This window comes from Lithobates pipiens, unplaced genomic scaffold (assembly GCF_037356315.1).
Source record: "Lithobates pipiens isolate NorthernLeopardFrog02 unplaced genomic scaffold, aLitPip1_a1.2 Scaffold_41, whole genome shotgun sequence".
NCBI lineage: Eukaryota > Metazoa > Chordata > Amphibia > Anura > Ranidae > Lithobates > Lithobates pipiens.
Genome location: NW_027507861.1, coordinates 1,696,911 through 2,273,626, shown reverse-complemented (window position 1 = coordinate 2,273,626; position 576,716 = coordinate 1,696,911). Strand labels below are relative to the sequence as shown.

The 576,716-nt window shown below is 45.0% G+C and overlaps 4 protein-coding genes and 1 pseudogene across 4 annotated transcripts; 4 read left to right on the top strand and 1 right to left on the bottom strand.

Moving 5' to 3' along the window:
* Positions 1-127,700: 127,700 nt before the first annotated feature.
* LOC143956757 (uncharacterized) lies at positions 127,701-508,880 on the bottom strand (annotated as a pseudogene).
* Positions 157,619-163,522, top strand: LOC143956746 (uncharacterized). Its single transcript, XM_077466935.1, has 5 exons — positions 157,619-157,663; positions 158,125-158,355; positions 158,474-158,615; positions 160,228-160,473; positions 163,476-163,522. The coding sequence occupies exons 1-5, from the start codon at positions 157,619-157,621 to the stop codon at positions 163,520-163,522; spliced, it is 711 nt and encodes a 236-aa protein (XP_077323061.1).
* LOC143956745 (uncharacterized) lies at positions 265,936-267,935 on the top strand. Its single transcript, XM_077466934.1, has one exon. The coding sequence runs from the start codon at positions 266,280-266,282 to the stop codon at positions 267,933-267,935; it is 1,656 nt and encodes a 551-aa protein (XP_077323060.1). The 5' UTR covers positions 265,936-266,279.
* LOC143956744 (uncharacterized) lies at positions 331,507-376,941 on the top strand. The gene is given in 6 exon segments (XM_077466933.1): positions 331,507-332,093; positions 335,656-335,886; positions 336,005-336,146; positions 338,303-339,278; positions 375,806-376,634; positions 376,636-376,941. Coding segments are annotated over 6 exon segments (2,289 nt in total). The 5' UTR covers positions 331,507-332,084; the 3' UTR covers positions 376,738-376,941.
* Positions 508,881-519,577: 10,697 nt separating the features above from the next.
* LOC143956756 (uncharacterized) lies at positions 519,578-524,889 on the top strand. The gene is made up of 4 exons (XM_077466942.1): positions 519,578-519,583; positions 520,806-521,036; positions 521,155-521,296; positions 523,347-524,889. Exons 1-4 carry the CDS (start codon positions 519,578-519,580, stop codon positions 524,591-524,593), a joined length of 1,626 nt encoding a protein of 541 aa, XP_077323068.1. The 3' UTR covers positions 524,594-524,889.
* Positions 524,890-576,716: the final 51,827 nt, after the last annotated feature.

Below are 576,716 nucleotides of genomic sequence, written 5' to 3'. Positions count from 1 at the left end.
AAAAAGAGTTAGGATTCTGGTTAGGGTTCATATTCCAGTTAGGGTTAGGGTTCCCATTCCTATTAGGTTTAGGGTTACCATTCCAGTTAGGGTTAGAGTTCACATTCCAGTTAGTTAGGGTTAGGGTTCCCATTCCTATTAGGTTTAGGGTTAGCATTCCAGTTAGGGTTAGGGATCCCATTCCAGCTAGGGTTAGGGTTACCATTCCTGTTAGGTTTAGGGTTAGCATTCCAATTAGGGTTAGGATTGTGGTTAGGGTTCACATTCCAGTTAGGGTTAGGGTTCCCATTTCTATTAGGTTTAGGGTTAGCATTTAAGTTAGGGTTAGAATTTCAGTGAGGGTTAGGGTTCCCATTCCAGTTAGGGTTAGGTTTCTGGTTAGGGTTAGCATTCCAGTTAGGGTTAGGGTTCCCATTCCAGCTAGGATTAGGGTTCCCATTCCAGTTAGGGTTAGGGTTAGCATTCCAATTAGGGGTAGGATTATGGTTAGGGTTCCCATTCCAGTTAGGGTTAGAGTTCCTATTCCTATTAGGTTTAGGGTTAGCATTCCAATTAGGGTTAGGATTCTGTTAGGGTTCATATTCCAGTTAGGGTTAGGGTTCCCATTCCTATTAGGTTTAGGGTTAGCATTCCAGTTAGGGTTAGGGTTCCCATTCCAGTTAGGATTAGGGTTCCCATTCCTATTTGGTTTAGGGTTAGCATTTCAGTTAGGGTTAGGGTTCCCATTCCAGTTAGGGTTAGGATTCTGGTTAGGGTTAGCATTCCAGTTAGGGTTAGGGTTCCCATTCCAGTTAGGGTTCCCATTCCAGTTAGGGTTAGGGTTCCCATTCCAGTTAGGGTTCCCATTCCAGTTAGGGTTAGGGTTCCCATTCCTGTTAGGGTTAGCATTCCAATTAGGGTTAGGTTTCTGGTTAAGGTTCTTATTCCAGTTAGGGTTAGGTTTAGGGTTCCCATTCCAGTTAGGTTTAGAGTTAGCATTCCAATTAGGGGTAGGATTATGGTTAGGGTTAGGGTTCCCATTCCAGTTAGGGTTAGAGTTCCTATTCCAGATAGGGTTAGGGCTCCCATTCCAGTTGAGGTTAGAGTTAGCATTCCAATTAGGTTTAGGGTTAGCATTCCAGTTATGGTTAGGATTATGGTTAGGGTTCAAATTCTAGTGATGGTTAGGGTTCCCATTCCTGCTAGGGTTAGCATGCAAATTAGGGTTAGGATTATGGTAAGGTTTAGGGCTCCCATTCCAGGTTGGGTTAGGGTTCCCATTCCTGTTAGGGATCAGATTCCTGTTAGGGGTAGCATTAGCATTCCAATTAGGATTATGGTTAGGGTTAGGGTTCACATTGCAGTTAGGATTAGGGTTCCCATTCCTATTAGGTTTAGGGTTAGCATTCCAGTTAGAGTTAGGGTTCCTATTTCAGTTAGGGTTAGGGTTCCCATTCCAGTTAGGGTTCCCATTCCTGTTAGGGATGGGTTAGCATTCCAATTTAGGTTAGGTTTCTGGTTAGCGTTAGGGTTCCCATTCCAGTTCGTGTTAAAGTTCCCATTCCTATTAGGTTTGGGGTTAGCATTCCAGTTCGTGTTAGGGTTCCCATTCCAGTTAGGGTTAGGGTTCCCATTCCTATCAGGTTTAGGGTTAGCATTCCAATTAGGGTTAAGATTCTGGTTAGGGTTAGCATTCCAGAAATTGTTAGGGTTCGCTTTCAAGTTAGGGTTCCCATTCCAGTTAGGGTTAGGGTTCCTATTCCTGTTAGGGTTAGGGTTCCCATTCCTGTTAGGGTTAGCATTCCAATTAGGGTTAGGATTCCAGTCAGGGTTCTCATTCCAGTTAGGGTTAGGGTTCCCATTCAAGTTAGGGTTAGGGTTCCCATTCCTATTAGGTTTAGGGTTAGCATTCCAATTAGGGTTAGGATTATGGTTAGGGTACACATTCCAGATAGGGTTCCCATTCCTATTAGGTTTAGGGTTAGCATTTTGGTTAGGGTTAGGGTTCCCATTCCAGTTAGGGTTAGGATTCTGGTTAGGGTTAGCATTCCAGTTAGGGTTGGGGTTCCCTTTCCAGTTAGGGTTTCACATTCCAGTTAGGGTTAGGGTTCCTATTCCTGTTAGGGTTAGGGTTCCCATTCCTGTTAGGGTTAGCATTCAAATTAGGGTTAGGATTCTGGTTAGGGTTCCCATTCTAGTTAGGGTTAGGATTCTGGTTAGGGTTCCCATTCTAGTTAGGGTTAGGGTTCCCATTCCAGTTAGGGTTCCCATTCCTATCAGGTTTAGGGTTAGCATTCCAAATAGGGTTAAGATTCTGGTTAGGGTTAGCATTCCAGAAATTGTTAGGGTTTGCTTTCAAGTTAGGGTTCCCATTCCAGTTAGGGTTAGGGTTCCTATTCCTGTTAGGGTTAGGGTTCCCATTCCTGTTAGGGTTAGCATTCCAATTAGGGTTAGGATTCCAGTCAGGGTTCTCATTCCAGTTAGGGTTAGGGTTCCCATTCAAGTTAGGGTTAGGGTTCCCATTCCTATTAGGTTTAGGGTTAGCATTCCAATTAGGGTTAGGATTATGGTTAGGGTACACATTCCAGATAGGGTTCCCATTCCTATTAGGTTTAGGGTTAGCATTTTGGTTAGGGTTAGGGTTCCCATTCCAGTTAGGGTTAGGATTCTGGTTAGGGTTAGCATTCCAGTTAGGGTTGGGGTTCCCTTTCCAGTTAGGGTTTCACATTCCAGTTAGGGTTAGGGTTCCTATTCCTGTTAGGGTTAGGGTTCCCATTCCTGTTAGGGTTAGCATTCAAATTAGGGTTAGGATTCTGGTTAGGGTTCCCATTCTAGTTAGGGTTAGGGTTCCCATTCCAGTTAGGGTTAGAGTTAGCATTTCAATTAGGGGTAGGATTATGGTTAGGGTTAGGGTTCCCATTCCAGTTAGGGTTAGAGTTCCTATTCCAGTTAGGGTTAGGGTTCCCATTCCAGTTAGGGTTAGAGTTAGCATTCCAATTATGTTTAGGATTATGGTTAGGGTTAGGGTTCACATTCCAGTTAGGGTTAGGGTTCCCATTTCAATTAGGTTTAGGGTTAGCATTCCAGTTAGGTATAGGGTTCCCATTCCAGTTAGGATTAGGGTTCCCATTCCTGTTAGGGATGGGTTAGCATTACAATTTAGGTTAGGTTTCTGGTTAGCGTTAGGGTTCCCATTCCAGTTCGTGTTAAAGTTCCCATTCCTATTAGGTTTGGGGTTAGCATTCCAATTATGGTTAAGATTCTGGTTAGGGTTAGCATTCCAGAAATTGTTAGGGTTCGCTTTCAAGTTAGGGTTCTCATTCCAGTTAGGGTTAGGGTTCCTATTCCTGTTAGGGTTAGGGTTCCCATTCCTGTTAGGGTTAGCATTCCAATTAGGGTTAGGATTCCAGTCAGGGTTCTCATTCCAGTTAGGGTTAGGGTTCCCATTCAAGTTAGGGTTAGTGTTCCCATTCCTGTTAGGTTTAGGGTTAGCATTCCAATTAGGGTTAGGATTATGGTTAGGGTACACATTCCAGATAGGGTTCCCATTCCTATTAGGTTTAGGGTTAGCATTTTGGTTAGGGTTAGGGTTCCCATTCCAGTTAGGGTTAGGATTCTGGTTAGGGTTAGCATTCCAGTTAGGGTTGGGGTTCCCTTTCCAGTTAGGGTTTCACATTCCAGTTAGGGTTAGGGTTCCTATTCCTGTTAGGGTTAGGGTTCCCATTCCTGTTAGGGTTAGCATTCAAATTAGGGTTAGGATTCTGGTTAGGGTTCCCATTCTAGTTAGGGTTAGGGTTCCCATTCCAGTTAGGGTTAGAGTTAGCATTTCAATTAGGGGTAGGATTATGGTTAGGGTTAGGGTTCCCATTCCAGTTAGGGTTAGAGTTCCTATTCCAGTTAGGGTTAGGGTTCCCATTCCAGTTAGGGTTAGAGTTAGCATTCCAATTATGTTTAGGATTATGGTTAGGGTTAGGGTTCCCATTTCAATTAGGTTTAGGGTTAGCATTCCAGTTAGGTATAGGGTTCCCATTCCAGTTTGGATTAGGGTTCCCATTCCTATTATGGTTAGGGTTCCCATTCCTGTTAGGGTTCATATTCCTGTTAGGGTTAGGGTTAGCATTCCAATTAGGGTTAGGTTTAGGGTTAGCATTCCAATTAGAGTTAGGATTCTGGTTAGGATTCATATTCCAGTTAGGGTTAGGGTTCCCATTCCTATTAGGTTTAGGGTTACCATTCCAGTTAGGGTTAGAGTTCACATTCCAGTTAGTTAGGGTTAGGGTTCCCATTCCTATTAGGTTTAGGGTTAACATTCAAGTTAGGGTTAGGGTTTATATTCCAGTTAGGGTTCCCATTCCTATTAGGTTTAGGGTTAGCATTCCAGTTAGGGTTAGGGATCCCATTCCAGCTAGGGTTAGGGTTACCATTCCTGTTAGGTTTAGGGTTAGCATTCCAATTAGGGTTAGGATTGTGGTTAGGGTTCACATTCCAGTTAGGGTTAGGGTTCCCATTTCTATTAGGTTTAGGGTTAGCATTTAAGTTAGGGTTAGGGTTAGAATTTCAGTGAGGGTTAGGGTTCCCATTCCAGTTAGGGTTAGGTTTCTGGTTAGGGTTAGCATTCCAGTTAGGGTTAGGGTTCCCATTTCAGTTAGGGTTCCCATTCCAGTTAGGGTTAGGGTTCCCATTCCAGTTAGGATTAGGGTTCCCATTCCAGTTAGGGTTAGGGTTAGCATTCCAATTAGGGGTAGGATTATGGTTAGGGTTCCCATTCCAGTTAGGGTTAGAGTTCCTATTCCTATTAGGTTTAGGGTTAGCATTCCAATTAGGGTTAGGATTCTGTTAGGGTTCATATTCCAGTTAGGGTTAGGGTTCCCATTCCTATTAGGTTTAGGGTTAGCATTCCAGTTAGGGTTAGGGTTCCCATTCCAGTTAGGATTAGGGTTCCCATTCCTATTTGGTTTAGGGTTAGCATTTCAGTTAGGGTTAGGGTTCCCATTCCAGTTAGGGTTAGGATTCTGGTTAGGGTTAGCATTCCAGTTAGGGTTAGGGTTCCCATTCCAGTTAGGGTTCCCATTCCAGTTAGGGTTAGGTTTCCCATTCCTGTTAGGGTTAGCATTCCAATTAGGGTTAGGTTTCTGGTTAAGGTTCTTATTCCAGTTAGGGTTAGGTTTAGGGTTCCCATTCCAGTTAGGGTTAGAGTTCCTATTCCAGATAGGGTTAGGGCTCCCATTCCAGTTGAGGTTAGAGTTAGCATTCCAATTATGGTTAGGATTATGGTTAGGGTTCACATTCCAGTTAGGGTTAGGGTTCCCATTTCAATTAGGTTTAGGGTTAGCATTCCAGTTAACGGTAGGGTTCAAATTCTAGTGATGGTTAGGGTTCCCATTCCTGCTAGGGTTAGCATGCAAATTAGGGTTAGGATTATGGTAAGGTTTAGGGCTCCCATTCCAGGTTGGGTTAGGGTTCCCATTCCTGTTAGGGATCAGATTCCTGTTAGGGGTAGCATTAGCATTCCAATTAGGATTATGGTTAGGGTTAGGGTTCACATTGCAGTTAGGATTAGGGTTCCCATTCCTATTAGGTTTAGGGTTAGCATTCCAGTTAGAGTTAGGGTTCCTATTTCAGTTAGGGTTAGGGTTCCCATTTCAGTTAGGGTTCCCATTCCTGTTAGGGATGGGTTAGCATTCCAATTTAGGTTAGGTTTCTGGTTAGCGTTAGGGTTCCCATTCCAGTTCGTGTTAAAGTTCCCATTCCTATTAGGTTTGGGGTTAGCATTCCAGTTCGTGTTAGGGTTCCCATTCCAGTTAGGGTTAGGGTTCCCATTCCTATCAGGTTTAGGGTTAGCATTCCAATTAGGGTTAAGATTCTGGTTAGGGTTAGCATTCCAGAAATTGTTAGGGTTCGCTTTCAAGTTAGGGTTCCCATTCCAGTTAGGGTTAGGGTTCCTATTCCTGTTAGGGTTAGGGTTCCCATTCCTGTTAGGGTTAGCATTCCAATTAGGGTTAGGATTCCAGTCAGGGTTCTCATTCCAGTTAGGGTTAGGGTTCCCATTCAAGTTAGGGTTAGGGTTCCCATTCCTATTAGGTTTAGGGTTAGCATTCCAATTAGGGTTAGGATTATGGTTAGGGTTCACATTCCAGATAGGGTTCCCATTCCTATTAGGTTTAGGGTTAGCATTTTGGTTAGGGTTAGGGTTCCCATTCCAGTTAGGGTTAGGATTCTGGTTAGGGTTAGCATTCCAGTTAGGGTTGGGGTTCCCTTTCCAGTTAGGGTTTCACATTCCAGTTAGGGTTAGGGTTCCTATTCCTGTTAGGGTTAGGGTTCCCATTCCTGTTAGGGTTAGCATTCAAATTAGGGTTAGGATTCTGGTTAGGGTTCCCATTCTAGTTAGGGTTAGGATTCTGGTTAGGGTTCCCATTCTAGTTAGGGTTAGGGTTCCCATTCCAGTTAGGGTTCCCATTCCTATCAGGTTTAGGGTTAGCATTCCAATTAGGGTTAAGATTCTGGTTAGGGTTAGCATTCCAGAAATTGTTAGGGTTTGCTTTCAAGTTAGGGTTCCCATTCCAGTTAGGGTTAGGGTTCCTATTCCTGTTAGGGTTAGGGTTCCCATTCCTGTTAGGGTTAGCATTCCAATTAGGGTTAGGATTCCAGTCAGGGTTCTCATTCCAGTTAGGGTTAGGGTTCCCATTCAAGTTAGGGTTAGGGTTCCCATTCCTGTTAGGTTTAGGGTTAGCATTCCAATTAGGGTTAGGATTCTGGTTAGGGTTCCCATTCTAGTTAGGGTTAGGATTCTGGTTAGGGTTCCCATTCTAGTTAGGGTTAGGGTTCCCATTCCAGTTAGGGTTCCCATTCCTATCAGGTTTAGGGTTAGCATTCCAATTAGGGTTAAGATTCTGGTTAGGGTTAGCATTCCAGAAATTGTTAGGGTTTGCTTTCAAGTTAGGGTTCCCATTCCAGTTAGGGTTAGGGTTCCTATTCCTGTTAGGGTTAGGGTTCCCATTCCTGTTAGGGTTAGCATTCCAATTAGGGTTAGGATTCCAGTCAGGGTTCTCATTCCAGTTAGGGTTAGGGTTCCCATTCAAGTTAGGGTTCCCATTCCTGTTAGGTTTAGGGTTAGCATTCCAATTAGGGTTAGGATTATGGTTAGGGTTCACATTCCAGATAGGGTTCCCATTCCTATTAGGTTTAGGGTTAGCATTTTGGTTAGGGTTAGGGTTCCCATTCCAGTTAGGGTTAGGATTATGGTTAGGGTTAGCATTCCAGTTAGGGTTGGGGTTCCCTTTCCAGTTAGGGTTTCACATTCCAGTTAGGGTTAGGGTTCCTATTCCTGTTAGGGTTAGCATTCAAATTAGGGTTAGGATTCTGGTTAGGGTTCCCATTCTAGTTAGGGTTAGGATTCTGGTTAGGGTTCCCATTCTAGGGTTAGGGTTAGGGTTAGGGTTAGGGTTAGGATTATGGTTAGGGTTAGGGTTCCCATTCCAGTTAGGGTTAGAGTTCCTATTCCAGATAGGGTTAGGGTTCCCATTCCAGTTAGGGTTAGAGTTAGCATTCCAATTATGTTTAGGATTATGGTTAGGGTTAGGGTTCACATTCCAGTTAGGGTTAGGGTTCCCATTTCAATTAGGTTTAGGGTTAGCATTCCAGTTAGGGTTAGGGTTCCCATTCTAGTGAGGGTTAGGGTTCCCATTCCTGATAGGGTTAGCATTCAAATTAGGGTTAGGATTATGGTAAGGTTTAGGGCTCCCATTCCAGTTAGGTATAGGGTTCCCATTCCAGTTTGGATTAGGGTTCCCATTCCTATTATGGTTAGGGTTCCCATTCCTGTTAGGGTTCATATTCCTGTTAGGGTTAGGGTTAGCATTCCAATTAGGGTTAGGTTTAGGGTTAGCATTCCAATTAGAGTTAGGATTCTGGTTAGGGTTCATATTCCAGTTAGGGTTAGGGTTCCCATTCCTATTAGGTTTAGGGTTACCATTCCAGTTAGGGTTAGAGTTCACATTCCAGTTAGTTAGGGTTAGGGTTCCCATTCCTATTAGGTTTAGGGTTAACATTCAAGTTAGGGTTAGGGTTTATATTCCAGTTAGGGTTCCCATTCCTATTAGGTTTAGGGTTAGCATTCCAATTAGGGTTAGGATTGTGGTTAGGGTTCACATTCCAGTTAGGGTTAGGGTTCCCATTTCTATTAGGTTTAGGGTTAGCATTTAAGTTAGGGTTAGGGTTAGAATTTCAGTGAGGGTTAGGGTTCCCATTCCAGTTAGGGTTAGGTTTCTGGTTAGGGTTAGCATTCCAGTTAGGGTTAGGGTTCCCATTCCAGTTAGGATTAGGGTTCCCATTCCTGTTAGGGATGGGTTAGCATTACAATTTAGGTTAGGTTTCTGGTTAGCGTTAGGGTTCCCATTCCAGTTCGTGTTAAAGTTCCCATTCCTATTAGGTTTGGGGTTAGCATTCCAGTTCGTGTTAGGGTTCCCATTCCAGTTAGGGTTAGGGTTCCCATTCCTATCAGGTTTAGGGTTAGCATTCCAATCATGGTTAAGATTCTGGTTAGGGTTAGCATTCCAGAAATTGTTAGGGTTCGCTTTCAAGTTAGGGTTCTCATTCCAGTTAGGGTTAGGGTTCCTATTCCTGTTAGGGTTAGGGTTCCCATTCCTGTTAGGGTTAGCATTCCAATTAGGGTTAGGATTCCAGTCAGGGTTCTCATTCCAGTTAGGGTTAGGGTTCCCATTCAAGTTAGGGTTAGTGTTCCCATTCCTGTTAGGTTTAGGGTTAGCATTCCAATTAGGGTTAGGATTATGGTTAGGGTACACATTCCAGATAGGGTTCCCATTCCTATTAGGTTTAGGGTTAGCATTTTGGTTAGGGTTAGGGTTCCCATTCCAGTTAGGGTTAGGATTCTGGTTAGGGTTAGCATTCCAGTTAGGGTTGGGGTTCCCTTTCCAGTTAGGGTTTCACATTCCAGTTAGGGTTAGGGTTCCTATTCCTGTTAGGGTTAGGGTTCCCATTCCTGTTAGGGTTAGCATTCAAATTAGGGTTAGGATTCTGGTTAGGGTTCCCATTCTAGTTAGGGTTAGGGTTCCCATTCCAGTTAGGGTTAGAGTTAGCATTTCAATTAGGGGTAGGATTATGGTTAGGGTTAGGGTTCCCATTCCAGTTAGGGTTAGAGTTCCTATTCCAGTTAGGGTTAGGGTTCCCATTCCAGTTAGGGTTAGAGTTAGCATTCCAATTATGTTTAGGATTATGGTTAGGGTTAGGGTTCACATTCCAGTTAGGGTTAGGGTTCCCATTTCAATTAGGTTTAGGGTTAGCATTCCAGTTAGGTATAGGGTTCCCATTCCAGTTAGGATTAGGGTTCCCATTCCTGTTAGGGATGGGTTAGCATTACAATTTAGGTTAGGTTTCTGGTTAGCGTTAGGGTTCCCATTCCAGTTCGTGTTAAAGTTCCCATTCCTTTTAGGTTTGGGGTTAGCATTCCAATTATGGTTAAGATTCTGGTTAGGGTTAGCATTCCAGAAATTGTTAGGGTTCGCTTTCAAGTTAGGGTTCTCATTCCAGTTAGGGTTAGGGTTCCTATTCCTGTTAGGGTTAGGGTTCCCATTCCTGTTAGGGTTAGCATTCCAATTAGGGTTAGGATTCCAGTCAGGGTTCTCATTCCAGTTAGGGTTAGGGTTCCCATTCAAGTTAGGGTTAGTGTTCCCATTCCTGTTAGGTTTAGGGTTAGCATTCCAATTAGGGTTAGGATTATGGTTAGGGTACACATTCCAGATAGGGTTCCCATTCCTATTAGGTTTAGGGTTAGCATTTTGGTTAGGGTTAGGGTTCCCATTCCAGTTAGGGTTAGGATTCTGGTTAGGGTTAGCATTCCAGTTAGGGTTGGGGTTCCCTTTCCAGTTAGGGTTTCACATTCCAGTTAGGGTTAGGGTTCCTATTCCTGTTAGGGTTAGGGTTCCCATTCCTGTTAGGGTTAGCATTCAAATTAGGGTTAGGATTCTGGTTAGGGTTCCCATTCTAGTTAGGGTTAGGGTTCCCATTCCAGTTAGGGTTAGAGTTAGCATTTCAATTAGGGGTAGGATTATGGTTAGGGTTAGGGTTCCCATTCCAGTTAGGGTTAGAGTTCCTATTCCAGTTAGGGTTAGGGTTCCCATTCCAGTTAGGGTTAGAGTTAGCATTCCAATTATGTTTAGGATTATGGTTAGGGTTAGGGTTCACATTCCAGTTAGGGTTAGGGTTCCCATTTCAATTAGGTTTAGGGTTAGCATTCCAGTTAGGTATAGGGTTCCCATTCCAGTTTGGATTAGGGTTCCCATTCCTATTATGGTTAGGGTTCCCATTCCTGTTAGGGTTCATATTCCTGTTAGGGTTAGGGTTAGCATTCCAATTAGGGTTAGGTTTAGGGTTAGCATTCCAATTAGAGTTAGGATTCTGGTTAGGGTTCATATTCCAGTTAGAGTTAGGGTTCCCATTCCTATTAGGTTTAGGGTTACCATTCCAGTTAGGGTTAGAGTTCACATTCCAGTTAGTTAGGGTTAGGGTTCCCATTCCTATTAGGTTTAGGGTTAACATTCAAGTTAGGGTTAGGGTTTATATTCCAGTTAGGGTTCCCATTCCTATTAGGTTTAGGGTTAGCATTCCAGTTAGGGTTAGGGATCCCATTCCAGCTAGGGTTAGGGTTACCATTCCTGTTAGGTTTAGGGTTAGCATTCCAATTAGGGTTAGGATTGTGGTTAGGGTTCACATTCCAGTTAGGGTTAGGGTTCCCATTTCTATTAGGTTTAGGGTTAGCATTTAAGTTAGGGTTAGGGTTAGAATTTCAGTGAGGGTTAGGGTTCCCATTCCAGTTAGGGTTAGGTTTATGGTTAGGGTTAGCATTCCAGTTAGGGTTAGGGTTCCCATTTCAGTTAGGGTTCCCATTCCAGTTAGGGTTAGGGTTCCCATTCCAGTTAGGATTAGGGTTCCCATTCCAGTTAGGGTTAGGGTTAGCATTCCAATTAGGGGTAGGATTATGGTTAGGGTTCCCATTCCAGTTAGGGTTAGAGTTCCTATTCCTATTAGGTTTAGGGTTAGTATTCCAATTAGGGTTAGGATTCTGTTAGGGTTCATATTCCAGTTAGGGTTAGGGTTCCCATTCCTATTAGGTTTAGGGTTAGCATTCCAGTTAGGGTTAGGGTTCCCATTCCAGTTAGGATTAGGGTTCCCATTCCTATTTGGTTTAGGGTTAGCATTTCAGTTAGGGTTCCCATTCCAGTTAGGGTTAGGATTCTGGTTAGGGTTAGCATTCCAGTTAGGGTTAGGGTTCCCATTCCAGTTAGGGTTCCTATTCCAGTTAGGGTTAGGTTTCCCATTCCTGTTAGGGTTAGCATTCCAATTAGGGTTAGGTTTCTGGTTATGGTTCTTATTCCAGTTAGGGTTAGGTTTAGGGTTCCCATTCCAGTTAGGGTTAGAGTTCCTATTCCAGATAGGGTTAGGGCTCCCATTCCAGTTGAGGTTAGAGTTAGCATTCCAATTATGGTTAGGATTATGGTTAGGGTTCACATTCCAGTTAGGGTTAGGGTTCCCATTTCAATTAGGTTTAGGGTTAGCATTCCAGTTAACGGTAGGGTTCAAATTCTAGTGATGGTTAGGGTTCCCATTCCTGCTAGGGTTAGCATGCAAATTAGGGTTAGGATTATGGTAAGGTTTAGGGCTCCCATTCCAGGTTGGGTTAGGGTTCCCATTCCTGTTAGGGATCAGATTCCTGTTAGGGGTAGCATTAGCATTCCAATTAGGATTATGGTTAGGGTTAGGGTTCACATTGCAGTTAGGATTAGGGTTCCCATTCCTATTAGGTTTAGGGTTAGCATTCCAGTTAGAGTTAGGGTTCCTATTTCAGTTAGGGTTAGGGTTCCCATTCCAGTTAGGGTTCCCATTCCTGTTAGGGATGGGTTAGCATTCCAATTTAGGTTAGGTTTCTGGTTAGCGTTAGGGTTCCCATTCCAGTTCGTGTTAAAGTTCCCATTCCTATTAGGTTTGGGGTTAGCATTCCAGTTCGTGTTAGGGTTCCCATTCCAGTTAGGGTTAGGGTTCCCATTCCTATCAGGTTTAGGGTTAGCATTCCAATTAGGGTTAAGATTCTGGTTAGGGTTAGCATTCCAGAAATTGTTAGGGTTCGCTTTCAAGTTAGGGTTCCCATTCCAGTTAGGGTTAGGGTTCCTATTCCTGTTAGGGTTAGGGTTCCCATTCCTGTTAGGGTTAGCATTCCAATTAGGGTTAGGATTCCAGTCAGGGTTCTCATTCCAGTTAGGGTTAGGGTTCCCATTCAAGTTAGGGTTAGGGTTCCCATTCCTATTAGGTTTAGGGTTAGCATTCCAATTAGGGTTAGGATTATGGTTAGGGTTCACATTCCAGATAGGGTTCCCATTCCTATTAGGTTTAGGGTTAGCATTTTGGTTAGGGTTAGGGTTCCCATTCCAGTTAGGGTTAGGATTCTGGTTAGGGTTAGCATTCCAGTTAGGGTTGGGGTTCCCTTTCCAGTTAGGGTTTCACATTCCAGTTAGGGTTAGGGTTCCTATTCCTGTTAGGGTTAGGGTTCCCATTCCTGTTAGGGTTAGCATTCAAATTAGGGTTAGGATTCTGGTTAGGGTTCCCATTCTAGTTAGGGTTAGGATTCTGGTTAGGGTTCCCATTCTAGTTAGGGTTAGGGTTCCCATTCCAGTTAGGGTTAGAGTTAGCATTTCAATTAGGGGTAGGATTATGGTTAGGGTTAGGGTTCCCATTCCAGTTAGGGTTAGAGTTCCTATTCCAGATAGGCTTAGGGTTCCCATTCCAGTTAGGGTTAGAGTTAGCATTCCAATTATGTTTAGGATTATGGTTAGGGTTAGGGTTCACATTCCAGTTAGGGTTAGGGTTCCCATTTCAATTAGGTTTAGGGTTAGCATTCCAGTTAGGGTTCCCATTCTAGTGAGGGTTAGGGTTCCCATTCCTGATAGGGTTAGCATTCAAATTAGGGTTAGGATTATGGTAAGGTTTAGAGCTCCCATTCCAGTTAGGTATAGGGTTCCCATTCCAGTTTGGATTAGAGTTCCCATTCCTATTATGGTTAGGGTTCCCATTCCTATTAGGGTTAGCATTCCAATTAGGGTTAGGATTCTGGTTAGGGTTCAAATTCCAGTTAGGGTTAGGGTTCCCATTCCTATTAGGTTTGGGTTAGCTTTCCAGTTAGGGTTAGGGTTCACATTCCAGTTAGGGTTAAGGTTCCAATTCCAGTTAGGGTTCTCATTTCTGTTAGGGTTAGGGTTAGCATTCTAATTTAGGTTATGATTCTGGTTAGGGTTAGGGTTCCCATTCCAGTTAGGGTTAGAGTTCCCATTCCTATTAGGTTTAGGTTTAGCATTCCAGTTAGGGTTAGGGTTCCCATTCCAGCTAGGGTTAGTGTTCCAGTTAGGGTTAGGATTCTGGTTAGAGTAACCATTCCAGTTAGGGTTAGAGTTAGCATTCCAATTAGGGGTAGGATTATGGTTAGGGTTAGGGATCCCATTCCAGTTAGGGTTAGGGTTCCCATTCCTATTAGGTTTAGGGTTAGCATTGCAGTTAGGGTAAGATTTCAGATTCGAGTTAGGGTTCAGATTCCAGTTAGGGTTCCCATTCCAGTAAGGGTTAGAGATAGCATATCTATTAGGTTTAGGGTTAGCATTCCAGTTAGGGTTAGGGTTCAGATTCCAGTTAGGGTTAGGGTTCCCATTCCAGTTAGGGTTAGAGTTAGCATTCCAATTAAGGGTAGGATTATGGTTAGGGTTAGTGTTCCCATTCCAGTTAGGGTTAGAGTTCAGATTCCAGTTAGGGTTCCCATTCCAGTTAGGGTTAGGGTTCCTATTCCTATTAGGGTTCCCCTTCCTGTTAAGGTTAGCCTTCCATTTAGGGTTAGGATTCCAGTTCGGGTTCCCATTCCAGTTAGGGTTAGGGTTCATATTCCAGCTAGGATTAGGGTTCCCATTCCAGTTAGGGTTAGCATTCCAATTAGGGGTAGGATTATGGTTGGGTTCCCATTTCAGTTAGGGTTAGAGTTCCTATTCCTATTAGGTTTAGGGTTAGCATTTCGGTTAGGGTTCCCATTCCAGTTAGGGTTAGGATTCTGGTTAGGGTTAGCATTCCAGTTAGGTTTAGAGTTAGCATTCCAATTATGGTTAGGATTATGGTTAGAGTTAGGGTTTACATTCCAGTTAGGGTTAGCATTCCCATTCTAGTGAAGGTTAGGGTTCCCATTACTGATAGGGTTAGCATTCAAATTAGGGTTAGGATTATGGTAAGGTTTAGGGCTCCCATTCTAGTTAGGTTTAGGGTTCCCATTCCAGTGTTAGTTAGTGTTCCCATTCCTGTTAGGGTTAGGGTTCCCATTCCTGTTAGGGTTCACATTCCTGTTAGGGTTAGGGTTAGCATTCCAATTAGAGTTAGGATTCTGGTTAGGGTTCCCATTCCAGTTAGGGTTAGGGTTCCTATTCCAGTTAGGGTTAGTATTCTGGTTAGGGTTCCCATTGCAGTTAGAGTTAGGGTTCCCACTCCAGTTAGGGTTAGAGTTAGCATTCCAATTAGGGGTAGGATTATGGTTAGGGTTAGGGTTCCCATTCCAGTTAGGGTTAGAGTTCTGATTCCAGTTAGGGTTAGGGTTCCCATTCCTGTTAGGGATCAGATTCCTGTTAGGGGTAGCATTAGCATTCCAATTAGAGTTAGGATTATGGTTAGGGTTAGGGTTCACATTGCAGTTAGGATTAGGGTTCCCATTCCTATTAGGTTTAGGGTTAGCATTCCAGTTAGAGTTATGCCGCGTACACACGAGCGGACTTTTCAACATCCAAAGTCCGAAGGACTGAGTCCGTCAGACTATCCGATCGTGTGTGGGCTGCAACGGACTTTTGACTCGCCAAAGTCCGAAGGACTTTAGAATATGGAACATGCTTCAAATTTTTCCGACGGAACTCCGCCGGACCCGGTCCCCTTCGAAAAATCCTCTCGTGTGTATGCTACTCCGACGGACTAAAACCGACGCTAGGGCAGCTATTGGCTACTGGCTATGAACTTCCTTATTTGAATCCAGTCGTACGTCATCACGTTCGAATCCGTCGGAGTTTAGTGTGATTGTGTGTGGCCAGGTACGCTCCGCCGAAAAGTCCATCAGAACTCCGTCGGAACTCCGACGGAACTCTTTTGGAAGTCTGTCGGACATAAGTCCTCTCGTGTGTACGGGGCTTTAGGGTTCCTATTTCAGTTAGGGTTAGGGTTCCCTTTCCAGTTAGGGTTCCTATTCCTGTTAGGGTTAGCATTCCAATTTAGGTTAGGATTCTTGTTAGGGTTCCCATTCCAATTAGGGTTAGAGTTACCATTCCTAGTAGGTTTAGGGTTAGGATTCCAATTAGGGTTAGGATTCTGGTTAGGGTTCATTTTCCACTTAGGTTTAGGGTTCCCATTCCTATTAGGTTTAGGGTTAGCATTCCAGTTAGGGTTCCCATTTCTATTAGATTTAGGGTTAGCATTGCAGTTAGGGTTAGGGTTCCCATTCCTATTAGGTTTAGGGTTACCATTTCAGTTAGGGTTAGGGTTCCCATTCCATTTAGGGTTCCCATTCCAGTTAGGGTTAGGGTTTCTATTTCTGTTAGGGTTAGGGTTCCCATTCCTGTTAGGGTTAGCATTCCAATTAGCGTTAGGATCATGGTTAGGGTTAGGCCGCGTACACACGGGCTGATTGTCTGCCCAACTAAGTTCATCAGACAATCCGACAGACAGTCCGTCCAAACTTTCGAATGAAAGGACTTGCCCACACACAGCACTTTTTGAGCAGACTAATACAGCGCACTAAGTCCGCCATACTATCCGCCCTACTTTTGAAATGAACGGACTCGCCCACACACGCGGAGGAAAATCCGCTCATTTCGAGCGCGTCTCCAGGTAGGCGGGGCCCGCGAAGGAGACGTCACTGACCCCGCCGCCTGGTATGGACATAAAGGGGAACCCCAACGCCCAAAAAAATCGGCATGGGGGTCCCCCCAAGTCCACAACAGACCCTTGTCCGAGCACGCTACCCGGCCAGCCAGGAAAGGGGGGCGAGCGAGCGCCCCCCCTCCTGAGCCGTACCAGGCCGTGTGCCCTCAACATGGGGGGGTGCCCCAAAGCACCTTGTCCCCATGTTGATGAGGACAAGGGCCTCTTCCCGACAACCCTGGCCGTTGGTTGTCGAGGTCTGCGGGCGGGGGGCTTATCAGAATCCGGGAGCCCCCTTTAATAAGGGAGCCCCCGGATACCGGCCCCCACCCTATGTGAATGAGTATGGGGTACAATGTACCCCTACCCATTCACCTGTAAAATAAAAGTACAAAAAAAACACAACACATGAGATAAAATACTTTATTGCACAGCTCCGGGGGTCTTCCGTCTTCGGGGGTCTTCTCGCCGGACTCCTCCGCTATCTTCTTGTAGCTCTTTTGCTAGCGGAGGAGTCCAGCTTTCTTCCTCGCCGCCGGCCTCTTCTCCCGACTTCGGGGGTCTTGTACCCCTCTTTGGTTCTTCTGCCGGGCCACCGCGCCTACTTATAGCTCTTTACAGGCGGTGGCCCGGTCTTCTGTCGCCGCCGTCGCCACCGCCTTCCGTTCTTCTTCTTCTTCTTCTTCTGTTAGGGTTAGGGTTCCGATTCCTGTTAGGGTAAGGGTTAGCATTACAATTAGGGTTAGGATTCTGGTTAGGGTTCCCATTCCAGTTAGGGTTAGGGTTCCTATTCCAGTTAGGGTTAGGATTAGGGTTAGGGTTATGGTTAGAGTTCCTATTTCAGCTAGGGTTAGGGTCCCCATTCCTGTTAGGGTTCAAATTCCTGTTAGGGTTAGCGTTAGCATTCCAATTATGGTTAGGATTATGGTTAGGGTTAGGGTTCACATTCCAGTTAGGGTTCCCATTCCTATTAGGTTTAGGGTTTCCATTCCAGTTAGGGTTAGGGTTCCGTTGCAGTTTTTGGTTAGGGTTCCCATTCCTGTTAGGTTTAGGGTTAGCATTTAAATTAGGGTTAGGATTCTGGTTAGGGTTCACATTCCAGTTAGGGTTAGGGCTCCCATTCCTGGTAGGTTTAGGGTTAGCATTTCAGTTAGGGTTAGGATTCTGGTTAGGGTTAAGGTTAGCATTCCAGTTAGGGTTAGGGTTGCCATTCCAGTTAGGGTTCCCATTTCAGTTAGGGTTAGGGTTCCTATTCATGTTAGGGTTAGAGTTCCCATTCCTGTTAGGGTTAGGGTTAGCATTCCAATTAGGGTTAGGATTCTGGTTAGGGTTCATTTTCCAGGTAGGGTTAGGGTTCCCATTCCAGTTAGTGTTAGGGTTCCCATTCTAGTTAGGGTTAGGGTTAGCATTCCAATTAGGGTTAGGATTATTGTTATGGTTAGGTTTCCCATTCCAGTTAGGGTTCACATTCCTGTTAGGTTTAGGTTTAGCATTCCAATTAGTGTTTGGATTATGGTTAGGGTCAGGGTTCACATTCCAGTTAGGGTTAGGATTCCCATTCTTATTAGGTTTAGGATTAGCATTCCAGTTAGGGTTAGGGTTCCCATTCCAGTTAGGGTTAGGGTTCCCATTCCAGTTAGGGTTAGGTTTCCCATTCCTGTTAGTGTTAGCATTCCAATTAGGGTTATGATTATGGTTAGGGATCCCATTCCAGTTAGGTTTAGGGTTCCCATTCCAGTTAGGGTTAAGGTTAGCATTCCTATGAGGGTTGGATTCTGGTTAGAGTTAGGGTTCCCATTCCAGTTAGGGTTAGAGTTCCCATTCCTATTAGGTTTAGGGTTAGCATTCCTGTTAGGGTTCCCATATCTTTAAGGGTTAGGGTTAGCATTCCAATTAGGGTTAGGATTCTGGTTAGGGTTCACATTCCAGTTAGGGTTAGGGCTCCCATTCCTGGTAGGTTTAGGGTTAGCATTTCAGTTAGGGTTAGGTTTCTCATTCCAGTTAGGGTTAGGATTCTGGTTAGGGTTAAGGTTTAGCATTCCAGTTAGGGTTAGGGTTGCCATTCCAGTTAGGGTTAGGGTTCCCATTCCAGTTAGTGTTAGGGTTCCCATTCTAGTTAGGGTTAGGGTTAGCATTCCTGTTAGGGTTAGGATTATAGTTATGGTTAGGGTTCCCATTCCAGTTATGGTTCCTATTCCAGTTAGGGTTAGGGTTACCATTCCTGTTAGGGTTCACATTCCAGTTAGGGTTAGGATTCCCATTCTTATTAGGTTTAGGGTTAGCATTTCAGTTAGGGTTAGGGATCCCATTCCAGTTAGGTTTAGGGTTCCCATTCCAGTTAGGGTTAAGGTTAGCATTCCTATGAGGGTTGGATTCTGGTTAGAGTTAGGGTTCCCATTCCAGTTAGGGTTAGAGTTCCCATTCCTATTAGTTTTAGGGTTAGCATTCCAGTTAGGGTTCCCATATCTTTAAGGGTTAGGGTTAGCATTCCAATTAGGGTTAGGATTATGATTAGGGTTAGGGTTCCAATTCCAGTTAGGGTTAGGGTTCCCATTCCTGTTAGGGTTAGCATTCCAATTAGGGTTAGAATTATGGTTAGGGTTAGTGTTCCCATTCCAGTTAGGGTTAGCATTCCTAACCATAATCTGAACCATAATCTGAACCATAACCCTAATCTGAACCCTAACCCTAATCTGAACCTTAATCTGAACCCTTTTCCTAATCTGAACCCTAATATGAACCCTTATCTGAACCCTAACCCTAATCTGAACCCTAATATGAACCCAAACTCTAATTTGAACCCTAATCTGAACACCTAATCTGAACCATAATCTGAATCTGAATCCTAATCTGAATCTTAATCTGAACCCTAACCCTAATATGAACCCTAATCTGAACCCTAATCATAATCTGAACTTTAATCTGAACCTTAATCTGAACCCTAATCATAATCTGAACCCTAATCTGAACCCTAATATGAACCCTAACCCTAATCTTAACTTTAATATGAACCCTAATCTGAACCCTAATCTTAATCTGAACCCTAATCTGAACCCTAATCTTAATTTGAACCCTAAACCTAATCTGAACCCTAATCTAAACCCTAACCATAATCTTAACCCTAATCTGATCCCTAACCCTAATCTTAACCCTAATCTAAACCCTAACCATAATCTTAACCCTAATCTGAACCTTAATCCTAATCTGAACCCTAAACCTAATCTGAACCGTAATCTGAACCCTAATCTTAATTTGAACCCTAAACCTAATCTGAACCCTAACCCTAATCTGATCCCTAACCCTAATCTGAACCCTAATCTAAACCCTAACCATAATCTTAACCCTAATCTGAACATTAATCCTAATCTGAACCCTAAACCTAATCTGAACTCTAACCCTAATCTGAAACATAATCTGTACACTGACCCTGAACCTAATTAGAATCAAGCGAAGCCCAAAGTGCATTGGGGCAGTTATACTTACGCAGGTCTTTCTGGACATTAGGTGTCATGCTGTCCCATTCTGGAAACAGGATCTTGACAATCTCCTGCCATCCTGAGTTTTCTTCCCAGTGTCTTTGTGACGTGGGTCCCGGCTGTTCCAGAGGTACTGCCTTTGTTGGACCAGCCTGATGAGATCCTCATTTTCTATGCCAGTCTTTATGCGCCTGCTGGCCATTTTAGTAGGAGTCAGTCACTGATCACCACAGCAGATGGAGAGAAACAGGAAGTGGCTTGGTGAGGGGAAGGGTGGGGCTGTGAGGGAAAATGGATGGGAGGAGCTGGTGGGGGAAGCTAGAAAACATATCACAGTGCTGTGAATGACCTATTGCATTTGTATTGCGAATTCAATTGAGGGAGCTATGTGGCTGAATTCACATCACATCGCACACACATAAAACTCGCACAGGACCTTTTTTTCACTCAGGTTAAATTCGCAACGCAGTGATGTGCACAGGACTGATAGAATACAATATTATTAGAGTGAATTGCAAATTTGACAGATTGCAACGGCTCAAATTCGCAAGGGACATCGCAGCAGTGTGAACCCACCCTACTTACAAACAGAGGGAGACAGCAGAAAGTGAGAGGAAATCTACCCCTAGGAAGGGAATTCTCTCCTCTATGAGTTAATATGGTAAAAGGTGTCTCCACTGACATTTTATCACCAATCCTCGTTTCCCTAATAACCCAAAATTTTCCGAAACCAATTGTCATTGGGACATAAAGTGAGGTGAAATCTGAACAGGGGCACAGGCAGCAAAAGAAAGATTTGGGTGTGGGGTTCCCGTTAATATCCATACAAGACCCAAAGAGCTTGGTAATGGGCTGGGGGAGGGCCTGGTAATGGGCTGGGGGGACCATGCCACTTTTCTCAATAATTTTCATTCATATTGCCAGGACCCGACATTACATTACAGCCGCAAGCAGTTTTAAATGACTTTTATTCCTTTAGAAATGTAATTTTGCTCTCAAACTGTTCTAATCACTGGAAACATGTGCCACTTTACAGGCATACTATACACACACCCAGGTATGATATTTAAAGGAATATTTCACTTTTATTTTTTCACTTTAAGCATCATTAAAATCACTGCTCCCAAAAAAACGGCTGTTTTTAAAACTCTCTTTTGCATTGATACATGTCCCCTGGGGCAGGACCCGGGCCCCCAAACACTATTTAGGACAATAACTTGTATATTAGCCTTTAAAATTTACATTTTTGATTTCTCACATTCGAGTCTCATAGACTTTAATGATGTTTGAATGTTCACGCAAACTTTGGGTCCGTTCGCATGTTCTGGATACAAAATGAACCGGGGGGTGTTCGGCTCATCCCTACTGGGTGATAGAGGATGAGTAGGCTGAGGACGGCTTAGTTATCCACTCTACCAACTCTTCTGCATGTTGTGGATAAACATGGCCAGTTGAAGAAAAAAAGGACAAGCGTGCCCCCCGGCCACGTGCTGAGAATGCACCATATCCATGACCAGCACTGTTGGCTTTAGACACAGAGCCGGCTTGCCCCCTTTTAGTGGCCTATGAGTGTCTACCTTTACTTGGTGGCCTTCCAGACATGCTGTAAAATGTAATTAGCAAAACACCACCTGAATTTTACTAGAACAATAATTCCAGCAATGGCCTGCAGTCAGATATAGGCTTGGCTAGAATAGAATGCAGTGGATATATATGTAGGAGACTGTATATATATATATATATATATATCTTTATGCAATGCAGATCACTGAATCACCTGCCTGCCTCAAAGTGTATTTGAGAACGAAAACCATCAATGGCCTGCAGTCAGATATAGGCTTGGCTAGACTGGAATGCAGTGGATATATATACATGTTGGAGACTGTATATATATATATATATATATATATATATATATATATATATATATATTTAATGCATTGCGGATCACTGAATAACCTGCCCGGCCTGCCTGCTGGCCTGAAAGTGTATTTGAATATGGACACCAGGAATGGCCTGCAGTCAGATCTAGCTTCACAGCATACAGTATATATATATATATATATATATATATATATATATATATATATACTAAATATATATATACTAAATACATTGCAGGTAACTGAATCAACTGCTTGCTCAAAAGTAAATTAAATGACACAATCTTTCACTCTCTCTCCACCAGCAACATACTAAACAAGGCTGACGTGCAGGTGGCCTTATATAATGTGGGACGTGGACTTAACACCCTCGCCAAATAATAAAAAAAATGGAAACCTGAATTACATCAGAGGGGGGCGGGGTCACCTGCATGTCACTGGGGAAGCCCGGCTTTCCCCTTACATCAGAGGGGGGTGGGGTCAGGTGACGGGTGGCCCTGTCCTCCTCAGCTAAGATGCGCCAGCCTGCTTGGATTCGGGCAGTGTCTCCAGTGGAGACAGGATGCACTACGCTGGACCATTGGGAGAGATCACCATCGCTGGACCCCGGAGAAGAGATCACCCATCGCTGTATAGCAAGAGTGGATTACCACCACTGGAATCTTTTATTTATTTTTTTATTTTTAATAAAGGACTTTTCCCAATGGTGTGTGTGTGTTTTTTAACTTTTTTTACACTTTCTTTATGAAATGGTAGGGGTAGTTTTGTACCCCCTTACCATTTCAAACAGGGAGGGCTGGGATCTGGGGGTCCCCTTGTTAAAGGGAGCTTCCAGATTCTGATAAACTTACTGCCCGCAGACCCCCACAACCACCAGCCAGGGTAGTGGGGATGAGGCCCTTGTTCCCATCAACATGGGGACATGGTGCTTTGAGGGGTCACAGACCCCCAAAACATCCTCCCAATGTTGAGGGCATGTGACCTGGTACGGTTCAGGAGGGGAGTCGCTCTCTTGCCCCCCCTCTTTTTCTGCGGCCTGCCAGGTTGCGTACTTGGATAAAGGGTCTGGTATGGATATTTGGGGGGAACCCCACGTAATTTTTTTTATATTTGACGCAGGGTTCCCCTTAATATCCATACCAGACCTGAAGGGCCTGGTAATTGAATTTTGGGGAACCTCACACTTTTTTTATCAATGACTGTTCTCTGTATTACGGGGAGCCGACAATTCATTATAGCCGGGAGTGATTTTAAATGACTTTTTTTCCTGCAGAAATGACACTTTGTGACACTTTGTGCAGGGACAGTTCCAAGCACGGGAAACATGCGCCCATTCACAGGTAAACTATACACACCCCCCTGGTACAAAATTTAAAGGAATATTACACTTTTATTGTTTCACTTTAAGCATTATTAAAATCACTGCTCCCAAAAAAATGGCTGATTTTAAATCTTTTTTTGCATTGATACATGTCCCCTGGGGCAGGGCCCAGGTCCCCAAACACTTTTTATGACAATAACTTGCATATAAACCTTTAAAATTAGCACTTTAGATTTCTCCCATAGACTTGTACAGGGTGTTCCCCGGCTTTTCGAATTTGCCGCGAACACCCCAAATTGTTCATTGTTTGGCGAACAGACAACGTTCGAGTCGAACATGAGTTTGAATCAAACTCGAAGCTCATCCCTAGTGGCAAGATTTAGCCAGTGGTTGGATGTGGGGCCAAAAAGAGAAGCCAGAGTCTAGGATTACACCCAGCACCCTGGCATGTGTGGAGGGACCTATGGTTTTGCTGTTGATCCTAATGACATTCGTACTGATTTGTCGCTCAGTAAATTTATTATACGTGAGGAGATCACGGTGGTGAGCTGGGGAGTATAAAAATAGATTTGGGTTTCGTTGGTGTAGAGGTGGAATTGGAAGCTGTGGGAGACTTCAGGGAAGAGGATTAGATGTAGAATAGGAGGCCCATCAACTGGCCCAGGGAAGAGTATTTGATGTAGAATAGGAGGGGTCCATTGACAGAGCCTGGTACCCCAACAGAAAGAGCAGTGAAGGAGATAGAGTTGTAGGTGACTATGAAGGTACGCTGAGATAGATAGAAGGAGAACCAGGAAAGAGCAGAGTCGTGGAGGTTAAGCAAGTAGAGTTTATTGAGTGGGTGGTTGACTGTGTCAAAGGCAGCAGAAAGGTCTAAGGGTATGAGTATGGAGTAACATCCGTTGGTTTTAGCAGTTAGTAGGTATTTCATGAGTTTTAGTAGAGCGGTTTCAGTGGAATGTTGTGGATGGAAGCCAGACTGTAGGGTGTCGAGAAGGTAGTTGTCATTGAGGCAGCAACTTATTTGGCTGTGGACAAGGCATTCAAGAAGCTTGGAGGCCCCAGGAGCAGAGAGGGGGGTCTTAAGTTATTCAAACAGGTGGGGTCCAGTGAGGGTTTTCCAAAGTATGAGGGTTACCATTGCACGTTTGAGCGAGGTAAGAAAGGGGGAGAGCTTGAAGATGTGAGTTACAAAGAGTGGGATAGAACAGGAAAGGGGATGTCGTAGTTGTGAGGGGAGAGACTCCAGGAGACAAGAGAGAGATGAGCCTCAGAGAGGAGTTTGGTAACTTCCTCCGGGTAAGAGGAGTGAAGGAGGAAAGTATTGAATGTGTTGAACCTGTTATGTTGGATGGAGGAGACACTAATCAATACTGATCAATGTGGTCTGAAGGCAGGGAAGGTTTCCCCTCATAAAACACAATAGCACAGCGGGACTGGTTCCCTCCCCCTCCCCCCACTCCTCAAATCTGCATTATGTACTGCACCTTATAGGGGCAAAAGACACAAAAGCAGCAATATAGGAGCACAATGTACACATTGAACATCAATTCACAATTATTTGCAGAATTCTAGTTATGAAAAATATTATTATTATTAATATTTATAGTATTATTATTATTATTATTATTATTATTATTATTATTATTATTATTATTATTATTAGTAGTAGTAGTAGTATTATGATTATTATTATCGGTGTTAATATTATTATTATTATTATTATTATTATTATTATTATTATTATTATTATTATTAGTATTATGATTATTATTATCAGTGTTAATATTATTATTATTATTATTATTATTGTTGTTATTATTAATAATGTTAATATTATTATCATTATTATTATTATTATTATTATTATTATTATTATTATTATTATTATTTATAATGTTAATATAATTATTGTTAGTTTTTTTTATTTTATTTGTATCTAATTCCTATTCACATAAACTAGGTGGTGAATGAATAGGTGAAGTGAAGGAGACATAGTAAGACTTGTATGATGGGAGTTTGTATTGGAATAGTGAGGAGTAAATTCGGCGTCTGTTTCCTGGGGAATCCGGCAGAAACTTTCATCCAGTAAAATATCACATTTTGTTCTTTGGTGACTTAGTTCTTGTTTTGTTGTATTGTGAATGGAGCGGTCCCACCACTGTAATCATGTGCCAGTCTTGTGGGGTCTCTAGGGGGCGCTCAGCTCAGGCGTCGGTAGTCCTGGGAGAACGGCACACAGAAGGTTTACAATCGCTCTAATAATGGAGATCGATGTCTCCGGATTTACTATTCTCTGCAATGTTAGAAATATCAGCAGCATATGGTGACCGGCCTCCGGAATATCACCTATCAGGGGAATCCGACACAACACCGAGAATAAAGATATTACTGTATAAGACACAAGAAATACAATAATATAATAATCATTTACTAAAGAAACGCTTTCCAGTATCAGCAATGCCCAGAGAAATAATCAATATAAAGTTTTTTTATATATATATATATTCTGAATATATTGTAGATACAAAAATTACAAAATAATATAATTGTTATTAGTATGTAAAATATTAAGAAACTATATATGATAATCAAAGATAAAATGTTCTGTTCAATAAAATAATAATACAAATACCAATGATAATAATAATAATAATAATGATAATAATAATAATAATGATAATAATAATAATAATAATAAATATAATAATAATAATAAATGTAATACATAAAGTAAATAACGGACTTCTGATGTGTGAAATGTGATGTAATATATATGGAAGTTTTGTTGCTATTATCTTCTTATCCTCTGCAGTCCCCCCCTGTACACCTCCTATGGCCCCGAGCAATGCTCACATTTCTCTATCAACCTTCTCATTCACCAATAACTTTGTAATAAAAGTAATACAAATACTTGTTTGGAGGACAAAAAAAAAAAAAAAAACTTTTTTGTTAATATTGCCTTGCAAAATGATTTTATTTTATTGCAATTCATTAAAAAAAAATAGCCAAACTTAAAGCCCAACTCCAGCATAAATTTACAGAGGCAGTAGAAATATCACTTCTATATACACCTATATTACCAAAAGTATTGGGACACCGGCCTTTAATGACATCCCAGTCTTAGTCCGGAGGGTTCAATATTGAGTTGGTCCCGCCCTTTGCAGCTATAACAGCTTCAACTACATGCGGGTAGATTAATTGGTTTCTGTCCAAAATTGGCCCCTAGTATATGAATGGGGACCTTGGATTGTGGGCTCCTTGAGGGTAGGGACTGGTGTGAGTGTGCAATGTACGGGGATAGGGACAATTGTAGACACTCACTCAGGTTGAATTGGATGGACTGGTGTCTTTATTCAACCTTACTAACTATCTAACTCTTCTGGGAAGGCCGTCCACAAGGTATGGAGGGCGTCTATGGGAGTGTTTGACCATTCTTCCAGAAGCGCATTTGTGAGGTCAGGCCTGGCTCGCAGTCTCCACTCTAATTCATCCCAAAAGTGTTCTATGGGGTTGAGGTCAGGACTCAGTTCAGGCCAGTCAAGTTCTTCCACTCCAAACTCGCTCATCCATGTCTTTATGGACCTTGATTTGTGCACTGGTCCAAATCATTTGGAGGAGGGGGGATTATGGTGTGGGGGTTGTTCTTCAGAGGTTGGGCTTCGCCCCTTAGTTCCAGTGAAGGGAACACTTAAGGTGTCGGCATACAAGACATTTTGGACAATTTCATACTCCCAACTTTGTGGGAACAGTTTGGGGACGGCCCCTTCCTGTTCCAACATGACTGCACACCAGTGCACAAAGCAAGACATGGATGAGTTTGGGGTGGAGGAACTTGATTGGCCTACACAGAGTCTGGATCTCACCCCGATAGAACACCTTTGGGATGAATTAGAGTGTAGACTGCAAGCCAGGCCTTCTCATCCAACATCAGTGCCTGACCTCACAAATGTGCTTCTGGGAAGAATGGTCAAACATTCCCATAGACACACTCCTAAACCTTGTGGATGGCCTTCCTGGAAGAGCTGAAGCTGTTATAGTTGCAAAGGGCGGGGCCAATTCAATATTGAACCCTACGGTCCAGGGGCGGACTGACAACTCATGGGGGCCCCCAGGCAATAGAAGGTAATAGGGCCCCCAGGCAGCCATCTTTTTTATGCAACATAAATGTTGGCATACCCAATGTGAAGGGGAGGGGCACCAAACTCGGCGACATGCAGAGTGGCAGGAGACTTAGAGCTGGTGACCCAGTAAAGGCACCAGGAGCCTCTCATGGGCAGTGCCACCTTAACAGCATCATGGGCACCTGGGCAAAATACTGCACTGGGACCACTACCAGGGAGATGATGACCTGCGTCATACATAGTGCACCATGGAGGACAATGGACATGGCCAGTGGGAGAGTCTTAACCACTTCAGCCCCGGAAAGATTTACCCCCTTCTTGATCTGGCCATTTTTAGTGATACGTCGCTTTAACTGACAATTTGGCGGTCGTGCGACGTTGTACCCAAACAAAATTGATGTCCTTTTTTTTCCACAAATAGAGATTTCTTTTGGTGGTATTTGATCACCTCTGCATTTCTTATTTTTTGCACTATAAACGAAAAAAGAGCGTACATTTAAAAAAAAAAATGTTTTTTTCTTTTTTCTATAATAAATATTCAAATTTAAAAAAGAAAAACAAATTTTTCCCTCAGTTTAGGCCGATACATATTCTTCTATATGTTTTTAGTAAAAAAAAATTGCAATAAACATATATTGATTGGTTTTTCGCAAAAGTTATAGCGTCTACAAAATAGGTTATTGATTTATGGCTTTTTAATTTTTTTTTTACTAGTAATGGCGGTGAGCTCCGATCTTTTAACGTAACTGCGACATTGCAGCCATTGCAGATCGGACACTTTTGACACTTTTTTGAAACCATTGACAATTGGTGCAGCTACGGCGATTTGCTCAGGGGAGCCATTCTGACGACGGAAGAAGACCCCCGGAGCAGCCTAATAAATGACTTTAACCACTTAAGGACCGCCGTATTGCCATTCTACGTCATCAGAATGGCACAGGCAGGCACAATAATGTAGATCTACGTGCCTGCCTTCCAGCAGGTGGGGGGTAGCGTCTACAAAATAGGTTATTGATTTATGGCTTTTTAATTTTTTTTTTACTAGTAATGGCGGTGAGCTCCGATCTTTTAACGTAACTGCGACATTGCAGCCATTGCAGATCGGACACTTTTGACACTTTTTTGAAACCATTGACAATTATACAGCGATCAGAGCTATAAATAGTCACTGATTACTGTATAAATGTCCCTGGCAGGCAAGGAGTTAACAGTAGGGGGGCGATCAAGGGGTTAAATGTGTTCCCTCACTGTGTGTTCTAACTGTGGGGGGAGGGGACTGACTGGGGGAGGAGACCAATCGGTGTTCCTATATACTAGGAACACATGATCTGTCTCCTCTCCCCTGACAGGACGTGGATCTATGTGTTTACACACACAGAGCTTTGTTCCTGCTCTGTCACGAGAGTATGCCGGGCACACGCATCGGCACCTCAGTGACCCAGCGGGCGTGCCCTATACCTCTTAAACCGCACGCCGTGTAGCTACGGCGATTTGCTCAGGGGAGCCATTCTGACGACGGAAGAAGACCCCCGGAGCAGCCTAATAAATGACTTTAACCACTTAAGGACCGCCGTATTGCCATTCTACGTCATCAGAATGGCACAGGCAGGCACAATCACGTAGATCTACGTGCCTGCCTTCCAGCGGGTGGGGGGTCCGATCGGACCCCCTACCGCTGGATACGGCGGTCCGTTTCCCTCCAGCAGCCATCCGTGATGAGGGGATGGCCGTTGGTTTTCGGCCACCCCCTCTGGATCGCTACTGGCCAATGACGAACTTCCTCCCACTGTGTATTGTTTACACAGGAAGGAGGAAGTGATGTCATTCTCCTCGGGGGGCGGTCTTTTTGACCGGACTATGAGGAGAAGACTAATAGTAAGTGTGCACCAACACTACACTGACATGTAGGTACACACAGGCACACAAACCCCCCCCCCCCGATCCCCCCCCCGATCGCCCCCCGATCCCCCCCGCCCCCCCTACCCCCCCCAGTCACAGTCTCACTGATTGCATTGATCATTTCTTTACTGATCAATGCATTCAGTGTCAGTTGTAAAAGTAAAAACTGTCAGGGCAGTTAGTGTTAGGTCCAGGGTAGCACCCTATCACCCCCAATAAAGATTTAACCCCCTGATTGCCCCTAGAGTTAACCCTTTCACCCCCTTTTGCCAGTGTCACTAGGCGATCATTTTTCTGATCGCTGCATCAGTGTCGCTACTGTCGCTAGGTAGCTAGTTATTTTTTTAGGTTCACCGCCAGGTTTTTATAGCGCTAGGTACCCCGATATACTACCCAATAATGGTTTTAACATCCTGATTGCCCCTAGTTAACCCTTTCACCCCCTTTTGCCAGTGTCACTAAGCGATCATTTTTCTGATCGCTGCATCAGTGTCGCTACTGTCGCTAGGTAGCTAGTTATTTTTTTAGGTTCACCGCCAGGTTTTTATAGCGCTAGGTACCCCGATATACTACCCAATAATGGTTTTAACATCCTGATTGCCCCTAGAGTTAACCCTTTCACCCCCTCTTGCCAGTGTCACTAAGCGATAATTTTTCTGATCGCTGCAGTAGTGTCGCTAGTGTCGCTAGGTAGCTAGTTATTTTTTTTAGGTTCACCGCCAGGATTTTATATCGCTAGGTACCCCGATATACTACCCAATAATGGTTTTAACATCCTGATTGCCCCTAGTTAACCCTTTCACCCCCTTTTGCCAGTGTCACTAAGCGATAATTTTTCTGATCGCTGCATCAGTGTCGCTACTGTCGCTAGGTAGCTAGTTATTTTTTTAGGTTCACCGCCAGGTTTTTATAGCGCTAGGTACCCCGATATACTACCCAATAATGGTTTTAACCCCCTGATTGCCCCTAGTTAACCCTTTCACCAGCGATCACAGTATAAGTTTCACTGGTGACGCTGGTTAGCCAGTTAGTTATTTAGGTTCCCCGTCAGGTTTTTATATAGCGCCAGGGACCCCCAAATGCTACCTAATAAAAATTTGAACCCCCTGATTGCCCCTAGTTAACCCTTTCACCACTGATCACCGTATAAGTGTTACGGGTGACTCTGGTTAGTTTGCTTTTTATAGCATCAGGGCACCCACCATTTATTACCCAATAAAGGTTTAACCCCCTGATCACCCGGCGGGTGATATCAATTAGGTTTTAGGGTCAGGGTCTGCGTCGCCCCAGGCAGCGCTAGGTTAGTGCCAGTACCGCTAACACCCACACGCAAAGCATAAACCTCCCGCAGTGGTATAGAATCTGAACAGATCAATATCTGATGTGGTTCCAAAAAAACGCATTGTTAGCGGGATCAGCCCAGATACCTGCTAGCACCTGCGTTTTGCCCCTCTGCCCAGCCCACCCAAGTGCAGTATCGATCGATCACTGTCACTTACAAAACACTAAACACATAACTGCAGCGATCGCAGAGTCAGGCCTGATCCCTGCCATCGCTAACAGTTTTTTTGGTAGCATTTTATATTTAAATCCGGAAGGCAGTGCTTGGATTTCGGGGTCCCGTACGTGGCTAGGCTCCCAAAAAGTCCCCCACATGTGGTATCCCCGTACTCGGGAGAAGCAGCAGAATTTATTTTGGGGTGTAATTTGACTTCTGCCCATAGCATGTGTTAGCAATATATCATTTAGTGACAACTTTGTGCAAAAAAAAAAAGTTTGTAATATTCCCGTAACTTTTGGCAAAATATAAAATATTCCATGGACTCAACATGCCTCTCAGTAAATAGCTTGGGGTGTCTACTTTCCAAAATGGGGTCATTTTGGGGGGTTTTGTGCCATCTTGGCATTTTATGGCCTTCGAAACTGTGATAGGTAGTGAGGAGTTACAGTGGTGTGAAAAAGTGTTTGCCCCCTTCCTCATTTCCTGTTCCTTTGCATGTTTGTCACACTTAAGTGTTTCGGAACATCAAACCAATTTAAACAATAGTCAAGGACAACACAAGTAAACACAAAATGCAATTTGTAAATGAAGGTGTTTATTATTAAAGGTGAAAAAAAATCCAAACCATCATGGCCCTGTGTGAAAAAGTGATTGCCCCCTAAACCTAATAACTGGTTGGGCCACCCTTAGCAGCAACAACTGCAACCAAGCGTTTGCGATAACGTGCAATGAGGCTTTTACAGCGTCCTGGAGGAATTTTGGCCCACTCAGATTTGCAGAATTGTCCTAATTCAGTTACATTAGAGGGTTTTCGAGCATGAACGGCCTTTTTAAGGTCATACCACAACATCTCAATAGGATTCAGGTCAGGACTTTGGCTAGGCCATTCCAAAGTCTTCATTTTGTTTTTCTTCAGCCATTCAGTGGTGGACTTGCTGGTGTGTTTAGGATCATTGTCCTGCTGCAGAACCCAAGTTCGTTTCAGCTTGAGTACATGAACAGATGGTCGGACATTCTCCTTCAGGATCTCTTGGTAGACAGCAGAATTCATAGTTCCTTTTATCACGGCAAGTCTTCCAAGTCCTGAAGCAGCAAAACAGCCCCAGACCATCACACTACCACCACCATATTTTACTGTTGGTATAATGTTCTTTTTCTGAAATGCAGTGTTCCTTCTACGCCAGATATACTTGGACACACACCTTCCAAAGAGTTCCACTTTTGTCTCATCGGTCCACAGAATGTTGTCCCAAAAGTCTTGGGGATCATCAAGATGTGTTGTGGAGAAATTGAGACGAGCTTTGATGTTCTTTTTGCTCAGCAGTGGTTTTCTCCTTGGAACTCTGCCATGCAGGCCATTTTTGCCCAGTCTTTTCCTGATGGTGGAGGCATGAACGCTGACCTTAACTGAGGCAAGTGAGGCCTGCAGTTCCTTGGACGTTGTTGTGGGGTCTTTTGTGACCTCTTGGATGAGTCGTCGCTGCGCTCTTGGGGTAATTTTGGGCGGCCGGCCACTCCTGGGAAGGTTCACCACTGTTCCATGTCTTCGCCATTTGTGGATAATGGCTCTCACTGTGGTTCGCTGGATTCCCAAAGCTTTGGAAATGGCTTTATAACCCTTTTTCAGACTGATAGATCTCAATTACTTTCTTTCTCAATTGTTCCTGAATTTCTTTGGGTCTCGGCATGATGTGTAGCTTTTAAGGATCTTCTGGTGGACCTTACTGTGTCAAGCAGCTCCTATTTAAGTGATGCCTTGATTGTGAACAGGTGTGGCAATAATCAGGCCTGGGTGTGGCTAGAGAAATTGAACTCAGGTGTGGACAACCACAGTTATAGTATGTTTTAACAAGGGGGGCAATCACTTTTTCACACAGGGCCATGATGGTTTGGATTTTTTTTCACCTTTAATAATAAACACCTTCATTTACAAATTGCATTTTGTGTTTACTTGTGTTGTCCTTGACTATTGTTTAAATTGGTTTGATGTTCCGAAACACTTAAGTGTGACAAACATGCAAAGGAACAGGAAATGAGGAAGGGGGCAAACACTTTTTCACACCACTGTAAATCAAAAATTTGCACCCTTAGAAATCCTGAAGGCAGTGATTGGTTTTCGGGGTGCCGTGCGCGACTAGACTCCCAAAAAGTCCCACACATGTGGTATCCCCATACTCGGGAGAAGTAGCGGAATATATTTTGGGGTGCAATTCCACATATAACCATGGCATGTGTGAGCAATATATCATTTAGTGACAACTTTTTGTAAACAAAATTTTTTTTTTTTTTTTGTCATTATTCAATCCCTTGGGACAAAAAATAAATATTCAATGGTCTCAACATGGCCCTCAGCAAATAGCTTGGGGTGTCTACTTTCCAAAATGGGGTCATTTGGGGGGTTTTGTGCTATCTTGGCATTTTATGGCCTTCAAAACTGTGATAGGTAGTGATAGGTAGTGAGGAGTAAAATAAAAAATGTATGCCCTTAGAAATCCTGAAGGCGGTGCTTGGATTTCGGGGTCCCGTACGTGGCTAGGCTCCCAAAAAGTCCCACACATGTGGTATCCCCGTACTCAGGAGAAGCAACAGAATGTATTTTGGGGTGTCATTTCACATATGCCCATAGCATGTGTGAGCAATATATAATTTAGTGACAACTTTGTGCAAAAAAAAAAAGTTTGTAATATTCCCGCAACTTGTGGCAAAATATAAAATATTCCATGGACTCAACATGCCTCTCAGTAAATAGCATGGGGTGTCTTCTTTCCAAAATGGGGTCATTTTGGGGGGTTTTGTGCTATTTTAGCATTTTATGGCCTTCGAAACTGTGATAGGTAGTGAGGAGTTAAATCAAAAATTTGCACCCTAAAGCCCCGTACACACGAGCGGACTTTTCGACATCCAAAGTCTGAGGGACTGAGTCCGTCAGACTATTCGATCGTGTGTGGGCTGCAACGGACTCTAGCTTCGCTAAAGTCTGACGGACTTTAGAAATGAAGCATGCTTCAAATTTTCCCGACGGAACTCCGCCGGACCCCGGTCCCTTCGAAAAATTCGCTCGTGTGTGTGCTACTCCGACGGACTAAAACCGACGCTAGGGCAGCTATTGGCTACTGTCTATGAACTTCCTACGTCGAATCCAGTCGTACGTCATCACGTTCGACTCCATCGGAGTTTGGTGTGATTGTGTGTGTCCAAGTCCGTTCGGTCGAAAAGTCCGCCAGAACTCCGTCGGAACTCCGTCGGAACTCCGGCGGAACTCCTTTGGAGGTCTGTCAGACTTAATCCCTCTCGTGTGTACGGGGCATTAGAAATCCTGAAGGTGGTGATTGGTTTTCGGGTGCCGTGCGCGACTAGACTCCCAAAAAGTCCCACACATGTGGTATCCCCATACTCGGGAGAAGTAGCGGAATATATTTTGGGGTGCAATTCCACATATAACCATGGCATGTGTGAGCAATATATCATTTAGTGATTCAGTTTTTTGTTTTTTTTTTTGTCATTATTCAATCCATTAGGACAAAAAAAAAAAATATTCAATGGGCTCAACATACCCATCAGCAATTTCCTTGGGGTGTCTACTTTCCAAAATGGGGTCATTTGGGGGGGGGGTTTGTACTCTCCTCCCATTTTAGCACCTCAAAAAATGAGATAGGCAGTCATAAATTAAAAGCTGTGTAAATTCCAGAAAATGTACTCTAGTTTGTAGACGCTATAACTTTTGCGCAAACCAAAAAATATACGCTTATTGACATTTTTTTTACTAAAGACATGTGGCTGAATAAATTTTGCCCTCAATGTATGACTAAAATGTAGTTTATTCGATTTTTCTTATAACAAAAAGAAGAAAATATCTTTTTTTTTCAAAATTTTCGCTCTTTTTCCATTTATATCGCAAAAAAAAAAAACGCAGAGGCAATCAAATACCATCAAAAGATAGCTCTATTTGTGGGAAGAAAAGGACGCAAATTTCGTTTGGGTGCAATATTGCATGACCGCGCAATTACCAGTTAAAGCAGCGCAGTGCGAAATTGGAAAAAGACCTCTGGTCCTTAAGGTGTTTATTGGTCCAGAGCTGAAGTGGTTAAAAACCTATGTAGTGTGTTTTTTTATTGACACTTTTTCCCTCAGGTGAATGGGTAGGGGTACGATGTACCCCACACTTATTCACATAGGGTGGGGGGGCGGGGATCTGAGGGCCCCCCTGCCCGCAGACCTCGAAACCAACGGCCAGGGTTGTCGGGAAGAGGCCCTTGTCCTCATCAAAATGCTTTGGGGTGGGGGGTGCCCCCTTCACCAAAGCACCCACCCCCCATGTTGAGGGCATGTGGCCTGGTACGGCTCGGGGGGCGCTCGCTTGTCCCCACCCCCTTTCCTGACTGCGTGCTCGGATAAGGGTCTGGTATGGACCTTGGGGGGACCCCCACATCGTTTTTCAGTGTATGGGGGTTCCCCTTAAAATCCATACCAGACCTAAGGGCCTGGAATGCCCTTGGAGATCATTCCCTCTCACACTCTCTGCGATAATAAAATGTGTTTTTCCTATTGCAGCCAGGGCCAGATGTCCAGTACCCTGTCCATAGGATCGCACTGGAAACATTCTCGTGGGCAGGTGCTGTAGCTGCCCTTGCGTCATATTTGGTCCGAGGGACCAGCATACAGAAGAACGGGTTTCCCGCTGGGAACTGGGTCCGGCGGAGTTCTGGTGGGAAAATGTTAAACATGTTCTATTTCTAAAGTCCGTCGGGCTTTTGGCAAGCAAAGGTCTGATGGAGCCCACACACCATCGAATTGCCCGACGGATTCGTTCCGTCAGACCTTTGCTGTCAAAAAGTCCGGTCGTGTGTACGCGGCATAACACATCTATTCACTAACACTGTTAATTGTGTTGCACGTTTTCATATATATATATATTGTTGTGGTTGTTTTTTGGCGCAATCTCCTTTTGTGTATATAACAAGACTCGTGGACACTCATTAAAATTAGAAGAAAAGAGGTTTAACCTTAAACTACATAGAGAGTTCTTTACTGTAAGAGCGGCAAGGATGTGGAATTCCCTTCCACAGGTGGTGGTCTCAGCGGGGGCATCGATTGTTTCAAAAAACGATTAGATAATCACCTGAATGACCACAACATACAGAGATATACAATGTAATACTGACATATAATCACACACATGGGTTGGACTTGATGGACTTGTGTCTTTTTTCACCCTCACCTACTATGTAACTATGTCTACATCCTGTCCACCGTCCACAATGACACCCGGAAGACACGGTCCCATTCAAAAGCCTGTATACATCCAAGATTATAATCTTTACATAGGAGGGGGGGAGGGGGGTTTCAATGATCAAATGCTACAGCCCTATATGGCTGGTAGAAAAACTTACAATTTATCTTATTAATTTCGGCATTTATAATGTCACCTTCACCAAATCCACAGAAAGACCCCCCGCCTTACCCAAATTCATAGAAGAACCCGTCACATCCCTCATCTTCCGGCAAAACCTTCACTCTGATGCTGTTATCAGACTTCTTGAGCGCCATTCCACCCACAGAAGCAGCCGAAAGACAACGTGTCCCCAGTGTCCCCCCTAACACGGCCTAAAAGACTGCGTCACACCGACACCACATGACATCATGACGGCTTCCTTCTGTGCCTCCTCCATCTATCCCGAGACTCTGGAAACCACCGTCACCACCGGGAGTGATGACACCATGCTTCCCAGCTGCAGTCACCGATCTCTGCACCCAATATGGCTGCTAACCATTGATGTGCCTATACTTATCCACCACCCAGTGAGTGTATTACCTTCAATAAAAGACAATTGTATCATTGCTACACTTAGATTGGCACTGATCCTCTCTCCACATATACAGAGTCTCTTCTACTCTCCAGCGGGCTGCCTAAGTGTGCGACAAGGGGTTTGTCCCCCCTGTTGGTATTACCCAGAACTAATGGACCACTCCATCCTGTAAGGACTATCCCCTGTCAGGGCCATCTTAATAACATCATGGGCCCCTGGGCAAAGTAATGCTATGGGGCCCCTACAAGCCTGCCTAATTTACACACCTCACACTTGTACGCTCTCAGCCCCCTTCACATGTGTATATATGACACACACACAGGTACACACGTACACATGTACACAGACACACACACATGTACACAGGCGTACATATGTACATAGACACACACACATATACGCACACACACACATGTACACAGACACACACAAATGTACATTGTACACAGGCACGCACACACACATGTACACAGGCATACAGATGTACATAGACACACACATGTACACAGACACACACACAGGCACACACACATGTACACATGTACACAGGTGTACAGATGTACATAGACACACACATGTACACAGACACACACAGGCACACACACATGTGCACACACATACACACACGTACACAGGCGCACATATGTACATAGGCACACACAGATATACACAGACACACACACACATTTACACAGACACACACACACATGTACACAGACACACACATACATGTACACAGACAGACATGTGTACACAGGCACGCATACACACACATGTACACAGGCGTACAGATGAACATAAACACACACATGTACACAGGCGTACAGATGTACATAGACGCACACACATATACGCACACACACATGTACACAGACACACACAAATGTACACTGTACACAGGCACGCACACACATGTGTACAGAGGCATACAAATGTACATAGACACACACATGTACACAGACACACACACAGGCACACACACATGTACACGCACATACACACACGTACACAGGTGCACAGATGTACATACACACACAGATATACACAGACACACACACGTACACAGACACACACACACATGTATACAGGCACGCACACACACATGTACACAGACACACACACACATGTACACAGACAGACACATGTACACAGGCACGCATACACACACATGTACACAGGCGTACAAATGAACATAAACACACACATGTACACAGACACACACACATGTACACAGGCGTACAGATGAACATAGACACACACATGTACACAGACACACACACACAGGCACACACACACATGTACACAAACACACAACCCCCTTACTTGTAGAACAGCCCTAATGCCGCATACATACGGTTGGATTTTCCGATGGGAAATGTTGGATGTGAGCTTGTTGTCGGAAAGTCCGACCATGTGCACGCTCCATCGAACATTTGCTGTCAGGCTTTCTGCCAACAAATGTTGGCTAGCAGGTTCTCAAATTTTCCGTCAACAGAACTTTGTTGTCATAAAGTCCGATCGTGTGTACACAAGTTCGTCGCAAAAAAGTTAATGCACGCTCAGAATCAAGCAGAAGGAGCTGCACCGGCTATTGAACTTCCTTTTTTCTCGGCTAGTGGTCCGTCTTGTACGTCACCACGTTCCCATGTTCGGAATTGTTGGCCAACATTTGTGTGACCGTGTGTATGCAAGACAAGTTTGAGCCAACATCCTTCAGAAAAAAATCCACGGTTTTGTTGTCGGAAAGTCCGATCGTGTGTATGGTGCATTACTTGTTAGGTGGTGTTCCTTGTCCCAGCTCTTGTGCAGGACACACGAGGGGTGCACATGCCAAAATTTACCAGAGGGGGCAGCAAAGAACCCGATGTCAGCTCAATGACACTCACACACAGTCCAAAATCCAGCACAGCCACAGAGATCTCCTGCACCCGCCCCTGCCTTCTCCCATCCCGCCAGAGAGCCGGGCCCTTCTAGATGCTCAAGCCCTTAGTGTATGGGCTTAACCCCCCGATGGCTGCCCCGCTCACCAGACTGCCTGTGCCCACGAAGCCTGACTCCCTTGCCCCACTGTTTCTTCTATTTGTCTGGCTCTGATGGGGCCCCAGGTGAACCTAGGGCCCATGGGCAGTGCCCAGGGGTGCCCGCTCAGTAAGACGGTCCTGGCCCCTGTCCCTCACCTATTGGTTCATTGCTTTTAATTTACCCACTTTTGTATCCCCTGCTAGAGCTGCTCCTGCCCCAGCTACAGAGTTCCCAGTGCTTCAATCATCCTCCCGACTGTTTATCCACCACATTTCTTTCATGTGAACTGACCTCAGCCTGTTAATAAAATGTGTTTTTTGCCTGCCGCTTGGACTGATCTTTTGCTCTGCTACTGTAGTAGCGGGATTCATAATAACACTTGGGTCTTACATATGTGAGGGGCTCCAGAATAGTTTTTTCTGGATAGAAAAAAACATTTTTTGGGGTTTTCTCAGAGTTTTGTAATTCCCAGATTAGGGTCTGGAGACCAGAGATTTGGGTGGAAGAAGTCTCTACACCTGTGCCCAGGTCTTACCTGACCGAGGCCCTAAACTTTATATTTCTGCCTGCTGCCGACTTACTGCCATCATACCTCTGCCTGTCGCATGAACTGACCACAACTGGACCATGTTTCTGCCTACTATAAGGGCCAATATTTTGGCTGTGCCGGCCATGTCTCTGCTTGGACAATTCCTTTGGCTGTTGCTGACCACATCACTGTCTTCTGCCTGGACCAATGATTTGGCTGTGCTGACAGTATCTCTGCCTGCTGCCTGTACTGACTGTGGGCAATAGCTCTGCCTGCTGCCTATACTGACTATGGACAATAGTTCTGCCTGCTGCCTATACTGACTATGGACAATAGCTCTGCCTGCTGCCTATACTGACTACGGACAATAGTTCTGCCTGCTGCCTATACTGACTATGGACAATAGTTCTGCCTGCTGCCTATACTGACTACGGACAATAGTTCTGCCTGCTGCCTATACTGACTACGGACAATAGTTCTGCCTGCTGCCTATACTGACTATGGACAATAGCTCTGCCTGCTGCCTGTACTGACTATGGACAGTATCTCTGCCTGCTGCCTATACTGAATATGGACAATAGCTCTGCCTGCTGCCTATACTGACTATGGACAATAGTTCTGCCTGCTGCCTATACTGACTATGGACAATAGCTCTGCCTGCTGCCTATACTGACTATGGACAATAGCTCTGCCTGCTGCCTATAATGACTATGGACAATAGCTCTGCCTGCTGCCTGTACTGACTATGGACAGTATCTCTGCCTGCTGCCTATACTGAATATGGACAATAGCTCTGCCTGCTGCCTATACTGACTATGGACAATAGCTCTGCCTGCTGCCTATACTGACTATGGACAATAGCTCTGCCTGCTGCCTAGATGATACCTTTTGCTGTCACTGACCACGTCCCTGCCTGCTGCTGAGACCAATTCTCTCCTCTGTGGACAACTGCACTACTAAAACTATAGGTAATATTTTGTTTACCCTTTGCTCAGCGGAAAGCACAGCCCAAGGCAAAAAAAATAAAAAAGAAGCACAGGGCTGCATGAATAGGTGCACAGGGGAAAAGGGCTAGTGGGGGTAAAAAGTTTATGCAGGAAGCTAGAGGCTATGGGGAGCAAGGAAGGGGGGGTACTACAAGCTGAGCGAGTGAGGTCAGGGGTGACCGAACATCCGGCCAGCACACACAAGGAGGAGAAACGTTGTGAAGTGTTGTGTCTTCCTCTGCGCTCCTGATGGCTGATTCCCAGTGCCTGGTGGAACAACTCAGATCTATGTCAGAGCTGATGGGGACCGATTGGCTACAGAGCCAGATCTCATCCGTTCAAGGGACGATCGATACAGCTCTGACCAGCACACAGGTAAGACGTGCTCGGTGGGCATGCCCTGGAGTGCTTCAGCCCCTCACACTCCCCCCAAGACCAGCGCCATGCAGGGAGCCTGGCCTCAGACCCTCCAGCCCAGCTGGCTCAGCCTCCCCTAGCTAGAGCAGGCACGGGTGCTGGGCGGAATCCCCATCGGGGCGGAGCTTGGAGGGATGGGGTCACAGCCCTACCCATCCCCCGGTCCTGGGGAGAAGGGAGACCCATGTGGGTGCGGCCCTATTCCTGGTGGGAATAGCACTGGGAATGGTGGCTCAGCAGGGGAGGAGTCACATTATGGGTCACGGCCAGTCGAGTGGAGCGGCTGGAGATCCCATCACACACGGATCCTGTTGAGGTCTGAGGGCAACCACTATGGGTCAGAATAGCAGGGCTCCTCCCACCAGCAGGGGGGGTAAAGAGATGCCATACAGTCACGGTCGGGCATGCCCGGAGGCGCAGAAGAGACTGCGAGCAGCCGGTGCCTTACATGGGCGGCATATCTTCGCCAGTCCATTCTCTGGAGGGACGCCAGGATTCCTCCTGATCTGTGGGTGAGCTGTCCAGTGGAGATTAAGGATGGGCCGAACATCCCCTGTTCGGTTTGAAGCAGAACATGCGAACAGGCAAAAAAAATTTGTTCTAGCGTGCGAACACTGTTAAAGTCTATGGGACGCGAACACGAATAATCAAAAGTGATCATTTTAAAGGGTTATATGCATGGTATTGTCATTGAAAGTGTTTGGGGAAGGGGAAGCTCACGCCAATTTATTCATGTTTTTAAATGGCATGGGTTCCCCCTAAAAATCCATACCAGGCCCTTATCCGAGCACACAACCTGGCAGGCCATAGTAAAAGAGGGGGGACAAGAGAGTAACCCCCCTCCTGAACCGTACCAGGCCTCATGCCCTCAACATGGGGAGGATGTCCCCATGTTGATGGGGACAAGGGCCACATTCCCACTACCCTTGCCCAGTGGCTGTGGGGGTATGTGGGCAGGGGGCTTATCAGAATCTGGAAGCCCCCTTTAACAAGGGGGCCCCCAGATCCCACCCCCATGTGAATTGGTAATGGGGTACAAATGTACCCCTACCATTTCACAAAAAAAGTGTCAAAAATGAGAGATGGTTTTTGACAATTTCTTTATTAATGTCTTCTTCTTTCCCCACTTCTTCTTCCATCTGCTTCTGGTTCAAATTTGGGTTTTCTTCCTCCATCTTGTTCTTCCGCCCCTTCTTCCTTTGCTTCTTCCTCCGATCCTCTGCTTTCTTCCTTCAGTCTTCTCGTCCGCATCTTCCTCCGGCTTCTTCTTTCCAGCTTTGTTCTCCGGATGATCCGCATCCATGGGAGGTTCCCGATGTGTGACGTTCTGTTCCGATGACCCCGCCCCCTCTGACGCACGGGGACTTCACGGAGCCTTCCTTATGGCTTTCCACATGATGTCAGAGGGGGGCAGGGTCTGGTATGGATTTTGAGGAGGATCCCCACGCCATTTAAAAAAAAAAAAAATTGGCGCAGGGTTCCCCTTAATATCCATACCAGACCTGAAGGGCCTGGTATGGAATTTGGGGGGACCCATACGCCATTTTTTTTTTATTTTAGTCTGGGTTCCCCCTTAATATTCATACCAGACCCAAAGGGCCTGGTAATGCACTGTGGGGGAATTCCAGGCAGTTATTTTCAATGACTTTTATGTGTATTGTAGAGACCCGACAATTCATTAATAGCCGGCTCTAGCACTAGTACATTTAAATGACTTTTTTTTCCTTTAGAAATGTCATTTTGCTCTCGGACTGTTATAAACATGGGAAACATGCGCCATTTTACAGGCATACCAAAGACACCCCCCAGGTACGATATTTAAAGGAATATTACACTTTTATTGTTTCACTTCAAGCATTATTAAAATCACTGCTCCTGAAAAAATTTGCATTGATACATGTCCCCTGAGGTGGGACCCGGGTCCCCAAACACTTTTTATGACAATAACTTGCATATTAACCTTTAAAATTAGCACTATTGATTTCTCCTATAGACTTTTAAAGGGTGTTCCGCATCTTTCGAATTTGCCGCGAACACCCCAAATGTTCGCTATTTGGCGAACAGCCAATGTTCGAGTCAAACTCATGTTTGACCCGAACAGACAGCCCATCCCTAGTGGAGATGAGGATGTTACTCTATGGAGGTCGTTAACAATGGATTTCGGAATGGCAGCTGAGGGATCTCATCCTGGTCCGTTCGGTAAGTGTTTGTCTAATGCACATTCCTTGCAGCTTTTTATGTCCACTGTTTTGTGTTCTAAGGGTGGGTAGGCCCCAAAGGGGGCTCCTGGGGGTCACTTCGGCCATAGCTCCTCCTTCCCTTCCCTCATCTAGGGTGGCAGGCCCAGGGCTGGGTGTGACGGGTGAAGCTTTGAAGGGTGACCTTTTAGTTGGACTGCATTCTAATGTTAAACATTTTGATGCAGGTGTGGCTGCGAGCTCCACACCGGTGTCGGCGTGGGTTTCAGACTTCCTGGGGGCAGGGTGCGCAGTGACCCAGGTTGCAGCGACTCCAGTGCTGGGGCCTGTTCAGGGGTCGGTGAGGTCAAAACAGTGTTTGTTTTGAGGGTCCTTTGGGAGCTCACCTCAAATCAGAGATAAGGCAAAAGATATGGCGGGGAGAGTATGCGGGGATCTTCACGTTACTCCCCCTGGAAAAGTTTAACCTGGATAGGGTCAAACCGGAAGAGTCCAAGAAAGAAGATGAGGAGAAGCGTAGTTATCGGTTGATTTCACGTACGTTTAGCAATTGGCTCCAGGCATTCGCCATTTTGCCCGAATCATCGGGAAAAAACCCCTGAGAATTGTTCCCCACTTTTTTGCTATCTGCATTCCATTGGCAAGGCCCAGAGGGTTTATGGGGGCGTGGCTTAGCTGCAGTATGACAAGCAATTTCGTCAACGCAAGGCGATATGTCCCTCGCTGCGCTGGGATCATAAGGACATCAGTTTTTGGATGAAACTTATGTCCTCCCCTCAAGCTTCTACTTTTTTTTTTCCAGTAGGGGCCGGGAGTCCGAACACCCCTGGAAAACCATCCGCAAAAAGGTTGGGTCAGTGTTAGCAGTTTAACAGGTGTTCTTGCAGGTTCAGCACCAACTGCCGCTACAAACACGAATGCTCTCACTGTGAGGAGGCTTACCCTCTGTCACGTTGCTTTAAAGACAACAAGGCTTGTCTCACCGATGCTGCAGGAAAAACGGTGGACTCTGGTGAGAATAGACAGGATGTCCCCCTTCCCAAATAGATATGCGGATCGGCCGTCAGCTCGGCTGTTACAGGCGGGTTTCACAGAGGGTTTTTCAATCTCTTGCTCCCTTCCTCGGATAAGACCGAAGGCCCCATGGAAGTTATCAAGTAACTGGGTATAGAGATTGATTCTCGGGCAATGGAGTGTCGTCTGCCAGACAACAAATGATATGCTCTGAAAGAGGAGATCCGTCTGACTTCTAGTAAACACAATATTCAGCTCAGAGTGCTACAGTTGCTCCTTGGAAAGCTTCATTTTGCTTGCTTTATCATGCCAATGAGTCTTTTGTCGATGGCCGTCTGCTGCCACTGCTGGGATCACTTCACCTAGGCATTTCATTTGGCTGAATAGGGAACACAAAGCCGACCTGAGGGTTTGGCATACATTTTTGGCAATTTCAATGGTCAGTCCATCCTGATAGAGGGGCCGGTCAGCAACTATGATCTTGAGCTGTTCACAGATGCATCGAGATGCATCGGGATCCACGGGTTATGGTGCATTCCTGGGATGTCGGTAGAGTGCGGAATGCTAGCACGCAGAATGGAGGGAGGCTGAAAAATGCTGATGGAACTTTTTCCGGTGGTGGTGGCCATGTCACTCTGGGGTGAACTACTTAACAACAAAAAGGTTTGCCTTCACTTGCGACAACTTGGGGGTGTTGCAGATCATCAACTCTCTGTCTGGATCCTCATCTCTGATGGTACATCTGTTGCAATATTTGGTTTTGTGTTGTCTTCAACAAAATGTTTATCTTCGCATATTCCCGGAGTGGAGAACACAGTGGCTGACGCTCTCTCCCGCTTTCAGTTGGACAGGTTCCAGGAGTTGGCACCTGGCGTGGAGCATCACAGAACCCCTTGTCCTATTTGGCTGTGGCAGATTGCATTGGTATTGCCTCCGATTTGATCCAAAGCTCGAGATGGTCTTTCAACAATAAAGTCTGGTGGGAATGGGGGGGGTCTGCTTCAACGGGCAGGGGTTGACAGGTATAGTTCTGAAGTCAGCCATCTGGTGATTTATTTGGTTTGTCTCTGTTTTTCAGCTGGCATATTGATTTCTGCCATGAACCAGAATTTAGCCGCCTTGGCCTTCTGGTTTAAATTGTGGGGCATGCCCAATTTCACCAAAAACATTTTGGTGAGACAAGCCTTGAGGGGTAATCAAAGGGAGACTCGGCAGCCGGATGGCCGCCAGCCTATCACTGTCTCCTGCAATGGTGTTTCTGTCCAGCTGTTCATCCATCGATCCAAGATGGATCAGGCCAGAAAAGGGTTGTACGTTGCGTTGCTGCAGATTCCTGGTTCACTTATATGCCCGGTGGCCACAGTTGGGGAATACTTAAGGCTTTACCCTGTACTTTTCTTGTCCATTCAAATGGTTTGGCTAGTAATTGTCATCATATCAGTGAGCCAAACAGGAATGATTGTGGGACTAGTAGTCTTTTGGATTAGCTATTCACATGTTGTGATATTACCCTTGGACTACACATCCCAGAGATCCTTCTGCAACATGAACAGACCACAGGGAGGGACTATAAAAGGCCTGACAGATCCGCCCCACGCTTTCTCTTCCCAGCTATCCAATCTGCCTGAAGCCTTGTATAATGATGGGAAAAGTGAGTGCCACCACCCCAGTGATGGGGGACAACTTAATCCAGAGGGGAAAATGGGAGAAAGACCACTGTCCATGTGAGAAGAGAGGATCAAAGCTCAGCTAGATTGATGGGACAAGATTTTCTCCAAAGATTACTTCAATGTGGGTTGCTCCAAGAGTGCCCAACATCAAAGTTGCCTGAGTGAAGACAAGCCTTTCAGAGAAAGAGCTAGATGAATTCCTCTGTATGACCTGAAAGACCTTCAGGAACAGTTGGCTGAATTGAAGAAGTCAGGGGTTATTAGAAAATCCAGGAGCCCTTATGCATTCCCTATTGTGGTAGTGCAAAAGAAAAATGGATTCCTCTGGATGTGTATTGTCTACAGAAGCTTGAATCGGATGACTATCCCAGATCAGTATCCAACTTCTCGAATAGAAGAGGCCCTGCAATGCCTATCAGGAGATAAATGGTTCAGTGTTCTGGATCTGAAGAGTGGATACTATCAGATACCCATGCATCCAGATGACCGAGAGAAGACAGCCTTTTGTCAGTCCTTTAGGATTCTTTGAATTTGACCACATGCGACAGGGGTTAACAGGGGCTCCTGCAACCTTTCAGAGATTGATGGAGAACACATTGGGTGACATGAATTTGATAGCGGGGCTTGTAAACTTGGATGACATCATTGTTTTTGGCAAGACATTGAAGGAGCATGAAGCTCAATTGGAGAAAGTCTTTCAATGATTACACACTGAAGGGCTCAAGTTGTCGTTAGAGAAGTGTCAATTCTATCAGCCTTCAGTCGCCTATCTTGGACATGTAGTCTGAGCTGAGGGAGTAGCCATGAACCCTCAGAAGTTGGAAGCTGTTATCTCCTGGCCTGGACCAAGCACTGTCACTGAATTGAGGTCATACTTGCGGTTCTGCTCCTACTATAGAAGGTTTGGAAATAATTTTCCACAGATTGTAAAACCTCTAAATGAGTTATTGCAAAATCAGACAGATGAGGACTTGCAGAAGACCCATGCCAGGGGTTCAAGGAAGCTTTGTGAGTCTATTTGAGAGCAATGGACAATGAAGTGTGAAAAGGCTTTTGAACGCTTGAAGGGGGGCCTTATTGATGCGCCCATTTTGGCCAATGCTGATCTCTCCAAATCTTACAAAATACATGTGGATGCTAGCAGAATTGGCCTAGGGGGAATGTTATATCAGGAATCAGCAGGAAAGTTTCGCCCAGTGGCCTATGTGAGTCTCAGCTTCACTTCCCTCAGAATTATCCGGTGAACAAGTTGGAGCTCCTGGCTCTTAAGTGGGCCGTGGTACACAAGCTACGAGGCTACCTATATGGAGCCACATTCATGGTGAAAATTGATAATAATCCTCTGACTTAATTGCTGTCTATTGCCAAACTGCTGTTGCCACTGGACATCGATGGTTGGCCACCTTGTCTGAGTTTCGATTCAGTTTAAAAAATACTGGCCAGGGGTGGGTGTCAGAAACCATGAACCAGACTGAGACAGAAGTACAATTAAATCACACTTGTTTATTAATAAAAAATAAAAAGGTAAATAGAGTAAGCGTAATCAAAGCATAGCCAGAGTCCAGTAACCGGATCGAGTAGTCAGCCAGCCCAGAGTTCAATAACCAGATCGGGTAATCAACCAGGCCAGAAGTCAGGGATCCAAGTGGAGCAACAGCAAGCAGGATAAGGAGCCAGAAGGGATGTCAGCAAGCCAGTCTTTAAGCAGAACCACAGGAGATGGTTTCTTGTGATATGACCAAGGCGAAGGCAGAGATGAAGTGAACTGGACAGCTTTAAGTATTCAGGTCAGACAAGCAGGATCAGGAACAGCTGGGTAACTGTGGAGAGAGATCAGAGCTGGCAATTAGCCGACAGCTGAGCAGCCAGGCCAGAGAAGGAAGGGCTAAGCCAGCCCTGATAGTGGGTAATTGAGAGGCTGATGGCCTTTCCCGAAGACCTTACGCCACTGATACTGGCTGTATTCTTTTCCCTCTAGAGGGAATACTCTCTGTATGCCAAGGAGTAGAGAATAGGCAATAGGCATAAGAGGGCAACTGGAGCCGAAGCAGTTGGGGTCACTCACACTGGAGTACCAAGATACTACTGTCATTTTACACAAGTGCATAGTCAAGAACTGCCTCAAATGACTAGAGATGAAGTGAAAAGAGATTAACGTGAAGAACCAATGGGCAACCTTATAAAAAAGTCTTTGTCAGTTCGGGATCCTCAGATGCTGTTAAATAGTTCCATTGAGGGAGCTAAATTAGTACATAAAGAATGGGAACAAATGCGGTTGGAAGACAGAGTAATATACCGAAAAGGCCCATCTGAGGAACCAGAGGGTGTTCGCCGACTAGTCCTACCTGAGAAATACTGACTAGTAGTGTTGGCTGCTCTCCATGATGACCATGGCCATTTAGGTCCAGATAGAACCCTCAAGCTGGTTAGGGACTGCTTTTATTGGCTGTCCATGAGGACCGAAGTAGAAAGCTTCTGTTACTCTTGCATCCGGTGCATTCAAATAAAGACTTTACAAGGCAGGATAGCCCCAATGGGCCATCTACAGAGTCAGGGACCAGTAGAATTGATGAACATTGATTTCTTTTGTTTGGAACCTGACCTGATCATAGTAATGTCTTGGTTGTGACAGATCATTTTACTTGTTATGCTAAGGCTTTCCCAAACAGGGACCAGCAAGCTAGTACTGTAGCAAAGACCCTAGTGGAGAATTTCTTCATCCCTTATGGGCTGCCTCAGCTTCTACATTCCGATCAAGGTCGGGACTTTGAGAACAAGCTAATCCAAAGATTGTGTGAATATTTGAATTTAAAAAAAATCAAGAACCACACTTTACTATCCCCAAAGGGCCCCACAACCTGAGCATTTTATCCGTACTCTGTTAAACATGCTAGGAACCCTTCTTTTTGGAGAAAAAACAGCATTGCTACATCACTGCAGTGGTTCATGTTTACAATAGCACAGTGAATGACTCTACTGTACTGAGCACTCCCCTTACTGGTTGATGTTTGGAAGGGAAGCTCTCTTGCTGGTGGATCTGGCTTTTGGAACACATCTCTTACAGACTTTGAAAAAACTAAAAGACTGCTTATGAGAAATCAAAGGAAGCATCTACTGCCAGGGAACAGAGAAACAAGAAAAACTTTGATCTTAAAGTAAGGGTTCAAGACCTGCAACCTGGAGATCAGGTACTGTTGCACAACCTAGGGGTGGTGGCAAAGCATACGCTGGCTGATCAATAGCGCTCACAGCCCTATATTATTTGCAAATGCTTACTTGGGCTTCTTGTGTTTCAGATCTAACCTGAAGGAAAGATTGGACTCCTAAAAACGTGGCTTCATAACCATTTTTTGCCTATAGCTGAAGCTATCCAAGTGCTCCCACCTCCTTGCTCAGAAACTAGAAACCAATAATCAGTCTCCTACTCTAAGATCAAGGATTCGTTGGGGTAGTGAACCCATACCTCAAGAGGAGGAGAGTGATGAGGAAGAACTAACCCTTGATTGGCTATAGGTTCCTGCATCTGAGGACAACCCTACTGGAAGAGCCAGAACCTGAGCCAAAATCCGGATGTAGTTTTGGGGGAACAAATCGTGAGCCGGAGCCATTGGAAAGTATCTATTCTAAGTTGAGACAGAAGATCCGCCCTCCTAAAAGACTTAATTATGATACCTTTGGGGAAAATTCTGATGAACTTATTACTACCGCTCAATGTTCAATCAAGCACTTGCCCCCTTTATTGAACCTTTGATAGAGAATGACCTTGATCCGCCTCCTACTGGCCTGCCACCAAAATGATATTACCCTGCCTGATAATGTATATAGTTTATTGTTAGAAAACCCTTTTCTTGTTCAATATTTTATTGAAAATTTTTCATCAATATAACAAAACAATGGAGAAACAAATATCCCAAACCGGGAGCCAACATAGCCCTTCAGTAGGGTTTATCAAAAACAATATTTAGGAAGATAACAGCGATGTTAATGTAACAACATATTTATAACATATCAATGCTAATTAATGCCCTGAAGGGTTGTAATAAACCATTGATCAGAGCAAATTAGTGACAATAAATTCTTTATTTGCTATAGAATAATGAGATTGAGCAGGGGTCGGCAGAGTATCAAAATTTGACTTTGTTCCAGAGGGATCAAGGGAGACACGCAAGCCACCCCAACTGGGATCTAGCTGTGAACTGTACGTGTCCCCCTGCTCCCCCCGGAAAATTCTGTTCTGCCCACCGCCCCCTCCCTGCCCCTCCCAATTAATTAATTAAATAAATGTAATAACTGCCTAGGTGCATTACTCCAAGTGATGTAATTAATAATAGATGACTATTGATCAAATGGCATGCAAAATAATGTTTTTATGATAAGTAAAAAGAGAAGAGAGTAATAGAAAAGGAAAGAAAGAAGAGAGAGAATAAGTGCATCTGTGATGTGATTATCAAAAAGGAGCAGAGGAGGAAACCAATTATTTGAATCGATCATTGAGAGAAATTAAGGTAAGTGGCCCGGATATAGGGGAGCCTTGACATAGCGAGCCCAAGGATCCCAAGTCGCTTCAAACTTGGGCACCCTGTCTAATAATTTTGCAGTGATTTGTTCTTGGGTCATGATCCAAGTGATTTTCCGCTTGGTGACTATCAAAGAAACCTTGTTTGTTTTCCACGCTTTTGCAATAGTAAGTTTTGCTCCTAGGAGCATAAAAAAAATAAGATTATTGGTGTGTTTGGGAGCACCTTCTATTCCGAGGTTCAGTAGTCCAATAGTAGGAGTTTGTGGAATTCCAATGCCTGTAACTTTCCGTGCCATGTGGAAAAATCTGTTCCAGAAGCCTCTAATACGTGGGCAAGTCCACCAAATATGGTGCATAGTACCCACCTGCTTACAATCCCGAAAACATAGAGGTGAGGTATCAGGAAAAATCTTAGCAAGCCTGGAGGGGACATAATACCAACGTGTGAAAACTTTAATATTTGCCTCTATTAGGTTTATGTTGAGTATTCCCTTGTAAGATTTCTGGAAGAGATTGTTCCATTTATTCAGCTCCCAAGACAAACTCAGATCAGTCTCCCATGCCTGAGCATATGGAGGCAAGCTGTGTTTACTCGCCAATAAGGCATAGATCAGCGAGATACCACCCCTCTGATCCGCGAGTGTACCACACCACTGTTCATAAGCTGTTGGTTTTGGGGGAATGGATTTATCTGTCCATAAAGTGTTTAAAAATGTCTTAATTTGGAGAGTGCGCATGCACGGGCGGCCGGAGCGGATGCAAAGCTAGACTGCTCCGCACTCTCCCGGCACTTTCGGCAACAATACGCTGCCCACCGGCCCCGCTCGTCCCCATATACCTACGGGACAGCGGGCACTGTACGCGAGGATCGTCTCCCCATGCCTACTAGGTCGTCGGGGAAGGCGCACGGCGGCACTTTCCATCAGCCTCGTGGATCTGGCCGAAAATCCAAGATGGCGGCCGGCAAATACACATGGCCCGGACCGGAGCTACAGCCACAACTACAGCGGGACAGGAGACGTTTAGCTGGCTGCAAGTCCTTTGATGAAGGCTCCCTTACAGCTTCTCCACCTTCAGGTGAGCGGATGGATCATCCCTGTCCAGCATCCAGCCCTGTTAGATTTCTCTCTCAGGCCTCTGCTCCATCCCCGGGCCCTGCTTCTCAGGACTCCTCTGCCCTGGAAAAGGACCTATCATATATATTTCTTAGCCAGACCAGCAGCCATGATATGGATCCTGATAGTCCTGAGGGGTCTCCTGACCCTTTGCCTGCACCATTACCTTATTCCCCTGATACTGTTTTGCTTGCTCGTTTTGCGGACATGCTGAGGAAGGAGCTAGAGAAAGCTACATCTAAATTAACCTCTGATTTGCGGCAAGATTTCCAGAATTTGGGTTGTCGGTTGGATAGTATTGAATCTAAAGTTGATGAGACTGTCCATAGAGTGTCACAGAATTCTGACATGATTACCGAACTCCATGATCGTTTAGAGGAAGCCTATAATAGAATTGACGACCTGGAAAACCGTGCCAGACGTTATAATTTCCGTATTCGCGGTTTACCGGAACCGGTTAAAGATCTCACCTCCTTTACTTCTTCTTTGATGCATTTAGCGGTCCCAGAGATTGATGACATTCATATGGAAATTGATCGCATTCATAGAGCTTTGGTTCCCCTCAAGCCTGATGGACCACCCCGTGATGTGATTGTAAAGCCCCATTTCTTTGGGATTAAAGAAGCCATTATGCGGTATGCCAGGGATCGCCCTGATTTGGAGGTTGAAGGTCATCATATTCAAATTTTCGCGGATATATCAAGCTACCATCCAGAAGAGGAGGGCATTTAAACCGCTGCTATCCCCTTTGATTCAGCGCAATATTCGCTATCGCTGGAACTATCCTTTCCGACTACAATTTACTTATGACAATCGATCCTATGCCTTTTCTACATTTGCAGATGGGGAAAAAATCTTGCTGAAACTGGGGTTCATTTCCCAGGCCCCAGTTTCTTCTGGTCCGCCCACAGCTACTGATCCCCCCCCCGCTTTTGTCGCTCTGGTCTTCCCCGACTTCGAAGAAATCCGCAACATCACGTCAAGTTACCTGAGAGACTCTATTTTTTCTTTTTTTGTTTTTTTTTGATCCTACTGGTACTCCGGACTCTGGGGGGAGGGGATAATATAAAGAGTTGTAGATTTATGTTTTATGTTGTTTTTTCCCCTTCTTCCTGGGGCCTGGGGGTGTTTTTTGTGCGGTAGCTTCTCTGTGGTCCTTATATAGGACATTAGCTACCGCTTGCATAATTTTTGTCGCTTGATCGGATTATTGTATATCTTTTTTTTATATTACTTAGAGTTTTCAGGTATGGATCTATGGGCATAACATTTGCTATCTTATATTGTGCCGGGAGGTGGCTATGTGCTCTCCCTGTTGGTAGGACTCTCCCCATTGATTTTCTTTGGTGGAGACTCCCACATTTCCAGACTTAGATTCTGGTCTACGTTGTTATATTATGTTTAATTATTGTTGCTTAATGTTTTTTATTTCCGTTGATACTGGGTGTTGTTGCACCCACGTATCGTTTTTTTTTCTCTTCTTCTTTCTCTCTTTGCTTTCCTTCCAGTCTTCACTATTAATTATTTTTTTTTCCTTGAGGGTCAGCCAGCGGCATTCTGGTTCATCAAAGAGGTCCATGTGTTGCCATTGTTAGGTGAGTCTGTCTATCATGCACATTTATGCTTTTTACCATGTCCCGGTTAACTGACTCAGCTGGAACCATTCGACTGCTATCCCATAATGTTCAAGGATTGGGCTCCCCATCTAAGCGAATCCAGGTATTTAATTATTATAAATCTCTGCATGTAGATATTGTAGCTCTTCAGGAAACCCATTTTCCCTCTTCCTTTACCCCCCGCTATATCCATAGAGATTACCCTGTGTGTTACTTTGCTAATGCCACAGAGAAAAGCGTGGGGTTGCACTTTGTTTGTCACGGCGACTTTCATTTACAGAGATTAAAGTACGGCGGGATCCAGAGGGGAGGTTTCTACTGGTTAAAGGTCATTTGGGGAGCAATTTGGTGACAATTCTGGTCTATTATGCCCCCAACACGAATCAAGTAGCATTTTTTAAAGCCTTGCTCCGGTCATTAGCATCGGAATTTGAGGGTGATGTGATCCTAGCCGGAGACTCTAATTTAGCATTAGATCATGTCCTGGATAAATCACATTTATCTTGTCTTAGATCTCCTCCCAAATGTAGCCGAATTTTTGCTCAGTTACTACATCGCTATGACTTAGTCGATGCTTGGAGGGAGGCCAACCCTACTGCCCGCGATTATTCTCATTTTTCTAGGGCCCACAACCGCTATTCGCGTATTGACCATGTGTTTCTTGCCTCGGGACTGTTGCCTAAACTGACTGCAGCTAAAATTGTATCTACACCTTGGTCAGATCACGACCCAGTAGTATTACTGTTTTCGAATCTAACGTTTAAATTGGCGAAGTCCCACTGGAGGTTGAATGAGTCTATCCTCGGCAATGAATCTCACTGTACAGAGATTATAGTCCACCTAAAGGCGTATTTTGCGGTTAACAAAGCAGAGGATACCAACCCTGCTATTAATTGGGCGGCTCATAAAGCCTCCATTCGGGGCTCTCTAATTCAATTGACGTCCAGACTTAATAAGGCTAATAACACCTTGATCTTGACCAAAACTAAGGAATATGACACCCTAGCTGCCCAACATAAACGACTCCCTCATCCGGACTTATTGCTTAGGCTTGAACAGGCCTGCACCGAACTTAATATATGCCTTACTACAAGGGCCGAAAAATGTCTTCGTTGGACCAATCATAGGTTCTTTACATGGCGTGATCGTCCAGGTTCATTGCTGGCGCACAAACTTACCCCTAAACACACGCATACAGCTTTCCCTAAGATTAGACTTTCAGGAGGTAATCTTTCTCAAAATCCTCAGAGTGTCCTTAACGAATTTCAGAATTTTTATACTACACTTTATGCCCCAACTCACGACAATACGTCTGTTTCTATCAACAATTTCTTAAACACTTTATCGCTACCGTCTCTTACGGAACCTCATAGAGAAATTATGGACCAACCTATCACTTGTGAAGAGTTACACCACACCATTAAATTATTATCTCTGCATAAATCGCCTGGTCCTGATGGACTCCCTAATAGCTATTATAAAAAAATTTCAGAATACCTAGTCCCCCATATGGCTCTCTATTTTAATTCCTTACGAGACGGTGGCGAAGTACCTTTAGATGAAAACAGGGCCCACATTAGTGTTATACCTAAACCAAACAAAGATACTACTGATATTCTTAATTATCGCCCTATATCATTGATTAATTGTGATCTCAAAATCCTTACGAAATTATTAGCATTACGACTGGGTGCCTTTTTACCACAATATATACATAAAGACCAATCAGGTTTTATACATCAACGCCAAACTTTAGACCAAATTCGCCGATCCATAGCTTTGATTTCTGCGGTTCGCTCCCAATGGGATGCTCCTGGATCTCGGGAACTGCTATTGCTCTCATTGGACCTTCATAAGGCCTTTGATAGCCTTAATTGGGACTATTTATTTACTACTCTTGGGGCCTTTGGTTTTGGTCCTGTTTTTATTTCATTATTACGAAAACTTTATAGCAAACCGTCGGCCCAGTTTGCTATCCGGGGTTATAGATCATCCTCATTTCTCATTGGCCGTGGCACGAGGCAGGGCTGTCCACTTTTTCCATTACTTTTTGCGTTGGCAATAGAGCCTTTAGCGGTAGCGATTCGATCTCATCCCCGAATTCATGGAATATGTTGTGGACAGCAGGAACATAAATGTTCCCTGTTTGCCGATGATGTTCTTATGTATATTACCAACCCCACAATTACCCTACCTAACTTGTTGTCCCTATTTCGTCAATTTTCCCAACTTTCAGGACTTACTTTAAACACTCAAAAAACAATGGTCCTTAATGTCTCTCTGCCCCCTTTAATAGAACAACAGTTGCGACGCGCTTTTCATTTCCAATGGACCTCAACCTCTATTCCCTATTTAGGTATTCAATTGACATCCTCAATTAGCACTTTATACAAAGCCAATTATCCCCCACTTTTTCGCCGCTTACGTGAGGATCTTCGGTGTTGGGCAGATTATTCCTTATCTTGGTTTGGTAGGATTAATTCCGTCAAAATGACGTTTCTCCCCAGACTACTCTATTACTTTAGGACCTTACCCATGGCAGTCCCGAGGAAAGAATTGCAACAGTTACAAGGAGATGTACTCCGTTTTGTTTGGGGTAATGGGAAACCCCGTATGAATAAATCAACGTTATATACTTCGAAATTGCGCGGTGGGCTTGGCCTCCCTAATTTGCAAGCTTATTATCAGGCGGCTCAAATAACACAGCTTTCCTATACCACGGCCAGGGGGCCTCAGCCCCTTTGGGTATCTATTGAAGCCCTTTCATGCCATCCTCTTGCTATTGGCTCCTTGATGTGGCTGCCAAGTCGCCTTCGCCCTCCTATCTTATGTCCCACCCTGTCTCACTCCCTTGAGGTTTGGGACAGGGTGCGCCATCGTAAACCATTGGTGTCTTCACATACTCCCTTGGCTCCGGTGTTTTGTAACCCAGAGTTTCCACCTGGCTTGACCCCACAGGTATTTCAGTGGTGGCTCAATAAAGGCCTCCTACGGATAGGTGACTATTTAACTGGAGGCCGACCTCACTCCTTGCAGTACTTTGTAGAGACAATACAGATGCCCCCTAGTGAGCTGTTTCGGTATAATCAGATTGTATCCTTTATATGCTCAAAACTTGGTCTGCTAGATAGACCGTTTACTCTTACGAATTTTGAATTATCTTGCCAATCACAGGACCAAATACGGGGACGTATATCTACCATTTATGCTACTATTACGGATGCACTTACTAAACTCCCCTATATGACCCATTGGGAACGGGACTTGAATCTTACCTTTGACCTGTCTGATTGGCAAGATATAGCTTATGCTTTATCTAAAGTATCTGTTAATACTGCACTGATTGAGGCAAACTACAAAACTCTACTAGGATGGTATTTAGTGCCAACCAGGATAGCTAAGATGCACCCATCTGCATCACCCATGTGCTTTAGACGGTGTGGTCAGATGGGTACAATGTGCCACATTTGGTGGCAGTGCCCGATAATGGTCAGATTTTGGATTCGTATATTTAACCTTATATATACGGTTACTGGGGTTAATATTCGTAGAGCCCCGGAGGTAGCGCTTTTTCAAAAGCTCCCTGATGGGGTTCCCAAGAAATCTTTCAAACTGATCACATATATAATTCTAGCTGCTAGGATAACTATAGCTAGATATTGGAAGCAGTCGGTGGTTCCTCTTGATTCTGTGAAACTTAAGCTTAACTGGATTATGGTCAATGATAGACTCACCTGGACCCTTCGTAATAACTCCAAGAAATTTAACGTGATTTGGGATCCGTGGATCAAATATGTTTCTCCACTGTGACTTGCCACTGGTTGACCCTCCCTCTTTCCCTCTCTTCTTCTTTCTGTTCCTCTTCTTTTCTTCTCTCTTTCTTTCTTCTCTATATTTACTGTCTAACAAGATATTTTTATAATTTGAAAAAAGGTCAGGCACAACTCTGTGCGGTCATTCCTAGTGGAAGGGGGGTGTAGGGGAGTTCTCCCCCCCCTCCTTGTTTTTCTTTTTTTCTTTTTCTTTTCCCCCCTCTGCTCTGCTCCGTTTTCTGTTATTATTCTTGACAATATGGATATCAAAGGTTCTCTGGACAAGATCCAAATGGGTCTAACAGAGGGTGGGACATGTTTGTAAATTTGATTGGTGGAGCTCCATACTTTTTTGAGCTACTATGTAATGCGTAGTCTACCATTATACTGATTACGTTTAGCCTATTTGACTTATGGTTTTACACTCTTATGTTTTACTGTTGATTGACCCGGCTGCTGTGTGGGGTAAGGGTCATATTTTTCAGATTTTACTTGTTCATTGACCGTATTACTTGTGATATTTTCTTACTGTCTCACCTTGCATTATAAATAAAAACATATTGAAAGTAAAAATGTCTTAATTTGGTTAAATCTAGAATTCACAGAATTTGGCATTTCCAATTTGTTAATACATTCATTCAGCGTGAGCGGGCCTGATGCTGTTAAGAAATGTCCTATTCTAAACATGCCCTTATTTAACCACCACTGGAAAGCTGTTGTGTTCAATCCTGGAACAAAGTCTTGATTATGAAAGATATGGGCCAATGGTCTCAGGGAAGAAACCAACGAATTCTGTTTATGGAGTGTGTCACAAAGTACCATCGAGTGAGAAAGTGTCGGGGCCATTATTGGGGGTCTCTGTTTCCGGGGGCACCATATCAGAAAATCTATTGTGTGGAGTGGTACCGCCTGACTCTCCATGGATATCCAGTCCGGTTTTGGTCCCTTAGAGTATATAGAGGAAATTTGTGCTAATTGAGCTGGCTGACCTAATCCTCCTTGCGTTTTGGGACGAAAAAGGACCTCCCTTGATAAACGGTGTCCCTTCTTTCCCCAGACAAAATGGATAATGCGTGATTGGAATTTGTTCAGGAAATGTTTGGGTATAGGGATGGGCAGTGAACGGAAAAGTATAAAATACGAGGCATCAGAGTCATTTTAATCGCATTGACCCTACCCAGCCAGGACAGACCACACTTAGACCAAGCCCCTAGGTCCTCCACCAGTTTTTTGAAAATTTGGGGGTAGTTTGCAGTAAAGAGTTTGTCTACCCTACTTGGAAGTGTGATACCCAAGTAAGGTATAGAATCCGTGGCCCAAGTGAAGGGAAAATGTTGTTTGAGTTGATCTAGCCGGTGTTCTGGGACTGAAATGTTGAGAGCCATAGATTTAGATAGATTGACCTTGAGACCTGAGAGGGCACCAAAGTTCTTGAGCATACTTAATAAATTAGGTGTGGATATTAATGGGGATGTAACAAAGAGGAGCATGTCATCTGCAAACAGAGCACACTTATGTTCCTGGGATCCACATAGAACTCCTTTAATATTTGGATTTGATCTAATGGCTATAGCCAGTGATTCAATAGCAATCGCGAATAAGAGCAGAGACAGTGGGCAACCCTGTCTTGTACCTCTATGTATACTAAATCCTTCAGAGTAGTGTCCCATGAGGCGTATTTGTGCGCTCGGGGAGGAATAAAGAGATTGTATAATGCCTAAAAAGTTGGGGCCAAAACCCCATTTACCTAAAACATCAAATAGATAAGACCAAGATACCGTGTCGAAAGCTTTCTGAAGGTCTATAGATGCCAGGAAACCTTCTTGGGGGGTCCCTCCATCCCAATTGGAGTACAGTAGTGAGATGATATTTATGGCCCTTCTGACCTGGTCCGGACCTTGTCTCCCTGGAATAAAACCTGCTTGATCCTTATGTATATATTTTGCTATAAACTCTAACATTCTATTCGCTAAAATTTTAGTCATGATCTTGATATCATTATTGATGAGAGAGATGGGGCGGTAATTGCCCACATCACTTCCATCTTTCCCGGGTTTAGGGATGACTGAGATAAAGGCTTTATTCAAGTCTCCATCTATCGGGTTACCTCCCTTCAGAGAGTTAAAAAAACGTGTGAGGTAGGGGGCCAATGTGGTCCCAAATTTTTTATAATAGCCGCTGGAGAAGCCATCTGGGCCCGGTGTCGAACCAAGTTTCAAAGATTTTATTACACCTAGAACTTCATCCGTGGTGAACGGACCATCCATGATGTCCCTATGTTCATCTGATAATTTGGGGAGTATTAGATCATGAAGAAAGGAATTTTGTTCGTTAGCTAATGGTGATTTATGGTTCCGATAGAGTTTGGAATAATATGCTTGGAAAGTATCCATAATACGGTTCGGGTTTTGCGTCAGGTCCGCCGTGGTAGTCTTAATTTTAGGAAGAGCCAGGGTTCGGGGCCTGGGGCTTAGTTTTGCTGCTAGTCTGGAACCAATTTTGTTGGACTGGTAGTAAAATTTTGCCCCTGACCAGCGGTGAAATTTCTCTGCATCTGTGGTGAGGATCAGATTAAGTTGAATTTTAACTGCCTCAAGGGTTTGTAAAGAGCTAGGTGTAGGGTTGCGTTTATGTGCTTTGCTCAACTCTTTAAATTCCCTATTCAGTCGAACTATTTCCGCTTTACGTTCTCTTTTTAATCGAGATGATAATTGGATAAGTGTGCCCCTCATAACAGATTTGTGTGCTGCTCAGAGTGTGGACGGTGAGATATTGTCAGTATCGTTATCCATAAAATAGTCAAGTAGCGATTTTTCGAGCATGGAGCAGTGAGCGGGATTGTTGAGGATGGATTCGTTGAGACGCCACTTAAAGGGTCTTTCGGGATCCCCTGCATATTGCATGGATAGAGACATCATGGAGTGGTCCGAAAGTGGGGTGTCTTTGATCTTAGAAGAGGTCGTTAAGGGGATTGAAGAGGCCTTTACAAAGATGTGATCTATCCTGGCATAGGTCTGGTGTGGAGCTGAAAAATGGGTGAAATCTTTTATACGAGGATTCAGTTCCCTCCATATGTCAATCAATTGATGGTTATTCAATAATTGAGCGACTTTCAAGCTCTGTTTTGGGGGGCGTTTAGTAGAAGCTGAGTTCCCTCTGGATTTATCCATAACTAGATCAAAAGGTAAATTGGTGTCTCCCCCCATGATGATAGTCCCTTGTAAGTGTGGTTCAAGCTTGGATAACATATTATTGAAAAACATTCCCTGGCCTTTATTGGGTGCATAATATGATACAAAGGTATATGTTCTTCCATTAATAGTCCCTTCAAATAGGAGAAATCTCCCTTCTGGGTCTCTAATTATCTTTGTCAAGGTAAAGCCAAGGTTACGCGAGAAACATATAGCTACCCCTTTAGTCTTATTTTCAGCGTTAGCCAGGTAAAATTGTGTGAACCGGTGATGGAGGAAGGTGGGAGTATATGACGCGGGAAAGTGTGTTTCCTGAAGGAGGATAATATCCGCCCTCATGGAGTGGTACTCTTGAAATAATTTTCTCCGTTTAACCGGGGAGTTCAACCCTTGTACATTATGGGAAATTATAGAAAGGGACGAGTTTTGTAGTGGTGGGTCAATCACGGATCAGAGGGGTGGAAAAGCGCTATGGTGGAAAACATCTTACCCCAGCCAGGAGTGTGTCCTGGCAATTTATTACATGGTAGTGGATCCCTGACGTTTGGACCCTCTCCTCTATGAAATTCGGGTACCTCCATCCGCTCAAGAAGGACAGTATTCAGATGCTTAGAGAATAGAGTAGAGGAAAAAAGAAAAGAAAGAAGAAATAACATAAAAAAAATGGTCATTACATAACAATGAATAATTAGTGAACCAAAGAGTTGAGTGGGGACCAATCTTGTCCCCCCTCCCCTCGTGTCTAGGAGAGAAAAAAATTTCCTCTTCCCAGATATAACCGGTAGTCGCTGCAAGGAGAATTTCATCCTTACAGTGACTATGAGAGGCACATTGTAACCGTTCCGGCCAATCAGCCATAAATGCGTATTAAGTGTAGGGCAACACAGAGCCCCATAGGTAAACCTTATATTTGAGACAAAAAATAAAAAATAAATAATTAAATAAAAAATAAATAAAATAAAGGGAGATATTCTTTCCCCAAGGAATGCGTGGTTACAAAGGGGGGTCTCTGGAACATAGAAACCCCCATCTTGTAAGCTCTCACCTCCCTGAAGTCCAAGCAGGGAATATCTGCATAAGTCCCTCAGTGTTTTTTCCTGAGGAACTCTATGAGAGGAGAGAAATAATAAATAAAGAAAAAAAAAGGGGGGAAATGAATTTTAAAAAATATCTCAGTTACTGTGTGGGTTCAAGTTTCCTGTGAGTCTGGACTTCAAAATTTGAGAAAGGAATGTTCCAATGCATTTTCAAAAGTGTATGAAGAAAGTGGAAATAATAAACATGTCATATATATTCCTAAAGGGGAAAAATAAAAAAGGGGGGGATAAAAAATATCAATGGGAACATGTCCCACTCCTCTACAGGATAGAAAGTAATAAGGGGGACAAAGCTATTAAGTCAGGCTAGACTACCCGCATTGGGGTATGCGTTGCAGACCTGGGGAGTCACGAAAGTGAGTAGTGAGTACTAGGATTCAATCGGTGGTATCATTATACAAAATAAATTGTAGCAGGAGGAGACTTTTCATCTTGGTGACCAGGAACCTTTTGATCGTTTGGACTGTTGTTTTTGCCAGATCGGGAGCGTTGGACTGGATGGTGAGGGGCGTTTCGTAGGCGAGGTTCTTCTGGTATCCGCAGGTTGAGTGAACTCCTGTGTGATACCCAGGCGAGTCAGCAGATGTTCTCCTTCATCAAACGTAGAGAAGCCATAGTATTTATTCTGGAAAGAGAAGGTTAGGCATAGAGGAAATGCCCATTTGTACCTGATATTTCTTTGAATAAGAGCCTGGAGCAGAGGTTTTAGTGCCCGCCGTTTCTGAATTGTGTAAGGTGACAGGTCAGCAAAAATTTGAATTGGTTGGCCCTGCAATAGAATTTGTTCTGCTGCCCTGGAAGCTTTCACGACTCCCTCCTTTACCGCATAAAAATGGGGCTTCACAATGATATCTCTGGGCAGACCATCTTTGCGGAGCGGTTGTAGGGCCCTGTGAGCTCTGTCAAGTTCCATCCTGTGTTCCGAAATATCAGGTAACAGATCTTTAAGTAGAGACCTGACTGCTGCAGGGACATCTGTAACTGTTTCTGGGAGACCTCGGATTCTAAAATTAGACCTTCTGGACCTATTCTCGAGGTCGTCAATTTTTATATAGTGCTGATTCCAATTGATCCTGGAGGTCCTGAATTCTGGTGGTGTTCTGTTTAATACTGCCAATTGCCTGGTCTGACTTTTTTTCAATTACCTCAATCCTTGCTCCCAACTGTTGTAGATCAGCTTGTATGGATGAGGTAATTTGGGTTGCTGTCTGGGCTAAGCCTGTGGAGAGCATAGCAGAAAAGGCAGACATCAGGGCTGGTAAATCTACTGCAGTATGAGGATAAAATTGTGACATTATAGAGCCTGTGTCAGGGGATGGTAATAGTGAGTCTCTCATAGGTGTCCTGTGTAAGTCACTCAGGGCTCTTTCTGTATATGACTCTGTGGGAGACTGGTTAATTGAGACCAGGAGCTTATTACTCACTGTTCCTGGTTCTGGTCTTTGCTCCTTTAATGGTCCTGGTTCTGTGTTCTGGTCAGCAATTGAATCCTCTTCTTCCCCCTGTGCAGAATGAGAAGATAGCGCGGTAGCCATCATGAGGCAACTGAGGTGGCTGTGTGACAGCTCCCAGCTGACTGAAAAAAAAAAAAGTTTCTCCTCACTGTTTCCCCGCTGACTGAAAAAATTTCTCCTGACTGAAATAGTGTCTATTATTATATATCAAAATGTTCCTCTTTAGGTCCCAGACCAGTGGGTGTCATTACCGGTCCATTCGGGGTACTCTGTCGGCTGTGGCTGACGTTTAACGGCCAGAACGGCACGGAGCTCTCGGGCTATGCAGCCATCCTAGAGAGCCTCGCGCATGCGCCTCCAGAAAACCCTTTTCTAGGTCAATTGTTGACTGTTACAGCTTTTGGTTTGTAAAATAACTGTTTACTTTCTTGTGGTACAATAAAGTGATTTCACAGGTTGTGTTCTATCTTCAGGGACCAAAGACTTTTAAATGGGAGGAGGATGTAACAACAGTTGATTACTGTTACTTTACTATGGAGACAACCTCCTGTATTCTCCATCTATTCCAGTGTTCCTAGTAATTGTCATCATATCAGTGAGTCAAACGGGAAGGATTGTGGGATTAGTAGTCTTTTGGATTAGCTATTTGCATGTTGTGATATTACCCTTGGACTACATATCCCATAGATCATACTGCAACATGAACAAGCCTCTGGGATTACAAAAAGCCTGGCAGATTCACCCATGCTCTCTCTTCCCTGGGTCTGATTGTGTGAGCACTTCTCTGCTGCTGAGAGAGAGGACTGCGGCCTACCATGCAGTGATCAAGTGACTCCAGACTGGCCCCGGAGGGCTCAACTCAGGGTAGGAAGGGGGTAAAAGTGCCAAGTATGCAAGTGGGTAATCTAGGAATCTGACAGTTAGGTAAAAAGATAAAGTTATAGCAACAGTAAGGAGATTGAATGCCCAGTAAAAAAGCCCTCCTGCAACAGAATACATCTATGAGACACAACAGTAAGAGAATTAGAGGCCGAGGAAGTATAAGAAACTTGACTTCATCAAATAATTCATTAAAATCATCAAAAAATAAAAGAAGGGTTAGCAATATAGCAGAAAACTTGTGGCCCAGAGTTAGACAAACCTAACTGTTCTCAGATTCCTCCTGTATTTGGGAGTCTTAAGAGTCCTTTCTTGGTGACCGGTGGACTGTAGAAGCAATAGGACTTTGACCCTGGTATACTCTGTGTGGATCTGGGGGTGGTGAGCTGGGGTGAGAAGACCTACAGCATTGTTGTTTGGGGAATTGCACATCCACCTGGTCATCAAGACGAAGAGATCTTGTGAATGGGACCGAGTAGTATTCACTGTACCTATTGAACCTGGTTTAGAGGAATGTCAAGGCATTTGCAGAAATGTGAAAGGTCCTCCAGGACTCTCAAGAGGGCCGTGCAGCCTGCTAAAGAGGCAGAAAGGCCAAAGGGTAATTTCCATGTGTAATGGATTCTTCAAATCTGTAGAATATCCAGCAGGGGCCAGAGATCATATTGGTGTTGCAAAGTAATGGGGGACAAATCCAGGTAGATCTTGATGTCAGCAGTCTCATAAGAGAGTTGGATCTGATTACGTGCCTTCCTGAGGATATCTTCTTTTAAGTGAAAGCTGGTCAAGCAGCACAGTCTGTCAAAAGTTTACTGAAGAAGACCAAGATAGCTTGCTGCAGTTGATCTTGTTCCACTGTTTCTAGGAGGACTTGCAGATTGTTGCAATGCCCACGGTTATCCAGGTCTTCTAGATGTCTATGAAGATCCCGCAGTTGCAGGGTATGAGCATCCTGGACAGTAAAGAGATTATGTATGTGAGCTTTCTGGTGTATGGTCATCATAAAAACTTCATGTACCCTATCTGCTATGGCTTGTACATCATAGCCGAGGTCCACAATAGTTGCTGAGATAGGGTGTTCTTTATGTCAGCCGCCACGCTCTGCAGGTCGCTCAGGCTAGGAGAGTGCTTGGAGGCAGGGAACAATGGAGGAGGTGAGCTTCTAGCTGGCACAGCTGTATGCTAGCTCTGTGCACAGTCTGCATATGTGGAAGTTACTGAGGATGCCACCATGTTAGAGGGCTGGGTGGGGAAGATCTCTGGATTCTGGTGGCTAAGCTTCATGCCCTGGTCCCCCCAGCTGCTGCGGAATGATTTCTACATATGTATGCCTGGCTGAGTCTCGGCTGGAGTAGAAGACAATCCCTCTGTTGGCCGGAGCTCCCGGTCTAAGTGGCCATTTGGGTCTTCGGTCAGGCCACACTCTGAAAAATATATATTTTTTAGAAAGTATATTTTGGAAATGAAGAAATATAATTCTGAACGACTAAAAGTGTGCTGAATATGAAATAAAAGAATAAACCATCTTTATTAGCTCAGTTACACTTTATAATATATATTTTATATTTTCAGATGGAAGTTACTATTATAATATTCCCTTCTTTGTTCTGTAGTGTAAATCAGTCGCAGTCGGTGTGTATAAAGCTCCGGTGATTGCGTCTCTTTCTGAGCAGAGCTGCCGGTGACTGAGAAGATCTGCTGTGTGACATGAAATGTTCTCCGGTGTTCTGTGTCTGTTACCTGCTGATAATCCTCTTTCCCATCACCTACTATGGAGTAGTACTGACCCGGAGCTCAGTGCCTGGTTGTAGAATGAATATAATAAGGCCATTACTTGAGTATAAATATTACCAGGAGGGAGATTTCATTATCGGAGGATTAATTTCTGCTCACTTGAGGAGCTGGTATGAGAAAGATTTGAGCACAGCCGTTTTTGATGAGTCTGGCTCATATATAATTTGTTCTTATTGTGATGAGTAAGTTTTATTTTATCATATTTGCTCTCTCTGTATAACCCAACAAAGAGAAAATATAACGGTTTATCTTCATTTTTACTGTAATATTTTATGAAAGTTTGCAAATGTTTCTACTGTTGTTTTATATTTCTCATTATCAGACTCAAGTCTTTATGCCACCAATATACAAATACTACTAAACAAAGAAAATAATCTGCGCTGTGTGTTGTGATGTAAAATCAGTGATGAATGATTAATAAACAGCTGCACTCACTGCATTGTACATCCCGATACTAAAACATAACCATCAAAAAATAAAATGGTGTTGCCTGTGAATATACTCAAACAGGCATATACAGGTACTCCTCACTTAACGACCAGGTTCTGTTCTAACGACCAATTAGATGTTAAATGAATTGGTTGTTAAACGAGGAATCATTAGTATTCTTAACTACTGTACTGTATTGTATTGTGAAAAAAGGTCTAAAGATAAAACTGAAGCTCAATGACGTTGTTTTAATTTTCATAAGTACAGAACAAACAGGAAAATTCTGTGCTGTACAATACAATGATGTATATATGTGATGTTAGAGTGGGGAGAGCTGGTCGTTAGTCCCAATGGTCGTTAAATGACGAGTATCTGTATTCAAATAATCAGAATCATATAGTGCTCATACACTGATGAGAAAAAAGTGCTATAAGTTCAGAAAAGGAAACTCATCCATATATACATGTAAAGGTGTAAACATGTGCATTCATCCATAATAATATTCAATAAAGTGCCAGGTGAGGTATACAGATTGAATATTTTCAATTAACCACTTCTGGACCAAGCATATATTTGAACTTTGTTGTTTACAAGTTAAAATCATTTTTTTTGTTTACTAGAAAATTACTTAGAACCCCCAAACATTATGTATCTTTTTTTGCAAAGATCCTAGAGAATAACATGGCGGTCGTTGCAATATTTTTTGTCACACGGTATTTCATGTCTTTCAAACCCCTTTTGTTTGGAAAGAAATTCACTTCACTCAGTTAAAATATAAGAAAATAGTAACGTTAGCCTAATTATTTTTTTGCATATTGTGAAAGATGATGTTACGCAGAGTAAATAGATACCCAACATGTTACACTTTTAAATTGAGCCCGCTCGTGGAATGGCGACAAACGGCGGTACGTAAAAATCTCTACAGGTGCCATTTAAAAAGTTTTAAAGTGGTTGTAAACCCTTACAACACACTTTGACCTACAGGTAAGCCTAGATTAAGGTTTACCTGTAGGTTCAAGAAATATCTCCTAAACCTACATGGTTTAGGAGATATTTACCGAAAGACAGGCACGCCGTCTAGACAGCGGCGCACAGGTGCACTGAGCGCGGCATTGTCAAGGGCAAATATGCTGCGTGTGGCGGCTCCTGTGCACATGTGGGACGGGACAGAGGCGGAGCAACGAAGACCCACCAAGAAGATGGATGCGCCGGACTACAGGGGACAGCGGTGACATCGCTGGCTCCTGTGTCAGGTAAGTGACACATAATGGACTACTATGCGATGCAATGCGATGCATAGTAGTCCTTTATGCTTTGCCTTTGCAGGGAATGAAATAGGAAGTGAACTCATCAGGGTTTACTTCCTCTTTAATGGTTACCCGTTTAGAGTTACAGAGGAGGTCTTTTATGAGAATTATTTCTCTCACTCTAACGATCGCAGCGATACCTCACATGTGTGATTTGAAGACCGCTAACATTTATATATGCATTTTCTTTGGTGTCTGAGAACACGGGAATGGGGCGCTTTACATTTTTTTTATTCTTATTTATTTTATTTAATGTTGTCCCTTTAAAAAAATAAAATAATCTCATCACTTTTATTGCTGTCACAAGGAATGTAAACATCCCATGTGACAGTTGTAGCCCTAACCCCCGAAGGTGCTGCTGGTTAGATTTTGGGCTTACCGTCACCTTCTGCTTTCCTCGTTGCACGTCTAGGGGCTCCCGTGGTAAATGGCCCAGTAACTTGAGAAACCGACAACAGATCCACTTGAATGGATTTTATTTGCAAAACGTAGACAATGAACAGTCTCTTAAATTGGGATCAGAGGGTTGGAAAGGAAATTCAAAGTACTCTTAGTGTCAAAGTCAAAAATGTTGAAGAACTTTCTTACTTTGACTGAATCCAGAGAATAGTCATTCCCAACTGGATGATCACTCAGGGTGGACAGTCCCTCTCTCACAAGGCCTAGCAGACAACAAGGTGCTTCCTCAGGAACAAGTCTCTGCCACAGATGTTGTTGTAGAACGTACAAGATAATGTCTCTGCCACAGACGTTGTTGTAGAACATGTAGGGAAACTTTAGCTTGAAAACACTTGTACAATATCTGGATCTTTCAGCCAGCTTGGCGATATCCACAAGACCGGATTCTCTCGGTTACTTCAGCCCTTCCAGGCTCTTACTAAGAAACCAACCCGTATGTGGTCTTCTTCTGAAGAGTCCTCCCCTGGAATGCTTGAAGTACACTGGGTCTCTCCCGAACCGGAGACGGCACCCAACCACCTCAGAATCCTTCTTTTTGTTTCCTTGCCTTGGGATAGCCAGCCCCGAGATGTCATAGTCCAGTGGATCCGCACCCCAGGCCATGGGGGCTGGTCAGGAGGACCAGGACCATGAAGTCCGTACATCATTCATGTCCGTATCTTAAGTACCATCTCCCAGAAAGCACAGCGAGAGCGCCCCTCCCACTGGGCGGGCTCAGAGAGAGAGTAACTTAAGCACCTAACCAGACCATAGATCCATGCCTGCCAGAAGAGACCCGGGCAGAGCGGTGGAAGGAGGCGGTCCCTTTCCGCGCCTTGCAATAACGGCCGAGCGTTATGTTATCAATAGATAGCCGACCGCTCGCTTTAAAAAATGGTACCGGGGTGAAGAGCCTGCATCTGCATATCCTCCCGGTACAACCACTTCAACAAAATGATGTGCAGGTACGTGACTTTGCGTGAAGTGATTAAAGTGCCAATTATTCTGTGCAAAGCAAAAAAAAACTCAAATAATGTTCAAAGTGCCAAATCTTCAAATGTAGCATAAAATTCGTGAATGATATAGACAGAGGAATCCCAAATCCAAATACTGGTGGTGACACAGGTGCTCCACACCGGCTTAATTACCGTCCAAAAGTTCTGCAAGTGATTCCTTGTCTGTGCTCCACCATTTATAATAATGAATGGAGGCTTACCAGATGAGCGAGGTCTAGCCACACATTAGTGGGCAACAACCCCCCCCCACACTGTAGGTATGCAGGTAACCCTTCCTTCACAACCCTGGTTTGGAGGATATAGCAGTGATGCCAGCGTGCCCACCGGGAAGCCGGGTGATCATTTCTGAATGCATGATGTATTCATTTTATTTGTGAATGACTATAACTAAGAAGCCGCATTATCGGTGATCTTTGGATGACACATCTATAATACGGGTCCTGTGAAGGGAGTGCTACCTACATACCCACAGTGGGGGGTGTTGCCCACTAATGCGTGGCTAGACCTCGTTTGGGTTCTCTTCATCTGGTAAGCATCCATTCATCATTATCTATGGTGGAGCACGGTCAAGGGATTACTTGGAGCACTTCTATATATGATATGATTTATCAATTTTATGCTACATTTGAAGATTTGGTATTTTGAATGAACATTATTTGAATATTTTTATGCTTTTCACAGAATAACTGGCACTTTCATTGAAAATATTTAATCTGTATATCTCACCTGGCACTTTATATTATTATAGAATATTATTATTGATGAATGCACATGTTTACACCTTTACATGTATATATGGATTTTCCCTTCACTGGAACTAAGGCCAAGCCCAACCCCTGAAAAACCCCCACCACCATAATCCCCACCCCCCACCAAATGATTTGGACCAGTGCACAAAACAAGGTCCATAAAGTCATGGATGAGCGAGTTTGGGGCGGAGTAACTTGACTGGCCTGGAGAGAGTCCTGACCTCAACCTGATAGAACACCTTCGGGATGAATTTGAGAGGAGAGGCCTTCTCCTCCAACATCAGTGCCTGACCTCACAAATGTGCTCAAACATTCCCATAGACACACTCCTAAACCTTGTGGACAGCCTTCCCAGAAGAGTTGAAGCTGTTATCGCTAAATAAATAATGTAACGTCCTGTGAGCCACCACTAACTATGAGACCAATAAGATCTCTAAAACCGGTACTTCTCTTTTGAATCAGCTGCTAGCGTTGCACATGTCTCATAAATCATGCAGAGGTAATCAAATCAAATATATAGTACACTGTGCTATCAAAATAAAAATGTAAATAATAGAATATAATATGCTATAAATCAACAGAAATAAAGTGGTATTCCTGCAGTACATAAACATACATGCAATATTGCATGTAGCGCTGGTATCCTTGCCTATTAAATTATATTATCATGTATAATGAAAGTGTATGGACATTTCTATGGCTTAGTGTTTGGCGCCATCTAGTGGCCAAACACTGATAGTGAACTTGAATGATATTTGCTTTCACAAAAGCACTGAGCTGATTACAGGGAGTGAATGTTATTTACCTTGGAGAGTTGACCTTATTACCCATGGACACCCTCTCTGACAGTGCATGCTGGGTAGGACATAAAAGGAGCCCCCGAGTGGCTATCTTAGGTTTCTTGGCAACGCATGGCCTGGTGTGAGGATTTGTGAGGAGGCCTCCTGGAGGAAGCGGCCTACAGCCCATGTGGAGATTGTGTGAGTGACCTGACGGTACCAGAGACACACGGTGATTGGATTGGGAAGATCCAGAGACACTCATTTGAGCATCGGAAGACTGGGTCCATCCATCGGAACGGAGTGATGGAGCTGACTGACCTAAAAGCAAGCTGCAAACACTGGACCAGAGCCACAATACAGAGCTTCTGATCCAGTTGGTGAGCGTGTTGCAGCCCACAGTTTACTAACTTTTGCACCTAGTCAGACTTATATACAGGCCTTGCTGGGATCCATAGTCCTACGGAGGAGGAGTATAGCAACTGACACTAGACAGGCATAAGGCTTATCTGCTATTGCATCTCAAGCCTTGTATCATAGTTATGGAAGCAACACCAGGATCATCTTTAACTCAACTTTAATTACTAGTGATGGCCGAACAGTTCGCCTGGCGGTCGTTTCGCGGCAAATTTTGGCTGTTCGCGGTCCGCCAGTTCGGCGGACTATTGGCGCCGTTCGCCCGACGGACTTCCGTGTTTTTACTGTGTAAAGGAACTTTGACCTGATGACACATCCATCATGGGGTACAGGACAGCCAATTGAGACATGACAGCACATGGACACTTTGACATTCCCCCTAACTTATAAATACACCCGATCCGGCGGCCATTTTACATTCTTTCTTCTGCCACTATAGGGAAAGGTTGCTGTTTGGAGCAGGGACAGATAAACCACTAGCTATTTGGTACACAAAAGTTCTTTTCAGGACTGGTATAGGTGTTAGGTGTATATAGGTTTGATGTGCTACTGATTGTTGCAGCAGCCTGAATGTCTTTTGTCAGTTTAGATAAAGGGACAGAGCGCTGTGTGCTGCTATTTTAGGGACAGCCAGATTAGTCATCATCATCATCATTAGCTGTTACTATCAGGTCCACAAAAGTGCTATTCGAGTAACCAGTAATTGTTCCAGTCTCCTCTGTTTTGCCAGTTTGTATAGGGACAGGAAGGAAGCAGTGTGTCAGGCAGTGAGGGTCAGTTTAAACAGTTGCTGTTACTATTAGTTCCACAAAGGTTCTTTTCAGGACTGGTATCAGTGGTACGGTAATAGGCTTGTACACGTATAATATTCTTTCTTCCAAATATAGAAAGAATATTATACTTGACTGCTGCCCTTCTGCTGCAGTCTGCTAATCATTCACAACTCACTTGTTCCACAAAGCTCTTTATCAGGACTGGTAACTTGGTCTGTCTAGGGTGCTACAGTACATAGGGTTGAGTGAGGTACATTCTGCCATTCTGTAAGGACCCGTATTGGTCCACAATAGATAGGGTTGAGGTGCACCACTGCTGACCGCTGCCCTATACTGCAGCAGTCCTTCATTGGTATAGGGACTGACGTACAGTCTGCTAATCAGTCACACACAACCTACTTGGTCCACAAAGGTCCTTATAAGGACTGCTAACTTGGTGAAGGGTGCTACAGTACATAGGGTTGAGTGAGGTACAGTCTGCCGTTCTGTAAGGACCGCTATCGGTCCACAATAGATAGGGTTGACGTGCACCACTGCTGACCGCTGCCTTATACTGCAGCAGTCCTTCATTGGTATAGGGACTGACGTACAGTCTGCTAATCAGTCACACACAACCTACTTGGTCCACAAAGGTCCTTATAAGGACTGGTAACTTGGTGAAGGGTGCTACAGTACATAGAGTTGAGTGAGGTACAGTCTGCCATTCTGTAAGGACTGGTATCGGTCCACAATAGATAGGGTTGACGTGCACCACTGCTGACCGCTGCCCTATACTGCAGCAGTCCTTCATTGGTATAGGGACTGACGTACAGTCTGCTAATCAGTCACACACAACCTACTTGGTCCACAAAGGTCCTTATAAGGACTGGTAACTTGGTGAAGGGTGCTACAGTACATAGGGTTGAGTGAGGTACAGTCTGCCGTTCTGTAAGGACTGGTATCGGTCCACAATAGATAGGGTTGAGGTGCACCACTGATGACCGCTGCCCTATACTGCAGCAGTCCTTCATCGGTATAGGGACTAAGAGTTTTGTCACAGGGTCATTTAAAAAATGACAGGCAGAGGAAGAGGCAGGCCCTTCCGCAGGGGTGGTAGGGGTAGGGCAGGAGCAACAGCCTTGAGCCAAAGTGGGAAGTTGCAGAAGGTGCGTTCAATTACTTTAAAGGACGCTCCAGACTTGGTTGAGTGGCTCACTCAGCCTTACTCTTCTGCACCCTCCTCATCCTCTCGATCTGCACCCTCTTCTTAACTCTCTGCTATGTGCACCCCCAAAGACACTACCACCAACAACACCACCACCACCACCACATACCTTCCGCTTGAGTCACAGGAATTATTTTCCGATCCATATCAAGAGGACATTTCTGATGCGCAGCCACTCTTGGTATTGGATCAGGAAGAGGAGGTAGCAACAAGCGCTACTCAGCAGTCTGACGACAGTACCCAGATCAGCCCAAGGAGGAGGTTGGTCCCCGGTGTTGCTGCCTACTCCGAGATCTCTACTTATAGCGGTGGGGAAGGTGATGTTGATGATGACGTGTCTAGTGATGTTACGTGGGTGCCCACAAGAGAGGAAGAGGAGGGGACTTCAGAGGGAGATATGGACAAGCAGATAGGGAGGAGAAGCAGGAATAACTTACATTGCACAGGAGGGACAAAGCAGACTGCAAATGTATCAGGAGCGAGTCATCGACCATGTACGGTCACATCTGGCGCTCCCAGGACACCGGCACATGGCTCCGCAGTGTGGGGTTTTTTTAACGTGTCCGCTGCTGACAATAGCGTTGCCATCTGCAATCTTTGCAGTCAACGCATTAGTCGCGGTAAGCCCAACACTCACCTAGGGACGACCGCCTTAAGAAGGCACATGGGCAGCCATCACCGAGCCGAGTGGGAGCAACGGAACACACAAAGCCACACTCCAGGCTCTCACCATCCAGCCTCGTCTTCTACTTCTCCTTCTCCTCTCTCCTCACAATTGTCCTCCACTCCACCTTCCATCACGCCAAGCTCACATTTTTCTGCAAAAAGGCAGGCTTCCGTGGGCCTAATGTTCAAGCGTAAAAAAATGATTGCCCTCTTGCCCAACGATTGACGGCTGGCTTGTCAGAACTCATAGCCCGCCAACTACTGCCATATAAACTGGTGGACTCGGAGGCCTTTCGCAAATTTGTGGCCATTGGAACTCCACAATGGAAGGTCCCAGGAAGGAAGTATTTCTCAGAGAAGGGCATCCCAGAGCTATATGGCCATGTTCAGCGGCAAGTGAACGTATCTCTGGCACACGGTGTCGGTGCCAAGATACATCTGACCACAGACACGTGGTCTAGCAAACACGGGCAGGGAAGGTATATCACTTTTACTGCCCACTGGGTGAACCTTCTGATGGCCATCAAGCATGTAACCCGTGGCACCCGCCTAGATTTGGTTTTATTGCCACGGATTGCATGCAGGCCTGACTCTTCTTCTCCTCCTCCTCCTACTCCATCCTCCTCCCTCTCCTCCTCAGCTGACTCCTCCTTTTCCGCTGCTAGCGTCTCTTCCGCTGCACCGCCCAAGCTCCCCAGAACCTATTCCACATGCCAGGTGAGACATTGCCATGCCGTGCTGCGTCTGTTGTGCCTGGAAGCCAAGAGCCACACTGGACCAGCACTCCTTTCAGCTTTGCGTTCACAGGCAGATCAGTGGCTAACACCGCTCAATTTGACAGTTGGTAAAGTGGTGTGTGACAAAGGTGCCAATCTGCTTAGCGCATTGAAACAGGGCAAAATCACGCACGTGCCATGCATGGCACACATCTTAAACTTGGTCGTGCAGCGATTCCTTGTCAAATACCCTGGGGTCCAGGAAATCTCGGCCCATTTCAGAAGATCTTACACGGCCATGGCTCGCCTTGCTGACATTCAGCGGCGACACCATCTGCCGGTCAGACGTCTTATTTGCGATTGCCCGACGCGATGGAACTCAACCTTCTATATGCTTGATAGGCTGCTCCAGCAGAAACGTGCAGTTAACATCTACCTGTATGAACTCTGGGAAAGAAACGGTTCTGGGGAGCTGGGTTTTTTTTCACCGCGCAAGTGGCTGCTCATGCGCGACGCATGCAGACTTCTGCGGCCATTTGAGGAGATCACCAAACTGGTCAGTCGCAGCCATGGCACCATCAGTGACATGGTACCTTATGCCTTCTTTATGGAGCGTGCATTGCGTCGTGTCATTGATCAGGCTGTGGAGGAGCAGGAGCGGGAAGATGAGGAAGTCGCAATGCTGGATGAATTCCCAGGGGGGGCTACTCTATCTGAGACAAGTCAACAACAGGAGTCTGATGAGGAGTCCGAGGAGGATGATGCCGGGGTGGATGAGGAGAAGCAAGAAGAGCATGCTTTAAACCTTTCTGGGATCCCTGTTGTGCGTGGATGGGGAGAGGAGAATGAAGAGGACGACATTATCCTGGATGATGAGCAGGAGCCAGGCCACCACACCGCTTCCACTTTAGTGCAAATGGGGGCCTTCATGCTCCAGTGTTTTAATAGGGACCCCCGTATAAAAAGCATAAGGGTCAAGGACCAGTACTGGGTGGCAACGTACTTAGACCCCCGGTACAAACACAAAATGGCGGAAATGTTACCGCCGTCACAGAGGGCTGTCAGAATGCAGCACTTCCAGGCCTTGCTTCGAGAAATGCTGCATTCTGCTTTTGCGAGCGCTGGCAGAGGAGCAATTCCCACTCACAGAGAAGGAGTTGCGGGTACCAATCCAACAGCGCCTGCAAGAAGAGGCCGGTTTGAAGATGTGTTGGTGACTTCGGATATGAGGTCATTCTTTGAGCCGACCCATCGACAGGTGTCATCCGGATCCAGCATCAGGGAACGCCTAGACCGTCAGGTGTCCGACTACATCGGGTTAACAGCCGATGTGGACGCTCTGAGGAGTGATGAACCCCTGGACTACTGGGTGGGCAGGCTTGACCTCTGACCAGAGCTTGCCCAATTTGCAATCGAACTGTTGGCTTGCCCCTCATCCAGTGTCCTGTCTGAAAGGACGTTCAGCGCAGCAGGGGTATCGTGACCGATAAGTGTACTCGCCTAGCTCACGACAGTGTTAACTACCTCACATTTCTAAAAATGAATGAGGCATGGATCTCGGAGGAATTCAACACATGTGACCAGTAGACCATGTATATGTCTATAAACAATTTTTTTAATCAAGCACACAGACCTTCTTTCTTCATTTGGCTCACTTCCTTGTCCCAAAAAAGCACACCGTACTATATGCCCCTACCCTCCTCTTTGAAGAGGTTGAGCGGTGTCATATTTCTACTGGGGCTGCTTATGAGGGGATCACGCCATCCCTGTGCTGTGCTAACTTTCTCCTGGGGGTTCTTATTATGAGGGGATCACACAATCCCTGTGCTGTGCTGACTTCCTCCTGGGGGTTCTTATTATAAGGGGATCACACCATCCCTGTCCTGTGCTGATTTACTCCTGGGCCTGCTTATTATGAGGGGATCACACCATCCCTGTCCTGTGCTGACTTACTCCTGGGGGTTCTTATTATGAAGGGATCACACCATCCCTGTGCTGTGCTAACTTTCTCCTGGGGGTTCTTATTATGAGGGGGTCACACCATCCCTGTGCTGTGCTGACTTCCTCCTGGGGGTTCTTATTATGAGGGGATCACACCATCCCTGTCCTGTGCTAATTTACTCCTGGGCCTGCTTATTATGAGGGGATCACACCATCCCTGTCCTGTGCTGACTTACTCCTGGGGGTTCTTATTATGAGGGGATCACACCATCCCTGTGCTGTGCTGACTTTCTCCTGGGGGTTCTTATTATGAGGGGATCACACCATCCCTGTGCTGTGCTGACTTCCTCCTGGGGGTTCTTATTATGAGGGGATCACACCATCCCTGTGCTGTGCTGACTTCCTCCTGGGGGTTCTTATTATGAGGGGATCACACCATCCCTGTCCTGTGCTGATTTACTCCTGGGCCTGCTTATTATGAGGGGATCCCACCATCCCTGTGCTGTGCTGACTTCCTCCTGGGGCTGCTTACGGTGCTGTATATCACGGTGCTGGTGTGAGTGCTTAATGTCACGCTGCTGCTGTCAGTGCTGTATATCACGCTTCTGATATCAGTGCTCTCTATCATGGTGCTGCTGTCAGTGCTGTATATGACGGTGCTGATGTCAGTGCTTAATGTCACGCTTCTGATGTCAGTGCTCTCTATCACGGTGCTGCTGTCAGTGCTGTATATGACGGTGCTGATGTCAGTGCTTAATGTCACGCTTCTGATGTCAGTGCTCTCTATCACGGTGCTGCTGTCAGTGCTGTATATCACGGTGCTGATGTCAGTGCTTAATGTCACGCTTCTGATGTCAGTGCTCTCTATCACGGTGCTGCTGTCAGTGCTGTATATCACGGTGCTGGTGTGAGTGCTTAATGTCACGCTGCTGCTGTCAGTGCTGTATATCACGGTGCTGCTGTCAGTGCTGTATATCACGGTGCTGATGTCAGTGCTTTCTATCACGGTGCTGCTGTCAGGTGACTCTATCACGGTGCAGGTGTCATTGCTGTATGTCACGCTGCTGGTGATCATCTCCTGCACCCTCTTCTTTGCCTACCCTGGTCCCTGACCTTCCGTCTCCTCCATTGCCTTCATGCGCTCCACAGTCCTGAATTGTCAGAACAATTTCCCATATAAAAAAAGAATGCTTGTAGTTATCGATCCCAAATTCACCTCATACATGTATTATGTCATTGGCCATGTGGTGGGACTATGTTTGCCCAGCTAATAATTATTTTGTGGCTGCAAATTTGACCTAAAGGTTTGCAAAGTTCACCTCCCATCGAAGTTAACGGGGCCCGCCGCAAACTTTCCGTTTCGCAAACTATCGGCCGTGTTCGCGGTCCGCATTTGCGATTCGTCCCGTTGGAAGTTCGTCCATCACTATTAATTACTTTACTTCTTGGATTACAAATTGTAAGAAATTATTATAGCTAGCAGAAGACAAGAAGACTAAAAACTGGGTACTTTTGATGAGATCTCACAAATAGCTATAAAAGTAGGGGGAGCTCCCTTGTATTTATATTGTTCATAATTGTTTATCAAAATTCATTGTTCTGTTGTTCTATTTTGGGATGACAGCACAATTATTGTAATTACCTGTTTGCTAATATATACAGTAAAATATACTTTGGTTAAGTACCCCGTTGTGTGGAGCATTGTTTTCTCCCAGCAGGTGGAGCCAGTGGATCCTGAGGTGACAATACAGGTATATTGTGTTATATTATATTGTACTGTATTGTATTGCACCACAGCTGTGTCAAGGGGACTGAGTCAAGATAGTGGGGTTTAATAGCAGAGTATAGGCGCAAATCAAACCAGCAGCTCCTTCGGGGGTCAGTACTACATGCAAATAAAGTGACAATGTGCATTTACATGAGAAATTCTGTAAATATAACATCCATAAGATGGATAAAAAAAAAAAAAATCAAAATCCTTAAGAAAAAAATTTATATATATATATATATATATATATATATATATATATATAACACGGCTCCCATCTCACTAACTGCAAAGCTCTTCCCACAATGCTCCCCAGTGCACCCCTCTACCAACACTGCCTGCCCCTTCCCCCTCTGCACCCCTCTTCGAGCACTGTTCACCTTTTGCACCTCCAGGGCACTGTGCAATAAAACTTTCGATGTTACGATGATTACCGGATGCCATTAGCAGTTTACTCTTTGTAATTGATTTTGTGTACAATTGCCTTATTGCTTTCAGTAAAAAAGAGAGGCCCAAGGGGCGCATGCATGGCTTTCCAAGATGGCGGATGCGTGACTAGCTGGCTCCGGTCCCGTTACGTGATCCGTGGCCCCTGACAATCTTCAATAGCCACTGATCGATCCAGGGGTAAGCCTCCACAACTCCTCCACCCTCCCTGCCAATTCATGGGCAAAATTGGGGACCAGCAATCCTTCTATCATGCCTCACAACCTCCATGGCCCTCCTCCACCATGGACCGCTTTCTAACTAGGCCTCAATCCCTGGCCTCAATTACACAGGGGGATCCAGAGGACTACGTCAGCACCCTGATGGCAGAGGATCCTTCCCAGCAGGTTCCCCCTCTACACATATCCCCCTCTCTTCAGCCAACATTAACACCTGAGCTGATGGATCTCAAACTTCAGGCCATGGCCCAACAAGTTACCAGGGACATTGCTCAGGAGATGGAGAGGATATCTAGAGAACTCAGAGGGGAAATAGACGCCCTTGGTGAGCACACAGCAATCCTGGAAACAGAATTTGACAAGACTTTGCAATATGTCCTTGAAGAGGAGAATGCTCTCCTAAAAAAATCCTATTTCTTTCTCGTACATCACAGGACACAGAGACTCAGTAATTACTGATGGGTTATAGGGTATCACTAGGTGATTGGACACTGGCACACCCTAGACAGGAAGTTTAATCCCCCATATAACCCCTCCCCCTACTGGAGGTACCTCAGTTTTTTCACCAGTGTCTTAGGTGTTGGTCACAAGTAAAGATGTGCTGTGCTGAGCTCCGCTGGAATATCCTTACTGGGGCCAGCTATGCAACTATTCAAAGTGTCTTTTCCAGCCCGAATTGGATGGTACCCAGGCCTTGTGTCGGAAGAAACAAGGTTTTACCTGTAACACTTCTCTTTTTAGAGAGCTGGACCCTGGGACCCAGTATTCATTTTTTTCAGCAATATTCCTGGCAGGGTGCTTTACAGGCCCAGAACTGTGGATCCCCCTATTCAAGGGGGCACCAGCCTCTGAAGGTTTTGTCCTAACGGAGCCCACCATGAGAGGTGAAGATTGGGTCTGTTATTCAGAACCTGCAGCTGGATTAGGTAAGGGAGACTCCTCAAGAATTTTTCTAATTCTAGTAGGCTTTCTCCTTTTAAGTAAATTTATGCTATGCCTATAGTCACCACCAGGGGCTGCCAAGAGCACATACCTTTCATGCCTGATCTGTCTGCTTGGTGTCCACGCTCTATGCTCCTCCAGACATGCTCCAGGAAGGATGAAGGTAAGGGGGTTTTGTCCTTCTGGGTTTCTCCCTCCATGGATTAGGGGACTGACACAGGCCTAAGCAGAGAGCGGTAACATACCACACCATCCACCGCCGTTCTCTGCCGCCATTACAGCGGCTTCACATCCACCGGCCCTTCCCTCTCCTCTGCCCCAGCCTCCCCTCCATGCTTCCCAGCAGGGTTAGAGCCTCTGCTTGCACCGAAAATGTTAGTTTTTAAAAACGAGCGGGGGCGGAAGTGATCGGAGGAGGGGGGCGGAGGGGGAGCACTAGGCTACACAGGCTTTAAAGTGCACTCTTTTTCAGATGCACCCAGCCTATGGAGGGACACAGAGTTGACAGGCGCATGTGAGTGTCAAATACACAGGAATTCCCAGGCAGCATTTACCGATTTACTGAGACTGAGTCTTAGTAGCAGCAGCAGTTGCTGAACTACATTGCTCAGCAGTCAGTGCATTTTTTTGTGGTACCTTTACCTTTTGTTGCTTTGCACTATGGGTAGAAGAAATACAAGTACCCCAAAGAATAGGGGCTCTAAGGGGCCCCCTTCAAACTTGAGGACCCCCCTCTGCAGCACCTTCCCCCCCTGCAGGACCCGGGGAGGCTGGCCAGGGAGAGCCGTCGGGGTCAGGGGCTGCAGCTGCTTCTGGCACTTCAGCCCCTGTGTACATTACACAGGAGGTTTTTTCCTCAACCATAAATGGTTTAGAGGAAAGATTAGTGGCCTTAATCACATCTTCACTCAGTGGAAGAAAACGCACTAGGCCCCCCTCTGTCACCCAGGACCCTCAGAGTGAGGAACTCTGGGATAAAGGAGATTCCTCAGAGGATCGGGAGGAGACTGATGATTCCACTTCTGAGGAATCTAGTGGAGAAGGATCCTCTTCAGCTTCTCAGGATGAGAAGATGTTGGTGCAAATTCTTGCTGGATTGGTCCGTTCCACATTTAAGTTACCCGTACCTGAGTCAGTTAAAGAACCCACTTCTTCTCTGGGTTCACTGAAACCTCCTCAAACTGCACATGCTTTTCCTGTTCATGGTTTGCTGGAAAGGCTTATCTATTCTGAGTGGGATCACCCAGATAAACATTTTTTTCCTCCTAAAAAGTTTTCTACACTTTATCCTATGGAGGAAAAATTTACTAAGATGTGGGGTATACCGGCAGTTGGCGCCGCCATTTCCTCCATAACCAAAAGGCTGACTTGTCCTGTTGACACCGTTCAGATGCTTAGGGATCCAACTGATACGAAAATTGAATTCTTATTAAAACATGTTTTCTCCTTGGGAGGTTCTGTAGCTCAACCTGCATTTGCAGCAATTGGAGTCTGTCAATGTTTGAGAGACCATGTTAAACAGGTGCTTAAAGCCTTACCTGAACAGCAAGCCTGGGGGTTAGCTAACCTACCAGTGACTGTGTTTTGCTGTTGATGCTATCAGAGATTCTATCCTTCAGGCCTCTCGCCTTACGCTTGGATTGGTACACATGCGTAGAATCTTGTGGCTGAAAAATTGGTCAGCCGAATCGCCATGTAAGAAACTCCTGGCGGGATTTTCCTTTCGTGGTGCAAAACTGTTTGGAGAGGATTTGGACAATTATATCCAAAGTATCTCTGGTGGGAAAAGCACCCTTTTACCAGTCAAGAAAAGGAGTAAACGTCCCTCCTTTAACCGGTTCTCGACCAGTGCACGATGATGTACGCCGACAGAATGGCACGGGCAGGCATATTGGCGTACAGGTACATCCAATCTTCAATGCCGCCCTGCCATCGGGAGCATGCCGCCGGCGGCACGCTCCCACGCTGGTTGGGACCCCCGTGAGTCTGGTCGTGGGACCCACGGACTCGATCGCCGCGAGCATACCCGCAATCGTCTCATGGGACGGCTGAATGGAGGAAATGCCGTGTAAACAGCATTTCTCCATTCTGCCTAGCAACTAGTGACGCTGATCTCTGCTCCATGTGATTGGAGCAGAGATCAGTGTTCACAAAACGAAAGCCCAACCCCCCCACAGTTAGTAACACACTCCTAGGAACACTTAACCCCCTACACTGCCACCCACTGGTTAACCCCTTCACTGCCAGTGTCATTTACACAGGAATCACTGCATTTATATAGCAGTGATTACTGTATAAATGACAATGGTCCCAAAAATGTGTCAAAAATGTCCAATGTGTCCGCCATAATGTCGCAGTCACAATAAAAATCGCTGATCGCCGCCATTACTAGTAAAAAATAATAATAAAAAATTATTAATAAAAATGCTATAAAACTATCCCTATTTTGTAAATGCTATAACTTTTGCGCAAACCAATCAATAATCGCTTATTGTGATTTTTTTTACCAAAAATATGTAGAAGAATACGTATCGGCCTAAACTTTTTTTTTTATATTTTTGGGGGATATTTATTATAACAAAAAGTAAAAAATAATGCGTTTTTTTCAAAATTGTCGCTCTATTTTTGTTTATAGCGCAAAAAATAAAAAAATGCAGGGGTGATCAAATACCACCAAAAGAAAGCTCTATTTGTGGGAAAAAAAGGACGTCAATTTTGTTTGGGAGCCACGTCGCACGACCGCGCAATTGTCAGTTAAAGTGACGCAGTGCCGAATCGCAAAAAGTGGTTTTAACCACTTTAACCAGCAAAATGGTCCGGTCTGAAAGTGGTTAAACGGGCTCTTTCTCCAGTGCCAAGGTCATCAGCCTCCAGGCAGTCACGATGGCCTCCTCTGCCAGGCTCTAAGGTTAAAACTCAGTCAACCCCAGGGACAAAAGAAGTCCTGGGGGAGAAGGTCTTCAAGACAAAACGCTAAGACCTCCTCGAGTGGGGGGAAGACTACTAAAGTTCCCAGGGCTCTGGCAGGAGGAATTTCAGGACAAATAGATGGTCTCCACAATAACTCTAGGTTACAAACTAGAATTCCGAGAATTCACTTTTCCTCGTTTCCTCAGATCAAATGTACCCAGAGACCCAGAGAAAAAGAAGTCTCTCCTTCTAGAGTTGGAGCGACTATAGTCACAAAAAATTATCATGGTAGTTCCCATGCAAGAGCAGGGAATGGGGTTTTATTCAAACCTTTTCACGGTACCAAAGCCAAACGGAGATGTCAGACCCATTCTAGATCTCAAAGATCTAAACCAATTTCTAGAGATACGGTCCTCTTGCATGCAATCGATCCAATCGGTAGTCTTCATCCTACAAGGAGGAGAACTTGGGGAAGATGGTGGCTTCATTCTAAGCAGTTCCCTACGCTCAGTCTCATTCAAGGCTACTGCAAAACAGTATCTTATCGGCCTGGAACAAGAAGGTTCAGGCGTGAGATTTTATGATGCATCTGTCCCCTACAACGCATCGGAGCCTCAGCTGGTGGTTGATACCCGAAAATCTGCGGAAAGGAAAATCCTTTTTAACAGATACCTGGACAGTGGTAACAACAGAGGCCAGTCTTTCGGGTTGGGGGGCAGTCCTGGAACAGTCGACTGTCCAAAGGAGATGGTCCAAGACCGAGAGGGCCTTACCCATCAACATTCTGGAGATCTGTGTGGCGTTTCTAGCCCTAAAAGCCTTGACACTCAGGTTTTAGGGTTGCCCTGTCAGGATCCAGTCCGACAATGCCAAAACAGTGGCTTATATCAATCACCAAGGGGGCACCAAGAGTCGTGCAGCTCAGGAAGAAGTAAACCAAATCTTAATCTGGGCAGAAAGACGTGCCATGCATATCGTCAGTCTTCATTCCGGGGGTAGAGAACTGGCAGGCAGACTACTTGAGCCACCAGCAGTTAGTCCCAGGGGAATGGTCTCTTCACCCTGATGTCTTCTTGGCCATATGCCAGAGATGGGGGGTTTCCGGATGTAGATCTCTTTGCATCCAGGTTCAACAACAAGGTCGACAACTTTGTGTCAAGAATGAGGGATCCTCTTGCATGCCGGAAAGATGCGTTGGTTACTCCATGGCATCAGTTCTCTCTGATTTATGCATTCCCTCCTATTCTGCTACTGCCAAGCCTTCTTTACAGGATCAGGCAGGAAAAGAAGTCAGTGCTTCTGGTGGCTCCAGCGTGGCCCAAAAGAGCTTGGTATGCAGAAATAGTGAAGATGGCAGTAAGCTCTCCTTGGACCCTACCATCCCATCCAGACCTGCTATCCCAGGGACCGGTATTCCATCCTACCTTACAAACACTAAATTTAAAGGTTTAGCTATTGAAACCCACATTCTGAAGAATCGTGGGCTATCGGGCCCTGTGATATCTACCTTGATTAGTGCAAGAAAGCCAGCTTCTAGAATGATTTATCATAGAGTCTGGAAAGCATATATCTCCTGGTGTGAATCCAGGGTTGGCACCCCAGAAAATATGTCATAATCAGACATGTGCAGAGTAAAATATTTCGTTTCGGAATTTCATTTTCGTCTGAAAAATTAATTTATTTAGTTACTCCCGAAATTCGTTTTTATTTATTTCGTTTTTCGTTCAAAAATTGCATTAGTCTGAAAATCCACATGAATTATGGTCGAATCTGTCTTTGAAGGCTTATGGTGTCTGTTGAATGTATAAAGAAGATTTGACGGAGCTAGTATATAGCATACTTCGTGTGAACGTTAGAACCCTATTAAAGTCTATGGGACTCCAACATTCAAAATCTAAAGTGCTAATTTTAAAGGTTAATATGCAAGTTATTGTCATAAAAAGTGTTTGGGGACCCGGGTCCTGCCCCAGGGGACATGGATCAATGCAAAAAAAAGTTTTAAAAACGACCGTTTTTTCGGGAGTGATTTTAATAATGATTAAAGTGAAACAATAAAAGTGTAATATTCCTTTAAATTTCGTACGGGGAGGGGGGGGCATCTATAGTATGCCTGTGAAGGGGCACATGTTTCTGGTGCTTAGAACTGTCCCTGCACAAAGTGTCATTTATGCAGGAAAAAAAGTCCTTTAAAATCACTCGTAGCTATTATGAATTGTCGGCTCCGTAATACAGAGAACACTCATTGAAAGTCATTGATAAAAAAAATAAATAAATAAAAAAGCGTGGGGTCCCCCAAATTCAATTACCAGGCCCTTCAGGTCTGGTATGGATATTAAGGGGAACCCCGCGTCAAATTGTAAAGAAAATTGACGTGGGGGTCCCCCTAAAAATCCATACCAGACCTTTTATCCGAGCACGCAACCTGGCAGGCCGCAGGAAAAGAGGGGGGGACGAGAGGGCAGCCCCCCTCCCTCCTGAACCGTACCAGGCCACATGCCCTCAACATTGGGAGGATGCTTTGGGGGTCTGTGACCCCTCAAAGCACCTTGTCCCCATGTTGATATGAAGAAGGGCCTCATCCCCACAACCCTGGCCGGTGGTTGTGGGGGTCTGCGGGCGGGGGGCTTATCAGAATCTGGAAGCTCCTTGTAACAAGGGGACCCCCAGATCCCCCCCCTGTTTGAAATGGTAAGGGGGTACAAAAGTACCCCTACCATTTCACAAAGAAAGTGTAAAAAATAGTTAAATAAGACAAACACACTTTTGAAAAATTCCTTTATTAAAAATAAAAAAATGAAAAAAAAAATTCCAGCGGTGGTAATCCACTCTTGCTATCCAGCAATGGATGATCATCTCTCCGGGGTCCAGCGATGGCTGATCTGAGTCAGCGCAGCGAATCCATCCATCTTCTGTCTCCACGGAGGAGACACTGCGGGGATTCCAGTGGCCTGGCGTTTGTTATATGCGGAGGGCGGGGGCCACCCGTCACCTGACCCCGCCCCCCTCTGACTCAAGGGGAAACCTGGGCTTCCCCGTGACGTATGGGTGACCCCACCCCCCTCTGATGTAACGGAAACCTGCCTGTGTTACATCAGAGGGGTGCGGGGTCACCCATACGTCACGGGGAAGCCCGGGTTTCCCCTTGAGTCAGAGGGGGGTGGGGTCTGGTGACGGGTGGCCCCACCCTCTGCATATAACAAACGTCAGGCCGCCGGAATCCCCGCGGTGTCTCCTCCGTGGAGACAGAAGATGGATGGATTTGCTGTGCTGATTCAGATCAGCCATTGCTGGACCTCGGAGAGATGATTGTCCGTCGCTGGATAGCAAGAGTGGATTACCACCGCTGGAATTTTTTTAAATTTTTTTTATTTTTAATAAAGGAATTTTTCAAAAGTGTGTTTGTCTTATTTAACTATTTTTTACACTTTCTTTGTGAAGTGGTAGGGGTACTTTTGTACCCCCTTACCATTTCAAACAGGGGGGGTGGGATCTGGGTGTCCCCTTGTTAAAGGGGGCTTCCAGATTCTGATAAGCCCCCCGCCCGCAGACCCCCACAACCACCGGCCAGGGTTGTGGGGATGAGGCCCTTCTCCACATCAACATGGGGACAAGGTGCTTTGAGGGGTCACAGATAGTGATGGACAAACTTCCGACGGGACGTTTCGCGGGCGCGAAACGCGAACGGACCCAAACGTTCGCGAAACCGAACGTTTGCCGCGGGCCCCATTGACTTCAATGGGAGGCGAACTTCGCATATCTTTAGGTCAAATTTGCAGCCACGTGGTAATTATTAGGAGGGAAAACGTAGTCCCACCACCTGGCCAATGACATAATACATGTATGAGGTGAATTTGGGATTGATAACTACAAGCATTCTTTTTTTATTTGGGAAATTGTTCTGACAATTCAGGACTGTGGAGCGCATGAAGGCAATGGAGGAGAGGGAAGGTCAGGGACCAGGGTAGGCAAAGAAGAGGGTGCAGGAGATGATCACCAGCAGCGTGACATACAGCAATGACACCTGCACCGTGATAGAGTCATCTGACAGCAGCACCGTGATAGAGAGTACTGACATCAGAAGCGTGACATAAAGCATTAACACCAGCACCGTGACATACAGCATTGGCAGCAACACCGTGATAGAGAGTACTGACATCAGAAGCGTGACATTAAGCACTGACATCAGCACCGTGATATACAGCACTGACAGCAGCACCGTGACATACAGCACTGACAGCAGCACTGTGACATACAGCACTGACATCAGAAGCGTGACATACAGCACTGACATCAGCACCGTGATATACAGCACTGACATCAGCACCGTGATAGAGGGCACTGACATCAGAAGTGTGACATTAAGCACTGACATCAGCACCGTGATATACAGCACTGACAGCAGCACCGTGACATACAGCACTGACAGCAGCACCGTGACATACAGCACTGACAGCAGCACCGTGACATACAGCACTGACATCAGAAGCGTGACATACAGCACTGACATCAGCACCGTGATATACAGCACTGACATCAGCACCGTGATAGAGGGCACTGACATCAGAAGTGTGACATTAAGCACTGACATCAGCACCGTGATATACAGCACTGACAGCAGCACCGTAAGCAGCCCCAGTAGGAAGTCAGCACAGCACAGGGATGGTGTGATCCCCTCATAATAAGAACCCCCAGGAGGAAGTCAGCACAGCACAGGGATATCATAAGCAGCCCCAGTAGAAATATGACACCGCTCAACCTCTTCAAACAGGAGGGTAGGGGCATATAGTACGGTGTGCTTTTTTGGGACAAGGAAGTGAGCCAAATGAATTCAGAAGGTCTGTGTGCTTGATTAAAAAAATTGTTTATAGACATATACATGGTCTACTGGTCACATGTGTTGAATTCCTCCGAGATCCATGCCTCATTCATTTTTAGAAATGTGAGGTAGTTAACACTGTCGTGAGCTAGTTGAGTACGCTTATCGGTCACGATGCCCCCTGCTGCGCTGAACGTCCTTTCGGACAGGACACTGGATGAGGGGCAAGCCAACAGTTCCATTGCAAATTGGGCAAGCTCTGGCCAGAGGTCAAGCCTGCCCACCCAGTAGTCCAGGGGTTCATCACTCCTCAGAGCGTCCACATCGGCCGTTAACCCAATGTAGTCGGACACCTGACGGTCTAGGCGTTCCCTGATGCTGGATCCGGATGACAACTGTCGATGGGTCGGCTGAAAGAATGACCTCATATCCGAAGTCACCAACACATCTTCAAACCGGCCTCTTCTTGCAGGCGCTGTTGGATTGGTACCCGCAAATCCTTCTCTGGGAGTGGGAATTGCTCCTCTGCCAGCGCACGCAAAAGCATAATGCAGCATTTCTCGAAGCAAGGCCTGGAAGTGCTGCATTCTGACAGCCCTCTGCGACGGCGGTAACATTTCCGCCATTTTGTGTTTGTACCGGGGATCTAAGTACGTTGCCACCCTTATGCTTTTTATACGGGGGTCCCTATTAAAACACTGGAGCATGAAGGCCCCCATTTGCACTAAAGTGGAAGCGGTGTGGTGGCCTGGCTCATGCTCATCATCCAGGATAATGTCGTCCTCTTCATTCTCCTCTCCCCATCCACGCACAACAGGGATCCCAGAAAGGTTTAAAGCATGCTCTTCTTGCTCCTGCTCATCTGCCCCGGCACCATCCTCCTGTGACTCCTCATCAGACTCCTGTTGCTGACTTGTCTCAGATAGAGTAGCCCCCCCTGGGAATTCATCCAGCATTGCGACTTCCTCATTTTCCAGCTCCTGCTCCTCCACAGCCTGATCAATGACACGACGCAATGCACGCTCCATAAAGAAGGCATAAGGTACCATGTCACTGATGGCGCCATGGCTGCGACTGACCAGTTTGGTGATCTCCTCAAATGGCCGCAGAAGTCTGCATGCGTCGCGCATGAGCAGCCACTGGCGCGGTGAAAAAAAACCCAGCTCCCCAGAACCGTTTCTTTCGCAGAGTTCATACAGGTAGACGTTAACTGCACGTTTCTGCTGGAGCAGCCTATCAAGCATATAGAAGGTTGAGTTCCATCGCGTCGGGCAATCGCAAATAAGACGTCTGACCGGCAGATTGTGTCGCCGCTGAATGTCAGCAAGGCGAGCCATGGCCGTGTAAGATCTTCTGAAATGGGCCGAGATTTTCCTTGCCTGCCGCAAGATGTCCTGGACCCCAGGGTATTTGACAAGGAATCGCTGCACGACCAAGTTTAAGACGTGTGCCATGCACGGCACGTGCGTGATTTTGCCCTGTTTCAATGCGCTAAGCAGATTGGCACCGTTGTCACACACCACTTTACCAACTGTCAAATTGAGCGGTGTTAGCCACTGATCTGCCTGTGAACGCAAAGCTGAAAGGAGTGCCGGGCCAGTGTGGCTCTTGGCTTCCAGGCACAACAGACGCAGCACGGCATGGCAATGTCTCACCTGGCATGTGGAATAGGTTCTGGGGAGCTTGGGCGGTGCAGCGGAAGAGACTCTAGCAACGGAAAAGGAGGAGGCAGCTGAGGAGGAGAGGGAGGAGGATGGAGTAGGAGGAGGAGGAGAAGAAGAGTCAGGCCTGCATGCAATCCGTGGCGGTAAAACCAAATCTACACGGGTGCCACGGGTTACATGCTTGACGGCCGTCAGAAGGTTCACCCAGTGGGCAGTAAAAGTGATATACCTTCCCTGCCCGTGTTTGCTAGACCACATGTCTGTGGTCAGATGTATCTTGGCACCAACACTGTGTACCAGAGATACATTCACTTGCCGCTGAACATGGCCATATAGCTCTGGGATGCCCTTCTCTGAGAAATACTTCCTTCCTGGGACCTTCCATTGTGGTGTTCCAATGGCCACAAATTTGCGAAAGGCCTCCGAATCCACCAGTTTATATGGCAGTAGTTGGCGGGCTATGAGTTCTGACAAGCCAGCCGTCAACCATTGGGCAAGAGGGTTATCCGGCGTCATCATTTTTTTACACTTGAACATTGGGCCCACGAAAGCCTGCCTTTTTGCAGAAAAACGTGAGCTTGGCGTGATGGAAGGTGGAGTGGAGGACAATTGTGAGGAGAGAGGAGAAGGAGAAGTAGAAGACGAGGTTGGACGGTGAGAGCCTGCAGTGTGGCTTTGTGTGTTCCGTTGCTCCCACTCGGCTCGGTGATGGCTGCCCATGTGCCTTCTTAAGGCGGTCGTCCCTAGGTGAGTGTTGGGCTTACCGCGACTAATGTGTTGACTGCAAAGATTGCAGATGGCAACGCTATTGTCAGCAGCGGACACGTTAAAAAAAGCCCACACTGCGGAGCCATGTGCCGGTGTCCTGGGAGCGCCAGATGTGACCGTACATGGTCAATGACTCGCTCCTGATACATTTGCAGTCTGCTTTGTCCCTCCTGTGCAATGTAAGTTATTCCTGCTTCTCCTCACTATCTGCTGGTCCATATCTCCCTCTGAACTCCCCTCCTCTTCCTCTCTTGTGGGCACCCACGTGACATCACTAGACATGTCATCATCAACGTCACCTTCCCCACCGCTATAATTAGAGATCTCGGAGTAGGCAGCAACACCGGGGACCAACCTCCTCCTTGGGCTGATCTGGGTACTGTCATCAGACTGCTGAATAGCGGTTGTTGCTACCTCCTCTTCCTGATCCAATACCAAGAGTGGCTGCGCATCAGAAATGTCCTCTTGATATGGATCGGAAAATAATTCCTGTGACTCAAGCGGAAGGTATGTGGTGGTGGTGGTGGTGTTGTTGGTGGTAGTGTCTTTGGGGGTGCACATAGCAGAGAGTGAAGAAGAGGGTGCAGATCGAGAGGATGAGGAGGGTGCAGAAGAGTAAGGCCGAGTGAGCCACTCAACCAAGTCTGGTGCGTCCTTTAAAGTAATTGAACGCACCTTCTGCAACTTCCCACTTTGGCTCAAGGCTGTTGCTCCTGCCCTACCCCTACCACCCCAGCGGAAGGGCCTGCCTCTTCCTCTGCCTGTCATTTTTTAAATGACCCTGTGACAAAACTCTCAGTCCCTATACCGATGAAGGACTGCTGCAGTATAGGGCAGCGGTCAGCAGTAGTGCACCTCAACCCTATGTACTGTAGCACCCTACACCAAGTTACCAGTCCTGATAAGGACCTTTGTGGACCAAGTAGGTTGTGTGTGACTGATTAGCAGACTGTACGTCAGTCCCTATACTGCTGAAGGACTGCTGCAGTATAGGGCAGCGGTCAGCGGTAGTGCACCTCAACCCTATGTATTGTGGACCGATACCAGTCCTTATAGAACAGCAGACTGTACCTCACTCAACCCTATGTACTGTAGCACCTTACACCAAGTTACCAGTCCTGATAAGGACCTTTGTGGACCAAGTAGGTTGTGTGTGACTGATTAGCAGACTGTACGTCAGTCCCTATACTGCTGAAGGACTGCTGCAGTATAGGGCAGCGGTCAGCAGTGGTGCACCTCAACCCTATGTATTGTGGACCGATACCAGTCCTTATAGAACAGCAGACTGTACCTTACTCAACCCTATGTACTGTAGCACCCTACATCAAGTTACCAGTCCTGATAAGGACCTTTGTGGACCAAGTAGGTTGTGTGTGACTGATTAGCAGACTGTACGTCAGTCCCTATACTGCTGAAGGACTGCTGCAGCATAGGGCAGCGGTCAGCAGTAGTGCACCTCAACCCTATGTATTGTGGACCGATACCAGTCCTTATAGAACAGCAGACTGTACCTCACTCAACCCTATGTACTGTAGCACCCTACACCAAGTTACCAGTCCTGGTAAAGACCTTTGTGGACCAAGTAGGTTGTGTGTGACTGATTAGCAGACTGTACGTCAGTCCCTATACTGCTGAAGGACTGCTGCAGTATAGGGCAGCGGTCAGCAGTGGTGCACCTCAACCCTATCTATTGTGGACCGATACCAGTCCTTACAGAATAGCAGACTGTACCTCACTCAACCCTATGTACTGTAGCACCCTAGGCAGACCAAGTTACCAGTCCTGATAAAGAGCTTTGTGGAACAAGTGGGTTGTGACTGATTAGCAGACTGCAGCAGAAGGGCAGCAGTCAAGTATAATATTCTTTCTATATTTGGAAGAAAGAATATTATACATGTACAAGCCTATTACCGTACCACTGATACCAGTCCTGAAAAGAACCTTTGTGGACCTAATAGTAACAGCTACTGATTAAACTGACCCTCACTGCCTGACACACTGCTTCCTGCCTGTCCCTATATAAAATGGCAAAACAGAGGCTGCTGGAACAATTACTGGTCACTGGGATAGCACTTTTGTGGACCTGATAGTAACAGCTAATGATGATGATGATGATGACTAATCTGGCTGTCCCTACAATAGCAGCAGACACAGCGCTCTGTCCCTTTCTCTAAACTGACAAAAGACACTCAGGCTGCTGCAACAATCAGTAGCACAGCAAACCTATATACACCTAACACCTATACCAGTCCTGAAAAGAACTTTTGTGTACCAAATAGCTAGCGTTTTATCTCTCCCTACTCCACACAGCAACCTTTCCCTATAGTGACAGAAGAAAGAATGTAAAATGGCCGCCGGATCGGGTGTATTTATAAGTTAGGGGGAATGTCCAAGTGTCCATGTGCTGTAATGTCTCAATTGGCTGTCCTGTACCCCATGATGGATGTGTCATCAGGTCAAAGTTCCTTTACACAGTAAAAACACGGAAGTCCGCCGGGCGAACGGCGCCAATAGTCCGTCGAATTGGCGGACCGCGAACAGCCGAAATTCGCCGCAAAACGACCGCCGGGCGAACTGTTCGGCCATCACTAAATTCTGCCACCAGGGTATGTAAACTTATGAGCACAACTGTATATCCCGTAGTTTGTAGACAATATAAACTTTCACACAAACCAATTGATATACACTTATTGGGATTTTTTTTTTCTTACCAGACGTGTAGCACAATACATTTTGTCCTCAATTTATGAAGATTTTATTTTTGTTTAATAAAACAAAGAAGTAGAAAATATTGTTTTATTTTTAAATGCTTAATTTATATAATAATAAAAAAAAAAAAGGAAGCAGTGGTGATCAAATACCACCAAAAGAAGTCTCTATTTAGGTACAGACAGGAAGTGGTGTAAGGTACAGACAGGAAGTGATGTAAGGTACAGACAGGAAGTGATGTAAGGTACAGAAAGGAAGTGATGTAAGGTACAGACAGGAAGTGTAGCACAATACATTTTGTCCTCAATTTCTGAAGAATTTATTTTTTTAATAAAACAAAGAAGTAGAAAATATTTTTTTTATTTTTAAATGCTTAATTTATATAATAATATAAAAAAAGAAGAAGTGGTGATCAAATACCACCAAAAGAAATCTCTATTTGTATAGAAAACCAAAAAAATTATGCCAATGTTATTTGAGTACATTGTTGCACGACCGGGCAATTACTAGTTAAAGTAGGGCAGCGCTGAATAGCAGAAAACGCCTGGATCACGAAAGGGGGGGTAAAACCTCCCAGAGCTGAAGTGGTTAAATAGTCTCTGATCATGTTCCTCCAGGGCGGAGACAAGAACAACGATGTCATCTAGAGAGACAATACATCCAGGCTGCCCATAGATGGATGATAACGGTTCATCTATGGCCATTCCTGATAGACAGAAGTTGATCTAATGATGGGAAACCTTTGTCAAATCGAGCAGCTGCTGTGAATCGGCTGCAGTCACTGATCAGTATTATTCTGGCAGTGGAGGAGCCCCGATATCATAATACAATGGCACAGCAGGGAGGATTCCTCCATTCGCCTTGCTTGTGTAGATGGGAAAATCTGCTTTTTTTTTCTTTGTTCTTCTTTGATAAGCCCAATTGTAGACTTTGACAAACTGCAGGCAGCGGGGGCTGGGCACTGTACCTGTGCCTACCAGGTGTATTATAACGCCAGCATTGCACACACAGGGGCTGGACCCCCCATGTACAAGGGACATAAGACATACAATCTGCTTGTCACCCATTCCACCAGACTCCTAGGACTGGAAGATTACATTTTTGGGGTGATGTGTTGTAGAAGAACCCAGACCATGGTATTGTGCGGTGAAAATATCATCCAACTTTATTAATCATATATTATGTGACACTTCAACAACAGAAGAAAAGAGAGAGATTGTTTACATTTCTAGGATATATTTATACCATTTATATCATCTATGCTAAGAAACTGATTACCATATGACACGCCCCTCGTTAATACCAGCCCCGCCCACTTATGGAACCCTCTAAACATCCCAAATCCCTGTAAATTCCCAGAAGACACTTTAATCTTTTATCCATAACAAGCTGATTGGGTAGAAGATAATCCAGAGCCCCTCCTGCTCATTCCCACCCAACAAGTCCATGTCACCATCTACAAGGTTAGAGGACCTGAAGGAGAACAAGACCATGACCACCAGGACCATCTCCTGACTGAAGCCATGCTCACATTTCTTTCTAATCCTGCTTTTATGGTCTCCTCAGATACAGGTTTGTCAGATCTACATCAGTGGAACCCTTTCACTCCGGCCAATGGAAGGTTTACATCAGCAACAGCTTATAGCTATAGTACCAGGGGGATTGTCTACATATGTGTTACGCGATCTGTCGGCTTTCTGGTGGAAGTGATTGTAGAAGTACCCCCCCCCCACCATGTATACCGACCCTCATCAAAGCCAAAGACAGACATGGTGGGTGCCAGCGGTGAGAGGAGAAGGAGATCAGCAAACATCCGATCTCTGATCTCCTCTTCAGTGTATGAACATGGAAGGTGTGAGATTAAACCTTTCATGACTAAGCCTATTTTTGGCATTTGGTGTTTACAAGTTAAAATCCATTTTTTTTTGCTAGAAAATTACTTGGAACCCCCAAACATTATATATATTTTTTTAGCAGACACTCTAGAGAATAAAACAGCGTTTGTTGCAATATTTTATGTCACGCGGTATTTGCGCAGCGGTGTTTTAAACGCAACTTTTTGGGAAAAGGGACACTTTCATGAATAAAAAAAAAACGAAACAGTAAAATTAGCCCAATTTTTTTGCATAATGTGAAAGATGATGTTACGCCGAGTAAATAGATACCAAACATGTCACACTTTGTAATGGTGCGCACTCGTGGATTAACAACAAAGTACGGTACCTAAAAATCTCAATAGGCGACACTTTAATTTTTTTTTTACGGTTACCAGGTTAGTGTTACAGAGGAGGTCTAGTGCTAGAATTATTTCTCTCGCTCTGACGATCGCGGCGATACCTCACATGTGTGGTTTGAACACCGTTTACATACGCGGGCGTGACTTCCGTATGCGTTTTCTTTGCTTCGCGAGCTCGCGGGGACGGCGGGCGCTTTAAAATGTTTTTTTTATTTATTTATTTTATTTATTTTAAAATTAATAAATCTTTTTTTTTTTTAAATAAAAAAAATTGATCACTTTTATTGCTGTCACAAGGAATGTAAACATCCCTTGTGACAGTAATAGGTGGTGACAGGTCCTCTTTATGAAGGGATCGGGGGTCTAAAAGACTCCCCACCCCTCCTTTACACTTCAATGTATTCAGATCGCCGAAAACGGGCAATTCTGAATACTGTATATTTTGTTTTAAAACCGGCGCCATTGGCAGCCGAGTAAATGGGAAGTGACGTCATGGCGTCGCTTCCGTGTTTACTATGAGGAGACTGGAACGACGCCGATTACGGCTTCATTTCAGTTCCTCCCCAGCAGCCGGAGGCGTCCAATCATGAATCGGTGTTCCAGATTGAGCGGGAGCACCGGTAAAAGCGGCGGGAGGCGGCAGGAGGGGGGGACGTCCCCTCCCGCTCCTCCGGCATAACAGCCGAGCGGCTTTTAGCCGCTTCGGTTGTTATGGCTGGATAGCCAATCGCCCGCTGTAAAAAAAACGGTACCGGGATGATGCCTGCACCTGCATAACCCCCGGAAGTCGAGTATGCGCATCTGCGTACGCTCGGCGGGAAGGGTTCAAGTAATTTCCGGGTTTCAGTGCCATCATTCCCCGGTTGCTATGGCTGGGGAAGGGGCTGATCAAGAATGATCTGGGTTTGAATATCTTTTTTTTTTTTTGGACTACAGAAGTTCTATTAGGGGTGTAATAGACCTCTAATATCTCTTAAGAAGACCTGTGACCAGCGATATGCTATCGTATGGGGGGGGGGGGGCTATTAATCCCCTGATAGAAATAAAGTTAAGTTAAAAAAAGTTTAAAAAAGTAACACGCTGTAAACAAATAAACACACTAAAACATTTTAAGCCCCCAGTTCCCACATACACATACAATACCCAAGTGTTGGGTGCGGTTATGTAGGAAAACTACGATCACACTACACACGTTACATAGCTCTGCACACACCAGAGTGAGAGGAATATCTCCAGGGACATCATTCATGGAGAATTTTATAGACGGATGACCTGGAAAGGATTTTAAAGCGCCACCTATGGGCAATTTCTGGTACTGAAGTTTGTCACCATTTCACAAGTCCAAGCCCCTGTACACACGGTCGGACATTCTGCCAACCAAATCCGTCCGTCGGATTGTGTCCGAAACTGTTGCATACACACGGTCAGACTAAGTTGTTGAAAAATCCGATCATTCAGAACGTGATGACGTTATTTCGTTACGATGGCACTACATTCAGGCTAGTAGCCAATAGCTTTGATGTAGGAATTTGATCTGAGCATGCGTGGCACTTGGTCCGATCAAAATTCTCTACACATGATCGGAGTATGTCCGATTGGCCCAGTTGGTCGGAAAATATTTCCAACATGTTGGAAAATTGGGTCCGACGGATATTCCGACAGAATCAGTCCGATGCAGACCACACACAGTCGGATTATCCGACAACACGGTCCGATAGGACACATTCCAACGGATTCTCCGACCGTGTGTACAAGGGCTAAGACAAGCGTGACATGTTTGGTATCACTATCTATATACAGGACACACACCTCATATTTTATGTTTCACCAAAGAAATTGGGTAATATATTGTGTTTGTGTGACCAACAATTATCTTTAGCGTTTTTTTTTTTTTACAGAAAATATGCATTTGATAAACAGTTGATCTAATATCCTGTGACATGAAAAATAACAACTACCAACATTTTATTCTCTAGGGTCTCTGCTTTCAGAAAAAAATAAAAATAAATGCTTGGGGCTTATAAATAATCATCTGGCCTAAAATGTGAATTTATCCATGTGCATAAAAAAAAAGCAAAAGCAACTCCGTCAGTGAAAGAAACAACAACAGCAATGTATAAAATTATTATGAAAACTATAGTAACAACTACAAAAAAAGATTTAAGAGGGCCAAAAAAAAAAAAAAAAAAGGCTGGGGAGTAGGGATGAGCTTCGTGTTCGAGTCGAACGCATGTTCGACTCGAACATTGGTCGTTCGTGCGTTCGCCGAATTCCGAACGTTTGGGCCGTTCGTGGCAAAATTCGTGTGGCCCACAATGCACTGCGATGGCGCAATGCATTGCTGTCTCACGATTGGCCAAGCATGCACTGTGACCCCGCATGCTTGGCCAATCGCAGCGCCAGTAGCGGGAAGAGCAATGGTTGGCCACAGGCATCCTGCCTGTGGCCAATCATAGCTCAGACAGTGTAGTGCACGCCCCACACTATATAAAGCTGCCTTTCAGGCGGCCTCGTGTAGTGTTTGTTAGCATCTGAAGCAGTGGGTGTTCTGTGTACCTTCAACACAGTTACACACCAATCGTTTTTGGCTGATTTACTATTTTGCTCTTGTGTAGTGGTTACTGTCTGTGCCCTGACCGCAGTATACACCACTATATTCACCTCACCTATATAGCTAGTGATCTAGCTTTAATAATAGAGCTTGCAGTCAGTAGTGTTAGTGCGTGCTGTCTGCGTGCTCTGTACCCAGTACATACCACTATATACACCTACATAGCTGTTCTCTATTTGAGCCCGATTGTCATTTGCTGGAGTTATTGGAAGTTGTCTGTGCCTCCAGCACAGCACAGTATACATCTGTATATACCCCTTTAACTCTGCTGTTTTCTTGTTATTGTCTGCGTGCCCTGACCGCAGTATACACCGTGATATTCACCTCACCTATATAGCTAGTGGTCCATCTTTAACAATAGAGCTTGCAGTCAGCAGTGTCACTCAGGAGATAGTGCGTGCTGTGTGCCTGCTCTGTACCCAGTACATACCGCTATTATCCACCTACATAGCTGTTCTCTATTTGGGCCCGATTGGCATCTGCTGGAGTTATTGGAAGTTGTGTGTGCCTCCAGCACAGCACAGTATACATCTGTATATACCCCTTTAACTCTGCTGTTTTCTTGTTATTGTCTGCGTGCCCTGACCGCAGTATACACCGTGATATTCACCTCACCTATATAGCTAGTGGTCCATCTTTAACAATAGAGCTTGCAGTCAGCAGTGTCACTCAGGAGATAGTGCGTGCTGTGTGCCTGCTCTGTACCCAGTACATACCGCTATTATCCACCTACATAGCTGTTCTGTATTTGGGCCCGATTGACATCTGCTGGAGTTATTGGAAGTTGTGTGTGCTTCCAGCACAGCACAGTATACATCTGTATATACCCCTTTAACTCTGCTGTTCTATAAAAAAGGCATCTGCAGGAGTTAGTGGGTGTTGTGTGCCTCCAGCACAATATAAACTACCCAACTACTGTTTTACCCAACTCCCTTCAGGCCATTACCATGTCTGGAAGGCCAGCAAGGAGAGGCAGACAGGCGCGAGCCGATAAAAGAGGGCAAGCAGGCTCTGTGTCTAGAGACAACAGTGCTGGTCGGGGACGCGGTGCATTGTCATCAGCACGTGGCCATGGGACATGCTTGTCCTTCTTTTCTGCAGCTGGACATGTTGAACCGCAACATGCCAACGACTTGGTAGAGTGGATGACCAAGCCCTCTTCATCCTCCTCATCCTCTCTCACCCAGTCTCAGGGTAGTAGAAAAGCAGCTGCCAACACATCGTCGTCCCTCCTCTCAATGTCATCATCAGTGACTCCTTCCCTAGACCCACCACGTCCTCCTGAGGAGTCTCCTGAACTCTTTGAGCACAGTGTTGGGTACATGCTCCAGGAGGATGCCCAGTGTTTGGTGGGCTCTGATGATGACACTCAGCTAGAGGAAGGCAGTAGCGTGAGCACAGAAAGAGGGGATGCTCAAGAAGGACAGCAATCTGGCAGTAATGTTCCACAAGCTGCAGCATACTGCCAGGTTTGCTACAGCGATGAAGAGGGAGGGGATGATGAGGGCACTGACTCCACGTGGGTGCCTGGAAGGAGGGAGGAGGAGGAGGAGGAGGAGGAGGAGGAGGCACATGTCCAACGAGGCAGGATGCCCTCCGGGGGCAGGCTTAGGGGCAGCACACCGACTGAATCACACCGCAGAGCTCCGCCTGCGCAGAGCGCTTCCTCTGCGCAGAGCGCTTCCTCTGCGCGTTATTCTAAAAGTTCTTTGGTGTGGGCCTTTTTTGAGACGAGTGCATCAGATCGCACCGCTGCTATTTGCAACATATGTCTCAAGCGTATCTCACGTGGCCAAAACATCAGCCGCTTGGGCACCACATGCTTGACCAGACATATGTTGACCTGCCATGCAGCTCGTTGGCAAGCATACCTCAAAGACCCACACCAAAGAACAAAGCGGACCTCTTCTTGCTCCTCATCAGCTGGCATCTCCAACCCCACTAGACCTTCAGTCCTCTCTGAAACCTGCTCTGAGAGGAATGAAGGTGTAGAATTAGGTGTGTCACAGCCAAGTGCTTCCGGGAACTCTGCTAGTGGTACATCCACGTCCGATTATAGCAGACAAATGTCCCTGCCCCAGCTGCTGGACCGGCGGAAGAAATTTACTCCCAGCCATCCACATGCCCAGCGGTTGAATGCTAGCTTGGCTAAATTGCTAGCACTTCAACTGCTGCCTTTTCAGTTGGTAGATTTGGCCCCCTTCCGTGAGTTTGTACAATGTGCGGTTCCTCAGTGGCAGGTCCCCAAACGCCACTTTTTCTCACGGAAGGCAATTCCGGCTCTCTACCGGCATGTGGAAGGCAATGTCCTTGCCTCGCTGGACAGGGCGGTCAGCGGTAAGGTGCATATTACCGCTGACTCATGGTCCAGCAGGCATGGACAGGGACGTTACCTGTCTTTCACGGCCCATTGGGTCACTCTTCTGGCTGCTGGGAAGGATGCAGGACAAGGTGCAGTAGTATTGGAGGTTGTTCCGCCACCACGCCTCCAAAATGCTACTATTGGTTGTGACACACCTCTCTCCTCCACCCCCTCCTCTTCTTCTTCCTCCACAGCCTCTTCCAGTGCTCTGTCCTCAGAACCAGCGGTGCTCCGTAGGCGTTGCAGGGGCTACGCAAGTACGCAGGCAAAACGATGCCATGCCGTGCTTGCGCTGGTTTGTTTGGGGGACAGGAGCCACACTGGGGCGGATGTTTTATCAGCTCTGCAGGGGCAGGCCGAGAGGTGGTTGACGCCACGCCAGCTTAAGCCAGGAATGGTGGTTTGCGACAATGGCACCAACCTCCTCTCCGCCCTCCGACAGGGACAACTGACCCATGTGCCCTGTGTAGCTCACGTCCTTAACCTGGTAGTGCAGCGGTTCTTGGGCAGGTACCCTGGCTTACAGGATGTCCTGAAACAGGCCAGGAGAGTCTGTGTGCATTTCCGCCGATCATTTAATGCCTGTGCTCGGCTGGCTGAGCTCCAAAAGGAGTTGAACCTGCCCAAGAACCGCCTTATATGTGACATGCCCACCAGATGGAACTCAACATTGGCCATGCTGCAGCGGCTGCACACGCAGCAGAGGGCCACCAATGAGTACCTGTGCGACTACGGCACCAGGACAGGGTCAGGAGAGCTTGGTTTTTTCTCACCACGCCAGTGGGGCATGATCAGGGATGCATGCACTGTCCTGTCACCGTTTGAGGAGGCCACAAGGATGGTGAGCAGTGACAGTGCATGCATCAGTGACACTATACCTCTTGTCCACCTCTTGGAGCATACGCTGCGTGGAATAATGGACAGGGCACTTGAGGCAGAACAGAGGCAGGAAGAGGAGGACTTCCTTGCCTCTCAAGGCCCCCTTTATCCAGACAGTGTTCCTGCTGTGCCACCCATCACACAGGAAGAGGGTGAGGAGGAGGAAGAGGAGGAGGAGGATGATTGTGTCAGCATGGAGGTGGAGGCTGGCACTCAGCATCAGCAGCAGCAGTCTTATAGGGATGATTTACAGTCCCAAGAAACACGTGGACTTGTACGTGGCTGGGAGGAGGTAGCTGCGGATCATGTTGTCCTTAGTGACCCAGAGGACTCCGGACCGAATGCCTCAGCTAACCTACGCTGCATGGCCTCCCTGATCCTGCAAAGCCTGCGGAAGGATCCTCGTATTCTTCGGATCAAGGAGAGGGACCATTACTGGCTGGCCACTCTCCTTGATCCACGGTACAAGGGTAAGGTTGCCGACCTTATCTTGCCATCGCAGAGGGAGCAGAGGATGAGACATCTCCGGGAGGCCTTGCAGAAAGCTCTGTGCAACGCGTTCCCAGAGACTGGGAGATCACAAACTCCTGGTCCTGGACAACGTGTTGCTGAGGCATCAGTCAGAAGGAGCGGTGGAGAAGGTGGCCGTCTGACTGATGCGTTCAGACAATTTTTTAGTCCGCAGCCCCAAGGTATGATTGGTTCCAGCACCCATCGCCAGCGTCTAATTTACATGGTGCAGGAATACCTAGGGGCAAGGTCAGACTTGGACACCTTTCCCACTGAAAATCCTCTGGCTTACTGGGTCTTGAGGATGGATCACTGGCCAGAGCTTGCACAGTATGCAATTGAGCTACTGGCCTGTCCTGCATCCAGCGTTCTTTCGGAACGCACCTTCAGTGCTGCTGGTGGCTTCGTTACCGATCACAGGGTGCGCCTGTCCACCGAATCAGTTGATCGACTGACCTTCATCAAGATGAATCAGTCTTGGATCACCCACAGCTACCAAGCACCTGAAGCTGATGTAACCGAATAATTTTTTTTGAAATACCACATCCCTTCAAGACTGCCTATGCTGATGCTGAGTGACTGTCCTGTTATGTTGATTGTCTATCCTCTTCCTCCTCCGCTGATATGTTGGAAGAACATTTTTGGTTCTGGGTGATGCCAGCAGCCCAATTTTTCTGCCCCTGTTTAACAGGGGCGTTTAAGTACAATTTTTGATGCAATGCTTTGCAGCAGGGCTAATTCCTGCAAAAAAACTAGAGTGTATGGCAGAGGTTGCAGTGTGATGGCACCAGTGCCTAAGGCCCAATTTTTCTGCCCCTGTTCAACAGGGGCGTTTAAGTACAATTTTTGATGCAATGCTTTGCAGCAGGGCTAATTCCTGCAATAAAACTAGAGTGTATGGCAGAGGTTGCAGTGTGATGGCACCAGTGCCTAAGGCCCAATTTTTCTGCCCCTGTTTAACAGGGGCGTTTAAGTACAATTTTTGATGCAATGCTTTGCAGCAGGGCTAATTCCTGCAAAAAAACTAGAGTGTATGGCAGAGGTTGCAGTGTGATGGCACCAGTGCCTAAGGCCCAATTTTTCTGCCCCTGTTTAACAGGGACATGTAATTACAATTCTTGATATAATATTTCACAGGAGGGCCCCTTCCTGTGCCCACCCAGAGTAACTGTGAGGACTTATAGTGTTGTGGCACCAGCACCACAACCACCAAAGGTCAATTTTTCTACCACTGTTCAACAATGGCATGTAATTACAATTCTTGATATAATCGTTCACAGCAGGGCGCTCCAGCGGCCACCAAGAGTCACTTTGAAGGCTTACAATGTTGTTGCAAAACCAACACCTTGTTCCGCCATTTCTGCAGAGCATATAGGGCAGGCCCCTACTTTCAAACATCCAATTTACAAACATCTCCTACTTGCAAACGGAAGGAGACAACAGCAAGTGAGATGAAAAAAGATGGACGACAAAACAAATTATACAGGGGTGATAATCCTTCCCTATGTTTTCCAAAAAGCTTAAAAATAGTTTTTTTGACTGGAGCTACACTTTAAAAATGTACCAGTTGAAAATTACAAACAGATTCAACTTAACACAACAAACCTACACAGTCCCTGTCTTGTTTGCACCGCCTGTATACTGCTGTTCTGAGTATATAGGGCCTGGGGGCCACACGCATTTCCTTTTTTTAATATGGGTACAGGGTTCCCCTTAATATGCGTACAAGACCCAAATAGGCTGGTAATGGGCAGGGAGGGCTACCCATGCCATTTTTCTGAATGATTTTCAACCATATTGCAGGAACCAGATATAACATTAAAACCGCAAGCAGTTTTAAATGGTGTTATTTCCGTTTAATGTCATTTTGTGCAGGGACTGTTCTAAACACGGGAAACACGTGGCACTTCACAGGCATACTATAGACACCCCCCAGGCACCATATTTAAAGGAATATTTCACTTTTTTTTTTCACTTTAATCGTCATTAAAATCAGTGCTCCCGCCAAAACGGTAGTTTTTAAAACTTTTTTTTGCAGTGACCCATGTCCCCTGAGGCAGGAGGCAGATCGCCAAACCCTTTTTAGCACACTATCTTGCATATTAGCCGTTAAAATTAGCACTTTCCAATTCGAACGTTCGAGTCCCATAGACTTCAATGGGGTTCTAACGTTTCGAACCGAACCGGGGGGTGTTCGGCTCATCCCTACTGGGGAGTACCAACCCCCGGGACTTTTACCGGTATCAAATCAAGAAAGTCAGCAATTCGATATCAATTTCTAAAAATAAAACAATTCTATTTTATATATCTTACATAAATAATGAACAAGACATCACTATATAACCATTAAAATGATCATACAAGGTACAGCGTGGAAAACCACAAAGAGTTACCCCAAATTTGTACATTTTTATTATTATTAAATTAATTATTTATTAATTATTTATTTAATTATTTATTTATTATTAATTATTATTATTATTATTATTATTATTATTATTATTATTATTATTATTATTATTATTATTATTAGTAGTATTGTTATTATTATTATTATTATTATTATTATTATTATTATTATTATTATTAATAGTTTAATTATTATTTATTTATTTATTTATTTATTTATTTATTTATATATTTATTTATTTATTTATCATTTAATTATTTATTTATTTATTTATTTATTATTTAATTAATTATTATTATTATTTAATTATTGTACAAAAGCAAAGTTGGGGGGGGGGGGGGGGTGATATCTCCTCCCAGAGGAAGTCACAAGGTGTGATGAAACCGGTAGGAGGAGTCTGGCTGACTGATGCACAAGGAACTAGGAAGAGCTGTGGAGAAAATAGGACAAGGGAAACGCCGTACGCCGGGACTGCAGACCAGAATACAGGAAACACCTGCCCGCCGATCATCATATGAAAAAGGAGCGCCATCTGGGTACCAACTACACAGCAAGGAGGTGGAAGTATTCGATACAGGGTGTACACAAGGGGGGAGATACTAGATGCCCGTAACCCCTTAGCCCCTGTACACACGGTCGGAGATTTCCACAACCAAATCCATCGGATTTTGCCCGTCGGATTTTGCCCGTCGGATCTTGTCCGAAACTGTTGCATACACACGGGTCGGACAAAGTTGGCGAAAAATCCGATCTTTTAGAACGTGATGACGTAATTTCGTTACGATGGGACTACGTTCAGGCTAGTAGCCAATAGCTTTGATGTAGAAATTTGATCTGAGCATGCGTGGCACTTGGTCCGATCAAAATTCTCTACACATGATCGGAGTATGTCCGATCGGCCCAGTTGGTCGGGAAATATTTCCAACATGTTGGAAAATTGGGTCCGACGGAGATTCGGACGGAATCAGTCCGATGCATACCACACACAGTCGGATTATCCGACAACACGGTCCGATAGGACACATTCCGACAGATTCTCCGACCGTGTGTACAAGGCTTTAGAGGGAGAGGAATCTGGTGAGTGGGGACCCAAACGGGGCACGAGCACAGAAGTCACTGGATTTATGTGAACACAAAAGTCACCTTTGCTCCCCTTGTTTTTTGAGGCATCCGGAACTTCATGAGACATTTATTGAACTTTATATATATACAGCTTTCACTGAGCACTTTTTGGGACATTACTGTTGTATATTTTAGCAAACTTTATAATCTTTGCACTTGATTATTGTAGATTGCTGTTTAGTATAGACAACCTAATACGGTTGTCTGTACGGTCTAAAATATTGTTGCAATTATGGTTTTTTTCCTGCACTGTAGCTTTTATATATTTTTTTGCATGGGTCTAGTTTATATTTTTTCTGATGTTTTTTTTGCTGCATCAAGTTTTTTTTTGCACGTATTGCACTTTAGCACTATTTGCACCTTGAGGACACTTTATTAGTTTATAATATTTTCTAATGGCGTTGGATTCTATAGTATCTGTGAGATAAGGATCTGGAGTTTGTACTACATCAGATACAATAGAACGTTTGTGTGGACATTACCTAGATCCTTCCTGTAAGCCCCTGTACACACGGTCGGAGATTCTGCCAACCAAATCCGTCGGATTTTGTCCGTCAGATTTAGTCTGACGGATTGTGTCCGAAACTGTTGCATACACACGGGTCGGACTAAGTTGTCGAAAAATCCGATCTTTCAGAACGTGATGACGTAATTTCGTTACGATGAGACTACATTCAGGCTAGTAGCCAATAGCTTTGATGTAGGAATTTGATCTGAGCATGCGTGGCACTTTGTCCGATCGGAATTCGCTACACATGATCGGAGTATGTCCGATCGAACCAGTTGGTTGGGAAATATTTCCAACATGTTGGAAAATTGAGTCGGACGGATATTCCGACGGAATCAGTCCGATGCATACCACACACAGTCGGATTATCCGACGACACATTCCGACGGATTCTCCGACCGTGTGTACAAGGGCTAACAAGGGCTGGGGGCTTAGAGGGTGGCAGCAACCTAAAAATATTCTGCTTCCTAAGTGCGGCTATTATATATATTTTTTCTGAGGAAAAAATTAGCTTTTAAAAAAAATTGGGGCTATTTATGTCATGAGTCGGGTGTGACCAGAACTGCGTGAACAGTAACAGAGGAAACCAAAACGCATGTAAAGTGGAAATATTGTGATTTATTAAGATAAGTGAAAATATAAAATACAAAACAACTCCAATATAACACAGTGTGCAACAAACCAACTACCAGAGACCCACAAATAACAACAGTCAGACAGCTATATACAATAAATGGGGAATACCAGAATCATAAACGTAGCCAGGCCAGGGTCATCAACCGGGGGATCAGCAGATGGGGACAAGGAGCAAACAGGACAGGGAGAGGATGGATGGATCAGGCTGCAGGGCAAGGTAAAGGTAACAGGGACACGGGAGGGACAGGTTCAGGTACAGGGCACAGGTACCAGGTTCAGAGTCAGGGTCAGAGCTTACAGGTTCAGGTCAGGGTGCAAGGAAGATACCAAGGCCAGTGTGTGTGTGTGTGTGTGTTGGCCGGGTATTATTACACATCTTCTGCAATCAGGCTCAGGTGACGCCTGATTGCAAGAGATGATGTCGGCTCCACACTGCTGGGAAACACCCGCTGGTGGATGCCATTACTGCGGCCCAAAAATCAGATAGTGCCACCAGCAGGTGAAAACTTTCCTGACAGTTCCAGACTGCCAAGAAACACCCGCTGGTGGACGCCATTACTGCGGCCCAAAAATCAGATAGTGCCACCAGCAGGTGAAACCTTTCCTGACAGTTCCAGACTGCCAAGGGACACCCGCTGGTGGACATCAGTACTGCAAGCCAAAATGTCTGACAGCGCCACCAGCAGGTGGAACCTATCCTGACAATTTATTACAAAAAGTACTAAATATTGTGGTTTTTTTTTCAAAATCGTCACTCTTTTTTTTTTGTTTATAGCAAAAAAATAAAAAAATTCAGAGATGATCAAATACCACCAGAAAAAGCTAAATTTGTGGGGCAAAAAGGGACTTCAATTTTTGTCCCGTGCCCGCACAATTGTCAGTTAAAGCAACGCAGTGCCGTATCGCAAAAAGTGGCCTGGTCATTGAGCAGCCAATTCTTCCGGGGCTGAAGTGGTTAAACATCTTTTTCAGGGGGGGTCCAGAGATTACATTAAGGATCTAACAAACTTCTGATGTCTCTTTAAAGGGGACACGTGTCAAGAAATATTCTATCGCAGAGAGCCTATCAACCCCCCCTATACTGTATGATGGAAGTAAAATTAAGCAAAACAAAGTTTAAAAAAATGAAAGTAATACACTGTAAATAAAAAAACACACAAAACACATTTTAAAACCCCCACTTCCTGCATGCAAATGCCCTCTTCAGGTGCGGTTATGTAGGAAAACAATCACACTAGACAATTTACATATCTCTGCACACACCAGAGTGAGGGGGATACCTCTACGGACATCCTTCATTGAGAACTTATAAATCATCATCTGGCCTAAAATGTGAATTTATCCATATGTGCATAAAAAGACAAAATCAACTCTGTCAGTGAAAGAAATAACCACTAGACACGTGCAATTAGTTTCATTTCCGAATTTGTTTAACCACTTCAGCCCCAGAAGGATTTACCCCCCCTTCCTGACTGGAGCATTTTTTGCGATTCGGCACTGTGTTGTTTTAACTGACAATTGCACGGTTGTGCGACGCTGCGCCCAAACAAAATTGATGTATTTTTTTCCCCACAAATAGAGTTTTCTTTTGGTGGTATTTCATCACCTCTGTTTTTTTTTATTTATTTTTTTTATGTGCTATAAACAAAAAAAAAAGAGCGAACATTTAAAAAAAAAAAAAAAGCAATATTTTTTTTACTTTTTGCTACAATAAATATCCCCCAAAAAAATTAAATTTCTTCCTCAATTTAGGCCATTATGTATTTTTCTACATATTTTTGGTAAAAAATAAATAAAAACAATCACAATAAGCGTATATTTTTTCGGTTTGCGCAAAAGTTATATTGTCTACAAAATAGGGGATAGATTTATGGAATTTTTATTATAAATTTTTAGTAATAGCAGTGATCTGCGATTTTTTTTATTGTGACCGCGACATTGCGGCAGATAGATCGGAAACTTTTGACACTATTTTGGGACCGTTGACATTTATACAGCGATCAGTGCTATACAAATGCACTGATTACTGTGTAAACTTCACTGGCAGGGAAGGGATTAAACACTAGAACACTACATGTTCAAGGGGTTAAGTGTGTTCCCTGGATGTGTTCTAACTGTAGGGGGGGTGGGCTCACTAGAACATGACAGAGATCACTGGGAGCATTAGATCCCTATCATGTTGCTAGGCAGAACAGGGAAATGCCTTGTTTACATAGGTATTTCTCCATTCTGCCATCTTTCACGATCGTGGTCCACTGGCGGACATCAAGCATGCTAGCCCACAATTTAAAGGGGACGTACAGGTACGCCATTTTGCGCAGCCGAACCATTGTGCTGGCGTATATCGTTGTGCGCTGGACGGAAAGTGGTTAACAAATTTTGACAAATTTTTTAATTTGGCATTATATGAATTAAGAAAAACCCATTTAACAATTTTTTACAAATATTCAGAAATTTGAATATTCCAAAATTCTAAAATTTGGAAATAACTAATCTAAGCAAATGCAACATAAGAGATTAATAATAACAATATCAATAAAATATTTTATTATTATTATTATTATTATTATTATTTGTATTTATTATTAATTCATTCCGTTCCATTTGCTTAGATAGTTATTTCCAAATTTTAGAATTTTGGAATATTCAAACAAATGGAACGTAAGGAATTAATAATAACAATAAAATATTTTATTATTATTATTATTTGTATTTATTATTCATTCTGTTCCATTTGTTTAGATGCGGAATTCGTTATTTCGGTTAATTCGTAACTTTAGATGAATTTGTATTTGTTACATTTACCAACAGCCAAAATTTGAAAGGAAATTCCAATACCTATAATTTAATAGTTAATAATTATTAGTGAGCTAGTTAATATTTAGAATTTTCGGATTTTCAGATTTTTGAATTTACGAATTTCTGAATTTTTGAATTTACAAATTTATGAATTTCTATTATTATGAAGGACCTGTAATGTGTAATAACTACAGCAATGTATACATTTATTATAAAAACTATAGTAGCAACTAATGGCTTGAGAATCAAATCCACCATATTACTCAACCAAGTTCCCTCTAAACCCATCCAAGAAAATGGACCCCACTTCTTCCCACCCAGGTGCCTGTTGGACCTCCTTTGCCTTGTGTAAATATCATCTTTGGAGATCCTCATGATATAAAATAAATGTACAACACTCTCTATGTGACTCCAGTTTGTAGACTCCACCTTGAGTTTCCGAGAGATAGTCAGCAGCCATGCAGTTCTGTGACACCACCTTAGGTGATGGAGACACTTCTGCTGTCAGCTCTCCTATAACATCAATGGTCTCATTGGTTATCTGATCCATGACTCCAGTACACGGGTTCATCTTACTTATCTTAGATGACTTAGACTCCCCATCCCATCTATGAAAGGCTCACTGCATAAAACATATCCACTCCAGAGAAAATGTTTCTTCTCACTGGAACGCCAGGGGAGTATTGGGAGAAATTGAGGCTTTCCCTTACAGATATGGGGGGGGGGCAACATCACCTAAAGTACAGCTATGGGTGGGATTGAAGGGAAGACATTTTAGGGGGCTCCTTCTACACAAGAAGGAAATGTTATCTGGAAGGACCAGGAATCCATTGGACCAATAGGGATTAAACATTCTGCAATTACATTGAGGAACTATGAAATGTTACTGGCCTGTGATTGGCTCTCCTATTGTTAGTGAAGTAAGTGAGACTCCCCTTGTCGGTGTCATTGATGGAATTTAAGAAACCATGTGAAATGTTTCCCCCAAATCCAAAAAGGTGACCCCCTTGGGTAGGTACCCCTTCTAATATGAGTTTGTAGTCCCCGCTACTACAGGAAACATGTGTAGAAACAGAACGAAACTCTGGATAGCCGCACTCCGGATTGTGTAAAAATTAGATGCCTTTATTTCTTCAAAATGCAAGTGCAAAACTTCATTGAACAAAACGTCACAGCAAAAAGGGAACAAAAAAGGATTTTTGAATAAAATAGCTAACGCGTTTCACGCTACAAACAGCGCTTACTCATAGCTAGCTACTACAGGAAACATGTGGGCAATAATTTACATCTATTACAGCAGGACAGTAAATATCAGAAGACAATTCAAACATAAGACCAACAGCAGGAAGTCTTCTAACCTAGTGTGTAATGTAATCTGTCATTAGAATTCCCAGAGTTCCCTCCGCAACATCATTTTATCACCTTTTATCCTGTCTGTAGATCTGTTATTTTCCCACCTTCTGTAATAGAATGACAACCCTCATCATTCTGCAGTAACATTACACAGCAGTGTTATCACCCTGTACAGGGAAGTCTTAGCCTTTGACGGATTTTGTCAGACGGATTTTGTCCGAAACTGTTGCATACACACGGTCGGACAAAGTTGTCGGAAAATCCGATCGTTCAGAACGTGATGACGTTATTTCGTTACGATGGGACTACGTTCACGCTAGTAGCCAATAGCTTTGATGTAGGAATTTGATCTGAGCATGCGTGGCACTTTGTCCGATCGGAATTCTCTACACATGATCGGACAAAGTCCGATCGGATCATGTCGGAAAATTTTATAGCCCTGCTCTAAAACTTTGTTGGTTGGATACTCCGACGGAAACAGTCCAATGGAGCCCACACACAGTCGGATTATCCGACAACGCGGTCCGATCGGACATTTTCCATTGGAATGTCCGACCGTGTGTACAAGGGCTAAGATAGATTATAAGTAAGACACACAACAAGTAAAGTCCAACTTCAGATAACACTTCTAAAGCAGTTATAGCAACAGGTTTTTTTTTAAAGCGGAGGTCCACCTTCCACTCATTGGAATCCCCCCCCCTCCGGCGCCACAATTGGCACCTTTCAGGGGGGAGGGGGGTGCAGGTACCTGTACAGTACAGGTATCTGCACCCACTTCCGGGATAGCTCTCTGCGGAAAGGGGCGTAGATTTACGCCCCTTTCCGAAAGTCCCCGCTGCCTGCTGGGAAACACACAGATCCCAGAGGCAGCGGGTCCATCCTTATTGCGCAGCGCGACTCGTGCATGCGCAGTAGGGAACCGGGAAATGAAGCCGAAATGCTCCACTTCCTGATTCCCATACCCAAGATGGCGGCGGCAGCACCCGAGAGACGATCAAGAGAGATCGGCTTCGGGTGCCGACATCGCGGGCACGCTGGGCGGGTAAGTGTCCTTATTTTAAAAGTCAGCAGCTGCTGTATTTGTAGCTGCTGGCTTTTAAAAAAAAAAAAAAAACGGCGGAACTCCCGGCAGACTCCCGCTTTAAGGTTTACAATACCAAATGAATGAAAACTGACAGTTGGAAGCAACAACCAACTGCCATTTTTGCAAAATAGCTTGACCTTCAATAGGAAGTAGGAAAAAAACCCAGATCTATTGGGAAGGTCAACAGGTAATAAAAATGTTACATGGGGAAACTCGGGAAAACAAAAACATCTAATGACAGATTGCACCATTTGTGTAATTATTGATTTTGCCGATGGTAGCGCCAATGTCCTAATGTTTCCAGAGACAAGAACTGATCTTTGTAAACTTTACCCCAAAAAAAAAGAGATCTTTCCATTCAGAGTTAATAAAATGATCATCCTATTGGATGAATTTCAGTCCCCCAGAGGTGGTAGGAATATGACCACACACTTAACACTTGGTAAGCTCAGATCTTTTGCAGTGGTGCTGTGTGATTAGTCTATAGAGATGAATAATAGCTGGACAGAGGAAGAAGATAACGAGGACATCCAATCTTCACCTGATGGAATCGCTGAGACTTTCATCAGAACCAAATGCAACACAAGTAGCCAGCTGAACTGGTATTGTCAAATGCACCCCACAAACAGCAGCAACTCAGTCTTGGAAGGCCTAAGCCAGCTTAGAACATTGCTTTCTCACCAAACAGAGTCTTCCCCCCCCCGGCTGGTGTCCCAGCTACAGACCTGAATGCAAAGCTTTCATCCATGAGAGGCGATGAACCATGGGAAGGAAGCATCGATCAGGGGAGGATTGGAGAAGGTGGGCTTAGCTGAAGCCGTGATGCTTGGCTTATGGTGTATCAACAGTCAGAAGAATCTGGAATGGAGGTTTCAGTACTGAGGCAGTGTTGGCCATGTGTTTGCTTAGGATCTGGCAATGAAGAAAACACTTGGGAACACGGCTCAGGTAGTGAATAATAAAAAAGCGTCACAAAAAAGGATAACAATAAGCTCTTGTACACACGTTTAGAGATTCCGACAACCAAATCCGTCGGATTTTGTCCGACAGATCTTGTCCGAAACTGTTGTATACACACGGTCGGACAAAGTTGTCGGAAAATCCGATCTTTCAGAACGTGATGACGTAATTTCGTTACGACGGGACTACGTTCAGGCTAGTAGCCAATAGCTTTGGTGTAGGAATTTGATCTGAGCATGCGTGGCACTTTATCCGATCGGAATTCTCTACAAATGATCGGAGTATGTCCTATGGGACCAGTTTGTCGGAAAATATTTCCAGCAAGTTGGAAAATTTGGTCCGATGGATATTCCGACGGAAACAGTCCGATGCAGACCACACACAGTCGGAATATCCGACAACACGGTCCGATAGGACACATTCCGACGGAATCTCCGACCGTGTGTACAAGGGCTAAGAATCATGAGGAAAACAGTTCAGTCATTGATGCGTATCTGAAAGAAAATATGTCTACTAGATGTGTTTCCAATGGATATAAACACTAAACTTAAAGCATCTATCCATTACATTCCAGTTTGTTCACAGATTTTAGTTTTGTTTTTTTTAGTAGCATTTTATCTTCCCTTCTTCTCCTAGCTTGTGGGATGATTTCGGGGCTGTGAATCTAATGGGACACCCGCAATTCCTTTAATATCCCCCTGGATATTCTTCTGGAGTTTCCTCCCTGCAACTGGAGCTTGTGAATCATCTGGTGATAGATTAGCCCGGCATTAAAGGGGTTGTAAAGGTAAATGTTTTTTCACCTTAATGCATTCTATGCATTAAGGTGGAAAAACATCTGACACTGCCTGCGCCCCCAGCCCCCCCCCCCCCCCGTTTTACTTACCTCACCCCCCCCCGAAAGTCCCACGCTCGTCCCCCGACATCCTTTCCACCGTTCAGCCTGGCCGCTGATTGGCTGGAGTGGATGGATGGAAAGCAGCGCAGACATTGGCTCGCGCTGCTGTCAATCACATCCACTGATGTGGGGGGGCGGGGCTGTGTGATACAGCCAGCGGCTATAGCCGCTGGCTGTATCACGGGAGCGCGCCCGCAGATGCTTCTCACCATGCAAGGGAGCTCGCATGAACGTGAGAAGCACCTGCGGGAGGAAGCCGAGACAGCTGCCCAGGGACCCCAGAAGAGCAGGTTCGGGGCCACTCTGTGCAAAACGAGCTGCACAGTGGAGGTAAGTATAACATGTTTGTTATTTTAAAAAAATAAAAAAATTCACTTTACAATCCCTTTAACTGTAAGCCCCTGTACACACGGTCGGAGATTTCGACAACCAAATCCGTCGGGTTTTGTCCGTCGGACCTTGTCCAAAACTGTTGCATACACACGGTCAGACTAAGTTGTCGAAAAATCCGATCATTCAGAACGTGATGACGTAATTTCGTTACGATGGGACTACGTTCAGGCTAGTAGCCAATAGCTTTGATGTAGGAATTTGATCTGAGCATGCGTGGCACTTGGTCCGATCAAAATTCTCTACACATGATCGGAGTATGTCCGATCAAACCGGTTGGTCGGAAAATATTTCCAACAAGTTGAAAAATTGGGTCCGACGGATATTCCGACGGAATCAGTCCGATGCATACCACACACAGTCGGATTATCCGACAACACGGTCCGATAGGACACATTCCGACGGATTCTCCGACCGTGTGTACAAGGGCTAGCAGCTTTGTGACATTCAGAGCATTCAAATGTTTTTTTCTCCAATGTGAATCCTCTGATGTTTGCTAAGGTTTGACTTCTGTGTAAAAACTTTGCCACATTCAGAACACCGAAATGGCTTGTCTCCAGTGTGAACCATCTGGTGTCTGGTAAGATCTGACTTTACCGTAAAAGCTTTATCACATTCAGAACACTGATATGGCTTCTCTCCAGTGTGGACCCTCTGGTGTGTGTTAAGATTTGACTTCCGGGTAAAAGCTTTGTCACATTCAGAACACTGATGCGGTTTCTCTCCAGTGTGAACTACCTGGTGTCTGATAAGAACTACCTTCTCTCTAAAAGCACTGTCACATTCAGAACACTGATATGGCTTCTCTCCAGTGTGAATCATCTGGTGTGTGATAAAACCTGACTTATGCCTGAAAGCTCTGTCACATTCTGAACACTGATAGGGCTTCTCTCCAGTGTGGACCATCTCGTGTCTGATAAGGTTTTCCCTCCGTGTAAACGTTTTGTCACATTCTGAGCACTGAAATGGTCTCTCTCCAATGTGAACCTTCTGGGGTGTGATACGTTTTGCCTCCATTGTAAAATCTTTATCACCTTCCAAGCAAGAAGTAGCCTCTGAAATGACTCCTCTTATATATATGGGTTGGACTTTACTGCAAAAGCCGTTCTCTCTTCCAGAACACTGAAATGACTTCTCTCCGGTTGTCCTCTGAGGCTGGATCGATGTTATAGAGCATCCAAATAATTTAAAAAATTTAGAAAACCAATATGACTTTTGTCCTGTGTAAATCCTCTAGTGAATTGTGATAATGACTTTCAGTCACTTAGGACATCTATACGGCTCATTTCCCGTGTGACTTAGTTGTATTGATGAAGACCAACATGACCGAAAACTTCATAAATCCACCTGTACAAAAATAAAAGAAGTCAGAATTTTATAAAAAGGCTGAATAAAATAGCTTTTTAACATTCATTCATATCTAATATATTTAAACAATATGTACAATATATTATATATATATATATATATATATATATATATATATATATATATATATACACACACACATACACACAAATATAAATATATGTAAATATTTATAATTTTTTTTTATTTTATTTTTTTTCATAAACATTTTATTGAAATTAAGGAGACATACACAAAAGGAGCAGACACAGCCAATGATTTTTCCATATGAACAAATAGGCAGTTATGCTAGATCGTGCCTAAGACTCATGTATACATCAACATAAGTAAAACACATACAATATGTCTAAAGGGAAGGATATAGCGAATTCAGTTTCAAATACTTGAGCCTCAGGCCCGAGAACCTCTAGCGATCCAATCCAAGTCAGATGCAGAGGTAAACACTAACCACTTCATGAACTGGGGTAGTTAAAGAGAAAGAAGAAGACATAGAAAAAAGAGGGGGGTGGGGGGGAAGGGTGTATTATGATGCGTAAAGAGACACGGGTGAAATGACATCCGGGATGAGATTTGCAGAGAAGGGATGAAGGAAAACAGAGGGGGGAGGGGGTGAGAACTTCACCAGCTGCCCTCCCCTAGGCTCACAGTTGACAACAGTTCCACAGTACAACGGTAAACTGGGGATCACTTTCATCCAGCAAGGCTCCTTACGGGGTCAACCTACTGCTGGAGGTGGACAATTCCATGGTATTTTGATACATCTGAGAGGCCTTAAAGGATAACCAATCGCCCCAAATTGCAGCATACAAGGCAGTCTTATCAAGTGAAGTATGAATCAGCTCCTCCATTTCCGCCACTCTGTTGATGCGATGAAACCATTCAGTTAAGGTCGGCACAGAAGCCGCTCGCCAATGTATCGGTATACACATTCTAGCCGCATTGATCATATGTAGCGCAAGCGATCTATGATATTTTTTTCGGGGAATCTCAGACAGGTGTAGAAGATATTGCGCGGGAGAAAAATTTAAAGGAAAGGTAGATACTCTCGTCACCACCTCATGAACGCCCTGCCAGAATGGGATAGTGGGATAGAAGATCTCACCGTGTTTATAAGGTGAATGAGAAGAGATTTTTTTTATAGTAGGTCTCAGAAAGGAGAGTCACATATAGAAGAAATCCAAAACGGTAGTGTTATACCACTCATAGCCCCCGTACACACGGTCGGAGAATCTGTCAGAATGTGTCCTATTGGACCGTGTTGTCGGATAATCCGACTGTGTGTGGTCTGCATCGGACTGTTTCCGTCGGAAGATCCGTCGGACCAAATTTTCCAACTTGTTGGAAATATTTTCCGACAAACTGGTCCGATAGGACATACTCCGATCATGTGTAGAGAATTCCGATCGGACAAAGTGCCACGCATGCTCAGATCAAATTCCTACATCAAAGCTATTGGCTACTAGCCTGAACGTAGTCCCGTCGTAACGAAATTACGTCATCACGTTCTGAAAGATCGGATTTTTCGACAACTTTGTCCGACCGTGTGTATGCAACAGTTTCGGACAAGATCCGACGGACAAAATCCGACGGATTTGGTTGGCAGAATGTCCGACCGTGTGTACGGGGGCTAAGTGTGCTATATGTGAATATTAACTATAGAACAGCATTGATTAATCCAAGTGACATAATCAAGGAAAACACGAGTATACAAAAAATAATCGCCCTAATTATAAAATATAAAGTGCAGTGCATAAATTCATTCAAAAGGCAAAAAGCCACGAAGGTACATATGAATATAAATAAGTCCTTATGATGGAAACATATAAAATGATTTGTATATAAGAAAGTCCATATAGAAAAACATCGGAGCGGGTAATCCACCACCAAGTACTCGTGCAGGACCTCTAGTGACACTCCACACCCAGTGAGCAGGGACACTTATCATAAGGTAAGGACCACCTATTGCTAGGATGGTCAAACAGGCAGGCAGAAAAAACCTCTACGGGGTATATAGGATGGGAAATCCTCTGGGACACTCCAATATAAGGCCAGATCTTCTTTTTTTTTTTTTTTTTTTTTTTTTTTTATTTCAAATACTTTATTGTTTTAAACAAAATGTGATCAGACAGGAAAAACAGATAATAATTGACATGTAGCATCAACAGAATACACAGCTCCGAATAACAATACATTTCCAGTAAACATAATACAAGTAGGTAACCAAGACCCCCGAAGGGGAGCAGAATTTTCATGAGATACCAATCGCTGGTCTCAAGTCTTATCCAGAAGGGAGCTGGTTATACTAAGTAAACGTTAGTGGCAAAAGTTGAAAACTAATCAGCCTCAGAGAAATTGGTTACCAATGCACCAGGGATGGCTTGTGGAAAAGCAGGAAATACAAGTCATAGAGGGAAAGTTGCATAGGGGTAGTACTAAAGTCACATCAAGGCTCTCATTGGGGGTCAGGGGGTGAGAAAGGGAGAGGGGGGGGGGGTGGTTAAGGGGGTAGGAAAAAGGGTGAGGGGGAGGGGGGGAGGGAGGAAGGATGAGGCGGGAAAAGACAGGAATGGAAAGGAGAGATGTAGGTATAGAATAGAATAAGGGTGAGAATAAGAATAGGATGAAGAGTGAAAAAAGAGGGGTAGAGGGAAAGGGAAGGATAAGGAGAGGAGATGGGCAAAGTGAGGGGGGGATCTCTGGCCACTCCCCGCTGCCAGGGAAGGGTGTATTAAAACTTAATCCAGGAATTCGGGTAGAAGAATTCGAAGAAAAAAAAAAAAGAAAAGGCTCCCATTAGGAGGCCGTAAGGGACAAATATTCTTGTGTAGTCTGGAAATGTAACCAGCAGGCCCACTTCACACTAAATTTAGACGGGGTATCGTGAGAAACGGCAATGAGCTTCTCCATGTCGGCTACTTTTTGGATTCTGGTAAACCAATCTTTAATGGTAGGAACTCGGGAGGATTGCCAGTGAATGGGTATGCATTGTTTTGCCGCGTTTATCAAATGCATTCCAAGAGATTTATGATAGGTGGAATGTGGCAGACTGGAATGGTGTAGAAGGAACAAAGCAGGATGAAATTCAAATGAGTAAGAAGAGATTTGTTCGGTAAGACGGTGTACTTCCTTCCAAAAGGTATGGATTAGAGGGCAGGACCACCATATGTGTAAGAGAGTTCCCTTCTCTTGGGAACATCTCCAGCAGGACTCGGGGACAATGGGTTTATATCTATGTATAATCTCTGGAGTGTGGTACCATCTAGATTGAATCTTGAAGCCATTTTCTTGGGTATTTACATTAGAGGACCCTTTGTGGATGTTAGCAAATATTCGTTCCCACTGATCTTCCGATAGTGAGATAGACAGGTCTCTTTCCCATTTAGTGCACGCGGGGGTATCATTCGCTTTAAGTTCCGCAAAAAGTAAAGTGTGTATATATGAGATAAGACGTGATTGGGGGGAAGTTTGGATACATAATTGTTCAAACGGGGAAAGTGGGCGGGAACAACAGTGGTCTCTATCTATGCTCTGTAGGTATGAGGCCGACATAAAATACTGCCATGGGGGAATGGGAGCCTCTCCGTTCCCAATCACGAGCTGAGCTCTGGTTAGGAGTTTGCCATTGTGAAAGAATTGCTGTGCTCTGATTTGGTTCGTGGGCCAGCAGTCTACTAGAAAATCAGTTCTCCCTCCCGGAGGGAAATCAGGGTTGAATTTCAAAGGGGTTAGGGGGCCTGGAGCAGAGGAGATATTCAATTTTTTACAAGTGTGGTGAAAGCATCTCAGAGTCGGGCCTATAAGAGGGTGTTGCAGCAAGCTGTGAGGGACACGGTTAAGGGGAATCCACGGTATTGGGGCAAGAGGCACATCTGAGAAAGAAGCTTCCAGCGAAACCCAATCCTTGTTAGCTATGTGTACATTCCAATCCACTATCCTCGTCAAGTGAGTTGCAAGATAGTATCTGTGTAGGTTCGGAAGGCCTATACCCCCTAAATTTTTTGGGCGCGAAAGTAATGCATAACTGAGTCTGTGCTTACGCTTGCTCCAAAGAAATTGTGAGCAAAGTCGCCTGTATTTATCAAAAAAGGACATAGGAATGTGGATGGGAATCGTCTGCAATAGGTAGAGCATACGTGGAAGAGCGTTCATTTTTAAGATTGCTGCTCTGCCAAACCAGGTAAACGTTGGTTTATCCCAGGCCTTGAGGTCTTTAGTCAATTGATTTAAAAGGGGAAGAAAATTAGTAGCGAATAGATCCGACAAAACTAGAGGAATCCGAATACCCAAGTATGTAATCGAATCTTTCTTCCAGACAAAGGGGAAATTCTCTTTACATTGGTCTACTACCGTTTGGGGCAATGAGATGTTGAGGGCAAAAGATTTTGCCAAATTGATTTTAAGGTTTGATAAAATTTGAAACTGTTTAAACTCTGAGAGCACTACTGGTAAGGTAATCAACGGATTGGAAAGAAAAAGCAGAATATCATCCGCGAAAGCCGCATACTTATATTCTTTCAATGGGGACTTAATGCCCTGAATGTCAGGGTTGGCAGAGATTTTACGGAGTAAGGGCTCAAGGGTCAGAACAAATAGAATGGGTGACAGGGGACAGCCCTGTCTCGTCCCATTACGGATGGGAAAGGCGTCCGACAGAGTGTAATTGGCTCTAACTTTAGCGACCGGGTTACCATACAATGCCATAATTAAACCTATTAAATGGGGTCCCAGGCCAATCGCTTGCAACACCGCTTTCATATATTTCCAAGACACTCTGTCGAACGCCTTTTCCGCATCCAAGGAGAGAAAAAAGCCTTTCTGGTTGGAGCTCGTAATGAGATGGTGGAGGTTTACGGCTTTAATAGTGTTGTCCCTGGCTTCCCTTCCAGGGACAAAACCTGATTGATCTTGTGAAACTAAAGAGGGGAGAAAAGGGAGCAACCTATTGGCTATAATTTTAGAGAAAATTTTGATATCCGAATTTAGAAGGGAGATGGGCCTGTAATTACTAGGCTGGGATGGGTCTTTACCTTCCTTTGGTATGACAGCTATGTGTGCCTCCAGCATTCCTTGGGAAAGAGGGGAGGATGGGGAAAGGGAGTTGAAAGCTGCGAGAAAGGGCTTCCTCAACGAGTCAGAGAATGTTCTATAGTAGACTGCTGGCAGGCCATCTGGGCCTGGGCTTTTCCCGGGTTTCAAGCTCTTAATAGCAAGGTTCCACTCTGCTGAGGAAAGCGGAGACTCCAGGCTTTGCGAAGCTTCAGAAGAAAGCTTGTCGGGGGCAAACTGGGAAAGGAAAGAGGAGATCGCTTCGTCCTGAAGTGACAAACTTTCTGAAGTTGAACTCGGGTTCTGAAGGTTATAGAGGGATGAGTAATAGTTTTCGAACTCCTTAGCAATGTCCCTGTTATGGGTAATCAAGTCTCCCGCAGGGGAACGCAGATGGTGTATGACATTGTTATTGCGTCTCTTACGTAGTGCTTGGGCAAGGAAGCGACCACACTTATTCCCGTGTTCATAAAACAGCTTTTGAGATAAAATAAAATTTTTCTTAACGGTAAGGTTCAGGGTTTCGTTTATCAGAGCCCTCGTGTTTGTTAATTCATCTAGGGTATGTTGGGCTAGTGTTCGTTTATGACTGGCTTCAAGATTCCTCAGTTTGGAGAACAGAGCAAGGAGTTCGGCCTTGCGTGCTTTCCTAAAGGATGCTGAGATTGCAATCATTTTACCTCTAATGACACATTTATGGGCCTCCCATTGAGTCAATTTAGATATGTCCGGTGTGTCGTTGTCCTTGAAATAGTCTGTAAGACATTTCCTCAAATCTTCCTCAACAGATTTATCTGTTAAGAGAGTCGGGTCAAGTTTCCAAATGAAAGTCCGGTCATTTGTCTCAGGTAAAGTAAGTGTCAAGGAAATAGGATGATGATCAGAGATTGTCATTGGTTCGATCGTCGTAGCCGTGAGTAGCGATAAGTCCTGCTGCGATAGAAAGAGGTAATCTATGCGAGAATATTTATTATGGGGGGCAGAAAAATAGGTAAAGTCTTTGGCCTTGGGATGCATAATGTGCCAGGTGTCGTGTACATTAAGATCATGAAGGCAGAGCTTGATTTGTTTAAGTGCTCTATACGTAAGGTGTGACTTTCCCGAGGAGGTGTCCAGCAATGGGTCTAGGGGCAGGTTGATGTCTCCCCCCATTATCAGAATTCCCTCTTGGAAGGATAGCAACCGTCTAACTATAGCTCTTAAGAAGGGGACTTGATGCGAGTTGGGACAGTATATATTCGCCAGGGTGACAGGTCTGTTCTTGTGTGTCCCTTTCAAAAAGACAAACCTCCCTTGTTCATCCAATAGGGAATCAGTAATTGAGATTGACGAATTCTTGGAGAGTAAAATAGATACCCCCTTAGACTTAGTTAAGGGAGAGGTGGCATGGAAGCCCACAGGGAAGTATGGGTTAGATAATTTTGGTACATGTTTTGAACAAAAATGGGTCTCCTGGAGAAAGATTACTTCAGCTTTGGTTTGTCTCGCATAGGAAAGTACTCGGGAGCGTTTCTCGGGAATGTTCAGACCCCGGGCATTCAAGGATAAAATTTTTAGCGTAAGGGGGGCCGACTTGGATTGGGGGCGTGACATAGTAGCCGATTAGTGAGTCTTACCGTGAACGTGGAACAGACAGCGGGAGAGGGCCAGAGACCCTGGGAGAAAAAGGGGAAGGGGGGAAAGAGAGGAAGAAAGGGCACAGAAACTTAAAGGGGAGAGGCAAGGAAGGGAGGGGGGGAGAGGCAAGGAAGGGTGGGGGGGAGAGGTAAGGAAGGGTGGGGGGGAGGGATACTCCACAAGAAATTGCAGAGACTGCACCGGTTGACGGGTATGACCCGCACACCTTCGTCAGACAACAGATGTAACCGGGCAAGATCGGGAGAACTACTTGAGTTACCCGCTTGGGAGACAGAAGTCCGGACACGGATCGAGAGGGGAGTCATAGGTCCTACCGAGGCTTCTGTAGCAGAAGGGAGGTAGGGGAAGGGTAGCAAGGGCTAGGCCCAGGAAGGTATAAGAAGCCCACCCGGGTCAGCCCATCATGTATTCTAAATTACCCATGGTGAGGTGAACAAATCGTTCAAAAGGTATGCTAGTGTAGCCTCAGGACAGTCATGATAAAAAGATGAATAGTCATTATCTAAATAACCAGGATTAAATAGATAATATTTAGAGACATAACTACCGTGAATACAGTGAATAACAGAAGGTGTGGGGTTATTCCCAAATGGTATCTGGGAACATGCAATGAGGAAGAGAGGAAGAGAGCCGAGCGATGAAGCAATGGGGGTAAGGAAAAAAGAAAAAAAATATTATATAGTAAAACCGTATAATAAATGTGGGAAGCCAAGAACAGAGATTAATGAACATAAAACAGTCGTTGGGAGCTTTTACTGCAAAAAACATAGTACCTGACACCACTGTGGAAAGCTACATCCCATCCGAACAACCTGAGTAGGAATCAACACAATAAAATAAACATTTCTTACAAAACCAAAATGATCACACTAGCTGCAAAAACAGAAGACATTGCAAGAAGTAAGGTGAAGGGGGAGAATCCCCTACCGGGGGGATAGGGTGAGGACAAATAGGTTTTAACTTTAAAACGACTACAATTCCCCCTTACATTGACCCACACACAAAGAGGTATCTTTGGAACTGGAGAGGCCACACTCGAGTCCATGACCTACGGAGTTGCAAGAGGTCCATATGCATATCCATCCTTTTAGGGAAGAATGGTGGTGCCATGAATGCAGGGAGCGTGAGAGAAATTGCTGGCTCCAGCATGCGGAGCAGGCGCTCACAGAGTATGAGATGTGAGAAAAGGCTGTCACCCGAGTGTGGCATCTCCCGGGCCAGTCATGTCACTAAAAACCCAAAGATAGCGGAATAACTGTCCTGAGAGCAGGGAAATGGTAGTCATTGGGAGCGTTTGAGCCCCAAAAAGAGACTAAAATTTCCCTGATCTAAAGGTTCAGCATCTCCCAGTATGACAGCACTTAACACATTGGTAGTAGAAAGCAAGAAGAGAGAGAAAAGGGCTAAAAGAAAAGTGAATGAGAAAGACGAGGGGGGAGGAGGGGTAGAGAGGTGAGCAGGAAAGTAGAGGGAAGAGGCTATAGAATAGTAAAGTGGAGTATTGTGGTTGGAAAGCAATTTAGGACAGCATGTTCAACCAAAAGGAATAATGTACCAAATTCACTCTGTATCTAGAAAATACCAATAAGGGGCAGTCCCAGGAGTCAAGGGTGGCCCTAATGCAGTACTTCAATATCTTAGGGAATCCAAGTTTGTCGTCCTGAAATGTTCCTGGTGTCTCTGCATACAAAGTCCAGTGTAAAAGTGATAACGGTGAAATAGTAGAGTCCTTCACATGAGGTGGTAGTGAGCTCATGACTTTAAAAATATAAAGGGCAGAAGGGCAGTGGGGGGAGGAGGAGAACAGGCAGAATACGGGAATCATAGTGCTTGAGATTTAAAATGAGGGGGTTAGGGCAAGGGGCGAAATGGGGGCAAAAAAAAAGGGTCCAGGGTTATATCCAGAAATAAAAGTAAGAACCAAAAACAATGGAGTAGAGACGAAGGGCAGAAAAACAAAAAGCCATAAACAGTACCTTAACTTCGGATGGGAGCAGTATGCAAAAGAGAAATGTAGATACTAATGGATTCTGGCCCTGCGGTGCGCAGGAGAGGCTGAGGGACTTCCATTTCTTGGCGCTCCGGCATCACGTGCAGGTGAACGAGGAGGAAGGGGGTGAGGACGGCGGCGGCCTAGGTTGAAATTTCCCGCTTCTGCTATACCATCCATGGAGAACGATCGGGTAAGTGTGGAGAGGCGAAAGTCACTGTACCAATCTGGCAGATCCACGGGTGGTATATCCAGGGTAAAGAAGAAATGGTCCAGGTCCTCTGGTACTCTAAGCAACGCTGTTTTGCCATGATGGGATGCCGTCAGACCAAATGGAAACTTCCACCTGTATATTATAGACCTGGCCCTCAAGGCTTCCAGGAGGGGGCGGAGTTCCCTTCTCCTTTGCAGAGTGATACCGGACAAGTCCTGGTAAATTTTTATGGTAGCTCCTTGTACCATGACTCGATCATGTGTCCTGGCAGCATGGAGGATTTGCTCTTTGAGGTGAAACTCCATGAGGCAGCACACCACGTCCCGGGGGGGTCTGTCTCTCTCCCTCTTGGGCGCAAAGCTCTGTGGATGCGTTCAAAGTTGATCTGGGTGTCAGGAGGGCGGTCTAAAATTTCATTAAACAGCATGGCAACAGTCTGGGACAGTTGAGAGGGCTCGATGGTCTCAGGTATACCTCTCACTCTGAGATTCCGGCGTCTTCCACGGTTATCTAAGTCCTCTAAATGCCTGTTAATATCCCGGAGATGAACAGCGTGGGACTCTGTTATCTGTTGCACATGGCATAGAGCGTTGTCCTGCTTCACTTGATTCGCCTCTACTTCCTCAACCCTCAGTGTCATGGCGTGGATATCTGACCGCATGTCCGAAATCGCCGCCATGAGTGTGTTTTTAATATCCGCTGCCACGCTGCGGAGGTCGTCAATGCTCACCGCCGCAGCCTGGTTCGGAGGTCGGTCTGTCCTGGGGCTAGCGGCGAGCTGTGCCTCTGGTCTATTAGGGCTGGCGCTTGGAGATCTACCGTCACGCGCCTCTGCCTGAGAGGCTTGCATCCTGCCTGAGGGCCTCGCACGGAATATGTCCGGAATTGGCCGGGCGGAGAGGTCGTCGGATCCCCTGGGAGATCTGGACCGGGTAGCGGAGGTATCTCTGGGTGTCCTCACCATGTCAGGAGTATGGAAGAGGGCTATAAAGCTGAAGTTGCTGGCCTCGAGGACGGAGCTCCAGGTCTAAGCGTCCATCTCGGATCGAATCCAGGCCACGCCCCCAAGGCCAGATCTTCTATGGTAATCCTCAAAAGTGCAACCCTCACAGATGTGATCTGGACCCTCATATGACTTGACCCAGACGGTCCTTCTTGCCGAACTGAGAAGGGCCGCTGACTTAGCCGTGGTTTTGAGGTTTCCACTACCGCATTTTCCAAGTATGCCATCTCCTTACTAATAATCTCCAGTCTGTGTCCTCTTTGGACCTGGTCTCCTTAGAGACATAATCAGTTAGTCTATGAAGCCATGCATCAACTTTTCATGCTACACAAGCTGAGGCTAACGCTGGCGCCATGGCTGCAGCATTTGCATCCCAGACCTTTTGTAGTAGTGTCTCAGACCTACAGCCCATCTGGTCCTTGATGTTGCCTGAGTCCTCAAAGGACAAGTCAGAATTTTTTTAAACCCACAGCAGGGCTGCATTAAGTTTGGGGGTTTTGAAGAATTTCTCCTCCTCCTATTACCCAAATGAATACCTGTTTGTCCATGTCTTAAGCTTTAAGACATTTCTTTCCGGATATTTCCACTCCTTTAGGATGACCTCCTTAAGGGTCTGATGAACCAGCAGGACCTTGGACTGAGGTCTCACAAGCCCCCTGTACATTTTGTCTCAGGCCAACACCTGTGTTTGGGGTTCTGGAATGTCCTCAGAGGTGTAAATCACCCTGAGCAGCCCCTCTAAATCCTCCACAGCAAAAAGGTTCCTGCTCTGCCTGGAATCCTCACTGTCTTGGCTGTCTGACTCCGAATTTTGCCCCTCTTCTAGGGAACTACAGTTTGAATCACCTTGCTCCTCTAATTTCTCTAAGCCTGAATTGAGGGAGGAAGGATGTCTCTGGGTGCCCCTCAGTCTCCGGGCAGATATACCCTCCTGCTATCACTGTCTTCAAGGACTGGAGAGTGGCTATGATCTCTGACTGTACCGAGAGGAAATCCTTCATAATGGCTGAGGTTTTCTTGCCCAACAGTTTGTGAATGCATCTGTAGCAAAAGGGCTTGGTGTGCTCTAGCGGTAATTTCTCATTACAGCAACCACATCTTTTTTCACTAGAGAAGGGGGGGGGGGCTTTGGCTTTGGTCTATCCCTTGGACAGATCCACTGAGTTCTGGGGAGATGAGAAAAAAACAGTATCTACTGTCAACCATATCTTTTTCTGTGCCCCCCTACAGGGGTGTAAGTTAGGCTTCCACCACCACCTGTCAGCAGAGGCAGACTCACCACCCATGGCTACAGCAACTGCTGGTTCCCATATAGCAAAGATAACTTGCCACAAATTTGTGGCAGTGTTGAATTGTAAGTCTGTTAACTTTTCACTGGTAAGTTGTACATTTGCAGAGCACTTTAAGCACAAGTTCTAGTTGACACTATTACAACTTGTAGCAAATTTGTGTGGCAAGTCTCTACCAAGAGCAAAGTTGCAGTGGTGAGTCTACAGGAATAGCTCTGCAAGTCAGTCAACCCCCCCCCCCCGGTTTGGTTCACACCAGAACTTGCAAACAGACAACAAATTTGTGCGAACACCATTAAAGTCTATGGGACACAAACATGAAAAATCAAAAGTGCTCATTTTAAAGTGGATGTAAACCTACAAACAAAACACAAAACAACCCACAAGATAAAGGCATAATGAGCTAGTACGCATAGCATGCTAGCTCATTATGTATTACTTACCTTAACAGTCCTCGTTCACAGCTCCAGCCAGCAACATCACTCTCAGAGTTACTTCCGGGTATCGCGAGCTCTGGCGCTGCGATTGGCTGGAGGCGCGAAGACTTCACTTCCGAACTTGCGCACGGGAGCCTCTAGTAACGGCACAGTCTAACTGAAGCAATGTGCTGTTGCTTCAGTGCGCATGTGCTGATGACATCGGCCACATGCAGATAGCGGGGACATCTCCTAAACCGTGCAGGTTTAGGAGATATCCAGGGTAGCTACAGGTAAGTCTTATTATAGGCTTACCTGTAGCAAAAAGCGGATGCAAAGGGTTTACAATCACTTTAAAGACTTATATGCAAGTTATTGCCATAAAAAGTGTTTGGGGACCCGGATCCTGCCCCAGGGGACATGTATCAATGCAAAAAAAAGTTTAAAAATGGCAGTTTTTTGGGGAGCAGTTATTTTAATAATGCTTAAAGTGAAACAATAAAAATGAAATATTCCTTTAAATATCGTGCCTGGGGGGTGTCCTTAGTCTGCCTGTAAAGTAATGCATCTTTCCCGTGTTTAGAACAGTGCAAGAAAAAAAAAGACATTTCTAAAAGGAAAAAATGTCATTTAAAACTACTTGAATTGTCGGGTCTCGGCAATATAGATAAAAATCGTAAAAAAAAAAAAGGCATGGGTTCCCCCACCAGTCTATTGCCAGGCTCTGGGTCTGGTATGAATATTAAGGGGAACCCCTTAAAAAATGAGTGACAAGCAGTCAGGATTGTCAATAGATATGTTACCTGTCACAGACCAGGCAATTTCAGAAAGTACAATGAAAATCATGCTTCTCTCCCTCAGGAGTTACCCTATTTAATGATTTTTCAGACATGTTTGCACCCTTACATGAGACTGTCCAAACTCATGCTGACAAAATCCACCACCTAGAAACTAAAATGGGCGGATCTTTACTCTGCATATAATGATCTGGTTGATGCCTATGCTGACCAAGAATCTGAAAGGCAATGCAATGGAGGATTTCGAAGACTGCTCGAGGCGCAATAACATCAAGTTTAGAGGCGTCCCTGAATCTATACCACCGAACGAATTGACCAAATTTGTACAAAACCTCATGAAGGTTCTGATACCTGCTCTAAATGATATCGAGCTATGTGTGGATAGAGCCCACCACATGCCCAAACCCAAATTCCTACCTGACACTGCACCCAGGGACACCCTGGCACGCATTCACTACTACCATGTCAAAGAATGAGTCATGCCGGCAGCTAATATACAGAACCCTGTGGTAACAGACAAATTTAAGGGCATCTCATTTTACACCGACATACCGCAACAAACGACAATGAACAGAAAGAAGCTCAATCCGCTCACGAAGGTATTCTGCAATAACAGCATCATTTACAGGTGGGGTTTTCCCACAAAGCTGCTTTTCACCTGGAATGGCAAGACATATCCCATATACAGCATGGAGAAAGGCATTCAATTCTTTAAAAATTGGCAACTGCTCCCGGCAGATACACAACCTCCTGCTTCCTCCTCACCGAAACACATGCAAATGGAATGATGGTCCTGATTTAATTTTCTTCATTGCAACATGACCTCCCCCTTCACAATATCCTTTGTACTAGGATGAGGCTGGGAGCTTCTATGTTCAGTTTGCTCTTCTGTTTTTCTTCTTACGATTGTTTATTGGCTTAGTGCGTAGCACTGGCAAACTGAATTACCCCCCAGTACACCACAGCAGATTTGGCTGCCCATTGAGCCTGCATTTTGACAGGCATTTCTACCATATGTTGTTTTTGGTTTTCCTATGTTTGTCTTTTTCTCCTTATTATTCCTACTTCCTACCCAGTCACCTCCTATGGAAGGCTTACCATACATGTACATGGTCTACCGAACATGTTCCTTCCGATGTCCACCACTCCTAGAGAACCTCCAATCTACAAGACTGCTGAATTAGCATGAATCACCAGTCACAGATAACTAGAGATGGCCTTGTGGTTCATCCGGCGGTGGGTTCGCGGCAAACTTTGCTAGTTCGCGAGTCGCCAAACCGACGGACTTCTGGCGCTGTTCGTGGTGGCCATATTCGTTTACATTGTGAAGAACTTTGATCCATGACACATCCATCATGGGTACAGGACAGCCAATTAAGACATTTCAGCACATGGACATACCCCCTACCTTATAAATAGACCTGATCTGGCGGCCATTTTAAATTCTGTCTTTTGTCAGTGTAGGGAAAGGACGCTGTGTGGAGCAGGGACAGTCAGTTTAATCACTAGCTATTACTATTAGGTCCACAAAAGTCCTTTTAAGGACTGGTATAGGTTTACAGTGTATAGGGTTGTAATACACTTATAATATACTTTCTTTCAAATATAGAAAGTATATTATGGTGCACTGCTGTGCAGCTGAGTGCTGACCGATTCTGAAGCTGTCTTTTATCAGTGTAGAGACTGAGGGACAGTCTGCAAATCACTAGCTACTAGGTCCACAAAGGTCCTTTTAAGGACTGGTATAGGTGTACAGTATATAGGGTTGTACAAGTATAATATACTTTCTTTCAAATATAGAAAGCATATTATAGTGCACTGTAGTGCTGCTGACCGATTATGCAGCTGTCGTTGTTCAGTGTAAGGAGGGACAGTTTGGAGTTTGGAGCAGGGACAGTCTGCAATTCACTAGCTACTAGCTAGCTACTACTAGGTCCACGTGATGACGTTATTTCATTACGATGGGACTACATTCAGGCTAGTAGCCAATAGCTTTGATGTAGGAATTTGATCTGAGCATGCGTGGCACTTGGTCCGATCAAAATTCTCTACACATGATCGGAGTATGTCCGATCAGACCAGTTGGTCGGAAAATATTTCCAACAAGTTGAAAAATTGGGTCCGACGGATATTCCGACGGAATCAGTCCGATGCATACCACACACAGTCTGATTATCCGACAACACGGTCCGATAGGATACATTCCGACGGATTCTCCGACCGTGTGTACAAGGGCTAACAGCTTTGTGACATTCAGAGCATTCAAATGTTTTTTTCTCCAATGTGAATCCTCTGATGTTTGCTAAGGTTTGACTTCTGTGTAAAAACTTTGCCACATTCAGAACACCGAAATGGCTTGTCTCCAGTGTGAACCATCTGGTGTCTGGTAAGATCTGACTTTACCGTAAAAGCTTTATCACATTCAGAACACTGATATGGCTTCTCTCCAGTGTGACCCATCTGGTGTCTGATAAGCTCTGACTTTACTATAAAAGCTTTGTCACATTCAGAACACGGATATGGCTTCTCTCCAGTGTGAATCCTCTGGTGTATGATAAGATTTGACTTCTCTGTAAAAGCTTTGTCACATTCTGAACATGGATATGGCTTCTCCCCAGTGTGACCTATCTGGTGTAAGAAAAGGGTTTTCTTATGTATAAAAAATTTGCCACATTCAGAACATTGATATAGATTCTTTCCAGTGTGGACCCTCTGGTGTGTTTTAAGATTTGACTTCCGGGTAAAAGCTTTGTCACATTCAGAACACTGATGCGGTTTCTCTCCAGTGTGAACTACCTGGTGTCTGATAAGAACTACCTTCTCTTTAAAAGCGCTGTCACATTCAGAACACTGATATGGCTTCTCTCCAGTGTGAATCCTCTGGTGTGTGATAAAACCTGACTTCTGCCTAAAAGCTTTGTCACATTCTGAACACTGATATGGCTTCTCTCCAGTGTGGACCATCTCATGTCTGATAAGGTTTTCCCTTTGTGTAAACGTTTAAAAAATGACAGGCAGGGGGGACGTGGCTTGGCGGAGCTCGATGGCGGACGTGTAATCTGTGAGCTCCGGCACCTCAGGACACGAAGCATTGCATTGGCAGGTATTATTGCTCCCCCACCGACCCCAGAGATGGGCACAGCCTCCTGCACATCCTCGGCATCCCGTTCCCGCTCCCCGAGGGAACATTCAGCCGGACAAACGCAGGGAAACATCCCGGAGATGTTTCGCTCTCAGCGAGGGAACATGGCGCCTTCCCGCCATAGCGCATCGCAGGCCTCAGACATGAGATCCTCACCACATACCGACATCATACTGACGGAAACCGTCACAGTCAGTAACCCCATGGGCAATGGTAGTAGCGACTACCGTGCACAGAGTGCACTGCCTTCCCAGCAAAACATCAGTTTGCTGGATCTCAGAACGATCGCCACTGACATTAAAGACACCTTGTCAGCAGCCATTGCTGAGCTCCAGGTAGAAATTAGAGCCCTGACTGACTGGGTGCACACGGTTGAGAAAACTACTGCACAGCATGATATATACATTCGTAAGACTACCTGGAAACTTGATGGTCACACATTACAACTCAGGGACATGCAGAGGCACATGGAAGACTTGGACAACAGGGGCAGACGACACAACCTGAGAATCAGAGGCTTCCCGGAATCCGATGATGGTGAACATGTCCCCTCAGCGATTACATCCATCTTCAATACTGTGTTGGACAGACCCCCACAAACTGCGGTAGATTTTGAGAGGATCCATCGCGCTCTGTGTCCTAAAGGCCGCGATACAGATCAGCTGAGGGATGTCGTCTGCTGCCTGGTCAACTACCGTCTCAAGGAGGACATTTTGAAAGCAGCCAGATCCCGGCCCCAGTTATCCTATGAGTCTGCACCCATACAGATTTTTCAGGACCTCTCGGGCATCACCCTTCAACACCGCAGAGATCTACGCCCCTTGCTGGAGGCGCTGAAAATCCATGGTATCCTGTATAAATGGAAATTTCTCTTCTGCCTCACTGCCTCTCATCAAGGTCGCACACACTACCTCAAAGTTCCCGAAGATCTTCCGAATTTCTGCACTACATTGAATGTGCCCCTGATGGAAGTCCCAAACTGGTACGCCAACTTCCGCCCCATGGCCTACAAATCAATCTCATGCCACATGGAACCCATGGACACTCATGAGGTCCACTATCGCAGACGGAGATCCCCATCCGGATATAGAGGACAACGCCCGCCGGACACCATCCGCAGGGACCACAGCCCGTCATCTTCTCCTCGCTCACGGAGGGCTCAGATCCCCAGTATCCAAATGATCGATAAGGTCAGTTTACCTGCTCGATGCTCGCTTTTACATCTGAGTATGCCTCTGTTGTCATCTATTCACATGTTCTACAATGTTTCCTTGTGCGGAACGGCTCCGCAATATGTTACATTTACCACAGAGTTTTTGTTGGTGACTTTCCGTTTGGTTAACCTTTGATTGATCGCTCATACTTGACCTGTTGTCGAGTCATCCGTCCCGCCAGGACTCTACATCATTCCTGCTGATCGGGAAGCAATTGCTTTATAGCTCAGACTTATCCTCCCCTGCCTTAAGACTCACCATTTTGTTCTAATCTCTGCTGACATCCACCTCTGGCAGATGGCCTTTAAAACCAAATCACTGCAACACCGTTTCACTAGTTCCAGCACTGCCTGATGACCATGAAATACAGGACATCATCCAGCTGTCCAGAAGCACACAGCTGCACCTATTTGGCTTTCTGCGTCTATTCAATACAGCCGACACCTCTGACCTTGACATGGTTTTTGCAGAGACTTCTTCCAGCTTACGTAACCTACAGAAGACCTTTGCCCCTCTCAGCTTACAGTAGAGGACCCCATCCCACTTACACGTGCAGACGATGCTTTTCTGATGAAATTACTCTAGCGCATTGCCTTGCCCATACGATGCCTGTTCTCCTGGAATCTTAATGGGTAACAAGCTTCTAATTGGATTGCATCGAGTCTGATACCGTCTCACACATATGTACTCTTCGTTCCGGTGGATAAGTATGATACATAGGGCGATTGCCATATATTGCCTCACTTGTTTGAGATGCTGCCGTTATCTATATCCTGCACTGTCTAGTATGCTAACTAATATTATATCTCTTAGATTACTTATCTTTCAATCTGTGTCTGCATAACATGATGCAGCCATGTTTATATAGTGGATAGAAAGCTGCCACCCTTACTGTGATATTGATGCGGCTATATTGTTATTGCTTAGTTTGGGAGCCCTGTGCTTCATAGTTTTTTCGTTATGTGTTAAGACTGTTTGCCTTTTACGTTTAACTGCTAGGATTGCCACTGTTCACATTCTTTTTCATGCTAGTAATGTCTTGTTTAAGCTTACCCCTTTCGGATTACTGGCACGTAAACATTGTCCTGGGGGGCCGCACACTCACCATCACTTAGGTACTCTTTCTCGCCAAACCTCACGCCCTCATCGGGCTTCACCCTTGTCAACCCCAAAGAGGGGTGGTGTTTATCCACTCCACATCTCACGAATTTTCACACCACTAGAGAACATGGTAAACACCCCTTCTCCCCTTCTCCCATTAGTCCCGTTTACTGGGAGACTCCTATTGTTTTTGCTCAATTGTAACCCTCCTTTTTCCCTGTTCCCTAACCCACCCTTGGTCACCTCCATTTCCCCCACTGCCGATCATGGCTCCTTCTACCCCCCCTACACCTCGTCCCCGACCCCATGTTGATTTGATTAATACTACAAAATTTTACTCCATCAACGCTCGTGGCCTGAATACACCCGAAAAAAGATCCCAATTACTACATACTATACACCAATCGAGAGCACATATTGCCATGATACAGGAAACCCACTTCCGGACGGATACCGTCCCGAAACTACATAACTCCCATTACCCCATTGCATACCATGCAACAAATGATGAGGCAAAATCTAAAGGGGTCTCTATCCTCATATCAAGGCATTGCCCCATCAATATCTCTGAGGTCCAAAAAGACCGAAAGGTCGTTTTCTCTTTCTTAAGGGCCATGTCCACAACCGACCGATCACAATTGCCAACCTATATGCCCCGAACGCCCAACAAGTACCTTTCTTCCGTGAAACTATTTCCAAACTGATAGCCTTCCACCAGGGACTTCTGGTCCTTGGAGGAGATTTTAATGTCCCTCTGTCACCCTCAATTGACACGTCCAACGGTTCATCTAGCCTTACGTACAGGGCACTCAAAGACATTAAATCACAATTATGTCTGCTAGCTCTCCATGACACCTGGCGTACATTACACCCGACTGATCGGGATTACACATACTACTCCCCTCCCCATAAGAAATATTCGAGATTGGACCACTTTTTTCTCTCACAGGATGATTTCCACAGCCTACAAAAGGCCACAATTGAGCCTGCATTGATATCCGATCACAGCCCGATTACTATGGTCCTCCATTTGCTGCAAACACCCTCCCGATCTCCTGTTTGGAGATTAGACGATTCATTGTTAACTGATATCGCGAACAAAGCTTCTGTCACAGAATGTCTTATTTTAAAGACAATGGGTCTGCCGAAATTTCTAAGGGATCCATATGGGCAGCTCACAAATGTGTCATTTGGGGGTTGTTTATCTCCCTGAAAGCGAACCGCAAAAAATTATGCAAAGCTCATATGGACTCCTTATACAAACGTATTCACTTTCTGGAGCAAGCTCACAAACGCACACTAGCAGAAACCCACCTGCCTGAGCTTATACAAACTAGACAGGAGCTGTTGGAAGAATTGCAGAAAACCATTAAGCACAAATTTATTCTGACGCAAAAGCTTTTTTATGAATATGGCAATAAAGCTGGCAAAATGCTCGTGAGAGCCCTCTAGAAAAGGAAAATGCAACGCACCATTCATAAAATTTCCACGCCCACCGGAGACTCCATTATTGATTCGGACATGATAGCACAACATTTTGCCGACTATTTTCAAGCATTTTACAATTTGCCTCCACACTCCCCGACAGCTGCCGACCCCAATAGACAATCACTTATACAGAATTTCCTTGCTACATACTCTCCACCCCCCTTAGACCCCGAGGACCGATCTTTACTAGATGCCCCAATTACATCCACTGAAACCCTACTAGCCCTTAAACAACTCAAGGCAGGTAAAAGCCCTGGCCCTGATGGCTTATCAGCTGCTTATTACAAGGCCTTTTCGGACGTACTCATGCCCCACTTCTTGGAAACCTTTAATGATCTCCCCACATCTAACAGGTCTAATATAGATATTCTGGAAGCTCATGTCACTCTTATACCAAAGCCCGGCAAAGACGCCTCTCAAATCCCCAATTACCGCCCCATCTCATTATTGAACGTGGACCTCAAATTATATGCCAAAATTATAGCAAATCGCGTATCTCCCCTGCTCACGACTTTAATTTCCACTGACCAAGTAGACTTTGTACCTGGCCGTGAAGCCAGAGATAACACCATAAAAGCGTTAAACATCCATCATTGGCTAACCTCTACAAAAACGACAGGATTCTTTCTCTCATTGGACGCGGAGAAGGCGTTCGACAGAGTGGCGTGGGATTATATGGTTGCTGTCCTGACCCACTTGGGATTCCCACCACGTTTGCTTCAAATGATTATGCTTTTGTATTCCACCCCCACAGCCAAAATAAGAGTAAACGGCTGCCTGTCGAACGCCTTCTCCATCGCTAATGGTACCCGTCAAGGTTGCCCCCTCTCCCCAATTATTTTTATCTTGACGCTAGAACCCCTCCTCCGAATGTTACGAGGTAACACGGACATTAAAGGGATTGAGATCAAAGACAGAACCTATAAACTGGCCGCTTACGCGGATGACATATTACTTTTTCTATCAGACCCCGTTACAACTATCCCTAATTTGCTTAGCGACTTGACCTTCTTTCACACTATTTCCAATCTGAAAATTAACTTTGAAAAATCCAGGGCCTTAAACATAACTACACCCGAACCAGTTATATCCCAATGCAAACTCAACTTCCCTTTTCAATGGGAACGTAACGCCCTGTTATACCTGGGCATCCGTATCCCCACTGATCTATCAACTTTATACGACCACAACTTTAGCCCAACACTCCTGAAAATAAAGGATGACTTACTAAATTGGCATAAGAATTCCTTTTCTTGGTTCGGAAGAATAGCCATTGTCAAAATGACCATACTCCCTAAATTGTTATACTTATTCCAAGCTATTCCCATCACCCTCCCGAAAATCTTTTTCCAGACTTACAAAAAAATGTGTAGAGACTTCATATGGTCCCACAGGTCCCCAAGATTAAGCTGTGCTAAACTTGTTCTCCCCAAGCCTAGAGGGGGCCTAGGTTTGCCCGACCTCCACACATATAACCATGCCACGTTGCTTACCAGAAACGTTGACTGGCATGTCCACCATAAAGAAAAGGCCTGGATCCAATTAGAACAAGATATGACCCACTTATCCTTGATGAACCTCCCGTGGATATCCACACAAGCTATTCCTGACTCATGCAAGAATCATCCCCTAATAAACTCTTCTCTACAAGCACTACGATGGACATATCGCTCACTTAACCTCACACCGCCGCACGGTCCCATGACCCCAATTTCGAACAATCCAGATTTCCCCCCCGACCTTACCAGATGTGATCTCCAAAAACCACTCACTCAATACCGTGCTCATCAATTTTTTGAACAAGGAAACCTATTATCACATTCAGCTATGATTATCAAATTTCCCGAACTCCGAATACCCTTCTTCAAATTTTTGCAACTCCGGCACTTTTTCAACTCGTGCAACCCACCCTCCAGGTGGTTTAAACAACTTACCCCATTCGAAACCTTATGTATCAGTGACACGCCGCAAAAACATCTGATAGCCAACATAGTACCCCTTTTAAACTTAGACGCAGCCACACGCTCACCGACTCTACTGAGATGGGATACTGATCTCCTGACCACTTTGACTGAAGGAGATTGGTCTCAGATTTATGCTCACATGCATAAAGGCACTGTTAATGTTTCGGTACAAGAAAACAGATATAAACTTTGCTCACGTTGGTATCGCACCCTAGATAAAGTACATAAATTGTTCCCTGATGTCCCACCCACATGCTGGAGATGTGGTGCCGATTTCGGATCCTTTCTACACATCTGGTGGGATTGTCCCCTACTCCAACCGTTCTGGAAAGAGATCCACGACAAAATAGTACAGATAACGACGTACCCGCTGGTCTTCTCTCCAGCTCAATATTTGTTGCATCACACACCTATAGCGCAACGCACTTATCACAAATCACTTCCCTTACACCTGATAAACTCAGCCACGTTATGCATTCCCAGACATTGGAAATCTTCCACGCCTCCCACTTTAGAAGAATGGTACCACCAAGTCGACAGGACAGCAGAAATGGAGAGGCTTATTCACCAAGCCCAAGACAGACACACCAAATCCTCGGCTATTTGGGCATGTTGGCTTCATTTCCGCTCCTCCACACGGTCTACTACTCCTTCGCCCCACCTTCCCTGATATACCATGGTACACTTAAGCCTCTAAGATAAAGACACTATGCCTCCCTATACACGACTTAGGCCCATTGTCACCCTTAAGCTCCTCCAATCAGCTGGTTAACTCTTTACCCCCATACATCACCTGGTGGTGACCCTTCCCTGAAAGCTTCTCTACCCCCAGTTAAGTCTCTCGATTTTTACCACCTTACTGTTCCACCCATGATCTCCTTCTTATGGAACAGCTCTCTGCCCCGGAGCGGCTAAAATTACACATCACGGTTTCTACTCATAATCCTTTCTTGCCATACAGGCTTTGGACAGGCCGCTACTAATCAAACGACCGCCACCAGTACCCTTCCCTACCCCCGTTGATTGCTTTTCTCAACTTTGGGTTCACTGGTTGCTCCCCCCCACTCACAGATTGCTCCCCAAAGGGGTGAGTGGTTGGGGAACAACCTCCCTAAAAGAAAAACAAATCCTGCATAAGAGACATGCTCTTGAGTTGCTATTTATATACCTCCCCTTATATGATTGAACTTTGACCTGCTTATGTCTACCTAGCTATAAGCTATTGTGCATGTTTTTTCTGTTGTTCTTTCATATTTTGGATGACTACTAGACCATTGCACTTTTTATTTCTACCACCTTACTGTTGGACTGTGCTGTATTCTGTATTTGGTTATATGCATATCTGCATTATCTCAATAAAAATATTTGAAACAAAAATGACAGGCAGAGGAAGAGGCAGGCCCTTCTGCAGAGGTGGTAGGGGTAGGGGTAGGGCAGGAGCAACAGGCTTGAGGCAAAGTGGCAAATTGCAGAAGGTGTGTTCGATTACGTCAAAGGATGACGTAATTGAGTCGTATTCTGCCATAGCCGCACTATTCAAGATCCCCAAGTCAATACATTATGCTCATCTGCAAACGAAATCAAGTAGTCTTTACACTAGTTAACCTTTTATTTCCCCCGAATATTAAACAAAGAAAATTCCTTACTCCGCTGTTTGCCAAAGTTATGGAAGTGATGCAAGACACCTTTATTATTGGCGGAGACTTTAATACAATCCTGCACCCAAATATGGACTCCACTGCTACCACCAGAAGACCTGCTCAATCCATTGCTCCTTTACTACATAAATATGAATTATATGATGTATGGCGCTCCACGGATCCGAGAAGGACTTCACCTTTTTGTCTGCAGCACACTCTTCCTACTCACACATAGACCATTTCTTCATGATAAAAGGGTCTCTGCAAAATGTTCTGCGTGTGGACATTTTCTTGGTCAGATCACGCTCCAATCACGCTAGAACTTGACGTTAAACTTCGTAACTCCCCCCCTCCTTGTGGAGACTGAACACCTCACTTTTGGAGGACAAGAAATTATACCAAAAGATTGTGCAGGAACATCACAACTTTTTTGTGTATAAAAAACACTCCTGAAATCAACAGATTTACCCTGCGGAATGCCTATAAAGCATATATGAGGGGGGGTATTACTCAAAATGGCTTCATCTGTGAGGAGACAGAGGAGGCGACAGATCGAAGACATGCTGCACTCTATCACCCTAAAAAGAAAAAGAGAATAAATCCAATCCAAACCCTTGCCTCACACAAGATATCATTCGAGATAGGCAACAATTAAGAGCTCTGCTCCTTTACAAACACAAAACCCATCCCAAATACCTTAAAGCCAAGTATTATGGCCTCCACAATAAAGCAGGAGCCTGGCTGGCTAAAAGAGTAAAAGCGAAACAGCTTAAGCAAAAAATGAATTCTATTACTCACCCTAGGTCTAATGCCGCGTAGACACGACTGGACTTTGACGGACTTTCGGCTGAGTTCCGACAGACTTTCCGAAAAGAATGGACTTGGCCGCACACAAGCACACCAAAGTCCAATGGATTTGAACGTGATGACATACAACCTGACTAGAATAAGGAAGTTCATAGCCAATAGCTGCCCTAGCGTTGGTTTTCGTCCATTGGACTAGAATACAGACAAACTGATTTTTCGACCGGACTCGAGTCCGTCCGAAAGATTTGAAACATGTTTTATTTCTAGGTCCATGGGACTTTTGGGAAAAAAAAGTCCACTGGAGTCCATACATGATCGTAATATCTGACGGATTCATTCCATCGAAAAGTCCGGTCTTGTGTACGCGGCATAGGAATATCCTATTTAACCCACAGGACATAGCCAACGCCTTTGCAGACTATTACCAGTCCCTTTATGACCTCCATAGCGATGACTCTTATTGCAACCCTCCCCTGAGCTCATTAGCACCCTTTTGAATAGAATCAAACTTCCCAACCTCAATGGATGACCAACTTCAGTCCATCTCCCAACCTTTCATAACTCAAGAAATCTGCTCAGTCATCAAAACAAAAAACTACCCAATCACAAATCCCTGGGAGGGGATGGCTTCTTAAACGAATACTATAAATATCTCTCCACTGAAACTGCCCCATATCTGTGGTCCATCTTTAATATCTCCTCCTCCTCTGATTTATTCCTACCGGAAACCATAAGAGATATACTTGTAACTATACCAAAACCCAACAATGACCCCACCTTCCTTGCAAACTACAGGCCCATATCTCTTCTGAACACAGATGTTTAGATATTTGCCAAACTTTTAGCACTCAGACTACAAAAAAAAATCTTACCATGTCTTGTTCCCCCCTGATCAAGTTGGATTTGTCCCAAGCCGTCAGGCACCAGACGGGACTGTAGTGATATATTATCGTGGGTAGATAATTAATTAGTAGTTATTAGAATGATGATGTAAGTACTCTTCCGCAGCAACCAGGCATGTACTGGCCATTGGAACTACAGGGAGTTTCCCGGTGGGCCGATGGCTCAGTGGGCCACTCTGATGCAAGGGGGCTGGTGATGGGACACTCTGATGTAAGGGGGCTGCTAATGAGACACTCTGATGTAAGGGGGCTGCTAATGAGACACTCTGATGTAAGGGGGCTGGTGATGGGACACTCTGATGTAAGGGGGCTGCTAATGAGACACTCTGATGTAAGGGGGTGCTGATGGGACACTCTGATGTAAGGGAGCGCTGATGGGACACTCTGATGTAAGGGGGCGCTGATGGGACACTCTGATGTAAGGGAGCTCTGATGGGACACTCTGATGTAAGGGGGCGCTGATGGGACACTCTGATGTAAGGGCGCTGATGGGACACTCTGATATAAGGGAGCTGATGGGACACTCTGATGTAAGGGGGCACTGATGAGACAATCTGATGTAAGGGGGCGCTGATGAGACACTCTGATGTAAGGGGTGCTGATGGGACACTCTGATGTAAGGGGGCGCTGATGAGACACTCTGATGTAAGGGGGTGCTGATGGGACACTCTGATGTAAGGGAGCGCTGATGGAACACTCTGATCTAAGGGAGTGCTGATGGGACACTCTGATGTAAGGGGGCTGGTGATGGGAAACTCTGATGTAAGGGGACGCTGATGGGACACTCTGATGTAAGGGGGCGCTGATGGGACACTCTGATGTAAGGGCGCTGATGGGACACTCTGATGTAAGGGCGCTGATGGGACACTCTGATGTAAGGGAGCGCTGATGGGACACTCTGATGTAAGGGGGCGCTGATGGGACACTCTGATGTAAGGGCGCTGATGGGACACTCTGATGTAAGGGCGCTGATGGGACACTCTGATGTAAGGGGGCACTGATGAGACAATCTGATGTAAGGGGGCGCTGATGAGACACTCTGATGTAAGGGGTGCTGATGGGACACTCTGATGTAAGGGGGTGCTGATGGGACACTCTGATGTAAGGGAGCGCTGATGGGACACTCTGATCTAAGGGAGTGCTGATGGGACACTCTGATGTAAGGGGGCTGGTGATGGGACACTCTGATGTAAGGGGGCGCTGATGGGACACTCTGATGTAAGGGGGCGCTGATGGGACACTCTGATGTAAGGGGGCGCTGATGGGACACTCTGATGTAAGGGCGCTGATGGGACACTCTGATGTAAGGGCGCTGATGGGACACTCTGATGTAAGGGCGCTGATGGGACACTCTGATGTAAGGGGGCGCTGATGAGACACTCTGATGTAAGGGGGCGCTGATGAGACACTCTGATGTAAGGGGTGCTGATGGGACACTCTGATGTAAGGGGGCGCTGATGAGACACTCTGATGTAAGGGGTGCTGATGGGACATTCTGATGTAAGGGGGCTGCTCAGGGGACACTCTGATGTAAGGGGGTGCCAATGAGACACTCTGATGTAAGGGGACGCTGATGAGACACTCTGATGTAAGGGGACGCTGATGAGACACTCTGATGTAAGGGGCTGCTGATGGGACACTCAAAATGTAAGTGGGCTGGTCTGGATGAAGTCCAGGGCCAAATTTCTTTCCCAGTCCAGCCCTGGCAGCAACCGGATTCTTCCATAGAGATGCACTTTATTGACTTCCAACACAGAACAAAGTCTTGCAACAGATGACAAAATCCAACAGAGTAAATATGACAAGGAATACTAACCTTCAGAGTCCCATGTTTTCTAGACCTGTGTCTTCATAATCACACAGACTGAACGCGAGGTTATATTCATCTGCGGTCACAAACTGCCCTAATTTGCATTCTTGCATATTAACATTGACATAGCCCAGAGTCACTATCTGTCCCCTTTGATATGTGTAATTAGATTAACAGATATCACCTTAACACCCTTTTGTTGTGTAGAATGGACTTGGGCTGGAATGCCTATATCCCTAATTAGTGATGGACGAACGTTTCGCCCGGCGGTCGTTTCGCGGCGAATTTCCGACTTTCGCCGTCCGCGGGTTCGAACGCCTTTTTCCGTCGTTCGCCCCAGCGGACTTACGTGTTTAATGTATACAAGAACTTTAACCTTTCGTGACACGTTTATCATGTGTTACAGGACAACCAATTGAGACATGACAGCTCATGGACACTTGGACATTCCCCCTAACCTATAAATACACCCGATCCGGTGGCCATTTTACATTCTTTCTTCTGTCACTGTAGGGAAAGGATCCTGTGTGGAGTAGGGACAGAGAAAACGCTAGCTATTTGGTACACAAAAGTTCTTTTCAGGACTGGTATAGGTGTTAGGTCAGCAGCCTGAGTTTCTTTTGTCAGTTTAGATAAAGGGACAGAGCGCTGTATGCTGCTATTTTAGGGACAGCTCAGCCAGATTAGTCTTTCTTCATCATCATCATCATCATCATCATTAGCTGTTACTATCAGGTCCACAAAAGAGCTATTCCAGCTAATCGTTCCAGCCTACTCTTTTTTGCCAATTTGTATAGGGACAGGCAGGAAGCAGTGTGTCAGGCAGTGAGGATAATTTTAAAGACTTGCTGTTACTATTAGTTCCACAAAGGTTCTTTTCAGGACTGGTATCAGTGGTACGGTAATAGGCTTGTACACGTATAATATTCTTTCTTCCAAATATAGAAAGAATATTATACTTGACTGCTGCCCTTCTGCTGCAGTCTGCTAATCATTCACAACTCACTTGTTCCACAAAGCTCTTTATCAGGACTGGTAACTTGGTCTGTCTAGGGTGCTACGGTACATAGGCTTGGGTGCGGTACAGTCTGCTGTTCTGTAAGGACCGCTATCGGTCCACAATACATAGGGTTGCCGTGCACTACTGCTGACCGCTGCCCTATACTGCAGCAGTCCTTCAGCGGTATAGGGACTGACGCACAGTCTGCTAAACACTAATACACAACCTGCTTGGTCCACAAAAGTTCTTATAAGGACTGGTAACTTGGTATAGGGTGCTACGGTACATAGGCCTGAGTGCAGTACAGTCTGCTGTTCTGTAAGGACTGCTATCGGTCCACAATACATAGGGTTGCCGTGCACTACTGCTGACCGCTGCCCTATACTGCAGCAGTCCTTCAGCGGTATAGGGACTGACGCACAGTCTGCTAAACACTAACACACAACCTGCTTGGTCCACAAAAGTTTTTATAAGGACTGGTAACTTGGTATAGGGTGCTACGGTACATAGGCCTGAGTGCAGTACAGTCTGCTGTTCTGTAAGGACTGCTATCGGTCCACAATACATAGGGTTGCCGTGCACTACTGCTGACCGCTGCCCTATACTGCAGCAGTCCTTCAGCGGTATAGGGACTGACGCACAGTCTGCTAAACACTAATACACAACCTGCTTGGTCCACAAAAGTTCTTATAAGGACTGGTAACTTGGTATAGGGTGCTACGGTACATAGGCCTGAGTGCGTTACAGTCTGCTGTTCTGTAAGGACCGCTATCGGTCCACAATACATAGGGTTGACGTGCACTACTGCTGACCGCTGCCCTATACTGCAGCAGTCCTTCAGCGGTATAGGGACTGACGCACAGTCTGCTAAACACTAACACACAACCTGCTTGGTCCACAAAAGTTTTTATAAGGACTGGTAACTTGGTATAGGGTGCTACGGTACATAGGCCTGAGTGCAGTACAGTCTGCTGTTCTGTAAGGACTGCTATCGGTCCACAATACATAGGGTTGACGTGCACTACTGCTGACCGCTGCCCTATACTGCAGCAGTCCTTCAGCGGTATAGGGACTGACGCACAGTCTGCTAAACACTAACACACAACCTGCTTGGTCCACAAAAGTTTTTATAAGGACTGGTAACTTGGTATAGGGTGCTACGGTACATAGGCCTGAGTGCAGTACAGTCTGCTGTTCTGTAAGGACCGCTATCGGTCCACAATACATAGGGTTGACGTGCACTACTGCTGACCGCTGCCCTATACTGCAGCAGTCCTTCAGCGGTATAGGGACTAAGAGTTTTGTCACAGGGTGATTTAAAAAATGACAGGCAGAGGAAGAGGCAGGCCCTTCCGCAGGGGTGGTAGGGGTAGGGCAGGAGCAACAGCCTTGAGCCAAAGTGGGAAGTTGCAGAAGGTGCGTTCAATTACTTTAAAGGACGCACCAGACTTGGTTGAGTGGCTCACTCAGCCTTATTCTTCTGCACCCTCCTCATCCTCTCGATCTGCACCCTCTTCTTCACTCTCTGCTATGTGCACCCCCAAAGACACTACCACCAACAACACCACCACCACCACATACCTTCCGCTTGAGTGCAAATGGGGGCCTTCATGCTCCAGTGTTTTAATAGGGACCCCCGTATAAAAAGCATGAGGGTCAAGGACCAGTACTGGGTGGCAACGTACTTAGATCCCCGGTACAAACACAAAATGGCGGAAATGTTACCGCCGTCGCAGAGGGCTGTCAGAATGCAGCACTTCCAGGCCTTGCTTCGAGAAATGCTGCATTCTGCTTTTGCGTGCGCTGGCAGAGGAGCAATTCCCACTCCCAGAGAAGGATTTGCGGGTACCAATCCAACAGCGCCTGCAAGAAGAGGCCGGTTTGAAGATGTGTTGGTGACTTCGGATATGAGGTCATTCTTTCAGCCGACCCATCGACAGGTGTCATCCGGATCCAGCATCAGGGAACGCCTAGACCGTCAGGTGTCCGACTACATTGGGTTAACGGCCGATGTGGACGCTCTGAGGAGTGATGAACCCCTAGACTACTGGGTGGGCAGGCTTGACCTCTGGCCAGAGCTTGCCCAATTTGCAATCGAACTGTTGGCTTGCCCCTCATCCAGTGTCCTGTCCGAAAGGACGTTCAGCGCAGCAGGGGGGATTGTGACCGATAAGCGTACTCGCCTAGCTCACGACAGTGTTAACTACCTCACATTTCTAAAAATGAATGAGGCATGGATCTCGGAGGAATTCAACACATGTGATCAGTAGACCATGTATATGTCTATAAACAATTTTTGGAATCAAGCACACAGACCTTCTTAATTCATTTGGCTCACTTCCCTGACCCAAAAAAGCACACCGTACTATATGCCCCTACCCTCCTCTTTGAAGAGGTTGAGCGGTGTCATATTTCTACTGGGGCTGCTTATTATGAGGGGTTCCCACCATCCCTGTGCTGTGCTGACTTCCTCCTGGGGGTTCTTATTATGAGGGGCTCCCACCATCCCTGTGCTGTGCTGACTTCCTCCTGGGGGTTCTTATTATGAGGGGATCACACCATCCCTGTGCTGTGCTGACTTCCTCCTGGGGCTGCTTACGGTGCTGCTGTCAGCGCTGTATGTCACGGAGCTGCTGTCAGCGCTGTATGTCACGGAGCTGCTGTCAGCGCTGTATGTCACGGAGCTGCTGTCAGCGCTGTATGTCACGGAGCTGCTGTCAGCGCTGTATGTCACGGAGCTGCTGTCAGCGCTGTATGTCACGGAGCTGCTGTCAGCGCTGTATGTCACGGAGCTGCTGTCAGCGCTGTATGTCACGGAGCTGCTGTCAGCGCTGTATGTCACGGTGCTGCTGTCAGCGCTGTATGTCACGGAGCTGCTGTCAGCGCTGTATGTCACGGAGCTGCTGTCAGTGCTGTATGTCACGGAGCTGCTGTCAGCGCTGTATGTCACGGAGCTGCTGTCAGCGCTGTATGTCACGGAGCTGCTGTCAGCGCTGTATGTCACGGAGCTGCTGTCAGCGCTGTATGTCACGGAGCTGCTGTCAGCGCTGTATGTCACGGAGCTGCTGTCAGCGCTGTATGTCACGGAGCTGCTGTCAGCGCTGTATGTCACGGTGCTGCTGTCAGCGCTGTATGTCACGGAGCTGCTGTCAGCGCTGTATGTCACGGAGCTGCTGTCAGCGCTGTATGTCACGGAGCTGCTGTCAGCGCTGTATGTCACGGAGCTGCTGTCAGCGCTGTATGTCACGGAGCTGCTGTCAGCGCTGTATGTCACGGTGCTGATGTCAGTGCTCTGTATTACGGTGCTGCTGTCAGTGCTCTGTATCTCCTGCACCCTCTTGTTTGCCTACCCTGGTCCCTGACCTTCCCTCTCCTCCATTGCCTTCATTAGCTCCATAGTCCTGAATTGTCAGAACAATTTCCCAAATAAAAAAAAAATGCTTGTAGTTATCGATCCCAAATTCACCTCATACATGTATTATGCTATTGTCCAGGTGGTGGGACTACGTGCTACCCCCTAATAATTACCCCGTGGCCGCAAATTCGACCTAAAGGTTTGCGAAATTCGCCTCCCATTGAAGTCAATGGAGCCCGCGGCGAACGGTCGTTTTCGCGAACGTTTGTGTCCGTTCGCGTTTCGCGTTCGCGAAACGTCCCGTCGGAAGTTCGTCCATCACTATCCCTAATCTGTATTCTTGCATATTAACATCAAGTCCCCTTTGATATGTTAAAATTGAGTTGGCTTCAGTTGACAAGTCAACCATTGTCAACTGAAATCTGACCTGGTCAATCTTGTACTGTATGTGTATGTATTATAATAATAATAATAATAATAATATAAAATCCCACATAAATCGACCAACATATTACAACAGGGACCAGATGTCTCATTAATTTAATCTCTCAGGCTGGGACCTCTGACACCTTCTCTGCTCCTCTCCTTGGATGCGGGGTAGGTGTTCGATAGGGTCCACTGGGGATACCTCAAGATAGTGCTTAGCTCACTTGGAATTACAGGATGGATACAAAAGGCCATACTATCCCTCTAATCCACTCCCTCAGCCACTGTTCTCATCTCTTGGAATCACTTCCAAACCCATACACATAACAAACGGAAAGAGGCAAGGATGCCCCCTATCGCCTATTATTTTCACACTGCTTAAAGAACCACTAGCGGAGAGCTTCTGAGCCCACCCCAACATCACAGGCCTCACAATAGCTGGCACCGAACACAAAATAAGCCTCTTTGTGGATGATGTCACGCTAATGCTTTCTGACCCCGAGACATCGCTACCTGAGATGCAAAAACTACTAGTAGAATTTAGTGCCATGTCCTACTATAAATTAAATTCCACCAAATCCCAAATCTTAGGAGTAAACATCCCAACTTCCTTGCAAGCTCTTTTAACAAAGTGGTTTCCCTTTGTTTGGTCCCCTCACTCCTTGACATTTTTAGGAATTCATCTGACTCCACATACCTCACAGCTCTATAGACATAACTTCAGGCCCTTCCTGGAATCTCTACTCCAACAACTTTCCCACCTGAAGACACACAAACTATCAACAGCAGGCAGCATAGCAACCTTGAAAATGTGGATCTTCCCTAAACTCCTTTAGCTGTTCCATACCCTAATAATATCATTACCGCAGACTCTCTTTTCCTCCGCCCAAAAACTTTTCAATCAATACATATGGAACTGCAAACCCCCAGATGCTCCCTTAACATTATGATGAGATATAGAAGCAATGGAGGGATGGGGATGCCAAACATTATGGCCTATTATAAAGCACGTGTCTTAGATCAAATGTGATACTGGTGGAACCTCTCCAAACATAAAACGTGGGCCTCCATAGAATTCACTGCAGTCCCACATAAAGAACTCATTGCTATTAAATTGGGAGCTCCACTCCCAAACTCTGACATCCCAACGGTGCAGATCACCTTCAAGTTGTGGTTGTAGTCCCCCCTTACCCCTTATAGCCTCACCTAAAGGTCCATTCTCAAAAATTCCTACCCCGCTATCCAACACTTTATACCCTGCATTGGCATCCACATATGGCAGACTAGAGGTCTTACTCTCCTGAGAGACCTATATCAAGGTGCATCTCTTCAAACCTTTGAATATATATTCACTTGGTTTAACCTCCCATGGTCAGCACAATTTAACTACCCATGAAGCCGCTCTTTCCTTCATAAACACCCATTACCTCTATGTCTGGAAACCCCAGTGTCAATACATACCTTATTGCACTAATCTACACCCCTACTAAGGGGCATCTCCTTATTTTACAACATGCCCAAGACTCCTTCTCCAAGACCACTACCATTACCAAATGGGAAGAAAAATTGGGGAACACTTTCCCAGATACCTGTTGGATGAAAGCTCTCTCCACCACTTACACCTCATCCAGATGTGTAACCCACTGGGAACACTTCCAAAAAGTAGTACATTCTTCGTACCTAACCCCATTCAAACTTTCCAAGTTCTACCCATCCCAAACGGCCCAGTGCTGTAGAAATTGCAGAGAATCCGGTACCCTATACCATATACTATGGTCTTGTATATCGATTAAGTCATTCTGGAATAAGATCTTTTCCATATTATTAGATATATGTGGCCAACACATAGCTCCTAACCCAGAATTAGTTATCCTACACCTGAATATTCATACATTCCACCCTAAACTCTGAGTAGTGAACATACAACTTTTATTTGTGAGCAAAAATCACAATTACAAGACATTGGAACTTTTCCACTCCACCTTTCCTAGTGATCCCATTCTCACTCTAAATCATCAGTGTGAGATGGAAAAATTACTGGTGATCACAACCCTGACTAGCACAACATTTAGAGATAAATGGGGATCTCTGGTTATCAAACCCCCAAATGTACAGTTAAAGTTTGAATATGTTTATACTGTGGTGGATGATGACTGGCTTGTCTTGTCTTGTCTTATCCTTACCATACACACCCATACTCCCCCTCCCCCTCCCTTCCTCGGCAGGCTTATCTTGCCGACTCACGCCAAGCAACAGATTAACTTACCCCCTGTATATGTACACTGTTGTTACATATTGCGGATTACACCCTTTTATGAATGTGTACCTATTGAGGTAGCACCATCTGAGATGTTCCATAAGACGCAACCCTAAACCTGGGTTGGCTATGTTGCTAACCCCCCCCCATGACACAGTTTTGCTCCCAAGGGGGTGTCCGTATGACTAATAATGTTGTTAATTCCTACTAAATTCTGGTTAATTTGACTCTTCTTTGGCATGGCACCCATACTAGTAATCCTTCAATGATAGTTCTACTGTATGCAGAGTGTACTAATGCAATTATCTCTTTGTATCCTTCTGTATGAAAACTCAATAAAAATTATTAAAATTAAAACTGCTTCTCCTCCAATCTCAATGCATGGCCCCGTGTCCCCTTATGCCCCGTACACGCGATCGGAAATTCGGCCAGCAAAAGACTCATGAGAGCTTTTGGTTGGAAAATGAGACCGAGAGTACACTCCATTGGACTTTTGCTGGTGGAATTCCAGCCAGCAAAAGTTAGAGAGCTTTTTTTCTCAATTTTTCGGTCGGAAAAAGTTCAGAGTGGAAATTTCGATCGTCTGTAGCAATTCCAACACGCAAAATTCCTACCCATGCTCGGAAATAATTTGACGCATGCTCGGAAGCATTGAACTTCATTTTCTCAGCTCGTCGTAGTGTTGTACGCCACCATGTTCATAACGGTCGAAAGTTCAGTGAACTTTTATGTGACCCGCGTGTATGCAAGGCAAGCTTGAGCGGAATTACGCTCATGTGTACGCGACATTACACTCCTTGAGACTGAATAGTTTTTTTTTCCTGTGCTGGCATCCCCATTGAGGTATTTGTAAATCGCTATCATAATTATCCTCTCAAGCGTCGTTTCTCCAGCGAGAAGAAATTTTGTGTTTGCGGTCGTTGCTCGTAATTGAGGTCCTCCAGTCCCCTTATTAGTTGTGTTGCCCTTCTTTGGAATCTCTCCAGTTCCAGCTCATCCCTACAGAGGACTGGTGACCAGAACTGGACAGAATACTCCAGATGTGAAAATTGATGTGAAAATGGACTAAATTTCATTACTTCACCCCTAAATCACATATCTGTGGCTGCCTGTGTCCTAGAACCCAGTGAGCATGTGCAGTGAAGTGTTATTGGTTGCTCGGATGCAGGCACTTGCGCCACTTACATTCCAGCAACCGATGCAGAGCATAATTGGTTGCTAGGACAGTGGTGGCTGCCAGCATCCTAGTCACCAAACTGGAAGCTGTCATTTACCCGCAGTAGAGATATCACCACTAAATGAATGAGTTCTGGCTGCAGCAGAGGCTTCATGGGTGGGAGATCAGAATGGACAAACTGGTCAATACATCAACCTTCTAAAAACGTAGAGGATGTAAAAGGAAGAGCAGACCTCCCAGATCTGAGCCATAGAAACCTGATGATGAAAAGTCCAGGAAGTGATCACTACTCTAGTGGTGTGGGCTGTGATGGGAGGAGGAGGAACTTTATCACACAACTCATAGACCTGATATAAATACAAAATAATTACTGCTCTAAGGTAATGACTTAAACAGCTGTCTCCACAATCCCACACGGTGCCGGCTCTGTTTGCAACAGGAACTGAAGTAGAAAAGATGTAGCTGGATAGCCGCACTCCAAATTATTCAACTTTATTTCAAAAATGTAATTAAAATCACAGCATCTAGGCTGATAAACAGACTAACTGCACAGCCGCTGACATGTTTCACACCGAACACGGTGCTTAGTCATGACTAAGCACCGTGTTCGATGTGAAACATGTCAGCGGCTGTGTAGTTAGTCTGTTTATCAGCCTAGATGCTGTGATTTTAATTACATTTTTGAAATAAAGTTGAATAATTCGGAGTGCGGCTATCCAGCTACATCTTTTCTAACTCATAGACCTGAAAAAATTATCTGTTGAATCCACTTAGGAATAGTGGATATAAGAGATCTACTCGGGGTGAACTAGTGCCAGACACAGGGGGGAGGGGGGAGGGGAATGCAATCTCTTCATTAAGGTGAAAATCAGAGACCAGTTTGGGTAAAAAAGGAGATCCTTGGTCTGAAAATAACAACCTTGTGACCTTATAATCAAAGTGATGTCCACAACTAAGATCACCTTATGGGATAACAACGTCATGAATATGACCCAAGTAGGTGCAGAATGTGAGTCTTTGTAACTCCAACAATACTAACTCTGAAAAAATAAAACAGATTACGGGCCGAGAGCTGAAACCTTGTCTGAGCCGACCTTAAAGAAGACTTTCATTAATGAGAAACGACCTCAACTGTGGGGGCAATAAACACTCTGGTCAGGACTATGTCATGTACAACGGTCAGCACTATTGTAATGCACAGCACAATATATAGAGTAGAGCGGTCAGCATTATTGTAATATACAACACAATATATAGAGTAGAAGGGTCAGCACTATTGTAATGTACAACACAATATATAGAGTAGAGCGGTCAGCACTATTGTAATGTACAACACAATATATAGAGTAGAGCGGTCAGCACTATTGTAATGTACAACACAATATTTAGAGTAGAGGTGTCAGCACAATATTATAGTCATAGTGCCCCTTATACTGCTGGTCAGGGGGGGGGGGGCAAATGATTTGGGTCTGTGGTCAGCGGGATGAAAACAATGTTCAGCCATAGTGGTCAGTGGGAGGAGAAATGTCCTCTCTCTGTTGTTACAGACTATGGTATCGGGGTACAGGGATGTGGGGGGTCAGACAGCACATGGGGTATCACCTTCTGTTGTAAATCTACAGAAATCAGATTGTCAGGAGAACCCCAAGTTCCCAGCCCAGACAGGGGAACAGCCAGATACATATGGGCTGTTTGTCAGGAGAAAAAACGGGCAACATTCAGCCCGTGTGTATGTCGGTCTGGCCAGCTTCTGCCGGACTAGCAAAACATAAAAACCAGCTTTTGACCAAATCCAGATCAGAGCTCTCCACTAATAGCTGAGAGTGCTGATCGGAGTGTTCTGGTGGGGGTGGTGGGGGGGGGGGTCCCCAGAACACAACATCTCAATGGGGAAGATCTCTGTATTAATCTCACATGGTTAGTACAGCGGCTCCGACCGGAGCTGACCATTTTTTTCCCCTTCAACTTTCCTTCAGATTGACCAAAACCACATAATATGAGGTCATACTCAAACACTTCCAGTGTGTATGCTGTCAGACTGGCCCTTACACTACGCAGGTAAAGGTTATCTAAAGGACATTGAACAAGAAAGTTGTATAATGTGTGGCCAGCTTAATGGTTGGGGATCAGTCTAGTAATCAGCACAGACTTCTGGGGTTCCTCAGACTCCCCTACAAGATAGAATCCTTGTGTTACTCCCTCTTCCCACTATCCATGTACACCCCACACATTATACGGGGGCAGGGAGGGGACAGGGTCGAAGTTGGGTAATTGGGATAGAATGAGAACAAGGGGGCATTGAAGGGACAGAGAGGTGGACAAAGGAAGCTGTGGAGGAACAGAGGGGTTAAAAAAGGGGCAGTGGGGGATATAGGGGTGGACAAGGGGCAGAGGGGGACTAAGGGGTGGATAGGGGGGCAGTGGGAGACAGAGGGATGGACAGGTGAGCAGTGGGGGGACAGAGGGGTGGACATGGTCAGTGGGAAGACAGGGGGGCAGAGGGGTGGACAGGGGAGCAGTAAGATGAATTGGGAGAGGAATACCTGGCTGATGGTGTCCTGGTCTGGAGGTTGATGTGAAGCTCCTCTGATGAGTCTTCTATGGTTGGGGTCCTCTCGGATGGTCCCTCTTGGCTCCTCTGATGAGTCTTCTATGGTTGGGGTCCTCTCGGATGGTCCCTCTTGGCTCCTCTGATGAGTCTTCTATGGTTGGGGTCCTCTCGGATGGTCCCTCTTGGCTCCTCTGATGAGTCTTCTATGGTTGGGGTCCTCTCGGATGGTCCCTCTTGGCTCCTCTGATGAGTCTTCTATGGTTGGGGTCCTCTCGGATGGTCCCTCTTGGCTCCTCTGATGAGTCTTCTATGGTTGGGGTCCTCTCGGATGGTCCCTCTTGGCTCCTCTGATGAGTCTTCTATGGTTGGGGTCCTCTCGGATGGTCCCTCTTGGCTCCTCTGATGAGTCTTCTATGGTTGGGGTTCTCTCGGATGGTCCCTCTTGGCTCCTCTGATGAGTCTTCTATGGTTGGGGTCCTCTCGGATGGTCCCTCTTGGCTCCTCTGATGAGTCTTCTATGGTTGGGGTCCTCTCGGATGGTCCCTCTTGGCTCCTCTGATGAGTCTTCTATGGTCAGATGATGTCTGACTCTTCCCAGCACGGTGACTGGGTATGAAGGTGAAAATCTCTCCCAACTCTTGGCTTCCTCCTGCTCACAAGTCTCCACAATCAGGGGAAAGTTCTCCTCTGTGTCCCCGATGGAAGATGGAGGCTTCTTGTCTTGGCTGAGAGGTGTGAGGGACGTTCTTTGTCTGCACTACGGATGTGGGAAGACTCCAATCACATTGTGAGCCAGCTTCCTCACAGGGAGCCCCTCCCCCACAGATGCCCTCGGGGACTCACTGAATACAAAGACAGGGCGGGGGAGGGGGTTTCACAAAGAGGACCCCTCCCTCCATTCTCTGGGATGACACAATAGAATCTCATTCCAGATTGGTCATATGAAGAAGGTTTGTTGGATGTTCTTCTGGTTAGTGGAGGGATTATTGAGTGCAGTGAGGAGAAGATTGGGAGGAGCAGGATGGGGAATTTTTCTCCAAGGAATGAATTTCTAGCAGTGAATGTGGTTTCCATTCAGTAAATTCCATTCATTCCAAAATGAGATGATAAAAGGAAATGAAATGTTGAACTCCTTCTGAGCGCCATTCATCAATCCATGGAATGTAGTGAGAAGATTTCTCCAAATTCTCCTTCAATAATCTCCTAGTGTATGAGGAGCTTTGCCTTTCTTGTGTCCTCTTCCTTCCTCCGCTGATCACACTGGTGTCTTCAGAGAGATCCGGAGCTGAGCTCTCACATCTCTCAGGACTCTCATATTGCACCCACCGGGGGATCACCTCATACACTTCATCTTCTACATGTGCTGGACGCCATGACACTCATTTCTTGGGGAAAACTTTCTCCCGGAGATCTTGGAGGAGAGGAAAGGAATGTTGTACGACGCATGTGTGAGACGAGGAACATGACATCACACGCTCCATCTTCTGCATGCGCGGTATAACATACATTTACATAATGGTGGTGTGGGGGAGGGGACACAGGCTGCCCAGAGGTACAATAAGTGATTCGGAAGAGATTGGATGGATTTTGATCCATGTATTGGCTTGCTGGTTGTACACAGGTCAGTCTATTGATTGATTTGTGTACAACCAGTCTGTCAGGTTTTACCTGAATGATCAACACCACCGGCTATAGGTGGCAGCACCAGTCATTGTATTCTGATGGTGGGGGAGGGTCTCCACTGTCAGAACACAATAGCACAGTGGGAGGATTCCCCCATCCCCCTCCAATGTGTGGGAAATGTACATTCTACCCGCTGTTTGAATTAAACAAAAATACTCCTCTATGTCCAGGATAAGGACGTCCATATACATTCCAATCTGATTGTACAATCTCTGTTCTATGAGCCTTGTCCCTCCCCTTGTCATATCAATAATGATAACTGAAACAATAATGATTCAAAATTAGGAGGACACCCCTCCCCCTCCAATGAGGACACCCTCTCCCTTCCTGCACTGATGACTTCCCCTCCCCCTCCCCACCACTAAGGGCATCCCCTTCCCATTCTTCACAGAGAACACCCCCTCTTTTTCTTCATTGAGAACACCCCCTCCCCCACTGAAAACACCCCTCCCCCTCTGTCACTAAGGGGTGGAGATGAACCATGGGGGGTAATGTGATGTCACTAAGAGGGGAGGAGAGAGGACCATGGCCTAGGTAATTTTGGGCCTCATGGGAAGAATGGTCAATGTGAGCGGAGGGGAGGATAGAAGAGGAGACCATAGGGGGCAGTGTAGTGTCACAATGTGGGGTCATCATAATGGAGGGAGGAACTATGGAGGACAATGTGGGGTCACTTCTGGAAAAAGAAAGAGGAACCAATGGGAACAATTTGGGGTCACTATTTTGAGGGGGATCATGGGGAACAATGTCCAGTCACTATGGGGGAGGGGCAGTGCAGGGAACATAGGAGGGGGTGACAAGGTACATATTGGGGGATTCTGGAACAGAAATCTATTTCTTTTAACGTTTCCAAAACAATGTAATAGGAGGAAACACCCAAACCTTCCATTCAGTGTGTATGGGATCGGGCAGATCCTTTTACTATGTAGATGATGGAAAGGAGATTGTACAATCAGATTGTATAGTGTATGGTCACCTTTAGGGTTCATTCACACCAACAATTAATCTGGCCATACACGAGGAGATTTTCAAATGAACGTCCGTACAAACTTCCATATGACAATTCTCATCAGTACATTCAATGACTCCCATGGTGAATGTCCTTTGTGCTTGGAATGTCCCGTGTGTTTGGAATGATGGACTTTCCGGAATGAAATCTCATTCACTGCTAGAAATTTCTTCATTCCAGAAACATTTTCCATCCGACTCCTTCCAATTTCCTCATCACCGCCATCACACACTTCCATTTCCCTCCACTAACCAGAAGAGAATGGAGGGAAGGATCTTCCAATGAAAAGATTGGAAGGAGATTGTACGAGTGTATGGGCAGCTGAACAAGGCGATGTTCCCGATGTTCTATGGCTTCCGTCACCATCACAGAAAACAATGTGAGGTTGTATTGTTTGTGCCGAGCGTTCCCACACCTTGTATAATATTACAAAGAGCCCATAGAATTCTATAGAGGAGAGCCTAACACCTCATTACACCGCACAACAGCGCCCCCACACTGCACACCAGAGAACACGCATTATACACACAATAACATGGGCTGTGTGCTGTGACTGAGCCCCAATGTTACGTCCCCTCCCCTCCCCCTCTACTGGAATTGTCCAATCCTGTCCTCTAATATTAGAGAGAGTGTCTGTACTTCTCATTACATGTAACCGCCCCTCCCCCATACACAGTCCTCCCCTCCCCCATACACAGCCCTCCCCCATACATATCCCTCCCCTCCCCCATACACAGCCCACCTCCCACATACACTCCCTATAGATCACCTCCCCCTCCCCCACACAAATGATCAATTTATCCAACTGTCCATCCAGAGCCTCTGGTTTATAGACCGGATACATCCTAAATATAGAACCATTTATCCAACTATAAAATCAAAAAAAGCTGCGCTATAAAAATAAAAATTTAAAATGAAATGAAATAAAAATATTCCATATACTGTGCCAAACCAATTGTATCCAAAATCGTAGTCACAGGTATATAAAGATGTATTAAAGTCTCTGATTAATGAAGAGCGCAGTGCACATGCATGAAATCCAAAAGTGTGTCTTGTTTCTCTCTATATTTATCCAACTATAGTGTCATCCCAGAGAATGGAGGGAGGGGTCCTCTTTGTGAAACCCCCTCCCCCGCACTGTGATTGTAGTCAGTGTGGCTCCAGGGCATCTGTGGGGGAGGGGCTCCCTGTGAGGAAGCTGGCTCACAATGTGATTGGAGTCTTCCCAGATGTGTAGTGCAGACAAAGAACGTCCCTCACACCTCTCAGCCAAGACAAGAAGCCTCCATCTTCCATCGGGGACACGGTGGAGAGACAGAGAAGATCCTCACATTGCAGGCCTAGGACCCCCACAAGGTGGAAAGACACTTTAAGGAGAACTTTCCCTTGATTTTGGACAACTTTTGAGCAGGAGGAAGAGGAGCCGAGAGTTGGGAGAGATTTCCCCCTTCATCTCCAGTCAGAAGTCGCCCGACCATAGAAGACTCATCAGAGGAACCAAGAGGGACCATCCGAGAGGACCCCAACTATAGAAGACTCATCAAACGAACCAAGAGGGACCATCCGAGAGGACCCCAACCATAGAAGACTCATCAGAGGAGCCAAGAGGGACCATCCGAGAGGACCCCAACCATAGAAGACTCATCAGAGGAGCCAAGAGGGACCATCCGAGAGGACCCCAACTATAGAAGACTCATCAGAGGAGCTTCAAATCAACCTCCAGACCAGGACACCATGAGCCAGGTATTCATCTCCCACTGAGCACCACTACCTTCCCATCCCCCACTGCTTTATTGTTAAGCTCCTTGTTTCTCCACTGCCTCCCAATTTACCCCCCTGTCCCCTATCCAACCCCTGTCCCTCACTTTCTCCTGTGCAGCCCTCTGTCCTCCCAACTCCCCCTTACCCACTTCATCGCCCCTCTGTCCCTTTATTGTCCCTTTTCCACACTTCTGCCCCCCGTTACCATCCTACCCCCCACTTCCCCCTGTCCAACCACTGAGCAGCAGTGCCTACTGTCTCTCTATTGAGAACCTCTTACCTCCTTGCTCCTTCCCCCTTTTTCCTACTAATCACTAATACCCATCATTCCCCCCGGTGAACACAATTTTTTTTAATCAACTGATATTAATAGCGGGCATCTGCCCCACACACACACACACACTGCCAACAAATAACAGGAATTTATCCCTCTTTTTCCCTATCTAGTTCCCTCTCCCCCCATTTCCTTGTCTACTTCTCTCCCCTCCACTTTCCCATCTACTTTCCTCTCCCCCACCACCCCATCTACTTCCCTCTCCCCTCTCTTTCCCATCTACTTCCCTCCCCCCTCATTTCCCATCTACTTCCCTCTCCCACCACTTTTCCATCTACTTCCCTCCCCCCTCATTTCCCATCTACTTCCCTCTCCCACCACTTTTCCATCTACTTCCCTCCCCTTCACTTCCCCGTCTACTTTCCCCCACCTGCAGACCCCCACAACCACCGGCCAAGGGTTTTGGGGATGAGGCCCAATATGGGGACAAGATGTTTTGGGGGTGACCCCAAGAAACCCTCTCCATGTTGAGGGCATGTGGTCTGGTACGGTTCTGGAGGGGGGGCACTCTCTCTCGTCCCTCCCATTTTTCCTGCAGCCTGCCAGGTTGCGTGCTCGGATAAGGGTCTGGTATGGATTTTGGGGGGACACTCACACCATTTTATTTTTATTTTGGGGCAGGGTTCCCCTTAAAATCCATACCAGACCTTAAGGGCCTGGTAATGGACTGCCGAGGGGGGACCCACACCATTTTTTTTCAATGATTTTTATGGATATTGCCGATAATACATTACAGCCACAAGCAATTTTAAATTAAAATTTTTCCTTTATAAACATGGGAAAGATGCCCTACTTTATAGGCAGACTAAGGGGACCCCCGACACGATATTTAAAGGAATATTTCAGTTTTATTGTTTCACTTTAAGCATTATTTAAATCACTTCCCCCGAAAAAAAACTGACATTTTTAAAACTTTTTTGCAGGGCAGGACCCGGGTCCCCAAACACTTTTTATGACAATAGCTTGAATATAAGCCTTTAAAATTAGCACTTTCAATTTCTCATGTTCGTGTCCCATAGACTTTTGCCTGTTCTCAAGTTTTGGTGCGAACCAAACCGGGGGGGGGGGGGGTGTTCGGCTCATCCCTAATGATAACTATTCATGCTCTTTATTGTTGTATATATTAGATAGATGGTTAGGATATAAGGCTGATATTTATATTTCCCTCAATTGTTTGGGTGGTATACCACACATAAATTGTACATAATGTCTGATATTTATCTGCCTTGTGTGAATTACCATTCACTTATGTATATGTTACATATGTTTATTTCATGTGGCACCCCCCTTGTATTACTGTTATTATTATTCCTTTTCTTGTTTCCCCACCCATCCCAGCTTTTGCCAGGACATTCACTCTCAGGCTTGAGGGCTCAAATTATTATTTTTTTCTGCAAAACTACGAGATGTAGTTTCCTAGGCAGGGGGAGGATGTAGCACCCTGATGTTTAGGCAGGGTTGTTCCTAAATGTATTTGCCGAGTAATAGTTGCCATGGCCAATTGTTAAGGGCATAGGCGTGCACACAGGGTGTGTCGGGTGTGTCTGGGCACACCCTAATCACTCCATGTTCATTAGCTTTATCCAGGAACAGCACCATGTGGGTGGTTGAGGGTGCCAGTGGCCAGTGTAAATGCCCCCATTATATTAAAGTCTAGGTTCAACCTTAGGAACACATTACATACGTATTTAGGGTGTACCGTAATATGCTCTCAATCAACTGTCTCCCACCGTCAGAGCACCCTTCCTGTGACAGCATGTGGCGTTCATGTGTGTTTGAACTTTGGAGTGCACACCCTAATGCAATAGGCTGCACACACCTATGGTTAGGGGTCAATTGATCTCACCCTAATTCTGGAATTGCTGCACCTCTCTCTTCTGGAACTAGGTGGCCGGGTATCTGGTGGCATTAGATAAGACAAGGGCATTCCAAGGAAAGATTAGGAATAGATATGATGTCTCAAACAATGGGCAGGAATTTTCTTGAATCCTTTGGTCTGCTGGGAGAGCCTATTTATTTGGGTGAGGTCAGGTGATCGGTGTTCTGTGCCACCTGGATGGCTGTCTGGGTGGATGTGTGTTGTGCTGCCCCGGTCTGCTAGGCCAGAGCCTGAGGCCTATCCCGGGGACATCTGGCTGCTAGGCTGTCTGAGGGCCTATCCAGAAATAAGAGAGCAGCATAGGGTTGGGATGGCGGCTTGCAGTCCAACCAGAAGTGATGATTCTGACAGCTGGAGAACCAGTCATGGACGGAGGTAGAGGGGAAGCTTTTGTTACTAAGGGACCATCCACCTTATTACCAGGGACCAATGTGAGTAGCTGAAGCAAGTACCAGAGCAGCATTCTCACCAACCGGGGACAGTGAAGAATTGGGAAACTTCACCAGGTTTCAAGCCAGGGACCCAACCAGCGGAGGTGATGCTTGCAGAGAAGCCTTGTGTGTCAAGTCAGGGACCGAGCCAGCCAGCGAGGAGACACTTGAGGGGTATCTGTGAGTGCCAAGCTAGGGACCCAGCAGGGAGGCGGGGGTGACGCTTGATGAAGATACTGAGTGAGAAGGATGGAAGAGCTCAGGGGTTTCAGTGGCGGTGGATCAACAAGTCCAGTGAGAGAGACTGGGAGATCAGTGGAGTGAAGATCTACAAAAGGAGATTGTAGAGGAAGTAAAGAAGTTTGTTACAACTTGTGTTAGAAACTATTATAAGACTGTTGCCATAGGAGATGGCTTCCTTACTCGTGCAGATGTGGTGTCTTGCTGGATGCCTTTCCCTGCATGGCTGTCTACCTATAGAAGTCTCAGAGTCTGCCAATTTACATTGCAACTACTAAGGGTGTCCTGGCCCCAACCCTCTCTCCCACAGTTCTGTTCAAGAAACAATAAATCTCTTGGCATTCAAGAAGTGTCTGGTGCCCATAAATCTACTTTATTTTGCACCCACCATGTCTCATAACCCACTCTGCATAGAAGGATGTCAGCTGTGCCTAACTCTGGAGGGTCTCATTAGACCAAAGGGGGCCCAGGACCTTACTACATTATAATTGATGTCATTTTTATTATATATTCAGAGTGGAAACCTCAGTGATTCTGAAGTGGATGTTAAAGAAGAGATAAAAGAAGAGGATGATGTGGAGGATGGGGTGATGGAGGAGTCAAAGTTCCTAAAAGAACACAAAGATCTGTACCAGGACACCATGGTGGAGACATCCAGCTACATGAACCCCCCAGAGAGATGTCACCATCCTCTGTATTCCCGGGATTCCACACAGGAAGATCTCACCATCCCTCATTATTACAAGGTTGGTGGGATGGAGCATCTAGAACATGGATGGAGATGTGTGGATTTTATATCTGTGATGTCACAGTAATAAATCTTCTATCTTACAGATGATATTTTCTCTCATTTTCCTGATTTAGAGTGGAGATCCAATCGATATAGAATTTGAGGTGAAATCAGAAGAAGAAGAGAGGTATGTGAGGGATGATCAGCAGTCTATGGAGGAGGATGGAATAACGGGGACATTTATAGAGGAGGACACTCCTACAGAGATCAGCACAGGTGGGTCATTAACACGAAATCCATTCCTCCACCCATACTGCTCACTGATTGGTCCAGAGTAGGGCGGGGGCTGGGTGATATCAGCCTGTAATCCCCTGGTCACTTTCCTGAGCTGTGTTCCCCGTCCTGTATTCCTGGATTTCTCTCGGATAATCTTCCTTCTCTGTGCTGCAGACACAGTTCATGTATCTAGGATGGATTTATGGAGATTCGGGGGGTTCAGCTGGCAGCAAAATGTTGATTTTCTCTATAGGTGTTGCTTGTCTTAGACATCTGGGGATTGTGTCTTCGGTCTTCTGTCCCATACCCGGATCTAGCGAGATCTCTGACAGAGGAATTCTCCCGGGGTTACTAGTTCTGTGGTTTGCTGGCAGTGCCGGGTGGAGGGATATGTCTGTATAGCAGAGGTAGGTAACCTTAACGAGGTGGAGATCTACCTGAACAACATGGATGAGTCAAAGATCACCAGGCACAGTATTGCCCAGTGTCACCTCCTCAAACCTGAGTTAACCCTCTAATTGCCGTACTACTGTGTCACAATAGTGTGCATTGCACCGCAATCATGGGTGTAAATCAGGTGGTGAGGAGGCAACATATCACCTCCTCACCACCTGTCAACACACACTTGGATCGCTTTTCAGAGGAGCAGCAGTGTACTGCCTGCCAATTTTAACCCATTTAAGTAAATAAGGGCATTATGGAGGAGCCCCACAACTTCATGCTTCTGTAAGGTCCAAGGGGTTAAAGCAGGTGGTGAGAAAGCAACAATGCTGCCTGCTTTAACCCCTTATTTTCTGTACTGCACAAGGTTGCAGGGCACTTGCAGAGTGGCCTCATTCACTTGAATGGGTTATGCTTGGTAGGTGCGACACCCACATACTATGACACCCACCAACCATCAACCATGACACCCACCAACTATGACACCCACCAACCATGTCACCCACCAACTATGACACCCACCAACTATGACACCCACCAACCACCAACCATGACAATGCATATAACTCCTGTTGCAGCTATGACATGTGTACACCTCTGGCCACTGCAGCTAAAGGGGATGTGGTTGGGGCAGGGGTGATAAAAACACATTTTTACTATGGGGTTTTACCACCCCCAATAATAATGTGATAACATCCTCCAACTTTGGACCCTTAAACAGAAAGTGATAATGAGGGAGGAGTCAATAACCCAATGATGGGGGTCTTCAGGATCAGTCCAGTCTTCATCATGGTTGTTCTCCCCCCATCCTCACTCTCTGACCTCTGGTGGGGCTCAGCCCCGCTGTTATTCATGACTAAATCAGGGAGTTCAGGACTTCTTGTGTTGGGAAGATGACAATGAGTGATAGAGGGGGAGGGGACACTCATCCTATAATCCCCTCATCACTGTCACTCCTATAATAGACAGTTCTCATTGTGTCCTCACTCTCTGACTAAGGTCCATGAATAAAGAAATGATCTGGTAGGAGATCAGAGGACCCATTTACTAGTTACCTTGAGGGGGGAATTGTAAGATCCTCAGAGACAAAGCTGCCTGATGTGGGCGGAGTCCTGGTTTAGGGGAACCAATCAGCTCATGTCTAGTAATAATCTTTGTATTTCTATTTTAGTAGATGGACGGGAGATGAGGAAAACCTCAGAGGATTGTCTCACTTTGTCTCCAGACTGTGAAGTAGAAGATGAGGACATCACACAGTATAGTCCAGGAGAAAACCCGACTACCTCAAATGTCCATCTGGCACCACACAGTGTAGATGGACCATCGTCTTCCTCTGATCCTGAGGAACCTCAGACTGTGCGGGACGGTGCCGTCCTTCCAACAGAGAAGAGGTTTTCCTGTACTGAGTGTGGGAAGTGTTTCTATTATAAATGTCATCTTAATGTGCATAAAACATCTCATACAGGGGAGAAGCCCTATTCCTGTCCTGAGTGCGGGAAATGTTTTTCACAGAAGTCCTATCTTTCCACACATCAGAGATCTCACACAGGGGAGAAGCCGTATTCCTGTCCTGAGTGTGGGAAATGTTTTTCACAGAAGTCCCATCTTTCCACACATCAGAGATCTCATACAGGGGAGAAGCCGTTTTCCTGTCCTGAGTGTGGGAAATGTTTTTCACAGAAGTCCAGTCTTTCCACACATCAGAGATCTCATACAGGTGAGAAGCCGTATTCCTGTTCTGAATGTTGGAAATGTTTTTTAAGGAAGTCCCATCTTTCCACACATCAGAGATCTCACACAGGAGAGAAGCCGTATTCCTGTCCTGAGTGTAGGAAATGTTTTTCAGACAAGTCCAGTCTTTACAAACATCAGAGATCTCACACAGGGGAGAAGCCGTATTCCTGTCCTGAGTGCAGGAAATGTTTTTCAAGGAAATCCCATCTTTCCACACATCAGAGATCTCACATGGGAGAGAAGCCATATTCCTGTCCTGAGTGTGGGAAATGTTTTTCAAGGAAGTCCAGTCTTTCCACACATCAGAGATCTCACACGGGGAGAAGCCATATTCCTGTCCTGAGTGAGGGAAATGGGAAATGGTCCTCACTGAAGTCCTGTCTTCCTGTACATCAGGGATCCCACACAACCCTTGAGGTGTATTAGTGCCTTGAGTGGGGGAAATGTCTTCTATATGAATGTTGTTGGACATCACAGGTCTCATGTGGGGAAGAAGCACACCCTGATATATACCTCAGATATACTCCATGGCTGATCTCATCATATAAGAAGCAGGGGGATATATTTGTGGGGAGTGTGTGAAGGGGGTGTGAGTCCCTGGATGTCCTTTATTATTGGCACGTGCACAGGGAGGACTTGTCTCACAAATATCCCACTTATATTGTGTTTTATCACTCCATGTCAATGTGATATGTCTATATAAACAAGGAGGGACAATGTCACTTGTCATTTGTAACACTTTGTATTTTGTAACTGATTGTTCAATAAGAGAACTTCCAATAAAAATGATTAAAATATAAAAATGGAGTCATTGCCTTTCATTGATATGTGATGTAAGCTTTGCAAACACTCAGTGTTATCATTTTTTTTTTTGTTTCAATAGTTTATTGAAAGTTTTGTAGTACAACAAATAAAATGTACAGATAGTAAAATACAGCAATAAATGATCTTATAAACACCAAATTTCTATTGCGGTTGGGAGGTAAAACAGAGGTGTAGAAGGTTTATCTATGTTTGAGCATTAGATAGGTTGTAACCGTAGAGTAAAACATCAATGTAAACGTTAATAAGGATAAGAAAGACCCCCTAGGGCTCACATCCTATTCTGCTGTGATATACTCTTCACAGGGGTGTTACATTTCTAGGTAGAGGATTTATGTTGATGAAAACCCCAGTCACAGGGAATGTCAGAAACCAGTTGGGATCCAAGGTTTATTTAACGTAAAACAATCCGTTTTGCATCAAGTCTCTTTCATATCCATCCACCCCTAATGGGGGATAACTGTGGACGGAGGAGAACTGCCGGTGAAGGAACCGAGGGGTTTATGAGGAGACTTGACGAGTTCTATTATAACCATATGGAATATCTATTGTTATTGAACATTAGTCTGTGTATCGATGATAACATTAAATGATTACATTGTGCAACATGGAGGGGAGGAGAGAGAGATATGGGGAGGGGGAGGGCGATTGTCGACAGAAACGGAGGTATATAAATGGTGTATGAGGATATAGAGAGGGGGTAAGAGGGAAGGCTACCTGTAAGCTTTCTGTAAGGTAAAGGAGAGAATAAGGATGGGGAAAGGAGGAATGGGGGAGACGGCCCCTAGACAAAGCAGCACAGCTATTTATCTCATTATCAGATCAGGTTGAGGGTAGCAAGTGAGTAGTGGTATGTTTTGTGGAGGATCTAAATTGTATCCAGCATGCCCTGGTGTGAGTGAATTTGAAGTGTTTGTCATGAGCTTGATGTATAAGCCCTTGTACACACGATCGGAGATCCCGTCGGAATGTGTCCGATCGGAGCGTTTTGTCGGATATTACGACTGTGTGTGGTCTGCATCCGACTGTTTCCGTCGGAATATCCATCGGACCAAATTTTCAAACTTGCCGGAAATATTTTCTGACAAAATCCTCTGATCGGACATACTCCGATCATGTGTAGAGAATTCCAATCGGACAAAGTGCCACACATGCTCAGATCATATTCCTACATCAAAGCTATTGGCTACTAGCCTGAACGTAGTCCCGTCGTAACGAAATAGCGTCACCACGTTCTGAACGATCGGATTTTCCGACAACTTCGTCTGACCGTTTGCATACAACACTTTCGGCCAAAATCCGTCGGACAAAATCCGTCGGACAAAATCCGACGGATTTGGTTGTCGGAATCTCCAACCGTGTGTACAAGGACTAAGTCTTTCCATTTCTTCAGTGTTATCAATCTGTCGGTATCATTCACTCACAGTTGGTGTTTTTGTGGTTCTCCGATGTCTGGGGATGCATTGTGTAGCGGCATTAATCATATCTAAGGTGAGTGATTTCCTATAGCAGCGTTGTGGAATCGGGCTGGAGAGTATTCCAGGATGTAAGTCGTGATCTTTGCAATATTGTCGTGGACTTCTTTCCAAAATGGCTGAATTAGTGGGCAATCCCACCAAACATGCAAGAATGAACCCACATTCGCGTTGCATCTCCAGCAAGTGGGCGGAACGTCAGGAAATAGTCGGTGTACTTTCTCTGGGGTGTGGTACCATCTAGAGTAGATCTCATATCTGCTTTCTTGTGCCGATACATTTAGAGATCCTTTATGTGTGTGTTCGTATATCCTTGTCCAATCATCAGTGTTCATGGAGGTTGACATTTCGGTATCCCATAACAGTTTTGTGTGTGCATGTGCCTTAGCATCTGAATTCAGCATTGTGACTATGGTTGAGATCAAATGTTTTTGAGGGTCTGGACTGTTGCACAGTGTTTCAAAGGGAGTAAGCTCTCTGTGCCAATGGGAAAGTGGTTTAGAATTAAGAAAATGTCTGATTTGGAGAAACTTGAAAAAAGGTAAGTGAAGTTCTGGGAATCTATTAACCATATTTGGATATGACAGTAAAGCCCCTTGTTCAATGAACTGGTGTGCTCTGTATGTGGATCTCGGTCGGTTAATTCCCTGTCCTACGACGTTGGGGGGGGAGTCTGGATTCGAAAATAAGGGGGTCATAGGACCCTGTGACCCGTCAAGGTGAAGAGTTTGACTTGTACAATGAAGAGCGTGTATAGTTGGGCCTATAATGGGGTGATTCCGACACATTGTGGGGATTGCTTGTTTAGAGATCCAGGGAAGATTGATCAGTGGAAGTGGAATCATATCCTGTTCTAGTTGAATCCATGATTTATTTTTGTGCTGTACATACCAATCAACTATTCTGGTAAGCAGACTGGCATGATAGTATGTGTAAATATCTGGTATACCCAGACCGCCATCATTTTTGGGTAAAATACGTTTTTGGCCCAACTCAGCCTCGGGGGCGGTGGGCCCATAGGAATTTCCTGAAAATATTTTTGTATGTTCGAAAAAATGATATAGGGACTGCTATGGGGATAGTTTGTAATAGGTAGAGCAGTTGGGGAAGGATATTCATTTTTAGGATTGCTATTCTGCCAAACCACGAAAATGGGCCTTTATGCCAATTCAGAAGGTCTTCTTGAATTTTAAGGAGCGTTGGGCTGAAATTGTGATCATATAATTTGCACAAATCGGTGGGAATGTTTATGCCTAGATACGTTAAAGCAAGGCGTTCCCAACAAAAGGGAAAATTATGCTAGCAATGGGTTACTTCTTGGTTTGATAGGGTGATGTTTAATGCTTTTGATTTTTCAAAATTTATTTTTAAATTAGAGATGGTTTGAAAGGTGTCCAGGTCTTTTAGTAAGTTTGGAATTGTGACTACCGGGTCTGATAGAAAAAGCATTATATCGTCCGCATATGCGGCAATTTTATAGGATTTACCCTTGACATCTACCCCTTTTATGTTGGGGTTTTCTCTCAGCATGCGGAGAAGGTGTTCAAGTGCGAACACATAGATGATTGGGGAGAGAGGGCAGCCCTGACGGGTTCCATTAGAGGTGGAGAAGGCACTCAACAGTCGTCCGTTAACTCATATTCTTGCTGTGGGGGTAGAATATAGAAGCCTGATCATTTGTAGCAATCGTGGAGGGATTCCAAGATGTGATAGCACAGGAACCATATAATCCCAGGCTACCTTGTCGAATGCCTTCCCCGCATCCAACGACAGGAAGAAGCCCTTCGCTTTTGTGGTAGTCAACCAGTGATGGATGTTCAGAGCTTTTATGGTATTGTCCCTGGCTTCTCTACCAGGGACAAAACCCACTTGGTCAGTAGATATCACGTTGGAGAGTAAAGCCGCGTACACACGTAGCAGTCTGTCCGACGTACTTAGTCTGGCGGACTTCCCGCCAGACTGTCCGTCGGACTTTCCGAACGGGCTACTTGCCCACACACGGCACTTTTTGAGCGGACTAATACGGCGTACTAAGTCCGCCGTACTATCCGCCCTACTTTTGAAATGAACAGACTCGCCCACACACGCGGAGGAAAGTCCGCTCATTTCGAGCGCGTCTCCAGGTAGGCGGGGCCTGTGAAGGAGACGTCGCTGGCCCCGCCGCCTGGTATGGACTTAAAGGGAAACCCCAACGCCGAAAAAAATCGGCGTGGGGGGTCCCCCCCAAGTCCACAACAGACCCTTGTCCGAGCACGCTACCCGGCCGGCCAGGAAAGGGGGGGGGCGAGCGAGCGCCCCCCCCCCCTCCTGAGCCGTACCAGGCCGCGTGCCCTCAATATGGGGGGTGCCTTGGGGAAGGGGGGGCCGCGCGGCCCCCCCACCCCAAAGCACCTTGTCCCCATGTTGATGAGGACAAGGGCCTCTTTCCAACAACCCTGGCCGTTGGTTGTCGGGGTCTGCGGGCGGGGGGCTTATCGGAATCCGGGAGCCCCCTTTAATAAGGAGGCCCCCGGATACCGGCCCCACCCTATGTGAATGAGTATGGGGTACAATGTACCCCTACCCATTCACCTGTAAAATAAAAGTACAAAAAAAACACAACACACGAGATAAAATACTTTATTGCACAGCTCCGGGGGTCTTCCGTCTTCGGGGGTCTTCTCGCCGGACTCCTCCGCTATCTTCTTGTAGCTCTTTTGCTAGCGGAGGAGCCCGGTTTTCTTCCTCGCCGCCGGCCTCTTCTTCCGACTTCGGGGGTCTTGTCCCCCTCTTCGGTTCTTCTGCCGGGCCACCGCGCATTCTTATAGCTCTTTTACAGGCGGTGGCCCGGTCTTCTGTCGCCGCAGGCGCCGCCTGCCGTTCTTCTTCTTCTTCTTCTCCAGGAGATGTTGACTCGACGATCTCTCCGGCCGCAATGCCAGGGATGCGCTGCGCTGCCACTTATATAGGGACAAGGGGCGGTGTCACATGGGTTTATGTCATATGGGTTGGTCACATGGGTTGATGTCACATGGCGACAGTCTCAGCATCCTCCGGGACTGTGACATCGTAAGGGGGCGGGGTCACCATGTGACACCAACCCATGTGACATAAACCCATGTGACACCGCCCCTTGTCCCTATATAAGTGGCAGTGCAGCCCGCAGACCCCGACAACCAACGGCCAGGGTTGTCGGGAAGAGGCCCTTGTCCTCATCAACATGGGGACAATGTGCTTTGGGGTGGGGGGGCCGCGCGGCCCCCCCTTCCCCAAGGCACCCCCCATGTTGAGGGCACGCAGCCTGGTACGGCTCAGGAGGGGGGGGGACCCCCACGCCAATTTTTTTCGGCGTTGGGGTTCCCCTTTAAGTCCATACCAGGCGGCGGGGCCAGCGACGTCTCCTTCGCGGGCCCTGCCTACCTGGAGACCCGCTCGAAATTAGCGGACTTTTCTCCGGGCGGGAAAAGTCCGCTCATTTCAAAAGTACGGCGGACTGGCATACATACGGCCGGATTGTCCGCCGAAATGCGAGTCCGGCGGGAAGATTGGAGTGCAACACGGCATTCTAAGTCCGCCGTACTTTCGGGTCAAAAAAGTATGCCGGAGGCTACACACGGGGGGATTGTTTGGCGGACTTGAGTTTGCCGGACTTTTCCACCGGATTGTTTGATCGTGTGTACGCGGCATTAGGGTGATATTCTATTTGCTAGTATCTTGGCATACAATTTGATGTCCACATTAAGTAACGAGATTGGGCAGTGATTGGGGATCAATGTGGTGTCTTTACCTGGTTTGGGAATTAGCGTGATGTGTGCTTCAAGGAGATCAGTGTTAGGTCGGGTGGACGTAAAAAGGCTATTAAATGTGTCAAGAAATTGTGGAAGTAATATGTCGGAAAAAGATTTACAATAGGCTGCCGGGAGGCCATCCGAAGGCGGCCGAAAGCTGACGAGAACGAGAGAAGGCGGCCGAAAGCCGCCGAGAACAGCCAAAGGCGGCCGAGAACTACCGGGCACTGCCAAGATACACAGGACATCTTGGCAGCGCATTTTTAAAAATAAAATCTGAAATTAACACTGACAAGGGGACAACGATGCACAAGGCTGCATTACAAGGCTGCAATGATGGACAGGCTGCATGACAAGGCTGCAAATTACACTGATAAGGCTACATTGATGGGCATTTAAATGTAAGTTTTTTTTTCCTTAATTTTACCTTCTAAAAGTTTTTTTCCTTAAAATTCCCTCCTAAACTTGGGGTGCGTGTTTTACGCCGGCGCGTGTTATACCCCGATAAATACGGTAATTAATGTTTCTCTGCTTACTCTGGGGGTTTTATGAGAACAGATAAAGCTTCCCATCGCTTTTCTTAAGTCCCTCATAAGTTTTTTTGATGGTAATATAGGTATCGTTTGAAAAATATATAACAATATTGGCAGTATTTCCATCTTTACTATATTTATTTTTCCTAACCATGAATAGGTTATTTTATCATATTTTTGCAGTATTTTCTTTATCTTATGAACTGTTGTGTTATAGTTCAGTTCTTGTCTTTTTTTTTCTTTTTGGGATATATATTCCCAAATATTTAATCACATCTTGTTTTCATTTGAATGGAAAATGCTTTTGGAGTAATATTTGTGTTTTTTTCTTCAAGCGTAATGTTCATCAGCTCAGATTTGTCATATTTTACCTTAAAGTTACTCAGTTCCCCAAATCTATCAAATTCTTTTATTAAAGTTGGAATTGTTGGAATAGGTCATCTGCATACGCAGCCATTTTATATTCCTTACCCTTAATCTTTATCCCTTTGATGCCCTGATTTTCTCTTATGGCTTTCATGAGATGCTCCATCACTATTATATATAACAATGGGGATAAAAGACATCCCTGTTGGATTCCATTTGAAATTTTTATATACTCTGATAGTATTCCATTTGTTTCTAACTTTAGCTCTTGAATTAGTATATAACGCAACAATCCTTCCTAACATTTTTGGCCCCATTCCTATCTGTTCTAATGCTTCTTCCAAGAACTGCCATCCCACCCTATCAAATGCCTTCTCAGCATCTCTAGTTAGAAGGAATGCTGGGATAGCAGCTCTCTGAGCATATTCCATCAATGTACAGGTTTTAATAATGTTGTCCCTTGTTTCTCTCCCTTTTGTAAATCCTGTCTGCTCCAAACTTATACACTCTGGTAGAATAGATGTTAGTCTTTTAGATATGATCTTTGAATATATTCTTATATCTATATTTGTCAGAGATATAGGTCTATAGTTCTTGCATAGTGTATGGTCTTTCTCTGGCTTTGGTATTAATATAATATGAGCTTCTGTACTTTGTGGTAGGAATGTTTGTGTTTTGGATATAGAATTATATGTCTTTTTAAGGATAGGTATGATTACATTTTGAAAAAACCTTAAAAAATCTAGCAGTGTATCCGTCTGGACCTGGGCTTTTCCCTAAAGCCAGCTCTGTAATAGCTTGTTGAATCTCTTCAATTGAAATTTCTTCCTCCAAATCTTCTACTATTTCTTTAGGGAAATTAGAGCCGTTTCTCTTACATATTTACGTATCTCTTCTATCTTTCCATTTTTTTACTTATAATCTTGTTGTTCTTCTATGTTATATAATTTGGAGTAATAAATATGAAAAGTTTTAGATATTTCTACTGGATCATAAGTCATATCCCCGTTTGATTTCAAGATTTTTGCTATAGAACTCAAGGGTTGCTGTTCTTTTAATGATCTAGCCAATATTTTCCCAGATTTATTTCCGTATTGATACCACTGTATTCTATTTTTATCTCTAATCCGAAGGGACTCTTCGTCAAGCACCAATTGTAACTCCATTTGCTTATCCTTTAATCTTATTTGATCAGCTGAGTCCAAGCTCTGCTTATGTATCCTTTCCAGATCTTCAATCTCTAACAAAAGTTGAGATTTTCTTTGTTCTTTTTCTTTTTTTATTCTTGATCCGTGCTTGACAAATATCCCCCTCAATACACACTTTAACGTTTCCCATTGAGTTGGGAGTGCGGTCTCATCTTTCTTATGAATTATTAAAAACTCTTTTATTGCTTGCTGAATATCTATGTAAAACAAAGATACACTCACTCTTTCCCCATCTACTGTGTATCACCACCGCGCTGAACAAAAACTTTAAACTAAGCCTTCACTTTATAAAAACAAAATGTGTACAATAATCCTTATCTAAACGATAGAATAAGCAGCGCTGAATATAATATAAATACACACCAGTGAATTAAAAAATATTAAATACTATAGATCCACTCCAGTGAACATGAATTACTAAATGTTACTTCACTGTGCAAACCCTGCCTTGTGCATACAGAAATAGAAAAAAATAAAAAATAAATAACTTGTATCAAAATCAATTAACACAAATTATTATATAGTGCATATCACCAGATGAATAGTGATGGCAAATACATACAATCTATTGAAACAAATCACCCTGTGACTAAATATTGTTTAGCACTGAAAATAAATAAACAGAGAACGAGAATCAAATGAATTGTTTCAAGTTCTATCAGACAGTGTCCACTTCCTAAAAAAATTGTTACAATCACCACTGCGAAACTTCCTGAGAACATAATATAATGTAACCCAGTGAAGTCATAGCCCATACGTTGAATCTTTGGATCATAATCCAAATAATGAAATAGTGAAAAAAAAACATTAACCAGTGTCTCTTGAATAAAAAGCAGATTACATCTCCACTCCTCCACCACCCCGCTCTAGATGTGACTCCTCTCCTCTTATGTGGTTACACTCACCCGCTGTATACGCCTCGCACTTTTGTGTTTGGCTGGATACGCTTTTCCCCTTTACAGGGTTTAAATGGGATATCCAAATTTGCAATGTGGAATACAGTGCTGTAGTGATATATTTTATATATAGTGGGTAGATGATTAGTAGTTATTATAAGTACTCTTCCGCAGCAACCCAATTCTTCCAGAGAGATGCACTTTATTGACTTCCAACACAGAACAAAGTCCTGTAACAGATGTCAAAATCCAACAGAGTAAATCTGACAATGAATATTTTTCCTAGACCTGTGTCTTCATAATCACACACCCAGACAAGCCTGAACGCCATGTTATATAGCCAACACATTGAATGGCTGAGCAATTTGATTGGCCTTTTCCATTAAATGCTTTGATCTTTGAGCTGTGAACAGCTGTAGTCATAAACTGCCCTAATTTGCATTCTTGCATATTAACATGAACAAGTTTCCTGCAATATGCGCAATTAGAATAACAGATACCACTTTAAAAACCTTTTGGTCAACAAGTCCCCTTTGATATGTGTAATTGAGTTGGCTTGGACAAGTCAGTCAACTGAAATCTGGCCTGGTCAATCTTGTAATGTATGTGTCCATATAACACCATATATAAAATACATGGACATACATATATATATATATTACAACATATACCCCCCACTTGGGTCGGTTCTAACTACTAGAACTGACCCATAAATCAAACCACAAAAAAATATCATCATGATTCAAGGTAATGAATGCTTTACAATGGCTCATATAAAATATGAAGATGAAACTGGTTACATCTCTCTTCACCAGCCTCTAAAATATCCCCATGAAACAGTTATTAGATAATATAACTTTAGGCCATGACTGGAAAGGATTCGGTAAACATCAGTGGCCCATATAGCTGTAAGGCCTTATATGTCACAGTCCATTCTTCAGTCTGACTTCATCACATCTTTGACCATATCACTGAAAGTAAACTTGGTATGCTCTGGGAGCTCCAATCCACATAAGTCCAGGATTCTCTCATCTCCAGGCTCAAGCTTTTCATTGTTAAAGGTTCTTTTACACAAATATTCTACTTTCATCTTCATAATAAGAAGAACCATCAATGTACCAGCACTCAATTTCAAGGTCAAAAGGTTTATATATGGCAGTAAAAACTCTATGCTGCAAACTATTTACTTGTACTTGACATTCATGAGTCCATCTGAGCATTTTACAATTCACATCTGCTTCTTTCCATTTCCTATTTGAGCAACGATGACCTGTCAACCTGACCTGTCAAGTACCTGAATTTGTTGATTGCCAGCCACAATTTACTTTTGTAAGTTGCCGTAGGCCGACCCCTCATAGCTTTCAATAGAGCAGTTGCTTGGATCATTCAGTCCATAATTCCACCTGAATGATATACCCTCACACGATGGTTCAGATAGAATCAGCGTGACATCAGTGTTTATTAGATCTTCTATCCAGACAAAGCGGCAGTGGAAATTATTGCCAGTATCCTCACCATGAAAGGTAGAAAGGTATTTTTCATCCATATATGTCATAGCCTTTAGTATATTATAAACAACTGATTCAACAAAGTTTCAAATCATGACTGGAGTGATGAATTTCACTCACCCCTCTTATAAATTTAGGAAAACCACCGAACATGCCATAACTTATGCTATACCAAGCCATTGTGCATCATCTCACCTTAGATGTCAAATATATTGATCAATATGCAATATGTAATATGTACGGATGTTATGAAAATTATTTTAGGTTTAAATGCTTCGCTCTGGTTTTAACATAAAGTTCAAGAAATAAAACATAGTGAAATATAAAAAAAAATTAAAAGCAAAATATATCTGGGAAAGGGGGGAAAATAAAAATAAAAAATAGGGCGTTGCGGAAGAAAAGTCCATTGAAAATAAAAGAAAAAAATAAATTTGAATGTTCAAAAAAAGGTCCATTGCTTGATGAATATTGAGAGAGTCCATGAATTCAGCGTTTCTCCCCCACTAGCCAGCAATTTCAGATACTTCTGGTGCTTCTGATATTCACATGCAAACGAGCATCACCGGCAACATCTGAAAGACAAAAAACTCTCCAACAAAAACTCATTAGCGAGGTCCTTAAACGTTGTTTGAAGTTAAAACAAAGCGCTATTTACACGTTTACAGTTTGAAGCGAATTCACCCCCCACTGCTAGAGAAGTGTCATTTGCATTCAAAAACAGATCTGGAGAATGTGCATCTTCATTTATCACACCCGGGAATCTGTTCAACTTTTCCAATAATGTGTAATGTTCTATTTTCAGCTTATCGTACTCAATCTTCAGGTGGTCAGATTTCTGTTTTAACTGAGAAAATGGTATCCAGGTCTTGGACCTCTTCTTATTATTATTTTGGTCAGCTCTGTTTTTCAAATTAAGATCACCTATGTTTGACCCGGAGTCTCCTCCCCGGGTGTTATCAGAAGATATTATCTTTTGATCTTTATGTTCAGTATTTGTCCTCAACAATTTGGTTAAATCCATTTTGACAGCCTGCTCACATGACTTTCTCCATAAATGGTCTGCTCTCAACAATACGTCTTTTAAATCACGAGGATTTGGCGTAACTAATAAAATATTTTGTTTGATATCTTCATGCAAAGCATCTAGAAACATATTCATATGTATCAAGCCACCATGCTCAAATGCAAGATTACTGACCAATAATTCCATAATAGTAGATATCCTGTGTGACAATTCATAGGGAGATTCATTTTGCATTTGTTGGATCTTCCCATGAATAGTAACATCAGAATGTACACCATACAAAACACATAATAATTCCAGTAATATGTCCCTTGTCCTCACAGGCTGAATACAGATCTGTTTAATTCTCATCCAAAGTCCACTTCCTATAGAATGTTGCAAAACTCTTTCTAAGTCAGATGGGTTTAGACTGTACACATCTCCGACATTCTGCAAGTCACAAAACCATTTTAAAAATCTGTTTAAATCATAGCAGGGAATCATTCCTAATTCTTTAAGAAAAAAACAACAACACAACACCCCTCCCACCCCTCCGTAACACAACACCCCTCCCACCCCTCCCTAACACAACACCCCTCCCACCCCTCCGTAACACAACACCCCTCCCACCCCTCCGTAACACAACACCCCTCCCACCCCTCCCTAACACACAATCCTTCAATCTATCCCACACTTTAAACCCAACCCTTACCCCCTCTTTCTATTTCTTCCACACTCAATTCACGCTACTCTCTCTTTTCCACACCACTTATCCTCTATCCAGGGGCGTAACTATAGGGGGTGCAGCAGTCACAACCGCAACTGGGCCCTGTGCTGCAGGGGGCCCATGCATCCCCCTCTACATATGGCCAGCAGCAGCATAGGCAGCTAGGGGTACCAGTGCACCATGCACACGGGTGGCTGGAGGTGGAGGGTGACTAGCAGAGCTCCATGCTCGACTATTGCACTGGCTGCTCTTTAGTTGTGCATTCCCTGCATGACCTGTGTCCTCAGCCGGCTCCTCAGAGTACCCCTCTCCTGCTCCATGCATTGCCGCTCAGTCCGATGTCTGTTCTCCCCAGCCAGATGGGGCACCTAAAAATAAAAAATAAAAATAATAAAAAAAAAACTGCTGATGCCAGTGGTGGAACTACAGGGCTCACAAAGGTCACACCTGTGACTCCGCCCTGGAGTTCCACCGCCGGACTCAGAGGGAAGGGCCCTGGCTGGGGTTCAGGGGGGCCCTTCATGGTTTCTTGCATCAGGGCCCTGAAGGTTCTAGTTACGCCACTGCCTCTATTTATTGACTTTAATAAGTCTAACTTACTAAAAGTAAGATCCCTATTGAGGGGGATTTGAAGCTGTTGATCCAGATTTGCTACCTCTCTGCTTTTCTCATGCTACTTTGTCCATTTCATTGTTTATCTTCTCTCTTTCCCTTCCTTCCTTCTCTTTTCCCTTTTTCTTATTTACCTCTATACTAATACCGGAATACCCCATCCTTTCTATCAACCATAAAAAAAAAAAGGGGAGGAGGGGAAACTCCAAAAAAAAGTGTTATAGTGAATGAATGAAATACTTGTATAGCGCACAATGCAAACTGAATCGCATCTGTGCGATAGTGACAAAAAAAATCAAACCTTCCCTTATATTCATCCATACCCATGCCTTTATACCCAATCTCCCTCCCATTAACCTCCCCACTTTTTTGTTTCCTACCCCATTTTTTATCTAAGTGCCTTTATATATTCATTTAAATTTAGTTAACTGTTAAACTTATATATAAAATGTGTGTATCTAGTGCTATACCATTCAAATTACCTTTTATATTACCTGCAATACCATCCCCCTATCAACCACATAATTTTATGTGGATTTTACCATCAATATCTCTCCGTGTTAAGTGATTACCATCCCACGTATCTTACATAAAGTGTTACATTCCTATGTGATTATTACATCATATATTTTAAAGTTACTATAATTTTCCCTCTTCCCCCTCATATTCCCTCCCACCCCCCCCTCCCTTCCCCTCCCCCTAGTCCCTTCATAGTTTCTTATGTTTTTTTAAAAGTTCTCTTGAATTCTTTAGGCCAATCCGGTAATTTAACTTCTGGGAGTTGAAGGGTCTTCGGGAACTCCGCTGGATCCTCAAGGTCCCTATATCTTACTATTCGACCTTCATATTGGACTTGCATTTGAAAAGGAAATTTCCATCTGTAATGCAGATTCTTCTTTATTAACTCTTCCAAGAGGGACTTTAATGCTCTTCTCCTGTCCAACGTAAATTTAGACAGATCTTGAAAAAATAGTAATTTTGTCCCTTCGTATTGTATGTGACTATTTTTCCGTACAGCTGTCATGATTTTATCCTTAGTTTGAGCGTAGTGCAATTTACATATTACATCTCTTGGCTTACTGGGGTCTGCTTTTTTTTGATCCCATAGCTCTGTGTGCTCTGTCAATTATTATTTCTGTTTTAGATGGATCCTGTATTATTTCTTGAAATATCCTTTGTAATAATGATAATAGCTCATTTGTGCTCACACTCTCTTTTAATCCCCTTATTCTTATATTATTCCTTCTGCTCCTATTTTCCTGCTCATCAATAGCTTTTATTGCTTGTTTTAGTTCTTTATCTTTTTCCATATTTATCATTCTTATTTCCATATTTTCTACCTTCTCTTTTGTTTCTATGGTAGCTGTTTTTATTTCTTGAATTTCTGTTTTATATGATTTTTCCAGTCTTTGAATATAATGATCCATATCTGCCCTAGTGGGTAGGGAGGATATATACGTTCTCATGTCCCATTTATCTTTATCCATCTCCTTTTTTTTTTCTATTAATATTTCCATAGTATCTGTTGGGGAGCTATTTCTAGGATGGCTTTCTGATTCCTCCCCTGATATCCCAGATGTTAGAGATGACTCCACTAAATTTGATCCCTCTCGAGATAGCTGTAGTGTCTGTAATGTCTGAGGTGATTGTGGTTGCGAGTATGGTCGCAATTGCTGAAAGAATTATTTTATATCAGTTGTTTGCGTCGCTTGAACCCCAGTGGTGCTTTTATTTATACCCTCCTTTTTTTCTTTTTTACTCCCACCGGTATGCAGCGTCTTGTTCCCCTTCTTTGGTGCCATATCTAGCTTCTATTATATTTATGGTTTTTATTTACTTTTTTTTTACCACATTCCATAGATTTTATCATTTTTAAAAACCTCAGGTCCTTCCACACCCAGTCACAGATTTCATTTAATATCATCTTTAACCATTGCCTTTCTGACCAGAAAATATGCGATATATAGAAGTTCATAGAATAAAATCTGATGCCATTAACACAGTTGTAGCTAATAATTAATACAGGTTTTTTTTTCCCTCTTTATTTTTTGTCCATAGTTTTTTATCCTTAAATCCTTATATCCTTATACTGTATCCTGCATCTCCAGCTTATAATTTCCTTATTACCATCTTCAATATTGTTTTTGGCTTTCAGTAATTTTCCATTCATACAGTTCCCTCACCCCCTCCACTGTCCACCGGGAGATTCCCGTTCAGATCATCAGGCTCCAATGCTGTCCAGCTCAGGGGTGAATCTGTTACACTTACTTTCTCCGCTGCCGGACTTGCGCACCTCCCAGGCTACGAGCAATCCCGCCGGTGCTGGTGTCTATAGCCACACTCGGTATACAATCTTTCACAGATCTCTGCTCATCTCAGACAATCTCAGAGTTTGCCCCAAGGTTTCCCGATCACCGCCGATTACTTTCCGAGGGCTTCCGATCGAATGATCGCATGGTTACCGGTCCCATCCCAACCTTAACGGTACAGTACGACGAGACGCTCGCCCCGGTCAATTCCCACTCCTCCTCCTTGGCCAGACAATCTCGGTCCTTGACACCATGGCACCCCACGGGCTTTCCTCTTCACAACCTCGGCCTCGGGATAATAGGTAGGTAGCGGAGATTCGACTTGCCAAGACCAGTTATGTATCACTTCTGTTTGTGTGCAGTTGCAGTTGCGGATTCAGATCAGGTATATCTAATATATCATCTCACCCACGTCTGCCACCTTACTTAGGACCTAGAGGGTCTCACGAAAGTCTTATGGCCATGCCTAGCGAGCCAAGCCAAGCAAAGCAAAGCTCCATATATCCTCGGCTCAAAGGAAAGAGAAACGCCAGATATAGCAGCATGCTTGCCTCACTGGGCCATCTTAGTCAGCAACTCCCCCCCCCCCTCCATCTCTCTGATGCATGCAGGAAATCCCTGTATGAGATAAAATATGGACAACATTCATCACAGCTGGGTAAATTCTTCTCATATTCATTCAACAATTAAAAAAAAAAATGATAACACTGAGTGTTTGCAAAGCTTACATCACATATCAATGAAAGGCAATAACTCCATTTTTATATTTTAATCATTTTTATTGGAAGTTCTCATATTGAACAATCAGTTACAAATTACAAAGTGTTACAAATGACAAGTGACATTGTCCATCCTTGTTTAGATAGACATATCACATTGACATGGAGGGATAAAACACAATATAAGTGGGATATTTGTGAGACAAGTCCTCCCTGTGCACGTGCCAATAATAAAGGACATCCAGGGACTCACACCCCCTTCACACACTCCCCACACATATATCCCCCTGCTTCTTATATGATGAGATCAGCCGTGGAGTATATCTGAGGTGTATATCAGGGTGTGCTTCTTCCCCACATGAGACCTGTGATGTCCAACAACATTCATATAGAAGACATTTCCCGCACTCAAGGCACTAATACACCTCAAGGGTTGTGTGGGATCCCTGATGTACAGGAAGACAGGAATTCAGTGAGGAACATTTCCCTCACTCAGGACAGGAATATGGCTTCTCCCCCGTGTGAGATCTCTGATGTGTGGAAAGACTGGACTTGTGTGAAAAACATTTCCCACATTCAGGACAGGAATACGGCTTCTCCCCTGTATGAGATCTCTGATGTGTGGAAAGATTGGACTTCCTTGAAAAACATTTCCCACAGTCAGAACAGGAATATGGCTTCTCCCCCGTGTGAGATTTCTGATGTCTAGAAAGATCAGACTTCCCTGAAAAACATTTCCCACACTCAGGACAGGAATACGCCTTCTCACCTGTGTGAGATCTCTGATGTTTGGAAAGATTGGACTTCTCTGAAAAACATTTCCCGCACTCAGGACAGGAATATGGCTTCTCCCCCGTGTGATATCTTTGATGTGTAGAAAGATAGAACTTCCTTGAAAAACATTTCCCACACTCAGGACAGGAATGTGGCTTCTCAACCATGTGAGATTTCTGATGTCTAGAAAGATCATACTTCCCTGAAAAACATTTCCCGCACTCAGGACAGGAATATGGCTTCTCCCCCGTGTGAGATCTCTGATGTGTGGAAAGACGGGACTTCTGTGAAAAACATTTCCCGCACTCAGTGCAGGAATACGGCTTCTCCCCTGTGTGAGATCTCTGATGTATGGATAGTTGGGACTTACTTAAAAAACATTTCCCGCACGCAGGACAGGAATACGGCTTCTCCCCTGTGTGAGATCTCTGATGTGTGGAAAGACTGTATCTATATGAAAAACATTTCCCGCACTCAGGACAGGAATACGGCTTCTCTCCTGTGTGAGATCTTATATGCACATTAAGTTGACATTTATAATGGAAACACTTCCCGCACTCAGGACAGGAAAACCTCTTCTCTGTTGGAAGGACGGCCCCGTCCCGCACAGTCTGAGGTTCCTCAGGATCAGAGGAAGACGATGGTCCATCTACACTGTGTGGTGCCGGATGGACATTTGAGGTGGTCAGGTTTTCTCCTGGACTATACTGTGTGATGTCCTCATCTTCTACTTCACAGTCTGGAGACAAAGTGAGACAATCCTCTGAGGTTTTCCTCATCTCCCGTCCATCTACTAAAATAGAAATACAAAGATTCTTACTAGACCTGAGCTGATTGGTTCCCCTAAACCAGGACTCCGCCCACATCAGGCAGCTTTGTCTCTGAGGATCTTACAATTCCCCCCTCAAGGTAACTAGTAAATGGGACCTCTGATCTCCTACCAGATCATTTCTTTATTCATGGACCTTAGTCAGAGAGTGAGGACACAACGAGAACTGTCTATTATAGGAGTGACAGTGATGAGGGGATTATAGGACGAGTGTCCCCTCCCCCTCTATCACTCATTGCCATCTTCCCAACACAAGAAGTCCTGAACTCCCTGATTTAGTCATGAATAACAGCGGGGCTGAGCCCCACCAGAGGTCAGAGAGTGAGGATGGGGGGAGAACAACCAAGATGAAGACTGGACTGATCCTGAAGACCCTCATCATTGGGTTATTGACTCCTCCCCCATTATCACTTTCTATTTAAGGGTCCAAAGTTGGAGGATGTTATCACATTATTATCAATATGTAGAAGTCTGTCCTCCAATCACATCATCAGATATAAAATCAAACCACTATAATCTGATTCCACCCTGAAATGAAATAAGTAATCAGGAAGCTGCTCACATAATACCCAGATATGAGGTATAACAGAATTCCTCCAGAATATGCAGCGCTGGCCCTTTAAATCTTATACAAAAAATGCACCACAGATGAGGTCATCAGGGGCTTGATCACGGATCCAATCCCTGATGTGATGTCAGCACATTGGGCGGAGCATAACAATCTAACGTCATCACGCCCATTGCGGCTGGACCGAGTGCTGAGGAGATACACTGTGCATGTCTACCGATGTGTGTGACAGATATTTCTATGTAATAAAGTGAGAGATGTTATAGATCTATACTATGTGGAGAGTTCTTCTTGTCTCGGGGCTGAGACTATACAGCGGGGGTCAGCAACCTGTAGATCACGACCACGTGACTGGTAGATCTCGGTCTGGGCTTGCTGACCCTCCGATGTCTCCTCTGTAGTGCCACCTCCAGTGCCATGCGGAGTGACACCAACTGCACTCCACCTCTAATCCCGGCTAGTGGTCTCCAGAGTGGTGCCAGCAGCAGAAGAAAGAGATCTTCAGGTCAGTGTGAAGCAATATACCGAGCATATTAGTATAAGGCTGCTTTCACAGTGATGTGCTGCGGTTTACCCACACCGCGGGTGCAGTGCAGTGTACTTGCAGCTTTCCTGTGGGTTTGCTGCACTTTTCCATAGACTTCTATTATATCCTGCAGGTTTGTTGCACTTTCTGAATGCAGGAGTTTTAATACGCTTTCAGAAAATGCCCCACAACTGCAGGATAATATAATCTATGGCAAAGTGCAGCTAACCCAGTAAAGTTGCAGATGCACTGCGTTGCACAGGTGGTGCAGGTAAACTGCAGCACCTTATAGGGGACTCAGAACAGTCAGGGTTCATTTACATTTGTAGTTTGGGGGGTGGGGAAACCCCATAGTAAAGATGTGTTTTAATCACCCCTGCCCCAACCACATCCATTTTAGCTGAAGTAGCTGGGGGTTTCCACAGGTCGTAGCCGCAACAGGAGTTATATGCATTGTCATGGTTGGTGGGTGTCATAGTTCATGGGTGTCATGGTTATTGGGTGTCATGGTTGGTGGGTGTCATGGTTGGTGGGAGTCATGATTGGTGGTTGGTGGGTGTCATGGTTGGTGGTTGGTGGGTGACATGGTTGGTGGTTGGTGGGTGACATGGTTGGTGGGTGACATGGTTGGTGGGTGTCATGGTTGATGGTTGGTGGGTTTCATAGTATGTGGGTGTCGCACCTACCAAGCATAACCCATTCAAGTGGATGAGGCCACTCTGCAAGTGCCCTGCAACCTTGTGCAGTACAGAAAATAAGGGGTTAAAGCAGGCAGCATTGTTGCTTTCTCACCACCTGCTTTAACCCCTTGGACCTTACAGAAGCATGAAGTTGTGGGGCTCCTCCATAATACCTTATTTACTTAAATGGGTGAAAATTGGCAGGTAGTACACTGCTGCTCCTCTGAAAAGTGATCCAAGTGTGTGTTGACAGGTGGTGAGGAGGTGATATGTTGCCTCCTCACCACCTGATTTACACCCATGATTGCGGTGCAATGCACACTATTGTGACACAGTAGTATGGCAATTAGAGGGATAACTCAGGTTTGAGGAGGTGACACTGGGCAATACTGTGCCTGGTGATCTTTGACTCATCCATGTTGTTCAGGTAGATCTCCACCTCGTTAAGGTTACCTACCTCTGCTATACAGACATATCCCTCCACCCGGCACTGCCAGCAAACAACAGAACTAGTAACCCCGGGAGAATTCCTCTGTCAGAGATCTCGCTAGATCCGGGTATGGGACAGAAGACCGAAGACACAATCCCCAGATGTCTAAGACAAGCAACACCTATAGAGAAAATCAACATTTTGCTGCCAGCTGAACCCCCCGAATCTCCATAAATCCATCCTAGATACATGAACTGTGTCTGCAGCACAGAGAAGGAAGATTATCCGAGAGAAATCCAGGAATACAGGACGGGGAACACAGCTCAGGAAAGTGACCAGGGGATTACAGGCTGATATCACCCCGCCCCCGCCCTACTCTGGACCAATCAGTGAGCAGTATGGGTGGAGGAATGGATTTGGTGTTAATGACCCACCTGTGCTGATCTCTGTAGGAGTGTCCTCCTCTATAAGTGTCCCCGTTATTCCATCCTCCTCCATAGACTGCTGATCATCCCTCACATACCTCTCTTCTTCTTCTGATTTCACCTCAAATTCTATATCCATTGGATCTCCACTCTAAATCAGGAAAATGAGAGAAAATATCATCTGTAAGATAGAAGATTTATTACTGTGACATCACAGATATAAAATCCACACATCTCCATCCATGTTCTAGATGCTCCATCCCACCAACCTTGTAATAATGGGGGATGGTGAGATCTTCCTGTGTGGAATCCCGGGAATACAGAGGATGGTGACATCTCTCTGGGGGGTTCATGTAGCTGGATGTCTCCACCATGGTGTCCTGGTACAGATCTTTGTGTTCTTTTAGGAACTTTGACTCCTCCATCACCCCATCCTCCACATCATCCTCTTCTTTTATCTCTTCTTTAACATCAACTTCAGAATCACTGAGGTTTCCACTCTGAATATACAATAAAAATGACATCAATTATAATGTAGTAAGGTCCCGGGCCCCCTTTGGTCTAATGAGACCCTCCAGAGTTAGGCACAGCTGACATCCTTCTATGCAGAGTGGGTTATGAGACATGGTGGGTGCAAGATAAAGTAGATTTATGGGCACCAGACACTTCTTGAATGCCAAGAGATTTATTGTTTCTTGAACAGAACTGTGGGAGAGAGGGTTGGGGCCAGGACACCCTTAGTAGTTGCAATGTAAATTGTCAGACTCTGAGACTTCTATAGGTAGACAGTCGTGCAGGGAAAGGCATCCAGCAAGACACCACATCTGCACGAGTAAGGAAGCCATCTCCTATGGCAACAGTCTTATAATAGTTTCTAACACAAGTTGTAACAAAATTCTTTACTTCCTCTACAATCTCCTTTTGTAGATCTTCACTCCACTGATCTCCCAGTCTCTCTCACTGGACTTGTTGATCCACCGCCACTGAAACCCCTGAGCTCTTCCAACCTTCTCACTCAGTATCTTCCTCAATCATCTCCCCCTCCTCCCTGCTGGGTCCCTAGCTTGGCACTCACAGATACTCCTCAAGTGTCACCTCACTGGCTGGCTCGGTCCCTGACTTGACACACAAGGCTTCTCTGCAAGCATCACCTCCGCTGGTTGGGTCCCTGGCTGGAAACCTGGTGAAGTTTCCCAATTCTTCACTGTCCCCGGTTGGTGAGAATGCTGCTCTGGTACTTGCTTCAGCTACTCACATTGGTCCCTGGTAATAAGGTGGATGGTCCCTTAGTGGCGAAAGCTTCCCCTCTACCTCCGTCCATGACTGGTTCTCCAGCTGTCAGAATCATCACTTCTGGTTGGACTGCAAGCCGCCATCCCAACCCTATGCTGCTCTATTGTTTCTGGATAGGCCCTCAGACAGACTAGCAGCCAGATGTCCCCGGGATAGGCCTCAGGCTCTGGCCTAGCAGACCGGGGAAGAACAACACACATCCACCCAGACAGTCATCCAGGTGGCACAGAACACCGATCACCTGACCTCACCAAATAAATAGGCTCTCCCAGCAGGCCAAGGGATTCAAGTAAATTCCTGCCCATTGGTTGAGACACCATATCTATTCCTAATCTTTCCTTGCAATGCCCTTGTCTTATCTAATGCCATCAGGTACCCGGCCACCTAGTTCCAGAAGAGAGAGGTGCAGCAATTCCAGAATTAGGGTGAGATCAATTGACCCCTAACCATAGGTGTGTGCAGCCTATTGCATTAGGGTGTGCACTCCAAAGTTCAAACACACATGAACGCCACATGCTGTCACAGGAAGGGTGCTCTGATGGTGGGAGACAGTTGATTGAGAGCATATTACGACACACCCTAAATACGGATGTAATGTGTTCCTAAGGTTGAACCTAGACTTTAATATAATGGGAACATTAACACTGGCCACTGGCACCCTCAACCACCCACATGGTGCTGTTCCTGGATAATGCTAATGCACATGAGGTGATTAGGATGTGCCCAGACACACCCGACACACCCTGTGTGCACACCTATGCCCCTAACAATTGGCCATGGCATCTATCACTTGGCAAATAAATTTAAGAGCAACCCTGCCTAAACATCAGGGTGCTACATCCTCCCCTGCCTAGGAAACTACATCTTGTAGTTTCACTGAAAAAAATAATAATTTGAGCCTTCAAGCCTGAGAGTGAATGTCCTGGCAAAAGCTGGGATGGGTGGGGAAACAAGGAAAGGAATAATAATAAAAGTAATACAAGGGGGGTGCCACATGAAATAAACATATGTAACATATACATAAGTGAATGGTAGTTCACACAAGGCAGATAAATATCAGACATTATGTACAATTTATGTGTGGTATACCACCCAAACAATTGAGGGAAATATAAACATCAGCCTTATATCCTAACCATCTATCTAATATATACAACAATAAAGAGCATGAATAGTTATCATTAGGGATGAGCCAAACACCCCCCCCGGTTCGGTTCGCACCAGAACTTGCGAACCGGCAAAAATGGGACACAAACATGAAAAATTGAAAGTGCTCATTTTAAAGGCTTATATTCAAGCTATTGTCATAAAAAGTGTTTGGGGATCCGGGTCCTGTCCTGCAAAAAAGTTTTAAAAATGTCAGGTTTTTTTCGGGGGAAGTGATTTAAATAATGCTTAAAGTGAAACAATAAAACTGAAATATTCCTTTAAATATCGTGCCTGGGGGTCCCCTTAGTCTGCCTGTAAAGTAGGGCATCTTTCCAGTGTTTATAAAGGAAAAATTTTAATTTAAAATTGCTTGTGGCTGTAATGTATTATCGGCAATATCCATAAAAATCATTGAAAAAAAAAATGGTGTGGGTCCCCCCTCGGCAGTCCATTACCAGGCCCTTAAGGTCTGGTATGGATTTTAAGGGGAACCCCGCCCCAAAATAAAAATAAAATGGTGTGAGTGTCCCCCCAAAATCCATACCAGACCCTTATCCAAGCACGCAACCTGGCAGGCTGCAGGAAAAATGGGAGGGACGAGAGAGAGTGCCCCCCCTCCAGAACCGTACCAGACCACATGCCCTCAACATGGAGAGGGTTTCTTGGGGTCACCCCCAAAACATCTAGTCCCCATATTGGGCCTCATCCCCAAAACCCTTGGCCGGTGGTTGTGGGGGTCTGCAGGTGGGGGAAAGTAGACGGGGAAGTGAAGGGGAGGGAAGTAGATGGAAAAGTGGTGGGAGAGGGAAGTAGATGGGAAATGAGGGGGGAGGGAAGTAGATGGGAAAGAGGGGGGAGAGGGAAGTATATGGGGTGGTGGGGGAGAGGAAAGTAGATGGGAAAGTGGAGGGGAGAGAAGTAGACAAGGAAATGGGGGGAGAGGGAACTAGATAGGGAAAAAGAGGGATCAATTCCTGTTATTTGTTGGCAGTGTGTGTGTGTGTGGGGGGAGATGCCCGCTATTAATATCAGTTGATTAAAAAAAATTGTGTTCACCGGGGGGAATGATGGGTATTAGTGATTAGTAGGAAAAAGGGGGAAGGAGCAAGGGGGTAAGAGGTTCTCAATAGAGAGACAGTAGGCACTGCTGCTCAGTGGTTGGACAGGGGGAAGTGGGGGGTAGGATGGTAACGGGGGGCAGAAGTGTGGAAAAGGGACAATAAAGGGACAGAGGGGCGGTGAAGTGGGTAAGGGGGAGTTGGGAGGACAGAGGGCTGCACAGGAGAAAGTGAGGAACAGGGGTTGGATAGGGGACAGGGGGGTAAATTGGGAGGCAGTGGAGAAACAAGGAGCTTAACAGGAAAACAGTGGGGGATGGGAAGGTAGTGGTGCTCAGTGGGAGATGAATACCTGGCTCATGGTGTCCTGGTCTGGAGGTTGATTTGAAGCTCCTCTGATGAGTCTTCTATAGTTGGGGTCCTCTCGGATGGTCCCTCTTGGCTCCTCTGATGAGTCTTCTATGGTTGGGGTCCTCTCGGATGGTCCCTCTTGGCTCCTTTGATGAGTCTTCTATGGTTGGGGTCCTCTCGGATGGTCCCTCTTGGTTCCTCTGATGAGTCTTCTATGGTTGGGGTCCTCTCGGATGGTCCCTCTTGGTTCCTCTGATGAGTCTTCTATGGTCGGGCGACTTCTGACTGGAGATGAAGGGGGAAATCTCTCCCAACTCTTGGCTCCTCTTCCTCCTGCTCAAAAGTTGTCCACAATCAGGGGAAAGTTCTCCTTAAAGTGTCTTTCCACCTTGTGGGGGTCCTAGGCCTGCAATGTGAGGATCTTCTCTGTCTCTCCTCCGTGTCCCCGATGGAAGATGGAGGATTCTTGTCTTGGATGAGAGGTGTGAGGGACGTTCTTTGTCTGCACTACAGATCTGGGAAGACTCCAATCACATTGTGAGCCAGCTTCCTCACAGGGAGCCCCTCCCCCACAGACGCCCTGGGGCCATGCTGACTACAATCACAGTGCGGGGGAGGGGGTTTCACAAAGAGGACCCCTCCCTCCATTCTCTGGGATGACACTATAGTTGGATAAATATAGAGAGAAACAAGACACACTTTTGGATTTCATGCATGTGCACTGCGCTCTTCATTAATCAGAGACTTTAATACATCTTTATATACCTGTGACTACGATTTTGGATACAATTGGTTTGGCACAGTATATGGACTATTTTTATTTCAATTCATTTTTTATTTTTATAGTGCAGCTTTTTTTAATTTTATAGTTGGATAAATGGCTCTATATTTAGGATGTATCCGGTCTATAAACCAGAGGCTCTGGGTGGACAGTTGGATAAATTGATCATTTGTGTGGGGGAGGGGGAGGTGATCTATAGGGAGTGTATGAGGGAGGGAAGTGACATGTGAGGTTATTTGTTGGAATCTGTTTGTGCAGAGAAAGCAGACAAGTTGTTATAAGTTTTTGTTAAATGGAGGGCTGTGTATGGGGGAGGGGTGAGAAGTCGGGGAGGGCTGTGTATGGGGGAGGGGTGCGAAGGTGGGGAGGGCTGTGTATGGGGGAGGGGAGGGCAGTGTATGGGGTTGTGCTGTGTATGGGGAAGGGGGGGGCTGTGTATGGGGGAGGGTGAAAAGTCAGGGAGGGCGGTGTATGGGGTTGTGCTGTGTATGGGGGAGGGGTGAGAAGTCAGGGAGGGCTGTGTATGTGGTTGGGCTGTGTATGGGGGAGGGGTGAGAAGTTGGGGAGGGATGTGTATGGGGGAGGAGTGAGAAGTCAGGGAGGGCTGTGTATGGGGGAGGGGAGGGCGGTGTATGGGGTTGGGCTGTGTATGGGGGAGGGGTGGTTACATGTAATGAGAAGTACAGACACTCTCTCTAATATTAGAGGACAGGATTGGACAATTCCAGTAGAGGGGGAGGGGAGGTAACATTGGGGCTCAGTCACAGCACACAGCCCATGTTATTGTGTGTATAATGCGTGTTCTCTGGTGTGCAGTGTGGGGGCGCTGTTGTGCGGTGTAATGAGGTGTTAGGCTCTCCTCTATAGGAATCTATGGGCTCTTTGTAATATTATACAAGGTGTGGGAACGCTCGGCACAAACAATACAACCTCACATTGTTTTCTGTGATGGTGACGGAAGCCATAGAACATCAGGAACATCGCCTTGTTCAGCTGCCCATACACTCGTACAATCTCCTTCCAATCTTTTCATTGGAAGATCCTTCCCTCCATTCTCTTCTGGTTAGTGGAGGGAAATGGAAGTGTGTGATGGCGGTGATGAGGAAATTGGAAGGAGTCGGATGGAAAATGTTTCTGGAATGAAGAAATTTCTAGCAGTGAATGAGATTTCATTCCGGAAAGTCCATCATTCCAAACACACGGGACATTCCAAGCACAAAGGACATTCACCATGGGAGTCATTGAATGTACTGATGAGAATTGTCATATGGAAGTTTGTACGGACGTTCATTTGAAAATCTCCTCGTGTATGGCCAGATTCATTGTTGGTGTGAATGAGCCCTAAAGGTGACCATACACTATACAATCTGATTGTACAATCTCCTTTCCATCATCTACATAGTACAAGGATCTGCCCGATCCCATACACACTGAATGGAAGGTTTGGGTGTTTCCTCCTATTACATTGTTTTGGAAACGTTAAAAGAAATAGATTTCTGTTCCAGAATCCCCCAATATGTACCTTGTCACCCCCTCCTATGTTCCCTGCACTGCCCCTCCCCCATAGTGACTGGACATTGTTCCCCATGATCCCCCTCAAAATAGTGACCCCAAATTGTTCCCGTTGGTTCCTCTTTCTTTTTCCAGAAGTGACCCCACATTGTCCTCCATAGTTCCTCCCTCCATTATGATGACCCCACATTGTGACACTACACTGCCCCCTATGGTCTCCTCTTCTATCCTCCCCTCCGCTCACATTGACCATTCTTCCCATGAGGCCCAAAATTACCTAGGCCATGGTCCTCTCTCCTCCCCTCTTAGTGACATCACATTACCCCCCATGGTCCCTCCTCCCCTCTTAGTGACAGAGGGGAAGGGTGTTTTCAGTGGGGGAGATGCAGAAACAATGCAGAAAAAAGAGGGGGTGTTCTCTGTGAAGAATGGGAAGGGGATGCCCTCAGTAGTGGGGAGGGGGAGGGGAAGTCATCGTTGCAGGAAGGGAGAGGGTGTCCTCATTGGAGGGGGAGGGGTGTCCTCCTAGTTTTGAATCATTATTGGTTCAGTTATCATTATTGATATGACAAGGGGAGGGACAAGGCTCACAGAACAGAGATTGTACAATCAGATTGGAATGTATATGGACGTCCTTATCCTGGACATAGAGGAGTATTTATTTTTTTTATTCAAACAGCGTGTAGAATGTACATTTCCCACACATTGGAGGGGGATGGGGGAATCCCTCCCGCTGTGCTATTGTGTTCTGACAGGGGAGACCCTCCCCCACCATCAGAATACAATGATCGGTGTTGCCGCCTATAGCCGGTGGTGTTGATCATTCAGGTAAAACCTGACAGACTGGTTGTACACAAATCGATCAATAGACTGACCTGTGTACAACCAGCAAGCCAATACATGGATCAAAATCCATCCAATCCCTTCCGAATCACTTATTGTACCTCTGTGCAGCCTGTGTCCCCTCCCCCACACCACCATTATGAAAATGTACATTATACCGCGCATGCAGAAGATGGAGCGTGTGATGTCATGTGCCTCGTCTCACACATGCATCGTACAATATTCCTTTCATCTCCTCCAAGATCTCCGGGAGAAAGTTTTCCCCAAGAAATGAGTGTCATGGCGTCCAGCACATGTAGAAGATGAAGTGTATGAGGTGATCCCCCGGTGGGTGCAATATGAGAGTCCTGAGAGATGTGAGAGCTCAGCTCCGGATCTCTCTGAAGACACCAGTGTGATCAGCGGAGGAAGGAAGAGGACACAAGAAAGGCAAAGCTCCTCATACACTAGGAGATTATTGAAGGAGAATTTGGAGAAATCTTCTCACTACATTCCATGGATTGATGAATGGCGCTCAGAAGAAGTTCAACATTTCATTTCCTTTTATCATCTCATTTTGGAATGAATGGAATTTACTGAATGAAAACCACATTCACTGCTAGAAATTCATTCACTGGAGAAAAATTCCCCATCCTGCTCCTCCCAATCTTCTCCTCACTGCACTCAATAATCAACATTGATTTCCCTCCACTAACCAGAAGAACATCCAACAAACCTTCTTCATATGACCAATCTGGAATGAGATTCTATTGTGTCACCCCAGAGAATGGAGGGAGGGGTCCTCTTTGTGAATCCCCCTCCCCCGCCCTGAGTTTGTAGTCAGGGTGGCCCCAGGGCATCTGTGGCGGAGGGGCCCCCTGTGAGGAAGCTGGCTCACAATGAGATTGGAGGAATCTTTCTAGATCTGTAGTGCAGACACAGAACGGCCCTCACACCTCTCAGCCAGGACAAGAATTTTCCATCTACCATCGGGAACACGGAGAACTTTCCCCTGATTGTGGAGACTTGTGAGCAGGAGGATGCCGAGAGTTGGGAGAGATTTCCCCCTTTCATGTCCAGTCACCGTGCTGGGAAGAGTCAGAAGTCACCCGACCATAGAAGACTCATCAGAGGAGCCAAGAGGAACCATCCAAGAGGACCCCAACCATAGAAGACTCATCAGAGGAGCCAAGAGGGACCATCCGAGAGGACCCCAACCATAGAAGACTCATCAGAGGAACCAAGAGGGACCATCCGAGACGACCCCAACCATAGAAGACTCATCAGAGGAGCCAACGGGGACCATCCGAGAGGACCCCAACCATAGAAGACTCATCAGAGGAACCAAGAGGGACCATCCGAGAGGACCCAAACCATAGAGGACTCATCAGAGGAGCCAAGAGGGACCATCCGAGAGAACCCCAACCATAGAAGACTCATCAGAGGAGCCAACGGGGACCATCCGAGAGGACCCCAACCATAGAAGACTCATCAGAGGAGCCAAGGGGACCATCCGAGAGGACCCCAACCATAGAAGACTCATCAGAGGAGCTCCACATCAACCCCTTGAACAGGACATCATCAGCCAGATATTCATTTCCCAATTCAACCCACTGCACCCCATCCAGTCATCTGTCCCCCTACTGCCCCCTGTCCACCCCCTGTCCCCCAACTACCCCTGTGTCCCCCAACTGCCCCCTGTCAAGCCCTTTTGTCTCCCCCCACTGCCCCTATATACCCTTCTGTAACCCTGCCTACATCCTTGTCTCTCTACTGCCCCTTGTCCTCATATGTGTCCCCTTACTGCCCCCTTGTCCTCCCATGTGTCTCCCTACTGCCCCCTTGTCCTCCCACGTGTCTCCCTACTGCCCCCTTGTCCTCACATGTGTCCCCTACTGCCCCCTATCCTCCCATATGTCCCCCTACTGCCCCCTGTCCTCCCATGTGTCCACCTACTGCCCCCTGTCCTCCCATGTGTCCTCCTACTGCCCCCTTTCCTCCCATGTGTCCTCCTACTGCCCCCTGTCCTCCCATGTGTCCACCTACTGCCCCCTGTCCTCCCATGTGTCCTCCTACTGCCCCTTTTCCTCCCATGTGTCCTCCTACTGCCCCCTGTCCTTCCATGTGCCCCCCTACTGCCCCCTGTCCACCCCTCTGTCTCCCTGCTGCTCCCCTCTCCACCCCTCTGTACCCTCACTGCCCACCATCCCACTATTGAGCACCAGTCCAATACCACTTATTTCTTCACTGAGCACCTCTGTCTTCCCTTGCTCCTCACTAAGTTCCCCTTTTTTACATTATGCACCAATGCCCAACATTTCCTCTCAGTGATCATCTTTTTTTAAAAATCAACTGATAACAATAGAAGGAACCCCCCACACAATGACCATGGGCAGTGGGCATTTTTTCTTACCACCTACCTCTCACTGTTCACCTCCCCCCACTTCTCTATTCCCCAAATGCCTCCCTGTTCACCCCACTTTCCTCACTGCCCCCCATATTGTGTCTGGTGTAGGGGTATACATAGATAGTGGGAAGAGTAAGTAACACAATGATTCTAGCTTGTAGGGGAGTCTGAGGAACCCCAGAAGTGTGTGCTGATTACTAGACTGCTCTAGTCTGTGTAGTCAGCCAGTTAGATATGGGCAGAGTCTCCCTCTAGTGGTGGGCAGAGGTATTGCAAGCTTTGCCAAGTCTATCACAGCTGGTATTACTGGTTAACAATGATCTCCTTCTCCTTCCCTCCTCCACCATACAAGGTCCTCTCTTGGTTTTCTAGTTCCCGTGGCTTCCATCCTTGTCATGTGTGTGGCAGTGGTGGGATAATAGTGTGTGTGTGCTGTTATACAGTTGTTACCCCTGTCTAGGCTGGGAACTTGGGGTTCTCCTGAAATCTGCCAGTGTGCTGGGTGATTTCTGTGTATATACAACAGAAGGTGATACCCCATGTGTTGTCTGACCCCCCACATCCCCATACCCCAATACCATAATCTGTTTTTTTCCTTCTAGTGACCACTATGGTTTTATGCCTCTTATGCCACGTACACACGATCAGACTATCCGGCGGACTTAATCCGAAGGATTAATCGCCGGACTTTGCAGCTGAGGTCTGCCAGACTTACCAAACGAGCAGACCTGCCCACACACGACCGGACTTTTGAAATGAATGGACTTGCCCACACACGGAGAAAAGTCTGTTCATTTTGAATGTGGCTCCAGGTAGCCAGGACTAGCGAAGGAAGTCAATGTTTGACACCTCGCTGGCCCTGTCACCTGGTATGGATTTAAAGGGTAACCCCTACACTGAAAAAAAGGCATGGAGTCCCCTCAAAGTCCATAGCAGACCCTTATCCGAGCACGCAGCCCAGCTGGTCAGGAAAGGGGGTGAGGACGAGCAAGCGCTCCCCTTCCTGAGCAATACCAGGCCGCGTGCCCTCAACATGGGGTGCTTTGGGAAAGGGGGGCCCTGCGGCCCCCACCCCAAAAGCACCTTGTCCCCATGTTTGTGAGGACAAGGGCCTCTTCCTGACAACCCTGGCTGTTGGTTCTTGAGGTCTGCAGGCGGGGGGCTTATAGGAATCCCCTTTAATAAGGGGACCCCCAGATACCGGACCCCCACCCTATGTGAATGAGTTTTTAAAAGAATTTATTAGACAGCTCCAATGGTCTTTCTATCTTCTGCTCTTTTACTAGCTCTTTTACTAGCGGAGGAGCCCGGCTTTCTTCTTCATAGCCGTTGCCACTGTCCGGGGTCTACTTCTGACTTCAGGGTCTTCTCCCACTCTTCTGGGGTCTTGTCCCGCTCTTCTGGGGTCTTGTTCCACTCTTCAGTTCTTCTGCTGGGCCTCCGCTATCTTCTTATAGCTCTTTTACTAGTGTTGGCCCGGTCTTCTTTCTCTGCCGACAGGGTTGTCAGGAAGAGGCCCTTGTCCTCATCAACATGGGGACAAGGTGCTTTGGGTTGGGGGTCCGCAGGGATAAGGGTATGCTATGGACTTTGGGAGACCCCCACGCTGTTTTTTCGGTGTAGAGGTTCCCCTTTAAATCCATACCAGGTGACGGGGCCAGCGAGGTGTCAATTTCGCCAATGGAGGCGGCGACACTGACTTCCTTCGCTAGTCCCAGCTACCTGGAGACGCGTTCGAAATGAATGGGTTTTATTCCATGTGTGGGCAAGTCGGTTCATTTTAAAAGTCCAGCGGACTAGCACACAGACGGGCGGATTGTCCCCCGGACTCGGCTTTGAGTCAAAACTTCTTTCTAAGTCCGCCGGACTTTTGGAAAGAAAAAGTCTGCTGGAGCCCACACACGGGTGGATAGTCCGATCGTGTGTACGCGGCATTAGAAGTTCTTATAGTTTCTCTGTAATAGAAGTAATATTTCCTTGTCTGTAGCAAAGCTGTTGCGGTTATTTCTTTGTACATTTATAATCTTTTTTTTTTTTTTCACCTGCAGTGTGTTTTTTGTTTCATTGCTGACTTACCCCTAAAAGAACAGTGAGAAGTAGAAGTCGTTTCATAATATTAATCTTATTTATTAATAATGTCAGTATTATTATTTGTGTAATCATCCCTAATTTCTATATTTCTGTAGCGCCACCCAGCGGTGGTTATGCATTTTATTTCAGCCAGGAAAAAACAGATAATGGCCCCTAGGTGGCGCTGATCATATAGGAATTACATATCAGAGAAAATACAACAATTTTCATTCTAAATGTGAGGATAATTGTCACAATGAAGATATTATACACAGACCTCTATAAGGAGGAGATAGATAAACAAATTCATCAAACCTCGTTTACATGAACATTGCCTTCTTGGCTGTGTTTCTCTCCTTATTATGATAAATCTTCTTATAAATTAAAATTAATTTGTACAATAGATTAACAATATGCCATTTTAACAACATCCAGCCCGGCCTATAGAAAAATCACGGCCGTGTGGTGGCTCATCCGTTCTGATTGGATGTCATATGACGTCTGGCAGAACAAGCCATCTGTGCGGTTTGATCAGTAGTGCAGGGTGTCGCTCAAACACACGGCATCTCCAATCACAGTAAAGAGCCTATGACATAGGCTCTATACCTTGTGATCACAGCTGACCACAGCATTACTAGGAAGTGCCTATTGTCTGCTTTCCTCTATTCACACTGACAGGGCATGAGTAGAGGAGAGATAATAAGCAGCGCTGCTGATGGGGGGATCTGCACTGATAATTAGTGCAGCCCCTTTAGCGATGCCCACCAGTGCCCACCTGTGATGCCAATCAGTGCCTATTAGGGATGCCAATCAGTGTTCATCAGGGATGTCAATCAATGCTGACTGTCAGTGCCTCCTCCACAGTGTTGCCCATTAGTGCCACCTATCGATGCCCATCAGTGCCACCTATTAGTGTCCAACAGTGCCAGCTATCAATGCCTATAAGTGCCACTTAATAGTGCCCATCAGTCCTGTATATTAGTGCCTCCTCATCAGTTCCCATCACTGAAGAAGAAAACATATTTACAAAATTCTACAAAACAAAGAAAAACGCTTTATTACATTTTTTTGTTATCATCATAAATCTCTATTTGTGGGGGAAAAATTATAAAAAATGTCATATGTGTACAGAGTTACATGACTATGTAATTGTCATTCAAAGTGTGACATCGCTGGAAGCTTGGCCTGGGCAGGAGGGGGTGTGCCCGCTATTGAAGGGTTAAAATGGAAGCCTAGCCTCTCACCCCTGCAGCTGTAGGTCCCATGTCCCAAGAGAGTGAACCCCTTCCCTGACCATTCTATTTATCTGCTCACCCAGAATTATTTTTCTCTCCAGATAGCTGGAACTTGTAGTTTGCAGCAGCATTGGGTCCATTGAAATCCCAGCTTTCTAGACTACATGTCCCACAATCCCCTGCTTTCAAGATAGAATAGGATGTATAGGATTCTCTCCCTCTGCAGTCAGGAATTGATGCAATAGTACCCATGTTGAGTACTAGGGTAAAGAAACTCAATGTAATCTTTGGTAAGGAATGTCCCACAGGGGCAGAAGCAATAATATTCCAAAGTCCTGGGATGAGGAGTGTGGTATGAGGAGCCTGGAATGAGAAGTGTGGTATGAGGAGCCTGGAATGAGGAGTGCGGTATGAGGAGCCTGGGATGAGGAGTGTGGTATGAGGAGCCTGGAATGAGGAGTGTGGTATGAGGAGCCTGGAATGAGGAGTGTGGTATGAGGAGCCTGGAATGAGGAGTGTGGTATGAGGAGCCTGGAATGAGGAGTGTGGTATGAGGAGCCTGGAATGAGGACTGTGGTATGAGGAGCCTGGAATGAGGAGTGTGGTATGAGGAGCCTGGAATGAGGAGTGTGGTATGAGGAGCCGGGAATGAGGAGTGTGGTATGAGGAGCCTGGAATGAGGAGTGTGGTATGAGGAGCCTGGAATGAGGAGTGTGGTATGAGGAGCCTGGAATGAGGAGTGTGGTATGAGGAGCCTGGAATTAGGAGTGTGGTATGAGGAGCCTGGAATGAGGAGTGTGGTATGAGGAGCCTGGAATGAGGACTGTGGTATGAGGAGCCTGGAATGAGGACTGTGGTATGAGGAGCCTGGAATTAGGAGTGTGGTATGAGGAGCCTGGAATGAGGAGTGTGGTATGAGGAGCCTGGAATGAGGAGTGTGGTATGAGGAGCCTGGAATGAGGAGTGTGGTATGAGGAGCCTGGAATGAGGAGTGTGGTATGAGGAGCCTGGAATGAGGAGTGTGGTATGAGGAGCCTGGAATGAGGAGTGTGGTATGAGGAGCCTGGAATGAGGAGTGTGTCTCTCCTTTTCTCACCACTATTCCAAAGTCCAAAAAGTTTAACTATTGCTACATCTAAGGAGCCTTGGGTGAGAACTTGATGCACACTGTAGACTTACTATTTATTATGTTGATAACCTTACCTTCTTTTGTTACCACTATTTAGAAGTCCAAGACATTTACTACAAGTTTGCTACATTTATATTTAAACTTCAAAATTAAAATCATCTGATGACTCCACAAAATTATTAAATTCACTGGCAGGTCTGATCCAAAAGGGAAAAATATCATCTATGTACCTGTGCCAAAAAAGTACCTGGCAGTTACATAGACATACTGTATGTGTATCCTCATCATGTGGCATTTTCACCTTCATTGTCTTATTTTTTTTCAATAATCCAACTAGGAATTCTTCTAGTAGGTCATAGGGGGCGCTCTCCTCATCCAGTGCAGGAAGCCTATGTGATAAAAACAAACAGCAGCTTCACCAGATCCCTATAGTTCCCATATCACAGGTCTGAAAACCACAACATTTTACTGGGGAGAGAAATAATAATCCCACTAGTCCCAAATCCCTAACCCTACCTCTAAGACCACTCCTACTGTTCCCAAACCCCTAACCCTAATACCACTCCCACTAGTCCCAAATCCCTAACCCTAACCCTAGTCCCACTACCACTAGTCCCAAATCCCTAACCCTAACCATAATCCCACTCCCACTGTTCCCACAACCCTAACCCTAACCCTCGTCCCACTCCCACTAGTTACAAATCCCTAACCCTAATCCCATTGTTCCCAAACCACTAACCCTAACCTTAGTCCCACTCCCACTAGTCAGAAATCACTAACTCTATCCATAATCCCACTTCCACTAGTCCCAAATCCCTAACACCACACCCACTAGTCCAAAACCCCTAACCCTAACCCTAGTCCCACTCCCACTAGTCCCAAACCCCTAACCCTAATCCCACTCCCACTAAAACCAAATCCCTAAACCTATCCCTAATTGCACTCGTCGAAAAACCCTAACCCTACCCCTAATCCCACTCCCACTGTTCCCAAAAACCTAACCCTAATCCCACTCCCACTAGTCGCAAAACCCTAACCCTAACCCCACTTCCACTAGTCCCAAACCCCTAACCTTAATCCCACTCTCACTAGTCCCAAATCCATAACCCTAACCCTAATCCCACTCCCACTAGTCCCAAATCCCTAACCCTACCCCTAATCCCACTCCCACTGTTTCCAAACCCCTAACCCTAATCCCACTCCCACTAGTCCCAAATCCCTAAACCTAATCCCTCTCCCACTAGTCTCAAACCCCTAACCCTAATCCCACTCCCACTAGTCCCAAACACCTAACCCTAATCCTACTCTCACTAGTCTCAAACCCCTAGCCCTAACCCTAATCCCACTCCCACTAGTCCCAAACACCTAACCCTAACCATCATCCCACTCCCACTAGTCCCAAATCCCTAACCCTAATCCCACTCCCACTAGTCCCAAATCCCTAACCCTAATCCCACTCCCACTAGTCCCAAATCCCTAACCCTACCCCTAATCCCACCCCCACTGTTCCAAAACCCCCAACCCTAACCCTAATCACACTTCCACTGTTCCCAAACCCCAATCCCACTCCCACTAGTCCCAAATCCCTAACCCTAATCCCACTTCCACTAGTCCCAAACCCCTAACCCTAATCCCACTAGTCCCAATCCCCTAACCTTAATCCCACTCTCACTAGTCTCAAATCCATAACCCTAACTCTAATCCCACTCCCACTAGTCCCATATCCCTAACCCTACCCCTAATCCCACTCCCACTGTTCCCAAACCCCTAACCCCAATCCCACTTCCACTAGTCCCAAACCCCTAACCTTATTCCCACTCTCACTAGTCCCAAATCCATAACCCTAACCCTAATCCCACTCCCACTAGTCCCATACCCCTAACCCTACCCCTAATCCCACTCCCACTGTTCCCAAACCCCTAACCCTAACCCTAATCCCACTCCCACTAGTCCCAAATCCCTAACCCTAATCCCACTCCCACTAGTCCCAAATCCCTAACCCTACCCCTAATCCCACCCCCACTGTTCCAAAACCCCCAACCCTAACCCTAATCACACTTCCACTGTTCCCAAACCCCAATCCCACTCCCACTAGTCCCAAATCCCTAACCCTAATCCCACTTCCACTAGTCCCAAACCCCTAACCCTAATCCCACTAGTCCCAATCCCCTAACCTTAATCCCACTCTCACTAGTCTCAAATCCATAACCCTAACTCTAATCCCACTCCCACTAGTCCCATATCCCTAACCCTACCCCTAATCCCACTCCCACTGTTCCCAAACCCCTAACCCCAATCCCACTTCCACTAGTCCCAAATCCCTAACCCTAGTCCCAGTCCCACTAGTTCCAAATCCCTAACCCTAACCCGTATCCCACTCCCACTAGTCTCAAACCCCTAACCATAGCCCTAATCCCACTCCCACTAGTCCCAAACCCCTAACCCTACCACTAATCCCACTCCCACTGTTTCCAAACCCCTAACCCTAATCCCACTCCCACTAGTTCCTAACCCATAACCCTAACCTTAATCCCACTCCCACTAGTCCCAAATCCCTAACCCTAATCCCACTCTCGCTAGTCTCAAACCCCTAACCCTAACCCTAATTCCACTCCCACTAGTCCCAAACACCTATCCCTAACCATAATCCCACTCCCACTAGTCCCAAATCCCTAAACCTAATCCCACTCCCACTAGTCCCAAATCCCTAACCCTAACCCTAATTCCACTCCCACTAGTCCCAAATCCCTAACCCTATACCTAATCCCACTTCCACTGTTCCCAAACCCCTAAATCAAACCCTAATTCCACTCATACTAGTCGCAAATCCCTAACCCTAACCATAATCCCACTCCCACTAGTCCCAAATCCCTAACCCTAACCCCACACCCACTAGTCCCAAATCCCTAACCCTTCCTCTAAGCCCGCTCCCACTAGTTCCAAACCCCTAACCCTAATCCCACTCTCACTAGTCCCAAACTCCCAAACCCTACCCCTAATCCCACTCCCACTGTTCCAAAACCCCCAACCCTAACCCTAATCACACTTCCACTGTTCCCAAACCCCTAACCCCAATCCCACTCCCACTAGTCCCAAATCCCTAACCCTAATCCCACTTCCACTAGTCCCAAACCCCTAACCCTAATCCCACTAGTCCCAATCCTCTAACCTTAATCCCACTCTCACTAGTCTCAAATCCATAACCCTAACTCTAATCCCACTCCCACTAGTCCCATATCCCTAACCCTACCCCTAATCCCACTCCCACTATTCCCAAACCCCTAACCCTAACCCTAATCCCACTCCCACGAGTTGCAAATGCCCTAACCCCAACATAATCCCACTCCCGCTAGTCCCAAATCCCTAACCCTATTCCAAGTCCCACTAGTCCCAAATCCCTAACCCTAACCCTTATTCCACTCCCACTAGTCCCAAACCCCTAACCCTAACCCTAATCCCACTCCCACTTGTCTCAAATCCCTTACCCTACCACTAATCCCACTCCCACTGTTCTAAAACCCCTAAATCAAACCCTAATCACACTCCCACTAGTTGCAAATTCCTAACCCTAGCCATAATACCACTCCCACTAGTCCCAAATCCCTAACCCTAATCCCACTCCCACTAGTCCCATATCCCTAACCCTACCCTTAATCCCACTCCCACTGTTCCCAAACCCCTAACCCTAATCCCACTACCACTAGTTGCAAATGCCCTCAACCTAACCATAATCCCACTCCCACTAGTCCCAAATCCCTAACCCTACTCCCAGTCCCACTAGTCCAAATCCCTAACCATTACCCTTATCCCACTCCCACTAGTCTCAAACCACTAACCTAAACCCTAATTCCACTCCCACTAGTCCCAAACCCCTAAACCTAACCCTAATCCCACTCCCACTAGTCCCAAATCCCTAACCCTACCACTAATCCCACTCCCACTGTTCTGAAACCCCTAAATCAAACCATAATCCCACTCCCACTAGTTGCAAATCCCTAACCCTAACACTAATCCCACTCCCACTAGTCCCAAATCCCTAACTCTACCCCTAATCCCACTCCCACTGTTTCCAAACCCCTAACCCTAATCCCACTCCCACTAGTTCCAAACCCATAACCCTAACCCTAATCCCACTCCCACTAGTACCAAATCCCTAATCCCACTCTTGCTAGTCTCAAACCCCTAACCCTAATCCCACTCCCACTAGTCCCAAACACCTAACCCTAACCATAATCTCACTCCCACTAGTCTCAAATCCCTAAACCTAATCCCACTCCAACTAGTCCCAAATCCTTAACCCTAACCCTAATTCCACTTCCACTAGTCCCAAATCCCTAACCCTATACCTAATCCCACTCCCACTGTTCCCAAACCCCTAAATCAAACCCTAATCCCACTCTTACTAGTTGCAAATCCCTAACCCTAACCATAATCCCACACCCAATAGTCCCAAATCCCTACCCCTTCCTCTAAGCCCACTCCCACTAATCCCAAACCCCTAACCCTAACCCCACTCTCACTAGTCCCAAATCCCTAGCCCTACCCCTAATCCCACTCCCACTGTTACAAAACCCCCAACCCTAACCCTAATCACACTTCCACTGTTCCCAAACCTCTAACCCCAATCCCACTCCCACTAGTCCTAAACCCCTAACCCTAATCCCACTAGTCCCAATCCCCTAACCTTAATCCCACTCTCACTAGTCCCAAATCCATAACCCTCACTCTAATCCCACTCCCACTAGTCCCATATCCCTAACCCTACCCCTAATCCCACTCCCACTGTTCCCAAACCCCTAACCCTAATCCCACTCAGACAAGTTGCAAATGCCCTAACCCCACCATAATCCCACTCCCACTAGTCCCAAATCCCTAACCCTATTCCCAGTCCAACTAATCCAAATCCCTAACCCTAACCCTTATCCCACTCCCACTAGTCTCAAACCCCTAACCCTAATCCCACTCCCACTAGTCCCAAACCCCTAACCCTAATCCCACTCCCACTAGTCCCAAATCCCTTACCCTACAACTAATACCACTCCCACTGTTCTAAAACCCCTAAATCAAACCCTAATCCCACTCCCACTAGTTGCTAATCCCTAACCCTAACCATAATACCACTCCCACTAGTCCCAAATCCCTAACACTAGTCCCATATCCTTAACTCTACCCCTAATCCCACTCCCACTGTTCCCAAGCCCCTAACCCTAACCCTAATCCTACTACCACTAGTTGCAAATGCCATCACCCTAACCATAATCCCACTCCCACTAGTCCCAAATTGCAAACCCTACTCCCAGTCCCACTAGTCCCAAATCCCTAACTCTTACCCTTATCCCACTCCCACTAGTCTCAAACCCCTAACCCTAATTCCACTACCACTAGTTGCAAATGCCATCACCCTAACCATAATCCCACTCCCACTAGTCCCAAATCGCAAACCCTACTCCCAGTCCCACTAGTCCCAAATCCCTAACTCTTACCCTTATCCCACTCCTACTAGTCTCAAACCCCTAACCCTAACCCTAATTCCACTCCCACTAGTCCCAAACCCCTAACCCTAACCCTAATCCCACTCCCACTAGTCCCAAATCCCTAACCCTACCACTAATCCCACTCCCACTGTTCTGAAACCCCTAAATCAAACCATAATCCCACTCCCACTAGTTGCAAATCCCTAACCCTAACCCTAATCCCTCTCCCACTAGTCCCAAATCCCTAACTCTACCCCTAATCCCACTCCCACTGTTTCCAAACCCCTAACCCTAATCCCACTCCCACTAGTTCCAAACCCATAACCCTAACCCTAATCCCACTCCCACTAGTACCAAATCCCTAATCCCACTCTTGCTAGTCTCAAACCCCTAACCCTAACCCTAATCCCACTCCCACTAGTCCCAAATCCCTAAACCTAATCCCTCTCCCACTAGTCTCAAACCCCTAACCCTAATCCCACTCCCACTAGTCCCAAACACCTAACCCTAATCCTACTCTCACTAGTCTCAAACCCCTAGCCTTAACCCTAATCCCACTCCCACTAGTCCCAAACACCTAACCCTAACCATAATCCCACTCCCACTAGTCCCAAATCCCTAACCCTACTCCCACTAGTCCCAAACACCTAACCCTAACCCTAATCCCACTCCCACTAGTCCCAAATCCCTAAACCTAATCCCACTCTCACTAGTCTCAAACCCCTAACCCTAACCCTAATCCCACTCCCACTAGTCCCAAACACCTAACCCTAACCATCATCCCACTCCCACTAGTCCCAAATCCCTAACCCTAATCCCACTCCCACTAGTCCCAAATCCCTAACCCTAATCCCACTCCCACTAGTCCCAAATCCCTAACCCTACCCCTAATCCCACCCCCACTGTTCCAAAACCCCCAACCCTAACCCTAATCACACTTCCACTGTTCCCAAACCCCAATCCCACTCCCACTAGTCCCAAATCCCTAACCCTAATCCCACTTCCACTAGTCCCAAACCCCTAACCCTAATCCCACTAGTCCCAATCCCCTAACCTTAATCCCACTCTCACTAGTCTCAAATCCATAACCCTAACTCTAATCCCACTCCCACTAGTCCCATATCCCTAACCCTACCCCTAATCCCACTCCCACTGTTCCCAAACCCCTAACCCCAATCCCACTTCCACTAGTCCCAAACCCCTAACCTTATTCCCACTCCCACTAGTCCCATACCCCTAACCCTACCCCTAATCCCACTCCCACTGTTCCCAAACCACTAACCCTAACCCTAATCCCACTGCCACTAGTTGCAAATGTCCTAACCCCAACCATAATACCACTCCCACTAGTCCCAAATCCCTAACCCTAGTCCCAGTCCCACTAGTTCCAAATCCCTAACCCTAACCCGTATCCCACTCCCACTAGTCTCAAACCCCTAACCATAGCCCTAATCCCACTCCCACTAGTCCCAAACCCCTAACCCTACCACTAATCCCACTCCCACTGTTTCCAAACCCCTAACCCTAATCCCACTCCCACTAGTTCCTAACCCATAACCCTAACCTTAATCCCACTCCCACTAGTCCCAAATCCCTAACCCTAATCCCACTCTCGCTAGTCTCAAACCCCTAACCCTAACCCTAATCCCACTCTCACTAGTTACAAACCCCTAACCCCAATCCCACTCCCACTAGTCCCAAATCCCTAACCCTAATCCCACTGTTCCCAAACCACTAACCCAAATCCCACTCCCACTAGTCCCAAATCCCTAATCCTAACCATAATCTCACTCCCACTGTTCCCAAACCCCTAACCCTAGTCCCACTCCCACTAGTCAAAAATCCCTAACCCTATCCAAAATCCCACTCCCACTAGTCCCAAATCCCTAACACCACACCCACTAGTCCCAAATCCCTAACTCTAACCCTAATCCCACTCCCACTAGTCGCAAATGCCCTAACCTTAACCATAATCCCACGCTTACTTGTCTGAAATCCCTAACTCTACCCCTAATCCCACTTCCACTGTTCCCAAACCCCTAACCCTAATCCCACTCCCACTAATCCCAAATCCCTAAACCCACATCCACTAGTACCAAATCCCTAACCCTACCTCTAAACCCACTCCTACTCTTCCCAAACTCCTAACCCTAACCCTAATCTCACTCCCACTAGTTACAAATCCCTACCCTACCTCTAAGCCCACTCCTACTGTTCCCAAACCCCTAACCCTAACCCTAATCTCACTCCCACTAGTTACAAACCCCTAACCCTAATCCCACTCCCACTAGTCCCAAATCCCTAACCCTAATCCCACTGTTCCCAAACCATTAACCCAAATCTCACTCCCACTAGTCACAAATCCCTAACCCTATCCATAATTCCACTCCCACTAGTCCCAAATCCCTAACAACACACCCACTAGTCCCAAATCCCTAACTCTAACCCTAATCCCACTCCCACTAGTCACAAATGCCCTAACCCTAACCATAATCCCACGCCCACTAGTCCCAGATCCCTAACCATAATCCCACTCCAACTAGTCCCAAATCCCTAACTCTACCCCTAATCACACTTCCACTGTTCCCAAACCCCTAACCCTAATTCCAATCCCACTAGTCCCAAATCCCTAAACCTACCTCTAAACCCACTCCTACTGTTCCCAAACCCCTAACCCTAACCCTAATCTCACTCCCACTAGTTACAAACCCCTAAACCTAACCCTAATCCCACTCCCATTGTTCCCAATCCCCTAACCGTAACTCTAGTCCCACTCCCACTAGTCCCAAATCCCTAACCCTACCTCTAAGCCCACTTCTACTGTTCCCAAACCCCTAACCCTAATCTCACTCCCACTAGTTACAAACCCCTAACGCTAATCCCACTCCCACTAGTCCCAAATCCCTAACCCAAATCCCACTCCCACTAGTCCCAAATCCCTAACCCTAACCATAATCGCACTCCCACTGTTCCCAAACCCCTAACCCTAACCCTAGTCCCACTCCCACTAGTCACAAATCCCCAACCCTAACCCTAATCCCACTCCCACTGTTCCCAAACCCCTAACCCTAATCCCACTCCCATTAGTCGCAAATGCCCTAACCCTAACCATAATCCCACTCCCACTAGTACCAAATTCCTAACCCCACTCCCACTAGTCCCAAATCCCTAAACCTAACCCCACTCCGAGTCCCAAATCCCTAACCCTAATCCCACTCCCACTAGTCCCAAATCCCCAACCCTACGCCTAATCCCACTCCCACTGTTCCCAAACCCCTAAATCAAACCTTAATCCCACTCCCACTAGTCGCAAATCCCAAAGCCTAACCATAATCCCACTCCCACTAGTCCCAAATTCCTAACCCTAACCCCACACCCACTAGTCCCAAATCCCTAACCCTAACCCTAATCTCACTCCCACTAGTTACAAACCCCTAACCCTAACCCTAATCCCACTCCCACTGTTCCCAATACCCTAACCCTAACCCTAGTCCCACTTCCACTAGTCCCAAATCCCTAACCCTACCTCTAAGCCCACTCCTACTGTTCCCAAACCCCTAACCCTAACCCTAATCTCACTCCCACTAGTTACAAACCCCTAACCCTAATCCCACTCCCACTAGTCCCAAATCCCTAACCCTAATCCCACTGTTCCCAAACCATTAACCCAAATCCCACTCCCACTAGTCACAAATCCCTAACCCTATCCATATTTCCACACCCACTAGTCCCAAATCCCTAACAACACACCCACTAGTCCCAAATCCCTAACTCTAACCCTAATCCCACTCCCACTAGTCACAAATGCCCTAACCCTAACCATAATCCCACGCCCACTAGTCCCAGATCCCTAACCATAATCCCACTCCCACTAGTCCCAAATCCCTAACTCTACCCCTAATCACACTTCCACTGTTCCCAAACCCCTAACCCTAATTCAACTCCCACTAGTCCCAAATCCCTAAACCTACCTCTAAACCCACTCCTACTGATCCCAAACCCCTAACCCTAACCCTAATCTCACTCCCACTAGTTACAAACCCATAAACCTAACCCTAATCCCACTCCCATTGTTCCCAATCCCCTAACCGTAACTCTAGTCCCACTCCCACTAGTCCCAAATCCCTAACCCTACCTCTAAACCCACTCCTACTGTTCCCAAACCCCTAACCCTAACCCTAATCTCACTCCCACTAGTTACAAACCCCTAACCCTAATCCCACTCCCACTAGTCACAAATCCGTAAACCTATCCATAATCCTACTCCCACTAGTCCCAAATCCCTAACACCACACCCACTAGTCCCAAATCCCTAACTCTAACCCTAATCCCACTCCCACTAGTCGCAAATGCCCTAACCCTATCCATAATCCCACTCCCACTAGTCCAAAATCCCTAACTCTACCCCTAATCCCACTTCCACTGTTCCCAAACCCCTAACCCTAATCCCACTCCCACTAGTCCCAAATCCCTAAACCCACACCCACTAGTCCCAAATCCCTAACCCAACCTCTAAGCCCACTCCTACTGTTCCCAAACTCCTAACCCTAAAACTAATCTCCCTCCCACTAGTTAAAAACCCCTAACCCTAATCCCACTAGTCCCAAATCCCTAACCCTAACCATAATCCCACTCCCACTGTTCCCAAACCCCTAACCCTAACCCTAGTCCCACTCCCACTAGTCACAAATCCCCAACCCTAACCCTAATCCCACTCCCACTGTTCCCAAACCCCTAACCCTAATCCCACTCCCATTAGTCGCAAATGCCCTAACCCTAACCATAATCCCACTCCCACTAGTCCCAAATTCCAAACCCCACTCCCACTAGTCCCAAATCCCTAAACCTAACCCCACTCCGAGTCCCAAATCCCTAACCCTAATCCCACTCCCACTAGTCCCAAATCCCCAACCCTACCCCTAATCCCACTCCCACTGTTCCCAAACCCATAAATCAAACCTTAATCCCACTCCCACTAGTCGCAAATCCCAAAGCCTAACCATAATCCCACTCCCACTAGTCCCAAATTCCTAACCCTAACCCCACACCCACTAGTCCCAAATCCCTAACCCTAACCCTAATCTCACTCCCACTAGTTACAAACCCCTAACCCTAACCCTAATCCCACTCCCACTAGTCCCAAATCCCTAACCCTACCTCTAAGCCCACTCCTACTGTTCCCAAACCCCTAACCCTAACCCTAATCTCACTCCCACTAGTTACAAACCCCTAACCCTAATCCCACTCCCACTAGTCCCAAATCCCTAACCCTAATCCCACTGTTCCCAAACCACTAACCCAAATCCCACTCCCACTAGTCCCAAATCCCTAACCCTAACCATAATCCCACTCCCACTGTTCCCAAACCCCTAACCCTAACCCTAGTCCAACTCCCACTAGTCACAAATCCCTAACCCTAACCCTAATCCCACTCCCACTGTTCCCAAACCCCTAACCCTAATCCCACTCCCATTAGTCGCAAATGCCCTAACCCTAACCATAATCCCACTCCCACTAGTCCCAAATTCCTAACCCCACTCCCACTAGTCCCAAATCCCTAACCCTAACCCCACTCCCACGAGTCCCAAATCCCTAAACCTAATCCCACTCTCACTAGTCCCAAATCCCTAACCCTACCCCTAATCCCACTCCCACTGTTCCCAAACCCCTAAATCAAACCCTAATCCCACTCCCACTAGTTCCAAACCCCTAACCCTATGCCTAATTCCACTCCCACTAGTCCCAAATCCCTAACCCTAATCCCGCTCTCACTAGTCTCAAACTCCTAACCCTACCCCTAATCCCACTGTTCCCAAACCCTTAACCCTAGCCCTAATCCCACTCCCACTAGTCGCAAATCCCTAACCCTAACCCTAATCCCACTCCCACTAGTCCCAAAACTGTAACCCTAACCATAATCCCACTCCCACTCCCACTAGTCCCAAATCCCTAACCCTAATCCCACTCCCACTAGTCCCAAACCCCTAACCCTAACCCTAATCCCTCTCTGACTAGTCCCTAACCCCTAACCCTAACACCACTACCTCTAGTCCCAAATTTCTAACCCTAACCCCACTACCTCTAGTCCCAAATCTCTAACCCTAATCCCACTCCCACTAGTCATAAATCTCAAATCTCTAACCCTAATCCCGCTCCCACTGGTCCCAAACCCCTAACCCTAATCCCACTCACACTGTTCCCAAATCCCAATCTCCAATGAAGCTCATAGTTGACTATAAAATACAAAAATACAATACAATACAAGTTTCAGCAATGAATATAAAAGATGAATTAAAAATATGTTGGGTCTTGTCACAGGAGTGTTGTTAGGCGTTTGGGTCCAAGTTATGGTTGACCTAGTGGCTCGACATGTTCCGCGCTTTAAATTGCACGTCTTCAGGAGCAAATCACACGTAGGGTTATAAGCAGCAGAAAAATAGATAATATATATGTGTAAATAATTGTCAGCTTGCTTGTAAGCAAGTAATTAGCACTACATTAGTATCAACAAGGGAGGGCCAATTGCATTTTCCATTTTGCAGTGATGTTTTTAAGTTATTTGTTACACATATAAAAGGAAACAAAAATTAATTGTATTATGTTTATTACATGACACAAATAATCAAACAATATGTAATCTTATCAACATACTATATCATACAAGAAAGAGACACAAAGTTTAGTATTTGAGAAATTGTGGTTATACAGAATAAAAAATCGTTCTAAGCTAATGAAAAATTAACAGTTACAATAAATACCGTATATACTCAAGTATAAACCGTTAAATAGAATATTGTTTATTGAATTTTTAATGACATATAAACTTGCCCATGTAGAGACCAAACATTACACACGCAGGAGAAGATCCTCCAGTTTGGCCGAGGACCACACCGGGGCACAACTTATATATAACATCTATCTATGAATAGGAGACATGTTTTTGTTCAATCGGGGATTGCAAAAAGGATTAAATCATATCTCCCTGCCAGCTAAATTCACCAGCAGGGCTCATGAAATAATCAGCCAATTTATCCCTGACTGTGAATCCAACAGTTGGACCTCGAACATGGACAAAGTCAGCCGGTTCCAAATTGTGTGACAAAGTGTCCTCAAAATTGACACCATCTCTCTCTCGTACCTGGCTGTGTAAAACACATGCTGCTTTTATGACTTTCATTGAATATTCAATTTTCAAATTAATTGGCTTGTGGAAAATTTGCCATTTGTTGGCAAGAATTCCAAAAGCACATTCTACTAGCCTGCGCCCACGGCAGAGACGGTAATTGAACACTCTCTTCCATGGGTCGAGATTCCTCTGTGAGTAGGGCTTCATTAGGTGTTCATTAATAGCGAATGCCTCATCATCCACAAACACAAAAGGCATATCAGGATTTTCAGTCTCAGGTCGTGGTTTGTTCTCTGGTAAATCTAATTTGTTTGTCACTCCTTCCGAACTTAGAATTTTGAAAAACAGTTGAATCTGCACAACTTCCATATGATCCGATATCTACATATAGGAATTTGTAGTCTGCATCAACAACAGCCATAAGAACAATCGAAAAATACTTCCTGTAATTAAAATATCTGCTTCCACTGTGACAGGGTTTAATAACCCTAATGTGTTTTCCATCGATAGCTCCCAGGCAGTTAGGAAATTTTGTTTTACTCCAGAAGCGATCGGCAACATCTTTCCATTTGCCTTTATTCGGTAATGGCATGAATTCTGTCTTTAGATTCCATATAGCAGCACACGTTACCTTCACTATCTCACTAATTGTGGATATGCCTATGTGATATTCATATTGCAGTGATGTATAGCTATTACCAGTGGAAAGATATCTGTAAATAAAAACATGATATAATTTAATATCTTTCAGTTGAACAACTTAAAAAAGATGGAAAACATTGAAAGACAATTATAGGAGGGAGCCCAAGAAACAATTACAAATAAGAAGCGGATCATGTGCCAAAAAAACAAGAGTGTTCTGTCATTTTATGGAACTTCAGTTTCTCAAACCTGTCATGGATATGAGAGAGTAAGTATATATTTTTGAGTTACGTATATATATATATATATATATATATATATATATATATATATATATATATATATATATATTGATTGATTATTTTTTTCTTTATTTCTTTTCTTTTATAAGAAATATATTTCTTATATTTCTTTTCAGAACCAAATGCAATGTTGACTCGGCAACAGAAGACGAGCAAGATACTGAGCAGCAGGAGGATGTGGCTGGTCCTCCAATGTCGAATTGTCCTTCATTTGACAAAAATGAGCCAGGCAGTCCGATGGCTAACGAACCGGAGCCAGCACGATAAAGAAACACTAAACAACAGCAATGTGAGGACTTTGTGAAGGTGGTGAAGCAGATGTTAGCTGCACATCATAAAGACATGGGGGATTAGTGCTGCCTTTACCCGCAGTTTAATACCACTTATTGATTCAGTGGACAAAAAATGGCAGTGTGCCATGAGAAGTGACATTCTTCGTGTCATTGAAACATATCAAAACAGAAGTTGTTCAACCTCCAGACCAGATTTCCAAATAATGATACGTATACAAATTATGATTATAGAAATATACAATATCCTGGCCCTTCCAACCTACATTACCCTGCTCCAGCTTCTATCCAGTACCCCGGACCAACAATGTATCCCATCCCACCTACTCCCACCTATGACACTGCCCGTTTCCCCATGTATAGGGCACAGCATAACCAATCTCACCCCCCTCGAGAGCAGTCCCACCCCTCCCTTATATCACGACCTGTAATATATTGTTTTTTGTTAGATTATTGTTGTTTTCTTTAATATAACTTTCAAACTGTTAATATTGGTTATATTTACAAAAATAATAATTCAGTTGTTTAACTGGTGTATACTAGTTTATTGCAATATATTCAATTTTCTACAGTTTACAAATAAATATTTGTTTTTAAAATTATGTTTTCTTTATTAAATTCATGATATACTTTATTAATTTGTCTTCTTATATATACCATTATGAACTTACCTTAGTGTTATAAGCAAACGTTCACATGGAGGTATTGCCTCTATGTAGTGGGTATCATGTCTCAGTAGGGCAGGCAACAACATATCCAGAAGAAAGTCAAATTTGGGACAGAAACTAGGTAATATGTTTAGGCTATTGTGGGTTTTTGATTTTTGGACTAGTGGGAGTGGGATTAGGGTTACAGGGTTAGGGGTTTGGGACCCGTGGGAGTGGAATTAGGGTTAGGGATTTGGGACTGATGGGAGTGGGATTGGGGTTAGGGTAAGGAGTTTGGGACCAGTTGGAGTGGGATTAGGGTTAGTGATCTGGGACTAGTGGGAGTGGGATTAGGGTTAGGGGTATGGGACCAGTGGGAGTGGGATTAGAGTTTGAGATTTGGGATTTGGGACTAGTGGGAGCGGGATTAGGGTTAGATATTTGAGATTTGGGACTAGTGGGAGTGGAATTAGGCTTAGAGGTTTGGGACTAATGGGAGTGGGATTAGGGTTAGGGTTAGGAGTTTGCGACTAGTGGGAGTGGGATTAGGGTTAGGGGTATGGGACCAGTGGGAGTGGGAATAGAGTTTGAGATTTGGGATTTGGGACTAGTGGGAGCGGGATTAGGGTTAGATATTTGAGATTTGGGACTAGTGGGAGTGGAATAAGGGTTAGGGGTTTGGGACCAATGGGAGTGGGATTAGGGTTAGGGTTAGGGGTTTGGGACCAGTGGGAGTGGGATTAGGGTTAAGGTTAGGGGTTTGGGACCAGTGGGAGTGGGAATGGGGTTGGAGATTTGGGACCAGTGGGAGTGGGAATAGGGTTGGAGATTTGGGGTTTGGGACCAATGGGAGTGGGATTAGGGTTATTGTTAGGGGTATGGGACCAGTGGGAGTGGGATTAGGGTTAGGGATAGAGATTTGGGACTAGTAGGAGCAGGATTAGGGTTAGGGATTTGGGACAAGTGGAAGCGGGATTAGGGTTAGGGTAAGGGATTTGGGACTACTGGGAGTGGGATTGGGGTTAGGGTAAGGGGTTTGGAACCAGTTGGAGTGTTATTAGGGTTAGGATTAGGGATTTGGGACTAGTGGGAGTGGGATTAGGGTTAGGGTTAGGGGTATGGGACCAGTGGGAGTGGGATTGGGGTTAGGGTTAGGGGTATGGGACCAGTTGGAGTGGGATTAGGGTTAGGGATTTGGGACTAGTGGGAGTGGGATTAGGGTTAGGGTTAGGGGTATGAGACCAGTGGGAGTGGGGTTGGGGTTAGGGGTATTGAACCAGTGGGAGTGGGATTAGGGTTAGGAGTGTGGGACCAGTGGGAGATGGATTAAGGTTAGGGGTATTGGACCAGTGGGAGTGGGATTAGTGTTAGGGATTATGGGACTAGTGGGAGCGGTTTTAGGGTTAGGGATTTGGGTCCAGTGGGAGAGGGATTAGGGTTAGGGATTTGGGACTAGTGTGGGTGGGGTTAGGGTTAGGGGTATGGGACCAGTTGGAGTAGGATTAGAGTTAGGGATTTGGGACTAGTGGGATTGGGATTAGGGTTAGGGTTAGGGGTATGAGACCAGTGGGAGTGGGATTGGGGTTAGGGTAAGGGGTTTGGGACCAGTTGGAGTGGGATTAGGGTTAGGGATTTGGGACCAGTGAGAGTGGGGTTAGGGGTATGGGACCAGTCGGAGTGAGATTAGAGTTGGAGATTTGGGACTAATGGGAGCGGGATTAGGTTTAGAGATTTGGGACTAGTGGGAGTGGGATTAGGGTTATGGGTTTGGTACCAGTGGGATTAAGGTTAGGGTTAGGGGTATTGGACCAGTGGGAGTGGGATTAGTGTTAGGGATTATGGGACTAGTGGGAGCGGGTTTAGGGTTAGGGATTTTGGTCCAGTGGGAGAGGGATTAGGGTTAGGGATTTGGGACTAGTGGGAGTGGGGTTAGGGTTAGGGGTATGGGACCAGTTGGAGTGGGATTAGGGTTAGGGATTTGGGACTAGTGGGATTGCAATTAGGGTTAGGGTTAGGGGTATGAGACCAGTGGGAGTGGGATTGGGGTTAGGATAAGGGGTTTGGGACCAGTTGGAGTGGGATTAGGGTTAGGGATTTGGGAACAGTGAGAGTAGGGTTAGGGTTAGGGGTATGGGACCAGTCGGAAATGAGATTAGAGTTGGAGATTTGGGACTAGTGGGAGCGGGATTAGGTTTAGAGATTTGGGACTAGTGGGAGTGGGATTGGGGTTATGGGTTTGGTACCAGTGGGATTAAGGTTAGGGTTAGGGGTTTAGGACCAGTGGGAGTGGGATTAGGGTTAGGGTTAGGGGTTTGGGACCAGTGGATGTGGGATTAGGGTTAGGGGTATGGGATCAGTGGGAGTGGGATTAGGGTTGGAGATTTGGGACCAGTGGGAGTGGGATTAGTGTTAGGGATTATGGGTCTAGCGGGAGTGGGATTAGGATATTTATACTTACATTCCAATACTCATTCGAGTGTAGTTTCTGAATTTGTCTGGGTGTACTCTTAGGTGCTCATATAGCAACACAAATTGCCCAATAGAGCTGTGTGTTTGGAGGATGGGATGAACCCAATACCGACGTTGCTGCCTCTGTTGGTGGATATTTTCCCAATACAGTAGCACAAACATCAAGAGAAGCTCCATGAACTTCATCTTCTTTCTGTATCCTCCCTCACCTCACAAGTACCAGGAAGTAAACAGGAAGTGATGTAGGGAGGTGGGGTGGTTCTTTGATGCCCATGCTTCAATAGTGCTTGTAAAACACCATTAAAACGCCCGCTAGCACCCCAAAAACATGGTAAAATGCAGTCGTAACGTTGTAAAAATAGCGCAGTTTTACCGCCGACACTATGGCTGTTGTGGTGTGAAAGTGCCCTAACTCCAAATGTTCTCTCATGTGTAACTGAATCCGTAACTCCAAAACTCATTCTCCTTTTAAGTTTATTTTGCAATAAATCATCTCCTTTCCTAATTTCACTTCTAATTCGATAATATAATTTTTTCATTCTAAACATCAAACATAACTGGAATATAAGAAATAACATAATAATAATAAAAAGAATAACAATAGGATGTGATAAAATATTTCCTGCTGCTGAAGTTATCAAAGTTTTTCCCCAAATTGATACACTATTACTAATTTTTTCCACCAATTACTTCCTGAAAATTCTGACCATTGATGTGATATTTCTTGCAAATTTCCTTGTTCATGTTTAAACAATACTTCTGCATTCTGCAATTCCTTAGCCAAAGCTATTAATAAACCTTTATCCTTTTGAATTATATTTGCCCATTTTTCCCATGGAAATTCATCTATTTGGGAAATATTGTACTGTGTAGGAAGAGCGCTAATATTTTTCATAAACATATTTATTAAATTTGTTCTCAACCCATTAACACTTATTGCAACAATGTCTCCTTCTATACAAGTGTGAAACAAAAAATTTAATGCTAAAAAGTTAAGCACCAAAAAACTCAAAACAGTTGTAGAGTGAATATAAACCACCTGTGCTGAAAGAAAAAAGGTCTCATGCTTACTGTGAGATAAACGTGAACACCATTGTGTACAATGTGCAATGCCCAGTGCACTATGAATACAATTGTAAATGTGTAATGTAGTAACAATGGGATTACATAGCGTGAATTCTGGAAAATAAATCATTGTCAGTTCATCAGTCTATAGAGGAGTCCTCTTATTATAACAAGCAAGAGTGGCCAATCTTCTGATATAGAACATGGGCCAGAGTGGCTACAAGACCAGCGGGAACAATCTGTTTGTCTGTAGTAGTATCTGACGACACGACACTCGATAAATGTAAAGTAGGTACTCTTACCAGAAATGTTGGACCCGCATGTCCTACAACAGTGGGTCTAAAGCGCTTGTAATCCCGGAGGATTGTATTCCAGCTTTTGATGGGATAGGTCGTAGTCTGTAGTCCTCTTATAGGCGTCCTCGGTCCCGGGTGGGGGTAGATATTCCCGGTAGTTGCCAACCGATATTTTCCCACTCAAGGGCAATCCACTCCACTTTCAAACAAGGGCTCATGCGGATGGTATATAAAACAGAAAAAGAACAAAAAAAGGGGGGCTCCGGATAGTGTAGGTCAAAAAAACCCGATAGGTTTTATTAAAAAGTATACATATTGTACAAATATAAAAAGTGATCACAAAAAAAAGAGAATTGATAAGAAAAAAGCAATGTGGGGTGCAAGTAATGCTGTCCGACGCGTTTTGACACAATCGGTCATCAACATGGGCATACACCGGCATCAGTTTGGCTGGGCTGTACTGGAGTTCTGCCTGGTCATAGGTGCAGTGAGGCACCTGTGACAGGCCGAGAACCAAGCCTGGTTGGACATGTTAGGTACCAATCTTTCTCAGAGCCAATCAGTGGGCGCCTCTGGCCCCGCTGTGTAGTCTGGGAAGGGGTATTTAAGATGTTGAAGTCACGTGTTCAGGGTCCGGCTTGCTGTTTGATTTCTGGTTCCGGTCCGGACCAACCCCCATGAGGGGTCCCAGACCCAGGAGTGTCTGCTGCCCCCCGTAAGCATGGTCACCCTGACCAGCCCCAGAGGCACTGGCACTGGCTAGTTTGAGGCCCAGTAACTGAAGGAGGATTCTGAGGTGTCCCGGTGTCCTCTCAGGATTGGAGAGGCACGTCAACTCATACAAGCAACCAGGAGACTCTTCGGAGGAGGGCCAAGAAGCTGGCTGCTCGGGAAGAGCCTGGGAGCTGAAGTTGTATGGACACTAGTGAATCCGCATTTCTTATGGTATTGCCGAAGCGGCTGAAAGATCCAGGTACCATCAGGGCCGTCTTTACTATTGATTGGGCCCTGGGCAAAAAAAAAATCTTGCCCCCCCATGCACATTGTCTCTCCACCCCAACATTCGAAAAAAAACACACCCATAAACTTATGTATTGCATTGTTAAAAAATGAAGGGAAGCCAACCAAACAAGATGATACCACATCCCAAAATTCAAATTTGAAAAGAGAAACAGAGGGGGAGGTAACTAACCTCAACGGGACTTTTACCGGTATCAAACAATTCATATATTAACCAAAAGGTCAAGTAGCAATCACTCAAAGAGTTTTTTTAAGAGAGAAAAAATGTTTTTTTCAAAAAGAATTTTTTTATTATACAAAAAATATCAAATTTTTGTTAAAACAACACAATAAATACATAATTATATCCATACAATACATTCGGATCAGGAAAGATCACTAGTAAACTCAGTCAATGTAGTAAGATGCTCGACATGTTTCACTCATAAAGCGAGTTTCTTCAGGAGCTTTGGGTATTATTGACAAGGGTAAAACTGCATGGATAAACACATACACAAAGTGATGGTTAAATAATACATGTGCCATTATTTACAATAAACTAATAGAAAAAGACAAACAATTTAAACTGATTGCTACGATAAATATAGATATATATGTGGATGAAATATAGAAGGGGGGGACAATATATTTGGGTTGTTCAATAATCTAGGAGACTGAGGGATCATACACTCACCTACTGTGTGTTCGCACACCTCAAAAAGATCACGTATTGCAATAGAGTATGAAGATCCTCAATAAAAATAGGAAAAATAGGAAAAAAGGGACATCCAGGCTGTGGAAGCTTGCAAGGAGGTGCTTCAAATAATAGTTTACATATATGCTAATAAAAGAAAAGAGAAAGATTTCCAATAAGGGTTAGGAAATCTTACATATATGCTACAAAAAGTCGCTCTAATTTTGCAACTTCAAAAAGAAGCTGCATGGGTTAAAATTAGTTTTAAATAATATATTGAAAATCAATTACCTGATAAGATCCACACTAGAGAGCCTGAACCAATATTTAGGGATCAGGAGCTACCACAGATAAATCACGATATCCAGGATAAACAGGGGAGATATCCTCCTAGCCACTTTCATACCAAGTAGGAATGGGCTTAATATTCCCATAGGGCTATCGAATCTGGTGTGCATACAAGAAAGAAACAGACCAGCAGACAATACCAAGAATTAGTTACAATGTATTGCTGAGTAAAGGTTCAGTGTCCAGAATAAGGATTGAGCTAAATATCACAGAGAATCCATCAACATACCTGATAACACAAACAAACTTGCAAGTATCCAGTCCTCCACTGAATGAGAAAAAGGCAGACAGCTGCTGCCTTATGAAGCCCTCCTCCCAACTCGGCAGCGTCTGGAAACGCCCCCGGTGGGCGGGCGAAAATATTTCCACACTAAGTTTCGGAAAGAGCCGAGGGGTGTGCCGCGCATGCGCGGGGTGACGTAAACCGTCGTCACCCGTGCACGGCGGCCATTTTGGAAAATCCAAATCGCCACCCACAGTACTGGCAAAACGGAAACTTCCCAAAATGCACCTACCTGCATCTGTGTGAAACCATAAACACAGAATATGCCAAATACGCTGGGGGAATCTATGAGAAACTGTGCATAGATTAGAATGGAAGGGCAGTGGGGGGAAAAAACCGGTAATGAGAGTGTAACATCACTAGGCTCTGATACTAACATCAGTGGAAAGGAACAGTGCCGGTGTTCAACCAATCTGCTCATTGATATGTCACAGCGAAGGATGTAAATCAACCTTCATTGAGGAGCAGGCATAGCTGCTTCTATATGGAGGGGAGATAATCCTATAATATAAGGCATATGTTAGCCAACAGAGTGCTGGAACGAAAGGGGACTTACATAAATACAGCCGCGTTCCAAAGGATCAAATTAGTGCGAGACTGTAATAAGGCCCAGAGCGCCCGTACAAGCTTCAGTCCTAAGGTGTCTCATCCTACTGCTCCTAAAGTTATAATTTAGAGGTTTTCTTCAAAGATAGAATATACAGCTGAACAAATTAGAGCTGAAATAAAATAGAATAGGAAGAATTTATATATTGAGTTTATTCTCATTTTTAAATAACAGGGTTGTAGCGAGGTGAGTATATATGGATACCGCAGTCTCCTGACTAATCGACCACTAAAGCATATGAATCAACACATAAGTGCGCAAATTCGCATCTATTCAATAGAAAAAGGAAAAAAGAAAAAGAACAAAAGAATAATGAAATGTTGAAAAAGAAAAAGAAAAAGAAAAAGAGAAAAAAATAATGGAGTAGTCCTTAAAGAAAAGGTTTATAGCTCAATGAGTCATTCAAACCAGGGGCACAAGTATATATATATATAAAACCATCTTCTGAAATTCAAATTTAGTATATAATGATTTCGATTTAAATAGAAAAGATTTTAATAGAATATAAAAGAATAGACTAGAAAAACAATAGAACAGAACAGCATAAAGTATAATATATTCTATTCTGTTCTGTTCTATTTTTTCTAGTCTTTTTTATATTTTATTATAATCTTTTCTATCCAAATTTAAAATTTATTAATTAAACAATTTGAATTCAAACTATTCGAAATTCAAATTTATTCTATTTGAAATTCAAATTTCAGAAGATGGTTTTATATTCTTTCTGTTTTATTCTATTAAATTATATATATATTGTTTTCTATTCTGTTCTAATCTTTTCTATTTGAATTAGAAATTTTGGAAGATGGTTAGTTACTTGTATACATCTATCACATCAACTTCTCATTTTGGGGCCCCATACCTTGAGGTCACTTGGTGCTAGAAACCCCAAATTTGGAGATGTTGTAGTTCTAGTTCTACTGTGTTTGCATACCAAATTTTGGGTTTCTAGCTATAAGTGGCCCCGAGATACGTGGCCCCAAATTTGGGTCGCAAAATGTCATTCTCTGCTGCAGAAAAGTACTTGGCATATTGCCCATATCTCGGGGTCACTTAGTGCTAGGAACCCCACAACTTGTGGCAGGTGACATGGCAAGTGGACAATCCACAACTCGTGGAAGGTCACGTGGCACTTGTGGCCGGTCATGTGGCACTCGTGGCTGGTCACGTGGCACTCATGGCAGGTCACGTGGCACTCGTGGCCGGTCACGTGGCACTCGTAGCCGGTCACGTGGCACTCGTGGCAGGTGTCTTGGCAAGTGGACAATACACAACTTGTGGCAGGTGATGTGGCAAGTGGACAATACACAACTTGTGGCAGGTGACGTGGCAAGTGGACAATACACAACTTGTGGCAGGTGACCTGGCAAGTGGACAATCCACAACTTGGTCACGTGGCAGGTTACATGGCACTTGTGGCTGGTCACGTGGCACTGGCGACCATGTCACGTGGCACTTGTGGCAGGTGTTGTGGCAAGTGGACAACCCACAACTTGGGGTTCGGGTTAGGCTTAGGGTCAGGGTTTCCCCTTGAAGAATAAGGCTTGGACTCAGTGATTGGAATAAATAAAATAATATTTTTTACTATTCTGTTCAATTGTTTTTCTATTCTATTCTTTTCTATTCTAATTCATTCTATAGGAAATTCGAATTTCGAAAGATGGTTATATATATATATATATATAAATATGTATAACCATCTTCTGAAATTCTAATTTAGTATAAATTGGGCGGCACAGTGGTGTAGTGGATAGTACTGTCACCTAGCAGTAAAAATCCCAACCATGACACTACCTGCCTGGAGTTTGCATGTTCTCCCTGTGCCTGCGTGGGTTTCCTCCGGGTACTCCGGTTTCCTCCCACACTCCAAAGACATGCTGGTAGGTTAATTGGATCCTGTCTAAATTGTCCCTAGTATGTATGAATGTGAGTTAGGGACCTTAGATTGTAAGCTCCTTGAGGGTAGGGACTGATGTGAATGTACAATGTATATGTAAAGCACTGCGTAAATTGACGGCGCTATATAAGTACCTGAAATAAATAGTATAAAAATTTGGATCAAATTTAAATAGAAAATATTAGAATAGAAAATAATAGACTAAGAATAGACTATAATAAAATATAATATATATTATTTTAGTTTCCATTGTGTTGAGTTATTTTAAAATCTATTCTTGCATTTGAATTTATACTATTCAAAATTATAATTTCAGAAGGTCATATTTTTCTATTGTATTTTATTACATTCTATTAAATTCTATTCTGTTCTTTACTATCTTTGATTCTCATTGTATTGTGTTATTATTTTATATTCTATTTTACTGTATTCTTTTTTAGAAATCGATTTATATATTTTTTCAGTTTTTATTCAAATTCAATTCAAATTGTTTTCTAGTTAGAATGGACTAGAATTGTTTTCGAATTTGATTCAAATTGTTTTCATATTCAAATTCTTTTTTTCGAATTCGATTCAAATTTTGTCCGAATTCGGGTTGAATTCGTTAGCATTGTAATTCGGTAATTCAGATGCATCTGAATGTCCGAATAATGAAAATTCCTCCGAATTTTGAATTCAGAATGAAACGAAATGCACATGTCTATAATGGACACCTGGAGGAACTTTTATCAGGACATGGAACATAACCCCACCCCTACTGAGGTTCCCATTCCTCTATCCTCAATGTGTAGATATATTGACGACCTTACACTAACGTCCTGGGAACAAAAAGAAATCACATTATTCACAGACTTGATGGAGCGGGGCAGAGTCATCTCTTTTAAAGTATTAGCTCAAAAATACTCCCTTCCCATGTCAGATCAGTTCATATATATAAGAATCACATCTTCTTTAAGGTTGCACCCTTTAACACCTATCAAAATCCCACATCAGGGTTGGGAATTCTGGACTGATACGACAAAACTTACCAGAGGCATTTCTCTCATTTACAACCTGCTACAGCAAAAGAACCAATTTACTAAAGTAGCACCACTTCCAAAATGGGAAAGGGACCTATCCGTATCCTTTACAGGGGATCAGTGGAAAAAAGCCATTAAATCTAACTACTGCTATATGAGATCCATAACTCATTGGGAATCAGCTCAGAAACGACCTCTTAGGTGGTATTACACTCCTTATATTACTGCAAAATTTTCCACAGATAGTCCTAAGGAATGTTGGTGTGGTTGCGGCAAAATAGGAACTTTATTACACATGATATGGGAATGCCCCAATCTCAGGAGCTTCTGGGGAAATGTATTTACGCTACATTACGCTACATTTTCAACCAACACCCCATGACACCACTCATATTCTACTGTGCTACAGACCACCGGGACCAAAGTCCAATCTTCTTTCACCCCTCACGGAATCCTTTGCAATGCACACCCTAAAATTCAAAAATTTCCTGGCACTCGGAGATTTCAACCTTTGGGCAAACGAGCCTAAAGACCCCATCGCGACTGCCTGCATCAATCAACTAGAAGAACTGGGTCTACAGCAACTGATAAAGACTCCCACGCATGGGTCAGGACACACCCTGGACCTCATTTTCAAACAGAACATCGACGTCAACATATGCGACAACATAACTCTGCCATGGACGGATCACCACGCCATCAAATTCAAAATCACTACCAACATCACCAACGCAAAACGGAAACCTGTAACAACGCACTGGACCAGATCGCATAAAAAACTGTACTCCGAAGCCTTCAAAACCACTCTGTCCAAAAAAATATCTACAATAACCTTAAACCACTCTACGGAGGAAACACTCAACTCCCTGAACAAGGCATTACTGCAATCAGCAGACTCGGTAGCACCAAAACGCAGGGCTCTCATCAGGAAGAAAAATGCTGGATGGTTTAATAGCTCCCTCTCCGTACTAAAGCAAGAACGCAGAAGAGCGGAAAGAACATGGAGAAGAAATCCCACCGAGGAAAACCTATTTAACTACAAAGGTCTGACAGAGAATTATCGGAAAGCAATCTTCAAAGCCAAAAAGGACCACTTCTCATATACAATCGCAACGGCCGCAAACCAACCACGGGAACTGTTTAAACTGGTTAATCAATCAATGAATCCGGTGTGCCTAGAACCCCCAGAAAGCGAATCCCAGGATTACTGTGACAAACTGTCAGATTTTTTCATCGATAAAGTCAAAACCATCAGGGAAACAATTTGTCAGAAGAAAACATCCAACCTCAGCCAGCAAATACATAAAGAGGATGTCCGCACCAACATACCGCAACCGCCAAAATTTTCACTATCCCCAATTACCGTAGACACCGCAAAAAACATCATTAATAAACTGCGTGACAGTACCTCACCTATTGACATCATCCCCACAAAACTACTGAAAGAATGCTCCGACATCGTGGCTCCAACCATAACCCACCTCATAAACCGATCATTCCACGAAGGGATTGTTCCCAGCATCCTCAAACAAGGCATCGTCAAACCTCTACTCAAGAAACCAAACCTGGACCCTCAGGATCCAAACAACCGTAGGCCAATTACAAGCCTCAACACCATTTCTAAGATCATGGAGAAAGCTGTAGTACATCAGCTACAACTTCACCTGGATACTCACAAACTCCTGGACCCGCTGCAATCAGGCTTCCGCCCGGGTCATGGAACAGAAACAGCTCTCCACAAGATTTGGGATGACGCCCTCGAAGCAGCAGATGACGGAGAGCCGTGTCTCCTCGTACTGCTAGACCTAAGTGCAGCGTTTGATACAGTAGATCACAATACTCTACTCGTCCGCCTCACAGAAGTAGCCGGAGTCCAAGACATAGATCTCCATTGGTTCGCGTCCTTCCTAGAAAATCGGTCACAGACAGTGAAACTAGGAAAATTCCTCTCCGAAACTCGGGCAGTCACCTGCGGAGTCCCTCAAGGCTCTCCGTTGTCACCCGTTCTCTTCAACATTTACATTCGCCCACTCCTTCAAATCATCAGATGCTCAGATCTCTGCTTCCACTCTTACGCTGACGACACGCAACTTTATTTCCGGATCAATGGAAAAAAAGATCACCAACAACAACTTGAAAACTGCCTCAAATCAATAGAGGACTGGATGACCACCAACTCCCTCCAGCTGAACCAATCAAAGACAGAGCTTCTTATCTTACACCCAAATCATAAGCCCGCAACCAAAACCTCCTGGTCTCCACCAACCGTCTTTGGGCAGACTATCTCCCCAAAGACCAAAGCGAAGAGTCTCGGGGTTATTTTAGACGCACAAATGTCAATGGATGCGCAAATAGGAGCAGTAGTCAGTCGATCTCACCATCTGCTGCGCATGCTTCGCAGACTCATCCCTTTTATCCCAAAGAATGACAAAGCAGTGGTAGTTGGAACAATCATTAATTCACGACTGGACTACGCAAACTCGCTTTACATAGGATTACCACAATATCAACTTGCGCGATTACAACTGATCCAAAACACGGCGGCAAGGCTGATAACAGGAAAAAAACCCTGGGACTCCATTTCTCCTTCACTGAGGAGCTTACATTGGCTAACCGTAAAAAATCGGATCACGTTCAAGACCCTTTGCCTCACCCACAAATGCGTGCATAGAGAAGCTCCGCAATACCTAATGGAGAAAATAAATCATTACACACCAAACCGCAGTCTTCGATCAGCCAACAAAAACCTCCTCCTCGTGCCCAAAGCCCGGTATAAATTCAAGGGGGATCGGAGATTCGCTGTCCAAGGGCCTCGGCTATGGAATGCTCTACCAATAAACATCCGCCTGGAAGAAAATCACCTGGCTTTTAGGAAAAAACTCAAGACCTTCCTCTTTTAGCAGATGATCAAAGCTCGCCACAGCGCCTAGAGGTGATTCAGTTCGCATTTGTGCGCTATATAAGTATTTCATTCATTCATTCATTCATTCATTTAACCACTTTCAGCCCCGGACCATTTTGCTGGCTTAAGACCAGAGCACTTTTTGCGATTCAGCACTGCGTCGCTTTAACTAACAATTGCGCAGTCTTGCGACGTGCCTCCCAAACATAATTGACGTCCTTTTTTCCCCACAAATAGAGCTTTCTTTTGGTGGTATTTGATCACCTCTGCGGTTTTTATTGTTTGCGCTAAAAAACAAAAATAGAGTGACAATTTAAAAAAAAACGCATTCATTTTAGTTTTTGTTATAATAAATATCCCCCAAAAATATATAAAAAAAAAAAATTTTCGCTGAGTTTAGGCCGATACGTATTCTTCTACATATTTTTGGTTAAAAAAATTGCAATAAGCGATTATTGATTGGTTTGCGCAAAAGTTATAGTGTTAACAAAATAGGGGATAGTTTTATGGCATTTTTATTAATAATTTTTCTAGTAATGGCGGCGATCAGTGATTTTTATTGTGACATTATGGCGGACACATTGGAAATTTTTCACACATTTTTGGGACCATTGTCATTTATACAGCAATCAGTGCTATATAAATGCAGTGATTCCTGTGTAAATGACACTGGCAGTGAAGGGGTTAACCAGGGAGTGGCAGTGTAGGGGTTACATTTTCCTAAGGGCGTGTTAATAACTGTGGGGGGCTGGGCTTTGTTTTAGTGAACACTGATCTCTGCTCCAATCACAGGGAGCAGATATCAGCGTCACTTGTTGCTAGGCAGAACGGGGAGATGCTGTTTACAACGGCATCTCCCCATTCAGCCGCCCCGTGAGACGATTGTGGGTATCCCCGCGGCGATCGAGTCCAGGGGACCCGCGTCCGGACTCACGGGGGTCCCGACCGGAACGTAAGCGTGCCGCTGGTGGCACACACACAATGGCAGGGCGGCATATAAAAATGGACGTACCTGTATGCCAATATGCCTGCCCGTGCCATTCTGCCGACGTACATCGGCATGCACCGGTCCGGAACTGGTTAAACTGATATGTAAAACCACTGGCATCATAAAAAAGGGTAACCCAGGAATGGCCATACTAAGCATTCATGTAGACCAATACCCGCCTTCTCTCAGAGCAATGGTAATTCAGATCCTGATGGCAGCAAGACTGACGATTGCTAATAAATGGAAATCCTCCAATTCCCCAAACATCAGTGAGGTTGTTAAAAAAAAGTAGATGAAACTTTCAAATATGAGCAGATTACGGCCACGACAGAAGGAAAGTCTCCACGTTTTTACGCCCAGTGGGCACCTTGGATCAACATTAGACAAATTATGTCACACCCCTTGTTATCTGGAATTTTGGTTTTCCGGTTACTAAGATACAATATAAAGTTAGATGTTGTTCTGATCCATAATGTAAGTTGCATAAAACTCCGCTGTCATAAACAATGACGCACACTACCATGTTACCAAATAGATGCTGGATAATGTCCCACTATGTTCTCCTTCAATGTACCACTGATTAAAAAGCTGCTGAATATTGTACAAAAGTATATCTAGAATTGTATTTGACAAATCTTTCAATAAAAAATATATATAAAAAAAAGAAGCTACAACTTTCACACAAACCAATTAATATACATTTATTGGGATTTTTTGTTATTATCAAAGACAAGTAGCCAAAATTTATGACGAAATTAGATTTTTTTTAAATAATAATAATAATAATAATAATAATAATAGTAACAATAAAATATTTGATTATATATATATATATATATATATATATATTGTAAAAAAGTTTTGCATAACCACGCAATTTCCAATGCTATTTAGCACGGCGTTAAATTCAAATAAAAATGGCCTGGTCATGAAAGGGGAAAACCTTCCAGAGCTGAAGTGGTTAACAAAGTGATTTCCTATGACGGTCAGCTCCATCTAGTGGCCATAATGAAGTATTTTTCATAAAAGGCTTCCATTAGTAAAAACACAACAATACCGCACTATGACCACTAGAGGGAGCCAATGGTCATAGGAAATCACTGTATGAAAAAATATGGACAACATTCATCACAGCTGGGTGAATTCTTCTCATATTCATTCAACAATTAAATAAATGAGAACACTGAGTGTTTGCAAAGCTTACATCACATATCAATGAAAGGCAATGACTCCATTTTTATATTTTAATCATTTTTATTGGAAGTTCTCATATTGAACAATCAGTTACAAAATACAAAGTGTTACACATGACAAGTGACATTGTCCATCCTTGTTTAGATAGACATATCACATTGACATGGAGTGATAAAACACAATATAAGTGGGATATTTGTGAGACAAGTCCTCCCTGTGCACGTGCCAATAATAAAGGACATCCAGGGACTCACACCCCCTTCACACACTCCCCACACATATATCCCCCTGCTTCTTATATGATGAGATCAGCCATGGAGTATATCTGAGGTGTATATCAGGGTGTGCTTCTTCCCCACATGAGACCTGTGATGTCCAACAACATTCATATAGAAGACATTTCCCGCACTCAAGGCACTAATACACCTCAAGGGTTGTGTGGGATCCCTGATGTACAGGAAGACAGGACTTCAGTGAGGAACATTTCCCTCACTCAGAACAGGAATACGGTTTCTCCCCTGTGTGAGATCTCTGATGTGTGGAAAGATTGGACTTGTCTGAAAAACATTTCCCACACTCAGGACAGGAATACGGCTTCTCCCCTGTGTGAGATCTCTGATGTGTGGAAAGATTGGACTTGTCTGAAAAACATTTCCCGCACTCAGGACAGGAATACGGCTTCTCCCCTGTGTGAGATCTCTGATGTGTGGAAAGATGGGACTTATATGAAAAACATTTCCCGCACTCAGGACAGGAATACGGCTTCTCTCCTGTATGAGATCTTATATGCACAATAAGATGGGATTTATAATGGAAACACTTCCCGCACTCAGTACAGGAAAACCTCTTCTCTGTTGGAAGGACGGCCCCGTCCCGCACAGTCTGAGGTTCCTCAGGATCAGAGGAAGACAATGGTCCATCTACACTGTGTGGTGCCGGATGGACATTTGAGGTGGTCGGGTTTTCTCCTGGACTATACTGTGTGATGTCCTCATCTTCTACTTCACAGTCTGGAGACAAAGTGAGACAATCCTCTGAGGTTTTCCTCATCTCCCGTCCATCTACTAAAATAGAAATACAAAGATTATTACTAGACATCAGCTGATTGGTTCCCCTAAACCAGGACTCCGCCCACATCAGGCAGCTTTGTCTCTGAGGATCTTACAATTCCCCCCTGAAGGTAACTAGTAAATGGGTCCTCTGATCTCCTACCAGATCATTTCTTTATTCATGGACCTTAGTCAGAGAGTGAGGACACAACGAGAACTGTCTATTATAGGAGTGACAGTGATGAGGGGATTATAGGACGAGTGTCCCCTCCCCCTCTATCACTCATTGCCATCTTCCCAACACAAGAAGTCCTGAACTCCCTGATTTAGTCATGAATAACAGCGGGGCTGAGCCCCACCAGAGGTCAGAGAGTGAGGATGGGGGAGAACAACCAAGATGAAGACTGGACTGATCCTGAAGACCCCCATCATTGGGTTATTGGCTCCTCCCCCATTATCACTTTCTGTTTAAGGGTCCAAAGTTTGAGGATGTTATCACATTATTATTGGGGGGGGGTAAAACCCCATAGTAAAAATGTGTTTTTATCACCCCTGCCCCAACCACATCCCCTTTAGCTGCAGTGGCCGGGGGTGTACACATGTCGTAGCTGCAACAGGAGTTATATGCATTGTCATGGTTGGTGGGTGTCAGGGTTGGTGGGTGTCATGGTTGATGGATGTCAGGGTTGGTGGGTGTCATGGTTGATGGGAGTCATGGTTGGTGGTTGATGGGTGTCATGGTTGGTGGGTGTCATGGTTGGTGGGTGTCATAGATGGTGGGTGTTATAGTTGGTGGGTGTCATGGTTGGTGGGTGTTATAGTTGGTGGTTGGTGGGTGTCATGGTTGGTGAGTGTCATGGTTGGTAGTTGGTGGGTGTCATGGTTGGTGGGTGTCATGGTTGGTGGTTGGTGGGTGTCATAGATGGTGGGTGTCATGGTTGTTGGGTGTCATAGTTGGTGGGTGTCATAGTTGGTGGGTGTCATAGTTGGTGGGTGTCATGGTTGGTGGGTGTCATGGTTGGTGGGTGTCATGGTTGGTGGTTGGTGGGTGACATGGTTGGTGGGTGTCATGGTTGGTGGGTGTCGTGATTGGTGGGTGTCGTGATTGGTGGGTGTCATGGTTGGTGGGTGACATGGTTGGTGGGTGACATGGTTGGTGGGTGTCATGGTTGGTGGTTGGTGGGTGACATGGTTGGTGGGTGTCATGATTGGTGGGTGTCGTGGTTGGTGGGTGTCGTGGTTGGTGGGTGTCGTGGTTGGTGGGTGACATGGTTGGTGGGTGTCATGGTTGGTGGTTGGTGGGTGTCATGGTTGGTGGTTGGTGGGTGACATGGTTGGTGGGTGTCATGGTTGGTGGTTGGTGGGTGTCATGATTGGTGGGTGTCGTGGTTGGTGGGTGTCGTGGTTGGTGGGTGTCATGGTTGGTGGGTGTCATGGTTGGTGGGTGTCATAGTTGGTGGGTGACATGGTTGGTGGATGTCGTGGTTGATGATTGGTGGGTGTCATAGTTTGTGGGTGTCGCACCTACCAAGCATAACCCATTCAAGTGGATGAGGCCACTCTGCAAGTGCTCTGCAACCTTGTGCAGTACAGAAAATAAGGGGTTAAAGCAGGCAGCATTGTTGCTTTCTTACCACCTGCTTTAACCCCTTGGACCTTACAGAAGCATGAAGTTGTGGGGCTCCTCCATAATGCCCTTATTTACTTAAATGGGTTATAATTGGCAGGCAGTACACTGCTGCTCCTCTGAAAAGTGATCCAAGTGTGTGTTGACAGGTGGTGAGGAGGTGATATGTTGCCTCCTCACCACCTGATTTACACCCATGATTGCGGTGCAATGCACACTATTGTGACACAGTAGTATGGCAATTAGAGGAATAACTCAGGTTTGAGGAGGTGACACTGGGCAATACTGTGCCTGGTGATCTTTGACTCATCCATGTTGTTCAGGTAGATCTCCACCTCGTTAAGGTTACCTACCTCTGCTATACAGACATATCCCTCCACCCGGCACTGCCAGCAAACAACAGAACTAGTAACCCCGGGAGAATTCCTCTGTCAGAGATCTCGCTAGATCCGGAGATGGGACAGAAGACCGAAGACACAATCCCCAGATGTCTAAGACAAGCAACACCTATAGAGAAAATCAACATTTTGCTGCCAGCTGAACCCCCCGAATCTCCATAAATCCATCCTAGATACATGAACTGTGTCTGCAGCACAGAGAAGGAAGATTATCCGAGAGAAATCCAGGAATACAGGACGGGGAACACAGCTCAGGAAAGTGACCAGGGGATTACAGGCTGATATCACCCAGCCCCCGCCCTACTCTGGACCAATCAGTGAGCAGTATGGGTGGAGGAATGGATTTGGTGTTAATGACCCACCTGTGCTGATCTCTGTAGGAGTGTCCTCCTCTATAAATGTCCCCGTTATTCCATCCTCCTCCATAGACTGCTGATCATCCCTCACATACCTCTCTTCTTCTTCTGATTTCACCTCAAATTCTATATCGATTGGATCTCCACTCTAAATCAGGAAAATGAGAGAAAATATCATCTGTAAGATAGAAGATTTATTACTGTGACATCACAGATATAAAATCCACACATCTCCATCCATGTTCTAGATGCTCCATCCCACCAACCTTGTAATAATGAGGGATGGTGAGATCTTCCTGTGTGGAATCCCGGGAATACAGAGGATGGTGACATCTCTCTGGGGGGTTCATGTAGCTGGATGTCTCCACCATGGTGTCCTGGTACAGATCTTTGTGTTCTTTTAGGAACTTTGACTCCTCCATCACCCCATCCTCCACATCATCCTCTTCTTTTATCTCTTCTTTAACATCAACTTCAGAATTACTGAGGTTTCCACTCTGAAAATATAATAAAAATGACATCAATTATAATGTAGTAAGGTTCCGGGCCCCCTTTGGTCTAATGAGACCCTCCAGAGTTAGGCACAGCTGACATCCTTCTATGCAGAGTGGGTTATGAGACATGGTGGGTGCAAAATAAAGTAGATTAATGGGCACCAGACACTTCTTGAATGCCAAGAGATTTATGGTCTCTTGAACAGAACTATGGGAGAGAGGGTTGGGGCCAGGACACCCTTAGTAGTTGCAATGTTATTTGGCAGACTCTGAGACTTCTATAGGTAGACAGCCATGCAGGGAAAGGCATCCAGCAAGACACCACATCTGCACGAGTAAGGAAGCCATCTCCTATGGCAACAGTCTTATAACAGTTTCTAACACAAGTTGTAACAAACTTCTTTACTTCCTCTACAATCTCCTTTTGTAGATCTTCACTCCACTGATCTCCCAGTCTCTCTCACTGGACTTGTTGATCCACCGCCACTGAAACCCCTGAGCTCTTCCAACCTTCTCACTCAGTATCTTCATCAAGAGTCACCCCCGCCTCCCTGCTGGGTCCCTAGCTTGGCACTCACAGATACCCCTCAACTGTCACCTCGCTGGCTGGCTCGGTCCCTGACTTGGCACACAAGGCTTCTCTGCAAGCATCACCTCTGCTGGTTGGGTCCCTGGCTTGAAACCTACTGAAGTTTCCCAATTCTTCACTGTCCCCGGTTGGTGAGAATGCTGCTCTGGTACTTGCTTCAGCTACAGGCACAGAACACCGATCACCTGACCTCACCCAAATAAATAGGCTCTCCCAGCAGGCCAAGGGATTCAAGAAAATTCCTGCCCATTGTTTGAGACACCATATCTATTCCTAATCTTTCTTTGCAATGCCCTTGTCTTATCTAATGCCACCAGATACCCGGCCACCTAGTTCCAGAAGAGAGAGGTGCAGCAATTCCAGAATTAGGGTGAGATCAATTGATCCCTAACCATAGGTGTGCGCAGCCTATTGCATTAGGGTGTGCACTCCAAAGTTCAAACACACATGAACACCACATGCTGTCACAGGAAGGGTGCTCTGATGGTGGGAGACAGTTGATTGAGAGCATATTACGGCACACCCTAAATATGGATGTAATGTGTTCCTAAGGTTGAACTTAGACTTTAATATAATGGGGGCATTTACACTGACCACTGGCACCCTCAACCACCCACATGGTGCTGTTCCTGGATAATGCTAATGCACATGGGGTAATTAGGGTGTGCCCAGACACATCCGGCACACCCTGTGTGCATGCCTATGCCCCTAACAATTGGCCATGGCATATATCACTCGGCAAATACATTTAGGAGCAACCCTGCCTAAACATCAGGGTGCTACATCCTCCCCCTGCCTAGAAAACTACATCTCATAGTTTTGCAGAAAAATAATAATAATTTGAGCCCTCAAGCCTGAGAACGAATGTCCTGGCAAAAGCTGGGATGGGTGGGGAAACAAGGAAAGGAATAATAATCACAGTAATACAAGGGGCGTACCACATGAAATAAACATATGTAACATATACATAAGTGAATGGTAGTTCACACAAGGCAGATAAATATCAGACATTATGTACAATTTATGTGTGGTATACCACCCAAACAATTGAGGGAAATATAAACATCAGCCTTATATCCTAACTATCTATCTAATATATACAATAATAAAGAGCATGAATAGTTATCATTAGGGATGAGCCAAACACCCCCCCCCCCACCCCCGGTTCGGTTCGCACAAGAACTTGCGAACAGGCAAAAGTCTATGGGACACGAACATGAGAAATTGAAAGTGCTAATTTTAAAGGCTTATATTCAAGCTATTGTCATAAAAAGTGTTTGGGGACCCGGGTCCTGCCCTGCAAAACAAGTTTTAAAAATGTCTGTTTTTTTCGGGGGCAGTGATTTTAATAATGCTTAAAGTGAAACAATAAAACTGAAATATTCCTTTAAATATCATGCCGGGGGGTCCCCTTAGTCTGCCTGTAAGGTAGGGCATCTGTCCCGTGTTTATAAAAGAAAAAATTGAATTTAAAATTGCTTGCGGCTGTAATGTATTATCACCCCCCCCTGGAAGTCCATTACCAGGCCCTTAAGGTCTGCTATGGATTTTAAGGGGAAACCCACCCCAAAATAAAAATAAAATGGCGTGGGTGTCCCCCCAAAATCAATACCAGACACTTATCTGAGCATGCAACCTGGCAGGCTGTAGGAAAAAAGGGGAGGGACGAAAGAGCGCCCCCCTCCAGAACCATACCAGGACACATGCCCTCGACATGGAGAGGGTTTCTTGGGGTCCCCCCCAAAACACCTTGTCCCCATATTGGGCCTCATCCCCAAAACCCTTGCTGGGTGGTTGTGGGGGTCTGTGGGTGGGGGGAAGTAGACGGGGAAGTAAGGGGGAGGGGAGTTGATGGGGAAGTGGGGGGAGAGGGGAGTTGATGGGGAAGTGGGGGGAGAGGGGAGTTGATGGGGAAGTGGGGGGGAGTTGATGGGGAAGTGAGGGAGGAGGGAAGTAGACGAGGAAGTGGGGGGAGAGGGAAGTAGATAGGGAAAAAGATGGATACATTCCTGTTATTTGTGGACAGTGTGTGTGTGTGGGGGGGGGAATGCCCGCTATTAATATCAGTTGATTAAAAAAAATTGTGGTTTATTTCAAATCCTTGGCCATGCATATGGTGAATACAGCAAGACTATGCATCCCTATCCGCTGGCGTTCCCCGAGCCCACCTACCATTAAGGACTGGTTTTCTCATATTCATGCCATAATGACAATGGAGGACCTTATACATCAGGCAAATGATACACAAACGAAATTCACTTCCACTTGGTCATGCTGGATTTACTTCATGACCACAGATACTTACAAGAGGTACATGCAGACCTGAAACAACGCATTAGATAGGGCAATTATACTACTCTATGTTAACACCTGAGGCCTAAATGAGGATTTGCCACTCCAACTCTCTTTTCTTACATCCCAGCTTATCCGCTAGAATTGTATCCCCGGGGAATATGACATATTCGCCCACAATCTCCCCTTAACTAGCAAAGGAAGTGAGTATGTATCTTCTCCTTTCACCAGATACTCCCCCTCTCCCCACATTTCCAAGGTTTGATTTATTCTGCCCCATTTTGTTTAAAACTCAAAACTTCTTAGGCCATAACGTAGCAGAATATTAGATATACTTTTATCCTTTACAGAACCAAAGATTCCCATCGAATTTCTACATATTTAGAAGTAATCCCTTATTGAGAAATTAGTAGGATTCAATGTACGGATTATTTTGACTATGCTTATTGCACCGCTTGATAGTTATGTTAATGTAGATGCATTTGTGGCTGCGCCCGCACTTCATTTTTCCTGTTCTATGTGACTGGACATAAGACTGTATTTGTAATGGCTTTACGATAAACGAAATAAAATTGTTGTAAAAAAAAAAATTGTGTTCACTTGGGGGAAATTATGGGCATTAGTGATTAGTAGGAAAAAGGGGGAAGGAGCAAGGGGGGTAAGAGGTTCTCAATAGAGAGACAGTAGGCACTGCTGCTCAGTGGCTGGACAGGGGGAAGTGGGGGGTAGGACGGTAACTGGGGGGGCAGAAGTGTGGAAAAGGGACAATAAAGGGACAGAGGGGCAGTGAAGTGGGGAAGGGGGAGTCGGGAGGACAGAGGGCTGGACAGGAGAAAGTGAGGGACAGGGGTTGGATAGGGGGCAGAGGGGTAAACTGGGAGGAAGTGGAGAAACAAGGAGCTTAACAGGAAGGCAGTGGGGGATGGGAAGGTAGTGGTGCTCAGTGGGAGATGAATACCTGGCTCATGGTGTCCTGGTCTGGAGGTTGATGTGAAGCTCCTCTGATGAGTCTTCTATGGTTGGGGTCCTCTCGGATGGTCCCTCTTGGTTCCTCTGATGAGTCTTCTATGGTTGGTGCCCTCTCGGATGGTCCCTCTTGGTTCCTCTGATGAGTCTTCTATGGTTGGTGCCCTCTCGGATGGTCCCTCTTGGTTCCTCTGATGAGTCTTCTATAGTTGGGGTCCTCTCGGATGGTCCCTCTTGGCTCCTCTGATGAGTCTTCTATAGTTGGGGTCCTCTCAGATGGTCCCTCTTGGTTCCTCTGATGAGTCTTCTATGGTTGGGGTCCTCTCGGATGGTCCCTCTTGGTTCCTCTGATGAGTCTTCTATGGTCGGGTGACTTCTAACTGGAGATGAAGGAGGAAATCTCTCCCAACTCTCGGCTCCTCTTCCTCCTGCTCAAAAGTTGTCCACAATCAGGGGAAAGTTCTCCTTAAAGTGTCTTTCCACCTTGTGGGGGTCCTAGGCCTGCAATGTGCAGACTGTAGACATGAAGCTGATTCTGCTCTGACCTGTGTGAGGATCTTCTCTGTCTCTCCTCCGTGTCCCCGATGGAAGATGGAGACTTCTTGTCCTGGCTGAGAGGTGTGAGGGACGTTCTTTGTCTGCACTACAGATCTGGGAAGACTCCAATCACATTGTGAGCCAGCTTCCTCACATAGAGCCCCTCCCCCATAGACGCCCTGGAGCCATGCTGACTACAATCACAGTGCGGGGGAGGGGGTTTCACAAAGAGGACCCCTCCCTCCATTCTCTGGGATGACACTATAGTTGGATAAATATAGAGAGAAACAAGACACACTTTTGGATTTCATGCATGTGCACTGCGCTCTTCATTAATCAGAGACTTTAATACATCTTTATATACCTGTGACTATGATTTTGGATACAATTGGTTTGGCACAGTATATGGAATATTTTTATTTCATTTTATTTTACATTTTTATTTTTTATAGCGCAGCTTTTCTTGATTTTATAGTTGGATAAATGGTTCTATATTTAGGATGTATCCGGTCTATAAACCAGAGGCTCTGGGTGGACAGTTGGATAAATTGATCATTTGTGTGGGGGAGGGGGAGGTGATCTATAGGGAGTGTATGAGGGAGGGAAGTGACATGTGAGGTTATTTGTTGGAAAACAGACAAGATGTTATAAGATTTTGTTAAATGGAGGGCTGTGTATGGGGGAGGGGTGAGAAGTCTGGGAGGGATGTGTATGTGGGAGGGGTGAGAAGGTGGGGAGGGCTGTGTATGGGGGGAGGGGTGAGAAGTTGGGGAGGGCTGTGTATGGGGGAGGGGTGAGAAGTCGGGGAGGGCTGTGTATGGGGGGAGGGGTGAGAAGTTGGGGAGGGCTGTGTATGGGGGAGGGGTGAGAAGTTGGGGAGGGCTGTGTATGGGGGAGGGGTGAGAAGTTGGGGAGGGCTGTGTATGGGGGGAGGGGTGAGAAGTTGGGGAGGGCTGTGTATGGGGGAGGGGTGAGAAGTTGGGGAGGGCTGTGTATGGGGGAGGGTGAGAAGTTGTGGAGGGCTGTGTATGGAGGAGGGATATGTATGGGGGGCAGTGTATGGGGTTGTGCTGTGTATGGGGGAGGGGAGGGCGGTGTATGGGGTTAGGCTGTATATGGGGGAGGGGCGGTAACATGTAATGAGAAGTAGAGACACTCTACTTCTTAGAGGACAGGATTGGACAATTCCAGTAGAGGGGGAGGGGAGGGGAGGTAACATTGGGGCTCAGTCACAGCACACAGCCCATGTTATTGTGTATATAATGCGTGTTCTCTGGTGTGCAGTGTGGGGCGCTGTTGTGCAGTGTAATGAGGTGTTAGGCTCTCTTCTATAGAATTCTATGGGCTCTTTGTAATATTATACAAGGTGTGGGAATGCTCGGCACAAACAATACAACCTCACATTGTTTTCTGTGATGGTGACGGAAGCCATAGAACATCGGGAACATCGCCTTGTTCAGCTGCCCATACACTCGTACAATCTCCTTCCAATCTTTTCATTGGAAGATCCTTCCCTCCATTCTCTTCTGGTTAGTGGAGGGAAATGGAAGTGTGTGATGGCGGTGATGAGGAAATTGGAAGGAGTCGGATGGAAAATGTTTCTGGAATGAAGAAATTTCTAGCAGTGAATGAGATTTCATTCCAGAAAGTCCATCATTCCAAACACATGGGACATTCCAAGCACAAAGGACATTCACCATGGGAGTCATTGAATGTACTGATGAGAATTGTCATATGGAAGTTTGTACGGACGTTCATTTGAAAATCTCCTCGTGTATGGCCAGATTAATTGTTGGTGTGAATGAGACCTAAAGGTGACCATACACTATACAATCTGATTGTACAATCTCCTTTCCATCATCTACATAGTACAAGGATCTGCCCGATCCCATACACACTGAATGGAAGGTTTGGGTGTTTCCTCCTATTACATTGTTTTGGAAATGTTAAAAGAAATAGAATTCTGTTCCAGAATCCCCCAATATATACCTTGTCACCCCCTCCTATGTTCCCTGCACTGCCCCTCCCCCATAGTGACTGGACATTGTTCCCCATGATCCCCCTCAAAATAGTGACCCCAAATTGTTCCCATTGGTTCCTCTTTCTTTTTCCAGAAGTGACCCCACATTGTCCTCCATAGTTCCTCCCTCCATTATGATGACCCCACATTGTGACACTACACTGCCCCCTATGCAGGGATTGGTTCTTGTATGTGGCCACCTAAAATCTGAAGACATGTCAGTGACTGCTGTACAAATACTTAAAACATTACTGTACATTGCGGAATCTATTAACATAGATTTGGGCCTAGATTAATCTTTTCCATATAGTTGAATTATTTAACCACATGCCGACCAAGCCATAGCCAAAAGACGGCTATAGCATGGTTGGCTTATTCTTATTATGGATGTCCTCACAAAATATTGCTCCTGCGTGCCCCCTGGGGCGTGCAACCAGGAACATCCGTGACCGCCGGGTCCGCCATCACAAATCACGGTAAACAGCAGCTGATAGCGGCCGTTTGCCACGTGATTGCTCCGTCAAATGACGGAGCATTCACTTGTAAACAAACCGGTGTCCTGTTATGACACTGATTCCTCCCTCTCCTCTCTGTACTGATCGGTACAGTGTGAGGGGAGAGGGGGGAGATGACAGCAGAGCTGTGGGCTGGATGTGTAGTGGCCACAGTGCTGCTCGGTGACAATACTCTTCCCATACTCTGCAACACTGTGCAATACTCTGCCAATACAGTGCAATACTGCAATAATCTGCCAATACTCTGCCGATACTCACCAATACTCTGCAATAAATTTTAACAGAAACAAAGATTTTTTTTTTACCAAATTTTCAGTCTTTTTTTGATTTATAGTGCAAAAAATAAAAAAAATAAACTGTGGTGATTAAATACCACCAAAAAAGCTCTATTTGTTTGAAAAAAAGGACAAACATTTCATATTGGTACAGTGTTGAATGACTGAGTAATTGTCATTCAAAGTGTGAGAACACCGAAAGCTGAAAATTGGTGCCACGGGTTACATGCTTGACGGCCGTCAGAAGGTTCACCCAGTGGGCAGTAAAAGTGATATACCTTCCCTGCCCGTGTTTGCTAGACCACATGTCTGTGGTCAGATGTATCGTGGCACCGACACTGTGTGCCAGAGATACATTCACTTGCCGCTGAACATGGCCATATAGCTCTGGGATGCCCTTCTCTGAGAAATTCTTCCTTCCTGGGACCTTCCATTGTGGTGTTCCAATGGCCACAAATTTGCGAAAGGCCTCCGAGTCCACCAGTTTATATGGCAGTAGTTGGCGGGCTATGAGTTCTGACAAGCCAGCCGTCAACCGTTGGGCAAGAGGGTTATCCGGTGTCATCATTTTTTTACGCTCGAACATTAGGCCCACGGAAGCCTGCCTTTTTGCAGAAAAATTTGAGTTTGGCGTGATGGAAGGTGGAGTGGAGGACAATTGTGAGGAGAGAGGAGAAGGAGAAGTAGAAGACGAGGTTGGACAGTGAGAGCCTGCAGTGTGGCTTTGTGTGTTCCATTGCTCCCACTGGGCTCGGTGATGGCTGCTCATGTGCCTTCTTAAGGCGGTCGTCTCTAGGTGAGTGTTGGGCTTACCGCGACTAATGCGTTGACTGCAAAGATTGCAGATGGCAACGCTATTGTCAGCAGCGGACACATTAAAAAAAGCCCACACTGCGGAGCCATGTGCCGGTGTCCTGGGAGCGCCAGATGTGACCGTACATGGTCGATGACTCGCTCCTGATACATTTGCAGTCTGCTTTGTCCCTCCTGTGCAATGTAAGTCATTCCTGCTTCTCCTCCCTATCTGCTGGTCCATATCTCCCTCTCAACTCCCTTCCTCTTCCTCTCTTGTGGGCACCCACGTGACATCACTAGACACGTCATCATCAACGTCACCTTCCCCACCGCTATAAGTAGAGATCTCGGAGTAGGCAGCAACACCGGGGACCAACCTCCTCCTTGGGCTGATCTGGGTACTGTAGTCAGACTGCTGAGTAGCGGTTGTTGCTACCTCCTCTTCCTGATCCAATACCAAGAGTGGCTGCGCATCAGAAATGTCCTCTTGATATGGATGGGAAAATAATTCCTGTGACTCAAGCGGAAGGTATGTGGTGGTGGTGGTGGTGTTGCTGGTGGTAGTGTCTTTGGGGGTGCACATAGCAGAGAGTGAAGAAGAGGGTGCAGATCGAGAGGATGAGGAGGGTGCAGAAGAGTAAGGCTGAGTGAGCCACTCAACCAAGTCTGGAGCGTCCTTTAAAGTAATTGAACGCACCTTCTGCAACTTCCCACTTTGGCTCAAGCCTGTTGCACCTGCCCTACCCCTGCCACCCCTGCGGAAGGGCCTGCCTCTTCCTCTGCCTGTCATTTTTTAAATGACCCTGTGACAAAACTCTCAGTCCCTATACCGATGAAGGACTGCTGCAGTATAGGGCAGCGGTCAGCAGTAGTGCACCTCAACCCTATGTATTGTGGACAGATACCAGTCCTTATAGAATGGCAGACTGTACCTCACTAAACCCTAAGTACTGTAGTACCCTATACCTTACCAGTCCTTATAAGGACTTTTGTGGACCAAGTAGGTTGTGTGTGAGTGATTAGCAGACTGTACGTCAGTCCCTATACCGAGGAAGGACTGCTGCAGTATAGGGCAGCGGTCAGCAGTAGTGCACCTCAACCCTATGTATTGTGGACCGATACCAGTCCTTATAGAATGGCAGACTGTACCTCACTCAACCCTATATACTGTAGCACCCTAGACAAACCAAGTTAACAGTCCTTATAAGGAGCTTTGTGGAACAAGTGGGTTGTGAATGATTAGCAGACTGCAGCAGAAGGGCAGCAGTCAAGTATAATATTCTTTCTATATTTGGAAGAAAGAATATTATATGTGTACAAGCCTATTACCATACCACTGATACCAGTCCTGAAAAGAACCTTTGTGGAACTAATAGTAACAGCTACTGATTAAACTGACCCTCACTGCCTGACACATCGCTTCCTGCCTGTCCCTATATAAACTGACAAAACAGAGGCTGCTGGAACAATAACTGGTTACTGGAATAGCACTTTTGTGGACCTGATAGTAACAGCTAATGATTAAACTGACTGTCCCTGCAGCACACACCGTCCTGTCCCTTTCTCTAAACTGACAAAAGACACTCAGGCTGCTGCAACAATCAGTAGCACAGCACTGCCTATCCTGAACTACACCTAACACCTATACCAGTCCTGAAAAGAACTTTTGTGTACCAAATAGCTAGCGATTTGGGTCACTGTAATCTCTCCCTGCTCCACACAGCAACCTCTCCCTATAGTGACAGAAGAAAGAATGTAAAATGGTCGCCGGATCGGGTGTATTTATAAGTTAGGGGGAATGTCCAAGTGTCCATGTGCTGTAATGTCTCAATTGGCTGTCCTGTACTCCATGAAGGATGTGTCACCATAGGTCAAAGTTCTTTTACACAGTAAACGCGGAAGTCCACCGGGCGAACGGCGCAAATAGTCTGTCGAACTGGCGGACCGAAAACACCCGAAATTCACCGCGAAACGACCGCTGGGCGAACCGTTTGGCCATTACTATTGGCCAGGACTCAGAATCTTTTTTCCTAAATCCTGATGGTGATGGAAGTAATCCATCTCTTTCATTTTCACCATTGTTTGTCATATTGATTGAACTGTCATTAACAGTCAATGTGCTGATCTGTTTGACTTCTGAGGCATAAGGCAAATCAATCAAACTATTGTTTAAAGAAGAAAGAACAAATTGCTCAGAAATATGTTCTGTATTTTCTACTTTCAAAGTTTTCCTTTGTGTACTATGTATGGAAATAACATTTCCTGTCTGCTCTGAAATTTTAGTTCCGCCTGTGACGTGTATCTCATCATCTCTGGGTGTGGCATTACACGTGGAAAATCTTTGAACGCCATTTTGCTTTCGTCTGTCTAGACTTGTGCTAACAGCATCTTCATCAGGGTCTTGGCCTATAGACCGCTTAACTGGTACAAAAGATCATTTTGGTTTAAACAAACCTTTCCGTTCTTGGTCAGCAATCTCGATAAACCGCATATCTTGTACAAAAGACTTCTGCATAGAGTCTGCATTACTATTGTTCTCAGACAACGGAATATCTTTTATTTGAGTTGCTCTCTGCAAATCATCTATCTGTTTAGTCAAAATTTGACCCCAAACATTATATATATTTTTTTAGCAGAGAGTCTGGAGAATAAAACGGCAATTGTTGCAACATTTTATGCCACACGGTATTTGAGCAGCGGTGTTTTAAACACAACTTTTTGGGAAAAGGGACACTTTCATGATTTAAAAAAAAATAGTAAAATTAACCCAATTTTTTTTGCATAATGTTAAAAGATAACGTTACGCCGAGTAAATAGATACCAAACATGTCACACTTTATAATCGCACACACTTGTGGATTGACGACAAAGTACGGTACCTAAAAATCTCAATAGGCGACGCTTTAATTTTTTTTTACAGTTACCAGGTTAGCGTTACAGAGGAGATCTAGTGCTAGAATTATTGCTCTCGATCTGAAGATCGCGGCGATACCTCACATGTGGGATTTGAACACCGTTTACATACGCGGGCACGACTTCCATATGCATTTTCTTTGCTTGGCAAGCTCGCGGGGACGGCGGGCGCTTTAATTTTTATTTTTATTTTTTTATTTTATTTATTTTAAAATGACTAAATTGTTTTTAAAAATAAATAAATAAATGTGATCACTTTTATTGCTGTCACAAGGAATGTAAACATCCCTTGTGACAGTAATAGGTGGTGACAGGTACTCTTTATGGAGGGATCAGGGGTCTAAAAGACCCCCCACCCCTCCTTTACACTTCAATGTATTCAGATCGCCGAAAATAGAGATTGTGAATACCGTATATATTTTTAAAACCAGTGCCATTGGCAGCCGAGCAAACGGGAAGTGACGTCATGACGTCGCTTCCGTGTTTACTATGAGGAGACTGGAACGAAGCCGATTATGGCTTAATTTCAGTTCCTCAACAGTGGCCGGAGGCATTGCACACGGAATCGGTGCTCCCGTTCGATCGTAACAGCGGCGGGAGGCGGCGGGAGGGGGGACGTCCCCTCCCGCTTCTCCGGCATAACAGCCGAGCGGCTTTTGGCCGCATCGGTTGTTATGGCTGGAAAGCCAATTGCCTGCTGAAGAAAAAAGTACCAGGATGATGCCTGCAGGTGCGGGCATCATCCCGGTATACCCCCCGGAAGCCGAGTACGCAGATCTGCGTACGCTCGACGGGAAGGGATTAAACCAGCCTTTTTAGGAAGGTGGGGCAGTGTTCATGGGCTGATTTTAGGAAAAAACATTATATTCTACATTTTGACATTATTTTTATAATATTTTGCTATTTTTATTATTAAATCAGTTTTGGAGTTTTTACACGAGAACGGATTTTATTGGAACTTTCCTCATCATTATGAATTATTGAAATATAGTTATTAATACAGTAATAACTCAAATTATTACAGTGGAGAGCCTTTGCCAGTTTCCTTTTGTCCAAATATCAAACTTTTTTCAATGATTTCTCCTTCTGCTTGCCGAGAGGGAATACAAGCACAAACATTGACTATTGAGTCAAACTTCAGAAGAAATGGAAAGAGCATATTTTTGGCATCATTGAATTGAACTTGGAAGAAAAAGAATTATCAGAATTGGTGAGACGTTTGCGCACACGCAAGAAAATTCTGTTTCAAAGTTTGTTAAAGATGATGAATTATGGTGTTACATGATAAATGAATGTTTACCGGCTAATATCAAAATACAAAAGCCACAATATACTTTTAAGAAATTCAGCAAACAGGTTAGGAATTTGATTAAGTTAATTTAAAGTTTTTGATACAAATCAGGAGATCCTGAAAGCAATGTAGTTGGTACAAAAGGGAAAATTAAGGACGATAGTTTATGTACTAATTGTCAAATTTTGACTAAACAGATAGATGATTTGCAGAGTGCAACTCAAATAAAAGATATTCAGCTGTCTGAGAACAATAGTAATGCAGACTCTATGTAGAAGTCTTTTGTACAAGATATGCGGTTTATTGAGATTGCTGACCAAGAACGGAAAGGTTTGTTTAAACCAAAATGATCTTTTGTACCAGTTAAGCGGTCTATAGGCCAAGACCCTGATGAAGATGCTGTTAGCACAAGTCTAGACAGACGAAAGCAAAATGGCGTTCAAAGAGTTGCCACGTGTAATGCCACACCCAGAGATGATGAGATACACGTCACAGGCGGAACTAAAATTTCAGAGTAGACAGGAAATGTTATTTCCATACATAGTACACAAAGGAAAACTTTGAAAGTAGAAAATACAGAACATATTTCTGAGCAATTTGTTCTTTCTTCTTTAAACAATAGTTTGATTGATTCGCCTTATGCCTCAGAAGTCAAACAGATCAGCACATTGACTGTTAATGACAGTTCAATCAATATGACAAACAATGGTGAAAATGAAAGAGATGGATTACTTCCATCACCATCAGGATTTAGGAAAAAAGATTCGGAGTCCTGGCCAACATTAAAATATGTGACATCACTTATAATAGATGAAGGGGGAAGGCCGTGGTTACATGGTTTATTAAATGGTAAGAATACTAAATGGTTAAAAGATTTAGGATCTGAACTCAGTTTAACTAAAAACAAATTACATGTGGATATTGATTCTCCAAAATGTAATTTAACCCTTTCATGACTAAGCCTATTTTTGACATTTGGTGTTTACAAGTTAAAATCCGTATTTTTTATAGAAAATTACTTATAAACCCCAAACATTATATATATATTTTAGCAGAAAATATAGAGAATAAAATGGCGATTGTTGCAATTTTTTATGTCACGCGGTATTTGTGCCGCGGTGTTTTAAACACAACTTTTTGGGAAAATGGACACTTTCATGAATTTCATAAATCATTTTTATATAATGTAAAAGATGATGTTATGCTGAGTAAATAGATACCAAACATGTCACGCTTTATAATTGCACACACTCGTGGAATGACGACAAACTACAGTACCTAAAAATCTCCATATGTTTAAATGTTTTTTCTGGTTACCAGATTAGAGTTACAGAGGAAGTCTAGTGCTGGAATTATTTCTCTCACTCTGACGATCGCGGTGATACCTCACATATGTGATGTGAACACCATTTACATATGCGGACGCGACTTCCGTATGCGTTTTCTTTGCTGCGGGAGCTCACGGAGATGGGGGCGCGTTTATTTAATTTTTTTCCTTTTTTTTCTTATTTATTTTAAAATTAATAGTTTTAAAAAAAAAATGTTTTGATCACTTTTATTGCTGTCATAAGGAATGTACACATCCCTTGTGACAGTAATAGGTGGTGACAGCTACTCTTTTTGAAGGGATCGGGGACCCCCGATCCCTCTTTTGCACTTAAAAGTATTCAGATGGCCATTTTTGGTGATTCTAAATACTGTATATTTTTTTTTAAATTAGCACCATTGCAGCCGAGTAAACGGGAAGTGACGTCATTACGTCACTTCCGTGTTTACAATTAGGAGGCTGGAATGAAGCCGCTTACAGCTTCATTCCAGTCTGTCCCTAGCCACCAGAAGTGCCGTATTGTTGATCGGGACTCCAGATGGAACGGGAGCCCCGGTAAGAGGGGAGGGAGGCGGCAGCAGTTTAACAGCCGAGCGTGGATGTGATTAGTAAATTAGATTGTATTATTGATTTAACCACTTGACGACTGGGCACTTAAACCCCCTTCCTAACCAGACCAATTTTCAGCTTTCAGTGCTCTCACACTTTGAATGACAATTACTCAGTCATGCAACACTGTACCAATATGAAATGTTTGTCCTTTTTTTCACACAAATAGAGATTTTTTGGTGGTATTTAATCACCGCTGTTTTTTTTTTTGTTGCACTATAAATCAAAAAAGACTGAAAATTTGGTAAAAAAAATTCTTTGTTTCTGTTAAAATTTATTGCAGAGTATTGGCGGTATTGGCAGAGTATTGGCGGTATTGGCAGAGTATTGGCGGTATTGGCAGAGTATTGGCAGATTATTGCAGTATTGCACTGTATTGTCAGAGTATTGCACAGTGTTGCAGAGTATGGGAAGAGTATTGTCACCGAGCAGCGCTGTGGGTACTACACATCCAGCCCACAGCTCTGCTGTCATCTCCCCCCTCTCCCCTCACACTGTACCGATCAGTACAGAGAGGAGAGGGAGGAATCAGTGTCATGACAGGACACTGGTTTGTTTACAAGAGAACGCTCCGTCATTTGACGGAGTGATCACGTGGCAAACGGCTGCTATCAGTGGCCGTTTACCGTGATTCGTGATGGCGGACCCGGCGGTCATGGATGTTCCTGGGTGCACGCCCCAGGGGGCGCGCAGGAGCAATATTTTGTGAGGACGTCCATAATAAGAATAAGCCAACCATGCTATAGCCGTCTTTTGGCTATGGCTTGGTCGGCATGTGGTTAAATAATTCTACTATATGGAAAAGATTAATCTAGGCCCAAATCTATGTTAATAGATTCCTCAATGTACAGTAATGTTTTAAGTATTTGTACAGCAGTCGCTGACATGTCTTCAGATTTTAAGTGGCCACATACAGGAACCAATCACGAATTGGAACAACTGGTTAAAGCACATAAAAGTCTTTGGAGTCAAACCAAAATGGATACAGGTTTGTTTAAAGTTATTGAAATAGAAATTGAGGGAAAAGACCCAATCCCGCCCCAAATTCAAAATGTGTTGCCACAAGAATCAATAGGTCCAGTTTCTGACATTGTACAATCATTTTTACAACACGGAATATTAAATAAGGCACAATCAATGGTAAATAATTGTATCTGGCCTATCACGAATGCTGATGATTCGTATTCTTTATCTGTTGGTTTAAGATCACTGAATAAATGCATTACAAATAACAAACCTATTGTTCCTAATTTAAATTTAATGTCACAAATGGATGCCAAGGCCAAAGTATTTTCAGTACTGGAAATCGCCAATAGTCATTTTTCAGTACCGTTAACGAACAGCTGTCATTATAAACTTGCCTTCAGTTTTAATAAAGAAACGTATGCCTTCACTAGAATAATTCCAGAGCTGGAAATTAGTGACAGTTTAGTGCGCCAGTGCTTGAGAATGTTTTATCTAAATTTTCTAGACCAAAATGTATTTTCCAGCATGTGGACAAAATGTTGCTGTCTACACAAAATACAGAGGAACATGTCACTCTGTTAACGGAGTTATTTACTCTGTTACAAAAAGCAGGGCTGAAACTGACCACAGAGTCAGTTCAGTTAATGAAAGATGACGTTACAAATCTCTATGACGAGATATGTGTATCATATCAAGATGAGATATTTTTTACACATCAATTTTTATAAACACATGTAGAGTACTTTCAGAGTTGAAAGGGTTAAACATTCTTACAATAGAGTCATTCTAGTTAGAGGGAACATCTGGTGTTAATTAAGACAGAGTACATTTTTCTTAAAAGTACATAAACAAGATAGGAGTAAACTTTACATTGTAATATGTAATTATTTTTAAATTCATCTCACATATATGAATAAATTGAAGTTAAGAACATATTTTATGTTTCATTTTGACAAGATTATTTGAAAGGTTTTATGGATTATAGATTTATGCTAAACATCATTTGGAGGGAAAATGTGAAACTAATTTCTGAAGTGATATCTATATTTCAAAGTATTGTACAACAATGTTACATTTATGGATTATGAAATTAAGGGGATTGATTTATTTGGTAAAATAAAAATAAAATAATAAGGTTAAAAAAATAATTTTATGGAATATGAATTCACTTGTTCTTATATAGAACCAAATTGAAATGTATTCAAGTCAATTATCTTACGATCTTTGAGTATGTCTGATGGAGACTCTTTACCACGTGATCAGCCGTGTCCAATCACGGCTGATCACAGTGTAAATAGGAAGAGCTGGTGATCGGCTTTTCCTCACTCGTGTCTGTCAGACACAAGTAGAGGAGAGCCAATCGGCTGCTCCTCTGACAGGGGAGGTCTGTGCTGATCGATTATCAGCACAACCTACCAAGGATGCCCCCCAGGGATGCCGCCAGACCACCAGGGATTGGCATGCATTATTGTTTGGCACTGATTAGCATCCATCCCTACAATACTTTACACTACAATGCCACCTATCCATGCCACCTATCAGTGCCCATTCACGCCGTCTATAAGTGCCCATCCATGCCGTCTTACAGTGCCCATCCTAGCCGCCTATCAGTGCCCATCCATGCCCATCCGTGCCGCCTATCCATGCTCAGGCATGCCACCCATCCATGCCCATCTGTGCTACCTATCCATGACCATTTGTGCCACCTATCCATGCCACCCATCCATGCCAATCCATGCCACCTATCCATGACAATCTGTGACACCTATCCATGACAATCCGTGCCACCTATCAGTGTCTATCTGTGTCGCATATCCGTGCCATCTATCAGTGTTTATGTCTAAAAAAATTGGCTTTAATATGTGTATGTCAATGTTGTATGTGCTTGTAAGCGTGTCAGGACCTAATGGGGTAAAGGACCACGCAAAAGCCGCAGATCGATTCTGGTGGCAAGAAAGCACCCTGAGGCGATTCAGTTCGCATAGGTAGTGCTATACAAGTCACTCACTCAAAGTGAGGGGGAGGAAAGTAGACAGGAAAGGGGGAGGCAGTTGGGGGAATAGAGAAGTGGGGGGGAGGTGGACAGTGAGAGGTAGGTGGTAAGAAAAAATGCCTACTGTCCATGGTCATTGTGTGTGGGGGGATACCTTCTATTGTTATCAGTTGATTTTAAAAAAGATGATCACTGAGAGGAAATGTTGGGCATTGGTGCTTAGTGTGAAGAAGGGGGACTTAGTGAGGAGCAAGGGAAGACAGAGGTGCTCAGTGAAGAAATAAGTGGTATTGGACTGGTGGGCAGTGAGGGTGGAGAGGGGAGCAGCAGGGAGACAGAGGGGTGGACAGGAGGCAGTAGGGGGACATATGGAAGGACAAGGGGCAGTAGGAGGACACATGGGAGGACAGGGGGCAGTAGGGGGACACATGGGAAGACAAGGGGGCACTAGGGAGACACGTGGGAAGACAAGGGGGCACTAGGGAGACACGTGGGAGGACAAGGGGGCAGTAAGGGGACACATGGGAGGACAAGGGGCAGTAGAGAGACAAGGATGTAGGCAAGGGTACAGAGGGGTAGATAGGGGCAGTGGGGGAGACAAAAGGGCTTGACAGGGGCAGTGGGGGGACACAGGGGTAGTTGGGGGACAGGGGGCAGTAGGGGGACAGAGGTGTGGGCAAGGGGCAGTGGGGGAACAGATGAGTGGATGGGATGCAGTGGGGTGAATTGGGAAATTAATACCTGGCTGATTATGTCCTGTTCAAGGGGTTGATGTGGAGCTCCTCTGATGAGTATTCTATGGTTGGGGTCCTCACAGGAGGTCCTTCCCCCACAGATGCCCTGGGGCCACCCTGACTACAAACTCAGGGAGGGGGAGGGGGATTCACAAAGAGGACCCCTCCCTCCATTCTCTGGGATGACACAATAGAATCTCATTACAGGTAATTTGAAGAAGGTTTGTTGGATGTTCTTCTGGTTAGTGGAGGGAAATTAATGTTGATTATTGAGTGCAGTGAGGAGAAGATTGGGAGGAGCAGGATGGGGAATTTTTCTCCAAGGAATGAATTTCTAGCAGTGAATGTGGTTTTCATTCAGTAAATTCCATTCATTCCAAAATGAGATGATAAAATGAAATGAAATGTTGAACTCCTTCTGAGCGCCATTCATCAATCCATGGAATGTAGTGAGTAGGGATGGCCGAACTGTTCGCCCGACGGTCGGTTCACGGCAAATTTTGTGTGTTCGCGATTTGCCCGATCGGCGGACTATTGCCGCTGTTCGCCTGGCGGACATATGTGTTTACAGTGTGAAAGAACTTTGACCCATGATGACACATCCATCATGGGGTACAGTACAGCCAATTGAGACATTTCAGCACATGGAAAATTGGACATTCCCCCTACCTCATAAATAGACCTAAAATGGCGGCCATTTTACATTCTGTCCTATGTAAGTTTAGGGACAGGGCATTGTGTGGAGCAGGGAGAGACTGTAGTGCCACAAATCGCTAGCTATTAGGTCCACAAAAGTCCTTTTAAGGACTGGTATAGGTGTAGTACAGTATATAGGGTTCAGTGCACTTCTGTGCTGGTGATTGCAGCAGCCTGTCTTTTGTCAGTGTAGGGACAGGACGCTGTGTGCAGCAGGGACAGTCAGTTTAATCACTAGCTATTATTATTAGGGCCACACAGGTCCTTTTAAGGACTGGTATGGGTGTACAATATATAGGGTTGTACACGTATAATATACTTTCTTCCAAATATAGAAAGAATATTATACTTGACTGCTGCCCTATTCTGCAGCAGTCCTTTATCAGTGTAGGGACTGAGGTACAGTCTGCAAATCACTAGCTACTAGGTCCACAAAGGTGCTTGTAAGGACTGGTATAGGTGTACAATATATAGGGTGCTGGTTCAGGGCTGTATAGTCAGTGCTCTATATCACGGTGCTGGTGTCAGTGCACTCTATCACGGTGCTGGTGTCAGTGATCTATATCACGGTGCTGGTGTCAGTGCTCTATATCACGGTGCTGGTATCAGTGCTCTATATCACGGTGCTGGTGTCAGTGCACTCTATCACGGTGCTGGTGTCACCGCACTCTATCACGGTGCTGGTGTCAGTGCACTCTATCATGGTGCTGGTGTCAGTGCTCTTTATCACGGTGCTGGTGTCAGTGCTCTATATCACGGTGCTGGTGTCAGCACACTCTATCACGGTGCTGGTGTCAGCGCACTCTATCACGGTCCTGGTGTCAGCGCACTCTATCACGGTGCTGGTGTCAGTGCACTCTATCACGGAGCTGGTGTCAGCGCACTCTATCACGATGCTGGTGTCAGTGCACTCTATCACGGAGCTGGTGTCAGCGCACTCTATCACGATGCTGGTGTCATTGCTCTATATCACGGGGCTGGTGTCATTGCTCTATATCACAGTGCTGGTGTCAGTGCTCTATATCACGGTGCTGGTGTCAGCGCACTCTATCACAGTGCTGGTGTCAGCGCACTCTATCACGGTGCTGGTGTCAGTGCACTCTATCACGGAGCTGGTGTCAGCGCACTCTATCACGATGCTGGTGTCAGTGCACTCTATCACGGAGCTGGTGTCAGCGCACTCTATCACGATGCTGGTGTCAGTGCTCTATATTACGGTGCTGGTGTCATTGCTCTATATCACGGTGTTGGTGACAGTGCTCTCTATCACGGTGCTGGTGTTAGTGCTCTATATTACGGTGCAGGTGTCATTGCTCTATATCACGGTGCTGGTGTCAGTGCACTCTATCACAGTGCTGGTGTCATTGCTCTATATCACAGTGCTGGTGATCATCTCCTGCACCCTCTTCATAGCCTACCCTGACCTTTCCTCTCCTCCATTGCCTTCATGCGCTCCTGAGTCCTGAATTGTCATAATTTCACAGATAAAAAAGAATGCTTGTCGTTGTCGATCCCAGATTCACCTCATACATGTGTTATGTCAGTGGCCATGTGGTGGGACTATGTTTGCACAGCTATTATTTTGTGGCTGCAAATTTGACCTGGAGGTTTTTAAAGTTCGCCTACCATTGAAGTCAATGGGTCCCGTCGCAAACGTTACGGTTCGCAAACTTTCGGCCGCGTTTGCGAAACGTCCCGTCGGAGGTTCGTCCATCTCTAGTAGTGAGAAGATTTCTCCAAATTCTCCTTCAATAATCTCCTAGTGTATGAGGAGCTTTGCCTTTCTTGTGTCCTCTTCCTTCCTCCGCTGATCACACTGGTGTCTTCAGAGAGATCCGGAGCTGAGCTCTCACATCTCTCAGGACTCTCATATTGCACACACCGGGGGATCACCTCATACACTTCATCTTCTACATGTGCTGGACGCCATGACACTCATTTCTTGGGGAAAACTTTCTCCCGGAGATCTTGGAGGAGAGGAAAGGAATGTTGTACGAGGCATGTGTGAGACGAGGCACATGACATCACACGCTCCATCTTCTGCATGCGCGGTATAACATACATTTACATAATGATGGTGTGGGGGAGGGGACACAGACTGCACAGAGGTACAATAAGTGATTCGGAAGGGATTGGATGGGTTTTGATCCATGTATTGGCTTGCTGGTTGTACACAGGTCAGTCTATTGATCGATTTGTGTACAATCAGTCTGTCAGCTTTTACCTGAATGATCAACACCACCGGCTATAGGCGGCAACACCGATCATTGTATTCTGATGGTGGGGGAGGGTCTCCACTGTTCCAACACAATAGCTTAGCAGGAGAGATTCCTCCATCCCCTCCAATGTGTGGGAAATGTACATTCTACCCGCTGTTTGAATTAAAAATAAAAATACTCCTCTATGTCCAGGATAAGGACGTCCATATACATTCCAATCTGATTGTACAATCTCTGTTCTGTGAGCCTTGTCCCTCCCCCTGTCATATCAATAATGATAACTGAACCAATAATGATTCAAAATTAGGAGGACACCCCTCCCCCTCCAATGAGGACACCCTCTCCCTTCCTGCACTGATGACTTCCCCTCCCCCTCCCCACCACTGAGGGCATCCCCTTCCCATTCTTCACAGAGAACGCCCCCTCTTTTTCTGCATTGAGGACACCCCCTCCCCCACTGAAAACACCCCTCCCCCTCTGTCACTAAGAAGGGGGAGAGGAACCATGGGGGTAATGTGATGTCACTAAGAGGGGAGGAGGGAGGACCATGGCCTAGGTAATTATGGGCCACATGGGAAGAATGGTCAATGTGAGCGGAGGGGAGGATAGAAGAGGAGACCATAGGGGGCAGTGTAGTGTCACAATGTGGGGTCATCATAATGGAGGGAGGAACTATGGAGGACAATGTGGGGTCACTTCTGTAAAAAGAAAGAGGAACCAATGGGAACAATTTGGGGTCACTATTTTGAGGGGGATCATGGGGAACAATGTCCAGTCACTATGGGGGAGGGGCAGTGCAGGGAACATAGGAGGGGTGACAAGGTACATATTGGGGGATTCTGGAACAGAAATCTATTTCTTTTAATGTTTCCAAAACAATGTAATAGGAGGAAACACCCAAACCTTCCATTCAGTGTGTATGGGATCGGGCCGATCCTTGTACTATGTAGATGATGGAAAGGAGATTGTATAATCAGATTGTATAGTGTATGGTCACCTTTAGGGCTCATTCACACCAACAATTAATCTGGCCATACACGAGGAGATTTTCAAATGAACGTCCGTACAAACTTCCATATGACAATTCTCATCAGTACATTCAATGACTCCCATGGTGAATGTCCTTTGTGCTTGGAATGTCCCGTGTGTTTGGAATGATGGACTTTCCGGAATTAAATCTCATTCACTGCTAGAAATTTCTTCATTCCAGAAACATTTTCCATCCGACTCCTTCCAATTTCCTCATCACCGCCATCACACACTTCCATTTCCCTCCACTAACCAGAAGAGAATGGAGGGAAGGATCTTCCAATGAAAAGATTGGAAGGAGATTGTACGAGTGTATGGGCAGCTGAACAAGGCGATGTTCCCGATGTTCTATGGCTTCCGTTACCATCACAGAAAACAATGTGAGGTTGTATTGTTTGTGCCGAGCGTTCCCACACCTTGTATAATATTACAAAGAGCCCATAGAATACTATAGAAGAGAGCCTAACACTTCATTACACCGCACAACAGCGCCCCCACACTGCACACCGGAGAACACGCATTATACACACAATAACATGGGCTGTGTGCTGTGACTGAGCCACAATGTTACCTCCCCTCCCCCTCTACTGGAATTGTCCAATTCTGTCCTCTAATATTAGAGAGAGTGTCTGTACTTCTCATTACATGTAACCGCCCCTCCCCCATACACAGCCCAACCCCATACATATCCCTCCCCCATACACAGCCCTCCCTGACTTCTCACCTCTCCCCCAAACACAGTCCTCCATTTAACAAAGACTTATAACAACTTGTCTGCTTTCCCTGCGCAAACAGATTCCAACAAATAACCTCACATGTCACTTCCCTCCCTCATACACTCCCTATAGATCACCTCCCCCTCCCCCACACAAATGATCAATTTATCCAACTGTCCACCCAGAGCCTCTGGTTTATAGACCGGATACATCCTAAATATAGAACCATTTATCCAACTATAAATAGGCTTGTGCAATTTGTTTCGTAACGAATAGAAATTCGGCCAAATTTTGCATCTTTCGGACATTCGGATGCATCCGAATGTCTGAATAAAAGAATAACAAATTACAACGAATACTAAAGGAATATAACGAATGAATTCAAATGAATTAGACATGATTCGACATTATTTCAACCGCATTCGAAAATATTTTGTGACCTGATTTTAGGGCCATGTATCTCGGGGTCACTTGGTGCTAGAAACTCCAATTTTGGATATGTTGTAGTGCTAGTAGTATTGTGTTTGCATACCAATTGGGGTTTCTAGCTATAAGAGACCCCGAGATATGTGGCCACCAAATACGGTCGCAAAATGTTATTAGAGCAGAGAATGACATATTGTGACCCGATTTTGGGGCCACATATCTTGGGGTCACTTATAGCTAGAAACCTCAAATTTAGTATGCGAACAAAATAGTACTAGCACTACAACATATCCAAATTTGTAAAAATATTTTTGAATGTGGTTGAAATAATGTCGAATCATGTTTAAATCAATTCGAATCCGGTACAAATATTTTCGAATTTGGTTGAAATATTTTCAAATGGGGCCGATTTTTCGAATTCGGTAGAAAACTAAACGAAATCCAAAAACGAATTTAAAGAAGTTAACGAATATAACTAAACAAAATTAATGAATTAACTAATTAAAACGAAACAAAACTAAACAAATTTTTTCCTTTTGCACATGTCTAACTATAAAATCAAAAAAGCTGCGCTATAAAATAAAAATAAAAAATTCAATAAAATAAAAATATTCTATATACTGTGCCAAACCAATTGTATCCAAAATCGTAGTCACAGGTATATAAAGATGTATTAAAGTCTCTGATTAATGAAGAGCGCAGTGCACATGCATGAAATCCAAAAGTGTGCCGATCACCATAGAAGTAGATTGTGATTACCACACTGGACGTCACCACGCCATCCGAATAGGAGGACGGGCTCCGTGTGTATGCCGGCCGCCATTTTCACTGAAAGCGCATTTTACCGATCGGCTTTTGTAAGTGCAAATTTTAAGAATAAATGTAGAAAATATTTGGAAGGTGTTACGCTATGGTAGTCCCTCTCTCTTTCCGGAGCCATTTATGACGGCGTATGGACCTTGTTTGGTGGACGCAGCTCTTAGGTGTATGTGGCCCTGATCCGAGGTGTGGACATCTGCAAGCTTAGAGGCCCTAGGCTGGGTTTAGCCAATCGCTTTTAAATGCTTGTTATTTGGTGATCACAATCTACTTCTATGGTGATGGGCACACTTTTGGATTTCATGCATGTGCACTGCGCTCTTCATTAATCAGAGACTTTAATACATCTTTATATACCTGTGACTACGATTTTGGATACAATTGGTTTGGCACAGTATATGGACTATTTTTATTTCATTTCATTTTTTTATTTTAATTTTTATAGCGCAGCTTTTTTTGATTTTATGGGTATTTTCTGTGTTATCGCACTGTATTGCTGCTGCTCTCCATAGCTTCTTTCCTTTTTTGCCAGCGCAGTTACATTCTTGTTTCTCTCTATATTTATCCAACTATTGTGTCATCCCAGAGAATGGAGGGAGGGGTCCTCTTTGTGAAACCCCCTCCCCCGCACTGTGATTGTAGTCAGCATGGCCCCAGGGCATCTGTGGAGGAGGGGCTCCCTGTGAGGAAGCTGGCTCACAATGTGATTGGAGTCTTCCCAGATCTGTAGTGCAGACAAAGAACGTCCCTCACACCTCTCAGCCAGGACAAGAAGCCTCCATCTTCCATCGGGGACACGGAGGAGAGACAGAGAAGATCCTCACAAAGGTCAGAGCAGAATCAGCTTCATGTCTACAGTCTGCACATTGCAGGCCTAGGACCCCCACAAGGTGGAAAGACACTTTAAGGAGAACTTTCCCCTGATTGTGGACAACTTTTTAGCAGGAGGAAGAGGAGCCGAGAGTTGGGAGAGATTTCCCCCTTCATCTCCAGTCAGAAGTCACCCGACCATAGAAGACTCATCAGAGGCACCAAGAGGGACCATCCGAGAGGACCCCAACCATAGAAGACTCATCAGAGGAACCAAGAGGGACCATCCGAGAGGACCCCAACTATAGAAGACTCATCAGAGGAACCAAGAGGGACCATCCGAGAGGACCCCAACTATAGAAGACTCATCAGAGGAACCAAGAGGGACCATCCGAGAGGACCCCAACTATAGAAGACTCATCAGAGGAACCAAGAGGGACCATCCGAGAGGACCCCAACTATAGAAGACTCATCAGAGGAGCTTCAAATCAACCTCCAGACCAGGACACCATGAGCCAGGTATTCATCTCCCACTGAGCATCACTACCTTCCCATCCCCCACTGCCTTCCTGTTAAGCTCCTTGTTTCTCCACTGCCTCCCTGTTTACCCCTCTGCCCCCTATCCAACCCCTGTCCCTCACTTTCTCCTGTCCAGCCCTCTGTCCTCCTGAATGCCCCTTCCCCACTTCACCGCCCCTCTATCCGTTTATTGTCCCTTTTCCACACTTCTGCCCCCCCAGTTACTGTCCTACCCCCCACTTCCCCCTGTCCAGCCACTGAGCAGCAGTGCCTACTGTCTCTCTGTTGAGAACCTCTTACCCCCCTTGCTCCTTCCCCTTTTTCCCTACTAATCACTAATGCCCATCATTTCCCCCAGTGAACACAATTTTGTTTAAATCAACTTATATTAATAGTGGGCACCCCCCCACACACACACACTGTCCACAAATAACAGGAATTTATCCCTCTTTTTCCCTATCTAGTTCCCTCTCTCCCCATTTCCTCGTCTACTCCCCCCACCTCCCCATCTAAATCCCTCTCCCCCACCTCCCCATCTACATCCCTCTCCCCAACTACTTCCCTCTCCCACCACCTCCCCATCTAAATCCCTCTCCCCCCACTTCCTCATCTACTTCCCTCTCCCCCCACTTTCCCATCTACTTCCCTCCCCCCTCACTTCCCCATCAACTTCCTTCTCAACCCACTTCCCTGTCTACTTCCCTCCCCCTCAATTCCCCGTCTACTTTCCCCCACCACAGACCCCCACAACCACCGGCCAAGGGTTTTGGGGATGAGGCCCAATATGGGAACAAGGTGTTTTGGGGGGACCCCAAGAAACCCTCTCCATGTTGAGGGCATGTGTTCTGGTACGGTTCTGGAGGGGGCACTCTCTCGACCCTCCAATTTTTCCTGCAGCCTGCCAGGTTGCGTGCTCGGATAAGGGTCTGGTATGGATTTTGGGGGGACCCGCACGCCATTTTATTTTTATTTTGGGGCGGGGTTCCCCTTAAAATCCATACCAGACCTTAAGGGCCTGGTAATGGACTGCCGGGGGGGACGGGACCCACACCATTTTTTTAAATGATTTTTATGGATATTTCCGATAATACATTACAGCCACAAGCAATTTTAAATTCAAATTTTTCCTTTATAAACACGGGAAATATGCCCTACTTTACAGGCAGACTAAGGGGACCCCCAGGCACAATATTTAAAGGAATATTTCAGTTTTATTGTTTCACTTTAAGCATTATTAAAATCACTGCCCCCGAAAAAAACTAACATTTTTAAAACTTGTTTTTGCAGGACAGGACCCGGGTCCCCAAACACTTTTTATGACAATAGCTTGAATATAAGCCTTTAAAATGAGCACTTTCAATTTCTCATGTTCGTGTCCCATAGACTTTTGCCTGTTCGCAAGTTCTGGTGCGAACCGAACCGGGGGGAGTGTTCGACTCACCCCTAATGATAACTATTCATGCTCTTTATTATTGTATATATTAGATAGATAGTTAGGATATAAGGCTGATGTTTATATTTTCCCTCAATTGTTTGGGTGGTATACCACACATAAATTGTACATAATGTCTGATATTTATCTGCCTTGTGTGAACTACCATTCACTTATGTATATGTTACATATATTTATTTCATGTGGTACACCCCTTGTATTACTTTTATTATTATTCCTTTCCTTGTTTCCCCACCCATCCCAGCTTTTGCCAGGACATTCACTCTCAGGCTTGAGGGCTCAAATTATTATATTTTTATGCAAACTACGAGATGTAGTTTCCTAGGCAGGGGGAGGATGTAGCACCCTGATGTTTATACAGGGTTGCTGCTAAATGTATTTGCCGAGTGATAGTTGCCATGGCCAATTGTTAGGGGCATAGGCGTGCACACAGTGTGTGTCGGGTGTGTCTGGGCACACCCTAATCACCCCATGTGCATTAGCATTATCCAGGAGCAGCACCATGTGGGTGGTTGAGGGTGCCAGTGGCCAGTGTAAATGCCCCCATTATATTAAAGTCTAAGTTCAACCTTAGGAACATAATTACATCCGTATTTAGGGTGTGCCGTAATATGCTCTCAATAAATTGTCTCCCACCATCAGAGCACCCTTCCTGTGACAGCATGTGGTGTTCATGTGTGTTTGAACTTTGGAGTGCACACCCTAATGCAATAGGCTGCGCACACCTATGGTTAGGGGTCAATTGATCTCACCTTAATTCTGCAATTGCTGCACCTCTCTCTTCTGGCACTAGGTGGCCGGGTACTTGGTGGCATTAGATAAGACAAGGGCATTGCAAGGAAAGATTAGGAATAGATATGGTGTCTCAACCAATGGGCAGGGATTTACTTGAATCCCTTGGCCTGCTGGGAGAGCCTATTTATTTGGGTGAGGTCAGGTGATCGGTGTTCTGTGCCACCTGGACGGCTGTCTGGGTGGATGTGTGTTGTGCTGCCCCGGTCTGCTAGGCCAGAGCCTGAGGCCTATCCCGGGGACATCTGGCTGCTAGGCTGTCTGAGGGCCTATCCAGAAACAAGAGAGCAGCATAGGGTTGGGATGGCGGCTTGCAGTCCAACCAGAAGTGACGGTTCTGACAGCTGGAGAACCAGTCATGGACGGAGGTAGAGGAGAAGCTTTTGCCACTAAGGGACCATCCACCTTATTACCAGGGACCAATGTGAGTAGCTGAAGCAAGTACCAGAGCAGCATTCTCACCAACCGGGGACAGTGAAGAATTGGGAAACTTCACCAGGTTTCAAGCCAGGGACCCAACCAGCGGAGGTGATGCTTGCAGAGAAGCCTTGTGTGTCAAGTCAGAGACCGAGCCAGCCAGCGAGGTGACACTTGAGGGGTATCTGTGAGTGCCAAGCTAGGGACCCAGCAGGGAGGCGGGGGTGACTCTTGAGGAAGATACTGAGTGAGAAGGTTGGAAGGGCTCAGGGGTTTCAGTGGCGGTGGATCAACAAGTCCAGTGAGAGAGACTGGGAGATCAGTGGAGTGAAGATCTACAAAAGGAGATTGTAGAGGAAATAAAGAAGTTTTTTACAACTTGTGTTAGAAACTGTTATAAGACTGTTGCCATAGGAGATGGCTTCCTTACTCGTGCAGATGTGGTGTCTTGCTGGATGCCTTTCCCTGCACGGCTGTCTACCTATAGAAGTCTCAGAGTCTACCAATTTACATTGCAACTACTAAGGGTGTCCTGGCCCCAACCCTCTCTCCCACAGCTCTGTTCAAGAAACAATAAATCTCTTGGCATTCAAGAAGTGTCTGGTGCCCATTAATCTACTTTATCTTGCACCCACCGTGTCTCATAACCCACTCTGCATAGAAGGATGTCAGCTGTGCCTAACTCTGGAGGGTCTCATTAGACCAAAGGGGGCCCGGGACCTTACTACATTATAATTGATGTCATTTTTATTATATATTCAGAGTGGAAACCTCAGTAATTCTGAAGTTGATGTTAAAGAAGAGATAAAAGAAGAGGATGATGAGGAGGATGGGGTGATGGAGGAGTCAAAGTTCCTAAAAGAACACAAAGATCTGTACCAGGACACCATGGTGGAGACATCCAGCTACATGAACCCCCCAGAGAGATGTCACCATCCTCTGTATTCCCGGGATTCCACACAGGAAGATCTCACCATCCCTCATTATTACAAGGTTGGTGGGATGGAGCATCTAGAACATGGATGGGGATGTGTGGATTTTATATCTGTGATGTCACAGTAATAAATCTTCTATCTTACAGATGATATTTTCTCTCATTTTCCTGATTTAGAGTGGAGATCCAATCGATATAGAATTTGAGGTGAAATCAGAAGAAGAAGAGAGGTATGTGAGGGATGATCAGCAGTCTATGGAGGAGGATGGAATAACGGGGACACTTATAGAGGAGGACACTCCTACAGAGATCAGGACAGGTGGGTCATTAACACCAAATACCTCCCTCCACCCATACTGCTCACTGATTGGTCCAGAGTAGGGCGGGGGCTGGGTGATATCAGCCTGTAATCCCCTGGTCACTTTCCTGAGCTGTGTTCCCGTCCTGTATTCCTGGATTTCTCTCGGATAATCTTCCTTCTCTGTGCTGCAGACACAGTTCATGTATCTAGGATGGATTTATGGAGATTCGGGGGGTTCAGCTGGCAGCAAAATGTTGATTTTCTCTATAGGTGTTGCTTGTCTTAGACATCTGGGGATTGTGTCTTCGGTCTTCTGTCCCATCCCCGGATCTAGCGAGATCTCTGACAGAGGAATTCTCCCGGGGTTACTAGTTCTGTTGTTTGCTGGCAGTGCCGGGTGGAGGGATATGTCTGTATAGCAGAGGTAGGTAACCTTAACGAGGTGGAGATCTACCTGAACAACATGGATGAGTCAAAGATCACCAGGCACAGTATTGCCCAGTGTCACCTCCTCAAACCTGAGTTAACCCTCTAATTGCCATACTACTGTGTCACAATAGTGTGCATTGCACCGCAATCATGGGTGCAAATCATGTGGTGAGGAGGCAACATATCACCTCCTCACCACCTGTCAACACACACTTGGATCACTTTTCAGAGGAGCAGCAGTGTACTACCTGCCAATTTTAACCCATTTAAGTAAATAAGGGCATTATGGAGGAGCCCCACAACGTCATGCTTCTGTAAGGTCCAAGGGGTTAAAGCAGGTGGTGAGAAAGCAACAATGCTGCCTGTTTTAACCCCTTATTTTCTGTACTGCACAAGGTTGCAGGGCACTTGCAGAGTGGCCTCATCCACTTGAATGGGTTATGCTTGGTAGGTGCGACACCCGCATACTATGACACCCACCAGCCACCAACCCTGTCACCCACCAACCATGTCACCCACCAACCATGTCACCCACCAACCATGTCACCCACCAACCATGTCACCCACCAACCATGACACCCACCAACCACCAACCATGACTCCCACCAACCATGACACCCACCAACCATGACACCCAATAACCATGACACCCATGAACTATGATACCCACCAACCATGACAATGCATATAACTCCTGTTGCGGCTACGACATGTGGACACCCCCGGCCACTTCAGGTAAAATGGATGTGGTTGGGGCAGGGGTGATAAAAACACATCTTTACTATGGGGTTTTCCCACCCCCCAAACTACAAATGTAAATGAACCCTTACTGTTCTGAGTCCCCTATAAGGTGCTGCAGTTTACCTGCACCACCTGTGCAACGCAGTGCATCTGCAACTTTCCTGGGTTAGCTGCACTTTGCCATAGATTATTTTATCCTGCAGTTGTGGGGCATTTTCTGAAAGCGTATCAAAACTCCTGCATTCAGAAAGTGCAACAAACCCCCAGGATATAATAGAAGTCTATGGAAAAGTGCAGCAAACCCCCAGGAAAGCTGCAAGTACACTGCCCTGCACCCGCGGTGTGGGTAAACCGCAGCACATCACTGTGAAAGCAGCCTTATACTAATATGCTCGGTGTATTGCTTCACACTGACCTGAAGATCTCTTCCTTCTGCTGCTGGCACCACTCTGGAGACCACTAGCCGGGATTAGAGGTGGAGTGCAGTTGGTGTCACTCCGCATGGCACTGGAGGTGGCACTACAGAGGAGACATTGGAGGGTCAGCAAGCCCAGACCGAGATCTACCAGTCACGTGGTCGTGATCTACAGGTTGCTGACTAGTGATGGCCGAACGGTTCGCCCGGCGGTCGTTTCGCGGCGAATTTCCGACATTCGCGGTCCGCACGTTCGAACGCCTTTTTCCGTCGTTCGCCGCGGCGGACTTACGTGTTTAATGTATACAAGAGCTTTAACCTTTGGTGACACGTTTATCATGTGATACAGGACAGCCAATTGAGACATGACAGCACATGGACACTTGTACATTCCCCCTAACCTATAAATACACCCGATCCGGTGGCCATTTTACATTCTTTCTTCTGTTAAGATAGGGACAGGTTCCTGTGTGGAGTAGGGAGAGATAAACCACTAGCTATTTGGTACACAAAAGTTCTTTTCAGGACTGGTATAGGTGTTAGGTGTTGATAGGTTTGCTGTGCTGCTGATTCTTGCAGCAGCCTGAGTGTCTTTTGTTAGTTTAGAGAAAGGGAAAGGACGGTGTATGCTACAGGGACAGCCAGATTAGTCTTTCATCATCATCATCATCATCATCATCATTAGCTGTTACTATCAAGGTCCACAAAAGAGCTGTTCCAGTAACCACTAATCGTTCTCTTTTTTTGCCAATTTGTATAGGGACAGGAAGGAAGCAGTGTTGTCAGGCAGTGAGGGTAATTTTAAAGACTTGCTGTTATTATTAGTTCCACAAAGGTTCTTTTCAGGACTGGTATCAGTGGTACAGTAATAGGCTTGTACATGTATAATATTCTTTCTTCCAAATATAGAAAGGATATTATACTTGACTGCTGCCCTTCTGCTGCAGTCTGCTAAACATTCACAACTCACTTGTTCCACAAAAGTTCTTATAAGGACTGGTAACTTGGTATAGGGTGCTACGGTACATAGGCTTGAGTGCGGTACAGTCTGCTGTTCTGTAAGGACCGCTATCGGTCCACAATAGATAGGGTTGACGTGCACCACTGCTGACCGCTGCCCTATACTGCAGCAGTCCTTCAGCGGTATAGGGACTGACGTACAGTCTGCTAATCACTAACACACAACCTGCTTGTTCCACAAAAGTTCTTATAAGGACTGGTAACTTGGTATAGGGTGCTACGGTACATAGGCTTGAGTGCGGTACAGTCTGCTGTTCTGTAAGGACCGCTATCGGTCCACAATAGATAGGGTTGACGTGCACCACTGCTGACCGCTGCCCTATACTGCAGCAGTCCTTCAGCGGTATAGGGACTGACGTACAGTCTGCTAAACACTAATACACAACCTGCTTGGTCCACAAAAGTTCTTATAAGGACTGGTAACTTGGTATAGGGTGCTACGGTACATAGGCTTGAGTGCGGTACAGTCTGCTGTTCTGTAAGGACCGCTATCGGTCCACAATAGATAGGGTTGACGTGCACCACTGCTGACCGCTGCCCTATACTGCAGCAGTCCTTCAGCGGTATAGGGACTGACGTACAGTCTGCTAAACACTAATACACAACCTGCTTGGTCCACAAAAGTTCTTATAAGGACTAGTAACTTGGTATAGGGTGCTACGGTACATAGGCTTGAGTGCGGTACAGTCTGCTGTTCTGTAAGGACCGCTATCGGTCCACAATAGATAGGGTTGACGTGCACCACTGCTGACCGCTCACCTATACTGCAGCAGTCCTTCAGCGGTATAGGGACTGACGTACAGTCTGCTAATCACTAACACACAACCTGCTTGTTCCACAAAAGTTCTTATAAGGACTGGTAACTTGGTATAGGGTGCTACGGTACATAGGCTTGAGTGCGGTACAGTCTGCTGTTCTGTAAGGACCGCTATCGGTCCACAATAGATAGGGTTGACGTGCACCACTGCTGACCGCTGCCCTATACTGCAGCAGTCCTTCAGCGGTATAGGGACTGACGTACAGTCTGCTAAACACTAATACACAACCTGCTTGGTCCACAAAAGTTCTTATAAGGACTGGTAACTTGGTATAGGGTGCTACGGTACATAGGCTTGAGTGCGGTACAGTCTGCTGTTCTGTAAGGACCGCTATCGGTCCACAATAGATAGGGTTGACGTGCACCACTGCTGACCGCTGCCCTATACTGCAGCAGTCCTTCAGCGGTATAGGGACTGACGTACAGTCTGCTAAACACTAATACACAACCTGCTTGGTCCACAAAAGTTCTTATAAGGACTGGTAACTTGGTATAGGGTGCTACGGTACATAGGCTTGAGTGCGATACAGTCTGCTGTTCTGTAAGGACCGCTATCGGTCCACAATAGATAGGGTTGACGTGCACCACTGCTGACCGCTCACCTATACTGCAGCAGTCCTTCAGCGGTATAGGGACTGACGTACAGTCTGCTAAACACTAATACACAACCTGCTTGGTCCACAAAAGTTCTTATAAGGACTGGTAACTTGGTATAGGGTGCTACGGTACATAGGCTTGAGTGCGGTACAGTCTGCTGTTCTGTAAGGACCGCTATAGGTCCACAATAGATAGGGTTGACGTGCACCACTGCTGACCGCTCACCTATACTGCAGCAGTCCTTCAGCGGTATAGGGACTAAGAGTTTTGTCACAGGGTCATTTAAAAAATGACATGCAGAGGAAGAGGCAGGCCCTTCCGCAGGGGTGGTAGGGGTAGGGCAGGAGCAACAGGCTTGAGCCAAAGTGGGAAGTTGCAGAAGGTGCGTTCAATTACTTTAAAGGATGCACCAGACTTGGTTGAGTGGCTCGCTCAGCCTTACTCTTCTGCACCCTCCTCATCCTCTCGATCTGCACCCTCTTCTTCACTCTCTGCTATGTGCACCCCCAAAGACACTACCACCAACAACACGACCACCACCACCACCACCACATACCTTCCGCTTGAGTCACTGGAATTATATTCCGATCCATATCAAGAGGACATTTCTGATGCGCAGCCACTCTTGGTATTGGATCAGGAAGAGGAGGTAGCAACAAGCGCTACTCAGCAGTCTGACGCCAGTACCCAGATCAGCCCAAGGAGGAGGTTGGTCCCCGGTGTTGCTGCCTACTCCGAGATCTCTACTTATAGCGGTGGGGAAGGTGACGTTGATGATGACGTGTCTAGTGATGTCACGTGGGTGCCCACAAGAGAGGAAGAGGAGGGGAGTTCAGAGGGAGATATGGACCAGCAGATAGGGAGGAGAAGCAGCAATGACTTACATTGCACAGCAGGGACAAAGCAGACTGCAAATGTATCAGGAGCGAGTCATCGACCATGTACGGTCACATCTGGCGCTCCCAGGACACCGGCACATGGCTCCGCAGTGTGGGCTTTTTTTAACGTGTCCGCTGCTGACAATAGCGTTGCCATCTGCAATCTTTGCAGTCAACGCGTTAGTCGCGGTAAGCCCAATACTCACCTAGGGACGACCGCCTTAAGAAGGCACATGAGCAGCCATCACCGAGCCCAGTGGGAGCAACGGAACACACAAAGCCACACTGCAGGCTCTCACCGTCCAGCCTCGTCTTCTACTTCTCCTTCTCCTCTCTCCTCACAATTGTCCTCCACTCCACCTTCCATCACGCCAAGCTCACATTTTTCTGCAAAAAGGCAGGCTTCCGTGGGCCTAATGTTTGAGCGTAAAAAAATGATGATGCCGGATAACCCTCTTGCCCAACGGTTGGCGGCTGGCTTGTCAGAACTCATAGCCCGCCAACTACTGCCATATAAACTGGTGGACTCGGAGGCCTTTCGCAAATTTGTGGCCATTGGAACACCACAATGGAAGGTCCCAGGAAGGAAGTATTTCTCAGAGAAGGGCATCCCAGAGCTATATGGCCATGTTCAGCGGCAAGTGAATGTATCTCTGGCACACAGTGTCGGTGCCAAGATACATCTGACCACAGACACGTGGTCTAGCAAACACGGGCAGGGAAGGTATATCAGTTTTACTGCCCACTGGGTGAACCTTCTGACGGCCGTCAAGCATGTAACCCGTGGCACCCGTGTAGATTTGGTTTTACCGCCACGGATTGCATGCAGGCCTGACTCTTCTTCTCCTCCTCCTACTCCATCCTCCTCCCTCTCCTCCTCAGCTGCCTCCTCCTTTTCCGCTGCTAGCGTCTCTTCCACTGCACCGCCCAAGCTCCCCAGAACCTATTCCACATGCCAGGTGAGACGTTGCCATGCCGTGCTGCGTCTGTTGTGCCTGGAAGCAAAGAGCCACACTGGCCCGGCACTCCTTTCAGCTTTGCGTTCACAGGCAGATGAGTGGCTAACACCGCTCAATTTGACAGTTGGTAAAGTGGTGTGTGACAACGGTGCCAATCTGCTTAGCGCATTGAAACAGGGCAAAATCACGCACGTGCCGTGCATGGCACACGTCTTAAACTTGGTCGTGCAGCGATTCCTTGTCAAATACCCTGGGGTCCAGGACATCTTGCGGCAGGCAAGGAAAATCTCGGCCCATTTCAGAAGATCTTACACGGCCATGGCTCGCCTTGCTGACATTCAGCGGCGACACCATCTGCCGGTCAGACGTCTTATTTGCGATTGCCCGACGCGATGGAACTCAACCTTCTATATGCTTGATAGGCTGCTCCAGCAGAAACGTGCAGTTAACGTCTACCTGTATGAACTCTGCGAAAGAAACGGTTCTGGGGAGCTGGGTTTTTTTTCACCGCGCCAGTGGCTGCTCATGCGCGACACATGCAGACTTCTGCGGCCATTTGAGGAGATCACCAAACTGGTCAGTCGCAGCCATGGCGCCATCAGTGACATGGTACCTTATGCCTTCTTTCTGGAGCGTGCATTGCGTCGTGTCATTGATCAGGCTGTGGAGGAGCAGGAGCGGGAAGATGAGGAAGTCGCAATGCTGGATGAATTCCCAGGGGGGGCTACTCTATCTGAGACAAGTCAACAACAGGAGTCTGATGAGGAGTCAGAGGAGGATGGTGCCGGGGCGGATGAGCAGGAGCAAGAAGAGCATGCTTTAAACCTTTCTGGGATCCCTGTTGTGCGAGGATGGGGAGAGGAGAATGAAGAGGACGACATTATCCTGGATGATGAGCAGGAGCCAGGCCACCACACCGCTTCCACTTTAGTGCAAATGGGGGCCTTCATGCTCCAGTGTTTTAATAGGGACCCCCGTATAAAAAGCATGAGGGTCAAGGACCAGTACTGGGTGGCAACGTACTTAGACCCCCGGTGCAAACACAAAATGGCGGAAATGTTACCGCCGTCGCAGAGGGCTGTCAGAATGCAGCACTTCCAGGCCTTGCTTCGAGAAATGCTGCATTCTGCTTTTGCGTGCGCTGGCAGAGGAGCAATTCCCACTCCCAGAGAAGGATTTGCGGGTACCAATCCAACAGCGCCTGCAAGAAGAGGCCGGTTTGAAGATGTGTTGGTGACTTCGGATATGAGGTCATTCTTTCAGCCGACCCATCGACAGGTGTCATCCGGATCCAGCATCAGGGAACGCCTAGACCGTCAGGTGTCCGACTACATTGGGTTAACGGCCGATGTGGACGCTCTGAGGAGTGATGAACCCCTAGACTACTGGGTGGGCAGGCTTGACCTCTGGCCAGAGCTTGCCCAATTTGCAATCGAACTGTTGGCTTGCCCCTCATCCAGTGTCCTGTCCGAAAGGACGTTCAGCGCAGCAGGGGGGATTGTGACCGATAAGCGTACTCGCCTAGCTCACCACAGTGTTAACTACCTCACATTTCTAAAAATGAATGAGGCATGGATCTCGGAGGAATTCAACACATGTGACCAGTAGACCATGTATATGTCTATAAACTATTTTTTTAATCAAGCACACAGACCTTCTTAATTCATTTGGCTCACTTCCTTGACCCAAAAAAGCACACCGTACTATATGCCCCTACCCTCCTCTTTGAAGAGGTTGAGCGGTGTCATATTTCTACTGGGGCTGCTTATGATATCCCTGTGCTGTGCTGACTTCCTCCTGGGGGTTCTTATTATGAAGGGATCACACTATCCCTGTGCTGTGCTGACTTCCTCCTGGGGGTTCTTATTATGAGGGGATCACACCATCCCTGTGCTGTGCTGACTTCCTCCTGGGGCTGCTTACGGTGCTGCTGTCAGTGCTGTATGTCACGGTGCTGCTGTCAGCGCTGTATGTCACGGTGCTGCTGTCAGCGCTGTATGTCACGGTGCTGCTGTCAGCGCTGTATGTCACGGTGCTGCTGTCAGCGCTGTATGTCACGGTGCTGCTGTCAGCGCTGTATGTCACGGTGCTGCTGTCAGCGCTGTATGTCACGGTGCTGCTGTCAGCGCTGTATGTCACGGTGCTGCTGTCAGCGCTGTATGTCACGGTGCTGCTGTCAGCGCTGTATGTCACGGTGCTGCTGTCAGCGCTGTATGTCACGGTGCTGCTGTCAGTGCTCTGTATTACGGTGCTGCTGTCAGATGCCTCTATCACGGTGCATGTGTCATTCCGGTATGTCACGCTGCTGGTGATCATCTCCTGCACCCTCTTCTTTGCCTACCCTGGTCCCTGACCTTCCCTCTCCTCCATTGCCTTCATTAACTCCATAGTCCTGAATTGTTAGAACAATTTCCCAAATAAAATAAAAATGCTTGTAGTTATCGATCCCAAATTCACCTCATACATGTATTATGTCATTGTCCAGATGGTGGGACTACGTTTTACCCCCTAATAATTACCACGTGGCCGCAAATTCGACATGAAGGTTTGCAAAGTTCGCCTCCCATTGAAGTCAATGGGGCCCGCGGCGAACGGTCGGTTTCGCGAACGTTTGGGTCCGTTCGCATTTCGCGTTCGCGAAACGTCCCGTCGGAAGTTCGTCCATCACTATTGCTGACCCCCGCTGTATAGTCTCAGCCCCGAGACAAGAAGAACTCTCCACATAGTATAGATCTATAACATCTCTCACTTTATTACATAGAAATATCTGTCACACACATCGGTAGACATGCACAGTGTATCTCCTCAGCGCTCGGTCCAGCCGCAATGGGCGTGATGACGTTAGATTGTTATGCTCCGCCCAATGTGCTGACATCACATCAGGGATTGGATCTGTGATCAAGCCCCTGATGACCTCATCTGTGGTGCATTTTTTGTATAAGATTTAAAGGGCCAGTGCTGCATATTTTGGAGGAATTCTGTTATACCTCATATCTGGGTATTATGTGAGCAGCTTCCTGATTACTTATTTCATTTCAGGGTGGAATCAGATTATAGTGGTTTGATTTTATATCTGATGATGTGATTGGAGGACAGACTTTTACATATTGATAATAATGTGATAACATCCTCCAACTTTGGACCCTTAAACAGAAAGTGATAATGGGGGAGGAGCCAATAACCCAATGATGGGGGTCTTCAGGATCAGTCCAGTCTTCATCTTGGTTGTTCTCCCCCCATCCTCACTCTCTGACCTCTGGTGGGGCTCAGCCCCGCTGTTATTCATGACTAAATCAGGGAGTTCAGGACTTCTTGTGTTGGGAAGATGGCAATGAGTGATAGAGGGGGAGGGGACACTCGTCCTATAATCCCCTCATCACTGTCACTCCTATAATAGACAGTTCTCGTTGTGTCCTCACTCTCTGACTAAGGTCCATGAATAAAGAAATGATCTGGTAGGAGATCAGAGGACCCATTTACTAGTTACCTTGAGGGGGGAATTGTAAGATCCTCAGAGACAAAGCTGCCTGATGTGGGCGGAGTCCTGGTTTAGGGGAACCAATCAGCTCATGACTAGTAATAATCTTTGTATTTCTATTTTAGTAGATGGACGGGAGATGAGGAAAACCTCAGAGGATTGTCTCACTTTGTCTCCAGACTGTGAAGTAGAAGATGAGGACATCACACAGTATAGTCCAGGAGAAAACCCGACCACCTCAAATGTCCATCCGGCACCACACAGTGTAGATGGACCATCGTCTTCCTCTGATCCTGAGGAACCTCAGACTGTGCGGGACGGGGCCGTCCTTCCAACAGAGAAGAGGTTTTCCTGTACTGAGTGTGGGAAGTGTTTCCCTTCTAAATCCCATCTTATTGTGCATATAAGATCTCACACAGGAGAGAAGCCGTATTCCTGTCCTGAGTGCGGGAAATGTTTTTCAAGGAAGTCCCATCTTTCCACACATCAGAGATCTCACACAGGAGAGAAGCCGTATTCCTGTCCTGAGTGCGGGAAATGTTTTTCAAGGAAGACCCATCTTTCCACACATCAGAGATCTCACACAGGGGAGAAGCCGTATTCCTGTCCTGAGTGCGGGAAATGTTTTTCAAGGAAGACCCATCTTTCCACACATCAGAGATCTCACACGGGGGAGAAGCCATATTCCTGTTCTGAGTGTGGGAAATGTTTTCCACAGAAGCAAGGTCTTTTCACACATCAGAGATCTCACACAGGGGAGAAGCCGTATTCCTGTTCTGAGTGTGGGAAATGTTTTTTAGTAAAGTCCCATCTTTCCACACATCAGAGATCTCACACGGGGGAGAAGCCGTATTCCTGTTCTGAGTGCGGGAAATGTTTTTCACAGAAGCAAGATCTTTCCACACATCAGAGATCTCACACAGGAGAGAAGCCATATTCCTGTTCTGAGTGTGGGAAATGTTTTTTAGTGAAGTCCCATCTTTCCACACATCAGAGATCTCACACAGGGGAGAAGCCGTATTCCTGTCCTGAGTGCGGGAAATGTTTTTCACATAAGTCCCATCTTTCCACACATCAGAGATCTCACACAGGTGAGAGGCCGTATTCCTGTTCTGAGTGCGGGAAATGTTTTTCAGAGAAGTCCAGTCTTTCCAAACATCAGAGATCTCACACAGGTGAGAAGCCGTATTCCTGTCCTGAGTGCGGTAAATGTTTTTCAGGGAAGTTTGATCTTTCTAGACATCAGAAATCTCACACAGGGGAGAAGCCGTATTCCTGTTCTGACTGTGGGAAATGTTTTTCAAGCAAGTCCTATCTTTCCACACATCAGAGATCTCACACAGGTGAGAAGCCGTATTCCTGTCCTGAGTGCGGTAAATGTTTTTCAGGGAAGTCTGATCTTTCTAGACATCAGAGATCTCACACAGGGGAGAAGCCGTATTCCTGTCCTGAGTGCGGGAAATGTTTTTCAAGGAAGTCCAGTCTTTCCATACATCAGAGTTCTCACATGGGGGAGAAGCCATATTCTTGTTCTGAGTGCGGGAAATGTTTTTCGCAGAAGTCTCATCTTTCCACACATCAGAGATCTCACACGGGGGAAAAGCTGTATTCCTGTCCTGAGTGCAGGAAATGTTTTTCACACAAGTCCAATCTTTCCACACATCAGAGATCTCACACGGGGGAGAAGCCGTATTCCTATCCTGAGTGAGGGAAATGTTCCTCACCGAAGTCCTGTCTTCCTACACATCAGGGATCCCACACAACCCTTGAGGTGTATTAGTGCCTTGAGAGCGGGAAATGTCTTCTATATGAATGTTGTTGGACATCACAGGTCTCATGTGGGGAAGAAGCACACCCTGATATACACCTCAGATATACTCCATGGCTGATCTCATCATATAAGAAGCAGGGGGATATATGTGTGGGGAGTGTGTGAAGGGGGTGTGAGTCCCTGGATGTCCTTTATTATTGGCACGTGCACAGGGAGGACTTGTCTCACAAATATCCCACTTATATTGTGTTTTATCCCTCCATGTCAATGTGATATGTCTATCTAAACAAGGATGGACAATGTCACTTGTCATTTGTAACACTTTGTATTTTGTAACTGATTGTTCAATATGAGAACTTCCAATAAAAAATGATTAAAATATAAAAATGGAGTCATTGCCTTTCATTGATATGTGATGTAAGCTTTGCAAACACTCAGTGTTCTCATTTTTTTAATTGTTGAATGAATATGAGAAGAATTCATCCAGCTGTGATGAATGTTGTCCATATTTTATCTCATACAGTGATTTCCTATGACCATTGGCTCCCTCTAGTGGTCATAGTGCGGTATTGTTGTGTTTTTACTAATGGAAGCCTTTTATGAAAAATACTTCATTATGGCCACTAGATGGAGCTGACCGTCATAGGAAATCACTTTGTTAACCACTTCAGCTCTGGAAGGTTTTCCCCTTTCATGACCAGGCCATTTTTATTTGAACTTAACGCCGTTCTAAATAGCATTGGAAATTGCGTGGTTATGCAAAACTTTTTTAAGTTTTTTTTACTATATATATATATATATATATATATATATATATATATATATATATATATATATATATAATCATATATTTTATTGTTACTATTATTATTATTATTATTATTATTATTTTAAAAAATATATAATTTCGTCATAAATTTTGGCTACTTGTCTTTGATAATAACAAAAAATCCCAATAAATGTATATTAATTGGTTTGTGTGAAAGTTGTAGCTTCTTATTTTTAATTATTTTTATTGAAAGATTTGTCAAATACAATTCTAGATATACTTTTGTACAATATTCAGAAGCTTTTTAATCAGTGGTACATTGAAGGAGAACATAGTGGGACATTATCCAGCATCTATTTGGTAACATGGTAGTGTGCGTCATTGTTTATGACAGCGGAGTTTTATACAACTTACATTATGGATCAGAACAGCATCTAACTTTATATTGTATCTTAGTAACCAGAAAACCAAAATTCCAGATAACAAGGGGTGTGACGTAATTTGTCTAATGTTGATCCAAGGTGCCCACTGGGCATAAAAACGTGGAGACTTTCCTTCTATCGTGGCCGTAATCTGCTCATATTTGGAAGTTTCATCTACTTTTTTTTAACAACCTCACTGATGTTTGGGGAATTGGAGGATTTCCATTTATTAGCAATCGTCAGTCTTGCTGCCATCAGGATCTGAATTACCATTGCTCTGAGAGAAGGCGGGTATTGGTCTACAGGAATGCTTAGTATGGCCATTCCTGGGTTACCCTTTTTTATGATGCCAGTGGTTTTAGATATCAGTTTAACCAATTCCGGACCGGTGCACGCCGATGTACGTCGGCAGAATAGCACGGGTAGGCGTATTGGCGTACAGGTATGTCCATTTTTATATGCCGCCCTGCCATTGTGTGTGCACCACCGGCGGCATGCTCACGTGACGGTCGGGACACCCGTGAGTCCAGTCACGGATCCCGTGAACTCAATTGCCGCGGGGATACCCACGATCGTCTCACGGGGCGGCTGAGCGGGGAGATGCCATTGTAAACAGCATCTCCCCGTTCTGCCTAGAAACAAGTGACGCTGATCTCTGCTCCGTGTGATTGGAGCAGAGATCAGTGTTCACTAACACAAAGCCCAGCCCCCCACAGTTAGTAACACGCCCTTAGGAAAATGTAATCCCTACACTGCCACTCCCTGGTTAACCCCTTCACTGCCAGTGTCATTTACACAGGAATCACTGCATTTGTATAGCACTGATTGCTGTATAAATGACAATGGTCCCAAAAATATGTCAAAAATGTCCAATGTGTCCGCAATAATGTCACAATAAAAATCACTGATCGCCGCCATTACTTGAAAAATTATTCATAAAAATGCCATAAAACTATCCCTATTTTGTAAACACTATAACTTTTGCGCAAACCAATCAATAATCGCTTATTGCAATTTTTTTACCAAACATATGTAGAAGAATCCGTATCGACCTAAACTCAGGGAAATTTTTTTTTATATATTTTTGGGGGATATTTATTATAACAAAAAGTAAAAATAATGCGTTTTTTTCAAAATTGTCGCTCTATTTTTGTTTATAGCGCAAACAATAAAAACCGCAGAGGTGATCAAATACCACCAAAAGAAAGCTCTATTTGTGGGGAAAAAAGGACGTCAATTATGTTTGGGAGGCACGTCGCACAACCGCGCAATTGTCAGTTAAAGCGACGCAGTGCTGAATCGCAAAAAGTGCTCTGGTCTTAAGCAAGCAAAATGGTCCGGGGCTGAAAGTGGTTAAATACATTTCCCCAGAAGCTCCTGAGATTGGGGCATTCCCATATCATGTGTAATAAAGTTCCTATTTTGCCGCAACCACACCAACATTCATTAGGGCTATCTGTGGAAAATTTTGCAGTAATATAAGGAGTGTAATACCACCTAAGAGGTCGTTTCTGAGCTGATTCCCAATGAGTTATGGATCTAATATAGCAGTAGTTAGATTTAATGGCTTTTTCCACTGATCCTCTGTAAAGGATACGGATTTGGTAGTGGTGGTAGTTTAGTAAATTGGTTCTTTTGCTGTAGCAGGTTGTAAATAAGAGAAATGCCTCTGATAAGTTTTGTCGTATCAGTCCAGAATTCCCAAGCCTGATGTGGGATTTTGATAGGTGTTAAAGGGTGCAACCTTAAAGAAGATGTGATTCTTTGCTTTCAAAAGATTTTATTTTACGATAAAGGCACTTACATACATATATCAGTATATAAACAAACTGCAGCAGGGAGGGCCCGCTGACACAATGTAAGTAATGAAAACAGGAGACATTAGTGAAAGACAGACAATATCAAAAGAGTACAGTCGGCCTGCCCCTCCTCAGCGAGGGGCTAAATAAAAATAGGGGTAAACACAGGGTGACCCCCCAGGGAGAGCCCACCCAATAGAACCGTTAGGGGTAGCACCCAGGAGCCCCCATCCCGACACCCCTAATAGGGAACTTGCAGTGCCAGGATGGGGGGGTATCCTCCCAGCCCCCCCCTCTCAGAGGGATAAAGAAGTTAATGGACCGTCCGCAGTGGGCACCGCAGCATTAAATTGGACTGTACGGTGAACCTGTCAATTACAGCTCTGTTGAGCAAACCAAAAACTTAGAACGTCTAGAAGGACAGAGAAAAGAAGAGAGGAGGAGAAGAGGAGGACAGAGGGGTAAGGGGATGTAAGCTATGTCCTGAAAGGGTGGAAGGTTATAGCGGGAGAATGTTTAGCATTCAATGTAAGAGGGGGCGCTTTAGGGGTGAGGTCTGGTCACTAGAGGAGAGCCTGGGGGTACCCCAGGCAGCAGAGAGATTCCCATGTAACGGGCCCAAGGGTCCCACACCTTTCGGAATTTAGGTGTGGTATCTGACAGAATACCTGACAGTTTTTCTTGGGACATTATCCACGATATCTTCCTCTTAACTGCGGGGAAGGAGGGTCTGGGTTGCTTCCATGCGGAGGCAATCGCAATTTTGGCTCCTAATAGGATAAAATAAGTTAGTTTCTGAGTGTTACCAGACAGCAAAGGGACAGGGGCATTGAGTAACGCAACCTCTGGAGTTCTCGGAACCCGGCAGCCTGTGACTAAGTAAATCAAATTGAAGATTTTAGTCCAGAACGATCGAAGCCTAGGGCATTCCCACCAGATGTGGATCATGGAGCCACGAAGTTGGCACCCCCTAAAACATAAGGGGTTAGCCGTGGGGTATATTTTGGCTAGCCTGACTGGAGTGAGGTACCACCTGGTTATCAATTTGATGCTAGCCTCCATTAGTGAGGTGTTTTGGATCCCACGAAAGGATCTGGCTAGGGCCAGCTGCCAGGTTTCAAGACTGCCAGAGGTCTGGAGATCAGATTCCCATGCCGTCATATAGGGGGATTTGCCCGTTGGGGAAGTGAGAGCCGCATAGATCACTGAAATACCACCCCTCTGCTCCCCGATCCTACCACACCAGGCTTCATATTCAGTAAAGGGAGGAGGAAGAGGTTTGTTTTTCCAAAGTGAGTTCAAGAAGTGAGATATTTGTTGGAAGCGGAACCTCTCTGAGTCTGGTAGCTCTAAGTGTTCAATACAATAAGCCAGGGAAATCGGACCCCTTGAATTGAAAAAGTGACCTATCTGGTATAGTCCCTTGTCCAACCACCATCTGAAGGCCTCAATGTCCAGACCAGGGGGGAAGCCATGATTATGGAACATGTGAGCAAGGGGTCTTAAAGTGGAGACTAGGGAAGGCTCTTTGCGAAGACCATCCCATAGGGCGCAGGAGTGAGATAGGGATGGGGACATGATGGGCGGCCTGGCTTTGGGCGGGCACCACAATAGAAAATCTAGTGTAAAAGAGGGTACGGAACAGCGTTCTATGGACTGCCAATCCGGTTTCTCGTATTTGGAGTAGATCGAGGAGAGTTGGGCTAGGCGAGCTGCAAGGTAGTATTTGTGAAGGTTAGGTAAGCCCAGCCCCCCCTACGTCTGTGCAGGAAGAGCGTGTTTTGCGGTAGACGGTATCCCTTATTACCCCAGATATATTTCAGTATTTTGCTTTGCAGAGAGCAAAGGTGGTCCTTCCGAACTGGTATTGGAAGGGCTCGAAAATAGTAGAGGATTTTGGGGAGAAGGGTCATTTTTATGGAGTTAATCCGGCCAAGCCAGGATAGTTCGTGTTTAGACCATGAGGAGAGATCAGTTTCCAGCTGTCTGTATAATTTGGGATAATTGTGGGCATACATCATCTCTATTTTAGGTGTAAGGGAGATACCCAAGTATTGGATGGCAGTGTCACTCCATTGGAACGGAAAGGATTGTTTGAGTGAGAGGACTTGGTGGGTGGGGAGAGAAATATTCAAAGCCACAGACTTGGAGTAATTAACCCGCAAGCCTGAGACCTTGGCAAAGTCGTCCAGTACCCGGGATAAATTGGGCAGGGTTGTGAGGGGGGAAGTAAGGAATAACAGTATGTCGTCCGCGAAGAGTCCGCATTTGTGCGTTTGACTACCGCATTGGACACCTCCAATGTCTATGTTGTGGCGGACTGCGATCGCCAGTGTTTCAATGGCTATTGCAAATATGAGGGGGGATAGGGGGCACCCCTGTCTGGTCCCCCTGGTGATGGGAATTGGAGCGGAGAGGTATCCCTGCATTCGAATTTGGGCCCTCGGCTGGGAGTATAAGGCCCGTAATAAGCCCAGGAAACGGGCCACAAATCCCCACCTGTCAAGAGCTGGAAGGTGTACTGCCATGAGACCGAGTCGAAAGCCTTCTGAATATCTAAGGAAAGGAGGAAGCCAGATTGTTTGGGTCCCCCTTCCCAATTAGACTGCAGAATGGAGATAATATCGATCGCCCTCCGAATTTGATCAGGTCCCTGACTGCCGGGGATAAAACCAACTTGGTCCTTGTGGACGTAGCGTCCGATGAAGGAGGCTAGCCTATTGGCCATAACTTTTGTGAGAATTTTGAGATCATTATTAATGAGGGAAATCGGTCTGTAGTTGCTGACATCTTCCAAGTTCTTGCCAGGTTTGGGGATGACCGTGATATACGCCGTGTTAAGGTGGGGATCCAGGGGGCCTCCATTAGCTTTATGATTACCGAGATTGGGCAGGTGAGGGGCTAGCGTGTTGGCAAAGGCTTTATAGTAAGGGATCGAAAGACCGTCGGGTCCAGGGGCGGAGCTTTTTTTAAGATCCTTTATGACTCCCAGTATCTCCTCTACCTGGAAGGGGCCTTCCATGACTTGTTTGTGAACGTCCGATAAGGCAGGGATGGGTAGTCCCTCCAAAAACTTTGAAAGGAGGTTGTCTTTGGGAGATGGGGGGCTACTGTAGAGAGAGGTGTAAAAGTTCTGAAAGGCATTCAGAACTGTGACCGGATTAGACGTGGGCGGGTGTCCTGCACTTCTGATCCGAGGGAGGGTGCTTAGCTTGGTTCTAGGGGAGAGTCTATTAGCCAGGAGTGTGCCTATTTTGTCCGCCTGTGAGTAAAACTTGTGGCCAGACCACCTAACCGATTTTTCTGCTTTCGTGGTGAGGGCGAGATTGAGTTCTAAGCGAGTCTTGTCTAGTAGGGAGGTGGGGGTGCGGAGGGGGTCCTTTTTGTGAAGAGCTCTGAGTTTAGAGTATTCCTCTTCTAGCTTCAGGATGGTTGATTGCCTTTCCCGTTTTATTTGAGAACCTAATTGCATGAGTTTTCCCCTAATAAACGCTTTGTGCGCCGCCCACAGGGTTTCGGGGGAGACATCAGGAGTCGCATTAATAGAGAAATATTCCTGCAGTGCTTTGTCGAGATCCATAACTCGTGATGGCTCTGAAAGGAGAGATTCATTTAACCTCCAATGCCTGGGGTGTCCCCCACTCGAACCTCCTATGGCCGTCACAATTACCAGCGAGTGATCCGAGATCACTGTGTCAGTGATGGAGGCTTTGAGCATCCTGGGAAGGAGCGAGGAGGGGACAAGTATGTGGTCTATCCGTGCATATGATTGGTGTGGCGCTGAGTAGTGAGTGTAGTCTCTCTTTGTGGGGTTTAATTCCCGCCAGACATCGGATAACCCATGAGCGTGAAGCAATTTGGCGATCCGTAGGCTTGCCTTTGTGGGCCTGGTTAAGCGGGAATGTGAGGGGGAGGATTTATCAAGTCCCTGATCAAAGGCGACGTTAGAGTCCCCTCCGACAATAACCGTTCCCTCCAAAAGAGGCGTTAAGGTGCGCAGCAGGGATTCAAAGAATTTGGCCTGACCCGTGTTCGGGGCATAGTAGGAGACCAAGGAGTAAAGTTGGTCCCCCACAGTGCCCTTTACAAGTAAAAACCTGCCCTCCGGATCCGCTTTTTCAAAACTTTTATTGAATTTGCATGTTTTGGCAATCAAAATGGCCACCCCCCTGGTCTTGGATTCCGCGTTGGCTAAGTAGAACTGAGGGAAGTGGGCATGTAGGAACTTGGGACTATACCGGACAGGAAGGTGCGTTTCCTGAAGCAGAATTATATCTAGTTTCAGGGATTTGTAGTAATCAAGGGCTTTTCTCCGTTTGATGGGGGAATTAAGACCCTGAATGTTATGGGTGGCTATCTTAAGCCTAGCAGCCTGTGGATCAGCCATGGAGCAGAGGGGGAGCCCAGCTTCTGAAAGCGACCTCACTTACCAAATCCATAGCGGGGTTCTCGGCAAGAGCATTGGGATCGGTGGCTCGTGGTTGTCTCCCAGGATACAATGCCGACTGGGTTCGCTCAGCCAGACCTGGGGAGAAAAAAAGTAGTGTCATGTAAACATTCAACAGGGGTAGCTTACCATCAAGGGGGGAGAGAGGAGGGGAAAGGGCAAGGAAAGAAAGCGTTCCTGAGAAGAGAAAGAGGAGATCAGGGCAGGAGACACCCCCCGAAATCCCGAGAAAGAACAATGTAGACAACCGACCCATAAGGTCAGAAGTCCCGACCCTCAGGTGCCCGGGAAAGGCCGAGGGAGGGAGAGTTACACATGTGGTCCCTCGCGGAACTGGGGACCCCTAGTCGGGTAACTACCCGAACTGTTAAATTAACATTAAATAACAATAGAAGATAAGCAGCAATAAGAAAAATACTTAAGGCACGGCTAAACATAATGATTAGAAGACACTGGGGCTAAACAATGAATGCTGGTCATTAGGCAAAAGGTAGGATGGTATATCCAGGGAGGGTGCTGGGGAATGCAGCCCCCTGAGGAGTCCTCAAAGCAGCCCTAGGGCCCATTTCGAGGGGGCGCAAATAATATGAGGGGTTACTGGCAGTCCAGTAGGTGGACGAATTACTGCATAGCGTCCCGGGATATTGAAGGCAATGGGGAAAAGGGTAGCACAAGTCCTAGGCAAGGGGAGGGCAAAAAAGGGTGGAGGGCCAAACTTTCAATGTTTGGGCAGCAGTCCTCCGGCCCTCTCCAGGACCTCGGACGGTCGTTCACAGAATGGAGAGTCCGAAATGGGGTCTGAATGTTGCTCAGGTGGGTGCATTATCCTTGACCTTCTTGGCTCTTCCGGAGGTCCACAACGGGGATTGTGGGCTGTTAGGAGTGGGCCGTTTGTTGGAGCTTTGGCTAGGGTTAGAAGTGTCCATATCAGCTTCTTGAGAAATGATTTTCAGCCTGGTGAGGAGCTTTTCCCCCTCGGGGAAAGTGGAGAAAGCAAAAGACTTCCCTTTGTCCGTGAACCTGACCGCAAATGGGAATGCCCATTTGTATTTTATGTCTTTTTGCGACATTGCAAGCAAGAGGGGTTTCAGAGCTCTCCGTCTCTGTATCGTGGAGGGGGAGAGGTCCGCAAAAATCTGAACCTGGTGGCCCTGGTATGTGACGTGTTGCAGGGATCTGGCTCTCTTCATAACTTCTTCTTTCACCGAAAAGTGATGTGGCTTGGCCAGAACATCGCGCGGAGTGCCATCCTTCCTAGGGGGGCCGAGGGTTCTATGGACCCGGTCAAGTTCAAGCTTAGTAGCTGGGATGTCAGGGATTAGCTGTGTAATGAGGTCTTGCACCGCCCTGGACACATCAGTTATTGATTCTGGAAGCCCGCGAATTCTGATGTTATATCTGCGTGACCTATTTTCGAGGTCATCGATACGGGCCATGGCTAGGTCTAATTGCTCCTGTACTGAATAGATGTGCCTGGAGTTTTGGATGGATCTGGCTATGGTATCCTCCATTTTATGTTTGATCGTCTCGATCCGGGAGCCTAGGTTAATAAAGTCAGCTTTCAATTCCCCCGTGATTTGCAAGGCAGTTTGGGAGAGGCCCCTTTCTAATAGTTCAGAGAATTTGCCAAACAGGGCATCCATGTGGGAGACTGGGTCTGCATGAGCAGCCTCATGGGAGGCCATGGCGGCCTGGGTAGCCCTGTAAGTCCCCACTGGGGAGGGGGCGAACTCCTGGATGGTGCGTTCCAGCAGAGAGACCGTGGAGGCCGGGGACGGTGTGGCTTCCTTGGGAGGACCCCTGGGGTTGCCTGGGGTGGCGTGGAGAGGAGGAAAGTCTGTATCTGACCTGAAATCCACTGTGCCTGCGGATCTGTGATCCTGAGATAGGAGCTGTGCTGCGGTGGCCATCTTGGATTTCTCCCACACGTCCAATGAAGCGAACAGCGGGCCCAGATTGCGTTTAGCCAGTCCACCGGTCATTCGGTAATGTGCCCCAACTCTTCGGGAGTCCGTCCCTATAGCTCGGGAAGCGGAAGGTTAGCCGTGTTGTGCGGTAGGGGTTCCGTCGTTCCGCGAGGCAGCGGAGCTTTAGATGATCGCTGCCATCTTGGAAGCCTCGCGCATGCGCACCCGAAGATGTGATTCTTATATATATATGAATTAATCTGACATGGGAAGGGAGTATTTTTGAGCTAATGCTTTAAAAGAGATGACTCTGCCCCGCTCCATCAAGTCTGTGACTAATATGATTCCTTTTTGTTCCCAGGACGTTAGTGTAACGTTGTCAATATATCTACACCTTGAGGATAGAGGAATGGGAACCTCAGTAGGGGTGGGGTTATGTTCCATGTCCTGATAAAAGTTCCTCCAGGTGTCCATTATAGACATGTGCATTTAGTTTCGTTCCGAATTCGAAATTCGGACGAATTTTCATTATTCGGACATTCGGATGTATCCGAATTACCGAATTACAATGCTTACGCATTCAATCCGAATTCGGACAAAATTTGAATTGAATTTGAAAAAAAGAAAATTTAAATTTGAAAACAATTTGAATCAAATTCTAAAACAATTCTAGTCGATTCTAACTAGAAAACAATTTGAATCGAATTTGAATAAAAACTGAAAAAATATATAAATCGATTTCTAAAAAAGAATACAGTAAAATAGAATATAAAATAATAACACAATAGAATGAGAATCAAAGACTAGTAAAGAACAGAATAGAATTTAATAGAATGTAATAAAATACAATAGAAGAATATGACCTTCTGAAATTATAATTTTGAATAGTATAAATTCAAATTCAAGAATAGATTTTAAAATAACTCAACACAATGGAAACTAAAATAATATATATTATATTTTATTATAGTCTATTCTTAGTCTATTATTTTCTATTCTAATATTTTCTATTTAAATTTGATCCAAATTTTTATACTATTTATTTCAGGTACTTATATAGCGCCGTCAATTTACGCAGTGCTTTACATATACATTGTACATTCACATCAGTCCCTACCCTCAAGGAGCTTACAATCTAAGGTCCCTAACTCACATTCATACATACTAGGGACAATTTAGACAGGATCCAATTAACCTACCAGCATGTCTTTGGAGTGTGAGAGGAAACCGGAGTACCTGGAGGAAACCCACGCAGGCACAGGGAGAACATGCAGACTCCAGGCAGGTAGTGTCATGGCTGGGATTCTTACTGCTAGGTGACAGTACTATCCACTACACCACTGTGCCGCCCAATTTATACTAAATTAGAATTTCAGAAGATGGTTATACATATTTATATATATATATATATATAACCATCTTTCGAAATTCGAATTTCCTATAGAATGAATTAGAATAGAAAAGAATAGAATAGAAAAACAATTGAACAGAATAGTAAAAAATATTATTTTATTTATTCCAATCACTGAGTCCAAGCCTTATTCTTCAAGGGGAAACCCTGACCCTAAGCCTAACCCGAACCCCAAGTTGTGGGTTGTCCACTTGCCACAACACCTGCCACAAGTGCCACGTGACATGGTCGCCAGTGCCACGTGACCGGCCACAAGTGCCATGTAACCTGCCACGTGACCAAGTTGTGGATTGTCCACTTGCCAGGTCACCTGCCACAAGTTGTGTATTGTCCACTTGCCACGTCACCTGCCACAAGTTGTGTATTGTCCACTTGCCACATCACCTGCCACAAGTTGTGTATTGTCCACTTGCCAAGACACCTGCCACGAGTGCCACGTGACCGGCTACGAGTGCCACGTGACCGGCCATGAGTGCCACGTGACCTGCCACGAGTGCCACGTGACCAGCCACGAGTGCCACATGACCGGCCACAAGTGCCACGTGACCTTCCACGAGTTGTGGATTTTCCACTTGCCATGTCACCTGCCACAAGTTGTGGGGTTCCTAGCACTAAGTGACCCCGAGATATGGGCAATATGCCAAGTACTTTTCTGCAGCAGAGAATGACATTTTGCGACCCAAATTTGGGGCCACGTATCTCGGGGCCACTTATAGCTAGAAACCCAAAATTTGGTATGCAAACACAGTAGAACTAGAACTACAACATCTCCAAATTTGGGGTTTCTAGCACCAAGTGACCTCAAGGTACGGGGCCCCAAAATGAGAAGTTGATGTGATAGATGTATACAAGTAACTAACCATCTTCCAAAATTTCTAATTCAAATAGAAAAGATTAGAACAGAATAGAAAAAAAAATATATAATTTAATAGAATAAAACAGAAAGAATATAAAACCATCTTCTGAAATTTGAATTTCGAATAGAATAAATTTGAATTTCGAATAGTTTGAATTCAAATTGTTTAATTAATACATTTTAAATTTGGATAGAAAAGTCTATAATAAAATATAAAAAAGACTAGAAAAAAAAAATAGAACAGAACAGAATAGAATATATTATACTTTATTCTGTTCTGTTCTATTGTTTTTCTAGTCTATTCTTTTATATTCTATTAAAATCTTTTCTATTTAAATCGAAATCATTATATACTAAATTTGAATTTCAGAAGATGGTTTATATATATATATATATATATATATATATATATATATATATATATATATATATATATATATATATATATATATATATATATATATATATATATATATATATATATATATATATATATATATATATACACACACAGATACATTTATACAATCATTATTTCAAAATTAAGAAACTTATTGATGCTATTTTTATATTCTACATTTTGACATAATTTTTGTAATATTTTGCTATTTTTATTATTAATTCCGTTTTTGAGTTTTTACACGAGAACTGAACAGACTTTCTTGGAACTTTCCTCATCAATATGAATTATTGAAATATATTTATTAATACAGTAATAACTCAAATTATTACAGTGGCAAGCCTTTGCCAGTTTCATTTTGTCCGAATATCGAACTTTTTTCAATGTTTTCTCCTTCTGCTTGCCGAGAGGGAATACAAGCACAAACATTGACTATTGAGTCAAACTTCTAAAGAAATGGAAAGAGCATATTTTTGGCATCATTGAATTGAACTTGGAAGAAAAAGAATTATCAGAATTGGTGAGACGTTTGCGCACACGCAAGAAAATTCTGTTTCTTGATGACGTATTTTCCCGCCAAGAGAGGGAACGTGTGTTAGATGAAAGAAATCGTTCTACATTGGTAAGTTATGGATTTTATTGATGAATTGTTGAATGAGAGTAAATTAGAATTTTAAAATCTGTCAAAGTTTGTTAAAGATGATGAATTATGGTGTTACATGTTAAATGAATGTTTACCGGCTAATATCAAAATACAAAAGCCACAATTTACTTTACTTTAATTTGATTAAGTTAATTTAAAGTTTTCGATAGAAATCAGGAGATCCTGAAAGCAATGTAGTTGGTACAAAAGGGAAAATTAAGGACAATAGTTTATGTACTAATTGTCAAATTTTGACTAAACAGATAGATGATTTGCAGAGTGCAATTCAAATAAAAGATATTCAGTTGTCTTAGAAAAATAGTAATGCAGACTCTATGCAGAAGTCTTTTGTACAAGATATGCGGTTTATCGAGATTGCTGACCAAGAACGGAAAGGTTTTTTTAAACCAAAAATATCTTTTGTACCAGTTAAGCAGTCTATAGGCCAGGACCATGATGAAGATGCTGATAGCACAAGTCTAGACAGACGAAAGCAAAATGGCATTCAAAGAGTTGCCACGTGTAATGCCACACCCAGAGATGATGAGATACATGTCACAGGCGGAACTAAAATTTCAGAGCAGACAGGAAATGTTATTTCCATACATAGTACACAAAGGAAAACTTTGAAAGTAGAAAATACAGAACATATTTCTGAGCAATGTGTTATTTCTTCTTTAAACAATAGTTTGATTGATTTGCCTTATGCCTCAGAAGTCAAACAGATCAGCACATTGACTGTTAATGACAGTTCAATCAATATGACAAACAATGGTGAAAATGAAAGAGATGGATTACTTCCATCACCATCAGGATTTAGGAAAAAAGATTCGGAGTCCTGGCCAACATTAAAATATGTGACATCACTTATAATAGATGAAGGTGGAAGGCCGTGGTTACATGGTTTATTAAATGGTAAGAATACTAAATGGTTAATAGATTTAGGATCTGAACTCAGTTTAACTAAAAACAAATTACCTGTGAATATTGATTCTCCAAAATGTTATTTTAACCCTTTCATGACTAAGCCTATTTTTGACATTTTGGTGTTTACAAGTTAAAAAACGTATTTTTTGCTAGAAAATTACTTATAACCTCCAAACATATATATATATATATATATATATATATATATATATATATATATATATGTATATAGATAGATAGATATAATTAGCAGAGAATATAGAGAATAAAATGGCGATTGTTGCAATATTTTATGTCACACAGTATTTGTGCGGCGGTGTTTTAAACGCAACTTTTTGGGAAAAGGGACACTTTCATGAATTTTAAAAAACAAAACAGTAAAGTTTGCCCAAATTTTTTGTATAATGTGAAATATGATGTTACGCTGAGTAAATAGATATCAAACATGTCTCGCTTTATATTTGCACGCATTCGTGGAATGGCAACAAACTACAGTACCTAAAAATCTCGATAGGTAACATTTTAATTTTTTTCCAGTTACCAGATTAGAGTTACAGAGGAGGTCTAGTGCTAGAAATATTTCTCTCACTCTGACGATCGTGGAGATACCTCACATGTGGGATTTGTGGACGCGAGTTCTGTATGCGTTTTCTTTGTTGCGGGAGCTCGCGGCGATGGGGGCGCTTTAATTTTTTTTATTGTTTTTCTTATTTATTTTAAAATTAATAAATTGTTTTAAAAAAAAAATGTTTTGATCACTTTTATTGCTGTCACAAGGAATGTAAACATCCCTTGTGACAGTAATATGTGGTGACATGTACTCTTTATGGAGGGATCTGGGGGTCTAAAAGACCTCCAATCCCTCTTTTGCACTTCAAAGTATTCAGATGGTCATTTTTGGTGATTCTGAATAATGTATGTTTTTTTTAAAACTGGCGCCATTGGCAGCCGAGTAAACGGGAAGAGACGTCATGATGGTGCTTCCGTGTTTACAATTAGGAGGCTAAATTAGATTGGATTATTGATTTAACCACTTGACGACTGGGCATTTAAACCCCTTTCCTAACCAGACCAATTTTCAGCTTTCGGTGCTCTCACACTTTGAATGACAATTACTCAGTCATGCAACACTGTACCAATATGAAATGTTTGTCCTTTTTTCACACAAATAGAGCTTTTTTTGAGGTATTTAATCACCACTGGGTTTTTTATTTTTTTGCGCTATAAATCAAAAAAGCCTGAAAACTTTGTAAAAAAAATTCTCTGTTTCTGTTAAAATATATTGCAGAGTATTGGCGAGTATCGGCAGAGTATTGGCAAAATGTTGCACTGTATTGGCAGAGTATTGGCAGAGAATTGCACAGTGTTGCAGAGTATTGCACAGTATTGGCAGAGTATTGTACAGTGTTGCCGAGTATGGGAAGAGTATTGTCACCGAGCAGCACTGTGGGCACTACACATCCAGCCCACAGCATTGCTGCCATCTCTCCCCCCTCTCCCCTCACACTGTACCGATCGGTACAGAAAGGAGAGGGAGGAACCGGTGTCATGAGGGGACACTGGTTTGTTTACAAGTGAACGCTCCATAATTTGACGGAGCAATCACGTGGTAAATGGCCGCTATCAGCAGCCATTTACCATGATCATGGATGTTCCTGGGTGCATGCCCCAGGGGTGCACAGAAGCAAGATTTTGTGAGGACGTCCATAATAAGAATAAGCCAACCATGCTATAGCCGTCTTTTGGCTATGGTCTGGTCGGCATGTGGTTAAATAATTCTACTATATGGAAAATTCATCTAGGTCCAAATCTAGGTTAATAGATTCCTCAATGTACAGTAATGTTGGAAGTATTTGTACAGCAGTCGCTGACATATCTTCAGATTGTAAGTGGCCACATACAGGAACCAATTGGAACAATCGGTTAAAGCACATAAAAGTCTTTGGAGTCAGACCAAAATGGATACAGGTTTGTTTAAAGTTATTGAAATAGAAATTGAGGGAAAAGACCCAATCCCGCCCCAAATTCAAAATAAGTTGCCACAAGAATCAATAGGTCCAGTTTCAGTTTCATTTTTACAACAAGGAATATTAAATAAGGCACAATCAATGGTAAATAATTGTATTTGGCCTATCACGAATGCTGATGATTGGTATTCTTTATCCGTTGATTTAAGATCACTGAATAAATGCATTACAAATAACAAATCTATTGTTCCTAATTTAAATTTAATGTCACAAATGGATGCCAAGGCCAAAGTATTTTCAGTACTGGAAATCTCCAATAGTCATTTTTCAGTACCGTTAACGAACAGCTGTCATTATAAACTTGCCTTCAGTTTTATTAAAAAAACGTATGCCTTCACTAGAATAATTCCAGAGCTGGAAATTAGTGACGGTTTAGTGCGCCAGTGCTTGAGAACGTTTTATCAAAATGTATTTTCCAGCATGTGGACAAAATGTTGCTGTCTACACAAAATACAGAGGAACTTGTCACTCTGTTAACAGAGTTATTTACTCTGTTACAGCCGGGCTGAAACTGAACACAAAGTCAGTTCAGTTAATGAAAGATAACGTTACATATGCAAATTAGTCATGGACAGAGAAAGTTATCACAGGAAAAAGTTAGAAACATTTCTGCTATTCCAATTCCAACATCTTACAAGGCATTATATCAATTAAAAGTAAATTGTTCCAAAGAGTTTTTGCAGCAATATGAAGATAAAGTTAACCCGTTAACATTATTTTTTTAGGATCTGACTTGTAAGTCACCAAAAGAAAGACCTTTTATATTTCTAGACCTTCCAGATGAAAACAAAACCTTGAAGTTTAAGAATATCAGTTCTGGGAGAAGAATTGACAGAAGAGATTCATTCATTATAATTATTGTTGTTGTTTTAATGTTCAATAAAGTTTTTCCAACTTTACAGAGTGTAGGAAGATGAAGAAGAAAAACTCTCAAGAGAACCTCTGATAAGAGAGGAAATTCTAAAAACAATGGACATTTGATTTTTGACTACTGATAAAATAATTTATCCATCAGATATTGCTTTTTTTATAAATAAAGTTTTTTCATGTGACGAGATATGTGTATCATATCAAGATGAGATCATTTTTACACATCAATTTTTATAAACACATGTAGAGTACTTTCAGAGTTGAAAGGGTTAAACATTCTTACAATAGAGTCATTCTAGTTAGAGGGAACATCTGGTGTTAATTAAGACAGAGTACATTTTTCTTAAAAGTACATAAACAAGATAGGAGTAAACTTTACATTGTAATATGTAATTATTTTTAAATTCATCTCACATATATGAACAAATTGAAGTTAAGAACATATTTTATGTTTAATTTTGACAAGGTTATTTGAAAGGTTTTATGGATTATAGATTTATGCTAAACATAATTTGGAGGGAAAATATGAAACTAATTTCTGAAGTGATATCTATATTTCAAAGTATTGTACAACAATGTTACATTTATGGATTATGAAATTAAGGGGATTGATTTATTTGGTAAAATAAAAATAAAATGATAAGGTTAAAAAAATAATTTTATGGAATATGAATTTACTTGTCCTTATATAGAATCAAATTGAAATGTATTCAAGTTTATTATCTTACGATTTTGAGTATGTGTCAATACAAATGTGATGCATTTGAGGTATAAATGGATTTAGATAAGAAATTTAAAATGATTACTCAATCATCTTGAGAGGGAAATGTTAGAACATTCATCTATTAACAAATATTAGCAAATGAATGAATGGATTGGGTCTTTGAGAATAATTGACTTGCATATATATATATATATATATATATATATATATATATATATATTCTATGTATGAAAAGAGGTGAAATTATATAAGGTTGTTATACTCGTAAAAGTTTATGCTGTTATAAGCTTTATAAGCAGTTCTATGTAGAACTCCCATATTGCAGTAATTAAGAGTAAGTTGACCTCTCACCTCCCCCACCTCATGAGATGAAAAGTCTCATATTTATTTAGTTGTTAAAGTTTTCAGTTTTAGTTAAAAGATCATAATTTATTCATATTACAGTATTTATTGATTAGGATTATTAAGTGCATTACGTTTTAAATATATATAATCTATTTACTGATATATGAAATATTCGGTTTAGAAGATAGGAAACTTGTATAATGTATTAGTCAAAGGGTTTTGTTTTTCAATATCCTTAGAATGCGTGACACCCTCCTTTTTAGAAAGGTGGGGGGTATTGCTCATTGAAAGCCTGCGGTTTCTATAGAACAAATGTAGCCCAGAGGAACCTTAATCCAGCGTTTTTTTTATGAAGGTGGGGCTGTTTTCATGGGCTGATTTTAGAAAAATGCTTGTAACATAGTTTTGGGCAGACTTTCACTCCAGCAGACACGATGAGACATTGAAGGACACATCTTCTTACACACACACACAAAGATACATTTATACAATCTTCATTTCAAGAATAAGAAACATATTGATGCTATTTTTATATTCTACATTCTGACATTGTTTTTATAATAATTTTCTATTTTTATTATTAAATCAATTTTGGAGTTTTTACACATGAACTGAACGGATTTTCTTGGAACTTTCCTCATCAATATGAATTATTGAAATATAGTTATTAATACAGTAATAACTCAAATTATTACATGATGGTAACAAGAAATATACAGGCTTGGATAGCATCAGGGATTGGAGGACAGCAGTTGTTGTCTCCCTTTCAACCTTGGGGGTGGTGTTGCGGTGGTGGCGTTGATGGGATCTCCATACCTCCCTATTTTAGGTAGCGTTTGTACAATGGGATTTATCAGTCAATGTTTACCTATTGTTTTATCGGTAGTCGTTCACATGCGATTGGCATTTTTATGAGCGAACGGTGGTGTTGCTGGCTGGCACTTAAATATTTGGATATTTGGTGACTATCATGGCACCGGCAGTTTTTGTGAGCCAATGCTGTTGGCATTAACCACTTGCCGACCGCCGCACGCCGATGTACGTCATCAGAATGGCACGGGCAGGCATAAGCACATACATGTACGTCCTTTGCCTCCCGCGGGTCGGGGGCCCGATCGGGCCCCCGCCCGGTGCCTGCGGCGGTCGGTTTTCGTTCGGGAGCGATCCCGGACGAGGGGACGGCCATTCATTCATGGCCACCCCCTCGCGATCGCTCCCGACGAATGGAAATCCCCGGTGACATCACTTCCTCTCCTGTAATGTAAACACAGGAGAGGAAGTGATGTATTCTCTCCTCCGTGTCGGTATTTTTCGTTCCGACACGGAGGAGAGCGGATCAGTGAGTTGCACCAACACATCCCACACACAGTAGAACATGCCAGGCACACTCACACCCCCCCTTTACCCCCCGATCACCCCCCCAATTACCCCTGCCCCCCAGTCACAGTGACACCAATGTCATTTTTATTTTTTTTTTTTTTTTTTTTGCATTGGTGTCATTTGTGACTGTAATAACTGTTAGGGCAGTTAGGGTTAGCCCCCTTTAGTTCTAATGTACCCCCCTAACCCCCCCAATAAAGGTTTAACCCCGTGATCACCCCCCGTCGCCAGTGTCACTAAGGCTGGGTTCACATTGCAGCGGTTTATGAGAACGAATGTGATTCGCACCGCACTGCAGTGCAAATCACATCCGATCTCTGTGCGATTCGAGTTCAGCCATTCGCCGCACCCGCCGCACCCGCCACACCCGCCGCACCCGCCGCAAATTCGCACGGGACCCTTTTTTTGGCCCGCAGCAGAATCGGATCGCATGGGTGTTCACACCATGCGATCCGAGTTTGCAGATCGCACTGCGATATGCGAACTGATCTGGGGGTGTCAGTAACATTTCACTGACACTCCCAGCAGTTCGCATAGGGCAGTGTGAACTGCCGCCGGGAGGCATGCGATGCGGGAACCCGCCGCGGATTTGCGGCGTTTCCGCATCGCTCCAGTGTGAACCCAGCCTAATAAGCGATCATTTTTCTGATCGCCGTATTAGTGTCACAGGTGACGCTAGTTAGGCAGGTAGGTATTTAGGTTCGCCGCAGCTTTTTATAGCGCTAGGGACCCCCATATACTACCGCATAAAGCCCCCTGATTGCCCCCTAGTTAACCCTTTCACCAGTGATCACCATATAACTGTTACAGGTGACGCTGGTTGGTTAGTTATTTTTTTATAGTTTCAGGGCACCCGCCATTTATTACCTAATAAAGGTTTAACCCCCTGATCACCCGGCAGGTGTCATTTGTGACTAATAACTGTTAGGGCAGTTAGGGTTAGCCCCCTTTAGTTCTAAGGTACCCCCCTAACCCCCCCAATAAAGGTTTAACCCCGTGATCACCCCCCGTCGCCAGTGTCACTAAGGCTGGGTTCACATTGCAGCGGTTTATGAGAACGGATGTGATTCGCACCGCACTGCAGTGCAAATCACATCCGATCTCTGTGCGATTCGAGTTCAGCTATACAGATAGTATGGCTGAATTCGTGTCGCACCCGCCGCAAACTCGCACGGGACCCTTTTTTTGGTCCGCAGCAGAATCGGATCGCATGGGTGTTCACACCATGCGATCCAAGTTTGCAGATCGCACTGCGATATGCGAACTGATCTGGGGGTGTCATTAACATTTCACTGACACTCCCAGCAGTTCGCATAGGGCAGTGTGAACTGCCGCCGGGAGGCATGCGATGCGGGAACCCGCCGCGCATTCGTGGCGTTCCCGCATCGCTCCAGTGTGAACCCAGCCTAATAAGCGATCGTTTTTCTGATCGCTGTATTAGTGTCACAGGTGACGCTAGTTAGGCAGGTAGGTATTTAGGTTCGCCGCAGCTTTTTATAGCGCCAGGGACCCCCATATACTACCGCATAAAGCCCCCTGATTGCCCCCTAGTTAACCCTTTCACCAGTGATCACCATATAACTGTTACAGGTGACACTGGTTGGTTAGTTATTTTTTTATAGTTTCAGGGCACCCGCCATTTATTACCTAGTCTCACTAGTGTACCCCTAAATTTAGGGGTGTCTACTTTCTAAAATGGGGTCATTTGGGGGGGGGGGTTTGTGCCATCTTGGCATTTTATGGCCTTCAAAACTGTAACGCCCTTAGAAAGCCTGAAGGCGGTGCTTGGTTTTTGGGGCCCCGTACGCGGCTAGGCTCCCAAAAAGTCCCACATATGTGGTATCCCCGTACTCAGGAGAAGCAGCAGAATTTATTTTGGGGTGTCATTTCACATATGCCCATGGCATGCGTGAGCAATATATCATTTAGTGACAACTTTGTGAAAAAAAAAAAAAGTTTGTAATTTTCCCGCAACTTGTGGCAAAATATAAAATATTCCATGGACTCAACATGCCTCTCAGCAAATAGCTTGGGGTGTCTACTTTCTAAAATGGGGTCATTTGTGGGGGTTTTGTGCCATCTTGGCATTTTATGGCCTTCAAAACTGTAATAGGTAGTGAGAAGTGAACTCAAAAAATTACGCCCTTAGAAAGCCTGAAGGCGGTGCTTGGTTTTCGGGGCCCCGTACGCGGCTAGGCTCCCAAAAAGTCCCACATATGTGGTATCCCCGTACTCAGGAGAAGCAGCAGAATTTATTTTGGGGTGTCATTTCACATATGCCCATGGCATGCATGAGCAATATATCATTTAGTGACAACTTTGTGAAAAAAAAAAAAAAAAAAAAAAAAGTTTGTAATTTTCCCGCAACTTGTGACAAAATATAAAATATTCCATGGACTCAACATGCCTCTCAGCAAATAGCTTGGGGTGTCTACTTTCTAAAATGGGGTCATTTGTGGGGGTTTTGTGCCATCTTGGCATTTTATGGCCTTCAAAACTGTAATAGGTAGTGAGGCGTGAAATCAAAAATTGACGCCCTTAGAAAGCCTGAAGGCGGTGCTTGGTTTTCGGGGCCCTGTACGCGGCTAGGCTCCCAAAAAGTCCCACATATGTGGTATCCCCGTACTCAGGAGAAGCAGCAAAATTTATTTTGGGGTGTCATTTCACATACGCCCATAGCATGTGTGAGCAATATATCATTTAGTGACAACTTTGTGTAAAAAAAAAAAAAAAATTTTTTTTTTGTCATTATTCAATCGCTTGAGGCAAAAAAATAAAATATTCAATGGGCTCAACATGCCTCTTATCAATTTCCTTAGGGGGTCTACTTTCCAAAATGGGGTCATTTGGGGGGGTTTTGTACTGCCCTGTCATTTTAGCACCTCAAGAAATGAGATAGGCAGTCGTAAACTAAAAGCTGCGTAAATTCCAGAAAACGTACCTTAGTTTGTAGATGTGACAACTTTTGCGCAAACCAATAAATATACAATTATTGACTTTTTTTTTACCAAAGACATGTGGCTGAATACATTTTGGCCTAAATGTATGACTAAAATTGAGTTTATTGGATTTTTCTAATAACAAAAAGTAGAAAATATCATTTTTTTTCAAAATTTGCGGTCTTTTTACGTTTATATCGCAAAAAATAAAAATCGCAGAGGCAATCAAATACCATCAAAAGAAAGCTCTATTTGTGGGAAGAAAAGGACGCAAATTTTGTTTGGGTACAACATTGCATGACCGCGCAATTACCAGTTAAAGCAGCGCAGTGCCAAAGTGTAAAAAGACCTCTGGTCATTTACCAGCAAAATGGTCCGGTCTGAAAGTGGTTAATATGTTGGGGTCTGTTTTGGGCTCGATTGGTGTTTTTGGAAAGGTGATTATCATCATTGGTATTGCTGTTGGCATGTGGATGACATTGTTGCTGCGTTGGGCACATGAGCAGATGTGGGTTGTTGTTTGGTGCTTGCACGGTTCCCGCCATGGCGTTGGTGCACATGTTGATGTGTCTCTTATGCGTGAGGATACAGTGGTTGTGTGTTGCCGACTGCTGTTATTGGATTTGCAGTTTATGTGTGGCTGTGCATCTCTGTTGCGTTTGGCGCATGCGGCATTATGTAGTACTATTTGGCGGGGCGTTGATTTTCGCCACTCAATTGGCACAGATATTGAGGTGTCTCTTGTGCTCCGTGACGCACTAAGTATGTGCCGTTGTTTCGGTAAAGACGGATGTAATGACCCATTATTTGTGCGTGAGGATGCACTCTTTATGTGCCAATGCACATGGCTGCTATCTATGTGCAAGGACGCATTATTTAGGTGCCATACGCACAGATGTGCACATAGCGGTCACTATAGTGTTAATTCTGTATCACCTGTTGACAATTGTTCCAATGCACACGTCTGGCGGGCTTTTATAAACAGCAGATATGGGGCCAGACCTTGTGGGTTATGTACTCATTTGATAGATGGTTGCTTTGAAGGTAGGGAGCTTGTGATTGTTTGCTCTGCATGGTGTCTTTGCATTGGGTATTCTAAGCTTTGTTAGGGTTGTCTTTCTGGACATTGGGTATGAATAAATATTTTTTTTTTGTTTAGTCACCGTGGTGTATATTTCTTTAGGAGAACATTGAACCTCTACTAGTCTGGACTTGATCTATGGGCTGAGTGTGTGGGAATACTAGCTGCTGGTGATCTTACGGTTTTATTTGAAGAGAGGCCCTCTAGTTGCCAATATTAGGTATTTTTTTGTATATTATATTTGGCTGTCTTATAGGTGGACATGGGAGTATTTGATATAGCTCCCATGCCCTGTTGGAAGTGTACTATTTATAATGTTTTATATTATTACTAATTTGGTGCTTTTTCCGGAACTTCCAGGTTGCTGCCTGAGCCTTCTCTTCTTATGCGTATTTATATTTAACTTGAGGGTACATCTTGGTCTGGCGGCTGTAAGTATCTCTAGCCTATGATGTTTGGGGGGTTTGATTATTGTTTAGGAGATTGAATACCATAACGGATATTTTAATTAGATCGTTATTTTGACAGATATATCTTGTTGAATGCTACTCCCGGATTTTGGAGCTGTACAGGCACCATCCACTTTCCCCCTAAATTCTATCTAAGGGTGATACACCTCCTCCAGAGTACGGGCCTCCTTTCTAGGCTGGCCTGACTTAGGCTATACATATGTGAGTCTGATTCTTAGTAAAATTATGATGGAATATTTATTGATAATGTACATATAGTGTAATATTTAGAATCTATACTTGAAGGATTTGACTTATATACCTCTGCTCTGCCATTTTTGGTCCTTCTAGGTTCTTTAGTCATATTTACCTGGTTCTGAGGAAGCCATCGGTGAAACACGTCAACCAGTATCTATGATTTTGACTACGAAAAGTATATTAGAACATATTTTTTTTCCAGATTTTTTTATTGGTAAAATCAAACAGAGTGACATGTTACATGGTATGCTGTACAATTTGCCACAACTTTACATGACTATGAACAACAACTGAGCTTTCTTTTGCAAGTCCAGCCAGGTCTTGAATGAACAGTCTTCTCTCAATCCGAACCACGTAAGGGAGAGTCTCTTGAAATGTGGAGGAGCGTATCCTGCTCGAACTATCCTGGATTATATGTCTAGGGCAGGCTTTCTGGTGCATGGTGAGTCAGGCCCTGCTGCGGCCTGGCTAGCCGCTGTATGTAATCGCCAGGTGTAGGGTACCTTTAGTTGGTACGCCATGTCCAGCCGTGACTCTCATACTGGGAAAGCATGACATTATCTCATGATAGTCTAAGTGTAGGAAATTGCAGGAGCTTCTGTCGAGAGATAGGGGTTATATGTCAACAGTCGTTTGATGATACCTGGGGCGTTATGATTAAGGTGAAGAAGAAGAAAAAAAGGGGGAGGGAGATATGGTTAGGCTAGGGGGATGATCGTGGAAAAAAGAACAGGGAGGGGTAGAGGAATGCAGAGGGGTATGGGGGTCAACTGGGGATGTAGCAAGTGGAGATGGGAGGATGATGGTGTGTATCTGTGCTGATGGTTTAGCCGACCTTTGCTTCCCTCCCTCCCCAAGGGTAGCGTTTATGTATTTATTTGGATGAAAGGATCATTCATGTGGTTTTCGAGCTTCGTTACAGGGTAGTGTCTCCTGGGATATGTTAACGGATGCTACATATAAAGTTTCTAGGTGTGAAGTATGTAAATCTTGGGTCAGTTTCTAGACCAATCTCATGGTTATCTGTCTAACGTTTGGGAGGATAACTGAGTGCATTCAGGGGTTGTGCAAAAGTGAGACCAGCAGGCCCACTTTGAATCAAATTTTCCCGGGGTGTCTCTCACACCTTGGATAAGTTCCTCAATCTCAGCTGCTCTTGCAATTCTACCAAGCCATTCCTTGTTCGTTGGGCAGGTCTGAGTTTTACAGTGTACAGGTAGGCACTGTTTGGCGACATTGATCATATGCATCGCCAATGATTTATGGTACAGTGCATGAGGTAAGTGGGTGTGATGTAGTAGGAACTGGGTCGGGGTTAGAGTTAGGTTGAGGGTCGTGACTTGTGTTGTGATACAATGGACCTCTTTCCAGTAATCTTGAATATGTGGGCATGTCCACCAGATGTGTAAAAGAGTGCCTCTGTCCTCTAAGCATCTCCAGCATGTATCTGGAATTGTGGATTTAAATTTATGTAGTTTTGAAGGCGTGCGATACCAGAGTGATTGGATTTTGTACCTGTTTTCCTGTGTTGACACGTTAATGGTGCCTTTGTGTATGTTTGCATATATTTTTCCCATTCTTCTGAGAATAACTGGGTTGTTAAGTCTTTTTCCCATGCCTTCCAGTGCCCTGTCTGGTTGGGTCAGTGTTCTGAGAAGAGAAGGGAGTGCCTTACCGAGATGAGGTGGGTTTGGGGGGTTGTTTGTGTACATATCTTTTCAAAGGGGGTCATGGCTCTTGAGCACGTGTTGTTTTTGTCTAGGGATTTAAGAAAATGTGTGATTTGCAGGTACGTCCTTGCCGGGAGCGGGGGCTTGCCCAGTTCTGTGGCCAATTGTGTGTTAGACCATTGTTAACCATGTTTGAAAAATTGATGTGCTAGCATTTGGGGGTGTGGCCAGAAGTTTTGGAGGAAGCCCTTAGCCATGCCTTGGGGAAAGTCTGGGTTATACCTTATTGGGGTCAAGGGGCCTGGTGTGGTTGATAGTGGAACCCTTTTGCAGATCCTATGGAAGCAGGGGATTGTGGATTTAATAAGCGGGTGTGGCCCTATTGCTGAGGTGGCGTTTCCTTGCTGAATACAGGAGATGGATCTAAGAGGCATTGGTGTGAAGGAAGCCTCAAGATTTACCCAGTTTTTCACGGTTGCGTGTATATTCCAGTCGATGATGCGTGTCAGGTGGACGGCATTGTAATAGTTCTGGACGTCCGGGAGGCCAATGCCCCCAGGTGTTTGGGAAGAGAGAGGTGTGTGAAGTTGATTCTGGGCCTGTGTCCATCCCAAAGGAATTTGGAGCAAAGTTGTCTATATGTTTTAAAGAATGCTGGTGGAACATGAATTGGAATCGTCTGTAGTATGTACAACAGTCTTGGTAACACAGTCATCTTCAGTATTGCTGCTCTACCGAACCATGAAAAGGATGTTTTTTTTTCCACTGGTTTAGGTCCAGCGCTACTTTATTGAGGAGTGGAATGTAATTCTTTGTGTACAGGTCTTGTAATTTGGTTGGGAGCTGAATGCCTAGGTACGTTATTGCATCCAACTTCCATTGAAAGGGGAAGTTTTGTGTACATTGTTCTACTACTGTCGGGGGAGAAGAGATGTTAAGGCCAAACGATTTGGAAAAGTTGATTTTAAGGTTAGAGAACAGATTAAAGTGCCGGAATTCTGCTAGAAGTACTGGGATTGTGGTGTGTGGATTTGTGAGGAAAAGCACAATATCATCTGCAAATGCAGCGAGTTTCTATTCTTTTTGTGCCGTGAGTACACCTCGGATATTGGGGTTTGTCCTAATATTATTCAGTAGGGGTTCTAGTGTCAGCACAAAAGGTATTGGGGACAGGGGACATCCTTGACGCGTTCCGTTGTGGATGGGGAAGGCACTCGACAGGGTGTTGTTCACTCTTATCCTAGCAGAGAGGTTGCCGTAGAGGGACAGCATGAGGTCCAGCATCCGTGGTCCCATGCCCATAGCTTGCAGAAATGCTCTCATGTAGTCTCATGCCACCCTGTTGAATGCCTTCTCCGCATCCAGGGAGAGAAAAAAAGCCTTTTTGGCGTGAGGACATTATTAGATGGTGTAAATTAATAGCCTTTATGGTATTGTCCCTGACCTTCCTACCAGGAACAAAACCCACTTGATCTTGAGAGACAAGCAAGGGGAGAAGAGGGAGAATTCTATTGGCCAATATTTTGGCAAGTATTTTTATATCTGTGTTGAGTAGTGAAATTGGCCTGTAACTCGCCGGATGCGTCGGGTCCTTATTATCTTTGGGGAGCACTACTATATGGGCTTCTAGCATCTCTCTTGGGAGTGGATTCGTGGGTGAGATGGAGTTGAAGGTTTCCTGAAAGGGGCACTTAGTACGTCCATGAACGTTTTTTAGTAGGCTGCTGTTAGCCCATAGAACATATTTTTAATGGTTTTTTATATATGTATAGTGTGGACTTTGTATCAATAAAATTAAAAATGTATTACAAATTGTTTGAAATATCTTGTTCAGGTACCGGTATAGTCCATTATCTCCTTCTTCCCCCTTTTTTTTCTTAACCACTTGCCGCCCGCCATATAGCAAAATGACGGTGGCAAAGTGGTTTTAATATCCTGACCGGATGTCATATGGCGTGATCAGGATATTAAGCCGCTGTGCGCCCCTGGGGCACGCATCACAGCGATTGTTGTTGGGGTGTGTCAGTCTGACACACTGCAACTATGATCTCAGTAAAGAGTCTTTGACGGAGACTCTTTACCACATGATCAGCTGTGTCCAATCACGGCTGATCACAGTGTAAATAGGAAGAGCCAGTGATCGGCTTTTCCTCACTCGTGTCTGTCAGACGCGAGTAGAGGAGAGTCGATCGGCTGCTCCTCTGACAGGATGCCCACACTGGACCGCCAGGGATGCCACCAGACCACCAGGGATCACCAGCACCAGGTATGCCCCCCTAGACCATCAGGGATGCCAGTCAGTGCCCATAATGAATACCAATCAGTGCCCATAATGGATTCCAATCAGTGCCCACAATGGGCATCACTGATTGGCATGCATTATTGTTTGGCACTGATTGGCATCCATTCCTACAATACTTTACACTACAATGCTGCCTATCCGTGCCGCCTATCAGTGCCCATCCATGCCGCCTATCAGTGACCATCCATGCCGCCTATCAGTGCCCATCCTAGCCGCCTATCAGTGCCCATCCATGCCCATCCGTGCTGCCTGTCCATGCCCATGGGTGCCGCCTATCCATACCCATCCGTGCTGCCTATCCATGCCCATTTATGCCACCTATACATGCCGCCCATCCATGCCAATCCATGCCACCTATCCATGACAATCCGAGCCACCTATCAGTGCCACCTGTCAGTGTCTGTGTCTCATATCAGTGCCACCTATCAGTGCTGCCTATCAGTGCCACTTCATTGGTGCCACCTCATCGGTGCCCATCAGTGCCGCCTTATCAGTGCCCGTCACTGCAGCCCCGTCAGTGCCATCAGTAAAGGAGAAAACTTACTTATTTACAAAGTTTTGTAACTGAAACAAAAAACATGTTTTTTTTTTTCAAGATTTTTGGTCTTTTTTTATTTGTTTAGCAGAAAATAAAAATCCCAGAGGTGATCAAATACCATCAAAAGAAAGCTCTATTTGTGGGAACAAAATAATAAAAATTTAGTTTGGGTACAATGTAGTATGACCGTGTAATTGTCATTCAAAGTGCGACAGCGCTGAAAGCTCAAAATTGGTCTGGGCAGGAAGGTGTATAAGTGTCCTTTATTGAAGTGGTTAAAAAATATACAGCTACATTTAAAAACATGATTATTTTTTACTATTTTGGGCCAATTTTCCTTTGATATATAAAAAACCAGGAGAAATCCATAACCATTTACCACCAAATGGAAGCCCAATTTGTCCAGAAAAAAAAACAAGGTATAATCCACCTGGATTAGAGAATGATGATAATGTAATATATGTTCAGTCAAAGCTCCATAAACAAGAGAAAGATGAGAATCATGGAGAAAACACAATTCAGTGATTGGTTGTCCAAAAATTATCTCAAAAGATAAAATGTTCTAAGGCTTTCTAGGTGTGTGTCTGATGGACATAAGAGCTAAACGCAATACATCTGTTCATTGCATTCCTATTTTCTCACAGATTTTATCATTATATATTTTTAATTTCATACCAACTTGTGTGATGATGTGAGGGATAAAACTGATGAGCTTTTTCATTGCAACTTAGCTGCTACCTGTTAACATCCCCCTTATACTGAAGCTGAAGGCTGTGAATCTTCTGGTGGTTGATAAACTCTGACTTTGATATAAAAGCTTTTCCACATTCATAACACTGATATGGCTTCTCTCCAGTGTGAACCTTCTGGTGGCTGATAAGATGATTTTTTGTTGTGAAAGTTTTGTCACATTCAGAACATTGATACGGTTTCCCTTTAGTGTGAATCATCTGGTGTTTGATAAGTTTTAACTTCCATGGGAAAACTTTGTTGCATTCAGAGCATTGATATGACTTCTCACCTTTGTGGAATTGTTGGGGGTCTGATAAGATTTTGCTCTCCTGTAAAAGTTCTTTTGCAATAAGAACATGAAAATGGCTTCTCTCCGGTGACAACCATCCTGTATATGATATTATCTGACTTTATTCTAAAGGCTTTGTCTCCTCTGGAACAGTGAAGAAACCCTAACCCTAATCCCACTCCCACTGGTCCCAAATCTCCAACCCTAATCCCACTCCCACTGGTCCCATACCCCTAACCATAATCTCACACCCACTGGTCCCAAACCCCTAACCCTAACCCTAATCCCACTCCCACTGGTCCCAAACCCCTAAAGCCAACCTTAATCCCACTGGTACCAAACCCATAACCGTAATCCCACTCCCACTAGTCCTAAATCTCTAAGCCTAATCCCGCTCCCACTAGTCCCAAATCTCCAACTCTAATCTCACTCCGACTGGTCCTGTACCCCTAACCCTAACCCCACTCTCACTGGTCCCAAATCCCTAACCCTAATCCCACTCCAACTGGTCCCAAACCCCTTACCCTAACCCCAATCCCACTCCCACTGGTCTCATACCCCTAACCCTAATCACACTCCCACTAGTCCCACATCTCTAACCCTAATCCCACTCCAACTGGTCCCATACCCCTAACCCTAACCCCACTCCCACTATTCCAAAATCCCTAACCCTAATCCCTCTCCCACTGGACCCAAATCCCTAACCCAAAACCCGGTCCCACTAGTCCCATAATCCCTAACACTAATCCCACTCCCACTGGTCCAATACCCCTAACCCTAATCCATCTCCCACTGGTCCCACACCCCTAACCCTAATCCCACTCCCACTGGTCAATTACCCCTAACCCCAATCCCACTCCCACTGGTCTCATACCCCTAACCCTAATCCCACTCCCACTAGTCCCAAATCCCTAACCCTAATCCCACTCCAACTGGTCCCATACCCCTAACCCTAACCCCACTCCCACTAGTCCCAAATGCCTAACCCTAATCCCACTCTAACTGGTCCCAAACCCCTTACCCTAACCCCAATCCCACTCCCAGTAGTCCCAAATCCCTTACCCTAATCCGGCTCCCACTTGTCCCAAATCCCTAACCCTAATCCTTCTCCTACTAGTCCCAAATCTCTAACCCTAACCCTAATCCCACTCCCACTGGTCCCATACCCCTCACCCTAATCCATCTCCCACTGGTCCCACACCCCTAACCCTAACCTTTATCCCACTCCCACTGGTCCAATACCCCTAACCCTAATCCAACTCCCACTGGTCCCACACCCCTAACCCTAACCCTAATCCCACTCCCACTGTTCCCAAATCCCAAATATCCAACCCTAATCCCACTCCCACTGGTCCCATACCCCTAACCCTAATCCCACACCCACTGGTCCCAAACCCCTAACCCTAACCCTAACCCTAACCCCACTCCCACTGGTCCCAAACCCCTAAAGCCAACCTTAATCCCACTGGTACCAAACCCATAACCGTAATCCCACTCCCACTAGTCCTAAATCTCGAAACCTAATCCCGGTCCCACTAGTCCCAAATCTCCAACTCTAATCTCACTCCGACTGGTCCCGTACCCCAAACCCTAACCCCACTCTCACTGGTCCCAAATCCCTAACCCTAATCCCACTCCAACTGGTCCCAAACCCCTTACCCTAACCCCAATCCCACTCCCACTGGTCTCATACCCCTAACCCTAATCACACTCCCACTAGTCCCACATCTCTAACCCTAATCCCACTCCAACTGGTCCCATACCCCTAACCCTAACCCCACTCCCACTATTCCAAAATCCCTAACCCTAATCCCTCTCCCACTGGACCCAATTCCCTAACCCAAAACCCGCTCCCACTAGTCCCATAATCCCTAACACTAATCCCACTCCCACTGGTCCAATACCCCTAACCCTAATCCATCTCCCACTGGTCCCACACCCCTAACCCTAATCCCACTCCCACTGGTCAATTACCCCTAACCCCAATCCCACTCCCACTGGTCTCATACCCCTAACCCTAATCCCACTCCCACTAGTCCCAAATCCCTAACCCTAATCCCACTCCAACTGGTCCCATACCCCTAACCCCACTCCCACTAGTCCCAAATGCCTAACCCTAATCCAACTCTAACTGGTCCCAAACCCCTTACCCTAACCCCAATCCCACTCCCACTGGTCCCATACCCCTAACCCTAACTCTAATGCCACTCCCACTAGTCCCAAATCCCTAACCCTAATCCCACTCCAACTGGTCCCAAACCCCTTACCCTAACCCCAATCCCACTCCCAGTAGTCCCAAATCCCTTACCCTAACCCTAATCCCGCTCCCACTTGTCCCAAATCCCTAACCCTAATCCTTCTCCTACTAGTCCCAAATCTCTAACCCTAACCCTAATCCCACTCCCACTGGTCCCATACCCCTAACCATAACCCTAATCCCACTCCCATTGGTCCCAAATCCCAAATCTCCAACCCTATTCCCACTGCCACTGGTCCCAAATCCCAAATCTCCAACCCTACTCCCACTCCCACTGGTCCCAAACCCCTAACCCTAACCCTAATCCCACTCCCATTGATCCCAAACCCCTAACCCTAATTCCACTCCCACTAGTCCCATATCTCAAATATCTAACCCTAATCCCGCTCCCACTACTCCCAAATCCCAAATCTCAAACTCTAATCCCACTCCCTCTGGTCCCATACCCCTAACCCTAACCCCACTTCCACTAGTCCCAAACCCCTAACCCTAACCCTAATCCCACTCCCATTGGTCCCAAACCCCTAACCCTAATTCCACTCCCACTAGTCCCAAATCTCAAATATCTAACCCTAATCCCACTCCCACTAGTCCCAAATCCCAAATCTCAAACTCTAATCCCACTCCCACTGGTCCCATACCCCTAACCCTAATCCATCTCCCACTGGTCCCACACCCCTAACCCTAACCTTTATCCCACTCCCACTGGTCCAATACCCCTAACCCTAATCCAACTCCCACTGGTCCCACACCCCTAACCCTAATTCCACTCCCACTGGTCCCAAATCCCAAATATCCAACCCTAATCCCACTCCCACTGGTCCCATACCCCTAACCCTAATCCCACACCCACTGGTCCCAAACCCCTAACCCTAACCCTAATCCCACTTCCACTGGTCCCAAACCCCTAAAGCCAACCTTAATCCCACTGGTACCAAACCCATAACCGTAATCCCACTCCCACTAGTCCTAAATCTCTAAACCTAATCCCGCTCCCACTAGTCCCAAATCTCCAACTCTAATCTCACTCCGACTGGTCCCATACCCCTAACCCTAACCCCACTCTCACTGGTCCCAAATCCCTAACCCTAATCCCACTCCAACTGGTCCCAAACCCCTTACCCTAACCCCAATCCCACTCCCACTGGTCTCATACCCCTAACCCTAATCACACTCCCACTAGTCCCACATCTCTAACCCTAATCCCACTCCAACTGGTCCCATACCCCTAACCCTAACCCCACTCCCACTATTCCAAAATCCCTAACCCTAATTCCTCTCCCACTGGACCCAAATCCCTAACCCAAAACCCGCTCCCACTAGTCCCATAATCCCTAACACTAATCCCACTCCCACTGGTCCAATACCCCTAACCCTAATCCATATCCCACTGGTCCCACACCCCTAACCCTAATCCCACTCCCACTGGTCAATTACCCCTAACCCCAATCCCACTCCCACTGGTCTCATACCCCTAACCCTAATCCCACTCCCACTAGTCCCAAATCCCTAACCCTAATCCCACTCCAACTGGTCCCATACCCCTAACCCCACTCCCACTAGTCCCAAATGCCTAACCCTAATCCAACTCTAACTGGTCCCAAACCCCTTACCCTAACCCCAATCCCACTCCCACTGGTCCCATACCCCTAATCCTAACTCTAATGCCACTCCCACTAGTCCCAAATCCCTAACCCTAATCCCACTCCAACTGGTCCCAAACCCCTTACCCTAACCCCAATCCCACTCCCAGTAGTCCCAAATCCCTTACCCTAACCCTAATCCGGCTCCCACTTGTCCCAAATCCCTAACCCTAATCCTTCTCCTACTAGTCCCAAATCTCTAACCCTAACCCTAATCCCACTCCCACTGGTCCCATACCCCTAACCATAACCCTAATCCCACTCCCATTGGTCCCAAATCCCAAATCTCCAACCCTATTCCCACTGCCACTGGTCCCAAATCCCAAATCTCCAACCCTACTCCCACTCCCACTGGTCCCAAACCCCTAACCCTAAAACTAACCCTAATCCCACTCCCATTGGTCCCAAACCCCTAACCCTAATTCCACTCCACTAGTCCCAAATCTCAAATATCTAACCCTAATCCCGCTCCCACTACTCCCAAATCCCAAATCTCAAACTCTAATCCCACTCCCACTGGTCCCATACCCCTAACCCTAACCCCACTTCCACTAGTCCCAAACCCCTAACCCTAATCCCACTCCCATTGGTCCCAAACCCCTAACCCTAATCCCACTCCCACTAGTCCCAAATCCCAAATCTCAAACTCTAATCCCACTCCCACTGGTCCCATACCCCTAACCCTAATCCCACTCCCACTAGTCCCAGATCACTAACCCTAATCCCACTCCATCTGGTCCCAAACTCCTTACCCTAACCCCAATCCCACTCCCATCAGTCCCAAATCCCTAACCCTAATTCCACTCCCACTGGTCCCAAACCCCTAACCCTGTAACCCTAATCCCACTCCCACTAGTCCAAAAATCAAAAAACCCACAATAGCCTAAACATATTACCTATTTTCTGTCCAAATTTTACTTTCTTCTGGATATGTTGTTGCCTGCCCTACTGAGACATGATACCCACTACACAGAGGCAATACCTCCATGTGAACGTTCGCTTATAACACTAAGGTAAGTTCATAATGGTATATATAAGAAGACAAATTAACAAAGTATATCATGAATTTAATAAAGAAAACATAATTTTAAAAACAAATATTTATTTGTAAACTGTAGAAAATTGAATATATTGCAATAAACTAGCATACACCAGATAAACAACTGAATTATTATTTTTGTAAATATAACCAATATTAATAATTTGAAAGTTATATTAAAGAAAACAACAATAATCTAACAAAAACAATATATTACAGGTCGTGATATAAGGGAGGGGGGTATGGGACTCCTCTCGAGGGGGGTGAGATTGATTATGCTGTGCCCTATACATGGGGAAACGGGCAGTGTCATAGGTGGGAGTAGGTGGGATGGGATACATTGTTGGTCCGGGGTACTGGATAGAAGCTGGAGCAGGGTAATGTAGGTTAGAAGGACCAGGATATTGTATATTTCTACAATCATAATTCGTATACATATCATTATTTGGAAATCTGGTCTGGAGGTTGAACAACTTCTGTTTTGATATGTTTCAATGACACGAAGAATGTCACTTCTCATGGCACACTGCCATTTTTTGTCCACAGAATCAATAAGTGGTATTAAACTGCGGGTAAAGGCAGCACCATCCCCCATGTCTTTACAATGTGCAGCTAACATCTGCTTCACCACCTCCACAAAGTCCTCACATTGCTGTTGTTTAGTTTTTCTTTATCGTGCTGGCTCCGGTTCGTTAGCCATCGGACTGCCTGGCTCATTTTTTCTCAAATGAAGGACAATTCGACATTGGAGGACCAGCCACATCCTCCTGCTGCTCAGTTTCTTGCTCGTCTTCTGTTGCCGAATCAACATTGCATTCGGTTCTGAAAAGAAACATAAGAAATATATTTCTTATAAAAGAAAAGAAATATAGAAAAAAACAATCAATCTATATATATATATAAATACACATAACTCAAAAATATATACTTACTCTCTCATATCCATCACAGGTTTGAGAAACTGAAGTTACATAAAATGACAGTACACTCTTGTTTTTTTGGCACATGATCCGCTTCTTATTTGTAATTGTTTCTTGGGCTCCCTCCTATAATTGTCTTTCAATGTTTTCCATCTTTTTTAAGTTGTTCAACGGAAAGATATTAAATGATATCATGTTTTTATTAACAGATATCTTGCCATTGGTAATAGCTATACATCATTGCGATATGAATACCACATAGGCATATTCACAATTAGTGAGATAGTGAAGGTAACGTGTGATGCTATATGGAATCTAAAGACAGAATTCATGCCATTACCGAATAAAGATAAATGGAAAGATGTTGCCGATCACTTCTGGAGTAAAACAAACTTTTCTAACTGCCTGGGAGCTATCGATGGAAAACACATTAGGGTTATAAAACCCTGTCACAGTGGAAGCAGATATTTTAATTACAAGATGTATTTTTTCGATTGTTCTTATGGCTGTTGTTGATGCAGACTACAAATTCCTATTTGTAGATATCGGATCATATGGAAGTTGTGCAGATTCAACTGTTTTTCAAAATTCTAAGTTCGGAAGGAGTGACAAACAAACTAGATTTACTGGAGAACAAACCACGACCTGGGACTGAAAATCCAGATATGCCTTTTGTGTTTGTGGCTGATGAGGCATTCGCTATTAATGAACACCTAATGAAGCCCTACTCACAGAGGAATCTCGACCCATGGAAGAGAGTGTTCAATTACCGTCTCTGCCGTGGGCGCAGGCTAGAAGAATGCGCTTTTGGAATTCTTGCCAACAAATGGCAAATTTTCCACAAGCCAATTAATTTGAAAATTGAATATTCAATGAAAGTCATAAAAGCAGCATGTGTTTTACAAAACCTTGTACGAGAGAGAGATGGTGTCAATTTTGAGGACACTTTGTCACACAATTTGGAATCGGCTGACTTTGTCCATGTTTGAGGTCCAACTGTTGGATTCACAGTCAGGGATAAATTGGCTGATTATTTCATGAGCCCTGCTGGTGAATTTAGCTGGCAGGGAGATATGATTTAATCCTTTTTGCAATCCCCGAATGAACAAAAACATGTCTCCTATTCATAGATAGATGTTATATATAAGTTGTGCCCCGGTGTGGTCCTCGGCTGAACTGGAGGATCTTCTCCCGCGTGTGTAATGTTTGGTCTCTACATGGGCAAGTTTATATGTCATTAAAAATTCAATAAATAATATTCTATTTAACGGTTTATATTGAGTATATACGATATTTATTGTAACACTGTTCATTTTTCATTAGCTTAGAACGATTTTTTATTCTGTATAACCACAATTTCTCAAATACTAAACTTTGTGTCTCTTTTTTGTATGATATAGTATGTTGATAAGATTACATATTGTTTGATTATTTGTGTCATGTAATAAACATAATACAATTCATTTTTGTTTCCTTTTATATGTGTAACAAATAACTTACAAACATCACTGCAAAGTGGAAAATGCAATTGAACCTCCCTTGTTGATACTAATTTAGTGCTAATTACTTGCTTACCAGCAAGCTGACAATTATTTACACATATATATTATCTCTTTTTCTGCTTCTTATAACCCTACGTGTGATTTGCTCCTGAAGATGTGCTATTTTAAGCACGGAACATGTCGAGCCACTAGGTCAACCATAACTTGGACCCAAACACATAACACCACTACTGTGACAAGATCCAACATATTTTAATACATCTTTTATATTCATTGCTGAAACTTGTATCGTATTGTATTTTTGTATGTTATAGTCAACTATGAACTTTATTGGAGATAAAGTGGTATTAGGGTTAGGGGTTTGGGAACAGTGGGAGTGGGATTAGGAGTAGGGTTAGGGATATAGGACTAATGGGAGTGTGATTAGAGTTAGGGTTATGGATTTGGGACTAGTAAGAGTGGGATTAAGGTTAGGGGTTTGGGACTAGTGGGATTAGGGTTAGGGGTTTGGGACTAGTGGAAGTGGGATTAGGGTTAGGGATTTGGGACTAGTGGGAGTGGGATTGGGGTTAGGGGTTTGGGAACAGTGGAAGTGTGATTAGGGTTAGGGTTGGGGGTTTTGGAACAGTGGGAGTGGGATTAAGGGTAGGGTTAGGGATTTGGGACTAGTGGGAGTGGGATTAGGGTTAGGGTTAGGGATTTGGGACTAGTGACAGTGGGGTTAGGGTTTGGGGTTTGGGACTAGTGGGAGTGGGCTTAGAGGAAGGGTTAGGGATTTGGGACTAGTGGGTGTGGGGTTAGGGTTAGGGATTTGGGACTAGTGGGAGTGGGATTATGGTTAGGGTTAGGGATTTGCGACTAGTAGGAGTGGGATTAGGGTTTGATTTAGGGGTTTGGGAACAGTGGGAGTGGAATTAGGTATAGGGTTAGGGATTTGGGACTAGTGGGAGTGGAATTAGGGTTAGGGTTAGGTATTTGGGACTAGTGGGAGTGGGATTAGGTTTAGGGATTTGTGACTAGTGTGAGTGGGATTATGGTTAGGGTTAGGTGTTTGGGACAAGTGGGAGTGGGATTAGGGTTAGGGGTTTGAGACTAGTGAGAGTGGGATTAGGGTTAGGGATTTGGGACTAGTGGGAGTGGGATTAGGGTTAAGGTTATTGGTTTGAAACTAGTGGGAGTGGGATTAGGGTTAGGGGTTTGGAAACAGTGGGAGTGGGATTAGGGGTAGAGTTAGGGATTTGGGACTAGTGGGAGTGGGATTAGTGTTAGGGTGAGGGATTTGCAACTAGTGGGAGTGGGATTATGGTTTGATTTAGGGGTTTCAGAACAGTGGGAGTGGGATTAGTGGTAGAGTTTAGGATTTGGGACTAGTGGGAGTGGGATTAGGGTTTGATTTAGGGGTTTGGGAACAGTGGGAGTGTGGTTAGGGGTAGGGTTAGGGATTTGGGACTAGTGGGAGTGGGATTAGTGTTAGGGTTAGTGATTTGGGACTAGTAGGAGTGGGGTTAGGGTTAGGGGTTTGGGACTAGTGAGAGTGGGATTTGGGTTAGGGATTTGGGACTAGTGGGAGTGGGATTATGGTTAGGGATAGGGGTTTGGGAATAGTGGGAGTAGGGTTAGGGTTAGGGATTTGGGACAAGTGGCAGTGGGATTATAGTTAGGGTTAGGAATTTGGGAGTAGTGGGAGTGGGATTAGGGTTAGGGTTAGGGGTTTGGGAACAATGGGATTAGGGGTAGGGTTAGGGATTTGAGACTAGCGAGAGTGGGATTAGGGTTAGGGATTTGGAACTAGTCGGAGTGGGATTAGGGTTAGGGTTATGGGTTTGGAACTAGTGGGAGTGGGATTAGGGTTAGGGGTTTGGGAACAGTGGGAGTGGGCTTAGAGGTAGGGGTAGGGATTTGGGACAAGTGGGTGTGGGGTTAGGGTTAGAGATTTGGGAATAGTGGGAGTGGTATTATGGTTAGGGTTAGGGATTTGCGACTAGTGGGAGTGGGATTAGGGTTTGATTTAGGGGTTTCGGAACAGTGGGAGTGGGATTAGGGGTAGGGTTAGGGATTTGGGACTAGTGGGAGTGGGATTAGGGTTAGGGTTAGGGGTTTGAGACTAGTGGGAGTGGGATAAGGGTTAGGGTTAGGGATTTGGGACTAGTGGGACTGGGAATAGGGTTAGGGATTTGGGACTAGTGGGAGTGGGATTATGGTTGGGGTTAGGGCATTTGCAACTAGTGGCAGTGGGATTAGGGTTAGGGTTAGGTGTTTGGGAACAGTGGGAGTGGAATTAGGGGTAGGGTTGGGGATATGGGACTAGTGGGAGTGGGATTAGGGTTAGTGTTAGGGATTTGGTTTTAGTGGGAGTGGGATTGGGGTTAGGGGTTTGGGAACAGTGGAAGTGTGATTAGGGTTAGAGTTGGGGGTTTTGGAACAGTGGGAGTGGGATTAGGGGTAGGGTTAGGGATTTGGGACCAGTGGGAGTGGGATTAGGGTTAGGGTTAGGGATTTGGGACTAGTGAGAATGGGGTTAGGGTTAGGGGTTTGGGACTAGTGGGAGTAGGCTTAGAGGAAGGGTTAGGGATTTGGGACTAGTGGATGTGGGGTTAGGGTTAGGGATTTGGGACTAGTGGGAGTGGGATTATGGTTAGTCTTAGGGATTTGGGACTAGTGTGAGTGGGATTAGGGTTTGATTTAGAGGTTTGGGAACAGTGGGAGTGGGATTAGGGGTAGGGTTAGGGATTTGGGACTAGTGGGAGTGGGATTAGGGTTAGAGTTAGGGATTTGGGACTAGTGGGAGTGAGGTTAGGGTTAGGGATTTGGGACTAGTGGGAGTGGAGTTATAGTTAGGGATTTGGGACTAGTGGGAGTGGGATTAGGGTTTGATTTAGGGGTTTGGGAACAGTGGGAGTGGGATTATTGATTTTGGACTAGTGGGAGTGGTTTTAGGGTTAGGGTTAGGGATTTGGGACTAGTGGGAGTGGGATTAGGGTTAGGGATTTGGGACTAGTGGGAGTGGGATTATGGTTAGGGTTAGGTGTTTGGGACTAGTGGGAGTGGGATTAGGCTTAGGGTTAGGGGTTTGAGACTAGTGGGAGTGGGATTAGGGTTTGAGACTAGTGAGAGTGGGATTAGGGTTAGGGATTTGGGACTAGTGGGAGTGGGATTAGGGTTAGGGTTATGGGTTTGGAACTAGTGGGAGTGGGATTAGGGTTAGGGGTTTGAGAACAGTGGGAGTGGGATTAGGGGTAGGGTTAGGGATTTGGGACTAGTGGGAGTGGGATTAGGGTTAGGGTTATGGATTTGGTACTAGTGAGAGTGGGATTAAGGTTAGGGGTTTGGGACTAGTGGAAGTGGGGTTAGGGTTAAAGATTTGGGACTAGTGGGAGTGGGATTAGGGTTAGGGATTTGGGACCAGTGGGAGCTGGATTAGGGTTAGGGATTTGGAACTAGTGGGAGTGGTCTTATGCTTAGGGTTAGGGTTTTGCGACTGGTGGGAGTGGGATTAGGGTTAGGTTTTTGGGAACAGTGGGAGTGGCATTAGGGGTAGGGTTGAGGATTTGCGACGAGTGGGATTAGGGATAGGTTTAGGGATTTGGTTTTAGTGGGAGTGGGATTAGGGTTAGGGGTTTGGGAACAGTGGGAGTGGGATTATGGTTAGGGATTTGGGACTAGTGGGAGTGGGATTTCGGTTAGTGGTTTGGGAACAGTGGGATTAGGGTTAGGGATTTGGGACTAGGGGGAGTGGGATTAGGGTTAGGGTTAGGGATTTGGGACTAGTGGGAGTGGGATTATGGTTAGGTGTTTGGGACTAGTGGGAGTGGGATTAGGGGTAGGTGTTTGGGACTAGTGGGAGTGGGATTAGGGTTAGGGGTTTGAGAATAGTGAGAGTGGGATTAGGGTTAGGTGTTTGGGACTAGTGGGATTAGGGTTAGGGGTTTGAGACTAGTGAGAGTGGGATTAGGGTTAGGGATTTGGGACTAGTGGGAGTGGGATTAGGGTTAGGGTTATGGGTTTTGAACTAATGGGAGTGGGATTAGGGTTAGGGGTTTGAGAACAGTGGGAGTGGGATTAGGGGTAGGGTTAGGGATTTGGGACTAGTATGAGTGGGATTAGGGTTAGGGTTATGGATTTGGTACTAGTGAGAGTGGGATTAAAGTTAGGGGTTTGGGACTAGTGGTAGTGGAAGTGGGGTTAGGGTTAGGGGTTTGGGACTAGTGGGAGTGGGATTAGGGTTAGGGATTTGGGACCAGTGGGAGCTGGATTAGGGTTAGGGATTTGTTACTAGTGGGAGTGGTCTTATGCTTAGGGTTAGGGTTTTGCGACTGGTGGGAGTGGGATTAGGGTTAGGTTTTTGGGAACAGTGGGAGTGGGATTAGGGGTAGGGTTAGGGATTTGCAACAAGTGGGATTAGGGATAGGTTTAGGGATTTGGTTTTAGTGGGAGTGGGATTAGGGTTAGGGGTTTGGGAACAGTGGGAGTGGGATTATGGTTAGGGATTTGGGACTAGTGGGAGTGGGATTTGGGTTAGTGGTTTGGGAACAGTGGGATTAGGGTTAGGGATTTGGGACTAGTGGGAGTGGGATTAGGGTTAGGGGTTTGTAACTAGTGGGAGTGAGATTAGGGTTAGGGTTAGGGATTTGGGACTAGTGGGAGTGGGATTAGGGTTTGATTTAGGGGTTTGGGAACAGTGGGAGTGGGATTATTGATTTGGGACTAGTGGGAGTGGATTTAGGGTTAGGGTTAGGGATTTGGGACTAGTGGGAGTGGGATTATGGTTTTTTTTTTTTTTCCAAAAAATTTGTATTAAGTTTCCATAAAACAAAATACAGATACTAGACACCTCATATCAGATACACATTACCAATAAAAAATAAACGGTGTAAGTGAACAAACAGTTTAAACAGTATCAAATAGTCTAAAGTACAATCTCTCAGTGGAAACATAGATCTAAATTACACAGGTTCATCCGTTCACTATGAAAGAGGTGTTGGAGAAGTTGTTAAATACCCTCAAAAAATAGCATTGTTTGCGTGTGTGGAGTGTATTGAGAGAGTCTGGAATTTGCTCATTGTAATAGTACCATATCAGACTGAACAGGGGAAACAGGAAAAAATTAGGGGAAGGTAGGGAGGGATGGGGGGGAAATTATCGTTCAGCATGCTAAGTGTGTATAAGATTCTGGAGAAGGGGGGGGAAGGGAAGAGAATAAAGGGGGATGGGGGGGAAAGAATAGTAGGGAAGACCTAAGGTGAAGATGAGCTTCTTGGGTAGACAGCTGGGTGAGGTATGCCCCTAAGAAGGACTATAATAGTTCCGCCACTCGCCGCTCACAAGTTCTGGGTTAAGAAAATATTCTTTTGAAAAGTCAAATGGTAGCAGGCATACGATAATGGATGTGAGTAGACAGTAATCAGGGGAAAGGTTCCAGAGAGTGCAGAGCCATATGGAAATGTAGTAATAAGTATTCAATTTAGAGTGGGTGTTGGGATAGGTTACGAAAGGTTTCAGTGGTTCGGAAGTGTTGCCAAGGAGCCCACTTCGAACCAAATTTGGTCGGGGTGTCATTGTTAATGTGGATGAGTTCCTCCAATTGTGCTATCTTATCCACTCTCCATAGCCATGTATTAGCGGAGGGGGTAGTAGAAGACTTCCAGTGGAGTGGGATGCATTGTTTGGCCGCACTGAGTAAATGGAGTGTAAGGGATTTACGATAAGATGGTTTAAAGGGGACTTTGTGGTGCAGAAGAAATAGGGCTGGGTTGAAGGGCAGGTCTGTGCCTGTAATTTCGATAATCAATGAATGTATTTTTTGCCAGAAAGGTTGGATGGCCGAGCAGAGCCACCATAAGTGTAGAAGAGTGCCACGGTGGTTTTGGCATCTCCAGCAGGTGTCCGAAACCTGAGAATCCCAGGAATGGATCTGAGCAGGGGTTCTGTACCATCGGCATTGAAGCTTGAAGCCGTTTTCTTGAGTGGAAACATTGAGGGTGCCTTTGTGAATATTAAGAAAGATATTTTCCCAATCCTCACTAGAAAGGGATAAATCGAGGTCTTTCTCCCAAGCCTTGCAAGCCAAAGAATCTCCAGGAGTATATCTTTGATATAAAAGGGAATGTGTTAGGGAGATGAGATGAGTCAGAGGCGTTTTAGAGGAGCAAAGGTTCTCAAAGGGGGTCAGAGGTCTGGTACAATCCGTTTTTTTGTTAGTGTGAAGTAAGTAATGTCGAATCTGCTGATATGTCCACATGGGAATAGGAGGTGTCTTCAGGTCAGTGGCCAATTGCTGTGCTGTAAGTAGTCGACCTCTTCTGTAGAAAGAAGATATCAATAGCGGGGCTTGTGTCCAATGCTTGATAAGAAAGGATTTGTGCATACCCGGGGGGAAGTCTGGGTTCATTCTAAGTGGGGTCAGTGGTCCGGGTGTAGATGAAATACCGTCTTGTATGCAGACGGTGCGGAAGCACGCTAGTGTCGGGGCAATAAGTGGATGGGATTTGACCGTGGGGAAGGCGTGAGCACGCTGTATCCAAGGTAGAGAGTGAAGTGGAGAGTCTACAAATGATGCTTCCAGGTCAACCCAGTCTTTATACGGAGAGTGAATGTTCCAGTCAATTATTCGCGTCAAGTGGGTAGCTTTATAATAATTGGCAATGTCTGGAAGGCCTATGCCTCCTTTACTTTTAGGTAGAGAGAGTTGAGAGTAGCTGATTCTGGGTCTATGCAGACCCCACAGAAAATTGGAGCAGGTTTGTCTGTATGATTTGAAAAAGGCAGGTGGGAGTTTGATTGGCACAGCTTGTAGGAGGTATAAGACGCGAGGAAGGATGTTCATTTTTAAAATGGAGGCTCTGCCAAACCAGGAAAAAATTGGTTTGTTCCACTGTTTTAGGTCTGTTATGATCTTGTGTAAAATAGGTACATAGTTTTTAGAATAGAGATCATTCATCTTTTTTGTGATATGTATGCCCAAGTACTTGATGGCTTCATCAGTCCATTGGAATGGAAAGTTAAGCTTACACTGTTGAGTAATGGTGTTATCTAGGGATATGTTGAGAGCGTATGACTTATTAAAGTTGATTTTAAGATTAGATAGAATGTTGAATAGTTTAAATGCTTTTAGAAGGGATGGGATCGTAATCAAGGGATTGGTCAGGAATAGTAGGATATCGTCCGCGTAGGCGGCAATTTTATAGTCTTTGGATTTGGAACGAATCCCTGAGATATCTTGATTTTGTCTCAGACTGTTTAAGAAAGGTTCCAATGTGAGTATATATAGGATAGGGGATAAAGGGCATCCTTGTCTGGTCCCGTTTTGTATGGAGAAGGCATTCGATAGGGTGTTGTTAACTCTTATTTTAGCTCTCGGTGAAGTATATAAGGCGTTAATGAAGCATAGCAATTGGGGTCCCAAACCAATGGTTTGGAGGACACAGTGCATGTAGTCCCAAGCAACCCTATCGAATGCCTTCTCCGCGTCTAGTGAAAGAAAGAAACCTTTTTGTCCGGTGCTATTAATTAGATGGTGCAAGTTGATAGCTTTTATCGTGTTGTCCCGTGCCTCCCGGCCCGGGACAAATCCAACTTGGTCAGGGGAAATCAATGTGGGGATGAGCGGGAGGAGTCTGTTAGCGATAATTTTGGAAAACAATTTCAGGTCAACGTTGAGTAGTGATATTGGTCGATAATTTCCAGTCTTGGTCGGGTCTTTGTCCCCCTTCGGAATGACTACAATTTGGGCCTCCAGTATGTCTTGGTGAAGGGGTGTGGTGTCAGAAATGGAATTAAAGGCTCTCTTAAAGGGGTCTTGGAGAATGTCTGAAAAGGTCTTGTAATAAACCGCGGGGAGCCCATCTGGGCCTGGGCTTTTGCCTTTTTTCATCTGTTTAAGGGCTTTTGTCCATTCCAATGAAGTGATGGGACCATCTAAGTCAGATATTATGTTTGGGTTTTGAATGGTCGGGCAGAATTTATTCAGGAATTGTTCCATCGTCTGTCGTCTGGTAAGAGCGGCAGCGGGGGATGAGACAGGTTGTTTGATGTTATAGAGATCAGAGTAAAATTTTTCGAATTCACTAGCTATGTCCGTGTTGGATGTAAGTTTTGTACCAGAAGATGTATACAAAGAGTGCACTGTGTTCTTAGATTGTTTGGCTTTCAAGGCTCGGGCCAAAAAGTGGCCGCTTTTATTGCCGAACTCGTAGAAAAGCTTCTGGGAAAGCCAGTATTTTTTCTTAACGGATTTTCCCAGCTCTTCTTGAATGGAGGTACGAACTTGCTGTAATTCCTGGAGGGTCTGCTCGGCCAACGTACGTTTATGTGCAGTTTCAAGTGTTTTAAGTGATGAGTAAAGGTCGGATAGGCGACGTTTTCGTTCCCTATTAAATTGGGCTGAGATGGATATCAGTTTCCCACGTATCACACTTTTGTGGGCGGCCCATTGGGTGATAAAGGACGTGTCCTGCGTATTATTTTCTATGAAATAATCAGTGAGACATTGCTGGATTTGCAACACTCGGGCAGTGTCAGTCAAAATATTTGGATCTAGTTTCCAGACACGCGATCGTTCTTGAATATCCGGGAAGAGTAGAGTGATCGAAGTGGGGTGATGGTCTGAGAGAACCATGGGTTCAATTGTCGCTTGTGTGAGATATGGAAGATCGGTCTGTGTCAGGAATATATAATCTATTCTTGAGTACCTGTCATGGGGGTTAGAATAAAATGTGAAGTCCTTCTCCGTCGGGTGGAGAGTCCTCCATGTATCGTGTAGAAGAAGAGTTTGGAGAGACAGCTTGATTTGCCTAAGTGCCCTAAAGGGGAGGTGGGAGGATCCTGTGGAAGTATCCATGTGAGGATCTAGGGAGACATTAAAATCGCCCCCTAGTATCAATATGCCAGATTGAAACGTCGTCAGATGGTTTATAATCGTCCTAAAGAACGGAACCTGAGCCGTGTTAGGGCTATATATATTAGCTAGAGTAATAGGTTTGTAGTGTAGGGATCCTTTAATGAACACAAATCTACCTTGGTCGTCTATCATTGAGTCAGTGATTTGAAGGGGGGTGTTTTTAGATACTAGAATGGAGACACCTTTGGTTTTAGAATTGGGGGTGGTTGAATGGTAACCGGTCGGGAAATGGTAGTTGGCAAATTTAGGGACAGATTGCGAACTAAAGTGTGTCTCTTGGATAAAAATAACATCTGCTTTCATAGATTTCATTTGAATTAAAAGTTGGGAGCGCTTCTCTGGGGTGTTCAAACCTTTTGCGTTTAGGGATACTACCTTGAGAGAGGTAGAGCCTGTTGCTCGTAGGGATTTCGGCGGATACATGACGATTGAGAGGGTATTGAATTTATAGAGAAGAGGGCAGCGAGTGGCGGATCTGCAGAAATATTAGTGTAAGAAGGAAAGGGTAAGGGAAGGGGGTGATTTACAAAAAGAGAAAGAGAGGAGAGAGGGGGTGAGGGAACGAGGTCACGTGGAGGATACAAGTATAAGCAGGTAAGTGGGGGGGGGACAGGGGAAAACAATTACTGGGGTCAGGAGGTCTAAGTAGAACCTTCCTGACTAGAAACAATACCAGTACGGGTCAGGGAAGTCTCACGGAGATCCCTGTGGTGGAGGGTGGAAGGTGGTCGAGCAAAGATGAGTGTATACTCTATATCCCTTGTATCCCTTGAGGTCAGAAGGGAGTGGGGAGGATACCAATATTGAACAAGACTGAGGACTGTAAAATGGGGAGGGAGCGAGTAGAAAGCAGCACGAGACTGTGGGGGCAGGCTTGTATGTATGTGTATATCTGGGGAATGAGCATCTTAACCGTCAGCAGCTTAGGGGGGCTGGGCTGACAGCTTGAGCTTGGATGGGAGCCTGATGACGTGAAAAAGGAGACCCAGGGTTTCAAATGTAATAGAAATACAAGGTGCTATCCCCTTCCGTAAAGTAGTAGGAATGATATACATCCAGGGACAGAAAGAAATATCAAGCATGTAAAATAAACAAGTACCCTAGAATAAGAGAAACAAGATATTTTACATATGCTGCAGTAACAAGGAAATCACATACCATAAACATAGCAATGAATAAATTTTGCAGTAAAAATATAACACTATATAAGACCAGCTACCCTTCTAATAATGAATGCAAGGGGATCTTGCTAACAGTACCAACTTGGAATCGGTAAATAAAGAACATCCGACAACTGGTATGAGGCCCGGCAGCAGGGTTAAGCAAAGTTAGAATAGTGGGAAAAGAGGCAATCTGGAGTATCGAGACAGTACCTGTACTCTTGATAAACGACTAGCTGATCCATCGGGCATAATAGATGATAATGAGTGGGATCGTGCTATTCCAGTCCTCGGAGGTTAGCTGAAGGGTTAGGAAAAAATCCAAAAATAGAATGCTAGAATGTGGACCAATGTATGAGTCAGTGAAGAAGTTTGTCATATATCTTAGCATTGGTCAAACGATAAGTGCAATGTCTGTGAAAAATTGTGGCAGGGAAGGAGTAGGGAGGGTGTGCAGCAGCCACGGGGGAAAAAGAAAAAAGCAAAATGGCTGACGGGTTAACAGCAAAACATGAACAACTGTGAGATCCTTCTCTTACCAATAGAGTCTGGAAAGGTAGCGGTGGACGGAAAGACTTGTAACAACAACACAACTGAGTAAGAGAAAAACCGAGCATGCCTCATGTGGTGAAGATAACTTGGTATGAAGTGTACCGAACTGTGATCCAATGCGTCTTGATGAAATGGAAAGGATCTTTATGATCTCCTTGGTTTCCTATGATCAGGAGAGGCAGTGGGGCTGAGGTTACGTATGTTGCCATGGGCCCTTGGAGAAGAGGCAGGTGGGTGAGCTCTTCTGCGCCTGCCTATGTTAAAATTACCTGCCTCAGCTATGCCTTCCATGGAGTCCACTCTGCGAAGCAAAGGAAGACGGAAGTCACTGTACCAATCGGGAACCTCCATAGGTGGCAAATTAAGGGTGCTGCAGATGTGTTCCAAATCTTCAGGGACCCTGAGATTGACAGTGTGGCCATTATAGGTGACAGAAAGACAGAGAGGGAATTTCCATCTATAAGGGATTGCACGCGCCCTTAGCAGGTCTAAAATGGGTTTTAGCTCCCTTCTTCTCTGTAAAGTGATTGCTGACAGATCCTGAAATAATTTAATCTCAGCTCCTTGGTGATGTAGTCGACCCCCATTTCTGGCTTTTCTCATAATTTCCTCTTTTAGGAGGTAATCAGCTACACAACAAATAACGTCCCTAGGGGGGTCAGTCTCTCTCCCTCTGGGTCTCAGGGCCCTGTGAATGCGCTCCAAGACAATAGGAGTGTCAGGGGGCCTTTCTAGGAGGCCATTAAAGATGGATGTGACTGCGTGTGTAAGCTGTGTGGGCTCTATGGATTCTGGAAGGCCTCTTACCCGCACATTGTGTCTTCTTCCGCGATTATCGAGGTCTTCCAGATGGCGGTTGATGTCTCTGAGGTGGATAGCGTGGGATTCGGAGACTTGTTGGACGTGGCAAAGGGAGGCGTCATGGCGGGCTTGCGTCTCTTCAATGTCCTCAACCCTCAGGGCCATCGACTGGAAGTCGGCGCGCAGTTCCGCAACTGCAGCTGCAAGGGCTCCTTTGATGTCCGCCGTCATGGCCCGTAGATCCGCGAGGCTAAGTGCCTGCGAAGGTGGTGGGTCAGGAGAGTGCACTTGCGGGCTCCGGCTCCTGAATCTGGGAGCTCCCCTGCCATGCGGAGATGATTCGCGTAGTGCAGCAAGTGGATCGGGCGCCGGGCCTCTAGGCCACGCCCGAAAGATCTCCGGTATTTGTTGGCCGGCGAGGACGTCTTGGCCCCTGGAAGAGCGGGTGGGTAGTCCCGAGGAGTTTTGTGGCGTACTCCCCATGTTTTCTGTGGGTTAGGTAGCCGCTAGAATGATCGCTGGACCTCCGGGAGAGAGAGCTTCAGCAGCGTGCGTCCATCTTCCTCGGACACCAAGCCACGCCCCTCCGGGATTATGGTTAGGTGTTTGGGACTAGTGGGAGTGGGATTAGGGTTAGGGATTTGGGACTAGTGGGAGTGGGATTATGGTTTGGGTTAGGTGTTTGGGACTAGTGGGAGTGGGATTAGGGTTAGGGATAGGGGTTTGAGAATAGTGAGAGTGGGAATAGGGTTAGGTGTTTGGGACTAGTGGGAGTGGGATTAGGGTTAGGGGTTTGAGACTAGTGAGAGTGGGATTAGGGTTAGGGATTTGGGACTAGTGGGAGTGGGATTAGGGTTAGGGATTTGGGACCAGTGGGAGCTGGATTAGGGTTAGGGATTTGTTACTAGTGGGAGTGGTCTTATGCTTAGGGTTAGAGTTTTGCGACTGGTGGGAGTGGGATTAGGGTTAGGTTTTTGGGAACAGTGGGAGTGGGATTAGGGGTAGGGTTAGGGATTTGCAACGAGTGAGATTAGGGATAGGTTTAGGGATTTGGTTTTAGTGGGAGTGGGATTAGGATTAGGGGTTTGGGAACAGTGGGAGTGGGATTATGGTTAGGGATTTGGGGCTAGTGGGAGTGGGATTAGGGTTAGGGTTATGGATTTGGTACTAGTGAGAGTGGGATTAAGGTTAGGGGTTTGGGACTAGTGGAAGTGGGGTTAGGGTTAGAGATTTGGGACTAGTGGGAGTGGGATTAGGGTTAGGGATTTGGGACCAGTGGGAGCTGGATTAGGGTTAGGGATTTGTTACTAGTGGGGGTGGTCTTATGCTTAGGGTTAGGGTTTTGCGACTGGTGGGAGTGGGATTAGGGTTAGGTTTTTGGGAACAGTGGGAGTGGGATTAGGGGTAGGGTTAGGGATTTGCAATGAGTGGGATTAGGGATAGGTTTAGGGATTTGGTTTTAGTGGGAGTGGGATTAGGGTTAGGGGTTTGGGAACAGTGGGAGTGGGATTATGGTTAGGGATTTGGGACTAGTGGGAGTGGGATTTGGGTTAGTGGTTTGGGAACAGTGGGATTAGGGTTAGGGATTTGGGACTAGTGGAAGTGGGATTAGGGATAGGGTTAGGGGTTTGTAACTAGTGGGAGTTAGATTAGGGTTAGGGTTAGGGGTTTGGGAACAGTAGGAGTGGTCTTAGAGGTAGGGTTAGGGTTTTGGGACTAGTGGGTATGGGTTTAAGGATTTGGGACTAGTGGGAGTGGGAATAGGGTTAGGGATTTGGGAACAGTGGAAGTGGGATTAGGGGTAGAGTTAGGGATTTGGGACTAGTGGGAGTGGGATTATGGTTAGGGATTTGGGACTAGTGGGAGTGGGGTTAGGGTTAGGGATTTGGGACTAGTGGGAGTGGGATTAGGATTAGGGGTTTGGGAACAGTGGGAGTGGGATTATGGTTAGGGATTTGGGGCTAGTGGGAGTGGGATTAGGGTTAGGGTTATGGATTTGGTACTAGTGAGAGTGGGATTAAGGTTAGGGGTTTGGGACTAGTGGAAGTGGGGTTAGGGTTAGAGATTTGGGACTAGTGGGAGTGGGATTAGGGTTAGGGATTTGGGACCAGTGGGAGCTGGATTAGGGTTAGGGATTTGTTACTAGTGGGGGTGGTCTTATGCTTAGGGTTAGGGTTTTGCGACTGGTGGGAGTGGGATTAGGGTTAGGTTTTTGGGAACAGTGGGAGTGGGATTAGGGGTAGGGTTAGGGATTTGCAATGAGTGGGATTAGGGATAGGTTTAGGGATTTGGTTTTAGTGGGAGTGGGATTAGGGTTAGGGGTTTGGGAACAGTGGGAGTGGGATTATGGTTAGGGATTTGGGACTAGTGGGAGTGGGATTTGGGTTAGTGGTTTGGGAACAGTGGGATTAGGGTTAGGGATTTGGGACTAGTGGAAGTGGGATTAGGGATAGGGTTAGGGGTTTGTAACTAGTGGGAGTTAGATTAGGGTTAGGGTTAGGGGTTTGGGAACAGTAGGAGTGGTCTTAGAGGTAGGGTTAGGGTTTTGGGACTAGTGGGTATGGGTTTAAGGATTTGGGACTAGTGGGAGTGGGAATAGGGTTAGGGATTTGGGAACAGTGGAAGTGGGATTAGGGGTAGAGTTAGGGATTTGGGACTAGTGGGAGTGGGATTATGGTTAGGGATTTGGGACTAGTGGGAGTGGGGTTAGGGTTAGGGATTTGGGACTAGTGGGAGTGGGATTATGGTTAGTCTTAGGGATTTGGGACTAGTGTGAGTGGGATTAGGGTTTGATTTAGAGGTTTGGGAACAGTGGGAGTGGGATTAGGGGTAGGGTTAGGGATTTGGGACTAGTGGGAGTGGGATTAGGGTTAGAGTTAGGGATTTGGGACTAGTGGGAGTGAGGTTAGGGTTAGGGATTTGGGACTAGTGGAGTGGGGTTATGGTTAGGGATTTGGGACTAGTGGGAGTGGGATTAGGGTTTGATTTAGGGGTTTGGGAACAGTGGGAGTGGGATTATTGATTTTGGACTAGTGGGAGTGGTTTTAGGGTTAGGGTTAGGGATTTGGGACTAGTGGGAGTGGGATTAGGGTTAGGGATTTGGGACTAGTGGGAGTGGGATTATGGTTAGGGTTAGGTGTTTGGGACTAGTGGGAGTGGGATTAGGCTTAGGGTTAGGGGTTTGAGACTAGTGGGAGTGGGATTAGGGTTTGAGACTAGTGAGAGTGGGATTAGGGTTAGGGATTTGGGACTAGTGGGAGTGGGATTAGGGTTAGGGTTATGGGTTTGGAACTAGTGGGAGTGGGATTAGGGTTAGGGGTTTGAGAACAGTGGGAGTGGGATTAGGGGTAGGGTTAGGGATTTGGGACTAGTGGGAGTGGGATTAGGGGTAGGGTTATGGATTTGGGACTAGTGGGAGTGGGATTAGGGTTAGGGTTATGGATTTGGTACTAGTGAGAGTGGGATTAAGGTTAGGGGTTTGGGACTAGTGGAAGTGGGGTTAGGGTTAGAGATTTGGGACTAGTGGGAGTGGGATTAGGGTTAGGGATTTGGGACCAGTGGGAGCTGGATTAGGGTTAGGGATTTGGAACTAGTGGGAGTGGTCTTATGCTTAGGGTTAGGGTTTTGCGACTGGTGGGAGTGGGATTAGGGTTAGGTTTTTGGGAACAGTGGGAGTGGGATTAGGGGTAGGGTTAGGGATTTGCGACGAGTGGGATTAGGGATAGGTTTAGGGATTTGGTTTTAGTGGGAGTGGGATTAGGGTTAGGGGTTTGGGAACAGTGGGAGTGGGATTATGGTTAGGGATTTGGGACTAGTGGGAGTGGGATTTCGGTTAGTGGTTTGGGAACAGTGGGATTAGGGTTAGGGATTTGGGACTAGTGGGAGTGGGATTAGGGTTAGGGTTAGGGGTTTGTAACTAGTGGGAGTGAGATTAGGGTTAGGGTTAGGGATTTGGGACTAGTGGGAGTGGGATTATGGTTAGGGTTAGCGATTTGTGACTAGTGGGAGTGGGATTAGGGTTTGAATTAGGGGTTTGGGAACAGTGGGAGTGGGATTATTGATTTGGGACTAGTGGGAGTGGATTTGGGGTTAGGGTTAGGGATTTGGGACTAGTGGGAGTGGGATTATGGTTAGGTGTTTTGGACTAGTGGGAGTGGGATTAGGGGTAGGTGTTTGGGACTAGTGGGAGTGGGATTAGGGTTAGGGTTAGGGGTTTGAGAATAGTGAGAGTGGGATTAGGGTTAGGTGTTTGGGACTAGTGGGAGTGGGATTAGGGTTAGGGGTTTGAGACTAGTGAGAGTGGGATTAGGGTTAGGGATTTGGGACTAGTGGGAGTGGGATTAGGGTTAGGGTTATGGGTTTTGAACTAATGGGAGTGGGATTAGGGTTAGGGGTTTGGGACTAGTGGGAGTGGGATTAGGGTTAGGGATTTGGGACCAGTGGGAGCTGGATTAGGGTTAGGGATTTGTTACTAGTGGGAGTGGTCTTATGCTTAGGGTTAGGGTTTTGCGACTGGTGGGAGTGGGATTAGGGTTAGGTTTTTGGGAACAGTGGGAGTGGGATTAGGGGTAGGGTTAGGGATTTGCAACGAGTGGGATTAGGGATAGGTTTAGGGATTTGGTTTTAGTGGGAGTGGGATTAGGGTTAGGGGTTTGGGAACAGTGGGAGTGGGATTATGGTTAGGGATTTGGGACTAGTGGGAGTGGGATTTGGGTTAGTGGTTTGGGAACAGTGGGATTAGGGTTAGGGGTTTGTAACTAGTGGGAGTGAGATTAGGGTTAGGGTTAGGGATTTGGGACTAGTGGGAGTGGGATTAGGGTTTGATTTAGGGGTTTGGGAACAGTGGTAGTGGGATTATTGATTTGGGACTAGTGGGAGTGGATTTAGGGTTAGGGTTAGGGATTTGGGACTAGTGGGAGTGGGATTATGGTTAGGTGTTTGGGACTAGTGGGAGTGGGATTAGGGTTAGGGATTTGGGACTAGTGGGAGTGGGATTATGGTTTGGGTTAGGTGTTTGGGACTAGTGGGAGTGGGATTAGGGTTAGGGATAGGGGTTTGAGAATAGTGAGAGTGGGATTAGGGTTAGGTGTTTGGGACTAGTGGGAGTGGGATTAGGGTTAGGGGTTTGAGACTAGTGAGAGTGGGATTAGGGTTAGGGATTTGGGACTAGTGGGAGTGGGATTAGGGTTAGGGATTTGGGACCAGTGGGAGCTGGATTAGGGTTAGGGATTTGTTACTAGTGGGAGTGGTCTTATGCTTAGGGTTAGAGTTTTACGACTGGTGGGAGTGGGATTAGGGTTAGGTTTTTGGGAACAGTGGGAGTGGGATTAGGGGTAGGGTTAGGGATTTGCAACAAGTGGGATTAGGGATAGGTTTAGGGATTTGGTTTTAGTGGGAGTGGGATTAGGCTTAGGGGTTTGGGAACAGTGGGAGTGGGATTATGGTTAGGGATTTGGGACTAGTGGGAGTGGGATTTGGGTTAGTGGTTTGGGAACAGTGGGATTAGGGTTAGGGATTTGGGACTAGTGGGAGTGGGATTAGGGATAGGGTTAGGGGTTTGTAACTAGTGGGAGTTAGATTAGGGTTAGGGTTAGGGGTTTGGGAACAGTAGGAGTGGTCTTAGAGGTAGGGTTAGGGTTTTGGGACTAGTGGGTATGGGTTTAAGGATTTGGGACTAGTGGGAGTGGGAATAGGGTTAGGGATTTGGGAACAGTGGAAGAGGGATTAGGGGTAGAGTTAGGGATTTGGGACTAGTGGGAGTGGGATTATGGTTAGGGATTTGGGACTAGTGGGAGTGGGACTAGGGTTAGGGGTTTGGGACTAGTGGGTGTGGTGTTAGGGATTTGGGACTAGTGGGAGTGGGACTAGGGTTAGGGTTAGGGGTTTGGGAACAGTGGGAGTGGGATTATGGTTAGGGTTAGGGATTTGGGACTAGTGGGAGTGGTATTAGGGTTAGGGGTTTGGGAATAGTAGGAGTGGGCTTAGAGGTAGGGTTAGGGATTTGGGACTAGTGGGATTATTATTTCTCTCCCCAGTAAAATGTTGTGGTTTTTCAGACCTGTGATATGGGAACTATAGGGATCTGGTGAAGCTGCTGTTTGTTTTTATCACATAGGCTTCCTGCACTGGATGAGGAGAGCGCCCCGTATGACCTACTAGAAGAATTCCTAGTTGGATTATTGAAAAAAAATGAGACAATGAAGGTGAAAATGCCACATGATGAGGATACACGTACAGTATGTCTATGTAACTGCCAGGTACTTTTTTTTGGCACAGGTATATAGATGATATTTTTCCCTTTTGGATCAGACCTGCCAGTGAATTTAATAATTTTGTGGAGTCATCAGATGATTTTAATTTTGAAGATTAAATATAAATGTAGCAAACTTGTAGTAAATGTCTTGGACTTCTAAATAGTGGTAACAAAAGAAGGTAAGGTTATCAACATAATAAATAGTAAGTCTACAGTGTTCATCGAGTTCTCATCCAAGGCTCCTTAGATGTAGCAATAGTTAAACTTTTTGGACTTTGGAATAGTGGTAAGAAAAGGAGAGACACAGTCCTCATTCCAGGCTCCTCATACCACACTCCTCATTCCAGGCTCCTCATACCACACTCCTCATTCCAGGCTCCTCATACCACACTCCTCATTCCAGGCTCCTCATACCACACTCCTCATTCCAGGCTCCTCATACCACACTCCTCATTCCAGGCTCCTCATACCACACTCCTCATTCCAGGCTCCTCATACCACACTCCTCATTCCAGGCTCCTCATACCACACTCCTCATCCCAGGACTTCGGAATATTGTTGCTTCTGCCACTGTGGGACATTCCTTACCAAAGATTGCATTGAGTTTCTTTACCCTAGTACTCAACATAGGTACTATTGCATCACTTCCTGACTGCAGAGGGAGAGAATCCTATACATCCTATCCTATCCTGAAAGCAGGAGATTGTGGGACATGTAGTCTAGAAAGCTGGGATTTCAATGGACCTAATGCTGCTGCAAACTACAAGTTCCAGCTGACTGGAGAGAAAAATAATTCTGGGTGAGCAGATAAATAGAACGGTCGGGGGAAGGGATTCACTCTCTTGGGACATGGGGCCTACAGCTGCAGGGGTGAGAGGCTAGGCTTCCACTTTATCACTTCAATAGCGGGCACACCCCCCTCCTGCCCAGGACAAGCTTCCAGCGATGTCACACTTTGAATGACAATTATGCGGTCATGTAACTCTGTACACATATGACATTTTTATCATTTTTCCCCACAAATAGAGCTTTATGATGATATCTGATCACCAATGGGTTTTTATTTTTTGCTAAACAAATAAGTAAATAAACAAAAAAATAAAATAAAAAAGTTTGTCTTTGTTTCTGTCATAGAATTTTGTAAATTTATTTTCTCCTTCACTGATGGGAACTGATGAGGAGCCACTAATATACAGGACTGGTGGGCACTATTAGGTGGCACTGATGTGCATCGATAGGTGGCACTAATAGGCAACACTGTGGAGGAGGCACTAACAGCATTGATTGGCATCCCTGATGAACACTGATTGGCATCCCTAATAGGCACTGATTGCCATCACAGGTGGGCACTGGTGGGCATCACTAAAGTGGCTGCACTGATTATCAGTGCAGATCCCCCATCAGGAGAGCTGCTTATTATCTCTCCTCTACTCATGCCCTGTCAGTGTGAATAGAGGAAAGCAGACAATAGGCACTTCCTAGTAATGCTGTGGTCAGCTGTGATCACAAGGTATAGAGCCTATGTCATAGGCTCTTTACTGTGATTGGAGATGCGGTGTGTTTGAGCGACAACCCACACTACTGATCGAACTGCACAAATGTCTAGTTCTGCCAGACGTCATATGACATCCAATCAGAAAGGATGAGCCACCACACGGCCGTGATTTTTCTATAGGCCGGGCTGGATGTTGTTAAAATGGCATATTGTTAATCTATTGTACAAATTAATTTTATCTTATAAGAAGATTTATCATAATAAGGAGAGAAACACAGCCAAGAAGGCAATGTTCATGTGAAAGATGTTTGATGAATTTGTTTCTCTATCTCCACCTTATAGAGGTCTGTGTATAAAATCTTCATTGTGACAATTATCCTCACATTTAGAATGGAAATTGCTGTATTTTCTCTGATATGTAGTTCCTATATGATCAGCGCCACCTAGGGGCCATTATGTGTTTTTTCCTGGCTGAAATAAAATGCATAACCACCGCTGGGTGGCGATACAGAAATATAGAAATTAGGGATGATTACACAAATAATAATACAGACATTATTAATAAATAATATTAATATTATGAAACAACTTCTACTTCTCAATGTTCTTTTAGGGGTAAGTCAGCAATGAAACAAAAAACACACTGCAGGTGAAAAAAAAAAGATTATAAATGTACAAAGAAATAACCGCAACAGCTTTGCTACAGACAAGGAAATATTACTTCTATTACAGAGAAACTATAAGAACTTCTAATACCACGTACCCACGATCGGACTATCCACCTGTGTGTGGGATCCAGCAGACTTTTTCTTTCCAAAAGTCCGGCGGACTTAGAAAGAAGTTTTGACTCAAAGCCGAGTCCGGGGGACAATCCGCCCGTCTGTGTGCTAATCCGCTGGACTTTTAAAATGAACCGACTTGCCCACACATGGAATAAAACCCATTCATTTTGAACGCAGCTCCAGGTAGCCGGGACTAGCAAAGGAAGTCAATGTCGCTGTCTCCATTGGCGAGATTGACACCTCGCTGGCCCCATCACCTGGTATGGATTTAAAGGGGAACCCCTACACCAAAAAAACGGCGTTGGTGTCCCCCCCAAAGTCCATAGCATACCCTTATCCGAGCATGCAGCCCGGCTGGTCAGGAAAGAGGGTGGGGATGAGTGAGAGCCCCCCTCCTTAGCCGTACCAGCCCACGTGCCCTCAACATGGGGGTGCTTAGGGGAAGGGGGGCCCTGCGGCCCCCCAACCCAAAGCACCTTGTCCCCATGTTGATGAGGACAAGGGTCTCTTCCCGACAGCCCTGGCTGTTGGTTGTTGGGGTCTGTGAGCGTGGGGCTTATCGGAATACAGGAGCCCCATTTAATAAGGGGGCCCCCAGATACCAGCCCCCCACCCTATGTGAATGAGTATGGGGTACAATGTACCCCTACCCATTCACCTGGTGAAAAAAGTGTAAATAAAAAACAACACAAGTTTTTAAATAATTTATTAGACAGCTCCACTGGTCTTCTCTTCTTCTGTCTTGGGGGTCTTCTTGCCAGACTCCTCTGCTATCTTCTGCTCTTTTACTAGATCTTTTACTAGCGGAGGAGCCCGGCTTTCTTCTTCATCACCGCCTCTGTCCGGGGGTCTTCTTCCGACTTCAGAGTCTTGTCCCACTCTTCTGGGGTCTTGTCCCTCTCTTTTGGGGTCTTGTCCCACTCTTCGGTTCTTCTGCTGGGCCTCAGCTATCTTCTTATAGCTCTTTTACTAGCATTGGCCCGGTCTTCTGTCGCCACTGCCTTCTTCTTCCTTGCGATGTTGACACAACACTCTCTCTGGCTGCAATGGCAGGGACGCATTGTGTGGCGATTTATATAGGGACAAAGGGCGGGGTCACTGGGTGATGTCACATGGTGACCCAGCCCCTTATGATGTCACAGTCCCAGAGGATGATGGGACTGTAACATCATAAGGGGGCAGGGTCACCATGTGACATCACCCGGTGACCCCAACCCCTTGTCCATATATATGTCGCTGCACAACACATCCCTGCCATTGCGGCCAGAGAGAGCATTGTGTCAATATCATAAGGAAGAAGAGAAGAAGAGAAGAAGGTGGCAGAGACAGAAGACCGGGCCAACACTAGTAAAAGAACTATAAGAAGATAGCGGAGGCCCGGCAGAAGAACTGAAGAGTGGGACAAGACCCCAGAAGAGCGGGACAAGACCCCAGAAGATTGGGACAAGACGCTGAAGTCTGCAGTAGATGCCCAGATGGCGGCAACGGCTATGAAGAAAAAAGCCGGGCTCCTCCGCTAGTAAAAGAGCTAGTAAAAGAGCAGAAGATAGAAAGACCATTGGAGTTGTCTAATACATTATTTTAAAAACTTGTGTTGTTTTTTGTTTACACTTTTTTCACCAGGTGAATGGGTAGGGGTACATCGTACCCCATACTCATTCACATAGGGTGGAGGTCCGGTATCTGGGGGCCCCCTTATTAAAGGGGGCTCCCGAGTTCCGATAAGCCCCCCACTCGCAGACCCCAACAACCAACAGCCAGGGTTGTCGGGAAGAGTCCCTTGTCCTCAACAACATGGGGACAAGGTGCTTTTGAGGTGGGGGCCACAGGGCCCCCCTTCCCCAAAGCACCCCCATGTTGAGGGTACGTGGCCTGGTATGGCTCAGGAGGGGGAGCACTCGCTCGTCCTCACCCCTTTCTTTTTCTTCGTGTGTGGGCAAGTCCGTTCATTTCAAAAGTCCGGTCGTGTGTGGGCAGGTCCGCTCATTCGGTAAGTCCAGCAGACCTCAGCTGCAAAGTCTGGCAATTTATCTGCCGGATTAAGTCTGCCAGATAGTCTAATCGTGTGTAAGTGGCATAAGAGGCATAAAACCATAGTGGTCACTAGAAGGAAAAAACACCATCTGTTGTTACAGACTATGGTATCGGGGTACAGTGATGTGGGGGGTCAGACAACACATGAGGAATCATCTGCTGTTGTATATGCACAGAAATCACCCAGCACACTGGCAGATTTCAGGAGAACCCCAAGTTCCCAGCCTAGACAGGAGTAACAGCTGTATGACAGCACACACACACTATTCTCCCATCACTGCCACACACATGACAAGGATGGAAGTCACGGGAACTAGAAAACCAGGAGAGGACCTTGTATGGTGGAGGAGGGAAGGAGAGGGAGATCATTGTTAGCCAGTAATACCAGCTGTGATAGACTTGGCAAAGCCTGCAATACCTCTGCCCACCACTAGAGGGAGACTCCGCCCATATCTAACTGGCTGACCACACAGACAAGAGCAGTCTAGTAATCAGCACACACTTCTGGGGTTCCTCAGACTCCCCTACAAGATAGAATCCTTGTGTTACTTACTCTTCCCACTATCTATGTACACCCCTACACCAAACACAACATGGGGGGCAGTGAGAGAAGTGGGGTGAACAGGGAGGCAGCTGGGGGAGAGGGAAGTAGATGGGAAAGTGGGGGGGAGAGGGAAGTAAATGGTAAAGTGAGGGGGGGGGAAGTAGACCGGAAACGGGGAGGCAATTGGGGGAATAGAGAAGTGGGGGGGAAGGTGGACAGTGAGAGGTAGGTGTTAAGAAATAATGACCACTGTCCATGGTCATTGTTTGGGGGATACCTTCTTTTGTTATCAGTTGATTTAAAAAAAAGATGATCACTGAGAGGAAATGTTGGGCATTGGTGCTTAATGTAAAAAAGGGGGACTTAGTGAGGAGCAAGGGAAGACAGAGGTGCTCAGTGAAGAAATAAGTGGTATTGGACTGGTGCTCAATGATGGGATGGTGGGCAGTGAGGGTACAGATGGGTGGAGAGGGGAGCAGCAGGGAGACAGAGGGGTGGACAGGGGGCAGTAGGGGGCACATGGAAGGACAAGGGGCAGTAGGGGGACACATTAGAGGAAAGGGGGCAGTAGGAGGACACATGTGAGGACAGGGGGCAGTAGGTGGACACATGGGAGGACAGGGGGGCAGTAGGGGGACACATGGGAGGACAGGGGGCAGTAGGGGGACACATGGGAGGACAGGGGGCAGTAGGGAGACACATGGGAGGACAAGGGGGCTGTAGGGAGACACATGGGAGGACAAAAGGGCAGTAAGGGGACACATGGGAGGACAAGGGGCAATAGAGAGACAAAGATGTAGGCAGGGGTACAGAGGGGTAGATGGGGCAGTGGGTGAGACAAAAGGGCTTGGTAGAGGGCAGTGGGGGGCACAGGGGTAGTTAGGGGACAGAGGTGTGGGCAAGGGGCAGTGGGAGAACAGATGAGTGGATGGGGTGCAGTGGGGTGAATTGGGAAAAAATAATACCTGGCTGATGATGTCCTGTTCAAGGGGTTGATGTGGAGCTCCTCTGATGAGTCTTCTATGGTTGGGGGTCCTCTCGGATGGTCCCTCTTGGCTCCTCTGATGAGTCTTCTATGGTTGGGGTCCTCTCGGATGGTCCCTCTTGGCTCCTCTGATGAATTTTCTATGGTTGGGGTCCTCTTGGATGGTCCCTCTTGGCTCCTCTGATGAGTCTTCCATGGTTGGGGTCCTCTCGGATGGTTCCTCTTGGCACTTCGGATGAGTCTTCTATGGTCGGGTGACTTTTGACTCTTCCCAGCACAGTGACTGGACATGAAGGGGGAAATCTCTCCCAAATCTCGGCTTCCTTCTGCTCACAAATCTCCACAATCAGGGGAAAGCTCTGTGTCTCCGATGGAAGATGGAGGATTCTTGTCCTGGCTCAGAGGTGTGAAGGCCGTTCTGTGTCTGCACTACGGATCTAGAAAGATTCCTCCAATCTCATTGTGAGCCAGCTTCCTCACAGGGGGCCCCTCCCCCACAGAAGCCCTGGGGCCACCCTGACTACAATCTCACGGCGGGGGAGGGGGATTCACAAACAGGACCCCTCCCTCTATTCTCTGGGATGACACAATAGAATCTCATTCCAGATTGGTCATATGAAGAAGGTTTGTTGGATGTTCTTCTGGTTAGTGGAGGGAAATCAATGTTGATTATTGAGTGCAGTGAGGAGAAGATTGGGAGGAGCAGGATGGGGAATGTTTCTCCAAGGAATGAATTTCTAGCAGTGAATGTGGTTTTCATTCAGTAAATTCCATTCATTCCAAAATGAGATGATCAAAGGAAATGAAATGTTGAACTCCTTCTGAGCGCCATTCATCAATCCATGGAATGTAGTGAGAAGATTTCTCCAAATTCTCCTTCAATAATCTCCTAGTGTATGAGGAGCTTTGCCTTTCTTGTGTCCTCTTCCTTCCTCCGCTGATCACACTGGTGTCTTCAGAGAGATCCGGAGCTGAGCTCTCACATCTCTCAGGACTCTCATATTGCACCCACCGGGGGATCACCTCATACACTTCATCTTCTACATGTGCTGGACGCCATGACACTCATTTCTTGGGGAAAACTTTCTCCCGGAGATCTTGGAGGAGATGAAAGGAATGTTGTACGATGCATGTGTGAGACGAGGCACATGACATCACACGCTCCATCTTCTGCATGCGCGGTATAATGTACATTTACATAATGGTGGTGTGGGGGAGGGGACACAGGCTGCACAGAGGTACAATAAGTGATTCGGAAGGGATTGGATGGGTTTTGATCCATGTATTGGCTTGCTGGTTGTACACAGGTCAGTCTATTGATCGATTTGTGTACAATCAGTCAGTCAGGTTTTACCTGAATGATCAACACCACCGGCTATAGGCAACACACCAGTCATTGTATTCTGATGGAGGGGGAGGGTCTCCACTGTCAGAACACAATAGCACAGCGGGAGGGATTCCCCCATCCCCCTCCAATGTGTGGGAAATGTACATTCTACACGCTGTTTGAATTAAACAAAAATACTCCTCTATGTCCAGGATAAGGATGTCCATATACATTCCAATCTGATTGTACAATCTCTGTTCTGTGAGCCTTGTCCCTCCCCTTGTCATATCAATAATGATAACTGAACCAATAATGATTCAATGAGAGCGGAGGGGAGGATAGAAGAGGAGACCATAGGGGGCAGTGTAGTGTCACAATGTGGGGTCATCATAATGGAGGGAGGAACTATGGAGGACAATGTGGGGTCACTTCTGGAAAAAGAAAGAGGAACCAATGGGAACAATTTGGGGTCACTATTTTGAGGGGGATCATGGGGAACAATGTCCAGTCACTATGGGGGAGGGGCAGTGCAGGGAACATAGGAGGGGGTGACAAGGTACATATTGGGGGATTCTGGAACAGAAATCTATTTCTTTTAATGTTTCCAAAACAATGTAATAGGAGGAAACACCCAAACCTTCCATTCAGTGTGTATGGGATCGGGCAGATCCTTGTACTATGTAGATGATGGAAAGGAGATTGTACAATCAGATTGTATAGTGTATGGTCACCTTTAGGGCTCATTCACACCAACAATTAATCTGGCCATACACGAGGAGATTTTCAAATAAACGTCCGTACAAACTTCCATATGACAATTCTCATCAGTACATTCAATGACTCCCATGGTGAATGTCCTTTGTGCTTGGAATGTCCCGTGTGTTTGGAATGATGGACTTTCCGGAATGAAATCTCATTCACTGCTAGAAATTTCTTCATTCCAGAAACATTTTCCATCCGACTCCTTCCAATTTCCTCATCACCGCCATCACACACTTCCATTTCCCTCCACTAACCAGAAGAGAATGGAGGGAAGGATCTTCCAATGAAAAGATTGGAAGGAGATTGTACGAGTGTATGGGCAGCTGAACAAGGCGATGTTCCCGATGTTCTATGGCTTCCGTCACCATCACAGAAAACAATGTGAGGTTGTATTGTTTGTGCCGAGCGTTCCCACACCTTGTATAATATTCCAAAGAGCCCATAGAATTCTATAGAAGAGAGCCTAACACTTCATTACACCGCACCACAGCGCCCCCACACTGCACACCAGAGAACACGCATTATACACACAATAACATGGGCTGTGTGCTGTGACTGAGCCCCAATGTTACCTCCCCTCCCCCTCTACTGGAATTGTCCAATTCTGTCCTCTAATATTAGAGAGAGTGTCTGCTGTACTTCTCGTAACATGTAACTGCCCCTCCCCCATACACAGCCCTCCCCTCCCCCATACACAGCCCTCCCCCATACACAGCCTCCCCCTCCCCCTCCCCCATACACAGCCCTCCCAGACTTCTCACCCCTCCCCCATACACATCCCTCCATTTAACAAAAACGTATAACAACTTGTCTGCTTTCTCTGCGCAAACAGATTCCAACAAATAACCTCACATGTCACTTCCCTCTCTCATACACTCCCTATAGATCACCTCCCCCTCCCCCACACAAATGATCAATTTATCCAACTGTCCATCCAGAGCCTCTGGTTTATAGACCGGATACATCCTAAATATAGAACCATTTATCCAACTATAAAATAAAAAAAGCTGCGCTATAAAAATAAAAAAATAAAAAATAAAATGAAATAAAAATAGCCCATATACTGCGCCAAACCAATTGTATCCAAAATCGTAGTCACAGGTATATAAAGATGTATTAAAGTCTCTGATTAATGAAGAGCGCAGTGCACATGCATGAAATCCAAAAGTGTGTCTTGTTTCTCTCTATATTTATCCAACTATAGTGTCATCCCAGAGAATGGAGGGAGGGGTCCTCTTTGTGAAACCCCCTCCCCCGCACTGTGATTGTAGTCAGCATGGCCCCAGGGCATCTGTGGGGGAGGGGCTCCCTGTGAGGAAGCTGGCTCACAATGTGATTGGAGTCTTCCCAGATCTGTAGTGCAGACAAAGAACGTCCCTCACACCTCTCAGCCAAGACAAGAAGCCTCCATCTTCCATCGGGGACACGGAGGAGAGACAGAGAAGATCCTCACACAGGTCAGAGCAGAATCAGCTTCATGTCTACAGTCTGCACATTGCAGGCCTAGGACCCCCACAAGGTGGAAAGACACTTTAAGGAGAACTTTCCTCTGATTGTGGGCAACTTTTGAGCAGGAGGAAGAGGAGCCAAGAGTTGGAAGAGATTTCCCCCTTCATCTCCAGTCAGAAGTCACCCGACCATAGAAGACTCATCAGAGGAACCAAGAGGGACCAGCCGAGAGGTCCCCAACCATAGAAGACTCATCAGAGGAGCCAAGAGGGACCATCCGAGAGTACCCCAACTATAGAAGACTCATCAGAGGAACCAAGAGGGACCATCCGAGAGGACCCCAACCATAGAAGACTCATCAGAGGAACCAAGAGGTACCATCCGAGAGGATCCCAACCATAGAAGACTCATCAGAGGAACCAAGAGGGACCATCCGAGAGGACCCTAAACATAGAAGACTCATCAGAGGAGCTTCACATCAACCTCCAGACCAGGACGCCATGAGCCAGGTATTCATCTCCCACTGAGCACCACTACCTTTCCATCCACCACTGCCTTCCTGTTAAGCTCCTTGTTTCTCCACTGCATCCCTGTTTACCCCTCTGCCCCCTATCCAACCCCTGTCCCTCACTTTCTCCTATCCAGCCCTCTGTCCTCCCGACTCCCCCTTCCCAACTTCACCACCCCTCTGTCCCTTTATTGTCCCTTTTCCACACTTCTGCCCCCCCATTTACCGTCCTACCCCCCCCCCACTTTCCCCTGTCCAGCCACTGAGCAGCAGTGCCTACTGTCTCTCTATTGAGAACTTCTTACACCCTTGCTCCTTCCCCCTTTTTCCTACTAATCACTAATGCCCATCATTCCCCCCAGTGAACACAATTTTTTTTAATCAACTGATATTAATAGTGGGCATTCCCCCCCCCCACACACACACACACACACTGTCCACAAAAAACAGGCATTTATCCCTCTTTTTCCCTCTCCCCCCACTTCCTCGTCTACTTCCCTCTCCCCCCACTTTCCCATCTACTTCCCTCTCCCCCACCTCCCCATCTACTTCCCTCTCCCCCACCTCCCCATCTACTTCCCTCTCCCCCCACTTCCTCGTCTACTTCCCTCTCCCCCACTTTCCCATCTACTTCCCTCTCCCCCACTTTCCGATCTACTTCCCTCTCCCCCATTTTCCCATGTACTTCCCTCTCCCCCACCTCCCCATCTACTTCCCTCTCCCCCCACTTCCTCATCTTCTTCCCTCCCCCCTCACTTCCCCATCAACTTCCCTCTCACCCCACTTCCCTGTCTACTTCCCTCTCCCCCCACTTTTCCATCTACTAACCTCACCCTCACTTCCCTGTCTACTTTCCCCCACCTGCAGACCCCCACAACCACCGGCCAAGGGTTTTGGGATGAGGCCCAATTTGGGGACAAGATGTTTTGGGGGGACCCCAAGAAACCCTCTCAATGTTGAGGGCATGTATCCTGGTACGGTTCAGGAGGATGGGCGCTCTCTTGTCCCTCCCCTTTTTCCTGCAGCCTGCCAGGTTGCGTGCTCGGATAAGGGTCTGGTATGGATTTTGTTGGGACCCCACGCCATTTTATTTTTATTTTGGGGCGGGGTTCCCCTTAAAATCCATACCAGACCTTAAGGGCCTGGTAATGGACTGCCGGGGGGGACCCACACCATTTTTTTTTTCAATGATTTTTATGGATATCTCCGGTAATACATTACAGCCACAAGCAATTTTAAATTCAAATTTTTCCTTTATAAACACGGGAAAGATGCCCTACTTTACAGGCAGACTAAGGGGACCCCCCAGGCACGATATTTAAAGGAATATTTCAGTTTTATTGTTTCACTTTAAGCATTATTAAAATCACTGCCCCGAAACAAAACTGAAATTTTTAAAACTTTTTTGAGGGGCAGGACCCGGGTCCCCAAACACTTTTTATGACAATAGCTTGAATATAAGCCTTTAAAATTAGCACTTTCAATTTCTCATGTTCGTGTCCCATAGACTTTTGCCTGTTCACAAGTTCTGGTGTAAACCGAACCGGGAGGGGGGGGGGGGTGGGGGGTGTCCGGCTCATCCCTAATGATAACTATTCATGCTCTTTATTATTGTATATATTAGATAGATGGTTAGGATATAAGGCTGATGTTTATATTTCCCTCAATTGTTTGGGTGGTATACCACACATAAATTGTACATAATGTCTGATATTTATCTGCCTTGTGTGAACTACCATTCACTTATGTATATGTTACATATATTTATTTCATGTGGTACACCCCTTGTATTACTGTGATTATTATTCCTTTCTTTGTTTCCCCTCCCATCCCAGCTTTTGCCAGGACATTCACTCTCAGACTTGAGGGCTCAAGTTATTATTTTTTTCTGCAAAACTACAAGATGTAGTTTCCTAGGCAGGGGGAGGATGTAGCACCTTGATGTTTAGGCAGAGCTGCTCCTAAATTTATTTGCCGAGTGATAGATGCCATGACCAATTGTTAGGGGCATAGGTGTGCACACAGGGTGTGTCGGGTGTGTCTGGGCACATCCTAATCACCCCATGTGCATTAGCATTATCCAGGAGCAGCACCATGTGGGTGGTTGAGGGTGCCAGTGGCCAGTGTAAATGCCCCCATTATATTAAAGTCTAGGTTCAACCTTAGGAACACATTACATCTGTATTTAGGGTGTACCGTAATATGCTCTCAATCAACTGTCTCCCACCATCAGAGCACCCTTCCTGTGACAGCATGTGGTGTTCATGTGTGTTTGAACTTTGGAGTGCACACCCTAATGCAATAGGCTGCGCACACCTATGGTTAGGGGTCAATTGATCTCACCCTAATTCTGGAATTGCTGCACCTCTCTCTCCTGGAACTAGGTGGCCGGGTATCTGGTGGCATTAGATAAGTCAAGGGCATTGCAAGGAAAAATTAGGAATAGATATGGTGTCTCAACCAATGGGCAGGAATTTTCTTGAATCCCTTGGCCTGCTGGGAGAGCCTATTTATTTGGGTGAGGTCAGGTGATCGGTGTTCTGTGCCACCTGGACAGCTGTCTGGGTGGATGTGTGTTGTGCTGCCCCGGGCTGCTTGGCCAGAGCCTGAGGCCTATCCCAGGGACATCTGGCTGCTAGGCTGTCTGAGGGCCTATCCATAAAGAAGAGAGCAGCATAGGGTTGGGATGGCGGCTTGCAGTCCAACCAGAAGTGACGGTTCTGATGGCTGGAGAACCAGTCATGGACGGAGGTAGAGGGGAAGCTGTCACCACTAAGGGACCATCCACCTTATTACCAGGGACCAATGTGAGTAGCTGAAGCAAGTACCAGAGCAGCATTCTCACCAACCGGGGACAGTGAAGAATTGGGAAACTTCACCAGGTTTCAAGCCAGGGACCCAACCAGCGGAGGTGATGCTTGCAGAGAAGCCTTGTGTGTCAAGCCAGGGACCGAGCCAGCCAGCGAGGTGACACTTGAGGGGTATCTGTGAGTGCCAAGCTAGGGACCCAGCAGGGAGGCGGGGGTGACTCTTGAGGAAGATACTGAGTGAGAAGGTTGGAAGAGCTCAGGGGTTTCAGTGGCGTTGGATCAACAAGTCCAGTGAGAGAGACTGGGAGATCAGTGGAGTGAAGATCTACAAAAGGAGATTGTAGAGGAAATAAAGAAGTTTGTTACAACTTGTGTTAGAAACTATTATAAGACTGTTGCCATAGGAGATGACTTCCTTACTCGTGCAGATGTGGTGTCTTGCTGGATGCCTTTCCCTGCACGGTTGTCTACCTATAGAAGTCTCAGAGTCTGCCAATTAACATTGCAACTACTAAGGGTGTCCTGGCCCTAACCCTCTCTCCCACAGTTCTGTTAAAAAAAACAATAAATCTCTTGGCATTCAAGAAGTGTCTGGTGCCCATTAATCTACTTTATTTTGCACCCACCATGTCTCGTAACCCACTCTGCATAGAAGGATGTCAGCTGTGCCTAACTCTGGAGGGTCTCATTAGACCAAAGGGGGCCCGGGACCTTACTACATTATAATTGATGTCATTTTTATTATATATTCAGAGTGGAAACCTCAGTGATTCTGAAGTTGATGTTAAAGAAGAGATAAAAGAAGAGGATGATGTGGAGGATGGGGTGATGGAGGAGTCAAAGTTCCTAAAAGAACACAAAGATCTGTACCAGGACACCATGGTGGAGACATCCAGCTACATGAACCCCCCAGAGAGATGTCACCATCCTCTGTATTCCCGGGATTCCACACAGGAAGATCTCACCATCCCTCATTATTACAAGGTTGGTGGGATGGAGCATCTAGAACATGGATGGAGATGTGTGGATTTTATATCTGTGATGTCACAGTAATAAATCTTCTATCTTACAGATGATATTTTCTCTCATTTTCCTGATTTAGAGTGGAGATCCAATCGATATAGAATTTGAGGTGAAATCAGAAGAAGAAGAGAGGTATGTGAGGGATGATCAGCAGTCGATGGAGGAGGATGGAATAACGGGGACACTTATAGAGGAGGACACTCCTACAGAGATCAGCACAGGTGGGTCATTAACACGAAATCCATTCCTCCACCCATACTGCTCACTGATTGGTCCAGAGTAGGGCGGGGGCTGGGTGATATCAGCCTGTAATCCCCTGGTCACTTTCCTGAGCTGTGTTCCCCATCCTGTATTCCTGGATTTCTCTCGGATAATCTTCCTTCTCTGTGCTGCAGACACAGTTCATGTATCTAGGATGGATTTATGGAGATTCGGGGGGTTCAGCTGGCAGCAAAATGTTGATTTTCTCTATAGGTGTTGCTTGTCTTAGACATCTGGGGATTGTGTCTTCGGTCTTCTGTCCCATCCCCGGATCTAGCGAGATCTCTGACAGAGGAATTCTCCCGGGGTTACTAGTTATGTTGTTTGCTGGCAGTGCCGGGTGGAGGGATATGTCTGTATAGCAGAGGTAGGTAACCTTAACGAGGTGGAGATCTACCTGAACAACATGGATGAGTCAAAGATCACCAGGCACAGTATTGCCCAGTGTCACCTCCTCAAACCTGAGTTATCCCTCTAATTGCCATACTACTGTGTCACAATAGTGTGCATTGCACCGCAATCATGGGTGTAAATCAGGTGGTGAGGAGGCAACATATCACCTCCTCACCACCTGTCAACACACAGTTGGATCGCTTTTCAGAGGAGCAGCAGTGTACTACCTGCCAATTTTACCAATTTAAGTAAATAAGGGCATTATGGAGGAGCCCCACAACTTCATGCTTCTGTAAGGTCCAAGGGGTTAAAGCAGGTGGTGAGAAAGCAACAATTCTGCCTGCTTTAACCCCTTTTCTTCTGTACTGCACATGGTTGCAGGGCACTTGCATAGTGGCCTCATCCACATGAATGGGTTATGCTTGGTAGGTGCGACACCCACATACTATGAGACCCACCAACCACCAACCCTGTCACCCACCAACCATATCACCCACCAACCATGACACCCACCAACTACCAATCATGACTCCCACCAACCATGACACCCACCAACCATGACACCCACCAACCACCAACCATGACACCCACCAACCACGACACCCACCATCTATGACACCCACCAACCATGACACCCACCAACCACCAACCATGACACCCACCAACCACCAACCATGACACCCACCAACCACGACACCCACCATCTATGACACCCACCAACCATGACAATGCATGTGGTCAGCAAGCCCAGACCGAGATCTACCAGTCACGTGGGCGTGATCTACAGGTTGCTGACCCCCGCTGTATAGTCTCAGCCCCGAGACAAGAAGAACTCTCCACATAGTATAGATCTATAACATCTCTCACTTTATTACATAGAAATATCTGTCACACACATCGGTAGACATGCACAGTGTATCTCCTCAGCGCTCGGTCCAGCCGCAATGGGCGTGATGACGTTAGAGTGTTATGCTCCGCCCAAGGTGTAGACATCACATTAGGGATTGAATCCGTGATCAAGCCCCTGATGACCTCATCTGTGGTGCGTTTTATTTGTATATGATTTAAAGGGCCAGCACTGCATATTTTGGAGGAATTCTGTTATACCTCATATCTGGGTATTATGTGAGCAGCTTCCTGATTACTTATTTCATTTCAGGGTGGAATCAGATTATAGTGGTTTGATTTTATATCTGATGATGTGATTGGAGGACAGACTTCTACATATTGATAATAATGAGATAACATCCTCCAACTTTGGACCCTTAAACAGAAAGTGATAATGAGGGAGGAGTCAATAAGCCAATGATGGGGGTCTTCAGGATCAGTCCAGTCCTCATCTTGGTTGTTCTCCCCCCATCCTCACTCTCTGACCTCTGGTGGGGCTCAGCCCCGCTGTTATTCATGACTAAATCAGGGAGTTCAGGACTTCTTGTGTTGGGAAGATGGCAATGAGTGATAGAGGGGGAGGGGACACTCGTCCTATAATCCCCTCATCACTGTCACTCCTATAATAGACAGTTCTCGTTGTGTCCTCACTCTCTGACTAAGGTCCATGAATAAAGAAATGATCTGGTAGGAGATCAGAGGACCCATTTACTAGTTACCTTGAGGGGGGAATTGTAAGATCCTCAGAGACAAAGCTGCCTGATGTGGGCGGAGTCCTGGTTTAGGGGAACCAATCAGCTCATGTCTAGTAATAATCTTTGTATTTCTATTTTAGTAGATGGACGGGAGATGAGGAAAACCTCAGAGGATTGTCTCACTTTGTCTCCAGACTGTGAAGTAGAAGATGAGGACATCACACAGTATAGTCCAGGAAAAAACCCGACCACCTCAAATGTCCATCCGGCACCACACAGTGTAGATGGACCATCGTCTTCCTCTGATCCTGAGGAACCTCAGACTGTGCGGGACGGGGCCGTCCTTCCAACAGAGAAGAGGTTTTCCTGTACTGAGTGCGGGAAGTGTTTCCATCATAAATGTCATCTTTATGTGCATAAAAGATCTCACACAGGAGAGAAACCGTATTCCTGTACTGAGTGCGGGAAATGTTTTTCAAGGAAGTCCAATCTTTCCACACATCAGAGATCTCATACGGGGGAGAAGCCGTATTCCTGTTCTGAGTGCGGGAAATGTTTTTCACAGAAGCAAGGTCTTTTCACACATCAGAGATCTCCCACAGGAGAGAAGCCGTATTCCTGTCCTGAGTGTGGGAAATGTTTTTCAAGGAAGTTCTATCTTTCCACACATCAGAGATCTCACACGGGGGAGAAGCCGTATTCCTGTCCTGAGTGTGGGAAATGTTTTTCAAGGAAGTCCCATCTTTCCACACATCAGAGATCTCACACGGGTGAGAAGCCGTATTCCTGTCCTGAGTGCGGGAAATGTTTTTCAGTGAAGTCTGATCTTTACAATCATCAGAGATCTCACACGGGTGAGAAGCCGTATTCCTGTCCTGAGTGCGGGAAATGTTTTTCAATGAAGTCCAGTCTTTCCACACATCAGAGATCTCACACGGGGGAGAAGCCATATTCCTGTCCTGAGTGTGGGAAATGTTTTTCACAGAAGGCTAATCTTTCCACACATCAGAGATCTCACACGGGTGAGAAGCCGTATTCCTGTCCTGAGTGCGGGAAATGTTTTTCAGTGAAGTCCAGTCTTTCCACACATCAGAGATCTCACACAGGGGAGAAGCCGTATTCCTGTCCTGAGTAAGTGAAATGTTCCTCACTGAAGTCCTGTCTTCCTGAACATCAGGGATCCCACACAACCCTTGAGGTGTATTAGTGCCTTGAGTGCGGGAAATGTCTTCTATATGAATGTTGTTGGACATCACAGGTCTCATGTGGGGAAGAAGCACACCCTGATATACACCTCAGATATACTCCATGGCTGATCTCATCATATAAGAAGCAGGGGGATATATGTGTGGGGAGTGTGTGAAGGGGGTGTGAGTCCCTGGATGTCCTTTATTATTGGCACGTGCACAGGGAGGACTTGTCTCACAAATATCCCACTTATATTGTGTTTTATCACTCCATGTCAATGTGATATGTCTATCTAAACAAGGATGGACAATGTCACTTGTCATTTGTAACACTTTGTATTTTGTAACTGATTGTTCAATATGAGAACTTCCAATAAAAATGATTAAAATATAAAAATGGAGTCATTACCTTTCATTGATATGTGATGTAAGCTTTGCAAACACTCAGTGTTCTCATTTTTTTAATTGTTGAATGAATATGAGAAGAATTCACCCAGCTGTGAATGTTGTCCATATTTTTCTTATATAGTGATTTCCTATGACCATTGGCTCCCTCTAGTGGTCATAGTGCGGTATTGTTGTGTTTTTACTAATGGAAGCCTTTTATTAAAAATACTTCATTATGGTCACTAGATGGAGCTGACCGTCATAGGAAATCACTTTGTTAACCACTTCAGCTCTGGAAGGTTTTCCCCTTTCATGACCAGGCCATTTTTATTTGAACTTAACTCCGTTCTAAATAGCATTGGAAATTGCGTGGTTATGCAAAACTTTTCTACATTTTTTTTTACAATATATATATATAAAATCAAATATTTTATTGTTACTATTATTATTATTTTAAAAAAATATATAATTTCGTCATAAATTTTGGCTACTTGTCTTTGATAATAACAAAAAATCCCAATAAATGTATATTAATTGGTTTGTGTGAAAGTTGTAGCTTCTTTTTTTTTATATAATTTTTATTGAAAGATTTGTCAAATACAATTCTAGATATACATTTGTACAATATTCAGAAGCTTTTTAATCAGTGGTACATTGAAGGAGAACATAGTGGAACATTATCCAGCATCTATTTGGTAACATGGTAGTGTGCGTCATTGTTTATGACAGCGGAGTTTTATGCAACTTACATTATGGATCAGAACAGCATCTAACTTTATATTGTATCTTAGTAACCAGAAAACCAAAATTCCAGATAACAAGGGGTGTGACGTAATTTGTCTAATGTTGATCCAAGGTGCCCACTGGGCGTAAAACCCTGGAGACTTTCCTTCTATCGTGGCCGTAATCTGCTCATATTTGAAAGTTTCATCTACTTTTTTAACAACCTCACTGATGTTTGGGGAATTGGAGGATTTCCATTTATTAGCAATCGTCAGTCTTGCTGCCATCAGGATCTGAATTACCATTGCTCTGAGAGAAGGCGGGTATTGGTCTACATGAATGCTTAGTATGGCCATTCCTGGGTTACCCTTTTTTATGATGCCAGTGGTTTTAGATATCAGTTTAACCAGTTCCGGACCGACGCACGCCGATGTACGTCGGCAGAATGGCACGGGCAGGCATATTGGCATACAGGTACGTCCATTTTTATATGCCGCCCTGCCATTGTGTGTGTGCCACCAGCGGCACGCTTGCATTCCGGTCGGGACCCCCGTGAGTCCGGACGCGGGTCCCCTGGACTCGATCGCCGTGGGGATACCCACAATCGTCTCACGGGGCGGCTGAACGGGGAGATGCCGTTGTAAACAGCATCTCCCCGTTCTGCCTAGCAACAAGGGACGCTGATCTCTGCTCCGTGTGATTGGAGCAGAGATCAGTGTTCACTAACACAAAGCCCAGCCCCCCACAGTTATTAACACGCCGCTAGGAAAATGTAACCCCTACACTGCCACTCCCTGGTTAACCCCTTCACTGCCAGTGTCAATTACACAGGAATCACTGCATTTATATAGCACTGATTGCTGTATAAATGACAATGGTCCCAAAAATGTGTGAAAAATTTCCAATGTGTCCGCCATAATGTCACAATAAAGATCACTGATCGCCGCCATTACTAGAAAAATTATTAATAAAAATGCCATAAAACTATCCCCTATTTTGTTATCGCTATAAGTTTTGCCCAAACCAATCAATAATCGCTTATTGCAATTTTTTTAACCAAAAATATGTAGAAGAATACGTATCAGCCTAATTTTTATTTTTTTTAAATATTTTTGGGGGATATTTATTATAACAAAAACTAAAAAATAATGCGTTTTTTTAAACTGTCACTCTATTTTTGTTTATAGCACAAAAAATAAAAACCGCAGAGGTGATCAAATACCACCAAAAGAAAGCTCTATTTGTGGGGAAAAAAGGACGTCAATTATGTTTGGGAGGCACATCGCACGACCGCGCAATTGTCAGTTAAAGCGACGCAGTGCTGAATCGCAAAAAGTGCTCTGGTCTTAAGCCAGCAAAATGGTCCGGGGCTGAAAGTGGTTAAATATATTTCCCCAGAAGCTCCTGAGATTGGGACATTCCCATATCATGTGTAATAAAGTTCCTATTTTGCCGCAACCACACCAACATTCGTTAGGGCTATCTGTGGAAAATGTTGCAGTAATATAAGGAGTGTAATACCACCTAAGAGGTCGTTTCTGAGCTGATTCCCAATGAGTTATGGATCTAATATAGCAGTAGTTAGATTTAATGGCTTTTTCCCACTGATCCTCTGTAAAGGATACGGATAGGTCCCTTTCCCATTTTGGAAGTGGTAGTACTTTAGTAAATTGGTTCTTTTGCTGTAGCAGGTTGTAAATAAGAGAAATGCCTCTGGTAAGTTTTGTCGTATCAGTCCAGAATTCCCAAGCCTGATGTGGGATTTTGATAGGTGTTAAAGGGTGCAACCTTAAAGAAGATGTGATTCTTATATATATGAATTGATCTGACATGGAAAAGGAGTATTTTTGAGCTAATACTTTAAAGGAGATGACTCTGCCCCGCTCCATCAAGTCTGTGACTAATGTGATTCCTTTTTGTTACCAGGACGTTAGTGTAACGTTGTCATCAATATATCTACACATTGAGGATAGAGGAATGGGAACCTCAGTAGGGGTGGGGTTATGTTCCATGTCCCGATAAAAGTTCCTCCAGGTGTCCATTATAGACATGTGCATTTCGTTTTGTTCCGAATTTGAAATTGGGACGAATTTTCATTATTCGGACATTCGGATGCATCCGAATTACCGAATTACAATGCTAACAAATTCAACCCGAATTCGGACAAAATTTTAATCGAATTTGAAAAAAAAAATTTGAATTTGAAAACAATTTGAATCAAATTCGAAAACAATTCTAGTCGATTCTAACTTGAAAACAATTCGAATCGAATTTGAATAAAAACTGAAAAAAATATATAAATCGATTTCTAAAAAAGAATACAGAAAAATAGAATATAAAATAATAACACAATAGAATGACAATAAAAGAATAGTAAAGAACAGAATAGTATTTAATAGAATGTAATAAAATACAATAGAAGAATATGACCTTCTTCTGAATATAATTATAATTTTGAATAGTATAAATTCGAATTCGAGAATAGATTTGAAAATAACTCAAAACAATGGAAACTAAAATAATATATATTATGCTTTATTATAGTCTATTCTTAGTCAATTCTTTTCTATTATTTTATATTCTAATATTTTCTATTCAAATTTGATCCAAATTTTTATACTATTTATTTCAGGTACTTATATAGCACCGTCAATTTATGCAGTGCTTTACATATACATTGTACATTCACATCAGTCCCTACCCTCAAGGAGCTTACAATCTAAGGTCCCTAACTCACATTCATACATACTAGGAACAATTTAGACAGGATCCAATTAACCTACCAGCATGTCTTTGGAGTGTGGGAGGAAACCGGAGTACCCGGAGGAAACCCACGCAGGCACAGGGAGAACATGCAGACTCCAGGCAGGTAGTGTCATGGTTGGGATTCTTACTGCTAGGTGACAGTACTATCCACTACATCACTGTGCCGCCCAATTTATACTAAATTAGAATTTCAGAAGATGGTTTTATATATATATATATATATATATATATATATATATATATATATATATATATATATATATATATATATATAACCATCTTCTGAAATTCGAATTTCCCATATAAATATATTAGAATAGAAAAGATTTGAATAGAAAAGAACAGAATAGAAAAACAATTGAACAGAATAGTATAAAATATTATTTTATTCTATTCCAGTCACTGAGTCCAAGCCTTATTCTTCAAGGGGAAACCCCAACCCTAAACCTAAGCCTAACCCAAACCTCAAGTTGTCCACTTGCCACAACACCTGCCACAAGTACCACGACACCTGCCACGAGTGCCACTTGACCGGCCACAAGTGCCACGTAACCTGCCACGTGACCAAGTTGTGGATTGTCCACTTGCCACTACACCTGCCACGAGTGCCACGTGACCGGCCACGAGTGCCACTTGACCGGCCACAAGTGTCACGTGAACTTCCACGAGTTGTGGATTGTCCACTTGCCACGTCACCTGCCACAAATTGTGGGGTTCCTAGCACTAAGTGACCCCGAAATATGGGCAATATGCCAAGTACTTTTCTGCAGCAGAGAATGACATTTTGCGACCCAAACTTGGGGTCACAAATCTCGGGGCCACTTATAGCTATGAACCCAAAATTTGGTATGCAAACACAGTAGAACTAGCACTACAACATCAGCAAATTGGGGTTTCTAGCACTAAGTGACCCCGAGATACGTGGCCCCAAAGTCGGGTCGCAAAATGTAATTCTCTGCTGCAGAAAAGGGCTTAACATTTTGCGACCTGAATTTGGGACCCCGTACCTTGGGGTCACTTGGTGCTAGAATCCCAAAATATAGAGATGTTGTAGTGCTAGTTCTGCTGTGTTTGCATACCAAATTTGGAAATTCTAGCTATAAGTGGCCCCAAGATACGTGGCCCCAAATTCAAGTCGCAAAATGTCATTCTTTGCTGCAGAAAAGTACTTGGCATATTGCCCATATCTGGGGGTCATTTGGTGCTAGACATGTGCAAAAGGAAAAAAAAATGTTTAGTTTCATTTAGTTTTAATTTGTTAATTAATTAATTTAGTTTAGTTATATTTGTTAAATTTGTTAAATTTGTTTTCTGATTTTGTTTTGTTTTCTACCGAATTCGAAAAAACGGTCGCATTCGAAAATATTTCAACCAAATTCGAAAATATTTTGTGACCCGAATTTAGGGCCATGTATCTCGGGGTCACTTGGTGCTAGAAACCCCAAATTTGGAGATGTTGTAGTGCTGGGTCTACTGAGTTGCATACCCAATTTAGAGTTTCTAGCTATAAGTGTCCCCGAGATATGTGGCCCCAAATTTGCATCGCGAAATGTCATTCTCTGCTGCAGAAAAGTACTTGGCATTTTGCCCATATCTGCGGTCACTTGGTGGCAGGTGACATGGCAAGTGGACAATCCACAACGTGGTCACGAGGCACTCATGGCCGGTCACATGGCACTTGTGTCAGGTCACGTGGCACTCGTGGCTGGTCACGTGGCACTCGTGGCAAGTGTCGTGGCAAGTGGACAATACACAACTTGTGGCAGGTGATGTGGCAAGTGGACAACTTAATTTATACCATAAATATAAATGAAATAAGATGTGTGTGTTTTTTGCACTGTACACTGCAAGTATGAAAAGTTGATGTGACAGATTTATATAAGTAACTAACCATCTTCCAAAATTTCTAATTCAAATAGAAAAAATTAGAACAGAATAGAAAAAAATATTTATAATTTAATAGAATAAAATAGAAAGAATATACAACCATCTTCTGAAATTCAAATTTGAATAGAATAAATTTGAATTTCGAATAGTATGAATTCAAATTTTTAAATTAATTAATTTTAAATTTAGATAGAAAAGATTATAATAAAATAGAAAATAGGCTAGAAAAACAATAGAACAGAACAGAATAGAATATATTATATTTTATCTGTTCTGTTCTATTGTTTTTCTAGTCTATTCTTTTATATTCTATTAAAATGTTTTCTATTAAAATCAAAATCATTATATACTAAATTCGAATTTTGGAAGATGGTTTTATATATATATATTTTTCTAACGGACATTCAAATTTTGTATAGAAAAGATTAGAATAGAAATAGAGAATAGACTACAACTATAGAACAGAATAGAATATAGATACTATCTATTTCATTTTTTATTTTTTTTGCAGATTATCATTTGTTTTAATAAGATCTCCTGCTGACTATTAGCATCTATTTCATTTTTTACAGATCTCCTGCAGACTATTAGTATCTATTTAGTTTTTTCACCATATCTCCTGCAGACTATTAGCGTCTATTTCATTTTTTTGCAGATCTCCTGCAGTCTATTAGTATCTATTTTGTTTTCTCACCAGATCTCCTGCAGACTATTAGCATCTATTTTTTTTTTAGCAGATCTCCTGTAGACTATTAACAGCCATTTCACTTCTTTTTTGCAGATCTCCTGCAGACTGTTAGAATCAATTTAATTTTTCTTTTTTTGCAGAATACTATTTATTTCCATCAGATCTCCTGCAGTATATCAACATCTATTTTTTTTTTTCATTTTGCATTAGAACTGCCATTTCCTTTAGATATAGATGCTAATAGTCTGCAGGAGATCTGCAAAAAAATGAAATAGATGTTAATATACTGCAGGAGATCCAAGGGAAATAAATAGTAATCTGCAAAAAAGAAAAATTAAATTGATTCTAACAGTCTGCAGGAGATCTGCAAAAAAATAAGTGAAATGGCTGTTAATAGTCTACAGGAAATCTGCTAAAAAAAGAAATAGATGCTAATAGTCTGCAGGAGATCTGGTGAGAAAACTAAATAGATACTAATAGTCTGCAGGAGATCTGCAAAAAAAATGAAATAGATGCTAATGGTCTGCAGGAGATCTTATGGAAACAAATAATAATCTGCAAAAGAAATGAAAAATGAAATAGATAGTATCTATATTCTATTCTGTTCTAATGTTTTTCTAGTCTATTCTCTATTTACATTGTAATCATTTCTATTCAAATTCGAATTCATTCTATAGAAATCCGAATGTCAGAAAGAAATATATATATATATATATTATAAAACCACCATCTTCCGGAATTTGAATTTAGTATATAATGATTTTGATTTTAATAGAAAAGATTTTAATTGAATATAAAAGAATAAACTAGAAGAACAATAGAACAGAACAGAATCAAATATAATATAATCTATTCTGTTCTGTTCTATCGTTTTTCTAGTCTATTTTGTATTTTATTATAATCTTTTCTATCCAAATTTAAAATTAATTAAAAATTTGAATTCATACTATTCAAAATTATAATTTATTCTATTTGAAATTTGAATTTCAGAAGATGGTTGTATATTCTTTCTATTTTATTCTATTCAATTATATTTTTTTCTAATCTTTTCTATTTGAATTAGAAATTTTGGACGATGGTTAGTTACTTATATTAATCTGTCACATCAACTTCTCATACTTGCAGTGTACAGTGCAAACAACACACACATCTTATTTCATTTATATTTATCACATCAATAAAGTTGTCAGCATGCCTGATGGAAGAAGTCACAGATGTCGATCGCAAGGCAAGTACATATGCTGTATGTCATTGTCCACTTGCCACATCACCTGCCACGAATGCCACATGACCAAGTTGTGGATTATCTACTTGCCACGTCACCTGCCACAAGTTGCTTCCTAGCACCAAGTGACCCCGAGATATGGACAATATGTCAAGTACTTTTCTGCAGAAGAGAATGACATTTTGCAACCCAAATTTGGGGCCACGTATCTCAGGGCCACTTGTAGCTAGGAACCCCTAGTTTTTTGGTATGCAAAAACAGTAGAACTAGCTCTACAATATCACCAAATTTGGGGTTTATAGCACCAAGTGACCCAGAGATAGGTGGCCCCAAATTCGGGTCGCAAAATTTCATTCTCTGCTGCAGAAAATTGCTTGACATTTGGCGACCAGAATTTGGGGCCCCGTAACTCGGAGTCACTTAGAGCTAGAATGAGGCTTAACACTGTGTTAAGCCTTGACCGGCGTTTCTGTTTCTATTCAAAATCAATGGTTCCCTATGGGAGCCCATTGATTTGAATAGAGGTCGCACCAGAAGTCGCATCAAGAGGATCCAACTTGCGGTGTGACTTGTGTGCTGTGAATCTTGAGGAGGGAACTCGGGGCATGATGGGACTGTGAGGTCTCCCCATATATAGACCTATATAGGTCTTTCACACCGCACACACAGCATTACAACGGGAGAGAATGCTGAGTCAACATCGGAAGAAGAGAAGAGGGAAGAAGAAAACGTAGAAGACCGGGCAAACGCTAGCAAAAGAGCGGGCAAAAGAGCAGAAGATAGCAGAGGAGCCCGGCAAAAGACACTAGAGAGCGTGGAGAAGTCGGAAGAGACCCCTGAAGCCGGAAGAGAGCCCCGGTGCTGCCTAATAACATACTTTAAAAACCAGTGTAGTGTTTTTTTATTGACACCTTTTTCCCCAGGTGAATGAGTAGGGGTACCCCATACTCATTCACATAGGGTGTGGAGTGGGGGCCCCCTTATTAAAGCCCCCACCCGCAGACCCCGACAACCAATGGCCAGGGTTGTCGGGAAGAGGTCCTTGTCCTCATCAACACAGGGACAAGGTCCCCCCAAGACAATACCAGACCCTTCGTTCTGGTATGGATCTTTGGGGGGACCCCAACACCATTTTTTTGGTGTGGGGGTTTCCCTTAAGATCCATACCAGAACGAAGGGTCTGGTATTGTCTTGGGGGGACTTCACACATTTTTTTGGGTTACCCCCCTCAAGATTCTCAGCACACAAGTTGTTCCGCAAGTCGGATCCTCTTGTTCTGACTTTTGGCGCGACCTCTATTCAAATCAATGGGCTCTTATAGGGAACCATTGATTTTGAATAGAGACAGAGAAACATGGCTGAAAGACAACACAGAGTTATGTGCATTAAATTCAATGCAAAACGCAGATAAAATCGCGTTTTTATTGCCGATTTTTTCCTGCCGTCTGTACTGGCTTTACAGCCTTTTTTTAAAACATCCATGGGCATGTAGCCTAATTGTTTTCCACAATCTTACCAGAAGCATCGTGGCATCACAGTGTAGAAGTCTGGTGTAAGGTAAGTCTGGTGTAAGGTGTAAGACCTGCCAGCAGGGGGTTTTACACACACTCCTAGTGACTGCAGACTCTGGGATTGTGTGTATCTGATAAGCCAAACTGATGTCTTTTAAATGGAAGTGGTCCAATGGCTTTCAAACCCCCAGTAATGGTGCCCCCTCGCCATGTATCCTGGGCTTTGTTTGCCCATCTGTGGGCCCGGGACCAGAATGGCGGGTGCTGCTGGGTAGAGGGGAGGAAGATGGATGTCCCAATAAAGAGAACCTGCCACCAAAAAAATCATCACGTAAGGAACTTTTGTCCCACCCAAGCACATAAAATCCCCCTCTCCAAAATTTTAAGGACACCCCACCTCCACATAAATACAAGTACTCACTTAAACTCATGTGTCAGGGGCACCTATGTGCTAGAACACTGATTGCAATACATGTTACATAGCACTGCACATGCCAGGGCAATAGTTCTAGCACCAGAGCTCCTCCTGCACTATGGAAAATAGAGAGTACTGGAGTGTGTCACCATTTCACAGACGCACGCTATTTTAAGGTTTAACATGTTGGGTATCTATTTACCTAGAGCAGCCCCTTATTTTATATTTTACCAAATGGGTAATTTATTGCATTTGTGCCCCCTAAAGTTAATTTTTTTGTATTTTTTATGGCTCTAATATTGTGTAACATAAAAAAAAATTGGAACTACCGCTATTTTATTCTCTTTGTTGTCTGCTTTCAGAAAATATATGATCTTTGGAGGGTTTTATGCAATCTTCAGAGATAAAATAATTATTTTTAACGCCTTCCTGCGGACATAAACACAAATATGTGGCCCCACTGTCCTGGGATTTTTTTCCATGAGGGCTGCATTTTTACATATCTGCCTTTATGTTGGAAATGCGCCACACAGTGCGTTCCCAGCACAAGGACTGAGAGAACTTCCAATTCTGGGTCACCTGATCACTGTGGTAGCCTCTGATTGGCACTCCCACTGAGTGATCAGTCACTGTGAAGCCAGCCCCTATGTCTCTCTCTCTCTCTCTCTGTGAATGGAGAGGAAAGATACAATGAATATTTGTCTTTTCTTGCATAGAGAGAAAAAAAGTGTGTGTAAAATTAATAAAAAAGAAAAAATATCAATAAAAAGGTCAAAGGTCATTATATTTTGGCTAGGATTTATTTTACATACAATAAATAACATACATATATGTGGTATCGGTGCGATCGTCAGGAGCAGGAAAATTAATTTTGGTTTATTCTTTGGTGGTAGGTTATAGTGTGTTAGAACATTCATCTATTAACAAATATTAGCAAATGAATGAATGGATTGGGTCTTTGAGAATAACACACACACACACACACACAAAGATACATTCATACAATCATTATTTCAAGAATAAGAAACTTATTGATGCTATTTTGATATTCTACATTTTGACATAATTTTTGTAATATTTTGCTATTTTTATTATTAAATCAGTTTTTGAGTTTTTACACGAGAACTCAACAGACTTTCTTGGAACTTTCCTCATCAATATGAATTATTGAAATATATTTATTAATACAGTAATAACTCAAATTATTACAGTGGAGAGCCTTTGCTAGTTTCCTTTTGTCCAAATATCAAACTTTTTTCAATGATTTCTCCTTCTGCTTGCCGAGAGGGAATACAAGCACAAACATTGACTATTGATTCAAACTTCTGAAGAAATGGAAAGAGCATATTTTTGGCATCATTGAATTGAACTCGGAAGAAAAATAATTATCAGAATTGGTGAGACGTTTGCGCACACGCAAGAAAATTCTATTTCTTGATGACGTATTTTCCCGCCATGAGAGGGAACGCATGTTAGATGAAAGAAATCATTCTACATTGGTAAGTTATGGATTTTATTGATAAATTGTCGAATGAGAGTAAATTAGAATTTAAAAATCTGTCAAAGTTTGTTAAAGATGATGAATTATGTTGTTACATGTTAAATGAATGTTTACCGGCTAATATCAAAATACAAAAGCCACAATTTACTTTTAAGAAATTCAAGCAAACAGGTTAGGAATTTGATTAAGTTAATTAAAGTTTTTGATACAAATCAGGAGTTCCTGAAAGCAATGTAGTTGGTACAAAAGGGAAAATTAAGGACAATAGTTTATGTACTAATTGTCAAATTTTGACTAAACAGATAGATGATTTGCAGAGTGCAATTCAAATAAAAGATATTCAGTTGTCTGAGAGCAATAGTAATGCAGACTCTATGCAGAAGTCTTTTGTACAAGATATGCAGTTTATCGAGATTGCTGACCAAGAACGGAAAGGTTTGTTTAACCACTTGAGATCCGCGCTATTGCCAAATGACGGCATTAGCGCGGACCTACATTTCCAGGACTACGTCTATTGACGTCGTCCTGGTTACGAGCGGCCTGCGCGCCCCCTGAGGGGCGCGCGCGGCGCGCTCTGTGATCGGCGAGTCCATGAGACTCGCCTGATCACCGATCCGTGTAAGGGGTCGATCCCGACCCCTTATCACGTGATCAGCTGTCAGCCAATGACAGCTGATCATGTGACAGAACGGAGCCGGTAATCGGCTATTATTCCTCCTCGCGCTGACAGCGCGAGGAGAGAAAAAAAAAGCCGATCACCGGCGGCCGTGATCGGGACATCAGTCCCGATCACGGCCAGCAATACAGCTGACCACCTGCCCCCTGCCAGTGCCCACCTGCCCACCGCAGTGCCATCCTGAATGAAAGTAAGTGCCCCCCATCAGTGCCACCCAGCAGTGCCCATAGTGCCCCCAGCGCCACCCACAGTGCCACCCACAATGCCACCCACAGTGCCATCCAGCAGTGCCACCAACAGTGCCACCCACAGTGCCCACAATCTGCCGCAAAGGTGCTGCACCCCAGTGCCGCCCATCAGTGCCCAGCAGTGCCGCCCATCAGTGCCCAGCAGTGCCGCCCATCAGTGCCCAGCAGTGCCACCTATCAGAGCCACCTATCAGTGCCACCTATCAGTGCCCATCAGTCCCATCTATCAGTGGTACCTATCAGTGCCCATCCGTGCCACTTATCCGTGCCACCCATCCATGCCATCTTATCTGTGCCCATCTTTGCCCATCAGTGCCGCCTTATCTGTGCCGATCGGTGCCGCCTTATCTGTGCCTATTAGTGCCGCCTTAACTATGCCTATCAGTGCCCACCAGTGCAGCCCATCAGTGCCCACCAATGCAGCCTATCAGTGCCCACCAATGCAGCCCATCAGTGCCCACCAATGCAGCCCATCAGTGCCCACCAATGCAGCCATCAGTGCCGCCTAATCAGCGCACTTCAATGAAGGAGAAAAATGACCCGTTTGCAAAATTGTATAACAAACTATTAAAACATGATTTTTTATTTTTATATTTTTGCATCTTTTTTTGTTTGTTTAGCAAAAAATAAAACTCCGAGCTGTAACTAAATACCACCAAAAGAAAGCTCTATTTGTGGGAAAAAAATGATAAAAATTTCATTTGGGTACAGTGTTGTATGACCGCGCAATTGTCATTCAAAGTGCATCAGCGCTGAAAGCTGAAAATTGGTCTGGGACTGAGGGGGGTTTAAGTGCCCAGTAAGCAAGTGGTTAAACCAAAATGATCTTTTGTACCAGTTAAGCGGTCTATAGGCCAGGACCATGATGAAGATGCTGATAGCACAAGTCTACACAGACGAAAGCAAAATGGCGTTCAAAGAGTTGCCACGTGTAATGCCACACCCAGAGATGATGAGATACACGTCACAGGCGGAACTAAAATTTCAGAGCAGATAGGAAATGTTATTTCCATACATAGTACACAAAGGAAAACTTTGAAAGTAGAAAATACAGAACATATTTCTGAGCAATTTGTTCTTTCTTCTTTAAACAATAGTTTGATTGATTTGCCTTATGCCTCAGAAGTCAAACAGATCAGCACATTGACTGTTAATGACAGTTCAATCAATATGACAAACAATGGTGAAAATGAAAGAGATGGATTACTTCCATCACCATCAGGATTTAAGAAAAACGATTCTGAGTCATGTCCGACATTAAAATATGGGACATCACTTATAATAGATGAATGTGGAAGGCCGTGGTTACGTGGTTTATTAAATGGTAAGAATACTAAATGGTTAATAGAATTAGGATCTGAACTCAGTTTAACTAAAAACAAATTACCTGTGAATATTGATTCTCCAAAATGTTATTTATCCTTTCATGGCTAAGCCTATTTTTGACATTTGGTGTTTACAAGTTAAAATCTGTATTTTTTTATAGAAAATTACTTATAAACCCCAAACATTATATATATATTTTAGCAGAAAATATAGAGAATAAAATGGCGATTGTTGCAATATTTTATGTCACGCGGTATTTGTGCCGCAGTGTTTTAAACACAACTTTTTGGGAAAATGGACACTTTCATGAATTTCATAAAAACAAAACAGTAAAGTTTGCCCAATTTTTTTATATAATGTAAAAGATGATGTTACGCTGACTAAATAGATACCAAACATGTCACGCTTTATAATTGCACACACTCATGGAATGACGACAAACTACAGTACCTAAAAATCTCCATATGTTTAAATGTTTTTTCTGGTTACCAGGTTAGAGTTACAGAGGAAGTCTAGTGCTGGAATTATTTGTCTCACTCTTACGATCATGGTGATACCTCACATGTGTGATTAGAACACCGTTTACATATGCGGACACGACTTCCGTATGCGTTTTCTTTGCTGCAGGAGCTCACGGCGACGGGGGCGCGTTTAAATTTTTTTCTTTTTTTTCTTATTTATTTTAAAATTAATAAATAGTTTAAAAAAATAATAATAATGTTTTGATCACTTTTATTGCTTGTCATAAGGAATGTACACATCCCTTGTGACAGTAATAGGTGGTGACAGCTACTCTTTTTGAAGGGATCGGGGTAGACCCCCCGATCCCTCTTTTGCACGTCAAAGTATTCAGATGGCCATTTTTGGCGATTCTAAATACTGTATATTTTTTTTAAATTAGCGCCATTGGCAGCCGAGTAAACGGGTAGTGACGTCATTACGTCACTTCCGTGTTTACAATTAGGAGGCTGGAATGAAGCCGCTTACAGCTTCATTCCAGTCTTTCCCTAGCCACCAGAAGCACGGGATTGTTGATCGGGACTCCAGATGGAACGGGAGCCCCGGTAAGAGGGGAGGGAGGCGGTAGCAGTGTAACAGCCGAGCGTGGATGTGATTAGTAAATTAGATTGTATTATTGATTTAACCACTTGACGACTGGGCACTTAAACCCCCTTCCTAACCAGACCAATTTTCAGCTTTCGGTGCTCTCACACTTTGAATGACAATTACTCAGTCATTCAACACTGTACCAATATGAAATGTTTTTCCTTTTTTTCACACAAATAGAGCTTTTTTGGTGGTATTTAAACACCACAGTTTTTTTTTTTTGCACTATAAATCAAAAAAGACTGAAAATTTGGTAAAAAAAAAATCTTTGTTTCTGTTAAAATTTATTGCAGAGTATTGGCGGTATTGGCAGAGTATTGGCGAGTATCGGCAGAGTATTGACAGATTATTGCAGTATTGCACAGTATTGGCAGAGTATTGCACAGTGTTACAGAGTATGGGAAGAGTATTGTCACCGAACAGCGCTGTGGCCACTACACATCCAGCCCACAGCTCTGCTGTCATCTCCCCCCTCTCCCCTCACACTGTACCGATCAGTACAGAGAGGAGAGGGAGGAATCAGTGTCATGACAGGACACCGGTTTGTTTACAAGTGAACGCTCCATCATTTGACGGAGCAATCACGTGGCAAACGGCCGCTATCAGCTACCGTTTACCGTGATTTGTGATGGCGGACCCGGCGGTCATGGATGTTCCTGGGTGCACGCCCCAGGGGGCACGCAGGAGCAATATTTTGTGAGGACATCCATAATAAGAATAAGCCAACCATGCTATAGTCGTCTTTTGGCTATGGCTTGGTCGGCATGTGGTTAAATAATTCAACTATATGGAAAAGATTAATCTAGGCCCAAATCTATGTTAATAGATTCCGCAATGTACAGTAATGTTTTAAGTATTTGTACAGCAGTCGCTGACATTTCTTTCGATTTTAAGTGGCCACATACAGGAACCAATCTCAAATTCTAACAATTGGTTAAAGCACATAAAAGTCTTTGGAGTCAGACCAAAATGGATACAGGTTTGTTTAAAGTTATTGAAATAGAAATTGAGGGAAAAGACCCATTCCCGCCCCAAATTCATAATAAGTTTCCACAAGAATCAATAGGTCCAGTTTCTGACATTGTACAATCCTTTTTACAACACGGAATATTAAATAAGGCACAATCAATGGTAAATAATTGTATTTGGCCTATCACGAATGCTGATGATTCGTATTCTTTATCTGTTGATTTAAGATGAATAAATAAACTGAATAAATGCATTACAAATAACAAACCTATTGTTCCTAATTTAAATTTAATTTCACAAATGGATGCCAAGGCCAAAGTATTTTCAGTACTGGAAATCTCCAATAGTCATTTTTCAGTACCGTTAACAAACAGCTGTCATTATAAACTTGCCTTCAGTTTTAATAAAGAAACGTATGCCTTCACTAGAATAATTCCAGAGTTGGAAATTAGTGACGGTTTAGTGCGCCAGTGCTTGAGAAAGTTTTATCAAAATTTTCTAGACCAAAATGTATTTTTCAGCATGTGGACAAAATGTTGCTGTCTACACAAAATACAGAGGAACATGTCACTCTGTTAACTGAGTTATTTACTCTGTTACAAAAAGCAGGGCTGAAACTGACCACAGAGTCAGATCAGTTAATGAAAGATAACGTTACAAATCTCTATGTGCAAATTAGTCATGGACAGAGAAAGTTATCACAGGAAAAAGTTAGAAACATTTCTGCTATTCCAATTCCAACACCTTACAAGGCATTATATCAATTAAAAGTAAATTGTTGCAAAGAGTTTTTGCAGGAATATGATGATAAAGTTAAATCGTTATTTGATTTCTTGAAACAAAAAGGTGTTGTGTTTGATCAATGGAATCAAACCCAGACAAATGCTTTTTAAATGTTGAAAATGGAGTTACAGAAAGCGTCCTCATTGCATACAATCGAAATTGGAATATCTACGCCTGTTTTATTGGCTACTGATGTATCTGAGAATTCCTTTTCAATGATTTTATCTCAGGTAAAAGAAGGTGAACCAGAAATAATAGTTTTTTTCTCCAGAGGTTTGACAACTATGGAAAAAGAATTTTAACACAAATATGAAGCAATAGTTAAGTGTTTATTTTGCAGTCAAAGTAACAGAAAATATTGTGAGATCTAGTAGGATCATATTACAGAGGCCTTATCTGTCATTAAATTTCTTTTAAAGAGAATTCATTCAGGAGAATTATAGGACAAATATTGCCCAATTTTTTTAAACTTTACAATCTAAACCCATACAAGTAAATTTGATAACATACCATTCTCAGTTAAATGTATTCAGAAAGCTTGTAAATGGTATTGTTAGAACAAGTGCTGAAAGAGCATTTGAGCCAGTGTTTGTTAATGCTATTAAGAATTGTTCAACAGGTATGTGTTACCCAAAGAATGGTTACACTATTCAGCAAAAAATCTACAGAAAATGCTGAATTGAAAAATGCTAGAAGTACAGTACAGCACACATTACTCTGAAATAGTAAAGAGGAGAAGTGAATGAATACAGTTTTACAGTCTTATGGGGTTGAATTGGAATCTTTCTTTGTTTGTGAAAACAAGGTTTTATATGATGACAAAAAAAGAGAAATTGCATCCTGTCATTTAAATACACAGAATAATAAATTAAGAAAAAATAGAGCAAAGTAAGGTAATTAGAAATGGTATTATTAAAATATGTTTTTTATGTCATAATAAAATATTTGAATTTTGGTATGTAAAATGAATAAGTAAATGAAGGCATATTTTGCATTTATTTAAATTCTCAATAATGATACGGCATTATTTTTTAGGATCTGACTTGTAAGTCACCAAAAGAAAGACATTTTATATTTCTAGACCTACCAGATGAAAACAAAATCTTGAAGTTTAAGAATATCAGTTCTGGGAGAAGAATTGACAGAAGAGATTCATTCATTATAATTATTGTTGTTGTTTTAATGTTCAATAAAGTTTTTCCAACTTTACAGAGTGTAGGAAGATGAAGAAGAAAAACTCTCAAGAGAACCTCTGATAAGAGAGGAAATTCTAAAAACAATGGATATTTGATTTTTTGACTACTGATAAAATAATTTATCCATCAGATATTGCAGTTTTTATATATAAACTGTTTTTTATGTGACGAGATATGTGTATCATATCAAGATGAGATATTTTTTACACATCAATTTTTATAAACACATGTAGAGTACTTTCAGAGTTGAAAGGGTTAAACATTCTTAGGATAGAGTTATTCTAGTTAGAGGGAACATCTGGTGTTAATTAAGACAGAGTACATTTTTCTTAAAAGTACATAAACAAGATAGGAGTAAACTTTACATTGTAATATGTAATTATTTTTAAATTCATCTCACATATATGAACACATTGAAGTTAAGAACATATTTTATGTTTAATTTTGACAAGGTTATTTGAAAGATTTTATGGATTATAGATTTATGCTAAATATAATTTGGAGGGAAAATATGAAACTAATTTCTGAAGTGATATCTATATTTCAAAGTATTGTACAACAATGTTACATTTATGGATTATGAAATTAAGGGGGTTGATTTATTTGGTAAAATAAAAATAAAATAATAAGTTTTAAAAAATAATTTTATGGAATATGAATTCACTTGTCCTTATATAGAATCAAATTGAAATTTATTCAAGTCAATTATCTTACGATCTTAGAGTATGTGTCAATACAAATGTGATGCATTTGAGGTATAAATGGATTTAGATAAGAAATTTAAAATGATAAGATTGTTTAATCAATCATCTTGAGAGGGAAATGTTAGAACATTCATCTATTAACAAATATTAGCAAATGAATGAATGGATTGGGTCTTTGAGAATAATTGACTTGCATATATATATATATATATATATATATATATATATATATATATGTATATATATATATATATATATATATATATATATATATATATATATATATATATATATATATATATATATATATATTCTATGTATGAAAAGAGGTGAAATTATATAAGGTTTTTATACTCGTAAAAGTTTATGCTGTTATAAGCTTTATAAGCAGTTCTATGTAGAACTCCCATATTGCAGTAATTAAGAGTAAGTTGACCTCTCACCTCCCCCATCTCATGAGATGAAAATTCTCATATTTATTTAGTTGTTAAAGTTTCAAAGTTTTAGTTAAAAGATCATAATTTATTTATATTACAGTATTTCTTGATTAGGATTATTAAGTGCTTTACGTTTTAAATATATATAATCTATTTACTGATATATGTAATATTCGGTTTAGAAGATAGGAAACTTGTATATTGTATTAGTCAAAAGGTTTTGTATTTCAATATCCTTAAAATGAGTGACACCCACCTTTTTAGAAAGGTGGGAGGGAATACTGCTCATTGAAAGCCTGCAGTTTCTGTGGAACAAATGTAGCCCAGAGGAACCTTAAGCCAGTGCTTTTTTATGAAGGTGGGGCTCTTTTTATGGGCTGATTTGAGAGACTTTCACTCCAGCAGACACGATGAGACATTGAAGGACAAATCTTCTTATGCCGTGTACATACGTAGGAGACTATCCAGCGGATTTAGTCTGGCGGACTTTCCGCCGGACTGTCCGCCGGACTTTCCGAATGAGCTACTTGCCCACATACGGAACTTTTGCAGAAGACTAGTAAGGCGTACTAAGTCCGCCGGACTATCCGCCGTACTTTTGAAATGAACGCCCACACACGCGGAGGAAAGTCCTCTCATTTTGAGCACGTCTCCAGGTAGCCGGGGCAAACGAAGGAGGCGTTGCTGGCCCGTCACCTGGTATGGACTTAAAGGGGAACCCCTACGCTGAAAAATCGGCGTGGGGATCCCCCTAGGTTCATATCAGACCCTTATCCAAGCATGCTACCCGGCCGGCCAGGAAAGGGGGTGGGGGCGAGCGAGCGCCCCCCCTCCTGAGCCGTACCAGGCTGCATGCCTTAAACATGGGGGTGCCTTGGGGAAGGGGGGCGCGCGGCCCCCCACCCCAAAGCACCTTGTCCCCATGTTGATGAGGACAAGGGCCTCTTCCCGACAACCCTGGCCGTCAAAATGACGGTGGCAAAGTGGTTTTAATATCCTGACCGGATGTCATATGAGGTGATCAGGATATTAAGCCACTGAGCGCCCCCAGGGGTGCGCACCGTGGTGATAGTTGTTGGGGTGTGTCAGTCTGAGACACCGCAACTACAATCTCAGTAAAGAGTCTCCAATGGAGACTCTTTACCACGTGATCAGCCGTGTCCAATCACGGCTGATCACAGTGTAAATAGGAAGAGCCGGTAATCAGCTTTTCCTCACTTGTGTCTGTCAGACACAAGAAGAGGAGAGCCGATCGGCTGCTCCTCTGACAGGGGAGGTCTGTGCTGATCGATTATCAGCACAGCCCCCCAAGGATGCCCCCCAGGGATGCCACCAGACCGCCAGGGATTCTCAGCACCAGTTATGCCCCCCAGACCACCAGGGATGCCAGTCAGTGCCCATAATGAATGCCAATCAGTGCCCATAATGGATGCCAATCAGTGCCCACAATGGGCATCACTGATTGGCATGCATTATTGTTTGGCACTGATTGGCATCCATCCCTACAGTACTTTACACTACAATGCCACCTATCCATGCCACATATCAGTGCCCATCCATGCCGTCTATCAGTTCCCATCCTAGCCATCTATCAGTGCCCATCCATGCCCATCCGTGCCACCTATCCATGACCATTTGTGCCACCTATTCATGCCGCCCATCCATGCCAATCCATGCCACCTATCCATGACAATCTGTGCTACCTATCCATGACAATCCGTGTGTCTATCTGTGTCGCATATCAGTGCCACCTATCAGTGTTTATTATTATATTGGTCTTCTTGGTGTACTCATGATTACCCTCATGCAAATTACCATTGATTTTCCAATAAATTTAAATGTTTTACACCTGCCTGCTTCATTTAAAGTCCCAACCCCCATTCATCCTGATTGATTTATTCAAATAGGGATGGAGGAAACTGACCTTACCCGGTCACCGCCTCTTTTAAAGTCCCAACGTTCTCTTTTTCTTCTAAATAAATTAGGGATGGAAGCGCGCTTGATTATATCACTTTAGGTCTGATTAATACCCAATTATACCATGCAATGATTAGATCATCTAATATAGGAATCCCCCCTTCCACCGGGCTAATCGCCATGGTATGGGGCCCCGTTTTACCTCCCACCCCCATTTTAAATAGGCTAATATCCCTGGCAGTTGCATATGTCACATGTTTTAGATAGGAGCAGTCGCTCCATCACCTTGGGAGCTGCGAGGCATAGCGCGGGCCTTCCTCCTCCCCTCTCTATAGGGTGGGTGGACCGCCCTGCACTACACATCGACGTCACACTTTATGTGCTGGAACCGCTGCGCCATGTCTTTGGCGCCGCCACCTTCCATTACTTTTTACATCTAGCAGCCAGGTGGAGGAATAATTTGGCACTGTTCTGCTTGGGGGCGGTTCCGCCTGGCTGCAGCTGCCTATCCTCCTTAGTGCTTGCTCCCACGTGACGTTGGTGGGTGTGGAAGACTAGCCCTTATAAGTCTCCCGGGGCAGATTGACTCACATGGTGGTTCCAGCCCTCTATCTGCACACTTTGTGGATCACTCAACACTGAAGTGTCTATTAGGTAAAATGATCTTCACTTTTTCACTATTTGATTTATGCTGCACTTATATTTTATTTCACCTAATCTCTTTGGTTGATATGGTTTCTTAAAATATTTTATGTATTTCACTTTTCCAATCATTCCAACTTTCTACTCTCACTAAGTTAACCTTACCTATACACTCATTAGCATCTCATCATCCTATCCTTTACCAAGTTTAGGACAGATGACCTATTGTACCGCATAATATGATCTTCCAACCTATTTTACAATCTTTCTTTTATTTTTAGCATATATGGTCACTGCTGACCATTATTCATTTTTGGAATTTCCTTTTTTGGAAACCACCTTTGTCCAGTCCTGGTCTGCCTTAACCACCTCAGCTCCCACCAGTGATACCCATATGGGGTTATTCTGATTCATTTTGGCACATTGCTACTGCATAGATACAGATAATGTAAGTACTTTTGAGAGTGGTTTTGGGGGGTTTATCCTAGCCAATATTACTTCTAATTACTTTATTTTAATCTCTGCTTTCCGTGACAGGGTCAGACCTTACAGATATTTTTATTATTATACTACAGCATTCAGTTTTCCACGTGCATGCTCCTGAAGAGTGGATGAATCCACGAAATGCATAGAGCTACTATATGCCATGTTTTATGCCAACTATATGTTTTACTTGCTTAATGATCCCTTGTAATATGAGATTTGTATTTTTAGTGGTCAATTGTTATTGCTGCATGTTTATCCATTGAATGGAATATATTGGTCTTCTTGGTGTACTCATGATTACCCTCATGCAACTTACCATTGATTTCCCAATACATTTAAATGTTTTACACCTGCCTGCTTCATTTAAAGTCCCAACCCCCAGTCATCCTAATTGATCTATCAGTGTTTATGTCTAAAAAAATTTGCCTTAATATGTGTATGTCAATGTTGTATGTGTTTGTAAGCTTGTCAGGACCTTACGGGGTTAAGGACCTCGCAAAAGCCGCAGATGGATTCTGGTGGCAAGAAAGCGCCCTGAGGCGATTCAGTTCGCATAGGTAATTCTATACAAGTCACTCACTGAAAGTGAGGGGGAGGGAAGTAGACGGGAAAGGGGGAGGCAGTTGGGGGAATAGAGAAGTGGGGGGAGGTGGACAGTGAGAGGTAGGTGGTAAGAAAAAATGCCTACTGTCCATGGTCATTGTGTGTGGGGGGGATACCTTCTATTGTTATCAGTTGATTTTAAAAAAGATGATCACTGAGAGGAACTGTTGGGCATTGGTGCTTAGTGTGAAAAAGGTGAGGACTTAGTGAGGAGCAAGGGAAGACAGGGGTGCTCAGTGAAGAAATAAGTGGTATTGGACTGGTGGGCAGTGAGGGTGGAGAGGGGAGCAGCAGGGAGACAGAGGGTGGACAGGAGGCAGTAGGGGGGTAAATGGAAGGACAAGGGGCAGTAGGGGGACACATGGGAGGACAGGGGGCAGTATGACACATGGGAGGAACAGGGGGCAGTAGGAGGACACATGGGAGGATGGAGGGCAGTAGGGGGACACATGAGAGGACAAGGGGGCACTAGGGAGACACGTGGGAAGACAAGGGGCACTAGGGAGACACATGGGAGGACAAGGGGGCAGTAAGGGGATACATGGGAGGACAATGGGCAGTAGAGAGACAAGGATGTAGGCAGGGGTACAGAGGGGTAGATAGGGGCAGTGGGGGAGACAAAAGGGCTTGACAGGGGGCAGTGGGGGGACACAGGAGTAGTTGGGGGACAGGGGGCCATAGGGGGACAGAGGTGTGGGCAAGGGGCAGTGGGGGAACAGATGAGTGGATGGGGTGCAGTGGGGTGAATTGGAAAATTAATACCTGGCTGATGATGTCCTGTTCGAGGGGTTGATGTGGAGCTCCTCTGATGAGTATTCTATGATTGGGGTCCTCACAGGGGGTCCCTCCCCCACAGATGCCCTGGGGCCACCCTGACTACAAACTCAGGGAGGGAGGGGGATTCACAAAGAGGACCCCTCCCTCCATTCTCTGGGATGACACAATAGAATCTCATTCCAGATTGGTCATATGAAGAAGGTTTGTTGGATGTTCTTCTGGTTAGTGGATGGAAATTAATGTTGATTATTGAGTGCAGTGAGGAGAAAATTGGGAGGAGCAGGATGGGGAATTTTTCTCCAAGGAATGAATTTCTAGCAGTGAATGTGGTTTTCATTCAGTAAATTCCATTCATTCCAAAATGAGATGATAAAAGGAAATGAAATGTTGAACTCCTTCTGAGCACCATTCATCAATCCATGGAATGTAGTGAGTAGGGATGGCCAAACTGTTCGCCAGGTGGTCGGTTCACGGCGAACTTTGTGTGTTTGCGATTTGCCGATCGGCGTACTATTGCCGTTGTTCGCCCGGCGGACATATGTGTTTACAGTGTGAAAGAACTTTGACCCATGATGACACATCCATCATGGGGTACAGGACAGCCAATGGAGACATTTCAGCACATGGACAATTGGACATTCCCCCTACCTCATGAATAGACCTGATCTGGCGGCCATTTTACATTCTGTTCTATGTCAGTTTAGGGACAGGACGCTGTGTGCAGCAGGGAGAGACTGTAGTGACACAAATCGCTAGCTATTAGGTCCACAAAAGTCCTTTTAAGGACTGGTATAGGTGTAGTACAGTATATAGGGTTCAGTGCACTTCTGTGCTGGTGATTACAGCAGCCTGTCTTTTGTCAGTGTAGGGAGGGACAGGACGCTGTGTGCAGCAGGGACAGTCAGTTTAATCACTAGCTATTATTATTAGGTCCACAAAGGTCCTTTTAAAGACTGGTATGGTTGTACAATATATAGAGTTGTACACGTATAATATACTTTCTTCCAAATATAGAAAGAATATTATACTTGACTGCTGCCCTATTATGCAGCAGTCCTTTATCAGTGTAGGGACTGAGGGACAGTCTGCAAATCACTAGCTACTAGGTCCACAAAGGTCCTTGTAAGGACTGGTATAAGTGTACAATATATACGGTTGTGGTGCACTGCTGATGACTGATGCCCTATTCTGCAGCAGTCCTTTATCAGTGTAGTGACTGAGGGACAGTCTGCAAATCACTAGCTACTAGGTCCACAAAGGTGCTTGAAAGGACTGGTATAGGTGTACAATTTATAGGGTGCTGGTGCAGGGCTGTATAGTCAGTGCTCTATATCACGGTGCTGGTGTTAGTGCACTCTATTATGGTGCTGGTGTCAGTGCACTCTATCATGGTGCTGGTGTCAGTGCTCTATATTACGGTGCTGGTGTCAGTGCTCTATATCACGGTGCTGGTGTCAGTGCATTCTATCATGGTGCTGGTGTCAGTGCTCTATATCACAGTGCTGGTGTCAGCGCACTCTATCACGGTGCTGGTGTCAGTGCTCTATATTACGGTGCTGGTGTCAATGCTCTATATTATGGTGCTGGTGTCAGTGCACTCTATCACAGTGCTGGTGTCATTGCTCTATATCACGGTGCTGGTGTCAGTGCACTCTATCACGGTGCTGGTGTCAGTGCTCTATATCACGGTGCTGGTGTCAGCGCACTCTATCACGGTGCTGGTGTCAGTGCTCTATATTACGGTGCTGGTGTCAATGCTCTATATTACGGTGCTGGTGTCAGTGCTCTCTATCACAGTGCTGGTGTCATTGCTCTATATCACAGTGCTGGTGATCATCTCCTGCACCCTCTTCATAGCCTACCCTGACTTTTCCTCTCCTCCATGGCCTTCATGCGCTCCTGAGTCCTGAATTGTCAAAATTTCACAGATAAAAAAGAATGCTTGTCGTTGTCGATCCCAGATTCACCTCATACATGTGTTATGTCAGTGGCCATGTGGTGGGACTATGTGTGCACAGCTAGTAATTATTTTGTGGCTGAAAATATGACCTGTAGGTTTTTAAAGTTCGCCTGCCATTGAAGTCAATGGGGCCTGCCGCAAACTTTGCGGTTCGCAAACTTTCGGCCGCGTTCGCGAAACGTCCCGTCGGAGGTTCGTCCATCTCTAGTAGTGAGAAGATTTCTCCAAATTCTCCTTCAATAATCTCCTAGTGTATGAGGAGCTTTGCCTTTCTTGTGTCCTCTTCCTTCCTCCGCTGATCACACTGGTGTCTTCAGAGAGATTCGGAGCTGAGCTCTCACATCTCTCAGGACTCTCATATTGCACACACCGGGGGATCACCTCATACACTTCATCTTCTACATGTGCTGGATGCCATGACACTCATTTCTAGGGGAAAACGTTCTCACAGAGATCTTGCAGGAGATGAAAGGAATGTTGTACGACGCATGTGTGAGATGAGGCACATGACATCACACGCTCCATATTCTGCATGCGCGGTATAACATACATTTTCATAATGATGGTGTGGGGGAGGGGACACAGGCTGCACAGAGGTACAATAAGTGATTGGATGTATTTTGATCCATGTATTGGCTTTCTGGTTGTTCACAGGTCAGTCTATTGATCAATTTGTGTACAACCAGTCTGTCAGGTTTTACCTGAATGATCAACACCACCGGCTATAGGCAGCAACACCGATCATTGTATTCTGATGGCGGGGGAGGGTCTCCACTGTCAGAACACAATAGCACAGTGGGATGATTCCCCCATCCCCCTCCAATGTGTGGGAAATGTACATTCTACCCGCTGTTTGAATTAAAAAAAAAAAATATTCCTCTATGTCCAGGATAAGGACGTCCATATACATTCCAATCTGATTGTACAATCTCTGTTCTGTGAGCCTTGTCCCTCCCCTTGTCATATCAATAATGATAACTGAACCAATTATGATTCAAAATTAGGAGGACACCCCTCCCCCTCCAATGAGGACACCCTCTCCCTTCCTGCACCGATGACTTCCCCTCCCCCTCCCCACCACTGAGGGCACCCCCTTCCCATTCTTCACAGAGAACACCCCCTCTTTTTCTGCATTGAGGACACCCCCTCCCCCACTGAAAACACCCTTCCCCTCTGTCAGTAAGAGGGGGGAGAGGAACCATCGGGGGGGGGGGAATGTGATGTCACTAAGAGGGGAGGAGGGACCATGGGGGTAATGTGATGTCACTACGAGGGGAGGAGAGAGGACCATGGCCTAGGTAATTTTGGGCCTCATGGGAAGAATGGTCAATGTGAGCGGAGGGGAGGATAGAAGAGGAGACCATAGGGGGCAGTGTAGTGTCACAATGTGGGGTCATCATAATGGAGGGAGGAACTATGGAGGACAATGTGGGGTCACTTCTGGAAAAAGAAAGAAGAACCAATGGGAACAATTTGGGGTCACTATTTTGAGGGGGGTCATGGGGAACAATGTCCAGTCATTATGGGGGAGGGGCAGTGCAGGGGACATAGGAGGGGGTGACAAGGTACATATTGGGGGATTCTGGAACAGAAATCTATTTCTTTTAACGTTTCCAAAACAATGTAATAGGAGGAAACACCCAAACCTTCCATTCAGTGTGTATGGGATCGGGCAGATCCTTGTACTATGTAGATGATGGAAAGGAGATTGTACAATCAGATTGTATAGTGTATGGTCACCTTTAGGGCTCATTCACACCAACAATTAATCTGGCCATACACGAGGAGATTTTCAAATGAACGTCCGTACAAACTTCCATATGACAATTCTCATCAGTACATTCAATGACTCCCATGGTGAATGTCCTTTGTGCTTGGAATGTCCCGTGTGTTTGGAATGATGGACTTTCCGGAATGAAATCTCATTCACTGCTAGAAATGTCTTCATTCCAGAAACATTTTCCATCCGACTCCTTCCAATTTCCTCATCACCGTCATCACACACTTCCATTTCCCTCCACTAACCAGAAGAGAATGGAGGGAAGGATCTTCCAATGAAAAGATTGGAAGGAGATTGTACGAGTGTATGGGCAGCTGAACAAGGCGATGTTCCCGATGTTCTATGGCTTCCGTCACCATCACAGAAAACAATGTGAGGTTGTATTGTTTGTGCCGAGCGTTCCCACACCTTGTATAATATTACAAAGAGCCCATAGAATTCTATAGAGGAGAGCCTAACACCTCATTACACCGCACAACAGCGCCCCCACACTGCACACCAGAGAACACGCATTATACACACAATAACAAGGGCTGTGTGCTGTGACTGAGCCTCAATGTTACCTCCCCCTCCCCTCCCCCTCTACTGGAATTGTCCAAACCTGTTCTCTAATATTAGAGAGAGTGTCTGTACTTCTCATTACATGTAACTGCCCCTCCCCCATACACAGCCCTTCCCTCCCCCATACACAGCCCTCCCCTCCCCCATACACAGCCCTCCAAGACTTCTCACCCCTCCCCCATACACAGCCCTCCCCTCCCCCATACACAGCCCTCCAAGACTTCTCACCCCTCCCCTATACACACCCCCCCCCATACATATCCCTCCTCCATACACAACCCTGCCCCATACACAGCCCTCTCCAACTTTTCACCCCTCCCCATACACAAACCTCCTTGCCTTCTCACCCCTCCCACATACACATCCCTCCCCGACTTCTCACCCCTCCCCCATACACAGCCCTCCCCGACTTCTCACTCCTCCCCCATACACAGCCCTCCCCCATACACAGCCCTCCTCATCCCTCCCCCATACACATCCCTCCCCGATTTCTCACCCCTCCCCCATACACATCCCTCCCGACTTCTCACCCCTCCCCATACACATCCCTCCCCATACACATCCCTCCACGACTGCTCACCCCTCCCCATACACATCCCTCCTCGACTTTTCACCCCTCCCCCATACACAGCTATCCCCAACTTCTCACCCCTCCCCCATACACATCCCTCCCCATCTTCTCACCCCTCCCCCATACACATCCCTCCCTGACTTCTCACCCCTCCCCCATACACATCCTTCCTCACCCCTCCCCCATACACATCCCTCCATTTAACAAAAACTTATAACAACTTGTCTGCTTTCTCTGCGCAAACAGATTCCAACAAATAACCTCACATGTCACTTCCCTCCCTCATACACTCCCTATAGATCACCTCCCCCTCCCCCACACAAATGATCAATTTATCCAACTGTCCATCCAGAGCCTCTGGTTTATAGACCGGATACATCCTAAATATAGAACCATTTATCCAACTGTAAAATCAAAAAATGCTGCTCTATAAAAATAAAAAACTAAATGAAATAAAAATAGTCCATATACTGCGCCAAACCAATTGTATCCAAAATCATAGTCACAGGTATATAAAGATGTATTAAAGTCTCTGATTAATGAAGAGCGCAGTGCACATGCATGAAATCCAAAAGTGTGTCTTGTTTCTCTCTATATTTATCCAACTATAGTGTCATCCCAGAGAATGGAGGGAGGGGTCCTCTTTGTGAAACCCCCTCCCCCGCACTGTGATTGTAGTCAGCATAGCCCCAGGACGTCTGTGGGGGAGGGGCTCCCTGGGAGGAAGCTGGCTCACAATGTGATTGGAGTCTTCCCAGATCTGTAGTGCAGACAAAGAACGTCCCTCACACCTCTCAGCCAGGAAAAGAAGCCTCCATCTTCCATCGGGGACACGGAGGAGAGACAGAGAAGATCCTCACACAGGTCAGAGCAGAATCAGCTTCATGTCTACAGTCTGCACATTGCAGGCCTAGGACCCCCACAAGGTGGAAAGACACTTTAAGGAGAACTTTCCCCTGATTGTGGACAACTTTTGAGCAGGAGGAAGAGGAGCCAAGAGTTTGGAGAGATTTCCCCCTTTATCTCCAGTCAGAAGTCACCCGACCACAGAAGAGGAACCAAGAGGGACCAGCCGAGAGGACCCCAACCATAGAAGACTCATCAGAGCAACCAAGAGGGACCATCCGAGAGGACCCCAACCATAGAAGGCTCATCAAAGGAACAAAGAGGGACAATCCGAGAGGACCCCAACCATAGAAGACTCATCAAAGGAACCAAGAGGGACAATCCGAGAGGACCCCAACCATAGAAGACTCATCAAAGGAACCAAGAGGGACCATCCGAGAGGACCCCAACCATAGAAGACTCATCAAAGGAACCAAGAGGGACCATCCGAGAGGACCCCAACCATAGAAGACTCATCAAAGGAACCAAGAGGGACCATCCGAGAGGACCCCAACCATAGAAGACTCATCAAAGGAACCAAGAGGGACCGTCCGAGAGGACCCCAACCATAGAAGACTCATCAAAGGAACCAAGAAGGACCATCCGAGAGGACCCCAACTATAGAAGACTCATCAGAGGAGCAAAGAGGGACCATCCGAGAGGACCCCAACCATAGAAGACTCATCAGAGGAGCCAAGAGGGACCATCCGAGAGGATCCCAACCATAGAAGACTCATCAAAGGAACCAAGAGGGACCATCCGAGAGGACCCCAACCATAGAAGACTCATCAAAGGAACCAAGAAGGACCATCCGAGAGGACCCCAACTATAGAAGACTCATCAGAGGAGCAAAGAGGGACCATCCGAGAGGACCCCAACCATAGAAGACTCATCAGAGGAGCCAAGAGGGACCATCCGAGAGGACCCCAACTATAGAAGACTCATCAGAGGAGCTTCAAATCAACCTCCAGACCAGGACACCATGAGCCAGGTATTCATCTCCCACTGAGCATCACTACCTTCCCATCCCCCACTGCTTTCCTGTTAAGCTCCTTGTTTCTCCACTGCCTCCCAATTTACCCCCCTGCCCCCTATCCAACCCCTGTCCCTCACTTTCTCCTGTGCAGCCCTCTATCCTCCCGACTCCCCCTTACCCACTTCACCGCCCCTCTGTCCCTTTATTGTCCCTTTTCCACACTTCTGCCCCCCGTTACCGTCCTACCCCCCACTTCCCCCTGTCCAACCACTGAGCAGCAGTGCCTACTGTCTCTCTATTGAGAACCTCTTACCTCCTTACTCCTTCCCCCTTTTTCCTACTAATCACTAATACCCATCATTCCCCCCGGTGAACACAATTTTTTTAATCAACTGATATTAATAGCAGGCATCTCCCCCCACACACACACACACACTGTCCACAAATAACAGGAATTTATCCCTCTTTTTCCCTATCTAGTCCCCCCCCCCCCCATTTCCTTGTCTACTTCTCTCCCCTCCACTTTCCCATCTACTTCCCTCCCCCCTCATTTCCCATCTACTTCCCTTTCCCACCACTTTTCCATCTACTTCCCTCCCCTTCACTTCCCCGTCTACTTTCCCCCACCTGCAGACCCCCACAACCACCGGCCAAGGGTTTTGGGGATGAGGCCCAATATGGGAACAAGGTGTTTTGGGGGGACCCCAAGAAACCCTCTGCATGTTGAGGGCATGTGCTCTGGTACAGTTCTGGAGGGGGAGCACTCTCTCTCGTCCCTCCCATTTTTCCTGCAGCCTGCCAGGTTGCGTGCTCGGATAAGGGTCTGGTATGGATTTTGGGGGGACACTCACACCATTTTATTTTTATTTTGGGGCGGGGTTCACCTTAAAATCCATACCAGACCTTAAGGGCCTGGTAATGGACTGCCGAGGGGGGGACCCACACCATTTTTTTTTTCAATGATTTTTATGGATATTGCTGATAATACATTACAGCCGCAAGCAATTTTAAATAAAAATTTTTCCTTTATAAACATGGGAAAGATGCCCTACTTTATAGGCAGACTAAGGGGACCCCCAGGCACGATATTTAAAGGAATATTTCAGTTTTATTGTTTCACTTTAAGCATTATTTAAATCACTTCCCCCGAAAAAAAACTGACATTTTTAAAACTTTTTTGCAGGGCAGGACCCGGGTCCCCAAACACTTTTTATGACAATAGCTTGAATATAAGCCTTTAAAATTAGCACTTTCAATTTCTCATGTTCGTGTCCCATAGACTTTTGCTTGTTCACAAGTTCTGGTGCAAACCGAACCGGGGGGGTGTTTGGCTCATCCCTAATGATAACTATTCATGCTCTTTATTATTGTATATATTAGATAGATGGTTAGGATATAAGGCTGATGTTTATATTTTCCCTCAATTGTTTGGTTGGTATACCACACATAAATTGTACATAATGTCTGATATTTATCTGCCTTGTGTGAACTACCATTCACTTATGTATATGTTACATATGTTTATTTCATGTGGTACACCCCTTGTATTACTTTTATTATCACTCCTTTCCTTGTTTCCCCTCCCATCCTTTTGCCAGGACATTCACTCTCAGGCTTGAAGGCTCAAATTATTATTTTTTTTCTGCGAAACTACAAGATGTAGTTTCCTAGGCAGGGGAGGATGTAGCACCCTGATGTTTAGGCAGGGTTGCTCTTAAATTTATTTGCCAAGTGATAGATGCCATGGCCAATTGTTAGGGGCATAGGTGTGCACACAGGGTGTGTCGGGTGTGTCTGGGCACATCCTAATCACCTCATGTGCATTAGCATTATTCAGGAGCAGCACCATGTGGGTGGTTGAGGGTGCCAGTGGCCAGTGTTAATGTTCCCATTATATTAAAGTCTAGGTTCAACCTTAGGAACACATTACATCCATATTTAGGGTGTACTGTAATATGCTCTCAATCAACTGTCTCCCACCATCAGAGCACCCTTCCTGTGACAGAATGTGGTGTTCATGTGTGTTTGAACTTTGGAGTGCACACCCCTAATGCAATAGGCTGCACACACCTATGGTTAGGGGTCAATTGATCTCACCCTAATTCTGGAATTGCTGCACCTCTCTCTTCTGGCACTAGGTGGCCGGGTATCTGGTGGCATTAGATAAGACAAGGGCATTGCAAGGAAAAATTAGGAATAGATATGGTGTCTCAACCAATGGGCAGGAATTTTCTTGAATCCTTTGGTCTGCTGGGAGAGCCTATTTATTTGGGTGAGGTCAGGTGATCGGTGTTCTGTGCCACCTGGATGGCTGTCTGGGTGGATGTGTGTTGTGCTGCCCTGGGCTGCTAGGCCAGAGCCTGAGGCCTATCCCGGGGACATCTGGCTGCTAGGCTGTCTGAGGGCCTATCCATAAACAAGAGAGCAGCATAGGGTTGGGATGGCGGCTTGCAGTCCAACCAGAAGTGATGATTCTGACAGCTGGAGAACCAGTCATGGACGGAGGTAGAGGGGAAGCTGTCACTACTAAGGGACCGTCCACCTTATTACCAGGGACCAATGTGAGTAGCTGAAGCAAGTACCAGAGCAGCATTCTCACCAACCGGGGATGGTGAAGAATTGGGAAACTTCAGCAGGTTTCCAGCCAGGGACCCAACCAGCGGAGGTGATGCTTGCAGAGAAGCCTTGTGTGTCAAGTCAGGGACCGAGCCAGCCAGCGAGGAGACACTTGAGGGGTATCTGTGAGTGCCAAGCTAGGGACCCAGCAGGGAAGCGGGGGTGACTCTTGATGAAGATACTGAGTGAGAAGGATGGAAGAGCTCAGGGGTTTCAGTGGCGGTGGATCAGCAAGTCCAGTGAGAGAGACTGGGAGATCAGTGGAGTGAAGATCTACAAAAGGAGATTGTAGAGGAAGTAAAGAAGTTTGTTACAACTTGTGTTAGAAACTGTTATAAGTCTGTTGCCATAGGAGATGGCTTCCTTACTCGTGCAGATGTGGTGTCTTGCTGGATGGCTTTCCCTGCACGGCTGTCTACCTATAGAAGTCTCAGAGTCTGCCAATTAACATTGCAACTACTAAGGGTGTCCTGGCCCTAACCCTCTCTCCCACAGTTCTGTTCAAAAAAACAATAAATCTCTTGGCATTCAAGAAGTGTCTGGTGCCCATTAATCTACTTTATTTTGCACCCACCATGTCTCATAACCCACTCTGCATAGAAGGATGTCAGCTGTGCCTAACTCTGGAGGGTCTCATTAGACCAAAGGGGGCCCGGGACCTTACTACATTATAATTGATGTCATTTTTATTATATTTTCAGAGTGGAAACCTCAGTGATTCTGAAGTTGATGTTAAAGAAGAGATAAAAGAGGAGAATGATGAGGAGGATGGGGTGATGGAGGAGTCAAAGTTCCTAAAAGAACACAAAGATCTGTACCAGGACACCATGGTGGAGACATCCAGCTACATGAACCCCCCAGAGAGATGTCACCATCCTCTGTATTCCCGGGATTCCACACAGGAAGATCTCACCATCCCTCATTATTACAAGGTTGGTGGGATGGAGCATCTAGAACATGGATGGAGATGTGTGGATTTTATATCTGTGATGTCACAGTAATAAATCTTCTATCTTACAGATGATATTTTCTCTCATTTTCCTGATTTAGAGTGGAGATCCAATCGATATAGAATTTGAGGTGAAATCAGAAGAAGAAGAGAGGTATGTGAGGGATGATCAGCAGTCTATGGAGGAGGATGGAATAACGGGGACACTTATAGAGGAGGACACTCCTACAGAGATCAGCCCAGGTGGGTCATTAACACCAAATCCATTCCTCCACCCATACTGCTCACTGATTGGTCCAGAGTAGGGCAGGGGCAGGGTGATATCAGCCTGTAATCCCCTGGTCACTTTCCTGAGCTGTGTTCCCCGTCCTGTATTCCTGGATTTCTCTCGGATAATCTTCCTTCTCTGTGCTGCAGACACAGTTCATGTATCTAGGATGGATTTATGGAGATTCGGGGGGTTCAGCTGGCAGCAAAATGTTGATTTTCTCTATAGGTGTTGCTTGTCTTAGACATCTGGGGATTGTGTCTTCGGTCTTCTGTTCCATCCCCGGATCTAGCGAGATCTCTGACAGAGGAATTCTCCCGGGGTTACTAGTTCTGTTGTTTGCTGGCAGTGCCGGGTGGAGGGATATGTCTGTATAGCAGAGGTAGGTAACCTTAACGAGGTGGAGATCTACCTGAACAACATGGATGAGTCAAAGATCACCAGGCACAGTATTGCCCAGTGTCACCTCCTCAAACCTGAGTTATCCCTCTAATTGCCATACTACTGTGTCACAATAGTGTGCATTGCACCGCAATCATGGGTGTAAATCAGGTGGTGAGGAGGCAACATATCACCTCCTCACCACCTGTCAACACACACTTGGATCACTTTTCAGAGGAGCAGCAGTGTACTACCTGCCAATTTTCACCCATTTAAGTAAATAAGGGCATCATGGAGGAGCCCCACAACTTCATGCTTCTGTAAGGTCCAAGGGGTTAAAGCAGGTGGTGAGAAAGCAACAATGCTGCCTGCTTTAACCCCTTATTTTCTGTACTGCACAAGGTTGCAGAGCACTTGCAGAGTGGCCTCATTCACTTGAATGGGTTATGCTTGGTAGGTGCGACACCCACATACTATGAAACCCACCAACCACCAACCCTGTCACCCACCAACCATGTCACCCACCAACCACCAACCATGTCACCCACCAACCATGTCACCCACCAACCACCAACCATGACATCCACCAACCACCAACCATGTCACCCACCAACCACCAACCATGACACCCACCAACCACCAATCATGACTCCCACCAACCATGACACCCACCAACCATGACACCCAATAACCATGACACCCATGAACTATGACACCCACCAACCATGACAATGCATATAACTCCTGTTGCGGCTACGACCTGTGGACACCCCCAGCTACTTCAGCTAAAATGGATGTGGTTGGGGCAGGGGTGATTAAAACACATTTTTACTATGGGGTTTCCCCACCCCCCAAACTACAAATGTAAATGAACCCTGACTGTTCTGAGTCCCCTATAAGGTGCTGCAGTTTACCTGCACCACCTGTGCAACGCAGTGCATCTGCAACTTTACTGGGTTAGCTGCACTTTGCCATAGATTATATTATCCTGCAGTTGTGGGGCATTTTCTGAAAGCGTATTAAAACTCCTGCATTCAGAAAGTGCAACAAACCCCCAGGATATAATAGAAGTCTATGGAAAAGTGCAGCAAACCCACAGGAAAGCTGCAAGTACACTGCACTGCACCCGCGGTGTGGGTAAACCGCAGCACATCACTGTGAAAGCAGCCTTATACTAATATGCTCGGTGTATTGCTTCACACTGACCTGAAGATCTCTTCCTTCTGCTGCTGGCACCACTCTGGAGACCACTAGCCGGGATTAGAGGTGGAGTGCAGTTGGTGTCACTCCGCATGGCACTGGAGGTGGCACTACAGAGGAGACATCGGAGGGTCAGCAAGCCCAGACCGAGATCTACCAGTCACGTGGTCGTGATCTACAGGTTGCTGACCCCCGCTGTATAGTCTCAGCCCCAAGACGAGAAGAACTCTCCACATAGTATAGATCTATAACATCTCTCACTGTATTACATAGAAATATCTGTCACACACATCGGTAGACATGCACAGTGTATCTCCTCAGCACTCGGTCCAGCCGCAATGGGCGTGATGACGTTAGATTGTTATGCTCCGCCCAATGTGCTGACATCACATCAGGGATTGGATCCGTGATCAAGCCCCTGATGACCTCATCTGTGGTGCATTTTTTGTATAAGATTTAAAGGGCCAGCGCTGCATATTTTGGAGGAATTCTGTTATACCTCATATCTGGGTATTATGTGAGCAGCTTCCTGATTACTTATTTCATTTCAGGGTGGAATCAGATTATAGTGGTTTGATTTTATATCCGATGATGTGATTGGAGGACAGACTTCTACATATTGATAATAATGTGATAACATCCTCCAACTTTGGACCCTTAAACAGAAAGTGATAATGGGGGAGGAGTCAATAACCCAATGATGGGGGTCTTCAGGATCAGTCCAGTCTTCATCTTGGTTGTTCTCCCCCCATCCTCACTCTCTGACCTCTGGTGGGGCTCAGCCCCGCTGTTATTCATGACTAAATCAGGGAGTTCAGGACTTCTTGTGTTGGGAAGATGGCAATGAGTGATAGAGGGGGAGGGGGCACTCATCCTATAATCCCCTCATCACTGTCACTCCTATAATAGACAGTTCTCGTTGTGTCCTCACTCTCTGACTAAGGTCCATGAATAAAGAAATGATCTGGTAGGAGATCAGAGGACCCATTTACTAGTTACCTTGAGGGGGGAATTGTAAGATCCTCAGAGACAAAGCTGCCTGATGTGGGCGGAGTCCTGGTTTAGGGGAACCAATCAGCTCAGGTCTAGTAAGAATCTTTGTATTTCTATTTTAGTAGATGGACGGGAGATGAGGAAAACCTCAGAGGATTGTCTCACTTTGTCTCCAGACTGTGAAGTAGAAGATGAGGACATCACACAGTATAGTCCAGGAGAAAACCCGACTACCTCAAATGTCCATCCGGCACCACACAGTGTAGATGGACCATCGTCTTCCTCTGATCCTGAGGAACCTCAGACTGTGCGGGACGGGGCCGTCCTTCCAACAGAGAAGAGGTTTTCCTGTCCTGAGTGCGGGAAGTGTTTCCATTATAAATGTCAACTTAATGTGCATATAAGATCTCACACAGGGGAGAAGCCGTATTCCTGTCCTGAGTGCGGGAAATGTTTTTCATATAGATACAGTCTTTCCACACATCAGAGATCTCACACAGGGGAGAAGCCGTATTCCTGTCCTGCGTGCGGGAAATGTTTTTTAAGTAAGTCCCAACTATCCATACATCAGAGATCTCACACAGGGGAGAAGCCGTATTCCTGCACTGAGTGCGGGAAATGTTTTTCACAGAAGTCCCGTCTTTCCACACATCAGAGATCTCACACGGGGGAGAAGCCATATTCCTGTCCTGAGTGTGGGAAATGTTTTTCAGGGAAGTATGATCTTTCTAGACATCAGAAATCTCACATGGTTGAGAAGCCACATTCCTGTCCTGAGTGTGGGAAATGTTTTTCAAGGAAGTTCTATCTTTCTACACATCAAAGATATCACACGGGGGAGAAGCCATATTCCTGTCCTGAGTGCGGGAAATGTTTTTCAGAGAAGTCCAATCTTTCCAAACATCAGAGATCTCACACAGGTGAGAAGGCGTATTCCTGTCCTGAGTGTGGGAAATGTTTTTCAGGGAAGTCTGATCTTTCTAGACATCAGAAATCTCACACGGGGGAGAAGCCATATTCCTGTTCTGACTGTGGGAAATGTTTTTCAAGGAAGTCCAATCTTTCCACACATCAGAGATCTCATACAGGGGAGAAGCCACATTCCTGTCCTGAATGTGGGAAATGTTTTTCACACAAGTCCAGTCTTTCCACACATCAGAGATCTCACACGGGGGGAGAAGCCATATTCCTGTCCTGAGTGTGGGAAATGTTCCTCACTGAAGTCCTGTCTTCCTGCACATCGGGGATCCCACACAACCCTTGAGGTGTATTAGTGCCTTGAGTGCGGGAAATGTCTTCTATATGAATGTTGTTGGACATCACAGGTCTCATGTGGGGAAGAAGCACACCCTGATATACACCTCAGATATACTCCACGGCTGATCTCATCATATAAGAAGCAGGGGGATATATGTGTGGGGAGTGTGTGAAGGGGGTGTGAGTCCCTGGATGTCCTTTATTATTGGCACGTGCACAGGGAGGACTTGTCTCACAAATATCCCACTTATATTGTATTTTATCACTCCATGTCAATGTGATATGTCTATCTAAACAAGGATGGACAATGTCACTTGTCATTTGTAACACTTTGTATTTTGTAACTGATTGTTCAATATGAGAACTTCCAATAAAAATGATTAAAATATAAAAATGGAGTCATTGCCTTTCATTGATATGTGATGTAAGCTTTGCAAACACTCAGTGTTATCATTTTTTTTTTAATTGTTGAATGAATATGAGAAGAATTTACCCAGCTGTGATGAATGTTGTCCATATTTTATCTCATACAGGGATTTCCTGCATGCATCAGAGAGATGGAGGGGGGGGGGAGTTGCTGACTAAGATGGCTCGGCAAGGCAAGATGCTGCTATATCTGGCGTTTCTCTTTCCTTTGAGCCGAGGATATATGGAGCTTTGCTTTGCTTGGCTTGACTCTCTAGGCATGGCCATAAGACTTTCGTGAGACCCTCTAGGTCCTAAGTAAGGTGGCAGACGTGGGTGAGTTGATATATTAGATATACCTGATCTGAATCTGCAACTGCAACTGCACACAAACAGAAGTGATACATAACTGGTCTTGGCAAGTCGAATCTCCGCTACCTACCTATTATCCCGAGGCCGAGGTTGTGAAGAGGAAAGCCCGTGGGGTGCCATGGTGTCAAGGACCGAGATTGTCTGGCCAAGGAGGAGGAGTGGGAATTGACCGGGGCGAGCGTCTCGTCGTACTGTACCGTTAAGGTTGGGATGGGACCGGTAACCATGCGATCATTCGATCGGAAGCCCTCGGAAAGTAATCGGCGGTGATCTGGAAACCTTGGGGCAAACTCTGAGATTGTCTGAGATGAGCAGAGATCTGTGAAAGATTGTATACCGAGTGTGGCTATAGGCACCAGCACCGGCGGGATTGCTCATAGCCTGGGAGGTGTGCAAGTCCGGCAGTGGAGAAAGTAAGTGTAACAGATTCACTCCTGAGCTGGACAGCAATTGGAGCCCGATGATCTGAACGGGAATCTCCCGGTGGACAGTGGAGGGGGTGAGTGAACTGTATGAATGGAAAATTACTGAAAGCCAAAAACAATATTGAAGATGGTAATAAGGAAATTATAAGCTGGAGATGCAGGATACAGTATAAGGATATAAGGATTTAAGGATAAAAAACTATGGACAAAAAATAAAGAGGGAAAAAAAAACCTGTATTAATTATTAGCTACAACTGTGTTAATGGTATCAGATTTTATTCTATGAACTTCTATATATCGCATATTTTCTGGTCGGAAAGGCAATCGTTAAAGATGATGATATACAGTATATTGAATGAAATCTGTGACTGGGTGTGGAAGGACCTGAGGTTGTTAAAAATGATAAGATCTATGGAATGTGGTGTATGAAATTGTAAAGGACTGAGATTGATACTAATATAAGAAAGAAAATGTAAATAAAAAACATAAATATAATAGAAGCTAGATATGGCACCAAAGAAGGGGAACAAGATGCCGCATACCGGTGGGAGTAAAAAAGAAAAAAAGCAGGGTATAAATAAAAGCACCACTGGGGTTCAAGCAACGCAAACAACTGATATAAAATAATTCTTTCAGCAATTGCAACCATACTCGCAACCACAATCACCTCAGACATTACAGACGCTACAGCTATCGAGAGAGAGATTAAATTTAGTGGAGTCATCTCTAACATCTGGGATATCAGGGGAGGAATCAGCAAGCCATCCTAGAAATAGCTCCCCAACAGATACTATGGAAATATTAATAGAAAAAAAAAAAGGAGAAGGATAAAGATAAATGGGACATGAGAACGTATATATATATCCTCCCTACCCACTAGGGCAGATATGGATCATTATATTCAAAGACTGGAAAAATCATATAAAACAGAAATTCAAGAAATAAAAACAGCTACCATAGAAACACAAGAGAAGGTAGAAAATATGGAAATAAGAATGATAAATATGGAAAAAGAGCTGAAGCAGGTAAAGGAGAAAGTACAAGAGCAAGATAAAGAACTAAAACAAGCAATAAAAGCTATTGATGAGCAGGAAAATAGGAGCAGAAGGAATAATATAAGAATAAGGGGATTAAAAGAGAGTGTGAGCACAGATGAGCTATTATCATTATTACAAAGGATATTTCAAGAAATAATACAGGATCCATCTAAAACAGAAATAATAATTGACAGAGCACACAGAGCTATGGGATCAAAAAAAGCAGACCCCAGTAAGCCAAGAGATGTAATATGTAAATTGCACTACGCTCAAACTAAGGATAAAATCATGACAGCTGTATGGAAAAATAGTCACATACAATACGAAGGGACACAATTACTATTTTTTCAAGATCTGTCTAAATTTGCGTTGGACAGGAGAAGAGCATTAAAGTCCCTCTTGGAAGAGTTAATAAAGAAGAATCTGCCTTACAGATGGAAATTTCCTTTTCAAATGCAAGTCCAATATGAAGGTCGAATAGTAAGATATAGGGACCTTGAGGATCCAGCGGAGTTCCCGAAGACCCTTCAACTCCCAGAAGTTAAATTACCGGATTGGCCTAAAGAATTCAAGAGAACTTTTAAAAAAATATAAGGAACTATGAAGGGACTAGGGGGAGGGGAGGGAGAGGGGGGGGTGGGAGGGAATATGGGGAGAAGAGGGAAAATTATAGTAACTTTAAAATATATGATGTAATAATCACATAGGAATGTAACATTTTATGTAAGATACGTGGGATGGTAATCACTTAACATGGAGAGATATTGATGGTAAAATCCACATAAAATGATGTGGTTGATAGGGGGATGGTAGTGCAGGTAATATAAAAGGTAATTTGAATGGTATAGCACTAGATACACAAATTTTATATATAAGTTTAACAGTTAACTAAATTTAAATGAATATATAAAGGCACTTAGATAAAAAATGGGGTAGGAAAAAAAAGTGGGGAGGTTAATGGGAGGGAGATTGGGTATAAAGGCGTGGGTATGGATGAACATAAGGGAAGGTTTGATTTTTTTGTCACTATCGCAATTCAATTCACATTGTGCGCTATACAAGTATTTCATTCATTCACTATAACACTTTTTTTTGGAGTTTCCCCTCCTCCCCTTTTTTTTTATGGTTGATAGAAAGGATGGGGTAATCCGGTATTAGTATAGAGGTAAATAAGAAAAAGGGAAAAGAGAAGGAAGGAAGGGAAAGAGAGAAGATAAACAATGAAATGGACAAAGTAGCATGAGAAAAGCAGAGAGGTAGCAAATCTGGATCAACAGCTTCAAATCCCCCTCAATAGGGATCTTACTTTTAGTAAGTTAGACTTATTAAAGTCAATAAATAGAGGCAGTGGCGTAACTAGAACCTTCAGGGCCCCGATGCAAGAAACCATGAAGGGCCCCCCTGAACCCCAGCCAGGGCCCTTCCCTCTGAGTCCGGCGGTGGAACTCCAGGGCGTAGTCACAGGTGTGACCTTTGTGAGCCCTGTAGTTCCACCACTGGCACCAGCAGTTTTTTTTTAATTATTTTTATTTTTTATTTTTAGGTGCCCCATCTGGCTGGGGAGAACAGACATCGGACTGAGCGGCAATGCATGGAGCAGGAGAGGGGTACTCTGAGGAGCCGGCTGAGGACACAGGTCATGCAGGGAATGCACAACTAAAGAGCAGCCAGTGCGATAGTCGAGCATGGAGCTCTGCTAGTCACCCTCCACCTCCAGCCACCCGTGTGCATGGTGCATTGGTACCCCTAGCTGCCTATGCTGCTGCCGGCCATATGTAGAGGAGGCTGCATGGGCCCCCTGCAGCACAGGGCCCAGTTGCGGTTGTGACTGCTGCACCCCCTATAGTTACGCCCCTGGATAGAGGATAAGTGGTGTGGAAAAGAAAGAGTAGCGTGAGTTGAGTGTGGAAGAAATAGAAAGAGGAGGTAAGGGTTGGGTTTAAAGTGTGGGATAGATTGAGGGATTGTGTGTTAGGGAGGGGTGGGAGGGGTGTTGTGTTATGGAGGGGTGGGAGGGGTGTTGTGTTACGGAGGGGTGGCAGGGGTGTTGTGTTAGGGAGGGATGGGAGGGGTGTTGTGTTAGGGAGGGATGGGAGGGGTGTTGTGTTAGGGAGGGGTGGGAGGGATTGTGTGTTACGGAGGGGTGGGAGGGGTGTTGTGTTACGGAGGGGTGGGAGGGGTGTTGTGTTAGGGAGGGGTGGGAGGGGTGTTGTGTTAGGGAGGGGTGGGAGGGGTGTTGTGTTACAGAGGGGTGGGAGGGGTGTTGTGTTACGGAGAGGTGGGAGGGGTGTTGTGTTAGGGACGGGTGGGAGGGGTGTTGTGTTACAGAGGGGTGGGAGGGGTGTTGTGTTGTTGTTTTTTCTTAAAGAATTAGGAATGATTCCCTGCCATGATTTAAACAGATTTTTAAAATGGTTTTGTGACTTGTAGAATGTCAGAGATGTGTACAGTCTAAACCCATCTGACTTAGAAAGAGTTTTGCACCATTCTATAGGAAGTGGACTTTGGATGAGAATTAAACAGATCTGTATTCAGCCTGTGAGGACAAGGGACATATAACTGGAATTATTACGTGTTTTGTATGGTGTACATTCTGATGTTACTATTCATGGGAAGATCCAACAAATGCAAAATGAATCTCCCTATGAATTGTCACACAGGATATCTACTATTATGGAATTATTGGTCAGTAATCTTGCATTTCAGCATGGTGGCTTGATACATATGAATATGTTTCTGGATGCTTTGCATGAAGATATCAAACAAAATATTTTATTAGTTACGTCAAATCCTCGTGATTTAAAAGACGTCTTGTTGAGAGCAGACCATTTATGGAGAAAGTCAAGTGAGCAGGCTGTCAAAATTGATTTAACCAAATTGTTGAGGACAAATACTGAACATAAAGATGAAAAGATAATATCTTCTGATAACACCCGGGGAGGAGACTCCGGGTCAAACATAAGCGATCTTAATTTGAAAAACAGAGCTGACCAAAATAATAATAAGAAAAGGTCCAAGACCTGGATACCATTTTCTCAGTTAAAACAGAAATCTGACCACCTGAAGATTGAGTACGATAAGCTGAAAATAGAACATTACACATTAGTGGAAAAGTTGAACAGATTCCCGGGTGTGATAAATGAAGATGCACATTCTCCAGATCTGTTTTTGAATGCAAATGACACTTCTCTAGCAGTGGGGAGTGAATTCGCTTCAAACTGTAAATGTGTAAATAGTGCTTTGTTTTAACTTCAAACAACGTTTAAGGACCTCGCTAATGAGTTTTTGTTGGAGAGTTTTTTGTCTTTCAGATGTTGCCGGTGATGCTTGTTTGCATGTGAATATCAGAAGCACCAGAAGTATCTGAAATTGCTGGCTAGTGGGGGAGAAACGCTGAATTCATGGACTCTCTCAATATTCATCAAGCAATGGACCTTTTTTTGAACATTCAAATTTATTTTTTTCTATAATTTTCAATGGACTTTTCTTCCGCAACGCCCTATTTTTTATTTTTATTTTTCCCCCTTTCCCAGATATATTTTGCTTTTAATTTTTTTTATATTTCACTATGTTTTATTTCTTGAACTTTATGTTAAAACCAGAGTGAAGCATTTAAACCTAAAATAATTTTCATAACATCCGTACATATTACATATTGCATATTGATCAATATATTTGACATCTAAGGCCGCGTACATACGGGCGGATTGTCTGTCCAACTTAGTCTGCTGAACAGTGTTTCAGTGGACAATCCACTCGTGTGTGGGCTTCAGCGGACTTTTTCAGCGGACTGTCTGACGAACAAAGTCTTACGGAATTTCCGAAATTTTGTCCATTCAAACTTGGTTTTGTCCGTCCAAACTTGGTTTCAGCGGACAGTCCGCTCGTGTGTAGGCAAGTTGGACGGACTAAGTATGGCGCATGCTCAGAACGGATTTACACGGCCGAAGGTTGCATTGCAGTGTACAGGACGTCGTTTTTCTAGTCCCGTCGTACGTGCTGTACACGTCATCGCGCAAGCTTTCAGCGTACTGTCTGCTCATCGTGTGTGGTCAAGTCCGTTCATGCTAATTTTGAACGGACTGTCTGTCGGATTGTCTGACGAACTTAGTTGGGCAGACAATCCGCCCGTGTGTACGCGGCCTAAGGTGAGATGATGCACAATGGCTTGGTATAGCATAAGTTATGGCATGTTCGGTGGTTTTCCTAAATTTATAAGAGGGGTGAGTGAAATTCATCACTCCAGTCATGATTTGAAACTTTGTTTGAATCAGTTGTTTATAATATACCAAAGGCTATGACATATATGGATGAAAAATACCTTTCTGCCTTTCATGGTGAGGATACTGGCAATAATTTCCACTGCCGCTTTGTCTGGATAGAAGATCTAATAAACCCTGATGTCACGCTGATTCTATCTGAACCATCGTGTGAGGGTATACCATTCAGGTGGAATTATGGACTGAATGATCCAAGTAACTGCTCTATTGAAAGCTATGAGGGGTCGGCCTACGGCAACTTACAAAAGTAAATTGTGGCTGGCAATCAACAAATTCAGGTACTTGACAGGTCAGGTTGACAGGTCATTGTTGCTCAAATAGGAAATGGAAAGAAGCAGATGTGAATTGTAAAATGCTCAGATGGACTCATGAATGTCAAGTACAAGTAAATAGTTTGCAGCATAGAGTTTTTACTGCCATATATAAACCTTTTGACCTTGAAATTGAGTGCTGGTACATTGATGGTTCTTCTTATTATGAAGATGAAAGTAGAATATTTGTGTAAAAGCACCTTTAACAATGAAAAGCTTGAGCCTGGAGATGAGGGAATCCTGGACTTATGTGGATTGGAGCTCCCAGAGCATACCAAGTTTACTTTCAGTGATATGGTCAAAGATGTGATGAAGTCAGACTGAAGAATGGACTGTGACATATAAGGCCTTACAGCTATACGGGCCACTGATGTTTACCGAATCCTTTCCAGTCATGGCCTAAAGTTATATTATCTAATAACTGTTTCATGGGGATATTTTAGAGGCTGGTGAAGAGAGATGTAACCAGTTTCATCTTCATATTTTATATGAGCCATTGTAAAGCATTCATTACCTTGAATCATGATGATATTTTTTTGTGGTTTGATTTATGGGTCAGTTCTAGTAGTTAGAACCGACCCAAGTGGGGGGTATATGTTGTAATATATGTAGGAAGGCCAGTATGGTGGCCTGAATTTATCGGAGAAGCCCGGAGGGTATTTAACCAGCCCGCTCGCCTGTGGTCTTTGTCGGTGCGCGGCATGACGTCACTAGGCCGACTCTTCAAAACTCGTTAGCGTCCGCGAGTTACCGTTTCGTAGTTGTTCGAGGTCCTCGTTCCCGTTTGCAATTCACGTACTAACGCGTCGATTCGGCGGTCGCAGGTAGGGTTTTTTCGGTTGACTTGTCATTTCATACATTGTAAATGTCTCGTCACTAAACCTCGATATCAAACTTACGAGTTATTTGTAAAACCCTACACACAGCCGCGACGTCTGTCTACTACTCGTAACGTTATCATACTAAAACATTTCTTTTGTGTTTGTGTACCTCACACCGACGCAAAGACACAGCTTCGTTTAGGCGTGTCTCACTGTTTTTGCTCCACAGACTAATCAATGTTTTTCGTGGATTTGATGGACACCGGTCAGCGCCATATCAAGGTCGAACCATTTCAACCATTTCAAACCATTTCAGACCATGTCAAATCATTTCACTCTCACCTACCGCGCTCTGATTCGAATCCAGTCGCATCCACAATGCACCGATTCGGCCCCAGTTGCTTTTCGGCCTCATTTTAGTACATGCTCCAGAGTCCCCTTTGTCGAGTCACCGACTCATGCCTCTGTCATGGGAAATCATTTCACTGTCACGTATCACGTTCCGATATGAATCCAGTCGCATCTATGATGCACCAATTCGTCCAGCGTGCCCCAGGTATTTTTCGGCCTCATTTCAGTACATGCTCCAGAGTCCCGTTCGTTGTCAGTTGCAGGTTGCAGTGCACCGATTCGTGCCTCTGTCATGGGAAATCATTTCACTGTCACGTATCACTTTCCGATATGAATCCAGTCGCATCTACGATGCACCAATTCGTCCCGGCGTGCCCCAGGTATTTTTCGGCCTCATTTCAGTACATGCTCCAGAGTCCCGTTCGTTGTCAGTCGCAATCGCGGCACGACCGATTCGGGCCTCCGTCATGGCAAACTTTTGTCACTCATTTCACTGTCACTTACCGCGCTCCGATTCAAATCTAGTCACATCCGTGATGCACCGATTCGTTTCGATGTGCCCCAGTTGGTTACGGCCTCATTTCAGTACATGCTCCAGAGTCAGGATTCGTTATCGGTTGCAGGTTTCGGTTCTCTGATTCATGACTCTGTCATGGGAAATCATTTTCACTGTCACGTATCACGCTCCGATACGAATCGCATCGTGCACTAATTTGTCTCGGCGCGCCCCAGGTATTTCAGCCACATTTCAGTACATGCTTCAGAGCATGCACGATTAACGGATAGTCACAACAGCGGCATGATCGATTCGTGCCTCTGTCATGGCAATCAAAATAATTTCACCGCCACGTACCGCGCTCCGTTTCGAATCCAGTTGCATACATGCACCAATTCGTTACGGTGTGCCCCAGTGCTTTAGCCTCATTTCAGTGCATGCTCCAGAGTCCGGTTCATCATCAGTCACAGTCACGGCACGACCGGCTTATGCCTCTGTCATAACAGGTTTTTTCATTAAATTGACCGTCATATACCGTGCCCCGATTCGAGTCGGTCGCATCTGACATGCACCGATTTGTTCCGGCGTGCTCCAGTTGTTTTCATTCGTACGACCGATTCATATCGGATTCATTCCATACACATCCAAGAAACAACTTCTTGCAAAATCACTGCTAGCACGCACCTAAACATACACTCCCTGCAATCATTGCAAACACATTCCCAGGCACAGACTTCTGGCAATCGTTGCAAGCACACATTCAAGCATGGACGTCTTGCAGTCGTTACAAGTATGCATTCAAGCATAGACTTGTTGCAATCTTTGCAAACACGCATCCAAGCATAGGCTTCTTGCAATCGTTGCAAGCACGCATCCAAGCATAGACTTCTTGCAAATTGTTGCAAGCACACATTCAAGCATGGACGTCTTGCAGTCGTTACAAGTACGCATTCAAGCATAGACTTCTTGCAATCTTTGCAAACACGCATCCAAGCATAGACTTCTTGCAAATCGTTGCAAGCACGCATTCAAGCATGGACGTCTTGCAGTCGTTGCAAGTACGCATTCAAGTGTAGACTTCTTGCAACAGTTGCAAGCACGCATTCAAGCATGGACGCCTTGCAGTCGTTGCAAGTATGCATACAAGCGTAGACTTCTTGCAATCATTGCAAACACGCATCCAAGCGTAGACTTCTTGCAATCGTTGCAAGCACGCATCCAAGCATAGACTTCTTGCAAATCGTTGCAAGCACACATTTGAGCATAGACTTCTTGCAATTGTTGCGAACACGCATCCAAGCGTAGACTTCTTGCAGTCATTGCAAGCACACATCCAAGCGTAGACTTCTTGCAATCATTGCAAGCACCCATCCAAACATAGACTTCTTGCAATCGTTGCAAGCACGCATTCATATGTAAACTTCTTGCAATCGTTGCAAGCACACATTCAAGCATGGACGTCTTACAGTCGTTGCAAGTACGCATACAAGCGTAGCCTTCTTGCAATCGTTGCAGGCACGAATCCAAGCATAGACTTCTTGCAAATCGTTGCAAGCACGCATTAAGCATAAACTTCTAGCAATCATTGCAAGCACACATTCAAGCATGGACGTCTTGCAGTCGTTGCAAGTACGCATACAAGCATAGACTTCTTGCAATCGTTGCAAACACGCATCCAAGCGTAGACTTCTTGCAGTCATTGCAAGCATGCATCCAAGCGTAGACTTCTTGCAATCGTTGCAAGCACACATTCAGGCATAGACCTCTTGCAATCATTGCAAGCACGCATTCGAGCATAAGACCTCTTGCAATCATTGCAAGCAGATGTCCAGGCACAAACTTATTGCAATCATTGCTTGCAGGCAGTTCTGGCTGGCTCAATAGATTGCTTTAGGAAAAGCCTGGATACTTTCCTAAAAGTACATTATAACGGGGTACTTATATTTATAGGTAAAGTTGATCCAGGAAAAATCTGATTGCCTCTCGAGGGATCAGGAAGGAATTTTTTCCCCTGCTGTAGCAAATTGGGCTATGCTCTGCTGGGGTTTTTTGCCTTCCTCTGGATCAGCTGTGGGTGTAGATTTGGGTGTGTCGGGTTGTGCGATATTTTATTTGTCTGATTTGTGGTTAGGACTGGATGGACTTCTGTCTTTTCCGACCTGGCTACCCATGTATACTACCATAACTCCTTGCAATCGTTGCAGGCACGCATCCTGGCATAACTCCTTGCAATCATTGCAGGCACGCATCCTGGCATAACTCCTTGCAATCATTGCAGGCACGCATCCTAGCATAACATCTTGCAATCATGGCAAGCACGCATCCTAGCATAACATCTTGCAATCGTTGCAAGCACACATCCAAACACACGTTCAAGCACAACTCATGCAGTCTTCAAAAAGCACATGCGGTAACACGAATTTCTCACAGTCACTACGAACACATCTCCAGTGACAAACTCCTGCGCAATTGTCGCAAGTACACGCTTAAACACTACTTTTGCAATCATGCCAAGGCTCGCGACTTAGCATAACCTCTTGCAATCATTCTTTTGCAAGCACATTTTCAGTGGCACACAAACTGGCTACACGTCATTTTCAGCAGCACTTAATTGGCCACTTGTCTCCTGTGGCTTTTCTTACAAGCCACTCACCATTTCCTGTCTGTCTGTGCTTCTCTCCCTTAGGACAGTTGAGTTCAACTTCCATCCTGCACCAGGATCGTGTTGACACACGCAACTGGCTTCTTCCTGTAACACGTTCAGGCTATACCTAGCCAGCGTTCAGCATTTCTTATCCTTACAGGGCCCGGAGAGCCATCTGTCCTTATGGCCCATACAGCAAGATCCCCACTACGAGGCATCCAGAGGCATCGGCCCATAGCCAACGGCAAACGCTCGCCCATCACAACTGCCATCTTTAGGAACATATAAAATCCTCGCATATTCCCCAGTCTAGTCATCCAAGCGGCCATCTACCTGGCCCTTTGTGGTTTTCCATGGCCTAGCCAATTTATTTTTGGTAGCACTGGCAGCCAGGTTCTACACAGACACTACCTGACGAATGTTCAAATCTGCAATACGGGCCATTCCCCAGGGTCGATCTTTATGTCACGCCTCCTGGTCCTCCTCTCACGGACACAGGACCCTTCTCAGATACTTAATTTAGATGCCGTGGCAATAGCAGACCTATCAATGTCGGAAGGTTCCTTACTGCATGGATTGGTGAAGTGATGTTTAGACCATCTACGATGCCCCTGTCACCCCTGGTAGTGACAGATGCCACAGCCTCCATAGGCTTCGCTGCAATTTTTGGCCACCACTGGTTTACAGAACCATGGCATCAGGGATACTCCTAAACCCTGGGTTTACCTGGACTTCCTCCCTCTTCAAGCTATACCCGGTCATGACAGCCTCTCGAATCTGGGGTCATGTCAGGACAGGCTGTGGCTTTCACCACCGACAACGGGGCCGAGGCTCATCTTGTTGATGAAGCCAGGTCTGGACCGCTCTCGGTTGTGTCCTTCCTGCGCAGACTGCTGCAGTTATCTTGGCGGCACCAGTTTAATGTCCATTGTATGTTCATTCTAGGCCTTCAGCAATCCCGCAGGCCAAGTCCTGCATAGTCGTCACTTGGCCCGCTACCAACACCATTTCATCCTCCACCTTGCAGTGTCTAAAACCCAGCAATCTGGCTCCAGGATAGACATCCATTTCTATAGAACAAGTAGTGCTTGGTGTCGAGTAACCATACTCGACTACCTACTGTCACTCCTACCGGAACGCGTAAACATATAGTTCCCTATTGCCTTTTCGTGCTAACACTTGTGTACCTGCCAGTTTCCCAAACACATGGGGTTCTTCTACGCAGCCTACACCTCCACCCCGGTCCATACCGTGGTCACTCTTTAGTATTTGAGCACCCTTGGCAGCATGTTGGCATGGGTCCCAAGTCACGTCATTGAGAGACTAAGCAGTTGGAACCCTGCCTACCTCGCCCGGTACATCCCCAATCCTTGGGTGGAAATGGCACAAGCATTCACCAAACTTGCTCAACTAATTAAGCTAAAACTAATAAAACTACACCCCTACCTGAATGTTTTTGCCCCCTTATTTTGGTATACCGACCATCAGACCAGGGCACACTTCAGATCCATTTCATGTTGTTAATCTTATGGTAAAGTCTATTTGTTCATATCCGTATCGGCCATAGGGCTTCGACCATAAGTAGGAAGGCCAGTATGGTGGCCTGAATTTATGGGAGGAGCCCGGAGGGTATTTAACCAGCCCGCTCGCCTGTGGTGTTTGTCGGTTTCCGGTGCGCGGCACCCACCCTCCCATCCCCTTTTCAGGGCATTTCTCAAATTCATTTCTCTTCACAAATATTAATTTCTAATCTAGGGTATGCCCCCTTATTTTGGTATACCAACCATCAGACCAGGGCACACTTTAGGTCCATTTCATGTTGTTAATCTTATGGTAAAGTCTATTTGTTCATATCCGTATCGGCCATAGGGCTTTGACCATAAATATATGTGTATGTCCATGTATTTTATATATGGTGTTATATGGACATACATTACAAGATTGACCAGGCCAGATTTCAGTTGACTGACTTGTCCAAGCCAACTCAATTACACATATCAAAGGGGACTTGTTGACCAAAAGGTTTTTAAGGTGTATCTGTTAATCTAATTGCGCATATTGCAGGAAACCTGTTCATGTTAATATGCAAGAATGCAAATTAGGGCAGTTTATGACTACAGCTGTTCACAGCTCAAAGATCAAAGCATTTAATGGAAAAGGCCAATCAAATTGCTCAGCCATTCAATGTGTTGGATATATAACATGGCGTTCAGGCTTGTCTGGGTGTGTGATTATGAAGACACAGGTCTAGGAAAAATATTCATTGTCAGATTTACTCTGCTGGATTTTGACATCTGTTACAGGACTTTGTTCTGTGTTGGAAGTCAATAAAGTGCATCTCTCTGGAAGAATTGGGTTGCTGCGGAAGAGTACTTATAATAACTACTAATCATCTACCCACTATATATAAAATATATCACTACAGCACTGTATTCCACATTGCAAATTTGGATATCCCATTTAAACCCTGTAAAGGAGAAAAGCGTATCCAGCCAAACACAAAAGTGTGAGGCGTATACAGCGGGTGAGTGTAACCACATAAGGGGAGAGGAGTCCCATCTAGAGCGGGGTGGTGGAGGAGTGGAGATGTAATCTGCTTTTTATTCAAGAGACACTGGTTAATGTTTTTTTTTCACTATTTCATTATTTGGATTATGATCCGAAGATTCAACGTATGGGCTATGACTTCACTGGGTTACATTATATTATGTTCTCAGGAAGTTTCACAGCGGTGATTGTAACAATCTTTTTAGGAAGTGGACACTGTCTGATAGAACTTGAAACAATTCATTTGATTCTCGTTCTCTGTTTATTTATTTTTACTTTCAGTGTTGAACAATATTTAGTCACAGGGTGATTTGTTTCAATAGATTGTATGTATTTGCCATCACTATTCATCTGGTGATTTGCACTATATAATAATTTGTGTTAATTGAGTTTGATACAAGTTATTTATTTTTTATTTTTTTCTATTTCTGTATGCACAAGGCAGGGTTTGCACAGTGAAGTAACATTTAGTAATTCATGTTCACTGGAGTGGATCTATAGTATTTAATATTTTTTAATTCACTGGTGTGTATTTATATTATATTCAGCGCTGCTTATTCTATCGTTTAGATAAGGATTATTGTACACATTTTGTTTTTATAAAGTGGCGGCTTAGTTTAAAGTTTTTGTTCAGCGCGGTGGTGATACACAGTAGATGGGGAAAGAGTGAGTGTATCTTTGTTTTACATAGATATTCAGCAAGCAATAAAAGAGTTTTTAATAATTCATAAGAAAGATGAGACCGCACTCCCAACTCAATGGGAAACGTTAAAGTGTGTATCGAGGGGTATATTTGTCAAGCACGGATCAGGAATAAAAAAAGAAAAAGAACAAAGAAAATCTCAACTTTTGTTAGAGATTGAAAATTTGGAAAGGATACATAAGCAGAGCTTGGACTCGGCTGATCGAATAAGATTAAAGGATAAGCAAATGGAGTTACAATCGGTGCTTGACGAAGAGTCCCTTCGGATTAGAGATAAAAATAGAATACAGTGGTATCAATACGGAAATAAATCTGGGAAAATATTGGCTAGATCATTAAAAGAACAGCAACCCTTGAGTTCTATAGCAAAAATCTTGAAATCAAACGGGGATATGACTTCTGATCCAGTAGAAATATCTAAAACTTTTCATATTTATTACTCCAAATTATATAACATAGAAGAACAACAAGATTATAAGTAAAAAAATGGAAAGATAGAAGAGATACGTAAATATGTAAGGGAAACGGCTCTATCTAATTTCCCTAAAGAAATAGTAGAAGATTTGGAGGAAGAAATTTCAATTGAAGAGATTCAACAAGCTATTACAGAGATGGCTTTAGGGAAAAGCCCAGGTCCAGACGGATACACTGCTAGATTTTATAAGGTTTTTTCAAAATATAATCATACCTATCCTTAAAAAAGACATATAATTCTATATCCAAAACACAAACATTCGTACCACAAAGTACAGAAGCTCATATTATATTAATACCAAAGCCCGAGAAAGACCATACACTATGCAAGAACTATAGACCTATATCTCTGACAAATATAGATATAAGAAGATATTCAAAGATCATATCTAAAAGACTAACATCTATTATACCAGAGTGTATAAATTTGGAGCAGACAGGATTTACGAAAGGAAGAGAAACAAGGGACAACATTATTAAAACCTGTACATTGATGGAATATGCTCAGAGAGCTGCTATCCCAGCATTCCTTCTAACTAGAGATGCTGAGAAGGCATTGGATAGGGTGGGGTGGCAGTTCTTGGAAGAAGCATTAAAGCAGATAGGAATGGGGCCAAAAATGTTAGGAAGGATTGTTGCGTTATATACTAATTCAAGAGCTAAAGTTAGAAACAAATGGAATACTATCAGAGTATATAAAAATTTCAAATGGAATCCATCAGGGATGTCCTTTATCCCCATTGTTATATATAATAGTGATGGAGCATCTCATGAAAGCCATAAGAGAAAATCAGGGCATCAAAGGGATAAAGATTAAGGGTAAGGAATATAAAATGGATGCGTATGCAGATGACCTACTATTATATACAACTAATCCAAAATACTCACTACCCCACGGTATACCATGAGACCAATGATGAAGCAAAATCAAAAGGGGTATCTATATTGATATTGAAATCATGCCCCATCGTTATATTGGACGTGCTTAGAGACCCGAAAGGGCGCTATCTATTTCTCAAAGGCCATATTTACAACCGACACATAACTATAGCCAATATATACTCCCCAAACTCTCATCAGGTGTCCTTTTTCCGAGAGACTATTCCCCAACTCACAACTTTCCAGAAGGGAGTCCTTATAGTAGGCGGGGATTTTAATGTTCCCCTGAATCCTTCTCTCGATACTTCAAATGGATCTTCATGTCTCAAGTACAGGGCACTGAGAGACTAAAAATCGCAATTCCAAATGCTATCCTTACATGACACATGGCGTACGCTTCACCCGGCGGTTAAGGACTTCCCTTTCTTTTCAGCCCCACGTAATAAATACTCTCAGATCGATCATTTTTTCCTCACACAAGCCGATATTAACTGTTTGGAAAGAGCCACAATTGAGCCTTTGCTCCTCTCTGACCACAACCCGATAACAATCACCCTTTCGCTATCACAAGATCCTCCATGATCTGCCATATGCAGACTGGACGATTCCTTGCTACTAGACACAGCCGATATCTCGTCAATCGCAGAATGTCTTTCAAACTATTTTACAGATAACACTACAGAGGAGTCACCACGAGCCGCCGTCTGGGCTGCACATAAATGTGTTGTGCGGGGATTACTAATATCCCTAACAGCACAGAGAAACAAACTAAAGAAAGCACATATGGACAAATTGTATAGGCGTGTTCATTCTCTGGAAAGGGCTCACAAACACACCCTTGCTGACTCATACCTCACCGAACTCACCTCCGTCAGGGAAGAATTACTGGAAGAGCTTCAGAAAACATTAAAAACGCAAATTTGCATTGACACACAAACTGTTTTACGAATCCGGCAATAAAGCTGGTAAGTTATTAGCCAGAGCCCTTCAGAGAAAGAAAGCGTTGTGCAACATTCATAAAATTGTGACCCCGAATGGAGAGTCAATTGTTGATTCTGACGCTATAGGAAATCACTCACCTTACATATGATTAATGCCGCTACACAACGCATCCCCAGACATTGGAGAACCACAAGAACACCAACTGTGAGTGAATGGTACCGACAGATTGATAACACTGAAGAAATGGAACGACTTAGCCCTTGTACACACGGGTCGGAGATTCCGACAACCAAATCCGTCGGATTTTGTCCATCAGATTTTGTCGGACAGATTTTGTCCAAAACTGTTGTATACACACGGTCGGACAAAGTTGTTGGAAAATCCGATCGTTCAGAACGTGATGACGTTATTTCGTTACGATGGGACTACATTCAGGCTAGTAGCCAATAGCTTTGATGTAGGAATTTGATCTGAGCATGCGTGGCACTTTGTCCGATCGGAATTCTCTACACATGATCGGAGTATGTCTGATCGGAGCATTTTGTCGGAAAATATTTCCAACAAGTTGGAAAATTTGGTCCGACAGATATTCTGATGGAAACAGTCCGATGCAGACCACACACAGCTAGACATGTGCAAAAGGAAAAAAATGTGTTTAGTTTTGTTTCGTTTTAATTTGTTAATTAATTAATTTTGTTTAGTTATATTCGTTAAATTCCTTCGTTTTCATATTTCATTTAGTTTTTTACCGAATTCGAAAAAATCGGTCACATTCGAAAATATTTCAACCAAATTCGAAAATATTTCTACCGAATTCAAAATGATTTCAACATGATTCAAAATTATTTCAACTGCATTCGAAAATATTTCAACCGGATTCGAAAATATTTTGCGACCCGACTTTGGGGCCATGTATCTCGGGGTCACTTGGTGCTAGAAACCCCAAATTGTATATGTTATAGTGATAGTTCTATTGTGTTTGCATACCAAATTTGGTGTTTCTAGCTATAAGTGACCCCAAGATATGTGGCCCCAAATTCGGGTCGCAAAATGTCATTCTCTGCTGCAGAAAAGTACTTTCATATTGCCCATATTTGGGGTCGCTTGGTGGCAGGTGACGTGGCAAGTGGACAATCCACAACTTGGTCACATGGCACTCATGGCTGGTCACATGGCACTCATGTTAAGTCACATGGCACTCGTGGCCGGTCACGTGGTACTCGTGGCTGGCCACTTGGCACTCGTGTCAGGTCACGTGGCACTCGTGGCCGGTCACGTGGCACTCCTGGCAGGTGTCGTGGCAAGTGGACAATACACAACTTGTGGCAGGTGACGTGGCAAGTGGACAAATACAATACACAACTTTTGGCAAGTGGACAATGACATACAGCATATGCACTTGCCTTGCGATCGACATCTGTGACTTCTTCAATCAGGCATGCTGACAACTTCATAAATATAAATGAAATAAGATGTGAGTGTTTTTTTGCACTGTACACTGCAAGTATGAAAAGTTAATGTGACAGATGTATATAAGTAACTAACCATCTTCCAAAATTTCTAATTCAAATCGAAAAGATTAGAACAGAATAGAAAAAAAAAATAATTTAATAGAATAAAATAGAAAGAATATACAACCATCTTCTGAAATTCAAATTTGAATAGAATAAATTAGAATTTCGAATAGTATGAATTCAAATTTTTAAATGAATTAATTTTAAATTTGGATAGAAAAGATTATAATAAAATAGAAAATAGACTAGAAAAACGACAGAACAGGACAGAATATCTTATATTTTATTCTGTTCTGTTCTATTGTTTTTCTAGTCTATTCTTTTATAATCTATTAAAATCTTTTCTATTAAAATCAAAATCATGGGGCGCATGCGCGAAGCTCACCGTGATGGTCGCTCCTCACTAGAGCTCCGCATTCCCCGCCGTGCTTCCGGGACTTAATCCACTTACCGCAGCGAGATCTCAGCTTCACACAGACCGGGACCGCAGCAGGCAACAGTAACGCTGAATCGGTGATGGTTCTCACCGGCCACCGAGGTAAATCAAAGCCAAAACCTATCAAAGAGGCGCTCGCCTGGGCCTCCTCCAAGATAGCGGCGAAGGCTCAAGCTCAGGCACAGCAGCAGCGTGACAGCCCCTCACACTCAGCAGAGCTACATAGTGACGAGGAAGAGGATGACATCCCTGCTCAAGGTGATTTTACTGCAACGTCCGCCTCAGGTATGTCACAATATGACTTTTTACTACACATGGAAACCATGCTCAAGAAAGCCCTTAAGACTACCTCTGACCAAATCACTAACAAACTGACACGAGAGATCAGGGAACTTGGTCAGAGGACTGCAGATCTTAAGACCCGGGCTGACGATATGGAGCTCACACTCCGTGAACACGCACAAGAACAAATGTCGCTACGAGAAGAGAATGCCATGCTGCTCTCCTGTCTCGAAGACGCAGAGAATCGTTCCCGTAGGTCAAATTTGCGCCTCCGGGGCATCCCGGAGTCGGTAGATGACATTCAGGCATTTACACTGGCCTTGTTCCAAGAACTCTCTCCTTCAATTCCTGTGGAGCGTTTAGAGTTTGACAGAATCCACAGGGCCCTTACCCGCCGTTAGGCGGATGGGCCCCCGCGTGACATAATTATCAAGTTCCACTTTTTCAGAACAAAGGAACAGATTTTTGCTTTGGCTCGCAATAAGGATAATCTCGCCTTCCAGGGGCATTCTTACCAATTATTTACCGATTTGGCCCCCCTCACTATAGCCAAACGCCGTGCCATGAAACCGCAGCTACAGATCCTCACCCAGCACCAAATTAAATACAATTGGCGGTTCCCTTTCGCTCTTCAATTTTTCCATAAAGGGCAGCAATATATTGCTTCTTCTCCCGAAGCTCTACAGCATTTGTTGGAATCTCTCCATCTGACCCCTCCGGCTCAACAATCGGACACTGTCCTCCCACGCATCCCGGCTCGTCCGGGTCCATACCCTTACGTGTCTACCCCAAAAAGAGACACTCGCGAACTCCCGACTCCATCTGCAATTCGGAAGGGTACCCCTCTACACATTTCTTCAGCATTTCTTCAGCAAGTTATGTCAGCCCCAAAGTTTTCGTGCCCCGTTGAACTGCTGGTGGTCGGCCACGACAATTTTCTTCGCCCCTGGAGGGCTACTTGAACTTGCTTATACCCAGTGTTGGATATCGTGACATTGCAAGTCTCTACTGTCCGGAGTTTTTTATTTTTATTTTTATTTTATTTTTTCATTTTATTCATAGTCTTCCTATACTAACACAGTATCCATACCCGTTATCTTTATCTCCCCCTTTCCCCCATTCCCTCTTCCCCTCTCCAGCCTTCCCTCCCTTTACCTCTCCCTCCCAACCCCTTCCCTCCTGCCTCGTTCCTTTCCCCCTCTCCCTTTCCTTTTCCCTCCTAGGAGGGACCCCTATGCAAACTAAACTATATTTGATATTTCTATGACTGCTTGATAACTTTATTTGTTTATTTGTTATGGTTACTTAGAAGGCTATATAATGGGATCTCAAACCAGTTCTCACCTTTTCCTCAGTGCACGGCGGGGAACTGTCACTGACCCCCCCTACATTTCAGTACACCCTCTGCCTGACCTGATTTTGGGCTGAGGAGACGGTGTGCACCCTTGTCAGGCGTTATTAGTCTGACTTATTTTAGTTTGATGGTTCATGTGTACACCTTACGTGTACTTCTTCTCTTTTCTCATCTCTTTTCTTTTTCTCTTCATACCTCCACCTTTCCCCCCCCCCATTTTTTCTTCCCTGCCCCCTTTTTTGGGCGACTTGTGCGGCCCCAGGATTATATAAGCCCATCTCCCCTTCTGAGCGACTATGGCCCCCCTGAACATCTTGTCCTTGAATGTTAAAGGGCTTAACTCCCCTAGCAAGAGAGTCAAAGCATTCCGCTCTTTTGCATCCTTGAAGGCAAGTATAGTTGCACTTCAAGAGACCCACTTCTCCTCGCACAATACCCCAAAATCTTTCTCTTATAAATACCCACAAGTCTATACCACTTCGGCGGCGACTAAGCAGAGAGGAGTTTTGCTAGCTCTACACCGTTCACTGTCCTTTACCCTTGCCTCTGAAATTAAGGACCCGGAGGGCCGTTATATAATTTTGGTTGGTCTTATTCAAGATATAGAGGTTACTCTCGTTTCTTATTATGCCCCGAATAAAAACCCTGTTCCTTTCTTTTCCCACCTTTTTCAAACAATCAAGACCCACTCTAGAGGTACCTTGCTAGTATGTGGTGACTCCAACATGGTAATACACCCTCATCTAGATAGGTATCCTTATTCTTTGGAACAGTGTTCACTTTCGTCTCATTTTCGCTCCCTATTGCAACAGGCCTCCCTTCTTGATTCCTGGAGAGAATGTAACCCGGTAAGGAAAAATTTCACGTTCTACTCTAATCCACATAATTCATTTTCTAGGATTGATCACATCTTTGTACCAGTTACATCCTCCCCCATACTTCTCCAATCTCATATTCACCCAATTCCCTGGTCTGATCACTGTGCTGTCATAACTACAATTTCCTCCCTGATCCCTCAATCTACAGATAGGACTTGGAGTATTAGTGATAAGCATCTTGCTACACAATCATTCTGTTTAGATATCCAAACAGCCCTAACAGAATATATTCAAAATAACGCTACGCCGGGCATATCCCCTATCCTCCTTTGGGAGGCGCATAAGCCAGTGATAAGGGGTAAATGTACTTCAGTCGCCACTCACCTTAAGAAGGATAAACTCTTGAAAACTCAACACTTAGAGGCCAATTATAACAAGTACCTATTACAGTTCCAAGCTTCCCCAACTACCGCTAATAGATTGATCATGGAAAAAGCGAGATTAGAACTAGACCTGATCCTGGCAGAAGCAGCGGATAAAGCTATCCGAAGTTCTAAGCATAACATCTACATTAAGGCCAATAAACCTGACACTTTTTTGCCTTACGTCTTAGGAACCCAGAGCGAGCGTTTAAACCTGTCCGGTTAAAAGTTGACAAAAACACTCTCACTAGCAACCCGGTTAAAATAGTCTCTGAGTTCAGCAAAAACCTTGCTAAATTATACGAATTTGCTAATCCCTGCCCCAGGGAAGTGGCCGATTCCCTATTTCAAAATCTTCAGATCCCCTCCCTATCCAACACTAGCCGGGACATCATGGAATCCCCGATCTCCTCGCAGGAAATTCTTAGGGCTATTCAGACCTTGAAACCACATAAACGTCCGGGTCCAGATGGTCTTTCCAATTTATATTACAAAAAATTTGCTGATACTCTGGCCCCCTTATTGGCAAGTGCCTTTAACGCTATTCTTAAAGATAGTTCCTTCGGTAGAGACACGTTGACTGCAATCATTTCAATGATCCCTAAACCTAATAGTGATAGTACGCTGTGGTCTAATTACAGGCCTATATCTCTTTTAAATACCAATATTAAATTATTAGCCAAAGTTCTTGCCCAATGTCTCAATCAATTTATAGGCAACCTGATCCATAAGAATCAGGTGGGTTTCATCCCCAGGAGACAATCTAGCGACAATATTGGCCGAGTTGTTTTACTGCAGCATCTTGCTAGGTCCCGCAAAATTCCAATGCATCTCCTTTCATTGGACATTCGAAAAGCCTTTGATACCCTATCCTGGCCGTACCTACAATATATTCTACAGCGTTGGGGCTTCGGCCCGCATTTTTTGCAATGGGTTCAGGCCCTTTACACCCACCCGCAAGCGTATGTTAAATATTCAGGCTTTGCTTCTGCTAGATTCCCTATCCAACGTGGCACCAGACAGGGTTGTCCCCTCTCCCCGCTAATATTTGCCCTAGCCATAGAACCCCTTGCGGCCTTAATTAGAACGGACCCCAACACTAAAGGCCTGGACATTGCCTCTATGTCGCATAAGCTTTGTCTATTTGCTGACGACGCCCTTCTGTTCGTCACCTCCCCTCATACTACTCTGCCGAACCTTTTTCATCTTTTAGATAAATTTGCTCGGATTTCCGGGTTAGAAGTAAATCAAACTAAGTTACGAGCCCTCAACGTGTCTCTGCCTTTGGAAACATTTCAGGATTTGCGGGAAAATTTTCCTTTTCAATGGTCCACATCCTCTATTCCATACTTGGGTGTCAAGCTCACTAGTGACCCAGCCCAACTGTTTCATGCTAACTATCTCCCTGCACTACGTAGCCTCTCATCCCTAATGTCAACTTGGCAACCACTATGTGTTTCCTGGCTAGGTAGGATCGCGGCCGTAAAAATGACGCTACTACCCAAACTGCTTTATTTTTTCAGAGTACTCCCGGTTGCGATCCCCATACTTCCATCGTGTTATGCAGAGTCGGATTTTTAAGTACATCTGGGGGTCAATAAGACCTAGAGTCTCTAGACAGACCTTGTTCCGTCATAGGATGCAGGGTGGTTTAGGTGTACCCAACCTTAGGCTCTACTACTATGCAGCGCAGTTAGCTCAATTGGCTTTATACCATGCAACCACTGAGACACCTTTATGGGTTAGTCTTGAGATTGTAGATGCCCACCCCCTGATTGTATCTAATTTGCTATGGTTACCATCTTCAATGAGGAAGTCACTTAATAATCCTGTTACCCGATTCTCAGTGGGATTGTGGGACAAGATAAAAGCTACATATAAATTACAATCACCCCACTCCCCTCTGCTTTCCTTTATTGGCCACCCAAGTTTTGCCCCCGCTTACTCAGACCCCGCATTATTTGATGCCTGGTCCCAGAGAGGCCTCACTAGAGTGTGCGACCTGGTATTTGGTAATGCAATTAAAAAATTTCCAGATTTGCAAGCTAATGCTAAGTTTCCTATTAAGGAGTGTTTCCGGTACCTCCAAATAGCCCACTTTGTCCACTCGATCACTAAGTCATACACTGCTCTAGATAGCTTAACCCCTTTTGAGAGAATCTGTAAGTCAGACCCACATTCCCCTGGCATCATATCCTGCCTCTACTCCTATCTTTCCTCCTCCCAATATCCCCTCCCGCAATACATTAACTCTTGGTCCCAAGATCTGTCTCTTACTCTTGAACCCGAGGACTGGGGGAGGGTTTGGCTTAACACTAAAACTGCTACACAAAATATAATTGCAGCTGAGGCCAATTATAAAGTATTAATGCGCTGGTACCTGGTTCCTGCCAGGATATCTAAGTATGTGCCAAATTATTCCCCAAATTGTTTCTGTGGTTGTAATGAGCCGGGCACTCACCGCCATATATGGTAGACATGCCCATTGGTGGCTGAATTCTGGAGGCATATTTTTGGTATCCTATCTAGGCTCTTGCAATGCACCTTGCCTCCTGACCCAGCGGTTGCTCTGTTAAACTTAGTACCCTGCAAGTTCAGCCGATCCCAAACACGGCTCCTCTTGCAGGTGGTCACGGCGGCAAAGCAGACTATTGCAAAGGCCTGGAAGTCCGCAGCCCTACATGTCACTGAAGTTAAAAACCGGGTCACTCAGGCTATGATTCACAGCAAAATTGAAGCAACTATCTTGGATAAACTCCAACTTCATAATAGGATTTGGCAACCTTGGGTGGATCTCTTCCTACCCCCAAACTTTGATTCTCATCTCCTAGTGCCATAGTCTTAGGTGTGAGTTTTTTTTTTTTTCACCTAGGGACCCCCCCTTGTTAGGATCCCTGGGGCCGCCGAGTCGTCCACTGTCCCCTCCTTGTCTTCTTCTCCCCCCCTATGCCTCCGTACTCCTTTTCATCCCTGTACTTTTTCTTGTCTTCACCTTCTCTTTCTTCTTTCTCCTTTGTTGGTTGACTTTATTAGTCTGCATCTTTGCTCTATTTTGATTGTAATCTTTTCTATTCAAATTTGAATTCATTCTATACGAAATTCGAATGTCGGAAAGAAATATATATATTGTAAAATCACCATCTTCCGAAAATTTGAATTTATTATATAATGATTTCGATTTTAATAGAAAAGATTTTAATAGAATATAAAAGAATCGACTAGAAAAACAATAGAACAGAGCAGAATAACATATAATATATTCTATTCTGTTCTGTTCTATCGTTTTTCTAGTCTATTTTCTATTTTATTATAATCTTTTCTATCCACATTTAAAATGAATGAATTCAAAATTTTGAATTCATACTATTCGAAATTCTAATTTACTCTATTTGAAATTTGAATTTCAGAAGATGGTTGTATATTTTTTTCTATTTTATTCTATTAAATTATATTTTTTTCTAATCTTTTCTATTTGAATTAGAAATTTTGGAAGATGGTTAGTTACTTATATAAATCTGTCACATCAACTTCTCATACTTGCAGTGTACAGTGCAAAAAACACACACATCTTATTTCATTTATATTACTTTTCTGCAGAAGAGAATGACATTTTGCGACCCGACTATGGGGCCATGTATCTCGGGGACACTTATAGATAGCAACCCCAAATTTGGTATGTAAACACAGTAGAAGTAGCACTACAACATATCCAATTTGGGGTTTCTAGCTCTAAGTGACCCCGAGTTATAGTGCCCCAAAGTCGGGTCTCAAAATGTCAAGCACTTTTCTGAAGCAGAGAATGACATTTTGCGACCCGACTTTAGGGCCATGTATCTCGGGGTCACTTGGTGATAGAAACCCCAAATTTGGATATGTTGTACTAGTTCTACTGTGTTTGCATACCAAATTTGGTGTTCCTAGCTATAAGTGGCCCCGAGATACATGGCCCCAAATTCGGGTTGCAAAATGTCATTTTTCGAATTTGATTTAAATTTCGTTTGAATTCGTTAGCATTGCAATTCGGTAATTCGGATGCATCCGAATGTCCGAATAATGAAAATTCGTCCGAATTTCGATTCAGAACGAAACGAAATGCACATGTCTACGTACAGCCCTTGTACACACGGTCGGAGATTCCGACAACCAAATCCGTTGGATTTTGTCCAAAACTGTTGTATACACACGGTCGGACGAAGTTGTCAGAAAATCCGATCGTTCAGAACGTGATGACGTTATTTCGTTACGATGGGACTACATTCAGGCTAGTAGCCAATAGCTTTGATGTAGGGATTTGATCTGAGTATGTGTGGCACTTTGTCCGATTGGAATTCTCTACACATGATCGGAGTATGTCCGATTGGAGCATTTTGTTGGAAAATATTTCCGGCAAGTTGGAAAATTTGGTCCGACGGATATTCCGACGGAAACAGTCCGATGCAGACCACACACAGTCGTAATATCCGACAAAACGCGCCGATCGGACACATTCCATCGGAATCTCCGATCGTGTGTACAAGGGCTTATACATCAAGCTCATGACAAACACTCCAAATTCACTCACACCGGGGCATGCTGGATACAATTTAGATCCTCCACAAAACATACCACTACTCACTTGCTACCCTCAACCTGATCTGATAATGAGATAAATAGCTGTGCTGCTTTGTCTAGGGGCCGTCTCCCCCATTCCTCCTTTCCCCATCCTTATTCTCTCCTTTACCTTACAGAAAGCTTACAGGTAGCCTTCCCTCTTACCCCCTCTCTATATCCTCATACACCATTTATATACCTCCGTTTCTGTCGACAATCGCCCTCCCCCCTCCCCATATCTCTCTCTCCTCCCCTCCATGTTGCACAATGTAATCATTTAATGTTATCATCGATACACAGACTAATGTTCAATAACAATAGATATTCCATATGGTTATAATAGAACTCGTCAAGTCTCCTCATAAACCCCTCGGTTCCTTCACCGGCAGTTCTCCTCCGTCCACAGTTATCTCCCATTAGGGGTGGATGGATATGAAAGAGACTTGATGCAAAACGGATTGTTTTCCGTTAAATAAACCTTGGATCCCAACTGGTTTCCGACATTCCCTGTGACTGGGGTTTTAATCAACATAAATCCTCTACCTAGAAATGTAACACCCCTGTTATGAGTATATCACAGCAGAATAGGATGTGAGCCCTAGGGGGTCTTTCTTATCCTTATTAACGTTTACATTGATGTTCTACTCTACGGTTACAACCTATCTAATGCTCAAACATAGATAAACCTTCTACACCTCTGTTTTACCTCCCAACCGCAATAGAAATTTGGTGTTTATAAGATCATTTATTGCTGTATTTTACTATCTGTACATTTTATTTGTTGTTCTACAAAACTTTCAATAAACTATTGAAACAAAAATAAAATGAGAACACTGAGTGTTTGCAAAGCTTACATCACATATCAATGAAAGGCAATGACTCCATTTTTATATTTTAATCATTTTTTATTGGAAGTTCTCATATTGAACAATCAGTTACAAAATACAAAGTGTTACAAATGACAAGTGACATTGTCCATCCTTGTTTAGATAGACATATCACATTGACATGGAGGGATAAAACACAATATAAGTGGGATATTTGTGAGACAAGTCCTCCCTGTGCACGTGCCAATAATAAAGGACATCCAGGGACTCACACCCCCTTCACACACTCCCCACACATATATCCCCCTGCTTCTTATATGATGAGATCAGCCATGGAGTATATCTGAGGTATATATCAGGGTGTGCTTCTTCCCCACATGAGACCTGTGATGTCCAACAACATTCATATAGAAGACATTTCCCGCACACAAGGCACTAATACACCTCAAGGGTTGTGTGGGATCCCTGATGTACAGGAAGACAGGACTTCAGTGAGGAACATTTCCCTCACTCAGGACAGGAATATGGCTTCTCCCCCGTGTGAGATCTTTGATGTGTGGAAAGACTGGACTTCCTTGAAAAACATTTCCCGCACTCAGGACAGGAATGTGGCTTCTCTCCCATGTGAGATGTCTGATGTGTGGAAAGACTGGACCTCTGCGAAAAACATTTCCCGCACTCAGGACAGGAATACGGCTTTTCCCCTGTGTGAGATCTCTGATGTTTGTAAAGACTGGACTTGTCTGAAAAACATTTCCTACACTCAGGACATGAATGCGGCTTTTCCCCTGTGTGAGATCTCTGATGTGTGGAAAGATCTGACTTCTGTGAAAAACATTTCCCACACTCAGAACAGGAATACGGCTTCTCCCCTGTGTGAGATCTCTGATGTGTGGAAAGATTGGTCTTCTGTAAAAAACATTTCCCGCACTCAGGACAGGAATACGGCTTCTCCCCCGTGTGAGATCTCTGATGTGTGCAAAGATGGGACTTCTGTGAAAAACATTTCCCACACTCAGAACAGGAATACGGCCTCTCACCTGTGTGAGATCTCTGATGTTTGGAAAGATGGGACTTCTGTGAAAAACATTTCCCACACTCAGGACAGGAATACAGCTTCTCACCCATGTGAAATTTCTGATGTGTGGAAAAATTGGACTTACTTGAAAAACATTTCCCACACTCAGGACAGGAATACGGCTTCTCCCCCGTGTGAGAAATCCGATGTCTGGAAAGATTGGATCTATATGAAAAACATTTCCCGCACTCAGAACAGGAATATGGCCTCTCACCTGTGTGAGATCTCTGATGTGTGGAAAGATGGGACTTCTGTGAAAAACATTTCCCGCACTCAGGACAGGAATGTGGCTTCTCTACCATGTGAGATGTCTGATGTGTGGAAAGATGGGATTTCCTTGAAAAACATTTCCCGCACACAGGACAGGAATACGACTTCTCCCCTGTGTGAGATCTCTGATGTTTGTAAAGACTGGACTTGTCTGAAAAACATTTCCCACACTCAGGACAGGAATGTGGCTTTTCCCCCGTGTGAGATCTCTGATGTGTGGAAAGATCTGACTTCTGTGAAAAACATTTCCCGCACTCAGGACAGGAATACGGCTTCTCTCCTGTATGAGATCTCTGATGTGTGGAAAGATTGGACTTACTTGAAAAACATTTCCCGCACTCAGGACAGGAATATGGCTTCTCCCCTGTGTGAGATCTTATATGCACAATAAGATGGGATTTACAATGGAAACACTTCCCGCACTCAGTACAGGAAAACCTCTTCTCTGTTGGAAGGACGGCCCCGTCCCGCACAGTCTGAGGTTCCTCAGGATCAGAGGAAGACGATGGTCCATCTACACTGTGTGGTGCCGGATGGACATTTGAGGTGGTCGGGTTTTCTCCTGGACTATACTGTGTGATGTCCTCATCTTCTACTTCACAGTCTGGAGACAAAGTGAGACAATCCTCTGAGGTTTTCCTCATCTCCCGTCCATCTACTAAAATAGAAATACAAAGATTATTACTAGACATGAGCTGATTGGTTCCCCTAAACCAGGACTCCGCCCACATCAGGCAGCTTTGTCTCTGAGGATCTTACAATTCCCCCCTCAAGGTAACTAGTAAATGGGTCCTCTGATCTCCTACCAGATCATTTCTTTATTCATGGACCTTAGTCAGAGAGTGAGGACACAACGAGAACTGTCTATTATAGGAGTGACAGTGATGAGGGGATTATAGGACGAGTGTCCCCTCCCCCTCTATCACTCATTGCCATCTTCCCAACACAAGAAGTCCTGAACTCCCTGATTTAGTCATGAATAACAGCGGGGCTGAGCCCCACCAGAGGTCAGAGAGTGAGGATGGGGGGAGAACAACCAAGATGAAGACTGGACTGATCCTGAAGACCCCCATCATTGGGTTATTGGCCCCTCCCTCATTATCACTTTCTGTTTAAGGGTCCAAAGTTTGAGGATGTTATCACATTATTATTGGGGGGTGGTAAACACTCCATAGTAAATATGTGTTTTTATCACCCCTGCCCCAACCACATCCCCTTTAGCTGCAGTGGCCAGGGGTGTACACATGTCGTAGCTGCAACAGGAGTTATATGCATTGTCATGGTTGGTGAGTGTCAGGGTTGGTGGGTGTCATGGTTGATGGGTGTCATTGTTGATGGTTGTCATGGTTGATGGTTGTCATGGTTGATGGGTGTCATGGTTGGTGGGTGTCATGGTTGGTGGTTGGTAGGTGTCATGGTTGGTGGGTGTCATAGATGGTGGGTGTTATAGTTGGTGGTTGGTGGGTGTCATGGTTGGTGGGTGTCATGGTTGGTGGGTGTTATAGTTGGTGGTTGGTGGGTGTTGACATGGACATTCACTGTACTGTTCATTTAAGCACAAGAGACTCCATTTTGTCCTCCTTTGCTTTAGTGTTCTGTAACCTTCACCTAACACACAGAAACCTCTCCTACTAAACACTCTCTACTCCCCCCTCCCTTCTCAATGTTTTACTTTTGCAATTGTTCTATTCGCTAGCTTTTAATAATATATTTCTATTTGTTTAGCTCTTAATAACATATTTCTATTTGTTAGTTTTTAATAACATCTCACACCACCCCTTTCTTATCTTATGTATAAAATAACATGTAATAATAAATTTTGTCACTGAACGGACATTTTAAACACAGTGATTGAGTCCTGTGAATCTGTTCCTGCAGCTGCAGTATCTATTTGTTTTAGAGTCCCAATCAGAAATCAGTCATAACAGTTTTGGCGAGTCAGAATACCAGGAGATTGGCAGAGTTTCCAGAAGGAACCGCGCTTTGATCTGGATCATCGGGAACGCAGACATCTAAACGCCGGCTAGGTAAGCTGTCCTTAAGCTTGCTATATTTCTGCCTTTCCTATGTATCCTATCTGTCGGTTCTCAAGGAAACCAGACCACTCTCGGACCTTTCTGGTTGGGTAACGTGTGTGTGTGTGAATGTGTTTGTGTCCCCCTTCACGGGCTGGACTGTGTGTGGATAGGGAGAATCCTCTGCAGTTCCCTGCGTTGACTCCTTGTGGGCGACCTGGGTCAGAGGCGCATGGTAGGGTCAGATAAAACTCAGAGAAGAGAAGAGACGAGGAGGGTCTCTTAATGAGTGTTTTGTCTATTGTCATAACCCCTTCTATCCACGTAGATAAGTGGAGACTTTTCTTGTAAATCTGCAGATTTGCTGTACTATTTGTTTTAGAGGCAAGAGTGTATAGGCACAGATAGAGAAGACTGGCCAGTCATTATGGGCATTAATTTAAGTAAGAGAATGAAGGGAGAGAAGCCTTCAGAAAATGCCCAGCGCAAGATGAGCGCTAGAGAATATATGAACCGAAGGTACGGTTCCGCCTATACTGAGCCCCTAGATAAATGGGTAGGATGGACAAAGGGAACAGCTAAACCTTTAAAATCTGAAGGGACTTTTGATTTACAAGTATGGCAAACTTTTCTGCACGATTATGGCCCACTACTGTGCAGTGAAGGAACGTGGAGAATAGCTTGCACATGGGAGACAGAAGCTAAAGTAGCAAATCAAACTGGCTTGATGGAGATGTTTAATAAAAGTACTGCCCAAATTTACTACGTTTGGCCAGAAGACTCTATGGAGGAGGACCCCCCACCTTATGTGGCTGCCAGTTTGGCTTTAAGGGGTCCACGCACAAAAGCAAAAGAATTAGATTACATGGAACATACAAAAGATGAGCTGGGCAATATAGTAGAGAGCAGAGGTTTAACAGCCCCATATCAACCTACAAAGAGGGATTTGGCTCGTATCTTAGAAACAGGGGGGCGTGGCTTGGTGTCCGAGGAAGATGGACGCACGCTGCTGAAGCTCTCTCTCCCGGAGGTCCAGCGATCATTCCAGCGGCTACCTAACCCACAGAAAATATGGGGAGCACGCCACAAAACTCCTCGGGACTACCCGCCCGCTCTTCCAGGGGCCAAGACATCCTCGCCGGCCAAAAAATACCGGAGATCTTTCGGGCGCGGCCTAGAGGCCCGACGCCCGAACCGCTCGCCGCACGACGCGAATCTTCTCCGCATGGCAGGGGAGCTCACAGATCAAGGAGCCGGAGCCCGCAGGTGCACTCTCCCGACCCGCCGCCTTCGCAGGCACTTAGCCTTGCGGATCTACGGGCCATGACGGCGGACATCAAGGGAGCCCTTGCAGCTGCAGTTGCGGAACTGCGCGCCGACTTCCAGTCGATGGCCCTGAGGGTTGAGGACATTGAGGAGACGCAGGCCCGCCATGACGCCTCCCTTTGCCACGTTCAACAAGTCTCCGAATCCCACGCTATCCACCTCAGAGACATCAACCGCCATCTGGAAGACCTCTATAATCGGGGAAGAAGACACAATGTACGGGTAAGAGGCCTTCCAGAATCCATAGAGCCCACACAGATTACACAAGCAGTCACATCCATCTTTAATGGCCTCCTAGAAAGGCCCCCTGACACTCCTATTATTATGGAGCGCATCCACAGGGCCCTGAGACCCAGAGGGAGAGAGGCTGACCCCCCTAGGGATGTTATTTGCTGTGTAGCTGATTATCTACTGAAAGAGGAAATTATGAGAAAAGCCAGGAATGGGGGCCGAATACACCACCAAGGAGCTGAGATTAAACTATTTCAGGACTTGTCGGCTATCACTTTACAGAGAAGAAGGGAGCTCAAACCCATTATTGATCTGCTAAGGGTGCGTGCAATCCCCTATAGATGGAAATTCCCTCTCTGTCTCTCTGTCACCTATAATGGGCACACTGTCAATCTCAGGGTCCCTGAAGATTTAGAACACTTCTGCAGCACCCTTAATTTGCCACCCGTGGAGGTTCCCGATTGGTACAGTGACTTCCGTCTTCCTTTGCTACGCAGAGTGGACTCCATGGAAGGCATAGCTGAGGCAGGTAACTTTAACATAGGCAGACGCAGGAGAGCTCACCCACCCGCCTCCTCTTCAAGGGCCCATGGCAACGTACGTAACCTCAGCCCCACTGCCTCTCCTGATCATAGGAAACCAAGGAGATCATAAAGATCCTTTTCTTCATGGCATGACGCTTTGGATCACAGTTCATTAAACTTACTACCAAGTTATCTTAGCCTTGTGAGGCATACTGGTTTTTTCTCTTACTCAGCGTCGCTGCGGTTACAAGTCTTTCCGCCAACATCTACCTTTCCAGAATCTATTGGTGAAAGAAGGTTCTCACAGTTGTTCATGTTTTGCTGTTAACCCGTCAGCCATGTTGTTTCTGTTTTTTTTTTTTTTCCCTCTTTTTCCCCGTGGCTGTTGCACACCCTCCCTACTCCCTCCCCGCCACGATTTTCCACAGACATTGCTCTGGATGTTTAACCTACGCTAAGAGATATGACAAACTTCTCCATTGACTCTTACATTGGTTCACTCTCTAGCATTCATTTTATTTTTGGTTTTCTTCATAACCCTTCAGCTAACCTCCGAGGACTGGAATAACACGATCCCACTCATTGTCCTATCTTTAGTCCGATGGACCAGCTAGACGTTTATCAAGAGAACAGGTACTGTCTTGTTACTCCAGATTGCCTTTTTTCCTACTATACTAACTTTGCTTAGCCCAGCTGCTGAGCCCCATACAAGTTTTCGGTTGTTCTTTATTTACCGATTCCAAGTTGGTTCTGTCAGTAAGATCCCCCTATACTCATTATTTAGTGGGGTGACTGGACTCAGGTGACGTAATCTTTTTTTTTCTGCAAATTTATTCATTGCAATGTTTATGATATGTGATTGCCTTGTTAATGCAACGTATGTAAAATGTCTTGTTTCTCTTATTCTAGGATACTTGTACTTGTTTATTTTACATGTTTGATATTTCTCTTTGTCCCCAGATGTGTATTATCCCCACTACTTCACGGAAAGTGATAGCACTTTGTATTTCTATTACATTTGCAACCCTGGGTCTCCACTTTCACGATATCAGGCCCCCATCCCATCCCATCCCAGTTCAGGCTGTCAACTAGGTCCCCCTTAAGATGCTGACGGTTAAGATGCTCATTCCCCGGATATAAACATACATTCAAACCTGCCCCCACAGTCTAGTGCTGCTTTCTACTCGCTTCCTCCCCATTATACAGTTCTCAGTCCTGTTTGATATTGGTATCCTCCTCACTCCCTTCTGACCTCAAGGGATATAGAGTACACACCTATCTTTGCTCGACCACCTTCCACCCTCCACCACAGGGATCTCCGTGAGACTTCCCTGACCCGTACTGGTGTTGTTTCTAGTCAGGAAGGTTCTTTTTAGACCTTCTGACCCCAGTAATTGTTTTCCCCTGTCCTCCCCCCCACTTACCTGATTTTATTTGTTACCTCTACGTGACCTCACCCCCTCGTCCCCTCTCTCCTCCCCTTCTCTTTGTGTAATTCACCCCCCTCCATTACCCTATCCTTCTTTCACTTATACTTCTGCAGATCCGCCACTCGCCGCCCCCTTTTATACAAATTCAATACCCTCTGATTTGTCATGAGTCCACCAAAATCCCCACGGGCACCGGGCTCTAGCTCCCTCAAAGTAGTATCCCTAAACGCAAAAGGATTGAACGTCCCAGAAAAGCGCTCCCAACTTTTAATTCAAATGAAATCCATGAAAGCAGATGTTATTTTTATCCAAGAGACACACTTTAAGTCTCAGTCTGCCCCTAAATTTGCCAACTACTATTTCCCGACCGGTTACCACTCCACCACTCCCAACTCTAAAACCAAAGGTGTCTCCATTCTAATATCTAAAAACACCCCTCTCCAAATCACTGAATCAAAGATAGACGAACAAGGTAGATTTGTGTTCATTAAAGGATCCCTACACAACAGGCCCATTACACTAGCTAATATATATAGCCCTAACACGGCTCAGGTTCCATTCTTTAGGACGATTATGAACCATTTGACGACGTTTCAATCTGGCATATTGATACTAGGGGGCGATTTTAATGTCCCCCTAGATCCTCACATGGACACTTCTACAGGATCCTCCCACCTCCCCTTTAGGGCCCTTAGACAAATCAAGTTGTCTCTCCAAACTCTTCTTTTACACGATACATGGAGGACTCTCCACCCGACAGAGAAGGATTTCACATTCTATTCTAATCCTCATGACAGGTACTCAAGAATAGATTATATATTCCTGACACAGACCGATCTTCCGTATCTCACACAAGCGACGATTGAACCTATGGTTCTCTCAGACCATCACCCCACTTCGATCACTCTCCTCTTCCCGGTTGTTCAAGAACGAACACGTGTCTGGAAACTAGATCCAAACATTTTAACTGATGCCGCCCGAGTGGCGCAAATTCAGCAATGCCTCAATGATTACTTCATAGAAAATAATACGCAGGACACGTCCTTTATCACCCAATGGGCCGCCCACAAAAGTGTGATACGTGGGAAACTGATATCGATCTCAGCCCAAATTAACAGGGAACGAAAACGTCACCTATCCGACCTTTACTCGTCACTTAAGACACTTGAAACTGCACATAAACGTACGTTAGCCGAGCAGACCCTCCAGGAATTACAGCAAGTTCGCTCCTCAATTCAAGAAGAGCTGGGAAAATCTGTTAAGAAAAAATACTGGCTCTCCCAGAAACTCTTCTATGAGTTCGGTAATAAAAGTGGCCACTTTCTGGCCAGAGCCTTAAAAGCCAAACAATCTAAGAACACAGTGCACTCTTTATATACATCTTCTGGTACAAAACTTACATCCAACAAGGACATAGCTAGGGAATTCGAAAAATTTTATTCTGATCTATACAACATCAAACTACCTGACTCATCCCCCGAGGCCGCTCTTACCAGACGACAGACGATGGAACAATTCCTGAATAAATTCTGCCCGACCATCCAAAACCCAAACATAATATCCGACTTAGATGGTCCCATCACTTCACTGGAATGGACAAAAGCCCTCAAACAGACGAAAAAAGGCAAAAGCCCAGGCCCAGATGGGCTCCCAGCGGTTTATTACAAGACCTTTTCAGATATTCTCCAGGACCCCTTCATAAGAGCCTTTAATTCCATTTCTGACACCATACCCCTTCATCATGACATGCTGGAGGCCCAAATTGTAGTCATTCCGAAGGGTGACAAAGACCCGACTAAGACTGGAAATTATCGACCAATATCATTACTCAATGTGGACCTAAAATTGTTTTCTAAAATTATCGCTAACAGACTCCTACCGATCATCCCCACATTGATCTCCCCTGACCAAGTTGGGTTTGTCCCGGGCCTAGAGGCACGGGACAACACGATAAAAGCTATCAATCTGCACCATCTAATTACTAGCACCGGACAAAAAGGTTTCTTTCTTTCACTCGACGCGGAGAAGGCATTCGATAGGGTTGCTTGGGACTACATGCACTGTGTCCTTCAAACCATTGGTCTGGGACCCCAACTACTATGCTTCATCAACGCTCTATATACCTCACCGAGAGCTAAAATAAGAGTTAACAACACCCTATCGAATGCCTTCTCCATACAAAACGGGACCAGACAAGGATGCCCGTTATCCCCTATCCTATATATACTCACATTGGAACCTTTCTTAAACAGTCTGAGACAGAATCCAGACATCTCAGGATTTCGTTCCAGATCCAAAGACTATAAAATTGCCGCCTACGCGGACGATATCCTATTATTCCTGACCAATCCCTTGATTACGATCCCGTCCCTCCTAAAATCATTTAAACTATTTAACATTCTTTCTAATCTTAAAATTAACTTTAATAAGTCATACGCTCTCAACATATCCTTGGACACCACCATTACTCAACAGTGTAAGCTCAACTTTCCATTCCAGTGGACTGATGGAGCCATCAAGTACTTGGGCATTCATATTACAAAAAACTTGAATGATCTCTATGCGAAAAACTATGTGCCTATCTTACACGAGATCATAACAGACCTAAAACAGTGGAATAAACCAATTTTTTCCTGGTTTGGCAGAGCCTCCATCTTAAAAATGAACATCCTCCCTCGCGTCCTATACCTCCTACAAGCAGTGCCAATTAAACTCCCGCCTGCCTTTTTCAAATCATACAGACAGACCTGCTCCAATTTTCTGTGGGGTCTGCATAGACCCAGAATCAGCTACTCTCAACTCTCTCTACCTAAAAGTAAAGGTGGCATAGGCCTCCCAGATATTGCCAATTATTATAAAGCTACCCACCTGACGCGAATAATTGACTGGAACGTTCATTCTCCATATAAAGACTGGGTTGACCTGGAAGCATCATTTATAGACTCTCCACTTCACTCTATACCTTGGATACGACATGCTCATGTCTTCCCCAAGATCAAATCCCACCCACTTATTGCCCCGACACTAGCGTGCTTTCGAACCGTTTGTACACAAGACGGTATTTCATCTACACCCGGACCTCTGACTCCACTTAAAATGAACCCAGACTTCCTCCCGGGTATGCACGAATCCTTCCTTATTAAACACTGGACACAAACCCCGATATCGATATCCTCTTTCTACAGGAGGGGCCGACTACTCACAGCACAGCAAATAGCCACTGACCTGAAGAAACCTCCCATTCCCATGTGGACGTATCAGCAGATTCGACATTACTTACTTCACACTAACAAAAAAACGGACTGCAACCGACCTCTGACCCCCTTTGAGAACCTTTGCGCCTCCAAAACGCCTCTGACTCACCTCATCTCCCTAACACACTCCCTCTTATATCAAAGGTACACTCCGGGAGATTCATTGGCTTGCAAGGCTTGGGAGAAAGACCTCGACTTATCCCTCTCCAGTGAGGATTGGGAAAATATCTTTCTTAATATTCATAAGGGCACACTTAATGTTTCCACTCAAGAAAACGGCTTCAAGCTTCAATGCCGATGGTACAGAACCCCTGCTCAGATCCATTCCTGGGATTCTCAGGTTTCGGACACCTGTTGGAGATGCCAAACTCACCGTGGCACTCTCCTACACTTATGGTGGCTCTGCTCGGCCATACAACCTTTCTGGCAGAAAATACATTCACTGATTATCGAAATTACAGGCACAGATCTACCCTTCAACCCAGCCCTTTTTCTTTTACACCACAAAGTTCCCTATAATCCATCTTATCGTAAATCTCTGACACTCCACCTACTCAGTGCAGCCAAACAATGCATCCCACTCCACTGGAAATCTTCTACTACCCCCTCCGCTACTACATGGCTTTGGAGAGTGGATAAGATAGCACAACTGGAGGAACTCATCCACATTAACAATGATACCCCGTCCAAATTTAGTTCGAAGTGGGCTCCCTGGCAACACTTCCGAACCACTGATACCTTTCGTAAACTATCCCGACACCCACTCTAAATTGAATACTTACTACTACATTTCCAGATGACTCTGTACTTCCTGGAACCTTTCCCTTGCTTACTTACTACCTACTCACACCCATTATCGTATGCCCGATACCATTGGCCTTTCCAAATGAATATTTTCTTAATCCAGAATCTGCGAGCGGCGAGTGGCGGACCTATTGTAGTCCTTCTTAGGGACTTACCTCACCCAACTGTATAACCAAGAAGTTCATCTTCACCTTAGGTCTTTCCTATTAGTCCTTCTCCCCCCATCCCCCTCTATTCTCTTTCCTTCCCCCCCCTTCTTTTTCCTGAATCTTATACACACTGAGTATGCCAAACGAGAATGTCCCCCTTACCCCTTCCTTCCTTCCCCCTAAATTTTTTCCTGTTTCCCTTGTTCAGTTTGCTACGGTACTATTCCAATGAGCAGATCCTAGACCCTCTCAATACTCTCCACACACGCAAACACGAATGCTGTTTTGTTTTTTTGTTTTTTGAGGGTATTTACCAATTTCTCCAAAGCCTCTTTCATAGTGAATGGTTGAACATGTGTAATTTAGATCAATGTTTCCAATGTGAGATTGTACTTCAGACTATTTGCTAATGTTTAAACTGTCTGTTCACTTACACCGTTTATTTTTTTTTTTTTTTATTGGTGATGTGTAACTGATATGAGATGTCTAGTATCTGTACTTTGTTTTATGGAAACACAATAAAAATCTTTTGAAAAAAAAAAAAAAAAAAAAGAAACAGATGATTGGCATAAATCCAAAGGCACATATGCAAAACTAGATCTCTCTGAACTTAAGGCTTTGGCCAGACAAAGAGAGAGATAGAGTCTGAACTTCCGGAGCAAACCATAATTTCCAAATTGTGGCAGCAAGATGAAGAGAGAAAGAAGGGAGATGCGGCCCCTTCTGCCCCGGTCATAGATCAATCTGTTGCAGTTTATCCTGTCAGAACCCAATTAGTTTTTGAAGGTAATGCTGTTGACAGTAAGTCTCAAATTAAATGGCATGTACCTTTTAGTTCCCAAGATATGAGATCCATATTAGAGGGATTGGGAGACCCTAGAAAGAATCCAATTGGGTTTGCAAACAAACTTAGCGCTGCACAGGAAGCATATGAGGCTTCTGCTACTGACATTCATCAGCTTCTTATTAAAGCAGTGGGAAGCAACATGTCTGGTTATATACTTAAAGAATGTGGTGTAGACATAAAAAATCTAGGTAAGATGGTTAGTGGACGGGAGGTTTGTGAGAAATTGAAGGAAAAATTGCCCCAAATATATGGACAAACCAGACATGCTGAATTTATGAATGCCAAGCAAGGGAAAGAGGAGGCATCAGGGGCTTATTGGAGGAGGTTAAGTGATATGGCTGAGGAAGCAGGCATTAAAATAGAGGAAGAGAAGGCGGGAGAAACTGCAAGTCCATCTACACAACTGGTGAAACAAAGGTTTCTTGATGGTTTAATACCCCAGTTGAAAGAAAAGTTGTTCACAGCAAGGCCTGAGGCAGGCAATATGTCTATTCGAGACGTCCTGCCTATCCTGTTATCCATAGAAAACAGGATTAACCAAAAAGACAGCAAACCCAAGGTTATGTATGTGGGGAAGCAGAGAGGTAGAGGAAGAGGTAAAGGCAATGTCAGAAATCGTGGCAATAGGGGACCAATCATATGCTACAATTGTGATGGGGAAGGACACATAGCCAAATACTGCCATCTTCCTGACCGTAGACTGGAAAAGAGCTCAGAGGCACCTCATGCTGATCCCAGTTCTCTGCCAAAAGCAGTGGATCAGGCATAGGAAAATGGCATGCCAGTATCAATCATGTTAAATAGGGGAGACAATGGTCCCGAGGCCAGAGTAAAAGTATTTTTACGAGAACTCCCCTATCCTGGAGGAGAAACAGAATTAACCTGTTTAATAGATACTGGTGCAAGCCGAAGTGTTTTTAATATAGAGGACTTACCTCCAGGATTATTATCTACAAATGTTATCTCTGGTGTTGGCCTAACCGGGACCTCTACTGATTTGGTTGAGTCCAAGCCACTTAAACTCAGGCTAGGACAGCAAACAGAAATTGTCACTAAAGTGTTAGTTTCAGACACAGTTCCTACCAATCTTTTGGGAGCTGACGTTTTGAATCAAATTTTAGCAAACATAGACTACACTCCTACAGGAGTCCAAGTGGTCAGTAGTCTGTCAGGAGAAGTTTTAAATACTGCGTGTGGAGTATTTTTAATTCAAGACTCCACTCCGCCATTTCCACCAGAATTGAAAGTGATTCCTGATGAATTATGGGCCACCAGCAAATATGATGTAGGTCTGCTGGATTGCACCCCAGTCATGATAAAAATTAAACCAGGAGCCCATCTCTCAAAGATTAAACAGTACCCACTGAGTATTGCTCAGACTGAGGGGATAAAGGATCAAATCACTCAGCTGAAAGCAGCAGGGGTTGTTGTACCAATTAAGTCCCAAGTCAATACACCCCTGTTCCCAATTGCAAAGAAGCCAGACAAGAAGGGTGGGCAGGTGACATACCGCATGGTGCATGATTTGAGAGCCATTAACAAAATAATTGAGGCAGATACCCCGATTGTGCCCAATCCCCACACTTTACTAAGTGGAATACCTGCCTCCAGCACCTGCTTTACAGTGATTGATCTTGCAAATGCTTTCTTTTCGGTGCCTCTGCACCCAGATTGCTGGCATATTTTTTCGTTTACCAATGACGCCCAAAAATTAGCATGGACAAGATTGCCCCAAGGCTGTGTGAGTAGCCCCTCTGAATATAATACTGCGTTAAAGCAGGTATTGGACCAATGGTCCCCCTCACACCCAAACACAGTCTTGCTTCAGTACATAGACGATTTGCTTATTTGTTCTGATACAAAAGACATTTGTAGCAGAGAAACCGTAAGCCTTCTCATGTTTCTCTATAACAGTAACAACAAAGTTAGCAAAGATAAGCTACAATACTGCCAAGAGAAAGTGATCTTCCTGGGTCACTGCATTTCACATGGAATCCATCACCTAACCCCAGATAGAGTTAAAACTCTACAAAAATTTGAAAAGCCAAGAAATGTATGGCAACTACGTGCCTTCCTGGGGTTAGTGGGATATTGTAGGGACTGGATTCCAAATGCATCAGAACTTATGGCTCCTCTATATGAGGCTACCACTAGAAACCCTTTCGACCTCACATGGGAAAATGAATTGCAGATGAAGGAGCTTATTAAAATTTTGTCTGAAGCTCCCGCCATTGGACTTCCTGACTATAATAAGACTTTCTCGTTGTTCTGTCATGAAGTCAATGGATTTGCTGCAGGTGTACTCACCCAGCTACATGGAGACAAACAGAGGCCTGTGATGTATGTATCAGCCTCATTAGACCCTGTCATTAAAGGCTCCCCCAGTTGTATGCGAGCCATAGCAGCCTGCATTTTGCTGCTAGACAAAGTAACTGAGCTTGTACTAGATTCTGCTCTGATCCTGTATGTGCCACATGCAGTACAGGAAATCATGAATCAAGTAAATACCAGACATGTGTCTGCCAGTAGATTTGACAAGTACCAGTCTGCTCTTTTTGCTCCATCGAATTTAACAATCAAACGGTGTGTTACTTTAAATCCGGCTACTCTTCTTCCTATATTTGATGAGGAAGATGCAACAAATGGTACTGATGTAGAATCAGAGAGTTTTTCTCATGATTGTATGGCTCTGATGGAGGTAGAAAGGGCCTCTGTCACACCAGCAAAAGATGAGCCTTTATCAGATTGTGACACACACTTATTTGTAGATGGTTCCAGATTTTACACCGATGATGGTCAGCCACACACAGGTTTTGCTGTAACTACTACAGACACCATTTTACACCAGGAGGCATTGGCACCTCAGATGTCAGCACAGGAAGCGGAGTTGTGTGCTGTAGTCAAAGCGTGTCATCTCCTAGAGAATCAAAGGGGAAACATTTACACTGACAGCAGATATGCGTTTGGAATCGCTCACGATTTTGGGCCTATTTGGAAAGCACGGAATTTCCTGACTAGTGCAGGGAAGCCAGTGAGACATGCAAAACTCATAGAGCGGCTATTTGAGGCCTTTCAGAAACCAGCAGAAGTTGCCATCTTGAAGGTAAAAGGGCATGCAAGGGGAAATGACATGACAGCCAGAGGAAACGCTTTAGCGGACCAAGCAGCAAAGGATGCTGCCCTTATGGCATTGGGAGTCACACCCACTGTAGGGGTCGCCCAGGTAGCGGGGACAGATTCCCCTCATCAAGAGCAGTGGGATGTAGAGACTCTAATTCAGTTGCAGAACCAGGCCCCTGATGAAGAGAAGGATAAGTGGATCAAATGTAATGCTACCCAAAATCAGCAGGGCCTGTGGAGCGCTGACAACAGGTGGTGTCTACCCAGGAGTTTGTACCCAGTTTTAGCACAACTGGCACATGGCGTCAGTCATCTTGCTAAGGGCGCGATGGTGGCACTTACTGACTGCTATTGGATAGCACCTGGATTTAGTGCATTTGCAGCCAGGTTTTGTGCTTCATGTCTCACTTGTGCTCTGTACAATGCAGGGAGGCCTGTCCATGTTCCCCAAAAGCATTCTCCTAGGCCAGATTTCCCCTTCCAAAGAATTCAAATAGACTACATTCAGATGCCCAGAATAGGCACCTATGAGTTCGCTTTAGTTTGTATTGACATGTTTTCAAGCTGGCCAGAGTGCTGGCCGGTAGCCAAAGCAAATGCAAAAACAACAGCAAAGAAAATTTTGAATGAAATAGTTTGTAGATATGGAGTTCCTGAAACTATTGAGAGTGACAGAGGAACCCGTTTTACTGGGGAAGTAATGAAAGAGGTAATGGGAGCCCTTCACATACAGCAAGCTTTCCATACACCTTATCATCCACAAAGTAGTGGTAAAGTTGAGAGACTTAATGGAATTTTGAAAAACAGATGTGCAAAAATTAAAGCAGATACAGGAAACGGATGGGTGGAAGCCCTATATTCTGTACGAACTACCCCTAAACAACCACATGGGCTGTCCCTCTATGAGATTTTATTTGGAGGGCCACCCAAAACAGGGCTATATTTTCCCCAACAGTTGCAGGCTTCTCACTCTAGTCTGTTAGAATATGTTCAGATTTTGCAAAGAACTTTGAATAAAATACATGAAGGTGTTTATAAATCTATCCCCGACCCAGATTCTGTTTCAGGTATTCACAGAATCCAACCAGGTGACTGGGTGGTGGTCAAGCGACACGTCAGAAAGCCACTAGAACCAAAATTTGGTGCTTTTGACAACCGGTTCCGCAGTCAAGTTGGAAGGAAAGCCCCCCTGGATTCACGCCGGTCACTGCAAGAAAATACTGAAGTGATGATATCCTTTGAAAAAATGATGATGTTGTTCTTTTTCTTTTTGTTGTTTGTGAGAACTGAGACATGGAAACATAACCCTTTCATACAAATGTTAAAATTGTATGCAACCCATAGCAACGCTAGAGACTGCTGGGTGTGTTCTCACTTACATCCCCAAACAGGAACAATACCCATGATAGCAATGCCTCTCAAATTCGCTGATCTAAACAGGACCAGAATAAATGGCTCATACGTCGTCTCCACAGCTAATGAGCACAGATCAATAACTTTGATGGTTTCAAAACAGATAGACACTCCACAGATTTGTTTAAACATTACATGCCCGTTTAACACTAAATGTACACGGTTGGGCAATTCAGATTGCACCAGGGCAAAGATTACAGTTTATGGAGGAAACCATGGTCAATATTATTATATTCCAGATCCAGAACTAAATAGAACCCTTTATAGTACAAATTGTTCACAGTTCCCAATATGTGAAAATATCGGTTACCTGAGATTCCATGTTATTGCTTCCAGTTTCTTAGGCGCAGGCATACAGTCCATACGTAGAGGGTTATATTATATATGTGGAAATAAAGCTTACGCCTGGCTTCCTACTAATGTTACAGGTACATGTTATATTGGGAAGTTAGCACCTGCTTTGGCTGTTCGCAAAGATACAGTGCGAGCCGATCAAAGTCCGGAATACCCTTTAGTGTTCAAAAGAGAGCTGTTCACTGAAGGCGACATGGCATGGTCGTGGTTCCCTTCCTGGACAGGATGGGGAATTGAAGCAATGAAAAGAATAAATAATTACACTAGAATTGTAGATGAGATTATTAACCTTACTACCACTGATATAGGTTTATTAAGTGAAGAAATGGCTCAGATTAAAAAAGTAGTATTAGAGCACAGATTAACGCAGAATTTTCTCACTGCAGCTCAAGGTGGGATGTGTAAGTTATTTCGCACCGACTGTTGTATATACATTTCTGATAATGAGGACATTATTAAAGGACATCTTGCTAAGATAAGAGAACTACAGAATAAGGCCAGAGATATTGCTAAAGATGGATGGAACCCCTTTAAGGCTTTAGGAGGTTTTGGTGATTTTTTATATGGTATAGCAACATGGTTACAGAAACTAGGCGCTTACATTGTGATGTTCCTATTTCTCATATTTGTCATTTACTTCCTCATCAGGCTGTGCCTCCGTGTGACTACCCGCTGTACCAACAAATGGTCCACCAGCCCTGATGAACCCATTATTGTGAGAAAGTTAGGAGAGAGCTGAACAGGACGCCGTCTCTCTGCGCCAATGTAACAGGAGTTACCAGCAATCGGCTGAATGTAACGCGGAGAAGAATGGTGTCAAATAAACAAAAGGAGGGAAATGACATGGACATTCACTGTACTGTTCATTTAAGCACAAGAGACTCCATTTTGTCCTCCTTTGCTTTAGTGTTCTGTAACCTTCACCTAACACACAGAAACCTCTCCTACTAAACACTCTCTACTCCCCCCTCCCTTCTCAATGTTTTACTTTTGCAATTGTTCTATTCGCTAGCTTTTAATAATATATTTCTATTTGTTTAGCTCTTAATAACATATTTCTATTTGTTAGTTTTTAATAACATCTCACACCACCCCTTTCTTATCTTATGTATAAAGTAACATGTAATAATAAATTTTGACACTGAACGGACATTTTAAACACAGTGATTGAGTCCTGTGAATCTGTTCCTGCAGCTGCAGTATCTATTTGTTTTAGAGTCCCAATCAGAAATCAGTCATAACAGTGTCATGGTTGGTGAGTGTCATGGTTGGTAGTTGGTGGGTGTCATGGTTGGTGGGTGTCATGGTTGGTGGTTGGTGGGTGTCATAGATCGTGGGTGTCATGGTTGGTGGGTGTCATGGTTGGTGGGTGTCATGGTTGGTGGTTGGTGGGTGACATGGTTGGTGGGTGTCATGGTTGGTGGGTGTCGTGATTGGTGGGTGTCGTGATTGGTGGGTGACATGGTTGGTGGGTGACATGGTTGGTGGGTGTCATGGTTGGTGGTTGGTGGGTGACATGGTTGGTGGGTGTCATGATTGGTGGGTGTCGTGGTTGGTGGGTGACATGGTTGGTGGGTGTCATGGTTGGTGGGTGTCATGGTTGGTGGGTGTCATGGTTGGTGGGTGTCATGGTTGGTGGGTGTCATGGTTGGTGGTTGGTGGGTGACATGGTTGGTGGGTGTCATGGTTGGTGGGTGTCATGGTTGGTGGGTGTCGTGATTGGTGGGTGTCGTGATTGGTGGGTGACATGGTTGGTGGGTGACATGGTTGGTGGGTGTCATGGTTGGTGGTTGGTGGGTGACATGGTTGGTGGGTGTCATGATTGGTGGGTGTCGTGGTTGGTGGGTGTCGTGGTTGGTGGGTGACATGGTTGGTGGGTGTCATGGTTGGTGGGTGTCATGGTTGGTGGGTGTCATGATTGGTGGGTGTCGTGGTTGGTGGGTGTCGTGGTTGGTGGGTGACATGGTTGGTGGGTGTCATGGTTGGTGGTTGGTGGGTGTCATGGTTGGTGGTTGGTGGGTGTCATGGTTGGTGGGTGACATGGTTGGTGGTTGGTGGGTGTCATGGTTGATGGTTGGTGGGTGTCATAGTATGTGGGTATCGCACCTACCAAGCATAACCCATTCAAGTGAATGAGGCCACTCTGCAAGTGCCCTGCAACCTTGTGCAGTACAGAAAATAAGGGGTTAAAGCAGGCAGCATTGTTGCTTTCTCACCACCTGCTTTAACCCCTTGGACCTTACAGAAGCATGAAGTTGTGGGGCTCCTCCATAATGCCCTTATTTACTTAAATGGGTTAAAATTGGCAGGCAGTACACTGCTGCTCCTCTGAAAAGTGATCCAAGTGTGTGTTGACAGGTGGTGAGGAGGTGATATGTTGCCTCCTCACCACCTGATTTACACCCATGATTGCGGTGCAATGCACACTATTGTGACACAGTAGTATGGCAATTAGAGGGATAACTCAGGTTTGAGGAGGTGACACTGGGCAATACTGTGCCTGGTGATCTTTGACTCATCCATGTTGTTCAGGTAGATCTCCACCTCGTTAAGGTTACCTACCTCTGCTATACAGACATATCCCTCCACCCGGCACTGCCAGCAAACAACAGAACTAGTAACCCCGGGAGAATTCCTCTGTCAGAGATCTCGCTAGATCCGGGTATGGGACAGAAGACCGAAGACACAATCCCCAGATGTCTAAGACAAGCAACACCTATAGAGAAAATCAACATTTTGCTGCCAGCTGAACCCCCCGAATCTCCATAAATCCATCCTAGATACATGAACTGTGTCTGCAGCACAGAGAAGGAAGATTATCCGAGAGAAATCCAGGAATACAGGATGGGGAACACAGCTCAGGAAAGTGACCAGGGGATTACAGGCTGATATCACCCAGCCCCCGCCCTACTCTGGACCAATCAGTGAGCAGTATGGGTGGAGGAATGTATTTCGTGTTAATGACCCACCTGTGCTGATCTCTGTAGGAGTGTCCTCCTCTATAAATGTCCCCGTTATTCCATCCTTCTCCATAGACTGCTGATCATCCCTCACATACCTCTCTTCTTCTTCTGATTTCACCTCAAATTCTATATCGATTGGATCTCCACTCTAAATCAGGAAAATGAGAGAAAATATCATCTGTAAGATAGAAGATTTATTACTGTGACATCACAGATATAAAATCCACACATCTCCATCCATGTTCTAGATGCTCCATCCCACCAACCTTGTAATAATGAGGGATGGTGAGATCTTCCTGTGGGGAATCCCGGGAATACAGAGGATGGTGACATCTCTCTGGGGGGTTCATGTAGCTGGATGTCTCCACCATGGTGTCCTGGTACAGATCTTTGTGTTCTTTTAGGAACTTTGACTCCTCCATCACCCCATCCCCCACATCATCCTCTTCTTTTATCTCTTCTTTAACATCAACTTCAGAATTACTGAGGTTTCCACTCTGAAAATATAATAAAAATGACATCAATTATAATGTAGTAAGGTCCCGGGCCCCCTTTGGCACATAATGGGTGCCAGACACACCAAACTATGGGGGAGAGGGTTTTGGCCAGGACACCCTTAGTAGTTGCAATGTAAATTGGCAGACTCTGAGACTTCTATAGGTAGACAGCGGTGCAGGGAAAGCCATCCAGCAAGGCACCACATCTGCACGAGTAAGGAAGCCATCTCCTATGGCAACAGTCTTATAACAGTTTCTAACACAAGTTGTACCAAACTTCTTTACTTCCTCTACAATCTCCTTTTGTAGATCTTCACTCCACTGATCTCCCAGTCTCTCTCACTGGACTTGTTGATCCACCGCCACTGAAACCCCTGAGCTCTTCTAACCTTCTCACTCAGTATCTTCCTCAATCGTCTCCCCCGCCTCCCTGCTGGGTCCCTAGCTTGGCACTCACAGATACCCCTCAAGTGTCACCTCGCTGGCTGGCTCGGTCCCTGGCTTGACACACAAGGCTTCTCTGCAAGCATCACCTCCGCTGGTTGGGTCCCTGGCTTGAAACCTGCTGAAGTTTCCCAATTCTTCATCGTCCCCGGTTGGTGAGAATGCTGCTCTGGTACTTGCTTCAGCTACTCACATTGGTCCCTTGTAATAAGGTGGATGGTCCCTTAGTGGCAAAAGCTTCTTCTCTACCTCCGTCCATGACTGGTTCTCCAGCCGTCAGAACCATCACTTCTGGTTGGACTGCAAGCCGCCATCCCAACCCTATGCTGCTCTCTTGTTTCTGGATAGGCCCTCAGAGAGCCTAGCAGCCAGATGTCCCCGGGATAGGCCTCAGGCTCTGGCCTAGCAGCCTGGGGCAGCACAACACACATCCACCCAGACAGCTGTCCAGGTGGCACAGAACACCGATCACCTGACCTCACCCAAATAAATAGGCTCTCCCAGCAGGCCAAGGGATTCAAGAAAATCCCTATCCATTGGTTGAGACATCATATCTATTCCTAATCTTTCCTTGCAATGCCCTTGTCTTATCTAATGCCACCAGATACCCGGCCACCTAGTGCCAGAAGAGAGAGGTGCAGCAATTCCAGAATTAGGGTGAGATCAATTGACCCCTAACCATAGGTGTGCGCAGCCTATTGCATTAGGGTGTGCACTCCAAAGTTCAAACACACATGAACGCCACATGCTGTCACAGGAAGGGTGCTCTGATGGTGGGAGACAGTTGATTGAGAGCATATTACGGTACACCCTAAATATGGATGTAATGTGTTCCTAAGGTTGAACCTAGACTTTAATATAATGGGGGCATTTACACTGGCACCCTCAACCACCCACATGGTGCTGCTCCTGGATAATGCTAATGCACATGGGGTGATTAGGATGTGCCTAGACACACCCGACACACCCTGTGTGCACGCCTATGCCCCTAACAATTAACCATGGCATCTATCACTCGGCAAATAAATTCAGGAGCAGCTCTGCCTAAACATCAGGGTGCTACATCCTCCCCCTGCCTAGGAAACTACATCTCGTAGTTTTTCAGAAAAAAATAATAATTTGAGCCTTCAAGCCTGAGAGTGAATGTCCTGGCAAAAGCTGGGATGGGAGGGGAAACAAGGAAAGGAATAATAATAACAGTAATACAAGGGGGGTACCACATGAAATAAACATATGTAACATATACATAAGTGAATGGTAGTTCACACAAGGCAGATAAATATCAGACATTATGTACAATGTATGTGTGGTATACCACCCAAACAATTGAGGGAAATATAAACATCAGCCTTATATCCTAACTATCTATCTAATATATACAATAATAAAGAGCATGAATAGTTATCATTAGGGATGAGCCAAACATCCCCCACCCCCAGTTCTGTTTGCACCAGAACTTGCGAACAGGCAAAAGTCTATGGGACACGAACATGAGAAATTGAAAGTGCTCATTTTAAAGTCTTATATTCAAGCTATTGTCATAAAAAGTGTTTGGGGACCCGGGTCCTGCCCTGCAAAAAAGTTTTAAAAATGTCATTTTTTTTCGGGGGCAGTGATTTTAATAATGCTTAAAGTGAAACAATAAAACTGAAATATTCCTTTAATTATCGTGCCTGGGGGGTCCCCTTAGTCTGCCTGTAAAGTAGGGCATCTTTCCCGTGTTTATAAAGGAAAAATTGAATTTAAAATTGCTTGCGGCTGTAATGTATTATCGGAAATATCCATAAAAATCATTGAAAAAAAATGGTGTGGGTCCCGTCCCCCCCCCCCAGCAGTCCATTACCAGGCCCTTAAGGTTTGGTATGGATTTTAAGGGGAACCCCACCCTAAAATAAAAATAAAATGGTGTGGGGGTCCCCCCAAAATCCATACCAGACCCTTATCCGAGCACGCAACCCGGCAGGCTGCAGGAAAAAGGGGAGGGTCGAGAGAGCGCCTCCCCTCCTGAACCATACCGGGACACATGCCCTCAACATGCAGAGGGTTTCTTGGGGTCCCCCCAAAACACCTTGTCCCTATATTGGGCCTCATCCCCAAAACCCTTGGCCGGTGGTTGTGGGGGTCTGTGGTGGGGAAAAGTAGACGGGGAAGTGAGGGGAGAGGGAAGTAGACAGGGAAGTGGGGTGAGAGGGAAGTAGATGGGAAAGTGGGGGGAGAGGGAAGTAGACAGGGAAGTGGGGTGAGAGGGAAGTAGATGGGAAAGTGGTGGGAGAGGGAAGTAGATGAGGAAGTGGGGGAGAGGGAAATAGATGGGGGTGGGGGAGAGGGAAGTAGACGAGGAAGTGGGGAGAGAGGGAACTAGATAGGAAAAAGAGGGATAAATTCCTGTTATTTGTAGACAGTGTGCGTGTGTGTGTGGGGGGGGGGGGATGCCCGCTATTAATATCAGTTGATTTTAAAAATAATTGTGTTCACGGGGGGAAATGATTGGCATTAGTGATTAGTAGGAAAAAGGGGGAAGGAGCAAGGGGGGTAAGAGGTTCTCAATAGAGAAACAGTAGGCACTGCTGCTCAGTGGCTGGACAGGGGGAAGTGGGGGGTAGGACGGTAACTAGGGGGGGGGCAGAAGTGTGGAAAAGGGACAATAAAGGGACAGAGGGGCGGTGAAGTTGGGAAGGGGGAGTCGAGAGGACAGAGGGCTGGACAGGAGAAAGTGAGGGACAGGGGTTGGATAGGGGGAAGTGGGGTAAACTGGGAGGCAGTGGAGAAACAAGGAGCTTAACAGGAAGGCAGTGGGGGATGGGAAGGTAGTGGTGCTCAGTGAGAGATGAATACCTGGCTCATGGTGTCCTGGTCTGGACGTTGATGTGAAGCTCCTCTGATGAGTCTTCTATAGTTGGGGTCCTCTCGGATGGTCCCTCTTGGTTCCTCTGACGAGTCTTCTATGGTTGGGGTCCTCTCGGATGGTCCCTCTTGGTTCCTCTGATGAGTCTTCTATAGTTGGGGTCCTCTCGGATGGCCCCTCTTGGTTCCTCTGATGAGTCTTCTATGGTTGGGGTCCTCTCGGATGGTCCCTCTTGGTTCCTCTGATGAGTCTTCTATGGTTGGGGTCCTCTCGGATGGTCCCTCTTGGTTCCTCTGATGAGTCTTCTATAGTTGGGGTCCTCTCGGATGGCCCCTCTTGGTTCCTCTGATGAGTCTTCTATGGTTGGGGTCCTCTCGGATGGTCCCTCTTGATGCCTCTGATGAGTCTTCTATGGTTGGGGTCCTCTCGGATGGTCCCTCTTGGTTCCTCTGATGGGTCTTCTATGGTCGGGTGACTTCTGACTGCAGATGAAGGGGGAAATCTCTCCCAACTCTCGGCTCCTCTTCCTCCTGCTCAAAAGTTGTCCACAATCAGGGGAAAGTTCTCCTTAAAGTGTCTTTCCACCTTGTGGGGGTCCTAGGCCTGCAATGTGCAGACTGTAGACATGAAGCTGATTCTGCTCTGTCCTGTGTGAGGATCTTCTCTGTCTCTCCTCCGTGTCCCCGATGGAAGATGGAGGCTTCGTGTCTTGGCTGAGAGGTGTGAGGGACGTTCTTTGTCTGCACTACAGATCTGGGAAGACTCCAATCACATTGTGAGCCAGCTTCCTCACAGGGAGCCCCTCCCCCACAGATGCCCTGGGGCCATGCTGACTACAATCACAGTGCGGGGGAGGGGGTTTCACAAAGAGGACCCCTCCCTCCATTCTCTGGGATGACACTATAGTTGGATAAATATAGAGAGAAACAAGAATGTAACTGCGCTGGCAAAAAAGGAAAGAAGCTATGGAGAGCAGCAGCAATACAGTGCGATAACACAGAAAATACCCAGAAAATCAAAAAAAGCTGCACTATAAAAATAAAAATAATTGATTTTATAGTTGGATAAATGGTTCTATATTTAGGATGTATCCGGTCTATAAACCAGAGGCTCTGGATGGACAGTTGGATAAATTGATCATTTGTGTGGGGGAGGGGGAGGTGATCTATAGGGAGTGTATGAGGGAGGGAAGTGACATGTGAGGTTATTTGTTGGAATCTGTTTGCGCAGGGAAAGCAGACAAGTTGTTAGAACTTTTTGTTAAATGGAGGGGTGTGTATGGGGGAGGGGTGAGAAGTTGGGGAGGGATGTGCATGGGGAGGAGTAAGAAGTCGGGGAGGGATGTGTATGGGGGAGGGGTGAGATGTCGGGGAGGGATGTGTATAGGGGAGGGGTGAGAAATCTGGGAGGGATGTGTATGGGGGAGGGGTGAGAAGTCGGGGAGGGATGTGTAGGGGGGAGGGGGGAGAAGTCAGGGAGGGTTGTGTATGGGGGAGGGGTGAGAAAGTGGGGAGGGGTGTGTATGGGGGAGGGGTGATAAGGTGGGGATGGATGTGCATGTGGGAGGACTGTGTATGGGGGAGGGGTGAGAAGATGGGGAGAGCTGTGTATGAGGGAGGGGTGAGAAGTCAGGGAGGGCTGTGGATGGGGAAGGGGTGAGAAGTCGGGGGAGGGGTAAGACGTTGGGGAGGGCTGTGTATGGGGGAGGGGTGAGAAGTTGGGGAGCGATGTGTATGGGGGAGGGGTGAGAAGGTGGGGAGGGGTGTTTATGGGGGAGGGGTGATAAGGTGGGGAAAGATGTGCATGGGGAGAGGTGAGAAGACGGGGCGGGATGTGTATGGGGGAGGGATGAGAAGACGGGGAGAGCTGTGTATGGGGACAAGGGGTGAGAAGGCAGGGGAGGGATGTGTAGGGGGGAGGGGTGAGAAGTCAGGGGGGGCTGTGTATGGGGGAGGGGTGATAAGATGGGGAGGGCTGTGTATGGGGGCGAGGGGTGAGAAGGCAGGGGAGAGATGTGTAGGGGGGAGGGGGGAGAAGTTGGGGAGAGCTGTGTATGGAGGAGGGATGAGAAGTCGGGGAAGGATGTGCATGGGGAGGAGTAAGAAGTCGGGGAGGGATGTGTATGGGGGAGGGGTGAGATGTCGGGGAGGGATGTGTATAGGGGAGGGGTGAGAAATCTGGGAGGGATGTGTATGGGGGAGGGGTGAGAAGTCGGGGAGGGATGTGTAGGGGGGAGGAGGGATAAGTCGGGGAGGGTTGTGTATGGGGGAGGGGTGAGAAAGTGGGGAGGGGTGTGTATGGGGGAGGGGTGATAAGGGGGGATGGATGTGCATGAGGGAGGACTGTGTATGGGGGAGGGGGGAGAAGTTGGGGAGAGCTGTGTATGGAGGAGGGATGAGAAGTCGGGGAGGGATGTGCATGGGGAGGAGTAAGAAGTCGGGGAGGGATGTGTATGGGTGAGGGGTGAGATGTCGGGGAGGGATGTGTATAGGGGAGGGGTGAGAAATCTGGGAGGGATGTGTATGGGGGAGGGGTGAGAAGTCGGGGAGGGATGTGTAGGGGGGAGGAGGGAGAAGTCGGGGAGGGTTGTGTATGGGGGAGGGGTGAGAAAGTGGGGAGGGGTGTGTATGGGGGAGGGGTGATAAGGGGGGATGGATGTGCATGAGGGAGGACTGTGTATGGGGGAGGGGTGAGGAGATGGGGAGGGCTGTGTATGAGGGAGGGGGGAGAAGTCAGGGAGGGCTGTGGATGGGGAAGGGGTGAGAAGTCGGGGGGAGGGGTAAGACGTTGGGGAGGGCTGTGTATGGGGGAGGGGTGAGAAGGTGGGGAGGGGTGTGTATGGGGGAGAGGTGTTTATGGGGGAGGGGTGAGAAGGTGGGGAAAGATGTGCATGGGGGAGGGGTGAGAAGACGGGGCGGGATGTGTATGGGGGAGGGATGAGAAGACGGGGAGAGCTGTGTATGGGGACGAGGGGTGAGAAGGCAGGGGAGGGATGTGTAGGGGGAGGGTTGAGAAGTCAGGGGGGGCTGTGTATGGGGGAGGGGTGATAAGATGGGGAGGGCTGTGTATGGGGGCGAGGGGTGAGAAGGCAGGGGAGAGATGTGTAGGGGGGAGAAGTTGGGGAGAGCTGTGTATGGAGGAGGGGTGAGAAGTTAGGGAGGGGTGTGCATGGGGAGGAGTAAGAAGTGGGGGAGGAAAGTGTATGGGGGAGGGATGAGAAGGCTGGGAGGGATGTGTATGGGGGAGGGATGAGAAGGTGTGGAGGGCTCTGTATGGGGGAGGGGTGAGAAGACGGGGAGGACTGTGTATGTGGGAGGGGTGAGAAGTTGGGGAGCAATGTGTATGGGGGAGGGGTGAGAAGGTGGGGAGGGGTGTGTATGGGGGAGGGGTGTTTATGGGTGAGGGGTGAGAAGGTGGGGAAAGATGTGCATGGGGGAGGGGTGAGAAGACGGGGCGGGATGTGTATGGGGAGGGATGAGAAGACGGGGAGAGCTGTTTATGGGGACGAGGGGTGAGAAGGCAGGGGAGAGATGTGTAGGGGGGAGGGGTGAGAAGTAAGGGAGGGCTGTGTATGGGGGAGGGGTGATAAGATGGGGAGGGCTGTGTATGGGGGCGAGGGGTGAGAAGGCAGGGGAGAGATGTGTAGGGGGGAGAAGTTGGGGAGGGATGTGTATGGAGGAGGGGTGAGAAGTTGGGGAGGGATGTGCATGGGGAGGAGTAAGAAGTAAGGGAGGGATGTGTATGGGGGAGGGATGAGAAGGTGTGTAGGGCTCTGTATGGGGGAGGGGTGAGAAGACGGGGAGGGCTGTGTATGGGGGAGGGGTGAGAAGTTGGGGAGGGCTGTGTATGGGGCAGGGTTGTGTATGGGGGAGGGCTGTGTATGGGGGAGGGGAGGGTTGTGTTTGGGGGAGGAGTGAGAAGTTGGGGAGGGCTGTGTATGGGGGAGGGCTGTGTATGGAGGAGGGCTGTGTATGGGGGAGGGCTGTGTATGGGGGAGGGCTGTGTATGGGGTTGGGCTGTGTATGGGGTTGGGCTGTGTATGGGGGAGGGCGGTGTATGGGGTTGGGCTGTGTATGGGGGAGGGCGGTGTATGGGGTTGGGCTGTGTATGGAGGAGGGATATGTATGGGGAAGTGCTGTGTATGGGGTTGTGCTGTGTATGGGGGAGGGGCGGTGTATGGGGTTGGGCTGTGTATGGGGGAGGGGAGGTTACATGTAATGAGAAGTACAGACACTCTCTCTAATATTAGAGGGCATGATTGGACAATTCCAGTAGAGGGGGAGGGGAGGGGAGGTAACATTGGGGCTCAGTCACAGCACACAGCCCATGTTATTGTGTGTATAATGCGTGTTCTCTGGTGTGCAGTGTGGGGGCGCTGTTGTGTGGTGTAATGAGGTGTTAGGCTCTCTTCTATAGAATTCTATGGGCTCTTTGGAATATTATACAAGGTGTGGGAACGCTCGGCACAAACAATACAACCTCACATTGTTTTCTGTGATGGTGACGGAAGCCATAGAACATCGGGAACATCGCCTTGTTCAGCTGCCCATACACTCGTACAATCTCCTTCCAATCTTTTCATTGGAAGATCCTTCCCTCCATTCTCTTCTGGTTAGTGGAGGGAAATGGAAGTGTGTGATGGCGGTGATGAGGAAATTGGAAGGAGTCGGATGGAAAATGTTTCTGGAATGAAGAAATTTCTAGCAGTGAATGAGATTTCATTCCGGAAAGTCCATCATTCCAAACACACGGGACATTCCAAGCACAAAGGACATTCACCATGGGAGTCATTGAATGTACTGATGAGAATTGTCATATGGAAGTTTGTACGGACGTTCATTTGATAATCTCCTTGTGTATGGCCAGATTAATTGTTGGTGTGAATGAGCCCTAAAGGTGACCATACACTATACAATCTGATTGTACAATCTCCTTTCCATCATCTACATAATACAAGGATCTGCCCGATCCCATACACACTGAATGGAAGGTTTGGGTGTTTCCTCCTATTACATTGTTTTGGAAACGTTAAAAGAAATAGATTTCTGTTCCAGAATCCCCCAATATGTACCTTGTCACCCCCTCCTATGTTCCCTGCACTGCCCCTCCCCCATAATGACTGGACATTGTTCCCCATGATCCCCCTCAAAATAGTGACCCCAAATTGTTCCCATTGGTTCCTCTTTCTTTTTCCAGAAGTGACCCCACATTGTCCTCCATAGTTCCTCCCTCCATTATGATGACCCCACATTGTGACACTACACTGCCCCCTATGGTCTCCTCTTCTATCCTCCCCTCCGCTCACATTGACCATTCTTCCCATGAGGCCCAAAATTACCTAGGCCATTGTCCTCTCTCCTCCCCTCTTAGTGACATCACATTACCCCCCATGGTCCCTCCTACCCTCTTAGTGACATCACATTACCCCCGATGGTTCTTCTCCCCCCTCTTACTGACAGAGGGGGAGGGGTGTTTTCAGTGGGGGAGGGGGTGTCCTCAATGCAGAAAAAGAGGGGGTGTTCTCTGTGAAGAATGGGAAGGGGGTGCCCTCAGTGGTGGGGAGGGGGAGGGGAAGTCATCGGTACAGGAAGGGAGAGGGTGTCCTCATTGGAGGGGGAGGGGTGTCCTCCTAATTTTGAATCATTATTGGTTCAGTTATCATTATTGATATGACAAGGGGAGGGACAAGGCTCACAGAACAGAGATTGTACAATCAGATTGGAATGTATATGGACGTCCTTATCCTGGACATAGAGGAGTATTTTTTTTTTTATTCAAACAGCGTGTAGAATGTACATTTCCCACACATTGGAGGGGGATGGGGGAATCCTCCCGCTGTGCTATTGTGTTCTGACAGTGGAGACCCTCCCCCGCCATCAGAATACAATGATCGGTGTTGCCGCCTATAGCCGGTGGTATTGATCATTCAGGTAAAACCTGACAGACTGGTTGTACACAAATCAATCAATAGACTGACCTGTGTACAACCAGCAAGCCAATACATGGATCAAAATACATCCAATCACTTATTGTACCTCTGTGCAGCCTGTGTCCCCTCCCCCACACCTCCATTATGAAAATGTATGTTATACCGCGCATGCAGAAGATGGAGCGTGTGATGTCATGTGCCTCGTCTCACACATGCATCGTACAACATTCCTTTCATCTCCTCCAAGATCTCCGGGAGAAAGTTTTCCCCAAGAAATGAGTGTCATGGCGTCCAGCACATGTAGAAGATGAAGTGTATGAGGTGATCCCCCGGTGTGTGCAATATGAGAGTCCTGAGAGATGTGAGAGCTCAGCTCCAAATCTCTCTGAAGACACCAGTGTGATCAGCGGAGGAAGGAAGAGGACACAAGAAAGGCAAAGCTCCTCATACACTAGGAGATTATTGAAGGAGAATTTGGAGAAATCTTCTCACTACTAGAGATGGACGAACCTCCGACGGGTCGTTTCGCGAACGCGGCCGAAAGTTTGCGAACCGCAAAGTTTGCAGCAGGCCCCATTGACTTCAATGGCAGGCGAACTTTAAAAACCTACAGGTCATATTTTCAGCCAAAATAATTAATAGCCGTGCAAACATAGTCCCACCACATGGCCACTGACATAACACATGTATGAAGTGAATCTGGGATCGACAACGACAAGCATTCTTTTTTATCTGTGAAATTTTGACAATTCAGGACTCAGGAGCGCATGAAGGCAATGGAGGAGAGGAAAGGTCAGGGTAGGCTATGAAGAGGGTGCAGGAGATGATCACCAGCACTGTGATATAGAGCAATGACACCAGCACTGTGATATAGAGCAATGACACCAGCACTGTGATAGAGTGCACTTACACCAGCACCGTAATATAGAGCATTGACACCAGCACCGTAATATAGAGTGCTGACACCAGCACCGTGATATAGAGCACTGACACCAGCACCGTGATAGAGTGCACTGACACCAGCACCGTGATATAGAGCACTGACACCAGCACTGTGATAGAGAGCAATGACACCAGCACTGTGATAGAGTGCGCTGACACCAGCACCGTGATATAGAGCACTGACACCAGCACCGTGATAGAGTGCGCTGACACCAGCACCGTGATATAGAGCACTGACACCAGCACCGTAATAGAGTGCACTGACACCAGCACCGTGATATAGAGCAATGACACCAGCACTGTGATAGAGTGTGCTGACACCAGCACCGTAATATAGAGCACTGACACCAGCACCGTGATAGAGTGCACTGACACCAGCACCGTGATAGAGTGCACTGACACCAGCACCATAATAGAGTGCACTAACACCAGCACCGTGATATAGAGCACTGACTATACAGCCCTGCACCAGCACCCTATATATTGTACACCTATACCAGTCCTTTCAAGCACCTTTGTGGACCTAGTAGCTAGTGTAGACTGTCCCTCAGTCTGTCTTGCAGACTGTCCCTCAGTCACTACACTGATAAAGGACTGCTGCAGAATAGGGCAGCAGTCAGCAGCAGTGCACCAGAACCCTATATATTGTACACTTATACCAGTCCTTACAAGGGCCTTTGTGGACCTAGTAGCTAGTGATTTGCAGACTGTACCTCAGTCCCTAGACTTATAAAGGACTGCTGCATAATAGGGCAGCAGTCAAGTATAATATTCTTTCTATATTTGGAAGAAAGTATATTATACGTGTACAACTCTATATATTGTACACCCATACCAGTCCTTAAAAGGACCTTTGTGGACCTAATAATAATAGCTAGTGATTAAACTGACTGTCCCTACTGCACACAGCGTCCTGTCCCTCCCTACACTGACAAAAGACAGGCAGCTGCAAACACCAGCACAGCAGTGCACTGAACCATATATACTGTACTACACCTATACCAGTCCTTAAAAGGACTTTTGTGGACCTAATAGCTAGCGATTTGTGTCACTACAGTCTCTCCCTGCTCCACACAGTGTCCTGTCCCTAAACTGACATAGGAGAGAATGTAAAATGGCCGCCAGATCAGGTCTATTTATGAGGTAGGGGGAATGTCCAATTGTCCATGTGCTGAAATGTCTCCATTGGCTGTCCTGTACCCCATGATGGATGTGTTATCTTGGGTCAAAGTTCTTTCACACTGTAAACACATATGTCCGCCGGGCGAACAGCGGCAATAGTACGCGATTGGAAAATCGCGAACACGCAAAGTTCGCCGTGAACCGACCGCCTGGTGAACAGTTTGGCCATCCCTACTCACTACATTCCATGGATTGATGAATGGCGCTCAGAAGGAGTTCAACATTTCATTTCATTCATGAATGGAATTTACTGAATGAAAACCACATTCACTGCTAGAAATTCATTCCTTGGAGAAAAATTCCCCATCCTGATCCTCCCAATCTTCTCCTCACTGCACTCAATAATCCCTCCACTAACCAGAAGAACATCCAACAAACCTTCTTCATATGACCAATCTGCAATGAGATTCTATTGTGTCATCCCAGAGAATGGAGGGAGGGGTCCTCTTTGTGAATCCCCCTCCCTTGCCTGAGTTTGTAATCAGGGTGGCCCCAGGGCATCTGTGGGGGAGGGACCCCCTGTGAGGACCCCAACCATAGAATACTCATCAGAGGAGCTCCACATCAACCCCTCGAACAGGACATCATCAGCCAGGTATTAATTTCCCAATTCACCCCACTGCACCCATCCACTCATCTGTTCCCCCACTGCCCCTTGCCCACAACTCTGTCCCCCTATGGCCCCCTTTCCCCCAACTACCCCTGTGTCCCCCCACTTCCCCCTGTCAAGCCCTTTTGTCTCCCCCACTGCCCCTATCTACCCCTCTGTACCCCTGCCTACATCCTTGACTCTCTACTGCCCCCTTGTCCTCCCATGTGTCTCCCTAGTGCCCCTTGTCCTCCCACGTGTCTCCCTAGTGCCCCCTTGTCCTCCCATGTGTCCCCCCACTGCCCTCCATCCTCCCATGTGTCCTCCTATTTCCCCCCGTTCCTCCCATGTGTACTACTGCCCCCTGTCCTCCCATGTGTCCCCCTACTGCCCCTTGCACTTCCATTTGCCCCCTACTGCCTCCTTTCCACCCCTCTGTCTCCCTTCTGCTCCCCTCTCCACCCTCACTGCCTACCAGTCCAATACCACTTATTTCTTCACTGAGCACCCCTGTCTTCCCTTGCTCCTCACTAAGTCCCCCTTTTTCACACTAAGCACCAATGCCCAACATTTCCTCTCAGTGATCATATTTTTTAAAATCAACTGATAACAATAGAAGGTATCCCCCCACACACAATGACCATGGACAGTAGGCATTTTTTCTTACCACCTACCCCTCACTGTCCACCTCCTCCCCACTTCTCTATTCCCCAAATGCCTCCCCGTTTCCCATCTACTTCCCTCCCCCCTCACTTTGAGTGAGTGACTTGTATAGCACTACCTATGCGAACTGAATCGCCTCAGGGCGCTTTCTTGCCACCAGAATCCATCTGTGGCTTTTGCGCGGTCCTTTACCCCGTAAGGTCCTGACATTTTTTTAGCCATAAACACTGATAGGTCAATCAGGATGACTGGGGGTTGGGACTTTAAATGAAGCAGGCAGGTGTAAAACATTTAAATGTATTGGAAAATCAGTGGTAAGTTGCATGAGGGTAATCATAAGTACACCAAGAAGACCAATATATTCCATTCAATGGATAAACATACAGCAATAACAATTGACCACTAAAAATACAAATCTCATATTACAAGTGATCATTAAGCAAGTAAAACATATAGTTGGCATAAAACATGGCATATAGTAGCTCTATGCATTTCGTGGATTCAATGATTAGAAAAGTGAAATACATAAAATATTTTAAGAAACCATATCAACCAAAGAGATTAGGTGAAATAAAATAGCAGTGCAGCATAAATCAAATAGTGAAAAAGTGAAGATCATATTACCTAATAGACACTTCAGTGTTGAGTGATCCACAAAGTGTGCAGATAGAGGGCTGGAACCACCATGTGAGTCAATCTGCCCCGGGAGACTTATAAGGGCTAGTCTGCCACACCCACCAACGTCACGTGGGAGCAAGCACTAAGGAGGATAGGCAGCTGCAGCCAGGCGGAACCGCCCCCAAGCAGAACAGTGCCAAATTATTCCTCCACCTGGCTGCTAGATGTAAAAAGTAATGGAAGGTGGCGGCGCCAAAGACATGGCGCAGCGGTTCCAGCACATAAAGCGTGACGTCGATGTGTAGTGCAGGGCGGTCCACCCACCCTATAGAGAGGGGAGGAGGGAGGCCCACGCTACGCCTCGCAGCTCCCAAGGTGATGGAGCGACTGCTCCTATCTAAAACATGTGACATATGCAACTGCCAGGGATATTAGCCTATTTAAAATGGGGGTGGGAGGTAAAACGGGGCCCCATCCCATGGCGATTAGCCCGGTGGAAGGGGGGGAATTCATGTATTAGATGATCTAATCATTGCATGGTATAATTAGGTATTAATCAGACCTAAAGTGATATAACCAAGCACGCTTCCATCCCTAATTTATTTAGAAGAAAAAGAGAACGTTGGGACTTTAAATGAGGCGGTGACCGGGTAAGGTCAGCTGCCTCCATCCCTATTTGAATAAAGCAATCAGGATGAATGGGGGTTGGGACTTTAAATGAAGCATGCAGGTGTAAAACATTTAAATTTATTGGAAAATCAATGGTAAGTTGCATGAGGGTAATCATGAGTACACCAAGAAGACCAATATAATAATAAACACTGATAGGTGGCACTGATATGCGACACAGATAGACACACAAATTGTCATGGATAGGTAGCACAGATTGTCATGGATAGGTGGAATGGATTGGCATGGATGGGCGGCATGGATAGGTGGCACAAATGGTCATGGATATGTGGCACGGATGGGCATGGATGGGCACTGATAGATGGCTAGGATGGGAACTGATAGACGGCATGGATGGGCACTGATAGGTGGCATGGATAGGCAGCATTGTAGTGTAAAGTACTGTAGGGATGGATGCCAATCAGTGCCAAACAATAATGCATGCCAATCAGTGATGCCCATTGTGGGCACTGATTGGCATCCATTATGGGCACTGATTGGCATTCATTATGGGCACTGACTTGCATCCCTGGTGGTCTGGGGGGCATACCTGGTGCTGAGCATCCCTGGTGGTCTGGTGGCATCCCTGGGGGGCATCCTTGGGGGGCTGTGCTGATAATCGATCAGCACAGACCTCCCCTGTCAGAGGAGCAGCCGATTACCGGCTCTTCCTATTTACACTGTGATCAGCTGTGATTGGACACGGCTGATCACGTGGTAAAGAGTCTCCGTTGGAGACTCTTTACTGAGATTGTAGTTGCGGTGTGTCAGACTGACACACCCCAACAACTATCACCATGATGCGCACCCCTGGGGGCGCTCAGTGGCTTAATATCCTGATCACGTCATATGACATCCGGTCAGGATTTTAAAACCACTTTGCCACCGTCATTTTGACGGCCAGGGTTGTCGGGAAGAGGCCCTTGTCCTCATCAACATGGGTACAAGGTGCTTTGGGGCGAGGGGCGCATGCCCCCCTTCCCCAAGGCACCCCCATGTTTAGGGCATGCAACCTGGTACGGCTCAGGGGGGGGGGGGGGGGGGGGCGCTCGCTCGTCCCCACCCCCTTTCCTGGCCGGCCGGGTAGCATGCTCAGATAAGGGTCTGATATGAACCTAGGGGGGATCCTCACGCTGATTTTTCGGCGTAGGGGTTCCCCTTTAAGTCCATACCAGGTGACGGGCCAGCGGCGCCTCCTTCACTTGCCCCGGCTACCTGGAGACGTGCTCAAAATGAGAGGACTTTCCTCCACGTGTGTGGGCGTTCATTTCAAAAGTACGGCGGATAGTCCGGCGGACTTAGTACGCCGTACTAGTCTTCTGCAAAAGTTCCGTGTGTGGGCAAGTAGCTCATTCAGAAAGTCCGGCGGACAGTCCGGCGGAAAGTCCGCCCGACTAAATCCGCCGGATAGTCTGCTACGTATGTGCACGGCATAAGAAGATTTATCCTTCAATGACTCATCGTATCTGCTGGAGTGAAAGTCTCCCCAAGCTTTTTTCTCAAATCAGCCCATAAAAAGAGCCCCACCTTCATAAAAAAGCACTGGCTTAAGGTTCCTCTGGGCTACATTTGTTCTACAGAAACTGCAGGCTTTCAATGAGCAGTATTCCCTCCCACCTTTCTAAAAAGGTGTGTGTCACTCATTCTAACGATATTGAAATACAAAACCTTTTGACTAATACAATATACAAGTTTCCTATCTTCTAAACCGAATATTACATATATCAGTAAATAGATTATATATATTTAAAACGTAATGCACTTAATAATCCTAATCAAGAAATACTGTAATATAAATAAATTATGATCTTTTAACTAAAACTTTGAAACTTTAACAAGTAAATAAATATGAGACTTTTCTTCTCATGAGATGGGGGAGGTGAGAGGTCAACTTACTCTTAATTACTGCAATATGGGAGTTCTACATAGAACTGCTTATAAAGCTTATAACAGCATAAACTTTTACGAGTATAAAAACCTTATATAATTTCACCTCTTTTCATACATAGAATATATATATATATATGCAAGTCAATTATTCTCAAAGACCCAATCCATTCATTCATTTGCTAATATTTGTTAATAGATGAATGTTCTAACATTTCCCTCTCAAGATGATACCTCAAATGCATCACATTTGTATTAACACATACTCTAAGATCGTAAGATAATTGACTTGAATAAATTTCAATTTGATTCTATATAAGGACAAGTGAATTCATATTCCATAAAATTATTTTTTAAAACTTATTATTTTATTTTTATTTTACCAAATAAATCAACCCCCTTAATTTCATAAACCATAAATGTAACATTGTTGTACAATACTTTGAAATATAGATATCACTTCAGAAATTAGTTTCATATTTTCCCTCCAAATTATGTTTAGCATAAATCTATAATCCATAAAACCTTTCAAATAACCTTGTCAAAATTAAACATAAAATATGTTCTTAACTTCAATTTGTTCATATATGTGAGATGAATTTAAAAATAATTACATATTACAATGTAAAGTTTACTCCTATCTTGTTTATGTACTTTTAAGAAAAATGTCTTAATTAACACCAGATGTTCCCTCTAACTACAATGACTCTATTGTAAGAATGTTTAACCCTTTCGACTCTGAAAGTACTCTAAATGTGTTTATAAAAATTGATGTGTAAAAAATATCTCATCTTGATATGATACACATATCTTGTCACATAAAAACAGTTTATATATAAAAACTGCAATATCTGATGGATAAATAATTTTATCAGTAGTCAAAAAATCAAATGTCCATTGTTTTTAGAATTTCCTCTCTTATCAGAGGTTCTCTTGAGAGTTTTTCTTCTTCATCTTCCTACACTCTGTAAAGTTGGAAAAACTTTATTGAACATTAAAACAACAACAATAATTATAATGAATTCTTCTCCCAGAACTGATATTCTTAAACTTCAAGATTTTGTTTTCATCTGGTAGGTCTAGAAATATAAAATGTCTTTCTTTTGGTGACTTACAAGTCAGATCCTAAAAAAATAATGCTGTATCATTATTGAGAATTTAAATAAATGCAAAATATGCCTTCATTTACTTATTCATTTTACATACCAAAATTCGAATATTTTATAATGACATACAAAACATATTTTAATAATACCATTTCTAATTACCTTACTTTGCTCTATTTTTTCTTAAACTGACCTATACTCCTTAATTTATTATTCTGTGTATTTAAATGACAGGATGCAATTTCTCTTTTTTTTGTCATCATATAAAACCTTGTTTTCACAAACAAAGAAAGATTCTAAATCAACCCCATAAGACTGTAAACTGTATTCATTCACTTCTCCTCTTTACTATTTCAGAGTAATGCGTGCTGTACTGTACTTCTAGCATTTTTCAATTCAGCATTTTCTGTAGTTTTTTTGCTGAATAGTGTAACCATTCTTTGGGTAACACATACCTGTTGAACAATTCTTAATAGCATTAAAAAACACTGGCTCAAATCCTCTTTCAGCACTTGTTCTAACAATACCATTTACAGGCAAATAATACATTTAACTGAGAATGTTATGTTATCAAATATATTTGTATGGGTTTACATTGTAAAGTTTTAAAAAATTGGGCAATATTTTTCATATAATTCTCCTGAATTAATTCTCTTTAAAAGAAATTTAATGACAGATAAGGTGTCTGTAATATGATCCTACTAGATCTCACAATATTTTCTGTTACTTTGACTGCAAAATAAACACTTAACTATTGCTTCATATTTGTGTTAAAATTCTTTTTCCATATTTGTCAAACCTCTGGAGAAAAAAACTATTATTTCTGGTTCACCTTCTTTTACCTGAGATAAAATCATTGAAAAGGAATTCTCAGATACATCAGTAGCCAATAAAACAGGCGTAGATATTCCAATTTCGATTGTATGCAATGAGGACGCTTTCTGTAACTCCATTTTCAACATTTAAAAAGCATTTCTCTGGGTTTGATTCCATTGATCAAACACAACATCTTTTTGTTTCAATAAATCAAATAACGATTTAACTTTATCATCATATTCCTGCAAAAACTCTTTGCAACAATTTACTTTTAATTGATATAATGCCTTGTAAGATGTTGGAATTGGAATAGCAGAAATGTTTCTAACTTTTTCCTGTGATAACTTTCTCTGTCCATGACTAATTTGCACATAGAGATTTGTAACGTTATCTTTCATTAACTGAACTGACTCTGTGTTCAGTTTCAGCCCGGCTGTAACAGAGTAAATAACTCCGTTAACAGAGTGACAAGTTCCTCTGTATTTTGTGTAGACAGCAACATTTTGTCCACATGCTGGAAAATACTTTTTGGTCTAGAAAATTTTAATAAAGCATTCTCAAGCACTGGCGCACTAAACCGTCACTAATTTCCCACTCTGGAATTATTCTAGTGAAGGCATAAGTTTCTTTATTAAAACTGAAGGCAAGTTTATAATGACAGCTGTTCGTTAACGGTACTGAAAAATGACTATTGGCGATTTCCAGTACTGAAAATACTTTGGCCTTGGCATCCATTTGTGACATTAAATTTAAATTAGGAACAATAGGTTTGTTATTTGTAATGCATTTATTCAGTGATCTTAAATCAACAGATAAAGAATACGAATCATCAGCATTCGTGATAGGCCAGATACAATTATTTACCATTGATTGTGCCTTATTTAATATTCCTTGTTGTAAAAATGATTGTACAATGTCGGAAACTGGACCTATTGATTCTTGTGGCAACTTATTTTGAATTTGGGGCAGGATTGGGTCTTTTCCCTCAATTTCTATTTCAATAACTTTAACAAACCTGTATCCATTTTGGTCGGTCTTCAAAGACATTTATGTGCTCTTACCGATTGTTCCAATTTGAGATTGGTTCCTGTATGTGGCCACTTAAAATCTGAAGACATGTCAGCGACTGCTGTACAAATACTTCCAACATTACTGTACATTGAGGAATCTATTAACATAGATTTGGGCCTAGGTGAATCTTTCCATATAGTAGAATTATTTAACCACATGCCGACCAGGCCATAGCCAAAAGACAGCTATAGCATGGACGGCTTATTCTGGGAGGGCATCCATGGGGCGTTCACCCAGGAACATCCATGACCGCCGGCGGTCTGGCGGACCTGGCGCATCACGGATCACGGTAAACAGCAGCTGATAGCGGCCATTTACCACGTGATCGCTCCGTCAAATGACGGAGCGATCACTTGTAAACAAACCGGTGTCCCGTCATGACGCCGGTTCATCCCTCCCTTCTCTGTACCGATTGGTACTGTGCGAGGGGAGAGGGGGGGAGATGGCAGCAGTGCTGTGGGCTGGATGTGTAGTGCCCACAGCGCTGCTCGGTGACAATACTCTGACCATACTCGGCAACACTGTGCAATACTCTGCAATACTCTGCCAATACTCTGCCGATACTCTGCCGATACTCTGCCGATACTGCCAATACTCGCCAATACTCTGCAATATATTTTAACAGAAACAAAGAATTTTTATTTTACTGAATTTTCTGTCTTTTTTGATTTATAGCACAAAAAATAAAAAAACCCCAGTGATGATTAAATACCACCAAAAAAAACTCTATTTGTGTGAAAAAATGACAAACATTTCATATGGGTATAGTGTTGCATGACTGAGTAATTGTCATTCAAAGTGTGAGAGTACCAAAAGCTGAAAATTGGTCTGGTTAGGAAGGGGGTTTAACCACTTAAGCCCCGGACCAATTGTCAGCCTAAGGACCAGAGGTCTTTTTACAATTTGGCACTGCACTGCTTTAACTGGTAATTGCGCGGTCATGCAATGTTGTACCCAAACTAAATTTGCGTCCTTTTCTTCCCACAAATAGATCTTTCTTTTTATGGTATTTGATTGCCTCTGCGATATTTTTTTTTTACGATATAAAAGGAAAAAGACTGAAATTAAAAAAAAAAAAGATATTTTCTACTTTTTGTTATAAGAAAAATCGAATAAACTAAATTTTAGTCATACATTTAGGCCAAAATGTATTCAGCCACATGTCTTTATTAAAAAAATGTCAATAAGCGTATATTTATTGGTTTGCGCAAAAGTTATAGCGTCTACAAACTAGAGTACATTTTCTGGAATTTACACAGCTTTTAATTTATGACTGCCTATCTCATTTCTTGAGGTGCTAAAATGGCAGGGCAGTACAAACCCCCCCAAATTACACCATTTTGGAAAGTAGACACCCCAAGGAAATTGCTGAGGGGCATGTTGAGCCCATTGAATATTTGTTTTGTTCCAAGTGATTGAATAATGACACAAAAAAAAGTTTACTAAAAGTTGTCACTAAATGATATATTGCTCACACATGCCATAGTTATATGTGGAATTGCACCCCAAAATATATTCTGCTGCTTCTCCTGAGTACGGGGATACCACATATGTGGGACTTTTTGGAAGTCTAGCCGCGTACGGAACCCCTAAAACCAATCACTGCCAATCTTTTAGACCCCCGATCCCTCCATAAAGAGTACCTGTCACCACCTATTACTGTCACAAGGGATATTTACATTCCTTGTGACAGCAATAAAAGTGATCAAAACATTTTTTTAAAACAATTTATTAATTTTAAAATAAATAAGAAAAACAATAAAAAAATTAAAGCGCCCCCATCGTCGCGAGCTCCCGCAGCAAAGAAAACGCATACGGAAGTAGGGTCCGCATATGTAAACGGTGTTCAAATCACACATGGGAGGTATCGCCGCGATCGTCAGCGTAAGAGAATTAATTCTAGAACTAGACCTCCTCTGTAATTCTAATCTGGTATCTGGAAAAAAAATGTAAAACGTTGCCTATGCAGATTTGTAGGTACTGTAGTTTGTCGCCATTCCACGAGTGTGTGCAATTATAAAGCGTGACATGTTTGGTATCTATTTACTCAGCGTAACATTATCTTTTACATTATACAAAAAAATTAGGCAAACTTTACTGTTTTGTTTTGTTTTATTAATGAAAGTGTCTCTTTTCCCAAAAAGTTGCATTTAAAACACAGCGGCACAAATACCGCGTGACATAAAATATTGCAACAATCGCCATTTTATTCTCTATATTTTCTGCTAAAATATATATATAATGTTTGGGGTTTATAAGTAATTTTCTATAAAAAAATATAGATTTTAACTTGTAAACACCAAATGTCAAAAATAGGCTTAGTCATGAAAGGGTTAAATTACATTTTGGAGAATCAATATTCACAAGTAATTTGTTTTTAGTTAAACTGAGTTCAGATCCTAAATCTATTAACCATTTAGTATTCTTACCATTTAATAAACCATGTAACCACGGCCTTCCCCCTTCATCTATTATAAGTGATGTCACATATTTTAATGTCGGCCAGGACTCAGAATCTTTTTTCCTAAATCCTGATGGTGATGGAAGTAATCCATCTCTTTCATTTTCACCATTGTTTGTCATATTGATTGAACTGTCATTAACAGTCAATGTGCTGATCTGTTTGACTTCTGAGGCATAAGGCAAATCAATCAAACTATTGTTTAAAGAAGAAATAACAAATTGCTCAGAAATATGTTCTGTATTTTCTACTTTCAAAGTTTTCCTTTGTGTACTATGTATGGAAATAACATTTCCTGTCTGCTCTGAAATTTTAGTTCCGCCTGTGACGTGTATCTCATCATCTCTGGGTGTGGCATTACACGTGGCAACTCTTTGAACAACATTTTGCTTTCGTCTGTCTAGACTTGTGCTATCAGCATCTTCATCAGGGTCTTGGCCTATAGACCGCTTAACTGGTACAAAAGATCATTTTGGTTTAAACAAACCTTTCCGTTCTTGGTCAGCAATCTCGATAAACCGCATATCTTGTACAAAAGACTTCTGCATAGAGTCTGCATTACTATTGCTCTCAGACAACTGAATATCTTTTATTTGAATTGCTCTCTGCAAATCATCTATCTGTTTAGTCAAAATTTGACAATTAGTACATAAACTATTGTCCTTAATTTTCCCTTTTGTACCAACTACATTGCTTTCAGGAGCTCCTGATTTGTATCAAAAACTTTAAATTAACTTAATCAAATTCCTAACCTGTTTGCTGAATTTCTTAAAAGTAAATTGTGGCTTTTGTATTTTGATATTAGCCGGTAAACATTCATTTAACATGAAACACCATAATTCATCATCTTTAACAAACTTTGACAGATTTTTCAATTCTAATTTACTCTCATTGGACAATTCATCAATAAAATCCATAACTTACCAATGTAGAACGATTTCTTTCATCTAACACGCGTTCCCTCTCTTGGCGGGAAAATACATCATCAAGAAACAGAATTTTCTTGCGTGTGCGCAAACGTCTCACCAATTCTGATAATTCTTTTTCTTCCAAGTTCAATTCAATGATGCCAAAAATATGTTCTTTCCATTTCTTCTGAAGTTTGACTCAATAGTCAATGTTTGTGCTTGTATTCCCTCTCGGCAAGCAGAAGGAGAAATCATTGAAAAAAGTTTGATATTTGGACAAAAGGAAACTGGCAAAGGCTCGCCACTGTAATAATTTGAGTTATTACTGTATTAATAAATATATTTCAATAATTCATATTGATGAGGAAAGTTCCAATAAAATCCGTTCTCGTGTAAAAACTCCAAAACTGATTTAATAATAAAAATAGCAAAATATTACAAAAATATGTCAAAATGTAGAATATAAAAATAGCCTCAATACGTTTCTTATTCTTGAAATGAAGATTGTATGAATGTATCTTTGTGTGTGTGTCACTTGGTGCTAGGAACCCCACGACTTGTGGCAGGTGACGTGGCAAGTAGACAATCCACAACTTGGTCACGTAGCACTCGTGGCTCGTGGCCGGTCACATAGCACTCTTGGCAGTTCACGTGGCACTAATGGCTGGTCACCTAGCACTCGTGGCAGGTGTCGTGACAAGTGGACAATACACAACTTGTGGCAGGTGACGTGGCAAGTGGACAATGACATACAGCATATGTACTTGCCTTGCAATCGACATCCATGACTTCTTCAATCAGGCATGCTGACAACTTGATTGATGAGATAAATATAAATGAAATAAGATGTGTGTGTTTTAAGTAACTAACCATCTTCCAAAATTTCTAATTCAAATAAGATTAGAAAAAAATATAATTTAATAGAATAAAATAGAAAGAATATACAACCATCTTCTGAAATTCAATTTAAAATAGAATCAATTAGAATTTAGAATAGTATGAATTCAAATTTTTTATTAATTTTAAATTTGGATAGAAAAGATTATAATAAAATAGAAAATAGACTAGAAAAACGATAGAACAGAACAGAATAGAATATATTATACTTTATTATGTTCTGTTCTATTGTTTTTCTAGTCTATTCTTTTATATTCTATTAAAATCTCTTCTATTAAAATCAAAATCATTATATATTAAATTTAAATTTCGGAAGATAGTGGTTTTATAATATATATATATATTTCTTTCCGACATTCGAATTTCGTATAGAATGAATTTGAATTTGAATAGAAACGATTAGAAATGAAATAGAAAATAGACTAGAAAAACAATAGAACAGGATAGAATATAGATACTATCTATTTAATTTTTAATTTCTTTTGCAGATTACTATTTGTTTCCATAAGATCTCCTGCAGACTATTAGCATCTATTTCATCTTTTGCAGATCTCCTGCAGACTATTAGCACCTATTTATTTTTTAGCAGATCTCCTGAAGACTATTAACAACCATTTCACTTCTTTTTTTGCAGATCTCCTGCAGACTGTTAGAATCAATTAAATTTTTCTTTTTTTGCAGATTACTATTTATTTCCATCGGATCTCCTGCCGTATATTAACATATTATTATTATTATTATTATCATTGATATTCCGATGGAAACAGTCCGATGCAGACCACACACAGCCCTTGTACACACGGTCGGAGATTTCGACAACCAAATCCATTGAATTTTGTCCGTTGGATTTTGTCCGAAACTGTTGTATACAAACGGTCGGATGAAGTTCAGAACGTGATGACGTTATTTCGTTATGACGGGACTACGTTCAGGCTAGTAGCCAATAGCTTTGATGTAGGGATTTGATCTGAGCATACGTGGCACTTTGTCTGATCGGAATTCTCTACACATGATCGGAGTATTTCCGTTCGGAGCATTTTGTCGGAAAATATTTCCGGCAAGTTGGAAAATTTGGTCCGACGGATTTTCCGACGGAAACAGTCCGATGCAGACCACACACAGTCGTAATATCCGACAAAACGCTCCGATCGGACACATTCTGTTGGAATCTCCGATCGTGTGTACAAGGGCTTATACATCAAGCTCATGACAAACACTCCAAATTCACTCACACCGGGGCATGCTGGATACAATTTAGATCCTCCACAAAACATACCACTACTCACTTGCTACCCTCAACCTGATCTGATAATGAGATAAATAGCTGTGCTGCTTTGTCTAGGGGCCGTCTCCCCCATTCCTCCTTTCCCCATCCTTATTCTCTCCTTTACCTTACAGGTAGCCTTCCCTCTTACCCCCTCTCTATATCCTCATACACCATTTATATACCTCTGTTTCTGTCGACAATCGCCCTCCCCCTTCCCCATATCTCTCTCTCCTCCCCTCCATGTTGCACAATGTAATCATTTAATGTTATCATCGATACACAGACTAATGTTCAATAACAATAGATATTCCATATGGTTATAATAGAACTCGTCAAGTCTCCTCATAAACCCCTCGGTTCCTTCACCGGCAGTTCTCTTCCGTCCACAGTTATCTCCCATTAGGGGTGGATGGATATGAAAGAGACTTGATGCAAAACGGATTGTTTTACGTTAAATAAACCTTGGATCCCAACTGGTTTCCGACATTCCCTGTGACTGGGGTTTTCATCAACATAAATCCTCTACCTAGAAATGTAACACCCATGTTATGAGTATATCACAGCAGAATAGGATGTGAGCCCTAGGGGGTCTTTCTTATCCTTATTAACGTTTACATTGATGTTCTACTCTACGGTTACAACCTATCTAATGCTCAAACATAGATAAACCTTCTACACCTCTGTTTTACCTCCCAACCGCAATAGAAATTTGGTGTTTATAAGATCATTTATTGCTGTATTTTACTATCTGTACATTTTATTTGTTGTACTACAAAACTTTCAATAAACTATTGAAACAAAAAAAATAAAATGAGAACACTGAGTGTTTGCAAAGCTTACATCACATATCAATGAAAGGCAATGACTCCATTTTTATATTTTAATCATTTTTATTGGAAGTTCTCATATTGAACAATCAGTTACAAAATACAAAGTGTTACAAATGACAAGTGACATTGTCCATCCTTGTTTAGATAGACATATCACATTGACATGGAGGGATAAAACACAATATAAGTGGGATATTTGTGAGACAAGTCCTCCCTGTGCACGTGCCAATAATAAAGGACATCCAGGGACTCACACCCCCTTCACACACTCTCTACACATATATCCCCCTGCTTCTTATATGATGAGATCAGCCATGGAGTATATCTGAGGTGTATATCAGGGTGTGCTTCTTCCCCACATGAGACCTGTGATGTCCAACAACATTCATATAGAAGACATTTCCCGCACTCAAGGCACTAATACACCTCAAGGGTTGTGTGGGATCCCTGATGTACAGGAAGACAGGACTTCAGTGAGGAACATTTCCCTCACTCAGGACAGGAATATGGCTTCTCCCCCGTGTGAGATCTTTGATGTGTGGAAAGACTGGACTTCCTTGAAAAACATTTCCCACACTCAGGACAGAAATACAGCTTCTCCCCCGTGTGAGATGTCTGATGTGTGTAAAGACTGGACCTCTGCGAAAAACATTTCCCGCACTCAGGACAGGAATACGGCTTTTCCCCTGTGTGAGATCTCTGATGTTTGTAAAGACTGGACTTGTCTGAAAAACATTTCCCGCACTCAGGACATGAATGCGGCTTTTCCCCTGTGTGAGATCTCTGATGTGTGGAAAGATCTGACTTCTGTGAAAAACATTTCCCGCACTCAGAACAGGAATACGGTTTCTCCCCCGTGTGAGATCTCTGATGTGTGGAAAGATTGGTCTTCTGTGAAAAACATTTCCCGCACTCAGGACAGGAATACGGTTTCTCCCCCGTGTGAGATCTCTGATGTGTGCAAAGATGGGACTTCTGTGAAAAACATTTCCCACACTCAGAACAGGAATACGGCCTCTCACCTGTGTGAGATCTCTGATGTTTGGAAAGATGGGACTTCTGTGAAAAACATTTCCCACACTCAGGACAGGAATACAGCTTCTCACCCATGTGAAATTTCTGATGTGTGGAAAAATTGGACTTACTTGAAAAACATTTCCCACACTCAGGACAGGAATACGGCTTCTCCCCCGTGTGAGATCTCTGATGTGTGCAAAGATGGGACTTCTGTGAAAAACATTTCCCACACTCAGAACAGGAATACGGCCTCTCACCTGTGTGAGATCTCTGATGTGTGGAAAGATGGGACTTCTGTGAAAAACATTTCCCGCACACAGGACAGGAATACGGATTCTCCCCTGTGTGAGATCTCTGATGTTTGTAAAGACTGGACTTGTCTGAAATACATTTCCCACACTCAGGACAGGAATGTGGCTTTTCCCCCGTGTGAGATCTCTGATGTGTGGAAAGATATGACTTCTGTGAAAAACATTTCCCACACTCAGGACAGGAATACGGCTTCTCTCCTGTATGAGATCTCTGATGTGTGGAAAAATTGGACTTACTTGAAAAACATTTCCCGCACTCAGGACAGGAATATGGCTTCTCTCCTGTGTGAGATCTTATATGCACAATAAGATGGGATTTATAATGGAAACACTTCCTGCACTCAGTACAGGAAAACCTCTTCTCTGTTGGAAGGACGGCCCCGTCCCGCACAGTCTGAGGTTCCTCAGGATCAGAGGAAGACGATGGTCCATCTACACTGTGTGGTGCCGGATGGACATTTGAGGTGGTCGGGTTTTCTCCTGGACTATACTGTGTGATGTCCTCATCTTCTACTTCACAGTCTGGAGACAAAGTGAGACAATCCTCTGAGGTTTTCCTCATCTCCCGTCCATCTACTAAAATAGAAATACAAAGATTATTACTAGACATGAGCTGATTGGTTCCCCTAAACCAGGACTCCGCCCACATCAGGCAGCTTTGTCTCTGAGGATCTTACAATTCCCCCCTGAAGGTAACTAGTAAATGGATCCTCTGATCTCCTACCAGATCATTTCTTTATTCATGGACCTTAGTCAGAGAGTGAGGACACAACGAGAACTGTCTATTATAGGAGTGACAGTGATGAGGGGATTATAGGACGAGTGTCCCCTCCCCCTCTATCACTCATTGCCATCTTCCCAACACAAGAAGTCCTGAACTCCCTGATTTAGTCATGAATAACAGCGGGGCTGAGCCCCACCAGAGGTCAGAGAGTGAGGATGGGAGAGAACAACCAAGATGAAGACTGGACTGATCCTGAAGACCCCCATCATTGGGTTATTGGCTCCTCCCCCATTATCACTTTCTGTTTAAGGGTCCAAAGTTGGAGGATGTTATCACATTATTATTGGGGGTGGTAAAACCCCATAGTAAAAATGTGTTTTTATCACCCCTGCCCCAACCACATCCCCTTTAGCTGCAGTGGCCAGGGGTGTACACATGTCATAGCCGCAACAGGAGTTATATGCATTGTCATAGTTGGTGGTTGGTGGGTGTCATAGTATGTGGGTGTCGCACCTACCAAGCATAACCCATTCAAGTGAATGAGGCCACTCTGCAAGATCCCTGCAACTTTGTGCAGTACAGAAAATAAGGGGTTAAAGCAGGCAGCATTGTTGCTTTCTCACCACCTGCTTTAACCCCTTGGACCTTACAGAAGCATGAAGTTGTGGGGCTCCTCCATGATGCCCTTATTTACTTAAATGGGTTAAAATTGGCAGGTAGTACACTGCTGCTCCTCTGAAAAGCGATCCAAGTGTGTGTTGACAGATGGTGAGGAGGTGATATGTTGCCTCCTCACCACCTGATTTACACCCATGATTGCGGTACAATGCACACTATTGTGACACAGTAGTATGGCAATTAGAGGGATAACTCAGGTTTGAGGAGGTGACACTGGGCAATACTGTGCCTGGTGATCTTTGACTCATCCATGTTGTTCAGGTAGATCTCCACCTCGTTAAGGTTACCTACCTCTGCTATACAGACATATCCCTCCACCCGGCACTGCCAGCAAACAACAGAACTAGTAACCCCGGGAGAATTCCTCTGTCAGAGATCTCGCTAGATCCGGGGATGGGACAGAAGACCGAAGACACAATCCCCAGATGTCTAAGACAAGCAACACCTATAGAGAAAATCAACATTTTGCTGCCAGCTGAACCCCCCGAATCTCCATAAATCCATCCTAGATACATGAACTGTGTCTGCAGCACAGAGAAGGAAGATTATCCGAGAGAAATCCAGGAATACAGGACGGGGAACACAGCTCAGGAAAGTGACCAGGGGATTACAGGCTGATATCACCCAGCCCCCGCCCTACTCTGGACCAATCAGTGAGCAGTATGGGTGGAGGAATGTATTTGGTGTTAATGACCCACCTGTGCTGATCTCTGTAGGAGTGTCCTCCTCTATAAGTGTCCCCGTTATTCCATCCTCCTCCATAGACTGCTGATCATCCCTCACATACCTCTCTTCTTCTTCTGATTTCACCTCAAATTCTATATCGATTGGATCTCCACTCTAAATCAGGAAAATGAGAGAAAATATCATCTGTAAGATAGAAGATTTATTACTGTGACATCACAGATATAAAATCCACACATCTCCATCCATGTTCTAGATGCTCCATCCCACCAACCTTGTAATAATGAGGGATGGTGAGATCTTCCTGTGTGGAATCCCGGGAATACAGAGGATGGTGACATCTCTCTGGGGGGTTCATGTAGCTGGATGTCTCCACCATGGTGTCCTGGTACAGATCTTTGTGTTCTTTTAGGAACTTTGACTCCTCCATCACCCCATCCTCCTCATCATCCTCTTCTTTTATCTCTTCTTTAACATCAACTTCAGAATCACTGAGGTTTCCACTCTGAAAATATAATAAAAATGACATCAATTATAATGTAGTAAGGTCCCGGGCCCCCTTTGGTCTAATGAGACCCTCCAGAGTTAGTCACAGCTGACATCCTTCTATGCAGAGTGGGTTATGAGACATGGTGGGTGCAAGATAAAGTAGATTTATGGGCACCAGACACTTTTTGAATGCCAAGAGATTTATTGTTTCTTGAACAGAACTGTGGGAGAGAGGGTTGGGGCCAGGACACCCTTAGTAGTTGCAATGTAAATTGTCAGACTCTGAGACTTCTATAGGTAGACAGCCGTGCAGGGAAAGGCATCCAGCAAGACACCACATCTGCACGAGTAAGGAAGCCATCTCCTATGGCAACAGTCTTATAACAGTTTCTAACACAAGTTGTAACAAACTTCTTTACTTCCTCTACAATCTTCTTTTGTAGATCTTCACTCCACTGATCTCCCAGTCTCTCTCACTGGACTTGCTGATCCACCGCCACTGAAACCCCTGAGCTCTTCCAACCTTCTCACTCAGTATCTTCCTCAAGCGTCTCCCCCGCCTCCCTGCTGGGTCCATAGCTTGGCACTCACAGATACTCCTCAAGTGTCACCTCGCTGGCTGGCTCGGTCCCTGGCTTGACACACAAGGCTTCTCTGCAAGCATCACCTCCGCTGGTTGGGTCCCTGGCTTGAAACCTGCTGAAGTTTCCCAATTCTTCACTGTCCCCGGTTGGTGAGAATGCTGCTCTGGTACTTGCTTCAGCTACTCACATTGGTCCCTGGTAATAAGGTGGACGGTCCCTTAGTAGTGACAGCTTCCCCTCTATCTCCGTCCATGACTGGTTCTCCAGCCGTCAGAATCATCACTTCTGGTTGGACTGCAAGCCGCCATCCCAACCCTATGCTGCTCTCTTGTTTCTGGATAGGCCCTCAGAGAGCCTAGCAGCCAGATGTCCCCGGGATAGGCCTCAGGCTCTGGCCTAGCAGCCCAGGGAAGAACAACACACATCCACCCAGACAGCCATCCAGGTGGCACAGAACACCGATCACCTGACCTCACCCAAATAAATAGGCTCTCCCAGCAGGCCAAAGGATTCAAGAAAATTCCTGCCCATTGTTTGAGACATCATATCTATTCCTAATCTTTCCTTGGAATGCCCTTGTCTTATCTAATGCCACCAGATACCCGGCCACCTAGTTCCAGAAGAGAGAGGTGCAGCAATTCCAGAATTAGGGTGAGATCAATTGACCCCTAACCATAGGTGTGCGCAGCCTATTGCATTAGGGTGTGCACTCCAAAGTTCAAACACACATGAACACCACATGCTGTCACAGGAAGGGTGCTCTGATGGTGGGAGACAGTTGATTGAGAGCATATTACAGTACACCCTAAATACGTATGTAATGTGTTCCTAAGGTTGAACCTAGACTTTAATATAATGGGGGCATTTACACTGATCACTGGCACCCTCAACCACCCACATGGTGCTGTTCCTGGATAAAGCTAATGAACATGGAGTGATTAGGGTGTGCCCAGACACACTCGGCACACCTTTGTGCACACCTATGCCCATAACAATTGGCCATGGCATCTATCACTCAGCAAATACATTTAGAAGCAACCCTGCCTAAACATCAGGGTGCTACATCCTCCCCCTGCCTAGGAAACTACATCTCGTAGTTTCACTGAAAAAAATAATAATTTGAGCCCTCAAGCCTGAGAGCGAATGTCCTGGCAAAAGCTGGGATGGGTGGGGAAACAAGGAAAGGAATAATAATAAAAGTAATACAAGGGGCGTACCACATGAAATAAACATATGTAACATATACATAAGTGAATGGTAGTTCACACAAGGCAGATAAATATCAGACATTATGTACAATTTATGTGTGGTATACCACCCAAACAATTGAGGGAAATATAAACATCAGCCTTATATTCTAACTATCTATCTAATATATACAATAATAAAGAGCATGAATAGTTATCAATAGGGATGAGCCAAACACCCCCACCCCCGGTTCGGTTCGCACCAGAACTTGCGAACAGGCAAAAGTCTATGGGACACGAACATGAGAAATTGAAAGTGCTAATTTTAAAGGCTTATATTCAAGCTATTGTCATAAAAAGTGTTTGGGGACCCGGGTCCTGCCCTGCAAAAAAGTTTTAAAAATGTCAGTTTTTTTCGGGGGCAGTGATTTTAATAATGCTTAAAGTGAAACACTAAAACTGAAATATTCCTTTAAATATTGTGCCTGGGGGGTCCCCTTAGTCTGCCTGTAAAGTAGGGCATCTTTCCCGTGTTTATAAAGGAAACATTTTAATTTAAAATTGCTTGCGGCTGTAATGTATTATCGGAAATATCCATAAAAATCATTGAAAAAAAATGGAGTGGGTCCCCCCCCTCAGCAGTCCATTACCAGGCCCTTAAGGTCTGGTGTGGATTTTAAGGGGAACTCTGCCCCAAAATAAAAATAAAATGGCGTGCGGGTCCCCCCAAAATCCATACCAGACCCTTATCCGAGCACGCAACATGGCAGGCTGCAGGAAAAAGGGGAGGGACGAGAGAGCGCCCCCCTCCAGAACCGTACCAGGACACATGCCCTCAACATGCAGAGGGTTTCTTGGGGTCCCCCCAAAACACCTTGTTCCTATATTGGGCCTCATCCCCAAAACCCTTGGCTGGTGGTTGTGGGGGTCTGTGGTGGGGGAAAGTAGACGGGGAAGTGAGGGGGAGGGAAGTAGAAAGGGAAGTGGTGGGAGAGGGAAGTAGACAGGGAAGTTAGGTGAGAGGGAAGTTCATGGGGAAGTGGGGGGGAGAGAAGTAGATGGGAAAGTGGGGGGAGAGGGAAGTAGACGAGGAAGTGGGGAGAGAGGGAACTAGATAAGGAAAAAGAGGGTTAAATTCCAGTTATTTGTGGACAGTGTGTGTGTGTGGGGGGAGGGGTGGTAAATGGCTGCTATTAATATCAGTTGATTTAAAAAAAATTGTGTTCACTGGAGGGGAATGATGGGCATTAGTGATTAGTAGGAAAAAGGGGGAAGGGGCAAGGGGGTAAGAGGTTCTCAATAGAGAAACAGTAGGCACCGATGCTTAGTGTCTGGACAGGGGGAATTGGGGGGTAGGATGGTAACTGGGGAGACAGAAGTGTGGAAAAGGGACAATAAAGGGACAGAGGGGCAGTGAAGTGGGGAAGGGGGAGTGGGGAGGACAGAGGGCTGGACAGGAGAAAGTGAGGGACAGGGGTTGGATAGGGGGCAGCGGGGTAAACTGGGAGGCAGTGGAGAAACAAGGAGCTTAACAGGAAGGCAGTGGGGGATGGGAAGGTAGTGGTGCTCAGTGGGGGATGAATACCTGGCTCATGGTGTCCTGGTCTGGAGGTTGATGTGAAGCTCCTCTGATGAGTCTTCTATGGTTGGGGTCCTCTCGGATGGTCCCTCTTGGCTCCTCTGATGAGTCTTCTATAGTTGGGGTCCTCTCGGATGGTCCCTCTTGGCTCCTGTGATGAGTCTTCTATAGTTGGGGTCCTCTCGGATGGTCCCTCTTGGTTCCTCTGATGAGTCTTCTATGGTTGGGGTCCTCTCGGATGGTCCCTCTTGGTTTCTCTGATGAGTCTTCTATGGTTGGGGTCCTCTCGGATGGTCCCTCTTGGCTCCTGTGATGAGTCTTCTATAGTTGGGGTCCTCTCGGATGGTCCCTCTTGGTTCCTCTGATGAGTCTTCTATGGTCGGGCGACTTCTGACTGGACATGAAGGGGGAAATCTCTCCCAACTCTCGGCTCCTCTTCCTCCTGCTCAAAAGTTGTCCACAATCAGGGGAAAGTTCTCCTTAAAGTGTCTTTCCACCTTGTGGGGGTCCTAGGCCTGCAATGTGCAGACTGTAGACATGAAGCTGATTCTGCTCTGACCTGTGTGAGGATCTTCTCTGTCTCTCCTCCGTGTCCCCGATGGAAGATGGAGGCTTCTTGTCCTGGCTGAGAGGTGTGAGGGACGTTCTTTGTCTGCACTACAGATCTGGGAAGACTCCAATCACATTGTGAGCCAGCTTCCTCACAGGGAGCCCCTCCCCCACAGACGTCCTGGGGCCATGCTGACTACAATCACAGTGCGGGGGAGGGGGTTTCACAAAGAGGACCCCTCCCTCCATTCTCTGGGATGACACTATAGTTGGATAAATATAGAGAGAAACAAGAATGTAACTGCGCTGGCAAAAAAGGAAAGAAGCTATGGAGAGCAGCAGCAATACAGTGCGATAACACAGAAAATACCCAGAAAATCAAAAAAAGCTGCACTATAAAAATTTAAATTAAATCTACTTCTATGGTGATCGGCACACTTTTGGATTTCATGCATGTGCACTGCGCTCTTCATTAATCAGAGACTTTAATACATCTTTATATACCTGTGACTACGATTTTGGATACAATTGGTTTGGCACAGTATATGGACTATTTTTATTTCATTTCGTTTTTTATTTTTATAGCGCAGCATTTTTTGATTTTATAGTTGGATAAATGGTTCTATATTTAGGATGTATCCGGTCTATAAATCAGAGACTCTGGATGGACAGTTGGATAAATTGATCATTTGTGTGGGGGAGGGGGAGGTGATCTATAGGGAGTGTATGAGGGAGGGAAGTGACATGTGAGGTTATTTGTTGGAATCTGTTTGCGCAGAGAAAGCAGACAAGTTGTTATAAGTTTTTGTTAAATGGAGGGATGTGTATGGGGGAGGGGTGAGGAAGGATGTGTATGGGGGAGGGGTGAAAAGTCAGGGAGGGATGTGTATGGGGGAGGGGTGAGAAGATGGGGAGGGATGTGTATGGGGGAGGGGTGAGAAGTTGGGGATAGCTGTGTATGGGGGAGGGGTGAAAAGTCGAGGAGGGATGTGTATGGGGAGGGGTGAGCAGTCGTGGAGGGATGTGTATGGGGAGGGATGTGTATGGGGAGGGGTGAGAAGTCGGGGAGGGATGTGTATGGGGAGGGATGAGGAGGGCTGTGTATGGGGGAGGGCTGTGTATGGGGGAGGAGTGAGAAGTCGGGGAGGGATGTGTATGTGTGAGGGGTGAGAAGGCAAGGAGGTTTGTGTATGGGGGAGGGGTGAAAAGTTGGAGAGGGCTGTGTATGGGGCAGGGTTGTGTATGGAGGAGGGATATGTATGGGGGGGGGGGCTGTGTATGGGGGAGGGGTGAGAAGTCTTGGAGGGCTGTGTATGGGGGAGGGGAGGGCTGTGTATGGAGGAGGGAAGGGCTGTGTATGGGGGAGGGGCAGTTACATGTAATGAGAAGTACAGACACTCTCTCTAATATTAGAGAACAGGTTTGGACAATTCCAGTAGAGGGGGAGGGGAGGGGGAGGTAACATTGAGGCTCAGTCACAGCACACAGCCCTTGTTATTGTGTGTATAATGCGTGTTCTCCGGTGTGCAGTGTGGGGGCGCTGTTGTGCGGTTTAATGAGGTGTTAGGCTCTCTTCTATAGAATTCTATGGGCTCTTTGTAATATTATACAAGGTGTGGGAACGCTCGGCACAAACAATACAACCTCACATTGTTTTCTGTGATGGTGACGGAAGCCATAGAACATCGGGAACATCGCCTTGTTCAGCTGCCCATACACTCGTACAATCTCCTTCCAATCTTTTCATTGGAAGATCCTTCCCTCCATTCTCTTCTGGTTAGTGGAGGGAAATGGAAGTGTGTGATGGAGGTGATGAGGAAATTGGAAGGAGTCGGATGGAAAATGTTTCTGGAATGAAGAAATTTCTAGCAGTGAATGAGATTTCATTCCGGAAAGTCCATCATTCCAAACACACGGGACATTCCAAGCACAAAGGACATTCACCATGGGAGTCATTGAATGTACTGATGAGAATTGTCATATGGAAGTTTGTACGGACGTTCATTTGAAAATCTCCTCGTGTATGGCCAGATTAATTGTTGGTGTGAATGAGCTCTAAAGGTGACCATACACTATACAATCTGATTGTACAATCTCCTTTCCATCATCTACATCATACAAGGATCGGCCCGATCCCATACACACTGAATGGAAGGTTTGGGTGTTTCCTCATATTACATTGTTTTGGAAACGTTAAAAGAAATAGATTTCTGTTCCAGAATCCCCCAATATGTACCTTGTCACCCCCTCCTATGTTCCCTGCACTGCCCCTCCCCCATAATGACTGGACATTGTTCCCCATGATCCCCCTCAAAATAGTGACCCCAAATTGTTCCCATCGGTTCCTCTTTCTTTTTCCAGAAGTGACCCCACATTGTCCTCCATAGTTCCTCCCTCCATTATGATGACCCCACATTGTGACACTACACTGCCCCCTATGGTCTCCTCTTCTATCCTCCCCTCCGCTCACATTGACCATTCTTCCCATGAGGCCCAAAATTACCTAGGCCATGTTCCTCTCTCCTCCCCTCTTAGTGATGCCACATTACCCCCATGGTTCCTCTCCCCCCTCTTAGTGACAGAGGGGGAGGGGTGTTTTCAGTGGGGGAGGGGGTGTCCTCAATGCAGAAAAAGAGGGGGTGTTCTCTGTGAAGAATGGGAAGGGGATGCCCTCAGTGGTGGGGAGGGGAAATCATTGTTGCAGGAAGGGAGAGGGTGTCTTCATTGGAGGGGGAGGGGTGTCCTCCTAATTTTGAATCATTATTGGTTCAGTTATCATTATTGATATGACAAGAGGAGGGACAAGGCTCACAGAACAGAGATTGTACAATCAGATTGGAATGTATATGGACGTCCTTATCCTGGACATAGAGGAGTATTTTTCTTTAATTCAAACAGCGGGTAGAATGTACATTTCCCACACATTGGAGGGGGATGGGGGAATCCTCCCGCTGTGCTATTGTGTTCTGACAGTGGAGACCCTCCCCCACCATCAGAATACAATGACTGGTGCTGCCGCCTATAGCCGGTGGTGTTGATCATTCAAGTAAAACCTGACAGACTGGTTGTACACAAATCGATCAATAGACTGACCTGTGTACAACCAGCAAGCCAATACATGGATCAAAATCCATCCAATCCCTTCCGAATCACTTATTGTACCTCTGTGCAGCCTGTGTCCCCTCCCCCACACCACCATTATGTAAATGTACATTATACCGCGCATGCAGAAGATGGAGCGTGTGATGTCATGTGCCTCGTCTCACACATGCCTCCTACAACATTCCTTTCATCTCCTCCAAGATCTCCGGGAGAAAGTTTTCCCCAAGAAATGAGTGTCATGGCGTCCAGCACATGTAGAAGATGAAGTGTATGAGGTGATCCCCGGTGTGTGCAATATGAGAGTCCTGAGAGATGTGAGAGCTCAGCTCCGGATCTCTCTGAAGACACCAGTGTGATCAGCGGAGGAAGGAAGAGGACACAAGAAAGGCAAAGCTCCTCATACACTAGGAGATTATTGAAGGAGAATTTGGAGAAATCTTCTCACTACATTCCATGGATTGATGAATGGCGCTCAGAAGGAGTTCAACATTTCATTTCCTTTTATCATCTCATTTTGGAATGAATGGAATTTACTGAATGAAAACCACATTCACTGCTAGAAATTCATTCCTTGGAGAAAAATTCCCCATCCTGCTCCTCCCAATCTTCTCCTCACTACACTCAATAATCAACATTGATTTCCCTCCACTAACCAGAAGAACATCCAACAAACCTTCTTCATATGACCAATCTGGAATGAGATTCTATTGTGTCACCCCAGAGAATGGAGGGAGGGGTCCTCTTTGTATATCCCCCTCCCCCTCCCTGGGCCCCCTGTGAGGAAGCTGGCTCACAATGTGATTGGACAAATCTTTCTAGATTCATAGTGCAGACACAGAACGGCCCTCACACCTCCCAACCAGGACAAGAAGCCTCCATCTTCCATCGGGGACACAGAGAACTTTCCCCTGATTGTGGAGACTTGTGAGCAGAAGGAAGCCGAGAATTGGGAGAGATTTCCCCCTTCATGTCCAGTCACTGTGCTGGGAAGAGTCAGAAGTCACCCGACCATAGAAGACCCATCAGAGGAGCCAAGAGGGACCATCCGAGAGGACCCCAACCATAGAATACTCATCAAAGGAGCTCCACATCACCCCCTTGAACAGGACATCATCAGCCAGGTATTGATTTCCCAATTCACCCCACTGCACCCCATCCACTCATCTGTTCCTCACTGTCCCTTGGCCATACCTCTGTCCCCCTACTGCCCCTTGTCCACCCCCTGTCCCCTAACTACCCCTGTGTCCCCCCACTGCCCCCTGTCAAGCACTGTCAAGCACTGCCCCTATCTACCCCTCTGTACCCCTGCCTACATCTTTGTCTCTCTACTGCCCCTTGTCCTCCCATGTATCCCCTTACTGCCCCTTTGTCCTCCCATGTGTCTCCTTACTGCCCCCTTGTCCTCCCACGTGTCCCCCTACTGCCCCCTTGTCCTCCCATGTGTCCCCCTACTGTCCCCTGTCCTCCCATGTGTCCCCCTACTGCCCCCCTGTCCTCCCATGTGTCCACCTACTGCCCCCTGTCCTCCCATGTGTCCTCCTACTGCCCCCCTTTCCTCCCACATGTCCCCCTACTGCCCCTTGTCCTTCCATGTGCCCCCTACTGCCCCCTGTCCACCCCTCTGTCTCCCTGATGCTCCCCTCTCCACCCCTATGTACTCTAACTGCCCACCATCCCACCATTGAGCACCAGTCCAATACCACTTATTTCTTCACTGAGCACCTCTGTCTTCCCTTGCTCCTCACTAAGTGCCCCTTTTTCACATTAAGCCCCAATGCCCAACATTTCCTCTCAGTGATCATCTTTTTTTAAAATCAACTGATAACAATAGAAGGTATCCCCCCACACAATGACCATGGACAGTGGTAATTTTTTCTTAACACCTACCTCTCACTGTCCACCCCCCCCACTTCTCTATTCCCCCAACTGCCTCCCCATTTCCCGTCTACTTCCCTCCCCCTCACTTTACCATCTACTTCCCTCTCCCCCACTTTCCCATCTACTTCCCTCTCCCCCCAGCTGCCTCCCTGTTTACCCAACTTCCCTCACTGCCCCCCATGTTGTGTCTGGAGTAGTCATGTACATAGATAGTGGGAAGAGTGAGTAACACAAGGATTCTAGCTTGTAGGGGAGTCTGAGGAACCCTAGAAGTGTGTGCTGATTACTAGACTGATCTTGTCTGTGTGGTCAGCCAGTTAGATATGGGCGGGGTCTCTCTAGTGGTGGACATAGGTATTGCAGGCTTTGCCAAGTCTATCACAGCTGGTATTACTGGCTAACAATGATTTCCCTCTCCTTCCCTCCTCCACCATACAAGGTCCTCTCCTGGTTTTCTAGTTCCCGTGGCTTCCATCCTTGTCATGTGTGTGGCAGTGGTGGGAGAATAGTGTGTGTGTGCTGTTATACAGCTGTTACCCCTGTCTAGGCTGGGAACTTGGGGTTCTCCTAAAATCTGCCAGCATGCTGGGTGATTTCTGTGCATATACAACAGAAGGTGATACCCCGTGTGTTGTCTGACCCCCCCACATCACTGTACCCCAATACCATAGTCTGTAACAACAGATGGTGTTTTTTTCCTTCTAGTGACCACTGTGGTTTTATGCCTCTTATGCCACGTACACACGATTAGACTATCCGGCAGACTTAATCCAGCAGACAAATCACCGGACTTTGCAGCTGAGGTCCGCCGGACTTACCGAACGAGCGGACCTGCCCACACATGACCGGACTTTTGAAATGAACGGACTTGCCCACACACAGAGAAAAGTCTGTTAATTTTGAATGTGGCTCCAGGTAGCCGGGACTAGCGAAGGAAGTCAATGTCTCCGCCTCTATCTGCGAAATTGACACCTCGCTGGCCCGTCACCTGGTATGGATTTAAAGGGGAACCCCTACGCCAAAGAAAACGGCATGGGGTCCCCTCAAAGTCCATAGCAGACCCTTATCCAAGCACGCAGCCTAGCCGGTCAGGAAAGGGGGTGAGGACGAGTGAGCGCTCCCCCTCCTGTGCCATACCAGGCCGCGTGCCCTCAACATGGGGGTGCTTTGGGAAAGGGGGGCCCTGCGGCCCCCTACCCCAAAAGCACCTTGTCCCCATGTTGATGAGGACAAGGGCTTCTTCCCGACAACCCTGGCTGTTGGTTGTTGGGGTCTATGGGCGGGGGCTTATTGGAATCCGGGAGCACCCTTTAATAAGGGGGCCCCCAGATACCGGACCCCCACCCTATGTGAATGAGTTTTTAAAATAATTTATTAGACAGCTCCAGTGGTCTTTCTATCTTCTGCTCTTTTACTAGCTCTTTTACTAGCGGAGGAGCCCGGCTTTCTTCTTCATAGCCGTTGCCATCATCTGGGGGTCTACTTCTGACTTCAGGGTCTTGTCCTGCTCTTCTGGGGTCTTGTCCTGCTCTTCTGGGGTCTTGTCCCACTCTTCAGTTCTTCTGACGGGCCTCCGCTATCTTCTTATAGCTCTTTTACTAGTGTTGGCCCGGTCTTCTGTCTCCTAGACATGTGCATTTAGTTTCGTTACGAATCGAAATTCGGACGAATTTTGATTATTCGGACATTCGGATGCATCCGAATTACGTTTCTAGCTCCAAGTGACCCTGAGTTATGGGGCCCCAAAGTCGGGTCGCAAAATGTCATCCTCTGCTTCAGAAAAGTGCTTGACATTTTGCGACCCGACTTTGGGGCCCCATAACTCAGGGTCACTTGGAGCTAGAAACTCCAAATTTGGATATGTTGTAGTGCTAGTTCTACTGTGTTTGCATACTGGGGTTGCTAGCTATAAGTGGCCCCAAGATATGTGGCCCCCAAAGTCGGGTCGCAAAATGTCATTCTCTTCTGCAGAAAAGTAATATAAATCAAATAAGATGTGTGTGTTTTTTTGCACTGTACACTGCAAGTATGAGAAGTTGATGTGATAGATATATATAAGTAAGTAACCATCTTCCAAAATTTCTAATTCAAATAGAAAAGATTAGAAAAAAATATAATTTAATAGAATAAAATAGAATAAATTTGAATTTTGAATAGTATGAATTCAAAATTTTTAATTAATTAATTTTAAATTTGGATAGAAAAGATTATAATAAAATAGAAAATAGACTAGAAAAATTATAGAAAAACATAACAGAATAGAATATATTATACTTTATTCTGTTCTGTTCTTTTTTTTTTCTAGTCTATTCTTTTATATTCTATTACAATCTTTTCTATTAAAATCGAAATCATTATATACTAAATTCGAATTTTCGGAAGATGGTGATTTTATAAGATATATATATATATATATTTCTTTCCGACATTCGAATTTCGTATAGAATGAATTTGAATTTGAATAGAAAAGATTAGAATGGAAATAGAGAATAGACTAGAAAAACAATAGAACAGAATAGAATATAGATACTATCTATTTCATTTTTAATTTCTTTTGCAGATTATTATTTGTTTCCATAAGATCTCCTGCAGACTATTAGAATCTTTTTAATTTTTTTGCAGATCTCCTGCAGACTATTAGTATCTATTTTGTTTTCTAACCAGATCTCCTGCAGACCATTAGCATCTATTTTTTTTAGCAGATCTCCTGTAGACTATTAACAGCCATTTCACTTCTTTTTTTGCAGATCTCCTGCAGACTGTTAGAATCAATAAAAATTTTTTGGAGATTACTATTTATTTCCATCAGATTTCCTGCAGTATAATAACTAAAATTAAACTAAATTAAAATTTAAAACTAAATTATAACTAAAATAAATATTTCATTGTTTGCAGATCTCTTGCAGACTATTAGCATCTATATCCAAAGGAAATGGCTGTTCTAATGCAAAAAATAAAAATAAAAATTAAATAGATGCTAATAGTCTGCAGGAGATCTGAAAAAAACTGAAATAGGTGTTAATATACTGCAGGAGATCTGATGGAAATAAATAGTAATCTCCAAAAAAAAAAGAAAAATGAAATTGATTCTAACAGTCTGCAGGAGATCTGCAAAAAAATAAGTGAAACAGCTGTTAACAGTCTACATGAGATCTAATAGTCTGCAGGAGATCTGCAAAAAAAATGAAATAGATGCTAATAGTCTGCAGGAGATCTGGTGAATAAACAAAATAGATACTAATAGTCTGCAGGAGATCTTCCAAAAAATGAAATAGATGCTAATAGTCTGCAGGAAATCTTATTAAAACAAATGGTAATCTGCAAACATTTTTTAAAATTTAATAGATAGTATCTATATTCTATTCTGTTATATTGTTCTAGTCTATTCTCTATTTCTATTCTAATCTTTTCTATTCAAATTATATTATTTATTTATTTATTATTGTTTATATATATATATATATATATATATATATATATATATATATATATATATATATATATATATATATATATATATATATATATATATCTATATATATATATATCTATATATATCTATATATATATATATATATATATATCTATATATATATATATATATATATATATATATATATATATATATAACCATCTTCCGAAATTCGAATTTAGTATATAATGATTTTGATTTTAATAGAAAAGATTTTAATAGAATATAAAAGAATAGACTAGAAAAACAATAGAACAGAACAGAATAAAGTATAATATAGTCTATTCTGTTCTGTTCTATCATTTTTCTAGTCTATTTTCTATTTTATTATAATCTTTTTTATCCAAATTTAAAATTAATTCATTTAAAAATTTGAATTCATACTATTCGAAATTCTAATTTATTCTATTCAAATTTGAATTTCAGAAGATGGTTGTATATTCTTTCTATTTTATTCTAATAATTTTTTTTTCTATTCTGTTCTAAACTTTTCGACTTGAATTAGACATTTTGGAAGATGGTTAGTTACTTATACTTACTTATATACATCTGTCACATCAACTTCTCATACTTGCAGTGTACAGTGCAAAACAACCACACATCTTATTTCATTTATATTTATGGTATCAATGAAGTTGTCAGCATGCCTGATTGAAGAAGTCACAGATGTCGATCGCAAGGCAAGTGCATATGCTGTATGTCATTGTCCACTTGCCAAAAGTTGTGTATTGTATTTGTCCACTTGCCACGTCACCTGCCACAAGTTGTGTATTGTCCACTTGCCACGAGACCTGCGAGGAGTGCCACGTGGCCTGACACGAATGCCACATGACCTGACACGAGTGCCATGTGGCCTGACACAAGTGCCATGTGACCGGCCACGAGTGCCATGTGATCAAGTTGTGGATTGTCCACTTGCCACGTCACCTGCCACCAAGCGACCCCAGATATGGGCAATATGAAAGTACTTCTCTGCAGCAGAGAATGACATTTTGCGACCCGAATTTGGGGCCACATATCTCGGGATCACTTATAGCTAGAAACACCAAGTTTGGTATGCAAACACAAAAGAAACTAGCACTACAACATATCCAAATTTGGGGGTTCTAGCACCAAGTGACCCGGAGATACATGGCCCTAAAGTCGGGTCACAAAATATTTTCAAATCCAGTTGAAATAGTTTCAAATGCGGTTGAAATAATTTCAAATTTGAAATTTGAATTTAGTATATAATGATTTTGATTTTAATAGAATATAAAAAAATAGACTAGTAAAAACAATAGAACAGAACAGAATAAAATATAATATATTCTATTCTGTTCTGTTCTATTGTTTTTCTAGTCTATTTTCTATTTTATTATAATCTTTTTTATCCAAATTTAAAATTAATTAATTTTAAAATTTTAATTCATACTATTCGAAATTCTAATTTATTCTATTCAAATTTGAATTTCAGAAGATGGTTGTATATTCTTTCTATTTTATTCTATTATTTTTTTTTTTCTATTCTGTTCTAATCTTTTCGATTTGAATTAGAAATTTTGGAAGATGGTTACTTACTTATATATATCTGTCACATCAACTTTTCATACTTGCAGTGTACCAGTGCAAAAAAAACATCCACACACATCTTATTTCATTTATATTTATGGTATCAATGAAGTTGTCATCATATCTGATTGAAGAAGTCACGGATGTCGATCGCAAGGCAAGTGCATATGCTGTATGTCATTGTCCACTTGCCAAAAGTTGTGTATTGTATTTGTCCACTTGCCACGTCACCTGCCACAAGTTGTGTATTGTCCACTTGCCACGTCACCTGCCACAAGTTGTGTATTGTCCACTTGCCGTGTCACCTGCCACAAGTTGTGTATTGTCCACTTGCCACGACACCTGTGAGGAGTGCCACGTGGCCTGACATGAGTGCCACGTGACCAGCCACGAGTGCCACATCCCCTGACATGAGTGCCACGTGACCGGCCACGAGTGCCATGTGACATGACACGAGTGCCATGGGGCCAAGTTGTGGATTGTCCACTTGCCACGTCACCTGCCACCAAGCGACCCCAGATATGGGCAATATGAAAGTACTTTTCTGCAGCAGAGAATGATACGAGTGCCACCTGACCGGCCACGAGTACCATGTGACTTAACATGAGTGCCATGTGACCTGACATGAGTGCCACGTGACCGGCCACAATTGCCACCCGACCGGCCACGAGTGCCACGTCACCTGCCACCAAGCGACCCCAGATATGGGCAATATGAAAGTACTTTTCTGCAGCAGAGAATGACATTTTGCAACCCGAATTTGGGGCCACATATCTCAGGGTCACTTATAGCTAGAAACACTAAATTTGGTATGCAAACACAATATAAACTAGCACTACAACATATCCAAATTTGGGGTTTCTAGCACCAAGTGACCCCGAGATACGTGGCCCCAAAGTCGGGTCGCAAAATATTTTCGAATCCGGTTGAAATATTTTCGAATGTGACCGATTTTTCGAATTCGGTAGAAAACTAAACGAAATACGAAACGAATTTAAGGAATTTACCGAATATAACTAAACTAAATTAATTAATTAAAGAATTAAACGAAACAAAACTAATCAAATATTTTCCTTTTGCACATGTCTACTGTCTCCGCCGCCTTACTATATTGACACAATGCTCTCTCTTGCTGCCATGGCGGGGAGGTGTTGTGCAGCGACATATATATGGACAAGGGGCGGGGTCACCAGGTGATGTCACATGGTGACCCTGCCCCCTTATGATGCTACAGTCCAGCATCCTTATAACATCATAAAGGGTGGGGTCACCATGTGACATCACCCGGTGACCCCGCCCCTTGTCCCTATATAAGTCACTGCACAACGCGTCCCTGCCATTGCGGCCAGAGAGAGTGTTGTGTCAACATCGCAAGGAAGAAGAGAAGAAGAGAAGAAGGCAGTGGCGACAGAAGACCGGGCCAATGCTAGTAAAAGAGCTATAAGAAGATAGTGGAGGCCCGGCAGAAGAACTGAAGAGAGGGACAAGACCCCAGAAGAGCGGGACAAGTCCCTGAAATCGGAAGAAGACCCCCGGACAGAGGCGGTGATGAAGAAGAAAGCCGGGCTCCTCTGCTAGTAAAAGAGCAGAAGATAGCGGAGGAGTCTGGTGAGAAGATCCCCCAAGACGGAAGAAGAGAAGACCAATGGAGCTGTCTAATAAATTATTTAAAAAACTTGTGTTGTTTTTTTCATTTAAACTTTTTTCACCAGGTAAATGGGTAGGGGTACATTGTACCCTATACTCATTCACATAGGGTGGGGGGCTGGTATCTGGGGGCCCTCTTATTAAAGGGGGCTCCCAAATTCCGATAAGCCCCACACCCACAGACCCCGACAACCAATGGCCAGGGTTGTCGGGAAGAGGCCCTTGTCCTCATCAACATGGGAACAAGGTGCTTTGGGTTGGGGGGCCTCAGGGCTCCCCTGCCCCAAAGCACTCCCCATGTTTAGGGCACGTGGCCTGGTACGGCTCAGGTGGGGGTCGCTCACTCATCCCCACCCCCTTTCCTGACCAGCCGGGCTGGATGCTCAGATAAGGGTATGCTATGGACTTTGGGGGGACCCCAATGCTGTTTTTTGGTGTAGGGGTTCCCCTTTAAATCCATACCAGGTGACGGGGCCAGCGAGGTGTCAATCTCGCCAATGGAGGCGGCGACATTGACTTCCTTCGCTAGTCCCAGCTACCTTGAGCCGCGTTCAAAATGAACGGACTTTACCCCATGTGTGGGCAAGTCGGTTCATTTTAAAAGTCCAGCAGATTAGCACACAGACGGGCGGATTGTCCCCCGGACTCGGCTTTGAGTCAAAACTTCTTTCTAAGTCCACCGGGCTTTTGGAAAGAAAAAGTCTGCTGGAGCCCACACACTAGTGTATAGTCTGATCGTGTGTACGCGGCATTAAAAATTATTATTGTTTCTCTGTAATAGAAGTAATATTTCCTTGTCTGTAGCAAAGCTGTTGCGGTTATTTCTTTGTACATTTATAATCTTTTTTTTTTCACCTGCAGTAGGTTTTTTGTTTCATTGCTGACTTACCCCTAAAAGAACATTGAGAACTAGAAGTTGTTTCATAATATTAATATTATTTATTAATAATGTCTGTATTATTATTTGTATAATCATCCCTAATTTCTATATTTCTGTAGCGCCACCCAGCGGTGGTTATGCATTTTATTTCAGCCAGGAAAAAAACACATAATGGCCCCTAGGTGGCGCTGATCATATAGGAACTACATATCAGAGAAAATGCAGCAATTTCCATTCTAAATGTGAGGATAATTGTCACAATGAAGATTTTATACACAGACCTCTATAAGGAGGAGATAGAGAAACAAATTCATCAAACATCTTTCACATGAACATTGCCTTCTTGGCTGTGTTTCTGTCCTTATTATGATAAATCTTCTTATAAATTAAAATTAATTTGTACAATAGATTAACAATATGCCATTTTAACAACATCCAGCCCGGCCTATAGCAAAATCACGGCCGGGTGGTGGCTCATCCATTCTGACTGGATGTCATATGACGTCTGGCAGAACAAGCCGTTTATGCGGCCCGATCAGTAGTGCAGGGTGTCGCTCAAACACACGGCATCTCCAATCACAGTAAAGAGCCTATGACATAGGCTCTATACCTTGTGATCACAGCTGACCACAGCATTACTAGGAAGTGCCTATTATCTGCTTTCCTCTATTCACACTGACAGGGCATGAGTAGAGGAGAGATAATAAGCAGCTCTCCTGATGGGGGATCTGCACTGATAAGCAGTGCAGCCACTTTAGCGATGCCCACCAGTGCCCACCTGTGATGGCAATCAGTGCCTATTAGGGATGCCAATCAGTGTTCATCAGGGATGCCAATCAGTGCTGACTGTCAGTGCCTCCTCCTCAGTGTTGCCCATTAGTGCCACCTATCGATGCCCATCAGTGCCACCTATTAGTGCCCAACAGTGCCAGCTATCAGTGACCATCAGTGCCACTTAATAGTGCCCATCAGTCCTGTATATTAGTGCCTCCTCATCAGTGTACATCAGTGAAGGAGAAAATATATTTACAAAATTATATGACAGAAACAAAGACAAACTTTTTTATTTTATTTTTTTGTTTATTTACTTATTTGTTTAGCAAAAAATAAAAACCCATTGGTGATCACATATCATCATAAAGCTCTATTTGTGGGGAAAAATGATAAAAATGTCATATGAGTACAGAGTTACATGACCGCATAATTGTCATTCAAAGTGTGACATCGCTGGAAGCTTGTCCTGGGCAGGAGGGGGTGTGCCCGCTATTGAAGTGATAAAGTGGAAGCCTAGCCTCTCACCCCTGCAGCTGTAGGTCCCATGTCCCAAGAGAGTGAACCCCTTCCCCCGACCGTTCTATTTATCTGCTCACCCAGAATTATTTTTCTCTCCAGCCAGCTGGAACTTGTAGTTTGCAGCAGCATTAGGTCCATTGAAATCCCAGCTTTCTAGACTACATGTCCCACAATCTCCTGCTTTCAGGATAGGATAAGATGTATAGGATTCTCTCCCTCTGCAGTCAGGAAGTGATGCAATAGTACCCATGTTGAGTACTAGGGTAAAAAAACTCAATGCAATCTTTGGTAAGGAGTGTCCCACAGGGGCAGAAGCAACAATATTCCGAAGTCCTGGGATGAGGAGTGTGGTATGAGGAGCCTGGAATGAGGAGTGTGGTATGAGGAGCCTGGAATGAGGACTGGTATGAGGAGCCTGGAATGAGGACTGTGGTATGAGGATCCTGGAATGAGGAGTGTGGTATGAGGAGCCTGGAATGAGGAGTGTGGTATGAGGAGCCTGGAATGAGGAGTGTGGTATGAGGGGCCTGGAATGAGGAGTGTGGTATGAGGAGCCTGGAATGAGGAGTGTGGTATGAGGAGCCTGGAATGAGGAGTGTGGTATGAGGAGCCTGGAATGAGGAGTGTGGTATGAGGAGCCTGGAATGAGGACTGTGCCTCTCCTTTTCTTACCACTATTCCAAAGTCCAAAAAGTTTAACTATTGCTACATCTAAGGAGCCTTGGATGAGAACTCGATGCACACTGTAGACGTACTATTCATTATGTTGATAACCTTACCTTCTTTTGTTACCACTATTTAGAAGTCCAAGACATTTACCACAAGTTTGCTACATTTATATTTAAACTTTAAATTAAGATCATCTGATGACTCCACAAAATTATTAAATTCACTGGCAGGTCTGATCCAAAAGGGAAAAATATCATCTATGTACCTGTGCCAAAAAAGTACCTGGCAGTTACATAGACATACTGTATGTGTATCCTCATCATGTGGCATTTTCACCTTCATTGTCTTATTTTTTTCAATAATCCAATCGCTCTCCTCATCCAGTGCAGGAAGCTTATGTGATAAAAACAAACAGCAGCTTCACCAGATCCCTATAGTTCCCATATCACAAGTCTGAAAACCACAACATTTTACTGGGGAGAGAAATAATAATCCCACTAGTCCCAAATCCCTAACCCTACCTCTAAGCCCACTCCTACTGTTCCCAAACCCCTAACCCTAATCCCACTGTTCCCAAACCACTAACCCAAATCCCACTCCCACTAGTCCCAAATATCTAACCCTAACCATAATCCCACTCCCACTGTTCCCAAACCCCTAACCCTAACCCTAGTCCCACTCCCACTAGTCAGAAATCCCTAACCCTATCCATAATCCCAATCCCACTAGTCCCAAATCCCTAACACCACACCCACTAGTCCCAAACCCCTAACCCTAACCCTAATCCCACTCCCACTAGTCGCAAATGCCCTAACCCTATCCATAATCCCACTCCCACTAGTCCCAAACCCCTAACCCTAACCCTAATCCCACTTCCACTGTTCCCAAACCCCTAACCCTAATCCCACTCCCACTAGTCCCAAATCCCTAAACCCACACCCACTAGTCCAAAATCCCTAACCCTACCTCTAAGCCCAATCCTACTGTTCCCAAACTCCTAACCCTAACCCTAATCTCACTCCCACTAGTTAAAAACCCCTAACACTAATCCCACTAGTCCCAAATCCCTAACCCTAACCCTAATCTCACTCCCACTAGTTACAGACCCCTAACCCTAATCCCACTCCCACTGTTCCCAATCCCCTAACCCTAACCCTAGTCCCACTTCCACTAGTCCCAAATCCCTAACCCTACCTCTAAGCCCACTCCTACTGTTTCCAAACCCCTAACCCTAACCCTAATCTCACTCCCACTAGTTACAAACCCCTAACCCTAATCCCACTCCCACTAGTCCCAAATCCCTAACCCTAATCCCACTGTTCCCAAACCACTAACCCAAATCCCAATCCCACTAGTCCCAAATCCCTAATCCTAACCATAATCTCACTCCCACTGTTCCCAAACCCCTAACCCTAGTCCCACTCCCACTAGTCAAAAATCCCTAACCCTATCCATAATCCCACTTCCACTAGTCCCAAATCCCTAACACCACACCCACTAGTCCCAAATCCCTAACTCTAACCCTAATCCCACTCTCACTAGTTGCAAATGCCCTAACCCTAACCATAATCCCACGCCCACTTGTCCCAAATCCCTAACTCTACCCCTAATCCCACTTCCACTGTTCCCAAACCCCTAACCCTAATCCCACTTCCACTAATCCCAAATCCCTAAACCCACATCCACTAGTGCCAATTCCCAAACCCTACCTCTAAACCCACTCCTACTGTTCCCAAACCCCTAACCCTAACCCTAATCTCACTCCCACTAGTCCCAAATCCCTAACCCTAATCCCACTGTTCCCAAACCATTAACCCAAATCCCACTCCCACTAGTCACAAATCCCTAACCCTATCCATAATCCCACTCCCACTAGTCGCAAATGCCCTAACCCTAACCATAATCCCACGCCCACTTGTCCCAAATCCCTAACTCTACCCCTAATCCCACTTCCACTGTTCCCAAACCCCTAACCCTAATCCCACTCCCACTAATCCCAAATCCCTAAACCCACATCCACTAGTGCCAATTCCCAAACTCTACCTCTAAGCCCACTCCTACTGTTCCCAAACCCCTAACCCTAACCCTAATCTCACTCCCACTAGTTACAAACCCCTAACCCTAATCCCACTCCCACTAGTCCCAAATCCCTAACCCTAATCCCACTGTTCCCAAACCATTAACCCAAATCCCACTCCCACTAGTCCCAAATCCCTAACCCTATCCATAATTCCACTCCCACTAGTCCCAAATCCCTAACAACACACCCACTAGTCCCAAATCCCTAACTCTAACCCTAATCCCACTCCCACTAGTCACAAATGCCCTAACCCTAACCATAATCATACGGCCACTAGTCCCAGATCCCTAACCATAATTCCACTCCCACTAGTCCCAAATCCCTACCTCTAAACCCACTCCTACTGTTCCCAAACCCCTAACCCTAACCCTAATCTCACTCCCACTAGTCCCAAATCCCTAACCCTAATCCCACTGTTCCCAAACCATTAACCCAAATCCCACTCCCACTAGTCACAAATCCCTAACCCTATCCATAATCCCACTCCCACTAGTCCCAAATCCCTAACACCACACCCACTAGTCCCAAATCCCTAACTCTAACCCTAATCCCACTCTCACTAGTCGCAAATGCCCTAACCCTAACCATAATCCCACGCCCACTTGTCCCAAATCCCTAACTCTACCCCTAATCCCACTTCCACTGTTCCCAAACCCCTAACCCTAATCCCACTCCCACTAATCCCAAATCCCTAAAACCCACATCCACTAGTGCCAATTCCCAAACTCTACCTCTAAGCCCACTCCTACTGTTCCCAAACCCCTAACCCTAACCCTAATCTCACTCCCACTAGTTACAAACCCCTAACCCTAATCCCACTCCCACTAGTCCCAAATCCCTAACCCTAATCCCACTGTTCCCAAACCATTAACCCAAATCCCACTCCCACTAGTCCCAAATCCCTAACCCTATCCATAATTCCACTCCCACTAGTCCCAAATCCCTAACAACACACCCACTAGTCCCAAATCCCTAACTCTAACCCTAATCCCAATCCCACTAGTCACAAATGCCCTAACCCTAACCATAATCATACGGCCACTAGTCCCAGATCCCTAACCATAATCCCACTCCCACTAGTCCCAAATCCCTAACTCTACCCCTAATCACACTTCCACTGTTCCCAAACCCCTAACCCTAATTCCACTCCCACTAGTCCCAAATCCCTAAACCTATCTCTAAACCCACTCCTACTGTTCCCATACCCCTAACCCTAAACCTAATCTCACTCCCACTAGTTACAAACCCCTAAACCTAACCCTAATCCCACTCCCATTGTTCCCAATCCCCTAACCGTAACTCTAGTCCCACTCCCACTAGTCCCAAATCCCTAACCCTACCTCTAAACCCACTTCTACTGTTCCCAAACCCCTAACCCTAACCATAATCTCACTTCCACTAGTTACAAACCCCTAATCCCACTCCCACTAGTCACAAATCCGTAAACCTATCCATAATCCTACTCCCACTAGTCCCAAATCCCTAACACCACACCCACTAGTCCCAAATCTCTAACTCTAACCCTAATCCCACTCCCACTAGTCGCAAATGCCCTAACCCTATCCATAATCCCACTCCCACTAGTCCCAAATCCCTAACTCTACCCCTAATCCCACTTCCACTGTTCCCAAACCCCTAACCCTAATCCCACTCCCACTAGTCCCAAATCCCTAAACCCACACCCACTAGTCCCAAATCCCTAACCCTACCTCTAAGCCCACTCCTACTGTTTCCAAACTCCTAACCCTAACCCTAATCTCACTCCCACTGGTTAAAAACCCCTAACCCCACTCCCACTAGTCCCAAATCCCAAACCCAAATCCCACTCCCACTAGTCCCAAATCCCTAACCCTAACCATAATCCCACTCCCACTGTTCCCAAACCCCTAACCCTAACCCTAGTCCTACTCCCACTAGTCACAAATCCCTAACCCTAACCCTAATCCCACTCCCACTGTTCCCAAACCCCTAATCCTAATCCCACTCCCATTAGTCGCAAATGCCCTAACCCTAACCATAATCCCACTCCCACTAGTCCCAAATTCCTAACCACACTCCCACTAGTCCCAAATCACTAAACCTAACCCCACTCCCACGAGTCCCAAATCCCTAACCCTAATCCCACTCCCACTAGTCCCAAATCCCTAACCCTACCCCTAATCCGACTCCCACTGTTCCCAAACCCCTAAATCAAACCTTAATCCCACTCCCACTAGTCGCAAATCCCTAAGCCTAACCATAATTCCCACTCCCACTAGTCCCAAATTCCTAACTCTAACCCGACACCCACTAGTCCCAAATCCCTAACCCTAACCCTAATCTCACTCCCACTAGTTACAAACCCCTAACCCTAATCCTAATCCCACTCCCACTGTTCCCAATACCCTAACCCTAACCCTAGTCCCACTTCCACTAGTCCCAAATCCCTAACCTTACCTCTAAGCCCACTCCTACTGTTCCCAAACCCCTAACCCTAATCTCACTCCCACTAGTTACAAATCCCTACCCTACCTCTAAGCCCACTCCTACTGTTCCCAAACCCCTAACCCTAACCCTAATCTCACTCCCACTAGTTACAAACCCCTAACCCTAATCCCACTCCCACTAGTCCCAAATCCCTAACCCTAATCCCACTGTTCCCAAACCATTAACCCAAATCCCACTCCCACTAGTCACAAATCCCTAACCCTATCCATAATTCCACTCCCACTAGTCCCAAATCCCTAACAACACACCCACTAGTCCCAAATCCCTAACTCTAACCCTAATCCCACTCCCACTAGTCACAAATGCCCTAACCCTAACCATAATCATACGGCCACTAGTCCCAGATCCCTAACCATAATCCCACTCCCACTAGTCCCAAATCCCTAACTCTACCCCTAATCAGACTTCCACTGTTCCCAAACCCCTAACCCTAATTCCACTCCCACTAGTCCCAAATCCCTAAATCCACATCCACTAGTACCAAATCCCTAACCCTACCTCTAAACCCACTCCTACTGTTCCCAAACTCCTAACCCTAACCCTAATCTCACTCCCACTAGTTACAAATCCCTACCCTACCTCTAAGCCCACTCCTACTGTTCCCAAACCCCTAACCCTAACCCTAATCTCACTCCCACTAGTTACAAACCCCTAACCCTAATCCCACTCCCACTAGTCCCTTATCCCTAACCCTAATCCCACTGTTCCCAAACCATTAACCCAAATCTCATTCCCAATAGTCACAAATCCCTAACACTATCCATAATTCCACTCCCACTAGTCCCAAATCCCTAACAACACACCCACTAGTCCCAAATCCCTAACTCTAACCCTAATCCCACTCCCACTAGTCACAAATGCCCTAACCCTAACCATAATCCCACGCCCACTAGTCCCAGATCCCTAACCATAATCCCACTCCCACTAGTCCCAAATCCCTAACTCTACCCCTAATCACACTTCCACTGTTCCCAAACCCCTAACCCTAATTCCACTCCCACTAGTCCCAAATCCCTAAACCTACCTCTAAACCCACTCCTACTGTTCCCAAACCCCTAACCCTAACCCTAATCTCACTCCCACTAGTTATAAACCCCTAAACCTAACCCTAATCCCACTCCCATTGTTCCCAATCCCCTAACCGTAACTCTAGTCCCACTCCCACTAGTCCCAAATCCCTAACCCTACCTCTAAGCCCACTTCTACTGTTCCCAAACCCCTAACCCTAATCTCACTCCCACTAGTTACAAACCCCTAACCCTAATCCCACTCCCACTAGTCCCAAATCCCTAACCCAAATCCCACTCCCACTAGTCCCAAATCCCTAACCCTAACCATAATCACACTCCCACTGTTCCCAAACCCCTAACCCTAACCCTAGTCCCACTCCCACTAGTCACAAATCCCCAACCCTAACCCTAATCCCACTCCCATTAGTCGCAAATGCCCTAACCCTAACCATAATCCCACTCCCACTAGTACCAAATTCCTAACCCCACTCCCACTAGTCCCAAATCCCTAAACCTAACCCCACTCCGAGTCCCAAATCCCTAACCCTAATCCCACTCCCACTAGTCCCAAATCCCCAACCCTACCCCTAATCCCACTCCCACTGTTCCCAAACCCCTAAATCAAACCTTAATCCCACTCCCACTAGTCGCAAATTCCAAAGCCTAACCATAATCCCACTCCCACTAGTCCCAAATTCCTAACCCTAACCCCACACCCACTAGTCCCAAATCCCTAACCCTAACCCTAATCTCACTCCCACTAGTTACAAACCCCTAACCCTAACCCTAATCCCACTGCCACTGTTCCCAATACCCTAACCCTAACCCTAGTCCCACTTCCACTAGTCCCAAATCCCTAACCCTACCTCTAAGCCCACTCCTACTGTTCCCAAACCCCTAACCCTAACCCTAATCTCACTCCCACTAGTTACAAACCCCTAAACCTAACCCTAATCCCACTCCCATTGTTCCCAATCCCCTAACCGTAACTCTAGTCCCACTCCCACTAGTCCCAAATCCCTAACCCTACCTCTAAACCCACTTCTACTGTTCCCAAACCCCTAACCCTAACCATAATCTCACTTCCACTAGTTACAAACCCCTAATCCCACTCCCACTAGTCACAAATCCATAAACCTATCCATAATCCTACTCCCACTAGTCCCAAATCCCTAACACCACACCCACTAGCCCCAAATCCCTAACTCTAACCCTAATCCCACTCCCACTAGTCGCAAATGCCCTAACCCTATCCATAATCCCACTCCCACTAGTCCCAAATCCCTAACTCTACCCCTAATCCCACTTCCACTGTTCCCAAACCCCTAACCCTAATCCCACTCCCACTAGTCCCAAATCCCTAAACCCACACCCACTAGTCCCAAATCCCTAACCCTACCTCTAAGCCCACTCCTACTGTTCCCAAACTCCTAACCCTAACCCTAATCTCACTCCCACTGGTTAAAAACCCCTAACCCCACTCCCACTAGTCCCAAATCCCAAACCCAAATCCCACTCCCACTAGTCCCAAATCCCTAACCCTAACCATAATCCCACTCCCACTGTTCCCAAACCCCTAACCCTAACCCTAGTCCTACTCCCACTAGTCACAAATCCCTAACCCTAACCCTAATCCCACTCCCACTGTTCCCAAACCCCTAATCCTAATCCCACTCTCATTAGTCGCAAATGCCCTAACCCTAACCATAATCCCACTCCCACTAGTCCCAAATTCCTAACCACACTCCCACTAGTCCCAAATCCCTAAACCTAACCCCACTCCCACGAGTCCCAAATCCCTAACCCTAATCCCACTCCCACTAGTCCCAAATCCCTAACCCTACCCCTAATCCCACTCCCACTGTTCCCAAACCCCTAAATTAAACCTTAATCCCACTCCCACTAGTCGCAAATCCCTAAGCCTAACCATAATTCCCACTCCCACTAGTCCCAAATTCCTAACTCTAACCCCACACCCACTAGTCCCAAATCCCTAACCCTAACCCTAATCTCACTCCCACTAGTTACAAACCCCTAACCCTAATCCTAATCCCACTCCCACTGTTCCCAATACCCTAACCCTAACCCTAGTCCCACTTCCACTAGTCCCAAATCCCTAACCTTACCTCTAAGCCCACTCCTACTGTTCCCAAACCCCTAACCCTAATCTCACTCCCACTAGTTACAAATCCCTACCCTACCTCTAAGCCCACTCCTACTGTTCCCAAACCCCTAACCCTAACCCTAATCTCACTCCCACTAGTTACAAACCCCTAACCCTAATCCCACTCCCACTAGTCCCAAATCCCTAACCCTAATCCCACTGTTCCCAAACCATTAACCCAAATCCCACTCCCACTAGTCACAAATCCCTAACCCTATCCATAATTCCACTCCCACTAGTCCCAAATCCCTAACAACACACCCACTAGTCCCAAATCCCTAACTCTAACCCTAATCCCACTCCCACTAGTCCCAAATGCCCTAACCCTAACCATAATCCCACGCCCACTAGTCCCAGATCCCTAACCATAATCCCACTCCCACTAGTCCCAAATCCCTAACTCTACCCCTAATCACACTTCCACTGTTCCCAAACCCCTAACCCTAATTCCACTCCCACTAGTCCCAAATCCCTAAACCTACCTCTAAACCCACTCCTACTGATCCCAAACCCCTAACCCTAACCCTAATCTCACTCCCACTAGTTACAAACCCATAAACCTAACCCTAATCCCACTCCCATTGTTCCCAATCCCCTAACCGTAACACTAGTCCCACTCCCACTAGTCCCAAATCCCTAACCCTACCTCTAAACCCACTTCTACTGTTCCCAAACCCCTAACCCTAACCCTAATCTCACTCCCACTAGTTACAAACCCCTAACCCTAATCCCACTCCCACTAGTCACAAATCCGTAAACCTATCCATAATCCTACTCCCACTAGTCCCAAATCCCTAACACCACACCCACTAGTCCCAAATCTCTAACTCTAACCCTAATCCCACTCCCACTAGTCGCAAATGCCCTAACCCTATCCATAATCCCACTCCCACTAGTCCAAAATCCCTAACTCTACCCCTAATCCCACTTCCACTGTTCCCAAACCCCTAACCCTAATCCCACTCCCACTAGTCCCAAATCCCTAAACCCACACCCACTAGTCCCAAATCCCTAACCCTACCTCTAAGCCCACTCCTACTGTTCCCAAACTCCTAACCCTAACCCTAATCTCACTCCCACTAGTTAAAAACCCCTAACCCTAATCCCACTAGTCCCAAATCCCTAACCCTAACCATAATCCCACTCCCACTGTTCCCAAACCCCTAACCCTAACCCTAGTCCCACTCCCACTAGTCACAAATCCCCAACCCTAACCCTAATCCCACTCCCACTGTTCCCAAACCCCTAACCCTAATCCCACTCCCATTAGTCGCAAATGCCCTAACCCTAACCATAATCCCACTCCCACTAGTCCCAAATTCCAAACCCCACTCCCACTAGTCCCACATCCCTAAACCTAACCCCACTCCGAGTCCCAAATCCCTAACCCTAATCCCACTACCACTAGTCCCAAATCCCCAACCCTACCCCTAATCCCACTCCCACTGTTCCCAAACCCATAAATCAAACCTTAATCCCACTCCCACTAGTCGCAAATCCCAAAGCCTAACCATAATCCCACTCCCACTAGTCCCAAATTCCTAACCCTAACCCCACACCCACTAGTCCCAAATCCCTAACCCTAACCCTAATCTCACTCCCACTAGTTACAAACCCCTAACCCTAACCCTAATCCCACTCCCACTGTTCCCAATACCCTAACCCTAACCCTAGTCCCACTTCCACTAGTCCCAAATCCCTAACCCTACCTCTAAGCCCACTCCTACTTTTCCCAAACCCCTAACCCTAACCCTAATCTCACTCCCACTAGTTACAAACCCCTAACCCTAATCCCACTCCCACTAGTCCCAAATCCCTAACCCTAATCCCACTGTTCCCAAACCACTAACCCAAATCCCACTCCCACTAGTCCCAAATCCCTAACCCTAACCATAATCCCACTCCCACTGTTCCCAAACCCCTAACCCTAACCCTAGTCCCACTCCCACTAGTCACAAATCCCTAACCCTAACCCTAATCCCACTCCCACTGTTCCCAAACCCCTAACCCTAATCCCACTCCCATTAGTCGCAAATGCCCTAACCCTAACCATAATCCCACTCCCACTATTCCCAAATTCCTAACCCCACTCCCACTAGTCCCAAATCCCTAACCCTAACCCCACTCCCACGAGTCCCAAATCCCTAAACCTAATCCCACTCTCACTAGTCACAAATCCCTAACCCTAACCCTAATCCCACTCCCACTGTTCCCAAACCCCTAACCCTAATCCCACTCCCATTAGTCGCAAATGCCCTAACCCTAACCATAATCCCACTCCCACTAGTCCCAAATTCCTAACCCCACTCCCACTAGTCCCAAATCCCTAACCCTAACCCCACTCCCACGAGTCCCAAATCCCTAAACCTAATCCCACTCTCACTAGTCCCAAATCCCTAACCCTACCCCTAATCCCACTCCCACTGTTCCCAAACCCCTAAATCAAACGCTAATCCCACTCCCACTAGTCGCAAATCCCTAAGACTAACCATAATCCCACTCCCACTAGTCCCAAATTCCTAACCCTAACCCCACACCCACTAGTCCCAAATCCCTAACCCTACCTCTAAGCCCACTCCCACTGTTACCAAACCCCTAACCCTAACCCTAATCCCACTCCCACTAGTTCCAAACCCCTAACCCTAAGCCTAATTCCACTCCCACTAGTCCCAAATCCCTAACCCTAATCCCGCTCTCACTAGTCTCAAACTCCTAACCCTACCCCTAATCCCACTGTTCCCAAACCCTTAACCCTAGCCCTAATCCCACTCTCACTAGTCGCAAATCCCTAATCCTAACCCTAATCCCACTCCCACTAGTCCCAAAACTGTAACCCTAACCATAATCCCACTCCCACTCCCACTAGTCCCAAATCCCTAACCCTAATCCCACTCCCACTAGTCCCAAACCCCTAACCCTAACCCTAATCCCTCTCTGACTAGTCCCAAACCCCTAACCCTAACCCCACTACCTCTAGTCCCAAATTTCTAACCCTAACCCCACTACCTCTAGTCCCAAATCTCTAACCCTAATCCCACTCCCACTAGTCATAAATCTCAAATCTCTAACCCTAATCCCGCTCCCACTGGTCCCAAACCCCTAACCCTAATCCCACTCACACTGTTCCCAAATCCCAATCTCCAATGAAGCTCATAGTTGACTATAAAATACAAAAATACAATACGATACAAGTTTCAGCAATGAATATAAAAGATGAATTAAAAATATGTTGGATCTTGTCACAGGAGTGTTGTTAGGCGTTTGGGTCCAAGTTATGGTTGACCTAGTGGCTCGACATGTTCCGCGCTTTAAATTGCACGTCTTCAGGAGAAAATCACACGTAGGGTTATAAGCAGCAGAAAAATAGATAATATATATGTGTAAATAATTGTCAGCTTGCTTGTAAGCAAGTAATTAGCACTAAATTAGTATCAACAAGGGAGGGTCAATTGCATTTTCCATTTTGCAGTGATGTTTTTAAGTTATTTGTTACACATATAAAAGGAAACAAAAATGAATTGTATTATGTTTATTACATGACACAAATAATCAAACAATATGTAATCTTATCAACATACTATATCATACAAAAAAGACACAAAGTTTAGTATTTGAGAAATTGTGGTTATACAGAATAAAAAATCGTTCTAAGCTAATGAAAAATTAACAGTTACAATAAATACCGTATATACTCAAGTATAAACCGTTAAATAGAATATTGTTTATTGAATTTTTAAAGACATATAAACTTGCCCATGTAGAGACCAAACATTACACACGCAGGAGAAGATCCTCCAGTTCGGCCGAGGACCACACCGGGGCACAACTTATATATAACATCTATCTATGAATAGGAGACATGTTTTTGTTCATTCGGGGATTGCAAAAAGGATTAAATCATATCTCCCTGCTAGCTAAATTCACCAGCAGGGCTCATGAAATAATCAGCCAATTTATCCCTGACTGTGAATCCAACAGTTGGACCTCGAACATGGACAAAGTCAGCCGGTTCCAAATTGTGTGACAAAATGTCCTCAAAATTGACACCATCTCTCTCTCGTACAAGGTTGTGTAAAACACATGCTGCTTTTATGACTTTCATTGAATATTCAATTTTCAAATTAATTGGCTTGTGGAAAATTTGCCATTTGTTGGCAAGAATTCCAAAAGCACATTCTACTAGCCTGCGCCCACGGCAGAGACGGTAATTGAACACTCTCTTCCATGGGTCGAGATTCCTCTGTGAGTAGGGCTTCATTAGGTGTTCATTAATAGTGAATGCCTCATCAGCCACAAACACAAAAGGCATATCTGGATTTTCTGTCCCAGGTCGTGGTTTGTTCTCCAGTAAATCTAGTTTGTTTGTCACTCCTTCCGAACTTAGAATTTTGAAAAACAGTTGAATCTGCACAACTTCCATATGATCCGATATCTACAAATAGGAATTTGTAGTCTGCATCAACAACAGCCATAAGAACAATCGAAAAATACTTCCTGTAATTAAAATATCTGCTTCCACTGTGACAGGGTTTAATAACCCTAATGTGTTTTCCATCGATAGCTCCCAGGCAGTTAGGAAAGTTTGTTTTACTCCAGAAGCGATCGGCAACATCTTTCCATTTCTCTTTATTCGGTAATGGCATGAATTCTGTCTTTAGATTCCATATAGCAGCACACGTTACCTTCACTATCTCACTAATTGTGGATATGCCTATGTGATATTCATATTGCAGTGATGTATAGCTATTACCAGTGGCAAGATATCTGTAAATAAAAACATGATATAATTTAATATCTTTCAGTTGAACAACTAAAAAAGATGGAAAACATTGAAAGACAATTATAGGAGGGAGCCCAAGAAACAATTACAAATAAGAAGTGGATCATGTGCCAAAAAAACAAGAGTGTACTGTCATTTTATGGAACTTCAGTTTCTCAAACCTGTCATGGATATGAGAGAGTAAGTATATATTTTTGAGTTACGTATATATATATATATATATATATATATATATATATATATATATTGATTGATTATTTTTTTCTTTATTTCTTTTCTTTTATAAGAAATATATTTCTTATATTTCTTTTCAGAACCGAATGCAATGTTGGCTCGGCAACAGAAGACGAGCAAGAAACTGAGCAGCAGGAGGATGTGGCTGGTCCTCTAATGTTGAATTGTCCTTCATTTGAGAAAAAATGAGCCAGGCAGTCCGATGGCTAACGAACCGGAGCCAGCACGATAAAGAAAAACTAAACAACAGCAATGTGAGGACTTTGTGGAGGTGGTGAAGCAGATGTTAGCTGCACATCGTAAAGACATGGGGGATAGTGCTGCCTTTACCCGCAGTTTAATACCACTTATTGATTCAGTGGACAAAAAATGGCAGTGTGCCATGAGAAGTGACATTCTTCGTGTCATTGAAACATATCAAAACAGAAGTTGTTCAACCTCCAGACCAGATTTCCAAATAATGATACGTATACGAATTATGATTATAGAAATATACAATATCCTGGCCCTTCCAACCTACATTACCCTGATCCAGCTTTTATCCAGTACCCCGGACCAACAATGTATCCCATCCCACCTACTCCCACCTATGACACTGCCCGTTTCCCCATGTATAGGGCACAGCATAACCAATCTCACCCCCCTCGAGAGGAGTCCCATACCACCCCTCCCTTATATCACGACCTGTAATATATTGTTTTTGTTAGATTATTGTTGTTTTCTTTAATATAACTTTCAAATTGTTAATATTGGTTATATTTACAAAAATAATAATTCAGTTGTTTAACTGGTGTATACTAGTTTATTGCAATATATTCAATTTTCTACAGTTTACAAATAAATATTTGTTTTTAAAATTATGTTTTCTTTATTAAATTCATGATATACTTTATTAATTTGTCTTCTTATATATACCATTATGAACTTACCTTAGTGTTATAAGCAAATGTTCACATGGAGGTATTGCCTCTATGTAGTGGGTATCATGTCTCAGTAGGGCAGGCAACAACATATCCAGAAGAAAGTCAAATTTGGGACAGAAAATAGGTAATATGTTTAGGCTATTGTGGGTTTTTGATTTTTGGACTAGTGGGAGTGGGATTAGGTTTACAGGGTTAGGGGTTTGGGACCAGTGGGAGTGGAATTAGGGTTAGGGATTTGGGACTGATGGGAGTGGGATTGGGGTTAGGGTAAGGAGTTTGGGACCAGTTGGAGTGGGATTAGGGTTAGTGATCTGGGACTAGTGGGAGTGGGATTAGGGTTAGTGATCTGGGACTAGTGGGAGTGGGATTAGGGTTAGGGGTATGGGACCAGTGGGAGTGGGATTAGAGTTTGAGATTTGGGATTTGGGACTAGTGGGAGCGGGATTAGGGTTAGATATTTGAGATTTGGGACTAGTGGGAGTGGAATTAGGCTTAGAGGTTTGGGACTAATGGGAGTGGGATTAGGGTTAGGGTTAGGAATTTGCGACTAGTGGGAGTGGGATTAGGGTTAGGGGTATGGGACCAGTGGGAGTGGGATTAGAGTTTGAGATTTGGGATTTGGGACTAGTGGGAGCGGGATTAGGGTTAGATATTTGAGATTTGGGACTAGTGGGAGTGGAATAAGGGTTAGGGGTTTGGGACCAATGGGAGTGGGATTAGGGTTAGGGTTAGGGGTTTGGGACCAGTGGGAGTGGGATTAGGGTTAAGGTTAGTGGTTTGGGACCAGTGGGAGTGGGAATGGGGTTGGAGATTTGGGACCAGTGGGAGTGGGAATAGGGTTGGAGATTTGGGGTTTGGGACCAATGGGAGTGGGATTAGGGTTATTGTTAGGGGTATGGGACCAGTGGGAGTGGGATTAGGGTTAGGGTTAGAGATTTGGGACTAGTAGGAGCAGGATTAGGGTTAGGGATTTGGGACAAGTGGGAGCGGGATTAGGGTTAGGGTAAGGGATTTGGGACTACTGGGAGTGGGATTGGGGTTAGGGTAAGGGGTTTGGAACCAGTTGGAGTGGGATTAGGGTTAGGATTAGGGATTTGGGACTAGTGGGAGTGGGATTAGGGTTAGGGTTAGGGGTATGTGACCAGTTGGAGTGGGATTATGGTTAGGGATTTGGGACTAGTGGGAGTGGGATTAGGGTTAGGGTTAGGGGTATGAGACCAGTGGGAGTGGGGTTGGGGTTAGGGGTATTGAACCAGTGGGAGTGGGATTAGGGTTAGGAGTGTGGGACCAGTGGGAGATGGATTAGGGTTAGGGGTATTGGACCAGTGGGAGTGGGATTAGTGTTAGGGATTATGGGACTACTGGGAGCGGTTTTAGGGTTAGGGATTTGGGTCCAGTGGGAGAGGGATTAGGGTTAGGGATTTGGGACTAGTGTGGGTGGGGTTAGGGTTAGGGGTATGGGACCAGTTGGAGTAGGATTAGAGTTAGGGATTTGGGACTAGTGGGATTGGGATTAGGGTTAGGGTTAGGGGTATGAGACCAGTGGGAGTGGGATTGGGGTTAGGGTAAGGGGTTTGGGACCAGTTGGAGTGGGATTAGGGTTAGGGATTTGGGACCAGTGAGAGTGGGGTTAGGGGTATGGGACCAGTCGGAGTGAGATTAGAGTTGGAGATTTGGGACTAATGGGAGCGGGATTAGGTTTAGAGATTTGGGACTAGTGGGAGTGGGATTAGGGTTATGGGTTTGGTACCAGTGGGATTAAGGTTAGGGTTAGGGGTATTGGACCAGTGGGAGTGAGATTAGTGTTAGGGATTATGGGACTAGTGGGAGCGGGTTTAGGGTTAGGGATTTTGGTCCAGTGGGAGAGGGATTAGGGTTAGGGATTTGGGACTAGTGGGAGTGGGGTTAGGTTTAGAGATTTGGGACTAGTGGGAGTGGGATTGGGGTTATGGGTTTGGTACCAGTGGGATTAAGGTTAGGGTTAGGGGTTTAGGACCAGTGGGAGTGGGATTAGGGTTAGGGTTAGGGGTTTGGGACCAGTGGGTGTGGGATTAGGGTTAGAGGTATGGGATCAGTGGGAGTGGGATTAGGGTTGGAGATTTGGGACCAGTGGGAGTGGGATTAGTGTTAGGGATTATGGGTCTAGCGGGAGTGGGATTAGGATATTTATACTTACATTCCAATACTCATTCGAGTGTAGTTTCTGAATTTGTCTGGGTGCACTCTTAGGTGCTCATATAGCAACACAAATTGCCCAATAGAGCTGTGTGTTTGGAGGATGGGATGAACCCAATACCGACATTGCTGCCTCTGTTGGTGGATATTTTCCCAATACAGTAGCACAAACATCAAGAGCAGCTCCATGAACTTCATCTTCTTTCTGTATCCTCCCTCACCTCACAAGTACCAGGAAGTAAACAGGAAGTGATGTAGGGAGGTGGGGTGGTTCTTTGATGCCCATGCTTCAATAGTGCTTGTAAAACACCATTAAAACGCCCGCTAGCACCCCAAAAACATGGTAAAATGCAGTAGTAACGCAGTAAAAATAGCGCAGTTTTACCGCCGACACTATGGCTGGTGTGGTGTGAAAGTGCCCTAACTCCAAATGTTCTCTCATGTGTAACTGAATCCGTAACTCCAAAAACCATTCTCCTTTTAAGTTTATTTTGCAATAAATCATCTCCTTTCCTAATTTCACTTCTAATTCGATAATATAATTTTTTCATTCTAAACATCAAACATAACTGGAATATAAGAAACAACAAAATAATAATAAAAAGAATAACAATAGGATGTGATAAAATATTTCCTGCTGCTGAAGTTATCAAAGTTTTTCCCCAAATTGATACACTATTACTACATGTTTCCACCAATTACTTCCTGAAAATTCTGACCATTGATGTGATATTTCTTGCAAATTTCCTTGTTCATGTTTAAACAATACTTCTGCATTCTGCAATTCCTTAGCCAAAGCTATTAATAAACCTTTATCCTTTTGAATTATATTTGCCCATTTTTCCCATGGAAATTCATCTATTTGGGAAATATTGTACTGTGTAGGAAGAGCGCTAATATTTTTCATAAACATATTTATTCAATTTGTTCTCAACCCATTAACACTTATTGCAACAATGTCTCCTTCTATACAAGTGTGAAACAAAAAATGTAGTGCTAAAAAGGTAAGCACCAAAAAACTCAAAACAGTTGTAGAGTGAATATAAACCACCTGTGCTGAAAGAAAAAAGGTCTCACACTTACTGTGAGATAAACGTGAACACCATTGTGTACAATGTGCAATGCCCAGTGCACTATGAATACAATTGTAAATGTGTGATGTAGTAACAATGGGATTACATAGCGTGAATTCTGGAAAATAAATCATTGTCAGTTCATTAGTCTATAGAGGAGTCCTCTTATTATAACAAGCAAGAGTGGCCAATCTTCTCATATAGACCATGGGCCAGAGTGGCTACAAGACCAGCGGGAACAATCTGTTTGTCTGTAGTAGTATCTGACGACACGACACTCGATAAATGTAAAGTAGGTACTCTTACCAGAAATGTTGGACCCGCATGTCCTACAACAGTGGGTCTAAAGCGCTTGTAATCCCGGAGGATTGTATTCCAGCTTTTGATGGGATAGGTCATAGTCTGTAGTCCTCTTATAGGCGTCCTCGGTCCCGGGTGGGGGTAGATATTCCTGGTAGTTGCCAACCGATATTTTCCCACTCAAGGGCAATCATATTTCGGGAACCCGATGTATCCAGACTCCACTTTCAAACAAGGGCTCATGCGGATGGTATATAAAACAGAAAAAGAACAAAAAAAGGGGGGCTCCGGATAGTGTAGGTCAAAAAAACCCGATAGGTTTTATTAAAAAGTATACATATTGTACAAATATAAAAAGTGATCACAAAAAAAAGAGAATTGATAAGAAAAAAGCAATGTGGGGTGCAAGTAATGCTGTCCGACGCGTTTTGACACAATCGGTCATCAACATGGGCATACACCGGCATCAGTTTGGCTGGGCTGTACTGGAGTTCTGCCTGGTCATAGGTGCAGTGAGGCACCTGTGACAGGCCGAGAACCAAGCCTGGTTGGACATGTTAGGTACCAATCTTTCTCAGAGCCAATCAGTGGGCGCCTCTGTAGTCTGGGAAGGGGTATTTAAGATGTTGAAGTCACGTGTTCAGGGTCCGGCTTGCTGTTTGATTTCTGGTTCCGGTCCGGACCAACCCCCATGAGGGGTCCCAGACCCAGGAGTGTCTGCTGCCCCCCGTAAGCATGGTCACCCTGACCAGCCCCAGAGGCACTGGCACTGGCTAGTTTGAGGCCCAGTAACTGAAGGAGGATTCTGAGGTGTCCCGGTGTTCTCTCAGGATTGGAGAGGCACGTCTACTCATACAAGCAACCAGGAGACTCTTCGGAGGAGGGCCAAGAAGCTGGCTGCTCGGGAAGAGCCTGGGAGCTGAAGTTGTATGGACACTAGTGAATCCGCATTTCTTATGGTATTGCCGAAGCGGCTGAAAGATCCAGGTACCATCAGGGCCGTCTTTACTATTGATTGGGCCCTGGGCAAAAAAAAAATCTTGCCCCCCCATGCACATTGTCTCTCCACCCCAACATTCGAAAAAAAACACACCCATAAACTTATGTATTGCATTGTATTGTAACTGTACTGTCTGCCCTCATGTTGTAAAGCACTGCACAAATTGTTGGCTCTATATAAATCCCTAATAATAATAAGAATGATGGGGGAAAAGATAGAGAAGTCCAGCATGATGGGTGGGTGGGGGGAGATAGCAGAGTCCAAGGTGGTGGGGGGATAGGGGAGTCCAGGGTGATTAGGGTAGAAGAGATGGGGGAGTTCAAGATGATGGGGGGAAGGGGGTAAATAGGAGTCCATGATGACACACATGGATTGGGGGTGTGTACTTTGAGGTGTTTGTATCATACAGGGCACAGAAAAAAAATCAGCACAAGGGGCAGTACTTGCATATCCTCCCCCTCCCCCAAAGTAACCATTTATTGGTCACCTCTGCACATCAATTTGCTTACCTCTGCTCCCTCATCTACAGCTCACCTCTGTACCCCCCTACCCACAGCTCACCTCTGTATTCCCTGTCTACCTCTGTAGCCCCCCAATCCACAGCTCCCCTCTGTACCCTTCCATCCACCTCTATATCTTTCTGTCCACCTTTGTACCCCCCATGTCCACCTTTGTTTTCCCTGTCCACCTCTGTACCCCCATCCATGTTCACCTCTGCATCCCCCCATCCACAGAACACCTCTATATCCCCCATCCACCTCTGTATCCCCCCCATCCACAGATAACTTCTATATCCCCCATCCACCTCTGTATCCTCCCCATCCACATTCATCTCTTTATCCTTCCATCCACCTCTGTACCCCCCACCCCCTCTGTACATCCCCATGTCAACCTTTGTACCCCCATCCACCTCTGGGTTCATCTCTATACCCCCCATATCCACCTATGTACCCCCATGTCCACCTCTGTACCCCCCATGTCCACCTCTGTACCCCCCATGTCTACCCCTCACTTCTATACCCCAATCCCCCATGTCCACCCCTGTACCAGCAATTCTGTGCAGTCTGCACATATGAATCCCCTTCCCCTTCTCTCCACATTGTTCTTTCTTACCTGATCACACTGCGGTGCAACACAGTCTCCGAAGTCCGTCTATGAGACCCAGCACACAGCCAGATAATTTCCCTCGGCTGTGTGCTACACAGGTCTGCCAGGCAGGGGTGGGGGCGGGAGGAACACAGAGCGCCGCTCTCGCTCTGTCATTGACTCCGGTCCGCAGCTCCTGACAGAGGAACAAGGGAGACGAGCGGGCTCAAACACATGAAGCCCGCAGCTGTGCCGCTCTCCTGTATAATAAATATGGCCAGCACTTGGGAGAGCGCGGGGGGGTTGAAATTGGCTGCACGCACTACTCCGGGAAAACTGCGGGAATCGCAGGGCTTAAGTGGCAGCTGCCTTGGGCCCCCTAGCAATAACAGGGCCCAGGGCAGCTGCCTCTTTTGCCCTGCGTTAAATATGGCCCTGGGTACCATAGGAAAAGTTCCTAACTCACCTTTCAGTTACAACCTAGTCTGTGGCAGAGACTTTGCAAATCTTGGAAATCACTTGTTGGCTGCTAAATCTACAGACAGGGGTTTATCCAACAGTGAAGCGCCCAGTTGCGAGCGGCTACTCTCTGGGCTATCTAAAGAGACTTTCAATTGATGTCAGCAGTTCTGAAGTGCCTGAGCTTTGTCATCCGTACCCTCTATTCCCAACTGAGGCTGTGCTATATTTGAACGTTACTCTTTGCAAATAAAAATCCTCAAAAGGATATTTGAGTGTCAGCTTCTGAAATGACTGGGTACTAACCCTGGGAACCCCTAGACAAGGAACGACGAGCTACAAGGAGGAGGTGATTGGTAAGCCCAGAAAATTCATAGCTGCCCCCAGGGGTTATGGCTGTTACATATATATATATATATATATATATATATATATATATATATATATATATATATATATATATATATATATATATATATATATATATATATATATATATATATATATATATATATATATATATCATAACCACACAATTTCCAGCGCTATTTAGCACAGCTCTAAATTTGAAAAAATGCCCCAGTCATGAAGGGGAAAACCTTCCAGAGCTGAAGTGGTTAACAGAGTGCTTTCCTATGATGTTCAGCTCCATCTAGTGGCCATAATGAAGTATTTTTCATAAATGGCTTCCATTAGTAAAAATACAACAATATCGCACTATGGCCCCTAGAGGGAGCCAATAGTCATAGGAAATCACTGTATGAGATAAAATATGGACAACATTCATCACAGCTGGGTGAATTCTTCTCATATTCATTCAACAATTAAAAAAAATGAGAAGGATGGCAGATGCGTAACTGGTGAGCTCCGGCGCCTCTGGAAGAAAACTCAGGTGAATTGAGGTACACACGCTCCTGTATAACTATACACAATGGGGACAGTTTCCCGATCCTCATCGGCTTCTGGGTCCCGCTCCCCACGTGAGAACGCCACTGGACAAGGTCACAACATACCGGAGATGTTTCGGTCACAGAGGGGGAACATGGCGCCGTCCCGCCATGGCCCCTCACAGGCCTCAATCACATGCTCTCATTCCCGCACTGAGATTGTGCTGTTGGAGACTTCCCCTGAAGTAACCCCCACAGTCAACAGACCTCCAGACCATATACAGTTGGGAGCCACCTCCTCACCTCACATCAGCATGCATGACTTACGCACAATTTCCTCAGATATCAAGGATACCTTATCGGCGGCCATTGCTGAGCTGCGCCTGGATATCAAAACGCTATCCGACCGTGTGCTAACTGTAGAGAAAGTGACAGAAATTCATGAATCGACCCTCTGTCGATCCACTAAGAAGATTGACAGCCATACATTACAGCTCAGAGACATGCAGAGACATATGGAGGATTTGGACAATAGGGGGAGACGCCATAACCTTAGAGTCAGAGGTCTCCCTGAATCCATTGAGGGTGAGCAAGTTGCTTACGCGGTCACCTCAATTTTTAACTCTGTATTGGACAGGCCCTCTCAAACCGCCATCGAAATGGAAAGGATTCACTGTGCCCTCCGGCCCAAAGGTCGGGACACTGATTCCCGAGAGATATTGTATGCTGTTTAACTAGTTATAGACTTAAAGAAGACATACTTAAAGCTGCCAGATCTAAACAGAAAATATCATATGATACTGCACCTATACAAATATTCTAAGATCTCTCTGGCATTACCTTGCAACACCGCAGGGATTTGAAACCACTCCTGGATGTGCTAAGGGCCCGGAGTACTGAAATGTCATGTCATACTCTTATTGTTATAGCTGCATGCAGATACAGATGCTGGATTGATATCATTCATGTAGCCACCCGTGATCTTATCAGACTGTGTAATGCAGTAAACTTCAATAACGACTATTCTCCTTCTCCTCGGCATATGATATTTTGGTGCTTAACTGTTTCTTAACTGTTCTCTTTTACTCTGTGGTTAAGACTTCCACCTACAGTGCAATGGCTGAAAGAACACTAGATATTACAATGGTCTCAAGAGGCTTGACAAGACAGGCAACAGTAGACAAACAGCCTGCTTATTCTTTGCAACCTTCCCCTATAGGGAAGACCCCTTCTTACTACCCAGAATGTTCCTGGATCTGAAATGTGGGCGGTAACAGTTATCCTCGCCTCTAACCATACTCCCACCGGACATGATCTCCACCCATTCCGCATCGTCAACAGGGACTGTATCCACTGGATACTGTCAAGAAAGATGACCCTGGACTACAGTGAATGTCACAGCTACGGTCCCATCGCTCTGGGGTTGAACGGGGGGCAGACCTACCATCTCCTTAAATGGGACAGGTAAGCAATAGCTCGCTGGCGGGAGGGTTAGGATATACCACCATGCCATACTCGCCCGTAGACGTTTATTGGAACAGATTGGCTGGATCTAACCCACTGTCACATGGTATGGCTAATACTTTGTCCACACGCTACCCGCTCCACTACAGCCAGTGACTTACCTCCTATAAAGATTCCTACGGTTATTATTCTTCCTCCCGTTTTAACCCCTTCTTACAATCGGACGCCCTGAGGGCCAGATTAGCTCTTTACTGTGACTCCTGCCGATGTATGACATGTCAGGGAAATACTGTGCTGATATATGCATCACCTACGGGGTCTGCTCGCATAACAGAAGACATGGCCTTTGAACACTCTGTTGCACACTGGTTAGAGACTACTGTATTGATGTGTCAACTCAAATTGACTTTCTGTCCCCTTGAACGCCCCGGTGTATATATACCAAATAGGCAGTGCCTGCTATAGGACGACTGAACAACGATTTTATGTATAGTCAGCTCAAGCCTAGCAACTTCAGATCACTACTTTAGTTAGTATAATACGATGGAACCTATTAATGTGTTTATTGCCTTACGGTTTTTGTTACCTCATCTGCGGGTCCTGCCCACGGGCTAGTTTCTATAACTTAGTTTTTGGTTATCGCACTGTAGAACATGCATTATGCCCTGTTAGTTACTGTAATCTGTGCAATTGTATGCTTTATGATATCCCCCTTTTGCTCACTAGAGCTGCGGTTTGGCTGTATTTACATTATATAACTATATAGATGTGCTGTATGTGTAATATCTCACGTAAGCAGGGTCAGACTAAAATCCCCCCTGTCCATCTAACGGTTAGTCTGTCTAGTTTGCAAGGGCGACTTGTCATTCTCTCACTCGAGGGTGGTACGAAGTAATACAAACTAACCAACCGATTCATCTTACGTGCCTCCGATGGAAGACGATATTACTTCTGCATGTTGATATTTCATTTAATTCTGATTTTTATAGCTCAACAAAATGTACCTCACAAAATCTTTGCCTGTATCATGAGTCCTGGTTGGCCATACTGTCACCATATTCCATATTCAATAGTTCTGACTTAGTCCCTCATTTGGTTTTGTCTGTGCCAACCCCACTGTGGAGTGGTGTATGGGGTTCACACATCTCACTGGTGTGGGGTCCCCTGATCCATTCTACACCATACACTATACTATACCACCAGAGAAAGTGGTCTTATTCTCATACCCTAAGCACCTAATTTTTATATCCTAGTGCAAGCTCACAGACTGCCCCTTGGGCATCTTCTTACCCCTCTCCCCCACTTATCATCTGCATACCCTCCCCTTTCTCCCTCTGTCCACCTGCTATGGCGGCCCTAGACACCCCCAATACTGACCCAACAGCCTTAGCACAGAGGACCTCCCCTACTATTTGTTACTCACTCAATATTCGAGACCTAAATACTCCTGAAAAGAGATCCCAACTGCTGTACAACCTACGCAAGGCCAAAGCACATATTGCCCTTATTCAGGAGACCCATTTTCGCACCGATGCTATCCCCAAACACCAAAATACTCACTACCCCACGGTATACCATGCGACCAATGATGAAGCAAAATCAAAAGGGGTATCTATATTGATATCGAAATCATGCCCCATCGTTATCTCGGACGTGCTTAGAGACCCGAAAGGGCGCTATCTATTTCTCAAAGGCCATATTTACAACCGACACATTACTATAGCCAATATATACGCCCCAAACTCTCATCAGGTGTCCTTTTTCCGAGAGACTATTTCCCAACTCACAACTTTCCAGGGAGTCCTTATAGTAGGCGGGGATTTTAATGTTCCCCTGAATCCTTCTCTCGATACTTCAAATGGATCTTCATGTCTCAAGTAGTGATGGCCGAACAGTTCGCCCGGTGGTCGTTTCGCGGCGAATTTCGGTCGTTCGTGGTCTGCTCATTCGCTCGCCTTTTCCCGTCGTTCGCCCCAGCGGACTTACGTGTTTAATGTGTAAAAGAACTTTGACCTATGATGACACATCCATCATGGGATACAGGACAGCCAATTGAGATATGACAGCACATGGACACTTGGACATTCCCCCTAACCTATAAATACACCCGATCCGGTGGCCATTTTACATTCTTTCTTCTGTCACTATAGGGAAAGGTTGCTGTGTGGAGTAGGGACAGATAAACCACTAGCTATTTGGTACACAAAAGTTCTTTTCAGGACTGGTATAGGTGTTAGGTGTATATAGGTTTGCTGTGCTACTGATTCTTGCAGCAGCCTGAGTGTCTTTTGTCAGTTTAGAGAAAGGGAAAGGACGGTGTGTGCTACAGGGAGAGTCAGTTTAGTCGTCATCATCATCATCATCATCATCATTAGCTGTTACTATCAGGTCCACAAAAGAGCTATTCCAGTAACCAGTAATTGTTCCAGGCTCCTCTTTTTTGCCACTTTCTATAGGGACAGGAAGGAAGCAGTGTGTCAGGCAGTGAGGGTCAGTTTAAAGACTTGCTGTTACTATTAGTTCCACAAAGGTTCTTTTCAGGACTGGTATCAGTGGTACGGTAATAGGCTTGTACACGTATAATATTCTTTCTTCCAAATATAGAAATAATATTATACTTGACTGCTGCCCTTCTGCTGCAGTCTGCTAATCATTCACAACTCACTTGTTCCACAAAGCTCTTTATCAGGACTGGTAACTTGGTCTGTCTAGGGTGCTACAGTACATAGGGTTGAGTGAGGTACAGTCTGCTGTTCTGTAAGGACCGCTATCGGTCCACAATAGATAGGGTTGAGGTGCACCACTGCTGACCGCTGCCCTATACTGCAGCAGTCCTTCATTGGTATAGGGACTGAAGTGCAGTCTGCTAATCACTAACACACAACCTGCTTGGTCCACAAAAGTTCTTATAAGGACTGGTAACTTGGTCTAGGGTGCTACAGTACATTGGGTTGAGTGCGGTACAGTCTGCTGTTCTGTAAGAACCGCTATCGGTCCACAATACATAGGGTTGATGTGCACCACTGCTGACCGCTGCCCTATACTGCAGCAGTCCTTCATTGGTATAGGGACTGACGTACAGTCTGCTAATCACTCACACACAACCTACTTGGTCCACAAAAGTCCTGTGCTGTGCTGACTTCCTCCTGGGGGTTCTTATTATGAGGGGATCACACCATCCCTGTGCTGTGCTGAGTTTCTCCTGGGCCTGCTTACTCTGAGGGGATCACACCATCCCTGTGCTGTGCTGACTTCCTCCTAGGGGTTCTTATTATGAGGGGATCACACCATCCCTGTGCTGTGCTGACTTCCTCCTGGGGCTGCTTACGGTGCTGCTGTCAGTGCTGTATATCACGGTGCTGGTGTGAGTGCTTAATGTCACGGTGCTGCTGTCAGTGCTGTATATCACGGTGCTGATGTCAGTGCTTAATGTCACTCTTCTGATGTCAGTACTCTCTATCATGGTGTTGCTGTCAATGCTGTATGTCACGGTGCTGGTGTTAATGCTTTATGTCACGCTTCTGATGTCAGTACTCTCTATCACAGTGCTGCTGTCAGTGCTGTATGTTACGCTGCTGATGTCAGTGCTCTCTATCACGGTGCTGCTGTCAGTGCTGTATATCACTGGGCTGATGTCAGTGCTGTATGTCACGCTTCTGATGTCAGTGCCCTCTATCACGATGCTGCTGTCAGTGCTGTATATCACGGTGCTGATGTCAGTGCTTAATGTCACGCTTCTGATGTCAGTACTCTCTATCACGGTGCTGCTGTCAGTGCTGTATGTCACGCTGCTGATGTCAGTGCTCTCTATCACGGTGCTGCTGTCAGTGCTGTATATCACTGGGCTGATGTCAGTGCTGTATGTCACGCTTCTGATGTCAGTGCTCTCTATCACGGTGCTGCTGTCAGTGCTGTATATCACGGTGCTGATGTCAGTGCTTAATGTCACGCTTCTGATGTCAGTACTCTCTATCACGGTGTTGCTGTCAATGCTGTATGTCACGGTGCTGGTGTTAATGCTTTATGTCACGCTGCTGATGTCAGTGCCCTCTATCACGGTGCTGTTGTCAGATGCCTCTATCACGGTGCAGGTGTCATTGCTGTATGTCACGCTGCTGGTGATCATCTCCTGCACCCTCTTCTTTGCCTACCCTGGTCCCTGACCTTCCCTCTCCTCCATTGCCTTCATGCTCTCCACAGTACTGAATTGTCACAACAATTTCCCATATAAAAAAAGAATGCTTGTAGTTATCGATCCCAAATTCACCTCATACATGTATTATATCATTGGCCATGTGGTGGGACTATGTTTTCCCTGCTAATAATTACCCCATGGCTGCAAATTCGACCTGAAGGTTTGAAACGTTCGCCTCCCATTGAAGTCAATGGGTCCCGCCGCGAACGTTCGGTTTTGGGAACGGTCGGACTCGTTCGCGATCCGCGTTCGCGAAACGTCCCGTCGGAGGTTTGGGCCATCACTAGTCTCAAGTACAGGGCACTGAGAGACATAAAATCACAATTCCAAATGCTATCCTTACATGATACATGGCGTACGCTTCACCCAACGGTTAAGGACTTCACTTTCTTTTCGCCCCCACATAATAAATACTCTCGGATCGATCATTTTTTCCTCACGCAAGCCGATATTAACTGTTTGGAAAGAGTCACAATTGAGCCTTTGCTCCTCTCTGACCACAACCCGATAACAATCACCCTTTCACTATCACAAGATCCTCCACGATCTGACATATGCAGACTGGACGATTCCTTGCTATTAGACACAGCCAATATCTTGTCAATCGCAGAATGTCTTTCAAATTATTTTACAGATAACACTACAGAGGAGTCACCACGAGCCGCCGTCTGGGCTGCACATAAATGTGTTGTGCGGGGATTACTAATATCCCTAATAGCACAGAGAAACAAACTAAAGAAAGCACATATGGACAAATTGTATAGGCGTGTTCATTCTCTGGAAAGGGCTCACAAACGCACCCTTGCTGACTCATACCTCACCGAACTCACCTCGGTCAGGGAAGAATTACTGGAAGATCTTAAGAAAACATTAAAACGCAAATTTGCATTGACACACAAACTGTTTTACGAATCTGGCAATAAAGCTGGTAAGTTATTAGCCAGAGCCCTTCAGAGAAAGAGAGCGTTGTACAACATTCATAAAATTGTGACCCTGAATGGAGAGTCAATTGTTGATTCTGACGCTATAGCACAGCAGTTTGTGACGTACTTTCACTCACTTTATAATTTACCGCAAAGACCGCCCACGGATGCCGCACACTCCAGAATAGACCTCATAAATGACTTCCTCTCCAAATACTCACCACCCCAATAGACCCCAATGACAGGACCACTCTAGATGCCCCCTATCACTAAATGAAGTCACTCTTGCCCTTAAACAACTGAAGGTGGGCAAAAACCCGGGCCCGGATGGCCTCCCGGCAGCCTATTATAAATCTTTTTCCGACATATTGCTTCCACAATTACTTGACACATTTAATAGCCTTTTTCCGTCCACCCGACCTAACACTGATCTCCTTGAAGCACACATCACGCTAATTCCCAAACCAGGTAAAGACACCCCATTGATCCCCAATTACCACCCAATCTCGTTACTTAACGTGGACATCAAATTGTATGCCAAGATACTAGCAAATAGAATAACACCCTTACTCTCCAACGTGATATCTACTAACCAAGTGGGTTTTGTCCCTGGTAGAGAAGCCAGGGATAATACCATAAAAGCTCTGAACATCCATCACTGGTTGACTACCACAAAAGTGAAGGGCTTCTTCCTCTAGTTGGATGCGGAGAAGGCATTCGACAGGGAAGCCTGGGATTATATGGTTCCTGTGCTATCACATCTTGGAATCCCTCCACGATTGCTACAAATGATCAGGCTTCTATATTCTACCCTCACAACAAGAATACAAGTTAACAGATGACTGTCGAGTACCTTCTCCGCCACTAACGGAACCCGTCAGGGCTGCCCTCTCTCCCCAATCATCTATGTGCTCACACTTGAACCCCTTCTCCGCATGCTGAGAGAAAACCCCAACATAAAAGGGTAGATGTCAAGGGTAAATCCTATAAAATTGCCGCATATGTGGATGATATAATGCTTTTTTTATCAGACCAGGTAGTCACGATTCCAAACTTACTAAAAGACCTGGACACATTTCAAACCATCTCTAATTTAAAAATACATTTCCAAAAATCAAAAGCATTAAACATCACCCTATCAAACCAAGAAGTAACCCATTGTCAGCATAACTTTCCTTTTTGTTGGGAACGCCTTGCTTTAACGTATCTAGGCATAAACATTCCCACTGATTTGTCTAAATTATATGATAACAAGTTCAGCCCAACGCTCCTTAAAATTCAAGAAAACCTTCTGAATTGGCATAAAGGCCCATTTTCGTGGTTTAGCAGAATAGCAATCCTAAAAATGAATATCCTTCCCCGACTGCTCTACCTATTACAAACTATCCCATAGCAGTCCCTATATCATTTTTTGAACATACAAAAATATTTGCAGGAAATTCCTATGGGCCCACCACCCCCGAGGCTGAGTTGGGCCAAACTTATTTTACCCAAAAATGCTGGCGGTCTGGGTCTACCAGATATTCACACATACTATCATGCCAGTCTGCTTACCAGAATAGTTGATTGGCATGTACACCACAAAAATAAATCATGGATTCAACTAGAACAGGATATGATTCCACTTCCACTGATCAATCTTCCCTGGATCTCTAAACAAGCAATCCCCACAATGTGTCGGAATCACCCCATTATAGGCCCAACTATACACACTCTTCATTGTACAAGTCGAACTCTTCACCTTGACAGGGTCCTATGACCCCCTTATCTTCGAATCCAGACTTCCCCCAACGTCGCAGGACAGGGACTTAACCAACCGAGATCCACATACAGAGAACACCAGTTCATTGAACAAGGGGCTATACTGTCATATCCAAATATGGTTAATAGATTCCCAGAATTTCACTTACCTTTTTTCAAGTTTCTCCAAATCAAACATTTTCTTAATTCTAAACCACTTTCCCATTGGCACAGAGAGCTTACTCCCTTTGAAACACTGTGCAACAGTCCAGACCCTCAAAAACATTTGATCTTCAGATGCTAAGGCACATGCACGCACAAAACAGTTATGGGATACCGAAATGTCAACCTCCATGAACACTGATGATTGGACAAGGATATACGAACACACACATAAAGGATCTCTAAATGTATCGGAACAAGAAAACAGATATAAGATCTACTCTAGATGGTACCACACCCCAGAGAAAGTACACCGACTATTTCCTGATGTTCCGCCGACTTGCTGGAGATGCAACACGGATGTGGGTTCATTCTTTGGTGGCATTGAATTTGAAATGATTTCAACTGCATTCGAAACTATTTCAACCGGATTCCAAAATATTTTGCAACCCGAATTTAGGGCCATGTATCTTAGGGTCACTTGGATATCAATTTGTATATGTTGTAGTGCTAGTTCTATTGTGTTTGCATACCAAATTTGGTGTTTCTAGCTATAGGTGACCCCGAGATATGTGGCCCCAAATTCGGGTCGCAAAATGTAATTCTCTGCTGCACAAAAGTGCTTGACATTTTGTGACCCAACTTTGGAGCCACGTATCTCGGGGTCACTTGGTACTAGAAACCCCACATTTGTATATGTTATAGTGATAGTTCTATTGTGTTTGCATATCAAATTTGGTGTTTCTAGCTATAAGTGACCCCGAGATATGTGGCCCAAAATTCGGGTCGCAAAATGTCATTCTCTGCTGCAGAAAAGTACTTTCATATTGCCCATATCTGGGGTTGCTTGGTGGCAGGTGACGTTGCAAGTGGACAATCCACAACTTGGTCACATGGCACTCGTGGCCAGTCACAAGGCACTCGTGTTAAGTCACATGGCACTCATGGCCGGTCATGTGGCACTCGTGTCCAGTCACGTGGCACTCATGTCAGGCCACATAGCACTCGTGGCCGGACACTTGGCACTCATGTCAGGTCACGTGGCACTCGTGGCCGGTCACGTGGCACTCGTGTCAGGTCAGGTGGCACTCGTGGCCTGTCACATGGCACTCGTGGCCGGTCACATGGTACTCGTGTCAGGTCACGTGGCACTTCTGGCAGGTGTTGTGGCAAGTGGATAATACACAACTTGTGGCAGGTGACGTGGCAATTGGACAATACACAACTTGTGGCAGGTGACGTGGCAAGTGGACAAATACAATACACAACTTTTGGCAAGTGGACAATGACATACAACATATGCACTTGCCTTGCGATCGACATCCGTGACTTCTTCAATCAGGCATGCTGACAACTTCATTGATGCGATAAATATAAATGAAATAAGATGTGAGTGTTTTTTTGCACTGTACACTGCAAGTATGAGAAGTTGATGTGACAGATATATATAAGTAAGTATAAGTAACTAACCATCTTCCAAAATTTATAATTCAAATAGAAAAGATTAGAACAGAATAGAAAAAAAAAAAATTAATAGAATAAAATAGAAAGAATATACAACCTCCTTCTGAAATTCAAATTTGAATAGAACCAATTAGAATTTTGAATAGTGTGAATTCAAATTTTTAATTAATTTTAAATTGGGATAGAAAAGATTATAATAAAATAGAAAATAGACTAGAAAAACGATAGAACAGAACAGAATAGAATATATTATAGTTTATTTTGTTCTGTTCTATTGTTTTTCTAGTCTATTCTTTTATAATCTATTAAAATATTTTCTATTACAATCAAAATCATGGTATAGTCTGCAGGAGAACTGCAAACTATGAAATATATGTTATTATACTGCAGGAAATCTGATGGAAATAAATAGTAATCTCCAAAAAAAATGAAATTGATTCTAACAGTCTGCAGGAGATCTGCAAAAAAAATTTGAAATGGCTGTTAATAGTCTACAGGAGATCTGCTAATAACATAGATGCTAATGGTCTGCAGGAGATCTGGTTAGAAAACAAAATAGATACTAATAGTCTGCAGCAGATCTGCAAAAATTTTTTTATAGATGCTAATAGTCTGCAGGAGATCTTATGGAAACAAATAGTATTCTGCAAAAGAAATTAAAAATGAAATCGATAGTATCTATATTCTATTCTGTTCTATTGTTTTTCTAGTCTATTCTCTATTTCCATTCTAATCTTTTCTTTTCAAATTTGAATTAATTCTATAAGAAATTTGAATATTGGAAAGAAATATATATATATATTATAAAACCACCATCTTCCGAAAATTCGAATTTAGTATATAATGATTTAGATTTTAATAGAAAAGAATTTAATAGAATATAAAAGAACAGACTAGAAAAACAATAGAACAGAACAGAATAAAATATAATTTATTCTATTCTGTTCTGTTCTATCATTTTTCTAGTCTATTTTCTATTTTATTATAATCTTTTCTATCCAAATTTAAAATTAATTAATTAAAAATTTTGAATTCATACTATTTGAAATTCTAATTTATTCTATTAGAAATTTGAATTTGTATATTTTTTCTATTTTATTCTATTCAATTATATTTTTTTCTAATCTTTTCTATTTGAATTAGAAATTTTGGAAGATGGTTAGTTACTTATATAGATCTGTCACATCAACTTCTCATACTTGCAGTGTACAGTGCAAAAAACACACACATCTTATTTCATTTATATTACTTTTCTGCAGAAGAGAATGACATTTTGCAACCCAACTTTGGGGCCACGTATCTCGGAGCCACTTATAGCTAGGAACACCAAATTTGGTATGCAAACACAGTAGAAATAGCACTACAACATATCCAAATGTGGTGTTCCTAGCTATAGGTGGCCCTGAGATACATGGCTCCAAATTCGGGTCACAAAATGTCATTTTTCGAATTTGATTTTAATTTTGTTTGAATTCGTTAGCATTGCAATTCCGTAATTCGGATGCATCCGAATGTCCGAATAAAGAAAATTTGTCCGAATTGCACATGTGCACATGTGATGCACATGTCTACACACAGCCATTGTACACACGGTCAGAGATTCCGACAACCAAATCCGTCGGATTTTGTCCGAAACTGTTATATACACACGGTTGGTTGAAGTTGTCGGAAAATCCGATCGTTCAGAACGTGATGACGTTATTTCGTTACGATGGGACTACGTTCAGGCTAGTATCCAGTAGCTTTGATGTAGGAATTTGATCTGAACATGCGTGGCACTTTGTCCGATCGGAATTCTCTACACATGATTGGAGTATGTTTGATCGGAGCATTTTGTCGGAAAATATTTCCGGCAAGTTGGAAAATTTGGTCCGACGGATATTCCGATGGAAACAGTCCGATGCATACCACACACAGTCGGAATATCCGACAAAACGCGCCGATCGGACACATTCCGTCGGAATCTCCGATCGTGTGTACAAGGGCTTATACATCAATCTCATGACAAACAGTCCAAATTCACTCACACCGGGGCATGCTGGATACAATTTAGATCCTCCACAAAACATACCACTACTCACTTGCTACCCTCAATCTGATCTGATAATGAGATAAATAGCTGTGCTGCTTTGTCTAGGGGCCGTCTCCCCCATTCCTCCTTTCCCCATCCTTATTCTCTCCTTTACCTTACAGAAATCTTACAGGTAGCCTTCCCTCTTACGCCCTCTCTATATCCTCATACACCATTTATATACCTCCGTTTCTGTCGACAATCACCCTCCCCCTCCCCATATCTCTCTCTCCTCCCCTCCATGTTGCACAATGTAATCATTTAATGTTATCATCGATACACAGACTAATGTTCAATAACAATAGATATTCCATATGGTTATAATAGAACTCGTCAAGTCTCCTCATAAACCCCTCGGTTCCTTCACCGGCAGTTCTCCTCCGTCCACAGTTATCTCCCATTAGGGGTGGATGGATATGAAAGAGACTTGATGCAAAACTGATTGTTTTCCGTTAAATAAACCTTGGATCCCAACTGGTTTCCGACATTCCCTGTGACTGGGGTTTTCATCAACATAAATCCTCTACCTAGAAATGTAACACCCCTGTTATGAGTATATCACAGCAGAATAGGATGTGAGCCCTAGGGGGTCTTTCTTATCCTTATTAACGTTTACATTGATGTTCTACTCTACGGTTACAACCTATCTAATGCTCAAACATAGATAAACCTTCTACACCTCTGTTTTACCTCCCAACCGCAATAGAAATTTGGTGTTTATAAGATCATTTATTGCTGTATTTTACTATCTGTACATTTTATTTGTTGTACTACAAAACTTTCAATAAACTATTGTAACAAAAAATAAAATGAGAACACTGAGTGTTTGCAAAGCTTACATCACATATCAATGAAAGGCAATGACTCCATTTTTATATTTTAATCATTTTTATTGGAAGTTCTCATATTGAACAATCAGTTACAAAATACAAAGTGTTACAAATGACAAGTGACATTGTCCATCCTTGTTTAGATAGACATATCACATTGACATGGAGGGATAAAACACAATATAAGTGGGATATTTGTGAGACAAGTCCTCCCTGTGCACGTGCCAATAATAAAGGACATCCAGGGACTCACACCCCCTTCACACACTCCCCACACATATATCCCCCTGCTTCTTATATGATGAGATCAGCCATGGAGTATATATGAGGTGTATATCAGGGTGTGCTTCTTCCCCACATGAGACCTGTGATGTCCAACAACATTCATATAGAAGACATTTCCCGCACTCAAGGCACTAATACACCTCAAGGGTTGTGTGGGATCCCTGATGTACAGGAAGACAGGACTTCAGTGAGGAACATTTCCCTCACTCAGGACAGGAATACGGCTTCTCCCCCGTGTGAGATCTCTGATGAGTGGAAAGACTGGACTTCACTGAAAAACATTTCCCACACTCAGGACATGAATAAGGCTTCTCCCCCGTATGAGATCTCTGATGTGTGGAAAGATTGGACTTGTCTGAAAAACATTTCCCACACTCAGGACATGAATACGGCTTCTCCCCCTGTGTGAGATCTCTGATGTTTGTAAAGACTGGACTTGTCTGAAAAACATTTCCCGCACTCAGGACAGGAATGCGGCTTTTCCCCCGTGTGAGATCTCTGATGTGTGGAAAGACTGGACTTCCTTGAAAAACATTTCCCACACTCAGGACAGGAATACGGCTTCTCCCCCGTGTGAGATGTATGATGTGTGGAAAGATGGGACTTCCTTGAAAAACATTTCCCACACTCAAGACAGGAATACGGCTTCTCCCCTGTGTGAAATCTCTGATGTGTGGAAAGACTGGACTTCCTTGAAAAACATTTCCCACACTCAGGACAGGAATACGGCTTCTCCCCTGTGTGAGATGTATGATGTGTGGAAAGATGGGACTTCCTTGAAAAACATTTCCCACACTCAAGACAGGAATACTGCTTCTCCCCTGTGTGAAATCTCTGATGCTTGTAAAGACTGGACTTGTCTGAAAAACATTTCCTACACTCAGGACAGGAATACGGCTTTTCCCCCGTATGAGATCTCTGATGTGTGGAAAGATCTGACTTCTGTGAAAAACATTTCCCACACTCAGAACAGGAATACGGCTTCTCCCCTGTATGAGATCTCTGATGTGTGGAAAGATTGGCCTTCTGTGAAAAACATTTCCCACACTCAGAACAGGAATACGGCTTCTCCCCTGTATGAGATCTCTGATGTGTGGAAAGATGGGACTTCTGTGAAAAACATTTCCCACACTCAGGACAGGAATGTGGCTTCTCTACCATGTGAGATGTCTGATGTGTGGAAAGATGGGATTTCCTTGAAAAACATTTCCCGCACTCAGGACAGGAATGCGGCTTTTCCCCTGTGTGAGATCTCTGATGTGCGGAAAGATCTGACTTCCTTGAAAAACATTTCCCACACTCAGGACAGGAATACGGCTTCTCTCCTGTGTGAGATCTTATATGCACAATAAGATGGGATTTAGAAGGGAAACACTTCCCACACTCAGTACAGGAAAACCTCTTCTCTGTTGGAAGGACGGCCCCGTCCCGCACAGTCTGAGGTTCCTCAGGATCAGAGGAAGACGATGGTCCATCTACACTGTGTGGTGCCGGATGGACATTTGAGGTGGTCGGGTTTTCTCCTGGACTATACTGTGTGATGTCCTCATCTTCTACTTCACAGTCTGGAGACAAAGTGAGACAATCCTCTGAGGTTTTCCTCATCTCCCGTCCATCTACTAAAATAGAAATACAAAGATTATTACTAGACATGAGCTGATTGGTTCCCCTAAACCAGGACTCCGCCCACATCAGGCAGCTTGGTCTCTGAGGATCTTACAATTCCCCCCTCAAGGTAACTAGTAAATGGGTCCTCTGATCTCCTACCAGATCATTTCTTTATTCATGGACCTTAGTCAGAGAGTGAGGACACAACGAGAACTGTCTATTATAGGAGTGACAGTGATGAGGGGATTATAGGACGAGTGTCCCCTCCCCCTCTATCACTCATTGCCATCTTCCCAACACAAGAAGTCCTGAACTCCCTGATTTAGTCATGAATAACAGCGGGGCTGAGCCCCACCAGAGGTCAGAGAGTGAGGATGGGGGGAGAACAACCAAGATGAAGACTGGACTGATCTTGAAGACCCCCATCATTGGGTTATTGACTCCTCCCTCATTATCACTTTCTGTTTAAGGGTCCAAAGGTTGAGGATGTTTTCACATTATTATTGGGGGGGTAAAACCCCATAGTAAATATGTGTTTTTATCACCCCTGCCCCAACCACATCCCCTTTAGCTGCAGTGGCCAGGGGTGTACACATCTCGTAACTGCAACAGGAGTTATATGCATTGTCATGGTTGGTGGGTGTAAGGGTTGGTGGGTGTCATGGTTGATGGGTGTCATGGTTGATGGGTGTCATGGTTGGTGGTTGGTGGGTGTCATGGTTGGTGGGTGTCATAGATGGTGGGTGTTATAGTTGGTGGGTGTCATGGTTGGTGAGTGTCATGGTTGGTAGTTGGTGGGTGTCATGGTTGGTGGGTGTCATGGTTGGTGGGTGTCGTGATTGGTGGCTGTCATGGTTGGTGGGTGACATGGTTGGTGGGTGACATGGTTGGTGGGTGTCATGGTTGGTGGGTGACATGGTTGGTGGTTGTTGGGTGACATGGTTGGTGGGTGTCATGGTTGGTGGGTGTTATGATTGGTGGGTGTCGTGGTTGGTGGGTGTCGTGGTTGGTGGGTGACATGGTTGGTGGTTGGGTGTCATGGTTGGTGTTTGGTGGGTGACATGGTTGGTGGGTGACATGGTTGGTGGGTGTCATGGTTGATGGTTGGTGGGTGTCATAGTATGTGGGTATCGCACCTACCAAGTATAACCCATTCAAGTGGATGAGGCCACTCTGCAAGTACCCTGCTACCTTGTGCAGTACAGAAAATAAGGGGTTAAAGCAGGCAGCATTGTTGCTTTCTCACCACCTGCTTTAACCCCTTGGACCTTACAGAAGCATGAAGTTGTGGGGCTCCTCCATAATGCCCTTATTTACTTAAATGGGTTAAAATTGGCAGGTAGTACACTGCTGCTCCTCTGAAAAGTGATCCAAGTGTGTGTTGACAGGTGGTGAGGAGGTGATATGTTGCCTCCTCACCACCTGATTTACACCCATGATTGCGGTGCAATGCACACTATTGTGACACAGTAGTATGGCAATTAGAGGGATAACTCAGGTTTGAGGAGGTGACACTGGGCAATACTGTGCCTGGTGATCTTTGACTCATCCATGTTGTTCAGGTAGATCTCCACCTCGTTAAGGTTACCTACCTCTGCTATACAGACATATCCCTCCACCCGGCACTGCCAGCAAACAACAGAACTAGTAACCCCGGGAGAATTCCTCTGTCAGAGATCTCGCTAGATCCGGGGATGGGACAGAAGACCGAAGACACAATCCCCAGATGTCTAAGACAAGCAACACCTATAGAGAAAATCAACATTTTGCTGCCAGCTGAACCCCCCGAATCTCCATAAATCCATCCTAGATACATGAACTGTGTCTGCAGCACAGAGAAGGAAGATTATCCGAGAGAAATCCAGGAATACAGGACGGGGAACACAGCTCAGGAAAGTGACCAGGGGATTACAGGCTGATATCACCCAGCCCCCGCCCTACTCTGGACCAATCAGTGAGCAGTATGGGTGGGGGAATGGATTTCGTGTTAATGACCCACCTGTGCTGATCTCTGTAGGAGTGTCCTCCTCTATAAGTGTCCCCGTTATTCCATCCTCCTCCATAGACTGCTGATCATCCCTCACATACCTCTCTTCTTCTTCTGATTTCACCTCAAATTCTATATCGATTGGATCTCCACTCTAAATCAGGAAAATGAGAGAAAATATCATCTGTAAGATAGAAGATTTATTACTGTGACATCACAGATATAAAATCCACACATCTCCATCCATGTTCTAGATGCTCCATCCCACCAACCTTGTAATAATGGGGGATGGTGAGATCTTCCTGTGTGGAATCCCGGGAATACAGAGGATGGTGACATCTCTCTGGGGGGTTCATGTAGCTGGATGTCTCCACCATGGTGTCCTGGTACAGATCTTTGTGTTCTTTTAGGAACTTTGACTCCTCCATCACCCCATCCTCCACATCATCCTCTTCTTTTATCTCTTCTTTAACATCAACTTCAGAATTACTGAGGTTTCCACTCTGAAAATATAATAAAAATGACATCAATTATAATGTAGTAAGGTCCCGGGCCCCCTTTGGTCTAATGAGACCCTCCAGAGTTAGTCACAGCTGACATCCTTCTATGCAGAGTGGGTTATGAGACATGGTGGGTGCAAAATAAAGTAGATTAATGGGCACCAGACACTTCTTGAATGCCAAGAGATTTATTGTTTCTTGAACAGAACTGTGGGAGAGAGGGTTAGGGCCAGGACACCCTTAGTAGTTGCAATGTAAATTGGCAGACTCTGAGACTTCTATAGGTAGACAGCGGTGCAGGGAAAGGCATCCAGCAAGACACCACATCTGCACGAGTAAGGAAATCATCTCCTATGGCAACAGTCTTATAACAGTTTCTAACACAAGTTGTAACAAACTTCTTTACTTCCTCTACAATCTCCTTTTGTAGATCTTCACTCCACTGATCTCCCAGTCTCTCTCACTGGACTTGTTGATCCACCGCCACTGAAACCCCTGAGCTCTTCCAACCTTCTCACTCAGTATCTTCCTCAAGAGTCTCCCCCGCTTCCCTGCTGGGTCCCTAGCTTGGCACTCAGAGATACTCCTCAAGTGTCACCTCGCTGGCTGGCTCGGTCCCTGGCTTGTCACACAAGGCTTCTCTGCAAGCATCACCTCCGCTGGTTGGGTCCCTGGCTTGAAACCTACTGAAGTTTCCCAATTCTTCACCATCCCCGGTTGGTGAGAATGCTGCTCTGGTACTTGCTTCAGCTACTCACATTGGTCCCTGGTAATAAGGTGGATGGTCCCTTAGTGACGAAAGCTTCCCCTCTACCTTTGTCTATGACTGGTTCTCCAGCTGTCAGAACTGTCACTTCTGGTTGGACTGCATGCCGCCATCCCAACCCTATGCTGCTCTCTTGTTTCTGGATAGGCCCTCAGAGAGCCTAGCAGCCAGATGTCCCCGGGATAGGCCTCAGGCTCTGGCCTAGCAGACCGGGGCAGCACAACAAACATCCACCCAGACAGCCGTCCAGGTGGCACAGAACCCCGATCACCTGACCTCACCCAAATAAATAGGCTCTCCCAGCAGGCCAAGGGATTCAAGAAAATTCCTGCCCATTGGTTGAGACATCATATCTATTCCTAATCTTTCCTTGCAATGCTCTTGTCTTATCTAATGCCACCAGATACCCGGCCACCTAGTTCCAGAAGAGAGAGGTGCAGCAATTCCAGAATTAGGATGAGATCAATTGACCCCTAACCATAGGTGTGCACAGCCTATTGCATTAGGGTGTGCACTCCAAAGTTCAAACACTCATGAACGCCACATGATGTCACAGGAAGGGTGCTCTGGTGGTGGGAGACAGTTGATTGAGAGAATATTACAGTACACCCTAAATACGGATGTAATGTGTTCCTAAGGTTGAACCTAAACTTTAATATAATGGGGGCATTTACACTGGCCACTGGCACCCTCAACCACCCACATGGTGCTGCTCCTGGATAATGCTAATGCACATGGGGTGATTAGGGTGTGCCCAGACACACCCGACACACCCTGTGTGCACGCCTATGCCCCTAACAATTGGCCATGGCAACTATCACTCGGCAAATAAATTTAGCAGCAACCCTGCCTAAACATCATCAGTGTGCTACATCCTCCCCCTGCCTAGGAAACTACATCTCGTAGTTTGCATAAAAATATAATAATTTGAGCCCTCAAGCCTGAGAGTGAATGTCCTGGCAAAAGCTGGGATGGGTGGGGAAACAAGGAAAGGAATAATAATCACAGTAATACAAGGGGCGTACCACATGAAATAAACATATGTAACATATACATAAGAGAATGGTAGTTCACACAAGGCAGATAAATATCAGACATTATGTACAATTTATATGTGGTATACCACCCAAACAATTGAGGGAAATATAAACATCAGCCTTATATCCTAACTATCTATCTAATATATACAATAATAAAGAGCATGAATAGTTATCATTAGGGATGAGCTGAACACCCCACCCCCCACCCCCAGATCGGTACGCAGCAGAACTTGCGAACAGGCAAAAGTCTATGGGACACAAACATGAAAAATCGAAAGTGCTCATTTTAAAGGCTTATATTCAAGCTATTGTCATAAAAAGGGTTTGGGGACCCGGGTCTTGCCCCAAGGGACATGTATCAATGCAATTAAAAATGGCTTTTTTCAGGAGCAGTGATTTTAATAATGCTTAAACTGAAACAATAAAAAATAAATATTCCTTTAAATATTGTGTTGGGGAGGGGGTCCCTTAGTCTGCCTGTAAAGTAGCACATCTTTCCTGTGTTTATAAATTGAAAAATGTAATTTAAAATTGCTTGTGGCTGTAATGTATTATCGGATCCTGGCAATATACATAAAAATAGTCTTAAGTCTGGTATGGATTTTAAGGGGAACCCTTCCCCAAAATAAAAATTAAATGGCGTGGGGGTCCCCTCCCAAAATTCATACTAGATCCTTATCCGAGCATGCAGCCTGCCAGGTTAGAGGAAAAGGGGAGGGACAAGAGAGCGCCCCCCTCCTGAATTGTACCAGTACATATGCCCTCAACATGGGGAGGGTGTTTTGGGGTCCCCCAAAACACCTTGTCCCCATGTCGATGGGGACAAGGGCCTCATCCCCAAAACCCTTATCCGGTGGTTGTAGGGTCTGCGGGTGGGGGAAAATAGACGGGGAAGTGAGGGGGAGGGAAGTAGATGTAAAAGAGAGGGGAAAGGGAAGTAGATGGGGAAGTGGGGGAGAGGGAAGTAGACGGGGAAGTGGGGGAGAGGGAAGTAGATGAAGAGGTGGGGGGAAGGGAACTAAACGAGGAAGTGGGAGGAGAGGGAACTAGATGAGGAAGTGGGGGGAGAGGGAAGTAGATAGGGAAAAAGGGGTATAAATGCCTGTTATTTGTGGTCAGTGTGTGTGTGTGTGTGTGTGTGTGTGTGTGTGTGTGTGTGTGTGTGTGTGTGTGTGTGTGTTTTGGGGGGTGACTTCTATTAATATCAGTTGATTAAAAAAATTGTGTTCACTGGGGGGAAATAATGGGCATTAGTGGTAGGAAGGAAAAAGGGTGAAGGAGCAAGGGGGTAAGAGGTTTTCAATAGCGAGATAGTAGGCACTGCTGCTTAGTGGCTGAACAGGGGGAAGTAGGGGGTAGGAAGGTAACTGGGGGGTGGGCAGAAGTGTGGAAAAGGCACAATAAGGGGACAGGGGGCATTTAAGTAGGGAAGGGGCATTCAGGAGGACAGAGGGCTGCACAGGAGAAAGTGAGGGACAGGGGTTGGATAGGGGGCAGCGGGGTAAACTGGGAGGCAGTGGAGAAACAAGGAGCTGGACAGGAAGGCAGTGGGGGATGGGAAGGTAATAGTGTTCAGTGGGAGATGAATACCTGGCTCATGGTGTCCTGGTCTGGAGGTTGATGTGAAGTTCCTCTGATGAGTCTTCTATGGTTGGGGTCCTCTCGGATGGTCCCTCTTGGTTCCTCTGATGAGTCTTCTATGGTTGGGGCCCTCTCGGATTGTCCCTCTTGGTTCCTCTGATGAGTCTTCTATGGTTGGGGTTCTCTCGGATGGTCCCTCTTGGTTCCTCTGATGAGTCTTCTATGGTTGGGGTCCTCTCGGATGGTCCCTCTTGGTTCCTCTGATGAGTCTTCTATGGTTGGGGTCCTCTCGAATGGTCCCTCTTGGTTCCTCTGATGAGTCTTCTATGGTTGGGGTCCTCTCGGATGGTCCCTCTTGGTTCTTCTGATGGGTCTTCTATGGTCGGGTGACTTCTGACTGGAGATGAAGGGGGAAATCTCTCCCAACTCTCGGCTCCTCTTCCTCCTGCTCAAAAGTTGTCCACAATCAGAGGAAAATTCTCCTTAAAGTGTCTTTCCACCTTGTGGGGGTCCTAGGCCTGCAATGTGCAGACTGTAGACATGAAGCTGATTCTGCTCTGACCTGTGTGAGGATCTTCTCTGTCTCTCCTCCGTGTCCCCGATGGAAGATGGAGGCTTCTTGTCCTGGCTGAGAGGTGTGAGGGACGTTCTTTGTCTGCACTACAGATCTGGGAAGACTCCAATCACATTGTGAGCCAGCTTCCTCACAGGGAGCCCCTCCCCCACAGATGCCCTGGGGCCATGCTGACTACAATCACAGTGCGGGGGAGGGGGTTTCACAAAGAGGACCCCTCCCTCCATTCTCTGGGATGACACTATAGTTGGATAAATATAGAGAGAAACAAGAATGTAACTGCGCTGGCAAAAAAGGAAAGAAGCTATGGAGAGCAGGAGCAATACAGTGCGATAACACAGGAAGTAAACATAAAGTCAAAAAAAGTTCTGCTATAAAATAAAAATTAAAATTAAAAAATCAAATGAAATAAAAATAATCCATATACTGTGCCAAACCAATTGTATCCAAAATCGTAGTCACAGGTATATAAAGATGTATTAAAGTCTCTGATTAATGAAGAGCGCAGTGCACATGCATGAAATCCAAAAGTGTGCCGATCACCATAGAAGTAGATTGTGATCACCAAATAAGAAGCATTTAAAAGCGATTGGCTAAACCCAGCCTAGGGCCTCTAAGCTTGCAGATGTCCACACCTCGGATCAGGGCCACATACACTTAAGAGCTGCGTCCACCAAACAAGGTCCATACGCCGTCATAAATGGCTCCGGAAAGAGAGAGGGACTACCATAGCGTAACACCTTCCAAATATTTTCTACATTTATTCTTAAAATTTGCACTTACAAAAGCCGATCGGTAAAATGCGCTTTCAGTGAAAATGGCGGCCGGCATACACACGGAGCCCGTCCTCCTATTCGGATGGCGTGGTGACGTCCAGTGTGGTGATCACAATCTACTTCTATGGTGATCGGCACACTTTTGGATTTCATGCATGTGCACTGCGCTCTTCATTAATCAGAGACTTTAATACATCTTTATATACCTGTGACTACGATTTTGGATACAATTGGTTTGGCACAGTATATGGACTATTTTTATTTCATTTCATTTTTTAATTAAATTTTAATTTTTATAGCGCAACTTTTTTGATTTTATGGGTATTTTCTGTGTTATCGCACTGTATTGCTCCTGCTCTCCATAGCTTCTTTCCTTTTTTGCCAGCGCAGTTACATTCTTGTTTCTCTCTATATTTATCCAACTATAGTGTCATCCCAGAGAATGGAGGGAGGGGTCCTCTTTGTGAAACCCCCTCCCCCGCACTGTGATTGTAGTCAGCATGGCCCCAGGACGTCTGTGGGGGAGGGGCTCCCTGTGAGGAAGCTGGCTCACAATGTGATTGGAGTCTTCCCAGATCTGTAGTGCAGACAAAGAACGTCCCTCACACCTCTCAGCCAAGACAAGAAGCCTCCATCTTCCATCGGGGACACGGAGGAGAGACAGAGAAGATCCTCACACAGGTCAGAGCAGAATCAGCTTCATGTCTACAGTCTGCACATTGCAGGCCTAGGACCCCCACAAGGTGGAAAGACACTTTAAGGAGAACTTTCCCCTGATTTTGGACAACTTTTGAGCAGGAGGAAGAGGAGCCGAGAGTTGGGAGAGATTTCCCCCTTCATCTCCAGTCAGAAGTCACCCGACCATAGAAGACTCATCAGAGGAGCCAAGAGGGACCATCCGAGAGGACCCCAACTATAGAAGACTCATCAGAGGAGCCAAGAGGGAACATCCGAGAGGACCCCAACTATAGAAGACTCATCAGAGGAGCCAAGAGGGACCATCCGAGAGGACCCCAACCATAGAAGACTCATCAGAGGAACCAAGAGGCACCAGCCGAGAGAACCCCAACTATAGAAGACTCATCAGAGGAGCTTCACATCAACCTCCAGACCAGGACACCATGAGCCAGGTATTCATCTCCCACTGAGCACCACTACCTTCCCATCCCCCACTTCCTTCCTGTTAAGCTCCTTGTTTCTCCACTGCATCTCTGTTTACCCCTCTGCCCCCTATACAACCACTGTCCCTCACTTTCTCCTATCCAGCCCTCTGTCCTCCCGACTCCCCCTTCCCAACTTCACCACCCCTCTGTCCCTTTATTGTCCCTTTTCCACACTTCTGCCCACCCATTTACCGTCCTACCCCCCCCCCACTTCCCCCTGTCTAGCCAATGAGCAGCAGTGCCTACTGTCTCTCTATTGAGAACTTCTTACACCCTTGCTCCTTCCCCCTTTTTCCTACTAATCACTAATGTCAATCATTCCCCCCAGTGAACACAATTTTTTTTAATCAACTGATATTAATAGCGGGCATTTCCCCCCCCCCCCCCCCACACACACTGTCCACAAATAGCAGGAATTTATCCCTCCTTTTCCCTCTCCCCCCACTTCCTCGTCTACTTCCCTCTCCCCTCACTTTCCCATCTACTTCCCTCTCCCCCACCTCCCCATCTACTTCCCTCTCCCCCCACTTCCTCATCTACTTCCCTCTCCCCCACTTTCCCATCTACTTCCCTCTCCCCCACTTTCCCATCTACTTCCCTCTCCCCCACCTCCCCATCTACTTTCCTCTCCCCCCACTTCCTCATCTTATTCCCTCCCCTTCACTTCCCCATCAACTTCCCTCTCACCCCACTTCCCTGTCTACTTCCCTCTCCCCCCACTTTTCCATCAACTTCCCTCCCCCTCACTTCCCCGTCTACTTTCCCCACCCGCAGACCCCCACAACCACCGGCCAAGAGTTTTTGGGATGAGGCCCAATATGGGGACAAGGTGTTTTGGGGGGACCCCAAGAAACCCTCTCCATGTTGAGGGCATGTATCCTGGTATGGTTCAGAAGGGGGGGCACTCTCTCATCCCTCCCCTTTTTCCTGCAGCCTTCCAGGTTGCGTGCTCGGATAAGGGTCTGGTATGGATTTTGGGGGGACTTCTACGCCATTTTATTTTTATTTTGGGACGGGGTTCCCCTTAAAATCCACACCAGAGCTTAAGGGCTAATAGGTAATGGACTGCTGGGGGGGACCCACTCCATTTTTTTTTCAATGATTTTTATAGATATTTACGATAATACATTACATCCGCAAGCAATTTTAAATTCAAATTTTTCCTTTATAAACACGGGAAAGATGCCCTACTTTACAGGCAGACTAAGGGGATCCCCCTGGCACGATATTTAATACTTTATACATTTATTGTTTCACTTTAAAGAGGAAGTAAACCCTGATGACTTTACTTCCTCTTTCAATCCCTGCAAAGACAAAGCATAATGGACTACTATGCATCACATAGTAGCCCATTATGTGTCACTTACCTGACACAGGAGCCAGCAAAGTCACCGCTGTCCCCTGTAGTTCCGAGCGTCCATCTTCTTGGGGGATCTCAGTGGGTCTCGCTGCTCCGACACTGTGATTCGCCGGAGCAGCGATGTCGTCGCTCCCGCGCACGCGCACGGGAGCCGAGACTCGCGGCATTGAGAGGCATCTTCGTTAACGACGATGCCACGCTCAGTGCCCCTGCGCGCCGCAGACAGCGGTGCCCGTCTTCGGGCAAATATCTTCTATACCGTATAGGTTTGGGAGATATTTCTTGGACCTACAGGTAAGCCTTAATCTAGGCTTACCTGTAGGTCAAAGTGGTTTGTAAGGGTTTACAACCACTTTAAGCATTATTAAAATCACTGCCCCCGAAAAAAACTTACATTTTTAAAACTTTTTTTGCAGGACAGGACCCGGGTCCCCAAACACTTTTTATGACAATAGCTCGAATATAAGCCTTTAAAATGAGCACTTTCAATTTCTCATGTTCGTGTCCCATAGACTTTTGCCTGTTCGCAAGTTCTGGTGCGAACCGAACCGGGGGGGGGGGGTGTTCGGCTCATTCCTAATGATAACTATTCATGCTCTTTATTATTGTATATATTAGATAGATGGTTAGGATATAAGGCTGATGTTTATATTTCCCTCAATTGTTTGGGTGGTATACCACACATAAATTGTACATCATCTCTGATAGTTATCTGCCTTGTGTGAACTACCATTCACTTATGTATATGTTACATATGTTTATTTCATGTGGTACCCCCCTTGTATTACTTTTATTATCACTCCTTTCCTTGTTTCCCCTCCCATCCCAGCTTTTGCCAGGACATTCACTCTCAGGCTTGAGGGCTCAAATTATTATTTTTTTCTGCGAAACTACAAGATGTAGTTTCCTAGGCAGGGGGAGGATGTAGCACACTGATGTTTAGACAGGGTTTCTCCTAAATGTATTTGCCGAGTGATAGATGCCATGGCCAATTGTTAGGGGCATAGGCATGCACACAGGGTGTATCGGGTGTGTCTGGGCACATCCTAATCACCTCATGTGCATTAGCATTATCCAGGAGCAGCACCATGTGGGTGGTTGAGGGTGCCAGTGGCCAGTGTAAATGCCCCCATTATATTAAAGTCCAGATTCAACCTTAGGAACACATTACATCCATATTTAGGGTGTACTGTAATATTCTCTCAATCAACTGTCTCCCACCATCAGAGCACCCTTCCTGTGACAGCATTTGGTGTTCATGTGTGTTTGAACTTTGGAGTGCACACCCTAATGCAATAGGCTGTGCAAACCTATGGTTAGGGGCAGGGGCGTAACTAGAAATCACAGGGCCCCATAGCAAAATGTTGTATGGGCCCCCCCCACCAAAAAAAATGAACTAATGCCATTAAACAACAGACTACCACACCCATGTGGCACAGTACCCAGGCAACGGCTTATATTAATTTTGAACAACAAAGTATGCAGTATACTCTATGCAGCCCCTGAAGGGAACACATTGCTGACCTCCAGGCCTTTTAACCAATTTCTGTTCTGTTATATAAAATGAAATAGTTCAACTCACTATAATGCAAAATCAGTGGGATCCCTGAGCGTGTCACTTGCCATCATCGCCTGCCACCAGATGCAGATTGTAACTTGTCAAACGTTGCGGAATGTCACCTGCCACATGTTGCGGATTGTCACTTGCCAAGTCACCTGCCACACATTATGGATTGTCACTTGCCACATCCTGGATTGTCACTTGCCACACATTATGGATTGTCACTTGCCACGTCCTGGATTGTCACTTGCCACACATTATGGATTGTCACATGCCACGTCCTGGATTGTCACTTGCCACGTCACTTGCCACACATTATGGATTGTAACTTGCCACGTCCTGGATTGTCACTTGCCACACATTAAGGGTTGTCACTTGTCACATCACCTGCTACACATTGCAGATTGTCCACTTGCCACGTCGCCTGCCACCAGATGCAGATTGTCACTTGTCACACGTTGCAGAATGTCACCTGCCACATGTTGCGGATTGTCCACTTGCCAAGTCCCGAATTGTCACTTGCCACATTACCTGCCACACATTACGGATTGTCACTTGCCATGTCCTAGATTGTCACTTGCCTTGTCTCGGGTTGTCACTTGCCACGTCACCTGCCACACATTACGGATTGTCACTTGCCACGTCACCTGCCACACATTACGGATTGTCACTTGTCACATCACGGATTTTCACTTGCCACGTCACCTGCCACATGTTACGGATTGTCACTTGCCACATCCAGGTTGTCACTTGCCATGTCACCTGCCACACGTTACGGATTGTCACTTGCCACGTCCCTGGTTGTCGCTTGCCACGTTGCCTGCCACACATTATGGATTGTCATTTGCCACGTCATGGATTTTCACTTGCCACGTCACCTGCCACACGTTACGGATTGTCACTTGCCACGTCCTGGGTTGTCACTTGCCACGTCGCCTGCCACACATTATGGATTGTCACTTGCTCTGCCACTTTCCTGCTGTGTCACAGAGTCAGACAGCAGATTATCAGTCAGGCAGCAGAGGGATAATGTCATCTCTCTGCTTCCTGGCTGCCTGCACAGTGAGGGGGGAACTGCACTGCAGGGATGAGAGGGCTGTGAGAGATGATGTCATCTCTATGCTCCCTCGCCCGTCAGCTTCCTGATTGGCCAGCCCGCTCACGCCCACTCTCTCACCAGCGGACCGGCCACTCTCATCTGCCTCCCACTATCACCCGCGGAGCACCCCCGCGGACCCGCGGAGCCCCCCGCGGACCCGCGGACTGCCCGCTCTCACCCGCGGAGCCGCCCGCGGTCCACCCGCGGAGCCGCGGACTACCCGTGGAGCCGCGGACTACCCGCGGATCCGCGGACTACCCGCGGACCGCCAGCTCTCACCCACGGAGCCGCCCGCGGACCACCCGCGGAGCCGCGGACTGCCCGCGGGCCACCCGCGGAGCCGCCCGCTATCTCCCGCGGAGCCATAGCGCCTGTCCTCACCGGGCCCCATTTGACTGCGGGCCCCATAGCGCCCGCATGTGCTGCTATGGCGGTAATTCCGCCACTGGTTAGGGGTCAATTGATCTCACCCTAATTCTGGAATTGCTGCACCTCTCTCTTCTGGAACTAGGTGGCCGGTATCTGGTGGCATTAGATAAGACAAGGGCATTGCAAGGATAGATTAGGAATAGATATGGTGTCTCAACCAATGGGCAGGAATTTTCTTGAGTCCCTTGGCCTGCTGGGAGAGCCTATTTAATTGGGTGAGGTCAGGTGATCGGTGTTCTGTGTCACCTGGATGGCTGTCTGGGTGGATGTGTGTTGTGCTGCCCCGGGCTGCTTGGCCAGAGCCTGAGGCCTATCCCGGGGACATCTGGCTGCTAGGCTCTCTGAGGGCCTATCCAGAAACAAGAGAGCAGCATAGGGTTGGGATGGCGGCTTGCAGTCCAACCAGAAGTGACGGTTTTGACAGCTGGAGAACCAGTCATGGGCGGAGGTAGAGGAGAAGCTTTCGCCACTAAGGGACCATCCACCTTATTACCAGGGACCAATGTGAGTAGCTGAAGCAAGTACCAGAGCAGCATTCTCACCAACCTAGGATGGTGAAGAATTGGGAAACTTCACCAGGTTTCAAGCCAGGGACCCAACCAGCGGAGGTGATGCTTGCAGAGAAGCCTTGTGTGTCAAGCCAGGGACCGAGCCAGCCAGGGAGGTGACACTTGAGGGGTATCTGTGAGTGCCAAGCTAGGGACCCAGCAGGGAGGTGGGGGTGACGCTTGAGGAAGATACTGAATGAGAAGGATGGAAGAGCTCAGGGGTTTCAGTGGCGGTGGATCAGCAAGTCCAGTGAGAGAGACTGAGAGATCAGTGGAGTGAAGATCTACAAAAGGAGATTGTAGAGGAAGTAAAGAAGTTTGTTACAACTTGTATTAGAAACTGTTATAAGACTGTTGCCATAGGAGATGGCTTCCTTACTCGTGCAGATGTGGTGTCTTGCTGGATGTCTTTCCCTGCATGGCTGTCTACCTATAAAAGTCTCAGAGTCTGCCAATTTACATTGCAAGTACTAAGGGTGTCCTGGCCCCAACCCTCTCTCCCATAGTTCGGTGTGTTTGGCACCCATTAATCTACCTTATTTTGCACCCACCATGTCTCATAACCCACTCTGCATAGAAGGATGTCAGCTGTGACTAACTCTGGAGGGTCTCATTAGACCAAAGGGGGCCCGGGACCTTACTACATTATAATTGATGTCATTTTTATTATATATTCAGAGTGGAAACCTCAGTAATTCTGAAGTTGATGTTAAAGAAGAGATAAAAGAAGAGGATGATGTGGAGGATGGGGTGATGGAGGAGTCAAAGTTCCTAAAAGAACACAAAGATCTGTACCAGGACACCATGGTGGAGACATCCAGCTACATGAACCCCCCAGAGAGATGTCACCATCCTCTGTATTCCCGGGATTCCACACAGGAAGATCTCACCATCCCTCATTATTACAAGGTTGGTGGGATGGAGCATCTAGAACATGGATGGAGATGTGTGGATTTTATATCTGTGATGTCACAGTAATAAATCTTCTATCTTACAGATGATATTTTCTCTCATTTTCCTGATTTAGAGTGGAGATCCAATGGATATAGAATTTGAGGTGAAATCAGAAGAAGAAGAGAGGTATGTGAGGGATGATCAGCAGTCTATGGAGGAGGATGGAATAACGGGGACATTTATAGAGGAGGACACTCCTACAGAGATCAGCACAGGTGGGTCATTAACACCAAATCCATTCCTCCACCCATACTGCTCACTGATTGGTCCAGAGTAGGGCGGAGGCTGGGTGATATCAGCCTGTAATCCCCTGGTCACTTTCCTGAGCTGTGTTCCCCGTCCTGTATTCCTGGATTTCTCTCGGATAATCTTCCTTCTCTGTGCTGCAGACACAGTTCATGTATCTAGGATGGATTTATGGAGATTCGGTGGTTCAGCTGGCAGCAAAATGTTGATTTTCTCTATAGGTGTTGCTTGTCTTAGACATCTGGGGATTGTGTCTTCGGTCTTCTGTCCCATCCCCGGATCTAGCGAGATCTCTGACAGAGGAATTCTCCCGGGGTTACTAGTTCTGTTGTTTGCTGGCAGTGCCGGGTGGAGGGATATGTCTGTATAGCAGAGGTAGGTAACCTTAACGAGGTGGAGATCTACCTGAACAACATGGATGAGTCAAAGATCACCAGGCACAGTATTGCCCAGTGTCACCTCCTCAAACCTGAGTTATCCCTCTAATTGCCATACTACTGTGTCACAATAGTGTGCATTGCACCGCAATCATGGGTGTAAATCAGGTGGTGAAAAGGCAACATATCACCTCCTCACCACCTGTCAACACACACTTGGATCGCTTTTCAGAGGAGCAGCATTGTACTACCTGCCAATTTTAACCCATTTAAGTAAATAAGGGCATTATGGAGGAGCCCCACAACTTCATGCTTCTGTAAGGTCCAAGGGGTTAAAGCAGGTGGTGAGAAAGCAACAATGCTGCCTGTTTTAACCCCTTATTTTCTGTACTGCACAAGGTTGCAGGGCACTTGCAGAGTGGCCTCATCCACTTGAATGGGTTATGCTTGGTAGGTGCGATACCCACATACTATGACACCCACCAACCACCAACCACGACACCCACCCACCACCATCTATGACATCCACCAACCACCAACCATGACACCCACCAACCACCAACCATGTCACCCACCCACCACTATCTATGACACCCACCAACCATGTCACCCACCAACCACGACACCCACCAACCATGACATCCACCAACCACCAACCACGCCACCCACCAATCACGACATCCACCAACCATGTCACCCACCAACCACCAACCATGGCACCCACCAACCATGACACCCACCATCTAAGACACCCACCAACTATGACATCTACCAACCACCAACCATGACACCCACCAACCATGACACCCACCAACTATGACACCCACCATCTATGACACCCACCAACCATGACACCCACCAACCATGACACCCACCAACCACCAACCATGACACCCACCAACCATGACACCCACCAACCATGACACCCACCAACCACCAACCATGACACCCACCAACTACCAACCATGACATCCATCAACCATCAACCATGACACCCATCAACCATGACACCCACCAACCATGACAATGCATATAACTCCTGTTGCAGTTACGACATGTGTACACCCCTGGCCACTGCAGCTAAAGGGGATGTGGTTGGGGCAGGGGTGATAAAAAAACATTTTTACTATGGGGTTTTACCACCCCCCAATAATAATGTGATAACATCCTCCAACTTTGGACCCTTAAAGAGAAAGTGATAATGAGGGAGGAGCCAATAACCCAATGATGGAGGTCTTCAGGATCAGTCCAGCCTTCATCTTGGTTGTTCTCCCCCCATCCTCACTCTCTGACCTCTGGTGGGGCTCAGCCCCGCTGTTATTCATGACTAAATCACGGAGTTCAGGACTTCTTGTGTTGGGAAGATGGCAATGAGTGATAGAGGGGGAGGGGACACTCGTCCTATAATCCCCTCATCACTGTCACTCCTATAATAGACAGTTCTCGTTGTGTCCTCACACTCTGACTAAGGTCCATGAATAAAGAAATGATCTGGTAGGAGATCAGAGGACCCATTTACTAGTTACCTTGAGGGGGGAATTGTAAGATCCTCAGAGACAAAGCTGCCTGATGTGGGCGGAGTCCTGGTTTAGGGGAACCAATCAGCTGATGTCTAGTAATAATCTTTGTATTTCTATTTTAGTAGATGGACGGGAGATGAGGAAAACCTCAGAGGATTGTCTCACTTTGTCTCCAGACTGTGAAGTAGAAGATGAGGACATCACACAGTATAGTCCAGGAGAAAACCCGACCACCTCAAATGTCCATCTGGCACCACACAGTGTAGATGGACCATCGTCTTCCTCTGATCCTGAGGAACCTCAGACTGTGCGGGACGGTGCCGTCCTTCCAACAGAGATGAGGTTTTCCTGTACTGAGTGCGGGAAGTGTTTCCATTATAAATCCCATCTTATTGTGCATATAAGATCTCACACAGGAGAGAAGCCATATTCCTGTCCTGAGTGCAGGAAATGTTTTTCAAGGAAGTCCGATCTTTCCACACATCAGAAATTTCACATGGGGGAAAAGCCATATTCCTGTTCTGAGTGCGGGAAATGTTTTTCAGAGAAGTCCCATCTTTCCACACATCAGAGATCTCACACGGGGGAAAAGCCGCATTCCTGTCTTGATTGCGGGAAATGTTTTTCGCAGAGGTCCAGTCTTTCCACACATCAGAGATCTCACACAGGGGAGAAGCCGTATTCTTGTCCTGAGTGCGGGAAATGTTTTTCGCAGAGGTCCAGTCTTTCCACACATCAGAGATCTCACACAGGGGAGAAGCTGTATTCCTGTCCTGAGTGCGGGAAATGTTTTTCAGAGAAGTCCAGTCTTTACTATCATCAGAGATCTCACATAGGAGAAAAGCCATATTCCTGTCCTGAGTGCGGGAAATGTTTTTCAAGGAAGTCCCATCTTTCCACACATCAGAGATCTCATATGGTTGAGAAGCCATTTTCATGTTCTGACTGTGGGAAATGTTTTTCAAGGAAGTTCTATCTTTCTACACATCAGAGATCTCATACAAGGGAGAAGCCATATTTCTGTCCTGAGTGTGGGAAATATTTTTCCCAGAAATCCAATCTTTCCACACATCAGAGATCTCACACAGGGGAAAAGCCGTATTCCTGTCCTGAGTGCGGGAAATGTTTTTCGCAGAAGTCCAGTCTTTCCACACATCAGAGATCTCACACGGGGGAGAAGCCATATTCATGTCCTGAGTGTGGGAAATGTTTTTCAAGGAAGTCCCATCTTTCCACACATCAGAGATCTCACACGGGGGAGAAGCCGTATTCCTGTCCTGAGTGTGGGAAATGTTTTTCAAGGAAGTCCTATCTTTCCACACATCAGAGATCTCACACGGGGGAGAAGCCGTATTCCTGTTCTGAGTGAGGGAAATGTTCCTCACTGAAGTCCTGTCTTCCTGTACATCAGGAATCCCACACAACCCTTGAGGTGTATTAGTGCCTTGGGTGCGGGAAATGTCTTCTATATGAATGTTGCTGGACATCACAGCTCTCATGTGGGGAAGAAGCACACCCTGATATACACCTCAGATATACTCCATGGCTGATCTCATCATATAAGAAGCAGGGGGATATATGTGTGGGGAGTGTGTGAAGGGGGTGTGAGTCCCTGGATGTCCTTTATTATTGGCACGTGCACAGGGAGGACTTGTCTCACAAATATCCCACTTATATTGTGTTTTATCACTCCATGTCAATGTGATAGGTCTATCTAAACAAGGATGGACAATGTCACTTGTCATTTGTAACACTTTGTATTTTGTAACTGATTGTTCAATATGAGAACTTCCAATAAAAATGATTAAAATATAAAAATGGAGTCATTGCCTTTCATTGATATGTGATGTAAGCTTTGCAAACACTCAGTGTTCTCATTTTTTTTTGTTTCAATAGTTTATTGAAAGTTTTGTAGTACAACAAATAAAATGTACAGATAGTAAAATACAGCAATAAATGATCTTATAAACAGCAAATTTCTATTGCGGTTGGGAGGTAAAACAGAGGTGTAGAAGGTTTATCTATGTTTGAGCATTAGATAGGTTGTAACCGTAGAGTAGAACATCAATGTAAACGTTAATAAGGATAAGAAAGACCCCCTAGGGCTCACATCCTATTCTGCTGTGATATACTCATAACAGGGGTGTTACATTTCTAGGTAGAGGATTTATGTTGATGAAAACCCCAGTCACAGGGAATGTCGGAAACCAGTTGGGATCCAAGGTTTATTTAACGTAAAACAATCCGTTTTGCATCAAGTCTCTTTCATATCCATCCACCCCTAATGGGAGATAACTGTGGACGGAGGAGAACTGCCGGTGAAGGAACCGAGGGGTTTATGAGGAGACTTGACGAGTTCTATTATAACCATATGGAATATCTATTGTTATTGAACATTAGTCTGTGTATCGATGCTAACATTAAATGATTACATTGTGCAACATGGAGGGGAGGAGAGAGAGATATGGGGAGGGGGGAGGGCGATTGTCGACAAACACGGAGGTATATAAATGGTGTATGAGGATATAGAGAGGGGGTAAGAGGGAAGGCTACCTGTAAGCTTTCTGTAAGGTAAAGGAGAGAATAAGGATGGGGAAAGGAGGAATGGGGGAGACGGCCCCTAGACAAAGCAGCACAGCTATTTATCTCATTATCATATCAGGTTGAGGGTAGCAAGTGAGTAGTGGTATGTTTTGTGGAGGATCTAAATTGTATCCAGCATGCCCCGGTGTGAGTGAATTTGGAGTGTTTGTCATGAGCTTGATGTATAAGCCTTTGTACACACGATCGGAGGTTCCGATGGAATGTGTCCAATCGGCGCGTTTTGTCGGATATTCCGACTGTGTGTGGTCTGCATCGGACTGTTTCCGTCGGAATATCCGTCGGACCAAATTTTCCAACTTGCCGGAAATATTTTCCGACAAAATGCTCCAATCAGACATACTCCGATCATGTGTAGAGAATTCCGATCGGACAAAGTGCCACACATGCTCAGATCAAATTCCTACATCAAAGCTATTGGATACTAGCCTGAACGTAGTCCCATCGTAACGAAATAACGTCATCCCGTTCTGAATGATCAGATTTTCCGACAACTTCGTCAGACTATATGTATACAACAGTTTCGGACAAAATCCGACGGATTTGGTTGTCGGAATCTCCGACCGTGTGAACAAGGACTAAGTCTTTCCATTTCTTCAGTGTTATCAATCTGTCGGTACCATTCACTCACAGTTGGTGTTCTTGTGGTTCTCCAATGTCTGGGGATACATTGTGTAGCGGCATTAATCATATGTAAGGTGAGGGATTTCCTATAGCAGCGTTGTGGAATCAGTGTATGGTGTAGCAGATATTGGGCTGGAGAGTATTCCAGGATGTAAATCGTGATCTTTGCAATATTGTCGTGGACTTCTTTCCAAAATGGCTGAATTAGTGGGCAATGCCACCAAAGAATGAACCCACATCCGTGTTGCATCTCCAGCAAGTCGGCGGAACATCAGGAAATAGTCGGTGTACTTTCTCTGGGGTGTGGCACCATCTAGAGTAGATCTTATCTCTGTTTTCTTGTGCCGGTACATTTAGAGATCCTTTATGTGTGTGTTCCTATATCCTTGTCCAATCATCAGTGTTCATGGAGGTTGACATTTCGTTATCCCATAACTGTTTTGTGCGTGCATGTGCCTTAGCATCTGAATTCAGCATTGTGACTATGGTTGAGATCAAATGTTTTTGAGAGTCTGGACTGTTGCACAGTGTTTCAAAGGGAGTAAGCTCTCTGTGCCAATGGGAAAGTGGTTTAGAATTAAGAAAATGTCTGATTTGGAGAAACTTGAAAAAAGGTAAGTGAAATTCTGGGAATCTATTAACCATATTTGGATATGACAGTATAGCCCCTTGTTCAATGAACTGGTGTGCTCTGTATGTGGATCTCGGTCGGTTAAGTCCCTGTCCTGCGACGTTGGGGGGGGAGTCTGGATTTGAAGATAAGGGGGTCATAGGACCCCGTCAAGGTGAAGAGTTCGACTTGTACAATGAAGAGCGTGTACAGTTGGGCCTATAATGGGGTGATTCCGACACATTGTGGGGATTGCTTGTTTAGAGATCCAGGGAAGATTGATCAGTGGAAGTGGAATCATATCCTGTTCTAGTTGAATCCATGATTTATTTTTGTGGTGTACATGCCAATCAACTATTCTGGTAAGCAGACTGGCATGATAGTATGTGTGAATATCTGGTAGACCCAGACCGCCAGCATTTTTGGGTAAAATACGTTTTTGGCCCAACTCAGCCTCGGGGGCGGTGGGCCCATAGGAATTTCCTGCAAATATTTTTGTATGTTCAAAAAATGATATAGGGACTGCTATGGGGATAGTTTGTAATAGGTAGAGCAGTCGGGGAAGGATATTCATTTTTAGGATTGCTATTCTGCTAAACCACGAAAATGGGCCTTTATGCCAATTCAGAAGGTCTTCTTGAATTTTAAGGAGCGTTGGGCTGAACTTGTAATCATATAATTTAGACAAATCAGTGGGAATGTTTATGCCTAGATACGTTAAAGCAAGGTGTTCCCAACAAAAGGGAAAGTTATGCTGGCAATGGGTTACTTTTTGGTTTGATAGGGTGATGTTTAATGCTTTTGATTTTTGGAAATTCATTTTTAATTTAGAGATGGTTTGAAATGTGTCCAGGTCTTTTAGTAAGTTTGGAATCGTGACTACCGGGTCTGATAGAGAAAGCATTATATCGTCCACATATGCGGCAATTTTATAGGATTTACTCTTGACATCTACCCCTTTTATGTTGGGGTTTTCTGTCAGCATGCGGAGAAGGGGTTCAAGTGTGAGCACATAGATGATTGGGGAGAGAGGGCAGCCCTGACGGGTTCCGTTAGTGGCGGAGAAGGTACTCGACAGTCGTCCGTTAACTTGTATTCTTGTTGTGGGGGTAGAATATAGAAGCCTGATCATTTGTAGCAATCGTGGAGGGATTCCAAGATGTGATAGCACAGGAACCATATAATCCCAGGCTACCCTGTTGAATGCCTTCTCCGCATCCAACTAGAGGAAGAAGCCCTTCGCTTTTGTGATAGTCAACCAGTGATGGATGTTCAGAGCTTTTATGGTATTGTCCCTGGCTTCTCTACCAGGAACAAAACCCACTTGGTCAGTAGATATCACATTGGAGAGTAAGGGTGTGATTCTATTTGCTAGTATCTTGGCATACAATTTGATGTCCACGTTAAGTAACGAGATTGGGTGGTAATTGGGGATCAATGGGGTGTCTCTACCTGGTTTGGGAATTAGCGTGATGTGTGCTTCAAGGAGATCAGTGTTAGGTCGGGTGGACGGAAAAAGGCTATTAAATGTGTCAAGTAATTGTGGAAGCAATATGTCGGAAACAGATTTATAATAGGCTGCCGGGAGGCCATCCGGGCCCGGGCTTTTGCCCACCTTCAGTTGTTTAAGGGCAAGAGTGACTTCATTTAGTGATAGGGGGCATCTAGAGTGGTCCTGTCATTGGGGTCTATTGGGGGTGGTGAGTATTTGGAGAGGAAGTCATTTATGAGGTCTATTCTGGAGTGTGCGGCACCCGTGGGCGGTCTTTGCGGTAAATTATAAAGTGAGTGAAAGTACGTCACAAACTGCTGTGCTATAGCATCAGAATCAACAATTTACTCTCCATTCAGGGTCACAATTTTATGAATGTTGTACAACGCTTTCTTTCTCTGAAGGGCTCTGGCTAATAACTTACCGGCTTTATTGCCGGATTCGTAAAACAGTTTGTGTGTCAATGCAAATTTGCGTTTTAATGTTTTCTGAAGATCTTCCAGTAATTCTTCCCTGACCGAGGTGAGTTCGGTGAGGTATGAGTCAGCAAGGGTGCGTTTGTGAGCCCTTTCCAGAGAATGAACACGCCTATACAATTTGTCCATATGTGCTTTCTTTCGTTTGTTTCTCTGTGCTGTTAGGGATATTAGTAATCCCCGCACAACACATTTATGAGCAGCCCAGACGGCGGCTCATGGTGACTCCTCTGTAGTGTTATCTGTAAAATAGTTTGAAAGACATTCTGCGATTGACGAGATATCGGCTGTGTCTAGTAGCAAGGAATCGTCCAGTCTGCATATGGCAGATCGTGGAGGATCTTGTGATAGTGAAAGGGTGATTGTTTTTGGGTTGTGGTCAGAGAGGAGCAAAGGCTCAATTGTGGCTCTTTCCAAACAGTTAATATTGGCTTGCGTGAGGAAAAAATGATCGATCCGAGAGTATTTATTATGTGGGGGCGAAAAGAAAGTGAAGTCCTTAACCGTTGGGTGAAGCGTACGCCATGTATCATGTAAGGATAGCATTTGGAATTGCGATTTTATGTCTCTCAGTGCCCTGTACTTGAGACATGAAGATCCATTTGAAGTATCGAGAGAAGGATTCAGGGGAACATTAAAATCCCCGCCAACTATAAGGACTCCCTTCTGGAAAGTTGTGAGTTGGGAAATAGTCTCTCGGAAAAAGGACACCTGATGAGAGTTTGGGGCGTATATATTGGCTATAGTTATGTGTCGGTTGTAAATATGGCCTTTGAGAAATAGATAGCGCCCTTTCGGGTCTCTAAGCACGTCTGAGATAACGATGGGGCATGATTTTGATATCAATATAGATACCCCTTTTGATTTTGCTTCATCATTGGTCGCATGGTATACCGTGGGGTAGTGAGTATTTTGGAGTTTGGGGATAGCATCGGTGCGAAAATGGGTCTCCTGAATAAGGGCAATATGTGCTTTGGCCTTGCGTAGGTTGTACAGCAGTTGGGATCTCTTTTCAGGAGTATTTAGGCCTCGAATATTGAGTGAGTAACAAATAGTAGGGGAGGTCCTCTGTGCTAAGGCTGTTGGGTCAGTATTGGGGGTGTCTAGGGCCGCCATAGCAGGTGGAGAGAGGGAGAAAGGGGAGGGTATGCGGATGATAGGTGGGGGAGAGGGGTAAGAAGATGCCCAAGGGGCAGTCTAGAGCTTGCACTAGGATATAAAAATTAGGTGCTTAGGGTATGAGAATAAGACCATTTTCTCTGGTGGTATAGTATAGTGTATGGTGTAGAATGGATCAGGGGACCCCACACCAGTGAGATGTGTGAACCCCATACACCACTCCACAGTGGGGTTGGCAAAGACAAAACCCAATGAGGGACTAAGTCAGAACTATTGAATATGGAATATGGTGACAGTATGGCCACCCAGGACTCATGATACAGGCAAAGATTTTGTGAGGTACATTTTGTTGAGCTATAAAAATCAGAATTAAATGAAATATCAACATGCAGAAGTAATATTGTCTTCCATCGGAGGCAAGATGAATCGGTTGGTTAGTTTGCATTACTTCGTACCACCCTCGAGTGAGAGAATGACAAGTCGCCCTTACAAACTAGACAGACTAACCGTTAGATGGATAGGGGGGATTTTAGTCAGACCCTGCTTACGTGAGATATTACACATACAGCACATCTATATAGTTATATAATGTAAATACAGCCAAACCGCAGCTCTAGTGAGCAAAAGGGATATCATAAAGCATACAATTGCACAGATTACAGTAACTAACAGGGCATAATGCATGTTCTACAGAGCGATAACCAAAAACTAAGTTATAGAAACTAGCCCGTGGGCAGGACCCGCGGAAGAGGTAACAAAAACCGTAAGGCAATAAACACATTAACAGGTTCCATCGTATTATACTAACTAAAGTAGTGATCTGAAGTTGCTAGGCTTGATCTGACTATACATAAAATCGTTGTTCAGTCGTCCTATAGCAGGCACTGCCTCTTTGGTATATATACACCGGGGCGTTCAGGGGACAGAAAGTCAATTTGAGTTGACACATCAATACAGTAGTCTCTAACCAGTGTGCAACAGAGTGTTCAAAGGCCATGTCTTCTGTTATGCGAGCAGACCCCGTAGGTGATGCATATATCAGCACAGTATTTCCCTGACATGTCATACATCGGCAGGAGTCACAGTAAAGAGCTAATCTGGCCCTCAGGGCGTCCGATTGTAAGAAGGGGTTAAAACGGGAGGAAGAATAATAACCGTAGGAATCTTTATAGGAGGTAAGTCACTGGCTGTAGTGGAGCGGGTAGCGTGTGGACAAAGTATTAGCCATACCATGTGACAGTGGGTTAGATCCAGCCAATCTGTTCCAATAAACATCTACGGGTGAGTATGGCATGGTGGTATATCCTAACCCTCCCGCCAGCGAGCTATTGCTTACCTGTCCCATTTAAGGAGACGGTAGGTCTGCCCTCCGTTCAACCCCAGAGCGATGGGACCGTAGCTGTGACTTTCACTGTAGTCCAGGGTCATCTTTCTTGACAGGATCCAGTGGATACAGTCCCTGTTGACGATGCAGAATGGGTGGAGATCATGTCCGGTGGGAGTATGGTTAGAGGCGAGGATAACTGTCACCGCCCACATTTCAGATCCAGGAGCATTCTGGGTATTGTAGTAAGAAGGGGTCTTCCCTATAAGGGAAGGTTGCAAAGAATAAGCAGGCTGTTTGTCTACTGTTACAAAGGGTAAACCGCGCTACTCGAACAACAAAAGAAAGCAACCTAAAAGCAGCAACCCTAATCGTAATACTCCGATATCAAACTAAATAGGTGAAAAAAATGAGCTGCGCTAAAAACAAATTAGAAATTAAAAATTAATCAAACACCTAAAACCTAATCAAAACCTATACAAAGTAAGCATAAAAAACAATATTAAATAAACAAAAATGTGATTAGTAAATAGTATATATGAGTACTATCATATCATCATAGAGTGAATAAAGTGTGTACTAAATCTGAAATGAAATTAGTATAAATAATATAGAAAGCACCCACAATAATTAATGTAAATTGAAACAAAAATAACAATGTGTGCTAAATCTAAACGAATAATATTAATAAAAATAATATTCAAAAACCATAAAGAGTTCATATGTGATAAAGGAAAAAATGATATTTTTAGTCCAAAAATATTATTATTGATTCTTCAAACTTGGTATTAAGGTGAAAAAAATTTTATCCACAAATGCGTGTATGTAGAAAATATTCAAAACAATCCTCCACCAGTGAGAAGAGGGGCCGCTTACCAGAGATTTAGATCCCAGTGTTAGTGAGATCAATAAGGCAACAGCACAGGGGTTCCTGGGTGAACCGTCACAGGCATCCCACCATCTATGTCTCCAATACGAAGGCTCCAATACGAAGGCTCCAAACGGACGTGTTCACGGGATCATCCCGTGAACACGTCCGTTTGAGACGAAACGCGCGTAGGGAGATAGGCGTTCTGACGTCTCTGCGTTCTACGCCCAACCAGGAAGTGCGGGCGGCACACGAGTCCGGCCGGCTCGTTTTTTATGTGATCGTTTTTTCTTTACGTATGTGAGTGTAATTTTTTTAAATTCTACTTTATTAAACCAAGTGGTTTTACGCTATGCGAGTGTCTTTGATCTTTTATATATGATCCACGATACCCTCGTTCCCTGATTGGAGGCTTCGTACTGGAGATAGAGACAGCGTGGTGTCAGCAATCTACGACACCTTCGTTCCTTGATTGGAGCCTTCGTATTGGAGCCTTCGTATTGGAGACATAGATGGTGGGATGCCTGTGACGGTTCACCCAGGAACCCCTGTGCTGTTGCCTTATTGATCTCACTAACACTGGGATCTAAATCTCTGGTAAGCGGCCCCTCTTCTCACTGGTGGAGGATTGTTTTGAATATTTTCTACATACACGCATTTGTGGATAAAAATTTTTTCACCTTAATACCAAGTTTGAAGAATCAATAATAATATTTTTGGACTAAAAATATCATTTTTTCCTTTATCACATATGAACTCTTTATGGTTTTTGAATATTATTTTTATTAATATTATTCGTTTAGATTTAGCACACATTGTTATTTTTGTTTCAATTTACATTAATTATTGTGGGTGCTTTCTATATTATTTATACTAATTTCATTTCAGATTTAGTACACACTTTATTCACTCTATGATGATATGATAGTACTCATATATACTATTTACTAATCACATTTTTGTTTATTTAATATTGTTTTTTATGCTTACTTTGTATAGGTTTTGATTAGGTTTTAGGTGTTTGATTAATTTTTAATTTCTAATTTGTTTTTAGCGCAGCTCATTTTTTTCACCTATTTAGTTTGTCTACTGTTGCCTGTCTTGTCAAGCCTCTTGAGACCATTGTAATATCTAGTGTTCTTTCAGCCATTGCACTGTAGGTGGAAGTCTTAATCACAGAGTAAAAGAGAACAGTTAAGAAACAGTTAAGGACCAAAATATCATAAGCCGAGGAGAAGGAGAATAGTCGTTATTGAAGTTTACTGCATTACACAGTCTGATAAGATCACGGGTGGCTACATGAATGATATCAATCCAGCATCTGTATCTGCATGCAGCTATAACAATAAGAGTATGACATGACATTTCAGTACTCCGGGCCCTTAGCACATGCAGGAGTGGTTTCAAATCCCTGCGGTGTTGCAAGGTAATGCCAGAGAGATCTTAAAATATTTGTATAGGTGCAGTATCATATGATATTTTCTGTTTAGATCTGGCAGCTTTAAGTATGTCTTCTTTAAGTCTATAACTTGTTAAACAGCATACAATATCTCTCAATACAATATACAGCATACAATATCTCTCGGGGATCAGTGTCCCGACCTTTGGGCCGGAGGGTGAATCCTTTCCATTTCGATGGCGGTTTGAGAGGGCCTGTCCAATACAGAGATAAAAATGGAGGTGACCGCATGAGCAACTTGCTCACCCTCAATGGACACAGGGAGACCTCTGACTCTAAGGTTATGGCGTCTCCCCTTTTGTCCAAATCCTCCATATGTCTCTGCATGTCTCTGAGCTGTAATGTATGGCTGTCAATCTTCTTAGTGGATCGACGGAAGGTTGATTTATGAATTTCTGTCACTTTCTCTACAGTTAGCACACAATCGGATATCCAGGCGCAGCTCAGCAATGGCCGCCGATAAGGTATCCTTGATATCTGAGGAAATCGTGCGTAAGTCATGCATGCTGATGTGAGGTGAGGAGGTGGCTCCCAACTGTATATGGTCTGGAGGTCTGTTGTCTGTTGGGGTTACTTCAGGGGAAGTCTCCGACAGCACAATCTCGGTGCGGGAATGAGAGCGTGTGATTGAGGCCTGTGAGGGGCCATGGCGGGACGGCGCCATGTTCCCCCTTCTGTGACTGAAACATCTCCGGTATGTTGTGACCCCCCATTGTGTATAGTTATACAGGAGCGTGTGTACCTCAATTCACCTGAGTTTTCGTCCTGAGGCGCCAGAGTTCACCAGTTACGCGTCCGCCATCCTTCTAATTTTTTTTTAAATTGTTGAATGAATATGAGAAGAATTCACCCAGCTGTGATGAATGTTGTCCATATTTTATCTCATACGGTGATTTCCTATGACCATTGGCTCCCTCTAGTGGCCATAGTGCGGTATAGTTGTATTTTTATTAATGGAAGCCATTTATGACAAATACTTCATTATGGCCACTAGATGGAGCTGGCCATCTTAGGAAAGCACTCTTTTAACCACTTCAGCTCTGGAATGTCCCCCCCTTCATGACTGTGCTAAATAGCGCTGGAAATTGTGTGGTTATGATAAAGATATATACAGTATATATATATATATATATATATATATATATATATATATATATATTTGTAACAGCCATAACCCCTGGGGGCGGCTATGAATTTTCTGGGCTTACCAATCACCCCCTCCTTGTAGCTCATCGTTCCTTGTCTAGGGGTTCCCAGGGTTAGTACCCAGTCATTTCAGAAGCTGACACTCAAATGTCCTTTTGAGGATTTTATTTGCAAAGAGTAACGTTCAAATATAGCACAGCCTCAGTTGGGAATAGAGGGTACGGATGACAAAGCTCAGGCACTTCAGAACTGCTGACATCAATTGAAAGTCTCTTTAGATAGCCCAGAGAGTAGCCGCTCGCAACTGGGCGCTTCACTGTTGGATAAACCCCTGTCTGTAGATTTAGCAGCCAACAAGTGATTTCCAAGATTTGCAAAGTCTCTGCCACAGTCTAGGTTGTAACTGAAAGGTGAGTTAGGAACTTTTCCTATGGTACCCAGGGCCGTATTTAATGCAGGGCAAAAGGGGCAGCTGCCCTGGGCCCTGTCATTGCTAGGGGGCTCAAGGCAGCTGCCACTTAAGCCCTGCGATTCCCGCAGTTTTCCTGGAGTAGTGCATGCAGCCGATTTCAAACCCCCCTCCATGCTCTCCCAAGTGCTGGCCATATTTATTATACATGAGAGCGGGACAGCTGCGGGCTTCATGTGTTTGAAGCCGCTCGTCCCGCTTCTTCCTCTGTCAGGAGCTGTGGACCGGAGTCAATGAAAGAACGAGAGCGGCACTCTGTGTTCCTCCCATCCCCACCCCAGCCTGGCAGACCTGTGTAGCACACAGCCGAGGAAAATTTTCTGACTGTGTGCTGGGTCTCATAGACGGACTCCAGAGACTGTGTTGCACCGCCGTGTGATCAGGAGAACAACGTGGAGAGAAGGGGATTCATATGTGCAGACTGCACAGAATTTCTGGTACAGAGGTGGACATGGGGATGGGGGTACAGAAGTGAGGGGTGGACATGGGGGTACAGAGGTGTACATGGGGGGTACAGAGGTGGACATGGGGGTACAGAGATGAACCCAGGGGTGGATAGGGGTACAAAGGTTGACATGGGGATGTACAGGCGGGTGGGAGGTACAGAGGTGGACGGAAGGATAAAGAGATGAATGTGGATGGGGAGGATACAGAGGTGGATGGAGGATATAGAGGTGAACATGGATGGGGGGTACAGAGGTGGACAGGGAAAACAAAGGTGGACATGGGGGGTACAGAGGTGGACGGAAAGATATAGAGATGAACACGGATGGGGGGTACAGAGGTGGAGGGGGGGTACAAAGGTGGACAGAAAGATATAGAGGTGGATGGAAGGGTACAGAGGTGAGCTGTGGGTGGGGGGGTACAGAGGTGAGCTGTAGATGAGGGAGAAGAGGTAAGCAAATTGATGTGCAGAGGTGACCAGTAGATGGTTACTTTGGGGGAGGGGGAGGTTATGCAAGTACTGCCCCTTGTGCTGATTTTTTTCTGTGCCCTGTATGATACAAGCACCTCAAAGTACACACCCCCAATCCATCTGTGTCATCCTGGACTCCTATTTCCCCCCTTTCCACCCATCATCTTGGACTCCCCCATCTCTTCCAACCCAATCATCCTGGACTTCCCTATCCCCCATCACCTTGGACACCGCTATCTCCCCCCCACCCACCCATCACGCTGGACTTCTTTATCTTTTCCCCATCATTCTTATTATTATTAGGGATTTATATAGCACCAACAGTTTGTGCAGTGCTTTACAACATGAGGGCAGACAGTACAGTTACAATACAATACAATACATAAGTTTATGTGCATTGGGGGGCAAGAACTTTTTTTGCCCAGGGCCCAATCAATAGTAAAGACGGCCCTGATGGTACCTGGATCTTTCAGCCGTTTCGGCAATACCGTAAGAAATGCGGATTCACTAGTGTCCATACAACTTCAGCTCCCTGTCTCTTCCCGAGCAGCCAGCTTCTTGGCCCTCCTCTGAAGAGTCCTCCCCTGGTCGCTTGTATGAGTTGCCGTGCCTCTCCAATCCTGAGAGGACACCGGGACACCTCAGAATCCCCCTTCAGTTACTGGGCCTCAAACTAGCCAGTGCCAGTGCCTCTGGTTCTGGTCAGGGAGACCATGCTTACGGGGGGCAGCAGACACTCCTGGGTCTGGGACCCCTCATGGGGGTTGGTCTGGACCGGAACCAGAAATCAAACAGCAAGCTGAACCCTGAACACGTGACTTCAACATCTTAAATACCCCTTCCCAGACTACACAGCGGGGCCAGAGGCGCCCACTGATTGGCTCCGAGAAAGATTGGTACCTAACATGTCCAACCAAGCTTGGTTCTCGGCCTGTCACAGGTGCCTCACTGCACCTATGACCAGGCAGAACTCCAGTACAGCCCAGCCAAACTGATGCCGGTGTATGCCCTTGTTGATGACCGATTGTGTCGAAACGCGTCGGGCAGCATTACTTGCACCCCACATTGCTTTTTTCTTATTAATTCTCTTTTTTTGTGATCACTTTTTATATTTGTACAATATGTATACTTTTTAATAAAACCTTTCGGTTTTTTTGACCTAGGCCGCGTACACACGCGGGGACTGTTCGCCCAACTTTGTCCGTCAAACAGTTTCGGCAAACAGTCCGCTCAAAATTAGCATGGACGGACATGGCCACACACGACGTACGAACAGTTTGCTGAAACCGTGCGCGATGACGTGAACGCCACGTACGACGGGACGAAAAATACGACGTCCTATACACTGCATTATAACTTTCGGCGTGTAAATCCTTTCTGAGCATGCGCGGAACTTAGTTTGTCGAACAAGCCTACACACGAGGGAACTGTTCGCTGAAACAAGGTTTCAGCGGACAGTTTTTCGGAATTTCCGAAAAACCTTGTTCAGCGGACTGTTCGCTGAAACTGTCCGCTGAAAGCCCACACACGAGCGGACTGTCCGCCGAAACACTGTTCAGCGGACAAAGTTGGGCGAACAGTCCCCGCGTGTGTACGCGGCCCTACACTATCTGGAGCCCCCCTTTTTTTGTTCTTTTTCTGTTTTATATACCATCCGCATGAGCCCTTGTTTGAAAGTGGAGTCTGGATACATCGTGTTCCCGAAATATTATCGCCCTTGAGTGGGAAAATATCGGTTGGCAACTACCAGGAATATCTACCCCCACCTGGGACCGAGGACGCCTATAAGAGGACTATAGACTACGACCTATCCCATCAAAAGCTGGAATACAATCCTCCGGGATTACAAGCGCTTTAGACCCACTGTCATAGGATATGCAGGTCCAACATTTCTGGTAAGAGTACCTACTTTACATTTATCGAGTGTCGTGTCGTCAGATACTACTACAGACAAACAGATTGTTGCCGCTGGTCTTGTAGCCACCCTGGCCCATGGTCTATATGAGAAGATTGGCCACTCTTGCTTGTTATAATAAGAGGACTCCTCTATAGACTGATGAACTGACAATGATTTATTTTCCAGAATTCACGCTATGTAATCCCATTGTTACTACATCACACATTTACAATTGTATTCATAGTGCACTGGGCATTGCACATTGTACACAATGGTGTTCACGTTTATCTCACAGTAAGCGTGAGACCTTTTTTTCTTTCAGCACTAGTGATGGAAGAACTTCCGACGGGACGTTTCGCGAAAGCGAAATGCGAACGGACCCAAACGTTCGCGAAACCGAACGTTCGCCGCGGGCCCCATTGACTTCAATGGGAGGCGAACTTTGCAAACCTTCATGTCGAATTTGCGGCCACGTGGTAATTATTAGGGGGTAAAACGTAGTCCCACCATCTGGACAATGACATAATACATGTATGAGGTGAATTTGGGATCGATAACTACAAGCATTTTTATTTTATTTGGGAAATTGTTCTAACAATTCAGGACTATGGAGCTAATGAAGGCAATGGAGGAGAGGGAAGGTCAGGGACCAGGGTAGGCAAAGAAGAGGGTGCAGGAGATGATCACCAGCAGCGTGACATACCGGAATGACACATGCACCGTGATAGAGGCATCTGACAGCAGCACCGTAATACAGAGCACTGACAGCAGCACCGTGACATACAGCGCTGACAGCAGCACCGTGACATACAGCGCTGACAGCAGCACCGTGACATACAGCGCTGACAGCAGCACCGTGACATACAGCGCTGACAGCAGCACCGTGACATACAGCGCTGACAGCAGCACCGTGACATACAGCGCTGACAGCAGCACCGTGACATACAGCGCTGACAGCAGCACCGTGACATACAGCACTGACAGCAGCACCGTAAGCAGCCCCAGGAGGAAGTCAGCACAGCACAGGGATGGTGTGATCCCCTCATAATAAGAACCCCCAGGAGGAAGTCAGCACAGCACAGGGATAGTGTGATCCCTTCATAATAAGAACCCCCAGGAGGAAGTCAGCACAGCACAGGGATATCATAAGCAGCCCCAGTAGAAATATGACACCGCTCAACCTCTTCAAAGAGGAGGGTAGGGGCATATAGTACGGTGTGCTTTTTTGGGTCAAGGAAGTGAGCAGACTGTACGTCAGTCCCTATACCGCTGAAGGACTGCTGCAGTATAGGGCAGCGGTCAGCAGTGGTGCACGTCAACCCTATCTATTGTGGACCTATAGCGGTCCTTACAGAACAGCAGACTGTACCGCACTCAAGCCTATGTACCGTAGCACCCTATACCAAGTTACCAGTCCTTATAAGAACTTTTGTGGACCAAGCAGGTTGTGTATTAGTGTTTAGCAGACTGTACGTCAGTCCCTATACCGCTGAAGGACTGCTGCAGTATAGGGCAGCGGTCAGCAGTGGTGCACGTCAACCCTATCTATTGTGGACCGATAGCGGTCCTTACAGAACAGCAGACTGTACCGCACTCAAGCCTATGTACCGTAGCACCCTATACCAAGTTACCAGTCCTTATAAGAACTTTTGTGGACCAAGCAGGTTGTGTATTAGTGTTTAGCAGACTGTACGTCAGTCCCTATACCGCTGAAGGACTGCTGCAGTATAGGGCAGCGGTCAGCAGTGGTGCACGTCAACCCTATCTATTGTGGACCGATAGCGGTCCTTACAGAACAGCAGACTGTACCGCACTCAAGCCTATGTACCGTAGCACCCTATACCAAGTTACCAGTCCTTATAAGAACTTTTGTGGACCAAGCAGGTTGTGTATTAGTGTTTAGCAGACTGTACGTCAGTCCCTATACCGCTGAAGGACTGCTGCAGTATAGGGCAGCGGTCAGCAGTGGTGCACGTCAACCCTATCTATTGTGGACCGATAGCGGTCCTTACAGAACAGCAGACTGTACCGCACTCAAGCCTATGTACCGTAGCACCCTATACCAAGTTACCAGTCCTTATAAGAACTTTTGTGGACCAAGCAGGTTGTGTATTAGTGTTTAGCAGACTGTACGTCAGTCCCTATACCGCTGAAGGACTGCTGCAGTATAGGGCAGCGGTCAGCAGTGGTGCACGTCAACCCTATCTATTGTGGACCTATAGCGGTCCTTACAGAACAGCAGACTGTACCGCACTCAAGCCTATGTACCGTAGCACCCTATACCAAGTTACCAGTCCTTATAAGAACTTTTGTGGACCAAGCAGGTTGTGTATTAGTGTTTAGCAGACTGTACGTCAGTCCCTATACCGCTGAAGGACTGCTGCAGTATAGGGCAGCGGTCAGCAGTGGTGCATGTCAACCCTATCTATTGTGGACCGATAGCGGTCCTTACAGAACAGCAGACTGTACCGCACTCAAGCCTATGTACCGTAGCACCCTATACCAAGTTACCAGTCCTTATAAGAACTTTTGTGGACCAAGCAGGTTGTGTATTAGTGTTTAGCAGACTGTACGTCAGTCCCTATACCGCTGAAGGACTGCTGCAGTATAGGGCAGCGGTCAGCAGTGGTGCACGTCAACCCTATCTATTGTGGACCGATAGCGGTCCTTACAGAACAGCAGACTGTACCGCACTCAAGCCTATGTACCGTAGCACCCTATACCAAGTTACCAGTCCTTATAAGAACTTTTGTGGACCAAGCAGGTTGTGTATTAGTGTTTAGCAGACTGTACGTCAGTCCCTATACCGCTGAAGGACTGCTGCAGTATAGGGCAGCGGTCAGCAGTGGTGCACGTCAACCCTATCTATTGTGGACCGATAGCGGTCCTTACAGAACAGCAGACTGTACCGCACTCAAGCCTATGTACCGTAGCACCCTATACCAAGTTACCAGTCCTTATAAGAACTTTTGTGGACCAAGCAGGTTGTGTATTAGTGTTTAGCAGACTGTACGTCAGTCCCTATACCGCTGAAGGACTGCTGCAGTATAGGGCAGCGGTCAGCAGTGGTGCACGTCAACCCTATCTATTGTGGACCGATAGCGGTCCTTACAGAACAGCAGACTGTACCGCACTCAAGCCTATGTACCGTAGCACCCTATACCAAGTTACCAGTCCTTATAAGAACTTTTGTGGACCAAGCAGGTTGTGTATTAGTGTTTAGCAGACTGTACGTCAGTCCCTATACCGCTGAAGGACTGCTGCAGTATAGGGCAGCGGTCAGCAGTGGTGCACGTCAACCCTATCTATTGTGGACCGATAGCGGTCCTTACAGAACAGCAGACTGTACCGCACTCAAGCCTATGTACCGTAGCACCCTATACCAAGTTACCAGTCCTTATAAGAACTTTTGTGGACCAAGCAGGTTGTGTATTAGTGTTTAGCAGACTGTACGTCAGTCCCTATACCGCTGAAGGACTGCTGCAGTATAGGGCAGCGGTCAGCAGTGGTGCACGTCAACCCTATCTATTGTGGACCGATAGCGGTCCTTACAGAACAGCAGACTGTACCGCACTCAAGCCTATGTACCGTAGCACCCTATACCAAGTTACCAGTCCTTATAAGAACTTTTGTGGACCAAGCAGGTTGTGTATTAGTGTTTAGCAGACTGTACGTCAGTCCCTATACCGCTGAAGGACTGCTGCAGTATAGGGCAGCGGTCAGCAGTGGTGCACGTCAACCCTATCTATTGTGGACCGATAGCGGTCCTTACAGAACAGCAGACTGTACCGCACTCAAGCCTATGTACCGTAGCACCCTATACCAAGTTACCAGTCCTTATAAGAACTTTTGTGGACCAAGCAGGTTGTGTATTAGTGTTTAGCAGACTGTACGTCAGTCCCTATACCGCTGAAGGACTGCTGCAGTATAGGGCAGCGGTCAGCAGTGGTGCACGTCAACCCTATCTATTGTGGACCGATAGCGGTCCTTACAGAACAGCAGACTGTACCGCACTCAAGCCTATGTACCGTAGCACCCTATACCAAGTTACCAGTCCTTATAAGAACTTTTGTGGACCAAGCAGGTTGTGTATTAGTGTTTAGCAGACTGTACGTCAGTCCCTATACCGCTGAAGGACTGCTGCAGTATAGGGCAGCGGTCAGCAGTGGTGCACGTCAACCCTATCTATTGTGGACCTATAGCGGTCCTTACAGAACAGCAGACTGTACCGCACTCAAGCCTATGTACCGTAGCACCCTATACCAAGTTACCAGTCCTTATAAGAACTTTTGTGGACCAAGCAGGTTGTGTATTAGTGTTTAGCAGACTGTACGTCAGTCCCTATACCGCTGAAGGACTGCTGCAGTATAGGGCAGCGGTCAGCAGTGGTGCATGTCAACCCTATCTATTGTGGACCGATAGCGGTCCTTACAGAACAGCAGACTGTACCGCACTCAAGCCTATGTACCGTAGCACCCTATACCAAGTTACCAGTCCTTATAAGAACTTTTGTGGACCAAGCAGGTTGTGTATTAGTGTTTAGCAGACTGTACGTCAGTCCCTATACCGCTGAAGGACTGCTGCAGTATAGGGCAGCGGTCAGCAGTGGTGCACGTCAACCCTATCTATTGTGGACCGATAGCGGTCCTTACAGAACAGCAGACTGTACCGCACTCAAGCCTATGTACCGTAGCACCCTATACCAAGTTACCAGTCCTTATAAGAACTTTTGTGGACCAAGCAGGTTGTGTATTAGTGTTTAGCAGACTGTACGTCAGTCCCTATACCGCTGAAGGACTGCTGCAGTATAGGGCAGCGGTCAGCAGTGGTGCACGTCAACCCTATCTATTGTGGACCGATAGCGGTCCTTACAGAACAGCAGACTGTACCGCACTCAAGCCTATGTACCGTAGCACCCTATACCAAGTTACCAGTCCTTATAAGAACTTTTGTGGACCAAGCAGGTTGTGTATTAGTGTTTAGCAGACTGTACGTCAGTCCCTATACCGCTGAAGGACTGCTGCAGTATAGGGCAGCGGTCAGCAGTGGTGCACGTCAACCCTATCTATTGTGGACCGATAGCGGTCCTTACAGAACAGCAGACTGTACCGCACTCAAGCCTATGTACCGTAGCACCCTATACCAAGTTACCAGTCCTTATAAGAACTTTTGTGGACCAAGCAGGTTGTGTATTAGTGTTTAGCAGACTGTACGTCAGTCCCTATACCGCTGAAGGACTGCTGCAGTATAGGGCAGCGGTCAGCAGTGGTGCACGTCAACCCTATCTATTGTGGACCGATAGCGGTCCTTACAGAACAGCAGACTGTACCGCACTCAAGCCTATGTACCGTAGCACCCTATACCAAGTTACCAGTCCTTATAAGAACTTTTGTGGACCAAGCAGGTTGTGTATTAGTGTTTAGCAGACTGTACGTCAGTCCCTATACCGCTGAAGGACTGCTGCAGTATAGGGCAGCGGTCAGCAGTGGTGCACGTCAACCCTATCTATTGTGGACCGATAGCGGTCCTTACAGAACAGCAGACTGTACCGCACTCAAGCCTATGTACCGTAGCACCCTATACCAAGTTACCAGTCCTTATAAGAACTTTTGTGGACCAAGCAGGTTGTGTATTAGTGTTTAGCAGACTGTACGTCAGTCCCTATACCGCTGAAGGACTGCTGCAGTATAGGGCAGCGGTCAGCAGTGGTGCACGTCAACCCTATCTATTGTGGACCGATAGCGGTCCTTACAGAACAGCAGACTGTACCGCACTCAAGCCTATGTACCGTAGCACCCTATACCAAGTTACCAGTCCTTATAAGAACTTTTGTGGACCAAGCAGGTTGTGTATTAGTGTTTAGCAGACTGTACGTCAGTCCCTATACCGCTGAAGGACTGCTGCAGTATAGGGCAGCGGTCAGCAGTGGTGCACGTCAACCCTATCTATTGTGGACCGATAGCGGTCCTTACAGAACAGCAGACTGTACCGCACTCAAGCCTATGTACCGTAGCACCCTATACCAAGTTACCAGTCCTTATAAGAACTTTTGTGGACCAAGCAGGTTGTGTATTAGTGTTTAGCAGACTGTACGTCAGTCCCTATACCGCTGAAGGACTGCTGCAGTATAGGGCAGCGGTCAGCAGTGGTGCACGTCAACCCTATCTATTGTGGACCGATAGCGGTCCTTACAGAACAGCAGACTGTACCGCACTCAAGCCTATGTACCGTAGCACCCTATACCAAGTTACCAGTCCTTATAAGAACTTTTGTGGACCAAGCAGGTTGTGTATTAGTGTTTAGCAGACTGTACGTCAGTCCCTATACCGCTGAAGGACTGCTGCAGTATAGGGCAGCGGTCAGCAGTGGTGCACGTCAACCCTATCTATTGTGGACCGATAGCGGTCCTTACAGAACAGCAGACTGTACCGCACTCAAGCCTATGTACCGTAGCACCCTATACCAAGTTACCAGTCCTTATAAGAACTTTTGTGGACCAAGCAGGTTGTGTATTAGTGTTTAGCAGACTGTACGTCAGTCCCTATACCGCTGAAGGACTGCTGCAGTATAGGGCAGCGGTCAGCAGTGGTGCACGTCAACCCTATCTATTGTGGACCGATAGCGGTCCTTACAGAACAGCAGACTGTACCGCACTCAAGCCTATGTACCGTAGCACCCTATACCAAGTTACCAGTCCTTATAAGAACTTTTGTGGAACAAGTGAGTTGTGAATGTTTAGCAGACTGCAGCAGAAGGGCAGCAGTCAAGTATAATATCCTTTCTATATTTGGAAGAAAGAATATTATACATGTACAAGCCTATTACTGTACCACTGATACCAGTCCTGAAAAGAACCTTTGTGGAACTAATAATAACAGCAAGTCTTTAAAATTACCCTCACTGCCTGACAACACTGCTTCCTTCCTGTCCCTATACAAATTGGCAAAAAAAGAGAACGATTAGTGGTTACTGGAACAGCTCTTTTGTGGACCTTGATAGTAACAGCTAATGATGATGATGATGATGATGATGATGAAAGACTAATCTGGCTGTCCCTGTAGCATACACCGTCCTTTCCCTTTCTCTAAACTAACAAAAGACACTCAGGCTGCTGCAAGAATCAGCAGCACAGCAAACCTATCAACACCTAACACCTATACCAGTCCTGAAAAGAACTTTTGTGTACCAAATAGCTAGTGGTTTATCTCTCCCTACTCCACACAGGAACCTGTCCCTATCGTAACAGAAGAAAGAATGTAAAATGGCCACCGGATCGGGTGTATTTATAGGTTAGGGGGAATGTCCAAGTGTCCATGTGCTGTCATGTCTCAATTGGCTGTCCTGTATCACATGATAAACGTGTCACCAAAGGTTAAAGTTCTTGTATACATTAAACACGTAAGTCCGCCGCGGCGAACGACGGAAAAAGGCGTTCGAACGTGCGGACCGCGAATGTCGGAAATTCGCCGCGAAACGACCGCCGGGCGAAACGTTCGTCCATCACTATTCAGCACAGGTGGTTTATAGTCACTCTACAACTGTTTTGAGTTTTTTGGTGCTTACCTTTTTAGCACTACATTTTTTGTTTCACACTTGTATAGAAGGAGACATTGTTGCAATAAGTGTTAATGGGTTGAGAACAAATGTAATTAATATGTTTATGAAAAATATTAGCGCTCTTCCTACACAGTACAATATTTCCCAAATAGATGAATTTCCATGGGAAAAATGGGCAAATATAATTCAAAAGGATAAAGGTTTATTAATAGCTTTGGCTAAGGAATTGCAGAATGCAGAAGTATTGTTTAAACATGAACAAGGAAATTTGCAAGAAATATCACATCAATGGTCAGAATTTTCAGGAAGTAATTGGTGGAAAAATTTAGTAATAGTGTATCAATTTGGGGAAAAACTTTGATAACTTCAGCAGCAGGAAATATTTTATCACATCCTATTGTTATTCTTTTTATTATTATTTTGTTGTTTCTTATATTCCAGTTATGTTTGATGTTTAGAATGAAAAAAATTATATTATCGAATTAGAAGTGAAATTAGGAAAGGAGATGATTTATTGCAAAATAAACTTAAAAGGAGAATGGGTTTTGGAGTTACGGATTCAGTTACACATGAGAGAACATTTGGAGTTAGGGCACTTTCACACCACACCAGCCATAGTGTCGGCGGTAAAACTGCGCTATTTTTACAACGTTACTACTGCATTTTACCATGTTTTTGGGGTGCTAGCGGGCGTTTTAATGGTGTTTTACAAACACTATTGACGCATGGGCATCAAAGAACCACCCCACCTCCCTACATCACTTCCTGTTTACTTCCTGGTACTTGTGAGGTGAGGGAGGATACAGAAAGAAGATGAAGTTCATAGAGCTGCTCTTGATGTTTGTGCTACTGTATTGGGAAAATATCCACCAACAGAGGCAGCAACGTCGGTATTGGGTTCATCCCATCCTCCAAACACACAGCTCTATTGGGCAATTTGTGTTGCTATATGAGCACCTAAGAGTGCACCCAGACAAATTCAGAAACTACACTCGAATGAGTATTGGAATGTAAGTATAAATATCCTAATCCCACTCCCAATAGTCCCAAATCTCTAAACCTAATCCCTCTCCCACTGGACCCAAATCCCTAACCCTAATCCCAATCCCACTAGTCCCAAATCCCTAACCCTAATCCCACTCCAACTGGTCCCATACCCCTAACCCTAACCCCACTCCCACTAGTCCCAAATCCCTAACCCTAATCCCTCTCCCACTGGACCAAAATCCCTAACCCTAAACCCGCTCCCACTAGTCCCATAATCCCTAACACTAATCCCACTCCCACTGGTCCAATACCCCTAACCCTAACCTTAATCCCACTGGTACCAAACCCATAAACCTAATCCCACTCCCACTAGTCCCAAATCTCTAAACCTAATCCCGCTCCCATTAGTCCCAAATCTCCAACTCTAATCTCACTCCGACTGGTCCCATACCCCTAACCCCACTCTCACTGGTCCCAAATCCCTAACCCTAATCCCACTCCAACTGGTCCCAAACCCCTTACCCTAACCCCAATCCCACTCCCACTGGTCTCATACCCCTAACCCTAACCCTAATCCCAATCCCACTAGTCCCAAATCCCTAACTCTAATCCTACTCCAACTGGTCCTATACCCCTAACCCTAACCCCACCCACACTAGTCCCAAATCCCTAACCCTAATCCCTCTCCCACTGGACCCAAATCCATAACCCTAAAACCGCTCCCACTAGTCCCATAATCCCTAACACTAATCCCACTCCCACTGGTCCAATACCCCTAACCCTAATCAATCTCCCACTGGTACCACACTCCTAACCCTAATCCCACTCCCACTGGTTCAATACCCCTAACCCCAACCCCACTCCCACTGGTCTCATACCCCTAACCCTAACCCTAATCCCACTCCCACTAGTCCCAAATCCCTAACCCTAATCCCACTCCAACTGGTCCCATACCCCTAACCCTAACCCCAATCCCACTCCCACTGGTCCCATACCCCTAACCCTAACCCTAATCCCACTCCCACTAGTCCCAAATCCCTAATCCTAACCCTAATCCCACTCCAACTGGTTACAAACCCCTTATCCTAACCCCAATCCCACTCCCAGTAGTCCCAAATCCCTTACCCTAACCCTAATCCCGCTCCCACTTGTCCCAAATCCCTAACCCTAATCCTGCTCCTACTAGTCCCAAATCTCTAACCGTAACCCTAATCCCACTCCCACTGGTCCCATACCCCTAACAATAACCCTAATCCCACTCCCATTGGTCCCAAACCCCAAATCTCCAACCCTATTCCCACTCCCACTGGTCCCAAATCTCCAACCCCATTCCCACTCCCACTGGTCCCAAACCCCTAACCCTAATCCCACTCCCATTGGTCCCAAACCCCTAACCCTTATTCCACTCCCACTAGTCCCAAATCTCAAATATCTAACCCTAATCCCGCTCCCACTAGTCCCAAATCCCAAATCTCAAACTCTAATCCCACTCCCACTGGTCCCATACCCCTAACCCTAATCCCACTCCCACTAGTCGCAAACTCCTAACCCTAACCCTAATCCCACTCCCATTGGTCCCAAACCCCTAACCCTAATTCCACTCCCACTAGTCCCAAATCTCAAATATCTAACCCTAATCCCGCTCCCACTAGTCCCAAATCCCAAATCTCAAACTCTAATCCCACTCCCACTGGTCCCATACCCCTAACCCTAATCCCACTCCCACTAGTCCCAGATCACTAACCCTAATCCCACTCCAACTGGTCCCAAACTCCTTACCCTAACCCCAATCCCACTCCCATCAGTCCCAAATCCCTAACCCTAATTCCACTCCCACTGGTCCCAAACCCCTAACCCTGTAACCCTAATCCCACTCCCACTAGTCCAAAAATCAAAAACCCACAATAGCCTAAACATATTACCTATTTTCTGTCCAAATTTTACTTTCTTCTGGATATGTTGTTGCCTGCCCTACTGAGACATGATACCCACTACACAGAGGCAATACCTCCATGTGAACATTTGCTTATAACACTAAGGTAAGTTCATAATGGTATATATAAGAAGACAAATTAATAAAGTATATCATGAATTTAATAAAGAAAACATAATTTTAAAAACAAATATTTATTTGTAAACTGTAGAAAATTGAATATATTGCAATAAACTAGTATACACCAGTTAAACAACTGAATTATTATTTTTGTAAATATAACCAATATTAACAATTTGAAAGTTATATTAAAGAAAACAACAATAATCTAACAAAAAACAATATATTACAGGTCGTGATATAAGGGAGGGGGGGTATGGGACTCCTCTCGAGGGGGGTGAGATTGATTATGCTGTGCCCTATACATGGGGAAACGGGCAGTGTCATAGGTGGGAGTAGGTGGGATGGGATACATTGTTGGTCCGGGGTACTGGATAGAAGTTGGAGCAGGGTAATGTAGGTTAGAAGGACCAGGATATTGTATATTTCTATAATCATAATTCATATACGTATCATTATTTGGAAATCTGGTCTGGAGGTTGAACAACTTCTGTTTTGATATGTTTCAATGACAAGAAGAATGTCACTTCTCATGGCACACTGCCATTTTTTGTCCACTGAATCAATAAGTGGTATTAAACTGCGGGTAAAGGCAGCACTATCCCCCATGTCTTTACCATGTGCAGCTAACATCTGCTTCACCACCTCCACAAAGTCCTCACATTGCTGTTGTTTAGTTTTTCTTTATCGTGCTGGCTCCGGTTCATTAGCCATCGGACTGCCTGGCTCATTTTTGTCAAATGAAGGACAATTCGACATTGGAGGACCAGCCACATCCTCCTGCTGCTCAGTATCTTGCTCGTCTTCTGTTGCCGAGTCAACATTGCATTCGGTTCTGAAAAGAAATATAAGAAATATATTTCTTATAAAAGAAAAGAAATAAAGAAAAAAATAATCAATCTATATATATATATATATATATATATATATATATATATATATATATACGTAACTCAAAAATATATACTTACTCTCTCATATCCATGACAGGTTTGAGAAACTGAAGTTCCATAAAATGACAGTACACTCTTGTTTTTTTGGCACATGATCCGCTTCTTATTTGTAATTGTTTCTTGGGCTCCCTCCTATAATTGTCTTTCAATGTTTTCCATCTTTTTTAGTTGTTCAACTGAAAGATATTAAATTATATCATGTTTTTATTTACAGATATCTTGCCACTGGTAATAGCTATACATCACTGCAATATGAATATCACATAGGCATATCCACAATTAGTGAGATAGTGAAGGTAACGTGTGATGCTATATGGAATCTAAAGACAGAATTCATGCCATTACCGAATAAAGATAAATGGAAAGATGTTGCCGATCACTTCTGGAGTAAAACAAACTTTCCTAACTGCCTGGGAGCTATCGATGGAAAACACATTAGGGTTATAAAACCCTGTCACAGTGGAAGTAGATATTTTAATTACAAGAAGTATTTTTCGATTGTTCTTATGGCTGTTGTTGATGCAGACTACAAATTCCTATTTGTAGATATCGGATCATATGGAAGTTGTGCAGATTCAACTGTTTTTCAAAATTCTAAGTTCGGAAGGAGTGACAAACAAACTAGATTTACTGGAGAACAAACCAAGACCTGGGACTGAAAATCCAGATATGCCTTTTGTGTTTGTGGCTGATGAGGCATTCACTATTAATGAACACCTAATGAAGCCCTACTCACAGAGGAATCTCGACACACGGAAGAGTGTTCAGTTACCATCTCTGCCTTGTGCACAGGCTAGTAGAATGTGCTTTTGGAATTCTTGCCAACAAATAGCAAATTTTCCACAAGCCAATTAATTTGAAAATTGATAATTCAATGAAAGTCATAAAAGCAGCATGTGTTTTACACAACCTTGTATGAGAGAGAGATGGTGTCAATTTTGAGGACACTTTGTCACACAATTTGGAACCGGCTGACTTTGTCCATGTTCGAGGTCCAATTGTTGGATTCACAGTCAGGGATAAATTAGCTGATTATTTCATGAGCCATGCTGGTGAATTTAGCTGGCAGGGAGATATGATTTAATCCTTTTTGCAATCCCCGAATGAACAAAAACATGTCTCCTATTCATATATAGATGTTATATATAAGTTGTGCCCCGGTGTGGTCCTCGACTGAACTGGAGGATCTTCTCCTGCGTGTGTAATGTTTGGTCTCTACATGGGCAAGTTTATATGTCATTAAAAATTCAATAAATAATATTCTATTTAACGGTTTATACTTGAGTATATACGGTATTTATTGTAACACTGTTAATTTTTCATTAGCTTAGAACAATTTTTTATTCTGTATAACCACAATTTCTCAAATACTAAACTTTGTGTCTCTTTTTTGTATGAAAGAGTATGTTGATAAGATTACATATTGTATATTGTTTGAGTATTTGTGTCATTTAATAAACATAATACAATTATTTTTGTTTTCTTTTATATGTGTAACAAATAACTTACAAACATCACTGCAAAATGGAAAATGCAATTGACCCTCCCTTGTTGAGACTAATTTAGTGCTAATTACTTGCTAACCAGCAAGCTGACAATTATTTACACATATATATTATCTATTTTTCTGCTTCTTATAACCCTACGTGTGATTTGCTCCTGAAGACGTGCTATTTTAAGCGCGGAACATGTCGAGCCATTAGGTCAACTATAATTTGGATGCAAATGCCTAACAACACTCCTGTGACAAGACCCAATATATTATTAATACGTATTTTATATTCATTGCTGAAACTTGTATCGTATTTTTGTATTGTATAGTCAACTATGAGCTTCTTTGGAGATTAGGATTTGGGAACAGTGGGAGTGGGATTAGGGTTAGGGGTTTGGGACCAGTGAGAGCGGGATTAGGGTTAGAGATTTGAGATTTAGGACTTGTGGGAGTGGGATTAGGGTTAGGGTTAGGGATTTGGGACCAAAGGTAGTGGGATTAAGGTTAGGGTTAGGGGTTTGGGACTAGTTGGACTGGAATTAGGGTTAGGGGTTTGGGACTAGTGGTAGTGGGATTAGGGGTAGGGTTAGGGGTTTGGGATTAGTGGGAGTGGGATTAGGGTTAGGGTTTAGGATTTGCAACTAGTGGGAGTGGAATTAGGGGTTTGGGAACAGTGGGATTAGGGATAAGGTTAGGGATTTGAGACTAGTGAGAGTGGGATTAGGGTTAGGGATTATGGACTAGTGGGAGTGGGATTAGGGTTAGGGGTTTGGAACTAGTGGGAGTGGGATTAGGGTTAGGGTTAGGGGTTTGGGAACAGTGGGAGTGGGATTAGGGTTAGGGTTTGGGAACAGTGGGAGTGGGCTTAGAGGTAGGGTTAGGGATTTGGGACTGGTGGGAGTGGGATTATGGTTAGGGATTTGGGACTAGTGGGAGTGGTATTATGGTTAGAGATAGGGATTTGCAACTAGTGGGAGAGGGATTAGGATTAGGGTTAGGGGTTTGGGAACAGTGGGAGTGGGATTAGGGTTAGGGATTTGCAACTAGTGGGAGTGGGATTAGGGTTAGGGTTATGGATTTGGGACTAGTGGGAGTGTGATTAAGGTTAGGGGTTTGGGACTAGTGGGAGTGGGATTGGGGTTAGGGTTAGGGGTTTGCAACTAGTGGGAGTTTGATTAGGGTTAGATTTATGGGTCTGCAAACAGTGGGATTAGGGGCAGGGTTATGGATTTGGGACAAGTGGGAGTGTGATTAAGGTTAGGGGTTTGGGACTAGTGGGAATGGGATTGGGGTTAGGGTTAGGGGTTTGGGACTAGTGGGAGTGGGATTAGGATTAGAGATTAGGGACTAGTGGGAGTGGGATTAGGGTTAGGGGTTTGGGAACAGTGGAAGTGGGATTAGGGTTAGGGTTGGGGGTTTTGGAACAGTTGGAGTGGGATTAGTGGTAGGGTTAGGGATTTGGAACTAGTGGGAGTGGAGTTAGGGTTAGGAGTTTAGGACTAGTGGGAGTGGGATTAGGGTTAGGGTTAGGGGTTTGGGACCAGTGGGAGCCAAATTAGGGTTAGGAGTTTAGGACCAGTGGGAGCAGGATTAGGGTTAGAGATTTGGGACCAGTGGGAGTGGGGTTAGGGATTTGGAACTAGTGGGAGTGGGCTTATGGTTAGGGTTAGGGTTTTGCGACTAATGGGAGTGGAATTAGGGTTGGGGTTAGGTGTTTGGGAACAGTTGGAGTGGGATTAGGGGTAGGGTTAGGGATTTGGGACTAGTGGGAGTGGCATTAGGGATAGGGTTAGAGATTTGGTTCTAGTGGGAGTGGGATTAGGGGTAGGGTTAGGGATTTGGGACTAGTGGGAGTGGGATTAGGGTTAGGGATTTGCGACTAGTGGGAGTGGGATTAGGGTTAGGTGTTTGGGAACAGTGGGAGTGGGATTAGGGGTAGAGTTAGGGCATTTGCGACTAGTGGGAGTGGGATTAGGGTTAGGGTTAAGGATTTGGGACTAGTGGGAGTGGGATAAGGGTTAGGGTAAGGTGTTTGGGGAACAGTGGGAGTCGGATTAGGTTTAGGGTTATGGATTTGGGACTAGTGGGAGTGGCATTAGGGATAGGGTTAGAGATTTGGTTCTAGTGGGAGTGGGATTAGGGGTAGGGTTAGGGATTTGGGATTAGTGGGAGTGGGATTAGGGTTAGGGTTTAGGATTTGCAACTAGTGGGAGTGGAATTAGGGGTTTGGGAACAGTGGGATTAGGGATAAGGTTAGGGATTTGAGACTAGTGAGAGTGGGATTAGGGTTAGGGATTATGGACTAGTGGGAGTGGGATTAGGGTTAGGGGTTTGGAACTAGTGGGAGTGGGATTAGGGTTAGGGTTAGGGGTTTGGGAACAGTGGGAGTGGGATTAGGGTTAGGGTTTGGGAACAGTGGGAGTGGGCTTAGAGGTAGGGTTAGGGATTTGGGACTGGTGGGAGTGGGATTATGGTTAGGGATTTGGGACTAGTGGGAGTGGTATTATGGTTAGAGATAGGGATTTGCAACTAGTGGGAGAGGGATTAGGATTAGGGTTAGGGGTTTGGGAACAGTGGGAGTGGGATTAGGGTTAGGGATTTGCAACTAGTGGGAGTGGGATTAGGGTTAGGGTTATGGATTTGGGACTAGTGGGAGTGTGATTAAGGTTAGGGGTTTGGGACTAGTGGGAGTGGGATTGGGGTTAGGGTTAGGGGTTTGCAACTAGTGGGAGTTTGATTAGGGTTAGATTTATGGGTCTGCAAACAGTGGGATTAGGGGCAGGGTTATGGATTTGGGACAAGTGGGAGTGTGATTAAGGTTAGGGGTTTGGGACTAGTGGGAATGGGATTGGGGTTAGGGTTAGGGGTTTGGGACTAGTGGGAGTGGGATTAGGATTAGAGATTAGGGACTAGTGGGAGTGGGATTAGGGTTAGGGGTTTGGGAACAGTGGAAGTGGGATTAGGGTTAGGGTTGGGGGTTTTGGAACAGTTGGAGTGGGATTAGTGGTAGGGTTAGGGATTTGGAACTAGTGGGAGTGGAGTTAGGGTTAGGAGTTTAGGACTAGTGGGAGTGGGATTAGGGTTAGGGTTAGGGGTTTGGGACCAGTGGGAGCCAAATTAGGGTTAGGAGTTTAGGACCAGTGGGAGCAGGATTAGGGTTAGAGATTTGGGACCAGTGGGAGTGGGGTTAGGGATTTGGAACTAGTGGGAGTGGGCTTATGGTTAGGGTTAGGGTTTTGCGACTAATGGGAGTGGAATTAGGGTTGGGGTTAGGTGTTTGGGAACAGTTGGAGTGGGATTAGGGGTAGGGTTAGGGATTTGGGACTAGTGGGAGTGGCATTAGGGATAGGGTTAGAGATTTGGTTCTAGTGGGAGTGGGATTAGGGGTAGGGTTAGGGATTTGGGACTAGTGGGAGTGGGATTAGGGTTAGGGATTTGCGACTAGTGGGAGTGGGATTAGGGTTAGGTGTTTGGGAACAGTGGGAGTGGGATTAGGGGTAGAGTTAGGGCATTTGCGACTAGTGGGAGTGGGATTAGGGTTAGGGTTAAGGATTTGGGACTAGTGGGAGTGGGATAAGGGTTAGGGTAAGGTGTTTGGGGAACAGTGGGAGTCGGATTAGGTTTAGGGTTATGGATTTGGGACTAGTGGGAGTGGCATTAGGGATAGGGTTAGAGATTTGGTTCTAGTGGGAGTGGGATTAGGGGTAGGGTTAGGGATTTGGGACTAGTGGGAGTGGGATTAGGGTTAGGGATTTGCGACTAGTGGGAGTGGGATTAGGTTTAGGTGTTTGGGAACAGTGGGAGTGGGATTAGGGGTAGAGTTAGGGCATTTGCGACTAGTGGGAGTGGGATTAGGGTTAGGGTTAAGGATTTGGGACTAGTGGGAGTGGGATAAGGGTTAGGGTAAGGTGTTTGGGGAACAGTGGGAGTCGGATTAGGTTTAGGGTTATGGATTTGGGACTAGTGGGAGTGTGATTAAGGTTAGGGGTTTGGGACTAGTGGGAATGTGATTGGGGTTAGGGTTAGGGGTTTGGGACTAGTGGGAGTGGGATTAGGGTTAGGGATTAGGGACTAGTGGAAGTGGGATTAGGGATAGGGGTTTGGGAACAGTGGAAGTGGGATTAGAGTTAGGGTTGGGGGTTTTGGAACAGTTGGAGTGGGATTAGTGGAAGGGTTTGGGATTTGGGACTAGTGGGAGTGGAGTTAGGGTTAGGAGTTTAGGACTAGTGGGAGTGGGATTAGAGTTAGGGTTAGGGGTTTGGGACCAGTGGGAGCCAAATTAGGGTTAGGAGTTTAGGACCAGTGGGAGCAGGATTAGGGTTAGAGATTTGGGACCAGTGGGAGTGGGGTTAGGGATTTGGAACTAGTGGGAGTGGGCTTATGGTTAGGGTTAGGGTTTTGCGACTAATGGGAGTGGAATTAGGGTTAGGGTTAGGTGTTTGGGAACAGTTGGAGTGGGATTAGGGGTAGGGTTAGGGATTTGGGACTAGTGGGAGTGGCATTAGGGATAGGGTTAGAGATTTGGTTCTAGTGGGAGTGGGATTAGGGTTAGGGGTTTGGGATGAGTGGGATTAGGGTTAGGGTTAGGGGTATGGGAACAGTGGGAGTGGGTTTAGGGTTTAGGGTTATGGATTTGGGACTAGTGGGTGTGGGGTTAGGGTTAGGGATTATGGACTAGTGGGAGTGGGATTATGGTTAGGGTTAGGGATTTGTGAGTAGTGGGAGTGGGACTAGGGTTAGGGGTTTGGGAACAGTAGGAGTTTGATTATGGTTAGGGTTAGGGATTTGGGACTAGTGGGATTTGGATTAGGGTTAGGGGTTTGGGAACAGTGGGATTATGGTTAGGATTTGGGACTAGTGGGAGTGGGATTATGGTTAGGGTTAGGGGTTTGGGAACAGTGGGAGTGGGCTTAGAGGTAGGGTTAGGGATTTGGGACTAGTGGGTGTGGGGTTAGGGATTTGGGACTAGTGGGAGCGGGATTATGGTTAGGGTCAGGGGTTTGGGAACAGTGGGAGTGGGCTTAGAGGTAGGGTTAGGGATTTGGGACTAGTGGGTGTGGGGTTAGGGATTTGGGACTAGTGGGAGTGGGATTATGGTTAGGGTTAGGGGTTTGGGAACAGTGAGAGTGGGCTTAGAGGTAGGGTTAGGGATTTGGGACTAGTGGGTGTGGGGTTAGGGATTTGGGACTAGTGGGAGTGGGATTATGGTTAGGGTTAGGGGTTTGGGAACAGTGGGAGTATGATTAGGGGTAGAGTTAGGGCATTTGTGACTAGTGGGAGTGGGATTAGGGTTAGGGTTAAGGATTTGGGACTAGTGGGAGTGGGATAAGGGTTAGGGTAAGGTGTTTGGGGAACAGTGGGAGTCGGATAAGGTTTAGGGTTATGGATTTGGGACTAGTGGGAGTGTGATTAAGGTTAGGGGTTTGGGACTAGTGGGAGTGGGATTGGGGTTAGGGTTAGGGGTTTTCAACTAGTGGGAGTGGGATTAGGGTTAGATTTAGGGGTCTGGAAACAGTGGGATTAGGGGTAGGGTTATGGATTTGGGACTAGTGGGAGTGTGATTAAGGTTAGGGGTTTGGGACTAGTGGGAATGGGATTGGGGTTAGGGTTAAGGGTTTGGGACTAGTGGGAGTGGGATTAGGGTTAGGGATTAGGGACAAGTGGGATTAGGGTTAGGGGTTTGGGAACAGTGGAAGTGGAATTAGGGTTAGGGTTGGGGGTTTTGGAACAGTTGGAGTGGGATTAGTGGTAGGGTTAGGGATTTGGGACTAGTGGGAGTGGAGTTAGGGTTAGGAGTTTAGGACTAGTGGGAGTGGGATTAGGGTTAGGGTTAGGGTTTTGGGACCAGTGGGAGCCAAATTAGGGTTAGGAGTTTGAGACCAGTGGGAGCAGGATTAGGGTTAGAGATTTTTTGACCAGTGGGAGTGGGGTTAGGGATTTGGAACTAGTGGGAGTGGGCTTATGGTTAGGGTTAGGGTTTTGCGACTAATGGGAGTGGAATTAGGGTTAGGGTTAGGTGTTTGGGAACAGTTGTAGTGGGATTAGGGGTAGGGTTAGGGATGTGGGACTAGTGGGAGTGGGATTAGGGATAGGGTTAGAGATTTGGTTCTAGTGGGAGTGGGATTAGGGTTAGGGGTTTGGGATGAGTGGGATTAGGGTTAGGGGTATGGGAACAGTGGGAGTGGGTTTAGGGATTAGGGTTATGGATTTGGGACTAGTGGGTGTGGGGTCAGGGTTAGGGATTATGGACTAGTGGAGTGGGATTATGGTTAGGGTTAGGGATTTGTGAGTAGTGGGAGTGGAACTAGGGTTAGGGGTTTGGGAACAGTGGGAGTTTGATTATGGTTAGGGTTAGGGATTTGGGACTAGTGGGATTTGGATTAGGGTTAGGGGTTTGGGAACAGTGGGATTATGGTTAGGATTAGGGATTTGGGACTAGTGTGAGTGGGGTTAGGGTTAGGGGTTTGGGAACAGTGGTAGTGGGCTTAGAGGTAGGGTTAGGGATTTGGGACTAGTGGCTTTGGGGTAGGGATTTGGGATTAGTGGGAGCGGGATTATGGTTAGGGTTAGGGATTTGTTTATAGTGGGAGTGGGATTAGGGTTAGTGTTTTGGGACTAGTGGGAGTGGAATAGGGTTAGGGATTTGGGACTATATGGAGTGGGATTAGGGTAAGGTTTAGGGTTTTGGGACTATATGGAGTGGGTTTAAGAGTTAGGGTTTTGGGGTTTGGGAACAGTGGAAGTGGGATTAGGGTTAGGGTTGTGGGTTTTGGAACAGTTGGAGTTGGATTAGTGGTAGGGTTAGGGATTTGGGACTAGTGGGAGTGGAGTTAGGGTTAGGGGTTTAGGACTAGGGGGAGTGGTATTAGGGTTAGGGGTTTGGGACCAGTGGGAGCCAAATTAAGGTTAGGAGTTTGGGACCAGTGGGAGCAGGATTAGGGTTAGAGATTTGGGACCAGTGGGAGTGGGGTTAGGGATTTGGAACTAGTGGGAGTGGGCTTATGGTTAGGGTTAGGGTTTTGAGACTAGTGGGAGTGGGATTAGGGTTAGGTATTTGGGAACAGTTGGAGTGGGATTAGGGGTAGGGTTAGGGATTTGGGACTAGTGGGAGAGGGATTAGGGATAGGGTTAGAGATTTGATTCTAGTGGGAGTTGGATTAAGGTTAGGGGTTTGGGACGAGTGGGAATATGGTTAGGTTTAGGGGTATGGGAACAGTGGGAGTGGGTTTAGGGATTAGGGTTAGGGATTTGTGACTAGTGGGTGTGGGGTTAGGGATTATGGACTAGTGGGAGTGGGATTATGGTTAGGGTTAAGGATTTGTGAGTAGTGGGAGTGGGACTAGTGTTAGGGGTTTGGGAACAGTGGGAGTTTGATTATGGTTAGGGTTAGGGATTTGGGACTAGTGGGATTTGGATTGGGGTTAAAGGTTTGGGAACAGTGGGATTATTGGTTAGGGTTAGGGGTTTGGGAACAGTGGGAGTGGGCTTAGAGGTAGGGTTAGGGATTTGGGACTAGTGGGTGTGGGGTTAGGGATTTGGGACTAGTGGGAGCTGAATTATGGTTAGGGTTAGGGGTTTGGGAACAGTGGAAGTGGGATTAGGGGTTTGGGAACAGTGGGAGTGGGATTAGGGGTAGGGTTAGGGATTTGGGACTAGTGGGAGTGAGATTAGAGTCAGGGATTTGGGACTAGTGGGAGTGGGATTATGGTTAGGGTTTGGGCATTTGCGACTAGTGGGAGTGGGATTAGGATTAGGGATTTGGGATTTGCAACTAGTGGGAGTGGGATTAGGGTTAGGGCAAGGTGTTTGGGAACAGTGGGAGTGGGATTAGGTTTAGGGTTATGGATTTGGGACTAGTGGGAGTGGGATTAGGGTTAAGGTTAGGGATTTGGTTATAGTGGGAGTGGGATTAGGGTTAGGGGTTTGGGACTAGTGGTAGTGAAATAGGGTTAGGGATTTGGGACTATATGGAGTGGGATTAGGGTTAGGTTTAGGGTTTTGGGTCTAAATGGAGTGAGTTTAAGGGTTATGGGTTTGGGAACAGTGGGAGTGGGATTAGGGTTAGGGTTAAGGGTTTGGGACTAGTGGGAGTGGGATAAGTTTTAGGGGTTTGGGACAAGAGGGAGTGGATTAGGGTTAGGGATTTGGGACTAGTGGGAATGGGATTATGGTTAGAGATTTTGGATTTGGGACCAGTGGGAGTGGGATTAGGATTAGAGATTTGGGATTTGCGACTAGTGGGTGTGGGATTAGGGGTAGGGTTAGGGATTTGGGAATAGTGGAAGTGGGATTAGGGTTTGGGATAGGGGTTTGGGACCAGTGGGAGTGGGATTAGGGTTATAGATTTGGGATTTGGGACTAGTGGGTGTGGGCTTAGGGTTAGAGATTTGGGACCTGTGGGAGCGGGATAAGGGTTAGAGATTTGGGATTTGCGACTAGTGGGAGTGGGATTAGGGTTGGGTTAGGGATTTGGGAGTACTGAAAGTGGGATTAGGGTTAGGGATTTGGGACTAGTGGGAGCGGAATGTGGATTTGGGACTAGTGGGAGAAGGATGGGGAATTGGGACTAGTGGAACGGAATGTGGATTTGGGACTAGTGGGAGTTGGATTAGGGTTAGGGTTAGGGGTTTGGGAACAGTGGGAGTGGGCTTAGAGGTAGTGTTAGGGATTTGGGACTAGTGGGTGTGGGGTTAGGGATTTGGGACTAGAGGAAGTGGGATTTTGGTTAGGGTTAGGGATTTGCGACTAGTGGGAGTGTGATTAGGATTAGGGGTTTGGGAACAGTGGGAGTGGGATTAGGGGTAGGGTTAGGGATTTGGGACTAGTGGGAGTGGGATTAGGGTTAGGGTTATGGATTTGGGACTAGTGGGAGTGTGATTAGGGTTAGGGGTTTAGGACTAGTGGGAGTGGAAATGGGGTTAGGGTTAGGGGTTTGGGACTAGTGGGAGTGGGATTAGGGTTAGGGTTTTGGGACTAGTGGGAGTGGGATTAGGGTTAGGGTTAGGGGTTTGGGAACAGTGAAGTGGGATTAGGGTTAGGGTTGGGGGTTTTGGAACAGTGGGAGTGAGGTTAGGGGTAAGGTTATGGATTTGGGACTAGTGGGAGTGTGATTAAGGTTAGGGGTTTGGGACTAGTGGGAGTGGGATTAGGGTTAGAGTTAGGGATTTGGGACTAGAGGGAGTGAGGTTAGGGTTATGGGTTTAGGACTAGTGGGAGTTGGATTAGGGCTAGGGTTAGGTGTTTGGGAACAGTTGGAGTGGGATTAGGGGTAGGGTTAGGGATTTGGGACTAGTGGGAGTGGGATTAGGGTTAGGGGTTTTGGATGAGTGGGATTAGGGTTAGGGGTATGGGAACAATGGGAGTGGGTTTAGGGAAAAGTTATGGATTTGGGACTAGTGTGTGTGGGGTTAGGGATTATGGACTAGTCGGAGTGGGATTATGGTTAGGGTTAGGGATTTGCGAGTAGTGGGAGTGGGACTAGGGTTAGGGGTTTGGGAACAGTGGGATTAGGGTTAAGGTTAGGGATTTGAGACTAGTGGAAGTGGGATTAGGGTTAGGGTTAAGGGTTTAGGACTAGTGGGAGTGGGATTTGGGTTAGGGGTTTGGGACCAGTGGGAGCCAGATTAGGGTTAGGAGTTTGGGACCTGTGGGAGTGGGGTTAGGGATTTGGAACTAGTGGGAGTGGGCTTATGGTTAGGGTTAAGGTGGGTGTGGGATTGGGGGTAGGGTTAGGGATTTGGGAATAGTGGAAGTGGGATTAGGGTTTGGGATATGGGTTTGGGATCAGTGGGAGCGGGATTAGGGTTATAGATTTGGGATTTGGGACTAGTGGGTGTGGGTTTAGTGGTAGGGATTTGGGACTAGTGGGAGTGGGATTTGGGTTATAGATTTGGGATTTTGGATTTGGGACTCATGGGTGTGGGTTTAGGGGTAGGGATTTGGGACTAGTGGGAGTGGGATTAGGGTTAGAGATTTGGGACCTGTGGGAGCGGGATAAGGGTTAGAGATTTGGGATTTGGGACTAGTGGGAGTGGGATTAGGGTTGGGTTAGGGATTTGGGAGTAGTGAAAGTGGGATTAGGGTTAGGGATTTGGGACTAGTGGGAGCGGAATGTGGATTTGGGACTAGTGGGAGAAGGATAGGGAATTGGGACTAGTGGGAGCGGAATGTGGATTTGGGACTAGTGGGAGTTGGATTAGGGTTAGGGTTAGGGGTTTGGGAACAGTGGGAGTGGGCTTAGAGGTAGGGTTAGGGATTTGGGACTAGTGGGTGTGGGGTTAGGGTTAGGGATTGGGGACTAGAGGAAGTGGGATTTTGGTTATGGTTAGGGATTTGCGACGAGTGGGATTAGGGTTCGACTTTGGGGTCTGGGAACAGTTGGAGTGGGACAAGAGATAGGGTTAGGGATTTGAGACTAGTGGGAGTGGGATTATGGTTAGGGATAGGGATTTGCAACTAGTGGGAGTGTGATTAGGATTATGGGTTTGGGAACAGTGGGAGTGGGGTTAGGGGTAAGGTTATGGATTTGGGACTAGTGGGAGTGGGATTAGGGTTAGGGTTAGGGATTTTGGACTAGAGGGAGTGAGGTTAGGGTTAGGGGTTAAGCCTAGTGGGAGTGGGATTAGGGTTAAAATTAGGGATTTGGGACTAGTGGGAGTGGGATTAGGGATAGGGTTAGGGATTTGGTTCTAGTGGGAGTGGGATTAGGGTTTAGGGGTTTGGGACGAGTGGGATTAGGGTTAGGGGTATGGGAACAATGGGAGTGGGTTTAGGGAAAGGGGTATGGATTTGGGACTAGTGGGTGTGGGGTTAGGGATTATGGACTATTGGGAGTGGGATTATGGTTAGGGTTAGGGATTTGTGAGTAGTAGGAGTGGGACTAGGGTTAGGGGTTTGGGAACAGTGGGATTAGGGTTAAGGTTAGGGATTTGCAACTAGTGGAAGTGGGATTAGGGTTAGGGTTAGGGATTTGGGACAAGTGGGAGTGGGATTATGGTTAGGGCATTTGCGACTAGTGGGAGTGGGATTAGGGTTAGGGTTAGGGATTTGGGACTAGTGGGAGTGGGATTAGGGTTAGGGTTTGGGATTTGCAACTAGTGGGAGTGGGATTAGGGTTAGGGTTAGGTGTTTGGGAACAGTGGGAGTGGGTTTAGGGGTTGGATTTGGGATTTGGTTATGGTGGGAGTGGGATTAGGGTTATGGGTTTGGGACTAGTTGGAGTGGAATAGGGTTAGGGATTTGGGACTATATGGAGTGGGATTAGGGTTAGGGTTAGGGTTTTGGGACTATATTGAGTGGGCTTAAGGGTTAGGGGTTTGGTAACAGTGGTAGTGGGATTATGGTTAGATTTAGGGTTTTGGGAACAGTGGGAGTGGGATTAGGGTTAGGGTTAGGGGTTGGGACTAGTGGTAGTGGTCTTAGGGTTAGGGGGTTGGGACAAGAGGGAGTGGGATTAGGGTTAGGGTTAGGGATTTGGTACTAGTGGGAATTGGATTATGGTTAGAGATTTTGGATTTGGGGCAAGTGGGAGTGGGATTAGGGTTAGAGATTTTTGATTTGGGACTAGTGGGTGTGGGATTAGGGGTAGGGTTAGGGATTTGGAAATAATGGGAGTGAGATTAGGGTTAGGGATAGGGGTTTGGAACCAGTGGGAGCGGGATAAGGGTTAGATATTTGGGATTTGGGACTAGTGGGTGTGGGTTTAGAGGTAGGGATTTGGCACTAGTTGGAGTGGGATTAGGGTTAGAGATTTTGGACCTGTGGGAATGGGATTAGGGTTAGAGATTTGGCATTTGGGACTAGTGGGAGTGGGATTAGGGTTGGGTTAGGGATTTGGGACTAGTGGGAGTGGAATGTGGATTTGGGACTAGTGGGAGAAGGATAGGGAATTGGGACTAGTGGGAGCGAAATGTGGATTTGGTAATAGTGGGAGTGGGATTAGGGTTAGGCATTTGAGAACAGTGGGAGGGGGCTTAGACTTAGAGTTAGGGATTTGTGACTAGTGGGTGTGGGGTTAGGGTTAGGGATTTGGGACTAGAGGAGTGGGATTTTCGTTAGGGTTAGGGATTTGTGACTAGTGGGAGTGGGATTAGGGTTAGATTTAGGGGTCTGGGAACAGTTGGAGTGGAATTAGGGCTAGGGTTCGGGATTTTGGACTAGTGGGTAGTGATGGACGAACGTTTCGCCCGGCGGTCGTTTCGCGGCGAATTTCCGACATTCGCGGTCCGCACGTTCGAACGCCTTTTTCCGTCGTTCGCCGCGGCGGACTTACGTGTTTAATGTATACAAGAACTTTAACCTTTGGTGACACGTTTATCATGTGATACAGGACAGCCAATTGAGACATGACAGCACATGGACACTTGGACATTCCCCCTAACCTATAAATACACCCGATCCGGTGGCCATTTTACATTCTTTCTTCTGTTACGATAGGGACAGGTTCCTGTGTGGAGTAGGGAGAGATAAACCACTAGCTATTTGGTACACAAAAGTTCTTTTCAGGACTGGTATAGGTGTTAGGTGTTGATAGGTTTGCTGTGCTGCTGATTCTTGCAGCAGCCTGAGTGTCTTTTGTTAGTTTAGAGAAAGGGAAAGGACGGTGTATGCTACAGGGACAGCCAGATTAGTCTTTCATCATCATCATCATCATCATCATCATTAGCTGTTACTATCAAGGTCCACAAAAGAGCTGTTCCAGTAACCACTAATCGTTCTCTTTTTTTGCCAATTTGTATAGGGACAGGAAGGAAGCAGTGTTGTCAGGCAGTGAGGGTAATTTTAAAGACTTGCTGTTATTATTAGTTCCACAAAGGTTCTTTTCAGGACTGGTATCAGTGGTACAGTAATAGGCTTGTACATGTATAATATTCTTTCTTCCAAATATAGAAAGGATATTATACTTGACTGCTGCCCTTCTGCTGCAGTCTGCTAAACATTCACAACTCACTTGTTCCACAAAAGTTCTTATAAGGACTGGTAACTTGGTATAGGGTGCTACGGTACATAGGCTTGAGTGCGGTACAGTCTGCTGTTCTGTAAGGACCGCTATCGGTCCACAATAGATAGGGTTGACGTGCACCACTGCTGACCGCTGCCCTATACTGCAGCAGTCCTTCAGCGGTATAGGGACTGACGTACAGTCTGCTAATCACTAACACACAACCTGCTTGTTCCACAAAAGTTCTTATAAGGACTGGTAACTTGGTATAGGGTGCTACGGTACATAGGCTTGAGTGCGGTACAGTCTGCTGTTCTGTAAGGACCGCTATCGGTCCACAATAGATAGGGTTGACGTGCACCACTGCTGACCGCTGCCCTATACTGCAGCAGTCCTTCAGCGGTATAGGGACTGACGTACAGTCTGCTAAACACTAATACACAACCTGCTTGGTCCACAAAAGTTCTTATAAGGACTGGTAACTTGGTATAGGGTGCTACGGTACATAGGCTTGAGTGCGGTACAGTCTGCTGTTCTGTAAGGACCGCTATCGGTCCACAATAGATAGGGTTGACGTGCACCACTGCTGACCGCTCACCTATACTGCAGCAGTCCTTCAGCGGTATAGGGACTGACGTACAGTCTGCTAATCACTAACACACAACCTGCTTGTTCCACAAAAGTTCTTATAAGGACTGGTAACTTGGTATAGGGTGCTACGGTACATAGGCTTGAGTGCGGTACAGTCTGCTGTTCTGTAAGGACCGCTATCGGTCCACAATAGATAGGGTTGACGTGCACCACTGCTGACCGCTGCCCTATACTGCAGCAGTCCTTCAGCGGTATAGGGACTGACGTACAGTCTGCTAAACACTAATACACAACCTGCTTGGTCCACAAAAGTTCTTATAAGGACTGGTAACTTGGTATAGGGTGCTACGGTACATAGGCTTGAGTGCGGTACAGTCTGCTGTTCTGTAAGGACCGCTATCGGTCCACAATAGATAGGGTTGACGTGCACCACTGCTGACCGCTGCCCTATACTGCAGCAGTCCTTCAGCGGTATAGGGACTGACGTACAGTCTGCTAAACACTAATACACAACCTGCTTGGTCCACAAAAGTTCTTATAAGGACTGGTAACTTGGTATAGGGTGCTACGGTACATAGGCTTGAGTGCGGTACAGTCTGCTGTTCTGTAAGGACCGCTATCGGTCCACAATAGATAGGGTTGACGTGCACCACTGCTGACCGCTGCCCTATACTGCAGCAGTCCTTCATCGGTATAGGGACTAAGAGTTTTGTCACAGGGTCATTTAAAAAATGACAGGCAGAGGAAGAGGCAGGCCCTTCCGCAGGGGTGGTAGGGGTAGGGCAGGAGCAACAGGCTTGAGCCAAAGTGGGAAGTTGCAGAAGGTGCGTTCAATTACTTTAAAGGATGCACCAGACTTGGTTGAGTGGCTCGCTCAGCCTTACTCTTCTGCACCCTCCTCATCCTCTCGATCTGCACCCTCTTCTTCACTCTCTGCTATGTGCACCCCCAAAGACACTACCACCAACAACACGACCACCACCACCACCACCACATACCTTCCGCTTGAGTCACTGGAATTATTTTCCGATCCATATCAAGAGGACATTTCTGATGCGCAGCCACTCTTGGTATTGGATCAGGAAGAGGAGGTAGCAACAAGCGCTACTCAGCAGTCTGACGCCAGTACCCAGATCAGCCCAAGGAGGAGGTTGGTCCCCGGTGTTGCTGCCTACTCCGAGATCTCTACTTATAGCGGTGGGGAAGGTGACGTTGATGATGACGTGTCTAGTGATGTCACGTGGGTGCCCACAAGAGAGGAAGAGGAGGGGAGTTCAGAGGGAGATATGGACCAGCAGATAGGGAGGAGAAGCAGCAATGACTTACATTGCACAGCAGGGACAAAGCAGACTGCAAATGTATCAGGAGCGAGTCATCGACCATGTACGGTCACATCTGGCGCTCCCAGGACACCGGCACATGGCTCCGCAGTGTGGGCTTTTTTTAACGTGTCCGCTGCTGACAATAGCGTTGCCATCTGCAATCTTTGCAGTCAACGCGTTAGTCGCGGTAAGCCCAATACTCACCTAGGGACGACCGCCTTAAGAAGGCACATGAGCAGCCATCACCGAGCCCAGTGGGAGCAACGGAACACACAAAGCCACACTGCAGGCTCTCACCGTCCAGCCTCGTCTTCTACTTCTCCTTCTCCTCTCTCCTCACAATTGTCCTCCACTCCACCTTCCATCACGCCAAGCTCACATTTTTCTGCAAAAAGGCAGGCTTCCGTGGGCCTAATGTTTGAGCGTAAAAAAATGATGACGCCGGATAACCCTCTTGCCCAACGGTTGGCGGCTGGCTTGTCAGAACTCATAGCCCGCCAACTACTGCCATATAAACTGGTGGACTCGGAGGCCTTTCGCAAATTTGTGGCCATTGGAACACCACAATGGAAGGTCCCAGGAAGGAAGTATTTCTCAGAGAAGGGCATCCCAGAGCTATATGGCCATGTTCAGCGGCAAGTGAATGTATCTCTGGCACACAGTGTCGGTGCCAAGATACATCTGACCACAGACACGTGGTCTAGCAAACACGGGCAGGGAAGGTATATCAGTTTTACTGCCCACTGGGTGAACCTTCTGACGGCCGTCAAGCATGTAACCCGTGGCACCCGTGTAGATTTGGTTTTACCGCCACGGATTGCATGCAGGCCTGACTCTTCTTCTCCTCCTCCTACTCCATCCTCCTCCCTCTCCTCCTCAGCTGCCTCCTCCTTTTCCGCTGCTAGCGTCTCTTCCACTGCACCGCCCAAGCTCCCCAGAACCTATTCCACATGCCAGGTGAGACGTTGCCATGCCGTGCTGCGTCTGTTGTGCCTGGAAGCAAAGAGCCACACTGGCCCGGCACTCCTTTCAGCTTTGCGTTCACAGGCAGATGAGTGGCTAACACCGCTCAATTTGACAGTTGGTAAAGTGGTGTGTGACAACGGTGCCAATCTGCTTAGCGCATTGAAACAGGGCAAAATCACGCACGTGCCGTGCATGGCACACGTCTTAAACTTGGTCGTGCAGCGATTCCTTGTCAAATACCCTGGGGTCCAGGACATCTTGCGGCAGGCAAGGAAAATCTCGGCCCATTTCAGAAGATCTTACACGGCCATGGCTCGCCTTGCTGACATTCAGCGGCGACACCATCTGCCGGTCAGACGTCTTATTTGCGATTGCCCGACGCGATGGAACTCAACCTTCTATATGCTTGATAGGCTGCTCCAGCAGAAACGTGCAGTTAACGTCTACCTGTATGAACTCTGCGAAAGAAACGGTTCTGGGGAGCTGGGTTTTTTTTCACCGCGCCAGTGGCTGCTCATGCGCGACACATGCAGACTTCTGCGGCCATTTGAGGAGATCACCAAACTGGTCAGTCGCAGCCATGGCGCCATCAGTGACATGGTACCTTATGCCTTCTTTCTGGAGCGTGCATTGCGTCGTGTCATTGATCAGGCTGTGGAGGAGCAGGAGCGGGAAGATGAGGAAGTCGCAATGCTGGATGAATTCCCAGGGGGGGCTACTCTATCTGAGACAAGTCAACAACAGGAGTCTGATGAGGAGTCAGAGGAGGATGGTGCCGGGGCGGATGAGCAGGAGCAAGAAGAGCATGCTTTAAACCTTTCTGGGATCCCTGTTGTGCGAGGATGGGGAGAGGAGAATGAAGAGGACGACATTATCCTGGATGATGAGCAGGAGCCAGGCCACCACACCGCTTCCACTTTAGTGCAAATGGGGGCCTTCATGCTCCAGTGTTTTAATAGGGACCCCCGTATAAAAAGCATGAGGGTCAAGGACCAGTACTGGGTGGCAACGTACTTAGACCCCCGGTACAAACACAAAATGGCGGAAATGTTACCGCCGTCGCAGAGGGCTGTCAGAATGCAGCACTTCCAGGCCTTGCTTCGAGAAATGCTGCATTCTGCTTTTGCGTGCGCTGGCAGAGGAGCAATTCCCACTCCCAGAGAAGGATTTGCGGGTACCAATCCAACAGCGCCTGCAAGAAGAGGCCGGTTTGAAGATGTGTTGGTGACTTCGGATATGAGGTCATTCTTTCAGCCGACCCATCGACAGGTGTCATCCGGATCCAGCATCAGGGAACGCCTAGACCGTCAGGTGTCCGACTACATTGGGTTAACGGCCGATGTGGACGCTCTGAGGAGTGATGAACCCCTAGACTACTGGGTGGGCAGGCTTGACCTCTGGCCAGAGCTTGCCCAATTTGCAATCGAACTGTTGGCTTGCCCCTCATCCAGTGTCCTGTCCGAAAGGACGTTCAGCGCAGCAGGGGGGATTGTGACCGATAAGCGTACTCGCCTAGCTCACCACAGTGTTAACTACCTCACATTTCTAAAAATGAATGAGGCATGGATCTCGGAGGAATTCAACACATGTGACCAGTAGACCATGTATATGTCTATAAACTATTTTTTTAATCAAGCACACAGACCTTCTTAATTCATTTGGCTCACTTCCTTGACCCAAAAAAGCACACCGTACTATATGCCCCTACCCTCCTCTTTGAAGAGGTTGAGCGGTGTCATATTTCTACTGGGGCTGCTTATGATATCCCTGTGCTGTGCTGACTTCCTCCTGGGGGTTCTTATTATGAAGGGATCACACTATCCCTGTGCTGTGCTGACTTCCTCCTGGGGGTTCTTATTATGAGGGGATCACACCATCCCTGTGCTGTGCTGACTTCCTCCTGGGGCTGCTTACGGTGCTGCTGTCAGTGCTGTATGTCACGGTGCTGCTGTCAGCGCTGTATGTCACGGTGCTGCTGTCAGCGCTGTATGTCACGGTGCTGCTGTCAGCGCTGTATGTCACGGTGCTGCTGTCAGCGCTGTATGTCACGGTGCTGCTGTCAGCGCTGTATGTCACGGTGCTGCTGTCAGCGCTGTATGTCACGGTGCTGCTGTCAGCGCTGTATGTCACGGTGCTGCTGTCAGCGCTGTATGTCACGGTGCTGCTGTCAGTGCTCTGTATTACGGTGCTGCTGTCAGATGCCTCTATCACGGTGCATGTGTCATTCCGGTATGTCACGCTGCTGGTGATCATCTCCTGCACCCTCTTCTTTGCCTACCCTGGTCCCTGACCTTCCCTCTCCTCCATTGCCTTCATTAGCTCCATAGTCCTGAATTGTTAGAACAATTTCCCAAATAAAATAAAAATGCTTGTAGTTATCGATCCCAAATTCACCTCATACATGTATTATGTCATTGTCCAGATGGTGGGACTACGTTTTACCCCCTAATAATTACCACGTGGCCGCAAATTCGACATGAAGGTTTGCAAAGTTCGCCTCCCATTGAAGTCAATGGGGCCCGCGGCGAACGTTCGGTTTCGCGAACGTTTGGGTCCGTTCGCATTTCGCTTTCGCGAAACGTCCCGTCGGAAGTTCGTCCATCACTACTAGTGGGAGTGTGATTATGGTTAGGAATTTGGGACCAGTGGGAATGGTATTATGGTTAGGGATTTGCAACTAGTGAGAGTGGGATTAGGATTAGGGGTTTGGGAACAGTAATAGTGGGATTAGGGGTAGGGTTAGGAATTTGGGACTAGTGGGAGTGTGAATAAGGTTAGGGGTTTGGGACTAGTGGGAGTGGGATTGGGGTTAGGGTTTTGGGACTAGTGGGAGTGGGATTGGGGTTAGGGATTTGGGACTAGTGGAAGTGGGATTAGGGTTAGGGGTTTGGGAACAGTGGAAGTGGGATTAGGGTTAGTGTTGGGGGTTTTGGAACAGTGGAAGTGGGATAAGGGGTAGGGTTAGGGATTTGGGACTGGTGGGAGTGGGATTAGGGTTAAGAATTTGGGTCTAGTGGGAGTAGGGTTAGGGTTAGGGGTTTAGGACTAGTGGGAGTGGGATTAGGGTTAGGAGTTTGGGACCAGTGGGAGTGGGGTTAGGGATTTGGAACTAGTGGGAGTGGGCTTTTGGTTAGGGTTAAGGTTTTGCGAATAGTGGGAGTGGGGTTAGGGTTAGTTGTTTGGGAACAGTTGGAGTGGGATTAGGGGTAGGGTTAGGGATTTGGGACTAGTGGGAGTGGAATTAGGGATAAGGTTAGGGATTTGGTTCTAGTGGGAGTGGGATTAGGGATAAGGTTAGGGATTTGGTTCTAGTGGGAGTGGGATTAGGGTTAGGGGTTTGGGACGAGTGGGTTTAGGGTTAGGGTTAGAGGTATGGGAACAGTGGGAGTGGGTTTAGGGGTAGGGTTATGGATTTGGACTAGTGGGTGTGGGATAGGGATTTGGGACTAGTGGGAGCAGAATGTGGATTTTGGACTAGTGGGAGAGGGATAGGGATTTGGGACTAGTGGGAGCGGGAGGGAGTTCTGGTACTGACGTTTGTTGTTTTTTTGTTTCTTGTTCATTTTTCCCACTCTGGTATCGGCCTCTGTGCCACTATTTTCCAAGTCCTATTTTTCCAGTTTCTATTGGCATCGTTTTCATTTTTCGGATCCCATAGTTCTGGGAAGCCCCTCAAGGTGCGGGTGAATTCTTCAGGCTCATATGCTCTGCTTCTTTCAGCTATATTTTCTGTCATTTCAACCTCCATCTTCTCCTCGCTCCCATACACCTCTACAGACAGGATGTCCTGATTTCCCAGCATCCTCCGCTTCAGTGGGATCATGTTACCTCCCCACAGCTAGTCCTGTTGCTGTGGATGATATCTTCTTGTTTGCATGTTTATCTTTTGTTTGTGAGATTATGTAAAACAAGCATTTCTTGTTTTACTTCAAATCGACATTTTTCTAGGATTTTTTGGGTAATTTGATGGCTTGGAGATCATTGTGACCTTTCCACAATTTCAGGCCTGTTGTTGTAGATGCTCTTTTCTGCTTGGATGTTTCATTTTTTTGAGATCATGTGACTTTTTCTACAGCTCAGGACGGATTATAGGCGTTTTTAGGGCATTTTTACAACACTTTCAATTCATTTCAATGGAGAGGAGCGTTTTTGAAGCGTTTTCAATGCCAAAAAGCTGCTCCAAAGATGCTGCGTGACGCCGTGTCATCTCAACGCCTCGGTGTGAAAGAGTCCATTGAGATGCATGGCGAGCGTTTTATGAGCGTTTTAATAGCGCTATTTTTAAAAGCCCTGGTGTGAAAGGGGTCTTATTGAATCAAAGTCTGCGTGATTGAGACATGAATGTTTTGAATGGAATTATATTTGAAAATATGATTAGTATTCATATTTCAGAGGGGAATGATATATTTTTAATATCTAAAATTTGATTTGGCTTTATTATACTTTATTTAGAATATGAATTCTCGTATGACAACTCTGAATAAACAATATCTCCAGATGGTGAAATGCTGACACTGAAAAAGTAAACATTTAAAGAGGAAGTAAACCCTGATGGATTTACTTCCTCTTTGATTCCCTGCAAAGGTAAAGCATAATGGACTACTATGCATCGCATCGCATCACATCGTATCGCATAGTAGTCCATTATGTGCCACTTACCTGACACAGGAGCCAGCGAAGTCACCGCTGTCCCCTGTAGTCCGGAGCCTCCATCTTCTTAGTGGGTCTCGCTGCTCTGGCACTTTAATTCTTCAGAACCACGATGGCATCACTCCCGCGCCTGTGCACAGGAGCCGCCACTCGTGGCATATCACCGCTAACTGCGGCACGCTCTGTGCGCCTGCATGCTGCTGACTACGGCACCTGCGCCGTAGACATCGATGCCTGTCTTCCAGCAAATGTCTCCTAAACCGTGTAGGTTTAGGAGATATTTCTTGGACCTACAGGTAGGCCTTAATCTAGACTTACCTGAAGGTCAAAGTTGATTGTAAAGGTTTACAACCACTTTAAAACCTGTCAGGGTTTTGATGGATATTGTAAATCTTATATTTGCTTTCAAATACATTTTCCTATGTAACTGATATTTTGTTTTAAGTCTAAGGCTCTCCGTCCCCCACTTCATGTCATTAGGAGAGTAGTCTGTGTGTCTGAAGAATACCAGATGTTGAAAAGCTCAGGTGTCCACTCCTTAGCCCTCACCCTTGTGAGAAACAAAAGGGGAGGTGATGTTAATAGGATAAGGGGTGTGTATATTTCTATTGGCACCAATTTAGAAGCTTTGAGTTCTTATAACCTAAAAGTTTCCTTGAAGAAGGTCTCTTTCATCCAGCCTGCTCGAGGCACAACATACATCTCAGCACACAGACTTTCTTCAGCATACAAAGGGTTATTCAGCCATTTCTAAAAGCTAAGAAAATAGACCACATGGTCTAACTTGTAAGAACTCTTTTCATACCTTTTGAAACAAATGAACAATACTAGAACTTTAATCATATATGAAGCAACACATTCTTTTCTATCATTGTACTATTTGTGTAAGTATTATTTTTCTACTTTGGTGTGTACAATAAAACACGCATTCTGATTTATGCTGACTCAGAACTAATTAAGGAAATTTGTCTCACAATCGTAAGTTTGTCTTATCAACAATATAAGACTTTTTTACAGTGGGCTCTAGTAGGCTTACTTGGTGGCCATGGGTGGGCATCCCTGGTGGTCCTGGGTGGGTATCTTTGGGGGGCTGCACTGATAATTAATCAGCACAGACCGCCCTGTTAGGAGAGCAGCCAATTGGCTCTCCTCTACTCATGCCTGCCAGTGCGATACTCGGCTTTTCCTGTTTACACTGTGATCAGATGTGATTGGACACAGCTGATCACGTGGTAGAGAGTCTCCATCAGAGGCTTTTTACCTTGATCAGAGATGTGGTGTGTCAGAATGTGGAGTGTCAGAATGTGGAGTGTCAGAATGCGATGTGTTGGAATGTGGCGTGTCAGAATGCAGAGTGACAGAATGTGGTGTGTCATAATGCGGTGTGTCGGAATGTGATGTGTTCGGAATGCGAAGTGTCGGAATGCGGAGTGTCGGAATGCGGAGTGTCGGAATGCGGAGTGTCGGAATGCGATGTGTTGGAATGCGGCGTGTCAGAATGCAGAGTGACAGAATGCGGTGTGTCATAATGCGGTGTGTCGGAATGTGATGTGTTCGGAATGCGAAGTGTCGGAATGCGGAGTGTCGGAATGCGGAGTGTCGGAATGCGGAGTGTCGGAATGCGATGTGTTGGAATGCGGCGTGTCAGAATGCAGAGTGTCAGAAGGCGGTGTGTCAGAATGCAGTGTGTCGGAATGTGGTGTGTCAGAATGCGGTGTGTCGGAATGCGGTGTGTCGGAATGCGGAGTGTCAGAATGCGGTGTGTCGGAATGCAATGTGTCAGAATGCGGAGTGTCAGAATGCGGTGTGTCAGAATGTGGTGTGTCAGAATGCGGAGTGTCAGAATGCGGTGTGTCATGGCTTATCCTGCTGGATGTCATATGACGCTCAGTCAGGATAATGAAACCCCTTCCTGGCCGTCATTTTGCTATATGGTGGGCGGGAAGTGGTTAAAGACGGGAAGTATGGAGCAGATCAATGAATAGACCCCTAGAAAAGATCACAGTATGCAACAGGAGATAATCACATTCAAGAATAAAGAGAACATCTCACGGTACAATTAGCGTATTTCATGTGCGATAAAAACAGAAAACGCTTTACATATAAGTAGTAAGTCCGTCCGGGCCGGGTATTTTGTGAGATTTAAGGGTTTTAATAGCTGAGATGACCTCTTCAGCCGTGATGGGCTCCTCCAAAGATTTGATCAGAGTCTGTTAGAGGGGGTAAGGGTATGTCTCGAAACAATGTTTCGGCTGTGGAAGGGGAGAAAGAGGATTTAGCATTATACAAATCTTCTAATGGCTCGCGGAATTCAGTTAAGATCTTAAAGGAATTACTGGTGTAGATATGTTTATCGATCCGGAGTCTGATAAAACCCACCATTTTATTCTTTATGGTCTCTTCTTTAAAAATATATATTGTTTGCAGGTTCTAAGCCATTTTCTAGCAAAAAAATGTAACCCTTGTCCGTTTATTTTTTATTTTTGTCCTCAGTGTCCCATTGAGGTGATTTCCCTTCACTTCCTGTTCCATCGCCAAAACAGGAAGTGAGAGGAGATTCCTCCAAAGTGAGGGACTCCCGGCGTGTCACCAGAACTATTGTCCCCATTGGAAGATTCCCCTTCTATTCCTGTTCTGTTGACAACTCAAAATGTGGAATTTTCAATTACTTTCACTTTCGATCAGCTCTGTAAACAGGAGAAATCGAAAGGACCAAGTATGATCACTAATGGTGTGTGGTGTGATCTGGCGGGTTTCGTCTTTGAGTCGTTTCGCTTACAGCGAGTTCGCTCTGTTACTTTTTCCATTGAAATATCACAGTAAATGTGTTTTTTTAAATTTACTTAGATCTACATACTTTAGCTATATACAATTTTCTATAATGTAAGGAGTGCCGGGTGGGCCTGCAATCTAGTTTCTGAGATCTGGAGTTGGAGAATGAGCTGGGATGATAAATCAACTTTCATGATGGTGGATGCTTCTTGAATGCGCAGGCCCCTAATGACTGATTTATGTGCTTCCTATAAGAGATATAGTAGGTTCAAATCTGGGCAACAAATCATTTAGGTGCCAATGACATCTCCAAACAGGGGTAATGGATGTCTTTATGGACCTTGCTTTGTGCACTGGTGGGTAGTCATGTTAGATCAGGAAGGGGCCACCCCCAAACTGTTCCCACAAAGTTGGGAGCATGAAATTGTCCAAAATGTCTTGGTATGCTAATGCATTAAGAGTTGCCTTCACTGGAACTAAGGGGCCAAGCCCAACCCCCTGAAAAACAACCCCACACCATAATCCCCCCTCCACCAAATGATTTGGACCAGTGCACAAAGCAAGGTCCGTAAAGACATGGATGAGAGATTTTGGGGTAAAAGAACTTGACTGGCCTGCACAGAGACCTGACCTCAGCCCGATAGAACACCTTTGGGATGAATTTGAACGGAGACTGTGAGACAGGTCTTCTCGTCCAACATCAGTGCCTGACCTTACAAATGAGCTTCTGGGAAGAATGATCAAACATTCCCATAGAGACACTTCTAAACCTTGTGGACGGCCTTCCCAGAAGAGATGAAGCTATTATAGCTGCAAAGGGCGGGCCAAGTGTGTGTGTGTGTGTGTGTGTGTGTGTGTGTGTGTGTGTGTGTGTGTGTGTGTGTGTGTGTGTGTGTGTGTGTGTGTGTGTGTGTGTGTGTGTGTGTGTGTGTGTGTGTGTGTGTGTGTGTGTGTGTGTGTGTGTGTGTGTGTGTGTGTGTGTGTGTGTGTGTGTGTGTGTGTGTGTGTGTGTGTGTGTGTGTGTGTGTGTGTGTCCCAATACATTTGGTAAATATAGTTTAGGAGGGGAGGCAAAGGAGTCCTTCAAAGGGAGCCAATCAAGTGGAGGATACACAATTAGATTAGAAAGAAATGTCCCCTTGGGGTTTTGTGTTGCAGACAAAAATTGAAATAGAAAAATATATACATTTTATTGAAAAAGTATTATCATACAATTGAATGAACATTTTTTAAAACATGTGGCCCTGATCCGAGGTGTGGACAGCTGCAAGCTTAGAGGCCCTAGGCTGGGTTTAGCCAATCGCTTTTAAATGCTTGTTATTTGGTAATCACAATCTACTTCTATGGTGATCGGCACACTTTTGGATTTCATGCATGTGCACTGCGCTCTTCATTAATCAGAGACTTTAATACATCTTTATATACCTGTGACTACGATTTTGGATACAATTGGTTTGGCACAGTATATGGACTATTTTTATTTCATTTCATTTTTTATTTTTATTTTTACAGCGCAGCCTTTTTTGATTTTATGGGTATTTTCTGTGTTATCGCACTGTATTGCTGCTGCTCTCCATAGCTTCTTTCCTTTTTTGCCAACTCAGTTACATTCTTGTTTCTCTCTATATTTATCCAACTATAATGTCATCCCAGAGAATGGAGGGAGGGGTCCTCTTTGTGAAACCCCGGGACGTCTGTGGGGGAGGGGCTCCCTGTGAGGAAGCTGGCTCACAATGTGATTGGAGTCTTCCCAGATCTGTAGTGCAGACAAAGAAGAATGATCAAACATTCCCATAGAGACACTCCTAAACCTTGTGGATGGCCTTCCCAGAAGAGATGAAGCTATTATAGCTTGGGGTGTTTACTTTCCAAAATGGGGTCATTTGGGGGGGTTTGTGCTATTTTGGCATTTTATGGCCTTCAAAACTGTGATAGGTAGTGAGGAGTGAAATCAAAAATTTGCACCCTTAGAAATCCTGAAGGAAGTGATTGGTTTTCGAGGTGCCGTACGCGGCTAGACTCCCAAAAAGTCCCACATATGTAGTATTCCCATACTTGGGAGAAGAAGCAGAATATATTTTGGGGTGCAATTCCCCATATAACTATGGCATGTGTGAGCAATATATCATTTAGTGACACTTTTTGTAAAAAAAAATTTGTGTCATTATTCAATCACTTGGGACAAAAAAAGAAATATTCAATGGGCTC

What these genes read in the sequence shown, in the direction of transcription:
- LOC143956746 (XM_077466935.1), top strand. Translation starts at nt 157,619, where the DNA reads ATGGAAGAGCTCAGGGGTTTCAGTGGCGGTGGATCAACAAGTCCA. An exon ending in GCGGTGGATCAACAAGTCCA is followed by an intron (nt 157,664 to 158,124) that starts GTGAGAGAGACT and finishes TTATATATTCAG; the next exon opens with AGTGGAAACCTCAGTGATTC. An exon ending in CTGTACTGAGTGTGGGAAGT is followed by an intron (nt 160,474 to 163,475) that starts GTTTCTATTATA and finishes CATGTGCCTTAG; the next exon opens with CATCTGAATTCAGCATTGTG.
- LOC143956745 (XM_077466934.1), top strand. Translation starts at nt 266,280, where the DNA reads ATGTGGGCGGAGTCCTGGTTTAGGGGAACCAATCAGCTCATGACTAGT.
- LOC143956756 (XM_077466942.1), top strand. An exon ending in CCATCCCTCATTATTACAAG is followed by an intron (nt 521,037 to 521,154) that starts GTTGGTGGGATG and finishes TTCCTGATTTAG; the next exon opens with AGTGGAGATCCAATGGATAT. An exon ending in TCCTACAGAGATCAGCACAG is followed by an intron (nt 521,297 to 523,346) that starts GTGGGTCATTAA and finishes TTTCTATTTTAG; the next exon opens with TAGATGGACGGGAGATGAGG.